The sequence below is a fragment of the Trachinotus anak genome, unplaced genomic scaffold (assembly GCF_046630095.1).
Source record: "Trachinotus anak isolate AG129_WGS33_773 ecotype Australia unplaced genomic scaffold, CSIRO_AGI_Tana_v1 ptg000019l, whole genome shotgun sequence".
NCBI lineage: Eukaryota > Metazoa > Chordata > Actinopteri > Carangiformes > Carangidae > Trachinotus > Trachinotus anak.
The window spans coordinates 5,151,959-5,713,210 of record NW_027273870.1 but is presented as its reverse complement, the minus strand read 5'-3'; the positions used below and the strand labels follow the sequence as shown (position 1 = coordinate 5,713,210).

The 561,252-nt window shown below is 41.2% G+C and overlaps 50 protein-coding genes and 1 long non-coding RNA gene across 87 annotated transcripts; 32 read left to right on the top strand and 19 right to left on the bottom strand.

The window, feature by feature from the left end:
• The first annotated feature begins 2,037 nt into the window (after positions 1–2,037).
• On the top strand, positions 2,038–4,970 carry lbx1b (ladybird homeobox 1b). Its single transcript, XM_071504889.1, has 2 exons — positions 2,038–2,975; positions 3,522–4,970. The coding sequence occupies exons 1-2, from the start codon at positions 2,648–2,650 to the stop codon at positions 4,007–4,009; spliced, it is 816 nt and encodes a 271-aa protein (XP_071360990.1). The 5' UTR covers positions 2,038–2,647; the 3' UTR covers positions 4,010–4,970.
• Positions 4,971–9,653: 4,683 nt separating this feature from the next.
• cenpk (centromere protein K) lies at positions 9,654–14,774 on the top strand. Its single transcript, XM_071504890.1, has 10 exons — positions 9,654–9,735; positions 10,010–10,111; positions 10,221–10,277; positions 10,986–11,049; positions 11,318–11,364; positions 11,477–11,559; positions 11,723–11,821; positions 11,989–12,124; positions 12,236–12,289; positions 13,606–14,774. Exons 1-10 carry the CDS (start codon positions 9,733–9,735, stop codon positions 13,759–13,761), a joined length of 801 nt encoding a protein of 266 aa, XP_071360991.1. The 5' UTR covers positions 9,654–9,732; the 3' UTR covers positions 13,762–14,774.
• Positions 14,775–14,987: 213 nt separating this feature from the next.
• On the top strand, positions 14,988–23,031 carry LOC139636642 (stromal membrane-associated protein 1-like). Its single transcript, XM_071504880.1, has 10 exons — positions 14,988–15,264; positions 15,727–15,860; positions 16,578–16,663; positions 16,758–16,833; positions 16,946–17,008; positions 17,137–17,212; positions 18,838–18,968; positions 19,823–20,030; positions 20,698–21,035; positions 22,350–23,031. The coding sequence occupies exons 1-10, from the start codon at positions 15,147–15,149 to the stop codon at positions 22,482–22,484; spliced, it is 1,365 nt and encodes a 454-aa protein (XP_071360981.1). The 5' UTR covers positions 14,988–15,146; the 3' UTR covers positions 22,485–23,031.
• Positions 23,032–29,234: 6,203 nt separating this feature from the next.
• krt94 (keratin 94) lies at positions 29,235–32,522 on the bottom strand. Its single transcript, XM_071504883.1, has 8 exons — positions 32,001–32,522; positions 31,512–31,594; positions 31,245–31,401; positions 30,964–31,125; positions 30,677–30,802; positions 29,785–30,005; positions 29,663–29,676; positions 29,235–29,557 (listed from the first exon to the last, which is right to left on the bottom strand). The coding sequence occupies exons 1-8, from the start codon at positions 32,430–32,432 to the stop codon at positions 29,508–29,510; spliced, it is 1,245 nt and encodes a 414-aa protein (XP_071360984.1). The 5' UTR covers positions 32,433–32,522; the 3' UTR covers positions 29,235–29,507.
• A 14,088-nt stretch (positions 32,523–46,610) lies between these two features.
• Positions 46,611–50,366, top strand: krt98 (keratin 98). Its single transcript, XM_071504894.1, has 8 exons — positions 46,611–47,021; positions 47,738–47,820; positions 47,965–48,121; positions 48,727–48,888; positions 48,973–49,098; positions 49,662–49,882; positions 50,082–50,092; positions 50,218–50,366. Exons 1-8 carry the CDS (start codon positions 46,683–46,685, stop codon positions 50,313–50,315), a joined length of 1,197 nt encoding a protein of 398 aa, XP_071360995.1. The 5' UTR covers positions 46,611–46,682; the 3' UTR covers positions 50,316–50,366.
• A 1,636-nt stretch (positions 50,367–52,002) lies between these two features.
• On the bottom strand, positions 52,003–54,383 carry krt15 (keratin 15). The gene is made up of 7 exons (XM_071504882.1): positions 53,809–54,383; positions 53,564–53,646; positions 53,289–53,445; positions 52,991–53,152; positions 52,740–52,865; positions 52,403–52,620; positions 52,003–52,232 (listed from the first exon to the last, which is right to left on the bottom strand). The coding sequence occupies exons 1-7, from the start codon at positions 54,283–54,285 to the stop codon at positions 52,130–52,132; spliced, it is 1,326 nt and encodes a 441-aa protein (XP_071360983.1). The 5' UTR covers positions 54,286–54,383; the 3' UTR covers positions 52,003–52,129.
• A 7,853-nt stretch (positions 54,384–62,236) lies between these two features.
• On the bottom strand, positions 62,237–67,328 carry LOC139636643 (keratin, type I cytoskeletal 19-like). Its single transcript, XM_071504881.1, has 9 exons — positions 66,570–67,328; positions 65,459–65,587; positions 64,267–64,349; positions 63,868–64,024; positions 63,532–63,693; positions 63,271–63,396; positions 62,863–63,089; positions 62,743–62,780; positions 62,237–62,623 (listed from the first exon to the last, which is right to left on the bottom strand). Exons 1-9 carry the CDS (start codon positions 66,885–66,887, stop codon positions 62,517–62,519), a joined length of 1,347 nt encoding a protein of 448 aa, XP_071360982.1. The 5' UTR covers positions 66,888–67,328; the 3' UTR covers positions 62,237–62,516.
• Positions 67,329–67,609: 281 nt separating this feature from the next.
• LOC139636652 (gastrin/cholecystokinin-like peptide) lies at positions 67,610–72,906 on the top strand. The gene is made up of 4 exons (XM_071504893.1): positions 67,610–67,743; positions 71,950–72,204; positions 72,289–72,549; positions 72,701–72,906. The coding sequence occupies exons 3-4, from the start codon at positions 72,291–72,293 to the stop codon at positions 72,775–72,777; spliced, it is 336 nt and encodes a 111-aa protein (XP_071360994.1). The 5' UTR covers positions 67,610–67,743; positions 71,950–72,204; positions 72,289–72,290; the 3' UTR covers positions 72,778–72,906.
• Positions 72,907–72,945: 39 nt separating this feature from the next.
• Positions 72,946–105,128, bottom strand: hap1 (huntingtin associated protein 1). Of its 4 annotated transcripts, XM_071504871.1 has the most exons (17): positions 104,971–105,128; positions 102,024–102,166; positions 94,667–95,038; positions 94,201–94,389; positions 84,682–84,758; positions 84,340–84,456; positions 84,150–84,244; positions 83,270–83,378; positions 82,707–82,785; positions 82,486–82,616; positions 82,218–82,292; positions 81,573–81,784; positions 77,585–77,803; positions 77,008–77,345; positions 75,882–76,070; positions 75,597–75,699; positions 72,946–74,738 (listed from the first exon to the last, which is right to left on the bottom strand). In XM_071504871.1, the coding sequence occupies exons 7-17, from the start codon at positions 84,215–84,217 to the stop codon at positions 74,324–74,326; spliced, it is 1,938 nt and encodes a 645-aa protein (XP_071360972.1). In that variant the 5' UTR covers positions 84,218–84,244; positions 84,340–84,456; positions 84,682–84,758; positions 94,201–94,389; positions 94,667–95,038; positions 102,024–102,166; positions 104,971–105,128; the 3' UTR covers positions 72,946–74,323. The 4 variants fall into 4 exon arrangements, with proteins under 4 accessions (XP_071360972.1, XP_071360969.1, XP_071360973.1 ...); XM_071504870.1 differs by lacking the exons at positions 94,201–94,389; positions 94,667–95,038; positions 102,024–102,166; positions 104,971–105,128 and adding exons at positions 75,263–75,321; positions 88,875–91,832 and having other exon boundaries at positions 74,599–74,738; XM_071504868.1 differs by lacking the exons at positions 94,201–94,389; positions 94,667–95,038; positions 102,024–102,166; positions 104,971–105,128 and adding an exon at positions 88,875–91,824.
• LOC139636654 (uncharacterized) lies at positions 79,931–80,616 on the top strand. The gene is made up of 2 exons (XR_011694440.1): positions 79,931–80,303; positions 80,437–80,616. It is a non-coding gene; the product is annotated as an uncharacterized lncRNA (long non-coding RNA).
• Positions 105,129–109,612: 4,484 nt separating the features above from the next.
• Positions 109,613–129,941, top strand: jupa (junction plakoglobin a). The gene is made up of 16 exons (XM_071503851.1): positions 109,613–109,741; positions 120,111–120,163; positions 120,572–120,739; positions 120,838–121,091; positions 121,978–122,216; positions 122,850–123,051; positions 123,443–123,587; positions 123,763–123,866; positions 123,983–124,321; positions 124,816–124,968; positions 125,100–125,219; positions 125,404–125,554; positions 126,710–126,831; positions 127,007–127,046; positions 127,816–127,942; positions 128,884–129,941. Exons 2-15 carry the CDS (start codon positions 120,151–120,153, stop codon positions 127,938–127,940), a joined length of 2,175 nt encoding a protein of 724 aa, XP_071359952.1. The 5' UTR covers positions 109,613–109,741; positions 120,111–120,150; the 3' UTR covers positions 127,941–127,942; positions 128,884–129,941.
• A 2,148-nt stretch (positions 129,942–132,089) lies between these two features.
• Positions 132,090–145,623, bottom strand: LOC139636126 (A-type potassium channel modulatory protein KCNIP2-like). Its single transcript, XM_071503852.1, has 9 exons — positions 145,371–145,623; positions 136,157–136,255; positions 135,829–135,953; positions 135,646–135,715; positions 134,672–134,742; positions 134,384–134,491; positions 134,182–134,286; positions 133,076–133,138; positions 132,090–132,944 (listed from the first exon to the last, which is right to left on the bottom strand). Exons 1-9 carry the CDS (start codon positions 145,441–145,443, stop codon positions 132,897–132,899), a joined length of 762 nt encoding a protein of 253 aa, XP_071359953.1. The 5' UTR covers positions 145,444–145,623; the 3' UTR covers positions 132,090–132,896.
• Positions 145,624–151,242: 5,619 nt separating this feature from the next.
• Positions 151,243–177,174, bottom strand: armh3 (armadillo like helical domain containing 3). Its single transcript, XM_071504451.1, has 26 exons — positions 177,033–177,174; positions 175,452–175,561; positions 175,302–175,358; positions 174,585–174,731; positions 174,301–174,408; positions 174,120–174,212; positions 173,931–174,005; positions 173,747–173,833; positions 172,363–172,419; positions 172,223–172,266; positions 171,600–171,660; positions 171,382–171,428; positions 170,270–170,345; positions 169,221–169,314; positions 166,360–166,461; positions 166,108–166,166; positions 165,953–166,018; positions 164,588–164,657; positions 164,062–164,122; positions 163,879–163,967; positions 162,875–162,957; positions 162,408–162,534; positions 160,865–160,940; positions 158,499–158,577; positions 153,070–153,186; positions 151,243–152,464 (listed from the first exon to the last, which is right to left on the bottom strand). The coding sequence occupies exons 2-26, from the start codon at positions 175,551–175,553 to the stop codon at positions 152,372–152,374; spliced, it is 2,070 nt and encodes a 689-aa protein (XP_071360552.1). The 5' UTR covers positions 175,554–175,561; positions 177,033–177,174; the 3' UTR covers positions 151,243–152,371.
• Positions 177,175–181,598: 4,424 nt separating this feature from the next.
• On the bottom strand, positions 181,599–208,681 carry ldb1b (LIM-domain binding 1b). Of its 4 annotated transcripts, XM_071503836.1 has the most exons (12): positions 208,330–208,681; positions 203,139–203,306; positions 188,926–189,028; positions 187,904–187,948; positions 187,521–187,596; positions 187,320–187,422; positions 187,020–187,192; positions 186,441–186,563; positions 185,995–186,078; positions 184,580–184,703; positions 184,340–184,485; positions 181,599–183,835 (listed from the first exon to the last, which is right to left on the bottom strand). In XM_071503836.1, the coding sequence occupies exons 2-12, from the start codon at positions 203,164–203,166 to the stop codon at positions 183,605–183,607; spliced, it is 1,236 nt and encodes a 411-aa protein (XP_071359937.1). In that variant the 5' UTR covers positions 203,167–203,306; positions 208,330–208,681; the 3' UTR covers positions 181,599–183,604. The 4 variants fall into 4 exon arrangements, with proteins under 4 accessions (XP_071359937.1, XP_071359936.1, XP_071359935.1 ...); XM_071503835.1 differs by lacking the exon at positions 208,330–208,681 and having other exon boundaries at positions 203,139–203,575; XM_071503834.1 differs by lacking the exons at positions 203,139–203,306; positions 208,330–208,681 and adding an exon at positions 194,787–194,928.
• A 4,823-nt stretch (positions 208,682–213,504) lies between these two features.
• Positions 213,505–221,123, top strand: LOC139636059 (peroxisome proliferator-activated receptor gamma coactivator-related protein 1-like). 2 transcript variants are annotated; one of them, XM_071503732.1, is made up of 11 exons: positions 213,505–213,647; positions 215,167–215,271; positions 215,490–215,645; positions 215,961–217,704; positions 217,801–217,854; positions 217,940–218,789; positions 218,880–219,089; positions 219,243–219,306; positions 219,401–219,522; positions 219,642–219,793; positions 220,687–221,123. In XM_071503732.1, the coding sequence occupies exons 1-11, from the start codon at positions 213,567–213,569 to the stop codon at positions 220,785–220,787; spliced, it is 3,639 nt and encodes a 1,212-aa protein (XP_071359833.1). In that variant the 5' UTR covers positions 213,505–213,566; the 3' UTR covers positions 220,788–221,123. The 2 variants fall into 2 exon arrangements, with proteins under 2 accessions (XP_071359833.1, XP_071359834.1); XM_071503733.1 differs by lacking the exon at positions 213,505–213,647 and adding an exon at positions 214,397–214,417.
• A 2,788-nt stretch (positions 221,124–223,911) lies between these two features.
• On the top strand, positions 223,912–231,182 carry ogal (O-GlcNAcase like). Its single transcript, XM_071503738.1, has 17 exons — positions 223,912–224,302; positions 224,502–224,553; positions 224,828–224,925; positions 225,648–225,778; positions 226,181–226,352; positions 226,504–226,602; positions 226,716–226,855; positions 226,964–227,108; positions 227,276–227,374; positions 227,502–227,764; positions 227,853–228,027; positions 228,714–228,799; positions 228,996–229,088; positions 229,174–229,262; positions 229,341–229,461; positions 229,562–229,691; positions 230,360–231,182. Exons 1-17 carry the CDS (start codon positions 224,230–224,232, stop codon positions 230,494–230,496), a joined length of 2,103 nt encoding a protein of 700 aa, XP_071359839.1. The 5' UTR covers positions 223,912–224,229; the 3' UTR covers positions 230,497–231,182.
• Positions 230,883–237,502, bottom strand: cant1b (calcium activated nucleotidase 1b). Of its 3 annotated transcripts, none has more exons than XM_071503745.1 (5): positions 237,362–237,502; positions 233,394–233,990; positions 233,140–233,280; positions 232,737–232,940; positions 230,883–232,191 (listed from the first exon to the last, which is right to left on the bottom strand). In XM_071503745.1, exons 2-5 carry the CDS (start codon positions 233,929–233,931, stop codon positions 231,821–231,823), a joined length of 1,254 nt encoding a protein of 417 aa, XP_071359846.1. In that variant the 5' UTR covers positions 233,932–233,990; positions 237,362–237,502; the 3' UTR covers positions 230,883–231,820. The 3 variants fall into 3 exon arrangements, with proteins under 3 accessions (XP_071359846.1, XP_071359847.1, XP_071359844.1); XM_071503746.1 differs by having other exon boundaries at positions 233,394–234,047; positions 237,362–237,427; XM_071503743.1 differs by lacking the exon at positions 237,362–237,502 and adding an exon at positions 236,194–236,307.
• Positions 237,503–237,972: 470 nt separating this feature from the next.
• Positions 237,973–245,272, bottom strand: afmid (arylformamidase). Of its 2 annotated transcripts, none has more exons than XM_071503747.1 (12): positions 245,127–245,272; positions 243,691–243,828; positions 243,229–243,319; positions 242,118–242,222; positions 241,954–242,002; positions 241,782–241,867; positions 241,597–241,669; positions 241,307–241,404; positions 241,061–241,139; positions 239,746–239,881; positions 239,126–239,230; positions 237,973–238,792 (listed from the first exon to the last, which is right to left on the bottom strand). In XM_071503747.1, the coding sequence occupies exons 2-12, from the start codon at positions 243,715–243,717 to the stop codon at positions 238,763–238,765; spliced, it is 879 nt and encodes a 292-aa protein (XP_071359848.1). In that variant the 5' UTR covers positions 243,718–243,828; positions 245,127–245,272; the 3' UTR covers positions 237,973–238,762. The 2 variants fall into 2 exon arrangements, with proteins under 2 accessions (XP_071359848.1, XP_071359849.1); XM_071503748.1 differs by having other exon boundaries at positions 245,137–245,267.
• Positions 245,273–245,398: 126 nt separating this feature from the next.
• tk1 (thymidine kinase 1, soluble) lies at positions 245,399–248,773 on the top strand. Its single transcript, XM_071503750.1, has 8 exons — positions 245,399–245,587; positions 245,772–245,803; positions 246,233–246,346; positions 246,946–247,039; positions 247,462–247,551; positions 247,829–247,948; positions 248,318–248,581; positions 248,643–248,773. The coding sequence occupies exons 1-7, from the start codon at positions 245,522–245,524 to the stop codon at positions 248,495–248,497; spliced, it is 696 nt and encodes a 231-aa protein (XP_071359851.1). The 5' UTR covers positions 245,399–245,521; the 3' UTR covers positions 248,498–248,581; positions 248,643–248,773.
• A 460-nt stretch (positions 248,774–249,233) lies between these two features.
• On the bottom strand, positions 249,234–257,592 carry syngr2b (synaptogyrin 2b). Its single transcript, XM_071503749.1, has 4 exons — positions 257,340–257,592; positions 254,408–254,645; positions 253,009–253,145; positions 249,234–251,843 (listed from the first exon to the last, which is right to left on the bottom strand). The coding sequence occupies exons 1-4, from the start codon at positions 257,448–257,450 to the stop codon at positions 251,589–251,591; spliced, it is 741 nt and encodes a 246-aa protein (XP_071359850.1). The 5' UTR covers positions 257,451–257,592; the 3' UTR covers positions 249,234–251,588.
• A 163-nt stretch (positions 257,593–257,755) lies between these two features.
• On the bottom strand, positions 257,756–262,484 carry LOC139636065 (Fc receptor-like protein 5). The gene is made up of 13 exons (XM_071503740.1): positions 262,324–262,484; positions 262,214–262,240; positions 261,948–262,074; positions 261,689–261,864; positions 260,787–260,967; positions 260,303–260,406; positions 259,926–260,195; positions 259,509–259,814; positions 259,306–259,407; positions 259,173–259,200; positions 258,265–258,313; positions 258,029–258,100; positions 257,756–257,910 (listed from the first exon to the last, which is right to left on the bottom strand). The coding sequence occupies exons 1-13, from the start codon at positions 262,352–262,354 to the stop codon at positions 257,827–257,829; spliced, it is 1,557 nt and encodes a 518-aa protein (XP_071359841.1). The 5' UTR covers positions 262,355–262,484; the 3' UTR covers positions 257,756–257,826.
• A 196-nt stretch (positions 262,485–262,680) lies between these two features.
• LOC139636066 (Fc receptor-like protein 5) lies at positions 262,681–267,097 on the bottom strand. 5 transcript variants are annotated; one of them, XR_011694341.1, is made up of 11 exons: positions 266,949–267,095; positions 266,825–266,851; positions 266,458–266,739; positions 266,075–266,371; positions 264,787–265,059; positions 264,308–264,690; positions 263,975–264,074; positions 263,774–263,884; positions 263,644–263,668; positions 263,463–263,553; positions 262,681–262,926 (listed from the first exon to the last, which is right to left on the bottom strand). XR_011694341.1 is itself a non-coding variant. In XM_071503741.1 (10 exons), the coding sequence occupies exons 1-10, from the start codon at positions 266,986–266,988 to the stop codon at positions 262,906–262,908; spliced, it is 1,509 nt and encodes a 502-aa protein (XP_071359842.1). In that variant the 5' UTR covers positions 266,989–267,096; the 3' UTR covers positions 262,681–262,905. The 5 variants fall into 5 exon arrangements, 2 of the variants coding, with proteins under 2 accessions (XP_071359842.1, XP_071359843.1); XR_011694340.1 differs by having other exon boundaries at positions 263,774–264,074; XM_071503741.1 differs by lacking the exon at positions 263,975–264,074 and having other exon boundaries at positions 264,349–264,690; positions 266,949–267,096.
• A 90-nt stretch (positions 267,098–267,187) lies between these two features.
• tmc8 (transmembrane channel-like 8) lies at positions 267,188–275,457 on the bottom strand. 2 transcript variants are annotated; one of them, XM_071503735.1, is made up of 16 exons: positions 275,092–275,457; positions 273,929–274,190; positions 272,875–273,023; positions 272,585–272,719; positions 272,447–272,499; positions 272,204–272,343; positions 271,964–272,111; positions 270,905–271,069; positions 270,666–270,817; positions 270,506–270,578; positions 270,279–270,382; positions 269,910–270,108; positions 268,951–269,111; positions 268,647–268,790; positions 267,962–268,040; positions 267,188–267,810 (listed from the first exon to the last, which is right to left on the bottom strand). In XM_071503735.1, exons 1-16 carry the CDS (start codon positions 275,132–275,134, stop codon positions 267,667–267,669), a joined length of 2,151 nt encoding a protein of 716 aa, XP_071359836.1. In that variant the 5' UTR covers positions 275,135–275,457; the 3' UTR covers positions 267,188–267,666. The 2 variants fall into 2 exon arrangements, with proteins under 2 accessions (XP_071359836.1, XP_071359837.1); XM_071503736.1 differs by lacking the exon at positions 273,929–274,190 and having other exon boundaries at positions 275,092–275,226.
• Positions 275,458–276,978: 1,521 nt separating this feature from the next.
• tmc6b (transmembrane channel-like 6b) lies at positions 276,979–292,725 on the top strand. Its single transcript, XM_071503734.1, has 21 exons — positions 276,979–277,101; positions 280,862–281,039; positions 281,909–282,036; positions 282,702–282,866; positions 284,110–284,265; positions 284,375–284,483; positions 284,578–284,662; positions 285,920–286,177; positions 286,948–287,162; positions 287,329–287,473; positions 287,694–287,849; positions 288,301–288,485; positions 288,600–288,690; positions 288,834–288,931; positions 289,135–289,230; positions 289,320–289,395; positions 289,650–289,783; positions 291,255–291,431; positions 291,574–291,652; positions 291,795–291,881; positions 291,981–292,725. Exons 2-21 carry the CDS (start codon positions 280,984–280,986, stop codon positions 291,993–291,995), a joined length of 2,511 nt encoding a protein of 836 aa, XP_071359835.1. The 5' UTR covers positions 276,979–277,101; positions 280,862–280,983; the 3' UTR covers positions 291,996–292,725.
• Positions 292,726–292,727: 2 nt separating this feature from the next.
• On the bottom strand, positions 292,728–299,862 carry notum1b (notum, palmitoleoyl-protein carboxylesterase b). Its single transcript, XM_071503739.1, has 11 exons — positions 299,136–299,862; positions 298,166–298,218; positions 297,978–298,073; positions 297,335–297,395; positions 296,503–296,561; positions 295,803–295,905; positions 295,499–295,690; positions 295,289–295,386; positions 295,043–295,190; positions 294,907–294,954; positions 292,728–293,899 (listed from the first exon to the last, which is right to left on the bottom strand). The coding sequence occupies exons 1-11, from the start codon at positions 299,492–299,494 to the stop codon at positions 293,557–293,559; spliced, it is 1,560 nt and encodes a 519-aa protein (XP_071359840.1). The 5' UTR covers positions 299,495–299,862; the 3' UTR covers positions 292,728–293,556.
• A 365-nt stretch (positions 299,863–300,227) lies between these two features.
• On the top strand, positions 300,228–320,047 carry aspscr1 (ASPSCR1 tether for SLC2A4, UBX domain containing). Of its 3 annotated transcripts, none has more exons than XM_071504833.1 (18): positions 300,228–300,329; positions 303,562–303,617; positions 304,321–304,435; positions 306,254–306,354; positions 307,218–307,275; positions 307,374–307,447; positions 307,623–308,190; positions 308,964–309,023; positions 309,203–309,342; positions 310,171–310,252; positions 310,358–310,424; positions 310,774–310,836; positions 312,049–312,101; positions 314,940–314,990; positions 315,860–315,911; positions 316,034–316,103; positions 316,581–316,768; positions 319,717–319,860. In XM_071504833.1, exons 1-18 carry the CDS (start codon positions 300,321–300,323, stop codon positions 319,725–319,727), a joined length of 1,818 nt encoding a protein of 605 aa, XP_071360934.1. In that variant the 5' UTR covers positions 300,228–300,320; the 3' UTR covers positions 319,728–319,860. The 3 variants fall into 3 exon arrangements, with proteins under 3 accessions (XP_071360934.1, XP_071360932.1, XP_071360933.1); XM_071504831.1 differs by lacking the exon at positions 300,228–300,329 and adding an exon at positions 303,174–303,327; XM_071504832.1 differs by lacking the exons at positions 300,228–300,329; positions 314,940–314,990 and adding an exon at positions 303,175–303,327 and having other exon boundaries at positions 319,717–320,047.
• Positions 320,048–324,418: 4,371 nt separating this feature from the next.
• LOC139636929 (myeloid-associated differentiation marker-like protein 2) lies at positions 324,419–332,292 on the top strand. Of its 2 annotated transcripts, XM_071505362.1 has the most exons (3): positions 324,419–325,895; positions 325,987–326,463; positions 327,596–332,292. In XM_071505362.1, the coding sequence occupies exons 2-3, from the start codon at positions 326,183–326,185 to the stop codon at positions 328,245–328,247; spliced, it is 933 nt and encodes a 310-aa protein (XP_071361463.1). In that variant the 5' UTR covers positions 324,419–325,895; positions 325,987–326,182; the 3' UTR covers positions 328,248–332,292. The 2 variants fall into 2 exon arrangements, with proteins under 2 accessions (XP_071361463.1, XP_071361464.1); XM_071505363.1 differs by having other exon boundaries at positions 324,419–326,463.
• A 3,339-nt stretch (positions 332,293–335,631) lies between these two features.
• Positions 335,632–342,120, top strand: pycr1b (pyrroline-5-carboxylate reductase 1b). Its single transcript, XM_071503999.1, has 9 exons — positions 335,632–335,774; positions 336,354–336,447; positions 336,856–336,926; positions 337,154–337,333; positions 337,555–337,662; positions 337,888–338,001; positions 339,332–339,424; positions 340,011–340,174; positions 340,731–342,120. The coding sequence occupies exons 2-9, from the start codon at positions 336,381–336,383 to the stop codon at positions 340,906–340,908; spliced, it is 975 nt and encodes a 324-aa protein (XP_071360100.1). The 5' UTR covers positions 335,632–335,774; positions 336,354–336,380; the 3' UTR covers positions 340,909–342,120.
• A 5,685-nt stretch (positions 342,121–347,805) lies between these two features.
• mafgb (v-maf avian musculoaponeurotic fibrosarcoma oncogene homolog Gb) lies at positions 347,806–362,547 on the top strand. 3 transcript variants are annotated; one of them, XM_071504001.1, is made up of 3 exons: positions 347,806–347,939; positions 360,856–360,921; positions 361,015–362,547. In XM_071504001.1, exons 2-3 carry the CDS (start codon positions 360,886–360,888, stop codon positions 361,492–361,494), a joined length of 516 nt encoding a protein of 171 aa, XP_071360102.1. In that variant the 5' UTR covers positions 347,806–347,939; positions 360,856–360,885; the 3' UTR covers positions 361,495–362,547. The 3 variants fall into 3 exon arrangements, with proteins under 3 accessions (XP_071360102.1, XP_071360103.1, XP_071360101.1); XM_071504002.1 differs by lacking the exon at positions 347,806–347,939 and adding an exon at positions 348,194–348,668; XM_071504000.1 differs by lacking the exon at positions 347,806–347,939 and adding an exon at positions 360,555–360,725.
• Positions 362,548–367,549: 5,002 nt separating this feature from the next.
• cp110 (centriolar coiled-coil protein 110) lies at positions 367,550–378,050 on the top strand. Its single transcript, XM_071503402.1, has 10 exons — positions 367,550–368,041; positions 368,597–368,722; positions 368,868–371,529; positions 371,748–371,875; positions 373,954–374,055; positions 374,552–374,668; positions 374,870–374,971; positions 375,139–375,255; positions 376,228–376,310; positions 376,652–378,050. Exons 1-10 carry the CDS (start codon positions 367,910–367,912, stop codon positions 376,809–376,811), a joined length of 3,729 nt encoding a protein of 1,242 aa, XP_071359503.1. The 5' UTR covers positions 367,550–367,909; the 3' UTR covers positions 376,812–378,050.
• Positions 378,051–378,168: 118 nt separating this feature from the next.
• On the top strand, positions 378,169–384,617 carry sirt7 (sirtuin 7). Its single transcript, XM_071503403.1, has 10 exons — positions 378,169–378,330; positions 378,459–378,596; positions 379,708–379,812; positions 379,890–379,960; positions 380,064–380,136; positions 380,238–380,336; positions 381,470–381,706; positions 382,340–382,420; positions 382,512–382,618; positions 382,863–384,617. Exons 1-10 carry the CDS (start codon positions 378,214–378,216, stop codon positions 383,068–383,070), a joined length of 1,236 nt encoding a protein of 411 aa, XP_071359504.1. The 5' UTR covers positions 378,169–378,213; the 3' UTR covers positions 383,071–384,617.
• Positions 384,618–385,368: 751 nt separating this feature from the next.
• Positions 385,369–395,841, top strand: pcyt2 (phosphate cytidylyltransferase 2, ethanolamine). The gene is made up of 12 exons (XM_071503404.1): positions 385,369–385,654; positions 388,483–388,571; positions 390,714–390,875; positions 391,029–391,180; positions 391,271–391,312; positions 391,457–391,595; positions 391,699–391,781; positions 392,081–392,158; positions 392,631–392,696; positions 393,915–393,980; positions 394,253–394,341; positions 394,471–395,841. The coding sequence occupies exons 1-12, from the start codon at positions 385,530–385,532 to the stop codon at positions 394,586–394,588; spliced, it is 1,209 nt and encodes a 402-aa protein (XP_071359505.1). The 5' UTR covers positions 385,369–385,529; the 3' UTR covers positions 394,589–395,841.
• Positions 395,842–397,756: 1,915 nt separating this feature from the next.
• On the top strand, positions 397,757–425,039 carry gnav1 (guanine nucleotide binding protein (G protein) alpha v1). The gene is made up of 9 exons (XM_071503325.1): positions 397,757–398,220; positions 398,607–398,698; positions 405,816–405,908; positions 406,462–406,622; positions 408,604–408,732; positions 417,627–417,756; positions 417,915–417,986; positions 421,121–421,208; positions 424,205–425,039. The coding sequence occupies exons 1-9, from the start codon at positions 398,091–398,093 to the stop codon at positions 424,393–424,395; spliced, it is 1,086 nt and encodes a 361-aa protein (XP_071359426.1). The 5' UTR covers positions 397,757–398,090; the 3' UTR covers positions 424,396–425,039.
• A 650-nt stretch (positions 425,040–425,689) lies between these two features.
• On the bottom strand, positions 425,690–427,269 carry npb (neuropeptide B). The gene is made up of 2 exons (XM_071503326.1): positions 426,908–427,269; positions 425,690–426,274 (listed from the first exon to the last, which is right to left on the bottom strand). Exons 1-2 carry the CDS (start codon positions 427,169–427,171, stop codon positions 426,146–426,148), a joined length of 393 nt encoding a protein of 130 aa, XP_071359427.1. The 5' UTR covers positions 427,172–427,269; the 3' UTR covers positions 425,690–426,145.
• Positions 427,270–428,255: 986 nt separating this feature from the next.
• sgsh (N-sulfoglucosamine sulfohydrolase (sulfamidase)) lies at positions 428,256–435,354 on the bottom strand. The gene is made up of 9 exons (XM_071503324.1): positions 435,084–435,354; positions 434,006–434,166; positions 433,810–433,915; positions 433,326–433,702; positions 432,871–432,952; positions 432,569–432,772; positions 430,970–431,136; positions 430,635–430,852; positions 428,256–428,597 (listed from the first exon to the last, which is right to left on the bottom strand). Exons 1-9 carry the CDS (start codon positions 435,163–435,165, stop codon positions 428,414–428,416), a joined length of 1,581 nt encoding a protein of 526 aa, XP_071359425.1. The 5' UTR covers positions 435,166–435,354; the 3' UTR covers positions 428,256–428,413.
• A 56-nt stretch (positions 435,355–435,410) lies between these two features.
• Positions 435,411–443,323, top strand: slc26a11 (solute carrier family 26 member 11). 2 transcript variants are annotated; one of them, XM_071503322.1, is made up of 16 exons: positions 435,411–435,542; positions 435,917–435,967; positions 436,264–436,519; positions 436,638–436,875; positions 437,230–437,422; positions 437,869–437,954; positions 438,311–438,527; positions 438,706–438,884; positions 439,036–439,108; positions 439,655–439,766; positions 439,883–439,938; positions 440,888–441,028; positions 441,115–441,242; positions 442,161–442,260; positions 442,368–442,501; positions 442,605–443,323. In XM_071503322.1, exons 4-16 carry the CDS (start codon positions 436,672–436,674, stop codon positions 442,710–442,712), a joined length of 1,731 nt encoding a protein of 576 aa, XP_071359423.1. In that variant the 5' UTR covers positions 435,411–435,542; positions 435,917–435,967; positions 436,264–436,519; positions 436,638–436,671; the 3' UTR covers positions 442,713–443,323. The 2 variants fall into 2 exon arrangements, with proteins under 2 accessions (XP_071359423.1, XP_071359424.1); XM_071503323.1 differs by lacking the exon at positions 435,917–435,967 and having other exon boundaries at positions 435,421–435,542.
• A 2,010-nt stretch (positions 443,324–445,333) lies between these two features.
• Positions 445,334–454,080, top strand: LOC139635822 (scavenger receptor cysteine-rich domain-containing protein DMBT1-like). Its single transcript, XM_071503320.1, has 16 exons — positions 445,334–445,386; positions 445,472–445,563; positions 446,077–446,862; positions 447,053–447,481; positions 447,750–448,064; positions 448,354–448,782; positions 449,051–449,365; positions 449,655–450,083; positions 450,373–450,801; positions 451,070–451,384; positions 451,536–451,744; positions 451,942–452,090; positions 453,053–453,295; positions 453,411–453,570; positions 453,676–453,751; positions 453,852–454,080. Exons 2-16 carry the CDS (start codon positions 445,488–445,490, stop codon positions 453,869–453,871), a joined length of 4,380 nt encoding a protein of 1,459 aa, XP_071359421.1. The 5' UTR covers positions 445,334–445,386; positions 445,472–445,487; the 3' UTR covers positions 453,872–454,080.
• Positions 454,081–457,290: 3,210 nt separating this feature from the next.
• Positions 457,291–460,714, top strand: LOC139636111 (guanine nucleotide-binding protein G(I)/G(S)/G(O) subunit gamma-10). Its single transcript, XM_071503821.1, has 3 exons — positions 457,291–457,480; positions 458,063–458,189; positions 459,667–460,714. Exons 1-2 carry the CDS (start codon positions 457,391–457,393, stop codon positions 458,186–458,188), a joined length of 216 nt encoding a protein of 71 aa, XP_071359922.1. The 5' UTR covers positions 457,291–457,390; the 3' UTR covers position 458,189; positions 459,667–460,714.
• A 1,041-nt stretch (positions 460,715–461,755) lies between these two features.
• Positions 461,756–465,674, top strand: LOC139636104 (afadin- and alpha-actinin-binding protein). 5 transcript variants are annotated; one of them, XM_071503813.1, is made up of 13 exons: positions 461,756–461,979; positions 462,176–462,227; positions 462,366–462,475; positions 462,540–462,608; positions 462,699–462,822; positions 462,909–462,987; positions 463,079–463,199; positions 463,583–463,751; positions 463,914–464,017; positions 464,107–464,268; positions 464,508–464,622; positions 464,742–464,886; positions 465,517–465,674. In XM_071503813.1, the coding sequence occupies exons 2-13, from the start codon at positions 462,176–462,178 to the stop codon at positions 465,587–465,589; spliced, it is 1,323 nt and encodes a 440-aa protein (XP_071359914.1). In that variant the 5' UTR covers positions 461,756–461,979; the 3' UTR covers positions 465,590–465,674. The 5 variants fall into 5 exon arrangements, with proteins under 5 accessions (XP_071359914.1, XP_071359913.1, XP_071359915.1 ...); XM_071503812.1 differs by having other exon boundaries at positions 461,756–462,026; positions 462,168–462,227; positions 464,733–464,886; XM_071503814.1 differs by having other exon boundaries at positions 461,757–461,979; positions 463,598–463,751; positions 464,733–464,886.
• A 696-nt stretch (positions 465,675–466,370) lies between these two features.
• On the top strand, positions 466,371–467,867 carry nanos3 (nanos homolog 3). Its single transcript, XM_071503816.1, has one exon. The coding sequence runs from the start codon at positions 466,513–466,515 to the stop codon at positions 467,179–467,181; it is 669 nt and encodes a 222-aa protein (XP_071359917.1). The 5' UTR covers positions 466,371–466,512; the 3' UTR covers positions 467,182–467,867.
• Positions 467,716–472,488, bottom strand: LOC139636102 (uncharacterized). Its single transcript, XM_071503805.1, has 6 exons — positions 472,312–472,488; positions 471,414–472,225; positions 470,385–470,937; positions 469,636–469,769; positions 468,912–469,013; positions 467,716–468,256 (listed from the first exon to the last, which is right to left on the bottom strand). The coding sequence occupies exons 2-6, from the start codon at positions 472,220–472,222 to the stop codon at positions 468,178–468,180; spliced, it is 1,677 nt and encodes a 558-aa protein (XP_071359906.1). The 5' UTR covers positions 472,223–472,225; positions 472,312–472,488; the 3' UTR covers positions 467,716–468,177.
• Positions 472,489–472,762: 274 nt separating this feature from the next.
• On the top strand, positions 472,763–489,765 carry cc2d1a (coiled-coil and C2 domain containing 1A). 2 transcript variants are annotated; one of them, XM_071503791.1, is made up of 29 exons: positions 472,763–473,021; positions 473,136–473,201; positions 473,341–473,410; positions 473,592–473,730; positions 473,868–473,971; positions 474,422–474,667; positions 474,793–475,108; positions 475,571–475,680; positions 475,797–475,869; positions 476,601–476,708; positions 476,840–476,967; positions 477,708–477,780; positions 477,855–477,988; positions 478,386–478,473; positions 478,611–478,687; positions 478,851–478,946; positions 479,716–479,838; positions 480,073–480,131; positions 480,898–481,014; positions 482,858–482,931; positions 483,005–483,063; positions 483,145–483,296; positions 483,424–483,514; positions 483,591–483,746; positions 485,719–485,850; positions 485,936–486,062; positions 486,175–486,251; positions 486,385–486,432; positions 486,533–489,765. In XM_071503791.1, the coding sequence occupies exons 3-29, from the start codon at positions 473,354–473,356 to the stop codon at positions 486,563–486,565; spliced, it is 2,997 nt and encodes a 998-aa protein (XP_071359892.1). In that variant the 5' UTR covers positions 472,763–473,021; positions 473,136–473,201; positions 473,341–473,353; the 3' UTR covers positions 486,566–489,765. The 2 variants fall into 2 exon arrangements, with proteins under 2 accessions (XP_071359892.1, XP_071359891.1); XM_071503790.1 differs by lacking the exon at positions 472,763–473,021 and having other exon boundaries at positions 473,032–473,201.
• Positions 489,766–490,622: 857 nt separating this feature from the next.
• Positions 490,623–501,274, top strand: mri1 (methylthioribose-1-phosphate isomerase 1). Its single transcript, XM_071503815.1, has 6 exons — positions 490,623–491,180; positions 492,122–492,345; positions 494,389–494,558; positions 494,654–494,830; positions 494,943–495,167; positions 496,344–501,274. The coding sequence occupies exons 1-6, from the start codon at positions 491,049–491,051 to the stop codon at positions 496,475–496,477; spliced, it is 1,062 nt and encodes a 353-aa protein (XP_071359916.1). The 5' UTR covers positions 490,623–491,048; the 3' UTR covers positions 496,478–501,274.
• A 76-nt stretch (positions 501,275–501,350) lies between these two features.
• Positions 501,351–504,115, top strand: cunh19orf53 (chromosome unknown C19orf53 homolog). The gene is made up of 3 exons (XM_071503819.1): positions 501,351–501,507; positions 502,733–502,788; positions 502,899–504,115. The coding sequence occupies exons 1-3, from the start codon at positions 501,417–501,419 to the stop codon at positions 503,043–503,045; spliced, it is 294 nt and encodes a 97-aa protein (XP_071359920.1). The 5' UTR covers positions 501,351–501,416; the 3' UTR covers positions 503,046–504,115.
• A 734-nt stretch (positions 504,116–504,849) lies between these two features.
• LOC139636108 (regulator of G-protein signaling 5) lies at positions 504,850–507,036 on the bottom strand. The gene is made up of 5 exons (XM_071503817.1): positions 506,830–507,036; positions 506,648–506,704; positions 506,507–506,559; positions 505,487–505,650; positions 504,850–505,343 (listed from the first exon to the last, which is right to left on the bottom strand). The coding sequence occupies exons 1-5, from the start codon at positions 506,871–506,873 to the stop codon at positions 505,176–505,178; spliced, it is 486 nt and encodes a 161-aa protein (XP_071359918.1). The 5' UTR covers positions 506,874–507,036; the 3' UTR covers positions 504,850–505,175.
• A 1,068-nt stretch (positions 507,037–508,104) lies between these two features.
• Positions 508,105–517,631, top strand: LOC139636103 (mitochondrial adenyl nucleotide antiporter SLC25A23-like). 3 transcript variants are annotated; one of them, XM_071503809.1, is made up of 12 exons: positions 508,105–508,573; positions 509,880–510,096; positions 511,984–512,107; positions 512,224–512,311; positions 513,267–513,378; positions 513,502–513,660; positions 513,801–513,953; positions 514,493–514,606; positions 514,764–514,931; positions 515,015–515,162; positions 516,352–516,534; positions 517,012–517,631. In XM_071503809.1, exons 2-12 carry the CDS (start codon positions 509,902–509,904, stop codon positions 517,020–517,022), a joined length of 1,455 nt encoding a protein of 484 aa, XP_071359910.1. In that variant the 5' UTR covers positions 508,105–508,573; positions 509,880–509,901; the 3' UTR covers positions 517,023–517,631. The 3 variants fall into 3 exon arrangements, with proteins under 3 accessions (XP_071359910.1, XP_071359909.1, XP_071359907.1); XM_071503808.1 differs by having other exon boundaries at positions 508,105–508,586; positions 516,352–517,631; XM_071503806.1 differs by having other exon boundaries at positions 508,106–508,573; positions 516,352–517,631.
• Positions 517,632–518,458: 827 nt separating this feature from the next.
• khsrp (KH-type splicing regulatory protein) lies at positions 518,459–526,394 on the top strand. Of its 2 annotated transcripts, XM_071503803.1 has the most exons (19): positions 518,459–518,790; positions 520,089–520,191; positions 520,272–520,325; positions 520,410–520,446; positions 520,545–520,603; positions 520,701–520,772; positions 520,902–520,959; positions 521,938–522,085; positions 522,282–522,380; positions 522,490–522,600; positions 522,730–522,832; positions 523,047–523,171; positions 523,270–523,566; positions 523,673–523,694; positions 523,761–523,782; positions 523,895–523,983; positions 524,145–524,351; positions 524,843–525,024; positions 525,533–526,394. In XM_071503803.1, exons 1-19 carry the CDS (start codon positions 518,701–518,703, stop codon positions 525,539–525,541), a joined length of 1,887 nt encoding a protein of 628 aa, XP_071359904.1. In that variant the 5' UTR covers positions 518,459–518,700; the 3' UTR covers positions 525,542–526,394. The 2 variants fall into 2 exon arrangements, with proteins under 2 accessions (XP_071359904.1, XP_071359903.1); XM_071503802.1 differs by having other exon boundaries at positions 518,466–518,790; positions 523,673–523,782.
• Positions 526,395–526,721: 327 nt separating this feature from the next.
• Positions 526,722–533,048, top strand: dcaf15 (DDB1 and CUL4 associated factor 15). The gene is made up of 13 exons (XM_071503804.1): positions 526,722–526,861; positions 527,515–527,612; positions 527,989–528,127; positions 528,240–528,346; positions 528,471–528,616; positions 528,699–528,860; positions 528,971–529,582; positions 529,691–529,782; positions 530,322–530,444; positions 530,649–530,731; positions 530,873–530,977; positions 531,089–531,204; positions 532,212–533,048. The coding sequence occupies exons 1-13, from the start codon at positions 526,766–526,768 to the stop codon at positions 532,265–532,267; spliced, it is 1,935 nt and encodes a 644-aa protein (XP_071359905.1). The 5' UTR covers positions 526,722–526,765; the 3' UTR covers positions 532,268–533,048.
• Positions 533,049–535,070: 2,022 nt separating this feature from the next.
• rfx1b (regulatory factor X, 1b (influences HLA class II expression)) lies at positions 535,071–545,379 on the bottom strand. 7 transcript variants are annotated; one of them, XM_071503795.1, is made up of 18 exons: positions 545,220–545,379; positions 543,718–544,093; positions 541,276–541,373; positions 541,070–541,162; positions 540,150–540,223; positions 539,694–539,985; positions 539,420–539,601; positions 539,216–539,335; positions 538,786–538,907; positions 538,479–538,597; positions 538,107–538,210; positions 537,841–537,992; positions 537,528–537,625; positions 536,789–536,938; positions 536,463–536,674; positions 536,198–536,351; positions 536,062–536,107; positions 535,071–535,963 (listed from the first exon to the last, which is right to left on the bottom strand). In XM_071503795.1, exons 2-18 carry the CDS (start codon positions 544,064–544,066, stop codon positions 535,812–535,814), a joined length of 2,517 nt encoding a protein of 838 aa, XP_071359896.1. In that variant the 5' UTR covers positions 544,067–544,093; positions 545,220–545,379; the 3' UTR covers positions 535,071–535,811. The 7 variants fall into 7 exon arrangements, with proteins under 7 accessions (XP_071359896.1, XP_071359899.1, XP_071359898.1 ...); XM_071503798.1 differs by having other exon boundaries at positions 535,071–535,960; XM_071503797.1 differs by having other exon boundaries at positions 541,070–541,159.
• A 737-nt stretch (positions 545,380–546,116) lies between these two features.
• Positions 546,117–547,478, top strand: rln3b (relaxin 3b). The gene is made up of 2 exons (XM_071503818.1): positions 546,117–546,359; positions 546,445–547,478. Exons 1-2 carry the CDS (start codon positions 546,185–546,187, stop codon positions 546,723–546,725), a joined length of 456 nt encoding a protein of 151 aa, XP_071359919.1. The 5' UTR covers positions 546,117–546,184; the 3' UTR covers positions 546,726–547,478.
• A 197-nt stretch (positions 547,479–547,675) lies between these two features.
• tnpo2b (transportin 2b) lies at positions 547,676–556,987 on the top strand. 2 transcript variants are annotated; one of them, XM_071503793.1, is made up of 24 exons: positions 547,676–547,787; positions 548,610–548,709; positions 548,999–549,074; positions 549,219–549,368; positions 549,599–549,705; positions 549,846–549,979; positions 550,103–550,184; positions 550,889–551,011; positions 551,122–551,240; positions 551,336–551,396; positions 551,534–551,705; positions 551,800–551,952; positions 552,179–552,404; positions 552,496–552,667; positions 552,756–552,950; positions 553,059–553,217; positions 553,491–553,578; positions 553,701–553,799; positions 553,949–554,044; positions 554,237–554,312; positions 554,940–555,039; positions 555,127–555,201; positions 556,619–556,748; positions 556,854–556,987. In XM_071503793.1, exons 2-23 carry the CDS (start codon positions 548,611–548,613, stop codon positions 556,724–556,726), a joined length of 2,670 nt encoding a protein of 889 aa, XP_071359894.1. In that variant the 5' UTR covers positions 547,676–547,787; position 548,610; the 3' UTR covers positions 556,727–556,748; positions 556,854–556,987. The 2 variants fall into 2 exon arrangements, with proteins under 2 accessions (XP_071359894.1, XP_071359893.1); XM_071503792.1 differs by having other exon boundaries at positions 547,689–547,886.
• The last annotated feature ends 4,265 nt before the right edge of the window (positions 556,988–561,252 follow it).

Genomic DNA, 561,252 nt, shown 5'->3' with positions numbered 1-561,252 from the left:
CGACAAATATCTGTCTTTAATAAACAGGCCGGCACAGCACTGCACACCACCATCCTCCACAACTCTGCTGCGGCTGGAGACTGACTCGTTTGATGTAAAGTGAAGAAACGTTGCCTTGGAGTTTAGAATGCCCCTGTGCACCGTTTCATGTATTTCATAGTTTGGTTATTTAAAAGTGATATTGCAATAATGATCTTTTTTAGTTATTTATTTATCTATTATTTATTTTTTTCACAAATGCACATATTCAATTAGCAGCTGTGTTATAAATGTGTTAAGCAGTAAATGATGAAACATAATAGTTTTGTTAATATTCAGTATTGATAGGCTACAGGTCTACTGAAGTGTCATTACCAGTTTTAAAATATTATGATAGTGAAAGCATTAATGAAACTCTAGTTAAAAAATGAATATCATGAGAAGTTGAAGGCTGGACTGGCCTGCAACATGTTATTTTATTATTTTTTTGTAATCAGCCTCTCTGCTCATTTTTCAAACACTTTTTTTTTCTAAATGGTTCCAGGTTAAAAAGGTTTAACAAAGCAACAGTAGAGACATATTGGATAGGTAAACTATGTGAGAGAAACATGTAGCGGGTTGTATTTCAGCAGTACATCAAATGAACACCTCTGCTGCTGAAATCAGATCTCACCCCCCACCAGCAGCAAACACAGGCTGTGATATCTTAAAACTGCCTGGCTGCTTTTTGCTCTCATAGCATAAAGTTAAACTGGAGACAAAACCTTTCTCTCTCTCTCTCTCTCTCTGTCTCTCTCACTCTCTCTCTTTACGTCATTCTCATTTTTAAGAAAACGAAAAATATAAATTTAGTTCAAATGAAGGTGTGATGCTGACTTTCGTTTTAATATAAATATAATAAGGGGGAGTTGATAGTAGACTGTCAAAATAAAATGTCATTAAGTCACTTTTTCGTTAGTTTCTGTTGTTTTCAGAGCCAAACAGGATCCATCCTGTTTGTAACGTATCGCTAAATTACCTGATATCAATGTACAGGAACTGGCGGGTAGAACGCAGTCATGTGATCATTTTCATAAAACATTTATATCGGAAACACTAAAATAACTAATCGGCTGAATACAAATGTTAAAATCCGACCATGCACCTCCTCCTCCTCATCATCATCACCTATCATCATCATTATCATCATCATCATCATCATGTTGTTATTTGTTTACACTGGCTCGTCCATTAGTGACGTGAAACTATAAACATGGCGACACCGACTTTATTATGAAGCTAAACAAATATACGGTAATATCTTTAAATAATAACAGCCGCAATAACAACGAACGATAAATAATAATAATAATAATAATAATAATAATAATAATAATAATAATGATAATAATAATGATAATAATAATGATGATAATAATAATAATAATAATAATAATAATAATACCTTTGTATTGTAAGTTTATCATCCTCAGATGTTCACTTTTCCACATTAAAATGACCGACAACTTTGCTATAAAGATGAAATTAAAATGAAATTGTTAACTACATTTTCCTCTGCCTTTGCATAAAAAATAAAAAATAAAATCATTTCGTCAGGGAAAAACACACAGGCAGTATTTCGTCCTGCTGCACAAATTCGTTTTCTTATGCAAATACCCTGTCGTCGATTTTTCAGAGCGGCACCAAAATAAACCCATCATGTCAAACCTGCTGGAGGACGCGGGGAAATTTGAGAGGAGATGAACTATTTCTCGGATGATATAAAAGGAGCCCTTTCGCCTGAGTTATGGCCCGGATTTGGCGTTGCTGAGAGGGATGCATGCTGCTCCTTCTCTCCCGCCCCAGAGGAGGTATCATCAGAGCTGATATATGGCCCAGCTCTACATTACCTTTATAAAACAAAGGATCATCCACGCTTTGGGTCGAGGGAAATATCCTTCTGACTACAGCTGCGACATCTAAACTAACCCCTGAGCCGACTTGTCTTTTTGACAACATCCGGATAATCCAAATACTTTTCAATAAAAGACTAGAAACTCCTGCTGCTGAACTCAAACTCAAGTTTTACGCGTAAAAACGCTTAAATAGGCTACGCATTGTGATTTCTCTCCCCCTCTTCTCCCTCTTTCTCTCTCTCTCTCTCTCCCTCTCTTTCTGCTTCCCCTCATTTACCCCACATAGCCTACCTATTCCGGTATCTCACCACACGACTAAATTAGACCAAAGATGATAAGAGCACAAAGCATTATAATTCCGCCGGGCTCCTCCTCCTTCCAGCCATGCGTCCTAATTAATGGGACACCCCCAGTCGCAAAAAGTCCTGCACTGGACTGCAACATAGTCAAAGAGTGAAAGGGAAGAGGGCGAAAGTGCCACTGGAGATAATTGATTACCTACCAATCAATGATAACTTGTTAGTAATCGTCAGCTCTTTGGACCTCGCCATTTTCAGGGAGGCATCTCACTCCTGCGGACTTGCTGCTCCCGAGGATCGACACTTTGAAGACACTCCATTTTGGAATAAGATTTTCTTTTTTTCTTTCTCCCCTCCGTGTCTTTCTTTGTGTTTTTTTTTTCTAACCTCCAAACTGTTATGTGACTTTCCCCCCTCGGTTTTAACCGCTGAACATTTCTCAACGAAGTCCTGTATAAACTCTGCGTACAACCAATGATGACATCCAAAGAGGTGGCCAAATGTGATGCAGTGGAAAACAGGAGGCGAAGTCCGCTGGACCACTTGCCGCCTCCTGCCAACTCCAACAAGCCGCTGACCCCCTTCAGCATCGAGGACATCCTGAACAAACCGTCTGTGAAACGAAGTTACACAATCTGCGGCACGGCTCATCTAATTTCGTCCTCTGAGAAGCACCGTCCGTCCGGCATCCCTCTGTCCAGCCGGGCTCTCCTCAACCAGACCTCCCCGCTCTGCGCGCTGGAGGAGCTGGCCAGCAAGACCTTCAAGGGGCTGGAAGTCAGCGTGTTGCAGGCTGCGGAAGGTAAAGCTCCATCCCAAAAGAAAAAAATAAAAAAAAACTGCATGCGAAGTACACCTTTTTAAAATTTCATAAACCCATTGTATGTGTTTTTTCCTGCCTTATCTAAGGGCCTATACCAGGCAGAAAATGACATTTTGGTCACTCCTTGTATATTGTATTGTCTGTAATGGAATACATTGGTTAAAGGTGCTTATTTAATAGCCAGAGCTATTTTTTCTTTTGTGTTCTGGAGTGCATATTTTTTGCTTTACAAATGTTTTATCGAACAAAGGCGGAATTTGTCTTGGTTGTTCTTCGACGAGATAAATCGCCGCCGCTTTTCTTTAATATTAGGGCCTCATGTGTCTGGTGTTTAATATTTCCCGGTGGTGTCTGTGTAATATTCTTGTAATTACCAGCTCGCACAAGGGCCTAAAGCTTCCAGTGTTTCTCGGGTCGTTTACACTGCTACTTTAGGGTTAGGATCACTTTTACGCGCACTCCGCAGCGGTGCACCTGCAGGAATCAGCGAGATTTTCACTCAGCGCCTCCTTCTCTCCCTCACAGGCCGGGACGGGATGACCCTGTTCGGCCAGAGAACCACCCCGAAGAAGCGCCGGAAGTCTCGGACGGCGTTCACCAATCACCAGATCTACGAGCTGGAGAAGCGCTTCCTGTACCAGAAGTACCTGTCCCCCGCGGACCGGGACCAGATCGCGCAGCAGCTGGGCCTGACGAACGCGCAGGTCATCACGTGGTTTCAGAACCGGAGGGCCAAGCTAAAACGGGACCTGGAGGAGATGAAGGCCGACGTGGAGTCGGCCAAGGCCATAGGCCAGGTCCCCTTGGACAAGCTCGCCAAGCTGGCGGACCTGGAGAAATGCGCCAACGGCACGCTGGGCCACCCGCGAGCCGAGTCCCCCGCGCGGGGCGGCCAGCAGGAGCACGAGCTCGGCCAGAAACTGCGGACGTCGCCGGTGTCCCCGTGCTCAGACCACACAACGAGTAAAGAGTGCTCAGAGGACGAGGACGTGGAGATTGACGTGGATGACTGATGGCGCAGCGTGGGGCTGAGAAGTCGAGAGCACAGAGGGACGATTAGAGAGAGAGAGAGAAAAAATCCCCACCGAGGACTTGTAACTTACTGCTTATATTGTATACCATATCTCAGAACATGTACCAAAATGTAATGACTTTTATATCGGCACAGATAGACCTATTCATAGTGAAGCATGAACACAGAACAAGAAATATGCAGTGGTATTTTACAATGTATTCGTTAGCAAAATGTTACTTCTTGCAATCGAAGCAATATGGTCTAAAATGACATGAGTAACTTATTTTTTTACACTATAGACCAACACACTCACACACACACACACACACATACACACACACACACACACACACACACACACCTGTTCCATTGCTTTTCCTAACAGGCCTATCCTCACACACACCACGATCAAAGTGCTCCAGTTTTCCATATTTTTGCATGTAAATGCATGATTTGATTTGTGATCATTATCTATTTATTTTTACTTTATTATTATAATTTTTTTTTTCTTTAATTTAAATGATTTTGCGTTTCCTGTGAGCCAAATCGCCATTGAGTCACTTTTGTCACTGCCGGCTCTCCTCCTCCTCCTCCTCCTTCTCCTCCTCATCATCATCATCATCTGACTGTAACCCCTGACTTCAGCTCGTCCTCGGCGTCCCGATGCTGCGGTGCATGATGATGATGATCGGAAAAGGCAAACTGGGACATTCACAGCTCTGCGTTTTATGGGAATGCTCAAAGCGATGGCGAGAAACAACAATTAATATTGCGGTGATTTTGACAAGCTATAGGCTACTTTTTAGATTTATTGTTTGGATACAATAGATTTACAGTTATAAATTTGTTATGTTTTGTACACCTGTAAGTGCCTTTCTAAAATCAGGACATTATTTGAAAACCAATGCACAGACTGTAATGTATATAGGCTACTATGGGAATAAAATGGCTTTTCTGAATATTTCTTTTATGTTGTACTTCTTGAATTAATATGGAGGGTTTTTTTTATTATGGATATAATAGCCTGGAGTTTTCTTTATTATTACAGACAAAAAATGATTTTGGAAACACGCTCTCCTTGCCAAATCTGGGCGGGTGAGTCCATCAAAAGCGGCCTATCTAGAGTTATTATACTGAACTATTTTGTCCCTTTGTGTCCTTTTCTACTAGGATGCTCTAAACATTTTGTGGCCGGGAATCTCGCGTCCCCTTTCACACCCTAAATGCGTATCGTGGCTTCTTGACCCTTAGACGTGTTTCTCCATTCGTGGCAAAAATTTATGTGAGAAACACAAATCTGGTGCCGGGGGAAAAAAGACGAGGATGCCACAAAAACACAAAGTTTTGGGCCAGTTTCTCCGGGCCTTTATAGACCTTTTTTGTTCTGCGGGACTGGGCCGTAATTTTGAGCGTAAAGCATGAAAAGTGGGGACAAATGAGCAGCGTTCCCTGATGGGACGAGCCACAAAGGAGCAGGGCCGGTCCCCCGCAGGCAGCAATACTGAGACAAGTGTGTCCCACCGCACAAAAAGGACGCAAACGTTTGGAGGCCATATGGTTTTTGAAATTTCCTCACAATTTCAGACAATTTGATGGATTGAGTTAACCCTCCATTTAAACAGTTTAACTGGGTGCGAACAAAGGCCATAATGCCTACATAGACTCTCCCTTCATGAGGGCATCTGCGGCTATTAATGTCTAGCCCTTTTCTTTGCCTGGCGTTTTGAACAAGTCAATGAATTACAATGAAACTGGCCCTTTTTGTGAGCCGCTTGTCTTTCTCCGCTTTTTAGCTGTGGAATAATATGTTTGACTTCTGTCCAAGAACGTTTCTAAACAAGAAATGGATTTTGTTGAAAGTGTTTTTAATGTTAAGTAGGGAGCCATAAAGAGTTTAGACTGTGACATTTATGCCAAAGTCTGGTTAGGGAGTCTTTTGTTTGTTTTCTTCTCATCTTTTTCTTCTTCTCTTGCCTCTTTATTTCTTTTGTCTTTAAGGAGTTTAATGAAGCTGAAAACATGTTGATGTGAGAGAGAAAGTGAACTCAAAAGGCTACCTCCTGTTTAACCCTCTTTGTAAAGAGAAATGATAAGTAGAGCTGTCTTCTTGTTAAGTGTTTTATAGTGTTTGCTTTTTTTTTGTTTTGTTTTTTGTTTTTTGTTTTTTTAAACAGTTTTTCTAATTCAGGATTACATGAAAAAGTTTATAATAATATAGTAGGAATGTCAATTCTTATCCCTCTCTCCTTCTTATGTAGGCTATACATAGGCATCAAATTATAGGCCTATATATATAAAACAATTTATAACTATAACTATTTAATGTATTTGTCAACAACTATAACTCTATCTGTGGGCATCATAAGTGGGTGCTCTTATGCTCTTTAACACAGTAGCAATAATACAAATATCTTCATAGGTCAAGTTATTAATGCTGATAAATAGCACTGAACAGTAATAGACACTTTGTTCATGTGTCTGCTTACAATTACATTAGGCCATAGTGTGTTATAAACCACTTACTAAATGTTTACATACTGCTTATAAAGGCCAAATAGCACATGTTATACATGCACATGTATCATATATCATTAATGTTTAGTACATCAAAGGTAACCCTTAATTCTTCCTCCAAAGTAATAACATATGATTTTTTTTAAGTGTATTACATGTATAACACTGTGTGTGTGTGTGTGTGTGCGCGCGTGTGTGTGTATGCATGTATGTGTGTGTGTGTGTGTGTGTGTGTGTGTGTGTGTATGTGTGTGTGTGTGCCTCTGCAGCCTTTTCTGAATCAAGCATATTTATGAAGGGAGAGAGTGTTAAGGCAGCCTAAGTTTATGGATTTCACTTGCTTATTTTATGAGGACTTGTCAGGCGGGCTCGCTGATAAGTAATACTACAGTCTGAGGGACCACTTCGTGGTAATTAATCTGGAGGTCTTAAGTGTATTTCAGTATTTCACTTCAAGATGGAAAAAATCACTACTTCAATCGTCCGGAAAATTGAAGTTTGATGCATGAGTCCCTACTGAAACAATAGTACAGCCCTCTCTCTTTTCATCTGTTCCCCTCCCCTTTTTTATACTCTCTCTCTCTCTATCTTCCTAAATCTCTTTCCCTTTCTTTCTCTCCTCCTTTTATTTGCACCTTGTGGAAAACAGTCTCAGGTGCAAAGTGTAAATTAATATTTGAGACACTGGTCAAGTGACAGCATTTAAGCATCACAATGAATTAATTAGTTTAATGTTTGAAGAAAAATATAGAATAATCTATATCCAAAGTCCTCAAACAGTCCCTAAATTTTTTTTAATCATTATTATCATCATTATCATTATTATTATTATTATTGAATAAGTATAAAGAGGACATCTGTAAATGACTTTATATTTGCCTGCATGGAGTTAAATCACTCTATATATCTAAATAGAGCTGAATTGTAGAGTTTTAATCATAGCCTTCCTGTGGAGCCAGTTAATACTTCAAACTTCAATTTTACGGGCGATTGAACTAAGCATGTTCCTGACAGAATTGATGTATGTATTAATTTCCTTTAACTGTTGATTAATTAGGCTGCGCTGAAGGCTCAAATGGAACGGTTTGTTCACAAATTTGCATATTAATCAAATTCTAGTTGATCATTCAAATAATCCAGGCTATGTGATTTTTTTTTGGATGAAGCTTGAAAACATATACCAGGAAAATAGTAAATATACACATGCATATTCTCTACCTTCCTGTCCTTCAGATTATAATCAAACATTAGGAAAGCGTCTGTTGGACTAAATTGCTTCTCTAGTTTTGTTGCATCCAATCCACTGATACAATAACACAATTACAACAAAACAGCAGCAAACCTATGTGCCTGTGCCTGTGTGTTATAAATTGAGAGAGACAGAGACACAGATTGGCTAATGTACTTTGAACATTTTTGTCCTGTTTAGTAATAAAAAATAGGCAAAAAAAATTCATAGACTGCCACCTTGTTGATGTGGAAGTTAATCTGCCGCAGTGTTACAGTCGTGGTCGCAGTAGGCTTCATATCACAGGTGGCTGGAGTTTGTGGGGATGTTAAATATTACAGCAAGGCAGCAGAACAATAAGAAGAATGTTTTTATAAATGTTAAAACAGCCTCCAACTGACACTGTGAGATGTCAGAGAGGTAAACAAAAGGCTGCAGAAAACAGTCTGCAGGTAAACAGGCTATAATTCTGTCTAAAAATGAATTATTTAATAACGATTCCTGTAATATTTGTTGAATATCTGTTTCATGATGAGCATGTCTCCCTTTGCTGCTCTGACACTGGTTCAAGTCTAAAATGAACATGGTCAAAACTGCCCCAGCATTATGAGCTCAGTATTTTTCAGCAGGGATGTGAATCAAGTCTGTAAAGAAACTCTCTGCATCAAAAGCATAATTCAGCAGCTCATTAGCAGCACATAAATATAATTTCATATAGAAAATATCATGGATAAATGAGTGTAGACAAGAAATAAAGAAGGCAAAAATATTATAGCCTAATTATGACCTGAGTTCCCCAATATAATTAATGGAAAACTTGATTTCATACAGAGAACACTTATAATAAACAGATAGGCTAAATGAAAAAATAAAGTGTAATGAACATAAGGTGTCCCTGATGTTAGTGGAAGTCATCTGGAAGGACATCCAAATCTGACTATTCATCCTTTAAATCAGGTGTCAGACCAAAACATGCTGGTTTTGAAAAACTGTCAATGTTCAGACTGTGACATGAAATGAAAAACAGGAGGGAAGAGGTAAAAAAACAAAAAACAAAAAATGAACAAGGAAGTGCAGATGTTGACAATAGCTGCAAACTCTAGTCAGCTGCTTGGCCATTTAGGAGAGAGGCAAACAGAGACACCTGCTGGTGTTTACTTGACAGTGAACTCCACTACACTGAACAGTTAATCAGCCATAGTGTGTGTGTGTGTGTGTGTGTGTGTGTGTGTGTGTGTGTGTGTGTGTTTGTGTGTTTGTGTGTGTGTTTTGCTAAATGAAATAATAATGCAAAACATACTTTGCATTGCATTTTCATAATTGGGCTGATTAGGCAGGTTGTGCAAGATTTACAGTGTTTTGATGTATGGAAATGTAGTGTTTGTAGCCTATAAAGACAAAATGCAGTTTCCACATACTATAGTAATAATAAAATAAATAATAATAAAAATGCTAATAATAATAATAATAATAATAACAATAATAATAATAATAAAAGTATGAAGAATTTTCTTATTGTTGCTAGTTGGAAATTATTTAATTTAACTTTGGTTATTTATATGTTGGGTAGTTAACTCTATACGTATATATGTACTGTTAATTTATGAGATGATCATGCTTTTGTATGTTAAGTCTTAATCTTTAAAGTAACTGGAGACTATAACTGTCAAATAAATGTGGTGGGGATAAATACAGGGTTTCTGCACCTCCATAAAGACGCTCATTGTCTGTGTTTACAGCCAACTGAGGGAAGCAATGTGCGTGGCAGCGGAGTTTCAGACTTACAATGTGCAAAACACATATATAAACCATATAAACACTTCTCACGATACTTGCGCAGCCCTGCGCAGCGTCACCGCAGCATTAGCGCTCCTTAGCACTCCACGCTGTCGCAGGCGTTACGTCATCAAAGTTGGCGGTATTTTGAAAAAGAGGCGTCTGTTGTTGTGGCCCGCTTAGTGAAGAAAAAATTACAAATTATGGTAAGACTGCACGTCTTTTGACTAATTCTTGTGATTCAGTTGTGCACATAATAACGTAGAGTGCGATATTTCCATGTTTATGGAGGAGAATATCGGCCATGCTAACGTAAACTTCTACATTTTCATTTCTCCACCGTGAGCCATGAGTTCGAGCAACTAACAAGACCTAATCTACGCACTGTTCCTACTTTCCCTGTGTTTACTCAGTATTAAAAAAGAACACTCACCTAATTGCGAATCGACAGTTTTTGACTCTTTGTGTTTCCGTGTTGAGGCTGAGGTGAAGCCAGGCGGCCAGCCAGCAGCAGAGCTGTCAGAGGCTGCGCAGTCTGAGCTGCTGGACCTGTGTGAGGATCAGTTTGCTCAGCTGGAAAAGGTAAACTCCCGTTGTAACCTGAAGATCCAGACTGTCCAGGCTGTCCTTTAATCATCATTGGATGTGCACGAAAGGTGTAAACTGCAGACTGTGCGTCTCTGTGTTGCAGCTCCAGAATGAGATCATACTGTGTGAACCAGATTTCTGTGAGAATCCACAAGAGCAGGTAACATGATTGTACATCTCCATTTATGAAATTTTCGGTGTCTCTGCAGTATCCTCCTAATGGCACAGATTACACTTGGAAAACCGTCAAATGAAATGTCTCAAAAAAAATAATAATTTCTGCTTATGCTTACAAATTATTTTCTTGATTAATTGTAAAATGTCAGATAGTAATGAAAGTGTCCATTATTGTTTATCGCAGCTCAAGGAGATGTATTCCATTGTCATGTTATATTTACACGGACAACCAAAACCAACAATATTCAGTATATTGTCATATATGACAAAGCACAGCGTCAAATCATCATCATAATCATTTGAGAAGCTGGAAGCAGGAATGTTGGACATTTCTGCTCAAAAATGACAGAGATAAAGACAGAAATGATTCATAATTTCCTGTCAGTTGACTAATTGACTAATCACCTCATCATTTCTGCCATGTACATGAGATATTACTTTTTTAAAAATGACATTGAGCAAAATGATTTGAATAAATGGCCAAGACAAGAGTTTTGGATTCCAAAGATGTTAATTTAGTGACAGTCAGGAGGTGGAACAGGTCGTCCACTCACAGTTTGTTTTCCAGTCATAAAGTTTGACATTTCTGTATATGAATATCTTAATAGCTAATCAATAATTTAATCACCTGTCATTGTAAATGTGCCGTGTGGTTTTTTTTCTTTGCAATTTGAATATTCATCTCCAATAGTCAGTTAATCGTCTGATGGCAACAGAAGCTGAACAGAAGAAGTGGTTGGCAATGGAGCCGAAATGTAAGTCCTTAAACCCTGTGATGGAAAATATGACCATGATGTTATACAAGTGTTTGCAACTGAAATATGAATATCACAAATCAGCACCACAGTTTTATGTCAGTTAAACTGGTCCATCAAACTTTACTGTTTAATCAAGATTTCATTTCAGATTTTTTGTCCGTATCAGATCAGTTTGAATTTGTAATTGTTACATCTGCTGTATTCAATGTTTGATAGAACAAAATTTGCATTTTTAAATTGTATTAACTTATTTTATCCCATTCAGTGCTGGCAACAAATTCTGAAGTTTTACTTCATGCTGGAAAAGAGGAGGTATGTTTGTGTGTAAACTGAAACACTGAATATAATGTGTCTCACTAAAATGCCAAAGAAAAATGCATTGCTCGAGTTATGCAATCCACTTTTCTCACTTTCTCTTCCACAGATGATCAAGCTGTGCTCTGAACTTGAGATGGTTCTTTCTTGCTATGAAGCAAAGCGAGACAAACTGAAAGAAACTAAAGAACTGTACGTAACCTTTTAGTTATACTGCAGGCTTTTCTATAACTTACTGTCCTGCCTCAGAGCATATAAATGCTTTTCAGAAGTGAATGAAGAGACCTTTCAGAGACATTTCATTTATTTTGCAGGGTGTATTGCTCTGAAAGATTTTAATGTTTGTGTTTTTTAGTGAGCAAGAATGGCTGGAAGAGAAGAAACAGGTGCTCATAGCTGCCACCGATCATGTTGAAAGACTTAAGATGGAAAAGGAGAAATTATCGGAACACAGGTGAGTGTGATGGCAAAGTCGCACTAAACCAGACGAGTCCAAGTTATGAGGTGTTTCTTCTCCGGAGGCAGCAAAGCATGCGAAGAGGAAAAATAATTCAAATTAATAATGCAAAAATAACGAAATTGTGAATGCTTTGTGTGCATGTGTAAACGTGCATTCCACAGTGTACTGCAGGACACCAAGGCAAAAATCCAGAAAATGAAGGTCTACCAGGAGAGGTTGATGGAGTCTCTGGGGGACGTCCTGGAGAAGCATGTTCCTCTCCCTCAGAATGAATCCAGTATGAACAAGAAGAAGAAGGTGCAGTGACCTGTGTTGTATTTGATAATTGTTGCTTTTGCAGCCTATTCACATGTTAAATCTGTGCTGCCACTACTCCAGAGTTCCTTACCATGTTGTTTTCATTTTCAGAACATTGAACTGGGATTAAATGAAGACTTGATTTCACTCAATGAAATTCTGGAGGTGGGTTTTCATGCACTACATTTTTAACAATAAAACCTTTTCACAATTTTATTGCAAATTTATTTTTCACCCTAATAGTTCAAAGATTTTTTATTATTCTATCAGGATAAGAGTGAATGGTTAAGGGCCCAATTCACCCAAATAAAAAAAATGCAACACTTGAACCTGGTGGATCCCCAGATGTACAGATAATTTCAATTTTTTTTTTATTTTATTTTTTTTTATATATAATTATTCTCATAGAACAATTAAGATAAATGGACTGTCAACAGCAAAGTGTTTTTCCATGAGCTCATTGCTACCCAGAATAAAACGTAGACTTTGCTGCAGACAGTTCTGTTCAGCTTTAACTTCATTAGCACGATTGCCAACTACATCTACATTTGTAGAGCTTACATCTACTGATTTGAACTTGAACATGCCATTGTACATTGTTTTCTTGGCCAAATTATCTTGGGATATAACCAATTCAATAATTACTACCTAAATAAGATAAAACTCTTTACTTCTTGTTAAAACATCCCATGAAGGCTAAACTTCGTGTGTTGGGATGCACCTTTGTGGGCCATGTCTTTTGAAGGGTGCAGGCAGATATTTTGACATATTATGACAGGAAAACATAGATGTAACTGATAACAAGAATAACAGCTACATACCTTTTTCATGACAGCCAGTTCCATTGAACTGTGGTGTGTTGTCACTGATAATAAAACCACGATTAATGTTATGAATTACACCTGTGATTTTCCTGTTCTAACGAGTCAAAATGCCCCTTCCAGCCCAGTCCACAAGTATGTTGTAACAGAGAAGCTCCCATCTGTGTTTGTTATTGGTTGGTACAGTAATGACAACAATAAAAAGCAAGACTATCCTATACAGCAACTAAAGATATATTACATTTACATTTACTCATTTGGCAGATGCTTTTATCCAAAGTGACTTACAACTGAAGAACATAGTTGATCTCTCTGCCTCGTTGAATTACAGGGCCACAGACGCAGTCACATTTTTCTTCAGAATAATAAGGGGTTAGAGGTGTGTGCAGCAACCAGACAAACTCTCTGCACTGCATAGTTTAGTCATGCATGTATGTATGTATGCCTTAGTTTATTCTCAGCCACAAATGTTGTAGTGTCCTGTTGGCAACGGCATATATCATGTAAAAATAAATATCGTTTAGTATGAGGCAGCACCTCTCCTCTCTCCTGATCTTTCCTGTCTCAGTCCAGTGTGTATTACCAAATAAATTATCATCTTTCACTGTTACTGCAGATGTGCTTAATCCCAGTCTACCTCTGACTTCTGCACCTCTGCAGGTGCTCATGAACAAGGTCCTGAACACACCACATGACCCCTATGTGACGATTGATGACACTTTCTGGCCACCGTACATTGAGATGCTTCTCCGCTATGGTATTGCAGTGAGGCACCCAGACAATAACTTCAAGATCCGCCTGGAAACCTTTTTTTAAGGTAGTGGTGCATTTGCCATCTCAAGCACCACTTATCTACCAGTGTTTCAAATTCAAGTCTCCCTGTACAGTGCTATCATTATGTGTATTTGTGTGAACCGATATGAAGACTGCTCTGAAATCAACAAGGCTAGCAATTTACTGTATGTACAGTATATGTCTATGGTAGAGTGCATTACAAAATGAGTATTTTATATGTTGTCCACTAAGGCTTCACTAAAGTATTTTTAGGTTAAGAACTCTTTGGTGGGTACAAAGTGATCATAAGTGCTTTTAAAAACTCTCAGAACATCTAAATTTAAGTATTCAAATGTATTAGAAATACATTTTGACATTTTCTACAAAACAATGTAAATTACTTTGTACTTCATGTAAACTCAGTTATTACTCAATACAACTGAAAGTCTTCTCTTGGCTACATGTTGCCTTGATCCTATTTGCATAGCTGTTTTCATTTGTTTGTAGCTGTTGTCAAGTTTAATTAGCAATGAGAAATGCACACTCAGTTTTGTAGGTACTCGCTAAACCTAGTGCAGACTAATGCAAAAAATCTTTTGTCATTAAGGTTATTTTGTTCAGTTGTTATTGAAAAAGAGGTGTTGATTCAACTGTGTGGTCATTGTGGAGGCTGCAGTTGGTGGCGCTGACAAACTGTGTTGCATTATACAGAGGTGTGTCTGTTGTTTAGCCTAGCCACTGATATAAATGGGATCATCCAGTGCATGATCATACACTTGAACGCAACAAAAATTGAACATTGTAACCTTCATGAAACACTGTTGTATTAGACTGCAGTAGTTTAGCTAGGTGTTCCTAACAAACTGACAGACGAGTTCATGTAAGTATCCATTTGTGTTTTTTTAAATTGTTCTTAAACTCTGTTTTATTTAAATTTGTAAAAAGTAGATTTTTCTGAAGCCGTCAGATACCTGTGTACCTGTATATATATGTACATTTTATTCATTTGTTTGTATATATTCTCATGTCCATGTTCAATAAACTTGGGAACTGCAGCTGTGGAGATGACCGTTTTCTCATTATTGGTGTAGGCAGCCAGTAGGCACCTCTTAAGTCAATTTTATCAAGGGGAACTGGTGACAATTTTTTAGGGCAGAAGATGAATTTTTGATGAAAACGAAAAAAGTAATTCCTAAGAAACTTTGTGCGTCACATGACGTCAGGACAGTCGTCCAATCCGGTGCGGCCGCCGCGTCAGCTCTAGAATTCCTGTGGGCGGAGAAGGGATTCCGGTTCCGGGTGTTTTCATATACCACTCGGAGGCGTTCATCCCTCTGATTATGGTCTTTTACCAGAAACATCTTTCGATTGACGATTGATTAAAGTTGAGTTCTTTTAATTAGGAAAGTCCGACTAAAGCCGCGAATATGACGACTCGCTCGGAGAGGGAGAAGGCCCAGAAACTGAACGAGCAGCACCAGGCCATCCTGTCCAAAATGCTGAGAGAGGAAGACAACAAGTACTGCGCCGACTGCGAAGCGAAAGGTGCGACGTTCACACTGTCGAAAATTTCCCCTTTTACCACACAAAGTTTACATTTTCACTTAGAATCCACCGCTAACGCCGAGCAACAAGATAGCATCTGCGTTGGTTAGCTTAGCTAAGCTAACTCTAGTGTGTGTATCAGGCTTAGGCTAGTCAGCTGACATTTCTACCCCTGAAGCTAAACTAAGTGGCTAACTAGCAAGCTAACTTCTCTAAATCTACATAAGCTCCCCTCAGTGCCTCTCCCTCATCGCCGCCTTCAGCTCAGTCAACAAACTGTGGCAGCTCCTGCAGAGAAACCGGGCTCTTGTTTTTATGTTAGGTCACTGATAAACCATGCAGATTCTGTTTTTGGCACTTAAAGTCACTGCAAGATCGTACATGTTTACGTTTTTCTTCAGGCATCTCTCCATTTTGTTTGTTTAGTTTCTTTGGTTTCAATTGGTTTTCTTGCTTCATCAGGTCCAAGATGGGCATCCTGGAATCTGGGAGTATTTATCTGCATCCGATGTGCAGGCATCCACAGGAACCTGGGAGTACACATATCCAGAGTGAAATCAGTCAACCTGGACCAATGGACCTCAGACCAAATCCAGGTACTGTTTATATACATTGGTTCATTTATACAAAGTATAAAGTATATAGTAATATTATACTAGTTTATATTTTGATGCCCTGCCTTCCACAATCAGTGTAAATTTGGTGAGAGACGATTGTTAAACGTATGTTAAAGAGACATAAGAAACAGGTTTCATCATCCTTTTACTTTTGCGTATCTTTCCTTTTCAATGCCTTAAAGCTGTGGCAATATCACAAGCGTTACTCCCAGTAATTCAGCATTACACTGCAATAAAGTTGGTGGACATGCAGATTAATAACAATATTGTCAGATTCTGTGCAGCAGGGGCTGACACAATCTACCTTCTACTCCTTAGTGTGAATCATTTTACACAAATGCTCTTACATTACATTTTCCATGATGCAGCATGATAACAGCATCATGTCATTTGGAAGTTAACATTATTAACACCCACGTCCTACAATGCCATTCTCCCAGTTTGCTACACAGACTTTCTGTTAAAGGGCTCTCAACCCAAGATACTAAAAAACCCTGATAGCATCATCAGAGTGTTTTCTCATATGTCCGAAACCTCCAGTAGAGCCACAGAAGATATAACACCACTGTTTTCACTGGCTTCAAAGCACCACCTACAATAAGCAAACTAATTATCATTAGTATATTAATTCAATGGAGTGCCCCTTTAAATATTTCAGCGTGTTCTAATGAACCTCTCTGTCTCTCATGTTTTCAGAGTATACAGGACATGGGTAACACCAAGGCCAGGCAGCTTTATGAGGCCAATCTTCCAGATAGCTTCAGAAGACCTCAAACAGACCAGTATCCTTCACTCACAGCATATGCACATAAAAGTGGCTGTTGTGATTCACTTTGTTCTGTAAGTTGCCTCTTTTTCCCTTAACTCTGACCTCAGAGCAGTGGAATTCTTCATCAGGGATAAATATGAGAAGAAGAAATACTACAGCAAGAATGTGACCAATGGGAGCAGTGTATGTATTGACTGGAACGTTTCCATTTTAACATGAGGTGGATTCAGCTGTTTGTCACTGCTTTTTGTACATACGCCTGTGATTCACTTGTGACTTTCATTTATGTTTTCAGCCAAAAGATAGTAAGAGAGAGAGGGAGCCAGACAGAGGGAGCAAGGTGTCACCCTACACCAAGGTATCACACATACGTTCCCTCATGAATAGAGCTGTATAAACATACTCCTCAGCATTGTTTTTGACCTATACTGAGTTTGTTGTGCTCACTTTAATTTGCTCTTTCCAACTACTTTCATTCTTTTAAAGAGTGAAGAGTCCAGGCCAGTTCCCAAAATCAGTCCCTCTAAGAATTCAGAACCCTCTGTGAACCTACTAGGCCTTGGTGAGTGTCTTTTACCTGAAAATAAAAATAGTCTGGAATGGGTCGTATGAATGTGCAAACTGAGAAATTGCCCACGGAATCAGGCTGAATATAGTTTCAGTTTGTAATTGTCTTATTTTTATTGCCCATTCTGCAGCTCTGATAAATGACTGGATGATTATTAATTTGATGAGCTGGTAGTTTTATTTTTATGGACTCTAATTCTTGATTGCTGATATTCACAAGGATATTTTAGTGTATATGGCATTTAGGAACCACAGTGTGTTGTAATTTTATCGTACACATATATATATATTCTGGGGGCAGGTTGCCTTTAGCACTGGCTTGGTGTAGCATGTTGATGCTGTGAAGTATTATGCTTCAGATTGGATACCTCTGTGCCTTCGCAGCAGAGGAGAACTGCACCGAGCAGTGATGTTGTGGTTCAGGACGATCAGAGCCAAATCATGACTCTGTCCATCTTCAGCTTGTGTTGTCACTGTAAACGTGTTGGCTTCATGTGTATGAATCAGACAGTGGACGTTAGAGAAAGTGACATCTTTAAATGGCTGGCTGTCTTCCCCTTTCAGTTCAGTTCCTGGCAGCTGTGAAAGTCAGGAGTCGCTGTGACTGTACTTTCCCCTTCGGCTTAAAGGCAGCACCCTCACTGATCTGTGGTCTGCTTTGCTGTCTGTTGAGCTGTAACGAAGTGTGTTGTTCTTTTAAGTTGTTGTTAATGCAAACTATAAAACCCCTCCTGCTGCTTGACATTAAAAAGTTTATACCAGTAAATCACTGAAAGGCTCGTTTTGTGAGTTAGCCAGAGGAAGTGCTGCAGCTGCTGACTCACCCACCATTAGCAACCGAGTAGTAACTTCTTGTTTTATTTTAAAAGTTGATCCGAACACTTTTGGTGCCTCTCAGTGTTAAATATTCCACAAAAACAGGACAAAATGAGTAAAATCATATCCAGTGATAGGTTTCCTCATGGATCCATTGCTGGATCACTCACAGTAAGTCTTGCAGTGCACGATATTTCTGTCTTGATGTAGAGGCAGTTGTGCTCTTGTTAAAATGTGCTGTTTTTCATAATCAGATGTCAGGTTAGAACTACAGATTATTGTTTGTCTAGTCATTTGTGTGCATGTGTGTATGTATTTTCAATGCAGCAGCTCAGGCATTAGTAATTGAATCATGATACTTCATTATAGCAATTTCATTTACAGTTTAAAGAAGATGGTATATTTATGTTAGTGAGTGACTTGGAGGGGTACTGTGTTATTTGGATGGAATGTTTACTGTTATTTTTGTTTTGTGGCCAATGAGCTACTCAGGGTAAGCTGATTAATTTTTTTATTGTACTAACCATTATCCTCACTGTGTGGGCAGTTCTGCAGCTGTGGGACGGCAATGCAGTTAAATAAATACAAAGCCAAAACATATTCCACACTAGCAAACATAGGGTTTGTTGGTTTGAAACCGTTTTTTACAGCAGTTACAGGTTGTAATATGATTTAATTTATGATTTTTCATAGGTTTTTAGTAGATGCAGGTAGAATATTATTAGGCAGTCGTCAGTGAGTTATGCTGATGGTGCACACTTATTTTCCACCTGCAAAACCAGTTTGTTCACCTTCCTGTCACAGACGCACCAGCAGCTGCATCACCAAACAATGGTAGCACGAGCACAAGCCAGAACAACAATGACCTGGATATATTCGGCCCCATGGTATCCAACCCCCTCCCCGCGTCCACGTCCGCAGCCCAGTTTCCTCAGGTAAAACCAAGCAAGAATTCCCCAGTTCAGATTTAGTACTAATGTCTAACCATTGCTCAGCAGGGCTAAACAGTAATGGTTGTCTAGTAGTAAAACTGAAATTAAATGTGCAGTAAAAAATAAAAAGTCAAATGATTACCATCAGCATCGATGGGCCACAAGACAGCAACACTAACACTCAGAGACGGTGAGCTCAAATGAAAGAGAGGCAGAAACACACTCCAGATGATGAATGCAGCAAATCAGGCACTCCTGGCTAAACATTTAAATATGGCTGCAACCAATAATTTCTTTCAAAAATGGTAATAAATACCCACCATGAAGGTCTTCAAAGCACATGGTGATGTCTTAACAGTGTTTGCTTTACCAAATCCAGAGATGTGAGATCTTTACAATGATAGAAGCAGAGAAAAGCAGCAAATTCTCACTTTTGAGAAAATTGAACAAGGGCACATTTTGCATTTATACTTATTAAACGTATTTAAAAAATTGCTCTGATTCTGGTTTTTCCACTTTTTTCAATTATTATGGAATAATTTTCTGATGATTAACTATGCAGTAGCTTTTTAACAATGTTTACTCTCAAAGACCTTGTCCAGCCTTTGCTTGTTTACACAGAAAAAATAACTGCAAGAAGTAATTTTTTTCCTCTGTTGTTATCCCACTGCTACATTACCAGGCTAGTGCACAGTATAATTTATTTGGTATTGAAACACTTCTCTATCACAGGTCTTTTTTTTGCCTCATTATTAAAGCTAAACCTCTTGACTAGAATTAACTAGTATAAAACGTGATGTATTAAATCATCACCAACACCAGCGACAGCATCTCCACAATCTCTTTCCTCCCTCCAGGCGAGCTCCAGTAACGCGGCCGGCACTCCAACACAAGCTCCAGCAGCAGCGGTCGGAGTCAGCTCAGGGTCGGGACAGGGAGACCTGGACCTGTTCAGCGACAGCAGTAGCACCACTAAAACCGACGACATGGCCAAGAAGCCCCTGTCCAAGGACTCCATCCTGTCCCTCTATGGAACCAACAGCATGTCCCACCAGCCACCCGCCGGTGAGGACCGCAGTGTTTCGAAATTCAACACATGTATCAACAAAACCCTTTTTTTCATGTAGCAAAAGAAGCTAAAGTTCTCATATGTAAAATTTCCTTAACAGCAGCAAATTGGCAAGATTTTCATTTAAATAAAAAAAAACTTTCTGGTCACAGTTCAGTTGCTACCAAAAAAAGTAATGAACTTTGATACCCAGCATTAGACTTGTATGTTGAAACCATCTTTCTGTGGTTGCTGAACACATTCAAAGCCCGACAGTAGTAAGTAATGTCATTGTCCACTTTTCTCAGCTGTAGATTGAATCTCTGACCGTCTGTCTGTGTGCCTTTTTTTTTTCCACACTGTGGGTCATAGTTTTTTTTTAGTTCCTCCCATCATTCCTGTCTGCTGTGGTAATGTTTTACTCGCAAATAAAGCAGTGACATCATTAGAACTGAGTCCAAAAAGAGCAAGTTTATACTTGTGCTTATTTCACAACCGAGTCCCACAGAGGTTTCCAAACATCTCTGTCTGAAATACAAACAACTGTCACAAACATGCAACCAAATATTTCTACAAGCTCTTGAAATCAGCGCACACCTCACACACTGAAATACTGGAATGTAAGATATGTCAGTAACCACAACGTTCTTCCCTCTTTTCTGAATGTCTTCTCCCCCTCCTCAGCTGGCATGTTCATGGGCCCCTCCCAGATGCAGTTTCCTGTCCAGGCCCCTGCTGGTTATCAGGCCTTCCCCGGCATGGGCACGGCCATGCCACCTACAACCGTCATGGGTGCCATGATGGCTCAGAGCGGGGCAGCCATGATGGGGCCCAGTCCAGGCATGATGGTTGGGATGACAATGCCCAACGGCTTCATGGGAAATGCGCCGGCCGCTGGTGTGATGGGCATGGCCCCGAGAATGATGGGACCACAGGGTGGTGCGATGCCTGCAGGCATGGTGCCTGCTCAGGGCATGTACACCATCCAGCCTGGACAGCAGGCTCAGTGGAACATGGGTCAGGTATGGAGACAGTTTCAGTTCTGGTGGTTACTTTCAGCTTTAGATTATTCAACAAGCTCTGACGTAGGTCTTGTATTGTTGGACTGTGTCAAGTGTGTGGCAGGTGTGATTTGTTTCACATGGGACCACACCCAGCTGTGATGATGCATTGCACAATTGTGAGAGGCTGGACTGTAAAGGTGTGGGTAGAGCATTTATTAACCATTAGATGGCAGCACGAGCATGAGTTCAGAATTGGAGTTGTGACGCAAAATTTCAGCAGGTTTTGAAAGCACCAGGAATATCATAGAAAACAAAAAATAACTTACATTTTTGTTAAAAAAAACAACAACAAAAAAAACAAGCAGTGGTTTTCTACAGCTGCAGTTTGACTGATGTTCAGTGGCACACGTATCGTTTGCCTTTAGTATAAAATAGCAAGGTATATAGTTTTTTGTATAGTACCGGCAAAAACTGTATATCAAAAATATGCCATAGTATGGTTGCATAATAAATCCTTTTAGCATTGTCACTGCGATGATGGTGAACGTGTGCAGCCGCAGTGCAACAACGTGTAATGTCAAGTAAAACAAATTAACTCAAACGTGATGCTACAATTTTTTTGCTACTTGATACAAAAGGAAAACTTGCACAGTTCCCATTTTCCGTAAGTAATCTACAAGAGAAGTGTGTCTGATGTAGCATAATTTACTGATTTAAGGGTGCGTGCTTGGTTACACAGAGTTTGTTGCTAGTGAGTGACATGCAGGATCTGCATGCACAGTGTATCACCAATCCCAATTTTTTCATTGCAGAAAAAAAAAGTATTGCAGTGTCAGTTTCTTTTTAAACATTGTGCAGCTCCACAGCATAGTACATTTGGATCACAGCAAGGGCTCTAAGATACTCAAACAGCTTCTGTAACCAGTTATTGAACACGGAGGGCAGGAAGGAGACACGGACAGTGCAGGCACACAGCTGGCAACCAACATCATTAGATGTTGATATTTGGTAGAATGTCGTTTGTGACGTTTGGTGACCAAAATTCAATGTCAGGACAAAGTTTCATGCCAACGTCATCTTGACATATAAAACACTGACAACCTGGTTGGTAAACATCTGAACCCAACTTTAACAGCATATTTTTAGAAATTAGCTTTAGCATCCTTTAGAGAAGCAGTGAATGTGGATAATGACTAGTATAATTATGTCTTAATAAATCTTGAGGCAGTGCTTAGAACTACTCAGGACAAAGTGGGGGTCACAAGTCAATCATTGCAGATCCCGATGTTGATGCTCCAGTGTCACTCACACTAATCTCTCTAACATCCTCAGATGAACCAGCAGATGTCAGGGTTGACTCTGAATGGAGCGGGTGGCCAGATGGCCTTCGGTCAGCCTCCATCAGCTATGGGTGGTTGGGCCGCAACTGGATCTGGCCAGACTCTGAGCACACAGCTATGGAAGTGAGCCTTCAAGCAGGTCGATGGTCGGGCAGAGTAAGAGTCGAGGTTGCAGGAAGTGCAAAAATATATCTTGTGCTTCTCTGTTCCTCACTATGAACTGATGCCTGTTTCCATCACAGACCAGCCTTCGGAACATGAAAATTGTATCTCTTTTTTTCTCCTTCTCCCTTTCTCTGTCTCTCTTTCTCTCTATTGTGTGAGTGAATTGGGAGTCATGCAGGATTACAGCCTGGCAGTTTCTGCCTGTCGTATGGTTTTTGATCATAACTTTTATTTTCCTTTTTTGGGAAAAAAAATTACAAGGAAATAACAGTCCCAACAAAAATGATATCGACATATCAGAAAAGCTGCAGGACCAGTTACACAAGCTTTTATTGTATCACTGTATCATTATAAGATTATAGAACATTTAAATGAATCGTATTTAAAAGGGAGAAGATATGACTATCAAGTCTGTCAGTACTGCTCCCAAATGTACAGCGCTGTATAACCTTTTAAAGTACTTGTGGTTCCCCTATAAAATTAAAGTGATAATAAATAATTTGCTTTCATGTGTCTTCTGTCATTCATTTTTTAAAGGTTCAAAACCTGGAAACATATCATGTCCATTAGAGGGTCTTACCTTACATCATGTTTGCAGTTTTTGTGTTCTAATGTAGTTGCATGTTTGTGTCAACACACTGAACACATGAAATGATTAACGCAGCGTTTGTTTTAATGTTGGTGATAAGATAATGCTTAATCCTGGCTGTAGATGACAAAGTGTGCTGTCAGTGTGTTGGTAGAGAACGTAGCTCAAACCAGTGCAGAAGGAAGAGCAGTCTTTGCACCAGCGTATTGGGCTTCAGTCAGTGTGAATCCTGGGTTGCGAGGAAATACACATGGAGGTAAACACTCACCTTTATCTCCCACATGCCTGACATCTGATCCAGGTATCCACTGAGGGACTGAATCTAACGCAGCAGTTTGTACATAAATATATTTAGCAGTCAGATGTTGGTTCATTGCAAAACCACTAGAAATCATTTGAAACTCCAGAACAAAATATTTCCACTTTGGTGTTTTAATGATTGAGACTGAAGAATTCGTGCAGCTCCTGCAGGTTTGCCGATCAACACACCCATGTCCCACTGTAAGCGACTGCAGCTCCTGGCCTCTAGATGGCAGTATTGTCAGGTTGGAAAATGCTTCAGAGGCATAAACACACTTGAACTGAATTTTAAGAAGTTGCTCTTTAAAAGGGTTTAGTGGAGCCCCACTGTAACATGGTCAGCACAGCAGTGAGTACTGAGGCCTGTAAACCTGAAACCTCGTCTGTTTGTGGAGAACAGAGTGAAAGAGATTTGATTTTTAGGGTCAACTGACTGCAGAGTTGTTTAATTGTTCTTCTTTGTGCACTCTTATTGAGATGAGTAGTCTTCCATCAGTGGCACTGCTGCTAGCAGAGCCTAAATCATTCGCCCCCTCACCTCAGTTTGAGATTTTTCTTTTTAATATATCCCCATGTAGCAACATCTATGTCTCATACAGTATCTTATGTTCAGAGTACTGACACAGAGGAATGTATCGTTCATGTTATAAGGGCTCTGACCAAAACATCTTCAAATACAAATACACTGGCCAAATAAATTAGTCTTTAGACTGTCAAACCTGCAAGATGCTTTCTTCAAACTGACACATTTGCCAAGTTTCTGTTAATCACCAAAATGTTCAGAAACTATGACGTATGTGTTTCATTTGGCTGTTACCTGCTTATTGAACAAGTTTCACAAGTGAATCACTGTGTGGGTTTGGCTGTGAAAAGGTGCAACATCTGTCTACAGGTCTGAATCAGATTGTATTAGGAGTCTAATGAAGGAAAATAAGCAACAACCTCATGGTTTCAACATACAGGGAACCAGCAGCTGGTGGCGGTATTGTGTTAATTTTCGTAAGACAAGGGAGGTGCCCTGTTCAGTCTGTGGCCAAAGTAGCCTACATCTCAGTATGCTGGCCACGCTGTATGCTTACTGTTCAGTGCCAGTATGCACCAACTATATTTTTCATTTCAGTCTTTTTTATTACCAGCCGTCACAGTGTGACTGGTATTGTTTTCACCTTGTGAGTGTGTGTCATTATGGTAAAATGTGGTCCTGGAGACCTACCTACTTTAGCGCCAACTACCACAGACCTGGTTTCGAGCATTTTGGCAGGTGATTATATGTCTGCCTGTCTGTCTGTCTATGTGTGGACAGATTTGTGACCTTGATAGCGTCACTGTTACTGTGCAAGATACAGTCATAGACCTTTACAGGTGTGTAGTTGAGATCAAAGTGAAGGCCAAGTTCAAACAAAGGTGCGGTCCGACCAATGAGTATTGTAGTAATAAGACTGAGTGCTCATGGGTCAGAATGTCACCATGTGGACGGCCGTCACAGTGTTGGTGTGATCCTATCACAAGATGGTCTCTAGTTGTAGTTGCCCTCATTTGATTTGTCCACTTGCATGTTTCATTTTCTTGTTGCTGAGCTTTTCCCCCTTTCTAACATTTGTTGCATGGTGCTACATACAGACCATCAGGTTTATTACGCCTGCTTTTTTTTTTTTTTTTTTTTTTTTACAACCAGTGCAATGAATGCACCTTTGTTGAAGTTTATTGTGAGCCTTCAAGGCACATTCACACAAACTTACAGAATTTGGAAAATCAGAGTCATCCTACAGTAGCAGCAGTAGCAGTTTTGTAGGGAAAATGTGCCTCACTCTGCCTCTGAGCGGTCCTGATCAGTGGTCCTTTCACTGGGTAATTACTCTCTGCGTTTTGTGTATCTTAGAAGGGATTTCAACAGAATACATTTCTCTAAACATATACTATGTCTAGGTTTGGCTTTTTCCACCCAGTGCATGCTGGGATATGCTTCAGTACACACACACCCAGTCCATGGGATGCTTTAAAAGCGAATATGGTATGAAAAATCAGTTTTACTGTCACTGCAGAAAAATGCTTAAGCATTAAACCTATTATTTGCATAAGCTCAGTCTTTTATGATTGCATGCATTGTATATAGAATACCACTAAGCTGCTTTAAGCACTGTGAGCCCCACCCAAGGAGATCCATCCTGGTCTTCGTGTTGTTCGAACTGTATGTAGGGTGTGGTTCGTCAAACCAGCCCTACCTGTTAACTCCCACCTTTGAGCCATCCTGCATACCCCAGTCAGAGCCCCAAGCTTTCTTATTCAAACGTTGCTGGTTAAAGACCAGGAGATGATACTGAATGTTGGTAACTGTATTTTAAGGGTGGGAATGGACTGACAGCGACTTCTCTTGCTTTTAACATAAAGGCCAAACTCACAGCCATGCAAATGGATGAAAAATCACATCTGTCTCATGCTTGGCAGGGCCTTAAAGCCCCCGACATGCAGTTGCTCTTGCTCCACTCTCTACCACTCAACTGTTCCTACGCCTCGCTGCAGCTCAGGCACAGTTTGAAAACTTTCACAGTAAGATCTGATGCCATACAGTGTCTGAGACCTTTAGCGAAGAGGTTAGGCATTCCTGTTAGCTTGTGTGTCAAACCTAACACTGCTCCAGAATAGAGTCCGCCAGCCGAGTGAAGAATGTTCCCTCTCTCTCCAGCCCCTTAATGGACTTTCTGACCCTGAGACGGCAACATTCCTGCTGATACGGACGTCAGCCTCCAGTTTTACTGTTGCAGACGTGACTAAGTCTTAACCAAATATTTCACTGATATGAAAGCTTAATGTGAGTTTGTAAAATACCACATTGAAATATAGCAGGCCTGCAGTCAAGCAAGACTTTTTACATTTTTTAAATTCAATAAATCAAGTCTTTACATTGAGTCAAGAGTATTTCCCAAAATGTTTAATTACCATTTTAATTATAGTGTCATTTTCTGTGTTGGACCACAGGTTACACTAAGTTGTTAACAACACATTGTGACTTACACCTTATAGGGTCAAGGGCAATATTGCAGGACAAGAAAGGATTGCACACATCGTGGGAAAGTCACCATTACTTCCACAGTTTTACAACATCAAGGCAGAGAGCATCAAAGTACCCAGACAACACTGTTTCTCATGTTCTCGATTGAACTCATCATTAATTGAACTGAACAGAGCTCTTGTTCATGCAAAGTATTTCATGACATCAAGTGAGTAGCATCTTTTTCTCTCCCATGATCTCACTGCTAGCCTCAGGCTAGCCTTGAATGGCAGACGGCCACGACGGAGAAAATACAGAAATGACTGTTGGCAGCTTGGCGCTGCTTCCTATCATGTTCTTTGCAGCCACGTGCAGACAGTCTGCCTATTCATGTCACTGTTGTCTGGCTTGCTCTTGTCGACTACATCCTTTGTTAAGCTGAATTTCATAACAGTTTATTTTTTATGATGACAGCTCGTTATTATGCCAAGGTGAGGCTCCGCTACAAATTGAACCAAATCCTGCAACCACTCCCATTACCAGTTTGGTAGCCTGGTTAGTGGTTCAGTGAATCATTCATAAAACAAACTGATAAAAGTCAGGTGACAATGTAGTTGTCGCGCTTCTTTGTCCATGTTAAGCTGCTGTTTGCGCTGCACTCAATATACTTGGCTTTGGAGCAAATAGATTGAGATGATTAAAAGGTGATGGCTCTTCCACTGTGGCTCATATGTCGCTGCGCTGAATTCTCAGTTTCTGATTCATCTGCACAGAACTTTGTATTGAGTCACAAGTTCAGGGCCTTTCTCCACTGTGGCAATCATTCCAGTTTGGAAAATACATTTATTAATTTTCTTTCTGAGATGTGATGATTGAGACAACTCTGATATTCGTAGGCTACATGTAAAGCTAGAGCCAGCAGAGCGTAGCTTAATTTAGCAAAATGGATGAAGCCGGATGAAGCTACTGGCCTAACCCTGTCCTTAAAAACATCAGCCTGCTAGTATCCTCTAAACGTTACAAATTACACATAATATGATATAGTTTGTATGTTCAATCTGTACAAAAAACACAGTGAAGTTTGGCTTTACACTGTTTCAGTACAGAAAAAATCAAGACACCATGTGATTATGTGTGAGCTTTAGAGATGCTGGATGGCAGATTTTCGCCATGGCATAGCTGTTTCCCCGTTTCCAATTTTTATGCTAAGCTAAACTAATAAACTGCTGGCTCCAGGTTCATATTAAGCAAACAGATGAGAGGATCTCATCATGTATCTCTTTGCGAGTGAACATATTAGCAAGTTTATCAAAATGTCAACACTTACAGTTTATCTATCCTTCATGCAGTTGATTACAGAACTCTAAATCATCCAAATTCAACAATGGTGTCTATGAAAATGCTACGAAGCCTTATATTGTTCTCAGGTCTACATTCTCAAATGCATGTGATATGATCTGTAATCACATACTGGGATATAACTTAAAGCTCTGGAAGGTCATTATGAAAATATATTCATATTCTGAGACTTTCAGCATTTGTAGCCGGTGTATCTTCTACAGAAAAACACACACAAAAAAGTGATTTTAAAAAAGGGAGAGATATATATAATGGTACATTTTAGACATGATAAAAGACTAATGCATGACAAACAAATCTATCTAAAATGTCAGGAAGTGATACCTTCGGAGAACTCATCATGTTTGGCGTTAGCTTGCTCATAATTGGATGTTCAGTTATGCCTTTGCACAGTTTGCCCTCGACAGGCCCACTGGGTTTAACACTGATGTGGGTAAAATGGTCTGATGTTGGTGCAACATCTTTTTATGACCTTTGGTTTTTCATATCAAATTACAAGCGTTACTGGAAAGGCTTTGTCATCAGTTATCATTATAACAGTGTGGAAGAGTCGCTGATGTGCATCTACATGGAACCAAATATGGGTGAGTGAAGCTCCACAGAGGGGGTTGGATTATCTCTCTTCTCCAAAACCAACATTACACCATCATTTGAGAATTATGAAGCCTTCATAGGATTTCACTGTAATTTTAGAGGCTGTAACTGCTGACCTGTACAGAGGCTCAAAGGCTACTTTCACTCCCTCTCTGCTTCTCTCTCTAAGACACACAAATACACACCACATGGACATAACAATTCCCTGCCCTTCTTTCACACAAAACATGCGTTAAGTCACCGGCAGCTGAGAAACCCCACCCATCACAATACTTTATCATCACAGCTCAGTGGTCAGTCTGGGTTCATAAAAGAGTGCAAAGTGCAGTACCGATAGCACCTGTTTCCACAATGACTCTCTTTGTTCACTTAGTCAGTGTTTGCATTCCCACTCAGTGTTTCTGACCTGAGCTATGTGTGTTCTTGTTACTAGGTGACAGACTTCATGCAACACTGTGTTGAAAAGCCTCCAGGGCAAAGATTAGTCAGCCATTTGGGTGTGTCTTGTTTAAAAAACCTCTTCGGGCAAACCCTGGGGTCACTCTCTTTATATGGTCACATAACTTGCACTTTTCTGAATGTTTCCTTGTGCTGTTTGAGTTTTGAGAGCGTCGAGCTCAACGCAGCTTTCTGAGTGGCCTCTTCTCTCTGACTCCTAAAGCTTTCCACACTGGAGCTGTTAACCATTGTTCACCCTTTCCTGACAGCCCGTGTTACGTAACACAGATTTCCGCAACCCCATAGCCCACCTCCCAGAATGTAATGCAGTTACCATGACAACTGCCTAAACAGAGCGATGTCATGGAAAAATATGTAACCTCTCAGTTTTTTGTTTTTTTTTTTAAATAAAAGACCAGCAAAGTCACAAAACAACACAACTCTTATGTTCACCAGCAGATTTATTTTTTAGACAGGCCACACAAACACACACACACACACACACAACATACACACACAGTATGTCAGACAGTATGTTCCTCTGAGTTACAATTGTTGTTTCATACATGAACTTTAACACGGGCTTCACTTTTAACATATCTCAAGGTTTTTTCAGTACAGTTTCACTCATCTCGTGTAACAGCTTTTATTAGTCACTGTCTGCGTGTGTGTGTGTGTGTGTGTCCGAGAACAGCTTGTCCTGCCAGTTGGACCTCCTAGCTGGAAGTGCGCACAGTGGTGGTTGTGACTGTGGTCTTTGAGCCCCCTGTAAAAAAAGAGGGAAAAAAATCATGATGGCAGTGCTCTGAGATTTTATTACACTGGCTACACTGTGGTTATGTAATGTCTGGTTAAAACAGACGTCACTTACCTGTACCAATGGGTCTAAAATGAAGGAGAGGGGAGAGAACAGTAGAGACAAACAGTTAGAGGCATTGTCTTCGAAATAATTAGCATTAGCATAAGTCAATGCTCCTGTATCACTGTGACTACCTGGACTCCTCTGTTTCCAGCAGGCTTCTGTAGGTTGCAATCTCCTGCTCCAGCCTGGTCTTGATGTCCAGCAGCATCCTGTAGTCCTGGCCCTGCTGCTCGATGCTGGCACGCACGTTTGCTAGTTCTGCTTCAAGCATGTTGATTGTGTTCTGGAAGCCGGCGAGCATGGCGCTGTATCGATTCTCTGTCTCTGCTAACGTGTTCTCCAGAGCCCCTTTCTGTTAGAGAGTGAGAGGAAAAAGTTGCTGAATTCATGCACATGAATTGCAACACATATTTAGTTGTTCATACTTGCAAGCTGGTTTATTGTAATGAATCTTTTGTGACAGTTTAGGCAGTTTAAAGCTATAGAATGTAACCACCAGCCACACCCTGGATTATATATGTCAGACAAATACAACAGGAAGTCTGCGTTCCTTTATGGAGGAATGATCATGAAGCAGAGGCATACGTATAGATCTTCCGTACATGTGTCTTTTAGCTGCTGCTCCACTGTTAGACAGGGGCAGGGTGCTGCCCTTGCAGGGAGTGTTGAATGATTAACTCCAGCTTGCCACAGATAATCCATCGGAGTACAACTTTTGGGCTATCCAGTTCAGCATTCCTGCAGTTTCCTTCAAGCTTTGAGCAGCTGTCTGTGAACTGTTTTCCTCAGTGGGAGCACCTCCCTCCCTTCTCCACAGCTCCCATCATTCTTATCTCTCTCTCCCTCCCTTCTTTCTCTCAACAAAGCCTCCCTCTTCTACCCTCCCTTCTGCTCTTTGCCCTCTATCAGTGTCTATTTCTCCATTTCACCCTGACAAGACAGGGATCCGGGAATTTTGCTCATATAAGGCAAGATCAGTGAGATGCGAACAGATGGTTTGGGTTTAAGGGCTTTTTTCCTCACCATGCTGAGCTGAGACTGCAGCTCAATCTCCAGGCCCTGCAGTGTGCGCCTCAGGTCATTGATCTCTGTCTTGGACGTCTGGATTGACTCTGTGCTGATGGCCACCTCCTTGGTCAGGGTTGCCGACTAGAGCGAGAAATAAAGTTACAGTTAGAAGTCTTTGGGATTGCTTGTTTTCATTTCACAGAAGATTATGTTTAATTACAAGTTAGACTGCTGAGGGACTAAACCCAGTCATTTGCAAAGTGTGCTATGTAGAGCCTTTGTTGATAAGAAAGTCTTTTCACCTTTTCATTAAACCAGGACTCCTGGTCGCGACGATGTTTGTCAGTGATGGCTTCGTACTGGGCACGGATCTCCTCCAGGACTCTGTTGAGGTCCTGCTGGGGTGCGGCATCAACCTCCACGTTGACTGTGCCAGTAAGCTGAGAGCGCAGTGCTGCCAGCTCCTAAACAACCAAGGGGAGAAAGAAGAAGTCAGCATCAAGATCTATTGGCAGGGTTTCAGAATTCAACAGGTGTCAAAGCAAACAGTAATAATTAAAGCCGGAGGTAGGGCGTCAGTCACCTCTGCGTGATTCTTCTTGAGGTAGGCCAGCTCATCCTGCAGGCCTTCGATCTGCATCTCCAGGTCAGCCTTCGTCAGGGTGGTCTGGTCAAGCAGGCGGCGCAGGTTGGCGATGTCAGCCTCGACTGACTGGCGCATCATCAGCTCATGCTCAAATCTAATTAGTTTGGAGAGTAGAGAACAGCAATTAGCAATCGCTATAACTTCTTCTCCTTGTTTGACACAAGATGAAGAAAGGTCTACGGAAGTATGAGGGTTCACGCTTACTTGGTCTTGAAGTCATCAGCAGCCAGTTTGGAGTTGTCGATCTGGAGCAGGATGTTGGCATTGCCGATGGTGGCGGCAGCAATCTTAGGAAAGCAAGGACAATGGATGTTGGTTAAAAGGCAAAAGTTTCATTTGAATAGTTCATTGCACTTTGGTGCAGAAGCAAAAACCGGTTTTAATTTTGATCAGTTAACCTCACATCCCTCTAAGTTCCACAGCTATATCTGGTTTGTCACATTTTCATACACAATATTCCCCAACACTTGATAAAGCTTTTCTTGTTTAGAAATCCTCTTGATAAATAATTCTTCAGACTTTATTGTCCATCAAAAAACCAAGGATTCAGCAGCACAACATGTCATACAGTCTCCAGGGAAATTTTTTGTTAGGTTTGTACCCTTTTAAAATCCTCCCTTGATAATCATTAACAGAACAGCAAATATTTCACTTGTCTGGTGTTTAAGCTGTTGAGGGTGGTGCACACTATACCTTGTCCTTCAGGTCGTTGATAATGGCCCAGTAGTTGCTGTAGTCCCTCTCTGCTGCAGGTCCCTTCTGCTCGTAGTACTCTCTGATCTGCTTCTCCAGCTTGGTGTTGGCCGCCTCCAGAGATCGGACCTTCTCCAGATAGGAGGCCAGACGGTCGTTAAGGTTCTGCATGGTGGCCTTCTCATTCAGATGCACGGCACTCTGGTCCAGGGCACTGGATAGATCAAAGCCACCGCTTCCCATCCCCATCGCCATGCCACCTCCATAGCCAGAGGAGACAGTGCGCACAGAGGTGGCGGAGACGCGAGGGGCTCCCCTGAAGCTGAGCCCGGACACGCTGTGAGCCTTGTGCACAGGGGCACTTGCTGTGTAGCTGCGGCTCTGTCTGGTGATCATGCCGGGATTGCTGGTGATGCTCTGGCTGTAATACATGATGATTGATGGTCCGCTGGTCAAGAGAGGACACGAGGAGAGAGGACTGTTATACAGCTGTACACTGTAGCAGGACTGTGGAGTTTGATAAAGGGAGGCAGGCTCTTGATATAGTGCTGGACCTGGGGCGGGCCTGACTGGGAGGAGGGAGGTAGAGAGGGAGTTTTCCTTTGCACTTCAGCCACAGGCTTGGCAGAACCTCCATTTGTTTTCCTTTAAGGACCAGGATTCGGTTTCTTTCCACTCCTGTGAGGAAACTGTGATGGAATGTGCATGTGTGCGTGTGTGTTTGTGAGTGTGTGTGAGAGGCAGAGAGAGAGAGAGAGAGAGAGAGAGAGGGTTGTATTAGTCTGTAGGGACCTCTCTATAGGAACGTATATGTGCATGTCCTGTATGTGTGTGTGTGATGATTTCTGTATGCTTTCATAAACACATGCAGGTCTAGTCTCGATCACGCCAGTCATTCTGTATCCTAATACAAACAGAGGAGGTGTAGAGCTACCATTTGTCCCGCCATAAGTCAACATTCACATCAAGCACTTTGCAAATAATATCTTTCATCGGTGTCAGAAATTAACCATGATAATAAAACCAAGTTACAGTTCATCTAAATGACATATTTCACTGGTTTCACGAATCACTTGTTTTGCAAAACAATTAACTTGTAGCATCATAAATTCATGCTAGTGTTCTGTTACCATGAGTAATTACTGATTTTAGACAGTTATTCTTTCAGAGGCAAGAGTAAGCAATACTAGACAATTGAAATTACAACCTTTTGTATTTGGTTACATGCACATTTAATCTGACCGGAATCTGAGCTACTTATTAATAAAGTGATGGACAGCAGCATGAAAACTTTATAGCCTTGAAACACAAACACCTTTGTTTTCTATATTTTCAGTCAAACCCATTTAAGCGAATTAGTCAGGACCCCATTGTTCACCGTGTCACACAAAACATCCCCCCTCAGTCCTGTATCCTGTGTGTGTGTGTGTGTGTGTGTGAGTGAGTGCGTGCGTGCGTACGTGCATGCATGTGTGTATGCATGTGTACACTTTATTTTGTTTCTGTTGGCCTGCGTTACGAGCTGTGTGAGGGAGGCTTATGTGTGGGTGGTTGGGTGCACATGTGTCTGTGTGCCTGCACAAGTGTGTGTGTGTGTGTGTGTGTGTGTGTGTGTGTGTGTGTGTGTCCTCCTTATCTCAGAGTTGGGCTATGGCCAATTTCTGATGTCAGCTGGGGGGTGGGGTGAGGGGATGAGGGAGGCACAAGGGGAGTGGGGTCACTTCTCAGTCAGAGGGAGACATGAATCATGCTTCTTGTGTACTGTATGCAAGAGAAGGGTTTGGTCGCTATGTACTTAACTGTATTACATAATCTAAAAAAAAGAAGATTTTGATTACAGACACTCGTGGACAAATTAGAGTATTATTTTTAGAGTACATCAATACAGTGAAAACCAAAAGCACATTTTTCTTCAAAACTTTTTATGCAAACCAGAAACACATTTTCTCGACCTTCATTTGGCTTTGCTGTACCTTTAGTTATTCTATGATAATCAGAAACCACTGACTACAATACTGAGTTCAGTTTATCACTCAGTTGACTGATACCTTTTTAGGAATCAACTTTTTTTAAAGTTATTTTTTCTGGCTTTTTGCCTTTATTATAGTCACACACAGAGAGAAACGGGAAAGTTGTTGGGGGGGGGGGGGGGCTTCATCCTGCTTTAAACTGGTCCCAAGACTTTCAGCTATTGTACTTGTATTCTGCTTTTTGATATCTTTTATAGTTTTTGATTTATTACAGTTTAAGTTTTATGATTTTTTGGAGTTTATTATGTGTATTGTGTGTACTGCATGGAATGTTCAGAGGGAAGTTGTAAAACTGATTTTTTTTTAAAAACTCGTCCTCACGCCTACATATTTTACTTTTCTTTTTTTTTATTCGCTCCTCTCTCCACATTTGACTCTAGGAACTCCAAAACCATATCGATGTGTTCAGGAAGATCTTGTGCCACTAACAGTGTAAAGGTTGTTGTGATTTTAGGTACCGTTTTTGAACAAACAGCAGGAGTTTGAGAGGTTCACAGAGCCAAATTCTCACTCATCTCTGTGTAAGATGTGTCCTCCAGCTACAAACAGGTGACGGATGTTAATCAGGTGATTAGAAGACTTCTCTGATGTCTGTGGTTTTTAGCAAATATTTGTCTGGCATTTATGTTGAAGTCCTCCTATAGTCTGCTCCAACACTAAACACAAGATACGGATTTACACACATTTCATCAGTTTTCACTGGAAATATGTTTTAGTACAGTTTCAGTCTGGAAATATTTGGCAGTTAATTTCACTCTGTCATTCAAACGGACAGAGAGAGAGACACAGACAGTGAGACAGACAGAAATACAGACAGACAGACAAACCAAGACACAGTCAGATGGAGAGCGAGACAGACAGACAGACATAGTTAGTTACAGCTCTATTTTAAATGTTTGTTGCTGGCGTTTATGAAGCTCAGCAACTTTTCTTAGCAGCCAACAATGCAGTTTAGCTGAATGCATTTCTCACTCAGTAGAAACTACGCAATTAAATTCACCAAAGCAACCTCTGAGTGCAGGTCGGGACAAAGAGCTGCTTCAGATCACTTGATTAGACACCTTCTCTGAGGAGAGACAGGCAGGAGTACCACCCAACGGCCCCATTCGCTCTTATGTAAAATGAGAGCGAGGCATTTTTAATATCACTGCACATGCCACGTTTTTGGCATCACTGCATTCAGCAGAGCCTCCTCTCTCAGAAGATACATGCCTTTATGTGATAAGAGTTACGGTATTTAACTGGTAAGCCTGAATTCAAGAGGTAGATTTCGACCAAATCCCTGTCTCACTCAGCACAAACCAAGCAATTTAAATCACCATGGCAACCTCTGAGTGTCTGTGGCGTTTATCAACCACTTCCCTGACATATTGTCGAAGTCCAGCTACACACTGCACACACTACACAAGGCCACATACATATGGATTGAACCACATTTTAACAGCTTTCATTGTAAATATCTTATATAGTGTATAGTTTTAGTCAGGAAACATTTGGCAGTTAAATTCAGTTTGTCATTCTAACTGATTTCACACAGGCAGACAGACAGGCAGACAGACAGACAGGCAGAGAGACAGGCAGAGAGACAGACAGGCAGAGAGACAGACAGGCAGAGAGACAGACAGGCAGAGAGACAGGCAGAGAGACAGACAGGCAGACAGACAGACAGGCAGAGAGACAGGCAGAGAGACAGACAGGCAGACAGACAGACAGGCAGAGAGACAGGCAGAGAGACAGGCAGACAGACAGGCAGACAGACAGACAGGCAGAGAGACAGGCAGAGAGACAGACAGGCAGAGAGACAGAGAGACAGACAGACAGACAAACAGGCAGAGAGACAGGCAGACAGACAGGCAGACAGACAGACAGGCAGAGAGAAAGGCAGAGAGACAGGCAGACAGACAGACAGACAGGCAGAGAGACAGGCAGACAGACAGGCAGACAGACAGACAGACAGGCAGACAGACAGGCAGAGAGACAGTCAGAGAGACAGGCAGACAGAGAGACAGGCAGACAGACAGGCAGACAGGCAGAGAGACAGGCAGACAGACAGGCAGAGAGACAGTCAGAGAGACAGGCAGGCAGACAGACAGACAGGCAGAGAGACAGGCAGACAGACAGACAGGCAGAGAGACAGACAGACAGAGAGACAGGCAGACAGACAGACAGACAGAGAGACAGGCAGACAGACAGGCAGAGAGACAGGCAGACAGACAGACAGAGAGAGAGACAGAGAGGCAGACAGACAGACAGGCAGACAGACAGGCAGAGAGACAGACAGACAGGCAGGCAGACAGACAGGCAGACAGACAGACAGACAGGCAGAGAGGCAGGCAGACAGGCAGACAGACAGGCAGAGAGACAGGCAGACAGACAGGCAGAGAGACAGGCAGAGAGACAGGCAGAGAGGCAGACAGACAGACAGACAGGCAGAGAGGCAGGCAGAGAGGCAGGCAGACAGGCAGACAGACAGGCAGAGAGACAGGCAGACAGAGAGACAGGCAGACAGGAAGACAGGCAGACAGACAGACAGGCAGGCAGACAGACAGGCAGAGATAGTTGCAGCTCTATTTTAAATGTACAATGAAGCTCAGCTTCAGACTTTTGATAGGAGCCAGCATGTCCCACTTAGTAGAAACTAGGCAATTAAAATCACCATGACAACCTCTTGATGTAGCTAGACACAAACAGCTGTTTAAGATCTGCTGATGAGATCACTGCCTGGTGTTTAGCAAACACTTGACTGACATGTCTGTCAAAGTCCGTCTGTAGAGTCCTCCCAAGCTGCACACGAGACAACGAATTACACACAGTTTTCACTGTACCAGGGGTGTTTGAATAGCTCCTCCCATTTCACGAATCTACTGTGTATGCTCGCTCACTGCTGACTCTCTCCTAAACAGACAAGCTGGAAAGGCCACCAAAAACGCTCCGACTGACACACCCCACCTTGCAGGTCATAGCGGTTCTAGGAGGTGCTTAGTTTAGCTTAGCATAAAGGCTGGAAGTAGTTAAATCCACCTACCACAACTCTGCAACAACAGTGTAAAAAATTACAAGTTGTGGTTTTGTGTGTTGTTGTGTGCCAGACTATTCCTTGGCAAGGTACATAAATTGTTGTAAAAGTCAACCAGCAGAAAACCAGGTAGTCACTGAACCTGGCTGTTTCCAGTCTTTCTGCTATGCTAAGCTTAGCTAGCCGGTTTCTGACTGTAGCTTAATACTTAGCATAGCGACATGAGGGTGGCATCAGTCTTCTTATCTAACTCCCAGCAAGCAAGCAAACACGCATATTTCCCAAAATGTTTCCATATTTATATAAATTGACCTACACAACTAAAGTATGCGAACCTTCTCTGTTATTCTAGGCCTTTTATATATCTAAATATAGTTTGCTTCAACAAATGTAATTTTATAAAGAAGGAAGTAACTTTTATAACAGGAAATAAATAAGTCCTCTGCGTTTTAAGAGTTGAAACACATTAAAGATATTTTAAGACCAAAATCTTCAATATGTGTGTCCCAGGTTGCTCTTGTCCCGATTGGAGTTAAAAACAAGTCAAGTCAAGTTTATTTGTGTAGCCCTTAATCACTGTTATGCATAGTCTCAGCGGGCCTGTCAGAACCCACATGATGAAAATACTAAGACCCTCGCTGAGAACAAGAAAAACTCCCACTGGGAGCTCAGAGGGGAAAAATACACAAAACCTTGGGAGGTACTGCTAGGTCTCCCATGGATGCAGTGTGGGAGCAAAGACGCCAGAGACTGACTATGTATCTAACTGTTTCCATCAGGTAAGTTTACTGTTTGTCATCTGCAGCAAAACATGTACTCTGATCCTGGAGCCAAAACACGCCATGTAAATGAATTCATCACAGCATTAGCTGCATTGTAACTAATCAGTATCAGTCTTTGCACAGGTGCTGAGAAACAGGTAGGGGCAGCTGAATACCTTGCTGTTCGGATTGTCTGCTGACACATACTGTAGCTTTGTGTACAGTAGGACAGAGACAAATGACTGCTTCGCGAAGAGGATGACTTCATGGCCATTTGGGCTGGAGACCATAGATGGGTGTTTTCACTAAAACCAACCTTATGACTCATGCACATGGTTGACTGAGAAATCTCCTACAATTTTAAAGGAAACTCTACCACTTTTTCTTTTTCATCTATTTTATATGAAGTGTCAATGCAAGCTATTTTAGGTTATATTGTAATTGGTGAATGGTGAATGAGTAAGACATGTAACAACTTTGTTTACAGCTTCTCATGAGAGCTCCAGACCCAGATTAACCTACCTTTTGGTGTCTGACTAAACAGGATTGAGAACAAAACAAACTCAAAATAAGTGGCACCTGCAAGACTTCCACAAACTTAAATTAAACACACATCTAGTATCAGATCTAGTATCTAAGTCTATGATTCTGCTGTTAAATCCCATAAAGCTTTCCTGCTAACTTTATCTCAAACTTAAGGTGTCTCCACTTGTCCTGTGTGGGAGTTCTTTAATGCATTATGAGTAATAAACTGCATGACTTAGTAGGAATGACACTCCACTTCATCTCCTTTCAAATCTGACTGCTTACTGAGAAACATGGAGTAAAATTTAAGATAAGGTCTGTTGATAAACAGACTTTAGCCTTTAGTAAAGGAGGATTTTCTTCAGGCTAAGAGATTAAACATTCGGTGCAGATAACTTATTCACTGGAAGTGCTCAACACCTTTTGCATTGATGTTTTTACTTTGCAGTGCAACTTGTTAATTCTTACATGATGCTGCACTGTTATGTTGATTACAGTGTGCTGAAATGAAATGAAAAACATTAATCAGATATTGTAAGGTCATAAATGTGTCTCAGATCACCTGTGATTAATGACTGATGCACACTATAAAGTAGCCACACAATGAACTGTGACAGGGAAATTACTTCTGGCAGTAACACTTGAATGCTTCATCCGCTCTGTTCTGTCCTGAGTTTTCTTCTTTCAACTATAAAGAATAGAGGGATGGTTTCTATTCAGTGAAAAAACAAAGACTCAGGGCTTATGGAGACTTGACAGGAAGTCCATTGTCCTGTTTCAGGCATATCACCTGAAAGTTACCATAGACTCAAATAGCATCAAAATAATCCACTGTTTGTGTGCAGCATAGCAACTACGAGGATGTGTCACTACTCATGCTTGAATCTCGTCTATTGTTCTAGGTTCTGGATGGTCTGGATTCCTGCACCTGAGCACAAATAAATACAGTGTCTATGCCATCATTTTTATAGTGTTGTGGGAATAAGAGTTGGCTGGTGTTCTCATGTCTGTCACACACTAGTTACTTCCTTTAAGAATAGTTGGCACATCACTATTTGTCATATTTATATTGGACATCAATACGCTTTTATTCTTTGTTATAGCGCTGTGAGGTTTGTCACTGCTGCAGGGACACGTAGAGCTGACATTCCCTCCAGTGATATGCAGTTGTCATTTGCATATTGCCTCATTACCATTTCTTTCATCAAGAGTGCAGATATAGCGCAATACGAGAAATACCAGAGCAATGTTTTATTCATCTTTGGTGGTTATTACAACACAGTGTGGACAAACAGCACTGTTCATTAGATAAAGTAACAGGCCCTCTTCTTCTGCACTGAATCTGAGTTGGGTGCTCCACCTCAAAAAAAGTTTTTCCCCCTAAAGAATTCAACACTTCAGTGGTGATAAAAAAAAAGAGAAAGTGTCACTTCATGTCTTGAATTTTTTAACTATAGGTAATTAAATGACAAATGTGCAACCATATTTCAGTGTGAAGGCTTTGGATAAACTAACAGCTTGGGTCTGTGGATTTTGGTCCACCACCAGTCCAGACTGAAATATCTCCACCGCTGTCATTAAATTCTGTATAGACATTCATGGTTTCCAGAGGATGAATCCTCACAACTCTGGTGACTTTTCATCTTGTGCTATCATTAGGTGAAAAGTTTTGTCCAACGTTTTGCTTTATGACCGCAGCAAAGCTAACTACATTTCCATTCGTCTCAGCTTTACTTTGGGGCTTTGTATTACTTATCAAATGTTAGCATGCTGACATGCTCAATTAAGATGGTGAATACGTGACCTAAACATTTAGCACTTAGCTTTAAGTGCCACTGTGCCTAGAATATAATAATACAATTTAAAAAATAAGATAAAAAAAGTAAAGAAATGAATTAATAGTTATTATTTTGTACTCATGGTGTGATATCTTTTTTTAATCAGCAGCCCATTGAGCAACATTCTGGAGAAATTGGCACAGCTGTTAACCAGGACTGGCCTCTGTGACCTGTATTTGTGCCAACAATGAAGGGTTTGCCACTATGTGTGTTTGATAGTGCCCAGTGAATCAGTTTCAAAGTTATATGACTTAATGAAATTCCATATCCACCCTCTGTGAAAAGTTTATCAGCTCTTTCTTGCTTAATTGTCAACCACTCCACAAAGTTTTATGAACACCTCTTAAGAATCTTTTGTAATCGCGTCGCTCACACACATGGTGCACAAACAGTTGCAGAGTTGATAACTATGAATCACAGATGTGAGGCTATGTGGAGCAACACCGTCCTTGGAGCCTCCTCGAAAATGCACCACACCCCTCCACAGACATTATCACATCCTGCTCAACTATTCAAGCCTGCACTGTGCAGTAACATCCCAGCATGCAACATCTCTGACAAAGGTCCTAGACTGAACCTGATGACTGAACATTCAGTGAAATGTGCTGAGAAGGGTGGGAATACAGCTGTGGCAGTGTGTGTGTGTGTGTGTGTGCGTGTGTGTGTAACGTGGGAGATTTTGTGCTCACTCTGTGTGGAACCAGATTCTACAGACAGTTAAACATTTACCTGCACATTGTATAGTGAATCAACAGCTGTACATGGACTCTATCATGCCCATTCATACTGTGTAAACAGACCCACCTTCACTCATTCCGACAGAACATAGCTCGGTCTGTCTGAAAGTGCTTTATTCCTTATGGGGTTTTCTATAGGAACTACTTCCTTCATTACTTCAATACTGATATATGTTGATAAAGCGTGTATGTGCTGAAGAAAGGTGTCATAGAATGTCTCCTGTGTTTGCCTTGTGTGTGTAGCTGACTCATTATGCCTGCATAACAAACATTATGTGTCTTCTAACCTTACTGATGCTACAGAGAGCTGCTGTTTAAATGTAGATAGAAAGCTCCTATAAATTATAAAAATACCATGTTGCAAACCCACACAAGGTTCATAAGTCAGACTGGAGAAAAGGACAATGTAATAAGGTCTTTAGGGACCGATGATCTTTTGCAACTGATTATCAAACAGCCACACCCGTCCTGTAGAGCAGATTTCTGCAGGGTAGAGGTGAGATTTACAGCTGAAGTGCACCATCTAGTGATGCACAGTGCAAAAACTGCCTCGCCGTGTAAACTGGGCACGTATCATTTCTGTGTAGGAGTCAGAAGTGAATCACCATGCCACACCCAAGGGAGCAGTGAGAGCTGAAGAGAGTGAGAGTAAGAGGAGCTGGTGTATGAGACTTTCTTTGAGCGTTTTACATCAGCGTTCTCATTTATTGAGTTAACTATCAGACCACCACAGTCAATGACAAAAGGACGTAGGGGTGAGGAGAAATATGACACTCAAACAATGACATTATCTGTCTGATGAATACTGTAAAATGTATTAATGCGATAATAATAATAATTATAATAAATTGTGTGTGTTTAATTTCCAGAGGGAAATTGTTTTAAAATACATCTGAATTCTCCCACAGAAAGACAGGCACACTGGTTTCTGTTCCTCTCCCTGTGACATACATAGAGAGATACAAAATATGTGGCTGTTCAATACACACAACTTCACATGTACGCACACATGCATGCGCACTGTACCTTACATCTACTGACAGCAAACAGCTGCAGAATGTGTCTGTGTGAATGACTGAAGGCATCTGCGTTCATGGAGTGAGTAGAAAAAGGAGGCAATGCAGTTGTTCATGTGAGCAGATAATTTGTGTCCACTTTGATCTCTGTCCACTGCTGTGTTTTCAACAGTGAAATAAAGTGGGCATGCACAGCAGATGGGAGGAGGGAGTCCATGCTTGGTCTGGATTGGTCCCAGTGTTCAACTTTTCTTTTTTTTTTTTTTTTTTTACATATCTCAGGGCATTGTTCCTTTAGCTGGCCTGTATCTGTAAACTCACTGACAACATACCCTCCACTGTTTTATTTCATTATATAACCAAATACCAATCTACAATCTAGGATTGCTTTCATTGTGATCCTGGGTGTATTTCCCTGGATTTATCTGTGATTATTTTAAATTAGAACTTATCGCATTGTGAAGAACACTGGGATTTACTTTTTTATTTATTTATTTATTATCAAATCATTTCCACTATACAAACAACCCAGTCTACACTGGATCAGTGTTGGACCGGGCACTTGGTAAACAGCTGCAATCAGACAAAGGGCCCATGCTTCCCATACAATGCTGAATTATCAATGTCTGTCTATTGTATATTAAGTATAGTGTAAAATCGTCTGTATTGCATAGAGAGAGACTTTGTTAACTTTGCAATCAGTCACTTTTTAAAAATGTAGTTTTCATTAATTGCGGTCTGTTTGTTTTCATATTGACATTGAAGTGTAATTCTTTTCCATCAGTGTGAACCAGGAAAAAATAAAAAAATAAATAAAAATATGTGAATATATTTTGTAGACAATGTCCCTTCATTTTGAGTATAATACCATCATGTCCTTGTGCTGCTCTGTCAGTTTGTGTTTCTGCCCCAGAACATTTACTGTACACATCATCAGAAGAGTGTCTGTGATTTAATCTGATTCAATTCACCACTTTGCCAAAATAAGAAGATCTCAGTTCTGTGAGCAATAAAATCTCTGCATAAACACCTCCACTGTTCAAGTGTGAGTACATAAAGGCGTGTTAACTTCACCTGGAATGCCTGTCACCACATGCAATCAACAAGTCGCTTATCTTTTGGATTTTGAAGCACAAAAAGAGTGTCGGTGTGGCATAGATAAGGCAGGCAGAGCAGCATTTTTGTCTCAGCATCTGAGAGAACAAAAGAGCTGTTCCACACTGAGCTGAGGAAAATGTTTAACAGGATAACAGTAAAATAAGGAAAGTTGTTTTACAAGCTAATCATGCTTTATCAGGTTACTGCATTAGTGGCGGGCTGTTGGGTGCACAAGGCTTTGGGCAAAGTAGGTTTAAGTTGTAAAACCTAATATAAGTCAAAAGAAATAACAGTGTGTAGACAGTACTACAGTTTTTCTCAGATGAGATTTATTCAGTGTTGTGAATATAAAACCAGATTCACCCTTGCAGTGATCTAAACCTTCTAAAAGAAGGAAAGACCTTAAATTGACTCTAGTCACGCACTGCACAGTTTTACAAGATTATTGCTATAGGCCTTTTTCATAGCAGACAGTTCGTCATGTCATAACAGGAAAACCACGTGTGAAACTAATCATATTAATCCTTTCTGTCTCCTGTCGTACTTAGACGGAACGGATCATTAACCCATGTTTACACTTACATATTACCTTCTATGACAGGCAGTGAAAAAGGAAATCTACCTGAAGCATTGTTTTTTGTGATCATGACTCAAGTTTTTTAATCATTAATTTAAATCTAAAACACAGTCTAAACCTTGAGGAAACTCTGACTTCAAGTCAGCGTCCTCAAAAAGATGCCATCCTGCATAAATCATTTTGCTACCCGATATCTGTCACTGGAAAAAAACAACCGACCGACATTCCTCAGATGTAATCAAACCGTCAGCCATCCCTTTTTCAAACCTCACCCTGCTTATCAGTGGGACTGCTGACTGAAATAGTTGTGAAATGATAAGAGAGGAAGAGAGTGTCAGGCTGCTAAGCTCCGGTTGTTCAAAGAGATTACCTGAAAAAATAAAAATAAAAACAACAACTAGGTGATCATTTTACTGGCATGGGGATGTGCTTCAGTTATGAGGAGGCTACATTTTTAATAAGTTATTGTCAGACTCTAAGTTCGTAGAGATAATTACAGACTGTTTCACAATATTTCCTAATGCAACAGTGGAGGCGTGTGACAATGGTCAGTGCTGTTTCACCAGCGAAACACCTTTAGATTATCTGTAGCTTTTCAGAGGTGTCTTAGAAGGGAGTCCCTCAGGGTTTATAAAGGAAATAATCTAAAAATACAAAAACATATATAGATTTTATTTTGTATTTATTAAATGTCCAGAGGTGGACTAAGTACACAATACTCCCGGTCCAATATTACTCCAATACAAGTTGTTCAGTCAAATTTCCACTTGAGTTGAACCTGTAGAATGAAAAGCTTGTAGAATATGATACATACTGTAGAAATAAAGACCACAAACCATAAAACCATAAAACATAATTGAGGAGTCATTGTCGTTTTTTTTATTTTTTCTTTGTAAGCAGTGATGAAGTTTGGTTGTGGTAAAAACAGCAAACATATAAAAAGAAATGAATCTTTGTTTCTAAAATTTCAGACATGGATTTAAGCTGAGGCTTTGGGTGCTCTGGTGAAGAATCTTCTGTCTCGTTTTTATCTAACGTAGCCATTTTCAGGCCACCACCAAGTTAAAACACAATGTATGGTCTGTCACATCTTTCAAAATAAAAGACAATTCATTCCATAGACTAAAACCTTTGCATCAAAGTAACATGTACTTCATAGAGATGTAGTGGAGTCAAACGTACAATATTTGTCCTTGTCTTTGACCCCTGTAAATGTCAGGGTTTCACCATCTATGTTGCAATCCTAGTGTCGGATAACTGTTTTGTTTGTTTTGTGTATTTGTGAAGAAAAAATAAAAAATGAAAGCTGCGTGTCCACAGACTAAAACACCTTACCTTAATCACCCCTGCTCATGAACACCAGCCCACATTCAAAAAGAAACTGTATATAATGTTCTGAGCATCAGTGAAGGTGGTTATGTATTCATGTCATATTAAATGTAAGTAAAGAAACAATGATGTACTTAAGTGCAAATAATTAACCTGTATGTTTCACAGATTTCCAGTTTGTTTGTGTGAGGTGCATGTTTTAAGGATATTATCATACAATGTCGCATTTCTTATATAACCTACAGTGTGTGGTGACATTTGGTGGAAGTCAATGTGAAGTTAAACAAAGGAGTGACTGTGGAACAGGTTAGTTAACAAATAATTAAACAAATCTTTTTTTTAATGTGATGAAAATAACTATTCATGGGAAAGAAAGCCTGAAGAGATATTTTCAAAGTTTGGTTTGCAGTGTGTGCAGGTTGCCTTGTAGTGTTATTAAAGGAGTCTACAGCCATGCTAGTGGTTCTGTAAGGATGAAGCTTTTAGCTAAATGTTACCATCAGCAATTACAAATATTTAGTCATATGTTATACTGGATGAATTTAACCTGGTGGTGGCACTAGGTGAAAGGTCAGGGAATCACAATTCATCCTGAGGGGAGTATGAATGTCTATACAACATTTCATGGCAATCCATCTTACAGTTGACAGGTTTTTCAATAAAAAAAAAACTAGTATGGTTATGAATTATCAAGAGCAGAGGACCTGAACTGAGAACATTTACCATCCAGAGCAATACGTCACCCCTAACCTGAGCAGATTCAGAAGTCTGTTTTAATCCAGTTAGGAGGACAGGAAGTGGACGAGGATGATAGTGAGATGTTCGACCATTTGTTCTGACCCGGTCTTTGAGGTAAGATTTTCCTGTTTGATAAATGTAGATTACAGTACATATTTACAGACAAGGTGTTTGAGCATAGTTTTTGTTCAAGCCATGAAAGCACTGTATGTTTAATGTAAGTTCAGTTCTGATATGTTATGGCTACAGTACTGTGTGTTCTGCTGATTTTCCTTTGTTTTCTTTTGCTTCTGTTGCTATTGTAAGTAGCTTCTTGTAAGTCCAGGTAGGCCGGGCACCTTTGGGTTTTATCAGTTGAATACAAACTGAAATTCATTCATATGCCTCCATTGCATAAATGTTAATTAAAACAACCTTGAACATCACAGCTACAATCTTGCGTGACAAAAATAGCCATGGCTAACACAGAAATGTCTTGCCTTCAACCTTTGGCCACAGGTTTCACTCTGGTGAAATTGTCGCTGGTATGTGCAATTTTTGTCACTGCTGTGAGCAATTTGGTTCAGTAAAATACACACATAGGAGTTTCTTCTGTAGGAATACATTGTTTTCAATTATACAGTCTATGTTTGTGTCTCCAAACCTGTTTTAATGCAACCAAACAAGGAAGGCTCCAATTACAAACTGCTAAAGGTTCAGTACTATGGAAAAATGAACTGTGTGGCATTCAAGGAATGCCCTTTCATTAAGAAACCGTAAAATGTGGAATCACGAGTTTGACCTGTAAGGGGGCGGTTGAACCCCTACCCACCAGTCACCACACCCGTGTTGATGGAGAGATTGTATAGAGGAGTAGTGGGGAAGCCTGTCAGCCACATTCTTCCCTTTCAACTGTCCCTCCTAGCCCTTCCCACTTTGCTGTGTGTGGCAGCTATATAACCAAGGAGACCGAAGTGATGCTTTCAACTGCAGATCAACTCCAGTAATCCTACCTGGTCCAGATCCAGACTCTCCAACATGTCGTTCAGCACTAGATCCTACGGCCAGAAGACCATGAGCGTTTACGGCGGAGCAGGTGGACGTGGCACTCGCATTTCCTCATCCCAGATGAGCTATGCACCATCACCTGCAGGCTTCAACCTGGCTGACGGCCTGGACCTCCACGTTGGTGCCAACGAGAAGGCCACCATGCAGAACCTGAACGACCGTCTGGCCTCCTACCTGGAGAAGGTGCGCACCTTGGAGAAGGAGAACGACCGCCTGGACAAGCAGATCAGAGAGTGGTACCAGAACAAAACCGTAATCTGCCACGACTACACCAGCTACTTTGCCATCATCAATGACCTGAAGGACAAGGTAAGAGGAAGGAGCCATGGGGGTGTTTCGGTTATCTTCCTCTTCTCATCTTTCTAATGTTTTTTTAATGTCACTGTGAGTGGGTGAATAGAGGGTTGGTATGTACTGTATGACACCTGCCATTCCAGTTAGAGATCCATTATTGTCATAGTTCAGAATTGGGCCATCTCATCGGTGAGTACATGACAAAAACAGAAAGCAGATCATGTTCATAACTGTCATACCAGATTCATTCAAACTGCGCATCACATCCTGAAGGCAGCATTCAGTTTCACAGTGATAATTACATAAGAATACAGTGCAGGTGCAAAACAGAGTCTGACTGATTTATCAGAAAGTTGGTAATAGGGGCCAACTTTTTACAATATATCAATTCTGCACAGCATATGTATTTTTTTTCTATTGAAGCTTAAAAACGATATATATATGACTTTATCTGTGTATATGTTAGTATTACTTTTATGTGAACCATCCTTCCTGGGTACAATTATTTGTTACAACACTTAAAGAACCAAAATCTTAAAGGACACCCTTCAAACATTTGAAAGCTGAAATGGTTGATGTCAACACCAACCATTTCAGCTTTCAAACGTCAGTATCAATCTCAAAAATCCTTAATCAGTTGGGATGTTGTGTACAGTAAAACTGTATGAAACATGAGCTCGACTGTATTTCTTCTTACATGTTTCCTTGTTTTGTTTTTTTCTCCTCCTCAGATTCGTATTGCTTCCAGACTCAATGCCAAGACAATCCTGGACATTGACAATGCAAAACTGGCTGCTGATGATTTCAAGATGAAGTGAGTGTTCTCCCTGTGTGTTAATGCCCCAGCCCCCCTCTACCCTGCCACATAAGTGAAACTTCACACTTCTAATCTTAACAACCCGCTCTAACCTCTCTGACCTGTCCATTTGCCCGTCCTCCTGTGTGTCGCCCCCCTCAGGTATGAGAACGAGCTGGCCATGAGGATGGCTGTGGAGGCAGACATCGCTGGACTGAAGAGGGTGCTGGATGATATGAATCTGACCAGGATGGATCTGGAGAGTCAGTATGAGGCCCTGAAGGACGAGCTCATCATGCTCAAGAAGAACCACGAAGAGGTGAGATGAGGGCCAGCTAGTAGAGGTGCACCCATTTTAACCTGTTCATGGTTTTTTCACTTTGGTTTCACAAGCAGCAGTTTTTACATCTGTCATCACACAACACATTCCTACACACAGGCCAACACCCACACTGTGTATGCACATGACCTGAAAGTATGTTACCACACTGGTGAGTCATCTTTTAAGCAGCAGGGAGGTAAATACACCGACTATTCACCGTTAGCTGAAGTTGTCACTATTCGTCATCATAGCCTTCTGTTGTGGCCTAAGCTGCTCACAATTCACACACACGACCTTTGCCTTACCTCTGCTAACGCTGAGGAAGTACTATGTTAGGTCAATGCTTTTGTAAACAGGTCTGCCGACTTCTCCCTTTTCCTAATGCTGCCCATCTTCCCTCTGCACACTTCCTGGTATTCTTCTCTCCCTCCATTAGCTCATTGCCACTGTTTTTCCAACACACACATGCTCAGACACACTGAACACACACACACAGTGAACAGAGATCAAAGAACCCAAAATAATGCATACAGTACAACAAAAATAATAAAATATTTTGAGTCATCACAGCTGATCAAGGTGTTTCCCTTTGACCCCTGCAGGAGATGGTTCTGCTGAGGAGTCAAATGGGCGGCCAGGTCAATGTGGCTGTGGATGCTACTCCCTCTACAGACCTGAACCAGGTTATGACAGAGATCAGAGATCACTACGAGGGAGTGATCGCCAAGAACCGCAAAGAACTCGAGTCGTGGTATCAGAACAAGGTGAGAAGTTACAGTTATTGCCGAGCACATGAGCAGTAATCTGCTGTTGATCTTATGTAACACATGTAATGTGCCTCTGCCCAGATTTCCGCGGTGGAGCAGGATGTGATCACAAACACAGAGATTCTGGTGACGTCCCGCACAGAGATTAAGGACCTGAAGAGCACCCTCCAGAGGCTTCAGATTGAACTGCAGTCCCATTTGAGCATGGTATGTCAACATATACGAATAAAGATTGATTATCTACTGGATTTGATGCTGATACTATATTCTCAAGACAACACATATTAACAGCACTATATGTTTATAGAAATGGTAGGTTTAAAGTAGGTTTGAAGTATGCTTATTGGCCTTCTTGCCAAGAGTTAGACGAGAAAATTGATGCCACTCTCATGTCTGTGCGTCAAATATGATGCTACCACCAGCAGCCAGTTAGCTTAGCTTAGCATCAGGACTACTGATCCCTGATGTGACAATTTCATGGTGAAAGCAAGACTCCAGGAAGTTACTGGGCATGACCAAAAAATACTTTGGCATGTGGCTTTTACGCTCCAGTTTTTGTCTGAATTAAACATACAAACCAGACTTGGTAGACAGATTTTGTTACCATTAGACTGAGCCATGCTAGCTGTTTCCAGTCTTTACGCTAAGATAAGCTAACCTGCTGCTAGCTTGCAGGTGCGCAGAAACACATGATGATGGCTAAACACCGTTTTACCAGCATCATGTATCATCCCTGAATTTGAATCATCTGCCTCCTCTAACCCCAACAGAAAGCGTCTCTGGAGGGCACCCTGGCAGAGACTCAGGCACGCTACGCCGCACAGCTAGCAAGCCTCCAGAACATGGTCACAAGCCTGGAGGCTCAGCTGTCCCAGATCTACGCCAACATTGCCAGCAACAAGCAGGATTACGACATGCTGCTGGACCTCAAGACCCGGCTGGAGCTGGAGATCGCAGAGTACAGGAGGTTGCTGGATGGGGAGGATGACAGGTGAGACCTGAGGAAGAGAGAGAAACACGGGATGGAGAAAATTCAGAAAATATGATGAGAAGCTTGTGGGACAGATGCGGAGGGGATTTAGAGACTGCACAGAAAACATATTAACTCAAGTTGAAAACATTTTATGACAATGTAGAAAGCCTGTGTTCCAGACTAATGTTTCCTTCTTTCTTTTTCCATCAATTACTAGCTCAAAACAAGGTAAGCAATTTTCACATACATATTCTTATTTATCATTAAAATACCAAATATAAAACTACCAAAGATACAAAAGTTCTGAGATATGTCTGAGATTTGCTCATAATTGTTTCTTTTCTTTTCCTCAGTGGTCACAAAGGTCATCACAGTGGTGGAGACAGTCGTGGATGGAAAGGTGGTTGAGAGCAGCAAGACTGTTGATGTGGACGTAGATCAGATTGAGTGAAAAATTGGGAGTCTTAGCAAAAATCAATAAAGATCATGCAGTTGAATGAAAGTTTCTGCTGTGGTGTAACTCTGTAATAAGCACAGTCTCTCATGTTTCCACCTCTATTGTTCCTCACTGACGGATAATGAATGTTTTTTTGTACAAATATCAGGGCACACCCAACAGTGTGTCCTGCAGTGCACCTATACATCCCTGCAACCAGGTGAGCAGTTAAAGCTCAACGAAAACCAGATTTTCAGGTGGTGTTAAGCAGTACTAAAAGATGCATTCATAATTTTTTTATACTGACAATTATTGAATATATGTTATGTCAAAGGGATCACTCATAATTACAAACTCACAAATAACAATCCCCCAACTTTACAGCTCTGTGGAGCTTGTTAGCCTCTCTAAGCTCCTAGTTTTTGTTTTACAGCACATTTATTATTTAGGTTCAGTGCTGCTCTCGCCCACCAGCTGTTTTTTAGCAAACAAGCTCTGATAAACTTACTGTACAATACATAGTGAGCACCAAACAACAGACAGACTAGGTTATAGGTGCAGTAAACACAGGATGGCGAGTATAATATTTGCATCTAGCTAGTTGAGAATATGGACAATTTATCAGATTAAAGAGGCACAAAATAGAGAATTTACATAAATTAGGAGGCTATATGGCTCCGGAGGGATTGTAATGGTGCTGTGTTTCTGCTAGTTATTGTTTGCTTGTGTGTCACCTAGCTGACAACTACAATATTAGGACTATGTGTTTGTCAGCTAGGGTTCGAGTTCCTCTGACCCATGGAAGCACAGTATTAAGAGAGCTGGAAAAGGAACGGCAAGTCAGTCCTGTTGATTTGTCTCAGTGGCCAACTGCAGTACTACAAGTTAAAAAAAGTTTACTCATAGACCACATTTTACAGATATCTGTAAAACTCTTGACAGGACACCTCGAACAGGTCTATTATTAGTTTTTGTAATATGAGTTTTTTATACCATTAAGGTTTATGATTCATAATTTTTTTCAAGAGCCTAGAAAAGCTATTTTCATGTGGCAACAAGTCCAGGAGGAGATCAAATGTTTCGGTGTACGCACTGCGGTGGATTGATGGGTGCTGTCTTGTATCAGTTTCTTAAAATGCTTGTTCTGCCTGTTAGTGGCCAAACATTGATTTATGCAGCTTTAACCAGTGTAATGAGGGATTGGGTCCTATCCCAGGATGCATTAGGTGGAAGAAATTTCCCTTGAGAAGTTGTCAGTCCATCACAATGCAACAGAAAAATCCCTGAGTTCATCTGCTACTTTTTTTAACACAGAACTGTACGACTGTGCTGCTGAACACTGTACAGCCTGTTGGGTTTAGGTGCTGAACTTACTGGAGGAGAACATTATTCCTCTCTACTCTCAGGATGCATTCAGAAACCTTATATTCACAGCCTCATTTTCTTCATCCTTTTATGTCCAATTTAAATTGTGGTTGACAAACTTGGTACTCCAGCTTCAAGCCACCTACCCACACATTTGTCAAAACAATCCTATCTCAGAGCTGCCAAATACTTAAATGAACTCCGATCAGGAATTAAATGAAATGTGTATTTTTATAGGACCTTTTATGTATGCAAAAAAAATGTAATGTAATGTACCATCATGACATTATTTGGAAATAAGCAGACACAAATGAATCAAACAAACAGGACAAAATGATAGTGAGCAAACTAGGAGCCTTTTATTGCATTCACATTCGCATGTGAAGGTTTTGTTTTGGATTCAGTTGTTGAGCCTGTTGCCTTCAGTTGTTGCCCCTTGTGTTGTGTTTGCTGTGTGAGACAGATTATGCGGTGGTGGTAGAGGAGGACACCAGCTTGCCGTCCCTCAGTTCCTCTGTTACCACAATAACCTTTGAACTGCTCTTTGAAGAACCGCCAATACCGACACTGTGAAAGAGGGGAAAAGTACAGTGTATCCATTAAAACCGTTGCAATGGTTAAATTTCCAGAGAGAGACGGTTATTAGTTTATGGTGAGACAACAGAATTTTTCTCTGCAGGTAAGTTACATCTTTCGAAGTACTATTCCTTCCCTCCATCCCTTATTTCCTCTCTTACCTGCCCTCTCCGTCCAGCAGCCTCTTGTATTCTGCGATCTCCATCTCCAGCCGTGTCTTGATGTCGAGCAGCATTTTGTACTCTTGGCCCTGGCGTTCCATGTCAGCACGGAGCTGCATCAGTTGTTCTTCCAGGCCCGTCACCTGCATCTGGAGACCTTGGAGCTGCATGGCATAACGTGCCTCTGTGTCGGCTAAGGTGCCTTCCAGGGCCGCTTTCTGGAGGAGGACGAGATTAGAGGAAGGATGGAGAGGAGGAACAATGAGTAACCTGAAAAATACTGTGGGTACACCAGGTAAAGAAGAGTAGAGATTTGCCTCAGATCTTTTTCATTTACCATGCTTAGTTGTGACTGTAGCTCGATCTCCAGGCCCTGCAGTGTGCGACGGATCTCAGTGATCTCTGACTTGGATGTTTGGAGACCTTCTGTGCTGGCTGCCACCTCCTTGTTCAGCGCCTCTGTCTGCGGTAGACATGGGAGAATATTAATGTTTTATATTACTACATACCTTTGTAATCAGTCTAAGCAGGCAATGAGAAATTGCAAAGTTAATAAATAAAACCACCATGGTATTGGTACGGTATTACCTTTGTCTGGAACCAGGCTTCGAGTTCTCTCTGGTTCTTGGCAGCCACACCCTCATACTGCTCACGGATCTCAGCCATAATGCTGGCCAGATCTACCTGCGGCTTTGCGTCCACCTCTACATTGATCTGTCCAGTCATCTGGTTCCTCATGGCTGCCAGTTCCTGTTAATAAACAGTTTGGTAAGATGTGGATGTTTGCTGAGTTGTTGAGTAGATTTTTTTGTTTTTTCTACATTCAAAAAAAGTGCAAATGAATTGCAATGCAAATTGACTCAGATGTTTAGTGTTTGTGACTCACCTCCTCGTGGTTCTTCTTGAGGAAGATCAGCTCTTCCTTGAGGCCTTCTATCTGCATCTCCAGGTCTGATCTGGCCAGTGTCAGCTCATCCAACAGTCTCTTTAGCCCGGCGATGTCTGCCTCCACTGACTGACGCATGGCTAGCTCATTCTCATACCTGTGAGGCAGAGAGAAATCAGACATTTTTACCTTAACATCAGCGTGTACATTTTTAATATTTGCAGATCTTGTTGCCTCACTGTCACACACTTTCTATCTCTTATTCTCATGCTTACTTGGTTCTGAAGTCGTCTGCTGCCAGTTTTGCATTGTCAATGGCCAGATAGATCCCTCCATTGACACGGGTGGCATCCTGGATCTGCGTAACAAAGAAATATGTCATGTTGCATTATTAGTGCAAACACATGCATTGCCACTTGGATTAAGTTTAACTTCCAGTGCATAAACATACCCATCTGATAGTTGCATTGCATGATAAATTACAGAGGAACATTCAGGACTCAGAAGTCGTGTCACATACCTTTCCCTGTAGGTCAGCAATGGTGGCCTCGTAAGCAGAGTAGTCTCGGGCAGTAGGGGCGGTCTTGCTCTCCAAGAACTGGCGGATCTTGATCTCCAACTCAGCATTGGCCTTCTCAAGGCTGCGCACCTTGTCCAGGTAGGAGGCCAGACGGTCATTCAGGTTTTGCATGGTGGCCTTCTCATTGGCTCCAACATCAAAGTCCTGACCTCCTCCTGCACCCCCTCCAAAGCCTGCACCCCCTCCAAAGCCTGCAGCTCCTCCAAAGCTTCCACCTCCTCCATAGTTAAAACCATAACCGCTACTTCCACCACTTCCGAAACCGCCAGACGAAATGGAGATTCTGGCACCACTGCCACCTGCACCTCCATGCACACTTCTGGCGTATGACCTTTGCACCATGCCGCCACCCAAGGATCCACCTCCAAAGGAGCGCCCAGACATTGCGCTTGATGTGCTGGTTCTATGTGCCAACATGACTGTTTAGGAGATCTGCCTGCCCTGGAGAAGAGGTGGACTGAGGTGCAGAGCTCTGCCTCTGTGCCCTTTTATCCTGCACAGGGCTGCTGCTGCTGTTGCTGTGTCTGGTGTGGGTGGGGTCATGCAGGGCTGAAGGGAGGAGCATTACCTAAAATTGGATGCTCAGCCTGACACATCACACACACCCCTTGGGTTCATTCTGTGCAATGATTAGGTGGAGAAAGTGGGATTAAAACTAATTCTATTCAGTTAAGCAATTTAATGAATTCATTCCGACTTCAGAACTACTTGCAAACCTTATAAAATCATAATGGCTTCATTATTCCATTCAACCTTTATCTTTTATTTCTATAAATCACACTATAAACTATGAAAGAGCCACACCTGTTACTGTTTGCCTCAGGTTAGTTGTTCAGGCAAATCCAAGGCAAGTATTAAGGTTTGACAGTGTTCATGCAGCGATGTGTCTTTTTTGGGTTTGTGCCATAATTCTTGAGCAACACTGCCGTACTGTCAAACCTGCTTTGTTACCACGGCAACAGGCACTGTAAACACTGTAAGGTGAATCAGTATGATAGACTTGACTCTGAGCCAGAGCCACAATTTTTCTCACCCGCCTTTGTCTCTTCTCTCTGCATTATTTTGTCTGAAAATCGCCTTTTAAGCATTGATTCTTTTGCTGTTTGTAGTTTCAGTTATTTTTCACATCTTTCACAGTTTTTATTTTATACACTCTCATTTTTTTTTTTTTTTTTGCTCAACAACAGCCTGCAGAGTTGCCAGCTACAAGCAGTTTTTATGGATACTCATGATGCCAGTTGAGACCTGGCCTCAATCAAGATTGGGCAAAGCACTGCTGTAAATCTCACCACAGATATGCCTGTACGTTCTTGGCATTGCGCTTTGGCAATTGCATCATGCACAAACAAGGACAAGCTCTTTCTTGTTTGCTTCTTCACATTTGTTTAGGAGATTTTGCTCAACGGTGTATTGAGCCTGGGGAAAGGCTGACTTGATAAAAAAAATGCAGGTGATTAAATCTTTTCCTTCTAGTTTTGGATTCTTTCACTTCAACCACTGCCAATTATAAGAATAATACATGTATTATTTCAGACACTTTGTTTGTGGTTAAATCTAACAAAGAGTTGTTTTATCTCTAACAAATAACCACTGCAGACTGCGCACATACACAAATTGGAGTAATACAAAGCAGATGTTTCTTTTCACTGCTGCTTTTCATTTTAAGGTTGCAAACCATTGCAAACTCATCCCATGCATGTGCTAAACAGCCATAAATTATCTCCAAGGTACTGATTAGTTTGAAACCTCACACCAGCACACCAACCTGTTGTGTGTACACACTGTAGTGTAATGTGCAGTCTTTTTTTTGTGTGTGTTGCCTACATGTATTCCAAGGTAAAGAAGAGTAGATAAACAAGACAAGACATCATCACATCATATTTGCATTCAGCTTAGTGTCAGCTATTTATCTGCTTGCTCCTCTCCTACTCTCTGTGCTCACAAAGACAGCATTTTAATATAGCCGAATTCCCAATAAAGTTGTTCTCATTTACATATCTTTTTCTGTTTCTTTTTCTGTTGTCATCAGAACAAGTATGAAATAGTGACCGAAACGCAGCCCATTAAGAGTAAACGTTAACTTCTAAGCCATTTCCAATCTGCTGCTGCTGAAATCCTGACTTTATAAACACAGCGTCATCCAACAAAATCCCCAAACACAAGTTTAAAACAAAGACTGTGCTGTGCTACTTATCAAGTGATCACATATCTTTCTCATTTTGACTCGCACACAGCCTCTTTCTGGGATCCACAACAGTTCTCAACTACTGTATGTCCTCATGACCAGGCCTTTATTTACCTCAACTGCAGAAGGTAACAGGTCTTTATTTGAGGCAGGCTTGTATTAGAGGCAGGACTTTATTTGTAATTCCTTCTGTTTGACGTGTATTTCAAAAAAGCCTCGTTTTGAGTCTTATAATGTTACATTTCCAGTTGCTGGTATTTACATGCTACTCAGATCTGCTAGTTTCTTTAGCTTAGCAGTTACCAATGGCTTTTCTTATTTCTCTGCCTCCTTCAGTAATAAATCCGTAATGGAATCAAGGCTCAGTGAATTGGAAACACTGCTCTGCTTCCAAGCAGCTGGGAAACCAGGGCAGCTGAGTAACTGCCTGTATGTGTAGCCCTAAGATCACAGTTTGCATCCATACACATTCCAGGCATATAGTTGGTTTATATAGTCTTGTATGAAAAAAGTCTCTAAATGTAGCAACAGATGTGTTAGGTTGCCAGCTGTAAATGACCCCCTAATTAAACTGTTTGGACAAAATCATTTTGAAAGAGCAATGGCCAATGGGGAAACTCCAACTCAGTCACATGGTATTCAGCTGACCAATGGTGGAAATATGATCAGTCAGTCAGTCAGGGACATTTGCCTTTACAGGGCTGGCCCTGCTGTTGTAGTCCAGCCCAAAAATTAAAAAGTTATAATAACAAGTTAGCAAAAAGTAAAATATAAATTAAAAAACACTCCTTCAAGACTTCCTCTTTGATTTTTACAGATAAGCATTTTTTCCCATATGTTAAGTCTTAAAAACAGGATGAGTAATACAAAGAGGTGAACACCTTTGCAATTAGCAAATAATAAATAACAATAAACAATTAGCTTATAATTTCACTTCCTAAATGTGTGTCCTTACCGCTGCCAGCACAGCTAAGTGTTGGTATAAATGTGAGAGCACGACACAGCCTGGGCACGTTGTTATATTTGTGCAGTCATCCCTGTGTTAGGGTGTGGCCCTGGTGGTGAGGTTCAAACCAAGCATTTTACTACACTACGTTCTGGTTGAGTTAGTTTATGTAAAGTTAGTGTAAGAATGATAAGAGCAAACGTTAATGGCATGATAACGTGAGCGATTTAAGACACAGCAACAATGTGAGAATCACACGTCACTGTCATTTCATGAAATACTAATAATAACTACTAAAAAACACACTGACACACTTTTCACAACTGACAAATTAATAATTCACTTTAGAGATAAAAATATAATAGAGGCCATGTCAACATAAAGAACATTCATTACATTTTTGAAAAGAGGACATTGAACAGTAATTGCTGCTATCAAAAATGATGTAAAGCATAACTGTGCCAGTTTTCCTCAGGCAACATGCAATGGCATCAGTCCAGATATTAAACACAAGTTGTTGTTTGGTTGCTGCTACTCTTTTACTGTTAGAGAAACATAGCCTATAAGAGTTCATGGTTCAAGTTCAACGTGGACAAGAAGGAACTCAAGAATTTGTAAAAATTACTGACTGGTGCATGCACATTTTTGGGTCACTTTGGAATCAGTAGGCTGGGGGGATTTTTTTTTTTTTTAGCTTATTAGTTTTTTGGACAATTTGAATTTGTTTCGTCTATATTTCCATTGCATTGAATGTTTTCACATGCTGCAAATAAACCTTTCTAAAAGGGTTCTTGTTGCAGTCAGTATGTCTGCTGTAGCTGCAAGATAGTCTCATTTAGAGAATCTTTGTAGGTTTGTACTTTACCTGATTGCATTAATTATTATTGTATTGCAGGCATTTTATCTTTTCCTGCAGCTAAATGACATCTGTTCATTTGAAAAAGCAAACAGAAAAGTGAGGCCACTGTGGTCTGGAGGCAGAGAAATGGGCAGGTGAGACTGTGGTTGCACATGTGAGTTGAAGTAACACCTTGCTGAAAAAAAGCATTGGCAAACCTGCAAATAAAAGTTAATAAAACTGCAAATGTTTTCATTAACTGGCTCTACATTTATGTTCAAACTTTTTTGTTTTAGAATTTTTGAAGTAAGACACAAAAGCATTAGAGACTTTGTGTTGTGTTTTAACAAAGCACCCTACTTTACCCTACAGGTTGTATTTCTGTCAATAAGCTTCCTTGCTGTTATCAACCTACTCTTGACAGATAGATTTAACTAACTGAAAACAAAATCAAGAAATTTAGTGTTAATTCAACTTTGTGCAAAAGACAGACACACCTTTTCTTTGACAAAGGAAATAGGTAGTTGTAGTTTCATGTCAGCTGAGTGATTAATGGGGATGGTTTTTGAGGCAGGACGGGGCAAGGTGTGACTGGTTTCTGTGTAATGTAAAGTATGAATGAGGTATGCACCGTTTTAATTGAGATACTCCTGTGAACTGGTGCATGTTCCATTCGCTAAAGTGAACATTCAGCTTTTCAGAAGATTTCAAATCAAACCTCACTGTAGGCCTTGATTGATTTATGTCCTGTATCTAGTGAATCACATCTGGTATGCAAGGCACATGGAGTTCAACTTGAAGGGCCTTTGCCAAAAACCATGTCATTAAGTCTTTTTGACATGTTTACTGTGTCACATACTGCAACCACTTTTCATCTAAATGAGAATGACTTCTCAGAATGCAAAATGTCCATTTAAGACTGAGTACGAAGTGCCTCACAGACACAAAAAACTGCAGCTTGTAGTGGAAACAAGAACAGTTCGTTCACAATGCACTGCAACCTGAGAAATAGCCCAGAGTGCTTTTACCTGGGTGTGTAACTCTCTGGATAAGCCAACATAAAACAACATCTCACTTTCTATTGAGGGAGTCGGGGCTGTGGTGACTCATCAAAAATCAGGTGCTTTTTTTTTTTTTTTTTTTTTTTGACAATGCTCCTCTGTCTTGTTTTTTCTTTCAGGCCCAAACTGGTTTCTGCTGCATCTAGATATGGCCTGCAGGTGTAGGACACACCCTTTTATGCAAGGAATAATTTATGTAACACCTCCAATGTTCACATGCTCCGACAGGTCTGGAAATTTACAACAGAGAATTCTGGACTGTAACTGAGCAGAGCAGCTTTTCTGACATTAACAAGATATGTAACCAGAATATTCAAATCAGCGGTTTCACGGTCGCTTTGAGACTCCAAGTCAACTTAAATGAAATTAATGAAAAGCCCATGGGCACACAATTAAGCACTAAACTGCTTGTGGTTTGGTAATAATAGAGATAATTACTGTCATCTGGGGATAAAACTTCATTTCCTCATGTGATGCAGTCATGAAGTTTTCTGTTTTTGTGAATCAAATATCAACAGAGTAAATGCAGCAGCAAAATGCACATGTGCAGGAAATTTGCCCAGTGTGTATGACAACTTTTTACTTTTACAATAAAGCATGTTTGCAGGTTTGACACCAGAAGGGCAAATCTGACAGTAGGATTTCAACTTAAAGTAGGACTGTCTGTATGAATGTTAGGCACAAGCTGTAAGAGCCCAACTGTGGTGCACAGTGTTTTTTTTGTCTTACTTTTGTCTTGTCTAATCATGAAGCATAATTTAAAAATTGTAAGGTGTGGACAGTGAGGTGAGTGTATCCCGTCCTCTTTGCCTAAACTTGATATTGCTCTCCTGCACAAAGATGCTGAAGCAGCATGAATCACTAATGATCTGTAATTGCACTGATGATAAACTTTCTTAATAAAGTGGAGCTCAAAAGCAGTGAAAGAGGGAAAGTCTCAAACATTGAATCATCTTTAAAAACACACTGAATCATCATATCAAGTGAATCAGTTGTGTCCGGGAGTCAGACGATCTCAAGTCTCCACTTGATACAGCTCCACCTAGATGAAAAAGCCTTTGATGACTCAAGGGGCTGACCCCACCAAACCAAATCTTCACATCTTCATTTTGAAAAACTTAGAGCACAAGGAACTCTTTACATTTACAGCAGGACACATATACAGTTAAGACCAAAATTATTCATACCCCTGGCAGATTTTGATTTAAAGTGATTTTTTTATTTGACCAACAAGTTTCTTCTGACTGGAAAGGACATAGATGTGTGTCAAAATATGATACTAGAGATTTTAATGAAAAAAATAAACAATTTCTCTGTTCGATTTACATTTTTTTGAAAAATAGCATGTCCAAAATGATTCATACCCATTGCTGATTGTCACAATCTATGGGAAAGTTCATGGTTCTATACCATTCAAAATAGTCCACGCTGTTCTAGAGCATTCTAATAACCCTGATTAATTGGGAACAGCCATTTTAATCAATTCAACAGGTGAAAAACAGCAGCTCTCTGCAGTTGGTCTGTGGCAAGTCATGGCTAAAATGAAAGAGCTCAGTGAGGACCTGCGGCTGCGCATTGTGGCTGCTCACAGCTCAGGAAAGGGCAACAAGGCCATATCTAAATGTCTTCGAGTTCCAGTGGCCACAGTACAAAGAATTAGTAAAAAAATACAAGAAGTTCCACACTGTGGGAAAATCTCAGAGGGCATGGTAGGAAGTCAAAAATGACCCCTGCGCTGGAAAGGCAGTGCGAGAGGTGAAGAAGAATCTGAGGATCACCACCAAGGCCATCCTGAAGAATCTGGGCCATGCCGGTGCCAACGTCTCAAGGCAGACAGTCAAACAGACACTGCATACTGCTGGGTTCCATGGCTGCAGACCAAGGAGGACATCACTTCTCCAAATAAGGCACACAAAAGCACGCTTGGCCTTTGCAAAAACTCATCTGGACAAAGAAGACGACTTCTGGTCTTCTGTTTTGTGATCAGATGAAACAAAAATGTAATTGTTTGGTCTTCATTTGGCGTAAAAAAGGAGCATTGAAGCATTCAACCCCAAGAACACCATCCCCACAGTCAAGCATGGTGGTGGGAACATAATGCTTTGGGGGTGTTTTTCAGCTAGGCAACCTAATCAAAGTAATTGGCACCATGAAAAAAAAAGACTACATCAAGATTCTCAACAAAATCAGGCAGTCTGCAGAGAAACTTGGCCTTGGGCAGCACTGGACATTCCAACATGACAATGATCCAAAACACGCAGCAAAAGTGGTGAAGAAATGGTTAGCCGACAATAATATTAACGTTTTGGAGTGGCCCGGCCAGAGTCCCGACTTGAATCAAATAGAAAATCTGTGGAGGGAGCTAAAGATTAGGGTGATAGCAAGGAAGCCTTCTAACCTCAAAGACTTGGAGCTCATCACAAAAGATGAATGGTCAAAAATACCAGTGGAGACATGCAAAAAGCTTGTCAGCGTTTATAAGAGGCGTTTGATTGCTGTAATAGTCAATAAAGGCTTTTCCATCGATTATTGAGAAGGGTATGAATAATTTTGGACATGCTATTTTTTGTTCAAATGTAAGTAAAACAGAGAAATTTTTTTCCCCCAATTATACCCCTTGTGCATTTTCTTATTATCTTTTGGGACATGCCTGTGTCATTTCCAATCAGAAAAAAACTTCTTGGTTGAATAAAAATCACTTTAAGTCAAAAATTTCCAGGGGTATGAATAATTTTGGCCATAACTGTATATTAATATATTTTTTCAGATATCCCATTCATATTTTTCAGATATTATTTATGTTAATATGGCATTAATAATATATATATAATTATGTGGTGTTTGCACATCATTGTTTATTGTCCTGTGTCCAAGATAAAGTAGGGTTAGGGTTAGGGTAAGGTTGTGTTTCTTAATGTCTCTTGTGCAGCAACAAGCTGTTTCCACTTCTATAAGGTCATTTGATCCAACAAAGTTTTGCTAGGACCATGATCACTTTTAGAGGGAAAGACAAAAGTGACACCTGGTGTTCGTAAGTGAAATGACATCATAAATACTACAATATGCTTCAAACTGACGATAGGTTTAGCTGTATTTCAGTATATTGTTAGGATTTTCACCAGAGTATCTGCACAGGAAAAATACAAGAGACAGGCAACCTGAGCTCATGTAACAAAAACATTTTTTCATCATTGTCTTTCTCTGACCTAAAATCCAAAAAGTGATGTGTTTTAACCTCAGTTCATCTATGGTGACATTATGGCAATTAAAAATCACGCTAATGTTCACCTCTCAGAGTGGTAATACACAATAGTTGATCAAGAACACGCATCTCCATCTTTGTCTTCTGCCTTTTAATCATGTTTTGGTTTCATGAGTTTCAGAGTGAGCAGCTGCCAAGGAAAGATCATCACTTGCTGCAACCTTGCTAGATGATGCAGTCAAAAGAAATGAAAGAAAATGCCAATTCCCCTTAAGAAACAAAAGTGCTTTTTAACATCATGTAGATTTTTGTAGGACATCAAAAGTACTGTACTGTATTAACAGTTGACTTAATTATTCATTATGCAGATATTATGTCATCATCATTCAAACATAAGTTTAGTTGCAGCAGAGGTGTTACTGAATGTCCTCCACTTGGGTGTCAACAACGGAGGACACCACCTTTCCATCGACAATCTCCTCCACGATGGTCTTCACTCTCCTCTCGATGTGAGGTTTATGCTCTGCAGAGGTGGAGAACAAACATAATGCATCACAGTGCGAGGACCACAATGAAAACATCATGTTACAGGGTCATGAAGATGCAGAGAAGTGATTGTAAGAAATGACTGAGGATTCTTACCCTCCACTTTTTCCACCACCTTGCTGATGACGATAGCCCTGTGGAAAGAGAGTGAACATTAAATCAAATATATTCAACTACAACGTCTACAACGTGCTAATCAAACACCTGATCTCTCACTTTTTCTCAACGTGCTCTCCCTCCAGCAGCCTCCTGTACTCTGCGATCTCCAGTTCCAGCCTCATCTTGATGTCCAGCAGCAGCTGGTACTCCGATTGCTGCTGCTCGATGGAGGCTCTCAGCTGCTGCAGCTCTACCTCCAGCATGTTGATGGTGATCTGCAGCTGGCTGAGCTGAGAGCTGTATCGACTCTTCACTTCTTCCAGATTCTGCTGCAGGCACTGGAGCTGCAGGACGGGTGAGAATGATGGAAAGCTGTGAGTGTGACCAGAGGACAGAACTGCCCTGTCTGCCTGAAGGTAAATCTTAGTTTCATGATGTATCTACACAATTCAACTTAATCTAACCCTGATCAGATAACTGAAGTGAAGTTTGCTTTTGCATTTTGTCATTTAGTCTGTGCTCTACCTCTGTGTGGACGCTTTGCCGGCTTATCTCCAAACTCTGGTAGGTCCGCTTCAGCTCTGACAGCTCCGAGTGAGACGTCTTCACCTCTGTCGACCAAGTATGGATTTCCGTCTGGAGAGTAGTGACCTATTTACACACACAGACACACACACACATATAAATACATATAAAATAAATACCTTGGCATTTTCACCTGTAAATTGTTTCACTGTGCTTTTTCTTCTGAGTTATTTTGAAAGTCCTCAGGTTCTCCTATCTCACCTTAGATTGGAACCATTTGTCGAGCTCCAGCTTGTTCTTCGCGACCACAGCTTCATACTGCTCCCTCACTTCCTGCAGGACCTTTGTCAGATCGACAGACTCTGCACTGTCCACATCCACATTCACAGCACCGGTCTGCTGGACCCTCAACTGACGCATCTCCTGCAACGTGGAGAAGAAACACATGTAACATGTTTTTTCCCTCCTGCCCCCCCTACAGGTATGAGTCATGGTTGCAACCACCAAGAGATGGCGCCATTGCACTTGACTCCTACAGCATCTTCAAACACCATCAATGACAGCAGGTAAATCTCCCTGTAAGTGAAATGTTCTCACCTCTTCGTGGTTGCTCTTCATGTACACCAGCTCCTCTTTCAGACCTTCTACCTGCAGCTGCAGGTCAGTGATGGTAAGAGTCAGGCTGTCCCGGACTCCTCGGAGACGAAGCAGATCAGCCTCCACCGTCGTACGCATGTTCATCTCTATCTGGTGTCTACAAAGGGATGTCAGAGTTTGTATTGTTGATCGTTGTTTATTGTACATCCTCATAATGGACTGTTGAAGGTGGTGCAATATTTCACACACACATCAAACCATTACTTTTAAACTATTTTACAAAATTACAGATTAGACTTACAAAGCTCCAATTTGGTTGACATACTTGTGTATTCAGGGGACGTTATTGTAGGGTGTAAATCTGTTTCAGCGTGAACTAACGGAGGAATGTCAACCTACTTCATTTTAAAGTCGTCAGCTGCCATTTGAGCATTGTCGATCTGCAGGATGATACTTTGATTCTCTGAGTACCTCCTGGCGATCTAAAGGGAAAGGGAAATGAAAAATCCTCATCACCATCTATTCTGTACAATCTATACCATTATTTAGTCCAAGGGTCTCCAACAGGTGGCTCACGAGCTACCAGTAACTCACCCCCTGTTTAAAAGTGGCTCACCCAAAGTCTCTGGGAATATAGTCTGTGCAAACCATGGATGTGTAGTATAAACTTCATGGATGTGTAGTATAAACTTCACAACTTCACTCAGGAAATCTACTCCAAATGCAACTGAATCAAATACACAGATAACACCTAATCCTTATGTGTCAGTCAAATGAGTTACACCATCAGCAATAGCAACTCTTCTGGATAACAGAACAGATATAAACTAAACTTTTCCAAGAAACAGGAAATGTGTTGCGATGGATAAAGTGAGTTAAGTTGTGAGCTTCAGCTTGAGTCCTGTTTTTTTTTTTTTTTAGCTCATCTTTGTTTAAATTTTGGAAAATGAAGTGGACTGAATTAACTATTTTAAGTTCCTGTTTGTTACATACCATTGGATGTACTGAGCTTGTAATGAGCTTCTTTTTTATCTAATTTCTTTTTGACCGAATCATAACTCAGAGATATTGATTTGTTAAATGATCTTATTCATCTGATTTGATTTGAAGATCAGTTTGAGTGTTTTGATACAATATGTGAATAAATGTCACCAGTAATATAAGACATGAGAAGCTTTCAGCCCCTTATATTTTGTCAAAGCTCTCAGAGTAACTGAAAGCCTTTATAGATGGGATTTCTACAGTTTCTTCAACACAAAGGCAATTTGTTGCTCCATTTTACAAGTGGTCTCTTGGTTTAGGAGCACTGGAATAAAATTTGCTTGACATGTTGTCAAAGTGTAATAAACATAATTTAACTCAAACTGCACCAAAGCTGCAAACAGAAACATTTGAAGTGAAAGACTGAGAAGTAAAGATGTGTTTTTAACCGCTGTAAACTGGACAGTTGTGGGGGATTTTTCCCCTGCTCATCAGAGGAAGTCAACAGAAGCGTTAACGTGTTAGATAATTGAGGAAATACATCTGTAAACACGAGGCATGCTTTTGTTATCACTTTAAAGTGTCACGATGTGTAAACTGTGAGCGGTACCTTAGCTCGGAGGTCAGAGATGGTGGCGAAGAAGCCGCTGTAGTCTCTGGAAACAGTCGGAGCTCTCTTCTCGTAGAACTCCCTGATCTGCAGCTCCAGCTTCCTGTTGGCTGCCTCCAGGGAGCGCACCTGCACACACAACCAGGGCCCGACGTCAGCCAGCGACAGATGTGGCCATTTGTGAAGCTCTTTAGTTCTGGCTCATAAATCCTGGGTGGCACTTGGGAGCAAATTACTCTCTTCCTAGATTCACTGGTTCAAGATTACATTGTACAGACCATATCCATTTACATTTTTCTCATATTTAGCACTGTGAGTAGGTAAATGTTGCACTAGCTTGCTTTGAAGGAGATGGTGGATCATATTGTCAGTGACTGGGTAATGATGAATGAATTACACTCTATAGCTGCCTATAGGTTATCCTCTACTTTACCTTCCTTTAGTAAAGTCCATTGTCCTGCATCCATCCTCTGACATGATGCTCTTTGTCGGTGATGGAGGATGGTTTCATATCCTAGACTTAATTCCCTCTGATCTTACTTGTGTTTAAGTTATGTAAATATAATCAACAAAGTATACACTATTCAAAAATGAAAGTACTTTATGCAGCAGCAGCTCCCTGTCTGTGGAGCATAACAATAATATTGGGCCTATTGCATTAACATCACTGATGCATTAATACGTGAGAAGCATTTTAATGTTGTAGCTGGTCGAGAGTATGTATTGTTGGGTAGTTTCTTTTACACTGATTTATATTTTATATACTTATTATACATGGGTTTTTAAAATCATAATCTGCAAAGGAACAAATAACCTTTAAATAAAGAGAGTCAGAGAAAAAAAATACAATATTTCCCTCTAAAATGTTGGAGAGTGCACAATGTAAGTGTCAGATACTCAGCAGAGTGAGTAAGGCCCATTGCCATTCATTATCATTTTTACTGAGCAGATAAAGATGCAAGAACAAAACAAACACTCGGGATTACATGTGTATGTCCCTGCACATGCATGCAAGCTGTGAATGTGTTTGTGTGGTACCACAGATCACATATAGCGCATTGTGCATTCAGCAGGTGTCATCATCATCATCATCATCATCATCATAGCTTACCTTCTCCAGGTAGGTGGCCAGGCGGTCGTTGAGGTTCTGCATGGTCACCTTCTCGTTGGTGATCACTGAAGTGTCGTCGTACGACATCAGTGACCCGGAGCCGGAGGAGAGCATGCTGGTGGTGGAGATGCGGGTCCCGTAACCTCCCGCGCCCCCGTACACGCTGGGTGTGCGGTTCAGGAAGGTGCCGTCGGTGGAGATGCGGGTCAGGCCGCCTCCGATGAGCTGCATCCCTCCACTCAGGCTCAGGCCGCTGGAGCCTGAGCTGCTGAAGGCGCTGTAGCTTCTGCTTTGGCGGGTGACGGACGTGGTGGACATGATGAGAGGTGGATGTGCAGCTGACAGGTGGATGTGCAGCTGACAGGTGGATGTGCTGGTGGAAGCAGACCTACAGGTGGCGAGCAGAGCTGGGAGTCTAGAAGGAGTGACTCTGCTCTAAGACAGCCGGGTCTTTTATAGGGCTCTGAGGGCGTCGGGTCCCTTGCCACAACAATGTGTGGTATGCAGATAATAGTTTTTCTATTAGGTGTGCACAGAAGCATTAGGGACGCTCCGTCACAGACAGGTTGAATATCTAGTTGGGCAGCATGAACGCTGGCCAGATGATTATCCAGCTAGGCACGAAAATAATTGTTTGGGGTTTTTTTCCCTTCACTGTCAGTTATACTTAGTGAGTTTATGCAAACGCAGTGGACTCCGGCACGTTGAATGCAATAGAATAGAATAGAACAGAATAAACCTTTAATGTCCACCAGAGTGGAAAATTGTCTTTGCCCCCCCCCCAAACGCAAGACAGACCACTAGAAATACAGACAGCTCCATACAAACGCGCAACATTTCAAAAAACACAATAAGGATATTATAAAAACAAGTGAGTAAGCCTCAAGTATCTGAGTGAAGTGCTTTAAAGTGGGATTGTTTCACTTGTCATAGAAGAAATAAAACAATCTTCTTCCAAATGAAAACCTGAATTCATAAGAAATTAAACACATTTTTACTCAGTTCAGTACATTCATGCAATAGACTGCATCAGCAACATCTGGATCCATTCAGCACACAGAACTCAATCAGCAGTGTCTTCACAAAGTCAGTGCACAGTTGGATAACGAGCAAACTCTCTGCATCTCCCTGTACCACCATCATCATCGTCGTCATGTTGTCAACTGTATTTACAGTAAGTGATTTACTGCATTAAATTCACTGAATATCAGGATAATGTAATGATGTAATACTAGAGTGATACGAGAGTGTGCAGAGAAAAGTGTAACTTATTAAAAAATAAAGACACACCTGAAAGGAACCGCCTGGACACAAGGGAGTGTTTCTAACTACTGTGAACTGGTTCTTCTTTGGATTTTTTTGGAACAGCTAAATATTTTTCTGTTCTTTCCAGCGAAGCAAAGGAAGTAGACAAAAGATTAAACAGTCGCTGGCATAAGAGATCATTTAGAAAATAGCAGCCAAGCACACACGCACACATGTACACCCACCCACACACACACACACACACACACACACACACAGTTTTCGTAGGAAACTTATCTAACATGCAGTCAGAATAAAACATCCTGAGGTGATTGACACACCCATCAGGGAAGATAATACTTTACATGGAACTGTTAACTTACATCAACAATGAAGACTGTATTTTGAAAGAGAACTCCAGACATTCAGTGAGTACTGAATGTCTGGACATACGGTATCTGCAGAGGATTGCTAGTGTTGATCATAATATTCTTTCCAAGGTGATAATAATAATAATAATAATAATAATAATAAGCTAAAGTAGTTATGCAGTCAGATTCAGATTTTCTTTAATGGTCATTTTTATGTAGGTACATCAAAACAAAGTAGCGTTTTGCATAAAAACACCAGGCAGAATAAAGAAAAGACTTTACAGTGCAATACTCAGAAAAGAATAATAATAAACAGTAATAATAAATATAGTCACAGATTTTTGCTAAAATGATAGTGCTGAATAAAGTGAAGTGTAACAGGAAAGGAAATAACAGAAGAAGTGAAAACAACAACTAATTAAGATCAAATAAATAGGAATAATCGGTATAAATAAGTTTTAAGTTTTAAGAAGGGATTTAAAAGAAGCTAAGGACTTAGCACGTCTAAGTTCAACAGGCAAGGAGTTCCGTAGGGTTGGGGCTCACAAGCCGTGACCTGGGAGTAAGCAGCAGGGCTCCATCAGCAGATCTCAGTGCTTGACAGGGCACATACCAGGTCAATAAATAAGAAAGGTATTTAGGAGCAAGGCCAATGAAGGCCTTAAAGGTGAGCAGTAAAATAACAGGGAACCAATGTAAAGAGGCAGGCACAGGGGTGATGTGATCGTGCCTCTTCGTCCCAGTAATAAGCTCAGCAGCAGCATTTTGAACCAACTGGGGACGATGGAGGGAGCCCTGGCTGATACCTGAGTAAAGTACAATACTGTATAGTCAAGCCAAGAAGAGATAAAGATGTACAACTTTTTGCAGATAAGCAGTTGATATGAAGGACCTAATTTTAGAGATTATCTTGATGTGGAAGAAACAGGGCTGAATAACATTTTTGACTTCAGGTTAGTTTCAAAGATTTCCTCGAGATTACTTGCAGCCTGCTTAATATTATTTAAGAGAACACCAAGGTTAGCTCTGGAAAGGCTGACGGAGTTAGGAGGACTAAGCAAAATGATCTCAGACTTACTGTTGTGAAATTTATGTAAATTATGGGACATCAAGGATTTAACATCAGAGAGGCAAGATGAGAGATTAGCTAGGTTGCTATGATCTGTGGGTTTTAACGGCAGGTACATCTGAGTGTCGTCAGCATAAACATTGTGACTCTGAATGACCTAACCAAGGAACACTACATTTCAACTGAGCCATAGAGGAAGTTCTGTTAGAAAGGAATGAACAAAGTAAGATAAGAGCCGTGCCCTTGATCCCTATCCTTGTCTCTAAGTGGTGTAAGAGGATAATATGATCAACAGTATCAAATGCAGCAGTTAAATATAAAAGAACTAAAATTGAGTGATCACCTCCATCTGCAGTTAGCAGTGGGTCATCAGTGACCTCAACCAGTGCTGCACTGAAGAGAAGGCACAAGGTGTGAGGTGGATGAGAACTAAAAACTTGTGGGTGACAGGTTTGACACAAGCACTGTTGTATTTCCATATCTACCGCGCATGTATGTAAAGTGTATGTGTATGCTTCTGTGTTGCTTACTGAATTGTCGAAATATATTGCAACATTTTTTTTTATTATTTCTCCAACAAATAGCACAATAATATGGTAAAGAAATTAAATTTTGTTGTCATGGGACCTTATGAACTTCTAAATAAATGAGTAAAACATACCAAAAGACAATACATCATAATGCACCCTGTTGTTAGTGTTTTTTTTTATGTCAGTGTTCTGGTACAAGAGCTGATCCTGAGATGTGTATGATGGGTTTTGGATGAGAGATGAACTGTTGAGCTGGGTTGCCTGATGGTGAAGAGAACTGTGTGAAGAGTTTTGAAAATGTGAACTTAGTATAGAGAAATGTGAGTTTACAACTGTAAAAAAAAAAAAAAAATGTGTGATGTGCATCTTAAATGTCAATAGAATTCATTGTTATTAATCAGCATATAAATAATAATTAATCTGAGAGCCAATGTTTACATCACAATCTCAGTATATTGCAGTAATTTTCCTCTTATTTCTTCTGCTGTAAACCAAAAAGCATTTAAATTTTTCTGTAAAAGTGTGTTTTAATGTGGATTTTCTAAGATGGAAGAAATACAATTCTAGGACTGGCAAACATTTTTTTTTCTTAATTGCAATAAATCACTGAATTTCAATAGTTAATTGCGATTAATCGCATATTTTATCATATGATCAAAATTCGATTATTGTGCATTTCAGACCTGTTTTCTCTCGCTTGACAACACATAAGCATCAGTCTGTCTGAACTAAAGGCGTTAGCATGTCTGACGTGTAATTATGAAAATGTCTGATAATTTAGTTATCCATAGATCAGCTCTAGGTAAATTATATTTTTATTCTCCAACTCTCGATCTCGATCCTTAATCTCATCGCGATTATAAGCTGACACCCCATAAGATACCACTCAAAACTCAATTTAAACTTTTTTTCATGTTATCGTGAACTTTCTGGGACATGACTGGGACCCAAAAGTGGAACAGAGAGATGAGCTGCTACAGTATGACAGATGATGAGTACTATTGTGGTTGCACCAGCAGTTTATTCGGACTGTGAGTGAAGGAACCGATAAGCTTTCACTGGTTGTACAAGTCCTGCAGCTTCATATTGTGAAGCTTTCTCTTGTTTGACACACGCCAATGAAGAAAATAAACGAAAAGCAGTGATGAGAATCTGCTGCAGCCTTTTCTGACAGACTGGGTGTGTGTGGGTGTATGTGCATGAATCCGACCTGTCTGCACTGTTGTCTCTGTCGTCTGGGACTTTATCAGAGGCGTTTATCAGATTTCACTGATGGGTGTGTCGCGTCTGCCTATTTAGAGCACATGTGTCAAATCTTATGATCTGCTATTGTTTTCCAGCTCGGGATTATAATTGAATGACTGACGCTGAACCCTGCAGGTTCACATCACTGCAGGTGCACTCCTTAGTTTGCTGTTTGGCTGCTCAGATTCTCATTAGTCAAATAAAAATCCTCCTGCACATTGTCTGCTCTCCATTGTGTTGCTGTCACTCCTGCTCCTTGTGCAAATTAAATCACTCAAATCACTCATTGCTGCAGAGTAACTCCAGCTGAGAGATGATGCTTTCACTTACTCGTAGGAAATAATTTTTGGGCTGCGTTCGCCTGGTCTCTGCTTTGTAGAAGTCACACATCGCAGATTGTCAGGGGAAACGGGACACACAGTAACTGGGCCACTTGTAGAAAATCTATAAACAGCTCTAATGTCAACCATGCTCTGTTGTATTTATACTAAAAGGGTGGTGTGTACGTCATTTGGAAAATCCTGGGCACAACCAGACATGATGAAGGCAATAATCACGCTCCCTCCATCAATGAAATGTCCACATTCACATTGCCTGCCCCTAAAATGAGATTTATCATCATCCAGTCCTATTTCTTTTATGACGAATGAAAAACTGGGGTGTGAATGAGAAGGTGTCTGTCTTGTTCCAACAGTGTGGATCATTAGAGCAATACTAACAACTAATGCTTGGAGTGGAGATATCTGCTCACAGAAAGCCCTTTGATAACTTTTTCATCCCACTGCCTCACACACCCATAAGTGAAGAACAACTCAGTGGCTGCATAGTTACATCAGATTCTTTGTATTGGTTGAAAAAGGCTGTAAAGGAGTATTGGATTTCCAGTGTACATACATTGACTTGTTTTATTGTTATTGCAGGGCAAAAAAGGCCTTTCCAGGTGACTGAAAAACATAATGGGCTCGTGGATGTAGTGGTCCATCGTTTCCTGTACGCACATCCTCTCGCTGCATCCGCCTCCCAGTCAATCAATGAACACTGTTATCAGTCTTTGATTTTAGGCAATATCACTCACACACCAAACTTTTGGTATAAAAGGCTCAGACCACCAGATCTGCATCAGAAGCATCACTCCTCTTGGACTCTGTTGCAAACGAATCCTCTTATCTTCACAGGTAAAGTAGCTTTGTCATTTTCAATAGATAAAATAAATTAGAAATCATAAATTTTACCAAGTCTTTCTTTCTTTTTGTACGCAGACATGTCAGGGAAAGTTACTGTGGTGCTTGCACTACTGGTTGCACTGCTTGTGTCTGGTGCAACCTCCTCCCCTGTAGCTGGAGATGGTAAAGAGACTAACACACTACAGCAGCTTCTGGCCAAGAGGGAGACAGCGAGAGACTCAGCTCGCAGACAGGAGCCAGCTCCTGAGACTCACTCTGCACGGATGGAGAGACGGGCACACCTATCAGAGGACGAACGAGAGATTATGACCAAGCAAATAATGCAAGCAATTTCAGGTATGCTGTGGGCTGGGTTGTGAAAGTTATTTTTTTGTGCCTGGCTTGTGTCAGACAGATAACTGAGGGAGTAAGCAGAGATCAGTCAAGATGCTCAGATCTGTGTACTGAAGCCTTGTGTATGGTTCATGTAGGACTGATTTGTTCACAGAGGTGATGAACTCTGAGTGCATGTCAGATCGGGACTACCAGGGCTGGGTGGACTTCGGACGCCGGGACGCAGAATGAGACACAACAATGGCAACAACAACCTGAAAGCTCACGCTGCTTTTTGTTCAGATTTTATATTCAGGAAATGTTTTACTGTCCCTGCAACTTCATAAATAAACTATTTGGCAGAACTATAACATCTGTTGGTTCCCTTGTTGTCCAGAGAAATACAGACATACACAACTGTACTGGATGAAAACGCAAAGTTTTATTCACAGGTGGTACAATTTATACACATACATATACAGCTGTGATGCTAACAGACACTATAGCAAACAGTAGTGCAGAGAAACAGTGGTTTGGTTGATTAAAGTCAAAACACAAATTATCATAACCTGTGTTTATGATTTCTTCCCTTTTTAATCCACAGTATCCTATGCCTTTTTGCTACGAGTGATTGAAGAAACATGCTGTTAAAATAATTATGACCTCTCTTCTACTTGTATTTCATTAACTAACTTAACTTAACACCATGGAGAATTCACTTTGAATGCCCAACATGATTTTGATTTTCATTTATATCCCAGCAGTTTCAAAATACCTGATGACATGAAATACAGCAGATCTGTACAAGCAAGATTTTTCAGTCAACGCTAACAGTAAATACACAAATATTGCTTCTAAGAATTCCATTCACTGTCTTTGATGCAGCATGGCAAACCTGATTTGTTTTTTTTTGTTTTTGGTGAGGTTTGGCTCAGGATAATAATCAGTTCACAAAGTCAGGCATTTCATCAGGTTAGGGGTGATGCTGCAGTGTGTGTGCAGCCATAACAAGATGTGAAAGCAGGTGATGAACTGTGTGGCTAAAAGATCATGTCAACGTGATTTAGTTCAGTCAGTGTATCATCTGTTCCAGTGTGGAGCAGATCTCATCGCAGTGCTTCTTGATCAATTTCTCAAGTGTTTGCTTCCAGTATATTTGACAATCTTAAATATAACATGCTTTTCTCAGTGCAGCAGCGAATAAGCAGGAAGACCAGAGTGTGTTTTAGTGCATTTGAAAGATCTTCAGTGTGACAGGATGGTTGGTTTGAGGTTTTTTAACTTATACTAATTCACTGCACGTGGTCTTTTTTTAAATTCTCCCAAATGACAATGTTGTTATTGATACATAACTTGATTTTTCACTTTGGAAACTAAAAAAAAAGACACGTGATGAGGTTTTTAAAACCAGTGGAAGGGAAAACTGTAAAATTATATTCACAAACAGTATAAAAAGTTTTTTTTTCTTCATGATGTTTCTTTTTTTGAGTAAAAAGCAGAACAGACTGGTGACCAGGTGGTTGTCCTGAGATGAAGATGTTACACACACACACACACGCACGCACACATAAACACACATACACACACAAACACACACAGTTTAACTACTGTACATGAGTTCATAGAAAAGAACAGTACTACACACTACAGACAAATTAAAGTATGGCTCCTGCGCGCTGTGGCTTTTCTTTTCAAGTCACTAGTGCTGTGGACCCTGAACTGCACAGTGAGAATCACATGGCTTGATGCAAAGTCACTACGGTGAATGAGAGAGGAGTAAGTGATGGATCGGCCATCTTCAAACTTTCAGAGGAGGCCTCACTGCTTCTCTCTCCTTGTCACCACGCCCTGTCATCCCCCAGGCTGCCACTCTGTGCAGCCCGAGACTCTGAAGCTTCCCCACTAAGTTCAAGCTGAAAATGTTCCTCCTTCCTCCCTCATTCGATGATGATGAGCCTCCACCTTTGTCTTTTGCTGTGGAGAATGAAGGTTTTGTATTATGGCTGCAGTGGGGATAGGGAGAGGCTGAGATGCCGTGCTCTTGCAGCAGCTGCAGTAATCCCAGTGATGACGGGGTTATGTTTGTTGTGGCGGTAGTGGTGGTGGTGGCGGTGGTGGTCCGGCCTGTCAGGTCAAAGTGCTGCTGGTGGGGTGGAGATGAAGTGCTCATGTGCTCACAGTTCCGACAAGGTGGCAGGCCGAAAGAGTGAAGGCTGCCAACAGAAAAAAATAATCACTAAAAAAAATAACACACAATAGATAAGAAAATTAAGCTGTTTGTTGTTGCATAAACATGCAAGTTCATACATAAATAATAAAAAAACAAGATGTTTTCAGTTGTTAAATCGTTGTTAGTGTTGGTCTGTCACTGCTGTAAAATGAATAAACATGATGTTAGTGTGGTAGGTTGGACAAGATGAGAACCTAGAAAGGTCAAGAGACATTAAAACATGTAGACTAACAAGTACGTGTGGGGCGTTCAAACAAGTTAGAGCAGATGAGACAGCTACATAGTAAAGTGTTAGCAGGAAGTGACTTTGTATATTTAACAGAGGCACGGTACGAGATTTTCCCAGGACCATTCAATTAAGTCACATCCAATTTTTTACACAACTGAATCTGAGACGTTTTCCTTTTTGAAGAGTTAGGCAGAACGCACATAGTACAGTGCCTCTGTCATTAGTATTCAAGACATTTATGGAGCATTCATCGTGCATCTGTAACCCCCAACTCTTACTTTGCCCCGAATGCTCCTTCTAGAGTTGGAGAAAGAGCCTCGACAGACGTTTTCTGCCACTGTGGGTGTAAAGAGCAGAAGTTGGTAAAGGGATAAGTAAAGCAGCAGGATGAAAGAGAGAAAATCTGGAGTATCCCCTCCTGTTCAATGAAAGTGGCGCTGTAAAAAAAGTAGGTGTGGATTAATGAGCGTACATTTTTTTTCAGGAGTTCTTTGATTGGAGCTGACAGTAACTTAGCTCCATCACATCAAAACAAAACAGTCAGGGCTGTGAAAAAATACACAAAGACAACACAACATGCTCAAACAAGAGAGAGGCACTGTTTCTTCTTACCTTGTAGAGAAGGAGGGGAGGAGGAGGGAGGGTTGGAGGACTTGGCAGGTGGTTATGGTATGTGTGGGAGAGGTCTGAGGGAGGTTGGGACCAGATGGAGAGACTGTGAGGCCATGGAGGGAGAGAGGAACATTAAGCTACACATGAAAGACAATGCGCACATGGGATGAGGCACTAGTACTATTTAAAGCAGAAAACATGGTTTTACTGATATGAATAGGAATGACAGAGGTAATGGAGGTGTCTGAATGCAACATGTGTACAGTGTGTTTACATGTGCCCTACCCATGCCATGAGCTTCAGAGAGCTGCGATAGGTCAGGCTCATCCTCCTCCAGGTCGTTCAGGCTGTAGACGTGCTGTATGTCGACCTCGAGCTCCCGGAAGTCTTTAGTCAGGACGCCCGGGCGGGGATGCAGGATGCCTCCCAGGTTTGGTTTGGCCAGTTGCTGCCACTGATGCAGAGTCACCGAGCCTGACGAGCAGAGGGTTAGAAGGGACTACAGTTGAAGAACGTTGTAATACAGAGATGTTACATTAGATAGAACAATGGTTTTCTTATGATCATTTTTCTCTAGACCCCAAACGAGTAAACTCATAACCACAGTTTTTTTTTGTTTTGTTTTTTGTGCTTTGGTTTATTTTAGGTTTTCATTGTTATCTTATTTGTCATTTGGGTGGTGTGGATTTTAGATCTTGCTGGGCAAGAAGACCCACACAGGAAAGAGGTGGATGAAGCAAGATGGAAGTGTCTGCAATTTCCTCAACAATTATATGTAGTGCAGGAGAACACGACAAATTGCCCTTAACAACTGCACAAACACTGTATAAAAACCAGACAGCCCCAAAAGACACGAAAACGACAGAAGATAAGATAAAAGGCCTTGTTTCACATGATCCAAATAGTCTCATTAGGAGTGAAGGAAGATGTGAAGTCCAAAACCCATGATGGTGGTTACTTTTGTAGGCATGTGCTACAAAAATGTAATCTCAGTTTATAATATTATGTTGCCTCTGTGGTTAAAGGTACTTTAAGGGCATTTTTATAAAGAATAAAAGTAATGTTTACATTCAGTGTTTCTCACCAAGATGCATTGTGTGTATCCTTAAGGCCTAATAAATGTGTTGAATGTACTTTGTTTTCATAAAACATTTGCAAAGACACTTTCTGGAGGAATTACAATTGACCTATAAATAATTTTATTAATGTAAAATGTCAAATGTAGCTGCATATTCAAAAGCTTGTACTAAGAGGAGGACCGCTTTGTACCTGTGGTATTTAATAAGTATCACTGATTAACATCAACAATGACACGCCTGTGTTTGTCTTTGTCATAATCCACTGTGACTCTATGGAAACTGGAGAAGATTCCAGGAAATTGATAACACGTTTAAAAGCTTAACCTTTTTACCTTCCAGAGGTTTGACGATCTGCAGGCGGTCGGGCAGGTAGGACCTGGAGCTCCCCGAGGAACCACAGGAGTGCCGTGAGCTGCCATTGGAGTAGTTGGTGCCTGTTGATGCTGCGGGGCTGGAGGCCAGGCTGTCGTTCGGTGTCAGGAAGCCACTGGAGCCCTCACCCTCCTCACAGTTTGCTGCCAAGGCACGGAGTTTACGCTCACGCTCCACGTCAAAGAAAGGCCGCTCAGAGGAGTGGTTCTGTTGGCGGGCTGACAGGCTGCGCAAAGCAGCTTCAAGGTCCTGGCCTCCTGGGGTGCCAGGCTGACCCAGACGCTTTGGCCCACTCACACTACAGGGAGGAGACATAATGTTTTACCTGCTTCAACCCTGCAGATCATTTTCCTTTAGTGGTTTAATCATTATAAGCTCAAAATATACACATTTAAACCCAAAGGAAGTCATTTTAACTATCATCTTTTAAAAACACCAAATATGCAATTCTGCATGCAGAGAAATTTGTATAAAATGTGGAATTTTCCATTTGATATAATGGTGCAGGTACATGCTCATGCACACACTCAAACACACCTGTTGTCTTCTTTCTGAGCATGGTTGGAGCTGGGCTTGTCCTCCAGGGTAAGGCTGGCATTATCAGAGCCATAGTAGCTAGTTCGGGGGGTGCTGGTACAACTGGAGTGAGTGGACACAGGGCTGGAGCCTGGGAGCCCCGGGGAGTGGCACCGAGACCGCAGCTTCCCGACCTTGTTCACCACCTTCACTGTTTCAAACACACGCCACGGGTGGTTCCTGTCGGAAGAAACAGGGTATAAGTTAGATCACACCGTAATATGCATCTCAGTCACAGACCATCAGTATCCCTAGAAAAAAAAAACACCATATAAACTGTAATGCCAGTACTGTCTTACATGAGCCTCAGTAAGAAAACTGTGTGAATTATCATTTCTTTTCAGAGGCACTGAAACTGTATATACACATAATGCAGAGCATATGTATACACAATCATATATGCTGTATATGGTTGCCAGACAAGAACAGGACTACATGGCAGCAGCTCAGAAACAGCCAAATTCTATTGGTATATTTATTAGAAATTATTCCGATTCCTTGTGTGATTTTGAAAAAGGCAAATTGAGAAATGGATCTATGGTTTTCTTTATTGATTGCAGCCGTCATCTGGTTGTGTATGAGAGGAGAAAACCAGGTCACCTTTATTCAGGATATATTGTGTGTTTTATTCCACACACACAGATAACATCCTTGGGTGTTCTTAAACACTCAAAAATAGGTTGTGGGTGTAGTTTGGCAGTGACCTTGACCTTTGACCTTTCAACCACCAAAATCTAATCAGTTCATCTTCAAGTCCAAGTGAAGGTTTGTGCCAAATCTGAAGGAATTCCCTGAAGGCAATCTTGAGAAATCACATTCAAGAGGCCAAAATTGTATTTTGTGAGGTCACAGTGACCTTGAACTATGACCTTTGACCATCAAAATTGATTAGTTCATGCTTGAGTCCAAGTGAATGTCTGTGCCAAATTTGAAGAAACTGCCTCAAGTTACTGAGATATTGCTTATATGTGCAGGATCTCATTGTTTGCAGATTCTCCTCCATGTTCACTGTTGACCCTGGAAACAGTTTTGGAAACCAAAGATAAATTGCAGGAAAGTGGTCTGAAAAAAGGAAATTTGAACATCAACAATGCCAGGAAAACTGGTCATAAGTGATGTGATCAAAAGTTCCAGAAGAACTACTTCATGAACCTTGGTAAAAAACAACTTCTGTTTCCAAGTTTAAATATAAACATTTAAATTCTGGAATTAACTGTTCCTTAGCAAAAAAAAATTTCAAATATCAACAAAACAGAAACACTTTGTCTCACACCTTGATCTGCTTCCTCACACAGTGCACTATAATCTCGTCATTCAGTCGTCATGGGGGACAAATACGAGAGAAAACACACGGTAAGATTTTGTCATCTGTTAATTTTCTCTCAGGATGTTTCAACAGTTCACTCTTGTTCTTTTTCTGTTGCTGACCCATTGAGTGAAAGTGAACATTTGCATTGTAAAATTACTGTAACCAATGAAGCCTGTGTGAAAGGCCTGATTCATTTCATGAAAATATTTTTTTATCCAAAATATAGAAAAAACTGTACTGTACCACTGCTAAAGAAAATAATCTAACCTCCAACAAACTAAAATGTAAATAAATAGACAGTAAGAGTGTCAGGTTGTTTGAGAAAATAAGATAAAAACAATCTGTGGTTTTGGTAAGTTGTTCATGAAATGCAGTGAACCTGATGTATTTTGTTTGCTGAAGTGATTGAAACAGATATGTTGCTGACGCATAATGTTACTGATAATATAGAAAATATTTTATGAACAAATTAACAAGACCAGTGGAGAAATTCCAAGGAAAAGTATTAAAATATTATTTAAAAATAATTAATATTATTTTCAGCTCTCCTCAAAAGACCTTAAGACCTGGCTTAACTCAAACTATTTACAATCTAGTCTATGCCAGTTTTTGTCCAACAGACCTGAGGCTAAATTGTGTTTTCTGTAATGAAAAGCTGCTGTTACAGTTTCTACAGCTTCCTTTGACAACAGAGTTACTGTGTATGTGTGACTGTAATCTTAGCAAAACACTACTTGTACATTTCTGTCCATTAGAGAAGGCAGCATAATAAAGCTGCAAGACAACACCAGCCCTATGGATCCAGAGCGGCTATAAAAGAAGAGGTGCATGAACTCAGACAAGCCCTCAAATCAGTTACGAAAACAAATCAGCAGCTGGTCTCACTCAACACCAATCTGAGGAAGAAGGCTGAGGACTTCCAGCTCATGAAGATCCACTGGACACAGGAAAAGGGCAAACTTATGGACAAAAACAGAAGTTTAGAGAGCGTACTCGGAAGGAAGTACTTCCACGCCAGAAATGAGGTCAACCGGTTGGAGAGGTTGTTGAAGGCCGCTGAAACCAAAGAGAAGAGGGAGAATGAAAAGCTCCATGCTGCTTTCAAGAACAGCCTGAATGAATTCCAGTCACTGAGGACATGGTGGACACTTAAAGAAGAAAAAATAACCACCGAGCTCAAAGAAGCGCAGGAGAAGTGCCGGGGGCAGGGACAGCAAATAACGAAAAAGTCAAAGCGCATCACAAAGTACAAGAGTGAACTGCTGGCTCTCGAGAAGTACCATTTAAAGAGAGAGAGATGGTGGGAAAAAAAGTGTAAGGCCCTGAAAGCCAGACTCAGGGAGGAACGTGCTGAGAGGGAGGAGAGAGAAGGTATTCTATTTAATTTTCATTTACACTGATCAATTTGCTCTGGAGAAAAGGCACATTAGACTCCAACAACCTGTTCAGAAGTATCTTTTGATAAGTTAATTAAAATATACTCTGTTTTGTCTCTTTTTTCCAGCCGCACGCTGCAAAGAGGAAGAGAACGCTACTCTGTTTCCTGGGAAAGAAGAAGACCAACAGTGAGAGCCAGGACAAACATGCTGCTGCTGCTTGACTGGCTCCACCCCCCATCTTCTTCATCTCAGTCATAAAATAACTCATAAAATGTTACATAAAAATAAAGCTTTAGTGAACATGCTATGATTTCAAAACTCAGTCTTTAAAGTAACTAGTAGCTATAGTTGTCAGATGAATGTAATGGAATAGAAAGTATATGAATTTATAATATTTCCCTCTGAAATGTGGTGAAGTAAAAGTATAAAGTGACATAATATGGAAATACACAGGTGAAGTACAAGTGCTTTAAAATTGTACTTAGGAACAGTTCTTGAGTAAATGGACAGCAGTTACCTCAATCACTGGTAATCTTTCTCAGTGTATTTTACTAATTTACAGTATAGCTACTAAATATAGCTTCTGGGCGAGCAAAGGTAAAATGTCTCACAACATTGTTGTGTATTGTTAACACCATAAGTGTTGTGATTGTGCAGAGACGCAGAAGCCAACAAATCATATTCTCCAGACATTGCTTGTGAGCTTTTATGTGCTTGTCTGGAACAAGCTCCAACAAAAATCACATCATCATTTTATTTTTTTTTTCAGTGAAAATGAAAAGCAATAATGATCATTTCAACTGAAATTGTGACTCATATCAAAATCGCAATATCTGCCAAAATAAATGCAATATGCATATAGTGGAGCTGTCTGGCTACCAATGGCTGTCCAATGCAAAATCAAGTCACATGCTTGCCTTCAGAGTGACCTCTGGGTCTGCTCCCATCTACTTCAACTCAATCATACAGCCTGATGTTCCTTGGCCACTGCGTCCCTCCAGGGAATGTCGTTTGGCATTGCCATCCCTGTACACAAGGTGATTGCAGTCCAGACTGTTCTCGTCTAAGGTTCCCAGATGGTGGAACAAGCTACTGACTGCTACCAATCTTCAAGAATCTCTTGAAAACTCATCTCTTCTGAGAGCACCACTCACTTTTCTGAATCCTAAACTTTCTGTAGCTATAGGAATGGTGAAGAGAAATTCAAATTCAAAGACAGCTTTATACAGGTGAGAGCACACACACAAAATGACAGACTAACTTGTATTCTGAGGGAGCTGGGGTGTCAAGGCCTTTACGGAAGGTGCCTTCTATCTCGGCTGCCAGTGAGTCCATGGGGAGGACAGAGGCCAGCGCAGTGTACCGCTGCACCGTGCTGTTGGGCAGGCTCTTGTTTCGCAGGTTTTTAATGTCCTCTCGGGCCTCGCAGAGCATGTCCTCACACTCTGAGTACTTGTCCTGCAGGTCCTTGAGCTGCAGACGGGGGCACAAATCAGTCAAACTGCAAAAAGTCAAAAAGGATTGAATGTGTACACAGGAGGAGCTGAACATAATATGGCTGAGGTTTGCTTCTGCAATACACATACACAGGTGGATGTCAGGATGTAGAGAAGGGGTTTAAGGGAAACCATATGGTGGCTCTCACAGCAGCTGGCATGCATATTAAAAATAGTACATATCAGCTGCACTTTTTCCTTTCAAGATTTCTTTGCTTCCTGCACATTGTGGTTTGTTAAATGCTCACAAATATACAAAGTTCTGTTGGCTGGATTTGCAGCTGTCTATGCTTCAGGCTCGTGTGTCTACATCCCGACAACAAAATTTAACAGAGAGAAAATTCAGAGAGGAAAACAAAACTGAGTGCACTGTTGAAGTCACTGGGAAAATTTGACAGTAAGGGTCTTGCCTCTGACTGAAGTTTCATCTGGCTCTCACGGGAGGCACTCAGGTGTTGGTTCAACTCTTCATTCTCATGGGTGAGCTAGAAGAACAGGGTGAATAAAGTTAAATGAGTTTTTCTGTGATTTACTGTGATCGATACTTGAAGAACATGGAAACATTCGGAAGCAAAGATCGGTATTTAATGACATCTGTTGCAGAACTCTTTATAAAGTCTGCAATTGCTCCTTGAGGACATGTTGCTTGGAGAATGCGTGTGTGTGTGTATCCCTCACCCCTTTGCAGCGGGCTTGCAGGTCCACAATCTGAGCGAGCAGTGAGCTGATCTCCTCCTGCTGTCGGACAGAGTCTTCTACTTTCCGTGCTAGCTCCTCTGAGAGGTCGACCACCTGCTTGTTGACAGAAGCTGAAACACACAGATCAGATAAATGCACTTGTACCTGAGCTACAGTTACATTATTTTCAGTTATTGAAAATGTAAGACTGTAACACTTACAGAGCTCTTCCACACACACCATCATCAGCTCCTGTTCTTGCTCCTCGTAGTTGGTCGTCTCTGTTGTGAGCTCATTAGCCTGCAATGTCAAAATGTCAGGCTTAATGCTTGGGCAAGCATAAGTGTGTAATGTTGTATTACACTATACATTTTATGAACTCATTAAATCTTTTATATTTTTCTACATACATTTAATGTATTTGTTAAATTCACATCAACAGTATATTTGATTCAGCCCTAAGCTGTGATAATACAAAAGGTGTTACTCTGCCAAATATTGACTGACCTCGTCCTCAACATCAAATAATGACTTATTTATATTTAGAGGTGTTTTTAGTTTGCATTATCAAGTGTGAAATGAGAATGCATACAGTTTTTGCTAATAAATGTGACTGTGTGACTGAAATTATTTGTTTATGAATAAAATGAACAATATAAACAATATCAAAATCTACATTTTGTAATAATAATGACATTTCTTGAAAATGTCTTATTTGATCTTGTATGTACGAGCACCTTTTCTGTCATTTCATTCTGTGTGACAACTTTGTAACGTTGCTTACCTCTAATCTCAGTTTGCGGTTCTCCTCCTCTAAACCCTTCAGTTTCTGCTGCAGGAAGTCATAGTGGACGAAGTTGCTGAGAGAACTGCATGTTTCATTCCTTTTTATCCTGCAACAAGAAAAAATGTGTCCACATTAGACAACTCACCTCTTTTTTCCATTAGAAAAATGATCTAAAGGAAACCTGAAACAGTATGTAATCCACTCCAATATTTACTAACAATAAAAATTATTTTATACTCTTTTGCAAATAAAGTCACCTGGCTCTTAATCTGACTGGAAAGAACTTGTTAAAAACTAAATCTGAAATTATTGCGATAAATTCTTTATCTGGAATCAGAAAATGACTGACTGCTGACCAGCTTTGTATCTTTCTAACACTGCTTCAGTTCATCAACTTCAGACAACTGAAGGAAGAATAAAAATTTTATAATTGAGTAGTAATTAATGCCTCTAAAAAGGCTGTAATGAAGTGAAATGTAAAGAGAACACTTAAGAACAGTGGTAATGATTAAGTGCAGATGGGAGGGAGTTTAGTAGAAAGCTTAGGCAGAAACTCTGAGAGGATCAGTGGAGATGTTCCGACGCATGTTTACACACAGACACAGTGTACTGAACAGCAGTATGAAGCTTATTTTATTAAAAAGTTAAGAGGTTGCTCTTTATGTTCTGAAAGGGAAATTAGATGAGTATTGTCAGTTTAGGTGTGGTATTTGCTCAGGTGTTTAGTTTTATGAATAACAGTAATAATCTTATTTAGAAGTAAATATACTAAGTCACAAACCTACACAAACTAAGTACTATATGCTTTCATGAAGCTAAATATTCCCAGTGGTCATTCCTCAACCTCCGTGTATGTGAATGTGTGTGCCGTACTCACGGTGAGAGCGACTCAGCGTTCTCAGTCTCTTCAGTGCTTGCATAGAACTGAAGGAGGTCATCTCGCATTGAGAGTTCATGACGAAGTTGAGCGATCTAGAAAATGAGTCATGATTACTTGAGTTCAGCTGACTGTAACATAACACAGATCATGTGGTTCAGTGTGACTGCATTACAAGGTTTATTTATACCTCCTCCTTTGCAATTTCAAGCTGTTCATCCAGAATTTCATTGCGTGCCGTTATTTCTTGGTTTTGCTTCAGGAGGGACTGACCAATCCGCGCTGCTAACTCCAGATCCCGCTCTTTCTGCAAATTATTCAAAATAATGCATTTATTTTCCTAGTCAACAATGTCAGTTTGACATTTTTATATACACTGGGTTTTTTTTTTGACACAGTAACAGTTTCAGGGAGAAACTTTTTTTTTTTTGACCAAATCTGATCGGACTGATAGAAACAAAGTGATGGTCAGTGAGGCAAACAGATTTAATCCTCTTTAATCCCATTCATCTGCTGAGTGTCTCTCTCTTACCTCTTCCAGAAGGTGGGTGACTGCCTTAATGTCATGATACGTCTTGGTGACCTGGCCCACTCTGTCTGAGCACAGCACTGAGGGAGGAGGGAGGAGGGAGAGAGGGATTTAATGAATGGAGGAAGAGACAGAGCTGCAGATGGCACTGATCCTGCAACAACACAGCCTTGATAACTGATTATCACGAGCAATAATAAACAGACAGTCGGGAAGCTTTTTGACTTTGACTGATCTCTTCCTCTGTTCTTGTTTTCAACAAGCTACTGAACAAACCACCATTATGAGAAAATTTAATGACTAAAACAGACCAGTTTTCACTATTAAAAGAGGTAAATAGAGTTTGATATGTTTTATATCCACTTATGATTTAATTAGGTTTGGTGATATCACTCTTTCTGAACAGTTACTACAGTTTAAAAAATGAACATGCCGATTAAATCATTTGTCCAGTGCTGTTAAGTCTCTTTCCCTTTGATATTTTATTGAAAGTTTTGGGTTTTCTGTTGCATTTCTGGATGCGCTCCTCTGATGAAAATAGATTATGTATTATAAATATTTAAAACAGGAATAATATTCATAGATCACATGATCATGTAAACCAGTGAAGAAAAAGAGGTTGCTCTCTTAAACATGCCCTTGTCACATAATTATTATTTAATATTAACCTGTAACAACATCAACAATACAAACTCTGAGAGTGCCATTTGTATGAATGAGTGCCTGGAGTAGAGCACACCTCTCCTTAAAGTTTCCAGAGCTACAGACCACAACATCTCTATATGGTCAGCCAGATACTGATCCTCTTAGCTTGATCCTTTTTAGCCCAGATAAGACACCAATAGAGACCTCGTTCTCCTGGATACCAATATAGCTCAACGGGAAAGACTGCCAGGGCTAAACTGACAAAGCGTTCACACCGGCAGGACATGTACAGCATGGAGGGGACAACAGTGACTGGCTATTGACCTGAAACTATGTTTACATCCTGGAGCACAGTTTGTTTATGTCCACTTCAAAGTCAATACGGATGAAGACTTGTCAGTGCTTAGACAGATCTGGTAGTGACGTACACAGGTTCTTAATCAAAGCCATTAATGTATTTTACACGAGCCAAATACCGAAAAGCAATGATCATTAATAATTTTATATTGTTAATTACTCAAATTCCATCAGAAGTACAAATGGCATTGCTTTGTCTGCCAAGGTCAAACATTATAAACAATAACCATTAAGTAACTGCCAACAATAACTGATAGGTGCTTAAGATGAATTTCGTCTTTAAACATCCACCTTTTCTCTGTTTACGGAGGCGCATTTCCCTAATGCAACTGTGAATAACGCAACACACCTTTAAAATCAGTAGTGTAATCTTACTGCAGTAGAAAGCTTAGCTGGACAGAGATGGCATGTTGCTACATAGCCAAGTAATTAGATTGAGGTACTTGAATTTGGCAAAGAAACACAGTGATTGGATATCTGTATCAGTGTCTAATCAGCCTAATGGAAAGAAACTAACCCCAGGCTGAACTACTGCACTGTAAACTATAGCTGTCCATAAATTATACAGCATAAATAAGGTCTATAGTTGATTTACAGTATGGTAGAGGTCATGGCTTCATCCTCACTTCATCCTCCTTTAAGAAAAATGTAGAAACAAAAATGCCTCAAAAGTGTGAAAGTTGATGGGCACCATGTGTCAAAGTCCTCCTGACGAATGATGTTGAAAACTCTTTTAAGTTTTAGAACTCACTGTTGGCTATATAGCAAGTCCACTGGTAGGAAGTCATGTTTCTGTCAAGGACATTTAATAAGGGCAAATCCGTGTTAGAGTTGGTTACCTGATAGAAGGATTAATCTGTCATTAATGGCCAACTCTGCCTCCCAAGTGCAGGTCATGGACACTGTTTCAGGAACTGATTCAGTTCTAATCATAAATAAAATATCTAAGATAGTGATAATCACATCAAAAAATATCACTCAGAGGAATTAAAAATTTAACAGCTACAAATCAGTGACTACTGAGAAAACTTCTGCTGCTGAAGTTCATGTGCTATGATTGAAAGCTACTAAATGGACACTGAGGTGAGGTGATTTTTGCTCTTTCCAAAGTCAGGATTAAACTTGACACTAAATAAAAGGTATAACAGATGCATTTAAATCATCCACCTTCAACACTTTAATCCACAAGACTGTCAACACATCTCTTTCTGATAATGAGACAATAGCTGCTTATTAATGTTCACTAAATAACTTTCAACCTAAAACCATCTTATGGTTAATTGTGTAATTGAAGTGAAACACCTTTGCTGTATTATATGAACTAATCAAATATTAACCAAATACTTTCCACATATCGTATTGTACTTTAAGTGGATTGTAGCAGCAGGAGCCTCAAGCGGTTTCAGATACTGTCCTATAACTGAGCACTGAACTACACACTACACATCCAGTCCACTGCAAACATTCCCTCCGACATTCCCTTCAGCAAGCACCTAAACTGTACTTCCCACCAAGTCTCACCAGCTGAAACACCTGATCTATTTCCTCCTGACCTGACTGACAGAAGCTATGCCAGCTGGAGGGTTTAGGGTTGAGCTAAGTCCAGGCAGCTACCCTGAACATTGTTCCTATGGATCTATGTTGCTGAGTTAGGTTTACTTGTGACGTCTGTTGTGTTGAGGGGATCAGACAGGTATGGATGAGCTCCAATAGTAAGGTTTACATTGATCCCCTATTGATCTGTATTGTTCTGAAGGGGCAAACTTGACAAGATTGGTAGGAGCTAAAATTTCTCTCACAGATGCTTCTTACTGCAAATCTGTCTGGACAGGTTTTTTAAAGAAGCTAAACAGAGAACAGTCTTTAGTATATACTGTATATTTTACAGTGGTAAAATAGATTTCAACATGAAGAGTTGATCCATCACTGATTTAAGCCGGATTTCACTTTAGGATCCCAGTGTAATAAACACATCCGCACAATATAAAGCATAAGCTAAAATCAGCTTAAGTCTAGATGCACTGAAAATTAATCAAATTTAGTCGTTCCTGTTGCATAACAGGAAGGCCACAAATTTGTCAAGAACGTCCTCTCGCTCTGGAGGGGTGCCCATGTTGCAGTATTTGAGCCGGCGCCAGCCACATCCCCGTTCAGACAAAGAACGCCCCATCCAGAGGAGAAATAGAGGAGAATCCCTGCTCACATTAACTGCTCCAATTAAACAAAAGATGTGTTCACGAGCACCTTTATCATCTTATATGTACAACCATGTTCTTCATTATAAAAACATGCATCAATTTGAAAAATACTGTAAATCGATTAAGACAAACTGCTCTACACCTTAAACCAAGCAGTAACCTCAAATGAGCTTTTATAAGAATCATACTTTCAGCACCTGAGAGACACATGACAATACTGGATTGAAACTAGGGCAGAAGCACAATTCATGTACACAGACCACAAAGTAGTCTCATTGGACCAATTTTAATTCTTTACGCTGAGAAAATAATGTTCCCACTCTAATTTAAAAAATAACACACACAACAGACTAAGTAAAGCATGCCAAGAGGAAAGAAATAAAGAAAAATAGAAACTGTAGCAGTGAAATACTATTCCCTAAGATTCTGATATCCATTTATTAACCACAGCAGTAAAAGACAAATCCAACATTTGTAATCCTGCCAATAACAACTGCTTGTATGTACACACAGCTTGATTGTGCTGCTGCAGAGTGTGTGGTCACATGCACGTACACACACACACACAGGCCCAGTGACCTTCACCACACTAAGAGGAAACATTTAAGCTGATAATATTTACAAAACTTTACACATCCTGGGGAAATTTTATCCTGAACTAAAGCATCCTTATGACAAGAGCTGCAAATACAGGCATTCTGCTGACTGCGTGATGTCCCTTCAATGACATCACTGCCCCGCAGTACATGCAGTGCACTATAAAGTATTAAAGTACTTAGATAACCTTGACCGTGCAGCGTACAACTATGCATACAAGAGAGCAATATTTGACTTGCAGGGTAGAATTAACATACTAGCCATGAAACTTTAGACTCCTTGCTTTTCATCTTTTCTTCAATCTCTCCTTTAAGTAATTGCTCTGCAGATCACTGACCAGTTCCTGATGCATTCGGGTTTCTTATCCCCTGAAACATCAACAGCACTGCCTTATCTCACCTTGTGTCACCTCCCTGCAAAGGCCGTCGTTGTTGTTATTATTGTTATTGTTATTGCTATTGAGGCATTTCTTCTCATCCTCCACTACTTCATCCACAAGACTGGAGGTGCTCTTCTCCTCTTCGTCCTCCTCAGACGCTGAGGAGCTCCACACCTCCATGGTGACCGAAGAAAAACTGCCCTCCGTCTCTCCGTCCATCGGTTAAATCCCTTGTTCTCCTGATTCTACTGTGTGTTGGCTGTGCTGTGACACACCAGCTGTGCCTCTGGCATCATTCTGCCAGCCTGTGTGTATGTGAAAACAGTGTCCACTAGCCTACGTGAGTGGGTGTATACACCTGTGTTTGTGTGTGCAAGAGAATCTGAGCTGCTTGGTGTTAATATATAATCCCTCAGACTGTAGGAGCCATCTGTCGTCATGCCTGCCTCCGTTCACCTGGCCACGTTGGACTACCGGGTAAGAAAACAAGGGAGGAAGAGGAGGAGGGGTGAAGAGGAAGAAAAATCTATACTGGGAGCCACAAAAGCTGATATTGATCACACTGACCTTGGTCCAAGCACAAAAATAGAATTACTATATGCTTACAATTGAAAAGATAATTCAGGATGGAAAAGCTGATGCAGTATAAAAGGATGCTGCACAAAGACCTCCCACCCCTGTGAAATGAGGAAGATGGTAGGTTCCGCCTGTGCCAATGGCTGCTCTTATTCTACACATACGTAATACCCGATAGAGAGAAGGCTCTGCGTAATACTGGTGCAGACAGAGCCCCACCCACTTTACAGGGGTCTTGCAGGGAGATTTTATGTATTTTGACTGGGATCATTCTGAGGAAACCACACAAAAAAAGAAAATACTATTTTATTTTTTTCCATTCAGAAGGTCACGTCAGGTTTTTGATCCCTCTATTCAACCACATTTCTTCCTGTATTAAAATAATGATTCCTTTTGTGTAATAAAAAAATTAAGTTAATAATTAATCCAGAGTGACTAGTTTATTGAGGCCAATGTCTGCACAGTTTCTAGACATTTTTCTAATCAAATTAATGCATCTTGTATATTCTGAGGATTTGATAGTTGCTTTCTATTAACACATAATGTATGATTATTCTGTTATGTGACTTTCATTTGTTTTGATTCCAAAAAAGATCAAATCACTACAAAAGGACTTCCTATGAATTGTCAACTCTGTTTACTCATATTCACTGTCCTGTCTCTGTCTGTCCCATGTCTTTGCAGTTGGTAACCTCAGACACAGCAGTTTCTTACAATCAAATATTAAACTCCTCATTCATTTTTTACTCACACACTGACTCTTTCCAGGTCAAATGCCGCACACAAGAGACAGTGGAGACACAACTTTCGCCATCTGTGCTATCCCATTTCTTCCTTTTTGTACCCTATGCAAATCTTTGAAAGAAGCAATGGTTCAACAACTAGAAGTTAACCAGGCGGGACAACAACTGCGTAACTAAAGATGCTGCAGGGGAATACAGGCCTTAATGAAGTAATGTCGCAGGTACTTTGCTTGTAACAACAAACAAAGACGTGACAAGTGCTTCATCTTTGAGTCACCACCCACTAGTAAAATCAACACTGCAGTGTTTTGATTCAACCTGCTCTAAACATCATACTACCAGGATTAATGAGATCAACCCTATGAACTATCTATCAACTTACAACATGCGTTACAGGAAGTTTGTTACAAAAATAAAGGCAATAAAGCACAGTTTGATAATAATTAACTCCACCCACTTATGTAACTCATTGTCAGGATCTAATGAACACCATATCAACAGTACAAGTTTCACTGGTAAAATATTTGTCTGAGGGAACACCCTGAAAGGTCATTTGCCTCCTGCACAACAATCACGCAGAGGTCATATTGTTGATAAAATACATGTAAAGTCAGAATTTATTAAGGATCAGACATGTTCTATTTTATAACAAAATGTCAGTACAAGAGCAGAACATGCAGCAGGACGATGTTTAAATTTTAACCAGACAAGTGCACTGCATGCCTGAACTGATCGGTGCTATTTCCCATGAACTCCTTGTTGTGGATCAGTGGTTTTATATGTAATTTCTGTAAATACTGGTCATGTCATCCAATGAAACGTGGTTTGTGGTTTATTCACTTCATAACTACAATCAGTCTCACATCCTTTGTGAAATTAAATATTTCTCCTTTTACCAACCTTATAAAGCTGAGTGTGGTGAACATGTTTGTAAGCAATTTTCTATTGACACACCCAGCAGACACAGAGCGACTTCATTATTCACTGTGTTTGCTTCCACTCAATGAATATTATCATTTACTCTTTTGTTATTTATTTAGTGCTGGATTTGTAGTGTCCAGAGCTGAGAGGATCTGCAGAGCTGACTGAATTTCAACTACAATCAATGCCCTCCACATTACATGTAGATTTTGGTACTGAGATATATAGAGATGGGTAGAGATAGCTATATAACACTGACAAATATTTAGGACCAGCTCAATCATACTTAAGACTTCAGAGGGAAAAAAATAATAAATAAAAGGTAAAGGTAAAGGTAAAGGTAAAGAAGAAACAAAACCATATGTGACCTGTAAAAGGAGGCAAACACTGCAACATGGCACACCACGGCACAATCCAGCCCAGTTTAGTCTGTCCTGCTCCTGATAGCAATATCTGGCTTGGCCTCACCTGGGTACAGCCTATCTAGCATTATGAGGACACAGCCAAACAATCTCATGAAATCCCATCACTACAGTAGAAGGCCCTCAGGGGTAAGGGAACTCTTGGAATAAAATTCAGATTAGCAGATCTTTCCTTAGAAAGAGAGGCTTTCATGCATGAGCACAAGTTAAAAAGCCAACACCAGTGAGTTCCTTAATCTTTTGTAATGTTGTATGGCTGCAAAGTAAACACAGCAGATATTGGCACATTTACACATTTGCTGAATGTTGTATCACTGGACAAACCACAGATTTACTGACTTTACATCATGAATGTAAAGCTATGCTCCATTACATTTGCTCCAAGATTCAATGAGTGTTTTAGAATAGTTACCATAATAAATAACATAATAAACAATGACCAGTTAGATACACAGCGACTATAGCAGTTAAGGTGAGGATACCACAACCTCCCATCACTCCTCAGGTCTAGACAACATATGCATCTAATTAAAAACCCTTTCTGGGTTGGCATGCCCACAATGTCATCATGGTCCCATCTGCCAAGTGGAATCTTTAGGAAGCCAAGTGACGTCAGGTTAATCGGCTTGCTGACATTTGACATCTGTGACTCACAAATGTGGCAGAGAGTTTGGAGGAGAGGAGAGGGTACGGGATGTTAGGCTCCACACACACACACACACACACACACACACACACACACACACACACACACACACACACACACACACACACACACACACACACACACACACACTCACACTCACACTCACACTCACATTTAAAAAAATAGGAGCATGACGGACAGTATTATCCTTTTAATCAAAAAACAATTATAATCAAAAAACGATTCAGCCAGGATGACATTATCAACTTGCTTGTTTTCCTGATACAACACTTCAACAACTAAAATATCTAATTTACTACAGAACAAGATGTAGAAAAACTGCTAATTTGTGAAATGAAGAAGTTGGAACTAACAAATGTTTGGTAATTTTCTGAATAAATGACATATAAAAACAAAAAAACTGCTACACCAGAAGTGCTCTGGGACTCCAACAAGAATGATCACTCAGTTTGGATAAAAAGCAACATTACAGATTTATTCCTAAACAGACTAAGTCCAAATGATAATGGGTGTAGAAAAAGATGTCCCTGTTATCCCATGTGTAAACATGTATTATTATCTGTACAGCTTTACCTTCAGACAAACTGGCAGCAACAAATATCAAATTTCAACTTTTTTTTTATCTTCCCTAAGGAATTATAACATATTTGAAAATACAATGGACAACAAAGCAAGTGATAAATTACCAAAGGCCGTGCCTGAACAGGACTCTTTTCACACATTACACCACATGTCACCACATGTCCAAACTCTAAATGGTTAATATCTCACCTGAGAAATAGTATCAAAGTTTAATAAAGGGTTAGGTACAGACGCAAAAGTATCTGTTTGACATTACTGTTTATCTAAATAGAGCCCATCACACCCTGTAGCATCCCGGAGCACTTCCAGTGTAGCAGTTCATGTTGCATGTTGTATCTTTGTAAGAGTGTTTTTATTGCATTTCTGGATTTGGAGCGCGTTTCCCGTAATGTTTTGTCCTTAGGGGCCGCCATAGTAAACTCATTAACAGTCTAGTAAAATGCCCTCTAACCAGAATCCTAAAACACATCTTTCACATAATTTGGCAACCCCCTAAGAACATTACAAAAGGTAACAGAAGGTAGAAAATGCACAGTTTACAAATACTTAACATGTATTGTATTTTTCTACTTGTGAATGTATTTTGACAACCATATTTTGATCTAAATTAATACTCTGTCATGTTTTTTATATTTACATATAAATCCCAAATGCAGATTTCTGCGAAAGGTGAAAATAAGTAGTTTACAGTAGACATTAAAAAAATTACTCTTACTCACTCACTAAACATACAGTGCAAACAGCATATCATTAGGAAGAAACACTTTCCTCCTTGTATCATTACCAAAAGAAGATTTGTAACTAGTTTGTAAGACCAAAAACATTTTGAGTCACCTAATGACAGGCACACCCTCCTGCTTTTAAATCTGTTCAAGTATTTGCCAGATGAAAAGCTGCTGTCACACAGTTCTTGCCAAAACACCAAAGTGGCATATCAACTTTCAACAAAGCTTCTAACTTCATTTGACTATAAGAGGCTAAAATGAACACAAAGACAGTATGATGAACTGTTGGGACCATCCTTACTTTCTCATATTTACTTTCCTTTGAAGATACATGGCTTGTGTTGTTACACCTAATAGATTCTTCAGACAAACAGAAGCTACAGTCTGTATACTTTTACTAGATGAAATAAAGGGGGATTTTTCCAAGCTTAACAGTAAAGCACCTTGAAACATGGAGCCCAATTATAAGGCAACAATACAGCAAAAACTAATGAATGTACGTATTAAAACACAGGCTGCTAACAAATGTCTGTATATTTGCTCTAATGTGATCTAATCATTTAATGCAAAACAAAGTGGTCACTCATTCAAATGGTCTCTTTGAATAAGATAGTGTGGTTTCTCTTTTAATAAAATCCAAGGAGTTCTACATTGGCAGAATATCTACTACACACTTATCTGTATGTTACATGAATGAAAACAGTACTCACAGAAGTACTTGAGTGTCTCTTCGATCTGCTCATATGTGAGTCCCAGAGCGACTTCTGGTGGCAGCAGGGGTGTGTGAAGCCAGTCATCATTGTCGTACCCAAACACACTGTCTGCTCGAAGAGTGTAGTTGGGCCGGGCCTCTGATAACAGGCTCACTATCTCCAACTCCGGCAGGTCCGAACAGAGGTCTGAGCATGGGGAGGGTTTGTGTTTGAGTGTGTGTATAAAGATTCACTTTCACAACCATTACTAGGCTGATATGTCACCTACAATGAGACACTGCCCTCTACTGATAAATGTAAGAACCTACAACATTGTCTTTCCCAAGTGAATATTGTTCACTGAAATAGTAATTTGCAGATTGATGAGTAAGGTAAGTTTTCATGTGAATATTCAAATGAGCCACATACAAGCTAAAAAAGCTAAAAAAAAAAAAGATTACTCAATCTATCATTTATGACCTACCTGTTAAAGTTGATACATCATGGCAGGGCTGTTGTTCCAGGTCCCTGAGGTTCCCTGGTGAATTAAGCTGAAGAGGCAGGGGGTCCACGTCCAGGGCCTCCAGCGCCTCCCCCCGCCCCTCATGGAGGGAGAAGGCTAACTGGGAGTCCAGGTGGGCCTGTGGGGGCCAGGAGGGAGGAGAAAGAGGAGCGGGAGGAGATGAAGAGGATGGAGGGAAGGCAGGGTGGGACAGCTTGACTGTGGCTGGAGGGTTCAGCGTGAAGGCAAACTCAGAGCTGGGTGTCCCAGTGTGGGACTGAGGCCCCCTGGTGGCTCAGGGAGTAAACACAGGCTTCTAGGGCATCAAGCTCTGAAGGCCTGAGAAGAATATGACTAGACAGAGGAAAACAGAAAGAGAAAGAGATGGAAGAAAAGAAAGAACAAACAATAAAATGTTAAATGTGCAGTAAAGTCTCTAATAAGGGCTGAATGATACTAATATCACAATGATTTTGCAGAATATTGCAATTTTGTCACATTCATTTACTGTAATTTGACGTGAGGACAACTTTCAATCTTTCAGATTCAGAGAACATATAGAATAAAACTGAGCCAATGCTTAACAATTACTCTGTATGAATATAAGGATAGTTTGTATCTGACCATGGGCAATTTAATATACCCATAACTGGTCAGAAACAACTATAGAACAACTGATACTGGTAGTAAATGCTTTTGGAAATTGAAATGCTTCACAATTTTTCTAATATTTTCTCAATTATTTGTGCAGCCCTACTCTTAACTAGCAAATAAAGTGTCATATAATTACCATGTAAAACAGGAGCTCCAATGGCATAATAATACAATGCATACAATCATATATGTGGTCAGTTTAAGGTTATTATTCTCACAAACCTCCCCCACAATTAACAAGAGAGGTTAGACTTATTAAAAAAAACAAAAAAAAAAAAAACAACATAGTTAAAATAAACATACTGAACAACACCAAACTAGTCAGGCTCAATTTCTAATACATCTATTTAAGTAACTGAATGAGATTCATTTATTTTTCAAAAGATTCCAACATCAAACCTTTTGTGTGATCAAAGAGCTTTTCACTAAAAACAAAGCAGGGCCTGGCCTCCTGTCAGGGTTTCAGGGTCACAGAGATGAAGTTACCACAGCCTGAAACTACACACAGATCAGGTTCCCCAGCATAACTGCGACACTCCAATAAACACACACCACACAGCATGAGGCAGCTCATGATATATGAATTACACACAGAACCATTAACACTTCATGCCATACAGTATGTGCACTTTATACCACCTATTTTATACAAATATAGAAAAGTATAGATAAATATTGAAAAAAAAAAAAGAATTTTATATGTTTATGTAAGATATACAATTTACAATTTTGCATTAGAACATATATTGTATGTATTTCTTCTTTAAAGATAATGGAAAGTGGCCAATTTATTTCAAATTTATATAATGATTTTTAACTGCACTTCTTATATTCAGTACCATATCTCACAGATTTTTATATAGATAATGACAGTATTCGCACACAGTTCGAATAGCTGTGTATTATTGTTGGAATAATGTTTTTCTCATAAACTGAAGTCGCATAAAGCCTTCATGCTTTACCTAGGCTGGGTACAAAAGGGCAGTTGATACCCCAGTTATTGCAGTCAATAAAACATGCTCGCCAGAGGGCAGAGGGTTAGGCCCAATTAAAGCAACAGCCGCTAGACAGCCATGATAACGACAGCACTGGCACATACACACGACACACACACAGCTGAAGACTGCAGCTGTGCACACATTGTAACACACCCACCTCATTACCCATGAGTTAACCCCCCAGCACCAGTATCACTATCACCACCACCACCACCACCACAGAGGCCCTTTATTTTTCCTTCCTCCATGTTGGTCTCCTCTGTTGTCCACAGCACAGTCCATCCAATCAGCTGAGTGTTTTGGTTTGTAGCCAAAACTTCCCCATAAATCCTCTCTCTCCAGTAGATGTCACAGGAGTCTCACCACACACAAACATCTCAGCTTTTATATTCACCCCCTTCAATCTACAGTATGTGTGGTGTGAGGACAAAGGTTCTCACTAACTCTTACCCACAGGAGAATAACACTCACTTACGATGCATAGGAAACAAAAACAATGTACTCATGGAGAGAAAAAAAAGAGGCATGCTCAAAATCTTTAAACGCTCTGTCGTCTCCATTTTAGCAGTTGGTGAAACACACAGTTGGTTAGTTAACTATGCAGTCAAGTGAGACCCTGTCAGCCACAAAAATCGTTATTAGCCATCTCCCCCTTCTTTGTATTCTTGTCTTTTTACTGTGCTAGGCAGGATGCCAGAGCCAAAAAAAAGAAGAAAAAAAAACAATGTCAGCTAAGTAATCAGCTACAGCATCATTCATACAAAACATAATGGAGCTGTAGAGAAGATTAGTGCACCATCCTCAGAAACAGCAACAGAAAAAAAACAGAGTTAAAATGCCATCAGAGATTTTTGAAAGTGTACTGCAATCAGAATCAATGTGACTTTAATCTAACAAGAAAGAGAGGCTGATGCTTTCGTGCTACTGGCTTGAAGAAAATCCTCCCCCTGACCTTGGAATCTGGACTGGACCTGAGCTGAACTCATCAGAGGTAGAGGGTGTTTGAAAGGCTCTGTGTTGGTGCCCTGTGCAAACAATGCCCTTCCAGGAGGGTGTGTACGTGAGCAGAGGCACACAGGAGTGAGAGGGACACGGAGGCAGGAGGGGGAGGGGGAGAGGACGCCTGCACTGAAGGGGTTTAAGGAGGGGTGCATTTGGGTCGCGGGTACTTAGGAGAGAGGGGAAAGATACGATCTGTTAACCCTTTATATTAAGTCTGTCAGTAGCATATAAAATGTTATCACTTCATCCGATTAAGACATTTGTGTTAAACTGTGTCATAAACAGCATATGAAGTCATGAGCTATGGCCAAAAACGTGTTTAGTGAGATCATAAAGACCTTTGACCACCAAAGTCTAATCATCTCCTCATTGAGTCCACCTGAATGTTTGTGCCAAATTTGAAGAAATCTCTCAAAGCGTTACTGAGATAGATAACGACAAACACATATATTCTCTTAAACTGGTATGAAATGAAAAGGTATTTAGGCAAGAAGTACTTTGGTCCAAAAAACTGAAAATGAGTTTAAAGACAACAAATTTTAATGACCATCATTTTCCCTTAGCATTTCTTTAATTTTTTATTAAAGGTTATTTTTCAGCACTTTTGCCTTTATAGTACATAATAGAGAGGCAGACAGGAAATGTGAGGAGAAAGAGCATTTGTGAGCATTTTTTATAACGTCAATATATTGTGCATGCAGCTTATCACTGTGTCATATGTCAACAAAACTTTAGTGCCATTTTCCTTCCACAAAAATATAAACAGAAGATACCACGTCAAACATCAAGTGATGTGAAGTTCCCTAATGTGTAACTAACTCACTAGTCACCATTTACTATAGCTTTACTCTTCTTCTCCAACATATCTTGATGTTTGCCTTCATTTCAAACTCCTTTTAACACCTTGTTATCCTCCACAAGACTGCACTCAATCAAGGCGGGCCAAGCAGTGTCACATATCTAAATACGAAGCTGCTCAATTCAGGAAGTTTGATATGTGCTAAGGAGGTGATAAGTCGCGTTTGAGTCAGTGCTTGAGTGAGACCATTTATTTTGCAATCAATCTGACATCTTTCGACATTAACAATCTTTCAACATTAGTCAAATAAATAGCTTGCAGTCAGCATGTCCATGGTTTTAACTTGTTCATCAAATTACATTTAACAAACAGATGTGACTAAAAGGATCTTCTATATAATGCAAAATAATCAAGGTGGTTACAGGGAATGAGGGGGAAAGTAAAAACATCCATTTTCCAAGATGATTAATATAACAGCAAAATGAACAATATTGAGGAGAAACTGAGGCCTACTTTGAATCTAGTTTCCAGCATGTACTACACTACAAAAACTTTCAGGGCACTAGAGAATAATGCACACAAGGTCTGGATGATTGCAGATATCCAATGTTTAAGAGTTTTAGAAGCAACAGAAAATCATCAAAACTTTAAATAGCCAAGTTCTTTAAAAGCTTCCATGAATTTATTAACCTCACCTGACTTGTCTATGGAAAAAGCCAAGATCCAAACATCAGGCTGGAATAAATATTTGAACTTAATCAGCTGAGAGGACAGGATGACCCAACAGTGCATCTACAGTATGTTATGGCACTGAGATAAGCAGACGTGCATCAGTTCACGATCTGAGCACACCATTAAGTCCACAAACTATTCACAACCTGCTTACACGCACACACACACACACACACACACACACACACACACTGCATCACAAGACATTTATGGACCAAAGTAAGTGCAATATGATGTTTGATGAGTAATGCTAACTGTTTCTCTGTATTGCCAACCAATGCAATATTCTGCTGCTTAGTTTACAATATCTGTGACAGGCACACTGGACAGAACATCAACGTTTATTTTTACTCCATTTTAAACCAAACAAGGCAGCCAAATAAATAAATAAGTAAATAAAACAAAATTTTAAAAAAAAATACAGAATTAACAGACACACTAACTGATCACATTATGGTTTGCAAATTTTACAAGCTAAAGAAATATTGTTATGTTTTAGTAGTGATCATTACACACACATTATATGACCAAACAACAATATTAACCCTGCATATTTCTGAGACATGTGATGGTGGTGTATAATGTACACCGTACAATAAATCAACTAATTTTAGATTCCTTTAAAACCACTCAACATTTAATTCTTTCAATAGAATTACTTCAACTTGTAGTAAAATTTAGCTACAGCCTCAATGTCATGTTTCATCACTGACCAGCTCCACACCAGTATTTCAGACTGACAGTTATAATCCTGTAAATAATATAATGTTCTCATTGTTGGAAATTAAACTTGTTCTGAACAACCAGACTGGAGAAATGGTTAGACATCAGGGAGAAAATGAAAATAAATTGTTGGGTTAACAATTAACAACCCATACTTACTTTGCTAAGTTTATTAGTCATTTTGTGATATCAATCATAAAGAGGTAAGAGGTGACATCTGGGAGCTGTCTGAAGCCTGGCGTCATCTCACCAACCTTCTTCATATGGTCTGTCTCTTATACTATAAATAACATTTTTTTAATATCAGGCACAGGTATACACATTGCAAGCACAAAGCCCACATCATGACAAAAAGCAGGATGTAATGTCAGATACAAAACAAATATTGAGGCTCATTAAGGAGCCCTGGAAAGATATGGGAATAGACTGATAAAGATGCAGCGGCTTAAATGAAAACCTAGAAAATGGGAGGAAAGAAGTGTTGCAAGTGATTATTTTAAATATTGATTCATCTCCTGATACTGTTTTTAAATGTGTCAAGTGCTCATCTAGTGTATAAGATCACAGAAAATAGCTTAAAAGAAAAAACAAAAACAACATCACTCAGAGTCAGTGGAGCATCTTTAAAGTTCTTGTTTTGTCTGACCAACAGTGCAAAATCCAAAGATATTGTTTACAATAACATGAAAAGGAACAAAGGCTTGCACTTGAGAGGCTGGAATCAGTGAATGTTTAGCATTATTATGCAATAAATGATGAGCAATTAATTGGTTATTAAATTTGAATTTGATTAACTGACTAATTACAGTGCTAGAACAGAGTATGGTGTTGAGACAAGTGGGAGGAGAACAAATGGGAAAGGGAGCTTATCAGCTAGACACCATTAGGCATAAAATAGATGAAGAGTAGTAAAAGAGCATGGGAAACAACAGGCCAGTGCACAGAGGACCTTAATGTCACCCTGACAACTGGGAGAGCTATATCTGGATAGCAACTCCACATGAAAAGAAAGTGGTCACAAAAAGCCAAATACCACTCACTTGCTCTTTAAAGGACTGCTGCTCTGTTCACTCAACAGGCAGTCACTTAAATCTGCTCCAGGAGCTTATAAAGGAACATACGAAAACGTTGGTTCAAAACTTCTAACAACCTAATCACCTGGTGGACCTTTGAGATTTCTGCAGAAATATCAACTTGTCGGAGTTAAAAATTAGGCAAGTGTACAGAGAGTCAGGCTGCTGAGTTACTGACTGCCATGACCTTCAGAGCAGAAATGCTACTGTGTGATCCAGAGGCAAGGTTCAAATAATTATTCCAAATCGAAAATTCATTGTGCACCATTGTGTTGCCAAGACAGTAAAACAACGGATTTAGAAGGAGGCAGTGAAGTCAAGGCAAGCTAAGTTTCATTTTGAATCCAACTAAATTAATTAAATATCATAAAATACATCTTGTTTTCTCTAAGTAGCAACCAGATAGTCATTTTAATCTGACCTTTGAGTTCGAGCACTTCTTTTGGAAAAGCTGACGTGTAACAGAGATCTGCAAGAAACAAACTAAAGGAGCCCAAACCACACATAACATTGACTACCTGGAGTGTATACCAGATTATACTAATGCTCAGCTGTATTAAATTCATTGTGTAGCAGGTTACTGTACACCACAAAGTCTTTTTGAGACACACACAAACAGGATAAGATAAACACTATCAACTTCAACTTCAGCCCTTTCAAGAGATGATTTACTAAATGGGAAAATTATTATTTACCCTGTTTGTATTTGATAGCACGTCTGTTTCTCTATACTTCACCTAAAAACCTTCACTGAGAAGTGATTAAGCTAAATAAGCAGAGAAAAGGTTAAACAAGTCAGTCAGTTGCATCTACTATGAATGCCAGTGCCTTACATTTTGAGCACTATTACATAACCTCTCAAAATAAATGTGTTCTAGGTATTTTGTTGTGTTCTGTTCAGAGACAACTGAATGTAAAGCAGAGAAAACAGTAGAGGAAGTCACTGTCACAATGTCACATCTGACAGAGACAAACATAAAACTCCAGAGAGTCAGAACAGAAAATGAAATCACATTGGGACATCTAATTAGCAGGGTTGGTTCAAAGGTAGAGAGACAAGCCTTAAGCAAAATTTAATGAAAAAATGACCATGACTGATTCAACAAAGAGCAAACAACCAGGAGACTTATGGTGGCAAATCACACATAACAAAGTGGCACAATCAGGCTGACAAAACATAATTTTATTTAGTTCAGCTTTGAAATAAAAATAAACAGGTAAAAGCTTCTGTGCTGGATCAAGGCCCTTAGACACAGACAGAGTCCAGCAACAGACACAGAGACAGCATGCTAAAATGCTAATAACATTGGACAAGCCCACCAGCTACTGTATCGATTAAAAAACTGAAACAGACTTACTGTGCTGCTGCAGCAGTTATCTCAGCATGTGATGGTCTGTGGAGGAGAGGTACTGTGTTCTTCAGTGTATCCCCATCAAATTAAATCATTTCTGCTGCTCGTGCTGCTTTACCGGCCGGCTCCTGCCCTGTCCTGAGTGTGTCCTGTCAGAAAGAGAGAGGGAGAGAGCAACAGTAAGGGGGGTGGAGGTGGGGCCAAAGGAGGAGGGACATACGGAAAAAAGGCGTGCTGGTTTATCATGGTGTGTCCAAAACACAATGAATACACAGAAGCAACTTAAAAGAAGAAAAAGACAGTGATATGTGAGTCAGCAATCGCCAAGGTTATTGTAATACAGCAGTAGGTAAGGATTTCCCTCTTCCTGATGGACACAGTCATTTGCATCAGTCACTGCAAAGCTCCAGGCTCTGGTTTCTACTGTACAGGCAAATTAGGTTCACAACTATAGTTCAGACTTTATCACAGCAACAATGCTAAGTCTATTTTCCAGCATTGCTGGTCACTGATTTACAGACAGTAATCAGTGATTAATTACTAGCTATGTATAAATGAACAAACCTACACTTTTTCATCACAAAGGCCCTTCTACATTTAACAAATTAATCTTGTGGATGTCGTATCCTCTTTACGCATTTATAGATGTGTCGCTTGTATAACTGTAACATTAAAGATTCATCAGGGTGTCTAACTTGACATTATTTGGACCTGAATTTTTAATGAATGTTTACATTTGGAAGGAATTTATAGTATCTTGATGGCAAGTTCAAACCACACGCTGGGGGAGTAATGAAAACACAGATTTATTTACAGACAAAAGTAGTTGTGTGTACAGAGCAAATTTAACATGCAGCTCACAGAGGCCACTACTGTTCATTAAATCTGGCTTAACTTAATGCTGAGGACAAAAATCACACTGTACTGGTTCAGTCACCACAACAAATGACAGAACTAATGCTATCTAACCGTCTTCCCTTATGTTCTGCGCAGCATGACCAATTGACATTTGTAATTAGTTCTGGTTTGCATGTTTACATTGTAATTTTATGCCAGTCTTATTTAAGGATTGCATGTTCACCAAAAAAGGACATTGTAGTTTCTTTAGGATCTTTCACTTGTTCTAAAATAGGAGCAAGATTGCCACCTCCTCCACTAACCAACACGAAACCTGATACAGCCATGATATCACAAGAAACAGCTAAAATATTCAATTACATCACACAAGATGTTGTCCAAAAAGTAAGGAGCTTGACATTCCTCAGGTTTGCTGAACTCTCTGAACTAGCTGAATCTGTTCTTAAAGGTGACGAACGACAGAAAAGTGAAGAAGATCAAGGGAGAACTGAAAGAAACTGATGCACTATTTCACCATGTTTCTTCTCAGGGAGTTTTTCTAATGGAGAAAACACTGTAGTAAGATTATGTGAAAACAAACTTTGTGAGCTTGAACTGGATGTTATTTTGCTGTGATTTCACTCAAACACCTGCTTGAACTGAAACTGAGAAAAACAGTTAAAATTACTCAGAGATACCAATAATAACGTTGGTAAGAGTTTGTTGCTAACAAAGGCCATAGCTAATCAGAGTTATAAAATAATAAAAAGTCAAATAAACCCAGTTATATGATCAGAGGCATCTGGGCAAAAACAAAGTCAAAAACTAAAATGAATTTAATTTTGTCTTTTTTGAGTTATGCATTGCGTTATGCTCAAGCAGTATTACAGGGCCTCAAACACTGTGTCAAATAAAATGCTCTGCCACAAGACTCCAATTTTAGTTCATATGACCAGGAGAAATGAATCTTTAAAAATGACAGAGAGAGAGAGAGAGAACAAGTGACCAGTGTTTCCTCTAGGGTTTTTTTCAGTGGTCATATGAAACCAGTGGTTTTCAGTTCCAGTGCCAAAATGATCATTTTTTAGTATACTTATGTAGGGGAATACAAACAAGTTTTTCATTTAGCATGAAAAAAAACAAAAACGTCTCCAATCTTAAATATAAATAAAAAGAAAAAATGTGGAGAGGCAAAGAAGAAAAAAAGAAAGAAGACAGAGAAAGAAAAATGATACTTTCCCTTTGTCTGTACAAGACACGTAGTGTGCGTCACACAATATTCCAAACCTGGACGTCATTTTAGTTTGTGTTAACAGTGTTTTCCATTCACGCCTCTGTATTGTTAAATCTTAACCAACTGTGTTGAACACACAGCGAATAATGTGCAGATTACAATGGTTGCATTCATTTCCCATCAGCTTATGTGTGTACAGAAGGTGCACCTTCTGTCAGGCTCCACTGTCTGACTCCACAGTATAAATAAATGTATATACACAAGCTGTCCTTACTGCAAGACCACAGCCTGCACGGCTAACAGGGGGGAGGTGACCTTTTTTAACCCCAAGAATTGGGGTCACAAGTTATTTGACAGATAGAGGGTTGACGATGAAACTTTACTGGTTACTGAAATAAAGTGATTGTGTTGAACATACTGCTGTAAAGTAACAAAAACTATGATTAAAACTCATATTGTCAAGACCTGACAGTTGCTCATTCATCATTACGTTCACAAAAAGGCGGCAGTCATCAGAGTGGTGGAGAACATAATTAGCAAAACCACCAGAGGTCAAGCCCCAACGTCACTTGCTAGCTACTAATATACCCCAAACAACACACTTTTAACAGTTAGCAGCTGCTTCATTCACTTCTGACCAAAGTGTCGTCGGTGTTGGGGTTAAATTCAAGGAGTTAGTCAAAAGGTTAGAGTTTGTAGGATGTTAAAAACTGAACAACTTGAGTCGTATCATCAACACTTCCACCCACGGAGGAGGAATCCCACCCTGCAGCGTTGTGGAAATTTTCCCTCACCAAGTTTGGACAGTTAAAGACACAAACAGCACACCGACAGGTCTACAACAGAACTGTGTATGAAATTACCGGAAGAGGTTAAACTTACATGTTTGCTTCATTCGTGTCTGTTCGGGGTCGTGGTCGGCGCTGAAGTGCCCCTCGGCTAACTTGAAACTCCGCTGTCACAACGGCTGGTCCGTTCTGTGTTCCATTTGGTCAGCTTGAGAGCAAGGCATCATGGGACATGTAGTTCTGCAAATAAATAATTTTTTTCCCATCACACAAACAGTAGAGTTTATAAAAAGTAAACCATTTATGATGGATCTTTTGTTGCCTCTGTTAGAAAAGAGGAAACCTGAGCCTCTGACACTCAGAAGTCCACATGAAAATATTGGTTTTCAGGTTTCCACTTAAACCTGCAGGGATATCCTGACTCTATAACTTGCCTTAAACATTATTCTTCTCCACCTAACATATATGGGAGGGTAGTAGACCCTCATGTGGAAACTGAGCAAGACTCTATACCAGCAACTTGTCACATGCAAAGTATTTTAAGCCAGAGAAATCATATCACACCCCGTGGATATTTATGGTTAAACTATCTGACACAGATCAAACAGACTGAGCCTGCACAGAGTGTAAAACAGGTGACAGTCCTTCATGCCTGAATCTTAATGACTATAATCTGATGTATAATCTGCTAATAAATAAATAACCGATGCAACAGATCTCACAGAAGTTGATGATTTACTCACATATCTTAACTAGACTCTCTTAGGAACAGAGACCTCTACAAGCTAGACATCTGTCTGATTGTTACGTGTGCTATTACAAGAACATCTGTAGTTATTTTTAGCTGCCTCTCTTACTTTATCTGGATCCTCCCAAACTAGTAAGGGCAACCATGCGTGGCTGGAGCAAATGCTGAGCTATTTTAACCCTGAGAGGCATGCACCAAACCCGCCTGAGAATGTGCACAGACATAGCCTACTATGCACCCCCAAATTTACATGCACACACGCACACACACACATGCATGTGATCTGACCAAAACAGATGCCTCTTGTCTTGCTGAGTGTAACTTGATTGTGTGAGTCTCTGTCTCCCTCTAGTGGTAAAAGTCTGAATGAACTGAAAGATTATACAGTGAACATCTGGTTCAAAAAGTCTCTGAATTTTTGCGGATATTTTTATAAAATTCTTCCTACAATCAACCTGGTAGATTTGTCCAACCAAAGCTTTATAAACCTCTGGAATAAATGCTTCTCTGTACAGCAGCTGACATGTTGCTTGTTCTGGTAAAAAACTTTGAATAGAGCTTATTTTGTCAACTGCTCAAGGTCAAAACTAATCTGTCAAGATCAGCTTTTTCAGGTGTGGTAAATCCTGTGATCCTTGGACTGAATCCGGACAACCGAAAAACAAGACCTTTTGTTCTGTTTCTAGTTTCACGTTTAGATTTACTTGAGTCTCTTGTCCACAGTAAATCCCACAGCCACAAAAACATGTTTTAATAATCAAAGCACAGAGTATCTTCCTCCTGGTACAGGTGGTCGGCTGCAGCACTACTGTCAATTGTTTCAAAGTATTCCTCAGTGGGCAGCCAACACTACAGCCTCTGCATGTCTTCCATTTGTAGGTGATGATTAATAATTTACCACAGCCTCCATCAATCCACTGAGCTAGTGGTCTGCTCCAGGCCACTTCCTCTCCCAAGGACAATGGGGCCATTTCCTGAGGGTTGTGAGGCAGAGGACCAGAGAGAGCGAAACAGGCCGGTATTGTCAGGCAGGGACATCATATCACTGTGTCCTGTCCTTGGAATGAAAGACAGACTTGGCCATACGGGGAGATTCATGGTCTGTTTGCTGGGAGGCTACAGGGCAAGACTGGGGCCAAGTCTGCCAGACACCAGTGTAGACATCTTTTTGACTCCTGCCTACAGGATATCCAGAGGATTTCTCTGGACATGTATCTGACTTTGTAAACATATGTGTGCTGTGTTACATTACAGAGACAGAGAAAAAGAACATAAGGAGAACCTCCCGCATGTGAACTCAATGAGTGTAAGCAAGCAGCTTCAGTGAGACAGAGCAGCTTTGACACAAAAATAACTCTTTAACAAAAAACCAGTCCACAAAAAAGTCCACATTATCAAAATGTGAATATTAAATCAGTGATGGTTTAAAGACAGGTGGTTTTGGCTGGATCAACACGAGCCGCAGTCCCACACGAAACCCACTATTTTAATTCCTGGCTAATTTTCAAAATAAAGAGACTGCTGTGTTCAAAACAATGGCACCATTCATGTCACTGCAGCCTCTGTGTCCACTATCCAGGGATATCTGAGAACGCCAACACAAGTGAAAGACATGCAAAATACAACACAGAGTCACAGTTTTGACAGTAAGAAGTAGATTCAGATGCTTAGGTTTGGAATATGAAAGCACTGCCCCATCAGTGAATAGTCAAATAAACATCAAGCCCCACAAGACACACATGAAAACCCAACAAGGTCAATAGGGCCTGAAGCTATATTCACTTACTCTGACAAACATAATGGCCTATATAACCAGCAGCAACCCAGCATGCCTTGTCCCCCTCCACCCCTGTCTCTTTTAGTCTAGGAGGCACAGATGATGACTGTCACAATGGCGACATAAGAGAGAGCCGTGACAGTCTGCCCCAAGGCAGGACATAGTATATAGCCTGACCTATCAGAGTCTGTCATCCAGTCTGAACCTCACAGGCAGTTGGACAAGTTTCTGTGCAAGTGCACCACCAGTGTGTAAAAGTGAAATGTGTAAATTCAGTCCTAAAATGAGTAAGCAACAAACAAGCACACACCTTTGGCAGCCTGTATAACTTTTTAATCACTCCATCATAATTGAGTTTTTCTTTTTTCTGTGCGGGGAGGAGCACAGATATTGTCACAGTGGTGCTCAGGCACATAGCCAGTCACTCCCCTCTTTAGTAATAGGTGTTTTTAAAATTTGGTTTTGCCTCAACTGTGGGACCTCACTGAACTTTCCACGTGCATTCATTAGAAACCTCATTCCCACAGGTTTTAGATGCCTTACAGCTCTTTATATAAACTTTATATAAACTATATATACATGTATTTATCAACACACCCTGACTTCTAAGAGTGTTAGCAAATGCTTTAAATATCTGTGAATTAAGTTAGGTACTTACATGATCAATGAAAGGTTTTGTTAAAGTTTAAAGGATGATTTGATTAATCAGTTAGTCTAATGACAGAAATGGAATCAGCACCAACTTTTATAAAAGACTAGTCTCTTTTGATTAGCAAACAGACCAAAATGTACTGATTCCACTTTCTAAAACGTGAATATTTGCTTTTTTTTTTTGTCTTCTATTCCAGTAAACTGAATATTTTTGGGTTTTGGGCTGCTGGTCTGAGAAAACAAGTATTTTGAATAAACTGGGGCTCCAGTATTTTTAGTACTTTCTGATATTTTATATAGCAAATGATAGATTGAGAAAGCGGTTTGTAGATTGACTGAAGCAATCATCATCAACCATCAATCAAAGTAATCATTAGTTTCAGCTCTAGTCACTAGGGAGCATATTTTGGTGAATTTGGTTGATTTCACAATCCAACTCTACAGAACAACATGAAATAGGAGATTTTTTTTTTACGCAACACAAAGGCTCAAAATTCCAAGAAACATGCAGTACAATCTATCTATCCATCCATCCATCTATCTATCTATCTATCTATCTATCTATCTATCTATCTATCTATCTATCTATCTATCTATCTATCTATCTATCCATCCATCTATCTATCTATCTATCTATCTATCTATCAATCGTTTTCATGTGAATTTCTCTCTCCCTCTCTCTCTCTCTCTCTCTGTCCTGCCCACCGACAACTCTTCAGGCTCCACAGAAACTACTGTCAGACACGGAAGAAAACATGACAGACACATGTAATCGGTTCACCGAATCAAACGCATCGCACAAACACATGAAATCGCTCCGATCTGTCTCTCTTTCAGTCATGTGACCGGCCCCTCTGTTTCCCAGCTGCGGTGACTCACCGGCCGTCTGGTTTCGTGTTGTAACCAAGGTGTGGTCGGTCGTCGTCACACAGGTGCACGAAATGTTTGTGAGGACAAGGCACCGTCGCAGACACCTTTAAACCAAACGAATGAGACAAACATTACATTGTAGTAATATCAGCGTGTGTGAGCCACTGGAAAGTTATAGTAATACTTTAAGATTAATGTTATTTTATGTTATTATTCTTGTCAATATTGTCTCTTTCACATGACTAAGGTTGAGCCTCGGACTTTTCTCTATTGCTGGGCTAGACCGGTGTGTTGGACATAATGTGTATGGTATTACCTGTATGATCTGTCTATAGACATGTTTATAAATCTGATATGTAAAAACATTTTAGACATGCGTGATAATGCTTTCAACAAGCTGTTTTACTTTTGTACCCTATGATATCTCATGAAAAACCCACAGCACCTTCCTTTAAAGTTTTGCTGTGATGGTTCCTTTAAAATTCACTATAACATTGGGGAAAGCGATCTTGTTTAAGGCAGTTCATGAAAGTAAATTCCAATATGCTGTTTATTTCTTTTTTTTTTTTTTTCTTGACAATAAAGCAACCTTGAACGCCTCTCTCAGTGGGTGCAGAGCTGTGGCAGGGTGGGGTCGGGATGAGGAAGGCGGAGTCTGGGGCTGAGGTGACGCTCCTTTTACTCATTTTTGTTCAGAGGACTGTGGGCCAGCAGCGGAGACAGTGGGGCGAAGTGGACGGAGGTACACAGGACTGCTCCGTCTCAGAGAAAACAGCGCTGACCTGGGATAATCTCAAACGCGTCCGTGTGTTTCGACAGGTAAGAGCCGCTGAATGTACATTTACATTCCCCGACAGTTTTTAACCTGCTCTTAGTGTCTTTGTCACTGATTTGTTTTTTCATTATTTTATTTTTTATTTTTTGTGTCGTGTCGTTTAAATATCCTACTCACTATAAAAGTGCATGTGTTAAGGTGGGACATTGTTTGGTCCCATTCTTCATCTTTCGTTTACCTGGTTGCAAATCCAGCCGTGTGTTTGAAGTTCATTTCCGCATGCCTCAGACTGGCCACTGCCGCCTGCTGCTTCCCGAGTGAAATACGCGACCTCTCCAGCCCCCAGAAGTTTGCTTTCTTCCGTTAAACTGCTTTGTTTGGGTCTGCAAATGACCAAAGAGCTCTTTCTGCCGAATCATCGACGTTTAGCCCAGTATCGATAATTCAACTTGACGTCACTTGTCAATAGAGCGTCACAGCGTCGGCAGTGGTGCCCGAGTTTGTGTGCGCGTACACGTTTGTGTGTGCGCGTCCGAGAGAGGCAGGTGAAGGGAAAGAGGCGATTTTTGCCAATATGGTCAATATCTGCGTTTGTATCACAGTGATACTGTCACGGAAAATGTTATGGACACCAAGCATGCTGGCAAAACAACAACAAAGAGTTTGACGCTGTTGTCCCAGTTAACTCTTAAATATACACTGAAGCAGAGCTGAGACAATCCAGACATCAGTGGAGTGACGGGGAATTAATCAGCAGTTATTTGAGAATCGAAAAAACACACAAAAAAAAAGATAATTACTTTCTCAAATGCGAGTGTGCGCTGTTTTTCTTAGTCCTCCAGGATAATGAGCCGAATATAATTGAAAATATTTTCCACACAGTTTTCTGACTTACAGACCAACAATAAATCAAGATTTAGCCCAGGAGCTGATCATGGAAGAAAAACTAGTTGCAGTCCTCAGTTTAAATATTTGAGCCCAGACAACAGTAAATAATACAATGAGCTAATTGTGCATGGGGGAGTAAGGTCTTATTTTCATGCACATCTGTAATGCATGACAGTGAATAATGAATCATTTTGTTGGGGGTTACTGTAGCTCCCACCCACTCCCACTCTGCTATTCCTTCCAGCAGTGATGTCTCCAGGTGTTGCCAAATCTTCCATGATGTCATTACCTTTGCAGATGCTCTGGACTTGACAGAACAGCCAATCCTGCTTAGTGAACAACTTTATTTCATTTGATTTCATGAGTTAAATCCACTGAAATCAGCATCCAGTTGAAATTACTTTTTTTTGTTGTGTTTTTTCATCCGCTTTTTTCTTAAGCGATTAAGTCATTTGCGGTGTCCTCCACCGCCAACTTTAATATCTGTTCTAGTCAAATTTGACATGGGAATTAAAAGTTAAACAGCTTTTCTTCAACGCTGAACTTCTCCTTCATTTAACACTAAATCACATTATCTATTGTTCTCTTGTTTGGATCATCAGCAAGTTTCCCCATCACACAGCACGGAGAAGAGCAACAAACATGTCTGTGGCATCTAACTGGTTTCTAGACCAATGTGTCCAGCCGAGCTTGGTGAATGGTTGTCAGGTTGAATATGACAGGGTGCCAATACTTTCTGCCAGACAGGCCTCACTGAGCTTGCCCCATGTCATCAAGTAGTGCAACAGCAGACAGCACCCTGGTTGGAAAGCTGTTCCCGTTCGGCCTCAGGGTAAAGGGTGAATGGGTGGTGGGTCAGCGAAGGGGGGAGGAGGGTGACTTACTGTAGAACTCGCAGCTACAGCTGTGGTGGCACGGTGATAATCTCCCCCCTCCTGCTTAATTCCCTGATACTGTCCTACATTAGCAGAGGAAGAGGCCAGGAGATCCTTCAGTTTATAAATAGGTCTACACTTTCCAAAGGGGATTACTGTATGGCATATATCCTAACCTCTTTGTGTAGCTGGAAGTATTTCTTTTTCCTCTGGATTCACTGTCTTACCTCGCCTCTGTCTCTCTCCAGTGGTGCCTGACTGAATACTTTCCAGGGGCTCAGTTACAGCCACTCAGTGCACACGTTTTGTGACCTGCTCTGTGTTTGCATATCACCCTTCTTCTGTGTTTTACTGTTCCCATGGAGAATGGGCTGCACAGAGATAAAGTTTCCCGTCAGCGACGGTAGTGGCCTTTGTGGTTGAAGTCAATAGGAAGTTGGTGTGACAGCATCAAAACCTCCATGGAGTTAACTTCCAGAGGCTTAAGTGAACTCTTCATCAGACAATGCTGTGCCATGCAGCCTCTGATCAGCAAGAAATTGTTAATTTGCTTTCAAAATTGATCTCTGAAGCTTTAATCTAAAAAAAGTCAACCAGGCAAGCGCAGCTAAACATTAGATTTCCAGTGAAGGGGTTAATTCAGTCCATCTGGAAAATTTTGAGTCTCTTTGTTTAAGATTGATATGGTAATTAAATAATTGGCAGCAGCGTCGGAAAACATCCATTCATGCAAAAGATTTTTGCTGTCGCCAACAGAACATAAAGTCAGACGCTTCCAGCAGAGCGCAGAGGTATAATGCTGAGCAAGTAAAGCTGGCATTGCCTAGCTGAACCCTACCCATGACAGTCTTTGTGATTAATTATTTACCTTCAACAGATCTCTTGGACAGATCAAACGAGGGCAAGAAAATGTCCCTTACTTAAAATGTCATAGGCCTAATGGTTGCTTCTTCCCATCACTCGCACTTAAAAAACTGTATGAAAGTCAGACAGGTTGGTCATTTCAAGTCAGCTCCTGTCATATCAGGCTGCTGGAAATAGTTGAATCCGACTGTTTTCTTCATAAATACATTACAGATGATAATTTTTTCATTACAAACGATGTATCCAAGCAGGATATGGAGTGAACTAGATTCCAGCACTGACTCAAAAGACAATGTTTTCACAGTTGGATGATTTGGCTGAGCTGTACTTCTCAGCATAGTGACTCTGATGAGTCCTGCGGTGTCTGTTTTGCTTCTCCTCCTCCTTCTCCCTGTCCCTTAATTACACTTCTATGAGAAATTGAGGGAAGTGAGGACAGCAAGGGTGTGGTTGAAACTGAAAGCAAATCACCCGGGAAGCCTGGCTGGTTAGATATGCAACTTGAAGAACATCAACATCTCACAAGAAAGTTAATTTTGTATATCGTCACTGCTGAGTGAAAAATCTCCCTGGTTGTTTTTTGGGTTTTTTTTCTGTTTCACTGCTTTTGAAGGATGTCATGCTCTCATGGGTTGAGAAAGTTGTGCAACCCTGGGGCCGGTGAATACTTTACAAAACAGTGGATAAACTGAAAAATGCACGGGCGTTTTAGACAATCGAGGCTGTTATTCTTCCTTTTACATTTCTTCTTTGTTCTTTAAAAGTTGACATTTTAGAGGTTTCCATCTGACATTACCAATGTACAAAACAAATGACATGACTGTTGTCAGAGTACGTCACTCAATTTTTGATAATGCTGGCTTTTTACTCCTCAGACATTTAGATTTTCTGATTATTGTTTTTTTTTTTTTTTAATTTTGGTTGTGGTTTGCATGCAGAAGAACAAACAGTGAACTTGTCAGCTGAATTCACTCTATTCTTCAGGGTCCCTTTAGACGTTTGCCCTGCTCTCCAAAGCACCCTCCTCCCGCTCCCTCATGCCTCTAATCTCCCTGAAAAATTAATCATCTGTCACATCGCCTCAGAGCTCAGCCGCACACCGATGCGTAGCAGTGGCAGTTCAAAAAAAAAAAAAGATTCTGGTCAGGCCTTTAAACACGGCTTTGGATGCAGCGTTGGCCACCAAACTTGGCCCGTGAACACACAGAGCCGTCTTGATGTGCTTCAGCCTTTTTGGTGGCATCCAGTGGGGACACTTGAGACCCGCTTTCCTCTTCACTGTGACAGTAGTCAATGGGACAATGCGGCTACTCTTTTCCTCTCTACCCCAAACAAAGTAACACAGAAGCTCTCTGTGCTGTGTCAGAGACTTAGTTCATCCTCTTCCTTCCTACCATCGACCAAACAACATGGAGGGGGGCACTTCCTCCTTACCATAGGTCCAAAGACAAAATCACAGCCATAAAGACATTGGCTACACCCAAAAAAACAAGTAACTTGGAATGAAATATTCAAATTCTGGATTAAATTTTTTTTTTTTAAGTCAAATTGAATCTGTTCATTTGATTTCCACATCTTTTATGATACATTGTTCTCCTAATATGGACTTTGGTCATGCTTCAGTTCCTGCCACAATATCTGATACATGATGGGACACTTTTGTGAACTTTGTTTCTGTGTACTTTATTGCCGTGCATTTTATTGCTATGTGGGGTACACCCCTTTTTACTCATTCACTCCTTTTTTATCAGCTTCATGTAACTTGATCCTGCCCTGCACTCAGCCACCTCCTCCGAGACAGCTCACATTTCCTTTGATTCACGGCAAGGTCCCACAGGGAGTAAACAACTACACGCCAGTTTACAGCCACCGTACTGCAGCCACTGGCCTAATTCAACTCATTTAAGTAGCTGCAGTGAATCAGCCGGCCATTATCCATTCTGCTGCTCATTTTACTCATTGGCTGAGGTTGACTGTGTTGTTGGGAATGTTTCCAGATCAGACAACGAAAGGGAGCATGCTGTGCTGCATCTGCCACATTAAGAAAAACTCACATTGGTGTGTTGCACAAGTGCACACCAGCAGTATCTCATTGTCTGTTCTTCTCTGTGGCCTCTTGGCATGGCCACGTTGCTATGGTCTGGATTTTATCAACTGCCTGTTACAGTCAATTGACAAATGCTCTCTCCCTCTCTCACTCTCAGAGAGTGAGTGCTTTTAGAAAACGTGGACTTCACGCTTCTTGCTCAACTTAGCGCCTGACGTGATACAGCATACAATAGTTTGTCATCATAGTTTTGCGTGTACAGTATGTAGGAGCAGCTGTGAAAGTACAGCTTCTCCTAACAAACGCCCTTTTCATGACCAGACAGCCCAGCAGTGTTGGTGAGTCAGATAATGTTGACCACCACTTCCTGTCACCCACCACAATAAATCCATTAGCTGTGCACCACTTCACATCCTCCCATATTGATTTATAACAAACGGCTATCCAGCTGCCTCCATTACATTGCTATAACAGCTATTGTTGGACAGGTGGGGGGATAAGGGATGTGGGGTTTGGGGATCAAGGAAGGTTAGTGGGCGTGTTAAGCTGTATCCCGGTGGGATGGCTGAACCTCAACTGCAGAGAAAAGATGTAGACAGGATAATGTCAACTTGCAGCCAGTCTGCTCCGGAGGCTCAGCTGGCTGCACTGGCCATTTACTGTGTCAGGAGGATTGGGCTGTGGGAGTGCAGGGTGTTGTGTTAAAGTCATCAGGGAAACAGTTCATAGTAAGAGGAGTGTGGGTTGCATGTCAGGGGACATACATGTGACAGGGTGTGTGCATGTGTGGGGGGCTGGCACATATATCAAGTAGTTGATCTGTGTCTGCGCAGATGGTGCAGGAAGCTTTACAGATGTGTGGTAACATAATCTGCTTTATTTGCGTGTCAGTCTAAACATGACATTAGCAAGCCTGTTAGAAATCACAGGCCACCGGATGAGGTTAAGTTCCTACAATAAATCCCTAATGTTCTGATAACGATGAGAATGTGAGTGTGAATTGGGTTTTTTTTTTTTTTTTTTTTTTTTTAGTTTTTTTCGAGCTAAAGGAATAGCTCAACATTTTGGGAAAGATGCTCATTCACTTTCTTGCAGGGAGTTTAATTTAGAGAGACTCTTAACACTCCCGTGTTGGTGATGCTGCAGCCAGTTGGCTTGGTTTAGCATTAAGCCGGGTTAGCTCACTGTAAACAACATGTTATAGTTTGGGGTGAGTAAGTGATGGAGTAGTTCCTGACATTTTTACTCTTAAGCAAACATGTATTGTCTTCATTAATGAGCTTTAACATGTGCTGGCAGGTGTGTCTTGTTTTCTCTGGACAGAGCCAGGCTAGCTGTTTGCTCTTGTTTCGAGTCTTTGTGCTAAGCTAAGCTAACTGGCTGCTGGCTGTAGTAGAGGCATCAATTTTCTCATCTAGCTCTTGGCAAGAAGGCGACAATGTCAAACCATTTCTTTAAAGTTGATTCCACTTTTGCGAGCGTAATCTTCTCAAGCAGGAGTTTAAACCTTCAGCACAGCAAACAGCAAAAAACCCAGCGACATGTTATTTACACCCCTCCTGCCAAACAGGCATGAGGCTCTGTGACAAATCACTACAAACACTGTGATGTGTGTTAGGGGCCACTCTGGAAAACAACCAGAGTTCATCTCCAGCCCCCTGGGCCTCTTCTCTGACCTGATTCATTCCTGCTGTGATCCAAGAGAGAGCTTAGGCCTGCAAAGTCAAACTCTGGCTTGCTGGAATTTTTTTCATAGCGATACTTAGTTTGCAACTGCATAACTTATTCATTATTGGGAGGATATATTGAGGAGAATTAAATGACAGATCTACTGTTTAGCCCCTCCAGACATTAGGTGTATTCAGCCTCACCCAGTTCGCTCATACACCCACAAACTGCCACACCCTTGTTGAGAGCCTGTCACTGCTGTGGAGACACTCCCTGTCTGACATGCCTGTGGGGGGGTCATAGTCAATCTGTTCTCATGACTGAGAGCAGACTTACTCATCCATTGTCACCGTAGCTGTGTAATCTTAGTATCTGTTAGATTCAACAATTTATGAGTGAGTCAGTGAGGTAAATTTAGTTGTGTGAGAAGAGTGAAAATGTGTGCACTTTTTTCATTTACAGATGAATTTACAGATGGACACAGGATAGCTTGAATATGCAATGTTAGTGTGGAATGTCACACTGGCCTTTCAGCATCAGGCGCTGAACAGTATCCATCTCTGCTTTTTCTGTTGCAACTCGCTAGCTGGCAACTTTCACTGATTCGCATTCCTGGTTTTACTGAGCAGGGTTTTTTTTGGAAGAAGCCCACTAAAGTCATCCACAGAGGCTGTTGCTTAACAAGATAGTGGGAGGCGATGGGTGTGAGAGTGAGGAGTGTTTTCCTAAGTAAAAAGTGTGACTGTTATGCAAATGCACAGTAACAGTAATGAGTGGATGGAGGGTGGTGGTAATGACAGTGATAGAGCAAGGTACAGCAAGAGTGAAAGGATGCGTCACTCATTAACTGGAAGGGAGCAAAGTCCAGTCACATGGAAATGCACAACATAAGCAACAGGTTTTTATTCGTATGGCAGACAGAGATTAGCCTCCATACTCAGTTTTACTATCTCATAATTCAAAATAAAAGTTTTATTTTTCTTCATGTATTTATTTATTTTTTGTTATTTTTAATTTTCTGTAAAGTATTTAAAATCAAAACTTTTAAGAATTGACTGTCTTTGCTTGGACCATGATAGTGACAAGCACTGTGGGTAAGGGGAAAAGGAAATTATGAGAGAACCCAAGAGGGATCAACACTTGCCAGCAGATAAGTGAACATGGCTTCAGACATCAGATGGGTCAGCAGATAAAACCCCCACAGTACAGTGCCCGAGCGGAGTTTCGGTTACCTAGGCGATATGTGGGGCGTGTCGCAGCATTGCAACAGTTGGCTGAACCCACTGCCTCGCCCAGGAAAACAAAGACTACACAAACACTGTCCCTGATTTACAGAGCACAGGAACATTCTGTGTGGACGCTGTGATTCTGCTTAAAACAAAAAGGTCCTGTGGGCTCTGTTTTATATCAGTGGATCAAAAAAATGTTTTTCTTAAAAGCCTTTGGAAAACAGACATTTGATTTCAGTCAATTTATTCCCATTGCTGTATAAATCAAAAGATGCATAGTAGTCGTAGTGGTCGCTTAACATCTTGACAGACAAGCCTTCATGCTTGTGTTTAAAAAGAAGCCACACCTTTAGTTAGAAAGGTATGAACACACATTGCTTGAGTGCAGGCATAGTTTCTGTCTGTGGCCTGATGAGTCAGTGCATTATCTGTAAGGTAGCATGTAGCTGCAAGCACAGACAGTCCTCTGTGGCCTGGTCCTGCAGGATCTCTTGCCAGACTGACTACAGCTGGAACTCACTGTGCTGCTGCTCCCTGTGAAGGCAACAGACAGATAAAGGGACATGTTGGGACCTTACAAGAACATCAGGTTCGGGCAAACGTATTTTGAACATTTGCGCATCTACAGTACGTAACAGATGCAGGCCTAGGAAAAAAAAACATGTGGGGACTTGCAAGTGAGATTCTAGTTCATCAAAGCGCCAAAGAGAGAAAACTGAGGATAGACGCTGACTAATGAGGAACATACAGCGCTCACACACACACACACACACACACACACACACACACACACACACACACACACACACACACAATTGTCACAGTTTCTACTGCATACAAATTATAATGGAAAACAGTCCCCTGCAGGAGATACACACACACACACACACACACATACACATCAGAACAAATACACTTGCACACACATTCAGTATGATGCCTGGGGGAGAAGAAGTGGGCTGGGCCAGCTGAGGGACTGAAACACAACACGACACATCCTTATGCAAAGCCAGAGGGCGAAAAGATGAGGGAGTGGCGCTTTTACTAATACATCATGAACAGCGTCAGTGTAAAACAGAGAGACAAAGCAGTTCATCTTTGTACAAATTCTTTTCTTCGGAACCCACCGATCAACTCTGATTACGGCGCTTATCATGTTGTTAAGTTGCGTGACTATCAAGAAATTTAATGTAAGCACAGATAAACATGGTAATTTAAGTATTTATGACTCGTATTGTGCCAGAGCAGTTTGACAACCTGGATCTTAGCCCAAACTTGTTTTATTAGTAGTGAAGACAGAAGATGAACATAGCTTGTTGTGTAGAATCCTATTGTAAGCTATAACCAGCTGTCACACAAAAGACCTTCAAGGATGGAAATATTCTTCCTTTATTTGCCAGTTGAAGCCTTTGTTTGTTGACTCTGCTGTGTGTAGAGCCCCAAGGTACTTCCAGTGCATCTGTGGTGCCTGCAGAAATCAGAAAACACACTCTAATACATATACACACACACACACAAAAGCACAATGCACCCCAGCAAAATGCTCAGCAAAGAATCCTATCAAACATCTGCAAACATTCGAAACAGGCACAGTGAATGCATTGTACTGTACATCACATGCAGTGGCAAAGCAGCTATTATACATGCAGATGTTTTTGTGATGAAGGGGTTTGTCTGTGGTGGATGACACGGAAGATAGAGAGCACGTATGCACGTTCTGACAGTGAGAGATTATTTTGGGTTTGTGGTCTCATCTGTTTGGTCTTTATTTTAAGAAAATTAAGGGTTTCAATAAAAGAAGGATCCTTGTGCACAAAGATGACATGTGACAGAGATATTTCATAATTATTAGATGTGGTATTTGACTCCCACATTGTTCTGATAGGAAGTGACATTGACTTTTGTTTAATCCTTTGTACAGTGATTCAAAAAGTCGGTAAATCATGAGTACAAACCAATGCTGACATTTTTACACAGAGCTGTGTGCATTTACAGGTGAAGTGCATTAAAAATGAAGCACAGGTAATTTGTAAAAATGTTTTATTTATTTAGAGATGTAGAGATACAAGATGTCTTTGAGGATGGACTATCTCAGTAAATGTAGCAAGGAGGATGATTTTTATCAGGAAAATAAGATGATGTGAACAAACTTGCACCAACAAGTATTATGGTGATTATGCAATCTTGAGCACGGTTACAAAAAACTACACAACATGCGTCAGGATGTCAGATTACAAGAAACCTATTTAAGGAGACCCAGGAGGCAGGAAGTGTTGTTGATAGTATGTAGTAGTATGTAAAATAATACAAACAAACGGTATGTTTAAGGCGTTCAGTTTTTTTGTTATTTTTTTGTTTCAGAGTTTAGGCTTGTGTGTAGGGAAGAGGAGTATTCTCACTGTCTCTACACACACACTCACGCACTGGAGTCAAAACCTGACGAACAAGTTCCTGATTGCCATGCGTCAGCAGCAGGCTGCTCCCACGGCTATATGGGTGGAGGCCTGGGGTGAAAGGTCATTTGGGCAGGCTAACATTCCTGACTTACAGCTGTCTCTGCGCTCACTTCGCCCTCGCTCTCCTGTGAGCCGCCGCTGCTGCCGCTCCATGTTGTCATTTTAAGGTCAGGGTGCACGGCTGGTCGGTGGGGGAGGGGTTATCATGTGAGCTGTCATACGTGGGTAGCATTTTAAAAACTGAATGACAGTCCTGTGTAAGAGAGCAGAGACCTTGTGGAAATATTTATTGATTCATGGAAAAATGTAGACACGGAGTGAAGTGTATCATTTGTCATTTTCAGCAGAATAAATGTTGAAAATTTTTCATTTGTTTTGTTTTTTAGGTTTGCTCCATCACTGTTGGTTTGATAACAGGAGACAAGGATGGCAATGCAAAGTAAGTCATTCAGCTGTTTTTCTCTTTTTCTGCAAATCTAATTTGCATATAAGTGACTTTATTTGTGGTGTATTGTTTGTCTCTATCACCTCCTTCTACAGTACTTTTGAAGCAGTGCTGAACATTTTGATCATGACCTTTCCAACTTCCAACTATTGTTTTGAAATATTTATATTGAGGTCACTTCCTTAAACGATAATGAAAGTGCTTTTTACGTGACGTAGAAGTAAAACACTCTTCCTCTGTGAAAAAATGGAGGAAAAACACACAAAAAACTAATGTTGGTGAATATTGAATAGAATAATAAGAATAATGAATAATGAATTATAACCCTCAAAACCCTCAGTCCATATTTGTTACCCCTGACTTCAGTGCAACACTCCTGACACTTCTCTTTGTGCTTTGTAGTGGGTGAGCTTGATAGTGGCATGGTGAAGGTGGCAGAGTGGCAGCAGACAATGTATGGCGTAGACTCGGGCATTCAGTCCGGAGCCACCACAGTCAGAGATGACGACGGCGACTTTACCACCACAAAGCACTACACCGTGACCACCACTGTCACCACAGATCAGCCTGGTAAGACAACAAACGAGGGTCAATATGCATATAGCTTAAAGCTTTTGACATAATTACACGTGGTCTCTTTTACACATCATCATCTCACTTCTTGCTAGAATTGGATGCCCAGTACTCTCTGACCAGAGCCCAGCGGGTGCGGGCTGCAATGTTCCCCGAGACGCTGGAAGGAGGCACAACTATCTTGTCCACTCAGACAGACCCATCCCAGATGACTAACGTCCAGCGGCTGGCTGAGCCCTCCCAGATGCTCAAGACCGCCATCATCCATCTGATCAACTACCAGGATGACGCCGAGCTGGCCACACGCGCCGTGCCCGAGCTCACCAAACTGCTCAACGATGAAGACCAGGTGATGGATGCAGAGTGTTTGAAATTAGCACAGTAACCCTAACCCTACCTTGACTGTATTGGGTGTATCAATGAGGGTCTTATGAAATAACTCTGTAGCGTTAAAAATAAGTAATCTCACACATAAAGTCTCGTGTATATGTAGTAGTATGTTTTGATTAATATAGTGCTGCAGTTACTAATGAATTGATTGATTTATCAATTGACAAAAAAGGAGTAGTTTGTCATTTTGAGAAATATGCTGATATGCAATATCGCTTTCATGTTTGCACACTAAATATGAAGCTGCTGCCACGAGTCAGTTATCTTAGCTGAGCACAGAGACTGAAAACAGGGGGAAACAGCTAGTCTGTGTCGTTCCGAAGATAAGAAAATCTGCCTAACAGCACCTCTAAAGCTCATTCATTAACACTCCATATCTCGTTTGTTTAAAACTTTAAAAAAGTGAAGTGTAAAACGGCATGTTGAGGTTTTGCAGGGGTCGTGTTTGGGACTGTGGGACTTTTTCTTGGCCAGGCACAGTGACAAGAAGATTTTAGGAAGTGACTGCGACTGACTTAATGCTAAACTACGGTAAACAGCTACTGGCAGTGGCTTTATATTTAGCATACAGACATGAGGGCTGTATCGATCTTCTCATTCACAAAAAGTGGAACTATCCCTTTAAACAACAACAGATGCAATAATCCATTCCTTTAATTTGCTGCTTTTATTTATGTCCTTGTAAATTTAATTTGAATCTGTCACCTTGAACTCAGGAAAATAAATTTGATTAATTTAAAATGAAAATGCCTCATCACCCTCTAAAACAAAAAAAAAACAGGTAGTAACTTCCACTTTTGTTTCCACTTGTAAAAATTAATGCTTCTTTCTCTGTCTCTCATCAGGTGGTGGTCAGCAAGGCAGCACAGATTGTCAACCAGCTCACACGCAAAGAGGCATCGCGCCGCGCTCTGATGCAGTCCCCTCAGATGGTGGCAGCAGTGGTGCGGGCCATGCAGAACACAAGTGACATGGAGACCGCACGCGCCACAGCCAGCATCCTCCACAACCTGTCCCACCAGAGAGAGGGCCTTCTCTCCATCTTCAAATCTGGAGGCATCCCTGCTCTAGTCCGCATGCTCAGGTACTGCTGGACAAAAGGAAGAACAGATATTGTCACAGTTTGATTCTTTTCTTTGTTGTTAATATAAATGTTGGAAGTTTGGGTATGAAATGAAATATCCAACCTAAAACACAGAAGTACAGAAGTAGTCAGTTGCGTTTCTAGACCCGTTTTACTGTTACATGGGTGGTTAATCTAATCCTTGCTGAAACACGCCAAACACATGTGTTTGTGCAGCTGAAGAATTAAACAAGAGCTTCTGACTCACCTTGTACTTACATTTAATTGATAAAACGGGAGAAAGCCATTAATAAAGAGGAAGAAGAGATCAGCTCCACCAGCATTTACCGCAAAAGACAATGTTGTATAACAGCCACAAGGCAGTGCAAACCCCCCCTTTTCTATACAGGAACAAATTATTGTTCTTTGCACATTCTTGGGAGAGTGCTGACTGGCATTCTGGGAAATGTAGGAAATTGTGGACTCCAGTAGGAGTAAAAAAAAGCAGGCCGATTAAATTTGGTCCAACTAAAAAGTAAACCTAAAAGGATTTAATGGTATCCAACAGTGAGCATTTTAAATCGTGGAAGTTTCCTTTAATGTACGTCGTTGTTTTTGTGACACACTCTTAACCCACCTGTTCCTCTCCCTCAGTTCTCCCATGGAGTCTGTACTCTTCTATGCCATCACCACTCTCCATAACCTGCTGCTGCACCAGGAGGGAGCTAAGATGGCCGTGCGTCTGGCCGACGGCCTGCAGAGGATGGTCCCCCTGCTGAAGAAGAGCAACCCCAAGTTCCTGGCCATCACCACAGACTGTCTGCAGCTGCTGTCCTATGGCAACCAGGAGAGCAAGGTGTGTGTGTATACCTGTGCTGTTTTGTGCTAGTACACTTAATACAACACTTGGTACATTTTCTAGCAGCCAAGTGTTGTAACATGAGGCTGTTGAAATTGTCTTGCTTGTGTGCACATGTTTTGTTTTGGGTGTGGCAAGTGAACAGAGCTGTTTAAGTGCTGGGACAGAGAAGGTACAGGTGTGGCTATTTATTGAGAGTAGTAAAATGAGTGAGGATTAACGGGTGTTAATCTGCCTGGACAGGTCATGGCTTTGTTAAGAGTGGTGCTTTGTAAAACGTAGCGGTTGCTTCACAACCGGTGGTTGTGGATTAAAAAGTAAAAGTTGTTTTCCCTTAACCTGCACTTTGTAAACCTACACAAACTCACACAGTCCCTCTGTTTTACAGCTGATCATCCTTGCCAACGGGGGTCCTGAGGGTCTGGTTCACATCATGAGAAACTACAGCTATGAGAAGCTGCTGTGGACCACAAGCCGTGTGCTCAAAGTCCTCTCTGTGTGCCCCAGCAACAAACCCGCCATTGTAGAGGCTGGTATGTAATATGTTACCTGTGTCAGCACGCACCTGTGTGTACAAGGCAGTCATACAGGTGTGTCAGCTTTCTGGTACCTGAACTGTGGCTCATGGCTTCTTGCCAACCACAGCGCCACATGACAGCACAGTTTATGAGGTGTTGGTGAGTGATTTAACTTCTCTGTTCCCTGCAGGTGGGATGCAGGCTCTGGGTAAACACCTCACAGGCTCCAGCCAGCGTCTGATGCAGAACTGCTTGTGGACACTCAGGAATCTGTCTGATGCCGCCACCAAGCAGGTCTGTGTCCACTTTTACTGTTTACATTTGTTTTTCCTCCTCTTTCTCTTCTCTCAGATCAGTTTTATTTCCCACACAAAGAACAATCTCTGAAATCGCTCTCTCTTCGTTTCCAGGAGGGTATGGACAGCCTGCTGCAGGTGCTGGTGGGCCTGCTCAGTTCAGATGACATCAACATGCTCACTTGTGCCACTGGCATCCTGTCTAACCTCACATGCAACAACGCCAACAATAAAACTCTGGTCACCCAGAGCAATGGTGTAGAGGCACTGATCCACGCCATATTGCGCGCCGGCGAGAAGGAGGATGTGACCGAACCTGCCGTTTGCGCCCTGCGCCACCTGACTTCACGCCACCAGCAGGCTGAGATGGCGCAGAATGCTGTGAGGACACACTACGGCATCCCTGCCATTGTCAAGCTGCTCAACCAGCCCTACTACTGGCCTGTCATCAAGGTAAAGGGAGGGAAGGGTGGAGGGATAGTCGAGATTGGGGAGAAATGTGCTCCTACTGAGATTTGGTGGTTTCAGGAAGATGGTGGGAAAGGATCCTAGACAGGAAAGCAGGGGTAGGAAAGGTGACCGGAAGTGGGTGATTTCAGGTAACATAACTTAAGGACTGTGAAATAAACACATGGAGGAGGTAATGGGCTTTGCTCCCAATATAAAGACTGGGGAAAATGGGGAGGACTGGACAGATGGACAGAGAGGATGGCAGATAGGGCAGAGAGCCAGAATCTCGGCCAGCCTGATCAGGCATGACATACACATGACAGCATGACAGTATGTTTTACAGGACCAGGCTGTAGAGAGGGGATAAAACTATTGCATTTAATACACAACAACACAACTTCAAGTCTTGAAGCCCTTTGCCAGCCTTGTTTTGTTTGTTGACCACTAACAGTGAACAGTATCATGATCATATCTTTGCTTCTCCTCCCTGCCTGAAGGCTGTGGTTGGCCTGATCCGTAACCTGGCCCTGTGCCCAGAGAACCAAGCCCCTCTCAGGGACGCCGGAGCGATCCCCCGTCTCGTCAACCTGCTGCTCAAAGCCCACCAGGATGCTCAGAAACACGGCTCATCCAGCCAGCAGACATACCAGGTGCATAACCGGCTAGTGTCAAAGGATGCTTGTGGTCACTGTGTGTGTTTAAGGGATTGTGGAAAGTAGTGGATTATTGAAGTATTTCTATGTCTTTGTTTAACATTTATTGTTGAAATCTTTGTTCTCAGGATGGAGTGAGGATGGAGGAGATTGTGGAGGGCTGCACAGGAGCTCTGCACATCCTGGCCAGAGATCCCGTCAACAGAGTAGAGATCGCCAACTTGCAGACCATTCCTCTGTTTGTGCAGGTAACAGAGGAACTTACACAGATCCTTGTCTGGATAATTAACTTCCTTATGTTTGTGTGTGTGTGTGTGTGTGTGTGTGTGTGTGTGTGTGTGTGTGTGTGTGTGTGTGTGTGTGTGTGTGTGTGTGTGTGTGTGTGTGTTTTTTTTTGTTTTTTTTACACATTGTCTTCCTCTTCCTCTCCAGTTGCTCTACTCTCCAGTGGACAACGTGAAGCGTGTGGCGGCAGGCGTCCTGTGCGAGCTGGCCATGGACAAACAATCAGCTGAGGCCATCGACAGTGAGGGAGCATCGGCTCCACTGATGGAGCTGCTGCACTCCAACAATGAGGGCATTGGTAGGACACCCAGATGATGCAGATAATGATTAGCTTACCGTATTGCAGCATTTAGTCATAGGTGAAAAGCAACAAAGTCAATTTACTCAAGTGCTGTACTTACTGTAAGTGCAGTTTCCTGGTACTTGCACTGGGCATGACTTTGTCCATTTTGTGTGATGGTATACTTTTACTAGACACCATTTCAAAATAATGTATTGTGGCCTACATTTAAAGAAAACAATACAAACATTGAGCTACCTGCTGTATATGGGTAGATTGACTTCATAAAATGTTAAAATACTCACACAGTAATAATTTAACATGACACATTCTGCAAATTCCTTTACATTTACAGCCAACATGTTTGTATGTTTGTTTGTGAAAGATGGTATCACATGAAAAAATCCACACATAGTAAATTAAATGCAGTTAGACTTCTTTTATCATTTATCACTTCTTTTATCTTACTATTGCCAAGAGGTAGACTAGAAGATCAATACCACTCTCATGTTTGTCTGGTAGATGTGAGGCAATTGATTAGCTTAGCTCAATTAGCATTTTCAATTAGGGTTTTTAATAGGTTAAACCAACAAGATATAACCTGTTAATGATAATTTAAGGGGTGGTTTCAGGCAAAGTGTGTAACCTTTGTACAGAACCAGGCTATTTGTTTCTCTGTGATTCCAGTCTTGTGCTAAGCTAAGCTAAGCTAACTGGTTCAAGCTTTAGCTTCATATGTAGCATAAAACAGGCATAAAAATGGTATCACTCCTCTTAGCTAACTCTTAACAAATTATCCTTTAAGTAAAGTTTGAGCTTTAGATGGATATGTTTCCTCACCCAATGACTGAGTGTGTTCAGAATCACTTTTTTCGGTAATTTTAGCATTCCTTGCTTAATCAGGCTTAGCTGCATTTGATTTACATAAGGTATCCATGATGCCTCAGAGAGAAAAGATACCTACAAGTCACTCAAATCAACTCAGAAGATTTCATGTTTTCAATATCGCTTCATCTTTAAAACCTTCAACTCTGAAAGTTTTAAGTGCATTTCAGTCTAATATATAGATGAATTCTGTCATTCTTTCAATACCCATACGCTATAACACATTATCAGAAAATCTGGGGGGTTTTTTGTACATCACTGAATGTGTCCTGATTCTTTTCCCCTCAGCTACATACGCTGCAGCCGTGCTCTTCCGCATCTCCGAGGATAAGACCTCAGACTACAAGAAGCGTGTGTCTGTGGAGCTCACACACTCTCTGTTCAAACACGACCCCGCTGCCTGGGAGATGGTGAGTGTGTGGTGCCCTCCGCTGGCAGGACAACTGAACATTACATTTTTAGACATTTCTTTAATCCCTTCAGTGTTTATACAATTGTTTATGATACTCTAAGGACAATTAATAACCTTTCCATGTAAAAGTGTTGGCTTTATATGACCTTTGACTTCTTGTGACTCCTCTGCAGGCCCACAACAGTGTCCCCATGGAAGCACCCTATCCAGATGGTGAGTAACCATGGCTGAAATGTGCACATGCAGCACATTCCTCAGCACTGGGTCACTCCACCACAGGGAGCGACCACAGTGTTAGCAGGTTACCCCCCCTGCTGCTGCTCATTTGCCATCATTTGGTAGCCAAAGAAACTGGTTTAAAAAAATACTCTTGTCACTCAGTACATCAAGCAGCACAGGCCCAGCTTGCATTGATCTTTCTTACTTTCCCATCTTCTTTTTCCCAAGTCGCATTGTACTAGATGATCCAAATGGATACAGTCTCATACTTTACTACATAGCCTGATTCTTGTCTCACTCACTTCAGCCTTTGACTTTATTTATCTGTAATACTTCAGTCTTTTTTCTCTTAGTACATCACTCCCTGTTTACTTATTGCCAAGTCTGTCTAAAAGGTCTTCTTTCTATTAAGCTCCAGCCTGGTGTTTCCTCATCTGGGTTTGCATCTTTGTCTTAATTCCCGTTCTTTCCTTCTCTTGACTTTTCTCCTTTTATGGAATTGGTATTTTCTGTCTCCTCTGAGCAGCAAGACTTAGAGAAAAAAGGGATCAGTGATCACAGTGTTCCAAAAATGTGCCTAAAATGTGGAAATTGTTAATGATTTCCACTAGCTTGTTCAGTTTTCTACACTGCTGTTGCCACTATCATGACTACAGCAGCAAATAAACCCTCAGAGTACAAGGGAAGCTAAATGACATATGATCTGACATATGGTCCTGTAACTAGTCAAAACAAAAAAAACATATTATGTAATTTCTTGCAGAGCTGGATGCTGGTTTCCAAGGCTACGGAGGATATGGATGTGAAATACCCATGGAGGTCATGGATGGAAATATGATGCATGATGAGTACGCAGGGACCTTCGACAGACAACAGTACCAATATTAAAGGTTAGTGCCTCGGCAAATCAGGATATGTTGGTTTAAAGCCCCTGAAATTTTTGTTTCTGATCTTAATTTTTTTCTTGAAAACATAATATATTGATGATAAAATACGAGGTCATTTAAGTAAAAAAAAAATCTTGTTATTATTTAAGAGTTTAACATTCAGAAACTCAGCATCAGGATTGAGTTGGTTTGATCAGATTTGACTGACAGTGGCCTAGGAACATAGAAACAACGCCTTAACTGTCATTTCGTTTTGATTCAACAATTAAGGTTGCGTTGCACATCAGGTACTGAAACCATATTCAACAACACAATTATAAAATAAAACATAATGGATTGAAAAAATTAATGAGGTAAAAGACAAAAAAGTCAATGTATAGAAATAGTTGAAAAACTTGCAGATAAGTAGAAAAAAGGGGGAGATTCATATATTCCAAGTGGTTTCTTAAACGCTATTGATTTTTGTAAGAGAATAAAAAATGAGCTCAGTTCAATTTTAAACAGATCAGAAATGAATTGTTATTTCAAAATAAATGTACAGTTGTTTCATCAGGACCACTGAAACAGCAGGATAACAGCTGATGGAATTCACTGCATACATTTAGTTTTTACTTTGAAAATTTTGACCAATATGTTATTATCATATATGTTAATGACATTAAAAAGCAGTGCAGATGGTTCACTCATGTGACATCACCCTTGTCCAGCCAAGTTCTTTCACCTTCGAACCAGCACACAAAAAACACGGATAAAGAACACAAGTAGGAAAAACTCTCACGTGAAATACAGAAACCAAAACTGTCTGTACATTGGCAGAAAATGTAAATTTTAGGTTTGAGCCCATTGTTAACAGTAAGAGGCTGATTGAGAAAGCACCTGAAAGTTTGTGATCCTGCAGAAATATCTTTTCTTTTTCTCATCATGTCATTTTCCTCCTGTTATAGACCCAGAGGAGGAAGAGAAGTGGAAGAGGAGGCAGAGGATTTTGTGAGGCGTAATGGGACAAAGAAGAGGAGAGTGCAGTCATCAGTAGAGGTTACTGCCTCTGCTCTCAGCCTGATGTAATATATGCAATTATCACCGAGTACAGGACTCATAATCCTAACAGGGCTCAACTTTGTTTTATAGCCTAATTTTACTGATTATAATTATGACAATGCTTGTAGGTTTCTTCTAAGAGTGTGTGCATGTGAGTATGTGTGTGTGTTTGTGCTTTTGGGTGGGTATTCTATGCCAAAGAGATTTTATTTTGTGATGATAATCGTGTAGCTTCCTTTTTTTTTTTTTTTTTTTTGTAAAGAGAAAAAAAAAACAAAAAAAATAGAATAATAGTTGAAAACACTGCCAGAGGTGGCTCAACGTGCATGGTGCACCTGCTCACCGCTTGCTCTTTCTTAACGCCTTTGTGAAAGACACTGCTGTCTATGCTGTACTTTTTACACTATATACCGTCAACTTTCTCCCGCTGTGACCCAAGAGTCATTGAAGAGTCGGCTGACAAAGACTCGTTCTTTCTCTCGGCACTAATTCAGTAGGAGTGAACAAACAGAGAGAGGTGGAGGTCTTTGACAGACCTTCGAGAGAGAGGTGTAGGGCTGCCCCTGACTCTCATGGAATCAGCTGACATGTGGATAATTAGAAGTGCAGGTGAACAAGACGGTTGTTTGTTTTTATGAACTGTTTCTCATGTTTTATAAGTTATTCACAGGGAAAGGTTCACATTATCTGATATTATAAACAAAGATTCCTTCGATTAGAAACTGAGCTTAAAGAGAAAATCATATGTGGCTATAATAATTTGCAGGAGAACAACAGTGTGGTTAAAGCATTTTTACAGATTTGTTCAACAGATTGACTAAATCATTAGTCAACACATGAGATGATGTAGTTGGGGATGGCCCTACAGCTAGAGCAAACTACTGACAGGGAAATTTGTCTTTCTACTTAATAAGAGTTTTTACTGAAATTTTGTTTAATAAAGATAAAGGATATATTGAACGTATTATGGTGTCCATGTTTATTGATCAGATATGTTCTACCTGTTTTTAACCTTTTTTAAATTCTCCACTCAACTGTAACAAAGGTAATTTTATTTTGTGCACAGCAGTGAGGGGTGTGTCTGGTAACAGGTTAAATCTTTTTTTTTTTTTTTTGAAGCAGTTATTATACCCATAAAGAAAGTTTTACATTTTTATATTTTTGGTGATGAAATATATATCTCAGAATAAGAACTACTGTCCATCAAGACTTTTTGGTCTGTTTACCATCCAGCACTGTTTACTGCAGTAAACCTAAAATGTAGCCTAAAATGTAGCCATGAAAAAATATTACTGGTTCATACAGCCTGTAGATGTGATGTGGTTGAGTTCATATTAAGTTTCTCTCTGAAGCAGCTAAGACATCTGGAAGCAGCTGGAACAGGTTCCTGAATTTTAACCACAGCTTTATCTGTGAAAATCATGTAGATACAATGTTCAGTAATATGAAACCTAATGTAGTGAACATATAGCCCTTCTCTCCTGCCTCAGTTAACATGTTTGTGGAGGTAAGTGGACACTCAGTTCAGTTCACCTACAACAGGTGCAGTTTACTGCCCCATTCCTGTTGCTTCCTTCACACCTTTTTCTGTCTCTACTGAAGCTCTGTAACCTCCGTCTCTGTTCCCTATCTGTTCACCAGATTAGCATCTGTTTCTTCTAGAAAGATCATATTTCCTTACCACAGTGTTGCAGCTTGATCTGGGTAGATTTTAGAGACTAATGGATAACTTCAGACATTTAGTTTATGTTATTAATTTTAACTGTCTTTTCCCCCAGTGTGTGGAAAATCCTTTCCATCTCCTTCTAGCATCACTTTGCTCGTCCCCTTGGACTTTTGTCAATCAGTTTCTGTCTGTTCATATTTTTCCAGTTTTCACATCTGTTCCTTGCAGCTTCTTTTCTGTCTATCACTCACTAACCATCTATTGTAGTTGGCAGGTGTGCTACTTTTTTGTTGTTCTTCTGCTCTGTCAAAAAGACAGATTCCTTTTTTTAATGTTTTCTCTAATAGTATCCAAAAGTCAGTTCAAAGGATCACTGTGCTCCCCAGCTCTTCCCGGGAAAGAGCTGGATGTTTGCTTGGCATTCAAATGATTTAGATAAGAAAAAAAAAAAAACTTTGTCTCAGCTGCTCACATTTCTATACTGAACGAAAATATAAATGCAACACTTCTTCTTAAGATTATTTTCAATACACACAAAAGGTATATACTGTGAATACACACACACACATATTGCAGTATGCTGTACAGAGTTCCTGGAAGCGTAAAACATCCCAGTTCTTCCACGGCCTGCGACATCACCAGACACGTCACCCACTGAGCATATTGGGGACACTCTGCGTGAACATTTTCCAATTCCTACCAATATCGAGCAACTTCACACAAACATTGACGAAGAGTGGTCCAAAAATCCACAGCCCACGATCAACAACCTGATCAACTCTGCACAAAGGAGATGTGTCGCGCTGCATGAGGCAAATGGGGGTCACAATACACACACACACACACACACACACACACACACACACACACACACACACAACAAAATGAACCTGTAGCCCAAGTCATGAGAAATCCACAGTTCAGGGCCTAATAAATGTCTTTCAAAATAAACTGCACATCTTAAAGTGGCCTTTTAATGTGACCAACCACAGGCACACCTGTGGGTTATCTTGACTAAGGAGAGGTTCTCATTAACATGGATTTTAACACAATCATGAAGAGAATCCGAGAGGAAGAAGTCTTTTGTGTGCCTAGCAAAACTTATATATCTTTAATTTCAACATAGAAAAAATGGGAGGAAAAAGAAGTGTTGCATTAAATTTTTGTTCAGTGTATATTCGTCCTGCCAGTGTTTCCTCCTTTCTATAACAAATCGGCCCAACATAACGAGGTGACAAGAATCTGATATGTTTGATTCTGCTGCAGCTCTGATACCCACTATAAAATCCCTCTTGCTACAAACTGAGATAAATAGACTTGAGGCACTGCACACGAGCCCTCAGGATTGTTCATCACATTTAGCAAAAAATAAATAAATAAATCTGTAACAAGAAGAAGTCAGTAATATTCCAGCTGGTCAATAATATATTAATTGTGCACTTTTGCATAGCAACTGTGTGGTTTTATTCAATTTCGTCATCACTGTTACCATGTCCATATAGAAAATATAATCACACTTTAATTAAACATTTCAATGGCCAGTCAAAACAGACACATCATGCAAACACAATATACAATGATATAATAAATGTGAGGTGAGCTCCATAAGAACACTGAGGAGAAGATTTGATAACACGTTACTGTAAGATTATTGCTAAAATCTAGACTTCCCATAATTAGAGTTGTCCCTTACTGTAGTATAACTGTGAGTATAGAAAGTGTGCGATATTTTACAACATGTTGAGCATTATTCCATTTGTTCCATTCTGTTCATTCAGTCTCTCTCATGTGTATCATACATGCAATAGAGAAATAATCATCGTTTGTAGGAGTGAAGAGGCCATAGGATGTCGAAACTGAGGTTGCATATCTGCTGTTTTCTTGATGCATCTGTTCACTGATGCTTATTGTTATTGAGCCGTTCTTCTAGCTGTTTATTAAACATCATTCATAAGCTAAAACCACCAAAATCCACCTTTCAACACCTTCACTTACTGTAAAAAAAAAAAAAAATCTGAAATTCCTTTTCACATGAGTCGAGTCATTTTGGAACGGGACTTCACCTCGTTCAATTTGCCCAATTCAGTCATTGACATAATCTTAGAAAAGGTGGTTTGGGGTAGGCTATACATCCTCAGATCACCACTCTTGTTTAAGCCCACAAACACCACCCACTCTGGCTGGGGGCTGAAGAACTGCACAACAGAGAAGCTCCAGGCAGGCGGGAAATCTCCTGGCTGTGTCTGACAAGCTTTATATCACATTATCAAACATGTGCATGGACTGCATGATGTTGTCATCCTGGACAAGAGGAACAAAAAGGAACACATTTAAAATGATTTCCATAGCTGTGGCTGGAAGTGCAGTTTCCATTAGTCACATCATTAATTGTGTATTTTACTTATTGTTGATATAATTTAGTATCAAATGACCTTTTGGCATGTCTCCAGGAACTCCTCAATGGTGACCACCCCGTCATTGTTCCTGTCCATTTTCTGGAAAAATACAACACATAATCTGTGATGTGAACTTAAAGGTGCCCTGTGGAGTTTTCTTGTAAACAAAGACATTTGTGTTTACTTGCTAACCAAAACACACTTTTTATATATAGTTTATTTATTAGGCCTAACAAGAATGCATTTCCTTTCTCAGAAGACATTTATAAAGCCAATTAGCTATTTGTAGATTTCCTAGCAAGCATTAGCATTAACAGCTGTCCACTTACCAGTCTGGGCAAGAACTTCAGCCGTCGTTGTATTTATAAGACAAGAGGTTACAATACACCCTCTGAGCAGCGCTACTTCTTCAGGGCAGGCTGGATGCTACAGTGACTTGGTATCGGAAAGTGATGAGACAGATTGAACTGGGTGAAGCTACCTGGTTAGCATGCTAACTTCAGTTGAATTAAAAAAAAAAAAAGTGATAGAAATAGAAGCAAAACAAAAGGGTTGCTTTCCACTGCTGGAGACAGCTCTTGGCGAGTAAAGAAATTAAGTTTGATGCCAACCTTGCAACGTTTCTTCTAGGCTGTAATTAAATAGCTGTTAATACTAATGTTCGCAAAACTTACAAATAGCTACTTTTTGTAACCTACATGTTTGCTTACTAGCAACTGTGAGATACAAGTAATTTGGGGACTATCGTTATTGTGCCACTCGTGGTCAAAAACTCCACTGGGTACCTTTAAGTAGCCCAGACAACATACAGTGCTCTTAAGTGTTTCTTTTCTATCTACAGCACAGTCAACAGTCAACCTCCACTTTACTTGAGATTGATATGAAACCCCTCAGCTGAGCTCTGACGAGATATTGAACTTACATACTTACATACATACAAACTATGTAAGTGCGCAATTTAAAGTTAAAACACTTTTTAAAGCAAATTAAGGCAAAATTTAAAGCAAAATCCAGTGCTAAATTAAAAGAAACTGATTAAGCCTACATGGATTATTTCTTGTTTTGAACAAATTCTTTGAATCACTTTGAGTTTAGTGCTGGGAGGTGTGGAGTGTATTGGTCTGCTCATGTGTGAGTTTCACCTGGAAGAAGCTGTCAACATGATCCTTGGCAGCGCTGTCCTTCATGTTGGGGTAGGTATATTTCCCCATCATGTCATAGATTGAGTGCATGATGTCTGTCATCTCCTGGACAAAAGGAGGAGAGGAAAAGAAACATGTCAAAAAAAGCATGCCGACAACATGACACAAGTAAGTTCACACAAGCAGGGAATGGTACGAGTACCTCTCTGGTGATGCAGCCATCCTTGTTGAGATCATACAGGTTAAAGGCCCAGTTGAGCTTATCTGTGATGGAGCCTCTCAAGATGATGGACAGACTTACAACAAAGTCCTACAGCAAGGAAAAGATCATTAATGCAACCAAGACAAACAGGGAAGTGGAAGAGAGAAGAAGAATACTGTCTATTTACTAGTGAATACCACATAAACCACATTCGGTTTTAGCGCTGTTCCTGTTTCATATCCGGGCTGGGATGATCATGTGGTGCTGAGATGGGAATGTGGTTCTCACCTCAAAGTTGACCGTTCCGTTGTTTTGGGTGTCAAAGGCTTCAAACAGGAAATGTGCGTACATACTTGAATCTGAAAGGAAGAGAAAATAAAGTGATCACTTCAGTATCTCAGTGTTTTTGTGTGGTCACCACACTAACACAGGTAGAGTTACTTGTGTGTGATTATTGCCTACACTGACAAGAAGAGAGAAACAATAACTAGTTCTGAGCGCAGTAAAATGAGAATATGATGAATAGACTGAACATCACACACTTAAGCACAGAGACATGCAGTCATATGTCCTGCAGGTGTTTGTGGTTTTATATCATTCTTCATAAACCTGACAAATTCAGGAATGATTGATGAAAACAATTATATCGACAAAAAAAAGAAAAAAAAAGACAAAACCGTGAATGAAAATCAGCAAACAAAGTTCCTACAATTAAAGCAACGAGGGAAGCAACATTAACACATACATTTGAGTTGGAGGTAGACATTTTTGCTCTGCTTTTGGCTGTAGAAGTAGTTTTCTCCACATTTTTCAGAGGTCAAAATTTATCTAGAAACACAAATCCGTCATTTTCCACATGTCTTTTTTTTTTTTTTTACAAAGGTTGATATGAAATACACAGGCTTTGAAATGTATTTGTAAACATCATTTCACAAGTTTAAATCTTATCTGTGTCTTATTTGACCCTATAGATTTTCAGTTCAAGCAAAGACTACATGTGATTTTTTTTTTCAATGAGCAGAGCTTAAAGTAGAAAGATGAACTGAAACAGGGTTATTATGTGGTGCACTGGAATAAAACTCTCGACCTGTGGTCACAGCACACGATCACCCACTGTATCTCTGGCTTTAACCACAATGAAGGTGGAAGATACGGGATCCTGCTTTTTATTACAGAGCTTCCTCTGGTTTGGTACTGGACTGCAAATGTTTGGTAAAACAAATGTCGAATTGGGCGGGTGAAAGGAAGTGAGTCTGACTGACCTCCCTGAGGGAAGAACTGGGAGTAGATGTTTTTAAACGTCTCCTCATTCACCACCCCGCTGGGACACTCCTGTGGAAATCAGGAAACTCTCAGGTCAACAACAACAACAACAAATAATATAATATGGTATAATGGTTATCCAAGTATAAAGAATCAATCATTCACAGGAAGTGCTGACTGACATTTTTGAATCCCCGGTAAAGGACCTTCAGCTCTTTCTTGCTGAAGTTGGTCTGCTCTACGAGACGGTCGATCCCCTCCGGTCTGTAACACACTGTTGACAGTTCACCATCATCGGCTATACTTCCTGCGTGGGGGGACAGAGAGAGAAACGAAGCAGTTACTCCCTGAGATACAACAGAGGTGTTACGACCAGAGGAGAAGGTGAAAAGTGCAGAGGGAAAGAAAAAGTGGCAAAAATGAAGTTGATGTGTAAAAGGATCAGTTGTTCTTGTCACTGAGGGACTCAGTTCATATGAGGGGAATGTGAGCGTGCGTCCTGACACTTACTTTGATTAACTGAGGGGCTGGAGCCAGAGCGACAGCAGGGGAGCAGTTTGAGGAAGCGCTGCTTTATGGTCTTTTTAGTGGGTTTGGATGGAGGATTACCTGGAAACAACCAATCACAGCAAAGATTAGAGGCAGACACAGTGGCCCACATAGTGGACACCATGTTAAATGGATAAAACATCAGCCAAACTTGACTCAAATACTTTGGATCACTTGTCCATGCAACTTGGTGCGTGCAAAGTAGTTTGCTGACCTGGCTTTGAACCAGTTTTTATCCATCAGATCAAAGCTGTTCGGAGAGCATCAGCGTGTGAGGGCTGAGTGAAATGACACAGCAGTCTGAGCTGGGATACTGAGCTCAAACTGTCATTTCATGTCTGAGATTATTAAGCTTTAAATGTCTTTGTTTCCAGATTAATTATGGAAAGAAATTATGTTTGTTTTTTGTATTTTATTTTTTAATTTAACCAGCAGACCTCTTGACATGAAACACCTCTTTTAAAGAGAGGAGGCCACTAATAAATACATTTAGTTTAGTTTGTTGTTAAATCACATGATTTAAATTAAATCAGTTTAAGAACCGTGTTTGACCAACAACAGCAGCCCCTTTTATTTTAAATGGGCTGGAAACGCTGAGTGATTTCAGTGGGTGTGTCAACATGAATTTCTCTACTAAATTTCATGGAAATCCATCCAGTGGTTGTTGAAATAATTCAGTGCAGTGGAGTAGCTTTTAGGGTTTGAGTAAAGTGCTTCAAGAGGAGTAAAAGTGACAAGGTCAGGAGAGCTGAGATAGACACATACACACACACACACACACACACACACACACACACACACACACACACATGCAAAAGTTGTAATGCAATAAAGAGACCAGACACACACACATCATGGTCCACTGGCCTTTACAGACGCCACGATACGACTTCATCACTTGACCTTTCAGAAAATCCTTCAGGATTCCCTCGGCATCACCTTCAACCAAACACACTCTCTCTCCCATATTCAACAGAGAGACATTAGGACTCTCAATTCATCATTTATTAATTGATTAACATGCTATCTCTTAATTATTTATCTAACAAAATATTCAAACCTTCAGCCAGTAAATATCCTTTATTATAAATAACCCACTCTTTGAAAAATAATCTCAGGCATTTGATCAGTCAAATATCGTTGCAGGTGACATGGAGCAGGACAAACATCTGAAGCATGTTTCTCTCACTGACTCTTCCCTCTGACCTGACAGTGACGTGCCTGCCCATCTTCAGCGGGCTCAGGTCGCTCCTCTTCCCTCTGGTCCATGCTGAATGTGTTTCAGGATTGTCTCTGTTTCTTCTGCTCTGAGATCTATTTTCTGTGACATTGAGCTCTAATGATCCTTTATTGTTCTTCTTCTCTTTTGTCCTTCCTCACTTTTTGAATCCGCAGTTGTTTCCTCAAGACTTTGCCAGCTGATAAGTTCCTCTGAAGCTGCATGTCTTATGATCTTATGATGGATTACAATCTATCGTTACATCTTCGTCCAGCTGACGATCCAACAAAACAGACACTCGCTTTCCCTTCACCATCCCAGCTCCTCCCTTCCTCCCTTCCGCAGGAGCAGCAGAGGGTTGACACACACCTGCTACAGTAAAACCCAAACCTCCTCTTCATCTTCTCCTTCATCTACTCTGAGGCTTTGCCTGCTCCTCAATTTTCTATATGTCCTATTTTCAGAGACAGATAACTTGAAAGGACTTTTTTTTAAATTAAATATTTACATTGTTCTGGATATTTTTTTAGATAAGTTATATTTTGTTTTTGTAACATTTGATTTCAGTGGCTGCAAATCAGTTCTCACGGGGAGGGACTAAGTCTAAAAATACTAACATTTGGATTGTAGGAGGAAGGAGAACACAGCACAATGCAGGTTCCTCATAGAGATGTATTGTTGTAACTAGAATAACACTAGGCCAAACAATCCTACACGTGAAGGGAAGTGATTTTAAAAAATCCCTGGAAATGCCCTTTTAACCGGATGCACACCAAAGTTCAATAGGCTCTTCAACTGGGCTGTGCCCCATCCCTCCACCAAGTCAGGTAACAATAATGATAAGATTAAAATTATTAATTGTAGCAGTCGGTGGCTGCAGTCACAGACCCAGAGTCTAGATTGCCACAAAATATCAAATATCAGTAAGATTTATAGGGTGTAAGCTGCTGCAACAGTTTCCATTAATGTCGAAAGTGAAATGAAACTTTTCATGACGACTGTCTGAAACTGATTTAAATGTGGAGACTGGGGCTGATCATCAGAATTTCATATAACTTGACTTGTGACTTGTTTGATCTGATCTGACTCGGCTCAACTTGATTCTCACCACAGTAACTTTGGACTTGCTTGAGAGTTGCACATGTGTGATTTACTCCCATTTCTGCAAAGTAGAGTTGATCATTGTCAACTACAACAGCTGTTCCTGTAAAGACTGTGCACGTAATCCCCCTTTTTCCAGCAGGAGGGGTTTTTCCAGATGTTCGTGTGTCCCTCCTGCCACCAGAGGACAGTGTTGAACTACAGTCAGCTTCCACTCAGCTGTGTAAGGTCTCCAGCTTAGAGGAAAGATTCACACATAAACAGGCAGGAAGCGACTGTGGGAGACCAGGACAGACAGTCAGGTGGAGAAAGAAGTGTTCACGCACCTCCACTCTCGCTGCTCTGTGAACCTGTTTTGATTTTCTGACAACGTCACCCATGAATCCACAGAAAGCTAAGTGTAACAGAGACAGAGAAGCATCTGACTGACTTTTCATTCACAGCCATGAGAAGCTGAGTTATCTCCCAGGTACAGTCCTGCACAAAAAGCCAGGATGTTTACACAACTATGAAAACCCACCAATCACATTATCTGCATTATCACAGAATGAGAATTAGACATAATATTTGATGTGATGCATTATTCATCTCATTTACACATTTATACACATCTTTTATTGATCACCATTAATAACTGAAATAAACAATGAGTCAATTGCTGTGCAGCAGCAGCAGCAGCAGCACATACAGTGGAAATACTCACACAAAGTTTTCATGGTGTATTGTTTTACAACATTTAAGCAAAGTAGATTTAGTAGATTTCCTACAGGTGCATTCACACCTGAGAAATGTAAAATAATAAACTTGTAATGAAAGACATGCTTTTGCTCATGGGCATATCAGCAGCCCGACTTCACACTTCTTCCTTTATGTTGTATCACATAAAAATTCAAACCTGTCAAAAGTGTGCATACAGCTGCTTCTGTCAGAACAAACCAGTCGTTCTCCTTTCTTTCACTCCTGTGTTACGTCTTTTAGTGTCTTTACACATTTTTATATCCGTTTTTTTTATCCCTCAGTATGTGAAACTAAATCTTGCTCTAGTGAATCTCATTCTTTGAGACCTGCTCAGAGCGATGACTGTAAGTCCTGGGGTGACACGTGTGTGTGTTTGTCACCTGTGGGTTTACTTATCATGGGCATAATTGTGGGTGGATATTGAGGACATGTCAATCAAACTATCAGCTATCAAACAGCAGCTGCACAGCCATGGAAAAGCAAACAACGCTTTGTATGGCCTCACACATATGCAGGGAACACAAAAACACCTCAGCCTCTTGATGCGGGAGAATAAAATTGTGAATAAGAATAAATAAATAAACAGTAGGACCTTTTTTGCTGAGAGACAGAGAGAAAGGGGGAAAAAAACTTCCCTGTTCTTTTCTTTCTTTCTAGCAGACATTTTTAGACGTGACAGAGGCGCAGGGCATTGATCACAGATACGTCACCGAAATGTTTTCGAAGAGCAGCTGTTTGATGTGACTTGTTCACACAGAAATCTGTCAAATCAGAGTGAGAGGTCGCTCTTCGAGAGACAACGCAGCTTATAAACGTGGAGCTCAGCTGAGGCGTTACATAAGCAGGACAGAGTGTAGAAACACATGCCACTCGCTCTCAGGGAGGCAGTTCACACTGTTCGTGATGTCACAGTGTGAGAAAATGAAACATGCTCGTTCAGTTAAACTCTCTGAAGACACTTCCTGTTTCCAAAATAACTTACTAAGTGTTTGAAACGAAAGCTTTTAACTGTCCCACTGCACAAAATGAGCAGTGCACATCAGCAGGGGTCTGACTGAGGCTGGTGAATAACACTGACTCAACAGTTATTCAGGAGCTGCTGAGACTATCCAGCAGCGGGATCCTCCTCACTCCCAGGGACCCTCTGGCTGACTTTGACTGTGTGAATCAATGAGAACAGATGCAGCCCTGGGAGGCAGATCAATACACTCGTCCCTGCTGTTACTAACACGTTTAAAGACTCTGTTAGCTACAGGTGATGGAAGTACTTAAACTGTGGAGGAGCCACTGGAAGAAATTCATAAGGAGAAACAGGATGACCGCAAGGCATTGAAAAGATTCGGAGGGTCACAAATTTTACTGATAAAGTATTTATAGTTATTGATTAAGGACCAAGCCCCTTCAGCAGATGTGTAAGCCTAAATCTTTGCATTTCAGTTCACTGTGAGGGCAGTCGAGATATTTGCTGCTAATTACAAAGCTGCAACTTCTGAAGCGAGTCTGATCAATGGGCTTTAGATGAGCTGAATCAGGGAGGCAAGGGAAACAAAGTTGGAGCTCTTGAATATATTGACTTGGAGGATAGAACGAATCACAGTTTCTTCCAAAGTGGCAGCTGCATGTGTGTGTTTTATGCAAAATAATGAGTGTTTTTTTTCTTGGTTCTCTAAGAATAACAACCTACTAGAAAGATTCATTTTTCACACATTTAAATTTTCAGTCAAATTTCTCAATAAAACACTCTGATCTACAGAGAAACTAGAGAGGCCTGGTCCCAGTGTCCTCTGTGGCCCCTGCAAAGACAGTACTGTTAATTCTATTTCAAAGAAAAAGGTTATAATGCCAATCCATTGCAAGAGATTATTATTAATCTACAAAGTAATAATAAATGATTTATCAATCATAAAATAATTGATAAGCAAAATTTTAACTGCTTGTAAAGATGCTTAAACTGGTGATGCTGGTTATACTGTGACCCTGTCCGACCTCTGTGTGTGTGTGTGTGTGTGTGTGTGTGTGTGTGTGTGTGTGTGTGTGTGTGTGTGTGTGTGTGTCAGTGCACTGGCAGCATTTTGTGTTTACTCTCGGAAGCCATGGCAGCTTAAGGAGGGTCATGCAAGGCTAAATGAATGTTTGCAAATTAATGTTGCTCGGGAAAACAGCCTCTGTACTTACCATAATCCTTCAGAAGGGCATGGTTCAGATTATAAATGTCCATTTTATACAACCGTGGAGACACACACAAATACATTTAAAGATGCACACCCTTTTTCTTTCTGCTGACATCATGAGTTTATATCAGCGCATTTGATCTCTTGTGTCCTCACACAGAGACAGATGTCGCCTCATGAGTTACGTAGGATCAGCTTTGATTTTTGTTACACAACATTGATCTTAATATAACACAATTCATCACTCCAGACCAAAGCCATTTCCATTTGGCACCTACAACATCGAAACTATTTAGGTCTGACAGGATTTTATTCTGAAATAAGCTATATAAGTATGTTATATAAATGTAATATTCATGTTGTCACGACTGATATTTTGATGGATTCAGGAAAAACCCCTTGAGCACTGTACAGAAAAGTGTCATGACCTTTCCCGTGGCAGATAGTAACTGTAATGTAATGGGTGTAACATTAGTCTGAACACTGAAACTGAAATGATTAGTCGATTAACAAATTATGATCAGTGTTGGAAAGCACATTCACTTAAGTACTCTACTTAAGTATAGTTTTTAGTTAATTTCAGAGGCCAATACTGTATTTTTACTTATTCTTAAATTATTGATACAAAATTTAACCATGTAATTTTATAGATTAAACATCCCAGTGGACTGTAAAGTATATCCATACAAGAAGACAATACAAGAATACAATATACAATTAGCTTAGTTAATGTATGTAAATGTACAATTATCTTATATGTTTATGTATCCATAGTTATAATCCAATAATAAAACATATATGATTCTGGGACAGGAAATTCTGCAAAATGAGAATTAATACTTTATATAATGAATAATTAATACTAATACCTGTGTACTTCTACTTCTAGTGTAGTGTCCTAAGTTCCATATGCTATGTGACTTCCTGCGTATTGTATGTTGTAATGTCTTAATTTCCATATGTTATGTGACTTCCTGGGTCTGGTACATTTAATTAGGGGCCCGAGGTCAAAAGGACATAGGAGATGATTTTTGTGTCTTAGGAAATGAGGTCCATTTAGATATGGATCATATATCTTGTCTCAGCTTCATGACACCAATCTATATAAGCAGGTAGTTAGAGCTGATATTCAGAGGAGATTCATATTGGCTTCGACTCCTCTCTCAGGCAATCTCGAGTGCTTGATTTGATGCTGGACTTCTTTGTAATAAACCTCTTTATATACAAGTAAGATGGTGTCAGCTGAGTTTTCTTCATCATCATCACATCATCGCTGTTTAAGAAACAACACTAGTAAAACTTTGGGTTAATGACTTACTTAGTTTACTTACTCGGACAGAATATATATATATGTGTGTGTGTGTGTGTGTAATAATACAACGTATAACAGTATAACAGTAACAAAATCATATTTACTGTAAAGATACAAGAGTAATATCAATCATCTTCTCAACAAGAAAGCAAATAAGCATATTTGCCCGAAATGTCAAACTATTCCTTTAAAGAGATAAAAAAAGTTTGTCTCCATCAAGTGTTCAGATCTTTTACTTAAGTAAAAGTAAAAGCCAAGCTTGAGAAGTCCTGCTTAATAATAATAAGTGTTTTTCTCTAATGTTTGATTTTTGGTGAGATATATTGGATCATTTCAACATTGACTGACACTGAGATGTTTGAACTGTGACCCCGACTAAACGCTGCTTTCTGTAAGACATCAGAAGCCTAAAAGGTGGGAAACCACTGCTTTAATCAATAATAAACAAAGTGTTGTATCTATCCATTGTGTAAAATCTTCATCTTAAAAGTAACTAGTAACTAAAGCTGTGAAATAAATGTAGTGGAGGAGAAAGTACAATATACCTCAAAGTACCTCAAAATTGTACCTCAGCAGAGTACTTAGAGTAAATATAGGTATAACTGTCCATCACTGCATGACCTCATGGGTCAGCTGCACTGGCGCAGCAGTCCGTCAGGCTCACTGTCACATGTGAAGTGTAGTGTAGAAAATGATGACTTGACAAAGATCCAGTATCTATAATGTATGAACGCAGAGTAAACAACATGAGCTTTTTTTAGCAGCATTAAAGTCGAGCAGCTGAACATAAAGAAAAACATCAAGTTTTTTGTTTAAATGTTTTCGATACAGCTGATAAACTTTAGACTTTTTCCACGAGTGTTGGTTGTTGGCTCCTTCATCAGTATGTGTGACATTAGTGTTCGGTGTTTGTTGGACAGATCCGATCTCACCACGACGCCGCTGTGCTTCACTCTGTAATGAAAGGGTTTGTTTGTGTGTCCTAAGCGTCGCCTAAAGCCTCTGTGTTCATGCACCTGTTCACTGTTTGTTTAACCTGCTGCTGAATGGGCACCACACTGGCTATTGTACCAGCAACAAGTACCAGCCATTAAATAAAGCTGTACATCATACCACCCATCTGTTTATCCTTCCATTTGAATTACAGCACTTTAAAAATGTCCCGGAAAACACATTAACTGGGATGTGTTTGTTGTTTTTAAAGGAAAAGACTCTAAGGAAGGAAGAATGACAGAGCAGCATTACAAGGAGCCAAGTGTGTGTGTGTGTGTGTGTGTGTGTGTGTGTGTGTGTGTGTGTGTTTACCAAAGAAGCTTGTCTGCATCACTCAAGAGGAAAATAAAACACTGAAAAAGTGTGATGAAGAGGAGCCTCACTGATCTAATTCCACTATAAACACACTGACAGGGATAATTTTAGATGACAAGATATGAACGCGACGCTTATGTTTTCCTGTTCTCTCCTCTATTCTCGCTTCTTCAGGCCTAACTAGTGTGTTTATTTGAACTGTCCCCATACTGATAACAGCAGAGTGACTTCTTGTGACAGAAGTTTTCTCTCGTCTCACATCAGCTTTAAAGTTGTTTTCTCTTCATTGAAGTTCATTTGGTCATTTGTATTTCTCAGAGCTGGCTGGATGAAAGCAAAAACATACAATACGACCAGCATTAACAGCATTGTGTTATTTAGTATAGTGTTATTTAGAGCTGCAACTAATGATTATTTTAATTATTCACCAAGTTTTTGAATTCTTTTACAATCAGTCTATAAAAGTCCATCACAAGCTCAAGATCCAGAAAAAAACATTTACAGTGATTTAAAACAGAAAAAAGCAGCATATCCTCTGAAATTGTTTAGATTTTATGCTTGATATTGTTTTAATGATTAATTATTATTGTTGCCAATTAATTTTCTGTGAGCAACTAATTGATTAGTTGCTGGTACTTCATGGGCCATAGAGAGATAGTGACGCCATATGTTTTCATCCTGAGGTTAGAGCTATTAGATTATAGAATATACTGACATTATTGAACCACCCCTTTATTTACACTCAGTTGCATTTCACATTCAGTGTCATTCAAACGTTTAGTCCTTCATGAGGTTGTGACTTCAAACAACATGCTCTCTGGCTTCTTGTATCCTTTTTTTCTTCCAACCAAGAACTGATTATTCTAACCTGCATATTTTAGGTCTCTTTACATAATATTCTTATTCAAATCAGTTTGCAGACAAAGGCAATGATGTAAAGTTCATCTTGAGATAAATTCCCTGTAACATCAGACTCAAAATCATAGAGAAACAGCAGATTCACACACAATAACAGAGTGAATGCTGAATTAGACAGAAGCCTGTTCCCAACTTACACTTAGCTACTTATAGGCCTACCTGCCATTTTAATTATTATGCAGCCCATTAATAAAATATGGCAGAGAGATTTCAGCCGGCTTTGCAGCAGCTGGTGCAACAGAACCGTGGTGCATTAAAAAACTGCTTCAAGTCCCACAGTCAGGCACTATTTACTTATCAACCAGGATGAACCAACGCAAACTCCGAGCAGCGCAGAGCGACCGGGGTTCAGCCAGGCCAGCAAACAGCGGCTCACTTTCAGACACAGGAGGAAGAGCTTCCACCTACCCGTGAGGGGGTCGTACGATCTGTCCAGCTCTCTGGAGTCTGACAAACTCTGCTCCTGACTCCTGGACTTCATGTTTCCTCACTTCTCAGCGGACCGCCGAGCTGAAACCTGCGGGACCTGAGGGTGCGTCTCAGCCGCGGCTCACCGACGACTCCTGCGCTTTCATCCCCGTCTGCAGGTCACTTCTCCTCCCAGCGGCCGCCCGAGAGGAGCGTCTGTCTCTCTCCTCCCTCTGTTTCCCAAACTGAACCTCCCGCTCAGCATCAGCATCAGCGAGCATCCACAGACTCCCTCTCTCTCTCTCTCTCTCTCTCTCTCTCTCTCTCTCTCTCTCTGACGGGTCCCTGTGGGGCTAAGGTTCAAATGTAATGATGGTGTAGTCTACAGTCCTGGCTGCTTCGGAGAGATCTGCTGACTTTACTGTGCCTGTCGTCCAAACATCAGCTGGAGCATCTGCATCTGTCCCAGCTGTGAGACGATGACAGAGAGAGAGAGAGAGAGAGAGAGAGAGAGAGAGAGAGAGGAAATAAGGAACGTTTACTTTATTCAATTCTGTGATCCCAAATTTCCCTGAATGAAATTACAGGAGACAGGGCATGTGCTGCTGCCCAAATATCAACATCCCACAACCTGAGGGACAGTGAATCAGTGAATGACCTAGAAACACACACAAATAATATACTGTAAATATATAATTGTACATGAAAATCAGTGTTGGCGTTGTTTGTTGAATTTTGTATATGTGGAAATAGCAATGTTGTTTTTCTCATACTGTCCTGCCAATGAAGCACCTTTGAATTTAATTAAGAAAGAAATGGAGGGGGGGGGCAGACAGAATGACAGAGGGATGCGTGTGTGAGTGACTGTCTATTTGAGCGTATATGTTATGATGGATGGCCTCACCTTGGCTCAGGACCTGATCGAGCAGCTTTGGCTCAGCAGGAAGAAGTAATACCTGTGGATCAATACCTTGTCAGCCCGTCGTCCTTGAGCTGGTTGAGCAGAGTTAATGGATGACTCACTCATTTTTCAGAAAATGCAAGCAGCAAGGTCATGATTAAAAAAAGAAAAGAAAAGAAAAGAAAAGAAAAGAAATCATTTGAATAATATCTCCATAAATACAAACCATACGCTGGATGGAGACAGCGGAGGCCACAGGCTGGTTTATGGGATAAACTTAAAGATTTCTGTGGCTTTGTTTCCCATCGCAAACTTCTTTTTGTGATGTACAGGCTACAATTCTTTTGTATAGACATGGATCAAAGAAACAATGATCATCACTAAACTGATGGCGTTGGTTCATACAGTCAAGATGCCAAAGACATCCCAAGGTCTTCTCTTTGATGAGCTTTTCCTGTGTAGAAAGACTGCCTTTCTCAGGTTCAAGAGTTTCTTTGCAAAGAAAATTTCAGTAAAATAGAAAAAACTGGAGGCAAATGCATTGTTACAATTCATCTTGAGGGAAACATGAATAGGCTATGTGTCTCAAATGTCATGGCTAATTCATTCAAAGATACAAATATCAATCTCATGGTGGCGCTAGAGCAAAGATCATTTGTCATTTGCCGACACTGTTTGAGATCCACAAATGTATGTGCACAGTTTTGTGCTGGACGTTGAGATATTTCACAAGCTAGGTGAAACTGATCTCCTGGTGGCGCTAGACGAAAACTTGGGGATCACAAATGTCAGTAGGATTCATCCTCTGGTGACCATAAATGTCCATCCAACAGTTGTTGGGACGATTCAGTCTGAACCAAAGTGGTGGAGTCGACCAACAGATCCATGTATATATGGCTGCATAGTCCTACCCATGATTTCTAATTGACTTTGACATGAAAGATGCTGGAGTGCCCCTTTAATCCCAGCTCAAAACCCATATTTAAATCCTTCTCAAATTATTATTATTCAGTGAATGTAACAAATCCCTTCTAAAAAAAAAATGTTAAGCATACAAGCCAGGAGTGATGAAATAAAGAGAGTGTTATAACACAAAGAGTGCTGGCCTTTAAATTAAACCCTCTCACTGTCACATAGGAGAAAGAGAAGTCATTTTGCCAAGAAAAGCTAAATAATGCTTGTTGGGTATCAGCAGTGCAGTGAAGCTTCCTCACAGACGGGCAGACGAGTGAGGGATTATTATGTTCCCCATCAAAAGACTGATGGGGAGGAGAGAAAAAATCTATCAGCTACTGGAGAAAGAGCAGGATGAAGGAAAAAAGAAAGGCAAGGGAGGATACAAAAAGACTCCTGGTAGAGTAAAAAAAAAAAAATCAAAGTGGGATAGTGATGCAGTGCTGAAGAAGAGAGTGGAGCAACAGAAAAAGAAAAAAAAACTCAAAGAGAAATTGAAGATTACAGAGGGAACACAGTGAAGAGGTATTTGAATATATTATGTGCCTCGAGACGGTTAAATCTCGAAGTATTGATGGTGTTTATCTCCCACAGGGGTTTACAGAGAAGTTCAGCGTGGCTGCAGGCTGGAAAGTGGAGCTGACAGATAACCAATAATGAGCTCTGACTGATGCCCAAAGTTATACACAGCGTGGAGCCGCGATGATACAGGTGACAAATAACACACTTACACACACAGATACAGTCGAAGGATACACTGACAGGTGAGCAGGCACAGGCTGTTCAGAGGATGATATTCAGTAAAAGACATAAAAATAGTGTCACGTGTCCTCAGGAGCTGCGTTCCTGCTTTCGTGTATCCGTGCAAAGAGGCAGTTTTAGTTGATTTACTTTTTTCATATTTTCTGCAGACACAGATACAGGCGAGGGCACGCAGATAAAGAAATGAAGGGGTAAAGGCGTGATGAAGAGAGGGGGTGGGGGAGTGGGAGGTGTGGATGGGGTAGTGGGGGGGGGCCTCAGCTGAGACAAAGTAGGCAATCTCCCCTCAAATGAATATTTGATGAGAAAGTTGATATGCTTAAATGAAATGTTACAAATACACAGCAGCATTAATGGGCTGTCACAGTAAAATACCCAGGCTTGGCTCTGTCTGAACGTCTAAGATGTCGTCAGCACACACACATAAACACACACATCGCATAGATTAGGGATCAGGGAGTTAATATGCTGGCCGATATGCCGTATCAAAAAGACACTGCATGCAAGCAAACACAAACACACACACTCTCAGAGTTCACTTTCCATGCCACAGCATTATTCCCAGGCTGTACAAAGGCACATTGTCATCTCTGGAACGGGGTTTTTGCACTAACATGACGTCTTGTATGTCCATTTAAGGCCATCAGTGTGTTTTTCTTCAGCAGACACACACATAGCTTAAATAAGCATGTGAGAGATGAAGAAATACAAAAGTAAAGACAGAGAAGTTTAAGGTCCCACTGCTGCTGCATTACCAGAGCTGACAGGCTCTGCATGTCGTAACCCATCGACTACAAATGAATAAACAAGTACTTTTTTATCAGTGAGTTTTGCAGTCGTGAGGAGAGGCATCTTTGAAAAGGGTTTCTCGTTGGTGCTGTCATGGTGCTTAAGGACTTGAGGGCCGACTGTTGAACAGTAAAGTTTTAGAGTTAGGGTCAGAAGACACAATCGGGGGTGGACTGGTCGCAATAAATTGTTTAAATGTCATAAATTAATAAATTGTGTAATAAATTGTGTGTCAGATTATTTATAAATTTGTATTAATTGTATAAATTCAATATTATCTGAAATGATAATGTATATGTTGATTATTACAATTTTCAGAGTTTGAAGTCAAAGGCCTGTTACAAACACCTGTAATCCACACAGTACCTAAAGGTGTACTCATGCTGTATGCTGATGATGCGCATTTATCTACCACTAAAACCCAGGCACTTTTTTCATTGGGGAAAAACATTTGTTAATGTTTTCATAATGAACTTGGCTTTTTGTTGCCTAATGTGAAAGCAGCTTCCAGAAATATGGGAAAAATGTGCTAAGAAAATGCAGATCAACCTCTGTTACTCGGGTACTGATTTATCCAAAATCAGTATTCTGCCCCTGGCTTTCATTACATATCCTTGTCTCCTCACATTTTCACATATTTCTCACTTCCCATTTCCTCCTCTTTGTTTGTCCATCTTTATTTACCTCTTTATTTAATCCACCCCCCTTTCTGATCTCTGCTTGTATTTTTCCTCCATCCTAGAGAACGGGAGAACGGGTTACTTTGAGCAACTTCTAATGAACAAAAGATTCAGTTGGTGTTGTTTGTGTGCCTGAGGGTGCAGACATCATTAGGAAGTAGCTGGAGGACAAAATTGATCAGAGATACTGGCTAATTACTTTCACAACATGAGGGAGCGAGGGGGGGGGGGTGGAGGAACAGAAAGTCTGAGGAGTGACTAAGAGAGGAAAAGGATGGATTCCACTCAGACTGCAACCTAATCAACAACCTTGACCTGACATTGACAGTTCACATTTATTCACTTCTCAGATAAATTTTGAAATTATTGATTCATATGGTCAAGGTGCACTTGCAGCAAGTAAGGATCAGAATACTGATTTGAACTCGTCCCTCATGTTCGCATCCTCAACAGCTTTACCAACAATCCTCCAGGCTTGATTTCTAGACTTCTTTATTAATGTTTGTTTTTTAAAATGTGTTTACAAAGATGATAATGTGGCCACTATATACTGTCGCTTTTTTCAAATAGTAAACATATAAGCTGCAATTTTGTCATAATATCAATATATTGAATGAATTAAATATTAAGTCAAATATACACAGAGAACCATTAATATTTCCTGTTCCCTTTACTCACCCAAAGAATGAAATAATGAAAATCTCTAAATTTATTGTTTATATGGTATCCTAGACTTATATTTTATTCATTCACAGGCCAGAGGCCCTACCTACATAGTATTTCTTGTAATGGCTATGAATACAGTCGCTGGTTTTTAGATTGTCCTCCTTATAAAGACCCTGTACAGCCACACAATGTTTTCAGTTATTCTATTTGATTAGACCTCTGGTCAGATTGATTCGAAAAAAAAAATCATGAGATCATCACAATCAATTCACAAGTTAAAACAAGCAAACATAGATGTCAAGCAGTCTCCGCACAGCCTGAGAAGCCTAAGAGTAATGTTTCTGTTGTCACATATATATATGGATATGGATATTTAGGTTGATGTATTTTTCTCAACTTTTTTATAATGCTAAATAATTGTAACCTTTTAACATGAAAGCGCGTTAGGGTTAGAGTGGAAACCACCAGAATGAAACCACAGAGCATTATTAGCAACATCTTTTAGCTTATTGTTTAGCTTTTATGTCCTTAAATTTAACAGTTTTAATTCACTCTCACCGCACACACAGGAATTGGAGGTAACGAGAGCAACTGTTACACTTGCATTCAACAGGTGACCAGAGTTTCTACTTCAAATATTGCAATTATTACCACAACAACTTTAGAAGGTGATAATATGTTAGTGTTACAATAAAAGATGGTTCACTGCCCTCGAGTGGCCAAAAAAATATAAATAGTGCAGCTTTAATGTACTTTTTTTCTGAGTGTAAATACAGGCTATATTGTAAAGGTACTCTGAAGAAAAAAAAATTGAACACTTCTTGCTCCCCAAAACACGCTCAATCAATCAAGTGCAAGCTACTTCACTTTTTTAGTCACCAACTCATAACTCATTCATTCATTCGTGCCCAACAGGGGAAGAGAAATAAAGTAAGACCCGATCCACAATGTCAGCAGGGGACATTGTGTCCGTGTGTGTGTATGTGTGTGTAGACTGACGAGGACGGCTGTTGGTAAGCTTGCGTACGAATATCAAATAAAAATTATTTTGATGCTGTAGATAGAAGAGGATGTTTTTCTTCAAGTTTCTTGACTAAAAAGTTAAAGGAGAAAACGCTGCTAGAGTAGGAAACAAAACTTTATTTAAAAAAGAAACATAAATATACCTACAGGAATTAGAGACAAAAGAAAAAAGACCCTACACTTGATGAAATTGCATAATTCAGATCTGCTTCCAGTCAAAAAATCATTTCAAATTATATGAATCAGAGAGCAAGGAGGAGTTCAAACAGATGAATGTATGGATCCTTTTCTTCACCAAACACCAGCACCTTCACACCAGCAATGATCATGTTTATAATTCATAATGTTTAACCATTGTCTGAACAGATTTCCTTCTGAACTGGCCACTCACTTCATACATTCAGATTCATTTGTTAAACTAATTTAGATATGACTTGTGCGATGTACAGTAGTCAAAGTCAGTCATGGCTTTGTTCAAAAACAAAGGTTTGCAACAACAATAAAACGTTTTTTTAATCAGTTCAGAGCATCCACAACTAAGTTACTCAAATGTTCTGCCCCTTAGCAAACATGTAAATACAAAATACTTTGAACGTGTGGAGAATTACGTTAACCTTCACACAACAAGCATTCAGCTGCAAAGAAAAAGTTAATGCTCTAATCCAAGAGGATTAAAAATAAGATTCAAAGTCAAAAAGGCTCAGGATCACCATTACCAATGCTGTTAGAAAGAACATAATGTTTCACTCAAAGCCTAAACCTTATGAAATAATTACTGGAGAGATAAATTGTAAATCATGTGGCAGCGGAGATGATGATTTGGGTTAAAAATACTTTGTTTTACTATCTTAAATCCAAACTTTCGTTTGTCAGTTAACAGTCCAGCCAATACTGCAGATTGCACACGGGGAACCAGTGCAATACGGGCACTTCCTTAAAGACTCGCACATACACACACACACACACGAACGACCACAGAGGAAGCAAGTCTGGAAAGTTTTCAGGATTCTCCTTAAGGTGCATCCAGCCTGTCAGTGTGTCCGTCTCCGTGGGTTCCCATTGTTCAGTTCAGAGACAGAGGATGAGAAATCATGACAACTGATAGAAAGAACAACTGAGGATTGCACTGGTTTGTGTTTGTAAGTATGTGTACATGTCCACACGCAGATAAAATACACTATGTATGTCCATCTGAAGGGAGGTGAAGGCTGGGGTGTGTGTGTGCCTCAGGAGATGGTGGAGAACTCTTTGAGCAGGACGTCCTGACTCAGTGTGTTCAAAGAGACATTCTTCCTCACATTCAGACTGATGGAGCGCACCTGAGGACAGACAGACAGACAGATCGACATTTATTACAGGTCCAGGGCTGAGAGCCTGAGTTTTAATCCCATTCCCATTACTACAACCTCACCAAATCCGCTCAGCCTCATGTTGAGAGGTCACCACATTAAAGGCAGTCTCAAATCAATTCATATGTGGCTGCAGATAAATACAAAACCCTCTGACAGCGAGTCCATTTTTTTTTTAGTCCACTCCACTCCCTCTTAAAGCCGACACACGTGCCAGAAATTGCACAAAACATCATAAGAATTAAAGTTCATTCCAACTATTTTGTCAATTTCTATTTTTATGTTCTACTAAATAGTGCAACATTTTCATTTTTCGGCTTATTTTGTATTGTGGATTAAACAATAATCATCATCATCACAGCCATGAATTAAATTTGACTTGTTTTTTTTATCTACAAAATCAATTAAAGGAGAACTTTAATGCCATGTTTACACATGCGGATCAGTTTACTAGCCACAAGGAGTTCCACTCAGCCTGGGAACAGAGTTGTGTATAATGTATGAAGTGGGTTGGATCAGACTTGGTAGCCCACATAAAACCCTCAACACCCACAATGCACTGCTGTTCATCTTACCAGCTCCTTGAAGAAAGCAGCCTCTTTGGGCTGCTCTGAGTATCTCTCAAACTGGTCCAGACCATCCTGCAGTTTGAGGGTCAGTGTGTCATAGTTGGATCGTACCACCTCCAACACCTAACAGGAAACAGAAAATGTTGCATGATTTCCAACTACACGACACACTGATACATCTGGTTAAAGCATCTTACAGTGAACACTTAAATTACCAAACAGTCAAATATTAATTAGTGGTTAATATGGTGCAGGGTTGCAATACTCTAGCATCATATCTGGTACCTCTACAAGTTATTTCCAGTCACTCACTATTAACTGCAACTTTCTCACACTCAACAGCAACAAAACTGAGGTTCTCCTTGTTGGAACCAAATCCACTCTGGCCAAACTCAGCAGTTTCTCCTTACTCACTGACAATGTCACATGTCCTCCTTCAGCCCAGGTTAAGAGTCTGGGTGTCATCCTTGACAGCAGCATGCACTTCAAAGCAAATATCAACAGAACCCCCTCCACAGAGCACATCAGTCCTGTCCTCCAGCAGCCGCACTGGCTCCCTGTTAAACACTGCACTGACCTCAAGATTCTGCTTCTCGCTTTCAAGTCACTTCACAACCTCGCATCTCCGTACCTCTCTGACCTACTCCTCTACTCTCAGATCTTCCTCTTCCATTAATCTCACTGTCCTCCTGCCCGTCTGACCACGATGGGGTCTACAGCCTTCAGCCACGAACTCACCCCCACAAGACATCCGTAACTTTGATTCCTATTTTCAAATCCCACCTCGAAACAAACCTCTTCAAGCTCACTTAATCCGTTTAGCTCATAACTTTACTCATACTTATTCCATGCCATTATATTTATTTTAATTTATTTTGTACTAATGTATTTTAAGCCTTGTAGTTGCATTTTATCTTTTACTGTGTGTTGTAAGGTGTCCTTGAGTGCCTTGAAAGAAACCTATAAATAAAATGTACTATTATTATTATTATTATTATTATTATTATTACTGTCAGATCAACTGTTAGAGATTTGATTGGTCATTTGGAAAAGAGGCGCGTGATCTGCAATTTGATTTCTCAGCATTTTATTTGCTGTTTGTTTAGTCCTGAATATAAGGGTGTATTTGCATTTGACAAAAGACTCACTTCATTACTGTAAGGTCAGGGTACAAATACAACCAAGCAATGTATGTATAACACAGTATATTAAGTGTGTGTGTGTGTGTGTGCGCACTATGGTCATAAGTGCACAGGACACACTCGCCAGAGATAAAAAGGCTGAGCTGAAATCAGAGGTAATTATGCAGATTCTCCACACTTGGACCTCTGACATTCCACCGTTCAGCTGTGAAATGGCCCCGAACCAGACCTTTTTCATTATTTTATTAATGCCCCTGCAACACTCCACACAGCGTGCAACACTCACAGCAAGATGCATTTTGTCATGCTTTCCAGAGCTGCTTTATAAACACACACTCCTCGCAAACATGTCCAGCTTTTATCCACAGAAACACAGATGTTAACTTACATGCAAAATGTATTTGTATTTATGCACACACAACACATGCATATTCTCCTTCAGCCCCGGCAGTATATCTTTTTCACAGCTGAATCATCATTTTAAAATTTATTAACAGAGGGTTAAGAGCACAAAAACATTCTTCTTGTGTTTATTTTTCTCTAATAAATCTACAGCTCTCTCGGAAAAAAAAAAGTGCTGTTGTTTTTATTCAACCTCTGATGGTACACTGATGAAAAATTCATACCCATATCTCTCTCTCTCTCTCTCTGCCTCCTTCTCCCTCACAGCTCTCCATCACTCTGCCCGCTCTGTGGAAATGTGGAGGCTGGTTTGAATTGTAACCTCAGCTAATGTGTGCTCAAGTTTGTTCCACACTGGTGGCAAATGGAAAGGACGGAAAGAGCTACGACAAAGTGGTTAGAAGTGAAACAATTGAAATAAAGGAAAAGTAAATGGAGAATTAAAGAAAAGCCTGTTTTCCTTTGTTTTCTTTCTGCATCACTAGGCAGATATGATTATGTGCACGCAGTTGTCACTGTCTTTATCTCGAGGCGTGGATACAAAAGCAGCCTTGTGTGCTGAAGTGTTTTGGCTCTCGTATTGTACACTGAGACAGACAGACAGATTACAGCAGCTCGTTTTAAGGCTGTGTGTTTCTGGAGGCCATCCATCTTCCGGTGTCACTGCTGGTAATAAAGACACTACAGACGGATGGAGTGCTGGTGGTTCATGTTTTTTAGTATGTGTGTGTGTTGATTATTATCTGTCAAAGACAGAGGAATGGAACTGCAAACTCTCTCACCCTTCACTAAACCAGAGTTACCACCTCACAGTGGTTTGCCTTCTGTCAACCAGCCTAGCTACAGGAAACATGGTCACAATCTCTCCTTCCTGAGTTACAGCATTAAATAATGGCCAGATGTGTTGTTGCAGATTATTATGATTATGATGATTATTATGACAGTGAAGCTGACTTTTGACCTTTTGGATATAAAATGTCTTCACTTCATCATATTATACTATTAGACATTTGTGTCAAATGGTTTCATAATTAGTGTAGGGGTTTTATGAATATATATATCACAGTGACCTTGAACTTTGAACTTTGGCCCCCAAAATCTAATCAGTTCAGGGAACATTTTTACCAAATTTGAAAAAAATCCGTAACACTAAGTAATACAACCTAATTAACTGGAAATGGCAACTTCTCAAATCCATCCGTAGCTACATGTTCAAGCCCAAATCCAGAAATTAAAGAGTCTACAGCACAAACATCCGCAGCAACACATCAGCAGGACATCTCTGTTCAGAAAATATTACACACATTACCTGCTTATTATGCAACAAAACGGTGGATTTAGTCTTTCAATCACAATCTCCTTATAAAACATACATGGAAAACGTCTGTTGACAGGAAACACTAAAGGTAACGTTGCTGGTGAAATGTTATCCTGCTGTCGCTAACCAACTGTAGAACACAAAAGAGGCATTTCAGGCACTTCAGGAGCAGTGCTTTCTGTGGGAGAGAATAACTCCCTTTGCTGAGGACACTGGGCTTTGTGACTCAGCAGAAACTTTATATGCATAAAAAAGCTATAACACACTACAGGAAAGGGAAAAACCCAGAACACATAATATGGGCACTTTGGGCGACTGTGGCTCGGGAGGTAGAGTGAGTCATCCTCTAATCAGAAGGTCAATGGTTCAATCCACATGTGGAAGTGTTCTTGGGCAAGATACTGAACCCCAAATTGCCTCTGATGGCTGTCTCATCTGTGTATGAGTGTGTGTGTGTGAATGGTAGAAGCGCTCTATGTGTAGATGTAGATGTAAGCACTGTATGACTGTGTGTGAATAGGTGAACATGGCTTACATTGTAAAGCACTCTGAGTAGTCCACAAGACTAGAAAAGTGTTATATAAGCAGTCCGTTCACTTTAAATTGTCCCAAGTTCAATAAATCATCTGTTCTCGTTTTTTCTCTCTCTCATCTTTTTTTTTGTTTGTCCATTTGCTATGAGCACTGCTTTGTTCAGCCGGATGGAAGATGTAACTTTTTTAAAATTTGACCAACATTTTATGAATCCTAAAAGTTTCAAAACTCTATTTTATCATTTATAACAATAGAAATGACTGTTGGCATAAAGATTGTTACTAACCATGTGACATCCACATTTTAGAAATACACATTACAGTCATCTCAATCCTACAGAAAAATCAATGGGCATTATTCCAGCGTGAAATTATTGCAGTTTAAAAATGAGCTCTTCACATTACAGATCATGTTTTTTGCTTTTTATCCAAGTAACTTTATCCTGATTATCTGCCAAGAAGGATTATAATCAGATATCTACATTTCCTACACATTAAAGCTGCAGTGTGTTTAGTCTACAATATAATTATTAAAGCCAATCTATTTACAATGAGATATTTGACAGCTCAGCATTAAGAAAGTCCTGTTTAACAGCTTTTCTCATCAGGCCTCCTGTAATATTTAGCATTGTGTCCAGGAGAGTTCAGTTTTATCTTTGTGGAGAGGAGTGAGATTGAGACAGCCTCTCACTGAAGCTTTCATAGCTGAGCTGTGATGTATTGTGATTAGGGCTGGGTGATATATACAAAGAGGCTAATTCTGATGTCTATGTACTCCATGTTATGATAATGAAGGAGTATGCCAAAATCAGATATCAAATAATTTACCTGCTGGCGATTCAGCTCAAAGTCAGTCAGCGACAGAATTGATAAGAAACAAATGCAGGGTTTTTTCACCGTCTGATTGGCTGGAGCTGTTTAAGAGGAGACAGTAATATGCTACCAGGAAAATGTATTTATAAGGCCTTGTTTTGACATAGTAATAAGGTATTAGAGAAAAATTTGCTGACTGATCACTTAGCTCCATGACGATTGCCACTAATGTTAAAGAAAAACTGCTGGAACCTACCAATTCTCAAAAAACCAAGTCACAGATGGAAAATCAAACCACCGGCTGCTCACGAACTTCTGCCTTCCCTCTTTGTTGTGAATAAATCTAGCAGATAAACGTGGAGGGGTAATTGGGGGTATAATGACCAAATCCATCACTCTCTTATCAGCTTGTTAAAAAAAAAAAGGATTCCGAGCCATGTTCCTGTTCTCACCAGTTTGACATAAAGGATAAAGTCTTAAATGGAGCTCACAATTTTCAGATCAGTTCAGCTTCCTTCCAGGCCAGACTCTGCCACTAATAATGAAGGAATAACTCAACATTTCAAAAACTGTCCAGTTGCTTAATGACTCAATTCGCACTCTGTTTGTTTTGCAGTGGGACTCTTATTGTGTGGATAAACTTTCCTTATTTCTACAAGACCGTTTGCAGACATCAGCGAAGCTGCAATACTTAAGATTTCCTTTTAGGGTAATGTTTCCTTTAAAAGATATTACTGTGTATGTTAAGTAGACACAAATATACAAGTAGTCTCCAGTAGTGACAACAACCAAAATGTGTGTGTCACCATCCGTCATGAACATTGTTAAAGTGTTTGTTGTGAACAGGTTCCTCCCACCTGTCTGAACCGTGTGCAATGAAGCAGCCGTGATGAGCTTTAAGCTCAGTGATGTGTGTGAGATAACAACTGCTCTTCTAGGTGTAACCAATGTCTGAGTCATTCATCTCTGCCAGAGAGCTGTAACTACTTCTTGATGAATAGGCATTCTTTCAAAATAAAATGCAGTCAACCCCTTCTCAAACACTTCTAAGTACTGAATGTTTTCCACTGTGCAGTAAAAAATTCATAAGATTTACTTCTGAAATGACAGGAGCGATGCTTCAGTAGAGTCCAGCCCAAATAGCCTCGAGATGGTGCTTAAGTACATTTTTAATTACAAGTAACTTGTAGTCGGAGTGTAGGCGGAGGTGAAGGGTGTTGTGTTTACCTGTTCCTCTGACAGCTGGGAGATGTGGTTCACGGCAGCGTATGACTCAATCTTAGGGTTAAAATGGTTGATGATGGCCCTTAAAGACAAAAACACAAGCACTTCTGAAATGATTCAGAATGGACATTTTCCTCAAATGCCAAGGACGTACACTCCATTGCCAAAAGTATGTGGACGCCCAGGCCCTGTTCAGACCTGCTATTAACATCCATCTCGGGTGATCTGATCACAAGTGGACAGCTCTAAGAACAGGTATGAACGTGCTGAGGACGTATCTGAGATCTGTTCGCTCAGACCACATTCGGAGGTCGTACTGGGCCACGTGGTCACATTCCTTTTGCGTCCTGTGCCACACTGAAGGATACTGATGTCCCCTGCCACAGTCTAATTAGTCCCAACACAGTTTCATAACAAACCAAAAACATTTTACTTTTTCAGATGGCTAAAACATTATTTCAGTGTAGAGCTGTGTGCAGTGCATTGATTCGCTCAATATCTCTCTCTCTCTCTCTCTCTCTCTCTCTCTCTCTCTCTCTGTCGGACTGGTCAAAAACGACAATACATACCTGTTCATTTGCATATAGAGCCAGGAAGTGAGATCCAGTCACAAGTGGTGATTGGAACCAAACGTGGAGACGCATTTTAATGCCATGTGTGAATTGACTTACGGCTTGTGATCAGATCAGCGGAGACGCATGTTACAGCCACGTCTGAACAGGTCCTCAGATATTGTTCATCTCATTCCAAAATCATTCACATTATCTGCTGCCACAACATTTTCTCCACTGTTCTCAGCAGAATTTCCACAAGATTTTGGAACCTGGTAGCAGGAATTTGGTCCCATTCAGACACAAGAACATCAGTGATATCGGACATGAATGTTGGGGAAATATGGCCTGGCTGGAGCTGAGTTCATGGCTCTCAAAAAAAAAAAAAAGTCTCCAAAGTGGATAAATCTTTAACCAAACACTATGTAAGCCTGGGGGTTGTGTGGCAATAGAGTAAATAGACAATCTATTGTGACCTGTAACAACACAACTGGTGTCATCATCCTGTATTTATGTTTATTTCACAGATAATTTCATGGTCATAAAATAACAATAAGATCAGAACTGCAGCTCAGCAGCTAAGACATGGCTGTCTGATAATCAGATAGTATTACTGAGCCACAATCAATGATAAAAAAAATAAAAGCAGAATCTGTATAGGAGAATCAGATGGCTTGTGTTGATGTAGTCTCAAATATTATTTCCCCTTGTTGGAACCAACAGTCCTGGATCAAAACATTTAAAAAAGCCATTGGTGGGGTTACCCCTTTGTCTAGGTGAAAACTAATAATATAATCAAAAATAATAATATTCAAGGTGTGCAGGTTTGAAGTGACCAATTCACATGATTTTTGACAAGCAAAGTTTGAAACAAAACCAGTTACCGACACCCTGCTTAACATCAAAACTCATTTCCATTCATTCCTATTTAAATAGTCTCTGTGGCTCCTTCATATTGTGTGAGCGCACCAGGGAATTTCAGATGTAAATTCAGAGACAATCTTTTCCACCATCAGCATTCATTTCTGAGAAATAAACTGCTTTGCGGCACAAATATACGTTGATACAATAAGCACAGCTGTAAGATGAAGTGGCTTATTTTGTACTGGGTTAGAGAGCGTAATATATCAAATAAATTATAGTGACAAAAATGCAGAGAATTCTCCACAGTGATAATCCTCCTATCATTTCTCTGTGGGCAGCCAGCATTCAGAGGCTGGAAGTGATGGGAGTAAAATGGGATTGGTCCCTTCATTTGAGTTAATTTCAACACAGTCTCTGTGGGTTCTTTATACCTCTCTGCCTTAATTCAGTTATTCACCCATTCTTTCAAATATTATTCCATCAGTCTCCTTCCTGACTACCTTCCCTTCAACCCTGGTGACTGCCTGTTTAAGCAGTGACGTCTACTCCATCAGGAGACCAGCGGAGTGGCTGAATCCACTGGGAGTTCCCCCCTCATTCGGGTGCCCTCAGGGGCCGCCAAGCCAGGGTGACCTCAGAGGATCATCTCCTCAGAGAAGATGGAGGAGGAAAAGAGAGATTACTTGGGAAAATGTTGGAGGAGAGACGAAGTATAATATGTGTGGGGAGCAGGGTTGAGGTGAAGGAGATAAAGGCTTAAAAATTATCAAATAGAGGGGCCTAGGGGACAGAAAAAAAAGGAACAGGATGGGGGATGGAGAACCTAAATTACAGTTCCAAAGACTTCATTCACTTAATTTTGACCTTCCTCCATCACATTCCCTTCAATCAAACATGACTCTTTTCTTCCTCTTGGCTGCATTTGTGTGTTTAGAGAATGTGTGAGTTTTTTACCGAACGTTGACAAGGGCGTGAGTGACTTTGCTGGCTGCCTCCTTCCACTGGCCCGTGTTGGTTGATACTCTCAAAACTGAAGGAAGAGAATGAAACAAACACAATGAGACACGTGCAGACTCACTTGAACACGTGTATTTTCACCTCTGTTAAAGACTGCAACTCGTGATTTTTTTCACGGTTGAGAAACTAATTTGGTCTGTTAAATGCCAGAAAATAAATTTCTATCAGAGTTTCCAAAGGCCCAAGGTGACACCTTCAGATGCCTTGTCTTGTCCAACAAGGCAAACTCAAAATGTTCCCCATGTTTACCTGATGTCTGCTGCTGTTCTCAGCTCTTCTCTAACCGAAGTGCTGCTGTCACTCTCTAATACCTAATTACTTATTTACTAGTTTGACTAACCAGATGTATGCTTCCCATTGCACACCCACTCCAGGCGGCACTCTCCCTGTCCTCTTCCCCTGCTTGTTACCATTTTCAAAATTCCCTTAACTACGGGAAAACAACAGCCTTTGAGCAAGCAACTTGCACAATGAAAATGGCAAGTCTTCATGAAAATCTGGATTGTGCAATAACACATAGTCGACAAACATCTTTGCTGTTTCTTGAAGCATTTTCTTTGGGGGGGAATTAGCCATTTTAGTGATGGTGCTCATCTCCGCACATGCAAATGTTCCCCACACTATTTTGCAGCGGCACTGTTGCTGCACCCTAAGCTCAGCACTGCCCACGTCCATTGTGATTGGTTTGAAGAAAAGCCTGAGCGTTTAGCAAAATAATAAATGCCTGCACCCAGACCGTTCACCAGCGCTGTGGATGTAGGTCTGGCTATGCGAGAATACTTATTGACTAAGCTGGGCTTTAATGTGAAAAACCTGAAGCAAGTGTTCAGTTTTTCTTACAGTAGCTTAACATCAATGGGGAAAAAAGCAAAGTGAAAAGACTCAAACTAACTGGTGAAAGAGACAGAGCAGTAACATGACTCTGTTGTTGTACTGATGGAATTAGTACGACAGCAAATTAAATTATGCTGAACCACTTAAATAGGTTACAGATAATTCCAACCACCTCAATGTTTTTTAACCAGTCAACATTGGTTTGTGCTTCCGTCGACCTGGCTATTATTTTTATTTAAACCTGAAATACCTGGAATATAAATCCAATATTCTCGCTCCTTTAAGCTCTGAAAAAAGATGTGGTTCTACACCTGCTCAGTGCTCCACTATGTTCACCACCTTGTTGATAACTGTGTCTGTCTGCTGTTTGGTGTTCAGCAGTACACTGTACACTGAGTTCACCAGAGCTTTTTCACTGAAAACAGCTGCAGTAAGAAGTTGAGTGCCCAAAGACATGAAAGAAGCTACAAAGCTCTGTAGTAATGAGGTGTCCATGATGATTCTGTGTTTGTCACTACAAGTGATCCCTTTCATATTTGACAGTCATTTCATCCATTTTTACACAAATGTATTAATTATATCTTCTTTAAATAGCAGGAATGATTTCAGCTCTAGTCAGATAAAACTGCAGCGTCCGCTGACGTACCCATACAGTAGAGGTTGTCGAAGACCTGGTGCATCCGTACAATTTCATAGTACAGCTCGTCGTAGCTGTTGGAGGTGGGCAGGAACGTGTCGCCGTATGTTATGAACATGTTGAACAGGTTCACTACCTGGATTAGGAGACACGCATTAAGTCTGACACTCAAGAGCATGCTACAGAGAAAAACAAACTAAAAATAGGAGTCCTGAAGGGAAATTAATTCTGCATCGGTTTTTGCAAACGCAGGCCAGGTGGCTGCTCCTTTAAAAAATTAAATCAATAAAAGGCTTTAAAAAGTCATGTGTGTGATTTCTGATATATGCAGAGCTGGGCTACAAGCAGAGCCACTGTTACAGGATATGCTTCTTCTCTTACTACAAGAAAATACATATATCTGTGTGAAAATGATTTCCATATTGGACTGTACTCCTGCTTTGTGAGTGTGTATTTGTGGGTGTGGTGTCTCTCACCAGTAAAGCCAGATGAAAGATGTTGTGCTTGGCCAGCAGTGTGGTCTCATTTGACAGCAGGAACTTCAGCAGGTTGATGAGAGCTGCGCAGAGGGAGATACGCTCGCATTAATGAAATAATCTGCAGTGCTGACAGTCGTCTACCAGCAGAAGCGTATGGCAGCAGTCTGCTTTCCTCAGTGTGCATCTTTATTAAGGTAGATAATGGAAACACAGGAGGGGGGGGGGGGGCCTTTCAACACCAAATCAAGTCCTTTCACAAGCTTTTATTGAGAAAAACAAACCCCATAAGAAGAATCACAACGTGTACGCACAAAAAAAAAAAAAAGAAGCTTTTAATAAGCTCCAACACAAGCTGGCACAACAACATGCACATCTATTGCTTTAATTTGGCTCATTTTTTCTCTCCAGTCTTATTTCATGGTATGCTATTATCACCACCAGGAGGAGAGGGTCGGTGTTACTCAGGGAATTAAGCAGATTATTGGTCTGATTAGAGAAATCTGTATTCTAATGAGACACGGTGTGATGGGGCCATTACGAGCTGAAATGTTATCCCATTGTGTGTTGACCAGGCTGAAAACAAGGCCACCAGGATGGATCGTGCTTTCTTTAGAGACTCATTATCCAATCTCAATGATGCAATACATTTCTAAAACAACAGGCCTAACGACTTCAACAAGAAATTGGCTTTGTTTTGAAAAAGCAGCAACTATTTACTCAGCTCGGGAGGTGACGCCCAGCACAATTCAAATTCTGGAGATTCAAATCATGCATAAGTGGTGTCTTCAAACTTGGAAAATTACATATTAAACACGTCCTGTCTCATAACTTCCAAAAACACAACTTATTTAACGCTGTTTGTTTGCAAAGATTTAATAAATAAGAATAAACATCAATCACTACAATAATTCATTACTCCACTGGTGGCACAGTTTAGTTCATTAAAGATGACAATTGATCCTGACTAAACTGCAACATGAGAGGAAGTGAGGAATCTCTACCTGACCAGAGCTCTCTCCACGTGTAGTGTAATCTGATTCTGCATTTCTTCTGGTAGCACAGGAGTTTGTGGATGATCTGCACACAGCGCCTGCACATGAAGTAAACTGTGGTCAACAACGCTGGACAGTGTATGACACTATAACAATAGTGTGTGTGTGCCTGTAATGTCTCTGTGCTCTCACAAGTATAAATCCATGGGGAAATCCTTCATCATATGAGTGACAATGAACTCCACCATCAGGTCTGCACAAAACACAGGAGAGTGGGAAAAGAAAAACTGTTAGAAAGATACAAACCAAAGGATTTAATTGTATAAACCTTGAACTGCAAATATCACACTGGCTGCAATAATGCATGCAATGTCAATGGAAAAAATAATGAAACAAAAAGAATACAACATCTTTCTGGGTAGTAAACATTATAGTGTGTGAAGCTGTAAAGCAAAAGCAAACAAAGCTTTACACAGGACTCTATCCAGGAAAGAAAAACTTAACATGACACATAACATGTGTCAATAATATTCATTGACAATGCACAATGAAGTTTAGAAAAGCTTCATGAGTCTAAGAGTACAATATTCTGACGAGGCCGGCTGTCCAGCCTGGCATTAGGGATTAAAATGGAGAACTAAAACTGAAACTACTTTACATTGTGTCCTCATCTTGAGAATATAAATGTCTAAACCACAGTTCTAAATGTTCCTCCTACCTAGAACAGCACACACAAGTGGCCGAGAGGGGATGTTCTTGTCCACTGCTTTTTTTCTGTGCCTCATGGGCTGAAAAAGACACAGGAGGCAGGTTCACGACTGACTCTGTAAATGGCATTTTAATAACAGAAAGATTTGCAGTAAATGTCCACTTACTGGAAAATTTAAAGAGCTGCCAGCCACATCTTGTAGCCTCCAGTGAATTTTCCTCAGTTGTCATGGAAATGGTTCAGTTGTTATAACATGACCAATATTCCAAACTGAGGTGTAAAACAGGTGGTCATATACGGGAGCCAATGTGTTTTCATCACATGACCGAAATTCCATAATAAATAACTATCCAACAACAATCTCCATGACAACCAAGAAATATCTACTTCTAATGAAAGCCAAGAGGCATGACTGAAAGCTCCACAAGTTTTACCAGAAAGTGGACCTTGTGCCAAATATGTAAATGAGCATACAATCAGGATACCGTGCACAAGTGATGCACCAGTATATTGGCTTATTACCAGCACCGGCTGATATCAGCTTTAATGAGCAATAGTTTATTAGACAATTACATTTGGCATCTGGCTGATTTTGTCTAGATGCATGTGTCACATTGTGGTCTTAAAGTGATAGTCTGGGTTATTTGACATGGGGTTGTGTGAGGCTATTCTCTATAGTCAGAGTGTTACCTCAGATCAGTGCGATGCCAGTCTAGAAAAGTAGCCGGTAACACCACACAGTAGCTGAGTGAAGTGCTGCTGTGGACGGGGCCACCTGCAAAAATGTGTTTTAGCCACTTAGAAAAATGTCCACAGAAAAATGAATGTCAGTTTAAGTGTATGCTTTATTTTGAATATTTTTTACTTTATCTTGCCATCAAACAGCCCTTTTACTTTGAATTACAGTTTGTGAACCATTGAGAAACACTATGCACTGTACTTCTTTGCAGATGAGCTGTTTGAGTCAGACATAGCTGAGGGTAGGTGCGCTTGTAGGAATACGAGGTTCAACAAGTGAAAAGAATGTAGTTCCAAAAAAAAGGGCTGTTTGACGGCAAAATAAACTGGTGAAAATATTCAAAATAAAGCGTACGCTTAAACTGATATTGACTTTTTTCTGTCGACATGTTTCTCAGTGGCTAAAACACAATTTTTTCTGTCCCCCTCCACAGCAGCACATCACTCAGCTTCTGTGCCAGTGTTCCCAGCTGCTTCTGAATCTACTGCAGGTAACACTGACTATAGATAAAGAGCTCCCTCAGGCCCATGTCAAATAAACACCATCACCTTAAATGCTGACAGCTGAAAGCACCTGCATACATTTTATAATTTCTTAGCTAACTTTCACTCACTCACTCACAACAATAAACTCACCATCCTGTGGAGATTGACTCTGAAGTTCATGTTGTCATCATGAAGAAAGGCATCAGCGTACTGGTCCTGTCAAGCACAGAGGTGGATTAGGAGCGAAGACAATGTCACAGATAGTCAGACTGTAGGAACAGGGTGGATGGATGAGCAGCACATACCTCAGCTATGCAGGTGAGAATAATTAGGCACAGTCTGGCGCTGTTGAGTCGATGCTCATCTGAAAAACACACATATAAGAATGAATCAAAGTGTGAAAACTATAGAGGGATAGAAGACAACAACATGTATTTGCCACTTGTCAAGCACAACAATACAGGAGCCCTTTCAGGACAGCGAGGGACAAAATGTAACAGAATGAGGAACTGGAGGTTGTAGGCAGAGGGGAAGAGGACATGAGGGGTTCTGTTTACCTTTAGTGTCCTGCATTACAATGGAGGCGTACTTAAGGAAGGTGATGAGAAGGTTGCTGGTCTGCAGGTTGGGATCCAGAGGCAGCTCTGGGTTGTTCATCACTACACAGTAAACATACAAATAGAACTTCGATCAAACATAACACAAACATAACAATATTTTTTCTAAATCTTATGGAGACAGAGGACACACAATTGAACTAAACAGAGAGAACATAATTATATATGTAGTGAAGACTTGGAAGGAATTTAATTAAAAAGATATTAAGTGTATTTTTTTGGTGAAATGAATATCATCACATTGAGAGGAACAAAAAAAGAAAAAAATATCTATGTGTTCACATTCTTGGCTAATAAAGCTGATTCTGATAGAACACAGAGTTGTAGCCATGACAGTAGATCATGTTTCAAATATGGATGCTGCAGCAAAGAAGCTACAAATTCTGAAACGTGGATGCTTCACACAAATCTTCAACCCGGCAGCAGAGAAGATCTGTTCAATCGCCACAGTATCAAGGTGGGCAGACTGGTCATTCAGGAGAAATGTCACCAATTCAGCATCTGACCAGATGTGAAACATGGTCACAACCTCCCCTTCAGTTCCTGAGTTACAGCACTGAATAATCATCAGAAAAGTGTTTCTGCAGAACATTATGATGTAATGGTGAAGTTGATCTTTGACCATTTGGATATAAAATGTCATCACTTCATTTTATTCTTCATTAGAAATTATAATCAGTTCCTTCTTGAGTTGAGCCAGATGTAATGAAGATGTAATGAAATTCCCTCCAGGGGTTTCTTACATATCATGTTCATAAAAAATGAAATGGACAGACGGACAACCCAAACACGTACTGCCTCTGGCCACAGCTATCACCGGAGTGGAGGCATAAAAACTGTACAGTGAATCAGGAATCAGTCAGTCAATAAATAACAATGTTCCAAGAACCAGAGTCTAAAGTCAAAGTCTGCCTTCTAAAGGAGAGTATGGCGAGCGCCGTCGTCCTTGTTGATGGAGTGCTCAATCTAGCTGCGTTATAAAAAAGTATGTCTTTGTCCAATCCTGTACATACTGGAGCTTGCTGTGTTGTCTAGACATGCATTTTCCTCCATTTTAAAATCTCTGCACTCTGAAACACACAGTGTTTTCTGTCCCCCCTCTGCCCCCCCTCCCTCTTCCTCAGATCACTGCAGGCCCAGTGGAAAAGAAGATTTCACACTGTCAAGAAACATATCGTCACGTGGGGCAAAACTGTGGAAGCAAAAGGTGTATTCCTGACATGTGATTGCAGGCACATGTGTTTGCAACAGTTTCTGGTCTAAGTGGAGGGCCCTGTGAGTGCTGAAGCTCCCATGACGGGGAATAATGCACGCTGCATGTGAAACATTCATCTGTATTAGAAGCTGCAGGTTAATATTTTATATGGAAAATGGCTCTTAGGTTCGAAGCAATGGAAGGAGAGCTCGTCTGGGATTGGAACATGCACCTTTTAACAGTTACAGCCTGTGTGCATGTTAAATGACCTGCTGTTGAATGTGCTCGCGACAACATATGCCTGCCACATAACCTGAAGTGACAGCCGCGCACTCAGGTTCAAAGAGAGATTAGTAAGAACTAGGGATAGTGTAATAATCTACTTGTTAAACTGTAATAAACCCACAATATAAGTCACTTCTTTCAAATACACTTAAAAAAACTAGTGAATATTTGAAAAGTTTGCTGGTGTAGGTGCATGTGTGTGTCTGAGAGTTTCTGCTCAGGGCTGCAGCGAATGAGAGTCCCCATGTTTAGGAGGAGAGTTATCAAAAATGGATGAAAAAGATTAAATAAGGGCAAAAAAAAAAAAAAACAGAGACCCTTGTTGCCAAAGGTTTTAGAAAGCCTCTTGTTTATAGGTGCAGAAGCATTTGTAAACACACAGAACTGACAGGAAGAGTTCAGAGCTCTCCTCCCCCACAAGCTCTGGAGTCACCCAAGAAAAGACCCTGAAGCTAGAAGGAAAATCACTCACTTCTTTCTTGAAAGGCACAGAGGCTCTGGTTTTATGAATAAATGAGGCTACATCCATACTACTACGTTTCTGTTTTAAAATGCATCTCTTTTGCTATGTTTTCACCTCCCGTCCAGAATACGCCCCAAAAACGGACACACACACACACACACATACACACATTATGATGTAGAGACGACTAGTCGCTCCCCGATTGGATCTTATCAGCACTGACTACCAGTGGAGAAAGCAATATAAATAATGAATGACAAGGGTCGCTGACCTTGTTGTCTTTGCAAGCAGCTGTTGTGCAGTTAAAATTCTGCATCTTAATGCTACAACTGTCTTTGCTGTTTCTGATTTGTAGTATTTTGTGCAACTAACCAACTGTAGAGTAGTCAATCTGCTGTTTACACCGGTCTGCACATGCCCAGTGTATGTGAATGTTCATGGAGTTCAGGTGTGTTAGTATGGATGGAGATCGTTTCGGATACAGAGATAAAACCGTCGTCTGGATGGAGATTGTTTTCATTTTAAAACACCTTTTTAAAATAAAAATGTAATAGTGTGGACGTAGCCTGAATTTGTGCTTTCTAGGTGAAGGTTTTGACAATGCTGATTCTAATTATGTTCAATTTCAACCAAACACTGAACCATAAAGACTTGCACCTAAACATATAATTTTTACTACACTGCCAAAACTGTTTTGTGGTTTCACCTGTTTCTCCTCGCTGAGCAAAACTGTTTCCAAACCCTGACATGAAGGCAGTGAGACGTAGACTTACCTTCAGAAACCAACAGGCAATGTCACAGACACTACATGTGTGTTTTCTGAATCTGAATACAGATATGAAAACGTGCATGGCTTACTGTCTAGGGAGGGTGGTGTTGTGCCAAGTGGTGTTGTGGGTGTCGTCGGAGTGGGGGTGGTAGGTGTGGTTGGGATGTCAATCTCAGGGTGGCTCTGTTGAAAGACAAAAAACACATGTAATGTCATTAATAGGGAATAACTGTCCCTTGTGTCCCGTAATATACTGGGAAAAAACTGCAGGCTGGACAGATGATAGAAATGAGGACAGAGAGAAGTGTGTTTACTTTTAGTCGTGCAAAACATTTACACACACAACAGTACATTAATCATTGGTGACCACTTGTTGTAGGATGTGTAACCAGCTACAGCCATGCAGACAGTGGCACTGTTGTTTAGTGGCCTCAGAATGAGTCAGTCCTGAGACACTGCACATCCTGGTGAGTGAGTGAACGAATGCGTGAGTGAGTGAGTGAGTGAGTGAGTGAGTGAGTGAGTGAGTGAGTGAGTGAGTGAGAGAGAGAGAGGGAGAGGGATGGTTCAAACACTGAGTATCAATGAGCCCTACAGGGATCAATAAAGTCAAAGGAGCAGATTGAACTGAATGATGGTGGAGAAGTGATTTTCACATCTAGGACATCACTGAAAAAAAAAATACTAATACCAACATCAGGTCATCTCCCCTGCTGAGATTCAATATTCACTGATAAAATAAAACAGCCATAAATCCAATGTCAGGAAGTGGCTGCTGTCTCCTCATTTCTAACCACTGTCCTCCAGTTTGTCCATCATTATTTGAATGTCAAATGACATCACAGATGCCATGACTGGCAGAAGATTAGATTAGATTATATTAGATTAGAGATTAGAAGATTATATTTTGGAAAACCCATGAATCTCTTCAAAAATACATTTCCACTAGATAAAGCTCAGGTTGCTCCTTACCAAATTTCTTTTAAGTGGTAACGCAGGTACAGATGTTATGATGCAATGGAAGTGATAATAACTATAAGGGGATATCAGCTCCTGCTGAGCCCCTGTCTTCGTTTTTAGTAACATAACAAACAGGTGAGTACACGTGTTCACTCGGATAAAAAGCGATGCATCTCACCTGTGCTAATACAGTGATGAAGTTGCGGTTTAGGTGCACAGCCTCGTAGAGTGCCAGCAGAATCGCCTCATTTGTCCTTGAGATGAAAAAGAAGTTGATGGTTAGAGTGAGTGTTTTCATTTATGAAGTAAAATCTCCAAAATCTTCACATAGCATCAGACTGAGCAAGAGACTGCTTCAGGATTTCATCCTGTCGAGCTCATCCAACAAGTGGAGGAGCAGTCTGGTGTTAAAAGTTTATTAATAATCACTTCAAGCATCAGCAAGTCACTTTTTTAATTTTCTGTACCATTGGCTACAACATAAAGTGTGTACATACTGATGAATCATTAGCAACATTTCTTTACATGAAATTTTAATGCTGATAAATGTACTGAAACTAACAATGAGTCTTGTTTACAGATACAAATAATTGGCTACATTTCTAATTTTGTCACATAAAATTTTTTCCAATCACTTACTGTCATATCTAATGACAGTATATGTAACAGGACCAGAGCAGCAATCAGCGACCAGCTTCTGAGTGAACATGGCTGGAGAGTCCTTCACTCCTACTCCCACATGGACATGATAAACAGTCCTGGCAGAAGCCAATAAAAATCGAGTCTTGAAGATCTTTTTATGTTGCAATAATTTTTGGGAAAATTTTGATGTCTTTATTTGACAGAGAAAGTGGAGACAGACAGGAAGAGTTGGGGAGAGACGTCCAATAAAGTGCAGGGCTGGGCAAGAGTCGAACTGGGGACCTGCTGCTCAGGGCTCAGTATGTCCCTATGGTATGCGCCCTAACTACTCAGCCATCAGGGCGCCCCATAGCACTAATAAATAGGAACTCTATTTTCTTCTTTTCTCCGAGAGCAGGACCGATAACAGAGATTATAGATACTACATAATTTACCCCCAGGGCCCGTTTAATATTGGGTTTCTGTACCGATCCCCATTCCCCACCATGGTATTAATTTCATTTCAACTTTAAAATCATCCTGGAACAATAAACAATGACAAAGCAGACAGTAAGATGAAACACTGCAGCAGTAATTCATTATCTCATTCCAAGTGTAGAGAACAATGCAATGAATGTTGACTGATGGGTAAGAACTTAAATCACTTACTGTACAGAGAGTTTCTCATCAGCATCTGCAATAAACATACTGCCCACCTGTGGACAAAGGAAGGATAAGTTACCACAAAAAAAACAAAAAACAGCAAAGTCACTATGCAAGGCATCATATCCAGCTCCTTAAATACAAAATATGTCCTAATGGAAGAAATATCAACCAAATTAAAGACATATCTACAAATAAAATGTAAGTGAGAATTAAGATCTTACCATACTAGTCAGGGTAGAGAAGAAACCTCCCTGGTTCTCCTCCTCCTTGTCTTTGTACTGCCTAAGAGATGGAGAGAAAGACAAGAGGAAAAGACAAGATGGACATGAAGTAGGAAGTAATGAAAAAGTGAATGAGAATGACAAATAAACTGAAGACAGAAAGGGCCACACAACCGCAGTTGTACATTTTCATTCAAACACAGCATTCGTAACCTAACACACATTTATTTACCTAACATCTTGTCTCCCCCCTGCAATTTATTACCTACGGGGCATTCAGTTTACACACAAAGACAATGAACTGTGTAGAGTCGTCATCCATCACTTTGATGCGTCTGTCTTCGCACACAGACAGACAAGACCTCCTTCACAAACAGCATTTTAATTTCCAAACCTTGCCTCATCCAAAAAACATTACCGACTGCCAAAGAAAACTGTCAGATATAAATAACTAAAAGAATAAAAGAGCCTGTTTTCTTTGGGTTTTTTTTGCAGGAGAATAGAAATAGAACATTTGTACGAGACATCAAACGAAACTGCTGACGCCAGCGGCCTCGGCGCACCATGCAGTGGATCATTAAAAACATTTTTTTTCCTGACACATGGACAGTTTTAGGTCTCACCTGTTATATTCTGTCAGAGCTTGGTGGACAACCATCCCCATTCCCTGGGAAAGAAAATAGCCAGTGTTTCACTCAAACCCAGACTGACTATTTATCATTCAGGAAGTTAAAGAACATTGAGTAAGTGACAACATACTTACATCTAGTGTCGGCTCATCGTCCACAATGGAGAGCTTCACGATGTATGGATTCACAGACTAACAGTGAAAACAGAGACATTGGTATCTGTCAAATATTTCACACAAATATTGATGTTAATGTGAATCATGTTGACTCTTAAAGGACAATTCTCTTCTCATTTTGGCTTCCAGCTCATTATCTAACATTTAACAGACCAAATAATTAATCAGCTGATTCATGGATGGATGGTTAAAGTAAAGACCTATTACATATTTCATGCCAGGTACAATAACGCAACTGAAAAATATATGTAGACTAGCTTTTTTTGGGGGGTGTCTCTGTAAGTATTTTTCATGCTGCATGAAGAAGTTGTCATGTCTAAAGAGTAGAATGTTGCAGCAGACTTAAGCCGTTTCTTACTAATTTTGAAGTGCACACTTTACTAGAGTAAATGCAAACAGGGCTCCTTGTGTTGTTGCCCACTTTCTTACACACAGTATAAGGGTGCTTCCAAAAACTCACTCCTCATCCTTTACTCCCCTCCCACACTGTCACTCTGATCCTTCCAGGAAATAACTGGAGAGGGAAGTGAACTGGAGGCTGTTTCAGACAGCATGTTTATGTCCCTGTCTCTGAAAAGTAGGACAAGTGGCCCTTTGATACCTGACATAACCCAAGTCAAAGCTTTCATGTGCACGCAGTACAAAATTATATGCTGCTGCCAAGATAATAGGTCTCCCCACACCCAACCTCCAAGAGCTAAAGCCAACACACATATTGTGAACACAAAAGCACCGGACATCACTCGACCACTTCAGCGTTCTGCCCTCTGGACATGGGTACAGGTCCCTGAGGTGCAGGAGGGCTCACTTAACATCTAATCCTCATGCTGTTTCCACGTCACTGTCATGGATTCTGTGTCCTATTTTCATGTTGTTTTACTCTTTGCTGTTATGTGCTATCATAGCTATGTGTTAACTGTTGCACAGTGTTGAGAAAAAAAAAAATCCCATAGGGGACAATTAAGTCTAACTAACTAACTATTTTACCTCATACTACACTGATTTGAATAATCTGAGTGTTGTAACGTTTCTTATCTTTATCAACACCGTCAAATTAATGTCTTGCCCTTTTATTATCCCCTTATTTCCCTTAGGGATGGTGCAGCCCTGAACTGAAAAGGCTTCCAAGAAGCAATTATATCAGTTTGAGTCATAGCAGAAAAGAAAGAGAGCAGAGGTAAAGATGGCTGATCTTTGGAGCTTTTGGACGAAAAGTCAGTGTCTATTTAGCAACTCTTAAGCTCTGCTACAAGCCTACTGCCATAGATAGATAGATAGATAGATAGATAAAAAGAAAAAAAACATGCATAGTTACCACTCAGGATATGCACATAATACACACCTCATATTTCCTGTAGTTGACCAGGAGGGCCAGAAGGACCACAGCGTCATAACCATGCTGCCCTCTACTGGAGACATCTGACAGAATCTGAGGAGTGGAGCGAGGGAGAGTGGTGATGGCCACACTGGGAGGAAAAGAAGAATCCCAGAACTACATTAGACAGAGTCTTCCACTAATCACTTACCTGTAGAATGGCTTCAAAGATGCTGTTGATCATCACATATTCCAGTATGGTGTTCTGACTAATGTTGTCTGTTACCTGTGGAAACATTTTCATATATTTAAGAGCGTTAAAGTTAAAAAGGACAGCAAACATTCCCCGAAGCCCATCACCACATGTTTCATGTTGCTGTTTTGTTGCGTCCCGTCTCACCGTCACCAGACAGAGCAGCAGCTTCAGACAAAGGCTCTTCAGGCTCTCTGAGCCGTCTCCACAGAGAAGGCTGTCCAGTCTCTCCATCAGGTCCTGCAGGAGACACAAACATGAGAAAACAATGTGAATGACATTATGATTTTTTTTCTTTCTCCCCCTCTCAAGGTATTCTCCCACGTACCTTCATCCTTTGCTCAGCCTTGTCAAACCCCATGAGCATGTTGATGATGTCGAAGCCAGACGCCGACTTGTTCTTCTGATGAACCCCGCGGAAAAGCGCACACAGAGTCTGGGAGGGGAAGGACGGAAGAGCACAAACGTTAAACACACAACGAGAGAGTAAGTTAGGAAGACAAGACAAGAATATCTGACAGCAGTTACAGTCTTATTAGCATACTTTAGATGCATGTGATGTGATGGTAACACAGTTGAAAAATCTTGGTGACCCTCCCGAGCTGTGGTTACCTGCAGGGCATTGACCACTTTGATCTGGTGCTCCTCTCCCAGAGCCTGAACACAGTGGTGGAAGAGAGAGTTGATGTTGTCTTGGATGCGCTGAACTTCTTCCCCATCTACACTCTCCAACTTCGACTCCAGGTACTCCAGGTTCACCTGCAACGTGATGGAAGGACAGGAATTTAAAAAAGATGATGGTAGATGATGGTAGATGCTGAACATGCCTAAGATAGAGAACCAAAGTTACTAGGACATGTCCAGTTGTCAGAGACACAATACCCTTCTGTTAAAACAGCAGCAGTATTTATTTGAACTGCATGTGATTTGTGCACATCAGTACTTCCTCTTCTCATCTACGGCTACAAATATGTCATGATTATGGAGCTCAAAGTGCATAAGGTTAGTGTCATTTCTCAGTACGTGCCAGGTGATGGTTCTATCTGGAGTTTCTAAAAAACTTCTGTGCATACTATCTACAATTTTAATATCAATGTATAGACAGATTTTTGCACATTCTATGTACATTATGTAATTTCTGGGTTTTTTCTTTTTTCACCTCATCATTTTTTCTGTATGTTGGCAGGCTTTATTCTTACTGATATATTCCATACGTTAGCATTACTGCTATCATTGCTGCAACTTCATACACCCACACAGTGCCATGAGAGATTTCCTGTTACGCCGAACACATTTCTAGTCAAGCTTTTTTTTTTTTCTTTGTTGTACCTTCATGAGAAACAGCTCATCCCAGAAGCGGGGGTTGTTTTTGGCTGGGTCCTCTTTCTGAAACAAAGCAGACAGGATATTGTAAAGATTTGAACATGAATTTATTTCCCTAAGCTTTTACCACTGACATTCTTCCATTGTGATACTCACTGCAAAAATCTCATCGTACATCAGCACCACCTTCTCTTTCAAGGGCTTTTTAGAGGAAGACGTCCTCCTAAGCAGCCCTGCCTTCTTCTCCACCTGAGACATGATTAAGTCTGAAAACAAAGACACGAAGAGTGAGAAAAATATGTAAACAAAATAAAAATGTGGCATAAATCTCCAAGATTTCTTTGCCTAAATTCTACAGATTATTTAAAGGGGTAGGCTGCTGATATTCTACGTTTTTTAGTCAAATGCAATGAAAAACAAACGAAGTGTTGGTCGATCTCAACACTGTGACTTTCCCTGCTACCTGTGCATCTCACCTTCAAGCCCATTGATTGTGAGAATGCTAATCTTTATAAACAGGTCATATACATACTTTTATTTTTTAAAAAGGGAAAAGAATTTCCTTAAACTGCAGAACACTAATAGCAAAGACTATTCAATCAAGAGTATATAGTGTATTTGACCAGGACTATTCAGCCATTGATATGATGGACAGGTGAGTTGTTTACAGAGGGAGGATAGTGTAGAATTTGTGTCCATAATTATGAAGTAATACATCAGTCCAGTGCAGGTCTGTGGCAATGTGTGCTTTAATCAAACACATTCAACTGTATAACATAAGGAATAAACTCCACAGGAAATAACTGGATCAACTCTGATGGTTTTGGTCTTTTCATAGGATTTGTTGGCAATTTCTGTTTTGCTTGCTCCTGGAGAGGAAGGCCATCCCCGCAGGGAAGACATATTAGCATTTTGCCCAGTGACAGTAATCAATATGTTTTACTCATGCCCAGTGCAGTATCTCAAGCCACTGTACCAGTCTACTGAGCCACTGTCTTCATCAGCTGATAGACACTGTGGTCAAGTGAAGTGAAAATCAAGTCCCTTTACTGCAGAACCTCACTGACCAGATCACCTGTTGAAAGGTGTAACTATCTGCGTAAATGACCGTTTTATTGACTCATTTTGCTCAGACTGACAGAAAAGCACTGTACTTGGAAACAGGGCTACACGCTGTTTACAGCCGGCTAGCCAAGTAAAACACTCCGATCCGGGTGACATGATTGACAAATGTAGGTAAACTTTCAGGTCCGGTTCGCAGATTAAATACCGTTTGAATAATGTGCGTAGCCCATCAGTGGATTGGCTAAAACCGCTATTTGGTTTGCTTAACAATTATCAGCTGACATTTGCTAAAACTGATAGCACATGATATAACCTGCAGTGCAAGTTGGGATGGGCTGCTAGCTAGCTAGCCTTAGCTAACCAACCCATCGTTATCTAACTGGGTTTAGCTTGTAAAGGACAAACAGCAACGTGTCCACGTTAACAAACGGGTATCGTTGTCCAGGTGAAACTCGACGAGCACTTTCTGTGCAGTAAGGTCACCAAACGTAAAAATCTACTAAAATGTTCAGTCTTCGCAGCTAAAGCTAACGCTAACTAGCTAACGCCTGTCAGACAAAGATGTTAACACTGATTTAGCGTTAATTGTGTAAAGTCTGGGTGCGATTACTGACGGCGGTGGTGAATTATTTAGATAGCTCCCAGCTTAGTTAAGAGTGTGTTTTTTCTTACCTCAATTAAAGTATTAAAATCTATGTCGTAAATGTAGTTCATGAATCCCTGTGACAACACTAGCTTCTGCTAGCATACTGCTATCTGTAGCCTCCTGCTGGTCTCCGTGGTCTTAGCACCCCACAGATTATTATTATTTCTGTGATGATTTGTACTTTCATTAATTGTGTTAAATCGCCTTGTGTGAGTTTATGTCACAAGTATCATTTTCTAAATGAAATAATATACGTATAAATAAGAGTAATGGACACAAATAATACATTTTATATCTATCATTTAATATACAATTTGGATCCTCACACATTACATAGGAAAGAACAGGGTGGTGGCTGTTGAAAATAGACTGGTACTGTAGTCGTAAATAGGTGCCTATATATTTGTGTTAACAATAAAAAAAAAAGACAAAAAGACAAATTAATAAAACATAGCAAGATAGGAATTTTCAATTGATTGTAAAGGTTTTCAAATGTCTCTTTCCTAATTAAATATTATGTATTCCTGCTGTCTTTGGAGAGACTGAACTGTATGTTTTTTGAAGTATTTTGTACTGGGATGATAATTGTTTCTACCCCGTTGATAGCTCACTGTATCTCCTCCAGCACTCTGCATACATCTGTGATCTGTGGATTTGTATGCCAACGCTGCGTCTGTATATCTGTGGAGATGCAGTGACAAGTCTCGTCATTTAAAGGTTTTTGGCTCCTGTCTAGAATTGCCAGTGGATGTTTGACAGCAGCAGGCCTTGGGGCAAAGCGCTGTGCTCTTTGTATTCCCATTAACGCTGGTGATTGAAAAATGGCAGATTCCAGCAGAGGCGAATTTAGGCTCAATTATTGTAATAAACCATCTGTGTTATACGGAGGAGAGGCTGCATCTGCTCTTTTAACTGGTGCAATGTTTATCCCAATGTAGACAAAATCAGCAGGGAGAACTGGGAACACAAAATGTTGTCAAGACATGAATTGTTCGCAGGTTGCATACATGGAAGCTGATGAAGGACTGAGGGGTCCTGGACCTTTGCCTCTATAATATGTCACCACTTGTTGCTGATTTGATTTGATCACTGTGATTTCTGTTTGGGCTGCAGCCCCTCACAAGTGAACTAACTTCATGAAATATCATCAGTAAACTAAAATGACAGAGCTTAATTTGATGTTAATTTTCACGCTAATTAGTGTTTTACAAAATGCATAACTGCTTTTTTTAACTACAGCAGATTGTTGATTCACATTTTTCAACAGCTCTTAATGAGAGTAAGTGTCTAACTTTCTGTGGTAGACCCATTTCTCTGCACTTGGATAATAAATTCCCCGATGGTTTAAGCTCCAATTTAAAGCAACAGTTGATGCTTCCATGTTTTGACCTCACGACTTTCTTGGTAAATTAACTTTACAATCAAAGGTGCAACATTTCTGCTAAAGACGACATAGAGCACCTCAATTTGTGGAATAAATGAGACGAGCTCTGCTTTTATCGTGTCATTAGACAGAGAGGGAGATGAGGCAAGAGAGGGGAAGGAAATCGGAACATAATGAGAGAAGTAGAAGAGAAGAAGTCGAGGAGTGTAAGAGAACATTAACTGACACACACACAGACAGGCAGGTAGACAAAGTTACACAATAATCTACACACAAATACACATGTACACAGTCTAAACATTCACAACCCAGGTTGTGTCTTAACTTTTCTGTCAGTGGAAAGTTTGCTTATGGTGGTGCATAGGTTGAAACTCTCCAAACTTGTCAATGTTTTATTTTGTGATGAAACAGAAACAGGTTAGACTTAAGGAGCAAAGTGTGATTCTTCTGTGGAGATTTTCAAAACACTTAATACCAGAACAGCTTGACAGTTCTGTCGTTCTACAAAGTCACACATCTACAGTGACCTTTAAAAGACGGCATTCCACTAGATTTCGCACTCGTGTATGAAGTCTAACTCTTAAGATGTGACCAACACCAGACACAGGTGACCTTGCAGACATGTGATGGCAGACAGTACGTGTCTTTATGATTCTGTCTGCAGCAGCATCAACATGTTTGTGTGCACTAACCTGAAGATATTTCTGTTGTTTCCATCTTTCATACAGCAGTGAGCTAAGCAACCTTAAAGGTCCCATATTGTAGAAAGTGAGATTTCCATGCATTTTTATTATTATTATTATTATTTTTATAAAACAGGTCTAGGTGCTATACAGATGCTGTGAAAGTATAAAAGTATACAATCCATGGAGAAGTGCTATGTTCAAACATTATCAGCTTCTTTGCCTTCACTGGCATATCTTATTATAGAAAATATGAACAACAATACTTCAACTGTGCATTAAATCAAAGACACTAAAATATTATGAGACAAATAGTTTCTTTATTCTTTCACTTGACAAATGCAAACTGAGGCCCAGCAGTCTTTGAATTATCAGTGTGAATTTTTTAGTCAGCAGTATAGAGAACTGCCTGCAAAACATTTACAGTTTTATCTGAGCATAGCAGAAAAATGGAAATTCTCAGACGCAAGTGCAAGTTCCTAAAATCAGTACTGGTTTGGGGCTTGGGTAAATGTATGTTGCTGCTTCCCAGTCACCATCCACTACTGGATATAGGGATGTTGTATTTAAAATGTCAACAGCCAACAGGAAGTGGACATTTCATTTTTTAATTCATTTTTATGGAACCAACAGCTGATAACAGTAGGTAGACACATAGTCTGTACACATAGTATTTGGAGGAAGATTATTGCAGTGATATTATCTGCTATCATAAGTGTGTTCAGGGCCTCTGGCCTGACTAATAATCAGAGATGGACAGATTCTAGGAATAGCAAGTTTTATGTAATCAAATATGGCTGACTCAGAAAAGACAGGCCATGGAGTTGAGAGCTTTCACCTGGCTGTTAAAGCTCCTCTTCAACCCTCGGAGTCACTCAGTGGTTCGGGCAGCTGGAAGTCTCGCCTGACCCTTACAGCTGCGCAGGTACAGTGTGTACAGTGTACAGTGTGAGCAGAATAAGTGCCTGAAGAGAAAGTGTGACAGTTGGCAGGTGGGATGTACAATATGTGTGAGTCAGGCTGATGTGGAAGGCAGTGGATGTACCACAGCGTCAAAGTGTCCCTCACCCTCTGCTACTCTTTCTCCCGGCCTGACTGCAGTGAATAGAAGCTGGATAAGCACATATCTCAAACACTGTAAGTTTGAAAAATAAAATGGTCTGTGTGCTTTTCTGGTTGTTACAGAAACAAAGCACAGACAAAAGCATCATTGACGTGCACACTAAAACATCCTCCCTATTCAGCACCTTGCTGTACCACAACAACAGAGCTGTTAGTTCCACTCTTGAACTGCACCGGCTGTGCCATCAAGACGTTTTTCACAACACACACCGTCCTAGAAGGAGAAAGAGAAGACTGGCAGTGTCGTGAGTAAATGTAAGACTTGTTCCACAAGCAATGAACAGTTGTGTAAGCTGGCCCCTGGGGCTCTTGGTTTCCCATTCTGCTTGGCGTTTTCATTTAAGAGTATGTTTGGTAAACTGGAGGCATAAAGGGAGAAAGACGCGGGCATTTATCAGGCGTGGTGGGTATAATGAAGAGATGCTAATCAGCTGCATTATGGGATATGAAGGATTTTAGGTGCTTTTTAAGTTTGACCCATACTAGGAACTAAAAGACAGGCGATCTCAGCCTCTGCTGCACCTCTCTCTTTTCTCTCTCACGTCCATCAATTTTGCTAAACAATATACAATAAAGTCCTTTAAAAACTAATGTATGTTTCCATTTCCATTAAAAAAGTAACAGTACTCACCCATGTACATGTGGTTTAAGATAAAAGTCACACTGTTACTAATGCTTCCTGTAGTTAAAGTACTTTATATTGCCTTCAAAAAGAAACAAGTTCTATTTTTTAATGTGCATCTAGAGGGTGGATACAGTGTTTTTCTTGTTCTTCTGAATAGTGCTTAGTCTTCCTGCTTGGACACTGTCACACGCCTACGAAGAGCAGAGTGATCACTTAATAATGCCTCATTTTTCAGCTTTTTCCGGTGGTGGAACCACCCATTATTTCCACTAGATAAAGGACAGTTCACATTTTTCAACTCAGGTCTTCAAACAATAGTCAGGGGCCCATGTTACAAACAGGTTTTGCTTGCTGTAATAATTAATAAAGACCCCTTCTTAAAGCAATTTCAATGTAAGTGGTGGGGAGTCAATCCACACTCCTAGTTCTGTGCAAAACTATATTCCAGAGTTCAGCTGAAGCTAATAAGAGGCTTTTGCAGTCTAAGTGAAACAAATCAAGTGTGCAACATTTTTAGTACGACATTCCTTCCACAATCTCAGCATAAAACTGTGTGGAAACAAAAATGGGAAATTTGGCACTTAAAATACCCACTGGATTTAAATTTTTTTTTTCAGTGTTCACATAGGCATATGTTCACCTGGCAATGTTAAGTCATTGATGCATCGGATCTGCATAACAAGTGTTCAGAAAATGACCAAAACCAAGAGACACAAACAAACACCAACCTCATTTATCAGCTGTGATGCAATAACAAAATCAAGAACTACACTGAATCTTGTAAAGTGAAAATGTATCTTTTTATTGGTACCATACATTTATTATCAAGGGCAGAAACTAACCAAATCAAAAAATATATATCAAACAATGATTTTTCTACAGGGTTTGGAGAAGGTACAAGTCACCATTCAAACTCAGTTATAACTGTTGCTGGAATCAACTGTAACAAAATGGAAATGTACAAAACAATAACAGAGCTTCAGCTGTTTGTGGTCAGACTTTACAGACTCAGAATTGCTACCAAATATGCCGACTGAACTTAATGTTAAGCTGGTTTCAGAAGATGTGTGTATGACTGATGGTTTCACTCTGTTGGTTATGATAGAGATCACACAAATAAAGACCAATTTAGACAAAAAATAAGTTTAAAAAATCTCAGTTTCAGCCAGTGACAAAACATGAAATTCACTGGTTAACTAAAATTCAGTGAGCACATTCACTTGACATCAAGCTGAAAGTCGTGGTACACGAAATTGGGATGAATGGCAAGTGAAAAATCAGTTCCTGTATAGATGAAAAACATGAGTGAATTTCTGCCAAAATAAATTAGAAAAGAAAAAAAAAAATCAACTGAAACAGTAAAATCATCTCTCCATGGTGCCAATGTACCCCCGGGTATTTTGTAATTTAATTTACACAAGTTTTAAAAAAGAGGGAGGAGGAAAGAGAGCAGGTGGGAAGATAGAGGGGACGGGTTCATGAGTGTTTTTTCTCCTTTTTCCTATTTTTGTTTCTTTACATTAGATCAGGATGGCTTTAGGTAAATCTAAGTAAGAATACATTTTATTACAGTCAGACAGAACTTTGCTACTACCTTAAATATACAAGCACAAATACACAAAAATTCAAATCTCCAAAAAAGGAACAAAAAGACAAAATAAAAACATCCACACTAAATTATTTCTCTTTTATAAACATAAAAGATAAAAACAATATATTTTAGAGGGGGGAGGGATAAAAGTCCTGTGTTGCTCCTTGGTCTGTAGCTTTTCAGTATTGGTAGAAAATAAAAAAGTAACAATTGAAATGAAGGCGTTTAATACAAATTAAAAAACATTCTAGGGAAATATATACTGTATAAAAACTCTTAAAATGTGTAACTGTGTGTATGTGCATGTGTATGTGTTGTAAATGCTCTCTGTTTGAAAGACTGCATTCACTGTAGTCTAATCAGAGATGGCTCGGGCACTGCGGGACTCAAAATCCTTCAATCATTATGTTCATTTGGGTGTGTATCTGTGCATGTGTGTGATGTTTCCCTAGTGCCACATTTCAGCCTTCCTACTAGTGTGTGAATTTCAATGGTTTTATAAACGGATTCTAAACTCTGGTCTGTCTGCTTCAGCAAAGCCACACGTAAGCTCACGCTGCCTCTTTTCTCTCCTCATACATTTCACAGACACCCACGCCCATACCCACATACACACATACGCACACATGCACATATTCTCTATGAACAAACATCCCAAGTGACATTGTGCATCAACAGAGCAGACCAGAATTGAGAACCACATTTAGAGGACAGGTGGACAAGTCGTCCCTAAGCAACTCGCCACCATTTCAAAGCCCCGCTGCCATCACCCCCTCCACCCTGCCCCTGCCTACATGTAAACGTCAGTGTGGATAGTTCAGTGTGCACAGTTCTCCCCTAGATTAAATCAACACTCCTGCTTGGTCACATCTACCCAGTCACTGTCCAAAACTGAAAATTAGCGTGAGCAGATGGGACGTTTTGTGTATGACATGAGGAAAAGGGAGACAGAGGTGGGACACAGTGCCTAAATATTGACAACTTGTAAAACTTCCTCTGGCACGGTGAAAGTGTCTGAGGACAGACTGGGCTCCCTTGGGCTACCTGCGTGTGATGAGTCTGGGCTCTACAGTGATGTCTCGGTTGGTGAGCAGATGATGGACTGTTGCTGTTGCACTCGTGGCTGCTGGGATGGGGTGGGGGCTGAGGAGTGACAGACAGGGGTTTGTGTTGAGGTTGCGGGGCTCTGGGCTCTACTGCGATGCCTGTGAGGTGGGGTTGTCGCTCTTGCTCTCCTGGCTGGAGGGGGCCTTGTTGTTCCAGGGCGAGTTGGAGCCCAGCGCCGGAGAGTTGTTGAAGCTGTCCTCGTCGTCGATGCCATTGGCTGCGTCAAACTGTGTGTTTTCCAGCCGTGTGATCAGACGCTCATCCTCGTCGCCGAACTCCCCTCCCATCAGCGTGGGCTCTCCCACCACCATCACATCCTGCAGAGATGCAAAACAGCAGCAGACCAATTAAGAACTGACCAACCAACTGTTAGGAGTATTTATCCCTAAATCACTTGTCACACCCTGACCACCATCAGGTAATCTCCATTATCTGACTTTTAAAAACTGGCTGCAAAAGTGATGATTAACTCATTATTTGTGATGTAATTAATGTGTCAATTATTAATATTTGGAAAGATCGCCTTTCACTTCAAATAAAGAGTCCAGATGTGACTGCTTGTTATAGGCACTGTATATACACACAGCACTTTACAACATATTGTGTCATCAAATACAGAAACAACTTCTCTGGTGAAGAACCGCACTGGGGTGCATCCCGATTTCAACTCAGCATCAGGTGTCAATTGTATTTATTTGGTGTAGCATTAATTTGTTTCACTGGGTCATGTGAATTCCCCTCAGTGAATCAATGACTCAGTTGATCTATGAGCACAGGTGTAATAGCAGAGTGCTGACAAGAGATGGCAGTGATGTACTCACTGGAACTTGGCTGGACAGAGGAAAGCCGCCGGGGCTCTTCTTTTTGTTGTTGTTGTTGTTATTAGTTCCTCCGCCTCCGCTGATAGTGCTACCACCTGACATCTTGCGCTTCCGCCGTTTGTTAGGGGCCTGTCTCGATGGCTCAGCTACAGGGGAGAGAAAAAAAGAGCGAGTTACAAAAACATATAGTTACAAATAACTGTGTTTATGTCTGTGCATCGGTGTGTGTTGTTCACCTACCTGGTGGCGCCACCATCCTCTGCCATTTCTGGAAGAGGCAGGTCTTGAGGCAGTCTCTGGGGCTGAGGCTGTATGTCTTGTGTCTTGACATCAGCTCCTGCATGGGCTCAAGAATCACACACAGCTGGAGGAGGGAAGAGAGAGAGGCAACAGGATAGAGATTAACATATTTTTTAAGATCATTAGAGATGCTCCAGTTAATCGAGCACCATTATTATCATCACACAGCTGGTGTGATGAGCTGGCGATGAAAAAAGAACATCGCCGCTGGACTTCAAATCCTCAGATTAGAAAAACTGCTCATAAAAATCATGAAACAAATAAACACGACTCAGTGTTTTCACTGCGCAGCCATATTACAGGGGGCTCGGTTTTCACCATAGAGGTTTCTGAAGAAGTTTATGTTCCTATCAATCCCCCCATGGACTTGAGATGGTGCTATTGAATGTGTCTGAACCATGTAGGACTTCAGTTGCAGATGGACAGCAGTCCTGTGAGCTCCTGTCTCAAAAGAACATATAAAACATTGTTTTCTAAGACAAGCAGGATGGTTTTCAAGATGTATCAGACTTTAAAATGTACAGATTGAGGCAGTTTCTCATTTAGTTTTTTGACCTGAAAAACCAGCATCAAACCCCCTGTGGACTCAAGATACAACAGGTGTGTGGCCGTTACACTGCTGGTTGAATTTGTTTTGCCACCAGGAACTGGCAAGTAGTTTTAATAGGGGTCGCAAAGTGATGTAAAAATGGCTGATTGTCAGTGATCATTCGGACAGTCAGGCAGGGGACATAGAGCAATCTACAATTTTCTGTATAAAAAGGCGATGGCTGTTTAATGTAACAGTAATTACATATTTAGATTTGCCAACATGGGGATGTAATTCTTCTGCATAAACAAGAACATCGAACCTGCGGTTCCAGTCTGACCTGTGCAGTGTATGTGTATGAACATGAGATACAAACAATATGGGAACTCTTGAAAACATTGGCTCAACATGAAAATTCACTTTGAGCATCTTTCATGCCAATATTTAAAAACCTGACCAACGTGCATACACATGAAACTTGCTGGAAGCAGGTAATCAATCACAGTGAACAGCAGTGAACTGCTTTATATCTGAAAGACTGCCTCTCCTCTTAACTAAAACACTTTCTTTTTTTCAAAAAAGGCTTTGAATAACACCTATGCTGGTGGATGACAACTAATTAAAGCATGAAACTGCTAAATGACAATCAACAAAATTCTGAGTCAGGTACAATTAAGAGTTTCAAAGCCTGCAAGGTACTGGGAGATTTTTTCTTTAAAGCTCCTACTAAATTAAGACTGGACCATGGCCCAGAATTAACGAAAAGAAAAACATTCAAGACACGCCTCATTCTAAAAGTAAAATGTTGCACATGTGCGTGACTTACTCGGAGGTAGTTAAGAGTGGAGTTCGACAGGCCACATCTTGTTATGTTTTTGGACAACTGGTCCAGCATCTGTGGGTCCTGGGCCTGGAACATCAACAGAGGACACTTTTAAAACACACATACACACACATGTACACCTCAAGGACTCTGAGGCGTGCAGGGAAGATTGTAGCTGACTCCTCCCACCCTGGACACAAACTCTTTGTGACACTCCCCTCTGGCAGGAGGCTGCGGTCCTTCAGGACCAAAACCTCTCGCCACAAAAATAGCGTCTTCCCATCTACTATTAGCCTTATCAACAAGGCTAGAGAGCCCCACTGTTGCTGATCAATTGCACCAATCACCAGAAAAAATTCCTTGTATGTGAAAACATACTTGGCAATAAAACTGATTCTGATTCTGATTCTGATGCACACACAACTTACATCATGTGTGGATTCACTTACATGCATGGCCAGTATACTGCGGGGGATGAGCTCACGGTGTTGTCTGATGCTGAAGTGCCACGTCTTTATCCTCATCATGTCGTCAAACATGAACTCCAGGTACAAGCGCCCCTCCACACACACCTACAGTAGTTCAGAGGACTGAGGTCAGTACACAGCAGATGAACCCTGAAATCTCTGCAGGCAACAGGACAAGCTGCACCTCTGCACACAGATTTAGGGCAAAGCTTACAGCCGAACATATGGGCATGTGACTACACTTTAAATCATGTGAAACCATCCTTTAACAGTAAGGCTTTTACATTACAGAGGCTGATTACAAGGATCATCACAGCACTGGCTTGCAAGCTCCAATCATGGAGGGAAAGTTAACAACCATTTACAATGTGGGTCTGGGTTTTAAGCTTTTTTTTTGCACACGTTTTGTTTCAAACTAAAGGTTTGTTTGTATTGTTCTTGTGAAAAAGGGGGACTACTCTGAAGATTAAATCAAACTAATCTTCATCATAACTGTTCAGCCCATGAGGAGTTGTCGGTGTGCATTGTGTCACTTTAGGGGTGAGATACACAAACACACACCTGTGTGAACATGGGCTTTCCATTCTGGGTGACCATGGTGCACTGATCACAGTCAAGGGAGACAAAGTTATTGTGGAAGGACTCCTTGGGATGTTTCAGCACATAGTAGAGTTCAGTGGCGCCGCCCTCAAATATACTCCGGAAGTACCGTGGAATCAACGTCCGGCCAATTGCTGGTGGAGAGAGAGAGAGAAGAGTCAAGGGGTATGAGAAAAGTAAGGTACAGCACTGGTGTGTTATGAAGTCCATTTATGACTACAGGACTAAAAATAAAACATCTCCTATGACTTTGTTTCTTACTGTAACGTTTGGGTCCATCCTCCAGGCAGAAAGTAATGGTCAACATGGCATCATCTTCAAAGAACTCTGTAGTAAATGCATCCCACCACAGGTTATCGCACTCCTACAGGGTGAGGAAGAGGGGTAATAATCAGTTAACAACACTAGGTCTGGATTATTTTTGTGTGTGCGTACAATATGTGCTTGTGTGTGCCTACAAACCTCTGTCCAGTTCTGTAGCCGTTTGTTAAGTTCGAATATTCTGTAGTCTGTCTGGTTGCCATATGGTGTGTGCCTCCTGGACGACCACAGAAAGACAGAGGGCAGAGGAAACAAAAGCAGGACAGGGATGGAGAACATTTAGCTTGTTTTATTGTGAAAGGCTTGAGTGAACTAAAGAAAACATCCTGATCACTGTAAGATTAAAGCTTTCATGGCTTCTGTACTTTTAGGGCTGTTTCCCCACCTAGTTGAGCCTTGTCACAGACTTAATGGAAAAGCTCTATTGAAGTGAGATAAGAATGTTACTTTAACCTTATCTATATTTGTGTGATTACTGCCATTTTCACATCAGCTGGAAATAATGGGAAGTAATGCAGTCTTACCCTATTCCTGGCTCCAGGTATGTGGGAGGATACATTGGGGTGGGACTGGAGAAACGAGACAGAGAGAAAGAAATTATTGCATTCAGCTATAGTGCTAATATGCCCTCCTCCTGAAGCTAGTCTGTCTTTACGACCCTGGGATGCGAGCCAAACATGGCACAAATTAGATGATACAGGGAGACAGTAAATAACAACACTTCTCAAATACACATACATCAACTGCAGCTGATTCACTTACTGCAAAAAGACAAGCTGTGAAATACTGCTCACAGTTTTATACGGGCACAATCCCTAACCTTACCGAACTACACAAGTCAAGTCAAATCAATTCTACCATTAAACATTAGCCTCACACGGCCTGTAGCTTAACAGGTATTTACCTGGATAATGGGTGGTGTAATGGCAGTAGACCAAACTTACACACACTATGAGCTCAGCATTTTACCAACTAACAGACGACTGACAGGTGCCCTGCTTTGCTAAAATATCACCAATACACCTTCCTGCCCCCACGTGCACCTGACTAGAAAAACCCAATACTACGCTTGCTGTACCTGGATTTTACCTCAGATTTCTAACAGATAAAACATTTCAGCTGTTGTGAAAACAATCACACAATCATAGTTTCTTGGTAAGTTTGACAAGAGGTGCTGTGCAGTTTCCAAATCATAATGTACACCGAAACATCTTGAGTATTTGTTCAGGAAGTTTGTGAACCTCCTGAGGAAATATATCCACTCACACTCAGTGCTATTCAAATTCACAATACAGTGCTGCTTATTGATTCTGTCCTCTAAATTCTTTACTACAGTTTGTTGATTGGTCAGCCTTCCAGCTGCCAAGCTGAATCGATTATCAGTGCGGAAACTGAACTCATGATATCCAGGCTGGCTTGATAAAGTTGTATAAAAATGGTTCGCAATAATACAAATGCATGTAGAGGATGTTTAAATGCTAGAAGTGTGAACTCCTCACCCAGAGCAGATTTCTAAACACACAGAAGACGCAGACATAAAACTCACCCCACGTCTCTGTCCAGCATGGTGCCGGGGTGGAAAGGGGGGAAAGTGCTACCGTTGGGGGGCTCCTTGGGGGAGTACAGCTTGAATGACTTGGAGGAACAGCCTGGAAAAGAGATGACGGAAAATATTAGCCAGAACATAAATGCTATGTTTAATTTTCACATTATCACTTCAGAGGTTATTAAAAAAATATTAGGGGTTTCAGATAATAGCAAAAGAAAACTGTGATTGGTGTAACAGTTAAAGCAGACATGACATGCTTACTGTGTTAAATTTGGGAACAATGTCTGTATGTATTAATCCACCAATTTAATAAGTGACAGAGTAAACCTTTCAACAAATACAGAACATTAGCTCAGTCGGGGCTGTGAATAAAGATCTAAATTATAACCCAAAAACATGAAAATGCATAAATGAAATAATACAGAAGATGGTTCTGAGGTTTCTATATCATTTCGAATTGCAGTGGTATTTTTATGCTAATTGTTCACTTTTAGAATGACACTTACAAAAATCAAGTGTATCATGTGAGTTGGAAGCAGATGCAGCCTAAAATGGACAGTATGGCCCAGATTCAGCTGGCTGCACTCATTCACATGTCATCCCCAATGCACCCATATTGTTGCATGAAGAGGCAAAACAAAAACATGATGAGGAAGAAGTTTCCTGTAAACAATGCACTCCTGTTACAGTCCTACTGCCCTCATGCACTCCTCATAAATAACACTACCAGACACCACAGGACCAATACTGACTCTATTCACACACACACACACACATTAAAAAACTGATGAATCTCTCTCTCACACTCACACACACACACACACACACACACACACACACACACACACACACAAGAGCTCCAGCCCTTGGTGTACTCTAATTGCCCAGCTCTCCCATAAAGGCCATCCAGGCGTAGCGGCCTCTGGGTCATGACCCCTGCCGTCACCATGGTGAAGCTCCGCCTCATTTATGTCTCTCTGTCTTGTCTCTGCATATTGAACATATCTCTCTGTCTGTTAGTATTAAAGAGATGTATATCTCAAGACATACAGAAGGGGAAATAAGCTTTAACTTTATTAATGTTGCTCAGCAGAGGAAATTTTGAATTCAAATCACAAAAGTGATGTGACATATATTTAAGATATACAATCAAATAATTAAAGCGTAAAACAGTCTCTCCAGTGTGAGAAACAAACATGCAGGTATCAACAGATACACTACTGAGAGATGGACAGTAAACCCAGCCCAGCACTGACCTTTGAGGAGATAACTATATGTATAAAGTTGGTGTTCCTGAGCATCACTCATCTAAGCTTGGGTCCATTTAAAATGAATCCTCTCTTCAATAACAGCAGTTACAACCCTACTTGTTTCTATTCTAATTGGTTTCTATTGTGTGTATAACAGCAGCCACATAGCCTATTATAACTCTAACATACCTAAAGGTAAAATAAATAACTTAGGAAGAAAAGTTTTGAGCATAGATCATCGAAACAAAATTTGCATCATTTAAATGGAAAACCACCCCCCCCACAAAACCTGTATCCCTTTGAAACCCTGCCTTTACTTTGTGCCAAAACATGTTGTTTACTGTGTGAGCCAGCATCAACACTATGCTATGGGCTGGATGCAGCACCAGAGGAAAACAAATGGGGTTGATAAATAAATAAATAATCGATGGTTATGTGTCCATTAGTTGTTGAGAGCTCCATTAGCTCCTCTCCTCTCCTGTTAGCGGTTAATGACAGGCAGTCACAATCACATCAGCTGGACTCCACTTCCTCCAGTGGGAATCACGTTCCACCAATCCTTATAAGCAAACACGGTACATTATATATATATATATATATACACACACACACACACACATTATACATGCACATATCCTTTTGGCTTGAGAAACGGTCGACCAATCTTCAGAGCAAATCTTATCTCAAATGTTGAGTGACGGGAGCAGAAAAACACTCATAACATTTGATTTCACATGAACCCCAGAACCAAAATCCCTCCAGCCTCACCAGGTCTCCTCTAAATAAGAATAACCTGTCGTGGTTTTGGACTTCTGCCACCTCAGACTTCCACCATGATTGCTGAGGGGACAAGCAACTATCCAAACGGGATATAGGCTAGGTTATATTGAAGCATAAACCAACGTTAGTAAACTTTTTACAAAAAAAAGACTTGAATCTTAAGTTTTTTAATAAAGCTGCACTTTAAATGTGGATTAAAACAAGTGTGCGGCTCATAACTTTAGCAGTCAAAGCAGATTTAACGTGGAGTTGTCTGCTTACAAAGGCAATTAGAAAGGCAGCAAGCGCATAATGCTAACACGTAGCTGTTAGCTAAGTTGAAACGTAAAACACGTAAAGAACTTTCCCACATAATGACAAGGAGCAGTATTTTAACAAACAAGACAGCTATGTAGATATAGACCAAACATGATAAATGGCCTCGACATGTAAAAACACCAAAACGTTGACTATGTAACGCTCAGCACTGCCCCGAAGGCCTGCGGGACAAGCTAACGTTAGCAAGCCAGAACAGTTAGTAACCAGTTAGCTGGTGTTAGCCGTCGTGCTAACGCCTTAGCGTTAAATCCCTTTTCAACGAGAAAGCACCGAAATAAGACGAGAAACTACAACCGCGACAGCTCGTCAAAGACATTTCATCTCTCCAGCAGCTAGACATTGAAGGCGAAGTGTGTGTATGGTAAAAGCGACCCTTTACCTGAAAAGAAGTCCAATCAGAAAATTGATGTTTACAGATCCGTGATGATAGACCGTGTGTACGCTCCGTGCGTAAAAACGGATAGGCCCGCTGGACGGCGCTTGGCTGGACGCAACGTACCAACACAATACGTCCCTCTAAATAGGATCAATAAAAAATCTCCTCAAACCCCGAGTCTGAAACGGAATAAGGCCTTAATTACGGGAGTCTGTCGATTATGTTTTGTCCCGCATGAGGCCTTGTCAGTGGGCTGAAGCCTGCTGTGGGTTTACATACGGACCCCGATGAGCCCTTTGTTCACGGGAGGACATGAACAATAGCTGTAGGCCCTCCTCCTCCTCCTCTCCCTCCGCAATGCATTTGCTCCTCTCTCCTCTGCCCAGCACCGCCAGCCGCCCTCTCCCCCCTACTCCTCCTCCTCCCCCACTAATGCACAACTGCACATAAAGGTTGTCTGGTAAGCATTTTTTTTTCTTCCTTCCTCCTCCCTGCATCCCATCCTTTCCTTGTAACTGACACAGATGAGAATTGGCCTAATGCAGCCGAGTGGAAATGTATGCGGAAACAACGATCATGTTGACTGCAAAGTGGTTTTCATGTTTGCCTAATTAGAGCACATCAGCTTGCTGCAACAACTGAACTGAGACAGTGACAGCCAAGACCCTGGTCATATACAAAATATGCAGTGGGTTAATGCAGTTTGATGCATACACAGCTGATGCAGCAGCCTGACCAGACAAAAGTAGATTGAGATCTTATAAATTAACTTTCATGTAAAGGCAACCGTCTGCACTTGTTTCCATTTAATTGTGTCTTTGAGTTTGTACACTGAACTGTCTCCAAGGTAGGCCAGTAAATCCATTACCACTGGGAATCTCTGCTTCTTTCTCCCTCCACACACACACACACACACTCATACATGCACACAAACACACAGGAAGCACTAAGCCAAAAGGAGAATCCCATAGGCCTCTAAATCTGCTTAAATCGCCTCAAATTATAATCAGATATTCAGATCACAGCCAGTGAGGACTCACCCATATGGCCAAAGATGGGATATAAAAAGAACAAGCACAGTAGTATTAGGTCAGGAGTTTTTCATGTGTGCAAGTGTATGTCATAATATTTGCTAATTTGACATAGTCATTCCCAAAGGACAGAAAGTTGTTGTGTTGTATTGTTGTATTGCTAAACACTGGTGCAGACAGGAAATATTATTACACCATAATTCAACATTATTTTGGTTTAAGTAGACTTATTTTGATGGAGTACACTTTTAAATATTGTGACCCATAGATAACGTGTGTAAACCAATGTATACGCAAGACTTAGTCCAAGTCGAAAGAAAGTAGTCGACAGTGATTGTGAGGACAATCATGATCTGAAACAGTGGTCTGACAATTCTAGTTTGTAGAACAAGTCTTGGCCCGGGGTGCATTTCAAGCACCACTTCCTTATTTCAGCTGAGGAATTTGGATATTGTGAGTATAATATATTGCAATTTTTATATACTTTATTGCAAAACTGCACAAGTTTTAAGTTTCTTACTGCTTATATAGAATAATTTTGTCAAGAATCTTGACAAGATTTATATATATTAAAGAAAGCAAAGGAAACCATATGAAAAACTGCTGCATACATAATGATACTTTTTAAAGAAAAGTATAATTATATATATATATATGTATGTAATTAAATAGTGCACAATGATAATAGAGTCCACAGTGTGATTATTTTTTAAATATACCTTTAAAAGAAAAAAGAATGCAATATTATCCTGTATCCACCAAAGTCTAATGACATACCACTTTATACTACTGTTAATTCATGGGCCTCATAATCAAACAGTTTTTTTCATTATCTTTGATACTCTGACATTTTTGAGACAGTGAAACCAGGTGTAATGCTTGTTCATTGTACATTTATTTTCCCAGCTCTGTCTGCTGTACTTTCCTGCTATCTTGTAACAGAAGGAGTCACTTTGCGCTGACATATTTGTGGATATTTTCTGTCTGGATATGCTCTCTCTGAACAGAACTCATAACCCACTCAAATGCGGACCTCTTTTGGAGGATGGATAAAATCTGGAGTATGGTGAAGTGCAGTGTCTCCCAGAGCCAGACGTGTAGAGAGGATAAGCTGCTCCAAGGCCTGTCTCTCACCCGAGCAGAACCAAAGATGCTCAGGCTGAGTTTATGTATATTGGTTTGACCATGTTAAGCCTGTGGCATGAGCACTTCACAGCCCACGAGGCTCCTGTCAGTCTTTTGGCAGCATTTTTGTGTGTCTAGTACCAGGGGGAGGTGTAGTCAGTAGTAGCTTAGAGTGTCTGTTGTGGGTGACTTATGTGGATTTGCCTATCTTACATTCACTGGCCCCTGTAGCCATGGCAACACGAGCAGTCAATGCTGCCACAAACAGAGAGAGTCTAAGAATCATCCATGGAAATGGACACACAAGGGTTAATCCTAAGTGTGTGTGTGTGTGTGTGTGTGTGTGTGTCTCCAAAGCTCGCCCATTGAAATGGTACATGACGGGGTTAATCCCTTGTGCACGTGTGTGTGCGAATGTGTGTGGTGGGGTGATGGAGAGGGGGTGGGGGTGGGAGGTGTGTCAGGATAAGGCTTGAAGGGCTTACACACACCGTCTCTTTTGCTCTCAGGCATAGGGCAGGCCTTATCTTCAACCAGCACCCCAACCACTGAGTCTCACACACACACACACACACACACACACACACACACACACACACACACACTACTACCTAACCTTCACTTCACCAGCTTGCCTCATTTCCCCACTTGCAGTCACACATTCACACCTAAAGCCATAAATCCATGTATAATACATGATTAAAGCTGGAGCGTGCAGCGTCTGAATAAACTCCCCAAAGTGCACAGTGTGATGTTTTCACTAAGCTTACACTTAAACCTACAAGTGCAACTTGTTTAATTCACCTTTGTCAAAGTCAGTAAAAGAAAAAAAAGGAGCCAAACTTGTACAGCATTTCTCTGGACATCAACAAACCGAGAGATAGGCTACATCACAACTATGTTTTTGACCTCTGGGGTTTTGTTGATCAATCAGCAATGAGAAAAACAAAAAGGAAAAGATCATCAAGTCAGACTTACCCTCTTCAATTTCCAGCTGTTCTGACATTGCCATTTTGTCACCTACAAATGAACTTTCACAGCTATACACTGATCTAACTCACAGGCTGGGTCTCTGTTTCATGCCTCTCCCTCTCTCTGATATCTCCCATGTCCAGACGCCAGGCTCAGGGGCACAAGGGGTGGGGGGTGTGGGGCTACAGCGTGTGTGTGTGTGTGTGTGCTCTGAGTGTGTGTGTATGTTCTGTGCTGGTGTTTGTGTGTTTGTGCGTTCTCATGCACATGTGCAAATGTGTGCAGCATGCCACTTCCACTCACTAGTCAACAGGAAACTGAGCGGCACACACATCTGCCAGAGTTGTGATAACAGGCGTCCCAGTCGCCCTCCCCTCGACGCAGTCTTCAACACCGATCTGAGGACAGTCACATGTTGGTATGACTGCGGAAAAAGCCCTGACTAAACTGATCCTAGCTTAAACACGTGAGCTAACTGTTTAATGAGAGTCATATCAGTTAAGTGTTGTTTCTTCCGTTTTTTTCCCAAACAGGAATAAAAACAAAACCACTCCTATTTTCATAGAGTCGATTCACATTTCTTTCCCCATGTGTAAGGCCAAAGCTACTGTTTCGTAGCTTTTACCACTTCATAGTATGACATGTCTCTGGGGCTCTCTTCAGTGATCACTGTCTGCCAGATTTTATACATTTGGCAGCTCAGGCGTCTTTACTCAGTTATTGGATCAGATGGAGGGACAGAGATCTATCTGTCTGACTCAGCTCTGATAAGAGATCCAAAGGACAAGCTGCCACTTTGTGGAGGAATGAGCTTTAGCTCAAAGAGACTCTCAGACAGAATCACAGACACTTATTTACAACGGTACTTTACTTCAATACGTCTATTCTATGCTACTCTAGACTTCTATTTCAGTACATTTCAGAGCCAATATTTTACTTCTTTATTCCACCACATTTATCTGGCGGCTGCAGTTCACTGATACATATTTACAAAAGATAATGACTTAAGTGTTACTGAAATATGATGCAATAATATACGCAACAATATTCCCATTTAAAATGATCGTCACCTCAGCCAACAACAACGTGTAAATGCTACTTACACATTGATTAATGACATGGTTGGGCAAGATGATGATAATACCAATTAAACTGCAGTAACTACATGTTTAGTCAAAATAATCAGACCAGACAAAGCTACAGAGACAAATTCAGTTAAAGCTAGCTGATGAGAGATAGCCACATTTAGCTGATGAAGCAAAATTTACAGCCCCCACCCCCCACCCCCACCAACGCTGTTTCCTGTATTCAGTATTTATTCATTCTGGTGAGCGAACATCTTGGCATTTCTGTTTCTTATCCTTCGTTAATGAGGCAGTAGCTGAACCCAGCCATGGAGAATAAAGACTGTTAAACTACACCCACTAAAAGATAATTAGCCTAGCTTAGCAGAGTAGCAGTAACTTGTTGACAGCTTTAGGTATTGGTGTGGTGGTCTCCGTCAATTGAATTTTGGTTGTAATCAGTCTAAAAAATAAATCAAATGAAGGAATTACGTCCGATCCATGTGTTTACACAGTTTGCACAGTGAGTCTGAAAACTTGAAACCCCTTTTTTAAACTCAGTATTTTCTGTAAGTACTGCTCTCTAAGAGGGACAAAGAGGGAAATCAATGAGCAGGACTTTAGATGTTCTTTATTCCACGATGACCCCTCAGTGAGCTGTATGGACATAGTTTCATATAAAATATAAAAGAAACAAATAAAGTAAGTGGCCTGAGACACTTGTTACCAGGTAATGGGCAAATACAACAAAGGAGAAAATGTCAAGTAAATGATTCAATAAAAAAAAAAAAGTACAAATGAATACACACATACACTCTTATAAACATACAGTAGTTATTGAAAAAGTAGCCATTTTCATTTTAACACATTCAATTTGGTTAAGTATTTTATGTTCATAGCGTTGAATCATTTTTCAGATGTAAAAGTACTTCTGTTCATTGTATGGTATCGTTTAACTAATCTGTGTCTGTCATCTTCAAAACCAGAACTAATGTGGTGCATCTGTGAGGCCAAAAGTGCATATTTTTCAAAGCCACAATCAGTCTGTAGTTACAACACTGTGGGTTATCAGGGACCACAGCCATATCCCTGACTCTGAGGTTACCACATTTGTGCACCATTCATAAATAATTTAGTTTTTAACATTAGAAATCCATTTGGGCTGATATTTACTACAATAATACAATAATACTACATTTTCATAACAAGTTAAATGCAGGAGGCTACATGAGATCTTTTTTGGGGGCACCATTCTTGGAATTAACCCAGTAATTAATAATTTACTAATACAGGTTTTTACAGTTCTATCTGATTGTATCGCTTTATGAGATTATGGGAATACAGTGTCTCACAGGTGAAACTGTACTATCACCTGGCCAAATAACTCACGCTGTGTGTCCACACAGTTTGCTAGCTTTGGTTGTCATGGCAAACATTGCTTTATTTACTTGTTTTGTAATTGCTTTTCGAAACAGCCAGGATAATTTAAAGCTACTAATACTCATAGACTAAGACAACTACTTAATGGCAGTTTTTGCAGCGATGTGAAAGAGTACCTTGATTTGTATTTACTTAAATTCTGGATTATCCAAACACAGGCATTACTTGAGGACGTCTGTTTTATGCTACTCTATACTTCTACTTCACTACATTTCAGAGGCAATGTTTTACTTCTGTATTCCACCACATTTATCTGGCAGCTACAGTTCACTGATACATATTTACAAAAGATAATGACTTAAGTGTTACTGAAATATGATGCAACAATACCTGCAACAATAATCCTACTTAAAATGATTTTCATCTCAGCCAAGAGCAACATGACAATGCTACTTACACATTGTAAGTGTTTGTAGTTGCTTTATCAAAACAGCCATTATCAGCTGTAAAAGCCATAACAGCCACCAAAACAACCTGTGCTACTTACACAGGTGTTCCAATGTGGTTCATATATCCATAAATGTTTCTCAATTGATTTTGCAACTTAGTGTATATTATTATATTATTACTGTATCACTAGGCTATATATACCATGAAAAAGGATTTTATCCACATCGCCCACTTTAAGTTGATAATTGAAAATATAATGTATAACAACACTCACTGGAGCTATTTTTTATGCATCATTAGTACTTTTATAGGCTACTTTACGTTCGCTGTGTACTACTTTAATTGAAGGACTTTTACTTGTAATGAAGGATTCTGACATCACTGTATTGCTACTTTTACTGAAGCATCTGAATATTTCTTCAACGCTACTTACCTGTCAGACGATTGTTACTGATACACCACTTTTTCAAGAGCAAATCAAAGCACAACTTTATATAAAAGAACGCTATCAAAGCTATTATGCAGATGTGCATTAAAAGTAAAATTCTTGGTAAATGATGCGGTTGTTATTCTGTAGTATGCCATCATTCTCCATTTGATTTACAGTCAGGACTTCACCATGCATCATTACAGGAGGAGAGAAATTGGAAGTGACCTACAATCAGAGGGTGTTCTGTGATAGCAGCGCCCTCTTGTGGCTGCAGTGAGCCAGTGTGTTTGTTTTCATCCTGCTCTACAGTGTTTTCTCACTCACTGGGTGAATTCCCGACTCAGGATTTTTTCTGGCAGGCGAACACAGACACTGCAACAAGGGAACTTCAGCAGCTAGTGCGTCACATGTTATAACAGGCCAATGGGTGAAGGGATTAAATCAGAAAAGGGCTGTGTTGTGTGGCAGTTTGTCGTGAATACATATTAAGTGTGTTTCTCAAAAATACACATGCACATGTTATAGCAACTCTTAACAGTCAGCATTATCATCCATCATCCTCAGTTCTTTTTACTCACACTGGCATTTTGCAGGTGGCTTAGCCTGTAAGGGTGTGTGTGTGTGTGTGTGTGTGTGTGTGTGTGTGTGTGTGTGTGTGTGTCAGATGTGAGTGTGTGTGGCGGCGGCTGGTGTCAGCTGACAGCTGTGTGAGGGGAGATGACAGTGCCCTGATGCTGCGTTCTCTGTTCTCTGGGAGCCATTTTGTCTGTCTCTGATCTCAGAGTCAGGTCTGCCCCCCCCCCACCACTACCACCACCACCACACACACACACACACATACACCCCCCACCCCCCCAGCCAATCACGTCACCGCTCAGCCTTGCAGAAAACATAGAAACACAGTCTGATCACTCTCTCACTCTCTGTCTCACCCTCCCTCCCTCCCTCCCTCCCGCTCCTGCGCTCCTACAGTGCTCATCTCCCACTTGCCTCTCTTTTCTTGGCTCTTATGCTCTCTGCCTGTTCCCCCCATCCGTCACCTCCGCTGCTCTCCGGTTTTCTCTTCCTCGCCACCCTCCCTCCCTTCCTTCCCTCCCTCCTCCTCTTCTTCTTCCTCTCTTAATCCACATCTTTCCTCAGTATCTGCTCACTCCCTCTCTCTTCCCCTCCGTCACACCCTCCTTCTCCTCCTCCTCTTCAGGCTCTCTTGTTGTGCAACCCGTCTCTAAACAGCTCAGCCTTTGTGCGTTTTTGTCTGTTGCCATTTCAGCCAGGGCTGCAGTCTTTACTCATTTTCTTCCAATCAGGGACACCATGTGACTCTCTGCATGAGAGGGCACAGTCCCTTCCCCCTTCTCTCCTCCCTCTCTATCTCCCTCTCTCACTCTCTCTCTTTCCCTTTCTCCCTCTCATCCCTCCTTACCCTCCTCCCCTCCCCTCATCTGGCCAGCCAGACAGCCAGCCAGGCAACATACGCTAGCAATCAGGGGAGTCAAAGAGAAAGAGGGAGTCAGGGGAGAGGGAAAGGGGAAGGAAGGATAGAAGTAAGAGGGGGTGTAATGTAAAGTCTGGGGGGGGGGGGCACAAACTATCTGTATCTTCAAAGTGCGTACTGTATAATAACTTCTCTTTGTTAATGTATCGCAGCTCAGAGCACACCCTCACACACACACACACACACACACATACACACTTCCCCACTGTTTATGTCATCCACATGTTGGGGCACATGCTGCGTGAGTGTGTGTGCGTGTATACACGTACACACACACACACACACACACACACACACACACTTGCTCACACACACAAACCCTGAGCCCACACAAGAAGGGGGAGGATCCTTCTGTGTTGAACACAGCTCTGGAATGTAAACAAGAGAGAACGAGAGAAAGAGAAGTGAACGACAAAAGAGAGACTCTGACTTTTCATATTTTATATACATTATTTTTTCTATCATCAGAGGAGCGTCCCCCGACTGTCTGCCTCATTTTAAATGTATAAAACATTGGAGGGAGGAGGGGGGCAGCATCACTGTAGGGTCAAGCTTTGGTTCATTTGAAGTTGACACAGGTGAATGGAGGTGATTGTTCCACATTAGGACGTGTGTTTACATTGGTTTTTAGTTACCTCATGCTGTATATGTAAGTGTGTAAACACTGTTTAGGCCTCCAGGCTCGCATTAAGAAACACGTCGTTCCTCCTTATCCAGTTGTTCTTTGAGAAAGTTTAAGCCTTGTGTTTTCTTTTGTGTTCTAGTTTTTGCTAAATCTGTCTTGACGTCCACAGTGAAGCCTGAAAAACCAGTGGTTGAAAAGCAAAAGAAACCAATTTTCATGGCCCCAAATAAGACGGGAAAAGCAACTCGATTCTCCTTTTTACTTCAAACTGGAGAGAAGTCTGGAGGAAAAAGGGAGAATCCATGGAGCAGAGAAACTGAGGCAAAAAGAAAGGGGAACACCAGTGAGAGCAGAAGTGGAGCGCACAAGTGTGCGGTCATACGTCTTTTTGGAAATTTCCATGACCACGTTGATTAAGTATGCAATCTGACCGCAAGATAGCTCAGGCCCGGTTCTAAACAAACGCTCCCGCCTCTGCTGCGCAGGCTTGTTTAACGGCTGAGGTGGCAGCGTTTGCCTTCGTAGCACGGGGCACTGCGCAGAGATTGAAAATACACACACACACACACACACACTTGTGTGAATGCAGTCACATTTAACACAGATCCACCACATTTCCCTGTGCTGTTGTGTGTTCCAGTCAAACTGTATGCATTCAGGGAAATAAAGCACACACACGTCATCTGGTGTGTCTAGAGTTTGTCCTTGCTGACATTAAGTCCATCTGTTTTGAGCACAGTGACAGTATCTTTCTCTTTTTCTTTTCCACATTTCTCCATCCTTCTACTTCATCCCATCATCCATTCATCCGTCTACAGGCTGCAGCTGTGTACAGGCCAGGATGAGTTGGCATTGTCTCTTAATTCGCTCCTCCTAAACTTTCTGCCCTTAAAACAATCTGTCAGCTAAAGAGTTTCCAAACCGCAAAACATGGGACCTGTTAGTGTTTCCATCTTTCTAATGATTAAAGTCGAGACTGGCACCGGGGAAATCCGATCCTGGATGCGTGGTTGGCTAAATTTCTCCATCCACATCCCGGCTGTTCGAGGGTTGACCACAGCGGCCACTGTGGCCTGGTAGGCAGTGGAGAGAGGAGGAGGCCACGTCAGGGTGATACAGCACCCTACACACACACACACACACACACACACACACACACACACACACACACACACACACACACACACACACACAGCAACTCTATCACACTTACTTCCTCCTCTCCTCCTGCTGAATATTGTATGGCCGTAGATTCTGAGTACATCTATCATGATTATGAATACATTTTCAGCTATAGGATTATATTTCATGTTCTACACGTCCTATCAGGAGTGCAACATAAATCGTTGTAACACTTAATAATATATTGCCTGAGGCTCAGCGGTGCAGGGTTTATTTCTAGACCTTGATTCCTCCTTTTCTTTCCTCCTCTATCTGATTAAAGTCAATAAAATAAGAATTATCTGTTTGCTGTCAGGCACTCAACACCCAAACACAACTGTCTGGAGGCTGCAGGGAGTTCCTCAGTTTTCACAAAAGTCACACACCTCTCAATATGATGGTCTAATATGATGGATATTCTCTGTTGCTCAGCTCCCAGAAGCCCCTGTGGCAGTTACTCAACTTTAACCAGTTTAATTAAAAACAGTAAAACTCTGACAACAAAGTTGTTTTGTTATCTTGTTGTTGATTTGCTTTCAAGTTGAGACATGCAACTAGGCTGTGTGCCTGCTATCTCTTCCTGCTCCTAAAAACAGCAGTGGTTCAAGACAGGGCAGAGACAAAGGGGGAAGTAGATGTGATAAAAAAAAAAATGAAAAAGAAAAGAAAAGCAGCAAAAAGACAAATGGTGATGCAGATAACTGTAACATGAAGGTGAGGTCATTACATCCTGATTACCCCCCACCCACCCACCCCCCTCCCCACCCCCCTCCCCGAACTTGAGAAGAAAAGACTTGTGGGTAAAAGAAGACAGAGACTCCCTAAAAATGCCAATATAAATCTGTCATGCTGGAAAATCAACAATAAGAGTTACATCAGTAGAGACCCCAATACACGTGTAGCACTTACAGTCAAAGAAACGTAGTGATGCTGCATTTCCACTGTGATACCAGTAACAAAAAGTGCTGCCTACACCTGAAGAAGAAGTGTCCCCACAATCATCTGCCTTGTTATGCATCCTAAATGATATACTCCTGCGTGTGCTGTGAAACATCAAACATTCATTAATAACTCTAGTGTGGGAAGAGGTGCGGAATCAATTATGCAAGCCTTTGATCCGAGTCAGTGATCTTTGCCCTTTAAATGTCACACTTTGATCCTTTTTCTTTTTCTGCTATCTCTGCAAGAGAGGGCATTCTGCACCCTGGATCGGCGGGGGTAACATCTGTGCTGAACTTAGAGGAACTCTCGTTGTTCACCCGGGCTATCAGTCAGAAATCAACAGAAGCAACAAGAAGAGAAACAAACTGGTGGAAGATGAGAAGAAGTAGCATTAGTGGTGCCATAGCAACAACTTCATGCACAGATGTCTGCACCGCCAGCAAAGATCTTTCTCTCCTCAAACTCAACAACAAACAGTAAAAAGCACTTTGAGCGAGAGGATGGGACACGACTACGTGTTGATCCATCTATTCTGGTATTTTCTTTGCTCTCCATCCTCTCAGCCATCACAGAGGGCGACCTCCCATGAGCCTTTGCAAACAGAGCCCCAGGGCCCCGGGGCACCTCTCTCCCTGTCTCTCTCTGCCCCAGTCACGCCACGGCAGCGGCTGCACTCATCAACCAAAATACAACAACAACAACAACAACAACAACGACCAGAAAAAGTCAGTGACTGCTAACAGCAGCAGCAACAGCAGCAGCAGCAGCAGGGCTGTCGTTAACAGCAACCATCACCACGGCAGCTACTTACCGGGACACGCGCAGCCGCCCACGGACATCTTCTCACATGTCTGGTGTGAATCCGATCAGAATGATGGTGGTGGTGGTGGTGGTGGCTGTGTTATCCCTGCGCTCTTCCTCTCCTCTCCTCTCTCTCACCAGTCACTGCTGCCGCCACTGAGGCTGCTCACATGAGCGTCTGTTATCCCCACGGTTCACACACACAGGCACACACACACCACCAGGGAGCAAAGAGAGAGGGAGGGAGGGAGGGAGGGAGGAGAGAGTGACGATGAGGGAGAAAAAGAGAAAAAGAAGAGGTTAAAAAAAGAGCACACACACACACACACAAAGGATCGGATTCTCTCAGTTGTAGCTGTACACTGTGAATCACACCGTCTGTGTATGTGTGTGAGTGTAAGTGTGTGTGTGTGTGTGTGTGTGTGTGTTACAGAGTGAGGAGAATTCTGTTCCTGCCTCTGCTCTGCCCTCACCCTCATCAGTCCTGCAAATTACAGCTCAGGTGGGAGGAGAGAGGGAGAAAGAGAGGAAGAGAAAGGGAGGGAATGAGAGGCTGAGTGCTCGAGAGAGAGAGAGAGAGCAAGAGTGTGTGTGTGTGTACGCTAGAGTGAGTGAGCAAGAGAGAGAGAGAGAGAGAGAGAGAGAGAGAGTGGACTGTCAAAGTGACCTGAGAGGCAGATTTGAGAGAATAACAACCATGTGATGTGGGTCCTTTTTTTCTCCTTTAAATATGTAGAGGCTGTTTTTCTACCACTGCTGCTACAATGACACACACACACACACACACACACAGACACACGCACACAGATGCACACACTCTCTTACATATGGACACACACATACACAGAAGTGCACATATGAAGGTTTAAATGATTTTCAGGAAATCTGACTGTCTGTGTGTGTGTGTGTGTGTGTGTGTGTGTGTGTGTGTGTGTTTGCTGCAGCCGTCTGAGTGGCTTGTTACCATCCAGCGAAGGTCTGCTACATGGCAGGGGAGGGCAGGGGGGAGGGAAAAGGGGGAGGAAAAGGGAGGAGGAGAGAGGAGGGGGGGGCGATTGACGTGCCTCAACTCTCTCTCTCGTTCTCTCTCTCTCTCTCTCACTCCCTCTCCGCCGTCTCCTTTTCTCACCCATTCACTCTCTCGCTCCGTTAGTCTTTCTGTCTGCAGTATGTCACACTGTGTTGCTCTCTCGCTTCACTCATCTTCCTGTCTACTCGGCCATTTATCTCTCCTGCTCTCCCCCCCGTCCTGCTCTCCTCTCCCTCCCTCCTCCCTCCTCCCTCCTCCCTCTCCCTGTCTCTCTCTCTTTCCTTATTACTCTTTCTTCCGTTCCACCTTTCCCTCCCACCATCTCCATCTCACTCTAATCTGTCTTCCATCACTATGTCATTTGTCTTTCCCCGTTAGATGCAGAAGTTTGTGTGTGTGGGGGTGAGAGAGGCAGCTGTTAGGCTCAGGTTATACACAAGATGACAACTGGCGGATAACTCTGCCCATTGTCAACAATTACCATGAAAAGACCAAAAAAAACAATGAATTGATCTGACTAAAAACTACTTGTGTATCCAGTGATTCCTCTGTGCCACAGAGCTCCACTGTCGTCCAAAAACTATTCCAGAGCACATCGCTGAGCCACACTGCTGCACATGTTCCTTCATTACTTTGAATAAGGACACTGTAATTTGAGTCTTTGAGTCAGTGCCACCTACACAAATGTGTGTTAATCCACAGCTTCCACAGAAAATAGTCCCCAACAAAAGCACTGTTAACTCCTGTTTGAGTGATATTTGAGTGCCCACCTCAATTATTTATTCTTTTTTGAAGTTGAAGTATGTATTAGTGAACCATTTTAAAGGATTTAAATGGGCACCGATGGGCTTTGTGGCCTATTGAGAGACAGACACATCATCGGTTTTCATGTTTTCATGTTGACAGTGAGAAAAATACAGAAGGGATAACAGCTTTATCCTTTAAAGCAGTGGTTTTCCTGCCCCCAGGGGGTCAGGACTCCCAAAATGGATTGAAAAATAAATCTGAAGAGTCATGAGATAATTAGGGGAATAGTTTGACATTTTCAGGAATAGGCTTATTTGCGTTCTTGTTGTGGGTTTGATGAGAGGACTGATACCACCCTCATATGTGTTTGTTAAATAGGAAACTACCACCAGCACCCAGGTAGCTTATCTTAGGATGCTTTGGGAAGTTGCAGCACCTAGCCAAGACACGGCATACAACCAACCCCCCCTCTCCCAAAAAAAGAAATATTGGAAACCACTGCATTAAACAACACATATACAAACTCTGCTCATGGAGCGATTTAAAAGCCTTTATAAAGGTCATGACCCCAACTGAGCTCACAACTTCCAGTAAAACACACTTATGCCATAAGAGACTAAATGCATATATATTGCAGCACACACACATGCACATGGCTGAGGCGGAAAGCTGTAGGTACAAATCTATATAACTGACAAATGTCGTTTCCCTCCTAAATGACATTGCAGAGTTTTGTTAAATCAGGTTCTCTCTTAACATGCAAAGAGGAACACAAGTCTGCATAGATTGCCTCCCCCACATATTTCTACTTCCCTTTTTTAAGACACTTGCTCTTTGTCTCCCTCCCTCTCTTCCTCACCCTCTGTCTCATTAGGCAGTATCTCATTTTGAGAAGGAGAGTGTTAAGCCAATCAGAGAGGGGAAGAAAGAGCAGAGGAAGGAGGGAGATGGAGAGAGGAGAGAGACGGAGAGGTTGCAGGAGGAGGAGGGCAGAGATGGAGGGAGCGAGAGAGATGGCGAGAGAGCGACAGAGGAGAAGAGAGGGCGATAGATGGATGGAGGGAGGGAGGGAGAAAGAGAGAATAAATAGCTCTGGCGCACTCGTCCCCCATTACCCCGGGAGGGCACTGTCGCCATGGCAATGTGGCAGAAAAAGGATAGCACAAGCATGATGAGCTTCTACACACACAGACACACATTTACAAATGAAAACTGTGATTCACACATATATCTGCCCACATTAACAGTTTCATAGAGACAGTTTTGACAAGTTCATACTTTCAAACGGATGTGTGCACAAAGCACACTGTCTTTCACCTCACCATAATTATTTATATACAAGCACACACACACATTAGCAGTTTGCCAGTTAGCAGATAGTCAGAGCCCACATAACACAGATAAATAACAGAGACAAAGAAAGCCGTGGAGGGAGATTAAAGTAAAAGACAGACAGTAAACACAGAACGAGAAGGTGAAGAAAAGGCGCTGGAGAAGAAAATAGCAAAGGAGAACAAGAAAGCAATTTCTGGAGCTTATCAAGTTTCCTGCTGTGCTGCTCTACCATAAACTTTGTCGGATTAGTACGAATGTTTTCTCTTAAATGTTTTTTGTCCTGGGTCCTTGAAGACATTTATCTATAAAACATCTTAATAAAACCTGGATTCATTAATTGTTTTAGCTTGACTTGAGGCAAGGCAACAAGCTACAAATATAGCTACAAACACTGATGTAATTATCAACAAGTAAATGGCAAATGTGTTGACAAACAGCTGCCAATTCTGCATCCAGCAGATACAGAGCAACATCGGCGCTCGTTTGAAATCATTTTTGTGACGAACACTAGTCACATATTCTCGCTCCGGTTTAGTCTCTACCAACTCCTGAGGGAAATATTTGGATCTTCAGCTGCTAAATGCTCCTCCATGTTCACCAGCTCGTCACTAACTTTGTTTGTCTGCTGTCTGACGGGTTGTGTACAGTGGGTTAGAGCTTTTCCAAACAGCTCTGTGCGATTGCTAAAAGCAAGGCTGATGACAGCGGTAAGACTGAATCCAAACAGTGAAGTTGTTGGTCGTGAGAAGATAAAACAAGACAAAAGATGTGAGAAACCACACTAACTAATGTATCCTAACATCAGCATATCGCTAACATGCTGATGTTCGGCGGATTTATGCACAACGTTTGTCATCTTCTCTTAGCATGTTAGCATGCTAATATTTGCTAATTAAGAGAGTCCTTTATTAGTCCCACGGTGGGGAAATTTGCAATTATCTAAACCAAAGTACAAATAGAAATTTTGAGCTGAAACTTGGACCACGATGATTTTGAGCGCCGAAGTTAATACAGCTGATCCTGAGGGAAACAGTAAGTTTGTACCAGATTTCTTCGCAGTCCATCCAATAGTTGTCAAGACTTAACATTTCACTTAAAAACACAAATCTGAACCTCATGGTGTCAGTAAAGGAAAAATCAGGGGATCACCAAAGTTAGTGGATTTCATCCTCCTGAGAACATAAATGTCTGTACTATATTTCATCCAGAGTACCGTCCAGACCTGCTAAAATTTTTAAAATGCCTTGACATAACTTCTGTTGTGATTTGCTGCTATATAAATAAAAACTGATTTGACTTAACATTGCAAGTCATCCTATAGTTTTTGAGATATTTCGGTCTGGATGAAAGTGGTGGGCCGACCGTGCTGCTAGTGTGGCTAAAAGTATTGCTTACTGCAGCTCTAAGTCTTAAGTGTGTTTCACATTTCATTTGGGCTGTTTTATCCTACAGTATCTAGTCTATCTGATGTAAATAATTGCTCCTGCTGAACTCCCATCATTTCTCTTTAACCCTATGATCTGGAACAACAATGAGCTTTGGCACTTGGCAAGTTCAGCCAGTTTGTCCTCAGCAGCACAGACAAAGTTCAGTTCCCCAGTCACTGATGTTGAATCACTTGTACTTTGTCTAAAGACTAACCATGCCTGCTACAAACAAGCCTATTGTCAATAATGTAAGATCCAGCAAATTAACGACCAGTGTAGAAACACAACAAAAAAAAAGTTTGCTCCACAGAGTACAACAAATCACCTCAAGTCAGCTGGTTGAAGTTAAAAATGGCTTTAGCGCCATTCTTGTGCCTTTGTTGCTGCACTCTTGTCTTGAAAAGTTGTTTAGATGGCAAATGTGGTGGTTAATCAGCTTAAGAAATCTTGTGTGCATCCAGCCAGAGGGCAAAGCAGAGAATGAAAGGGGCTGTTCTGAGCCACCCAGCTCTCTGTAAACTCTTATGTAAGGCAGAATCTGCATCCTGTTTCTCTCAGCTACATTATTGATGCAGGCTTCTGTTACCACGCCGGGTGTGTTTGTGTGCGTACATGCCCGTGTACACCTGTGAGTCGCTACCTTTCAGTGGATGGTCTCTCACCTTTGCTGTTCTGCAGGAAGGGTGGCCTCCTCCTCCTCCTCCTCCTCCTCTCCAGCTGATGTCTTGTCACTTTCTATCCTCCCCTTTCCACCTCTCTGCATGCTCTCTTGTTCTTTCCTTCACCTCCTCTTTTTTTTTTTTTTTTTATAAATGTAACTCCCCCCACCCCCACCCTCCTCTGTCTCTCTCAGGTTTTCATTTCTCACTAACAGATGTTCTCTGCACCATGTGGGAGGGCATTCCTCTTCTCGGCTATGAAAGCAAAAGAAAAAGAAGACTTGCTCGAAGTAAAGAAAAATCAAACCAGGACGACAGCAACACAACTCCCTAACTCAGCGGTCTCAACTCCCATGTGCCCCTGCTTTCCCTTCCAGAGAAGGTGTCAAGTTAAAGATCAGAGTGCTTTTGCCTTTTTATAACACACAGCTCCCAGTGTTACACAATATCTGGAAGGTCACAGAAGTGTATACACGTGCAAAACATTGCATGACTGAGCAACCAAAATGACTGGAAGTCATATAGAAAAATGTTCAGACACACACACAGACACACACAGAAACACACATAACAGCAGCAAGTGTGGGGGAGGCAGAGAGAGGGGAAGTATATACCTGACTCCTTAGACCTCATGGGCTCTTTAAAAATTCAAACATGCCAAAAGAGCACTGTGGGAGTCATCCTGCAGGTCAAGAGTGAGGCAGGGACAAGAAACAGAGGGGAGGGAGGGAGAGACATGAAAGGAAAGCGGGACGGAGGGATTTTTTTTTTCCTCCTTCCTTTTCCCCCGAAGAATGAGAGTAAAGTCTGGCCCTCTGGAGAGCTTAAAGGAAGGAGAGAGAGAGAGAGACTGAGTAAATTTTACATTTCCTGCCAAAAACAGTAGCCCGAGCAGAAAAAACAAGGATCATGGATGGAGAGTGGGTTAAATGTGTGTGTACGTCTGTGTTTGTGTGGGGCCATGTACTGACATGGTGGCTGGGCGCTGGATGCTCCAGTAAGGTGACCCACTTACACAGAACCCCCCCCCCCCCAACACATACACACACTTACACTTACACATGCGTCTGCACACTCCTGAACACACTCGCACCTCACCCGCCGGAGACTGGAGGACGCTTTGGCCCCATTTCATATAGTAATATGTTTCAAGAGTTGTGGGAGATGAAGCGGACGGTGGTATGTGTGTGTGTGTGTGTGGCGGGGGTTGAGAGAGATGTAGCAACAGTAGAGAAGAAGATGTGGGATTAAAGGATAAACGTAGAGGAAACAAAAAAGAGGAAAGTAATTTAGGACAGAGAGCAGATGTAGAGTAGGTGAGATGTATGCGGGGAGCACACACCGGGTGGCCCTTTGGATCAAAATAAATGAAAAGGGAAGGTGGTACCTTGTTAAGATGTGTGTCTGTGAGCATATTTCGATCCCCACTAATCTAGTAAAGCCATTGACTGTGTGTCCCACCATGACATTCAGCAGAAAGGTCAACCCTTTGCTGTTGTGCACAAGATAACAGGCCAGACACATCTATGGTCCTCCACAGAAAAACAGTGAGATAATACAAGATATCACCACACAAAAGAAGAGGTGATGAACCTGAGTTCATTATGCATTCTTATCATCCATGTATGAATATCTGATTGGCATCCACTGGGAATAGGTGGCTTGCATGGAGCAATCAGCTCACTGGGAATTAACTCATTCTCAACTTTAGAGAGAGACTAATAGAAAACAAGAGAGTGGGTGCAACTTAATAGCAGATACATAATATCACCATCTAGTGGAGAAAATAAATAACAGCAGGTTTACCTTCACTTACAGTTCGCTGGACAGAATATTTCCACCTGCAAACAGTAAACTACACTACAGGAGGGGTTTCAGCCACAAATATATATATATATATATATATATATATATATATATATATATATATATATTAAAGTGTGTCATCAGTCAGGATTTCAAAATTTTCTACATTGCAGTGAAAGTGTGATATATTCAGATACCTTCATGCAACAAGGGGGCAAAGCTGTGAGTACATTGTGACAACAGCATGGCAGCTAATACACATTTTTAATAAAAGAAATGAAAACAAGCACATAGCATGACAGGTCTATTATATATTGTGATCTCCTGCTCTGATGATCTGATTTGTGCACAAGAACCATCACCTAAAACTGTTGTTTTCTTTTTCAATGGGTTTTTTTCCTGACAGGGCCGTACAGTAAGTTCTCTTATGTGACAGCTCTCCTTCAAAATGCTGTTTCCAAGATGATCGGAACAAAACATCCACGTGGAAGACTGCCCACACGCTCCACACAGCTACACCCTCATACAGCCTGATGCTCTGCGGTGGGTCATGTTTGCAAATTAAGTGCCGAAAGCAAGAGGAGCAGTGGAGAATTATTTATGAGCAAGCAGGTATCAGTTCATTGACTTGTTCAAGAAAAATCTGTGAACTTCCTGGTATGAAAAGCTTTCAAGGGATGAGCAAAGTAAATTTATAGAGCCTCTGGACAAGTGTGAAGGGGAAAAAACTGCAAGCAAGAATGCCTACATGATTTCAACTTAAATAAAGTAAGAAGAGCTGATATTTTGCCTCTTCTCCTCTGTGTGAAAGGGACACAAAACCTGTAAAGTCCACTATGTGGTGGTATAGCAATCTGAGATAACCCTGATGACGGACTGAACTTTGAGACCTAATATTAACAACACAAAACTTGCAACACAAACTCGAGCATTAAGTTTTAAAGCAGTGGGTTCTTACCAGGAAGCGAGAGACTAATAGGAGATGCTATTGAATTGCCTTATGGCAAACATAACGTCTAGACTTTTTCATCTTGACTCCCTCTTTCCTTCCTCTAGGCATTACTCACTGAGTGTTGCACATCCTCTTGTGACAACATATGATATGCAATGACTGGCAGAGCCAGACAGAAGAGAAATTTCCTCATGATTTACATTTGAAGATAACCAGAGCCTGAAGTTTTCAGCACCAAACTGGTTGCGACAGGTGGCAGAACTAATTCAGACTTAATGGAAGTGTACTAAATCGCTGGAGTACTGCTTGGAAGAGTTAGACATTTTGGAAAATATGCACATTCACCGTCTTGTTGAAAGTTAAATGGGAAATTGAGACCACCTCCTTGCTTATCTCAGCTTAGCATATCTTAGTTTAGCTTAGCTTAGACTGGAAACAGAGGAACAGCTTGCTTGGCTCTGTCCAAATGAACAAAATAGCTCTAATGCACACTACTTAACATCTTTTATTTTCTTTGTTTAATTCATACAAAAGTCGAGGTGCAAAAACCACAAGTTGTGGTTCAAACGAATGAGGTCAAATGTGTTAATGTGTCAATGACTGAGTTTTAAAGGTGCTGGGAGCAGATTTTGTTATATTTATGCAGAGCTCGGCTAGCTGTTTCAAAAAATGACCACATAGAAGATTTCACTGTTTGTTTAATGGAATTTTTGTTTTTAATACAACAAGAGGTTTAAAATGCTACTGCTCAGCCTCTGACCAGATTTATCTGTAAAGGACAAACTCTCCAACTTCAGCAGAATTGATTTACCTCTGCATCACTGGTATCAGTGTAGTGTAATGGGTACTACAGTAGGGGAAGAGAGGAAAACACTTGGCTGCTGTGCTGAATATGTAAATGTAATCAACCATCCAAAGATCATCATATGATTTGTCAGTGGAGCAGGAGGCTCGGCGCTGCTGTAAGTCTTCATCAGCTAGAGAGAGAAATGCAAACACTGGTTTAGACAGCTGTATTTATTATTCAGACATTTAGAATAATTATTCATCATATATCAAGTTACATAGTGTGGAGCTGCACAGGATGAAGTGGAAAATCACGCCTGGTTCTGATTCATGTGGCTGCAAAGTCATGCAGCGTTTCAGCAATACAGTAAGTCATGTGAACACAACCGATAAATGCATTCGAATGTGTTCAATCATAATGATCTAGTGCACACTGTAAATGCTCTCTGAGGCCTGAGCACATTTAAATTCATGTGAAGACTTGAAACCGGACCTCAGTGGGTTCCATCTCCAGTGAAGCAGCGTAATAACACTGTTCTTAGACCCCAACAGCAAACCATGTCAAGGTGGAGAGTGTGTACACACGTTAATCAGCAAAGTCAACACATCAATATTGCAGCATCTGAACATGCAGATAATCTCTGTTTGTTCTGGTGATGAGGCAGACCACAGGAGGCAGATACACACCATGCTTTGCTGTATGCCACCACTTGAAGGGTTGACTGTATTATTGCCATTGACTCGTATGCTTTTGATGCTGTGATACTGATGGAGGATGCGTTGATGTTTTCATGACATTCTCAGCAGTTATAACACGGGAGATAACGAAGCGCTGCCAGTGTATTTAACAGCTCTACAGAGTCCTCTTTCCAATTTCAAGAGAACTCCCAGTTACACTATCAGAGCTCTCTCTATTAAAGCCTCCTACCATAAAGGGAAAAAACACATTCAAACAAATCATTAAATTCATAATGGGTAAGGCAGCCTGAGCAGAGCATCTGTCTACTTTGCATCATTTTGCTGCATTTTAACAGACATGAAAAACATAGCAAGCCATTTTTTTTTACCCTACTGATGCCTGCCTTGTAAAATCTGCTTCTACTTTATTAACAGGTACAGGTGACTTTTTCAAAACATTTCACAGGATTGGTGAATTACACGTATGTAAAACCTGTAGTGACGCTGTATATTCATTATGGATGGATCTCGGTACCATCGTTTGGCCATTAGGTGTCGCTGTTGAGCATTAAAGGAAATGAAAATGCAGAAACTCTGCATGAAAAGTTCAAGAAAGTAACATTTATGTGACCTAATTGACGACAGTAACATGATATGAAAACAGTCAAAAACACACAAAACAATAACTGTATAACCATGTGTGTTCTTTGTCTCAAAGATAAGAAAAGCTGTCCCCTTAATCAAATACCTCTCACCTGCGACAAATGATCGACACAAACGCAGCGATGCTTCATTATCTAAGCGTGTTTGCAGCTGAATAAAAACCTGCCGCTGGTTTTCAAGCGAGAAATTCCTTGATAATCAATAATACACACAGCTGACCTGGGATCAGATTTGTACTCCTCTCCTCGCCCTCCCTGATGGAGCTGGCGGTTACAGTCTGATCCCAGGTCGGTGTTCCCCGCCTGCTTCCGGCCGCTGACCACGCCGGCCTGCCAGCGGACCATGTGGAGGCAAGATGGCGGCGCGGTGGATGGGGGAAGACGGGGATTTAAATGCCGAAAACAGCGACTTTCTGGCCGGGAACACCCCCGATGAGGTACTGGTTTCCTGACTTTATCTGGTTCGGCTTGGGGATAACCGGACGCGGGAAGGTCCCGGTGTTTGAGGAAGTGTTTCACCGGCCACATGTGCCCGGAGCGACACGTGGCTGCAGCGGGGCTAGTGGCGGTAGTACCGGGGAGGTGAGCGGGGAGGCGGCTCGGCGGAGCGACTAACCCGCCGTTTGGACCGCATCGGCACGGAAACGGCTCGATGATGAGTTAGTTCACGTCATTAGCCCCCGTTCATGTCGACCACCCTCGCCGTTATGGGGGTTTAGCGTGTGAAAGCCGGAGGGGGAAACCGGTTAGTTTCCTCAAGAGTACGAGATGTTCCGGTGCGACTGCACCGTCAGCACTCCCGCTGTCTGCTCAGTGTGTTTTCATGCCTCGGTGCTCTCACTTAACACTCCTCCTTTTGCTGTCTCAAGCTTCATTTGAAGTTGTCTCCAGGTGGGCAACAGGATGAATCGTTATTCAGCCACATACAACCCTGCTAATGTGTAGTCACAGCGGCACCGGAGGCCGTCAGAGCTTCAGCCCGCCTCTCAGAGGTGCTGTCCCCCTGGTGTCCCCCTGCTGTCCCCCTGGTGTGCCCCTGCTGTCCCCCTGGTGTCCCCCTGGTGTCCCTCGGCCTGCTCGCACCTGTCCTGCACCCCTCACCACACTGCAGGAACTGGACTGTCTGCAGGCTGAGGCCTCACTGTGCAAACATTTTGTCCACACTTGACTCATTTCCTGCTGTTCCTCACACAGACAGGCTTAATGTGTGGGTATTAAGCCTCTGAGAGTTGTGTGTGATTTTTGGCGCGTTTTTATTTGTTTTATACAAATCCAACTACTGCAGTTAGTTGATTAATCGATGAGTCAATGACTCATTTTGACTATTTGAATCAGATGTTTGTCATTTTCCATTTAAAATGCCAAATGTTTGCTGTTTCTCAGTTGTGAGGATTTGTTTCTTTGTCATACATTATCGTAATATAATTGTTGGTGAGACAAAACATGACATCTGAAGACACCCCCTTTACAATTTCCTCATGTTTTATAGACAAAATAAATCGTGGAACAAACAAGATGAATCAATAATGGAAATTATTGTTACCTGGCGACAGGTATTCTGCAAGAATCAGTACCACACAGTATTTAAAGCTGGTCCACAGTGCTCATCCCCACATGGGCCTTTGAAATTCACAAACCTCAACAATAAAATATCCATCAAACCTTATCAGTGAACTGCTGTTACTGTATTGCAGTTGCAGATTTAACTTAAAATTCACTGGATTTTTTTTTTGTGGCTGTATTTGCAGCTTTGTCAGAACAGGCAGCTCTTCCTGTTTATGCTGAGAAAGTTAATTTTGAGCTTAATGCCTCCTGCGCCTCAGTTCCTGGACACACCCAGAGGACGGAGTGCATTGTAAAATTGCAGGAGGTAGAAATAGACCCGATCGGTGTGTGTGCACATTTACACAACATTGGTTTATTATAGTTTTTTTCTGTATGTCTGTGTCTCTGCAGTTGGTCCTGAGCAGAGGTGATGTTGAAGGTCTGGACATGGACGCACAGTCCTGTACAGATCACGCCATCTTGGCCATTTTTGAGGACTCCGCAGTCGCATCAGAGGTCAGTGTTAAATCTTATGAATCTGAATAAACACGTCATTCTGAGGAGCATCTCTGCAAGTTTCTACATCTCAGACGTTTAAAACATCCCTTAACATGTATCAGTGTTTGTGATCGTACAGTTTGCGTTACCTGTGTTGTTGGCTCTACTTCAGGGTCCAAAATGTGAGTTGTAGCACAGATAAATGAATAAATGTGGACACTGCTGTGTCTTCTCAGGGTAAGAGCGGAGTGGAGGAAGAGAGTGAGACCCTGCTGTCGGCCCTGTCCGAGATGCTGGACAGTGTGGAGGATGACGACGGGACTCTTTCTCCCTTTGATGTTCTACCAGACACCAAGCTCCTCAAGCCCCCACGGTGCAGGGAGAACTCAGAGGTGGGTTCATAAACTGGAACAACAAACAGAACGACGTATCTGCTGATTTAGTGCTTCACATGTTCCTTCAGGTTCAGTTGAATATGAGCTGCTGTTGAACGGAGAAGATACAACAACGCCTTGAATGTGTCCTTTCGTGAGGACTTCCGTGCTGCATGATAATTTGTATAGATATCAGCCACACTTTAACAGGCTGCGTGTGCAGAAGAGAGTTTGGCAGTGGAGTGCTTTCAAAATCTGCAGATCCTTTATTAATTGTTCTGCCTCCCAAAGATTAAAAACTCAAGATTTAAACCGCTCTCTCCTTCTCTTTAGGCAATTTCACTTGCTGACAGACCGAGACCAAGACCCAAATCACCCAATGTAACATTCACCATAAAGAGGGATGGAGAAAATGAAGATGAGGACAGAGTCGAGAGAAACAGCCTCCCACAGATGCAGTCAAGTCAAACATTGTTTTACTCCAAAACTAAGAACGCAGAGAATGAAGTCGAGGTCTTCACCTCAACTTCTCTCGTCAACCTGGTGAAGCTCATGCACCCCTACTGTCTGAAGCTGCACGTGGAGGAGGGCCACAAAGTGAGGAAAAACCACACTCTGTTCTCCCAGGAGGAGGTGTGGAGGTATGAGCGGCCCACTGAAGAGAACGATGAAGAGATAAACGTCGTATCTGATGATGAGGAACCCGTGAAAGAGACAAAGGGGAAAGAAGTGGGAGATGAAAAAAGAGGTGATGGTAAACTCCTGAAGAGTGTGTTGGTGAATGGAAGCTCACTCAGAGCGCCACCGTGCAGAGAGAGGAAAAGAGTGAGCTTTGGCCCCGTTCAAGTGGCTTCATACAATGAATCAGTGGAAAAGGCACTGAACGAGAAAAATCTAACGAGTGAGGCTGTGCCAGTTCCACCAAACAACACAAAAGCTCTTGGAAATCCAGCTGGGGCAGCACTTGAGCCCCAGACAACACCGTCCTCAGAAATGAACAGTAACAAGGGTGACGCTCTGCCACCTAGAGGTGAGACAAAGGCCAAATCACTCAGCCTCCAACAGTACAGACAGCTGCGCCAGAAGAGACAGCCCCTGGTGGAGAAACAGGGGAACTACACAACCAAGTGGCCCTCTGTGTCTGAGCCCCCGAAGGAGTTGCCCCCCATCCTCTGTTTGCAGGAACAAAGACAAAACAGCTGTGGACCAAAGACGACACACCACTGTCCAAACCATGATCATCTCCACAAACCTGGTCACAAGGCTTCACCCCATCGTGCCTCTCTACCACCACGGCCTCGCCCCTCAGAGGCAAAAGCATCCACTCATCTACGCTGCGGCGGACTGAAGCGCCTAAGAACTGCATCCAAAACCATCTCACCTGCTAGTCCACTGCCCGACGTCACATCTAACCCAAATCTGAATGTGCCTGAGAGCAAAAAAAGTCCAGTAAAGAAACCGACAATGCTCAGCAGCGATCCCCCAAATCCCGTCCTCGTCCCCCTGCCGGTCAGCCAAACGGCATCACCGTCCACTGCCCACAACTCATCAGAGTCTAAAGTGGAGTTTCTCAATACAGACTCCAACCTCCTGAGCACCACCCACTTAGCTCAAATCCAAAATGAATCATCAGCAGCGTTTCCTCAAAGGCCGACATCCTCCTCTGAGCCAAAGTCCCAGGTGTTGTTAGTAAACCAGGACGGCACCACCCTGCTTCAGGAAATGAAAAACAAGTTTACCGAGATAGCCTCAGATGTCTCCTGTAGATCTCCAGCACTTTGTCCTGCCTCAGCACGCACCGAATCTGCCTCAGCGCACAACAAACCTCAGCCACAAAAATCCACTCAGAGCCCAACAAAAGGAACCGAGCTGGATCCAAAGACTCCTCAGCCAGCAAGTCCCGATCCAGTGAGGCAGATACAGTGTCCTTCCTCCACGCCATGCTGTACTCAGCCACCTTCTCCTGCAGATACCCCAACACCACTACCAGAGGTTCCCCCAAGGATTTCCTCTCCTCAGGAACCACCACCCACTCTTGCGGTTGGCAGTAGAACGCAGAGTTCAACATCTGACTCAGGTAAACCACAGAGATGTAAAATGTGACATAATAAAGGCACTAAAACTGTGATTTGAACTGATGTATTGAGCACATGTTACTGTTCTTCGCCTTCAGGGATAGAAGCCCCGGATCTGACCAGCCTCCTGGAACAGTTTGAGGAAACACAAGGTGAGTGATGAGAGCCCTGGTCGCTGTTTATTTGGATGCTGACATCTGGTCATTGTTTAACCTCTTGTTGTTGTTCCTGCTGCAGCTAAAGAGGAGAGAGTTAGCGAGAACGACGCTGCTCCACACCTACAAACAGATGGACACATGGAGCCTGTAGGATCAGAAGAGACCTCCAGATTGCCACCGACCCCCTCTGCGGAACCCGTTGAACCTATAAGCGTTTCACCCGAGGCTGCAAAAACCCTCAGGAACCTGCCACAACTCCAAACATTGGAGCCTGTGGACATCCCCGAGCCCCTCGGCACCGAAATCATCCTCAGCACTGAGCAAGAACATCCTGCAAGACGCAAAAACCCTCCATCCAAAGCCATTCAGATCATCGACCCCCGTCCTTTACCGTCCAAGAGGACTCACGTTAGCACCCCAGAGCCCCCCGCTGCTCACACCTCTCCTCACATGTATTCATCTGTATCCTGCGATCACGATTACTGCGTGCCTGTGGATCATTCACTTACAAGTGCTACTGAGCGTAGCAGAGCTAAGCCCTCTTTACTCAAGGATGTTTCTAAAATTGCAAATGAATTTCAGGCGACAGCTCTCGACTCGAGTGCTGCTGCTGGATGGAAAACACCGACCTCGCCCGGTCAAACGAAGTCTGCGCCGCAGCATCACTCTGAACAACCCAGGACCAGGTCAGAGGCGAACCCATCCACAGACAAAGCTCTGCAGTTTTCAGGCTGCAGTGCTGCAAGTGAAGCCAGGGCGGCCCCATGCACTCTCCCTACACCTCCACCCAGCCCTCCCATCAGAGGGAGGGAGAAGAGGAGATATCGGAGAAGATCCCCTCATTCTGACTCCAGCTCCAGCTCTCGTTGCTCCTCCTCCTCCTCGTCTTCCTCCTCCAGCTCTGCGTCTCGCTCTCCAAAAAGACAGAAGTAATCATCTCATGTTAACCGTGATCATTATTTGTTTCTATTTGTCCTCCTTGTGCATCGTTCCCAATTCTCCATTTGTCCGCCTTGCAGGCTCCATCGCAGGCGTTCAGAGAGCAGTTCGTGTTCGTCGTCCCCCTGTCGCTCCATTTCCCGCTCCCCACCTCGGCGCTACAGGCTGTCTTACTCCAGATCAAGATGCAGCAGGTCAAGATCCAGATCTTGGTCTCAGTCCAGGTCCCCGTCCAGATCCCGATCACCATCCCCAGGGATTTGCCGGAGGCGGTTAAAAGACGTTTACAGGTTAGTTAATGTTGGAATTCTTGGAGAAATTTGATGAAAGGACAATCAAATGTAGGTGTTCCTCTAAATGCCACATTCCCTTGCGTCTCTCTGGCTTTCCTGGGTTTAAGAGTTTAATCTCAGTCTCCATTTTTCCCATCTTCATCACTGCAGCAGCCGAGAGTCCAGGAAGCTCAGGAGGGAGCACGAGATGAGGATTCAGAAACTTAAAGCCATAGTGAGTAAAAGATTATGACATGTCAGCTGATGTCTTTCTGGTTCCTCAAGATGAGTGATGAGCGGTGAGTAATTCTAAAAATCCTCCCAAACAGGACGAGCGCAGGGTGGTGTACGTCGGCCGCATCCGCAGTTCAATGACCCACGATGAACTGAGAGAACGCTTCTCTCAGTTCGGAGAGGTGGAGTGTGTGTCGCTCCACTTCAGAGACAGAGGGTGTGTATGTCCGCTTGAAAATAAACATTTTTTTCTCGTAACGTTTCACTTGTGTTTTTTTTTTCCATATGATTTATCATTATATCAGTATTCAAATTCTGCACTTTTGGTTCCCATAGCGACCACTACGGCTTTGTCACCTTCTACAACACGGAGGATGCTTTCGCAGCCATTGATAACGGCGGCAAACTGCGGAAGCCTGATGAGCTGCCGTTTGACATCTGCTTCGGTGGTAGACGACAGTTCTGCAACTCAAACTACTCGGATCTAGGTGAGACTCAAACAGACAGAAATGAAGCCAAGTACTAAACTGAAGGAAAACATGAATGAAGTGAAGCAGTGTTGCACTGGCTTTGTGCTCATGTTACATTTTATCACCTCGATACTGTACATGCAGGGTCAGGGGCCAAAATAACACCTTGTCAATGTAATTCAGTCCACATCAGCAAATCCACAAAGTAGCACCTCAGAACGTACTATGGGGTTGAATAGGGCTGCCACTAAAGGTTATTTTTCAATCAATTAATCTATCGTCTAGTTTCCCAATTAGTCTGTCAATTGAAACGATTAATTTTCCTCCAGAAAAATCAAACCGACACACTGGCACCAGCCTTTCAGTCTGCAGACAAGCCGCTGAAAACAAACTTTTCTAGATGCTTGGTGAACAGATGGTTTGATAAAGTAGCTACTTTACTTTTTATTGCACGTACAGTAAAGTCCAGTAAGAGTTGTCGCCAACTTGAGTAATCTTCAAGTTACCTTTACGTGTTTGTGTGTGTGTGTGTGTGTGTGTGTGTGTGTGTGTGTGTGAGTATGCTGTCCCCGCCTGGACAGGGGACAGAGAAGCAGCACGACCATAGATGATGAAACTGAAAATCATCCTGTGGCGGTCGATGTTGACGTTGTGGCTGACATCAATTCAGTCAATTTATGGGAAGATTTCAGATATTGAAAATGCTAATACTAATCGCAGCAGCCCCGGAGCTGAACACTTCTGTGAACTGTCAGCATGACCTGAACATTTTGACACAAAGGTGTAGTTATTTATTGCAGGGATGTGGCACTGGATCGTAGCACATAACACAGGTGTTCCAGTTGTTTTATAGACCACCTGTATTCGAATGTGGAAGTCACTGAACCTGTAAATGTCCCTCCCCTCCTCAGACGCGAACAGAGATGCAGAACCGTCTCCACCCAGGAGCAGGTTTGAGGACCTGGACTTTGATTCGTTGCTGAAACAGGCCCAGAGAGGATTAAAGAGGTAGCAGAGCACCGAGCTGGATGTGGCAATGACGAAAAGTTTTGGTTTTTTTTTCCTGAACCTCAGAGCTTTTTGCTCGCACTTATGTAGCAAACCTTTGTATGTTACTCAGTTTTGTTTTGTTTTTTTTACATGTTTTGACTCTAATATGCATGCAGTTTTTATGTGTGCAGGAAATATGAACAAATATGTAGCACTCTTAATTTGAAAACATGTTATAATGTAAACGTTTAAAGATTTTTGTTGCATTCCATAAACACTTACATTTTGTATATGTAAAAAAAAAAATAAAGTCTCTTATTGCGGTTCCTGATGAACTGTCAGCCACAAGTAAACAGAAGTTTGTTTGTTTTATTTCAGTTAAATCTTCACTGCAGATATTCTGACATCATTGAAGGAAAAGCTCAGCTGTAACTAATTACTCATTAAATGTAGTGGTCCCAGTTACCCAGCATGCATTGTACTGGGAGCCATGGAACTGGGACACCTGCTTGGTCTCATCTGTGTTTGACAAACTGTCCACTGCTGCTGACCTACAAGCCAGTTCTGCTTCCAGCTCTGTATCTTGTTCGTCTCATCTGGTTTGTCTTTTGGAAGTCCCTGGGCTTTTGCTGACTTAGAATCTCACAGCATCAAGCCAGTCTGTTCTGCAGGCCCCTAATCTTAAAGTCAGTCTCATACATTATTTTTCTTTTATCTAAATTGTCTCTCTGTCTCTCTGCACAGCAGCTCGGGCTCTTTGTAGGCTCTTTTTATCTGCTGTCTTCAGATCTTCGACAGCCTCATTCCCATCCCTTACAGAGTCAGCAACTTCATTAATGCTCACCACATCATGTGCTCTGGAAGTTTAAAGACCGTCCTGTCAGACATCAAAGCTGTTACATAAAATGTGGATTTTAATTGAGCATATCCAACATTTCAACATATTTTTCTGTCTCGGATAACTTTGTTAGGTTGTGTTTTGACTTCCCTACTCTCTCAATAGACCTTTCTTGTGGCATACTTAATCAGTTGTTGGTGTAACTAATAAAATTAATTGCACTCTGATTAAAATGTTTCACTTCCAGGGCCCTATTATGTCTCTAACAAGACATACAAGTTATTAGTTCAAGTTATTAGGCTTCTGATTGGGAGTCACTTTATCATTTAATTGCCATTTAACCAATTACAAATTTTAATTACTCTATAATAAAAAAAAAATACTAGGAACCCTCACTGGCACAGGTGCCATTTGTAATGCAACACTGGATAAAGAAGTAAATGAACTCAGAGGTATCAAGGGTAGGGAGCTCAAGATAAACCAATATGCTGCCTTCGCTTGACTGTTTTAGCTTCACTGTGCAAAAATGTTGACGATGAGTTTGATACTTAGACTGTTCTCAAAGTCGTCCTCTGAAGGGTTCTCTGTGGCCACCTTAAATCTGAGTTTAACATGTGTCAGTCAGTGTGCAACTTTGAACTTGACACCTCCAGTGCTCGTGCACTGAGAATGGACTTATGGTTTCATGTGTCTTGTATTATAATGTTTTAAATGAACATTTACTTATTCATTGATTTGGGATTTTGCAAAGAGGGAGAGAGAGTAAATGTAATTTAAATAATCTGTAGTAAGACCATATAACTTTTTTGTGGAGAAAGCAATTCAGACAGAAATTATTATTCCGAGCAGTGTTTTTATACATTTTAAAACTTGACTAGAGGGGATCTTTCAGCTGATGATGTTCAGGATTTTAAGGAGACCTTGTTTATTTTAAGCCTTTATTTTGAAATACAGGGCACCAGCAAATTTTACATAGAACAGGTGAAACTAATAACATTAATTCTTATACATCTCATACATTCTCACTTGTTCAACAAAGATTGTCAAGCCTCTATAAGCTGACACATAGGCCTAGTTCATCTAAATAGTTTGTGTGGCTGTTGGTGCCTAGTTTACAAGTCACAAATACTGACACATGTAATGTAGTGAAGGTCATGTGGCCATATCCCATATACAGTACATTCAGAAAGTATTCAGAGCCCCTCAGTCTTTTCACATTTTGATATGTTGCAGCCTTATGCTACAATTAAAAAGAATTTCCCTCATCAAACTACACTCAATAGCCCATATTGACAAAGTTAAAACAGAATTTAAGATTATTTTTTTAAGAGAATGTATTCAAAAAGGAAAAATAGGACAGGAAATATCACATTGACATAAATATTCAGATGCTTTCCTATGACACTTGAAATTTAGCTCAGGAGGATCCTGTTTCTATTGATCATCTTTGAGATGTTTCTACACCTTGACTGTGACCTGTCTGCTGTCACAAGGACCACTACAGGAAGCCATTACTGCTAGCTGCCACCACTGTGCACATTCTCTGCTGTGTCAGCAGAGGGGACTCCTCTGACAGATTTTATTTTTCTTATAAAGGACATACTGCCCAACTGATATTATTAACACAACCTGACTTGAACTAATGCACAGTGTATGTACAATTGTTGTATAATTACAACTCTTGTACAGTGTGTAGTGTATATTCAGCACACTGTATAGCCTAAGGTCTATTTTCAGGCTCTATTTCTTTTGTCATTTCTTTTTTTTTAAATCTTACTTTTATACTTTATTCAGTCTAGTTATTGTGCAGGATTTAGCCTTTAATTGCATTGCTTGTAATTTATCTACCTTATTATTGTTTGTCTGATGTGAAGTGTTATAAGGTGTCTATTGATCATTCAATCTATCATTCTGAGTTCATTTTACTTGTTTTACGTTTTTTGTTTCTGTTAATAATGGCAATCCATATGAGGTCCTGGTCCAGGGGCCCTTGACCCCTTGGGGCCCATGGACATGTGCCTGGTAGCTGTTGATGGATTCAGTAATCCGTCCATGTCTGTAACCCACAGTGTTGTTTAGACTGGTTTGTGTTTTCAGGCGAACTGTCTCTTTAAGCCTCAGGGACTGTCTCTTTAAGCCACAGGGACACTGTCTCTTTAAGCCTCAGGGACACTGTCTCTTTAAGCCTCAGGGACACTGTCTCTTTAAGCCACAGGGACACTGTCTCTTTAAGCCACAGGGACACTGTCTCTTTAAGCCTCAGGGACACTGTCTCTTTAAGACGTTCACCCCGGCGCCAGACGCGTTCAATAAACGTGCGTCTGAATCTGAGGTGAACTTCAGTCATCACAAAACAAAAACTGCCTCTCTGAGGACTCATAACCTGTAGACTTTAGATCATGTCAGCATCGTGTTGCGCAATAATGCTGTTTGTGTTTAAACTTGACTGGTCTGCGCAGGCGTGAGAGGACGGCGCAATAAAAGGGAATCAAATGAAACGCTGGCGTCCAGAGCTCTGACTGACTGACGGCGCTGAGTCAGAGCCGGAGCTGCTGTCTGAGCATTAGGAGTCTGAGCGAAGAGACAGAGACATTAGACCACTCAACATCAACCTTCACACTAAACCATGTCGAAGCCGAGCGGTGCCAAGAGCCGAACCCAGACCGGGACGAGGCGGTTCATCAGTGGAGTAGTAGAAGGTGAGCGGGCTGGGAGCAGGGGCCCGGACTGGACCACCCGGTCCCAGCCCCCAGGGGTGTCTCTGCTACAGTACAGCTCCTTCAATCAGAATGTAATCATCCAAATTCGTGCTGCAAACTCCAGTTTTATTTTCTGGAAACACACATTTGATGATCGCGTCACCACATAATGATCACTTCTGACCTTTGCTTGGTGCAGGTTTTTATGGGCGACCCTGGACTATGGAGCAAAGAACCGAGCTGTTTAAAAGGTGTGTGAACTTCCTCCCTGAATAAGTGCAAGGAGCATGGCAGGAAATGGTGACCACTTACTGTAGAGCCTAAAAATGGCATCATAGTGGTATTGATGTGTGGAACAGGGTTGACCACACACAAACAAACAATATATAACAAACATGGATTTATTCTATTTACTGATGTCTCCTGATCCTGAGCGCTCACATGCTTAGCTTCATTTTCACTTTTAAAAACACTGTGGCTGACATATTGGTTGCTGCTGATCACTGCTGGTGTTGGGATCTGCAGGGAGCAGAAGTGGGGTTTGAACACATACCTGTACGCTCCAAAGGATGACTACAAGCACAGGATGTACTGGAGAGACCTGTACTCTGCTGAGGAAGCCGGTGAGTCTCACCTCTGCACATATCTTTCACATTTTTCTTTTTTTCCTAATCATTGCCTCCATTTTCAACCAGTCCCTCTTAAAAAGTCAAATTTCAAAATAAATTATTATATTATAGTTTATCATCTTATCAGGACCCACTGTACCAACAATACACAGTGGTTATTAGCATGCCTGGGATCCACCATGCAGTTAACCAGATAAACAGGCTCTTCAACAAAAAACACACTCAGCTAAGGCTGTTTTATATCTTAGTAAAACATCAGGATCCTTGTTTGGGCTGAAATGCAACTGCAAATGATCCAAAGCAACAAATTAAAACACTAATAAAGACTCATGGGGGTGTTTTCTTTTTGTATCAGTCTCAACAAGGTCCCATCCCGAGTCATCATTATCTCCTTAGAGACACGGTTTAATTGCTCAGTTTGGTGCCTCTCTGTTGGCTGCCTGGATGTTATCAGTAATGTTACAGACTGAAGGGCAGTGGTGATAATCATCACTGAGAGTCATGTCTCTGGCGATTCTTAAGTGCAGGTCAAAACGAACACTATCAGCAGCCATCACATATTGTCTGTATTTGTAAATTCCTTTGCTGTTGTGGCTATTTTTGTGATCAGCAACACCATCATTGGCATCAAGCTACAGTGCCTTGCAGAGGGGCATTTTAGCTCGGAGATCCTCATTAAACAGCCTTTCTTCTCTCATCTCTTGCTCTCCTCCCAGAACAACTCGTGGCCCTGATATCAGCAGCTAAACAGCACAACGTCGAGTTCATCTATGCAATCTCGCCCGGTCTGGATATCACTTTTTCCAACCCGAAAGAGGTCGCTGCCCTGAAGAGGAAACTGGATCAGGTAGGACTTTGTATGCAGAATGAAGATGAAGGGCGGAGCACAAGAGATAATTTAATAACTTTATGGCTCTCTGAGGGTTTGTTTGGACACCACATTACTTTTTATGAAACATGCAGCAGTAAAATAGAAGCATTTGATGCACAGGAAGTAGGTCGACATGCAGCCGATGGCCCTGACACCGCTGCAGGTAATGGGGTTAATTCCCGGTGGAGAAGCTCTTGAGAATGCTTGCTGCAAGGTGCTTTGGAGAAAAGTCTCTAGCAGGTGAAGCTAATTTTTAGACTGTATCTGACCTTGTTGCAATGTGTATTTTCAACAGCATCTGAAGTTTTAGTTTGTCGTTTAAATTTGAATTCAGTCTGAGAAATGGCGATCACCTCGTTGTCCCTGTCTGTTCGGCAGGTGAGGGAGTTCGGCTGCACGTCCTTCTCTTTACTGTTCGATGACATCGAGACCGAGATGTGTCCAGCGGATAAACAGGCGTTCAGCTCCTTCGCCCACGCTCAGGTGGCCATCACTAATGAGGTGTTCCAGCACCTGAGAGAACCTGAGACCTTCCTCTTCTGTCCTACAGGTCCGACAGAAGGGCGGCTTGAAAGCGACATAAGATTTCCTGTCAATATAAGCTCAGCCAAAAGGCATCCACAACTATGTTGAATCTGTTTTGTTTTTCATGGTATTGGTTTAGTTTTTCTTATCATGCCACTGTTGTTCTGTTTCTCCAGATTACTGTGCTGCCTTCTGCACCCCCAACGTGGCCCAGTCCTCCTACCTGCACACTGTGGGGGAGAAGCTGCTGCCTGGCATCGACGTACTATGGACTGGTGAGCTTACACTGAACCACAACCTATGACTCCACAGGAATAATCACTGGCAAACTTTTACAATCCATTTTAGAAGAAGTCATTAAAAAAAAAATTATATATATATATTTTAGGTCCAAAAGTGGTGTCCCACAAAATCTCAGTTGAGTCCATAGAGGAGGTGTCCTCTGTCCTAAAGAGGGCACCAGTCATCTGGGACAATATCCATGCAAATGATTATGATCCCCAAAGACTTTTCCTGGGACCCTACAAGGTAAATATCTGCCTGTCACCATTTACATTAATAAAAGATGGTATTCTAACATTTCCTACAGGTCAGGGTCTATATCCTGATATAATCAACCTTATCTTTTCTGAACAGGATCGATCCACTGAGCTGATTCCCAAACTGAGAGGAGTGCTCACCAATCCCAACTGTGAGTTTTACCCAAACTTTGTGGCCATCCACACTTTGGCTACATGGTGCAAAGCAACTGCTGATGGAGGACCAAGGGATGTGGAGATGGGTGAGTGTCCAGTGTTGTTCTTTTTTAAAAAAGACTGAAATGCATTTTCCAAACACCCCAACACATTTATGTCGATAAATGACAATCACGTCCTTGCTAAAGCTTAGTGGCACAACATGGGAGTGGAGTCTGCACATTGTCTCACTGTCCCTGACCTTCATCACCAGGTGATGAGGAGCAGGACCCCTGCTACAGTCCCCAGAAGGCTCTGACCCAGGCCCTCAATGACTGGCTGCGGGAGTTTCTGAGCACGGATCAGCCTGGAGGTAAAGTCTCATGAGAGAACACTTCTCAGTCAACATTTGATGTACTGTTCCCATAATGTTGCAAAGCAGTTGGAGCAGTGTGAGAATCACATCGAGACAAAGTGTCACGCCCTCCTCATCCTTCCAGGCCCGTGTCGTCCTCCAGCTCGTCTCAAGAAAGAGTCGTCAGACGAGGAGCCCATGCAGACAGACATGGGAGAAGGCTCCTATGTTCCTGGCCCTGGGGAGAACCCGCTCTACACAGCTGAACCTCTGACCCTGGACGACCTGAAGCTGCTGTCAGACCTCTTCTACCTGCCATATGAGCACGGGCCCACAGCCAGGACCATGCTGCAGGAGCTGGACTGGCTCAAGAGCAACAGTTGCGCTGCCACTGCAGAGACAGACAAGGTGATGTTGTGCATTTGTAGTTTTTCCAACCACAGATAACTTTGCAGGCATGTTATGCTCTTTAACACAGCCAATGGTGTTTCTTCAGACAGCGGAGTGGTGCTCAAGAGCACAGCGGTTTGATGACACGTGTGACGCGGTGGTGCAGATGTTTAACCGCCTGTCAAACGCCCCGAACCGCAGCATTCTGTACGACCTCTACAACTACATCTGTGACATTAAGAGTGGAGTCGGTCTGGCTCGTGCCTATGTGAAAACACTGGGTGAGAAAATTAAAATCTTCTAATGATGGTCAAACTACACAGGCTGCTATGTAAAGGATACAGTATGTTGGAGAAAAGCTGCCGTGGGTTCAGTTTATTCAAAGGACAAAAGGAGCACAGGACTTCTCCTGTTTGTGTTCCTGTGTCTAGTTCCACTACATGTCATGATGCAGATGAAAGCTACTGATGAATGGAATAACCCAACAGAACGTGTTGATTATAACAGTAAACTAAAGAGAAAGATGTAAATAATATGCAAAATAATTATATATTAAAACCTGTAAGATTTAGCCTTAAACCCTGTTGTTTAAATCTGCACTGTGCATTTCAGTGTGCTACGTTTTTAATGACATTTTAAAATAAGATTTATGAAATTAGTTATCACTATAACCTTTAAAGACCAATGTCTATAATAAGACATATTCCTGAGCTTTTATCAGGATTCCCATGTAAAGTCTAAACAGAGTGGCAGAAGCAGGGATACATGAGACCGTAATGACAGGATCTCCAAAAACAAAACAGCTACAGCAACTGTGAAAAATGGGAAAGAAACTCTGCATTTGGACTGAGAAGATGATGGATACTCACACTTAATTACTGGTCACTGGCAACTGAATGTGGTTACACTAAAATGAAAAGCCTACTATAAACGGTTTAAATGTTGCAATTTTTTTTGTCTTCCACAGGAGGGCAGGGTCAACCGTCCACCCAGCTTATGAACGATGACCCTGAGCCCTGGGGCTTCAGAGGAGGGCTCTCTGGAGAGTTCCAGGTGATCTAACATTGCAGTGTCTAAAGCCGCAGACATATTTGAAATATTTTTTTCTCATTAGTTGTACTAAATCTTCCATTTTCCCCACAGGATGTACTGTGATAATTGTCATTAATAGGACAATGCAACTACTATATATCCTCTTTTTTATTAATAAATTATTAATGTAGCTCCATATGAATATACTGTATTACAGAGAATGCTGCCCGGACACGGAAACAGGGACCTGTTCAGACATCCTCCCATGACAGCAGTATATTGCATACGGCCATACTGCCCTGAGGACAAGGTAAAGAAGGCAGGTCCTCAGACATCATGATGCAGTTTGGGTAAAATCCAGTAGCGATGTTGCACAGTGTTGTTCCCTGTCTTAGACGGAGGTGCAGAGGATTTTCAAGGAGATGCAGAGAGCAGGAGACAGCAAAGTCCCCCTGATGACGCAGCCTCCACTTATCTGTGACAGGTGAGAAAGAATCAATTACTCTGATCCTGAGAATTCATGCTTTTGTACGATCTTGACGTTGCCTCTGTCCCACTGCAGCCTGGCAGGAGGTGAGATCTCCCCTTCCCCTCAGTGCGCTTTCGTCCTGGAGGATGAGATTGGGACGTGTGGTTACGCACTGGCACTCGTTGATGCCAAACCAGCTGCCGCCAAGATTCAGGTGATCAAATGCAAGAATCGTTCTCCAGATGATGATGATGAGGAGAATGATGGTGATAAAATGCAATGTTATTTCATCGTATGTTATCTTCTACCTCCAGAGGGCAATAAGTGACTCAGTGTTTGAGGAATTCCCCTCCTTGATCACTATACAAGTGCTGCCCCGGGTCACTGATCCGTCTCCAGCCAAACGTATGATCGGTCAACTGTTGTCCTCCATCAGGAGCAGTGGTAGGTGCACCTAACCATAACCTTACCTTTGATCAATCAGAGATGTGCCTCATGAAAGGGGCCTGCTATCACATTCATTCACACTCTCAGGTTTCATGGGCTGCATATTCTCCACAAGGAGGAGCTGTCCAGCCAGTGTCACAACAGCCCTTCACCTGCAAACCAGTGTCTTTTATCAGACAGGGAAGCCACTGCAGTATCAGTGTATACCTCCATATGTAGATATTATGGTATTGAACCAGGCAAAGAAATGAATAACTGCTGCAACTATAATACTAAAACAGATCAGTTTTTTAAAATTTCTTAATACAAACCATGTGGAACTCCCTCCTCACCTCTGCAAAGTAACGAGGACAGTCCTGGTCGGATGAGTGGCGTTACTTCTGTATTCTTTCAATTTATTGGTTCAAAATGACAACCCTCAAAAACACACACCCAAGATAAACAGCTGCACTCATGGGTTGCCGGTGGATTGTGATAAAATGGCATATGGCCTGTAGATAGCATATTAACATCTACATTAGTTTTAATTCTGCTGAGCACCACTGATGCTGCATCACTTTGTTCCAGTAACGACCAGAAGTTTTTTTCTTTATCAGTTAAAGGTTTGAAGGGTCTCTCACACAGAAGAGATTAAATAACAAACACCATATGGGTTTTCCCTGCAGGTTCAAGAGGAGCATTCTGTGAGTTAAGGCAGAGCGATCGAAGGATGCTTGACTTTTACAATAAACTGGACTCCTTCAAACCCGTTAAGGTGGCCAGTCTACCTCATGACATCCTCACCATGGCAACAGGCCTGTGAACAAGATCAAAGATTTTCCCCAGGTTGGAACTGTTGAGATAGAACTGATGATGAACTGATCCAGCCTCTCGCTCTCTCTCATCATGTTTGTCAGTTCATGGAGATAATCTGTGTAATTTAACAGCCATCACCATTAACCGATCTTCCCCGTGTGAAGCTGTAACATTAGTCATGGAAACACTCAATGGAATTTGTGTAACAGACCATTGTATAATTAAAACTAATGCAAAACTGTTGAATTTGTAGACATGAAAACTGTAAAAAGTATACTGATTATTTTTTAGATAAAATTGTGTTAACTCAGAACAATAAAAATGTTAACGACATACAGTACAGATACAATATTAACAATCTGAGTTGTTATACAGTCAAACATAACAAGACAGTGAAACAAAAGAAGAAATTTTAATTTGTATGTTGAGAGGATGCAAAAGGAATATATTAATAGTCAATCTTTAAATGAAATCGCTGGTGTTCACTTGTCCAATTTAACGTGTTCGCCGACATTTGAGCTGGACCTGTCCAGAATAACTTGTGTTTATGGAGCAGATGTTGCTATGCATCAAGTGCAGTGCATCAATGACTGGACCCGTTATATTAATAATATAAACTGAATAAGAGAAACATCAGTGTGTCAGAACTGGTAAAATAAAACACAAACGCAACAAGTTAGCTTAATATTTCAAGTCATTGAAGGACATTCATTCATTTCTTTTTTTTCTTAATGTTCTATGCTGTTTCACCTTGTTCCCTTGTGTGTCTGACCTGCAGAGCTTGTCTGTAGGAGAAGAAGTCCACATTAACGTGGTGTTCGACAGACCAACAGCTACTAATAAACAAACCCTTCTACCCAGACTCCTCTGGGATATCAGTAGTGTCCAATCAAACCAGGAGGTTTAACAAGTATGAGACAGCGTTGTTCTACCAGCACTGATGTAAGGTAGTTAAGGCTTTAAAACATTGCATCTTATTTGCAGGTGAATGACAACTGACAATTTAATGTGTGACAGTGTCGCCTGTCACCGCTTGGCTGCATCAGGTACACACAGGTCTGTAGTTGGTGAGACTTGATGTCCTTCCTTGGTGGTGAGGCTTTGTCCTGCCCTTTTAGCCTCTCTTGTGAGAAGATTATAAAATATATAATTCGTAAAATAATTATGAAATATATAATTTGTGTCATACTGATTATTGCACAGTAGAATTGAGGGGGGAATGTAAAACCTAAGACTTTAAACAACAGTGTTGCATAAAACAGTCCACATCTTAATCCTCTGAAACATGGAGGACCCCTGCAGAGTTAGGAAGATGTTTACCTTCAGCCCTGTCAAATAAACTCAAGCCCTTCATACTTCACATCCCCAATCTTTGTCTCAGGCATCAGCACCCGACCGTCAAGTGTAAATGCAATGATGTAGGTGGCAATCCTGCCTGCATCCTCCTCTGATTTTAGAGCCACAATAATCTGATCGTCCGTGTCCGGAACAAATTTAAATGAGGAGAACCCGTGGGTGGGGTTGAGTGGTCCGACGTGCCGCACGGTTATGTAGCTGAAGTCTGCGGGGCAGGACAGGAGGAGGTTGGTGGCACGCCGCTCGTCTGCAGTCTCTTCGTAGTGCTCGTGACTGGCACGGCGAGGGAGGAAGAACCAGCGCTGGAGACGCTCACTCCAAGCCGCTGATTCATGGATAAGGTAGCCTGTGGAAGGGAGGGGTAACAGAATGAGTAAGAGCTGACACGAGTGGTATTTCCACTTTTCAAGGGCTATTTTCCCTCCGCTTTTATAGTTTATTTGGGTGACTCACTCAAATCTCTGTAAACAGTGTCAAGATCAGGATGAGAAGTTCATAGAGATGTTTTCTTTGCTCATCTGAGTTGGTAAACCCGCACCTTCAAAACTATTTAATTGCCTGAGTTGTCTTTCAGTCTACATGCAAGCTTCCCTAGCCTCCTCTGGGTGGAGGTTGGTAGGGGTTTAAGCAGCCTTAGAATACACTAGAACTGAACATCAAAGATAAAGGAAGAAATCAGTGCTTTTTTAAAATAAAGATGTAAATACAATATTATCCTCCAATTAAACTAAATACTGTTTTAAATACAGTTAGTGCAATTGGAATACTACTTAAAAAAAAAACCTTAATTATGAATACAGAACTACACCCCTTGAAGCCAATAATAAGATATATCAACTCTGACATTGTGCGTGGACAGGGCTGTAAAGAGTAAATGAAATCTGTCAGCACCTGGTGGTTGGATCCCTGCTGCTCTCCGCAGGGCATTGTAGTATGGCACCCAATTCTCATGCTCCACGTCGCCATGGTAGCCAACAACTTTAACCCACTCTGGGTTGTTGTTGACAACTTCCCCAGAGGTTGTGGTCCACTCCTTCCCCAGGCCACCAACATACAGGTGTTCATCCTTCACTGCCAGCCACTCAGCCTTGAACCCTGCGCACACAGAAACAGGACAGATCTGTGAGGAGGCCTGAGGATCTCCACAGAAGTTGGCCTCAAGACAAGGAAAGGTTACACTGGTTGTCTTCAGTGAAAACCAAACCAAAAGCAGTTTTTTTTTTTTTGTTTTTTTTTTTTTAAACTGTTCTGGTCACCATACCCAAGCCAGTGTGAGACTCTACTAGAAACTGACCTTTGGAGACTGAGCCATCACCGTCAGGTAATATAACCCAGGGGACCGCCTGGTTTCCTTCGATCCTGTACACCACGCCTGTGCGGTCGTCTACACTGTACAGGTGACCGTTGAACACCACAAGCTCTGACAGCTCCATACCTGCGACACGGTTAATAAATAGTTAAATAAAATTAGGTAACTAAAATACTGATTTGAACACACAAACATAATGACTATACATATCAATAGATAAGTTCTTAATCAAGTTATACCTCGTCCCTTCTCAGCCAGATGACTCTCTAGGGTGACAGCCTCAGCATCCCACTCCACCTCCAGTCTGTCAGCGCTCTCTGAAACAGTCAGATAACCTCTTTTCATGTAGCTGAACCATGTCTGGTCCTTCGAGCTACGTGAGGCTGTGTCCAGGTCTGCGATCACACCGATGCGGTAGCGGATGCCATTCTTCGTCTTCTCCGGTGGACTTAAAGGGTAGGTGTCATTGTAAGGTTTTTCCCTTTTGTGCCGGCGGGCGAGGTTTCCTGCAGTTCGTCTGTAAGTGTCCCTGTAGATGTCATCCTCACCCTCATTGTACAGTTGTAAACTGTGAGCCCTGTTGCGGTAGTAACCTCTGGGAGGAGTATCTCTGTTCCCCGCTGTCCGGTGCAGATACAGTATGAGCACTAAAGCCAACAGGGTCGCCACAGTGATCGCCCGCCATTTTGGGTGAAAGCGTGAGTCCGAGGTGGCAGTTTGTGTCATGGATGCCAAGGCCACGGGGAGGCCTCGGAGGGCAACACCAAAGGAGGTCATGGAAGTATTGTCGTCATTCTCACCATCAGGCGTGGACTGGGGGTGATCACTACCATAGCCTGGGACAGAGTAGACCAGGGGGAAGCAGGTCAGGAGAAAAACTGGTGGATATAAAACTAAGAATAGAAAAAAAACTCTTAATATGTCTATCTTTTTATTTGTTTTCAAACCAGATTGTTTTCTTTTTGAGGAAGACTAAAATATCTAGACGTTTCAGTAAGTGTTTAAGTACTCAAATCATGTTAAATCTTCTAGTCAGTGTTCATTACATGGTACTGTGTAGTATGAGCTGAAATTGTTTTCAGCTTACAATCACTATCACTATTTATAACCACTTTGTATTATCAATTCCAAACATTTTTATAAAGTTTGAATAGAAATCAATAGGTGGAGAAGATGAAAGAATGAACACAGGGGAGGAGGACATGTTGGGAAAATAGGCTCTTGTCCCCATTGTTCTCTTTTCACAACAGAGCTTTGTTGTGTTGTTCAAGCAGAACCACTATCTGCATACTGAGTAGGTAGCTGGCATGTCATACTTCCTCGGGAAAGAAATTCATCTCACTCTGTTATGTTAAATTATGTTGTTCTTCTTGGCTCCAAATATGTTTGATGTTTATGTTTTCACTTGGACAGAAGTTCAGCTCAGAGTTTCTCTAGTGTTTGATGGCAGAGGTGAACAACCTCACATGAAATAAAGACTGCCTCCACTCGCATCAGAAAAAAAAAGTATCCTCTAACACTAACCTTGTTGAGTGAATATTGTTTAGGCCACCATCTACTAACTGCACTGATCATGTGATGAGATGCATTAGTATCCTGGTAAATAACGTCCTATGGGAAACCATGTTTTTTTGTGGATGCAGTGAAATACTCAGAGCTCACTGGGTAAAAGGAGAAATGCTCTGTCATCAAGTAAAAACCAGGGTGTTTGTCTATTTTTAATATAATTTGCAAATACAAAATCTCTCTAATGAACATGTTGACAATAATACTGCATATAATACCGTTATAATACTAATATAATACCGGTACAACTCACGTCTTCTGTTGGTCGTGCACTCAATGACTAAATGTAATGAATGACTCAAATAAAGCCTGAAGTCCAAATCTAAAACCGTGCTGGCAATATGTAGAAGTTCACAAATTGAACTCACACCAATATAATAATACGTGAACTTTGAGTGCCATGTAGAGTTGGCCGTAGCTATTGTCGACTTTCACTTGAGTTACAAACAGGTTCCTTAATTCGTTTTAAGTGCAGGTAATGGAGCCGAAATAACACAGCATAACACGCCCTGCTCGTTGAAATATGAGAGGTGTTCTTGTTTTGGGAGCACATGCACATCAAGGTGACCCTTGACCCCTCTGTCGTCAAGGGCAACTAACTGGTTCAGTAAGTACATTCCAGTGCTGGCACTCAGCCCACCTGCACTGGGCCACATAATGTGGTGGCTTCCTGTCTGAATTATTTTACAGCAGTAACTGGGCAGTATTATAAACATAAACACATCTTGAGACATGACCACCCTTTGATAGTTGTACAACAAAAACCAACATGCAGCACAACAGGCCTTTGTTTATTCCTGCTCTTTAGAAAGCCATTTCCTGAAAAAGTAAGCCCACTTCCCCGGCAATTACAAACCATCGCTGAGATTCAAATGCATGACTGCATAACGTTGCATGAAATCCACATCATAACAAATGCAGCATCAAACTAATGCAACTGTTAATTACACATTAATGGTAGAGTGGAAGTAATATCTAGCTGTGTCTGATTTGGCTGCACAGAAAAATCGTCACCTCTTAGCAACCCAAAACAAATGTCCCAGTAGCATCAACAAAAAGTCTGTCTCTGTGTAAGAGCAGCAGCAGCCAACAGCACTGCTCAGTCAGTACTGAAATAACTATGTTCTAAAATATGGGTGTTAACACAAATTAGTTTTTAGAAATATTTGCCAAGAGTCCATTTGGTATTATTGAAATGGACTACATAATCTTACATCATATACAACCAGTAAGCATTACTTTTTCCCTCTGTCTCCTCAGCAGCCATCTGAAAAGTTAAACCTTCTCAGCAAAGAGTAACATGCTCCTTAACACACGCACACACACACGCACACATCTGACTTGCAAACTCTTGGCCAACAAATAATGCCCCAATTGTCACTACTGTATGCATGGCCCATATTCCCCATCTCTCTGCAGCACAGACCCAAACACAGCCTTGCTGTACGCTGTATGAAGAATTCAATTATTCACCCTTCCTTCGCCTCTTCTCCCCTGAACTCTCTGTGACCATCATGCTGTCCTCCTTTGCACGCATCCTATAATAAACTCCACGTCCTTCCAGCCCTCTATCTCTCACGAATGTCTGATCTCTATCTCACCAAGTCTCCTCCTTTTCTCTCTATCACACTATCTCAAGTTTCTACCCACTCTTGTAGATCCAAGAAAGAAAGCCAGGCTTCATTAAAAAATGATCATAATTAAGTAAATAAGGAAGAACAACCTTGGCATGGAATCCAGCCCTTCAGGTGTAGTGTATTGGACTTGAAATAATGACTTGGACGAATTAAGAATAAAGACTAAGGCTCTGTCAGTGATTACTGATGAATGAGCACACTGAGAACAAGTCTTGCTGCATTTTCAATGTGGGCAAAACTATGTGTTTGGGTGGGTTCAATACATATACGCCTACATTACGTTTCATGTTTATGTGTCCTGCTGGTTTGTCTGACCTTCAGTCTCAAGTAAACACTGAAAGTCATAACAAAACCCATTCAAGTTTTTCCATCAGCAGAACCTAACTCCTACTCGACAGAGAAAGAAGATGAAACTGTGGCGGACAACAGGTAGTTGAGTAATCACTTACTCAGGTTGACCACCAACGCCAAGTCTTTCAGAGCTTTTACAACTGGACTGGGAGTTGACTAAACAAACAAAACAAGCTGAGGTCCTTGTCCTCATTAGATCTTTGTTAATACTAACTGGGAATGGCTGCAGAAACATTTCTCGCTACAGCTCGCAAACCCTCCGAGTCTGAGTCCCGACAGCCACGAAGGCAGAGACATGACGAGCCACTGAAGCACCGGCAACACTTGTAAACTTTTCCCGGCTGCCCGTCACAACAACGAACCTAAAAAAACTGTCATATCACACAAAAGTTAAAGAATTTAACGCCCTTGTGAATAAGTGAGCTGTCAGGTAGCTAAACACTGGCTTATACAAGAAATAAAAACACGCCGGTTCCATTTAAAAATGTTAGCTTTGTAGCTAACGTCAGCTAGCAACTGGAGCCTGCTAGCATTAGCCTTAGCCAGGCTGCCGTTAGTATTACCAACAACCTCAGTAACTGGGCTAACGGCGCTGAACTGAATTGAGACTTTATCTGGTGGTCACTTTGTTGTCTTTAAACATTTGTGCTCACCTGGTGCAGAGGGTCTCCGAGCCCGCTCGGTTGAACATGTCTGATGGGCTGTTTGGCCAGTGCTGGCGGCTTATCCACGGTTGGCTCCTCCTGCCTGGAAACTCTGCACCAGCTGAACTGATGTCGTTCACGGTGACAAACACTGAATTACTGAAGTCTAAACTTATCACAACAGGGTTGATTTTTTTTTTTTGCCAACTGACTAGAGCTTAAAAACAGAGGGAAATGTTTCGGGAATAAACCAAACCAACAGAAAATAAGCCCTCTGACCACGGACGGATTCACGTTTCAGAGGACTGCGGGGTAAGAAATGAGATGCTGGGCCCCTGTCACCCACCGCATCCGTGGCCTTTATGGTCTCAGTCTGCTGTTTCATTTGTATAGTTAGAAATTATGGTTACAGTAATGAAAAATAATTAAATATCTCGAGTTTTTAGGATAACATGGATTAAATACCTAAATTGTGTGAAATATATATACTTTCGTGAAGCTAGAGCGAACACAGTTTTGAATCATATTTGGGGACAATATAACATGACTAGTTTCTACATATGAATTAAAATCCATCAAATCTCTTCTACAGCACACATACACAGACTACTGTCAACACATCCATTCACAAATATAAATATTTATTGTGATGATTCTCTTTATAATCTACAGTGACGATTGACAGAGCATTGTGCAAACAATAATGTAAACAATTACTAAAGATGCTAGAATGAGGGCAGTAGGTAACAATGCGAATACGTTACAATTTAGTCATGTTTTATTTTAAAATACACATCTTTGAATATCAGTACTCGTCTACTGTATTAGGGTAAAATAAAAAGTGCAAATATATAGTTTTCATTATCAACATTTACCAAGTGTGGATTAAATTTCCCTGTGTGAGATATCAGCATCGTGGAGGTGACAATAAAAAGCTACATTCGCTTTGTATGATGATATGTCAGTATTCATCATGAGCTCCTGTTATTGTCCTTTCTAAGGACTTAAAGTTGTGGTGCAGATTGTCACAGGGGCAAATTATAAGAGAAAAAAAAATTAATTGTTTACAAGTGAAGATGAGCAGGTTTATCAATACTATGATTTGCTACAATCACCATCCTTGAAGTGGTTTAGTTTTAGGCACACAATGTTGTTATAACACGTTAATGTGATTGGAACATATTAAGCTGTAACAGTAACAGCAGTAACTACAGTGAACAATGAATAATGAATAATGAAACAGTAAACTAAACGCTCAAAACAATCCATGCCATATTATTCTTGATCAATCGAAACAGATAGAAATTGTACATTTACCACAGTACGAACCTGAAATAATGCATATTTTATCAGTATCGGTCCATGTTGATACGAAGGTATGTTGATATTAGATGATGGATCGAAGACACCTCAGCTCTTCCCCATCATCTTCAAGAGAAGCTACAAAGAATGAAGAAGTTAAAACACCACTGGATGTGCCTACCGCTAAAACAGTGAAGACAAAAAAAAACACATACTATAAAATACATACTGCGATCCATAATTGTGTGCTGAATTTTGTAAAACTAAAAATATGTTGGGTATTTGATGAAAGGATGTTTCTACGATAATGTTCTCCTGGCTGCACATTTCCAATAGCACCAGGTTGTACATTAATACTACACATTAAGATTGCAAAGCTACTGGTCAGAGAGAGAAATGTATTCTGGAAAACAACATTGACATTCATAGTGACTTAAAGTTTAAAATTATGTGTTTTAAGTGCACGTGTACCTTTGTTAGGTGATACTCCCCATCCACCAATTGCTCAGTGATACTGAAGTGGTCTGTGTTTGGCACATCCTCAAAGGTCACATTCAGTCCTGACACCTCCAAAGTCTTAAAGGCAACAAGACAGATGGGTAATGACAGAAAGAGGTTAAGACATAGCACATGTACACATGTACATACCATTTAAAATATGCTAACTCAATGTTTTTCAATGATACATTATTATAAATCAAACACAATTTGTCACTTAGTTCATCAGCGTGATCAACATCTTGAGTTAATACTTGATGAATTCTCTGGTTTTATCAGTGAATGGCATAACATTACTTTCAGTGTTACCTTTGTCACCAAAAAAAACAAACTAAAAAAACATCCTCAACAAAAGGATTTAAGATCTGATAACTGAAAAAGGTCACATATTTCTCTGTTGATGACAAAATTTCGACAGAGTGTTTAAAAATTCACCCTCTATTCATATGTGATGTGGGCTTGACCATCCTAAACATAATCTAACCTTATAAGATAATATTCCATTTCTCAATCATGAAAAAAATATTTGCAGTCCTTAATAATAACGGAGCTTTTACTCAAAATAGCCTTCATTCTCTGTCAGCAGTACTGACTTTGTGGTACTCCTCTGACTGCTTGCGGAACTCTGGCGAGTCGTTCTCAGCGACGGCCACAACAATGTGGCAGCTGGAGGAGGAGAGTTTGAGCTGAGGGACCAGCTTGCTGGGGCTGTTCCTGATCGCCACCTCCCTGCAAACAGGAGACACCCGGGGGACAGAGGAGTCAGACACTGAGCGGCACAGCAGACCAGCAGACGACAGTTACAGAGACACACTCACACACACACACACACACACACACACACACACACACACACACACACACACACACACACACACACACACACACACACACACACACACACACACACACACGTACTTCTATCTTTGTGAGGACACTCATTGACATAATGCATTCCCTAGCCCCTTACCCTAACCTTAACCATCATAACTGAGTGCCTAACCCTAATCCTGACCCTAACCATAACCTAAGCCTAAGTCTAACCATAAAAACCAAGTCTTAACCCTCAGAATGTGATTTTAAGGTGTCTCAAAAAGTGAGGACCGGCCAAAATGTCCTCACTTTCCCAAAATGTCCTCACTCTGTTAGTAAAAGTTGTTCCCAAGTTGTCACGTGAATTAAAAAGGAGCTCAAAATGTAATTTCCTGAAAAGACTATATGTCTTAATTTATTTTTATAAGAAATACAAAATATATCAGACTAATATTGTTGAAATAATAATATTCTCTAATAAATTCGAACATCAAGTGACTCCATGTGGTGTCCACACCCCAAGGCTGGCAAATTCTGGATTACCAAGAGTAATCAGGTTAGGGATGGAAACTGCATAATGCGTTTACATGTTGTTAAAGTCTGATTACTGTAAAACCCTAGTTTATCTGGTCAGTAATCAGATTATACCCTTCCAAGGGTACCAATGTAGCATGGCACTCCTATGACACTGTTGGACTCACAATAGTGGACAGTTTAAAACAAGTGTCAAAACCAATGCAGCAGAGCAGTAGATATCATCTTTCAACATATTCCTCCTTGTCAAAACCTGGTGCCTACATTACCCATAATGCAACTTGACAGCAGGCAGACCATTCAGAGATTCAGGAGTATTATGCTAGTCGCAGCTAGCTTCTGCATGCCTCCAACGTTACTGTACCCATCCAACAGAAACCCCATTATGTCTCATTCAGCTGATTTCTAGCTGTTACCCATGCTATTCTATTCTAACCAGAACACAGCTTATTCAGGGTTCAGTGTCTCTACATAGACATTTGATGATGTCTGATTGCTGTCAAATGCACATAACAATCAGATCAATACATGTAGTTGTACTGAAGGTTGCCATCTACATACTCAGTCATCTTCAAAGGCTCATTGACGTAGGTGGACAGGATGGGCAGGAGGTCATATATGCCACTGACCAAGAAAGCCCCTAAAAGATAATTGTGAAATCAGTTTAAAAAGTACAAAAGTAGTACATGAGCTATGCAGCATGTGTCTCAATCTTGTATTTCTGAACATCTTTTCTTCCACTAATTATAATAAGGGCAAGCACTGCCTACCATATCTATTGTTCCATATCTATTCCAGGCACCTCACCTTTGATCTGAGGAGTGATGCTATACTGCGACCAGTCAGTGGAGAGGACCATTGCAGCCAGGTGAGCCCCAGCAGAGTGGCCACACAGGTACAGACCACTGAGGGAGAGATCAGAGAGATTTCATAGAACACAAACAGAAGCACAGTGGGTTTGTGATGGAGATGGTGACATTTTTGCTCGAAGAAATAACAGTGGGAGCATAAGAGATATTGAATTATAATATGATGCATTAAGATTAACTTTTCTCACACTGGGTGATGATAACGGGGGGGGAACCAAGCAAGGTTACCTGATGTGAGAATACTGCTGAATGACAGACACCACACTCCTGCGTACTTGAGACACCATCAGGTCCATGTTGCCTGAAAAGGAAGTAAAAGGCCACAAGCAGAGGGTTGATATTACCAGTTCATTTCCTTAAATGATCTTTTGCCAAGAACAGAAACAACTTTGTCAGGAACGGAAAGACTCTACCTTTGGGGGCGATGTCGTAGCCAACAGCAACCACCACTACACCTTTATCAACAAGTGGAACAGCCATGAATCCAGACTCCTCCTTGCTGTATGTGCACAAAGCAACAGCATGAAAAAGCTCTGTGTACATCTGTGTTACAATTCAGAGACCTCTGAAAGTGGAAAACTGTACCTGAGAAACTGCCAGTAGCCTCCATGTAGGTAAATCACAAGGGGGACATCTGAAACAGAGGGAATGGGGCCTGTTAGTCGTCATGTTTCACATCAGCTTCTGTTTACCTGAAGCTTGACAGTGGGGTGGGGTTTGCATGTCATGTCAGGAACACATGTCCATACCCAAAGAGTTGGTGCTGGGTATGTAGACATCTAGTTTCTCTCCATCTCCCTCTCCATAGGGCACGTTGAGCAAAGTCTGAGCCAGACCACGGGCTCGCTCCGTACCTGAACAACACATGGTATCAAAGCATGACATTATAAAGATATATGCAGTAACACTATATATTTGTCTGCTATGTTTATACCCTGGTTGCTATCCCTTCTAATATTTTCTGGGGTATTAGGTTATTGTGGGCAATGTTGCAAATCATAGTGAACAATACTGGATTTCTGAATGGATTTTGCATCAATGTGATGAAGTTTCTTGGTTTTTATGAATCTAATTCACTGGAATAGGCAAAAGTAGACAGTTTTATCCATTAACTCTTTCTCGAGGGGAAACGCCACAGGAAGTTAACTGACTATGAACAGCAACATCTCTGATTCAAGTCTGGCTGGAGATCTTTGTTGCATGTCATCCCCCATCTCTCCCCCACCCTCACTTGCTGCCAGCTCCCTGCTGTCAGAGGCATCAAATACCTGCAAATAAATTCTTTAAAATCTATTGATATCTCAATATTAAATTACAATTACCATGATAGGGGATTTTATTCATATTGCTCATTCATAGTTGACACAAAAAACAATGATTCACTGTTGACAGGTGCGTGGGAAATTTCTGTATCTGTGTTGTAGAACAAGAAGAGGGTTTGTAGTTCTGGCTGCAAAACCTAGCTTAGTCTTCTCACCAAATTCAATGCATGTCCCAAACATTCCCAAATATGTAGGTCTGTGTGCAATATGAACAGGTGGAGGAGCTTGTTTTCTCCTAGCCTGTGTTTTTGCCTCTGCAAAAAAATATTGTGCGCTCCCAAGGATTAAGTTCTCCTATAAATCTTCACTAAACCAGTTTGTATGGCCTACACCTCAGAGACACAGCTGGTATATAATATAGAGGGTATAAGCAGCCCGGGCTGTGCCTCAAAGCCTCTAGTAACCTAAACGTATCTTTGACAGGGAAAAACATTTAAACAGGGATACAACATTTGACACGACACCCGTGTTCCTACAGCCCCAACCGGATTTCTGTGCATTGTTGCGAATCAGCATCTAACTTCAAAAACACACCGACCTTCCTTCAAAGCCTTCACATGAGCCTTGATCACGTCGTCCGCAGACATCCTGTGCGACCACCGGCTGGGTGAATACTGCCTCTCAAGCTCCTGTCAGACGGAGAGAAGAGTCCGATGAGCCGGGTGGCCATGAACGCAAAGCCGAGACGCCAGCCACCATCAGCCGGTGATCACCACCGAGAGCACGGGAAACAGCGCCCTCCGCTGCTGCCGCTGCCTCGGTGAGGAGCGGTGAAAGTTAGTTGTTCAACCAGGAAACTTACAAATACAAATACAGTGAAGTAGAGATGAAGCCTGTTACATACACCGACAATAACACTAGCACATGCAGGAGAGAAAATACATACATAAATAAATAAATAAATACATACATAGGTGCCATATTCAGATCCAGCATACTATTCTAATAATAACACATCCATGGAAAAACAAAAAAACAAAACACAAAGTCAAACTCTTACATCTTTCTTCATTTCAGTCCAGTGCATCGTTTTATCGTTTGAAGTGACTTAATTCGCCGAAGGTCTTCAGACAGACACATGCAGCCAACATGTGCAGAGGTGGTGTTATGCTGAACTTCAGACTGGTGACCCTCACCTCTGGAAAGTAAACCGACAGAAAACCACACAGCAGGTTCAATAAAAAGGCTTAGAAAACTGATTTTTTCTTTCTTCTTCTTCTTTTTTTTTTTTTTTTTTAAATCTAAGTAACAGCACTTCTCTCAAACTTTCCTGCAGCTGATGGTACCCTGGACACATGTTTACAGCCGTGGTCCATGGCAGGAAGAGAAAATGATTGACTCTCTACATGCATATGTGTTATATGGTTGATAGGTTGAAGTGAGAGTCCTAACGCTTGATGGGGAACAACAAGAGGCCTGACACATGCTCAAGGAAAACGGCTTTCTGTGCAGCTGGGTTTCTGCGTGTGTCTGGTGTGTAACATAACAATATGCATAATGAAGGCTTAGCTGGGTTCCCTGTTTTAAACAAGAGCAATACAGAACCAGAATCAAATATTAAGTCTGTGAAGAGGGCTAGGTGCAGGGTTTGGTATGGGCCGAACAGCCCTGAAAGTTAATCCAGCCATGACTCCAAATTATTAGTTACTTGTATGTTTAACACACATGGACACTGTTGTTCTGCACACATCAGTTACTCAGCCAACATGGATAAAAACAAAACAAACAAAACAGGCACAGTAACATGTTTTTGGTGACTGGCTGTACATGTCATAGAATGTGGAAAGAGACTTTCCTCGGTTTACTTACTTTCCTCTTGGCAACTAAACAGAAACATAACATTAAAGAAAAGAAACATCACCCAGCACTACCTTTGTGCACTTTGAAGTCACATTGTTGTGTCATAGTAAACACAAACCACCCAATTAGTGTGTGCACCCACCTGCACAGTAATATTGTCTCTTCACTGCATATTTCCATAGGCATAGGTTATTATACCAATATGTTTTCAGTTCATAGGCATAATCACCATTACCTCCTTGCTGCTGATTTCAGAGTAATTGCCCTATAACTGTCTAAATAATAGGAAAACCTGAGAGAAATTCATGAACATGAGAAGTAGGGCTAACAGTAAGTAGCCTGTAAAACTTTTCCTATCCATGCATGTTACACACACAGTACTGTGCAATGGTTTTAGGCAGTTTAGAAATTCAGATTCTTATCTGTCACAATGCCACCAGGAAGGCACCTGATTCATTCTGCAGCATGACAAGAGACAAACATACAACCAGAGTCAGGACCTATCTTCAGAGGCAGGAGGAACAAGAGTCCCGCCCCCACAGAGCCCTGAACACACCATGAAGAGTCAGAAGACGCTGCGGCAGCTTAAACTCACAGAACTACGGCAAGTTTTCCAACATGTCTGGAACAACTTACCTGCTCGTACCTTGAAAAACTGTGCACCGGTGTAATTTGTGTCATTTGTGGTCACACCAAATATTGATTTGATTTAGTTTGCAGTAGCTGTTCCCGTCCAATCCCACTGAGCGCCAAACACACACGAATGTCCAGTACTCTGTGCTCTGATTGGTCAACAGTGGCGTGGTCACGCTGTTATCACGAATGTGTTTGGTCGAAAGGATTTACGTCAGAACCATTTACTCTACTCCTATTGGTCGATTTTCCGGTATAAATACAGCCGCCCATAGTGGTTAAGGCGCCACATTCAACTTAATGTTTAACAGCTGGTGATTTTGGGAGAATATAACATTGACGGGTTTTTTTTGTTGTCGTTAATAGCATCTTTATTAATATAGCTTCTTTGACTAAAAATGGACTGTGTGGATTTCCCGAGAGTTCTGCCAAATTCCCCGAGGAAAGCCAGGGGACAAATTCAGGTTCGTATCTGATTAACGTGGCGTTATTGTTTAAATTTATTACTAACCCTAACTCTAACTTTAACCCCGACTAGCATAGTTCAGGTTAGGTACCAATGACATAAAGTTCACGTCGATGTTAGCCGTGTTTTTGACTGTACGTGTAGTCACTGACTGACCTCAGTCCCTTTGCTGTTGTCGCCAGGTCATCTTTGGACCGATGTTTTCAGGCAAAAGGTGAGTTATTCATTCACAAAATCAAAATACACGTCTCTTTACAGGTTTAGCTAACTAGCGTCATTCATGTTCACAGCTAAATGTAAGGTTAAAACAAACCGACCGCCCAGACTTTAACATCCCGCCAAATCTCTTCCATTGTTTACCCAGCTCCCCTGTACACACATACTAAACAAATTGTGTGTTATAACGCACACAGGCTACACGCTGTGTATGTCAATACATATGATTTTAATACCACTTTTCCCCTTTTTACTTATACTAAACATGTTACATAGTGGTCATTACCACTTGTTTATGGTACAGTAGAATCAAATTAGTTTGGGGGCCACTGTCACTGTAATTGAACATTTACATTGTATTGTCATGTACAAAATGCACAGATTGATTTCATTGCTGTTCCCTAAATTGTTGTCATTCACTTTGCAGCACTGAACTGATGAGAAGAGTGCGCCGTTTCCAGATAGCCCAGTATAACTGCTTGGTGATTAAATATGCCAGAGACACACGTTATTCTGACTCAGGCATGGCTACACATGACAAGTGAGTTTCTATGTGCTTTTTCATTTTAAAAGTTGTTCACATTTACAGGAACACCATTGTGTGTGTTTGAGGAAGTGGTGATAAAATCAATAGAACCTTTAAGTCTTAAAGTCTCTGAAACATTGCTGATCCATTTAGTTTTAATTTGTGCACAGCTATGTAGGCGATTTCCCAGGATTAACAAATACAACAGGAAGTGGAAGGGCTGTTACAGAAAAGATGAAGTTATATTTTTTTGTAAATGTCTAACTACAAATAGTAGAACAAAGATGACAAAAGAAAAATGCGCAGCTGAGATTGGATGAAAGGATATCTACCAAATTACAGGTTTGGTTCCTATAAAGACCATAAACAAGTACAGCATTATCTCCTTATCTAAAGAGTAGATTTGAATGAGAAGAAATGAATTAGCTGCTTTTGAAAATGGGCAGATTTGGAGAAATATTGCATGTCTTTCACCAATCGGATCCCAAAAAGCTGACGAGTAGGGGTGAGATTATTAATGCAGGAAATATTTTGTAATGTATTTATGACGTACTGTTCCTTTTTTGAAAAATGTGTTTGTTTTTTTTAATCCTTTTATTCTGTCCATCGTTTAGAAACACAATGGCTGCAGTACCAGCTGCCTGTCTGGAAGAAGTGAGGTCTCTGGCACTGAAAGCCTGCGTCATTGGAATTGATGAGGGACAGTTTGTAAGTGAATAAATAAATAAATAAATAAATAAAAATAAAAAAATAAAATAAATATATATATATATATATATATATATATATATATATATATATATATATATATATATATATATATATATATATATATATATATATATATATATATATATATATACACACACACACACACACACACACACCGAATAGTTTCTTTCTTTTTTTGCTTAAACTAGTGACCTCCTCACCTCCAAGGAGATGAGGATGTCTTATTGTCTAGACAAGTGACGAGTGTTCCTTGAGAGAAATTGTGTGTGCCATAAGTTCAGGTCTTTGTCTTAGCACATTGTGATCCAGGATTTATCAGACTAGGATGCTTCCTCAGAAATAAGGGTCAGGAGGAAGCAATCACCCACTAAATCTGTTTTTCTTCTGTGTTATTGTAGTTTCCAGACACAGTGGAGTTTTGTGAGGAGATGGCCAATTTAGGAAAGACGGTCATTGTAGCTGCCTTGGATGGAACCTTCCAGAGAAAGGTAAGTGTCCGTGTGTTTGTCTCTACATGTCAGTGATGCTGTTTGTCCGTACTGACAAACAGTTTGTGGATGCTGAAGTAGCGTCACTGCGGGTATAGACACAACAAAATGTCCAAAACAAGGAACAAATTTTTGAGGTTGCACTGAACAATCTGCATGAGCAGCACTTTCACAGACACTTCATTGTGCTCATTATCTCACACCATACTGTGTCTGTTTTGTCCTGGTAATGTAATTATATCTGACTGCTTTTCTGCTGTCCTGTGCATTCCTGTAGCCATTTGGAAACATCCTGAACCTCGTCCCTCTAGCGGAGAGTGTGGTGAAGCTCAACGCCGTCTGCATGCAGTGTTACAAAGAAGCTGCCTACACTAAGAGGATAGGAGCAGAGAAGGAGGTGAGGAGGCAAACTTACTATATGTATGTATATCTATATATATCTATGTATAAGCTGGCCAAGTAGAGTGTGGTGGCAATTTTACCAAAAATTATCTCTGTCCTAAATACTTTAACATATATTTTTACACTTAAAGGCCAAGGTGATGAAGATGTATTTGATTTCTTATGTTTTTTTTGTTTGTTTTTTTTTAATATATAAAGTCACATTAATACTCAGATAATTTTGAACATTATTGGGATATTGTCATCTAGCCACCCTTTAGTTTAGAGCAGGTACATTTAGTGCTGTTTGCATAGAATATAAAACAGTCCCATTTTCTTTCGTCTGATTTTTTTAAATCAGTCATCTATTGTCTCTGTACCATAGCTGGAAGTGATCGGTGGGGCTGACAAGTATCAGGCGGTGTGTAGGAGGTGCTATGGGGATCTGATGTTGGACAAAGAGAACAGTGCTCCCCTCAGGAATGAAACTCCACAACATCCCCTCCCAGGAAAACACGTGGACTGTGGAGTTCACAGGAAGCTTTTCTCCTCGCTCCACCTCTGACAACAAACATAAGGCGTGTTGAAGTTCAGTGGAGAACTGAGAAATTCAAGAATCGTGTGTGTGTGTGTGTGTGTGTGTGTGTGTGTGTCTCAAATTGTAATTTTTAAATTTGAGGTGTTGCTATCTTGAAGCATGTCTGGTACAGAATTGGGTTTCATCAGCTCAATGGATTTCCATTGTGTTTGTCAGTTTTCTGTTAGTTATTTTTGTTTTTAGTGTTTTTACTTGTATCAACTCTGAACATAAGTAAACCACCTACAAACTTACTGCCACTGACGTTAATAGCTGTACCTTTTTGTTTGGATATCTTGATATTAACTAGTATTATCCTGTCAGATAAAATTTTTATTTATTTAAAAAAAAAAAAAAAAGTATTTTCTACCATCATTCATAATGAAGATATCCTTTATGTAAAGGTTGACTCATGTTTTACTATGTATGGCAGTTCAGGAGTGATACTATTATTACTAAAACCAAAAATGTTCTAATAGAGCTTGTTGGGAAACACTCCTTTCTTCACACTTAGAAATGTTTTCAACTTGTATCTGTGTGATATGTAATCCAATGCCCTCACATGCAGCCGGGGACCAAAATAACCTGTTTAAATCCTGGCATCCATGGTTGTGCAGTGAGCTGCCAGGCTGGAATGGAACAGTATACCCTCACTATACTACTCTATAAAACCTGTATTACTGCAGTACATGAATGTAACAATGTCCCCCAGTAAGATGCAACATCCTGTGAATGATTTTTTTTATTCTATAAACAAAAGATCTCGAGTAAATCTCTGTCATGCCTCTGACACCAAGACAAGAAATTATGACAAAAGATGGAAAACAAAACACCATATGGCAACTTCACAACTTCAGTGATGGGGGGAAAAAAAAAACAAAACAAAACTTGGAAACAATAGAAAAACAAATCAAGCTATGCAAGATCTGACCAGGTTATTGTGCCAGTATTTATAAAACATTTGAAGAAGGCATCATAAATCATTCTAGTCTCCTGACATCTAAAACATGAACCCAGAAACATAATTGAAATGAAATATCAAGAAAATTAACTTTGAAATACTAAACACTTTAATTTCAACGTGGGCTACTGTTTTACTTTAAATACACATTTAATCAGAATCGCATCAAATTTTAGCCTCTTGTCACTATTACAATACTGTGCAGGGAGAAGCTGGAGACAGTTTTAGAAATTCACGATCAGAGTTATTCAAGCTGTGTGATTATGAGAAACTAGTCTTTGTTGTCACATGAATAAACTGGTTCCAAGTGTTCACTGACAAACTTGTTTAACAGATTTTCCAAAGCATGGAAATTAGCAAATACCACTCAAGCATAGAAGTGAGGACAGCTGTGATGCACAGCTGCTTAACCTAAATATACCACAATTTAATCATGGCACATTTTAAGTTCCTCTAAAAACCTTCAAGTTCAGTTTCTCCCCTTGAAATGACAAATCACCAGCATTGTGTTTCAGTTGTTTTCCCCTAAAGGTCAAACAGTAAATCAACAATGTTCCTTCACTATTACAAATGTGTCTGATGTAGTACCATTGACAGTGTCATGTTGAATAAATATAACCACATCTAATTTCTGGTGTCATTCACAGCTCTTAAGTCAGCCTACACCCCTGCAACAACCTTGGAAGAGTAATAAACTGCTCTCAGGCCAACCTTTGACTCACTTAGCTGAGCTGCAACAGCCAGAAGGCAGTGGAGGTGTTAAACTGACAAACATTACTGTGAGGCACAAAGCAACTTAGTAAACCAGTAGCTTTTCTATGGACAGGTGTTTGATTCTCACCATTGCAGGCTGAGGTGTTAATCTGTCATTTGTAAAGACAAACACGCTGCAGTCTGCCTGCTACAATTCAGATTAAGCAGCCTGTGCACAGGAGATAAACAGTGCTATGAAAACTAAATGTCACCAAGACTTTGGAGGAAGTGTGACAGACTGAAGAGGAAGCGTCACTGGTAGTTGATAATTACTCTTAAGTCTGTGGGCATGCTCAGTGGATAAACCTGTTCAATAAGTGCATAGTTATCTACATTCCCCTCCCTCCTGTCTTTCTGATTGTTAGCTACAAGTTTAAAGGGCAACATTGATTACGAACATCCGATAAATATCTCTACAGTCTGACACATTTAACCAATTTTTACTAACACAAGTCTGTTACATTTGTCATGGTCAGAGTTCAGGAAGTGGATGGTCTTTGTGATTTTTCATGTCAACATCAACTATAGCTTTTGATTAAAGTGATCTTAAAAACATTGCAAGATGGGATGGTGAACACTGGAGCCATTTTACTGAAGCGCAAAGATTGCTTAAAACTTTCTTTCAAAGGTGATTTTATGGTTATATGGCGAACAACGAACTGCTTTATCTCTACAGAGCCCACGTTTCACAAAATATAACTCAATCACAGAGGGATATTTGGCTTCATAGTGGTCTTTTCCCACTTGACTCTACTCCCAAATAATATTTAATTTAATTAATACACACTTAACAGTTTAGAGGTCCTCAAGATAACTGCACTGAAGGAGAAAAATAAGAAATCAGGCACATACAACCATAAAATGGCAGCTTTGCACAGTGAAATCTATGTACAAACGCACATTGTCAGGTTCCCACAGAGAGTAAAGAGAAACATATTCAGTGCTGTCTCCCTCCACTCTGACTGGAGCTTCACAATGTCACATTATGACATGACCTTTGACCTCCTGGGTACACTCTATCTATCTACCTCTCCCCTTCAGGATCAGCCCATTTGAGGTAAAAGTTGCATCTTTGCACAGAGGTCTAAGGTCAGATTACCCATCATCAGCACTAATTTCAACACTCAGCCTGATGTCTTAGGATCTGACCTTAGACCCTTCGAAGTAAACCTCAGTGTCCCTCCTCTCTAAATTGCAGTTGCACTGCTCAGGTTCTCATATCTGACAACACTTGAAAAAGTGGGTTGAATCAAATGTAAAAACCACATCAATATGATATAGCTCTGTGTCTGTGCAGTGCAACTACAATTGCTATCAGCAGATGACCAGGGACACACAACCTCCACCATGTGAGCTCCCTTTGTCTCAGTAGTTGGGCGGCTGGTAGACGTCTCCTTGTGGCTTGGGGTTCGAGGTGAAGGGAGGCTGTGGCATGTCGGGCACACTGCTGGGATAGGCTGTGTAAGTGGTAGGGGTGTAGGTAGTGGGGTTGTAGGAGGTGGGGGCGTAGGTTGGAGGGTAAGGGCTGTGGTGATCCGGTGGCGGCTCTGTGTAGGTTGGGATGCTGATGTCATTTACACCACGGCGGTAACGACCCAGGGCATAGTAGGCTAGGATTCCCTGCACGATGGGATGAAAATGTCAAGGTCAGCACTTTGAAGATTTTTCCAATATTTCAATAAAAGTCATTGACTTTACACAACTGCTGAAGATGTCCAAACGCAGATGAAAGCATTGCTTAGGTGAGATAATCCATCACACCGACATTTAGTCTGTCAGTGCACAACATTATAGCTAAATTACTGTCGCTTCGTAATGCGGGTGATGCGGGGTTGTTTTGAGAAGTCCTCTGAGTGGTGTGTTCAAGTGATGGTAGGAAGCTCAGACGTGTAATATTTCAGATTTATATTTCTATTTAGGAATGTGGCAAGAAATTCTTTCTCTTGCTATTTAGTGTAAACTTAATTTGAAATTTTGTACATTAACATGTCACCTGGTATCATATAGACAATATTTTCTTTTGGCTTTGTGTATGTTACTGGAAATTTTTTTGACATACTGTGGTGTCACTTATGTTATAATCAAATGTGGGCTAGGTCAAGAATTTGCCTAACACAGCCCACTGAGGAACATCCATGCAATTGCAAAATGTGCTTTTAGAAAATTCAAACCCAGAAGACAAACAATAAGGTAATGCTGTTTTTGTTCAGCTGTTATTGGAAGAGTACAAGAGCTACACAAGATAAAAGTCTATGGTAGATCAACTGTATTATATTGTTATTATATTATAGTTTATTATTTTATTTTATTTATTCATTATGATAGTTTCATGCAATGAAAGTTAGCAGTTGAGCTGCTAACACCTAAGAGTCAAATGTCAGAGGTTCCCAGCGACACTTGAACGCACCAACCTGGAGAACCTTGTACCATCAGCTGTGTTACCAGGCCAAAGTTTGACAATAAATAAATAGTGGTCAGTGATATAAACATCTCAAGCAGGTTTCAAGCAAGTCTCTTACAAGTTTCTCTATCATACTGGCATAAACTGAAGCCGCTGGTTGCTTTAAAGGGATAGTTTGACATTTTGGGAAATATATGCATCTGGTTCCTGCTTAGCAAAATACATTAGTTTAGTTAATTCATTCAAAATAAAATATGTACAAACACGATGTGGTTCTTGAACTTCATTAGCAAAAAGCAGCAATAATCAATAATCTGTGATGTGTTAGATATTTGGTCAACAATCTGTTTTAATGAAAGGAAAGTCAGGAGGCGTCCCGCTCACCCAGGTGGCGATAGAGAAGAATGAGAAGGCCACGGTGGCACGTGCAGCGTCCTCAGGGATACCACTGACATCATGGGTGCGACTCCACTGACTGGCCAATAGGCAGAAACACACAAACCACAGGAAGGTCCACGCCCCTACAAAACACACAGATGCACAAAACACAGGCACAGATATAAATGATTGTTTTTTCCACACTGCGTGAAATAACAACAAAAGGCCTCATCTGAGAACCCCTGATATGAACAAGTATTTCCTCTGGAAAACCATACAGAAGAACAAAAATGTCAACAGAATAAAAAGAGCTTTCCTGTCACTATCTGCTCAAATGACCACAAGCTGTTTTTCAAACTACCACTTCTTTGTTTCCTTGAAGAATAGCTGACTGTGAATGGTGCTGAATGTTTAATTTCAGCGAAATCTGTGAGGTCATCCTCCGCCTCCGCCCTGCTGCTCACTCATCTAACTGTGTGCAACAATGAATAATACATGTTATGTTACGTCAGGAAAACAGGCAGGCGGTCTGTCCCACATTAAGCCAATAATCAGGGGCTTTCTGTATGAAGTGGATCACATTTAAATGAGAAAACTGAAACTGAAAGGGGGGGGCTTATAATGAGAAATAACCAATGACACTACAGTTAATAATGCTGTGGTAAAATTGGGCTTAGAAGACCCCGTCCTCACATGACATTCATGTACATTTTCGTCTCTCATAAATAAAAAAAATGTAGTGTCCTGAGAATCTTCCACTGTATTTGCCTTTTCACAAAGGAAAAAAAAACATTCACCTTTTAGTACTGTCACAATGTTCACTTGTATTATATCTGTGCAAAGCTTTCTTTCAGGCCTAGAGGATCTAGAGAGATCTGAACCTTTAAAGTCACTTTCAGGCAGCATTAAGTAATGTTTTAAGTCTCTAGGGAACTGTTAAACAAGGGATAAACACAACATTGACCTACACTGCCCTTATAGAGCTGTTATGGGTAATACATTAGCAAACAGTTGCCTACGCACATTCAGAAGACATAGAGTAACGTTAGCATTCATAATTTGGAGTTTGTGTCCACTGACAAATGTCTCCATTGACTCCGGAGGGAAGTATCTGGCTCATTAGCTGCTAAATCCTCCACTATGTTCACCAGATAGATGCTAACTTTGTCAGTTGGTTTTAGTATCTGTTGAGACTGAACCAAAACATTAAAGCTGCAGGCTGTGAAACTAAAACAATCAGCTAAAAGAGGCTAGAACACTCCATAGAGATGAAAGGAACTGCAGAGCTGGTGGTAATTTCCTGCAGGTTTTCACACCACACATGATAAATTGATCCACTTTTAATATAAAAAAATTGATTAGTGCATCTTTAAAGCAATTACAAAACGTTAAAGCTCTTGCTCACCTGAGAATATCAGGTCAGCCAGGACAGCATATTTCCTTTCTTGTGCATTGCTCATGAAAGGCACGTAAACATCCAACACCAGAAAGGCCACACAGGCCAGGAAGGCGATCACCCCGATGCCAACAGCATACTGACACGCCGAGTCATTCTGGTTGAAGATGCACTTTGCCTCAGAACTGTGGGGAGAGTTGATGTATCCCTCTGTTGTGATGCAGGCAAACACCACCAAGGCAAATATCTACATTCAAACAGATAAAAGAGGAAGACGGCAATTAAGGACAAGCGAGTGAACATAGGATTTATCTCATTTTTTAAAAGACACAAGAAGAAACTGTCTCAGTTAAAGCAACATCCCGCTGTTTACTTTAAGTGTACTCATTTACCTCACATTGCATACTTTACATTACTGCACTTACAGTATAAATTTAATTTCATCCACATTTCACATGCTTCAAGTGCATTATGAAAATCTACAATCATAGACTTAAAACTTGCTCAAAATAGGTTATCCACTTTAGTTTGTGTGTCAAAGTCACATCAGGAAAATTCAGTTAGAAGCAAGACCTATTTGGAAGATTCTTCCTTGTTGGTGCATTCAAAGACACCTGGACATCTGGAATTTGAGTCCATTTCCAAAAAACACTGCAGTCAGTCGCTGTGCTGTCACAAAGTCAACCCCAGCAGAAAATAAATGATTGTTGCCGTCACGAAAACAATATGTGAATCCAACCTTTTTGCATTATAGAGGTTACAGTTAAACAGCCACCTCTCAAATACCAGGAGTTTCTCTCTGCAACAACTACCTGAAAACAAATTATATCACATGAAACACAGTGAGATTATGTGTCATCACAAACAGTCTCTTTTCTTTTTGCTGACTTTTGAAACAACCCCCAGTTCTTGTGTCAATTTTTGTGTTCCTGTGGTGTGTTACTGTCTGCTCTGGTTACCCATCTAACCATGTGACCTACTTCTGAGTGCAGCTGCCTGCCATGTGACTCCAGAGATGCCACCAGTTCCCTAATAACACTCATAATGAGATCTGGGAGGAGGATAGAGAGGGACTGTTTAAAGGGTGGGAAGGAGAAGAGGTCATAGTCCTGCTGGCAGAATGAGACAAAAGGTAAAAAAAAAAAAAAAAGGAGCAGGAGACTTTAGGGAAGTGAACACGGGGACTTCCAAACACAAGACCAAAGTGAGACAGGGACTGTTAAAAGAGCAGATGGATGCTTCTTTACATAAATGGACAGATGGAAAGTGTTGAGTGACAGGTGTCAAACAATGGCCAAAATATATGTACATCGTATATTCTTTTGGTGGATGTTGCTAAACCCTGTCAGTAAACAGCAGAAATACTGTTGACACCCTGTTTTTTGATGACTTGTATTTAGACATAAACTACAACTCTAACAGAAGAGCATTTACTAGCATTAATATACTGGAAATATACTGTGTCTGTGCAGTCAGGACAGCTGTGTCGCTGAAGAATATGAACGTGGTTTTTATCTTTCTGGTATTTCAGAGGAGGTATAAGCGATGTGATTCATCACTTTTAATGACAAAGAGCCATTGTGCACTCAGACTTTTCCTTGTTCCAGCAGCAGGTGTGGTGCATTATGGGACCTGTAGGCAGGGTTACAGAGCGAATTATCCCTTCTCGTGGAATAGCTGCTGGCTGACTGAAGTAGGATCACCAGAGATACATCGTGATCTAGCTAGAGCGAATTTGAGATGAGTTGAACAGTGTGTGTGTGTGTGTGTGTGTGTGTGTGTGTGTGTGTGTGTGAGAGAGAGAGAGAGAGAGAGGGAGATCAGTGGCACACACATTCACCAAGAGTAAAAGAGAGGGTCAGTGGGGGAGAGATATCACCTTACCTGCCCATCAGGCCCTGTTTACCAGTGACACACACATAATCCCCCTCTCATACACATACACACACACACACAGCTTCCCAAACACAAGCTTATAAACAACTGTTGTGGCAATCAAGGGCACATTCTGTCCTCAGTCCTCATCTTCCACACTGGTTATGCCACACCATTCAGAAGCTGCGTGTTTTCTCGCAGCCGACACTCACCCTGCATGCATTAAGAAACAGTGTAGGCCTCATGAAGCAAATACGTAAAAATCAACCATCGTGTCACCAAGGAGACGGCCAAGGAGAGAGATAATAAATCATATCTACTCCTTTGGTCTGTGAGCTCAGAATCACCCAGGGTTGGACAGCATTACATTTTATGGTGTGACCTGTTTGGTTGAAAATCATTTTGTACTTTCCAGATGAGTGTCCTAACCACAAAAACAAATCTGTCCCATTAGATTTGCCTAGCAACAGGTGATCAACACTGTACAACAACTTTCCCTGGTACATGAATTCCCCTGTCTATAGAAATACCCTTCTCTGTATAACTTCTCCATAAGAAAGACCATTCATGCAGCTGTCTTCCAGCCATTTCAGAAACATTCAGTTCTGTAAAAAGAAGAAAAATACATATAATCTGACTTTTATGTGTCATAATATAATCCTGTAATAGTCAACTGCTCCTTGGAAGCACCTACAGCGTGAGAGACCGCAGAGATGATCTAATAACAAATTATCACCGCCTGTATTGAGTCGGTGTTTAGCTTCCAGAAGCGGAGATCTCAGTGTGTCTGGCAGTTTTGTGTCTTTTGTCCTCTGACAGCAGCAGTGTGAAGCTGTGCTGTCACACGCCAGCTGCAACCTGACGCCTCATGGAGACGCTGCTCGGCGGAGCGCACAGTGACCTGTTGTTGTGACCAGCGCAAACACTGACACATCCTCAACCCGCTCCAGGAGGCAGATAAATGCTGCGCACCTGTTATTAGGCCGTGGAGAATATTCTTTCTGTTTAACACTTAAAAAAAAAAACAACCAAACAGAAACCACTCCACCATCCACGGTGCGCTCACCCAGCTAAGTAGCCGCACGATAGTTTGCGGTTGTCGGACAAACTTGACGAAGTCGAAGCCTCCTCCTGCGAGCGAAGCCCCGTACGCAGTAGCACCGCCGGTCTCTTCCATGTCTCTCCCGCTCGGCCGTTCCTCCGGAGCTCACCAGTGCGCCAGCCTACGAGCTGACTTGACAGGACTTGACAGCCTACCAGCGAAGCCAAACTAAAACTAAAAGCAACGACCGCCTCCTGCGCCGCTGCTTCACTCGACGAGGACGAGGCTGGCCAGTGGGAGCGGAGCTGCGCACCAGCGGCTGCGCGTCGGAGGGGCGGATTTCAGAGGCCAGGAGGTGGTCATGTGTGACTGTCACCATCATTTAACCTCGCCACCACACTTGTGTTTAGATGGTGGTGTCAGAAAGACACGACAGCTAATAACACCATGAAAAGATGTTTATTTAATCACAAAAATATGGAGCAAAATATGGAGCGAACAATTTCAATATTTATGGTAACTCAATAGGTTCATCCTCCAACGTCTTCTTCTGCTCTGCAATTTGGGGCCATTCGTCCACAGAGGCTTCAGATGCCTGAGGAGAGCACAGGTAGAAGTGGGCTGAGTGCTTGCTTGTTTTTTTTTTTTTGTTGTTTTTTTTTAAGGTAACTGACAAAGTGGTTGATGGATTTCATAAATTCATCAGATTTCACCTGATCAAAGTCATCCCCTCCGCCTGTCTCTGGCTTCATCACATCAGCATCCTCACTGTACCCAGACAGGTCCTACAGGAAAAGATGATTGAAGAGTTCAGTGTCATGGTAAAGTATATACTGGGATGGAACCATGTGCAAACATGTAAAATTGCTGTTGTGAGAGTGAGTGAATGAATGAGTGAAGTGACGAAGAGGAACCTCTGAATAATGCAGATAAAGAAATACTGACTAACCAGCTCGCCCTCATATGCAGCTACCTTTCTCTCCATCTCCAGACTCGCCCTGGGAGGAGAAAACAGGCAGGTGTCACATATACAGCTGTCTTGAGACAGGCAAAGTATTTTAAAGATGCGGTTAAAACATTTTTACAGTCCCACAGCATGAAAATGAGGTAATATAGGCCTACACACCACTACTGAGAACACAGAAGCAGTTTTGTTTGTGGAAATGTTGAGCTCTTAACAACCCGTGGAGGAGTAGCCTATATTTTCCACCATTACACCCACATTAAACATGATGAATTTTTAAAGGCTGATTCAGACTTTTTTAAAATTATTATTTATTTAAATTTGACTTCTTCTGGTGCAAGAATATAAAAATATGCCCAGTAAAATTAAAATCCTCAGCATTTAGCATCTACACTGAACAGTGAATGTTTATTTATTTTATTTTTTATTTTTTTTTTACCTTCCACATTAACATTTAATGCTCACTGTGAGGTCAGTGCCACGAAAGGAAAACTAAAACTGCGAGACATTTCATATTCAAGCTAAAAGAAAATAATATGTCGACCACAGAACCACATCCCCAGTTCAGCTTCAGTTTAAACCTTAGTCCTGTGATTCCCCTCCCTCCTCATGTTAGTCTGTATTGTCAAGCTGTCGAATAAAGGCAAAAATGCCAAAAGAGATGCACTCTCAAATTTTGTTACTGTACTGCAAAATGTCTTTCTAGCCCTCTCTTTAGTCTTAACTGTGAACAAGGGGCCCCACAGGGAAACAGGAAGAGGACCATTGTACTTTTTCGCTTATTCAACCAATGGCAGATGGTGGATTAACGGTCCACATGTAACAGCTTCAAAGGAAATGTGGGTCATCATTTTTTTTTCAATGTATCACAATTAAACAGAAAAATAACTCACAGAGACTTCTCTCCATACTGCCTTCGCCCTGAAAGAGGAGTAAACGTTATTTCTCAGTAGCAAATGAGGAAGTACAACATCCAAGAAAGAAGAACGAACAGGACTCTCATAAAAAAAAAGAATGTGATCTCACTGTACACCACTCCAATCCCACAACAAATGGAGACCACGAAAATCAGGAAAATGAAACATCCAAAGACGACCGCCACAACAAAGACGGGGAGACGGTTCAGCACTGGAGGAGCAAGGAGAAGAAGAATAACACCAGTTATCACCTGTGACAATGATGTTTTACTAAAACAGTACCAACGACTAACAGTAATGAACCAACTGTACCTTCTTTATTCACATATTGGCTCTTACTGCTTATTGCAGTGGCGTTGTCAAAGCTATCAGACACTTCACAGTGGTACGTCCCAGTGCTTCTCCTGTCGACAGTCAGCATAAGCATCGAATGTTCTGGATGGTGGTTGACCACATAGTAGAAGCTCCCTTGGTTGTGTAGAAGCGTGTTGTTGAGGAACCACTTGTACTGTGGATGAGATCCCTTCGCAACCTTGCAGTAAAACCTCAGGTGACTCACAGCAAAGTTTTCTCCCATGTCATAGTCGTAGTGTATGGTTACGGGTCCACCGACTGTGACTGATGGAGACAGTTACAGATTGGACAAAGAGATATTGCAAAATGGACAGACATTACAAACAGTAGTCTGTATCACAGTATTATGTCAACAGTTTCAAATAAAGTACATACCAACTTCTAAGGGCATCCATTGACTGTTTGCTGTCTGGTCTCCATTGTTTGCCTGGCACTGGAAGTATCCCATGTGCTGATCCAAGACCAATGGAACCTGAAATATGGCGCTTCTGTCTTCGCTTGTTATTTGGGCAACCAGTCCTTCACGGTTGTGGAGTGAGAAGGTGACAGGTGGAGTCCCTTTTGTCGACTGACAGGTGACCATGGCAGAGTAGTTGTGGTCCTCCTTTGACACGGTGAAAGAGATATTAGGGGCTGACACCACATCTGAGGGAACAGGACGTAGGAGGGTGTTATTTTTTTCAAAGAAACATCAGATGTCAGATCTATAAAATGTGACCCTGAGAGATTATTCACCAGAGAAGACAGCTAACCTTTGACTGTGATTACAACTTCAGGGCTCTTGGCAGTGAAGACTGTTTTGTTGAACTCATTGGAAGCCTCACATCTGTAGGAACCGCTGTCGTCTATAGTGGTTCTGAGAGTGACAGATTTTTATTTCAGTAACTTTCTGATTCCTTGTTGGATGAAAAGGATGTCTTTGTCAACAGAGATTAGTCATAGTTAATAATTCTTAAGCTCCTGAAGTTATTCATACTCTGCTGCCACTAATAAGGACTACTCTCTGACTACTACAAACAGAAAGTATGGCCCGTGAACCCTGCGGTACTCCCCATCAACCTGCAGTCATCACCACAGCACCTACCTAGTAACACCACACCAAGCACTTAGCAACCACCCGGTATTTTTATGTACACACCAGCCACAACTGCTCACAACACCACAGCAAGCGCTATAGCAACCACCAGGTAATGCAGCAGCAGCTGGATTGGGCTGTCTGACTGGGATTCTGCTGACCTGTTGATCAAGAGACGGTCACCTGACAGAAGAACGCCAGGAGACTGAGAGATGAGCCGACCATTCAGCAGCCACTTATAGGACACATGATTTCCAGCAGTGAGCTGACAGAGTAGCTCCAGTCTCTGCCCCTTGAAGAACTCCTCTGGATCGACGACAATCTTTGCACCTTTCACTCGGTCTGCAGGACAGACACGGCAACAGACTGAGATTCTGGTCTTATTTCAAACCGTACAGTAATCCTTATTGGAAATATCATGTTGTTAGGGAAGCAAAGATCCACTGATTCCTAAAGTCGAGTTTCATGTTTTCATAGTAAACAACTAAAAAATTCTATTTTTAGCAAAAACACCCAATTTTATTTTACCCCCCCAAAAAATGTAATGGTGTCCAAACATGACTTTAGTCAGGCTTTTGGTTTTGTTTTTCAGTCAGCAGTGTGGCTCTATGGATGGCAGTATTGTTCTGTCAGTCAGACTGAAGTTTCGTACAGACACTCATGATCCCTCAAGGATGAATCTTTATTACTCTGATAATCCTATGACTTTTCTTGAAGTGCAACCACGAGGTTGATGTTTTTGGTTTGGAGTAAAATGGAGGTTTAAGAGGTTTAAGGTCCCTAGAGGTTAAAATCTTATAACTGTGGTGATCTTTTAGTGTTTCATCTGGCACCACCAATTTACACATTTTGTTTTGTGACTGAATATTTGTCCTATTAACCTCAGCTGTGCTTTATTTGTAATGCTAATTAGTATGTGTTAGCTTGCTTACAGTATGCACTTAAGGTGCACACCTTACACCTCATTTTGACCTGCCCTTTGAGAAATGTGTTCACAAATATACTGTAACATGGAAGCTCTGTGCATATGATATATAATATATCCCTGGTAATAAAGACTCACCAACAACCCTCAAGTAGTGTGTGTTGCTGACGGTGGGCTCTATGGTTGAGCTGTTCTGTGGTTTGGCCAAACACTCCAGGTAGCCCTCGTGGTGATGCTGGGTGAATAAACTGAATTTTCCAGTGTTCTCATCCAGTAAGGTGTAATCTCCCAACAACTTGGCATTTTCACCCTTCCTGGTAAAGATTGATAATTAGAGGGATTTTCCATCATTGCTCATTGTATTACAATGCAGTGGTTTAATTAAGTGCACTAATACTTGAATAGCTGCAGCAGGATAGCATCATTTATTGGCCGGGTCTGCAGTTCACATGTAAATTCTACAATTTCTTTCACCAAAGCCTCAGAGGGGCCAGACAGATGAGGAATCCCCAGCAGTGTCTGATCTATCCAAAAATAAAATAAAACAAAACTGCACAAACACGCAAAGGCAGGAATCATAAGTTACAAAATATTCTATATAAATATTATACAGTATATTAATTAACTATGCGCACACACAATCAAACAATACAAGTAACTTACTGCTCTCCTTGCAACAGCAGCACAGCCCTGTAGAGAGGAGGAAGAAATCAAATAGTTTACAAGTCTCAAATTACTTAACTGTACTGTTGTTAGGTTTGTGTTGAACTTACCCAGGATGACCAGAAAGAGGGAGGAAAACATTCTTCAAGAGAAACTATTGACTTTAATTTAACTATAGACTTAACATGTGATTGCGTTACACTGTGTAATGCGCAAGTTTTGACAGTTTTGAGAGGAGGGTTGAGGCACTGTGGGTAAAAAAACACACACACAAACACACACACCCAGAAACATGTGCAAATAACTGATAGCATTGCACTACACCTCCTTGGTGTACCCTCCCTCATTCCCTTGATCACAAGATTAATTAATTCACTCATGTCATAGCTTTCATGCTATAATGTTTTTAAAAATGTGAAGATCAAGTAATTTTTTTCATTAGTTTAATTTAAAAAAAAACAACAACCTTAATTTTTTAAATTTTTATTTGGAAGAACATGACAGTATACAGTAGTTTAGCTGAAATATATAATCTCTCACTCTTTGAATGCACCACCAGTTTATTATAAGTAACTTGGCAGGTCAGGAAAAGTATTATATGCGGTACCTGCAGAACAACAACAAGTTTAAACAACATTTAAATGAAATAAATGAACATGTGATGAAGAGGAGATGAGGATCTTCCTCCTGTGTCATACTGTGGTCTCTATGGTCTGAAAGAGAGAGAGACAGAATTAGACTGGTTGGTGGTTTTGTTTTACCAATAATTTCCTCAAAACATATACTTTCTTGTGGAAAACTATGTAAGTTTGTACTATACGTAGGTAAATAGGCATATTGCTCAATAATCAATGCAAAAATGTCAAAAATGTGAAATTTGTCTACAGGCAAGCATTTAATTCAGTTTACAAATAACCAACAAATAATGAATCAATATTCACTCTAGTTTAAACAGGGCAGTTGTCTTGTGGAAACTCTTCTCTATAATTAGTGCTATACGACACAGTTATTTCCAGAAAATCATTGAAAAAAATAGGAATATACAGACCTGTAAAAAAAACAACAAAAAACACTACTATAAATTTACATTTAAATATAATTTCCTTTCTAAGAAATTGAATGAATCTAATGAATCTACAGGATCTGTAAAGTACAGTGTTATTAGACGGTATTTCATAAACACTGATTTAAAATCATGGTATTTATGTGCAATGATGTGTACTGTTTTGTGTCGTGATTGCCTTTATACCTGACTCTGGTCATCACAGTCTGTAGAGGAAGCATCACCCTGCTTGCCTCCTGACTGGGAAGTGGGTGCAGGCGGAGGCAGTGCATCAGAACTGGAATGGGAAGGTAAAAACATTGTTGAACTAGTTGGTCTGAGTTGCAGAAACAATAAACTTTCTTAGGTCCACTGAGATAAAGCTTACTTTGTCATAGCAATTTGGCCCTGAGCTGAAAAAGAAGTGAGAGGTGGAGTTATAGGAACATTTAATATAAATTCAGTCACACATCTCGAGTCAGAGAATTTCTCCTGCACATATAAACGGATTCACACACGTTGGATGTGGTCAAACATCCTGTAAACACAGGCCATGCACACTGCCATCATCAGTATAAGGAAGCAGCAGAAGGCAATGGTGATAATCTCGATTGTGGTCATGAAAGCCCCTGTGGAAGAGAAGGGAAGAAGCCAGTGAAATCTAACATACTTAAGAGTTAGCAGGTAAGTCATTTAAATATACAACATGTACTTTTTACTTGGTGGTGTTTCAGTGGAAGGTGTTGTTTGAGGCATGGAATTAAGGATCCTGTCTGATTGAAAGTAAAAAGTATGACATAGTAAAGAGTGCAGAGGCCCCTGTGCAAGGAAGCTGTGCAAGCCACATGTCAAATGTTAAGTCTTGGTTAAAAAGAGGGAATAGAGAGAAGAAAGTGAGAAAACTGATGCCACTTTTATGACTGTATGGTGCACACTACACTACAGTCAGCAGCCAGTTAGCTTATCTTAGCATAAACACTGAAAACTTAGGGAAACAGCTGGCTTGCCTCTGTCCAAAGGTTACAAAATCTGCCTACCAGCCCCTTGAAAGCTCAATAATGAACACATTATATCTCATTTGTTTTGAGATTACTTTCATTTGACGCATTGTCTTGATAGACCAGCACAGCTGCACTCTCCACCCAGGGCCCGGAGTCGTCATAGCTGTCCCTGACCCTGCACCGGAAATACCCAGACTCCTCCGGGCTGAGGTTAGTGAGCACAAGGGTTTGTCTTTGGTTGCTGTACGCAAAGTGAGGCAGGACGGATTGAATGTGGGAGTCCACATGTGTGGGAAGAACAGTGTTGTTGAAGGACCAGGAGATGTAAGGGAAAGTTCCTCTGCTGACATGACAGCTCAGCCTGGCGGCGGCCAGGTTGGAGTCAGCTCTGTAGAGATATTCTACCTCCACTTTCACACCACCTCCAACTGGGACTGGACCAAGGAGAGAGAAAGATTAATGAAGACGGGGAAATTAAAGGTAGAGAATCACAGACAGACATATCTGCATCTCGTGTGTGTAGCTCATACCCACTTCCAGAGTCACAGGTTCACTTATCAACTCCTGCGCCTCAGTTTTCACCTGACATCGCGCCACACCCATATCCAGCCCAGGTACCATGGCAACAAGGAACGAGGCAGTGAGGGATTCAGTTGCTGTGAAGGATCCTTCTTCTCTGCCATCTACTGAGAGAGAGAAGTTGACCGGAAGACTCCCTCTTGTGGACCAGCAGGTAACATTGCCACGGTAACCGGCTCCCTCTTTGAAGATGAAGAAAGAGATCTTCGGCTTTGATACATAAACTGGTGGAGAAATGAAGAGGGGACAGGATGGGGACAGAAATGATACAGTACATGTTAGGCAGCAGTGGAAGTGAAACAAACTCAACCCACATTTCAGGCAGGTGGTTAAACCAGGATCACTTGGTTAAAAGTATGTGGATGGTCATTGCATACTTTTTATCTGAGGGTGGCATACAATAATATTTTAGACTATACTGCCAGCTTCGTGTCTCAGTAACAAAGCTCAGTCCATGAGGAAATGTATTTTTCAAGTCTAGTCTGGTGACTGGCTGACTGACCTTTGAGATGAACTGGGAAAAACAGATTGCAAGGCGGACCATCACCCAGTACTGAATGCAAAGCAAATTCCTGCAGCCAGGTTCCAAAATGTCGCAGAAATCCTTCCCAGAAAAGTGGAGGGTGTTTTAGCAGCATTTGAATGCCCATACTTTTAGAATGAGATGAGCGATATCCAATTATTGCCATGATTTTGGTCATATAGTGTATTTTCAAAAAGAGGTGCCGCAATATTTTGGGACTAAAGGCTCCATTTGGTCAAAGAACTCCGTCCTTTGTTGTTACTGGTTGAAATTTAAATGTTTCAGTACAAGTCAGTCTGAATGTTTTTGCATTCAAACCACAGTGACAATGCTAATTTGCTGATGTTTAGCAGGTCTTTATCATGGTCACATCTTGGTTTAGCGTGTTAGCATGCTAACATTTGTTATTAGTGCTAGACACCAAGAACACAGCTGAGGCTGGGGGGAATGCTGTTAGGTTGCAGCTCTACTCTATGGCTATAAACCAAAGTTTTGGTCAAATTAAAATTTTTACTTAATGACGGCACAAAATTAAAGGTTAAGGAATTGACAAAATTACATTACAGTTCATCCAGAGGGGCACACAACCCCTTGTACCAGATTTCACAGCAATCAAAAGAAAATGGTTGTTGAAGGATTTCACTCAAAACCAAAAATATCAAGCTAATGGTTGTTCAATGTACTCTGTTACCTTTATATTTTTTGTTGATAAATACCTTTGACTGTCACCTGGACCTCTGTGCTGATTGAAAACCTCCTGATGTCCTTCACCATGGACCACGCCTGGCAATAATAGTGCCCAGCATGCTCTGGAGTCACATTCTCCATCACTAGCTTGTTCCCAGTGAGGTGGAAAAGGGGAGAGGTTGAAGATGTTACTCCCTTCTTGTTGAAAAACCAGGAGTAGGACAGGTGGGATCCCTTTCTGACGTTGCAGCTCAGGACAATGCGTGACCCCTCGTATGCAACTGGGGGGAAGGGTTCAGAGATCACTCTGGTATTTGATGGTGGAGCTAGAAATGAGGGAATGGTAGATGGTTAGGGAGGAAGAAGTTCAGTTTTTGGAGAGTTTGTAAAATTACTGGCGTCCTGTACTCACTGACTACACTCAGCTTGATGATGTTGCTGATTCCCGTGTTTTCTCTGGTCGTCGCATTGCAGTGGTACGACCCCTCAGATGTTGCAGCAACCTTCAGGAAGAGTGGTACATGTTGGTCCCCTTCGAAATCGATAGCAGTGGTGATCGGGACACCACCATCCTTTATCAGCTTGTAGGTGACTGGTGGAGAGGAGTCAGGTGCAATACACCGGAAAGCCACCCTCGAGCCGAGGTAGGCCATGTCAGGTCCAGACAGGACGGGAAGAAGAGAGACTGATCCACCTAAAGAGAGACAGGAAATTTTAAAGCAGACAGTACAGGAAAAGATCTGAGCTCCATATCTTAAGCACCACTTTAACAAACTCACTTGTCTTGAAGCACAAACTTGCCAGAGCTGAAAGCAAAATCAACAAAACATGTAAGAATAATTGAATAATAATCCATTAAATTATTTATTTGTTTCCAATTTAATAAAAATTCAACTAACTCACCCAGAATTGGCAACAGATTAAGAGTCTGTAGATTCTTCATAACAGTGTATTGATATTTGACATTGTTTCTCTAGCTTGGTTGTATGTGTGTGTCCATATGTGTGTGTGAATCCATGTTTCTGTGTGTGTGTGTGTCAGGGCTAGGGGGTGTTGCACATGTGTTGCCAGTAGATAATATTTCAGGCTGCGTGCTCGGCTTCATTTTAACCATCTGTTGGACACAAATAAAGTTGAAAAAATAGCACAAACCACAAAGGTTTTAATGAGCATTATTTTTGAAAAAACTTACACATTTAACTGATTACATGCAAAGTGGCATTTTGGAACATAACTATAAATTTACATTTATGAATCTATGTGTACATTTATCTGCATACATCTATAAATTATTTAAACCAAGCTTAACACATTCACAACCAACATAAAATAACCATCAATATTCACAGCCACATAAAAAGGATTTGAGTAATATTAAGATAACTCATCATATGAGGATTAAATTAAGACAACGGTGACTTTTGCAGAAAAACATAACAACTACCCTTCTTATCTTTGTATGTCATGTAACTATAAAAGTGATGGTTCATCAGTCTGGTTCAAAGTTTTTATTTACAGGTAGTTCCAGGGCTCCAGGCTGGTTTTCTGGTCAGCCAGAGCAATGCTTTATTTTACAGTGTGAGTCTGTGGACACACAGGCCTGACAGCTCGGGCACTCTAATCAGTTTGCATGGAGGTTGGGGTCTTTCAAGGGACTGAGGGGGGCATCCTCTCCGATGGTTGCAGAATGGACTGTGCGGGTTTTCTTCTTACGTCGCAGCATTGTGGCATGCTGTTTCACCAGGAAACGCTTATCTGAGCTACTCTGTGAGGGAAACATATACAGATTTCTACACAAAACATGCACACACAGTAAAAGTTTCACTTCCAACCAACTAGGTGTAACCCAAACATTCATTTATCGGCATTTATCTGCTTTCGGTGACAAATTTGTAGTTGTTTAGTATGTGACTTACCATAACCAGCATGTCTTTCAGTCTCTCAATGGCCTTCTGATTGGCTCGCCCTCGTGACACATATGAGGTTAAGATTATACTGAGGAAACAGAGTGAGTTTCGTGTCACATTCAAAGACCAAGAGATGTAGATCAATTCAGAATTCTGCACATGTATTTTAAAATTAGAAATACTGCCTCATGGTTGAATGGCTCTGCCACTCAGACTACTTTCCGATTACATCCCTGTTTATCTAGAGTCATATAAAATAATAACCATTTGTGTGAATGTGAAATGTTGTCATAGTTACTGTGTGAGGTCTTGAGTAATGGCTAAAGATCAGAGCACACTGACCTTGACCTTTGACCACCAATATCTAATCAGTTCGTCCTTGAATCCAAGTGAATGTTTGTGTCAAATTTTCATTTTTCAAGTTCCATCAAGGCGTTACTAAGATGCGTCCACGAGAATGGGACAGACGGATGTACAGCCTGAAAACTATATGCCTCTGGCTCTGGCTGTTGCCGGCACAGCAGCATAAAAACAACTTGTATTCATTGATGGTCATAACATTTATTTAACTATATGTTACTCATGGTGCTTCTAGTTCCGTCACCCTAAGGATGAAACAGTCTTCAGTCTAGAAAAAAAATGATCACACTGCAAATACAGAGCTGGTGTTTGCTTTCTCCCTCTTCATGCTTACATTTCAGCTAGTATGAGCGGCAGGGCGAAGGCCTCAGAGGCCAGGTAGCGGAGAGTGCTCTGTGCCAAGTTGGGTAGACTGTCCACACACACTCCTGTCACATTAAATACTGTTTCTCCATTTCCAAATGGACCACAGGAGGACCTGGGAAGGAAACAGGAGGAACAAATTGGAGAAATGTGCAACAAAGAAAAGTAAAAATATGTATTGAAAATGAACATGCAGATAGTTTTGGATGGAGTGATGTTCTCTGTAACAATAACTGTCAAATTGCAAAATTACAGGGTTACTGTAAAAAGAGTACATGTGTATATTGTCCAATGCCCTGTCTTGCTGGTAGAGGTCAAGGCCCAGTGTGGTTGCAGCCATGAGGAGACCGAGCAGCAACATGAAGTGGAACAAAACGGAAGAACTGGAGGCTCGAAACATTCGTTGCGCCACAACACAGCACCGCAGGACCTTGAACTGAAGACAGTGTTAGAAAGACACAGACATGGATGTTAATGGAAAATGTAGGAATATAATTGACCATCAATTATATTCCTTAGCAACAAACCATAGATGATAGAGTAAAAAGGAATTTTTTATAGACACAGAACTATTAAGCCTTTTAAGGACAACCACAGAGAACAAAGATCTAAAGTTTATTTCTAGAACATGACAAATATATATGTGTAAATTATTACTGAAATTATTTATTTTTTCGGAAACTTAATTGTGCTCTTTATGAGAAATAGATGGCTGGGGCCAGAAGGCGAGGTGCTGGTAAGAGGATTTTGTTACCTTTGGCCAGAGCCAGGCTAGCTATTTCCCGCTGTTAAGCTAAGCTAAGCTAACCATCTGCCAGCTGTAGCCTCATATGCAGTGTACAGACATGTGAGTAGTCTCAACCTTCTCTGTTGCTCTTGGTAAGAAAACAAATCAGCATATTTTCCCAAACGACTTTGAAAAGATCTCATTTGTTAATTCTCACATCATTTGACGAAACAAATAATAAAATCCAACTGAACGTCATAATCTTGATTTAATTACCTATATTTTTTTTGTTATTTTATTATTTTAAAATTGTTGTGAGTGTTTATTTCTTTATATGAATGCCTTTGTCAGACTGGTTTGGTTTTTATTGATTTTGCCAATATTTTAATTCTATTATTAGATGGACTGAATCCCTTTAGGTCATTGTTCTTATGTTAGCACAGACTGCTGAACTGGAAACAGTAAGAGACACAAAGACTGAGAGAAATATAGTGAAACAGCAGAAACCTTTTGGATGTAGAACGTGGCCAAAAGTATGACAGTTCCTATGAGAGGCAGCAGAGGGCAGTAGTAAATCCCCACCCAGGTCACTGTCTGACTGTACACCAGATCCAACACATTGAAAGTGATCGGGAAGCGTTGTTTCCCCAATAACCGGGTCACTAAGGTTGTTGCTAAGGATGTTGGGTACTTCTCCCGCAGCAACCTGTCAAACAGAGGAAAGATGTAAAGTTTGTCAATCCTAAGAATGTAGAATTATTCACAGAAAAGCTTTCCCAACTTCTGTGGAAAAAGACATCACACGCATCGATCTTTCCATTCAAACCACAACGATGACTAAGACAGAAAGAGACTCTTCGTCTAGAGCAAACCCACTTCCTGGGGTAGTCTAAAAGAAAGGTGGTGCAGAAAGTGTTGAGGAAGTTGAAAATACACAGCTTGTACATCTCTCTGCCAAACTGGTTCTCCCTGCACTGATGCTGCAAAGAAGCACACAGATGGACAAACAAGATTAAAAAAAACAACAACACACTAATCAGTTCTGAATCAGACACAGATACTGTAACGATGACTCATTATGGCTCATCTCATTCTCAACTCACCTGTTCGGGTCTTAGTCTTGAGAAAAGGAAAAATAAGTAGATCCCCAGTGATGCCAGCTTCAAGAAGATACTCCTGATAAAGAAATGACGCAGTGAATCTACACAGGTGTGTGTCTCTGCAGTAGGTTTTCATGTGTTAGTCTCTTCGTGTCTTACTTACCTCACAAGCGTGGCATTCACCTGCATGGTGAAAGAGTAGTCTTCAAAAGAGGAGATCTTTGGGAAGATGAGAGGGAAGACCAGGTTGACAAAGGTGATGGTGATGGGAGGAAGATACTGGAGGAACAGACTGACCAGCCAGTGGTGCCCGCTCTAAGAAACACAGTCAGGGGTGTCCGATATGAAAAGCTATTCACCAAAATCAGGACCAAAACCAGATACTGAGCATCACAGCCTTACCTCTCTCAGTGATATTTCTGTGGCAAAGTAGATGAGGCAGAAGGATCCGCCCAGCATAACCAGAACGAGCATATTGAGGATGAACCTGAGCAGGTAGAGATGCACCCGCTGGCTAAGTGTCCTCTGAGCCTCACGCAGGGAGAAAGTCTGCTCCTCCAGGAACAGCTGAAGACACACAAACAAATACAGAAAGACCTTCATACTCCGACTGTGTACATATCAAAACATCCTCAGGCCTGTTTCAACATGAAGATCAGAACTGCAGTAAACATTAGTTGTATTAAATATACTGCACACAACTTTTCTTTAGCCAGACAGTGTCATGTAGGATAATAGAAAAAACCCCAGACAAAGCTGGAATGTCATAAAATGCATTCGAGAAACGTAAGACTCAGTCGTCTTTCTGTACATTTATATTTTAATTTTGAGCTCGTCACTCTACAAAATGATTAGAGACTCACGCTCACTTGTAACCACCCATTTATACAATTGAAACCAGACATACTAGAACACATTAGAGGCCCTCATCTGCCTTAAGCAATGCTGCGTGGCCATTTTCCTCCATGGAGGTGGACGTTATTCTAAAGTGACATCTACCACCTTCATAGGCATGCACATGTGTATGTGTACATCTGTTTCATGAACACTTGGCCAGCCATCCACAGAGGCTGGTGGATAGCTTGAATCTACTGCCCACTCATTTTTTAGCAGCAATTGTTAATGTAAATAACATGCGTGTAACTATATTAACAATTATCGTATCTATGTGAACAGTTGTAAAGTTGCAAAACATCATCCTAAGTTGTGTATGATCGGTCTGTCTAGTACAACAGTCCTGCAATGAATCCTACCTTCATGAGGTTATAGTGTTCAGATTTATTGAAACTGTTTTATAGAGGTGTTGATTCTACTTTATGGTAATTCTGTAGGCTGCACTTTGTGGCGTTATTGGATAGTATTGTGTTATACTGAGAAGTGTTTTCGAATATGATGCCCTTGGTATGTGGTCAGTGGTCGTGGTAAATTTACCACCCTGTATGGATGGATGGCACCATGTACCTTGAGGTCGTTCTTGATGAAGCTGTGTTTGAGAGTCGCTGCATCAGGGTCCTGGATGGTGAAGTCCCAGCCACAGAAGATCTTATAGCTCACATTCGTGCTGTAACGCTTCCCGAGCATCCAGGTGTGCTTGTAGCCAACCGTCGTTCTATCAGAGAAGTTTACTCATGAACACATCAAATGTTCAGGGAAAATGACTGCTGGCACTTTGTTTTTGCTGTGTTCTCAGGGAACACTGACCTGCGGACCACCATGATGAGACTGAGGAAGAAGATGGTGGGGATTCCGGCGAGGTACAGCAGAGGTGTGTTCAAGCACGGCAAATTCAGGGAACCACGAGTATAAAAACCAAAGAAGACTGGGGAACGATCCAGATAGCCCTGTAGAGAGGAGAGGAGAAAGATGAATTAAAAGAAACACATCAAGTACACATACACACACACACACACACACACACACAAACACATACACACACACACTTACTGATCCCAGGAAGAAATCTAAAACTGAGTCATTGCCTTCAAACTTCAAAGGTTCTGTGAAACACAAACAAAGACAGTATTTTTTTGGACTCTGTATCCAGTTGTGGTACACTGTAATCTGTCATTAAAGCTGGCTCACCACTGCTGTTGCTTCTGCCATAAAACGTTGTAGGCCCCAGAATGAAACCCCAGATGAGAGCACAGTGTATTAGGTTCAAGTAAATCAGATATCTGAGGAAAACAAAATAGGCCTTCACGCCTACACCCAACCTGCCTGGGAACAGATCAACAGGGAGCTTTAAGGATCTAATTGTGCAATGACATCATAGTGCATGGTGACATTTCCAGATCAGTGAATTACAGCACATGAGCTGCTAAAAGGTGCTGATAGAAGTCCAGATACTGTAATTTACTGCAGGCCTTTCTTACCTTCAATGGTGTGGAGAGTGTGCTGCCATGGCAACAGGCCTTTTAGAGTTCCTCCTATCTGCTCCCACACCCTCTTCCTGTTGATGCTCTGGCTCCGTCTCCAGGACTCCCAAAAGCCAATATTTCTAATTTCCATCTTCCTCCTGTCCCTAATTAACAGCGCAAACATAATATTTCATTTATTCTTTTGTATCTTAACATCTTAAACCCTTATCCTAAACATGAAAATACCCTTGACACAATATTTATTCAAAAACAAAACATCAACCGCATACATATTTTATGCCAGACAAAGATTTGAACATATAGAGTTCAAAGGTACACTCAATTTTTGACAGAAAGTCTATGTTGCAAATTAAAGGTGAGAAGGTAAGAAAGACATGGGTGTTTACCTGCCAGGGAGACTGTAATGACAGATTCTGTTAAGATGCATAATTAGAATTGTAGGAATTGTAGTGTTTCTGGAGCTTGAGCCAAACTAGGAGTGAACAGTCAGGGTACTTTGGCCTCTGTTCTTACTTTTCTTACTATTCTTTTTATTTTTTAATTTGCGTCCCCCAGCTGTATAAAAACAGGAAGTATAATGTTTTCAAGTTCTCTGTCAGTCTGTCTGTACATCTGTCTGTCCCATCCTCATGAATGCAATATTTCAGTAATGGCTGGAGGGAATTTCTTCAACTTTGGTACAGATGTTCACTTGGACTCAAGTATGAACTTATTAGATTTTACTGGTCAAAGGTCAAGGTCACTGTCCACACAAAACAGATTTTTGTGTTTATAACTCAGTATTCACACACTAATAAACTGCAGCTGGACTTTTTTTTTTAGAAACGGAAGAGACACTAAGGTATTTTCTATCTGAAGGTTCTCTATGTGAAAAAAAAAAAAAATTCTATTTGCTTTTGCATGTGAATTACTGGATATATTTTGGCCCTTAAAAGTATTGAAATACAACGATCTGAGAAGGAAACATAACTGAAATGGCCACCAGTAACCTGGCCACCCCACATGGACATATGCAACTTTTAACATGGGGTCACAATAGGTGTCCCACCTGGCATCTCGCTTTGCTTGCATGCACATGGCCAGGTTTCTGAGCGGCTGTGTAGACGCCTTGTCTCTGGGTCCTTTGGACAGGTGGCCATTGGTTAGCTTCTCCCCCAGCTCTGGGCTGCCCTGAAAGGCCTCACAGTCTTCCAGAACTCCCTGTCTGTTCTGTTCGGGCCGGCAAGCCTGGGTGCTGGGCAGCTGGTCAAATATCTCTGTCTGATAGTACTCACAGGAGTCTAGTGACAGGGTGGATTGAGTGCTCTCATCTGTGGTGAGAATGACATGTGATTTCCTGACATATAAATATAGATAACAGTGAATATGTTAACATACTAGGTGTTTTACTGAGCTCAGTTTTTATTACTAAGGGTTGCAAGTAATGATTATTTTATTATTAATTTGCAGATTATTCTAATGATTAATTAATTGTTTTGTTTATAATGTTAGATAATATCTGGTTTCGTCCAACCAACAGTCCAAAACCCAGAAATAGTCAGTTTGTAGTGACATGGAACAGAAAACAGCAGTAAATCTTCACATTTGAGAGGCTGGAACCAACAGATTTTGGACATCTCTGCTTTAAAAATGATTCATGCAATTATTCAGTGACCAAAGTAATTCTAGGTTAACTTTGTCATTTCATAAGTAGAACACTGAAGTGTAACCCTCTGTGAAACATTTGCACGAATTAGACCAGAGCTCGCCTGACATTTAGGACAGTTGCTTTACAGCATTAAAATCATGTGTTATTCATGCCTCTGGGCTTTTCTGTGTGGAAGCTGCACATGATCCAGAATATTGTCTGGTCTCCTATCAAAGCAAATAAATATCTACAGCATCAGAATCAGAACCAGAATCAGAATCGGTTTTATTGCCAAGTATGTTTCCACATACAAGGAATTTGTTTTGGTGATTGGTGCAATTGGAGGTTCTTGGATGGTTTTCATGTAGTTTTTGATATGACTGTGTTAAACATAGATTAGCAACTTATACTACAAAGTAGGTTTTATTCAGTAGCAAGCTCTATGCAAAGGTACAGCACATATTATGTCCTTTAAACTGTATGGTATACTATATGTACAGAGACAGTGTTGAGCAAGCAAGATGACCTCTCTCAGAAACGCACACAGAGATGATAAATACAAAGGTACATTTATTTTCTCTTACCTGATAGGAGTCTCATCAGGTTGACAGTATTGTGCTCCTCCATTTTTTCTCCCTGAACTTCCTCTTTAAGCAGCGAATTTTCTCACTTCATCTACAACACAAGTTAACATACATCTCCACCCAAGGCGTAACTCAAAATTCTAAAATTACTTCCGCAATCTGCACCAAAATATCCTGTTTTTTTTTTTTTTGCTCCTTACATCAACGTCACACTGAAGTGAAGACCCCTGAACAGCTGGTCTGTAGCTAACATTGTTGCTCAAGCCCTGTTGGTACAGCTCAGTTTCTGGCAGGCGGAGCAGATGTTAGATCTTTTCACCAACAGACTGAGTGTGACTGTGGCTGAATCTGACTACACAGGAAATCACATGGCAGGATGTAGACGGGCGATAATTTCACAACATAAAAAGAAATATTACACACACATACACACTGGACTGAATACAAATGAGACGAGGCTAAAGCTGTAATTAGGTGAGTATGGTTGAAGTTTGGATTAAGACTTAACATCAGACAAACTTTCTTTTTTTTTTTTTTTTTACATGTTTTACAGTGTAATTATCATAATTTACTACTTTTCAAATACTAGCTAATGATTTATGATGCAGTCCAGTCTCTTTTGGTTGTTTTCAGGCGACTTTGTCTATGAAATCAGAAACAATGCTAAATACACATTTAGTTTATAAATGTACTGCAATTTGTAATACAAAATGTACATTGCAATGATTACCACGAATCAGTTTAAGTAGTGTAAGGAAATGTCAGGTCCAAAAGTAAATCTTTCCTCAAAAATATGTCAAAACATGAAGACATTATCTAGGTTTTTCCACATGTTAACTATCATCACTATCAACACTAGGTAATGTTTCATCATTTTTGAACAGACATTTGATTATAATGTGGGATGATGAAGCAGAGAGGCTCTTTCCACCCACTTGCTACACCACAAGGACATTTGAGGTTTCCAGTCAGTACCATTTACAAAGAAACATGAGCATGGGCATGATTTCTTTCATGCTTAGTTTCAATTCTGCTGATGCTGTTGAGAAGATTTCTCTTTACCTGCTTGTCTTGTTCAGTTCAGCACAAAAACACACCGGACAAATAGTAGTGGATAAAGAATCAGATCCAATCATTTACTTAAGTAAAAATAGAAAACTCGAAACCTAATTTACAGTATGTACAGCTGCAGAGTTATCAGCAGAAAAATGTACTTTAATTTATGTGTATGTATGTACTAGTGTCAGGGAGCCAGCATGAACAATAGCCATCATTATGTTACTAACACCTGGCATGTCAAAATGTCTCAAATAAAAAGGGCCTTTGAAGAGTTGTCCACATATCCACAAAGGCTGTTTAGGTCGCATACGGCCTCCTCACTTTGTAAGCTGAGGCAGGTCAGTTTAAGAAGAGCCTCTCAGAGGTTTCTCAGTCGTTCTTAAACCCAGGTGTGGCCAGGTATGTGAAGGTGAGTAACGAGGAAGGGCCAGGGCACGTTGTAATCATGAATCAATGTCAATGTCTGTAGTTAAGTTCTTCTCAACTTTCAGTGAGGATTTGTGTAACATACTCTCATCGTTAACATTAGGTCTCGACAATTTATTTTTAACCCTAAATAACCCTCAATAGTCTAGTTTCGCTTGCCTATGTGCTTATCTGCATTGTTTGACTTGACAAACACGCCTGGAAGGATGTCAAACCTGACTAGGACCGCGCCATGAGAGCCGACTCTGCGGGGGTTCATTTCACGTTACTTTGCTATTACTATAGAAGAATGCTGGTGAATTGTTTTTTTTTTTAAGACTACGGCAAGTATTAACATAATAACCGTGACTTTCGTATGTAAGCGAAACCTTAGCTCCTGGCGTGGCTGTTAAAAAAAAAGTAGAAACGCGCAGCACCCCTCCCAGACAATGGTTCCTCCCCCGCCGTCCGGCTGAGCGTGCACAGTATTTTGACAGACACCGTTGAGAGCTCTAACTCAGACGGTCTGAGAAAGTCAGCGAACGGGTGAGTTAACTACTTTTATCTCCTTTTTCTACAAGTATTCATCTGTTGTTACGCTTCATTTAGCTTCTTCTTGATTTATGAAACCAGATATTTGATGTCACCTCTGAGATAAACCTATGCAAACCTAATGAAACTCTTGAATCAGGTTGACAAACCAACAGTTTACCGTTGGTCATTGAGTTGGTAACTTTTAAGCTAGTCGGCAACGGGCACATAACAAGAGAGAAGTGTTTTTTTTTACTTAATAAACTGTCAGTTTCTCTTGTGTCGCTTTGAAAGGTGAGCTTGTTAAGCAGAAAGCCTGCAAAAGTAATTTCAGGTTCACAATCTCGACTGAGCTTTTGTGTTCTGTTGTGCGACAGCAGGGTTGTTTGTTGTAGCAGCTGTTAGAGTCAGTCTTATGTGGCCAGAAACTGCAGCAGATAGAGAGATTGATATTTTTGCCACATCTGTGTTACAGCACAGGCATTTCCATTTTCTGTAGCCAACAGTGAACCTATAATTTTGTGTCCTTTTTTCTGAATGGAGGCGGAGAGACATGCAGTGCTATGGCCCTCAGAGTGCAATAACAGTGTGATTGTGTATGTGCATGCATGCCTGACTGTGTTAGAGACAGCACAGTTGCCCTAATTGCAAGCAGATATGTTTGCTTGTTTTCCTTCATCTTCCCTGTTAGCCGCCTGTTACTATTCTCTGTGATCCTCTGCTTTTCATTTTTATTCTGCCTAATTCTTTGTACCTTGCTTCCTTTGTACGAAAACACAGAATTGCATGTCACCTTTATTTGTCTCCATTCTCTCTCAGTCTATGCCCTTGTCCCAGGGCAAAATGTAATGCCAAACTCAAAATATCAGGGTATTGAAGCACGTAAGTAAGTCTCTTTGCTGCCATGTGTACTGTGGCTTTGTGCCTCCCTGATCCCTCTGTTGGCTTTTCTCAGCACCCTGGGAACTGATTAGCTAGCAGTTGTTGAGAGCTGTCAGGGTGGACGGATTCCTTTATACTGTCCCTTCCCTTCCCTCATATGCTTCCATCTCACATCTGCTGATAACTGCCTTCTTTTTTCTGTATCAACACTGCCACTAGAGTGTCTTCATTTGTGACTCGATTATACTGCTGGTCCGTATATCTTTCAGCTCTAGGGCAATTTTGTCCTGATTTTTTTCAACAATTTACTTCTTTTTTTTTTGAAGCATCAGTGTTCTCCAGGGAACCTGTAACCCAACTTAAACTCATACGGAAACAGTCTCTCATCCCCTGCTTTGTTTTCCCAGCATATTTTATTTGGCAGTCATGCAGCTCAACTCTGACCCCCTGACAAGCTTTGTTTAGTGTTTGTCCCACTCCCACAATATCATGCCCTGCCTGTACAGTCTCGGAAGACCGCTTCAATATCAGTGATCCCATACACACATTAAAATAATACACACAGCAAGGCCAAAAACACTCACTGTCGTATAGGGAATTACTTGGAACTCCAGCGCACCATTGTTGCATAAACCCTTTGTTTCAGTGCCATCCAGCAGTGAGAAACTGACATAGTCAAAGTTGCATAAAAATAGATCAACTTAAAGGAATATATGGAATAGGAAGCAGAGACTTAAGGGAATTGTAATGTGATCTGTATGTTTGAGAGAGAAGGAAAAAGAACAGATGTCTGCACTAGATTTTTAATAAAAGGCCCTGAAAAGAATGAGCTCAAAAAAAAGGATTAATGTTCATGGTGGTATAATGACATTTTTGAGCCATTCAGTCATTTCGTCAGTGTGTTGGCTGATATTCAGAGCTGCACCCTGCTTCATGTATGCTGCTGATATCATATTCACTCAGGACCAGAACCAGCAAGACTTCCAGCCCAAGCAAAAGTCCAGGTCTCTGGTGTCTGAAACACATACACATTAGAGCATGTGATTACAATATGCTCTCATTGCAGTACATTGCAATACACTGCCAGTACACTTTCTATAGGGCGTTCACATTATACAGACACAACCAGCTTGTGCTTGTGATGTGATCTAAAATGAGTTTGGTAGTGGTTAAGTAACAGTTCAGTTTAAGGGGCGCATTTTTGAATTACCCAGAGTGAGGCGACCCTTTTACGTGCAGTTTTAAGGTTTGGTGAATGGTAAGCTTAGCATAGTTAAGCTTAATTACTGGATGTCTGTGTGGTCAAGTAGCAAGTTGGCTCAGAGGTACATATAGGGGAAATACCCTTTGGTATGAGAACATGTTAAAGCTGAAGGACTGGAGGTACAATCTTTGTACTTTGGCTGAAAAAAAAAAGTTTTGGAATTGTTTTGATTGATTTTAAATTATTTATTGTGTTGTAACATACTGATACTGAGATTGTGCTGTGATCATTTATGCACAAATTATAGTCCTGCATTGCCCACCTTTCTGCCAAGCTACATTCAGTGACATAGAAAAACACTGAGCTTGTCGCTATCATTTTGTATGTAATTTTATTTTAATTCAATTTTCTGGAAAATTAATTGATACATTGATAAGAATGCAATAATCAGAGTTGAATGGCTATTTTTGACTTAAATACCTGAAAAATCACTGTATTTTGTCTCATTAAAACAAAAAATCTGTTAGAAAATACATTATTTTCATAGAACAGTTCTGCTCATTGATTGATGCATTATTATCCACAATGGCTTTATAAATCCAAACTTATTAAAGAGGCCCATGGTATAAAGAGTAAGTCAAAATCACTGACGGTTGAGAAATCTATAGTTTCAAGATATGTTTTATTGATTGCTCACCCTGAAAGTGAATTGAAACTAAGTAATCTATCTGATTAATGTCATATAATATTCTCTCAGATGTGCTGCACTCTGAACTCTCAGGTACATCTTATGGATGTAATTTCAGATCAGCTGTATTTTTTATAGCTAACTCTGACATCCAGAGAGCTGAATTTATAGTTGTTGATTGTGTTTTATTTATCCACAGTCTCTGCTCTGCTGTATCGAGGCAGGGTTGGATAAACCTGTTAAAGAGCTTTTATTAGTCACTAATGAATCTCTGGATTCAATTTACCTTAAATTCCAATAATTTGTTTTATGACTTCTGTGATTTTGTTTTTAAACAACAGGACATGTCCTCTCTGGGTCTTTGATGAAAGTTTTATATGCAGTTGTTTCAAATAACTGAGGGTAGATTTTTGGACCGAAGTGCAGGCCTTTAAAAATGCACACAAAAACACAGGAACCAACATGCTTCCTCCAAATCCTTCATATGACACACTGACTGTGATCACTGACAATGCATCAGTCTGTCTCTGTCTATGAATATTCATTTCACTGGTGACACTGCGCCTGACTCTGACTGACCACAGTCCTGATCACAAGTGGTGCCACAATGGGGCTCTCATGAGTCAGGACAAAATGACATCATCCCTCATGACAGGTCAACTTCATTGTCACCCCAGCCTTACCGAAAAGGCCGCTGAGCGTTGACAGCATGCAAAAAATGATGCGTAAAGTTTTATACAGAGCTTTACACTTTTATCCTTATCCACATACAGAGAACATATAATGAGAAGTGTTAATGCTGGAAGTGCCACAGTCAGTTGTCATGTATATAGTCTTTGAGGTTCATCATCCTCAAAATGCAGTTTAAAAAAACGTCTGCAGAACAAGCAGGAACATGACAAGAGGGTTCAAATTCTAAGAAGGTCTGCTGGCATTTTTTTCCCTCTACTGCTGACTTACTCATTGGTCTGTCTTGCCCTCATTTTCCCCGCCTCTCTCAGGTAGAGGAATAAACACCATGGTGGAAGTGGAGTGCAGGTCTGAGCAGGTGAGGGTGTGATCTCTCTGCAATTGGCCAACAAAGAGAACGACAGCTGGACAGACTAAGACTATCAGAGAAAGAATGGCTCGAAATGTTAACTTTGATCTGAACCACCCTCTCATGGAAGCTGGACTGGAGTAAGTACCAAAGTTCATCTTTCTCCTGTTTTTCCTCTTATCTGTTTAGTTTTTCTGTTATGAGCTGTCCGCTTACCTCACGCTACTGAACACTAAGGCTGTGGGAAGAGCAGAGAATCTGAGGAAAATAAGGAAACGCGATAACAAAATTGACTGTGCTCTTTGATGTCTTCTTAGACACTTAACAGGAAGACAGATCATAATGCACACCTTCCCAGTGCTTTCATGAATGTTTTTCTCTTTTTCACCCTGCGATGGTCTTCTAACCTCTACTCAGTTGTCTTCATAGAAAAGACTCATATTGTTATATCTCATATCAAATAGTTTGGTTGAAGACATGTCTGAATATGTTTGTGTGTGTGTGTTTGCATAAAGTTTGTCCCTGTGGGACTGAATGTTTCCATTTGAAAACCAGACAGATGTGATTGGCTTCTGTAATGGCACTTTAGAGTGCTATCTTTGTAAAAGGGCTAAATCAACGGGAACAGGACCTACTTTTTTCCTTCTTCTTTTTTTTTTTTTTTTTTTTTTGCTGTAACACAATAACAGTTAGTCCAGTTAGCTTTGACTCACAGTACATGTAGATAACGTAGGAAAAGGATCACACAGAAGGCAATCTTGGCTTGGCTGATCACAGATGAATGAAAATGACTTCATACACTCTTTTTGGGTTGTTTGGTTGCAGTTTCGTCCCATGAGTCTACTGGTGACTGAGTCAGAAGGTCATTGTGTTTGATCTGTAGTGTTGTCTGCGGGCATCAGTCCTCAGAGCAATCTGGATCTGTACTGAAGTGTGTCTTTGAATCTAGCCTAGCCTCTATCGCCCTCTTTCCTGTCCTTGACCTCATATCCATGTGTCCTTCTGTCAGGAGCCCAGTGGATGAGGAGGTTGTTCACAACTCGTTCAACCAGCTGATAGCAGAGCAGAGTCAGAATGGACTGTCTGACACTTACGAGCTACAGGAGCTGCAGAGAGAACTGGATGAGGAGGGTCGAGGTACTGTGTGTTTAACAGTATGTCTGCATGTGGAGGGCTGATTTTTCAGATTCGTTAAGCTGCAATGCTCATAAATCTTTTCATCTCTCCTCCGCCTTGTTGCTCTTACTGCTCATCTCATTTCCAGGTTGTAGTTATGGGTTATTTATATGAATTAGGCTGCTAGTAAACACTGTCATGTCTCTGCCTTGTCAGCCAACAAAAGGTGATTAGTACCTTTGGGTTGTAGTTATCTTAACCTGTAGTTATTTGCAAGTGTTGAAAGGTAAGACTAATAATTTGATAAAGGATTAGAAAGTATTCATATTCAATAAGTGGATTCAGAACTGAATTTGAATTTGCTAAAATTCCATCAAACGCCATCACAACATAAGAGAATATATGTATGTGGGAATATATTTGTAGTAATATTGTGACATGGCTTCAGTGTCCTCTTCTGATCTCAAAGGTGACAAGTATCTTTCAACTGTTTCAGCTGAGTAAAATAAAGAGTGAATGTTGCTCTGTGAACTTTTTGGTCATCGTTTCTTCTGATCAAAAACCTCTTGTGTCTAAATATCATCTGAAAGCACCACTGGTTATCTTCAACAAATACCTTGTTCAAATATTGTGTTTTTTATAGTGTTTTTTTTTTTTTTTTTTTTTTTTTTTTTTTTATTCCTCAGATGATGTGGCCTACCTGTCCAGCCCTGGATATGATTATAGGGAAAGGCGTCATGGACAAAGAGAGAATGAATGGGAGGATGACAGACAGACAGACCTTCTCAGTGTTGAACGCTGGTCCTCAGCCACCTTGAAGGTCCTGTCATCCATGCCTAGTCGCACCATCGGTGGGTCCTGCAGAAGTGAAAATGCTGATGCAGAGAGAGTGATACATACAAACAGATACATATAGAGTATTATTGTTCTTTATTTGAAGCTCTGTTGAGAATATGAATGACTACCTGTCAGAAGGATTTGTTTGTATGTTTTAAGTGAGTTTTCACAGATGTTTTGATATCATATCATTGATATCCCTGAGAAAATGGGAGTTCACATTGTTTTGGCATTACAGACTACAAGGGTGACATTTGGTAATGAACAAAAACAAAATGGTCAATAATTTTTGGGCAAAACATTCCTTACAGCTAAGCTTTAGACTCGGCAGCAATGACTCAGCCTAATGTTACAGGGAAGTACAGTGTAGGATTGAGTAGTTTTGTTATTGAAATATTTAAACATCACTTAGAGATCTCAAGCTCATCTGCAGGTTGAGACAATTTTTAGCACCACTGGTCTGTTGAAACCCATTTCAAATTCATGGTTGCTGCAAAAGAGGCTGTTCATCTTAGATCCTGAAAAATGTAACCACATGACGTTTCAATGTTTTGTTATATTGGAAATACTGTATGTGCATAGATAGTTGATCTTGTTCAAGTGCTTTGTAGTACCATACTTAACCAACACAGTAATTACTGTGTCAGTATGGGGTTGAACTGGAGCTGTGCTGCACATGTTGAGCTATAAAGGATAAAACCAGACATGTTTCAGTTGAGAAGAGTTTCATAGGGAAGAGGCTTGTATCTCATCTTCCTGTCAGCATGTGTGGCAGGTCAGGTGCTTCAGTTTGTTTGTGAAGATGGCTCAATAGTGCTATCAGATTCCTTTAGCTGTTTCACATCATATATTTGCTGGCTTGAATTTCAACATCAGAGGCACAAGGGGGAGATAACTGTTCATCTTTCAATACTTTGCCTCTGTTGACAGCCACATAAAGTAATTTAAAGCTACAAGTTACATGTTGTGTTTAAATCAATTTGGCTGTTTAAACTTACAGTTTTGCTTTGTTAAGTTGCATCTCTGTCTCTCCTTCATTCTGATTTTATTTAGATTCTGATGCAAATCTGCCTTTTTTTTATCATGAGATGGTTATTTCTTTCAAATGCTAGGAATGAATAGATATGGAGAGGTCAAATCCTGAAGCCATGTTTGCAGAACCCAACTGAGCAGCTAGAGGTGGAAGAATTTGTGCCTTTGAGCCTTTGAGTGGTTCTGATCCCATCTCTGACCAGTCTTATCCTCCATGTCTGTCAGGCCGCAGCAGAGGAGCCATCATCTCTCAGTACTACAACAGGACCATGCAGCTTCGGAGACGCAGGCAGAGCAGGCCCTCCATCCGAGACTTCTCTCGCTCTGCCAGGCCGAGCATTCGAGGCTACGGCATGGAGGGAGACTCTACAGATGCAGAGGGTGAGGGGAATCACCTCCACTAACTAGACTGTTCAGACACTACAATATAAACTAATCTGTGTTTGACGCATTTGTAACGTTACTTCACTCCTCACTCTGTGTGTTACAGTGACTAAAAAGGACCGTTTGGTGAACAACCTGCAGAACCTTTCAGTGAGCGACAGAGTCAGGATGCTCCGAGCGATGCCCCTCAGTGTGGCTGAGAAGAGTGAGCTCAGGTTGATGTGGTCTTTGTTCTCATTGTTCAGATTTGATTTATTGTGTTTTTTTATGTATCAGTCTGAATTCCCCTTGTTGTTTCTCTATCTACAGGACGTTAGCATTACAAAAGGAGAGACGCACACATTCAGGCAGTCAGATCCCCTGTTGCAGTCGACTCAAATATTACATCATAATAGTAAGTCACACCACCAGCAACATCTGCCTATGTTCTACTTCCTGTATTTTAACATACACAAGACACTGAGTCCATCTTCTGAGAGCAAATCTAGATACTGATACTCTCAGTTTTTATTTCTTGTGACTGCTTCATGAATCACACAGATGGCAAATTAATTAAACGGTTCTTCCTTCAGTGTACAGTCCACACCTGAAAGCTTAAAAAATCACCCTCCAGCTCATCTGTTTCTGTTTTACAATAAGTGATCTAATAAGGGAAATCATTAGTGACGGGCAGTGGCTTATGCCTGAATTCACCTCACCAGTGCGTGTTGCAACCACCACTCTTGAAGGAACCTTATTAACTGAAATGTGATATGTAAAACATAGCTGTAGCTCATAAGATTAATGGTAGGTTAATCTGTTTCAAGGACGGTAATGAGGAAAGAGGACGTTAATGTGCTTGATTGTAAGTGTTGGAACAAAGATGGCCATTGCTATTTAAAGTGCAAAGTCCTGGATTAGTTTATTGGAGCCAGTTGAAATAATAAAAAAAGACATAAAGCAGTATAGTAAGTGTAACTTAGAACAGAGTACACAATCCAGGAGCCAGGGTCGTGCTGCAACATGTGATTTGAGATACAGTGGTGTCAGACTTTTTGACCCCACTGTACATTTGATTTTAGTGATTAATTGACAGCTAGCTGATTGAATACTAGGCTTTGACCTTTGTAAACAGTGGGAACATTTTTGTAGTTTCAGTTTGTGTTACTAGTTTTCTATGTAATCATCTCATCTGCCTACTCATAATGACCTCACAACGGTTCCTGTTTTTAAAACATTCTTGTGTAGATGTATACTTAAGATGTGCTATAAATAATAAATGGGACACAGGAACGTAGACAAACAAAATGACAGCACAATACATTCTTCTCTAAGGCTGTAAATGGGTGTCATGGGGAATTTCCTGTATGTGTTGCTGTCAAAGCAGTGTAATCCCACTGTTGCCCAAGTGTATATGGCTCTGAGAGCGTGAGTCACAAATTTCTCACATAAACTAAATGACCAATACACATACACTTTTCCTGGAATTAGAGTGATTTTTAGTAAATCATGGAAGGGTGAGTTTCTTTTTCTTTTTTTTTTTTTTTCTTTTTTTAAACACTGAGTATGAAATGATGTTGATTGTGAGATAGCATTGATTTTTTTTTTTTTTTTTTTTTTTTTTCTTTTCCTCCCCCCCATGTTTTTGTTTCCCCATCCCACTGTTTCCTAGGCGGTGAGACAGGGCTGGTACAGCTGGCTGTCCTTCCTGCACTCCCTCCAGCTGTGGCAAGTAGCGCTCAAGAGAGTAAGCGGGCGTTTCGGCACTGGAGTCCTCTCATACTTCCTATTCCTTAAGACCCTACTCTTCTTCAATTTCTTCCTGTTTCTCGTGACGGGTGCGTTCTTGGTGCTGCCCCAGGCAGTGCACCCTCCAGGGCTGCCTGCTGAGAGACGCTCCTTCTCTGGACTGGAGCTCCTCACCGGAGCAGTAAGTTGCATCCTGTTGTGACATGTTATTGCAACATCTCTCAAATGCTAAAGAGCCTCAGTTTTTAGAAAACACTCACCACATCCTTGATGTTTATTCAGAAGGTTTACTTTCATGTGATGACATCCTAGTAACAAAGCCATCTTAAAACTTCTGGAATTTAAAACACTCAAAAATGTGTTTTTCTTATTGTTACTTCACATAGATGTTTCACCATCACTGTGCACAATGATGCGTCATTCACATTGATCTGCTAAAAAAGTTTCTCTATCCTCACCTTAAATCTTACTTTAAGATATGTACAAACAAGCAGGATTTTGTGACACACAACTTCATGGTTCACGGTTCCAACTATGGACCAGTATACAACTTCACCAAGTGTGATACGGAAACTTAAAGCCTCCAGTGCACATAAACTGAGAATGGACTTTTCATTGAAGTAGGAGGCATCATGTGGTTAAACATTTGAAACTAAAAACATTTGCATATTCTTAGATACTGGAGTTAAAGGAGAAAGAGTAGGTGTAGAGGGCATTTTATGATAATATTTTACAAGGTAATGTAGCTTTTCTGTGGAAAAACCATACCAGACAAATTATTGCTCAAAGCAGAGTATTTTTTATATGTCCTTAAACATGTCTGGGGCTCTTTAAGTCTAAAAATGTGCTAGCAAGGTAAATAATCATATTCAGAGGGCAAGTTTTAACCCAGCCCAAATGTAACAAAGTCACTTGTATGAAAGACTGTTTCTCCATCTCCTTTTGTCTCAGGGCTATTTCTCAGACTCGGTAATGTACTATGGATACTACTGTAACTACACACTGCACAGGAGCTGCAAGGATGATGGTGGAGGGCAGAATATCTCTGTGTCCAATGGAACCAGGCTGGACTGCATGCCAAAGCATCTGACTTACAACATGCCACTTGCCTACTTCTTCACCATAGGAGTTGCCTTCTTCATCACATGTATCATCCTGGTGTACAGGTGCAGTTTTTTTTTTCTAGAGAACTTTAAAATGTAGTTGTGTACACTAACTATACCAACATATCAGGTTGTAAATTAAAGAATATCTAGGCTTGCTTCAACCCACAAACTTCACACCCACCCTGTTATATATTCTGATGCATGTTAACGTGTGATTTCCCAACAGTATGTCCAAGTCGTTTGGTCAGAGCTTCCGAATCGACAAATCTCACAGTATCCTGGCCATTAAAGTCTTCTGCTCCTGGGACTTCAAAGTCATCAAGAAAACTTCAGTCAAACTCATGTCTGAGAATATCTGCACCCAGCTAAAGGTATGCACAAACACACACACTCAGACACACACACACGCACAAACACATCCTCTGTCTCTTTGTTTTCTTCTCTGTCACATACATGGCAGGAATGTGATGATCTAATGCATTCTCCTCCTTCTTTATCCCTCCTTCACAATATCCCTCTTCTTTCCACATACCCCACCCTTTCTCTCCCTCTCATCATCACCCCTCTCGCCTCTTCCTCCTCCCTCTCCAGGAGCTGTTGGCAGAGGTGAACCATAAACATGTCAAGAACACTGTGTGCCAGAGGCTGTGGAGACTGACGGTCCACGGCATAGCATGGGCCATCTGCATAGCAGGCACTACTGCCTGTGTGCTCTGCATTTACTTCTTCTCTCATTACATGCACCAGGTGAGGCGGAGTGCTTCCAGTGTACAACGTCAGCATTTATTTAGGTTCAAAAGTTTTATTGGTGGATACTCAGACTTCAGGCTGTTTTTGTTACCCTTTGTTATACAGTCTTTGTTTTTGTTCCCCTGCTGGGCACCATGCTTTCTGTCAGACGCTACCCATCTGACAGAACAAACTGCTGATTGGCTTCATGATTGCACATGTTAAAAAGTCTAAACATCTCTTGCTGTTTTTTGATTTTAAATTCCCCATACATTATGTAGGAACTGAAAATGTCCACCTTGCTGGCGACTCCTGGTGGTGGTATCAAAGAGCACATGCTGGCTCATTGCAATGGTGAAAAGGAGCAGAAAAACAGAACTCAGTTTAAGAAGTGATGTCTGACAGAACAACCTGCAGTAACATTAAAGAGCACTTTATCACTCAGCTTTCTCTTGTTCTCTTCCAACAGAACCTCCAGCAAACTTCTCGTAGTCCTCTCGCCTCCCAGAACTCCTTGTTGAGCGAGGCCAGGCTGTTGGCTCTGCCTGTGGTGGTGTCACTCATCAACCTGCTGCTGCCCGGCCTGTTCAACCTTGCAGCCTGGATGGAGGACTACGAGTCACCTTCTGTTTGCACATATGTTGCAATTGGCAGGTATGAGCAGAGGAACTGCACGTTGTGAGAAGAGAGTTAATGTTTGAGGGGAAGAAGATGCAGATCTATAAGATTGTTGCTGTTAACGCGTTGTTTGCTGCCTGTCTTTTCTAGGAACTTGATGTTAAAAGTGAGCGTTCTTGGCGTCCTCTGTTACCACTGGCTGGGTCGGGTGGCCACTGACCTTAAAAATAATCACCGTATGGTAATATGAATGATGAGATTTTCACTTTCACATTACCAGTCACCTCTTTCAAGCTGTGCTTGCTGTGCTTGTTTGAGTTTATGTTGCACAGTGTGTTACTTAATGACTCACTTTGTGCTATGTTTTGACTATGTTGCCTTTAGTGCTGGGAGAGTTTTGTTGGCCAGGAGCTTTATCGCTTCCTACTAATGGATTTCATCTTCACTCTACTGGATACCTTGTTAGGAGAGTTTCTTTGGAGGTGGGTCCTTCCACTGAATTAAAGACATGTTTATACTGTTTTTACAAGTTCGCAAGTTTGCATCGTTAATTTGCACTAATAACACATAAAACTATGGAACTCACACTTGAAATTTCTCTGTAGCTATTTTCCTTTGTTGACTTCTTTCTGTTCTTTGACTGTGTTGCATTAACCCATCTTCTCTCTCCTCCTGCTCTCTGCAGGTTGTTTTCTGAGAAGGTGATAAAGAGGAGGAGGAAACCGGAGTTTGATATCGCCAGGAATGTCCTTGAACTCATATATGGACAGACCTTAGCCTGGTACTAAACTTGGTGTTAGAATGTCCACACAGTGATGCTAAGTGAAGTCAAATAGTTTCTCCATAATGACACTAAACTCTGTTTCTCAGGTTGGGTGTCCTCTTCACTCCTCTCCTGCCTGCAGTGCAGATTATCAAGCTCTTGGTGCTCTTCTACATTAAGAAGGTACTTAAATGGAGAGATTTAAATTGAAATGCTCTAAATTAAAGCTTATAGTAAAATTTCCAAAAGTAAAAAAACAAAACAAAAAAAAAAGAAAATTGGGCAGTTATTTTTTTTTTTAAACAACCAATCCTTTAATTTCCTGTTTTTTTGTTTTTTTTGTTTTTTTTTTAATGTTGTGGTCAAAATTATCCTTTGTAGTGTTGTGTCTTTAGACAGCCTCATCTCAGGCTGTGTTTTTTCTTTTTTTCCCACAGAGCAGTGTGATGATGAACTGTCAGGCTCCCAGGAAGCCATACAGAGTCAGCCAGATGACCACCATCTTCATCACGCTCCTCTGCTTCCCCTCCTTCCTCGGTGCCTCTGTGTGTGTCACATACACCATGTGGAGGTACTCACACATTTGACCTCACATTGCATTGACTTATATTAATTCCCCGTGGATTTACCCTATTCTTAATCTTAACCACTAAATTCCTAACTCCAACCCAAACTAAGCTAACCAACAGACCTGCGGGGTGTGGGCTCTGCTAAAAAACACCATTGCTCAGCTCCACTTTTGCCACAATACAATGCAGTGTAATCTGAAAAGGTGCTGCACTGAGCAACCAAACAGCAAATCTGACAGATTATTTTGTAACATTAACACTGTATTTCTACCATGTACCTCATGATCATTGTTACGGATGAAACCATACCTGATACCTGCAATATAAACTGCAGTGTAGTGTTTTGGAATCTGATAAGACAAATTCAAGGATCTGTTACTCAAACCGGTCTTCCTAGATTGAACTGAGAAAACACACCCCCACCAACCTCATCTGCCTTTTTTAAGTCAGTGCCTTTTTCTGTTTGAACTGAACTTTGTGTCTTACCTGTGAAATTCATGTGGGAACCAGCTAGATCACCTTTCGTCCCGGTGAATGTGGCTCCAATCTTTATCCAAACAACATGACTAATAATTGCAGATACACAGACACACACACACACACACACACACACACACACACACACACACACACACACACACACACACACACACACACACACACACACACACACAAAAGAGCAAATAGTTTCCTTTCACAAATGCTGTGTCTAAAATCACTGCCCTGTTCACTCATTCACTCCTTACTATATAATGGACGCTCAGTGGTGAGCAGCAAATTGAGGTTTCAGAAACTTACTTCTGCTGTAGAAACACAACATATATTTTTGTGTCTCTAAAATGTGAACCACTCTTAACACAAAATAGTGTACATACCATCAAGACTACTATTTTCATTCTATAGTGGATTTTTTTGAGGGCACTATGTAATACATACATTTCCACACTCAGTGGTGGACGGTAAATGTGCTACACCATATAGTAAACAGGGAGTCAATTCAGACACAACAGAAGACTTTTTGCTTTGTGTTGCCATGTGATGATTGTACAGTGAGGTGTTTTATCACATCATATCGAGGACACTTGCTGTGGATAAAAAGCTGGACTCTAGGCTCATTACCCATTTTTAATGGTTTGTTTGTAGTCAGTTTAATCTGTAATTTAGTTTCATCAGTGGGAATTATCTGGTGACAGATTCTACATGTACCTGCAGTTTAATATACTCTAATTATAGACAATAGATACAGATTATATACTGCTTTAGAATACAGTTAAACTGCTTATCATAACTATGTTTGAGGTGTACAACTTTATCTCACACAGTCAGAATTTAGTAAATTTCCTGGTCGTGACATAATTCACCTCAGCTGCAGGGCATCAACTGAATGACCAGTGCTGTGTCTCTGTTCAGTAAACTGGCCTCACAAGAGACAGGTTCACTCATTCAGTGTCAACACGTGTCTGCTGTCCTCAGTATCACACCCTCGTCATCGTGCGGTCCGTTCCGCGGGCTCAAAACCATGTTCCAAGCAGGGAAACTCTGGGTAGAAGAACTGGAAAAAGATAATCCCAACCTGTCCATACTGGCCAGGGCTCACTCCTACCTGGTAGAAAACCCTCTCTTCCTGTTTTTGGGAGCAGGCATCTTTCTGTGAGTGCACAAACACACACACACTATCACAGCTGTGGCACGGTGTCCCACAGTCAGTGTGTGTTTTATATATTATCAACCTGCATTATTATTGAGAACAGAGCTGTTGAGTGAAGTGCTGCTTGTCGCTTCTTTCCATCAGGATAGTCATCTACTTCCACAGTCAGGTGGTGGACGGTCAGAGGAAGATCATCAGTTTACTGCAGGAGCAGATAGAAAACGTAAGAAGGCACCCACATAATTTAGAACAGTTTAAATCTGACGATGTCTATAAAACAGACTTAAGTATTCTTCAGTGGAAAGGATGTTTTCCTCTGTTGTTATTTGCTGTTTTTTGATGTATATGTATTTCATCTTCTTCAGGAGGGAGAGGATAAAAAGTTTCTCATCACTCGCCTCCAGTCCATCCATGAGCAAAAACGAACCCCTGCTCGAAGACTCAGAAGTCAGGTCAGTCTTTTTTACTCAACTTTACTATGGCAGTCTTGTCTGAAGCTACAATACAAATCATAACACCCTGGCTTTTGCTTACTTGCATTTTTTTTCCAGGACTCTTCATGTTGAGACAGTTGAGTCTCCAGTAGACAAACCCCTTCCATTCTCTGAAAACTGACTGAAGTCTGGGGAAATCTTAAACCAGGGGCAATATAACTGGAGTATTAGCACCGAAGGACAACAGTGAATACGACCAAAATCAAGTGTATTAAGCATCTGGTAGGTTTTAAATTTGATGAGGATTTTTACGGCTGGAGTATTTGTAGAGAGAAGGAACAAACTATTCTGCTTTATTCAGTTCATTATATTGATGAAATGTCTGAACTCAAACTGTAGGAAGTTAAAGTAAAGCCTCACAATGCTATTTGTAAGGTCAGTAGCTATGTTTGATCATTAATAGATAGGATGACTGCCCAAGAGAACTGACAAGAAGAACAAGACAGAATTACACAGATAGAGGAAGAGAAGTGAACATGTGTGTTTGTAAATGTTTCTGAGTTTCCATCTGCAAGAAAACAGACTGTATAACAGGGACCTTTGAACTGGTTTCATCAGTTTAAAAAGAATTCAGTCATCTCTCGTAGAAGCACTTTCATATCAACTGTGAACCATTTTTTATGCTTTTAATTTTTTTTTTTTTTTTATCAGTATGTATGTTGTAGGTAAACTTGGATGTTGTGGATGCAAGTATGATACCACTGTAAATGATGCCTTGTGTTTTTTGTTTTAAATTGTTCCTTTACGTTGATAACTGCAACTGTAGTGTCATACTTTTGTAATTAAATTATGTTTTATCATATCTGTGTGTATTTGTATTTATTAGTGCTTATGCAAAATGTGGACATTACTACAGCACAAGACAACATTTTTTACAAACTCAACAGCCTGCAAAACAATAGCGACATGATTTGTACTGTTAGCATACAAGAATTTGTTACAAACATGCAAGTAAAAAAAAGTAAAGGGAGACTTGACTAACTTTATGTGACTAGAAGACATTTAAAAGAAATTTTCAGTAGAAAAATAAATATACAAGTACTTTTAAGTAGCCTGAAGAACAGTAATAGAGTAATAATATTAATCTTTGTACCTTTTTATTAGTAAATATTACCCATTAAATCATTTTTCCAAAATGAGAAAAAGCAGCATATTTGGTGGAGGGTAGAAACAGCAGCACCGTAGATGGATTTCTGAATGTGATTTTTAGAATTGACAGGAGAGAGCACCAAATCCCCACAAAACAAACTGGGAGGTGTTTTCAGTCCAGTGCTTCCCCATCACAACTCTAAAGACTATTTTAGACAACCACCATGACAGTCTCAACTGCATATACACATTATACAGTATATATTTACTCTACATATATATACATTGTACCCAGTTCATTGCACTTGTGTACACGTCAAAATAGTAGCATATCTGTGCATCTTGTCTATATTGTTAAAACAAGGAACATGTGATCGCATATGTGGTGTTTAAACAGCTTTAAAACTCTTCAGGCACTTGTGATTATTTGAGTTGTTCAGTTTTTCAAATGCTGAGTTAGTTTTGTTTGTCTGGAAGAACTGACAGTTTTGTTCCCACGTTGCTGTTGTCTTCGATTTATGTTCACGCTACACTAAAATGTGACTCAGCTCCCGTTATTGAGCATGCCCAGTAGCTTCCTGGGGTCCATCCCCTGCTGCTGAGCCATCTTCTGCACATCGAAGCCCATGTGCTTCAGGAACTGGATCACGCTCATCTCCTGTCCCGTCAGCTGGTCACGAATAGTCGGGCAAGAGGGGTTGCAGTGAGGCCACGGGCAGCTGTCAATCAAATGTAGAGGGCAACCCCTCATGGGTGGGGTCTTGTGCTTTTGGTGGCTGTGGTTGCCGTGGCTGCTGTTGATGTGGAGGTTGTCTTGGAGGCTGCGGTCCCAGCAGTGGAGGGCTCTGGGCAGGGAGGTGCCTTTCACCTGAATGTCCATCCAGTAACTGCAGGGACAGTCAAGGTAGATGAGACAAACACAGCAGCTTCCCCTCTTATAAATCTTATAAGAATCAAACATATTATCACCATGTAAACTGTACTATTTGTTTACAATGTTTGTGTGGTGCTGTACACAATTACAGACACTGTCATGAGGTTTAAAGAGTAAAAACTAATATTATAGGTTTGATTGGTACAAGTCACCACTGTGAGAGACTTCATTTAGCCATATGGTCCATACTGTGCTATCTGGTTGTATTTAGACCCCAGTTAATAGAAGGTTTTTGAAGCCATTATGAGCAGCTTGGGGATTTTTCTCTACTGTCTAGGAATAAAAAGGGATTAAAAAAAATGCCCCAAATTGCATTAAAAAAGATCTTGAACATGTCTTTGGCAGCTCTGTACCACAATTTTATGTTATTTATACGACGTAGACGGATACCGATACATCTGTGAGGAGCTGATATCTAGGTCAAGGTAAAGGCAGTTTTGTAAATAAATGGGCAACATTACTTTATGGTACTTCTATGGGTTTTTCTTTAACATGATGAAATACCTCAAATTGTCTGCTATGTAATTCTGTCAAAAGTCTAAACTTTCCCATCTGGTATTTTATCTATACACAGTTCTCTGTATTGTAGTACTTATTGTACAAGTGTACAATAAGTAAAGCAAAGACTGTGTATTTACATAGAACGTGTACAAACTGCACATTTTACAACATCTTACAGTTTATTTTTACTGTATGAACAATTAAAATTAAATTAAGGCAAATAACAAACATTGTTAAATTTAAGTAAAGGTTAAAGTAGCTAAATAATAGTTATTGAAAGTCTGTGTATTTCAATGGCAGAAAAATCCTCGTCTGTACAAGTTCCCTATTCTACAAACTGCTGACGGTCATCTGACATGTTGTGTGTATGGAGTCAGCAGCAGACTGTTTAAATAAATTGTTAACAGGGAGCGTCTTACTGAACAAAGCTGTACGATTTAAAAAGTTTTATTCACTCACGTTCTGGTAATGAGCTCATGAGACAAGCAGGCCGGAGCAAACAGCGCCCTGCCGGTCAGAACAGAATCACACAGTCAATTTTGCAATTTTATCTTTTGTGCGTCCATGTGTGTGTGAGTGTGATTGCCAGTCTTACGGTACGTCACGGAGTGTGGTCCTCAGCTCCTGCCCCAGGTTCTGTATGTACCTCCACTGGCCCTCGTGGACGGGCTGTCCCGTCAGGTGGATGTTGTCCACCGTCAGCTGGGCCTCATCAAACAGCCACTGCACCACGAACACGGGGCCTGGACAGGAGAGAGGACGTCCCGCAGGTCAGACTTTAAATCACACGCCACCCTCTTAACTGTCTGGGTCGGACTTATGGGGAGGTTCTATCACTCACTTTTTAACGTGGGGTAAACTTTATATCCAAAGAAGCAGTTCCACTCCTCTCCAACGTGGGCCTGTCTGCAGCTTTCTGGCACCTGTCCGCCCCAGTACCTGCACAACAGCAAAGTGTCACCACTTTACAAAGTCTGCACTGTAAGTCTGCATGAAGCTTCCTCTCCACCTCAGTCAGTGCATCTGCCCTCCCCTCCCATGTTTGCCTCACCTGATGCCTCTCTTTATGGCCTCAGTGGGGGCACAGCTGATGGTGTCCAGGCAGTCTGTGAATTTGTACTGTTTGTTGTCTAGGAACCATCCGGAGTCAGCCAGGCCCCTGACCTGCACCCCTGTGTGGCCCTGTGACGCCAGCTGCTCAGCAACGTGGTCCACGTTCAGCAGGGCACCTGTACCGCCCGCGCTAGTGACAGGATGGGTGGGGTCAGAGGGTGCAACTGAGTGATCATCTTCAGTGTCCACACAGCAGGTGAAACACACACACACACTCACACACACACACAACCAATACTGACCTGCTTCCTGCAAGAAGAAGGACCTTGGCGTTGTCCAGACCTTTTGTCAGCAGCTCGTTCACCACCTCCTTTATGATCAGGTACCCCATGAACGCATAGTCACCTGACAACAAAGATATTACGTATATATATTAGCAGAGATTCGTTTTACAAGCCCATGATAGTAAAATGATAATGTAACAAATGATTCTCACCCTGAGTAATAGCTCTGCCTAAGCTGAAAAATCAACTGTGTGACGACACAACACAAAGGCATAAAATCACACAACCTTTTTTATGATGAGTTTGTGTTTACAACATTAATTTACTTAATGCCACCTGACTAATTATACTGACTTATACTTTGCTTCTTTTTTGTTTTAAACTATGGAATTTTGAAAGAAATGCTCAATCTTGATTTAATGGAGAATTCACAGATATTTAAGGGATAAACTAATGTGGGCTGATGTGTAGAGCTCAGTTTCAATTCCTCGATTGGGTCATCTGCACATTGTGTATGTTATGTTATTCATTCATTTTCCCAAGTATCTAAAACAAACACAACATAGTAAAAGGTTTCAGTAAGTCAGACATGGTAAATGGCTGATATTGTGATCACCTCATTTCTCTACCTTTAAATATCTACTACATGACTCAGTCTGTCTTTCCATACAGCCGGAGCCACAAGCTCACACAGTGAGTCTTATGTATTGTGTCTTACTGTGATCTGTCTTCGGGGTGGCTCCGCTCCACACATCGCTGGAGCAGTACGGGATGAACCTACAGGAGAGAGAAACAGCAACACTGAGAACGAGGAATCGAATTTTAAATCAGAGCAGCTTTGATTTGACTGATGATGATGACAGAGCAGACAGTCGTACAAATGACTGTGTAACGGTAGATTGGACCCAAACGAGCAGTACAAGTGTGCTGTATGTCAGTCAGTGTGTATGTTTCATTGTCTAACAATGGTAAGTAGTTACTGGACCAAAAGTTTCTTTTTTTTATGTATGAAAGGATGATAAATGGCAAAAATGGCAGATCAGTTCTCATTATGTCTCAGCGTTCTGTCTTATATGTACGTATTGTAACCAGAATGGAAATATAATTAAATTAAAAGTTAAAGTCCTGAATGATAAAATGACTTCAGTAAATACTTTTGATACTTTGGCATCAGAAGTAAAAAAAGTCATTCAATAATAAATAGTTTGCCTCAGTCTGCTCAGTCTGCTCTAGCTCAGTCTGACTACCCCACAAGTAATGCTAGTTTAACACCCCCCAATACATATATCATATTTTATAAACAATATCATATCTTCTGCATGTTAAAACTTGTGGTGTAACACAGTAAAGATCATAATGTTTTCATCCGAGTTAGAAATAGTCATATAAGCACCAATGTGAAAAAAAAAAAAAATAGTATGATATATAATATGATATATGTGATACGTATATTGATGGAAGTGACAATCTCATAGTCAACAAAAGAGGAAATAGGCAAAACACACACAAGTGTATTAACTATGACGTGAAGGAGACACATAAGCTCTTACACCATGTTGGCGTTCCACCAGTGCGGGTTTTCCTCCGGCTGAGGAGACAGAATTCCTGTTCCTGTGAAATACAGAAGCCGAGTTCAAACATTTCTTTCACTTTCTGGACAGATATCACAGAGTCAAAACCCTGCGGGTAAGAGGGCATAAAATGCTTTAGGCTACTTGTTGAAATTCACAAACCTTAATGTGTGTGTCTGTGTGTGTTTCCCTGCGGTAAATAAGTCATTAAGTTTCCCTGCTTTGGTGAGCAATTACATGCAGGCATTGAAGAGCTCTGTGGCTGCTGCACTGGCCACCAGTGTAAAGCATACACAGAGAAGGTGGTAGAGGCCGAGCGTCATAAACAAACAAGGGGTTCCCTGATGGCTAAAGGGAAAGAACCAGAGAGTTTGACTTTTAAAAATTAATGCAAACTCAGCTAAAGAGGAAACACAAACAGGTCCATGAATCTCGTTCATTCAGGGGAAGTTTTTTTTCCCTTCTGAGGAAAGCAAAAGCTCTGTGGGGGCTGTGAAGAGATTTTTCAAAAGCTGCACAAATGCGTAACACTTTTCAGGCAAGTATGTGTTTGTGCTTAAGATACAGAGTGCATGTGTTGTGTGTGCGCACGGTGAAGGAAATGATGCTTTTGCTTCGTTACCTGTTCTGGTTTGTGGCCACTTGGTGGAGCTCATCAGTCTCCTCATTGTCTCATACCTGCTGTCACAGGTCTGCCTGTTGAAACAGTACCATCCACCTGAACAACACACGCACAAGCTTGTTAACAGGTTACCCACTTTCACTGTGTGGTTCTCTGCAGCGGGTTTATCTCACAGGCTCTGTTCTCACCTTCCAAGAACAGCAGCCACCTCTTGCTGCCTTTGGACTCCCTGATGTAGTACCTGCATGAGAACACCGAGACAAATCACTGAATGGGTTTTTTTGTTGGTTTTTTTTTTTTACACAAGCTCAGGGATGCTACCTTTGATGCTGACATAAAAGATTTGGCTCTGATCCCACCGCTAAAGATCTCTGCAGGAGCCTGTTGAGAGGCTTTCAGAGCTCTAATTGCTTATTTAAAAAAAAAAAAAAAAAAAAAACATGAGCAGAGGAAACTCGTCAGGCTGTTGGCAGAACACACACACACACACTCTCTCTCTCTCTCTCACACACACACACACACACACACACACACACACAGGTTTGAGTTTGACAGCTTGGGTGGGATCTGTAAAGGTCCCTCTCATTCACACAGACATAATGTCTTATTCAGTGGGTGATTTAAATGCATGAGAGTTCTAACATGATGAGCTGCTCAGCATTTATTTTAAAAAGTCATGTTTGTCTCTTTATTCATGTCTCACCTGTTAATGATAGAGGAGCACTGAGATAAGACTGACGCACAGAACTGAAACAACATGGGCTGGGCCCTGACTACTGGGATGACGCACAACACTTCACTCATCTCTTTTGCAACATTTCCAACTAAAACTGGGATCTTGCGGTGATGAACCCCTTTATTTTGAAGGAGTAACTTTTACTTGTACTGCAGCTCCCGAGCGAAGGATGAACTTCCCTGGTTCTTCTGATTCACTGTCAGGTCAAACACTTTTAAAACTGTCACTGTCTGTAATCAAGCTTTATCGGTCTACTTTATGTTGTAAATAACGGACCCAACAACAGCCCATCACTGCAGAGATGAAAAGCGTTCGCCTCTCTGTCGAGAGCGCGCATGGCCTCTCCTTCCACGTACAAATTTACGCTGGTGTTTTAGGCTACTGATAAACAGTTTAAGAGGCAAAGCAGTCCACGCACTTACCCTGCAGGTGACCCGTCATTGCAAGTCACAGACACATTCTTCAAAAAGTGCAACTTCATGTCTTGGTCCAGTTTCTGCGCAGAGCACGGGTACAGCGACTGCGCCAAGTTCTTTATCTGCACCATGAAGTTGTTCATGTTGCCCTCCACGGCTGTGAAGTCTAAAGGGAAGCTCTCCGGCCCCTCCACCCGCTCCCTGTACGCCGGGGTCTGCTGCTGCTGCACCCGCCGAGTCTGCGCCCGACCTCCGCGCACTCTCCTCGCCTCCACCGGCGCGCTCATGTGGATGAAGAGCAGCAGCAGGCAGGAGCGCACCGCGGACAGACCCGCCGAGCTCCTCGCCACATAACGGCTCTGCATTTCTATGTGTTACTGGAAAACGCCTCTCAAGTGTGTGTGCGTGGGGTCTGAATAAAACGCAGCATGTCCTAAGAGTCGACGGAGAGGGGGGGGGTTCTCTGGGAACGCACGGACACCTCTTGGGAACGACCTCTCGTACAAGGCGCGTTGAACGGGCGCAGGTTGCAGATCCTCATGGTGCCTTGAGAGACGGACAGCTGGTTAAAAAAAAATTCACCCCAAACGCATGTGCAGTCCCCGAGTCATTTGAGTCGTGACACCGCCTGCGGTTCGTCCACGGAGCGAGTCATTACACGCGTAAAAATCCGTCGTCCAGCCCAGTTTCATCGGGGTGGTAGCCGACCTGTTGGCTCTGGGTTCTGGTCTTCATGGGCTGCGGACGAAGGGAGTTTTTATTGACACCCCCCCCCCCCCCCCCCCCCCCCCAAACCCTCCCACCCCCGTGTTTCTCGTCGTTATTATCGTTGGCTGATGCTCCTCGCGGGGCGTCGGTCTCACACCGAGAGTGCGCGCGTACGCGTGGCACGCCCCCTCCGTGGGTTCATCCACTCGCTCCCTTTGATGTGGGGTCATCCTGTGACCACGCTGCCTTTGAAGTGTCTCTGATTGAACACGGTGTGTGAGGCAGCGTGGCGGTGCTTCTCCCGGGTCCCCCTGATCGGTCCAGGCGCGCGTTTTGTGGCTTTTATTTATTTACTTATTTATTTTTTGGAATGTGCTTGGTGTTGTTTTTTTTTTGAAGATAATCTCGTAGAGACAAGCTGCTTCCTCTGGAGTAATGTAGCGAAGCTGTGGAGGAGATAGAGTCAGTGGAAGGTCTGAAATCATGACTGTGGTATGTGCAGGCAGAGATGCGGCCTCCCTCTCTGTTGTCGCCAACCGTTTCACACATATGCATTTAACACTTATTACTACAAACTAATAGCATCGTTCTGAAGGAGCCAAGTAAATGCTGCTTCATCAAATGTTTGACATACAGACAGATATCAACTCACTGTAGCTGTAGGCCACACATCCTTCACCTCCTCCCTGGTCTATGCTCCATGACGTTGCCACCATTACTAAAACTAAATTATACTAAATTACCACTGCTTTAAAAGCCCAGCTGACTGCTTGTCTTGTCTTTTCCTTTTTTCCTTCTGCCTTTAAGTGGCAGGAGATTCTATAACCTTCATCGCTGTAGTTGCCTGAAACATTTTGGATTTCATCACTGCCTCTGGTCACGTCTGTCTTTCTTGCCATTTTAACCTTATACATGAGCTTGTAAAAGATCCAGAGCAGATCATCCAACTGCTGTTTCGCTGGGCCTGGGAATATTTCGCTCTAAGAAGAAAGGAATTCAGTCAGCCCTCCATTTAATGTCTTCAGACTCTTTTTCATTGCTTCATCATCGTAATTGTTAATGTGAGCCAGGGCCTTTCTGATGTCTGTATGTGGTCCACGTAGATGGTACCAGACAGTTGTTATGGCTCTTTGTTTAAAGGGGCAGTCCACTGCTTTTACGCGTCATGGTGAGCATTAACCAAGCAGGGATATGCTTTTGGGAACTGGAGGATCCATTGTTTCTGCAGTTTAACCCACACTAGAGACTGAAAGTCAAAATGGCTCCGCTGCCTCAATTTTGGCCATTTCTTTTAAAAACCAGTCTCACACACTCTTATGGAAGAGCAATACTAAATCAGTGAAGTTCCACTTTAAATCCATTATTTTCTTGCATTGGCAGAATTTAATTGTTGAACATCCTGTAGAAGTATAAGTATTTTTTGTTGTTTGGATTTTGTTTTGATCTGAACAATAGATAATACAAACTGGTCTGCTCATGCACTAGAATCTAGATAGTGGAAGGACACTTACTGCTGCCGTCTGGTCAAATGTTTCCAAATACCATCTACAGAAAGTCTTTTTAAGACTAATTTGCCTCATCCTTATGAAGCTTTTTTAAAGTGTCTTTAAAACAGCAAAACACATTATGAATAAGCTTTAGAATAAAAGATCCAAACAACATCCAGTCTTCACTTAAAGACTGACATTTAGCAACATACTGCCATTAATTTCTTTGTTTTCTGACTTTGATAGGTTTTACAAGTAAGGACCCCTTGTATTTATTATGTATATCTTTTTATCATTCATTAATCTGCAGTTAAAGTATTTTTTTGTGTGTGCAGAACTTACAAACTCCCAGCACAGATGCCTTTATGAGCTTGCACTCCATTCGGGCATAGTTTTGAGGTCTATATCCTGCTGAGTGAGGAAGGAAACTGATTGTTTGTTTATTTATTCAGACGGCGGCAATTTCCCCCCACAACTGAAGAGCTGTATTCACCTCTCTCTCTCTCTCTCTCTCTCTCTCTCTCTCTCTCTCTCTCTCTCTCTCTCTCTCTCTCTCTCTCTCCCAGGTCGACTCTAACTCGTATCTGAAGTGGTCGGTCAGTCAGTTTCATGCACTCTGAAGCTCTGGCCTCACACCTCTCCATCTGTTGGCACCATGTGTCATGTTGTCTGTTTCCAGCTTTGATCCAATTTGATTCCTGCTCAGAGAAAACGGCCTTGATTCTCTAAGTTTCTCTAAAGGTCGTCTGTCAAACTGCATATGGTACATATATGAAGTTGTCCATATGGGGAACAGATTGGAGATGTTGTTGCCAGTTTACAGACGGGATTTATCTTCTCCTCTTATGAGGGTTACTGTGCTTCAAGCAGGAAGGCTCGTTTAGCCAGATTGATAGGCTACATAGTCTAGATGTTAGATGATCGTGTTGTGTTTTGTTTTGTTTTTTTAATAGGTTATATTAAAGGTCAGGACAAAAATAATGATCTTCATATTTTTTTGGATAAATAGTTTCAAATATAAGGCTCGACGATAATTTTTATCAAAATGAAATGAAATTGTTGAGATCAAGTTTCAATATAAGTTTAGCAACATTTCAAAAAAAATATTGTGACACTGTATATTTACAAGTTAAGGTTTACCCAAACAAGATGAGCAATAAAGATGCACATAAAAAGAGACACCACGACCTGAACAAAAGTACATCGCTCTGCCTTCATTAATGCCCTCCATAGGTTTTAACAATGTGTGCCCCTTTACCAGGGAGATATGTTCTGCAGGTGTGCAAAATATATTTGATGATGGCACTTTTTCACAGCAAACATTTTGAACTGTTACAGCAGAAAAAATACAGTTGTAATTAATGTGATTCACAAAGGCTCAGCTCCGTTTAAGTGTCCCAGTAAGCCACCATGCACACACACACACAGCCCTGGAAACTGCGCACCTGCATGGAACTCAGCCACTGTTCATTTTATTGTTTACACCAGCACATTTTCTACTGTTATTAGGTTCTTCTTTCATTTGTTAATTGCCTGAAGTGATAAGGTCATATTGTTGACGCATCATCAGCATCAGCTTCATCTAAATTTGCAGCTTCAGAGTAATTCATTTAACATTTGGAATGTATTACAGAATATGTAATTTTCCATAGAGATTTTTTTTCAGTTGTTCCTATAAAAACAATGAAATCTGTGGATTGTTAAAGTCGTTTTGGACACAAAAGGATGTAAAAAATAAATATAATGCACCACAAACAAAATTTAATTCACCCCCTGGAAAAAATGTCTTTTATTTCTTGTAATTTGGGTGAACTGACCCTTTATAATTTGGGCGAACTGACCCTTTAAATGATTTTGCTGGTGAAGCGTCAATAAAGTTTATTCAAACAAACACTGTGACGTCACGACACACAATGGCAGCCAGCGGTACAGCTGTAACGGTTCTCACTCCAAACGGGAGAAGACAAACAGTTAAAGTGTCTCCAAACCAGCCGTTATTACAGGTAACTTGTGTTTAAAGAACATTTCATGTTTTCTCATATATAAGAGTTGTTTAATTCTGTTCTCTTGTTTTCAAACCAGCGCAAACTATTTTCCACTGTGTTAGCTTGTTTGGCTAACATTGGTTAGCCAGTGACAGATCAGTTTCTGTTGTCCTGCGGATAGAATGAAACTATCTTGCTCATTATGTGGCACAAGTTCATTTGTGACATTTCGCCTCTGTCTGCGACCCTCAGGTGCTGGAGGACGTCTGCAAAAAGCACGGATTTAACCCGGACGATCACGGTTTGAAGTGAGTGAGCTGTCAGTTGGTTAATGTATCTGTCACAGTACTGACACGTAAAATAAAGTAATGTCGGCTATTAATCTCCAGCCTGAAACGTTTTCAGCCCTGAGCCCAGTCTGTATCCAAATACCCATAGGTAAATAAGCCACATGTGCGGACTGAATCAGTATGCTGTGTGTGAGATATAAAGTTTGAGAAGTTAACAGAAGCGAACAATAATGTGTGAACTGACATGTCTGCTGATATTAAACCAGTCAAAGAAATTGTGTTATTGTTATTGTAACCGGGGGGAATGAAAGAACTGAAATTTGCTTCTTTTTTACTTTTTTACAGTGTGTGTTTAAGTGTAAACGTGTAATTGAACAACCACAGGTTAGCAACATAAAGGGGAAAAAATGAAAATGCCTTAATATTTATTACTTGAAAAAGTGAGATAAAGCTCAGGAAAAAATTAATAGACCTCCCTTCAGTTTAGCACAAGACAAAAATTGAGGTGATAGTTGTTACTTTTAATTCACTGACCTGTAACATACTCATAACAACTCTCAGCAATCACGTTATTTTCTTATTTTCTTATTTTTAATGACAGTAGAACTCAGCAGCTCTACACAAGAGATATTTTCTCAGGTTAAATGCCTCTTTTTGTTTTTTATTACTATATAGGTATATAGTGCTCACTTGTCTTTCCTCTGTCATCATCCTGTGACAGGTTCCAGAGGACTGTTATTGACCTTACGGTGCCATGGAGGTTTGCCAACCTGCCCAACAATGCTAAACTGGAAATGGTGACAAGTTCAAGGAAACAGGCTGTAGCTGACAGCCAGGTTAGTTAAAATAAAGTGTGTGTGTGTGTGAGTGTGTGTGTGTGTGTGTGTGTGTGAGAGAGAGAGAGAGAGAGAGAGAGAGAGAGATGTATCTCTTATCAAAGTATAAAATGTAATGGTATGTATGGTGATTGTCTCTGCTAGTCATTATCACTGGTAACCCTAGTATAGAAGCCTGATTTTCCACCCTGACTTAAGAGGCAGAGGTGGATGGCTCTGACAAATGATGAAGCGGGTAGTGTGGCAAAAATGCATGGATGGCATTTATTGCAGTTGAACCAAATATGTTCAAAGTATTGTATTCATTAACCACCACGTTCACCACAAGCCTCGAGAGTAGTCATGGATTCCCCAAGTGTCTGTCTCTCTACTGGAAGGAAGAACAGCATTCTTCCAAAGATATTTCCTCATTTGATGTTTTGATGATGGTGGTTGAGAGCAATGTCCTTCATGTCGGCCAAAATTTCCTATTGGTTGTTCAGTTAGGTTGAGATCTGATGACTGTGAAGGCCATGGCATGTGATTCCCTTAATTTTTGTAAACCAAACCATTCAGTGACCACTCATACATGGAAGTATCTGCTTTCCTTTGATTTCTCCACTCATTTATCACCTGCATTGTACCAGAAATCATCTAAGATGCGCTTCACTAGATTATGAAAAGTTTCACTTCCACAAAGATACATATGGACAGGTGTGAATCTGTGCCAGTCATGGGAAACAAAAGCAAAAGAAAGAGTTCAAAGAGGAAATAGCTGCAGTAAAGAAAGAGAATAACTGTGCTTCAACAACACAAGACAAAGTATAGTGATTCTTGTGCCAGAGTGTCACTATTGTATCACATGAAACTGATATTGATTATTTGTCCCACCCATATTTATTTGTGGGGGGAAAATCCCAGATGGTATGTAGCCTAATATTAAAAAATCTTATTATCATTATTATTTCAATATTTTAGATTGCTATTTGTGGGTTTTTATTGTCATTACCTGAAAATGCATAAATTTTCCGTTGCTCTCTGATTTGTAGCCAAAAAACCACTTTGTTGTAGCTGAGCTGTAGTTTCCTATGACCTCATGGCATCATAATCTAAGCAGTAAAATCACGGCTGGGTTTGATCTGTTGTTCTTGTTCATTTGATGGATGGTTGACTGCTGATACCTCACGGATTTTATATACTCACTCACACACACATTCACGTCAGCCAAACTGGTGTGTGAGGGTGTTTCATGTTTGGCCATTGACAGCCAAGGCGCTCTTTTCATCTCTCCTGGTGTGCTGACGCGCAGCATGCTTTCCATGCCCTACAACATGGTTGTTGAGTAAACATAAACAACTCGTAGAATGACTCAGAGAGAGAAAGAGCAACAAGAGGCTCGCGCTGATGCCTGCTGTACTCATTTTCAGACTGAGGTAGGCCCAGATGTGCAGCTTAATCAAGATCAGTTATCAAAGATTTTTCTTCCTGCAAAATGGCTCAAGGCTGTTGAGCCAAGAACTTACAAACGGCCACCTAGGGAGATGATACTTGATGTAGTGCATTTCCTTTTCTGTACTGAAGGAAACTTTTTGTCACATTCCTGCAATGTGAAAGGTTTGAGGTCAAGTTAGTTTGCATCAACCTGTTTTGAACTTTTGTATTTTACAGTGTTTACAGGCAACTAAACTTGTTAAATAATGTGAAAAAAAGTCAGTGGGGCAGGCATCCAGTTCAAGAGGTGTAGATGTGTGCTTATGTATTCAGGTGTAAGGTGTGTTTTTGGTCTTTGACATATACCTGAACTACAGCTGTGTGTTACTATGGTTTCAAATCCATCAGGTGCGGATCGCGCTCCAGATGGAGGACGGCTCTCGGCTCCAGGGTTCCTTCTCTTGTGGACAGAGTCTGTGGGACCTGCTCACACATTTCCCTCAGATCAGGTATGTGTATGTGCATGTACAGAGTTTGTGTGTGTGTGTGTGTGTGTGTGTGTGTGTGTGTGTGTGTGTGTGTGTGTGTGTGTGCGCGCGCGCGCGCGGCTCTATTGTAATCTATGTTGATACCCCCTCCCTGCCCCAGCATGGTCCTCACAAGTATAGACGACAGATGTGCGTGTGTATTTGTGTGTTTGCCTTTACTTTCCACTGGACCGGAAAGGTGAAGGTGGTCATTGTGCAGGAATGAACGCAGGCCAACACTGTGTTAGATAACATCCTTTCTTCTCACCACTCCTCTACTGAAGTTTAAGCTTTCCCACACATCACCACTACTCATTCAAACACACACATGCAGCTGTTACTCAGTAGTTCCAGCTGTGAGGTCCCAGGTGCTCATGTGTCCGTCCAGCCCTCATCTCATCTCTATTAAATGACATCACTCCATATCCTAATCCTTTTTCAAGGAAGTTACACTTCCATGAAATGAATATTAGCTTCACGCCAGCGTAGAAGCTCTGGGAACGTTGTGAAGCGGGGGGGTGGGGGGTGGTGGGGGTGTGGAGCGGGTGTGGAGCGGGTGTGGAGGGGGTGTGGAGGGGGGTGGGGATTTTCACTATTGAGGAGAACAATAGTAAAACATTTATGGTTCAGTTGCTTTCTACACAGGATAGTCCACACATGGTTTACACATGCAGACAGCGTGCCACTGCATCGCATGAGGTTTTGTTGTAAAATCACAGAGCTGATTTCCCTCAACAAGAGAGAGTCACTTCTGGGTTTTGTTTTGTCACAGCTTAAACAAATAAAATTCATTCAGCCTGAGTTTTAATATCTGTTTTTTTCTTACTGTCACCACCTTACTCCAGCGTGTCAGAGCTGTCTGAGTCAGGATCCACTCCTGTGTGTGTTTACATGAGAGACGAGGTATGCAACGGTCTTCCCACTCTCCCTTTTTCAAGAGATGAAAGTGAGTTTTATGGTAAAGCAGATGCTTGACTGTGTGTGTATATGTATGTGTGTAGGTGAGTGGAGAAGAAGCACTAAAGAAGGCCACTCTAAGGTCTCTGGGCCTCACAGGAGGAAGTGCCATTGTCAGGTAGACTGCTTTTAAAACTTTTACACGTTTTTGTGGGATTTTTAATAATACTTCATATAAAAACCAATTTAAACTACAGTTAACATTGAATCTATTCAGACCGTGTAAACTGTACAACACTGGAAATCACAATTTTATGCTTTTGGTAAAGCTTTTGTTACAATTTCTCTTTAAGGTTTTTACTTAAAAAGAACAAAACACCTGGAGAGGAAGATGGCAGAGAAGCCACTGAAACAGCTGTTATGCCAACCACTCCTGTTGCCAAGGAAACCACACCTAGCCTACCATCTCAGCCCGATCCTGCTCCATCACATCCACAGACATCAACAACAGACGTGCCAGTTATAAATTCAAGCCCTGATAGGCCAGTGGAAACCCTGCCTGCGCCAAGTCCTGCGTCTGCCACCAGCACACTTCCACACACTTCCGTTCAACAGGATACGGTTTCGCACCCCCATGATGCAGTTCGGCCAAAGGTGCCCCCTGTTGAGAGAGGAGCACCAGAGGAAGATGGCGAGGAAGCAGGGCCATCAGGACTAAGCTCTCATCAATCTTCTTCCTCCTCCTCGGCTCCGTCGGCCCCATTCATTCCCTTCTCTGGAGGTGGTCAGCGCCTCGGGGGCCCAGGGGGAGGAGCAGTTGGACGCTCAGCATCTTCATCCTCATCTCTGTCAGCCCTGACTGCTTCAGTAGAATCACCCAAGGCAAAGAAAGCCAAATCCAGCCATGGTTCTAGCACCAAGGTGAGCAATGTCACCACAAGAAGTGCAAAAGAATAAGGCCCTAAGATCTTATTTTAGGATCATTAAATATTTTTTTCTTATCCAAGAAAAACAAATTTGCTAAGCATAGTTTGCATTTTGAAATTATTTCATTTTAAAGAAAACACCACCACACAAAGTCCATTCAGCAGGATGCCCTGTACATATTAAAATTTCCATTTTCTGAGCACTTTTTGTCCATGTCGGTCCATGTAACCGATCTTTATTTTCCAAAGTTTCATTTTCAGTTAATTTTTCAGCTAAAGCAGCTAAAATACAGTTACATTATACATACATTAATGTTTCAAACATCTTATCAATGCAATTATCTGATAATATTATTGCTTATATTAGAGATATCATAAGATTATTTTCGTGTATTCATTTTTTATTGCAGACAGTGTAGAGAAAGACAGGAAATGTGGGGATAGAGTGACGGGTGTGATATGCAAACAAAGGTCACCCGCTGGAATCAAACCAGGAGAGCTGCAGTTATGTGGTATATGTTTTAACCAATAGATAACCAGCAACGCTTTCTTTTTGCTTCTAAAGTAGTGGGACAACTATTATACCAGCTTTAACACTCTTAATTTTTCTTTTCCCCATTGGCAGATTTCTCTTGATTACTCAGCATTTTGCTTGAAAGTTTGCTTGAGATTTAAAGTTCATTCTTGACCTTGGAAACAGCAGTTAACACAAAAGTCTCTTTAAAAGTAATAGAGTTCACTTTGGAGCTTTTTCTGTTCCTTTCACAGCGTCAAGCTGCTGCCAGTCAGCCAGATGAGGACATGGATCATGGGGAGGAGTTCTTGGAGGTAAACCCATTTGTTTCCAGTCCTAGGTTTCTGCCCATTGACCTATTTCAGTTTTTCTGCTTCCCATCTTCTAGATTTATACAGACGTAACCATGATGTTTCACGGAGCTTTTGATGAAAACATCAGTGTTGACACTTTTATGTCTCTATGCTTTTATTCTCTCACTTTCTCTCTGCAGCCAGTGGAGAGGGAGCCTCTCATCTATCACCTGGACTCGATGGCCCATCAATCTGAGGAGCACAGAGATCTGCCCGATGAGTTCTTTGAAATAACCATGGATGATGTGCGGAAGCGCTTCGCCCAGCTGAAGAGCGAGAGGTGGGAAGGTGGAAATGAAGAGGTGGTTGACTGTGGGTCAGAGGGCTGTGTGTGATATTTAGTAAAAATACTTAGTTGCTGCAGAAACACGTCTGGATGAGATGTGTTCCTGCGCTGTTTGTAACAGATAATTAGTCAGTTTGGCATTTGGTCCTGTGGTGTTTTGTCGATGTATAACCCTTAATTGCAGAATACCATAGCAGTGATGAGAGGCCATAGGCAGGGAGAATGCTGGGCATCACTGCGTGTGTTTTGAAGTTTTTATTTATTGTGAGTTTGAAGTTCTTATTTATTTATGAGTGCTTCTTCAAAACAGATGCGGACGAGTTTACTCTGCACTCTCTGGATGTGGCCGCAAAAAACCACAGCTGCTGAGACATTGTGTGTGTTTGCAAGCATGTTCTCATTTATACGACACCACGCACACTACAAAAGCTTCTAAATATGGCACACAGAGAGCAATTAGTGAGCCTGTTCTGTGTAGACGTTTATCTTCCAGCCATCGACCAAACACCGTCAGGTTGAGACCTCACCGTGTACATCCTTTAATCTCCATCTATATTGATTTAGCTGGCTGCCTCATGGCTACACTACTACCGTGTCAATGACTGCAATTACCAAGGTTGGAATTAAGCCGACCACAGCAATTCGTCTGTACCTCCGACACGCACACACGCATACACGGCCACACACGAGTAAAGGCAGAGGAGGAAACGTACTCTTTTTGTCTCTGCTCATCTTTCCTATTGTTGCCTCCAAAGTCTGCTTTTTATTTCACAGCTCATTTCATAGTTACTTAGTCGGTCCCTTTCTCCATCATTGCTTTAGGAAGTTACTGGAGGAGGCTCCGCTGATGACTAAATCTCTGAGAGAAACCCAGATGAAGGAGAAGATGGACAGATATCCCAAAGTGAGTACAAGTCACAAACACATAATCACAGTCCTGTTTTTTCTAATGTATGTTTGTTTGAAATTTACAGATTTTATATAACCTACTACCTCCATGTGTCTCCAGGTGGTCCTGAGGGTCCAGTTTCCAGACAGACATATTCTACAGGGCTTCTTCAGGCCCCTGGAGACAGGTGTGTATGTGTGTGTGTGTGTGTGTGTGTGTGTGTGCATGCAGTGTGGAGAGTGTTCATTTCAACTGGCTAGCCACAGGTATGGCTGCAATGTTAAAGCTACTTGCGGCTCCCTCACCACATTTATGACTGTAGCCACACCAGAGTGACAGAGAGACAGAAAGAATGAGACAGGTCTGTAATTCCAGGGATTAGATCCACCTCAGCCCCAACAGCAACACGACAAGCATCAGAACAACAAGTTGGAGGGAAATTCCATCTGAAAAATGATTTTAACTCCACACAGTGACTGAAGGAGCTGCACATAGATCAGCTTGTTTGATGTTCTCTGTCTGTGTTTTGCGTCCAGTTGGTTCTGTGAGGCAGTTTGTGAGGAGTCACTTGGAGGATCCGCAGCTCAGTTTCTACCTGTGTAAGTGTCATTTACATTCCCACTAATTAATCACAACATCATCAGCATCCACCCTGTACCCCCTTTTTTAAACATTCAAAGTCTGATTAAAGGATAATTCTGGTTTATTGCAACTCAGGTCTTATATTCATAGCTTTTGCCCTTATTTGTATCTGTTAAAATAATGTTGCATTCACCAGAATAATTGCGTAGATTTAGAGGCCTACAACATCACTACAACAATGCCCCCTGGGGCAAAACATTAGTAGTTACATAATCAGACAGGTTGTAAACAAGCCAGTGGATTGTACACATTATTTAAACCACTGTTTGGTTTTTGAAGGAAAATATGTGGAAAAACCTCAAATGTTGTTAATAACCCTGCATTGCACAGGAAAGTATGGGCGGTCAAACTTTGGTGGATGTTCAAAATGCACAGATTGTTTTTCTGTGCATCTTCATTTCCTTTTACAAATTATTTTGGCTGATCTGAAAGTTTGTTTAAAACCTGATCTGATTGTCTGACTGCTCGTGTTTCTGCCCCGTCTGACTCCCCATGTTGCTGCATTCACAGATCTCAGATATTAACTCTGTCAGTATGGCGTACCTGTAATCAAGTTGTCGCAGCAACATACCATTTACAATACCAATATTCCTGGTTCGATTCTGACAGGGGACTTGTGTTACATGTCTTCTCCTAAATCTATCCCCATGTTTGTTGTTTATCTCTTCTGTCAACTATTGAATAAAGGGAAAGTGTCGAGCAAAACTATAAAAATATGGCCAAGTTGTAATAAACTGCTATTTCCTGGATATAAGTCTGTCTTTTGTCAGCATTTCTCACTTAAATTTTAAAGCTTGTGAATATTGTTACAGTTTATTTCCTAGTCTCTCAATACATTAGAGCCATGTTTGATGATAAAAGCCAAACCTTATTGTCATAGTGGTCAAATTCTCCACACATACCTCATAGGTCTATTTTGACTTGATTTACTTTTGTGTACAAAAATGTTTTGAGTGTTTCCACAGCTGACTTGCTGTTATTCATAATTTCCTGAAAAGCAGTGAAATCAATTCAGTCTTCCTCATGTACAGTGTCTCTTGATGTGGGCAAAACATTGTTACACAGCAGCATTAGTTTTAGATGAAAACGGATCATATTGTTTTAGATATGTATATATTAGTAAGGATTAATCCTTATTAACCCTTTGTTCACTCAAAACTTTGTTTCAGTCATCACACCCCCAAAAACCATCCTGGACGACCCCTCAGCGACACTTTTCCAGGTAAGAATCCTCACCTAGTCATTTAAGCGTGTAGCATCATCAAACTGCAGAAAACAACAATTGCAAAGCTCTGAGTTACCATCTTTGAAAATCTCTCAACACACACACACACACACAGAGACAGTCTGACTGTAAAATGTATTGGCTGGTCCCTCTCTCCTCTTCAAAGCCCCACCACATTCCCGTTCTCCCCCTCTTCTCTCGCCCCTACACTCTCACACTTGTTCCCCCCTCTCCACTGTCCTTGACCCCAGCTGGGCTTGATTTTTCCCAGACTGGCACATGGGGTTAATACAGGCCCCGCTTTGATCTTGACACACACATACATACACACACACATACACAGAGCAATGGGCAGCCTTGATGTTTTGTTGCCTTGGAGTTCAGAGCTATCCCTATAGTGAAACAGTCGAGAGCAAAGAGATACAAATAAAAAAGAAAAAAAAGTTGTTCTTTGGTTCTCACACTCACACACTCTCTCTCTCTCTCTCTCTCTCGACTCTCCTTGTTCTTTTATTTTTGGATACATTATTTTAGAATAACTAGAACATTTTCGTCATCAGTGGGTGCCATGCTCCTGTTTTTTGACACTTTGACTCAGTGGAGGAACGAAGGGGAGGAAGAGAAAGTTGTTTGAAGTGATATCGTGTTGTGATGATGAACAAGATTCAGCTCCTCAGAGGAACTGCTACAAAAGATAACGATCCTCAAAAGCACACTTTGAAATGTGTGTGCGTGTGTGTGCATGGGTGTGTGTGTCCATCTGATGCCACAATCTCTCTGAATCAAATCTGATGTTCTGAAGTCGTCTGTGTTTCTTTGTTTTTCATCTTTTTGTCCCTTTCTGAACTCTCCCCGTCTGTTTTTCACAACATGGCCCTCTCCTGTACCCCAACATCGGGTTTCTCTCTGTCCTCTCTCCTGCCCACTCCCTCACCACCACCACTACTATCCCTCTCTCCGACCCTCTCTTGTGCCTCAGCCCCCCTCCCTCACCCCCATGTCTCTATCCATTAGGGACTTAAAAGCATTAAAGTGCACAAAAACAGAATCTTTAATCCCATTGGTGTCACGTCGCACACATACACTTCGTCTGGCTCCATCTCCCTGTCTATACATCAATCTTTGACCCACACAAAGAAACTTTAATCTTTTTTTGTCATGTCACATAGACATGAGTGCACACGCATTACTATGTCTCTCTCTCACACACACTCACTCATGCACACACACGCACACACTCACAGACACACACTTTAATCACTTTGTGTCATGTCAGGAAAGGAATGTTTCCCAACCCAGAAGCCCTTTGATACCAGGCGTCCCCTCCCTCATCCGTCTCTCCCTCTGTCTTCCATCAGGATCTATTCTGCCTCTTTCTTTTCTTTCTCTCTCTCCATTCCTCTCTTATATGTTTTTCATACTGCCTCTCTCTGTCTCTCTCTCTCACTCACACACACTCACACACGCAGAGCTTGCCCCGCTGCCCTGTCGTATCCCGAGTGGAAGTGCGGCTGCCAGAGGGAGCAGGATAGCAGGAATGCCCGATGTTCCACTGTAACATATTGTTTCCTGCTCACAGGGCTGTATGATAGCAATTAGGCCAGCGTGTCCCAATTTAGCAACCAGTTAGATGAGAGTGTGGGGGGGGGGCAGAGAGAGAAAGGACAGTGTGTGTAAGATGGGCTGTAGTGGAGGGTAAACCTGCCTAACCCCAGCGGCAGCCATACCTTCTCTTTTTACACTGCTGGTTTGAAACAGTGTTGGGCTGAGCTACATGGAAGATGTGTCGCTGATGGCACTTTGATGGCTTAGTCTGTCAACTGACTGTTTGCTGAGCTACACCTGTTGGAATGACATCGACTATTGATTTTGCTGGCCGACATAAAAATGATGCTGTACCTCAACATCACTAGTGATCATCTGAGACTGCTGGGTAATAATGTTAATGTTATAGCCAGGAGTTGGCTGAAAACACAGCCTCCTGCTACCTTTAATGTTTGAAATCTTGTAAAAGGTGTCTTAATGAGCACTTCATGGCTTCATACAATGGGGAGACCACTTTCCCGTGGTGTCAGACGCCTCTATATATTTGATATTGCGCAAAAAGACTGAGGAATGATGTTTTCAGAGCCAAAGGAGATGTTTTCAGACTCTTTGTTTTGTCCAAACCACAGTCTAACACCCAATTATTCAATTTACAATAATGTGAAGCTGAAAAAAGCAGCAACTCTATCACATTTGAGAAGCTGGAACAAGCAAATATCTGGTATTTTTGCTTGGCATATGATTTAAACTGTTATTTATCAAAACGCATGTTCACTCATTTTTTTTATTGATCAACTAATCATTGTAGCACTGTATTAGATTATTGTCACCATAATGACTCCACACCCAAGGAGGTTATTGAATCCTTAGTCAGTCAGTGGGATATTAACTGTTCAACCAAGAAACTTTGCCACCCTGACTCTGACACCACTTCATAATCACAGTTGAATGTAGTAGATGCTTTTTTCACAGCAGCCTTTTTGACATGTCATGGCAGGAAAGGAACAGGTGAAATAAATAACATTAACGATACAGCCAGTTTCAGGTCCTGGTGTTGTGATTGCTGGCTCATTATTAGTAATTTATTTCACCGGTGTTTTTCATGCTATGACATGTCCAAATATCTACAATTGAAAAGATCTAAAGTTCGTAGTAAGATAAATGAACATTGCCTGCCAGGTGTGACAAGTCATTTTAGGTTAAAAATGTATATCAGACACTGGGGCTCGTGTACAGGGGCCTGTCATTACAGATACTGTTGGGTAAAAGGAGTGAATCCATGTCTTCCAGACTCTAAGAAAACATGGATGTAGGGAATTCAGCAAGAAAGAACTTAAACAGGTAGATCTCACTTTTACATAAACCTTCACTCATTATTGTTTCTGTAATAAAATAATACTGAACCTCTTTTAAGATTGATAAAGCACTTCTGCAACTTCAGTGTTTGGTATGAAAATTGAAGTCACCGTTTTGTTTTTAAATGATTTATTATGTAATTTATAATAAACATTATCATAAGGCCTGTTCATCTGAAGGTAGTTATACATGGAGCAATAGTTAACTGAAAGAAAAGGGGGGAAAAAAAGCAGAAATTACTCATGTTATTTTTTCTTGAGAAGAAAGCTGTGGTTTGTCTCAGTTTTCTGGTCACATGGTGACCACCAGCTGAGACAAATACTCATTTTTGCATTTACCACTGTGTTTTTAATATAACTCAACTTTGTACTTGTGCTTACATGAGTGTGAATGAACACACGAGCAGGAGACAGTTTTTTCTTAAACCAGATTTGTTTGTCTCCTTTCTATTAGAGTCAGACATGTGCCCTGCTTGCCTGCCTGTCTGTCTGTGTTTCCACCTCATAATTGTACGGTTGATAATATCTGCCTGCGACTGGTCCATTATAACCATTAAGACTATCACTGGAGAGGAGTGTTGTGCTTGAGGGGTGAAAGTGTTTTCACTAACCATTTGATTGGTGCTCATTTTGTGGTCTGCTTCAAAGAACCACGGTTACTGGTTTAGATCCCCAAGCAATGAATCATCCTCAAAAATGAACTTGACTTTGGCTTGGATGTGGCAACAGCACTTGGTTTGCGTGTAGCAGGAGGCAGATTTGTTTGGATTTTTCCACGTTTTGCAGAAATTGACTTGTGTGCCAAACATTTTTGAAGGCTTCTGTTTATTTCTCCTCCTCTCTCTGTGTCTGCAGGCTGACTTGTTTCCTGGTGCGCTGGTGTACTTCGGCTCCAACGTTAAGACAGGTTTTTGTCTTTTCACTTCTTCTCTTTCATATGCTGATTTGAATTAGATACTGCTGTATTACTGAGGAATGTAATATAACAGAACAATAGTTAACATTGTGTTTGTGTTGTTTCCTCCTCAGCTTTTTACATAAAGAAGGAACTCCTTCAATCCTCCGTCTCGGCCTTGCAAGCAAATGAGTCCATTGCGAGGTGCGTGTGTTTAAATGAGCGCCTGGTCATGTGTGTATTTGGGTGTGTACATATGCACTTGTAACCCGCGGCAACCAGCCTATTTTCCTGTCACAAAGCTGTCATCATTGGAATCCCTTTGAGGTTCTGCCTAAACAGCAGGTGCCCCCATGCACCCTCATTTCCTCCACACACACAAACACACACACACACTCACAGACTCACACATCATTTTCCACTCCCTCTAAAGATAGAGCCCATTTCCCAAAAGTGACCCCCACCTGTTGTCCTTTTGCTTCTTTAACAAGGTCATTACTCCTCCTCTGTTTTAGATCTTTATCTCACTCAGCTCCTCTGCCACAAAACAGCACCGCTCTAAGTAGACACATGAATTCCTCAAGAAAACAAAAAACAACATCCTGCACTTCTCCAAAGTACCTTTCCTGGTGACCCATTGAAAATTTCCACACTTTTCCTCATCCCTCCTTTCTACCTCAGCTCCATGCTGTGGTCCCCCACACCCTCCTCCAGCTATGTGGGCTCAGAGGAGCTGCTGCCTCCCCCAGAGCAGACGGCAGACACCAGCGGGTCCACACAGGAAGAGCAAGACCCATCTACACGCACCCAGGCTGCTAAACCTAACAGATCTGAACCGGGCAAGGTGCCCAAGTGGCTCAAGCTTCCAGGTGAGGACGGGATGCATCTTATCATTTTGTCATCCCAGTTTAGATGAAACACCATTCACTTCTTTATGAGAAAAGCTTTAACAAAAGATACCCTCAGCTACGTGTTCTCCTCTATGTTCTGTTGACTTGAGCACACACAACAACCAAATCTGAAATAAAAGCAAAAAACAGCTAGCCATTTACAAAACCATCACAGTACAGCAGGCCTAGCACAGGCCTCGGACTTAACTGCTCATACTCAGGACATCTGGCAGGCTGTAAAAATGTGTATGAGAAGCAAGAACTAATCTTAGATGGACTTATTAGATGTTGTTTGTTGGTATGTTCCTCAAAATCCAAACCAAGATGATTAATTACAATCAATTACCTCAGCTCTGTGTAACTGTGATCATCAGTCATCTTTAAAAAGTGCTTTTTTCCAAGCCACTGTTGTTGTCCTAAAGTCATAACGGTCTCTGGTCATACTTACCCGCGTTAGTGTGGTTTCCATAGAAACGCAGCTGTTGTCATACATAAGTGGGTGGTTTTCATTTAAACTGGATGGAAAAACTACAGACACAAACACATCAGGTCAGATGATGATAATTTGTTGTTGCCTCTTGGTTTTGGTCCAGCTCATGTTCACACTGTTTTTGTTGTTGTTAACAAACAAACTGAGATTTAAACATGAAGTCAAAGTAACTCATTCATCGGACAGTTCTGGGGACTGTCCTGCATTATCAGCCTTACATGCACCCACATTGAAATCAAGCTGTGGTGACCTGGTGAGCAGGTCATGCAGCACGTTACTGAACATTGTGTGTTTTTGTCTTTTCTGGTATCAAAGAGCTCAGCAAGCAGTAAGCGATTGTGACAAGCCATAAGTGATGACAGGGTAAAAGGGAGAAAAGGGTCTTACTGTGTGGTTGTCCTGCTTTTATTCTGTATTATTCCCAAAATACAAAACACTTTCAGACCAGTCCTGTCGGGAAAGTTTCCCCACAATCCTATTAGTCAGTCCAGCTTCATCCTGGAAGCTTTTTCATTTCTTTTTTTCTTTTAAAGTGAAACATGAAATACATCCATTAAAACAAAACATAACAGTTTTATGGCTCTTCTATTAGTCACAAACTCACACTCTCCTTTCAGGCCCTTGGAGGAGCCAGAATAATTTGTCTGTTAGCTTTTTTCAGTTTTTTGTCTGGGCTTCAGAAACACTCACAAACAACCCATAATGCAACACACACTGTAGGAGCCAGTGTCACACCAATTCTTCAAACAGAAAAATGTCACGACAGAAGCTGATAGAGATTGCTTCCTTGGCTGTTCACGATTAGCAGATGAACTTAATTTTCAGCTGGTTGCTCTTCTTTACTTTCAACCTCAAGCACCAGAGTCCAGATGGAAAACCCACCTTTTCAGGCGGCCTCGGTCTAGTTGTTTATTCTCAACCAGGGTTTGATTGACAGCTTTCACCGCAACCCAAACAAACCAAACCAAACAAGCAAACACACCAGAGTTCATGTGAACCGCACAAAACAGGTTAGGTGTGAAAACACTTGTGCACAGTCCACACAGAACGAAGTGTTTTCACTCCTCCAGCCTTGCTCCTCAGAGATCACTTCCTTTTTTGCTGTTGAGAAAAAACAGCAGGCTTCGAACCACACGATTCTTGTCGTGGTAAAGAGAGACACACAAACCCCAAAACCACAGTCAATAGGAAATAGCCTTTTGAAAGCAGGATTCCTCATGACTCAGAAGATAAGGATGCATGTTAGGATGAACCAATTAGTTCAGGATGGTCACCCCCTCCGGCCCAGGAGACCACTACAGACACTCAGGGCCCAGGGAGAGAGCCTTCTACTTGGCCACATCACACAGCACGAGCCCATGTGGTCGGTGCAGGCACGGCACTTTTCTGTTGTTCTATTGTGGTGTTTCTCGTGGTCACCGTATTGATGTTTTTGTTTCCTTCTCTCTCTCTCTGTGTCTTGTTTGTGTTTTTGTGTGCGTTTTATTTCTGGCTGATCTTTGTGTGTGTCCATGTGTGTCTCTTAAGAAAGTTGTGGCTGCTTTTTTCTTTCATGAGGAAAGTTGAAAGACAAAGGCTGAGGGGAGGGGGCTGGAATTACAGACTTAATGTGTGGAAGCCTGCAGAAGACACACACACACACACACACGCACACGCACACACATACACACACACACACAGTGCATTGCCACACACTCCATCTGAGACTGTTTGTCCATCACTGAACTTGTCCTGTAGTTTAACCTGTCTTGAATTATATGCCAGACAGTGTTGGTGCGTTCTGGAGGAATCAAGATTAGAGCTTCAGTCTCTAGCTGTCTGGTGACCTTCTTTTGATGGTGATCACTATTGTTTTGATGCCGTGCTGACAGGATTTATTACATGTTGCATGGTGCGCAGGGTTTTTTGAAAAACAGCTGTCTCTGGATGATAAAGTGCTTGTTTTCAACTGATTTTCATTGCACATGCAGTGTCATTGTTTCAGATTCTGTAAGGAATATAAAGCAGAATGTTTTTTGAAGACTTGTTTAAAGTGTGTGTGTGTGTGTGTGTGTGTGTGATTTATTTTTTAAAATAAGAACTGTTTAAAGTTTTGTTAAGATGTACCCGTCAAAAATAGCAATTTGTTTTGAATTATGCCCCACAATTAGAAATCAGTTAGTGGTTACTGGTTAGAATTAAAAACACAGAAAAAGAAACTGGATGGATGGAATAGTAAACAGTTCTTAAATAAGATGTGATGCAAGAAAAACTGTTCAGAAATTGCAGAGTTATTACAACAGAACATCTGGCCATTGTCCCTGCAGAGATCTCTGGTTGCTTTGTTCTCTGGTAACTAGAAAGACAGTTAACAGATTACAGTCATGCTATGGTGCCGTTAATTTGTAAGGTTTGTTGATTGGCAGCTATTAATTGTTGTTTTTTGTTTCCCGCACAGGTAAGAAATAAAGAGGACTGACCACAACAGACGTCTGACAAGCTCTGCCTTGCAGACTGAGTAGAGCACTTAAATCTCTGCTGTGCTGTGAAGAATGCTCAGCATTGTGACCACAGTGGACTTAATCCATCATGTAGGATGCCTGCACTCATCTAGGTTTTCAAAGAGTCAACATAATGAGTTAAACCCCACTGTAAATTGTGAATATTTCATTGCCATGAAGATTGATGTGTTTCATTGTGGCTGATCCCTGGGAGGAGAGAGAGGCTGCTTTTACTCAGCAGGTGAAAATGTATTAAAAAGTGAATAAAGATTGTTGTAGTAAAATGTGCCTTACTTTGTCTTGTATTGATGTTTAAAATGATTCTTCCATTTGACAAAATAATCTCACCTCAAGGTAAATTCAATAGATGTGAAGTTTTCAATCAAATTACAATCTTCAGCAGCAGAAGATGATGTTCAAATTCTTCACTTTTCTGAGCACTTTAAACTCTTATTCTTATTGGCTTATAAATTGAGCTTCAAAGTTTATTCCAAGGTCAAGAATGAACTGTGAGGACACTACAACAGTGTCCTTTTTATATTTTATAACAGTGCATTATATCTGTCCCGTCCTTTGATGCATCCTCAACAGCTTAAGGCATTTTTCAGAGTTTAACAGGTTCTATTGAGCGTTTCACCTGCACAAAGATCAGGATACAGTGTATTTTTAACTGGTTCTGCTATTGAGAAACAGTCACAACTCCAAACCTTCATCTGTTCACTGATATATATAAAGATATATTTTTAACATATTTAGGATCTGTGATAATATTAGGGTGTAAAATACGCAGCCTAAAATGACATACAGTAACATCATGATAATAGACCTTTACTAACATCCTACTGTAGTTACTGCTCCAGGCCTTTGTAGGCTAGTACGTCTCTACGGTATCTGGTAAAGATTATACACATAAACTGTATCTGCATTTCCACAACAAGAGAACGTACCAGAAAAAAAAACATGGAATGTATTTGAGGTTACACCTGAAACAAATGGGCTAATGTGTCACGGCCATAACAGAGGCTGTGTGTGTTTGTGTGTGTATGTAAGGGAATGTTAAAGAGCTGCTCAACATTTTTCAGGTGCCTTCCTGGATCCATGGAGACCACAGCTTTGCTGCAACAGGACAGACCTCATGATAACACATATTCATGCAGCCTCTGACTCTCACGTGCCCTGACTGATCTGACCATCTACAGGTAACAGTAAACAAGCAGCGTGCGGCCACATTTTCACATGTTGTCACCATCAGGCGCTCACTCGCAACACGCTCCTCAGCCCTCCACAGCTGCCCCCTCGTTCACTCTTTTAGCTGCAGGAGGAACTTCAAAAAGAGGCCGAACACAGAGGGGAGCTGTGTGTGTGTGTGTATGAGGGAGGAGTACATTCCATCAACTTGTCACACACACACACACACACTCTCTGTCTCCCTCTTGCAAATTAATTACTTCCAACTGCCCCTGGAGCCTTTGATGCCAAATAAAGCAGTGGGCACTCACACAGGCCATTTATAGAGTTTGTGTTGGATGTGTGTTAGTGAGGAAAGTTCAATCCACAGTTGACAGTTATTCTTTCTCCGAACTGTTTTTCCATGATTTATTTGAAGGCAAAATATTCACAAGTCACTCGCTGCTCATAGTTGCTGGCTTGCTTATTATGTAAAGTTGGACGTTGAAAGGCTTCAATAAAAAGCTGTGCTATCAGCACATGGGGCCTCAGTGTGTTTTTAGCTGCGGCGCTGGAGCTTTGCAACAATGCCGCTCCCTGGTGGCAGCAGCAGCGATGACAAACGGTTCCTGGAGCCATCGACTGCCCTGGTGAGGAGTTTGGGTTGTGAGTAGATAAAGCTGACTGATTAACATTTGATTGATCTGAACACAAAACAAGTGTAAAACCTACATGTTTTGCGTGAGATTATGTCAGTGGCAGAAGAAGTATTCAGATTTATTAATAAGCCCAATGTACTTTACATATTACAGTCAGTGTGACATTCAGCAGCTGGTTTTCATTAATATTGTGTCCGCTATTATATTCTACACTATTTTTTAAAGGATCTCCTTATTCCATTAAAACTCACTCAGATGCTGCTGGATAATGTGTGTTCACATTTGTTTCTGGCTCTCATAATCCATATTCAACCATTTCAGTTATTGTTGTGCAGTATTTACTGTATACTGTACGATATTTGATTTCTTACTTTAACCTAGGTGACAGCATTTTACTCAGAAAGCCAGGTATTAAAATTGACTGTTGATGAACACAAATGCGGAAGTTCACATCAAAGCTGCCTGTTTTATATGACACTGAAATTTTCCTTTAATTCTAACGCTATAATGATGTCTTCCTGCTCCTCCTTATAGGCTCAGATTAATTTATCCAGGGATATTCTGTATGTTTGTGTGTTTCCTGGTGTGTGGATTTAACCGGACCTTGCAGATTTCTCACGTTTCACCTGCACAAACTGGGCCTTGATGACAGAGGAAAGAAAACAAGCTCCGTCAGGTAGGCGAGACAGGTGGTTGTCTGGGTAGCAAATGTTTGGAAACTCAGAATGAGATTAGGAAAGAAAGAGACACTTTAATTTTTATATCTGGGTGAACAACTGAACACTTGCCAACATATGAAATCTAAAATGTTTATCAAATTTGAGTTAGGTTCTGATTTAAAGCTTCAGAAAGAAAGAAAACATTTTCTAAGGGACTGAAGAAAAAGACTTAAGTTTAAAGGTTATGTCCTTTTCAATTCATTCATTCAATTCAACTATTTCTGTGAATATCAGAGCAGGCAATGAGCTGATAGAAGGTTAGAAGATAAGATATTGGTATCCATCTGCATACTGTAAAAGGAATTAGACAATAACTAATGTTAAAATGTATAATACAAAGGTGTTTTTTTTAATGGTCCGTTACTGAAAGAGGAGTTACAGCGAGCAGGAGGTGACCCGACCACCACTGCTGCTGCACATGGAGGAGTTAAGGAGTGACTCCAGCTTCTCCACTTGGATTCCAGATAAGATCTAACACAATGGACAAATATGGCAGCCTTACTGAACTAAAAAGAAAAAAAAATTCATAGTCCACTAACTGAAAAAAACAACTTTTGACTTGACTGAACTAAACTGGAAATTTCCTCAAGAAAGGATGCAACTATATAACTGAAGAAGATAAAAATAAGGATTGAAAAGTTATTCACTGAACTTTGAATTTAATTACCCTGGTATAGAAATGTATTTATTTTGTTTGTTTGTTTTTTCATGAGTGAATCAAATATTTGATATTTGATAACTTGCTCAGTTATTCAGCCTATACTCACATGAGCGTTGTCTTTTTTCTATTCTGAGTAAAACAAATGTTATTGCACAGAGCAGTGGTCGTGTTCAGTTATGATTCTCCTCACAAGAGCCCAGATTTTAAATATTGGTGTCTTAGTATTTTATTGGCATCTCACCCATCTCCTCATAACCAGTGGTTACACATACATGTATTTTTCCACTCTTTATTTACTAATCTATTTATATATTTGCACATTTATTTATTTATTTCTAAATGTATTACTTTTTAAATAATAGAACATACATACAGTGCAAACCTTCTACTTTCATTAGTCAGGGGCCACATCGTGTGACCACATGACACCCTTGTGACATTGTTCAGATGCAACACATTTTTAGGTTTATCAGGTTTTAAACTGTACCTGCAGGTGGAGACAGAGACCAGAGGACAGATGCGATATTAGACCAGAGAGTAGAGGCATGCTCACTGTTCATGTGAACCGAGGGGGGACAATTAACGTACATGGACATAGACAAGAGCTGACTGTTGTAAAAATCCCTGCTGCTGAAACATTACACCCACATGAAGTGAAGGAGCAAGAACTGACATCATGTGTGGGTGTGCAGGGTTTGCAGGTACCAGGTAAACATCATAACGCCAACCTTTATAATCAGAGGGATGTCAGTTAATAATCAGAGGGATATCAGTTAATATTGAAAAGTAGTTTCAGTGATAGCACCGGAAAAAAAGTACAATTTAAGACGTCAGTGGAGTTAAGGATTGGCTTTACTTGCAGATCAAGAAGATGGGAAATCCAAATGTTTGTATTTATTTTTGTCACACTTATGCATGCAGACTATTCAAATCAATCTGTACTTCCAACAGCATTACCATGTCGCAATGTAACTTCAAGACAAATATGATGCTCAATTTGATGGACTTTTAAGCATGTTTCACATTTTGCATAATTAATCTGCGACAGTTACCAGTTAAAGCTGCAGTGAAAATTATTTTATATTGAGGATACTGGACTGCATGACTGTGAAAAACTCCACCTTCATCATCCAGCTGAACATAGCAACACACGTAGCAGTTCATTTCTGTGTCACCTTTGTCTCATCAGCCAGTTAATCCTCTGTAGATTGCACCGCGCCAAAACCCCAGGAATCCACAGGTATCCCTTTTAGGTTCTTGCAAGAATCTGGGTCGTATCTGGATATTTTTTAATGTGACATCTTTCAGTGTCGTGATCGGAGCACGACCAGTCCAGATTTCGTCATATGTGGGTCATAATTTGAAATATCTAGGAAACTACATCTCTGGATTCTTGGGTATTTTGGGCAGTGTTGCATTTGCACCTCCAGTGAGTCAAGCTTTCCAGCCGTCCCTGTTTCTGAACGACTTCTCGTGAACTCTGACCTTTGTCTCCTGTGTGGTCCCTACATTGGCATCTGTTCCTTGGTTGAAGATTGTTACAAATGTATTCATATGATTATTTATTTCATAATGTCATTTATTTGATATTTGAGACTTTGGGGCTCCATAGATGAGAGGCCTGCTTGCACATGAATGACTGGCCCTTGTGTTGGTTACAGAGGGGCGGATCATGTAAAATGATACCCTCTGCATTTAGCATGTGGAGATAACAGGATTGATGCTACATTAAAAAAAAACCCATAAAGTCTCTCAGTGGTTCAATGCTGAAAAGAGGAATGAGTCTGTTGACAGAAAATGTCGTCTGGAGACCTGATCAACTTTTTACATTTTTTTATTGTGCGCATCCAACATATCTCTGGACATGTAGTATCTATATTATTTAATAAGTGTAACTTCACCATCTTATATTGATCTCAATCTGTGCACCCAGTCTGTCTTGAAAGCATGGGGTCAGTCATCTCACCTCATTCCACAGGGTCTGTACTGCGTCTGCATGCCTCAACTCCACACCCAAGCACATGTACACATCCCTCCAACACTCGTGGTGACGGCCCTACCCTAAATAACTTAGCACCCCTTCCTCACAGCACAGGGAGGGACACTGAAGGAGAAAGTGTGTGAGGAAGAGTGTGTGACAGAGAGAGAGTAAGAGGATGAGAGTTGATATCTGAGAGGTGATGGTGTCTTTGGCCCATGTGGTCACATGGATTCACACTATGTGTGTGAAGAGCAACAGATACAAACATATCTGTTTAAATGATCCACGAAGATTCACGAGGAGATCCTGATTCTGGACCATTTCAGTCGAAGGGTTGAACCGGAGCAGGTTCAGATGTTAGATTGTTGGAGATATTTCCTAGAAGACTCAACAGGACTGACAACGTGTGGACTAATCATCCTGAATGGATCTACAAGTTCTCGTCTATGAGACAATAGTCGGGATATTTGTGAACGATGAGTCAGTGTGATTTCTCATCTGACAGGTGAGTGTATGTGCCTGTCTGGGCAGCTTGAGCTCCTGCAGGAGATCTCATAGAGGGATCTTTCCTCTATGCTCTGATTCAACAACACAGAAATAGAGTTTCAGAAAGTCCCCACCAAGTCTATAAACACAGCAGAGAGAGAGGAGGGAGAATCTGCTGGAGCAACAGGATAACAGTGGCCTGAAAACCTAGTCCCCACCTACCCACACAAGATATCAAGAACATCTTAAAGCACCTGAGCATCCTGCTATTCTTCCACATGTTCGTCAAGGACTTTCAGCATTGTTTGAGCAAAGGGGCAAAGACATTTATTTATGTTTGAAGGTCGGACTTTGGAGGCGGCAGTGTTTTCCAGGACTGTAACAGTATTGTGAAAACTAGACGTGAATGACAAGATCACAGAGAGGCAGAAACTGAGAGAGGCTGCTTCATGGGAGACGCGAGGTGAAAGCACACAAGACTAATTTTAGAATGTAAGTGTATTGATTCTTTAGATCAATGAGAGTAATTTATACTTTTTGCTTTTGTTTGATAGATGTCATCAAGACACTGGATAACGTCACAGAACTTAAGCTAAAAACTTGAAATCTTGTTAGACTTGGTTAGACTCTACATCATCCTCTGTTGTGCAACCACTCACTTGCTCATCACTACTGGACAAATCTCTTTGAGACCCTGACGGACTGTTACCTCTTGGATACTGACTCCTCAACGTCTCTACACACCCAGTCATGGATTCACAGGGTGGTCCATACCTCAACAAGAAGGCACTCTGCTCACCTCTGGGTGCTGCCCGCCTCTGTCAGCTAGCCATGGGCTGTGCTGTGATTGCCATGGTAACCCACAGTGCTGGATACAGTGGTTCACACGGCGTGTTCTGCATGGCGGCATGGTGCTTCTCCTTTGCTATGTCGGTTGTGGTGTTCTTTCTGGACGCTACCCGTCTCTACAGCTGCCTCCCCGTATCCTGGGACAACCTGACGGTCACCTGTGCTGCCTTTGCGACACTCATGTAAGTCACATATTCAGGTGTAAATCATGATGCTCGTTTCGGTCTTTAGGGTGGTGGTGTTCACAGATAACTTGTCTGAAGGAAGTTACACTGGGAGACCTTTTTACTTTCACCACGTCCTGCAAGACCTCCATTTATCCATGTGAAGCAATTCTTCTGTCAACCCATCCACAACTCAAATACACCTCAGAGATTAGTTTTCATGTTGAATATAAGACACAACCCTTAATGAACTTTTAATCATCTTTAATCATCATCTATTAATTAGTACTCTTCCACTTATGGTAAATAAGTGAAAAACTGCTGAGGGATAGCACCACAATAAGGTTACAACAAAATAACATATCTATGTACAAATCTTTAGATAGAGTCATTAAAGGTTCCCAAGACTCTTACATTGTTTTGAGCAATACCCTCACAGTGTTAAAAATCTGACACTACCATATTTTCATTCGCTGTCCACTCTCAAAGAGGCAATTTTGTTATACTTTGCCCAGAAAATAATTAAAGTTGAAGTGTAGCCAAGAATATACTTTTTGAAGATGGGGGATTTCATGCTAAAAAGGGCCATAGCATACAAAATGTGTTGCTTGGCGGTGACGTTAACGTTGCTACTTTATAACATGAGTGTTAAATGTACAATTAGAACAAACAGGACATGACTATTTACTAAGATGACTTACTATAATTATGCTGTCAATGGGCTGGTGCTGAACAACCAGATCTCATGGTCTTCATCTGTGAATGGCATTTTGAACCATGAGCGGATGATGATTTCTTCCCTTTGCACAACCACCTGTTATCCTGATTGAGGTTGAAAGCCCTGACAAAGTTAGTAAGTGGACCTTAAGATGGACGTAAAAAGTTAAAACTAAAAACTAAAGGACCACAGGAGGTATTTCATTCAGTGCTTTTATTTAAGAAAAAGAAAAGATAAAGATTAAAAAAATACTTTATTAATCCCTAGGGAAATTCAAATTGTGCAGTATTTTAAAAAGCTACGATCTACGAGGACTTGCTGCCACTCTGCCACCTCTTTTGAAAATTTGTCCCACTATGACAGTCCTGGACATCTTTTTATCTCTGGTTTGATTACACCATATCTACACTCCTGTTTTTCTGTCTTCTGCAGATATGTGACAGCGTCGGTGGTCTACCCACTCTTCTTTGTTCGAATTGAGTGCCCCTACACCGGTTGTGATGTCCGAAATTTCCGCATTGCCGTCACCATCTGCTCCATCCTGGGTACTCTAGCCTACGGAGCTGAAGTGGCCTGGTGCCGAGCCAGGCCAGGCCAGGCAGTTGTGGGCTACATGGCCACCATCTCTGGCCTCCTCAAAGTGGTTCAGGGCTTTGTTGCCTGCATCATCTTTGGAGCTTTGGCCAACGGGAGCCAGTACACCCTTTACGCTGCGACAATCTACTGCGTAGTCGTCTATGCTTTCTGCTTCACTCTGACTGCAGTGGTGGTCATAATGACTGTGTGCGGGCGGACCAAAGCCGTGCGATGCATGCCCTTTGACCGCTTTGTGGTGGTGTGCACTCTCCTGGAAGTTCTGCTCTACCTGAGTGCATCAGTGGTGTGGCCGGTGTTCTGCTTTGACTCTAAATACGGCTCCCCTTGGAGGCCATCGTCATGCCCATGGGGAAGGTGTCCATGGGACAGCAAGGTTGTGGTGGCCGTGTTTTCTTTCGTCAACTTTGGGCTGTATGTGATGGACCTGATCTACTCCCAGAGGATACGATTTGTCTCCTCACGTTTGCCCACTAACTCTCGGGCGTAGCACCATATGGAACCCTTACTTGGCAAATTATTCATTTGCTTCATACTTTATGAGTTTGTTAGTGAATTTATTTGATATTGAAGGACACAGAATTGATTGAGGGGGAGAAATGGATACGAGGCCTAGAACGTCGCTAGTGGTGCACATGGTACACCACTAAGGCAGCCAGACACCACAAATTCAATCTGTGGAATGTGAATAATGAATTTTACTATTACGACCCCTTTGCCACACCCCACTGATGTGAAACCCCCTTCCCTCTAACTGACCCCTTCTGCCATCTGAGAGTTTTAGGCAGGGGCCCACTGGTTTGCCAAATCCTCATAAAACAGTACACCCTGACTGTTGTTGAGCTGTGGCACAACACACACTTACTTGCTACTTGTATTTCTGTTCAAATAATACATAAAAGTCCTGAATATAAATAGAAAATCCGACACTGGAATCTGTGGTATCCTTGTCATCTGCAAACCCCACACCAGGGATCGACGGACATTACCCGGGCTGCCAAAAATAAACAGGAGCGGTCTGCTCTCGTATTGAAGCTGTGACACTGCATTTAGAAGTCTTGTGTGTCTCTGTGAAATGGTTCCCTCGGTCTACAATAAAAAGTAAAACCTATTTCAAAAACCAGGCATCTCTCTACCTGCAGTTTTAGTTTTGGTTTGAAAACACACAATATTCACAGTTGCACAATTCGGACATGGTCAGTGTGACCCGGACTGTTTGCCCATTCTCGCAGAAGTTGGTAAATGTGACCTGAATATGTCTTCAACTAACAGATCAGATGTCAAAAGACTATTTACTTTACTGTTAAAAATGATCTGTGTGGTCAGATGGTTTTTGTGTACTCTAGTCTAGTGTATTGAAACAAACTAACTGATTTTACACACTGACAGAAAGCCACTATAAACAATATATTCATATAATCACTGGGTCAAATGACTATGTGTCTCATTGTGTAGCTGTCCTTCCCACAACTTTAGTGTTTTGGTTCACTCTCAGCTCACACAGTACCATCGCTCCCAGCCTATGCCACAAATTGTAGCAGGCTCTCATAAATGGGCTGCACCCCCCCTGGCCAGCACCAAACAGACAAGCCTGGAGACTAGAACATAGTGAGGCTTTTGGCAGCTTTGACTAATGAGCAAATTTTTATTTAAGTCTGCAGAGACACTAGCAGATGTCATTCGTTGCGAATGCTTGTGCAGGTGTGCAAGTGTTGTCCAGGTGGTATGTGCATAATACACAACCTGTGTGGTGATAGGTGAAGGTTTGTAAATGTAATTCTTGAACGATCTTCAATATAGATTTCACAGTGTGTCTTGTATATGCCTCTCCTGTGCCATTTCGATCATTACTTTGATCACCTCTAACAAGTGAGAGTTCAGGATATTATTCTAGTTGATCTGAATGCATGACCCGACACAGTCTAAAACTTTGGGCTCAGACTGGTCCTTAGTCATTAATTTTATTTGCTAGACAGTGTGTCTTTCTACCCTGTCATCCCTGCATCCTCTGGGGTAAAAGAGGAGTGACAGAGGCCTCTCTGGCTGCCACCTTCTCTGTCAGCAGTGTTATAGTGTTGTCTTTGACAGGAATAAAACAGAAGAAGAGCTCTCATCCTCTCAGTCTCTCTTTGTTCCCTTCTTCTTTTGATTATTCTCTCTCTTTAATTCCCCCACCCCATTGTTGTCTCACACAATATACCAGTCACCTCCTCCTCCTCCTCTTCCCATCCATCCTTCACTCCTCTCTGCTTTGGTCACCTCAGTGAATCTCATCTCTCTAATCCAGGATCAATGAATTCCCCTGTCACATCTGTGAGTGCTATGGATGTATTATATTAAGTCCTCGGGAAGCCACTGTGCCGCAGCATACGTCTAGCGAAACTGTCTCAGTGCTCAGCAGCAAATCCAACACCAGTTGGTTGCTTTTGTATCCAAATCTGTCTTAAGACCGGAGAAAACGTCACTGTGTGTCTTAGAGATTTTAACCATTGTGACAATTTTTGTAAATTAGAAAGTAAATACATGTGAATTGCAGAAAAAGCAGATGAGCAGTGGTTTATAAGTGGATTATGCAAACTGATGATGATTTTTTGCAGCCATAAATAACTTTGTGTTGTTGAAGTAACATTTTTACATATTACATATTGCATCGATCCTCTGATAAACCCGCAGGATTATTCCTGTTGACAGGCCCTTTGGAGGCAGCACTCGGTCCACTTGTACCCTTCTTCTGACCAATATTTCCACAGTGAGATGTAACATCCGTGGAGTATGATCGAGCCCAGAGAAAGCTACCACTGAACATGACGGACAGTTCTGCCACAGAGCGATCTGTAGCTCCATTAAGGCCTGTGTACTCCCTGCTCCTCTGCAGATCCCCATTTAGCAGCTGTTCCATGTTTGGCACAAATTTTACATCTCACTCCCTGCGGGCCCCTGTCTCAAACATTGCTGAGTTTCCACACACACACACACACACACAGACACACAGCCCACAGTGTATGAACTCTTCTGACAGAAATGAGCTGCGACAGGTGTCCATCATAACCGTCCCTTCCTGACTCTCCAGCCGGGGGGACATGGAGGGACAGGGGACTGCTGGCTCTCTGTCGTGACTAATCTCTGATGGCGCATGTTGCTGATGTCAGCTTTCCCCCCGTCGCTCTTGGCTCTTGTTTTGCCAAATCTTGTGTGGAACATTGTCAAAGGCTGAGTCTTTGGTCCCGGAGGATCTGAATCTGTGCCAGCTCTCCTACTCTGGCATCTTGTGGGAAGCTACTGTATACATACAGTGTTGGGCTCATTTTGGAAGCAATCCTGGCAAAGCACTCATGGCGTTCAAAGTGGAACAACTAACCGGGAGTTTAACTTTGAACAGTTTCAGGGGCAAACACAATATTGAAACATCTAGCAATACAATACATATGTAAAACCGCCTCAAACCTCCTCTGTAAATGAACCTGTAAGTAAACAGAAAATGTTATTAAACTAGCTATATCTTATGATATGTTTGGAGTCCAATGTATAAAGGTTATATAAAGTTTACATACAAATGTATTTATTAGCACGGTTTCTACGATTTTATGTGGTGTATCAGTTTAATCTTTTCTAATTGAAAACTTGTCAAAATGTATATTAATCCTGACTTCCATCTACGACCTGTTTAAGCTGCTCTTTATTCGACATCAGTGAAAAGGAGCCATGGAGCTATTTGAGATTTGTTTTCTAAATATTATCAGACATTTTGGACCAGAGAATGTAGCCCAATAAAACTAATTAAATATGCAATGAGATTTTTGATTATCCCAAAACTGGTCTTTTGAATCTTTTCCTATGATCCAGTGAGTTTTCATTTATGGGCATTTTACACTCGTACACTAGTTTTTGTTGTTAAACTGAAAAAGCCATTTTTCTCCCCTTTAGAGTATTTCTCTTAAGTCCAGTAAACACTGGTATTCTGTTGAAAGTTAAAAGCTGAGGAAGGGATTTTGTTTTCAGATGAAACTCACAGCCTCACTTCACATGAATTTCCATTTGAAGGTCAGAGTACAGAGAAGACCAGCCGGGCAACCTGTAAGTACTTAGTTACCATGTTGGTGGACACCAGGGATCCATCAGAGAGGCGCACAGTCAATCCTCCTGTGACCTCCTAGACAGAGCTCTGGCCTCTCCTACCTCCTAGCTACCTCAACACCATCATGGAGTTATGCTAAATACTTGCTGAACAGAGGATAGGAACACAGAACATGTATTAGTTATTGCACGGCTTCTCTCCTGCTGCAGGTTCTTTTGGGATTTTCAATCTGATTTGTCTGTGAGATTTTGTGATATGCTATGGGAAATCCTTTATTAGTTTGGGGTTTGACATAAAATTGAAAGCTGACACTACACTGGATGCATTAACTTCTTTGCTGTCATTTCTTTTGTATTCTGTCTTTGCCACTCATTCTCGTCTCAGACTGCAGGAGGGGAGACATATGAACACTGGGGAAAGATTTTCTGTCTGTGATATTAAATATGCACATCTTCTCTCACTCTTTCTCTGTCTCTTGGATTTTCTCAATCGCTCTCTTGTTCTTACACACCAAGACACAAAAACACACCTTTGGGTCCTAATCACTGCAGAGCAACAAATTGTTGTGAATGCTTTGCCTAGATCTGCTTGTTGCTGTGAGCTGTGTGTCACAAAAACTGAAAAAAAAAAAAAACAGATTTGTGAGTTCTGGTATTTTTAATAAACCTCTTAGGGTTTTGTCAAAAAAAGAAAGAGGGAATGAGTGTTGTCACGCCTCAGCACACATGCCGAGTCTGAGTGATAGATAGAACAGAGGCAGGCAGTGGTAAATTGACTGTGTGTGTGCATGTGTGTGTGTGTGTGTGTTTCTGACTGAGAGGCAGAGTTGCAGGGATACATCAGTGAAATTTTCAGCTTGTTTGAGATTAGGTTCGGAGAACAGTTTTGTGGGTAATTATTCCACAAACCGATGCAACGAGGGGAAGGAGACTCTGCACCGTACCTCCTCATACACTACTCCATCTGCTGCATTCTGTCACATCAGTGGGGAATAAATCATCATATTGTTCCCTAATTCCCTAAGATTTTCTGTTTTATTATGTGAGAGAACACACAAGGGGACAAGAAAACCTGCCATCCTTTACTTCAGACCTCTTCTTCTGACAAAGAAAAACGAGGCAAAATCAGGGAGGAGCTATTAAATATTAAATTATTCATGATCGATTTTTGATATTTTTTTTAGATGTTTAAATTTGAAAGATTGAAATATTAGATTAAAGGGATATTCCAGAGATTTCATATTGCACTTTTATAAGGTTGAGGGAAAACACTGGATCCTGAAGTTCCCACTATCCAACTGGATAGCATCTCTCACTAAACCACTCCACTGCCTCCCAAACAGCCCCTTCCTCCAGACTCCACACTTCCAGTTAGGACTGTCTGACTTGCTATAGAAAAATGTTCCAAGCCGAAGTGAGAATAACCCTGATGACAGCACTATGACATCATCAGGGTAATTTTGTCAGACTTGACGACGCTCCTCCAGAGCCACAGCAAACATTATACAACTGATTTCACGGGTTAAAAAAAAAGGTCCTTGCAAAATAATTGTCTACACCTGTAGAGAATTAACTTATGATATATATATATATATATCACTTTACCCAGCTGACTAGGAAGAGGAAGAGAATCCTAACAGCTGGTGCTGATGGAGCTTAACCTCAGGCCATGCATTCTGCTTTATATATAGACAGGAGCATAGGCAATCCCTCAGTCTGCATTCCTGCCCAGGGGCACTGTGAGAAAATAAATGGAATGTGGTCCCTCAGAGGAGACGTACAGTGCCACTTGTGGAGTGTAAATTTAGTCTGGTGTGGCATGAGAAACATGAAAGAAAGAGGCAGGCGGATAGACAAGAGGAGGGTCGGCCCTATTAACATGTGCAGAGGGGAGATTTTAGCATCAAACTGACAGTTACAGGCCAAGTTCAGGGCTAATGTTGAGAATATGCATTGGTGAACTACCATGGGATACGAAGCCAAACTGTATTCAAATGCCACGGCTCATTAGTGTACTTGCTGTCCAGCTCTGCTTTATTTCAGATTCTGTCAAATCTAAGGGGGAGAGCAAAACACACTCGTCTACAGTCTCCTGCTAGAATAACAATCTTTCATTCAGATTCAGCTCTCTCAAATATCACATGCCACTTCTGGTCCCATGACATGTTTTGATTCAGTTTCAAATCTCAGTGCATTTGCATTCAAAATGATCAACACTGAACATGGTTGTTCTGGTGGAAGCTTTCTCTTGCTGGGATGTGATGTAATGTTTTCTGTCCAAAATCACAAAAAAGGCAATGAACGAGGTAATGAAATCTGCTGTATCACAAAACCTGTACCTATATAAATAACAGCTGCATGTTTTTACAGGATTTTACAAGACAAAAACAACCAACCAACAGCGAGTGAAAAGGCAAGTGCTGTACAGTAACATTATTCAGAGTATTCAACAAAACATAACACAGGCTATTGTATTTATATTGTATATATTTCCACATGATGTTTCTTTTACAGTTTCACCATCACATCTTCATCAGGTAGTTCTAAGTATGTGATTAGTGGAGGAATTTCACATTTACTTAAATACTAGTAAAAAAAAAAATCCTTTACCATTCAAAAGCCCTGCATTTATTTATTTATTTATTTATTTCACTAAAGTAAAGGTAAATAATTAAAAAAAAAAAATATGCTTAAAGTCTTTATTATGCAGAATTTAACCTTTCACAGTGTTATAATACTACATACTGTAGATATCGATTTATTAAAATATAAACAGCGTAATGTTATAGTTGGTGTAATTAATGTAAAATACTTAACTTAAATACACTGTTTGTTGTTTTTATTTGTTACAATGAGTCATATTTCATAAACTGATCATTTGGAGTGGAATAAAAATGATTATATTTTCCCCTAAGTGTAGTGAACTAGAAGTATAAAATTGATTTTGTACTTAAACATTGTGCTTGAGCAAACATACTGAGTTAGTTTCCACCACTGGTGACAAATAGTGTATATAGACTTCACCTGATTCATCCCAGGTGTGAATCCCAGTTTGTGTCTGATGATTTATTCACTGATGACTGATTACCACTGAGTACTTATATGTACTAACTCTTGTTCACTTATTGCATTGTTGATCATTTGTTTAATAATGGTGAGTTTTCTCTTTGCATAAAAATGCTGACAACTTATCTGTCAACAGTTCAAATCCTCAGACCAAGATAAATTTATTATCTCATTGTAGTCAGAAAATCTCGCCTTCTAGGTTCTGAAGTCTTGGTTCTTACTGATTAATATGTAGAGGATCTGATATCTTAGACTTTTGCTTTGTTAACAATGTCAATAATTGTATATGTGGGCCTAGATGTTAACATAATTAATGATGAGGAGTGATTGTGGGTTCTTAACAGCTGGGCTATATAAAATTTATATGGACATTTTAGCTATGATTATACAAAGGTGATTTTAGAGCCAGAACAACAGTACACGGAATTTTGTTTGTGATCTACATCCTCTGTTGTTTTTTTTATAGTGTCTCTCTGGATTGAATGCCTCAGATGTGGACTGTATAGATGCTGTCAGTGGTGGCTGTGCCCAGTAAAAACATAACCTAGTTTTTAACCCACGGTTCATATATTTGACCTACTTTTCTCCTGGCGGCGTAAATCCACAGAACTGATGCAACCGGGAGTGACGGGATGCAAGCCCCGCCCAATTTCTATGATCTAGTTTTATCATTGGTCAGACGCTCAAGTTGTGTTTGTCGTGATTGGCCAGTGGCGCTGTTCGTTATGATTATGGACCGCACTGGGGCTGAGTAAAAGGGAAGCCACGTTGACACAAAAGTGGTGTTTTATGTTATTTTCTGACGCCGACAAGTAACGGACACGTCGTCAAATATATCTGTCGACTCAGGAACCTCAACTGGGACATTTAGGGGAAGGTAACTATTTCCGTTTTATCTGAATTTGTCGCATTTGTTATTCAATTGTGGCTGTGAAACGTAGCTAGCAGAGTTAGCCGAGGACAGGTGGTCATCAGCTAGCTAGGAAATGCTATCATCCTGATGAGCATCAAATGGAGCGATAATTTTAACACTTAAAATACTTATAAACACAATTTAAATCGTAATATCCCAGTGGTCAGTTTTTAAAGATATAAACTCAGTTGTCTCACTAAGCTGAAAGTCAATGCCACATTTTACATAAAGTGTGACATGTAAATTGGTTTTATCAGAATATAAAGCTGACAGCTGTAAATCTGTGAATGCACCCATATCCCAGTAAAGTCACCCATGGGTGCTGTCGGAGTGTCAAAGGAGGTGTTTCATCAGCGTTCACTGTTTATGGACCTGATCCAGGATTTTTCTCCACATTGCATCATTATCAAAGTCTCGTCTCTTTGCTTTTGATAAGTTAAAACTGGATCTGCAAATTGTCAGAAGTCAAATGTAAGATGTATATAAGGGTGTCTGACTCATAAGTCCATCTGTAACAGCTTTCTGACTTGTGTTTCATTACAGGACAGAAACGCCACATCATCTGACAGGATGAGTGTTGGATTCATTGGAGCAGGCCAGCTGGCTCATGCGCTGGTGAAAGGGTTCACAGCTGCAGGTGAGCCCACTCTCTTTATTGTGCAAGCTTTGCCATGCGCTAAATCTAACTTCACTGATGTCACCAGAAACCCAAACTAGCTGTCTACACACACACCACACATAATATAAGGCCTGTAGAGCTGCACTACTAGACCCATTCAGCACATTTATACTTGCACAATGCATAAATCATGTGTATGGCCTGAGAATTGTGATGTATAATACCTTAGTAACGACTGTCCTTTAATTTATTTTGATTTATTTATGTACTTTAGATAGATTTTAGACTTCTTCTTTTACTGCTGAAACTTGTGACTTTCCCCCCTTGGGATCAGGAAGATCTTAACTTACAGTTGTCATTTTCCATCTCAGTCTACATCCTCATATCTCTCTCTCTCTCTCCACTTCCTCCTGTGTCCCTCCCCAGGTGTGATTGCTACACACAGGATTACAGCCAGCTCCCCAGACACAGACCTGCCGACTGTGTCAGGGCTGAGGGTGAGAAGACAAGTTTTTGCATGGCTGTATGGTGGTGTTTGAAATATTGGAAGTGGTAGAGACATTGTTGTGAGCATGCATGCGTGCGAGAGTTGGCTTGCATTGGCTGAGAGCTTATAATGTGTGCATGTTACTGTAATAACACCTATTTGCCCCCCCTCCCTGTTTTTTCCTCAGTAGCTTTTGACATCCTCTCTAATCACCAATTCTTTTTTCTTCTTCTTCAGAAAATGGGGGTCAACCTGACAACTAGCAATAAAGAGACTGTCAATAAGAGTGATGTGCTCTTCCTGGCTGTGAAACCCCACATCATCCCCTTCGTTCTGGATGAGATTGGGCCAGACATTGAGGACCGTCATCTCATAGTGTCCTGCGCCGCAGGTGTTACCATCAGTTCCATAGAGAAGGTCTGCCTCCTTCACCATTTCTACTCTCTGCTGCTCTGATCCAGAGTTAGATTCTCGGGCTCTCTACCTTCTTACATGTTTTCCGTCTCATCTCCTTCCTATCTCTAATTAATTTTAATCAAGCTTTTTTGGCATTGATTCTAAATTATAAAAAGAAATTGTTTTACATCTTGGCTCCTCTTCATACCTATCCTGTGTTCTCATTCTTGTCAATTTAACAGAAACTGCTTCAGTACCGGTCAGCCCCTAAAGTCATGAGGTGTATGACAAATACTCCAGTGGTGGTGAAAGAGGGGGCTACAGTGTACGCCACTGGGACACATGCAGAGGTAAAGAGAGATGGATAGAGGGATGTAGACAATCAAATGGTTTATGAATACATTCATAGAAAAGATTTATGTTTTTAGGATCTAGGATTTTAGGTCTACCACCACTACTATACTGTGTTTCCTATGTGTATGTAACTAGAGACTTGCACAGGAGGGTGGAACTTCTGCTCTCACCAGTTTTCCTTTTAAATCTTGTTAATAAGCATGTTGTCCCCCTCCTTACAGGTGGAGGATGGCAAGCTACTGGAGCAGCTGATGGCCAGTGTAGGTTATTGCACTGAGGTGGAGGAGGACCTCATTGATGCCGTCACAGGGCTGAGTGGCAGTGGACCAGCCTATGTAAGTGACTGATCACTGTGTGTTTGTCAGAAAGAGCGAAAGAGAGTGAAGGATGTCAGAGGGAGAGGTTACTACTGTCATTACTGTGTGGTCTGGTATGAAGGAAATAATCAGTGTAATCCTTTGACAAAGTTGCACAAGTGGTGATTATGACATTATGTTAACAGACACAGGATTCATTAAAATGTTGTACCACTCACCCTTGTGCATCAGCAAAGCTTTTATCCAATCATTTCAAACTTCTTCTTGCACAAAAACAGCCACTTGTTTGAATCGATGTGGGAATCTGATGTGCTGTGTTTTTGAAAGACTGGTAGCCATTACTTATATCTTCAGCTGTCAGGCTTCACAGCTACAACCTCAACTAAATATTATTTATCTATAACTCTTTTTTTTTTTTGATTCATTATTTAGTATAAGATGTCAAAACAATGACAGTAGCAATCAGAAGTAAACAAACGCTGACAGTGATGGAGTGTTGACAAAAAATCAATGTATTCAGTTCAGAATAAGATGTAGAGAAAGGAAAGCTAATCTTCATATCTGCAGCAGCAAATGTTTAGTATTTTTATTTCATAAATAACATAAATGTTTTTTTTTTCATTATTTCTTTTATTTTATTTCTTTTTTTTTTTGACTGAGTTGATTAAACAACAGCTCATTTTGGCTATATGCACTGCAGTCAACACCATGCTGCCTGTCACTTAAAATCCTCACTCTGTCATTCAGTGGCTGTTTTTTTTTTTTTTTAATTTATTTATAGATGTTTTCAGGCTTGAGACCAAGACACTGGACAAACAGTGGCAGGGAGAAGAGGTTGAAGGAGAGCCAGGGTTTGTCTGAATCTGGACATGTTCTTCTCTAATGAATGTTTCCATTAGAAAACACAGAAGGAACTCCAGCTGTGGCAATGACTTGTATTGCCACGCATGTATTTCCAAATCTCAATCCTTCCTGCTTTCTAAAACAGTCACGTCAAATGTACTGTGTAGCAGACAGCGGTGTGCGCTGGTTGAGCAAATTAAAAATAATTGTGTCCGTCGGGTTTTATCTGCTTTCTGCACAGAGCTTGAGCTTCAGACAGGTATTTTTAAATACAGTTGAAAGGCTCTGAGTATTTTTTTTTTCTTAACTGAGTGGGGAGGCAGCAAGGTTGAATCAAGTGGATGTTGGTGTTAAAGAGTCAACTTATTGCTTTACCCCACATTATGCAGAATGAACGGTAAGTAATCAGTAAATGAGAAGCAAAGTCTGCCTTTTAGATGAATTTATATAGAGGTTATACATTTCGTAAATATGTGACGACCCTGTGAATGTTATGTTTTAACAGGCGTTCACGGCAGTGGATGCCCTCGCAGATGGAGGAGTGAAGATGGGTCTGCCCAGGAGACTGGCTGTCCGACTTGGAGCTCAGGCACTAATGGTTAGTTGTGCATGTGTGTATGTGTGTCATCACCTCCTGTAGCATTTTGCTTTTCTTTATTCTCAACATTTAAGTCTCCTTGACCCACTGGTTGTCTGTGTATCTGAACACATTATTGGATTGAGCTGCTGTTTTCAGTGCACCAATTGTGGCAGCTGCTTCAGGATCAGTGTGTTGAGTCTCTTTCTGCATCTTTAGCAGCAGTTTTCTTTCTTTTTTTTTTTTTTCCCCTGCAAAAGCCTTTTCAGATGTTGTTACACAGTGGAGACAATAAATATCCTTGGTCTGAGTGTCTCCTTGTTGTTTGTGCATTTGACTGTGGGAAACACTGAAGGCACTGTAGTAACATAGTCATGTTAGCCTGTTGCAAGCCAACATGCTGCCTGGAAAATCTTTACATTACCTTAGATTTAATTTCCGGGGGGAACTTTATTCTACATTACAATGCACCACTCACTTCACAGCGGCACGAGGATTTCTACTGCTGTATTAGCATTACATGACTATGTAGGAGAAAACAATAAGTTGTAATTCATACTAATCATCATCTCCTGCCATTTCTCCTTGTGCACCATTTTCTTTTCAGGGAGCAGCTAAGATGCTGCTGGACTCAGAGCAGCACCCCGGCCAGCTGAAGGACAACGTCTGCTCACCAGGGGGTGCCACCATCCACGCACTGCATGTCCTGGAGAGCGGTGGCTTCCGCAGCCTCTTGATCAACGCAGTGGAGGCTTCATGCATCAGGACAAGGTGAGACACTTGCAGCTGGAAAAGCAAATCACCCATGTACATCATCACCAAGAGAGGGTTTTCTCTCATTACTGGCTCCCTGGGTCACTTATTTTCATTTCTTAGTCATCTTTTTCAAATAATTAAATATTTTGTGTCTATAAAATGTCAAAATAATGAGGAATGTCCACAAACTTGGAGAGCCAAAAGCTAATCCTCAGCAAGTCTTCACAGTTAAAAAGATGAAACCACCTTTTGCAATTTTGCTGGATCAGAAACGGTGAACATTCTGACAAGTGACAAGTGTGAAAAATGTATTTTTCAAGACAATGAAAGGCAGCTAAGATATCAATTATATAGAAATAATACTATATTTCTAATCATTTGTTTTATTTTAGAATCCACACCAAATAAAATCAGGCATACAATTCTCTATAGAGTGAATCCACTCTGGTATTAGAGCTCAGGACTTAAAGGGCTGTTACTATCTTCAGGCTTTTCATTGGTAGAATTGAGGGAAATATGACACCTACGTTTGTACTGTACATCTGACTCTAGGCTTCCTTTCCTTTCACAGGGAGCTGCAGTTCCTGGCGGACCAAGAGCGTATTTCTCCAGCAGCCATAAAGAAAACCACATTGGACAAGGTGCTCCAGCAACCTGGAGTCACAGTGAGCGGAGTGGCTAATGGGAACGGTAGAGCGGGGATCAACGTGTTCAACAATCGCGGCCCTGGGGTCAAGAAGAAGAACTGAGGACACAGAGGGGCAGACACACACACAAACTGGTCACAGGTTTGAGTGTACTATGTGTACACATGTGGACATACATACATCTTAAACTATTCAGCCATAGAAATTCAAAAACGGACTCAGGACTGGTCTGAGATCACATCCAAATTACTTTGCCAAATCATTTATTAATACTTGAATGACACACAGACAGTGGGCGAGATGGTGTCACCACCACTTTACACACAAGCACAGGTGTATTCTGGGTGCATTGCTCACAGTTATAGCCTTATGTTGTGATGCAGGATTACTGTCTACAAATACACAAATGCAGATACACACTGAAGAACAAGAGTGCATTTACAATCTGTTGTCTGTCTGTGTTTGGGCTGTAGACTATGTCGAGCTGTTGAACAGTAATGACCCAGTGGGCCATCATGGGATCCTGGTACAGGCAGCAGATGGCTGCTGGGATACCATCAAGCTGTTAGTATATGTCTTAAATGTCTTTATTTAAAAACAACCAAACCCATATTGTAAATCATCATTTAACGTTCTTTTCTTTGTACACAAAAAATTATCTTTGTATGGCCAACAGTATTATACTGTTAATGACTGATTATGGATTGAACAAAATTTCAATGACTTTATATTTGGCTGTTTTCATTGTCATAAATGAACACTATGGTCTTCATGGATAAAATACCTCCCTGCATTTTACAATGGGGTTTATAGCACATTAAGAACATAGTGCCTTTTACCCTTTGACAAATCTCTATTTTCTCTTATACATAAAGGTCATTCCATGCTTTAAGACACCTCTGGTGTCAACAGTTTTCCTCAGATCCCTGTTCGCTTTCTGTTGGCTAGTTTCTGTTGCGCGTACTTCATGACATTGTGGGTCTTAAACCCCAAACCTGACCTGTTATCTTGAACCTACAGATGTTTTAAACCATGGAGGCAGTTTTTGTGTGTTCTCTCATAAGGGAATGTAATGCTAGTACCCAAAAGTGCAAGTGCAAGAAAGTTTAATTCATCTAAAAAGCTTGAAGAATATGTTCATATGGTTATGAAGGCGTAACATCAGCCACCAATCCGTCCTAATTTTGTATTTTGTATTATTCTGTATATTTTTATCCCCATAATGTTACATGTTGTGTCTTATTTTGTTTGGCATATCATTATCAATAGTTGGTGTGCTAATCTAACACACAGTATTAAACAAGCAGAATCAAATACCATTGTTTCAAAGCTAGTTTGTCTGGGATGTGAATATGAGATCACTTTTGCTCTACACTGACTCTGCTCGGTTGCTTTTAAAAAATGAAATGTCCTCTTCCATTTTTCTTTTCGGTTTTTCCACCTTTTGTGTGGTAAAGTTGTTCCTTTTTCGGTTTAGTTGTACTTTGATGTTTCCCTTAGACTGCGACTTAACCAGCCTGTCAATAAGTGACCGAGATGCACCCTGGCCTGCAGATGGCGCTGTATGATCAGTGTGACCCATTTGCACATGTCAATGAGGATCAAGTTGCACTTTTCCACACAGCGACCACTTGAGAGGGACTTAGAATTGACCCTGGCCTAACATCAAATATAACTACACCCCCCCCACACATTAATTGGTAAACAGCATTAACTGTAGCGGTACAGTTACATATTTCACCTGCGTGTGACCTAAGACCCTTGTGGAGTCTTATTTTGGTAGGTCACTGCCTCTTGAATACTTCCCCAAACAGACCCCTCCTCTGCCAAACTCAGACTATGCATGTGCCATAAATAACAAGGGTAAAGGTGTTTTTCCTCCCTGGCCTGGTGATACATTGTGATTGGCTGTTGTAAGAGGAAACACAGTCCAATTTTAGAAACTTTATGTCAACAGGGCATATGACCAGTGTGTGGGATCCTGGATTTCCCTCCAGGTCTTCACATCATCATTACTTAACAAGTTGAGAAACACAGGGGTAATGTCAATGGAACAGATACTGTAAGTATTATCAGATACATGTACTTTAAGTATCAAAAGTAAAAGTACTGTTCTGCAGAAAAAAATCTCCTGTGATTGATATATAATTATATATGACATTATCAGATTATTAGTATTTATACATCAATCTATTAGCTGCATTTTGCTGTTGTAGCTGCTCATGGTGGAGCTAGTTGTAAGTGCTTTATATATAGTTTAGAGGGTTCAAACTAAGGGAGTCCAAAGACAAATCTGTAAGGTGTAAGATGATTAATTTGACAGAAGAGAAAGGGGAAAAAAAGATCTGATACACAAGTTTCTGTACTTCTCTTTTCTCCACCTTTGTGGGCTTCAAACAGTTATTTAAATTAAACATGAGCATTTTAGAAAGGAAATCACTCTATGGTGGAAGTGCTAACAACTCGAAGTCATGTGAAATCTGACAAGGGCTCTTGCTTTCTCTAAAGAACCACAAGCCAAAAAAGTTTAAGATAATGGTTTAATCCTTGAATGCATGAGTTGTATTTCACAAGATAATCATTTGGTTTATTTTTATATACAATCATAATCTGAAAATCTGAACCAGTGACTACAGCTATCAGATGAATGTAGCACAGTAGAAGTAGAAAGTGGCATTAAATGGAAACCGCACTAAGATACAGGTACTTGAAATTAAGCACAGTACTTGAGTAAATGTTACTTTCTACCACCGGGTTCTGTGAGTTTACAAACTACATATCAGTGGGTTCTGAGTTAGTGTGATAGCAGAGGGCCGAGGTGCAGCTACATGTAGGTATATTAAGAGACAGTGGCTACAGCAGACTCAAAGCCTGTTAAATGCTTTTTACATACTTGGGCCCGTTCCTGTGCTCCAGGCTGCTACATTTTGGATTAACAGATGCCACTTTGTGCTGGAATGAGATAGGCCTGTGGGTCTATTCAGGCAATACACAGGTGCATAATGGTGAAGTAAAGATGATGGAAGAAAAGTGATGGTTTGTGAAGAGCCATGTCCTCATTATAATTGAGCAATTTATAGCTGTTGTAGGATTAGTTTATTTTTCTTAAACTAATACACACACCAGTGTCCCTTGATTAAATTGCGACCCACATGCTCTTAGTGCTCTCAGGCTGTTTATTTGTGCGTGCAATGGTTTTTCCTCCGCCACTGAAGTGTCTCGGTAATCCCTCTTTTATGCCAAAAGGTTATTCTCCGCTTGCTCCTGCCGCTTTCCGTTAAGATTAGCCATTCCTGGAGAGACTTCCATTTGCCTCTCATTATTAGACTTCTGTTACCTTTGGTTGGATGGACCGCTTTGAGTGCCTCTCTTCCACCCAAGGTGAAGAGGATGTGCTTTGTGTCAATCATCTTGACACCAGCAGAGGGTCTAAGATGGCAGTTCAGTGGCAGATAATCCTTGAGCGGAAAGTTTGGACTGTGTGTGTGTGTGTGTGTGTGTGTGTGTGTGTGTGTGTGTGTGTGTGTGTGTGTGTGTGTGTGTGTGTGTGTGTGTGTGTGTGTGTGTGTGTGTGTGTGTGTGTGTGTGTGTGTGTGTGTGTGTGTGTGTGTATGTGTGCTCCTGCCCAGCATGGGATTTCTGTCCACAGGTAGGCCAGATGCTACCTGTCATCTCCATTCAATCAATGTAATCACTGACCTTTGCAGTAACATGGTTGTTTGCATATCGCATCAAGGCCAGGAGGAGAGCCAGAAACCAAGATGAGTGGATAGGTGGAGGGGCTTTTTCTTTCTTTTTGTTTCTCTCCTCCATCACCTCCACCAGACATCCACCCGATTCTCTCTACAATGAAAAACTTGCAGATATGAGCAAGGAATGAGGTGTTTGTTTGTCACCAGTCAGTCTTCCATGTTCCTGTTTCACTGTTTGTGCACTGCAGCGTTGTCAGTAATGTGTGTGTGTGTGTGTGTGTGTTTGTGTTTGTGTGTGTGTGTGTGTGTTTGTGTTTGTGTTTGTGTGTGTGTCAGACTTGTGCACAACTGTGATCTCCTGGCTGATAGGGTATCAGCTTGATGCAGCTGTTTGGTGAAACGGTTGCAGAAAAGAGGAAGCTCTGACACTTACCACACAGTGAATCTGCAGTATGGGCTTCTCTCAAGTGCTAACCTGCACTGTGCAGGTCTTGAGGATTCATGGAGACACACACCTGTGTTCCACTGATGCCTATCTGGGAATGAGACGTGCACAGGGGTGTACAGTGGCTTTAGAGAGTATTCAGACTGCTTCCCCTTGAGCACACTTTTTTACATTGTGGATTTGATTTGAAATGGATGAAATGAACAGTTTTGCCCATCAATTCACACTCAATAACCCAGAAGTTTATTAAAAATCAAAAACAGAAATCTATTTATTTACAAAAATGTTCTGATCCTTAATTCATTACTCTGTAGAAGCCCCTTTGGCAACAATAACAGCTTGGAGTCTTTTTGGATGAATCTCTATGAATTCTGCTCGCCTGGATTTGGACAGTGTATTGTAGACAGTGTCTTCCTGGCAGATCCTCTCAAGCTCCGTCAGATTGGATGGAAAGTGTCTGTGAATTGCCATCTTCAGGTTTCCCCACAAATGTTCTCTGGAGTTTAAGCTTCAGCTGCGCCACTGGAGGACAGTCAGAGACTCGTCCTGAAGACACTCCAGCCTTTTCTTGCCTGTTTGCTTCAGGAACAGAGTTCGTGCTAAAAGGCGAACCTTTACCTCAGGTTGCACACACTCTGGAGCAGGGTTTTCTTCAAGGACCTCTGGATTTGACTGCATTCATCCTTCCTGACCAGGGATGGTATTAGCCAGATGATGAGCAGTGCCTGTTGTTCACCAGACAGTATTTCACCAAGAGTTCTGCTCCAACAGTTCAATTTTTGTCTCATCAGACCGGACAATCTTTTTCCTCATTCCTCTCAGAGTCCTTTAAATGCTGTTTGGCAAACCCCAAGTGCACTGTCATATGCCCTTTCCTCAAAGTGGCTTCTGTCTAGGTACTCTACCATAAAGAGCTGAGAGCTGGCAAAAATGGCAGTTCTATCCATTCACAATTAAATGTGCAAAACCTGCATTTTAATGAGGGGAGCTCACATTCCTTCCTCAAATCTGCAAATTGGCTCAGATAAATGTAATGGAGTAAAAAGGAGATTATAATGTAATGTAGAAAGAAATTTATGGGAAATCATGATAGTTGTGTTTTTATAATTATGTTAAAAAGACCAATAAAAAATTCTCTAGACATAAAAAGAGACTGAAATTTAAATACTCAGCTCAAAATACGTACTCTGCTACTACCTCTTTTAGTATGAGACAGTACAGTACAGTATTTCACTCTGAATTACAATAGCTTATACACACACAGTCTAAGATGGACATAAAGTAGTACAATAAGTACAAGAACCACAAAATTATACTTCAGTATAGTACTTGAGTACATGTATTTATATTCCATCAATCCCAACAAGCTACTACTATAAGGAGCATTCATACTGGTGTATTTCCTCACTAAATGCAGGATGTTACTTCTCCTATACCGCTTGCACTCATCCGTCCAGTCTATGCTGATAAAATGTCAGGAGCTTCTTTGGATCAAAAATTGCCAGAATTGCTTTTTTAAAGATGTTTTTGTGCGGAAAAAAATGCAATTAATTTATCCTGGAACCACATTTCTAAATCTAATCCTAAAATGACCTAACCCACTGTATGATGCTTCATTTCTGTATTAGTCATTTTCTTAAAAATACCAAGCCAAATCCAAGTGATATTTCAAAATGAATCTTTACTTTCAGCAGCCTGGCAAAGATTTACTGTGACTCTTCAAAGGCCAGGACGTCCAAGTGGAGATATCAGTCACTGAATATGTAATACCACCTATTTTTATAAACTAAGTGGCATTATCTGGAAATAGGCTGATAATATTGCTTGAGTGCTTTCTTATCTTATATGGAAAGTCATTAGTTTCTCAGCAATGGAAATGGAATTGATAATCTACTACACAGTGGTCCTAATTGTATATATTTGTTTTTAAATCATATCCTAAATCATTAATGGTATTGTATGATTTGTGATCTGCTTCACGTTTTCCTTTTGCTCTTCCACTAAATAATGACTGGAAACAAAACAAAACAAAACAAAAGAAACACAAATACAGTGCAAATCTGTCATTTTAGCAATATCAACAAAAATAAATACATCTAGATTTTAAATAATTTCTCATGTTTCATATTAAACCTCTTAAAATATTTCTATATGAAAATTCTTTACCACTTTAAGGCCTCAAGGAAAATGATGGATTTTGTGGTACAGTTTTAGTGAATGTGACAAATAACAGTTTGTTCGTGGAACCTGACTCAGGAACTCACCATTTCTGATACTGCCATTTCATGTCCTTCTTTTAGGGGAAGTGATACAGTGATAGAAATCTACATGTCAGTTGGATGTTTTCTGTGACTTAGGTAAACAGCTTAAAAAAAAGACCTGTGTAGAAAAGTGTATGCCTTGTTTTTTTCTTTTCTGGTGTCTGTTTTTAGGATAATGCAATTCCATCACAAAACTCTTCAGATGAGGATAGGCATATCACATGATCTCAAACTTTGGCGTCATATTTAACCAAAAACACAATTTTGACATTTCCCAGTGATGATAGTGTTTTGTAAAACTGGTCCAGCTTCAGATGCTTTACTTTTTATCTAGCTCTGCTTTTATTTGCTTCCTTTAGTTTCATTCCTTATTGTTGGAGCAAATCAGTGCTTCAAATGTTTGCTCTAAGTTTAGACATTTGCACAGAGGTGGGGCTGCCTCTGTCACACTTTCCACACTGTTGTGAGAGGTCCACCACACAGTAGTAGTGTCTCATGTCTCTTTAAATGCGGGTTGCGTAGATCCTTCATGAATGAAACCATGTGATCCAAACATCATTTGACGTCTGGCGCCTCCGACCATAAAGGAGTGGATATATCTAGAGACCTGCGAGAAGGCGTGAGCGGAAAAAACACTTCTCCAACTGTCTCTCCTCCACACCGGGTCGACCAACCATCGGCGAACCCCAACCTTAGAAGGTGCGGTGGGCGAAAGGCGCGCCGCTTTGACTTCTGGTGAGTCAGCTTTGTCAAAATTAAAACTGAAATGCCTTTTTAAAAACTGCTGAATATAGACGTGCTGTTTTGCTGAGTGTGCACGGCCACCGCCGCTGCCACGCCGTTATCGCCGACGAGCGCGGTCGCACTTATGTTTCCGCTTGCCCCGGTGCCGCTGCCGCTGCCGCCGCCGCCGCCGCGCTGTCCTGTTCAGCCGAACTCGCAGCAGCGCCGCTGCCGTTTAAAGGGCAGAGCTCCGGTAGTGCTGAATCATCACGAACCGGTCGTCATCCAGCTCTGTACATGCTCCACCGCGACCGGGTCGGTCGCTCGACCGCCACACCGACCGATCAGCCAGCGATTTCATAACAACACAGACAAAGGGGGTGTACGTTAGTGCGGTTGTCAAGCTTAGAAAGAAGCCATGTGTCGGAATTAGAGGACCGAGCGGGGAGTTGAGAGCAAGTCCGCTTTCTGTGCCGCTGGTACGCCCGGGGATTCCCTTGTTTTCTGCTCACTAAATGACTAAATATTTAGAAAGGTGAAAGAAAGAGGAGCTAGGGGACACGTTTTAACGCAGGGTAACAACTTAGGACAGCGGAAACCTTCGAAAACAACACACAACCTCAACGCTAGCTCCTCCGGCTGTCCTCTCTCCGGGGTGCTGAAGCGGCAGCGGGGGACACAAACTGCAGCGACCCGCCGTCGCTCCTCACACCGGCTCTGTCGTCCGCGGCTGCCGCGCAGGTAAGATGGCCAGTCAGCTTTACGGAAGGTGTGCTGGGATTTTCTGTTTTTCCTGACTCTGGAGTTAACCTTGCGGCTGCTCTGTGCTTTGCTTAGTTGGCGGTGTGACATGAGTAAGATGTGATGCAGGCAGCGACAGTAACGAGCAGAGCCGGCGGTCATTGCGCTGTAACTGTCAAACGTCCGGCCGTTAGCCGCTGGAAACGGCTGAGAGCGAGAGGGCAGCGGTGACTGCCGGAGCGACTGTGTTGACATCTGCTTTGTGTCGGACGCTGTTCCTCCGACAGGCCCTCACTTCATGTGTTTCTACTGACATTAGGTGACACGTTTTTAGGTTTAAAGCGAGTTGAAAGCAAACGGAGAGATTTGGTCCATTTCCCGGCTCGCCCGGCTGTACACCGGCTGCGCTCGCCGCAGAGATGCTGATTCATCACAACGTTGTTATTTCTCAACGTTTGCGAGAGCGGAGCGGAGGCACGAGGGAGCCATGGCAACATGGCACCGGCGGCAGGCGGGCGGACAAAGGTCTGGCGTGAGGGAAGGAAGAGCTGGGTTTATATCGGGGGCTTGGCTCTGAAATAAGTAGGCCCTGGTCATGTAGTGGATGTTGACGTGTCTCTTGGATAATTAGAGCTCATGTGGGCTGAGGAATGAGTGTTTAAAATGTTACTAATTCATTTTTTTTTTCCAGTGAGGTTTGGTTATTCAGCCCCTTCAAATACATCTTCAGTCAGTGGATTTAAAGCACAAAGGGGGAACAGTGTGCACACAGGCATGCTAAATAACATGCACTAAATTATTTAGTTGCTTAACCTGTTTTTACTTTTGAGGTGGGATAACTGGGATAAAACTATCTCACAGTCACAAGAAAACAATGACATCTGCTACACTTGGTGCTGTGCAGTGGCCTCTGTCACTTTTATTTATTTAGTCTACAAATCAAAAGTTAGCCTTGGGTGTGAATATAATTGAGTAAATGTGGTCCAAAACAAATGAAGGCTGGAGGGAAGGACACATTCTCATGGCAGTTAATGTTGGACGTGGACTGCTCATGAACCCACACAGGCTTGTGCTAAAAAAAGAAAGCACCTCAATGAACTAATGCCTTGCAACAGAATATCCTCTGATTGATCTCTTGTAGATGGGCCATTATCAGCTGCCTCGTAGCAACCTATGAGCATTGCAAGTCTTAAACACAACACAGAAGAGTAATAGGGGAAGCTCTGTGGGCACAAGAAAAACAGAAACTTCACCCCCTAATGACTCCATATCAGCAGCTTTAGTTAGAGTCAGCACTCTGTGGAGTGTATCAAAAGTATGTAGTAAGCAAGTTGGCAAGTACTGTAATAGAGGGTCATAATGATGAAACAGTTGTATCAGTATTGGAGAGAAGAGCACCCCCAACCCCCCCTTACTGTCTTTCTCTCTCTCTCTCTCTCTCTTACACACACACACACGCACACACACACATTTTTCCCATTTCCTTTTCTCATTGCGTGTATGCACACACACAACCTGGGGGCTAAGCTTTTTATACTTGGTATCAGTATTTAATCAGTGCTTGAAGTGCATTTCTCTGTCAAGTACTTTCCCCACTTCCCTGGTGTTCATGGTAATTGAACGCTGACCAATGCTTATGTGTGCAACTTTGCTGATGGTGGCGGAGCGGCAAGGCGCGCAGAGCAAGGGGGATGAAGGAAGAGGGAGGAAGAATGAGAGATGGGATTTGCGGAGAGATTGAGAACAAGGACCTTTTTGTCTTCAAGGCATTCCCCTGAAAATGCTGAGGCGAAGCAAATGCGCTCTCGCTTGACAGATGGCGTTTTCACTTGTTACTTACCACAGCTAGTTTCTTTGCCTTGTCGTGTGCATGTGTGTGAATGTGTGTGTGTGTGTGTGTGTGTGTGTGTGTGCATGTGAGAGAGTGTGCAAAGAGAGTAGGAGATATAAAACACCTATAAGATGCTAAGATCTAGTTGCTGTAGGGGTTGTGTGTGTGAAAAAAAAGTGTGTGAGTTTCTAGCTGCATTTGGGAGATGTAGAAAGTAGCAATGGGAGGTGATTTTACTATCATTTGGCCATTACAGCATTTTGCACTTGGCAGTTGATTTGTTTCCATCTCTTCATAATGACGACCTGAAGACTCTCTCTTCAGGAGGAAGTCCTTAGTAATGAGTGAAACATCACTGTGTCTTTCCACTTTAGAGGAGTGTGTGTGTGTGTTTGTGTGTGTGCTCATATAAACTTGTTTGATTCCCTGCATGTGCAGGGGTCAAGTTGATGAAACACTGTGTAAAACCTCCTCTGGCTGTGTGAGGAAGGAGCGATGGGACAGGAGCGAGAGCTAAGACAGGTGTTTATTCCGGAGGAAAGAGACACATTTATGTTGATAGTTCAAATGATTAGTTGATTCATTGATTAAAGAAATCAATCGGCCATAGTTCTCATAAATGAACAGTCATTTACGTTTTAAAACACAAAAATGCCCAAAATTACTGTTTCCATCTTCTTAAATGTGCATTTTTGCTTGTCGTCTGTGATATTAAACTAAATATGTTTCTTTTTGGACTGTTTGTCAGCTGTTAGAATATGTCAGCTTGGGCTATAGGAAATAGTAAAGTTTTTTTTTTACATTTTATAGAAAGTAAATGTCAGATTAATCACTAATGAAAATAATCGTTAGTTGTAGTCCTGTTCATGTGATAGTATTGTTTTAAAAACTTTGCTCTTTGAAAAACTAGAAGTTTGCAAAGGGTGGACAAATGCATAAAAATACCTTGATATTGTGATAGTAATAATGTTCAATTACTGTCTTACTGACTGCCACTAAGGCAGAGTATGGTTATGTTTTGACACAGGTGCCAATAAGATACCAGAGTTTTGGTACTGATACATACCAAGACAGTATTTTATTTGATAGGATAACTTAAATAGTATTAAAAGGTAATTCTGCAGAATACATCAGTGTTGATTTTACCTTAAAGCAGAGCAGTCATGTACAAATGAAACATGGTCTAATACTAGAAACATTATAATCTAACACAGAAAATATCTAATTAATAAATAAACTAAGAAAGTGAGCAAGCATGTACTGCAATCTGACATTGCAGTCTGTAACAAAAATGTAAAGTTCAATACCCGGCCTTCAGTGTCAATGAGGTGTTTATTCATGCCTGTAATCCTGAGGTATTGGTTAATAGTTAATCATGTTTTGGTGTTGTACACTATTATATTCTTATATGTTGTTGCGTTGTTGCAAATCCTTTCCAGCTCCTGGATTACATTAAATAAGAAGCTTCACAAAGGCAACGTTTATTGCAGGGCTATAGTACTGGATTGCATAGGATTGCACAGGTGTTCACAATATTGTGTCCACCTCCTTTGTGTGTCTGTGTGTATGTGTATGTGTATGTGTATGTGTATGTGTATGTGTATGTGTATGTGTATGTGTATGTGTGAGAGAGTTAGTGTTTGGCGGATCAGTTCTAAGTGACGTCTGTGTGTTTATGATCTTGTTTACTACAGGGATCCATTTCAGAAAAGTCTTGTTATGCTTGCAAATTTCTGAGAGTGAGAGAAGTAAAAAGAGGGAAGTAAAAGCAGGAATAAAAGATGGAATTAGAGAGTGGGAGAGAGAGAGAGAGGCAGAGAGAAAAGGAAGCAGTGGGGCAGATCAATAGTTGAGTGTTTTTTCTCAACAGTAATGATGAAATATGGTGTAAGCAGATCTGGTGCATAATCATTGCTGTGCTCCACTGTTTTTTTTCTGCCTCTGTGTGAGTGTGCTGCTTGTCCTTGTGTTATTTTGAGTTTGTGTGTGTGTGTGTGTGTGTGTGTGTGTGTGTGTGTGTGTGTGTGTGTGTGTGTGTGTGTGTGTGTGTGCGTGTGTGCGTGTGTGCATGCGCGCGCATGCATGTGTGTGTGTGTGTGTGTGTGTGTTCAATGTACCATCCCTCCACAAGTGTCTTGACTCCTTATTTACATAACCTCCCTGAGAACCGAAAAATGTATGAAATCAAGATAAATCCCACTGCAACATGCACAAGAAGTCAAAAGGATTAGGAAATGGAAAACAAGTTTAAGTTCAGTCTAAGTGCCTCACATTACTGATCTAACCTTCTGTCCTGTAATGGTTGTGGTGCATTCAAATACCAAGCCGAGCTTCTGTATCAATAAATACTCTTTGAGTCAAATTCATGTTTTCCCTCTGAGGACCAGTAGGTTTATTTTGGAGCTTTTTGAGAAGGCTCCAGTTAAAGGAGACTACTCATTGCTACACACACACACACACACACACACACACACCCCAACAGACACACACATACTTCACATACACACATATACCATAGCATGGATTTTGTTTTGCATGCCGGGTTGAGATATTGAGAGTGGCGTGTAGCTGTGGAGATGCAAGGCCCTGGTAACAGGAACATCCGCACCAGCGGTTGTCTACCAGTTGCATCATTTTATGCGCCAACTTGCCGCATTTTTTAACTGCAGTGTGACGATCCCAGGATTGTGGTATGAGTTTCTGAACCTTTAAAAAACACACAGACACACACACAAAGTGTGGATCAATGCCAAGGAGTTAAGAGGGAGAACAAAGATATGAGTGGGCCTCAAATGTAGCGCCAGCTCTTTGCCTTCACCTGTGGCACAGAATTATTTCCATGCAGTGACAGTTTTCCACTGAGTTTTAATATCACATTAAAGTCTAGTTTGGAAACTACACATCAGACCTGCTCTAAACTGATGTGAGGGATATCAGCATCTGTAGTCAGGTTGAACTTTTTAACCACTTTTAACTTTGATACCTGATTAGATTTGTGTGTTAACGTCTAAAAGCATTTTTACTCACCTTTTAATTTCCTTGTTGATTAATCTGCAGACTCATTTTTTGATTGAATGGATACATTGTTTTGGTAAAATGTCATCAAGCACTACAAAATATGCATCACAGTTTCTCAGCGTCTAGGGTAACATCCAAATGTTTTGAACTAATAGTTCATCATAGATGACAAAGGAAACCTGAAAATATTCACACTTTAAAAGTTGAAGTCAGTAAATGTTTGGCCTTTTTGCTTGAGAAATTACCTAAAAGATTAATTGATTATCAAAAGCTTGAAGACAAAAACTGGATTTGTTTAATGTGCCATCTGAGTTTCATGTTGATTTCTATTGTGCTTCTTTTGCACTGGAAACCGCACAAGATATTATTTAGTAGGTTAAAACAGAAATACTTTTGGATGATGCACAAACACTTAGTGGACTATTCACATACAAAACATCAAAGTTATTTGGAGTCTAGCTTTGTAACATGCCTTATATGAAAATGTCTACATAAACCTATAAGTATGTAGACAGCATGACGTGGGAAGACAAAACTAACCTGTATGAAGCAAAACAGACATGATTACAGCAAAAAATGCACATGCCCACATACTTTGTGTGTGTTTGTGTGTGAGGTACAATACCTATCATACCATCTTAAATGAGTGACACCACATGGGAAACCTTAAAGGGCCACCAGTAATGTCCCGGTGCAATATGCCACTGGCCCCTCTGTGAGCGGCAAACCTGATACATCACCCCGTGTGCGTTCCCTCCTGTTGTTATATATATTTGCTGAGAAGCTTCTGATGATACGTCTTCATTAATGTGACTGGTAATGATAAATGCAACCTCACAGTCACATGATGCTTACCTTGCTGTTGCACTGAAACTTTCTTTTGTCTCAGGTTAGTACTGCTGACCAGGGATGTGCTGCGTCTGGGGGAAATAAACTTAACGTGTCGTTTAACTTATTTCTGTCTCCCCTCACAGCCCTCTGTTTGTTATTCACTCACACACACACACACACACACACACACACACACATACACACACACACACACAAAGAGAGAGCCAACTTAACCTACGGTACATGCTTTCCCTCCTCTTCAAAAGGAAAAAAAAGCACTATGAAAAAAAAAGGAGCCAGAGCTCAATTGCCTGACAGTGCAGTTTTTTTGCTTGTGTTGGGAAATTTGTCATCACACTCCGACTTACTACCTGGAATGGGAAAAACGTGTCGACGCCAGGACTTTTTCTCGCCTTTAATAACACACTTGCACAAACACTGTCTCGCGCACACTTAACCAGTGCGCACAAACACACACACACACACAATAGCCTTTTTGAACTCTCAGAAAAGTGTGAAAGTGATCGCTCTTCCCTCTCCATATATTATAATATGTATATGAGGCACCAAACTCGTCCTCTCCTTCACTTTTCCTTGTGTTGTCTTTGTCTCCTCTGCTCTCCCCACTGTCTGTGTTATCATGCTTATTTCACGCTCTGCATACCTCCCAGTTAATAGCTTCCTGCTCTTTCTACACACACACACACACACACACACACACACACACACGTGTGCACACAGCTCAAACTGGTGTGTTTTCTCCCCCTCGCTCTTCAGTTTCTCACCCTCTCTCCATGGTCCTGTATCTCCGCTGTGAGCGTGCCCCCCCCCCCCTCCATGCACAGGTTGCCATTATCGCTGATCTGATTCCTAATTCTCAATTAGCCTCCACACAGTGCTCATTGTTAATTATTTACCAACTCCCTCAGCACCCTGGGCCCACAGCAGATCAATGAGTTCAGGCACTGCTCCCTTTTTTTTTTTTTTTTTAAACAAAGGCAAGGTGGACAGCAGCCAGGAGCTGAGTTTTGTGGCGGTCTCTAAGGTTTTAATTCCCACTCCTTATATTTTTCATATTTTTGTCCCATTCCATCATGTCTATCCTCTCTATCCTCCTCTGTCTCTGTCCTAACGTGTGTCTTTGCCGCCTCTCTCTGCTGCCATCCTTTGTGTTCTTCATTATTGCTCAGAGAGTTGCCTGAGGGAGGAGGTGCAGTTAAGGCAGTTGTTATGGTAGGATTATTCAATAAAGACAGACTTGCCACTGCATCACAAATGACTTGTGACTCTTACAATCTATTCTTGATCATTCTCTGTATGCTGGCTTGTTTATGCTTGCGTACACCCACACACACCAGCCCCCAGGTCATTTTTGAAGCGCCTAATCTGGCTATTTATTTTCCTGTGTGTGTGTGTGTGTGTGTGCAGCATGCCACCAGCTTTTAAGTAGGAAGTCTCTTTCTAAGAAATTCCTCTCTGTGTGGCAGTAGTGGCCAGAGCAAAAGGTTCTCTCAAACAGGATTAATTAGAGCTCTGTCTGAGGCCACACACACACACACACACACAGAAACACACACAGAGTTCGTCATCCTGTTTGTCTGCACTACATGAGGAGAAAGGAGTCCTGCTATATGTCTCGTGTTGTTTCTTGTGCCTCTTTAATCTGTCTTTATAAGTCCCATGATCGCTGAGTTCACCTTCTGCCTCACTATTACTCTTGTTTTCATCCCTTCTCTGGGACTTGATTTGTCAACAAGACAGGATGAGAAGCTTTTCTTGTGTGTGTGTGTGTGTGTGTGTGTGTGTGTGTGTGTGTGTGTGTGTGTGTGTGTGTGTGTGTGTGTGTGTGTGTGTGTGTGTGATAGAGAGCAGAAGGTTGTAGGGCAGAGAGAGAGAGAGAGATGGTCAGCAGTAGTTTCATTGCACTGGATCAGCTTCAGAACTTTTCTAATTGGAGGTTTTAGTCGTGGTCGTTGCTGAGTTCAGGGTTTTTTTTTTTTCAACCCCAATCCCCCTCCATCCATTCCTCCCTCCTTGGTCCCCCCTCCACCCAACAGCTAAGCTCTTACAAATGTGTTGAGGATGCATTTTCACTCAAACACTTTCCCACCCCCTCCTCCCCCTTCGTCGCTGCCCTCCCCCCTCGTCCTGTTCCTCCTCATCGGTGTTCCTCCCTCCATCCCCACCTCTCCTCCTTCTCCTCCTCCTCCACCTCCTCCTTCCCCCTACTCACTTGCCTCTCTTTTTCTTCTCTTCTTCCTCCCTTGTCATTTGCACTCCCCACCCCGTCCTCCCTCCATACTCAGCATTTTTCTCGGCTGTGGGTGTGATGTCTCCGCTGTAACGCTAATCAGCTCTGGAGACGTCAGCATTCTTTCAGTCCTCTACCACCACCGGCAACCCCCCCTCCACCCTTCTTACCTAGTCGTTCTTCACCTTGCTATCTTACCAACTCCTCACCCTCTTTTCTCCTCTTTTCTTACCTTTTCTTCTCATCCAGCCATGTTTTACTCATCTCCACTGCTCACTGCCTCTTCTCCCATCCCTGTCCCCATGTCCCATCCTCTCCGTGTTCGTGTATGTGAGCATGTGCGTGTGTATGTGTGTACGTGCGTGAGTGTGTGTGTGTGTTGTGTCTCCACTGTAACCGTAAGCAGCTCTGCTCTTGAGTCGTCAGCGTTCTTTCGGTTGCTCCATAAAAATACAGCCTGCCACAGCAAAAAAGCTGTCTGTTGTAGCAACAGTGGCTGTGGCATTGACCACACCGCAGCGACCACCCTGCAAGCATTATGGGAAGGACACCTCTGGCACTTCGTGTGTGTGTGTGTGTGTGTGTGTGTGTGTGTGTGTGTGTGTGTGTGTGTGTGTGTGTGTGTGTGTGTGTGTGTGTGTGTGTGTCTTGGTGTGTTCACCCAAGATGAATGGCGATGCCTCTGCTCAGCAGATGATCCTTAACCTGGGTGACTTACACATGGTCTGAACTCTCAAAGAACACACTCTCAGAGAACACACACACAGACACACACACAAACTAGTTTATTGCAGTTTTACACTGCGGTGTAAGTCAAGTTTTTTTGTTATCTAACCTTGATGAAGTAAGACCCAAACTTAAGATGCCCTGTAGGGTGTTGTTGTGAACAAACAAAAATTCTGTTCACATTCAGTGTTTCTCATCAAAATGCATTGTGTGTATGCTTGAGGTGTAACAAAGTGTTAAATATAATTCCTCATAATATATGCATATATGCAGTGCTAATTTTTTTGAACATCTTGAATCCGGTGTTACTTACATTGATGTTTACGAGCACGCCGTCTTCTTCTTCCCTGCCTTTGCTGGTGCATTGCTGAATTTCATGCTGCGCTACCTTCACCAGCTGTCTATCAGCACAGTAATGTTAGACGACCAGGCAGGAGTGTATATCGCATCGCCCACATGCATGTACGTCCTCATGCTCATGCATGAGACAAACAAAATGGGGACCCAAGCATTGAAAAAGAAGTGCTGGATAACACTATTACAGGTCGGAAACTCCACAGGATACCCTTTAACCCACAACAATTTTGATAATCTGATAATCGGTTGAGTCATTTTTTTAGGTTCACTGGTTCCAGACCCTAAAATCTGAATTCTAGTCATCTTTTGTAGTTAACATGCCACACTTAATGTCTTTGGATTTTGGACTGATGGTTGGACAAAACAAGAAATTTGAAGATGTTACCTTGGGCTTCAGCAAACTGTGATTGGCATTTTTCACAATTTTCAGACAATATCTTTGGGTCGTTTTGTGTTTATTTGGGGAGAGAGATAAGAGTATAACACACAACAAATGTTCAGAACTGGACTGCGGATGTTGCAGTAATGTGTTGCAGTAATGTGGCAACACAGACATCCAAATGGCAGATCAATTGATAATGATAATAAACATTTGTAGACATAGCACTGATACCATCTTTTTCTTTCATGATCAGTATGACTTAGTTGGATTAAACTCATTAGCAGATCCAGTTACTGTTTGCTTTGTTCATAGCCAAATCTGGAACATCTTATAAACTGAATGTTTCTCATCATTATTGAACAAATTTATAAACCACAGACGGTGGTGCATTTGCAGATACCAAAAAATGACTACAAAGGAGCTGTACCACCTCAGGTATAGATGCCACAAATACCTTTTGTGCATCTGCAACAACACTGTTTGCTTTTATCTAAGACAACAAAAAATTCCCAAACATTTTAATTATTTTATCAAATATGGAATCAAACCTCTGAACCATACATGCATTCGACTTCTGCGTGTATCTTGCATTGTTTAGCACTTTAAACATAACTACATTTGCACATTTGTGTATTTTCACTGTTTTGCGTGTGTGTTTTATCGTGCCCCGCTGGCACGGCGGCAGGGGAATGTGTATGTGTGTGCTTGCCGGCATGCTTTTTGTTTGTATGCAGATGGGCTTAGGGGGGTTGGGCTTGGGCACTTGGGAAATAAACCAGTGCCTGGCAGGAAAACAACCTCCTTTTGCCCCCTCTGTTTTCACTGCCTCCCCTCTCCTCTGTACCCCTACCCCCAACACCCACCCTCACTCTTCATGTCTTTGATCCATCTATTGTGCGATGATGCACCTCCAGCTGTGGGAGGCTGCATCCCAACAAAACGAGAGTGCAGTGGTACACGAGGATGGAAGACACTTAGAGGAAGCTCTTTATAGACACAGTTAAATGAAAATATTTATAATTGACCGACATAAACCTATTAAGGAGTGCATCAAGTACTAAAGTGCAATGCTGTGCCATTGCACTTTCATAGCAAACCTCATACGCGAGTCAAATTGTAGCACTGCTCTTTTCCCATATTCTTCATCATTTCACTGAATTTGTAACAGAATTTTTAAGTTGGTGTGCAGTTCATGTGTTTTGTGTGCATGCATGATCACTTGTATGTGCTTGTCACTACGTTTTTCTTTGATCCACAGCTATTTATAACTGTAGGATTTGTGGCAGCGCACGTACAAACACTCATGCACCCTCGCAGACAGACAGAGGTGCATTGTGGGATAGGCTCACTGGCACACTCAGTGCCTTCTGACAGAAAGGAATAAGAATGAACAAGAGGAGACACGTTACCTTGTGTCACTTCATTGTCATCACTTCCCTAAACAAGGGGCTGTTTTTAAACATATCTTCTGAATGACTGAAGAGATATAACTTAAATCCAAATCTGCCTCTTACTTTTTTAAACTTGCCCTGGTGTGAAATATATAAGAGAGTATGGATATACGCAGTGAGAGAACAGGCTTTAATCAGCTGGTTGGTTTAACTAAACTTCTGATTCAGCAGTATCAGGTGTGGCTGGAGAGCAGGGTTTTTTTTATGTTTTAAGGACAAATGCATGTCACCCATCACATGCAAGCACATTCAGATGTTAACACCCCCTCCCCCAACCCCCACCCCCACCACTTGGGCACACCCTCACAATTTCAGAAAGAACTTATAGGGTTGCAAGGGGTGTAAAAAGAAAATAGAGAGAGAGCGAGAGAGAGAGGGAGGGGGGATAAAAAGTGACAGAGGAGAGCAGAAATTTGTGTGGCAGGAGAGGACAGGGCTGGTGGGGGGGTGAGAGTGAGATCAGGAATCTGCTGAGTCATCATGACTGGTCTCATGATGATCGCTCAGCAGCAGCAACAATAGCCGCCCTTTATCGAACACACACACACACACACACACACACACACGCTCAGGTCTGAGAGATGAGAGCCAGACCAATGCACCATACAAAGCATCTCATTGAGAGCTTGTGGAGATGCTCATCTGTGGAGCTGTGTGCTCTAAGGACTGATCTCATCTTTTGCACTTCCACGCTCCCTCTTTGTTGACTTCTGATTCACACTGTTTTGTCTCCATCCTTTTGTTCCTTGTTAATATGTTGGTGCAAATGCGTACACATCATATTATCTGGTGTGCTTCACTGTTAACTATCAATCTTTTCATCTTCAGTGGGCGTAGGCATCTGTATCTTGTCTTTCTACTTCACTCCAGTCTCTGTACTTCTAAGGTGTGTATCTGTGTGTCAGGCCTCTAACAGTTGGTTTTCCCCTGGAGTTCTTCCCACAGATTTTACCACTTCCTCTTCTTTCATGCTCATTTCATTACTATTGGCCTGAAGCCAACCAATAAGAGTTCAACACACAAAGGTAGTGGGCACTGTCAGTGTAACCAGCAGGAAACAGGAAGTCAGGGAAATTCTAAGAAAAGTTTGTGAGTCACTTTCACTCATACACTTTGATACATACAAACTACTGATGCATAATACTGTAACATGCTCACACAACAGTGCTCCAACAGCAGATTTAGATTTGTTATATATCCACTGGTCCAGGTAGGTATTGATCTTTTATTGATTACACAGGACTGTGATTGTTCTTAAACAGATTGAGGGTCTTTGTTTTTGATGCAATTACTCTGTTACGTTCTTTGCTTATGTTCTGTACTCTCCTGTGTCTCCGTAGGTCTGTTCAGAAGAGCAGGGCTCTTGTGGCATGACGACGCCTAACAAAGGAAATAAGGCCTTGAAGGTGAGAGAGTGCACGTTTAAACCTGAACTATCTGTGTCTGAGACGTAGCCTTGTCTCTGTCTCACTCCCCGTCCTTCCTCCTGTTTCCTCCAGGTGAAGCGTGAGCCGGGGGAGAATGGCACTAGCCTCACAGACGATGAGCTGGTGACCATGTCGGTGCGGGAGCTGAACCAGCACCTCCGAGGGCTCTCCAAAGAAGAGATTCTGCAACTGAAACAGCGGCGGCGCACCCTGAAGAACCGGGGCTATGCTGCCAGCTGCAGGGTGAAGAGAGTCACCCAGAAGGAGGAGCTGGAGAAGCAGAAGGCCCAGCTGCAGCAGGAGGTGGACAAACTGGCCAATGAGAATGCTTCGATGCGCGTTGAGCTGGACGCTCTGAGGTCTAAGTACGAGGCGTTACAGACCTTCGCCAGGACTGTGGCACGGAGCCCCACTGTTGGGGTCGGGGTCAGGGCTGGAGGGGGTGGAGGAGGGGTGGCATCATCAGTCATCGGTCCGCTCATACCAGGGAAAGTGGCAACAGCAACGAGCGTGATTACAATAGTGAAGTCAAAAACAGATGCGCGGTCTTGAGGGAGGGAAAGACAGATGAGGGTGTATGAAGATGGAGTTCAGCTGAATCAGAGTAATCCTTCTTCTCTACTGCTCCCCTGTCCTCCACCTGCACTGACTTCAAACAGCTGGGCAGTCTCGATCTCTTTGTCTCAGCATGTTCCCGTCACCTGTCTCAGATCAGTGCAGATGGAGGAAAGGATCGAAGCAGAGGACATTTATTGAGACAATAAAGATGCAAGCCCTTGGTCAGCGTATGATCATTTAGCACAGCACAGATAGACAGGGTTCCTATGGTCACTGAAAGCCTGGGGAAGTCATAGAATTTGAGATTTGGTTTATTCCAGGCCAAGGAAAACAATTCCAAAAAAAATAAAATAAAAAAAGCATAAATGCCACATACTCTTCAGAATTATCATCCAATTTTGTTCAGTTGCCATTTAAATCAGTCAAATGTTCAGTGTCAGGTTTTACTGCTGGTTGATTTAGATATCTGCAAATCCAAAATAATCCCTGTCACACATTTGTACTAGATTTGAAGTGCTCATTTGCCTGAACACAGATGTCTAACATTAAATTAGCTACATAGATTATATATGGTCCCTGAGTTCCAAAAGAATACACAAGATTTCATGTGATCTGCTGATTCCAGTGGCTGCAGAGAAGTCCCATCTTGCTCCACCTAGCCAAGAACTTTTTCAGAAAAGTACTATAGAAAAATATATATTACACAATGGTGGTAACTGTATTTCTACTGTTTTGTACCGTGTTGTCATTCACATGAGGTCCAAAGTGTATTCTCTGTGTGTGAATTGTTATATATCAGGAATTCTGTGAAATTCTGTGGCGCGTGTTCGTTTTGGTATTGCTATATTTAGTTAGCTGTATTTTTTTCTACTGTCTCTTCACTTTCTATGTCCAACTCTCTCTAGCTCTCTCTTACCTATTATTTCTCTGTCCTTCCATTTTTTCAATTCCAACTGGCTTCCATTATGATATACAGTACTTCCTGGATCTAACAGAAAGAGGAGCAAAAACGATAATTGATATTTACCAAAAAAAAAACAAACAAAATGCAACAAACTATAGAAAAAAGGAGATAAAGTTATTGAAAGTCAGTGACCTTATCTCAGTTTGTAAGAATTTTCAGGGAAACGGTCGCTTGAACACTTGAGCTCAATTAACATAAAGTCGTCTTCTGTCTGTCTGAGTTCCTCTCAAAAGTATATATTTGAGAAATTTGGAAGGGCAAGTGCCTTGGTCTCCTAATGATATGCATCAAGAAGTCAAGAGGACATGAGGAATTGTGGAAGGACGGTGGAGATTCAGTGGAGGTGTTTGCTTATACCTGTGCTTATTGGGATACACTGACCAATCAGGAATCAGATTGTGACAGCATTTAACTCTCGCTGTGCATTGTTGTATGAGCTGTGTAGTAGCCAGCAGGATTAATAACAATACTAATAACATCCATTTATGTGACTTGGCAGTTCATTCACTTAAAGGTTAAAAGGGCCTGCCCATATTTACCCTCATTTCTTCCACAGAATATGCTTTTTGGAAAAGTAATATTCTGTTATTAGGAAAAGTCCATGCACCTGTTTTATGTTAACTACTTGGTTCATATGTTTATGAATTGGACTGACTTGGAAATCAAGGTTATTACACCTACAGCAACATATTTGTTTCAAAACAAAGTGGTTTACGTTGCATTCCTCTTGCTTTTAACCACAAAGCTCACTCTGCAAGAGCAAATGTGATCACAGGCAGTGCAGTCAGCCAGCAAGGATAACAAAGATATTTCTCTGAATTTCCAGTCACACAAATGGGCTGTCATCTCACATGAGCTTTACCATAAAAGTAGTCTTATGTGGTGTTCTATACTCAAAGAATCTTTGTCTATGTATGGTAGAGTCTGGAGTTTTATAAAGACAATTATCTTTGCATTGTTTGTAACGACCTGTAAAAAAAAAAGGTATAGCGAAATCTGTTTGATATACAGTATCTCTCTATTTTGCAATTGTACCAAAAGTGGCTTAACTACTGAATAGCTTTGTTTTTTCTCTAGTGACTAGGCACGTGTGTGTAACCGTGAACTAGCGTGTGGTGTGCTGTGTAGGTATGTGACGAGGTAACTATAATGTTCACTATTTCATGGATATGACTTTGATCCCTTTTTGATTTCAGGCCGAAGCGGGTGATAGCACCGTTGATGACTGCACTCTTTCTCTAATCCTAAAATCTTTGTCCTCCTGGCCCCATTATTCAGCTCCAACACTGCAGACGTGTTAGATCATCTGTTAATCTGCTCGTAATCTGCACTAATTATTTGTAAATTTTAGAAAGTTCTTTTATGGCAGAGCCAGTGACTCTATTTCTGAACAGGCCCTTGTGGCTGTATTTTGGTTCTTGCAGTCTTCAGAGCTCATTATTGCAGATAACATGACCAATGAGATGAGGAAGTGTTATGGTTAACCTCACAGGCTTCATAATATGTGTATTCAGGACATCTGGTAGAAGAGATGTGAAACTCAGCAGTGGGCCTGTATATCACCCCTACTCCTTCAGTAAGTTATTTTTTGTAGAGTGTGATAAATTTGTTTTTGCTGTGTACATTTTATATAGTATGCATATTTAATGTTGTTCCTGTTTTATTTGCTTTTGAACTGTTCTGTAAGTGTCAGGGAAGTGAAATAACATTTGTTATTGTATTTGGTGTTTTATGAAGTGAAGAAAATCTATTCTGCTATTTAATAGTTTGTCTGTCAAAGAGTGAGGTTTACCATTATCAAGTACAATTGCCTCAAACAGTTTTTAACCAAGGAAAACCAGATTTAAATTGAGTCATTTACTGAACAAGAAGCAATTTACAATGATAAAAACACAACATACAAGCAGCCTTTTACCCGGACCGCTACTTTTCCACTGTGAAGAAAAAGGGGTTATCTAGACTACTGCTGTGCAGTTATTACAATTAGTAAGGTGTGTCCTCATCTGTACAGTACATTAATATAAAACAGCATTCAAACAGGTGATCAATGAGCATAAAGCATAGGAAGGGAATGGGTTTGAGATTTTTAAATATTATTTCTCCATAATCTTTACAATGATAACCATTTGCATGTTCAGTCAACCGTGAAACCAGAGAACTACAAATGTCAATAGAAAATGTCCAGTACATTTTTTTAAATGTCTTATCACAGGAATATACTCCATGGTATTCAGCTACAAACATATATAGGTATCATGCCCATTGTATTTATGTATTTCTCTGTTTTTATGGGCAGAATGCTATTATTTGATTTTATACTGGATTTTTTTTTTTTTTTTTTCATATATTCTGTCTGTCACTCTGTTGCTTCCTGCCTATCTTTACATTTACTTGTTAAATGTGGTTTTTCAGTTTTTTTTACCAGCAAGTCCTATGTGATGTGTGTGGTCATGTGACATAAAATAGGAAGAAGCACAGTGTGCTAAGATTAGGCTTGTGTCAATGTGAAAATATGAAACCTGGAACTTGTCAAGCTGTACGCACTGTATGTGCCACGGTCAGACAATATGTTTTCACCTACTTTGTACTTTTTATGCTTCTCTAGTTTAAAAAGGATGCATACTATGTAAACATAAGCGTGTCATCATGGTGGCTGCTGTTAAATAGACATCTCTGATTATGCAAACTGTGTAGGGCAAAATTAGAACTCCTGCCACACAGGGGGAGTGATGCTATTGTAGTCGTTGTGTCAAGTTGTCTGTTTTATAATCACAGGTACAGTGTGATGTGACAAGGTTAAAGAGCTTATATACAGAGTGTTTAGCATTTTATACTTGGTTATAAATGCCAGCGTCAGTTTGTCTCTGTTAAATCTGGCCTATGTGTTGTGGCTTACCCTGCTTTTTCCCAATGTCACTTAACAATTAACTGTGAAAACATGAAATATTTTTATCCTCTGCCAATTCAGAAGAAAACAGGATGCAAAATATACTGTAGCTGTCATGCAAAGCCTCCAGTCAAACTTAACAATCTCATTCTTTTTGTCTTCCAGACTCAAATATCTTTGGGTTTTAGTATTTCTTCAATGTGAAGCAAGCAATTTGTTGGGTATTTAAACAAATGAGGTGAAACATTACAGAAGTTCAATCCTAATTTTCACTCAGCAGACATGATCAGATGACAGCAATGACCTTTAGTGATCTTCAGACAGGGCAGCTTGGTGGCTTTTCATAACAGAGTTTATGAGCTTGTAAGGCACGGTGACCTTATTTTTCTGCTGCCTGTACAGAGGTCATAGCCTCCTTATGAAAAGACATTTCCCCACAAACCCAAGCAACCACTCCTAAACCACCTCTATTAATATTTTACAGAGGCAGAGAGGAGTGGTGGAGACATATCTGATAAAACTCTTACCCATTTCTCACCCCACTGATCCTACCCCTTTTTACAAAGTGTCTGAACTCAGCCAGCCCTTCTTCAAAACATCTGATTCTTCTGGAAGATGCAAATCATTAACTCCTTATCTTGCTGCAGGGCCAATCGGTATGCAGTCATTTAGTTGTTTTCCCGTCTAGTGAATCACGCCACTGGACTCTAAAAGTCCTTTAACCCACGTCCGACGCTGATCGATGAGAGTGAATGAAGCAAGGATTCCTTTGATCATTTAGGTTTTTTTTTTTTTTTTTTTCATCAATAATAATGTTTGTTTGGTCACCACCTTGTGCTGTTCCCGCTCACTCTCTGCTGCCCCTGCCCTCTTCAGTTGTCTTTAATCTCGAACATAAAATCATACCCAGAGTTCAGGTATCACCTTATATTAACTTATTTTTTTGTAACAGTCTCCCTAATTTTATTTCCATCTATTTCATTCATTTATCTAGGGACAATGCACATTAATCCACATTACTGTAAATGTTCCAGTGTTAGCCAGCTGGCTAATTCAACACTTTTTCCCATCAAACCACATGTGTCTGCTGGTAAGCATTTGGCCAGGTTGCTCTGGGGAGCTGGAATATTTTTGTGTTTCTAAAAGTATATAACGGTCGGTTTAAAGCTATAGAAGAAAAGCCCTTGTAATAGGAAATTCTGTGTTTTGTAATATTTCTGTATGGGGTGTAATAAATTATTCTACGACAGTACTTTCTATGGGAAAATACTTAAAATGTGACAGTCTTTGTAAGTATTTATCTTCAACTAAATTATTGTACTTTTTTTTTGCAATTTGTAGATATGTAAGTGATGATGACAAGGTACTGGTAATCATGAAATTAACTGTTTCATCATCGGTCTGATGCATCGTTTAATTTATTGATGTATATACTGTATGTTTGTTGATAAACAGCTTACTTTATTTTGTATATGACCAATAAACATGTTTTAAAATGGAACAGCTTTTGTGTGTCTTGTGTAATTAAGAAATATAGGAATAATAGTTTATGACTACTTTATTTTGTTTGGTATTATTATTAACATGGTGCTGAGCTAAAAATATGAATTCTAGAGTCTTTTAAGCACATTTACAATTCATTTAGCAGCTTAGTATAATTCCTATTAGACAGTCATTCATTCTTTCTTTTTTGTCATGAAATAAATCTCTGCATGCATGAGAATTAAAAGAATGAATCAGTTGCCACTAACAGCCTTTTTACAGAACCAGTACGAATCATTTTTCGCTCTTAAGTCTCTGCTGCTGCTGTATTAAAAAAGAGAAAGCAATCAAAGGCACAATTTGTATCCCCAACTTTATATTCCAATATTATTTTCTAGTGTCTTTGTTCAGCCCGTCCGGTCTGTAGGTGGCAGTATCAAGTTATCATCCGCTCCCTTTATCTCAGACCGGCCTGGATCCTGCAAAAACATGGAGCGCTATTACAATTTATCCGTTATTGATACAACCTTCGCGGAAATATCGTCGACAAAGGATAACAGGTTATATGTGTTTGGTTAATATTATATAATTATCTGTTAGTTAAAGTTATGCTTTGTACTTTAAATGTGCATATTCGTTGTTTAATTATTCAGTAAATCCACGTCCACGCCGGAAATCCACTCCGGGTTTTCTGAGCCCCTCGGCGTTCTCCAACTGTCACTGTCTGTTACTCCGGGAGGAGAGGCGGGTAAAAATGTAAACACTGATCCATCCTGATGGAGACTTTTGTTTCGTAGCTCATGGGACTTTTTTCTGCTGCTTGTCCTTCAGAAGTAACATTGCAGAGCTGCTCTCATATTGGTTAGTTTTGTTCTCTGACTGCTTTACTGTATTTTGACGTTACCAACTTTGGTAGTAAATGCTAACAGCCGCGCTTTAGCTATCTAGATTAGCTAGCTAGCGTTACAGCTCGGCAGCTAACGTTAACAAAGACAACACGATAACGTTAATATTTTCATGTTAGTTATACCTTAAACTATCTAACGTTACTACCTAACGTATCCTGATGTAACTTGATGGAGGACTACGACAAGTTTGTGCAGCGTTGTCTAACCCAGCTGAGGAAAAGTGAGGAGGAGGAACACAGCAGACCTTCACCTGCATCCTCACTCATCCGCGTCTATGGACGACCCATCCTTCCTCCCCTGGTATGAGCTCGGTTTTATGTCATTCCTATTAAAATCATTAACCCTGTGAGTTTTAATTTTAGCTAACAAGACACAATAAAACTACAGAAGGCTCCACCACTGTGCTGGCTCTCTGTGTTGTGTAGATATTGCACTGTCATGCTATAACCGGTTGTTTTTCGTAAAAGAGGCCTGAAACAATCAGTCAATCGACAGAAAATGATCATCGGTTTGATAATAAGGTATTTATTGAAGTCAGTTACATTCACAATGATATGGAGAATGCCACACATTCTTCTAACTTGTCAGATGCTAGGTTAGCAATGCCCACGATCGTTTGTAAATTTAATGTTTCTGGGTTTTAGACTGTTGGTCAGACGAAACAAGTTATTTAAAGAAGTGACCTGGGTTTCTGGGAATTTTTGATATGCATTTTTCACTGTTTCTGTACACTGCATGGACCAAACAGTCAATGAATCAAAATATATTGAAGAGAATAACTTGAAAATAATCTTTAGTTGCAGCCTTTGTGTGAAGTGTGAATGACACCCCATGTTTGCTTTCTGATGATAACAGCTCTCAGGAGAGCAGAGAGAGGAGATGCAGCGACACAGAGATGCAGCACAGAAAGCTGCTCGCCACAGAAAGTTGAAAGATGATCCAAGAATGGCCTTTGTGCAAACCATCCTGCACAGTGTTCAGGTAACTAAAGTCCTGCCCTTTTCAGCTATCTTCTTTGCCAGCCAAATATATGCCTCTATTTGTGTTCCTACATTACAGTTTTTCTTTTGAATGAATAGAGTCATCATCAGACAGTATTTTCTGTCATTTCTCTTATAAATTGCAGCTGAGGAAGACACCAACACTGGATGAGTTGCTTCAGGAGTCAGAGAACACAAAATCTTTATGTTCTCACAACACCAGAGGAGGATCAGTGTCAAAGAGTAATTTGTTTATTGGAACAAATGATAGTCTGTCACTCTCGCCACCCCCTTTAAAGCAAGGAAAGGATGGGCTTTCTTTTCTTCCAGTGACATCAACGATGTATAGTGCCTTTTTCACTTCTGATGCGATAGCTCAGCAAAGTTACCATGAGGGATGCCTTGTTGACCAACATGACAGCCAACGGGGATCACAGCCAAGTTCCCTTAATGGTGCGAGCCATCAGTCGCTATCCTCAGGTTACGTGACCTACGACAATGTTGGAAACACCATCGGTGTCTCTGGAATGATTGATGCAGGGAGTGAGAGCCACGGCTTTGGCTCCTCAGAGGGTGCCTATAGTATTGGTGGCTTTTTCCTTCACAGCACCTCACACACAATTGCCAAGATGCCAGAAATTATTAGCCACCCTCCTATAGATGGAGAGGAATTAGAGAGGAGTGGACTGGAGCCATTATTCTGTAATAACGTCACAGCATCGACAGACATATGTTGCACCTCATTCCAGGAGGATTCAGTCAAATGTAACCACTTACCAGCAGAAATATCTGAAAGTCATCTCGAGAGCACAGAGAGTGGAGATAACCCTCCCTCTACTACAGTACTTGACCTTAACAAAGATCACATTTTGGAGACAAGTGAGGTTCCAGTCTCTTCATCAGACAACACTGGCTTTTCAGATAATCCAGTATTATCAGAGACATTAATCACTCATCACTCTCCAACAGAACTGCATAGTCAGCACGAACCCACAGAAACAGAACCAGCAGACAACCATGTAGATGAAGCAAAGCCATCTGAGGAGCCTTATCGTCTGAGCCTCCAGGCCTTGCTGAAGAAATCTCAGGAGTATCGGCGGCACCAGCGGATGCTTAGGAACCAAGCCAAAAACACTAAAATCCAGCAGAGGACTCAAGAACAGTCAAGAGCAAGGGCAGAGGAGCAGAGCCTCTCTGATAAGGAGAATGACGAGTCCCCTTACAAGGCGACAATGAATGTAGAGGGGACGAAAACTAAAGAGAGGAGAGACACTTTAACTCTGACAACGGAAACTTCATTAAAGAAATCCTGGGAAAATGAGAGGATCATTGAAAGTGAGTTCATGGGGAAAAAGAGTAATGTAAAATACGAAAGCACTCATTTACCAGGGGATGGAAATTCTAAGGAAATGACTAGAGTTGAGGAAGAAACTTTCAAAAATAATAAGCTGAACAGTTCGCAAGAGGTCATAACGGAGCTTAAACAAATCAGCACCTTCATCCAACAACAGCCCGTGTCAACAGAAGCCTCCCCAGCCCATGAAGCCATTCACTTGACAAGTGAGCAGATTGTCACCTGTCCCAAAGGTGATCTTAAAGGAGTAGGAAAATATCACACTATCCCAGCACCTAATTTCTGTACGAGTCCTGTTCATTGCAAAAGCAAAGTCAGTATCAGAAATGGAGAACCTGTTGATGGGGCCAAGACCTCAAAGGGGAAAATTGTGGTCAATAGTGATTTGAATGAAGACCTCAATGCTGAAGATGAAAGTAACCTGGGACATCAAAACAGTCACACAGCAGTTCCTTCCACTGTGAATCTCATGGTTGAAGGCAATGTTACAAACGTTTTAGCCAAGAGTTCGGCGCACATAGATCAGCTCGAGTCAAACCTGTCCAGTCTAAAAGTTCTGATCTCAGATCTGGAGTCCACAGTAAAAGAAAACTTAGAGAATCACAGCCAATCTGACAGCAACACGCAAAGTGAGTTCAGTTTTAAAGGTGCTACACACTCTGAGCAAAGTAAAAATGATCAACACATGCAGCTAGGTCAAAATGATTGTGACTATTGGGAGGACAAGCTAAGAGATAGTGATGTTGATAGAGGTGTTGCAGAACACAGGGAGTGGCCAAGAACACAATCGTTCGACAATAGCAAAAAAATGCATGAAGATACAGGACCTGAATCAGTATTCAGTGACACAGATGATGTTGATCTTATCATGCAGGAAAAAGGAAAAGAGGAAATTAATTTAAGAGAGATCAGGCTGGTCAAAACCTTAGCTGCAGAGAGAGTAAAGGAAAAAGGAACAAGTAAAGAAGGACTTACAAGGAGTTATGGACTGCATGGCAGCTATAGAACGCAGCAGCCACCAGCTAAATGTATCCTGTCTACAGCACAGCAGATGCGTATTCCTGGGGCATTCAGAAATGTTCCATCTAAAACCGCGGTTCCGTGTAACGTGTCAGTGCTTTCGGATAGCAGTAACCATCCAGTGGAAAGGAGGAATGAGATGGCCGTGGAACGTCATGACTCTACTCGCTCTCCATCTCTCAACCTGTCGTATGATGTGGACAAACCATCTGGCCTGTGGCTCCTCGAGGGGTCAGGGTCGGACCTGGGCTCAAAAGGTCACCTTGTTCAGGAGAAGCACCTGACCCCGGAGAGTGGGGGTGAAGGGCAGGGTGAGGTATCCAAGGTCAAACGGAGGCTGCTCATGCACACAACAGAAGAGACCCAGGAAACGAGTGCAGATACCAACGGAGGAGCAGGTTGTGTGGTCAGACCCAGCTCCAGTACTCCTAGAGGTAAGACCAGGACGGGGAAGGACAGGGGTATCAAAATGTGCGCCATGAAGGGCTGAAAGAATTGATGTTTTCACTGCAGTGCTGCATACTGTTTTCTGCCCTCCATGACACATGGTCTTAAACCCTTCTGCTATATTCGTCAGAATTTTGTCTTGCTAACCGTTTTTTTTTTTATATCTTTATATCTGACAACCTATTGTTGTACTCACTGGTCTTAGCTGCAGTGCAGTGGTATGAAGGCCATGGCAGTCAAAAGGACAAGCAAGAGCAACTGAAACAGGCCCATGCTGCTCAGGTCAGAGCCCTGCAAGATGAGCACAGGAGACAACAGGAAGAACTACTCCAGGTGAGACAGTAGGATGGGTTGGTAAAACGGGGTGAAGTAGAGGTTATTAAACAAACAACTAAACAAACAAATATTAAAATAATGATGTATGAAGCCAAATAATAGGTGGCAGGAGTCTACTGCTGCCTTTTTGGAGCTTTATCTGACAATACAGCTGTAATCTTAACCTCTAGCTGGCTATCTCCAAACAAACCTTGTACATTTTAGGTATGTACTGTAGCGAATAGATGTTGTCAGAACAGCTTACAAGACAGTCTTGCAGATGCACATTGGAATATGACAGATAGCTTTTGTTACAAGGCCAGCATGCAGCAAGAATAAACATGCTTGGTCAGTGGCATTTTGTACTCTGTATCTTGCAGAGATCACAGTTTTACATTTTAAATGGATTTCTCTTTGTCATTATGGGTTATTGAGCATAGATTTGTGGACAAAAACTAATAATTTTATCCATTTGAAACGAAATCTCCAACACAGTAAAGTGTGAGCCTTTTTTAACGATGTGTGTCAGCACACAAACAGGCTTGAGAATGAGCACAACAGACAGGAAAATAAATTTAAACTGTTTTGAGGTTATGGATTTGTTTTTACAACAAGACCAACATTGAATATTGCCAGTCTTATCCTTTAACTTTTCATCTTGACTGAAATGAAATGAAAAATGAAAGACAACCTGAAATTACATGTTTGTGCAACACAGAAACTACCGAACTTTTATTATAACTCTAAAAATGGTTCAACACAGTCATTGACATTTCCTCTATCCCATTGGTCCGCTTCTTGCATGAGATTGCATCATGTATTGCTGTACGTGATGCACTATGTAATTCCTGTTCAGATGCCATAATTCACTCTACCAGGGATTTTGACTCCACACAAAGTCACCTACAAGAAATTAAGAATTAATGTCCAACCTAGTGTTTCCATCGTTTTAAAATGAGAATGGACTGTGAGAGTTTTCAACTAATTCACTAAGCTGTGATACAACTGTGACCCTAAATATTCTTTTAAAACTAGAAGCAAACATTTGAAAGGCTCTGGCACTGTTACACATGTGAGTGGGCACACACACACACACATGTTGTCGGCCTACCTGTTAGAGTGTGCATTTGGAGACCTGGGTCGTGGGCAGACTACAGACATCTGCTCATTACAAGAGACCCTCAGACTCCTCAGTGAAAAAAAAACACACAGGGATTCTACCATAAATGTTTCATTTCATCCCTAAGAGGCGTGCTGGCATGGTTGCCTGTGTGTGTGTGTGTGTGTGTGAGAGAGAGAGAGAGAGAGAGAGAGAGAGAGAGAGAGAGAGAGAGAGAGAGAGAGAGAGACTTCAAGGACGCCTGCTGTTCACTGGCAACCAGTTCTTGTTTCTTCAGCTCGTGTCTGTATTTGTTCTTGGCCAGTGTCCTTGCCCTATTAATCACAGTCTCTGTTTAATTTATGTATCCTTAACAACAATATAATTAACATAAGCTGTTTAATAAAAAGACTTCTTTTCGACTCCCCTCTGTCCCTCCATCATTTGTGATGTGATGGGAGTATGAGCTGGCTGGACTCTCTGGTAAAGGGAGGAGGGGGCCAAGGGAATTGACACAGAAAGGGAAAGGATAATTTGTTTAATTCATGAGCGTCTGTGGTTAAGTGCCAGATCGTCCCGCCGAGTGCCACCGCTAATGGTCCCTTATCCTTCTCCTCTTTTTTTCCTCTCCTCTCATCCCTCTCTTTGTTTTGTCTCATACCTCCTCCAACATCATTTTTACTCTCTGGGTGTATTAATTTTCTCCATCTCTCCTGTCTCATCATCCCCGTCATCCCTCTCCTCCTCTGCTCCCTCTCTCATTTCGTCCCTCTTGCCTCTGTGCCCCATCTCTCCCCTTCTGTCTCTTTCTCTCTACCCTCAATTAATTTCTTCCTCCTGCTTAATTTGCTGTCTTTCCAATTCAATATTTTCCAACCTTGCCTGCTCCCAAATGCACACGTGCGTGCCTGCACACGGACACACACATTTCTTCTCTTATTCCGTCCCTCCACCCTTATGTCCTCCTCCTGTCTGTCTCTCTTTGTCTCTCTCTCAGGCGTTAGCGGAGCGTTACCATCTCCTCCAGAGCATGTCCTTCCCCTGCTCCATGTCAACCTCACGTCTCAGGGACACGCTGACCTTTTCTACCCTCTCTCAGGTATTACCATCACATTTGTTCACTAATGTCAGTGATGCAAAAAGCTTGTCCTGCTTATCCTTGTATCCACAGGATTTTTATTCATCACCAGTTGGCTGAAACAGATAGTTCCCCCTCGATGTCTGATCCCTCATCAGTAACCTCTGTCACCTCTTAGTTCTCTCCAGTATCTACCCCAGAACAACAGCTCAGCATCAGTTAGACTACATTTGTTTAACAAACATGTCCCTTTAATGCAACAGTTCTAGAATCAACAAGTGAGTGACAGCACATCAGCTGCTTATTATTCTTTTTATTATTTCCTATTATAATGATGAGCTGTGAGTCCACTTGCGTTGATGCGCTAAACAGATGCCAACCAAAAGACCTTGAGAATCTGCATGGGAAATTAATTGGTTGTCATTGGTGGAATTAGCATTCTCCTCTGTCTTCCCCTCTGGTCCTCATTATTCACCCCTCTCATTACTCGTTCTCCCCTCTTCATCCTCTTCCTCAGCCCTCCAGCCCGCTGTCAGAGCGCTACCGCCCCCTGCTGTCAGCAGCCATTAGAGGTTTTTTAACTCGCAGGTTACTGAGGACGGAGAGAGTGGCGCAGCTGGTGCGCACCATCAGAGTAAGTAGAGACAGCAGTGTCACATCTGCCTCTTGCAGCACTCTGTCTTATTGTCATACAATGAACAAACACATGCTGATTACAGGTGAAACTGGGAGACATACAACGTGTGTGTGTGTGTGTGTGTGTGTGTGTGTGTGTGTGTGTGTGTGTGTGTGTGTGTGTGTGTGTGTGTGTGTGTGTGTGTGTTTGGATTTGTAGGACACGCAGCAGTTTCTGCAGGCCATCCAGCAGCAGAGCCCCGGCAGAGGAGAGTTCTGTAGCAGACAGGACCTCTTACTGCAGGAGAGAGTCACTCTGCAGGTAAACAAGCAAACACATGTTGTAAACATCTGTTAACCTCTCTCCACTTCTCTTCTATGCTGACAACTGGGCAATTATTCCCTCCATTAGCAGTTACCACAACAGAGATTGTGATTACACGCGTTCATTCAACCCATCGTCAGCTCTGTAATTGTTTGCCCCTCCAGCTGCGCGCTGCACGTTATGAGGTCTACGACATATTCTTCAGCCTGTCAGCCGGAGAGAGGATGCAGCTCATCAGCTGGGACAGGGAGCTGGCCAGGGAGCGAGAGCTCAGACGACAGGTAACCTTTTCAGGAACTCGGCCAAGCTGAAAAAAAAATCATACAGATTGGAGGAGTTGTTGTGGTTTCTTGCTATAGACAGTGAAAACGTTACAAATGATGCCAAAAAAAAAGACACTGGCAGAAGTATAAGCTGGGAAAGTCTTGTAGTTGTAAGGTTAGGGCTGAATGTTACATAGAAACACTTTCACCAGGTGCACCACTGGGATGATCCAGTTGGAATCATTCAAATTCAAAATACCATTATGTTTTTAGTACTGTCTAAACCTTTTGGGGCTCCAACATTTCACACCAGCCCTTTTTACTCCTCATTATGCTGCCTTTCCTTGTTTACAATGAACCAAACAAGCTGACATATTGCATGCAGCTATGCCAATATCAGAGGTGTGATGTGTAACACAACTGTCTTGCCATGACTGCCTAACATTGCTTCATTGTGATTCTGGTGGGTGGTGATAGCACTGTTGCCTCATTTTCTGTCCAGTGAGTTCCCTGTAATGCCCTCAGGCCGGTGTTACAGTGTACCCCTTAGGGGAGTGAACCACTACTCCAAGAACTTCATTCCTTCTGCTATCAGGCAACTAAACATTTTTTGAAAATGTTTTATTTGTTCATTTTACATACTGCTCATCGTTCACTTGTATTGATCCATCTGTTGCCTCTGACATATAATTAATTCACCTGTGAGTTTTGAAATTGTTTGTATGGCCTGGGTGAGCTGCAAAGGAATTGCCCTTGGGATTAATAAAGTTTTTGAGTCTGTCTCAAATGCAGTACTTATGTTGTTAATTTAGTTTCTTAAAGTAGGCAGAAAGGACTAAGATATTGATTATGTACTGTTTCAGTGTACATTTCCTTTCTATTTATACATGTGACAAATGTGATGAGTTTTATGATATACCTAGTGGGTAGTGCACAGACTAATCTGTTCTGTACATAGATGTTTATGCTTGTGTGTATGTGCTTGTTTAGAGTGGACACACAGGCCATCCCAGAGGAAAGAGTTCTCTGTCAGCTGCAACACAAAAGTCGCTGGAGAGGAAGAGAGGAATGATGTGAGTTTCCTAGTTCTGTGTCTGTGAATAGTTTGTGTTTTTTGTGGTGTTTGCATTTATAAGAACGCATGTGGACACAGTCAGTATGTAGTAGTTAATAAAATATGGACCCAACCATTCAAAACCTGCACAAGATTGACTGGATTTTTCACATACATTTTTAAATGAGGTTGAAATTCCTGATCACAGCTAGTTAAACAGCAGCATTCCGCTTATTTTTTTTAATTAACAATAAATCTTGTATCTTGTACCAAGTCTTGTGCAATTGGGTAAGATGTTTTTTTTTTTTCCTTGGGCAGTAGCTTTGTCAGCAGCTTAAAGCTGTCTTCTCTCACCTCCAGGATCCAGAAAAAGGCAACAGAAAAGCATAGGGGGGTTGTGACGAGGACTGGACATAAGACTGGATTCTCCGCTGAGCAGCCGCTGGAAACCAAACGAGGACAGTTCAGAGCAAATCCTCAGAGGATTCCCAAGAGCACTTACTCCACTAGACCCCGATGACAGTTTCCTAATTGGCCCCAGTGAGGACTCCTAATAAGGCCTCTAGCGATTACATGACTATTGTATAACTAATCATCTGAGAATTTTGAAATCGAAATTTGACACAAAGTGATGCCTGTTGCTGACTAACATATTTTTGTTTTTCATATCCAGAGTTCTGGGGAATGTGTTTTTTACCCTCTTCATCCTGGGTATATATTATTATAGTGACTACAGTTCAAAAAACCTCACTGCAACCGCTCTGTCTGCAAGAGAAATTCTTTACCAGTCCTTTTCAATTTACTCATGCTGAAGATGTTACTGGGAAAAATGTTTTGTGGGCAAAAACACTCTGGAATTCTTTTGCAGCACCTTTAAAACTCTGTGCACTGCACCTGAAAGAAGATCTGTAAACTTTTTTCACAGCATAGGAAATGCAGTGGCACAATAATGAATAACATTAATGATGGCTCCAATCCAGTTGGCCAGTGATTCCCAACCTGGGGATCAGGGGGTAGATCTTGCAAGATGATTAGCACCGGAAAGCACAACAATATATTTCTGCAACACTAGATTTTTTTTTATATATAGTTCTCTCATACTTTGCTGTAATATTTGTATTTTTTTATTGAATTACTGGACCAGGCTTCTAGAAGTTTCTCAGACAAGTCATTGTGTCATGGAATAAGCGCTCTTTGGTTAATTGTTTCCAACTTGTATACATGCAAGTAAAACCATGGAGTGCAACCATGAGGCTAAGGTCATTAATTACACCTGTGCTTATCCCGCTACCATCTGTCAAGATTTCCACCAGGAAAAGCTTTATTGACCAGTTAATTACTTGAATGTGCATTTCAGTGTTTTTCCTGTTGCCCAATGTTAAATCTCTGCTCTATAGGCTGGACACACACATGTAATTACCCACTTTGTTTGTATTTATGTGCCTGGTTACTTGCCACCAAAAACAGACTATCTCCAGATGTATTAGCACATATTGAACTCACTTAGTATGATCTATATATAGTATTTTTGTACTCACATATTTAAATGTTAATATCCAGCTTGATGTTGGTGCTGATGCTAAGGCTTTAATAGTGTTTTACTACCAAGTGCTGCCTTAAATAGAGAAGAGTATTGGAATTACTTATTAGCCAAAACACACCTAAGCCTTTGCAGTTTTCTACTCTTGGGGATTTTGAACCTGTTTTAATTGTTATTTATTTGTATGTGTTTGGCAATAAATGTTTTCTAATGCTCTAATTTTGCTGTGAGGTTTGTGAAAGCTCGGACAGATTAAGACTATGTGCGGACTCCCAGCAGCAGAGGGCGCTGCGGCCGGTTTCCGCTCCACACGGACAACATCCGGTCCGGCTGTCGGTGGTGCGATGAGCCTTGTTTTGAATAGAAAGCTACTTCTCAGCTGATGTGGTACGGGATGGCAGAGGAGGCAGGGGTCGGTGTTTCTTCACGGGCTGAGAGGAAAGCGTTAGAAAAGGCCAAAATACTGCAACGGGAAAACGAGAGGGAGGTTTTCAGACTGGTAAGACGAGGAAACAGCACATTTAAAGAGACGAGTGTCGAGCTAGCTGGCTAATACAGCGGTCCATTACTGTGTGTGTAGTGTTTCTGAGCCTGACCGGGTTTCTTTTTCGCTTTTGTTCACTTAAGGTTGGACGAGTCCTGAAGAAACCCGAGGCTGAGCGGTCAGAGGAGGAGGCTGCTGTGTTACTGCTGCACAGAGACACTGTGGAGGAGCTCTGCAAGAGACAGGTCCGCAGAAATGTGCTGAAGAGGAAGCAGGAGGAGGTGAGACTGTCCGGCCCTCTGAGCTAACTTATCTTGTTTTACATGAGCTTTTCTAGGTGAGCTTTCACCTGCAGTGTTGACTATCAGATCATCAAAGAGCCAAGTCTGTTGCACTCTGAATGACAAAAGCCACTGAAGTTATTTCAGTGGTTTCTCCATGACTGTTAAATATTAAACACCTGGATTCTACTAATTAGAGTATAAAGTCAAAGTCTTTAAAGTGAAAGTTCATAAGTATTATCAGCAAAATGTACTTAAAATACTAAAATAAAAGTACTTGTTCTGCAGAATGGCCTTTTTCATGATGGTTTATTGTTATTTATACATTATTGTTTTCAGTATTACTGGTGTCTTAACATGTAAGCATCCTTGGGGGCTGTAACATGTCAAATGAAGGTAATTTTAACCACATTAAATATTGCTGTCTACTGTAATCAACAGCAATTAATAATTGTTTTTAAGATGGTCATATACCTTTAATGTACAAACTTAATCTACATCTGTGAGACAAATATAGTGGAGTGAACAATATTTGCACATATATGTGTTCAACATTAAACGATTTAACTGAAAATCTAACTAGATGATGATACATGGCTCCTCTACAAAACGTGGCCTCAAGGTTAGATGATAATACAGGAAAAAATTAAAATAAAGAATAAAATGGCTTGGTTTACCCCATTTTGCCTTGTTGGCAGTCCAGCCTTGGCCCAAGTAGATAATGGCAGTTTTGGTGGTGCTAGAGGAAAAGCCAGTAAAAATGTTGATACCGCAATAAGCACTGATCTGCTCAGTAAGTTCTATACTAATTTGCTCATTAGGAGATACTGTATGTTTCAGTCTTTCCTCTTGCACCACCATCAGGCCAAAAGGTCCACAGAACCACAAGGAATATCAGAACATAATTAGTAAATTGCATTGAAAAGCAATGGAGGAGGTGCTACTAGAATAGTTTGTTACCATATGTATTTGTGTTTGCTGCGAACAAGGAAAATTAAGGAGAGAATGGCACAAATCATGATTTATAAAAACCTGCTGTGGTTGCGACTTCAAACAACAGCTGTGTGTGGTCATAAACTTAAAACATCTTCATTTTCTGTAATTTCTCCAGCTGTTTGACGATGCTGAGGAGCTGAAAAGTAAAGTCAGACAGCTGGCTGCGGCAGTCAAACAAGCAAATCACCTTGTGGTTTACACAGGAGCTGGGATCAGTACGGTACGCCACACTCTGCATCTTCAGTTTCCTCCTCCTTTTTCTACTGTCAGGGGGCTGATGATTTCTTTTCTTTTCAGGCAGCGTCTATCCCAGACTACAGGGGTCCTAATGGGGTGTGGACACAGCTACAGAAGGGACGGACAGTCAGGTGAGATATGCAGCCATTGATTATGTGATATTAGCTGTTCACTTTTTCTAAAGTGAACTAAACTCCCATTCTGTTGTCTTGTCCTGTTTTTCTTTATAAACAGTTCATCTGACCTGAGTAAAGCAGAGCCGACCCTCACGCATATGAGCATTAGGATGCTACATAAGGAAATGCTGGTATGTGAGACCTAGATAGATAACTTATTCTGTTAGGTGCTCTATTTGTATGTATGGAAAATTGCATTTATAGTGTATATACAATGTGTGTGTCTCTGAAGGTAAAGCATGTTGTGTCTCAAAACTGTGATGGACTTCACCTGCGTAGCGGTCTACCCAGAAATGCCCTGTCAGAGCTCCATGGAAACATGTTTATTGAGGTGAGACACGCATCTTCATACTCTCAGCTGTTGTCCTCTGCTTCGTCCTCTTCATCACTCTGAAATGAAAATGTCCACCTCCTGGAAAGTCGAGATATTTTTGGACACAATTTGTAGTCCTGCCTCCAAAAGCAACACGTGAGCAGGATTCAGAGCTGTTCAGGGAACAGTTTGAGAAAAAGATTCTTACAAATCCAGGCATGTTTGTGATGCATCAGTATTAGCTACTGTATATACAATCCGATCTATTCCTAATCCTTTGTTTGTTGTGAGTACACCAGCTCTCAAAAACCTCCCATCACGCTCGGTAAAAAAACTGCACAGTGTTCAGAACAAGTGAACTGTGAGTGAACCTCAGAGTGCGTGCAGCAGCCATCAGTTTCAGTGAAACCCCCCCGCTCACATCGTGCTTTTCTCAGCAGTGGAAAGCGTACAAAATCAGGTCAAATGACTGCAGCAGACACAGGTATTTATTTGCTCCTGCTCCGATTGGCATTGATGTAAACACAACACCCAGTTGAATAGGCTAATTTAGCTTCTTTTCCTACTGTAAAGTCTTTCAGAACACACACACTGTAAATACAGCTACACTCTGCTAGAGGATGAAAGAGTGAGCTGCAGCTGTGGAAGTTTAAAAAACACACGATCGCTAATTGTGTCTCACACAGAGGCTCTGGCACTTTCACAGGCTTTTACCAGTTTGCATGGTGGCTGTATGGTGGCTTACTCTTCCTCAACTGTGTCTGTGTGTTCTCTGTAAGTGTATGTGATGACATCACTCCTTGCAGTTGTGTGTCCTTGGTCCGAACAGAGAGGCAAACTCGACTGGCAGTGGAAAAGGGCTCAATTGGCTGTTAATATTGGGTTTAAAAAACCCACTTATACTCGCGAATTTTGGTGGAAAAGGTAAGCTTCTGCCTCAGAGTGTTACTGGGCATGAAGTGCACAGAGAAGCAGTGTTTTTTTTGTTTTGTTTTGTTTTTTTCATCAGAAGGAATGACAATAGTGTTTGGTTTATTGTAGGACTGAATGATATGCCATAAAAAAATTGAGGCTGTTTTTGGATGTTACAACAGCTGCTTTCAAAAGAAAGTAAGTTATCCTGACATTCTGGTTTCATGTCCTGTCCTTAGGTGTGTGTATCCTGTTCCCCAGTCAGGGAGTATGTCCGTTTATTTGACGTGACAGAGCGGACGTCGCTGCATCGGCACGGAACGAGCCGCAGGTGCAGCCACTGTTGTGGCGAACTCAGGGACACCATAGTGCACTTTGGGGAACGTGGGACCCTGGAGCAACCTCTAAACTGGAAGGGAGCTGCAGAGGCTGCCAAGAAGGCAGATGTTATCCTCTGTTTGGGCTCCAGTCTTAAGGTAGGTTTTAGAAACCAGTGAGTCTGTAAATGTAATGTGGCCCAGTCATAACAGGTTGGTTCTGGACGGATGGTCACCATTTTTATTTGTATGTTTGTAGACTTTAATATTGACTTTTGATCGAGCTGCTTACTTGGGCAGCTGACAGAACTGATTCACTTATTTGTTTATGTACCATAGACCCTGGCTAGATTACTAAGTTAACACTCACCCCTTCAGTACTCGATCTTTTGGTCAAGTCGCTGCCATTGTAAATTCTTTTTGGCTGCATACATGCACATTTTAGAAAAACCACTGCTTTGAGCTTTTATTTTGATTCAGCCAGAGCATCTGTTGTAACCTATGCTATGAATCCTTTATGAGTTATGTGCCGTCTAGTGTCAAACAAAAATGTTACGTAACTATATTTGTGATGATTCACACTTTGTATTTGGATCTGCTCACAGTTTGCAATGTTTACTTCTTTGCAATTGCTTATTTCTTAAGTTAATATCAGAATAATATCATAAATATCATGTAAACACAGTAATTGACATGTAGTCTAATACATTTTATTCTATGATGTTTATTTTAGGGCTTATTTTCTTGTAGTGTGTTCTGCGCTGTAGTGTGCTCTGTTTCTCGTTCCTCTAGGTGCTGAAGAAATATGCTTGTCTGTGGTGCATGAACAGACCAGCGAGCAAAAGGCCCAAACTCTATATTGTCAACCTCCAGGTACATGTGGTTTTGATATTTTAGGTGAATTAAGTGAAAATGAAGTTCTGGCTGCTTGGTGGCTGATGATGTGGTTGTGCGCTCTTTCTAGTGGACACCAAAAGATGATCTGGCTACGTTGAAAATTAATGGCAAGTGCGATGATGTCATGAGACTCCTCATGGAAGAGCTGAACTTTCAGATTCCCGTGTATGACAGGTAAAGACCATATGAAGTAATTATATCCAATATGACATTCAGAGAGACTGGTAAAACACCTGTTTAATATTAAAAAGCTTAAAAAAAGACTGAGATACTAATATCAAATTAATTATTTGTGCTTTGTCAAATACAGTAGTGATTGTGGAATATCCCCACTGAACTCCATCACACACAGACAACAGAAAACTTAGACAAACCTTTTTCCTCCCAGCTCACAGTTTCCCTCATTCTGTCTCATCAGGGCAGAGGATCCCATCTTCAGTCTAGCCACACCTCTGCAGCCAGATGAGGTGGACAGCCATAGCCGTGAGGTCATAGCTCCCCCTGACGGGCAGCAGGACTGCTCAGCCAGTCCTGGGGAACAAGCAGAAGAAACCACAGCTGTGCAGGGCGGCTGGTTCGGACGAGGCTACAGTAAAGGAAGGAAGAAGAAGAAAAAAGCTGCATAAGCGAGGGAACTTTATAGACTGCACACATTGAGTTCAAACACGTTGCAGCCCCCAGCGATCAATCCCAGTGAGGGATTCAAATTTCAGTCCCATGATGAGGACAACTTGGACTTGATCTTTCAGGGTGCTGTTATTGTCTGTGCTGTGCTGTCATTTTGGCTGCATTGATATAATTTAGTCACATGCACTGAGTGTGTGTGAAGGGAAATATAAGACTGGATATTTGCCATTTGAAAATGGCACCTTGCACCATGAACTTATTATTTTACACAACATACAGTTTTAAGTATCAGCAGGATTTAAAAGTGTTCTGGTTATGCTACTCATTTCTGACGCTCATCTCTGCAGCTGACAAGACAGCTGCGTTAGTCAGAGACCAGTCAGCATAGCATGTATGACAGTGAGCTTGAACAATGAAATCCTAAAATTATTATAATGATTTTTTTCTAAAAAGTGAAAAGAAAGAGGTTTTGTGTCTCTCATGTGACAAGAAGAAAGTTTCCTCTTTTAATCCAGATGGTCACAATGGATAGCAGTAGTGACAAGTTTTGAACCTGCTCCTGCAGTATTATCAGTTTCTCTGCTGCCTCTCTGTGTGCTCAGAATATCACAAATACAGAATAATGATTTACAGCCACATTTGAAGCCTGCAGGTGCTAAATGAAAGTCAGTGATGGGTGCATTACAGTAACTAATTTAATGTGCAACATGCCACTGGATTGAGCATTAGCTAGATGCAAATGGCCATAAAAACAGGTGTTTAAAGTGTAAGTAACTGTATGCATGTATGTGTTATCTATCAGTGGAACGTGAGTGACTTGGTGTTTATAAGTAGCAAATGCCAGCAAACGGCAGAATACCAAAGGCCAATTTTTGGATTCTGTGCTGCCACAGCTTTTACTGAGAGGAGATTTAAAAAGATTTAGGAGGTCAGACATTTACTACATTTATTGCTTGTACTAAAAGATATTTTTGTAGTCTTTTTCAAACATTTTAAGCTTGCATTGTTGAATCTACCTTATTCAACAGAGCCTATTTGTGTTTATTATTATTTTAAAGGTATTTTGGTTTACTTAAATTATTTCCTGATCTCACACTCAACCTTCACTCTGCTGTCACCCATCCTCAGGTTTTCAGGCTGCGTAGTACAACTACTACTGTACCTTGGTTTACTGAAGTTGTTTATTCATGTTTACATTTTTTCTCCTTTGTTTACAGTTCTGTAAGCAGAGTTTTGAATTCTGACCTAAATTTTGATTAGTTGTTAGTTTATGTCAAGTTAAGTTACTGTTTACCTTGGTGACAGGAAACCACCTAACAGGTGTCTATTAATTTGTCTCAGGAAGATCCGGTAGTATTAATAATCACATCCTCTACCATACAGTATCAGAATTTGTGAAAGGCCAGACTAGCCATGGTGAGCTAGTGTTCAGCATTCCTAAAACTAAAACCAGTGCTAAAACTGGATGTGAAGACTCATTAGTTGTCTCTATATTTTGCAAAAATGTTGTTATATTTGTGAGACAATAAAATGTTCCTCATTTTAAGTTGCCTGTTCATAATATTCTGTATTTTCAATCTGCCCCTTCACTGCCAGTGGATTCATAATGATGTTAATGGGACACTTGATTTATAGTCTTGACAGTACTATAGCTCAACCTGTTAACTTAATTAACCAAGTGATATTTTTTGAGTTGTTCAAGGGGTAATGGTTTGTGCCTTTTTTACTTGTGTCAAACGTTTAATTTATTCAGTTTAACATTTTTTTTTTTTTTTACATTTTTACTACTGCAGCATTTTAATGTTGTAGTTATAACTGCTTTATATATTGCTGGGCAGTGAATCTATAACAATGCAACATATCTCTTAAACCAATTATATATTTTGTTTGTAAAAACTCCATCAGCAAAATAACTTAACCAGAGTTGTCAAACAATTCTAGCAGAGTAAAAAGCACATTTTGAAATGCAGGGGGAAAAAGTCCCAAATATCTTTTAAATACAGTACCTGAATGAAAGTGATTGGTTGCACTCATACAGAAGCATAATGCAAAAAAAATGTTTGCCCTGTTTTTCCTGAATTAACGAGATAATTCTAAAATAATAATCTAATTAATTCAGAATTAACACAGGGTAAACATTTTTTTTTCTCCAGTGGATGTAGTGAATGCATGGATAATACATCCATGAGTGAATGCTTCACACTTCCTGACATCCTGCTTCGTTGCTGGTCATGTGACACGGCTGATTACGCAATCAGCTCGTCACCGTGAGGGGATTCGTTCGATATGACGTAGTGTTGGAGGCGTTGGCCGGGATAGTGTCAGTCAGAGTCCGACCGTGTTTCCGATCATCTCCGCGAACAGCTCGGGGATTTTACCAAGTAAAAACTTTTTAGATTTACGCACCTCTCGTTTTTAATTTGAATACCACTCAGCTATTTTCCTGAACATCGTCAAAATGATCAAAAACGGCCACCACGCCACGGACGACCATCAGGACGAAGCCGGTTACAGTAAGCCGGGAAGCTCGGTGCGCAGCCCGGAGAAAAGAAAGCGCGTCGTCCGGTTGTGGTGTGACGGCTGGTGAGTTCCCGGTTCCCGCTCCCGACTGACTTTGTCCGCGCTGGTTTATGACACTGTTACCCTTAGTTTGTGCCCTATGTATGCGGTCACGTGTACTCGCAATATCAGGAACCATTGGTGGGTTAGCATGCTAATGCTAGGTAGCTACTTACATTAGCAGTTTTGTAACTTAGCAACAGAAGTTTAACCATTTCATCATCCATATTTACCTTAGTTGCCATGTCGAAGCTCATGTTACTTTGTCTTAACTGTCTTATTTTCTCATACAGAAAGTCTTCAGTTTTCTGTCTGTGCTAGCAGCCAAACCCAAATAACTAAAGACTCGTTAAGGCAAGACGATTATTAACGCTACTGTGTGCTTATGAGTTTCTTTGAGTGACAAGCCCCAGTTCTCAAACGTATTCCTTTAGGAAAGTGTTCTTCTAGTACACCTGCTGCAGTCTCATAACTACCTCACGTCAGTTTTTGTGGGACAGTGCCATGGGATGATTTAGGTCCTTTCTGTTCAGAACCCCGCAGGATATATATATATATATATATATATATATATATATACAGAAAGGACCTAAATCATCCCCCGCAGGATATATATATATATATATATATATATATATATATATATATATAGTGTATATGTAGTTTATGTGTATATGAAACTGTAACCAGAGAGAGCAGAAACTGTAATTTCGGGTTATTGCTGAGTACTTACAAATTACCTGGAGATTATTCAAGGACATTTATTTACTCTCTCTGTCTATTTGTCATGCTGACACTAACATCTGAGAGTTGAACAATTTATGCCAACCCATTGGTCCAAAAGGCATAGCTCTTGCCTCCGTTGTTATTTCAAACTCTCCTGTCACACCAATGTACTATGAGGGAACTGCCATGATTCACACATGATTTGGCTGCAGCTGAAGACACAATTAACTCCTAATATGCAATGTGTAAATTATTTCCTGGACTCACTCTCTGCACAAGGAAGTGGCAGGGTTACTGATACCTAGTTTGACATAGCCTGTCTCATGTGGTGGTTATAAATAACTAACATAGTGAACATGTTGTCCGCTGTGATGTAAAACCAGCATGTTGGTGCAGTGGATAGTGATTCTCCTTTTTGGGGGGAGAATGGGGAGACATTGAAACACAGCATATATTTAATGACTGATGAAATAAACAACACAAGGAAGAGAAAGGGAAGAGATAAATAGCAAGACTATTCTTTTTGCAGCAGTAAAGTCTGAGTGTCAGAAACCCAAATGAATGCTCTTCAGTCTTTACCAGATATTGGCTTCAGGAGAGCTGTTATGGTCCAGGACACAATGCCACAGCATCTACAAAAAAATTAAATGGAAAAATTGGAAAAAATATTAACTGAGCCAGAAAAAACTGAACTGTGTGACACACAATATCAGCTACTGCTTTCATTAACAAGGCTGCTGATTGTGCCTCCAAAACCAGTGTCTATTGATCATTTGAACGTGCTATGAACAAATTTTACAAATATACAGTATGGGCACATTTGTGGACTTTCAAAACTCGAAAAGATATTTTGTGACTGCATCTAGCTAAATATGAAAATGTCATTTCGTTGACTGACAGTTGTAAAATGTCCAGAGGAAAATAGTCATAAATTACTAAAACTGTCAATGTTGTAGTTCAGTAGTGCAAAATTATCATAGGGCAAACAAGGATCTGCATATACATCAGCCTCAAGAAAACAGATTTACTACTGGGAGCATATTTTCTAGCTGATCCTGAGCAGGCCAGGTGAGGGAGGTTGGAGGATTACTGGTAAGGAAATTGAGACTAGCAGCTTGTGCTAATGTCATTATAGTGGAGAGGTCTTGCCACTGGAAGTACAGTGACGAATGAGGTGTTTTATCAAAGCAGTCAGATCTGTTTGAAAGAACATGCCGGTGCAGAAGCATTAACAGGATGGTGTAGTACAGGCCTTAAGTCAGAGTGGACATGCGAATAAAAAGTGACTGGATTTAGTTCCTGGACCAGCTGAGAAAAACAGAATTAAAGCATCTAGTTACTATTTAATCTCCTTCAAAATAAACCTCCTAGATATCTGAAAATGAGTATTAGTGCTACTTTTAGCAGGTTTCATATATAATACATGTAACTTATCTAATTTTTAGTCATTTGAGATCTCTTAAATTAGCACAAAAACAAATGTGTAATATGAGCCCCTTCTTGCTGATGAATTATTTAGGACAGATTTTTTGTATAGCCGGGTTTCTTAACCACCAGCAGCTCTTGTGACTCTGCTCAGAGACTGTGGTCGGTTAAGAGTTTGAATAAATGAATAAAAAATAAATTTTTATAATTTGAAAAGACAAGTCAACACAAATCATTGACTGTAGAAGTTACTGAATGGCAGAAAGCAAATAAACACGACTGTACACAAACTGTCTTTGAGTATTACCTTTCTCCCACTAACCTTTATCCTTTTTCCTCACCACACCAAAAGGGCTATCAGTGTGTTTGTGGGATATAAACTCTTGATTAAGATTCAATGTTTCACCACCAAGGTTACATCCTGTGCAAGGTCACAATTAAAAAAAGGGAGAAGTAATGCTAAAATAATGTTAATCAATAAAGCAGAATTGACCCGCTATCCTGCAAAGGTATCATTTAAAAGACAATGCTGCTGTGACTCAAAAGGGCTGTGGGAGCGATAATTGTGAAGGCCACTTCCCTTATTTCTGTGCGTGTTTGTTTTTCTCTGTTTTCACCTGTGTACTGTTTTGAATGAGCACCAATAGTATGTATTGTTTTCCAAGCTGATGGTGTTGTTGTCTCTTTTTCTGTCTCCTCAGTTATGACATGGTACACTATGGTCACTCCAACCAGCTACGGCAGGCCAAAGCCATGGGAGATTACCTCATAGCTGGAGTGCATACAGATGGTAAAACTGCCACTGACGCACATACACATCCTGATCCTATCCTATCACATCCTGATATTCCTGTGAAACTCTTTTTTTTATTAACTGTTATTACACGGACTGAATACTCAGCTCTTATTGGTACTCCACAATCAAGTCTGGTTGTTGTGTATTCCTAATCCAAGTCAATACAACTTGTGACACAAGGTCACAGTCACAGTATTCCTTTGCTACTGAAGACAAAATTTTGATTTTCCCATTGTTACTTGTAAGATACTCAAGCAGTAGCTACAGTAGAGTGATTACTGGTAAAAAGCTGAACAGCAATCTAATGTAAATGTTCACATATTTGAGATTACCTTTTATTATACAGTGTAGAATACGAATGTAAGCTCAAAATGTTTATATCTCTACAATCTTATAAATCTAAGAGTAATTTTCAGTGATTACTTTAGGTCAGACGACCTGCGTATTTGTAGGATAACAATGTAACACATTGAGGTCAAAACCAAGTATATGGCTGGAGCGCGCATGGTCACTGTTGTGGAACCACTGTAAACAACTGACACCGTCACGTCATATTTGCATTCTGCATAGTATCAGCAGTTTTCAGCTCTTTATCTGTCCGTTACACTTCCTGCAGTCACATATCTAATTATCAGTTTTTATGGGACAGTGCCTGGGGATAAATTAGGGACAAGGTCCTTTCTGTTCATAAACTCACAGTACTCACCATACACTCACCAGCCACTTTATTAGGTACACCTGTTCAACTGCTCATTAATGCAAATATATAAGCAGTCATCAGAAGATAGATACACTGTGGTCATAAAGGGATGGACATGGTCAGCAACAATACTCGGGTAGGCTGTGGTGTTTAAACGATGCTCAGTTGGTACCAAGGGGCCCAAAGTGTGACAAGAAAATATCCCCCGCACCATTACACCACCACCACCAGCCTTAACCGTTGATACAAGGCAGGATGGATCCATGCTTTAATGTTGTTGACACCAAATTCTGACCCTACCATCTGAATGTTGCAGCAGAAATCAAGTCTCATCAGACCAGGCAATGTTTTTCCAATCTTCTATTGTCCAATTTTGGTGAGTCCGTGTGAATTGTAGCCTCAGTTTCCTGTTCTTAGCTGACAGGAGTGGCACCCGGTGTGGTCTTCTGCTGCTGTAGCTCATCTGCTTCAAGGTTCGACGTGATGCTCTTCTGCATACCTTGGTTGTAACAATTGGTTATTTGAGTTAGTGTTGCCTTTCTATCAGCTCGAAGCAGTTTGGCTATTCTCCTCTGACTTCTGGCATCAACAAGGCTTTTTCGCCCTGAGAACTGCCGCACACTGGATATTTTCTCTTTTTCAATCCATTCTCTGTAAAAGCTAGAGATGGCTGTGCGGGAAAATCTCAGTAGATCAGCAGTTTCTGAAATACTCAGACCAGCCTGTCTGGCACCAACGACCATGCCACGTTCAAAGTCACTTAACCCCATTCTGATGCTCGGTTTGAACTTCAGCAGGTTGTCTTGACCATGTCTACATGCCCAAATGCATTGAGTTGCTGCCATGTGATTGGCTGATTAGATATTTGCATTAACAAGCAGTAGAACAGGTGTTCAAAGTGGCTTGTGGGTGTGTGTGTGTGTGTGTGTGTGTGGTTACTATTAGTAATAAATAGTGACCGAAACATGAAGACCATTAAAACTACATGGTAACTTCCAAGCCATTTCCAAGCTGCTGCTAAAATCCTGATTTTTATAACCAATACAAAATCACCAAACACATAAGTTAAAAACCGAGTGTGCTGTGATTTCGGCTATATGTGCTTGTAAAACGATCACTGTGAGAGAAAGTTAGAGCAACAATATATCATTCTTATATTGTCTCTCACACAGTGCACAGCCTCTGTTTGAGTAAGAGACTGCTGCGCTGCTTCTCTGCCACTCAATGATCAGAGCAGACAGACAGAGCTATGCCTCTCAGGGGCATTACTGGTCGAACTATGATCACGCAATCTGCAGTCCAGCCACAAAGTGATTTTTGAAGTAAAGGCAGACCAGCTGAAAGTGATGACCACCACTTACATTATGCATTGCTGACTATACTGTGTTAGTGATGTACCAGTAAAAAGCAATTCTTTCCCCATCCCCTTCTCAAAGCGGAGATTTCCAAACACAAGGGTCCTCCAGTCTTCACTCAGGAAGAACGCTACAAAATGGTGCGGGCAATCAAGTGGGTGGATGAGATAGTAGAAGGAGCACCTTACGTCACCACCCTGGAGACCCTGGACAAATACAACTGTGACTTCTGTGTGCATGGAGGTGAGTCGGTTGGAGTATGCCCTTCTAATGTCTCTTCTCACACTGAGTGCCATGTATCATTACTGTCCAGGAGTCCTCCTCAGTGATGTGATCAGGCTCCCAAATGTGATGAGAGTCTGTTGTTGATGATGGACTAATGTCATTGTTTACCAGATGACATCACACTGACTGTAGACGGCAAGGACACATATGAAGAGGTGAAACGTGCAGGCCGTTACCGGGAATGTAGACGCACACAGGGTGTCTCCACCACTGATCTGGTGGGACGTATGCTTCTCATGACCAAAGCCCATCACAGCAACATGGTGAGTTTGGATGTCTGTGTTTTGCGTATGGACAGTAGTTCATGTTTTGCAGTTGATCGAATCTATTCCAATCTGATTTTTTTTCTGCAGGATAACCCAGATTACCAGCAGCATACAGACAACTTTGGAAAGGTACGTGCCATAATTTTTTATGTTACTACAAACCTGTTGTGTCAATAAATTGTGATTTGTATTACACAAAGCCTTTTCCACATTATCCCAGTGATGGGAAGGAGTCAGTGTTAATTCAGTACTGTACATGTGGTTGTGTTCAAGGGTCCTAAAGGCCACAGTCCATGGACAGGAGTGTCTCAGTTCCTCCAGACGTCCCAGAAGATCATTCAGTTTGCCTCAGGAAAGGAGCCGCAGCCTGGAGACACCATCATCTATGTGGCTGGAGCATTTGACCTCTTCCGTATCCTTAGCATGTAGAGATAAGCAGTAGTGAGCTATGAACTTTGGGTAACATTTCTACCATCTATATTGTAGTTGTTGCCTTGACCACATATTCCTCACAGACATCGGCCATGTTGACTTCCTGGAGATGGTGTATAAACAGGCAGAGAGGCCCTACGTCATCGTAGGTCTGCACTTTGATCAGGTACGCCTAATTACACACATGCTCTCACCCCCACATCCCAACAAATACACTTTTAAAAGGGTGAGAAATTCACCCCTCCCTGCTGTGACAGCGGTTTTCAAGGGGAAACAACAGAAGAAGGCCCTCTTTAACTGTTTGCAGTTTTGGAGTTGTAGGAATGTAAGCCCACGGCACGATCAAACTTTATTTAACTGTATTTAACTTAAACTGTGTTCTGTCCTTTTAGTTTCATGTGTGTTGGCTACATATTAAAAAGGTACAAATATAAAAGTGGTCACTGAGCTCTTTACTCTCTTCAGGAAGTGAATCGGTACAAGGGGAAGAACTATCCAATCATGAACATCCACGAGAGAACACTGAGTGTCTTGGCCTGTCGGGTGAGTTCACACACAGACTGAAAAAATGTTGAGCACAGCAGGATGTATTTCTTCTTCGCACACTCACAGTGCTGCAGGCTGAACTTGGCTCTGTGCCCCTCATTCCTGCTGGTCAGCTATCGGTCTGGAACAATGGGTCTGTGTGCCCCCATCTGCACTGTGTGTTTTTATGTTGAAAGTAAAATAATTTATTAGAATGTTACACAAACCAAACATGTTACACAATCCTACAACTGCTAAATTGCTTCACTCTGCCCTCAGTTTTACTTAGTGCTTGATGACGAGGTACAGAATTTCCCAGAAGTTACTGGGAACACTTTTACCTTTGAGCTTCAAAGATACACTTTAGTTACCTCATTTAAACAGAAATGCACTAACCGATGAGGTACTTGCATGAAAGGTTTAATAATTAAATAGTGAAATTAACTTATGAACCTGTTCTTTCTCTCACTATTGTCCTGTCTGTCTCTAGTATGTGTCAGAGGTGGTGATCGGTGCACCCTACGCAGTGGGCAAAGACCTGCTGGATCACTTTAAGGTGAGCTGCTTCTGTACGAATTTAAGTCTGTTCATGTGGTTTTTATTCTGTGTATTTATAGCTTTATTTAACCAGGATAGTATGTCAAACTGTTTTGCAATAGTGCCAAAATGGCAGGATAATAATGTTACATTAGGAGGAAGAGAATAAAGAGAGCATTAAAGCAAACCATTTCTCAACACAGAACAAGAACTATACAATAAAACAATTGCATTTGTCCATTTCAGTCCTTTATAAGCAGCTGAATACGACCTCCCACTGTTGGTAGAACGGTATTTAAAGGATTTCTGCTCGTTACTATATTGGGTAAACATTTGTAAATTTTTGAGAAGTACATCATTTCAGAATTAGAAATAACTGGGATTTACTCATAATGTGAATTGATTCAGATGTTATGTCTTTGACAGTGTAGGGTACAACAACAGCTCACTGTGTGGTTGCTGCATTTGAAAGATTCACCCCAAGACAATTTATGTATCCCAAACAAAAAGGGTCCAATACTGAACACTGTGGTGCCCCCTTGTGGATAGTTGAAATATCAGATGAAAGATCATCAACTTAAACACATCTGTATATACAAACATATATCATATAAACAATCTGTCCTATAGAACAGTGGTTCACTTTTTCACATCAGTGTTTGAAACCTATTATTAAAATAGTAATACATTATGTCATTGTGTTACCTATGGATGGAATTGTGGCAAAAATAAATTATTCCCCTTTTGCTGGGGACCCCCAGGAACTCCCTCAAGGACCACTGGGGGTCCCCAGACCCTACTTTGAGAACCACTGATATAGATTGTAGGTAGTTAAAAAAACAATTTTCTTTTTCTTCAAATATTGTGATGCACAGATTGAAAACTCTCACATAAATCAATAGATAAGTGCTGCATTATATTAACTCAAATTTGTTTGTTTTGCCATTTACACACTGCTCACATACTGAAGTGTCCATTCACTCGTCCGGGTAAATAATGTGTGACTATAAATAAAAAGATGTTCATAACAAGTTTACCTTGGCAAGACTGAGAGCAGTAATACCAGTTATGCAAAGTAAGAGGGATCTGCCCATACACCTGCCAGCATAGGGCTTCTCGGTGACAGGCACTTATTCCACAGTGAATGTTCATGTAGATACACAGTTATTCACAGTTGTATGTCTCTCTGTATGTGCCGATGGTCGGTTTAACCAGGTCTGTTTGTACAACTGCGCAGGTGGATCTGGTGTGCCATGGTAAGACGGAGGTGTTTCCTGACAAGGACGGGTCAGACCCCTACGCTGTGAGTACAGGGTCCTATTGTCTCTGATCCAAGTGCAGCAGCACCCATGATTGTACTGCATTTATATGTCACGTGTGTTTAAAATATGCTGTTGCCCCAGCGAGCACACAAAAATCACAAAACTCTAAGGAATGATGCATGTTATTGCTCCATTCTGTTTTTTTAACATTGCCCTCATTAGTTCAAGAGTTGATGTCCTCATTCAGAGGGGGTGATGCAGCACATGTGGCCTTTCTCGGTTTGAAATAACCGGTTGTGTGTTCTGGCTTCAGGAGCCTAAGAAGAGAGGGATATTCAGGACCATCGACAGTGGGAACAATCTCACCACTGATGACATCGTCCAGAGGATCATTGAAAACAGGTCAGCCCCCCCCCCACCCCAAGTGCACTTGCACTTCATCATCATCCTCATCTATATTTTAATTCTCTCAGCATGGATCAGTCTTTGTCTTTACTCCATGTTTATTGATTGATTATTTCTTGTTTTCAGGCTGCAGTTTGAAGCCAGGAACCAGAAGAAGGAGGCAAAGGAGATGGCGGTCATCGAGGCAATGAAGAAGAGAGACCAGCAGGAGCAGAGTGAAGCTGCAGCCCAGACTGCTCAGTAGTGAGACCTCAGGCCTGGGCCCAACTGGTTCTGTGTCGGATTTACTCCTGGTACACTCAGCTTTAAAGAGGGTGGACTCAACTGACCCAGACAGATGGTCCATGTTCCTGAACTAGGCCTGGCCATGGTTGAAACAACCCCGGGGGCCAGTCGCTCTCATAGTCCACTGGGTGTGGAATCTTGCTTTTAACATTTGGTGAGGCAGTGTGTCTTACACACTGCTGGGCTAGCTTCTCTCAGTTCTCTTGTATATGGACTACATTAGCCTAAATGGGATTAAATTAGATCTGCCTTGACAAGAACACAAAAAATCCAAACAGCTAATACATGATTTTTAACCCACAAAATCCATCTTCACCTCTTCACCTCTTCACCTCTTCTTCACCTCTCATCCTCCACAGAGAATTTTATTTTTATCTTCTGTCATGTTGTACGTATGTTTGTATCCATGAATTCATACACTACGTGTCCCTGTATAGGTGTTAAAGTGGTATATTAAGTTTGTAATTATCCATAACTTATTGACAAAATGTTATGTTTTTAGATTTTAAAACCAAATTAGTTTTTAATGATCAGTCTTAGAGGTGGTAGCAGTAAGGTTTAATATTTTTAATACAATTAGAAAATGTAGATTTATTTTAATTTCTATGTTTTTTGTCCAAAAAACATAATTTCTACCTTAAATCATCTGTGAAGTAGTCTTCTAACTTTAATTGTGGATTTTAACTATCTGAATTTGCACCAAGTTTGTGTGTGTGAGTGTGTTTGTGTGTGTGTCAGAGAGAGAGAAAGAGAGTTAAGTGAGGTCAGTGAGTGGGACTTTGCGCTGTAAATGACAGTAGTGCCTCATTCCTAAAGCTAAAACTAATGTGAGGGCTGTGAATTGTATCAAAAGGTCGGAACTACTGCAGTGTCCCTACAACTGTGGGTAAAGTTGTTGGGTCCTATTTTCTTCAGTCTACGTTTTAGAAATGTGTTTGAGAAAATTTGAATGTCCTCTTCTCCTTTTTCAAGAGACCATCCAAAAAACTGAAAGATTTGGGACCCAGTTTCACCGTCAAACTGTTGAAGGTTGCCGTCTGTTGCTTTTTCTGTAATTTTATGGGGCATATTACTTGGATGTGATTTGCTGTGTGTGGGATGGTGGCAGCCTGAGAGATAACTGAATATTATACAGTGGAAATTTTCACAACCTTTCAATCACTGTATTGCAATGTGTAAATTTCCCTTTATTAAATAAATCAGTAAAATATGGCTAAGTGTCATCTGATGTGCGTTTTACAGCAGTAACAGAATGTGTGCAGCCTGATGACAGAGATCTTTGTTGGATCAGCACAAAGTCACGCTTCGCTGAGTCAGTGAAATGAGGCCACAGCCACTTAGAAACCGCTGAATCCGACTGCTCCTGTCCTATTCACACTGATCTTGCAAATGAACAAAAACTGCAAACCGTCACCTCATTACGAACACAAAGAGTCTTTAATCCACCAACCCGAGCACCAAAGAGGAGCTTCTGCAGGAAGGATCCTGTCACTCATCTGAGGGACACAACAGACCACAGCCTTTGTGGTGTTAGGCACCCCACTGAAACATCAAGACTCACTCTCCATGTACATTTGGTCCAAGCTAGTTATGTATTTCTTTCACTGCTTTGATTTTTCAGTGGATAAAACAGCATAGGTAAACATGATTTTACTCAGGAGCCCAGAGGAGACCTATTTGCTAAAAAATATATACGTGCAAATACTGTAAATGGCTTTGTTTTTTTTCTTGGGCCGACAATTGCAGTTCAAACATTCAGGTGTTAGACTAATGACAGAAATGACTGTAATAATGAACTTTAAATAGAAGTTTGGTGAGTGTTACCGTAGTGCAGTGATTGGATAAAGGTTTACCAAAGGATAAGACAGAAAAAAACTGTATTATTCTATATAATTGTTAACATTTATTCAATTAAACTTTTTAAAACTTTTCTCTAATTGTAAAATACTGCTATTCAGGCCTCTAAAAATCCTTCAAATAAGACAAAAGAAAACCATACCAACTATGAGCCAATATCAGTTCAGAAACCTGTTTTTCAGCAGGTTACAATTTTGATTCAGAAGAACAGAATATCTGTATAAATATCTGTATAAAAAAGATGTGACATGGAATTTTATTTCAAATTTCAGTATATGTACAAAAAGAGGATCATAAGCCATAATTATGATTATTCTTATTGTTAGAAGCAGGTATGGGGTTCAGGTCATTTGTGATGGCTCTGGTGATTCACCCTATAGCACAAAGTAAAGAGGGGAGAAGGCTGTTATGTAACTGATGGTACAGATTAGTAGCTATAGGTGAAATAACTCCACAGTGGCTGAATAACCCACAAATTCATGTCCACCACAGATATTTTACTTACTTTTCTCCTGACTGCGTAAAAGGTAAAAATACTCAATTAAAGGGGAATTACTGCATTTAAAATCCCGCCTAAGTAAAGGTGCAGAGGTATTATCAGCAAAATGTACTCACAGTATCAGAAGTAGTGAGTACTCATTCTGCAGTACACTATCCCAGAGATAGGTCTCAGGGGGTGTAAGATGATTAAGGGGAGGGGATTTATATTTGTGTTTTCTCTCTAATGATATTTGCTATGTGATGAGGGGCCTCAGTCACACACTGATCAGATAAGACTTATAAGACTTAACAGATAAGACAAACTAGAATAATAGCCTAATAATAATATAACGATAATTGATTAAATATTAAATAGAAACAATCAAGATAAAATGTAAAAGTATTTACAACGGGAATATAAACAGAGAAGGTGTATGGTTTGTGTATTAATGTTTAAAAAGTACAATAGAAACGCAGGTTGGACTGGTGCTGAAGTAGGGTACAGTAGTGAGTATATGTACTCGGTTACTTCCCACCACTCCAACACTGAAGTGCAGGTGAGGCGGGTCGTTTTCCCGGCGCGCAGAGGTGAACGCATGGAATTGCGCGATCAGCAGTTTTGTCCCCCGGCACGTCACTTCCCAGGGAAGTCCGAAACTTTTCCATCTGGGAACCAGGCTGCGGCGGGAGGAGGCACTTTTGGGATGAACTGGGGTCTTTGCCAAGGCGGCAGAGTAGAGTTTGAATCGCGAAACAGTTGTGTGTGTGTGTGTGTGTGTGTGTGTGTGTGTGTTTTCACTGCCGTGCGCAGCCGCTTAAAAGTTACCACGCGTTTTAAACCCGCCACTGACAGTGGGAAGAAACACTCGGGTCGATGCGTAAAGTCAGTGTTACCCACCAGGACTCCGACTTTGCGAGTTTGAAGGATGTTTCGGGGATGGCCTGAACTTTTTCTGTTGACAGTGAACTGTTCTGCACAGTGAGAGTCGCAGGAACAGACTCGGGAGCAGCAGCGGAGCTCGGGGCATGCGGCGCGTAGAAACCAAGTCGGGGTGATCCCAGTCTGCGCTCCCTGTCTCTGTTTTCCTCTCGGACCGGGGTCCGGGGGGAGATGAGTGCTCGGGATGGGACTGTGCCTCGGTACCGAAGGAACAGAGGAGGAGAAGAAGGCGAGGATACACAGCGCCAGGATAGACAGAGACCTGTATGAGTACGCCAAACGGGAGATGAATGTGGTTAAAATACTCTTACTAGGTGAGACTCACTACTGATCCCCATGTAAACTCACCTGATTGGAGTTTATCCTCATTTTATCTTGTACCTGAGTCTGTGAATGTGTACCATGCAACATATGAAGTGGTGAAACCCTCCAAACACCTGTGTCTGTACCTGGATATTTTCCAGTGGATGACTTGATAAAATTCCTCTTATCGCCTGGGAGGTCTGGTAAACAAAGCTGAAAACTGAAGGTTTGGAAGACAGAGTCACAAATCCTCTTTAGGAAGCACTTTAATTTTACTCATTGGGGGTTGAGTGATAAAATCCCACCACAGATAAATAGATGCCAGAATAATATGTTTTATCTTTGATATATGTTAGAAAAAAGGGCAGATTTAACTCATATTGAAACCCTCCTGCAGGTGCAGCAGAGAGTGGCAAAAGCACTCTGGTCAAACAGATGAAGATCATCCACAGCAATGGATTCACCAAACAAGAGTTAACCAGCTTCAAGGTTGGAAACACACACACACACACACACACACACACACACACACACACACACACACACACACACACACACACACTTGATCAGTCTACAGCCTGCTTCACCCTGCCTGTGTTTGTTCTTTATCAGATAATAGTCTATTTGCATACAGTGGCTTGTGTTGTGTTCACTAGAGTTGCTCACATTTCTCTCTTATCTATTAAGGGAGATGTGAAAATAAATAAATAAATAAATAAATGCTTTAAATAGTTCAGTATGACAGCTGCTTAGGTTTTGGGTTATTGTCATGGTTTAGTTTCAGGTAAGAACCTGATTCCAACAGATGAAGTAAAGAGGTCGGCTTACGCTGCAGGCATGGTGATGCATTATGAGACGAAAAATTAGATGAGTTAAAAGATGGAGAGGCAGTGATGGAGATGAACAGGAGATGAGATGGAAAACGAGGCGATGCTTAGTTCCTGTGGGGGACTGAGATTTCTCGTGATACCCAGGGTCAGATACAAGTTGGTATGCAGTGGTTTGGCTCACGTCTGCTCTTCCCTCTGTGTGTGTGTTTGTGTGTGTGTGTGTGTGTGTGTGTGTGTGTGTGTGTGTTGTGAGTGACTGAAAGCCAAATTCCTCTGTTCTACTAGGGGTTGGGATGGGGTGGGGAGAATGGAGAGCAGCACACACACACACACACACACTGAAAAGTTTCGCCCCCATCAGCTTGTTTTTACTGAAGGCTTAGCTTCCTCCACACCCCCTTCCTTTAACCTCCTACCATATTTTTACTCTCCTCTTTCCCCTTTACTATTCTGCATCTTTTCCTCTTTTTCTTTCTTCTTCTTTCCTTGTTTCTGTTATGAATAGACATAATGAGTACGTGATGACAGACAGGCTCTGTCTCTGTCTCCATCGTGCTTCAGATATCTGCTTTCTCCTCGGTCAGACTGGGTAAACTTCATAAATGAAGTTGGTGAAGTTTGAACCCACCCAGACACAATTTGCTCTGTGTTTAGTTTGTTAAAGAGACAACAGGCTCCCATACTGAACCAGAAAATAATTTAACATTATTTATAAAAGAACTATATTTGCATAGGTTGGTGGTGTGATCATCCCAAGTGCACAGATAATATCTGTGTTCTGGAAATATGCAAAACACGGTCAAACTTTGCCCTTTGGCAGATGCTCAGGATTATGCACTCACACACTGATGCAACATATGAAGGTCCCAGTTGTTTGTACAGGCAGCTGGGATGTTTGAATGCATTCCTAGATATTTAAGACGCGTCAGCTCCTTCTTTGGACTCCTCTCTCCTTCTGCTGCCTCTCATAACAGTCACCTTGTCTGCACTTCACTGTCCAACACATGCAGGCATCATTCTTTCGTTTATTGGACTGTGCATGGTGAAAGAAATATAATCCCTTGGCAGCTCAATTTGTGAGTTATCAGAACCTCAGGCCTCAACATTGCCAGTTCTCAGAATCACAAGATGGAGACTGACATGAATGGTGTAAACGAAATGCTGCAACATCAGTCCAGCTTGGTAGCATGCTGTCATTTGCTAATTTGCACTAAAAACAAAAGCAATGTACAGCTGAGGCTGATGGGAATGTCATTAGTTTAGTAGGTGTTGAGTGTTGAACCAAAGTATTGGACAAATTAAAATTTTGACCTGATGATAGTGAAAGGTTAAGTCAGGACATCACCAGAGTCATTATAATTCATCCTCTGGGAAGCATGAATATCTGAAACAAATTTCAGGGCCATTCATCCAATAGTTGTCAAGATATTTCAGTCTTGACCGAAGTGGTGGACCGACTGATCAACACGTCAGCATTTCCAGCCCTACAGTCATACTCCTAACATGGTGAAACGGCAAAATGATTCTCAGCCCTAAGTTTACGTAGCAACTCTTTTAATATAGATACATACAGAAAAAAATAATATTAAAAAACAAAATATTGGGGCAACCCAATAGGCAAATGGTTAGGGCGTGTACCACATGAGCGTAAATGCTTTTAGCAGGCGAGTCACTGGTGCGACTGCAGACTGGCCCGACTCTTTCCTGCATGTCATTCCTGCTTTCTCTGCCCCTTTCCTGTCAGTCTCCAACGTCCTGTCAAATAATAAAAAATATATATATCTTTAAAAAACTAAATATTGTAGTGCATCTGTCGAGAACAGAACCTGGTCTTTCTGGCTTTAAACACAATAGATTTCAGAGACCTCCCTGCACAGTATTTATACAGCTCTATAGTCAGTATACAAAGAGCATGCACACATGCAGTAACACATGTTTAATTCCAGTAGTCAGATCTCTTTTGTTGTCCCTGCTGTCAGTTAGGTTCGCCCTTGTTCTCAGGTGCCGCCCTTATTTTTAAGTGGGAAAATGACACTAACTCACTAACCCGCCCCTCCCTTCCCTGACTATCCCAACCTCCCACAGCAAACACAGACACACCCTCCTGCACACACACACACTTACAGGCCTGAGTGCATGTCTTCACACACATGCGTTTCTGTTTATCTCTGACGTCCTACCTGCGATTTTGAACAAGTGTCTTGGTCCACCAGTGCCGCAGTAAGGATCTTAACCCTGCATTGAACTGGACAGGTTATCCCTGCTTCACGCTATCTGTCCTCTCAAATGTCCCCTGAAGGCACAGTGAGAAAAACCCCATCTCTTCATTTCTCTGTCTGGCTCTTTGTGGCCCTGCCAGCCAGGTTTCTATTGCATTAGGACCATGACAGGGCCTGCTTGGGAGGAAAAGTAGGAAGGGGGCTCCTCTTTGTCTCATCCCTCCTTTATTTGCAGCCCCAGGCCGTGGTGTTGTTTTTACTGTGGATAGGCTGATGGGCTGAGATTTTTCCCTTCATGTTCTTCCAATACACACAACTCTTCTGTCAACAAAAGTGATGCTTTGTGTGTGTGTGTGTGTGTGTGTGTGTGTGTGTGTGTGCACAATGGCATGGCAATGGTTAACATTTCTGAACTGAATTAATATTTGTCAGCCTGGAATCTCTGTTGATTCAGGTGTTTGCATGAATATTTGTCTCAAGGATAAGTTTCTTAAAAAATTCAATAAATCTGGGAGCTTTCTCCCAACAGCTGTGAGGCTGAGAGCTCAAAACCTACAACCACACTCATGCATACTTAGTAATACATCGTTAGCAGAGCAGTTTTTGGTTAATGATTAAATATCAGGCCACCACCGGTTCAGCCACATTCCTTGTTGTTGTGTTTTTGTAGCAAATGCTGAGATACAGCACAACTGCTAATGGCTGTTAGTTCACTGTGCCCAGGGAGCCGATCCAAGCAGCAAGCAATAGAACAATAGTTCAGTGTATCTAGAAGGATTTAGAGATTACACTGTTGTAATGAGAGTTGTAATATCTCTGCTGACGCAAAGTGTACCACAAAAGTTCCCACAGTACTTTAGACTGTGGTGGTGGGAGTATTAGCAGCCAGTAACAAACAAAGGTGTGGGAGATTTTTGACTGCTGGACTTCCTTGTAAACTGATAGACAACCAATACGTGCCGACACACAAACACACACAAGCCTGGGGATGCAGGTGCGTCATTGTATGGTAATCTGAATCCACTATCAGCTATACGTCACCTCTCTAGATAAGTATGGAGTAAAAAGAAACCCTGTTTTGACCTTGTGTGTGTGTGTGTGTGTGTGTGTGTGTGTGTGTGTGTGTGTGTGTGTGTGTGTTACAGTGTTTCTCTATTAGCGGTAATGTAGCCTTTTGGCACAAAGTGGGTTTAGATGTACAAGCTGATCTACAAGCTGGTTGGTCCACTGCTCCAAAAATGTTACAGTCACTTAGAGAAACAGCTGCAAAGACTTGGTCTACACGTATAAAATGTCTGATTCAACCATGACCTCCACCTCCCCTCTCGGTCTCTCACCTTGAGTCAGAGAGGGAGGGACTTGGAAACAACTGATAAGGAGGACAAAGGTGGAGGGAGGGAGGGAGGGAGGGAAGGAAGGAAGGAAGAAGAATGAACTAGCTGAAGACAGAGATGAGGGTACAAACCCTGGATCAGTGACATCATCTGTGACTTGTAGGAAGCAGAGGAAGAGAGATGAAGGAGGCAGATATTGGTGGACAACACCTTTGGAAAAAAGCACAATGTCACAATAGACCTGCAATGAATGCTGCGGTTATGATGCTTATAAAGCTCTAACTCTGTTGAGATTGGCACAAAGTTGTTGATTTAACTCCAGGGTAATTTTGGGGATTGTAATTTGTGATGTTGTGTAATCATATTTCATGAGAAAACCTTTTTGGGCTGAGATATGCTGAAAGTTCAGTTTGTACATGAGCCTTTCTTTAAAGATTTCTTTGGCATTTCCTTCGAGCACACAGTGCAGAGAGGCAGGAAATCTGGAGAGAGAGCTGCAGTTACATGCAGCCTGCATAAGCTTTTCTAATGTAGGTTCAAAGGCCCCTCTATACTGCAGACAGCCTCAGAGCTGTGGGCTCTAAAAGATTCAGGATTTCGGCAGGCTTACTTCTAGCGAACTAGTTTGGATACAACTCACCAAAACACATTGTCCCCCTTGAGGCTTGACAAATGTGTTTCCTTCCTCATAAAACATTTTCAAAGCCAAGTGTTTGAATATTTTAAACCTACAGGGGGTTAAAACCATTACATTTACCCCAGCTAGCACTCTTCCTCTTGCCTGCCTGCTCTGATGCACTGCAGTGTTTCTCGGTACATTACCGCCATGGGAACATGGGAAAACATCACCAGGATTGTGAACCGCATTGCCTGTGTGCTTGTGGAGACCCACTCATAAAAACTATTCTCCATGATAACACCACTAGTGGTCAAAAACTCCACAGGACACCTTTTAAATTGAGTCTTTCCCCTCCAGTGGTCAAACATCACTTAGTCATTTAAAAAATTAATCATTGCCCTCATACTGGCAAAACAACAAGGTGAAAAAGGTTCATAACAAATACTTAGTTAGAAGTTACACATTATTAAAGGAACGATTTGTAAGTTTTGATATTGCTACATAGCCAACGTCGGTTTCAGCTGTTTACTTACCAGTCTTGCCAAGAGCTTCAGCTTTCAGTGCGTTTGAGGAGGTCGTAGTACGACCCCTGAGCAGAGCTACACTGACTCGCTGTTGGAAAGTGACAAGACGGCACTGCCGAACCGGAGCTAACTGGTTAACATACTAACTTCAGTTAGTCTTATAGAAGCAAAACAAAAAGGGTTGCTTTCCACCACTGGGAAAAGCTTTAGCCAGTAAAGGAACAAAGTTTAATGCTGAACTTGCAATGTTTCTTCTTGACTGGTGAGTAAACAGCTGTTAATGCTAACGTTGGTCATGTAGAAACAGCATAGTAAAACTTACAGATGCTCCTTTAACAGAGCACGTTTAAGATGATTACAGTTTTCAGTGGAAGAAACTGATTTGACCTTTCATGAAAGTATGAAGGAGTGAACATTTTTCTTCTTCAGCAGTGTCTCACTGCTGCTCATGGACTTGTACCTTTCACAGATGCATAAATTCTGCAGAGGTTTTCCACTGAGTCCAGGATTTGTTGTCTTGGGTCATATTTGCGCTACTCAAACCTCAAGACACTATTTCAGCGATTTTTACGAAGGTCCAATATTTGTTTCTTCTAAAGAAAATAAGAATGTGTTATTATTATATAACGAATTTGGTGTGACATGAAATTGCATATCTGAGGTGATGACAGTGATGGTCAGGCAGGGTGAGACAAATACACAGAGCAGCTTATTTCTGACACAAATCAATGCACCGCTGTCAGCAAAGGTTCTCCTAAGAGAGACTAATTTGTCCCTAATGTCATGGTGTCAGCAGCCCAGGGCCCAGCTCTGCTCGTCAGATGAAGCCTTGTCACTTTACACACTTTATCTCACCTCACACGTTTCAGTGGGAGAGCAACACATCTCACTCTGGACACTGAAACACAGAGAGAGGAGCAACCAGACTGTGATAGAATCGTGATGGAATGTGAAGCTTATCTTTAGCTGGCAGCAGAGTGACGGAGAATACACACACACACACACACACACACGCACTTCCCAGCTCTCTGTAGGAGTCACACTGTTCAGTCACTTAAGTCTCCAGGTTTCTGAACACTAAGCAAGAGTTATGAGTTTATTTAATGGGATAACCTCTGTGCTTTCACTCTCTTTCACTCTCAGTGGTCCTGATAGTTGATCCCCGGGGTGTGATGGATGCAAACACGCACATACACTTTATTGCATGTATTCTAGTTTTGATTCAACAATAAGTCATATATCAAAAACGTGTCATGTTGATGCACCTCATGGGTCTTAAAGCTGCACTGAACAATATTTTATGTTAACAATAGATCAAATAACTGTGAAACGTGTTGCTCGTAGTGACCAACTAATGGAGAATTATCACGGCTGTTCCCCTCGCCTTTACGAAATGTTTGTGTTTTTAAGCAAATGGCTTTGGTTTTACAGTCTGTAACCTATAAACTTTTCCTAACATGTTTTCGCCATGTCAATTTTATGAGGTGATAATATGCCATTGTTGTGTTTCGAGCTGTTATGTTATATGGAACCTGTGTATTGAATCTTCCAAACAGCCGCTAATTTCCATTTATCTTAGCAGCGTTTTAAAATCAACTGAAACCACTGATTTACTTGAGTCTTCATTTACTGCATCCACTCAAGAGATAGTCTGACAAATACCTCCCGTAAAGCCTCAGTGTGTCTTAATCTTTTGTACAGATTATATATAAGTATAATGTGTTAATTGGTGAGCTTTAATGGGGCTGGTGGACAGATTTTGTTCCCTCTGGACAATCTTTTTTTTTTTTTCACAATTCTATTAATCTTCTCCTCCTCTTCATCACAACAAAAAAAACAACAAAGTGTTAAATTTTTCCTTCTTCCTTGTTTGTCCTGTCACATGTTTGTCTGAGGTATGAAAACAATAAAGTGAAACACCTACACTATGCTTTGGTGAACGTGCAGTCAGAACTCAAACTGAAGTAAACCTTTAGCATAACAATGTCCAACACAATTAGAAAGTGTAAGGGTTCTATTAGTGCAAGGAGTGTAAGGATGCTATTAATGAACATGACCTCTGAACTTTGTCCTTTGGCAGCCTGCAGTGCTGGATAACCTCCTGACCTCCATGAAGTTTGTCCTCCATGGCATGGGCGTCCTCCGGATCAACCTGGCTAACAGCAGGAACAAGGTCGTCCATCTGCATCTACTCTTTGTCTCCCTTTCTCAAAAATCTGTCTCTCTGTTGAAATTCACCATGAGTTTGTTAATGCTAGTTTTCCTGCACTGCACCCAGATCACCACTAGAGAGAAGCATCCGAGCGCCGCAGCCACAGCTGCTGCATATGGCACCACACACACACACACACACACACACACTCAGCAACAGTTTGTTTGTATGACAGAGAGAAGAAAGTTAGACGATAGGTGGGTGGTTTGATTGTGATGTTCAATTTGATTTGAACTCTATTGTCAAAAGTATCAGAGCTCATACGCTGTCCACCCACTCTGCACATCTGCTGGCAGATGATGACCAAAGTATTTCCTCCATTAAATGTAAGCAGAGTGTGTATGCGCATGTGTTTGCGTGCATGTCCATTCATTTGTGCATCTATACTCATTACCATGTCTAGAGAACAGAGACAGAGACAGACTCATGAACTTTTCTCACATCCTTTTTTCCATCTGGCCTCCGCTCCTCCCTGATTATCCATCCGCATTTCTGTTGTCGCCTCTTCTCACAGGTCCACGCCCATTCTGTCCTGTCGTGTGGGCGGTGTTTTGACGAAGAACAGGTGCTGTTTCCTTTCCTGAGCCATGCCCTGTCCTGTCTGTGGACTGACCAGGGGGTGAGGGCCGCGGTGGCCCGGGGATACGAGTATGAGCTCAATGACTCGGCGCTGTAGTGAGTATTCTTGCAGTACACACTCATGCTGGGCTGAGGAGATGCAGGGGTCTAATTAGCTGGACTTAGCAGCTGATGCTTGGCCGTGTGCTCGCTGTCACTGGGAATCAGAATCTGTAGAGTGGAAAGACAGAGGGAGGGAGATAGACTACAGTAAATTGTAATTACATGTACCTCCATGACTATTATATACAGCAATATAGCATCTTTGAAAGATATACGTGTTTGTTTTGTTTTGATTTTGGCTTTGTGCATATAAAAGCAAATCAATGGCACATTAAACATACTCTAACTTACGGGTATGTTTAAATGTGATCACAGAAAATGTTTAAAAATGTGCATATATAAGGAAAAGTCAAATGTGTGCAGGCACAGTAATGAAGGTGAAGAAGTGAGGTTGGAAACGGGGACTGAAAATAAGACACGAATGTAGAAGGGATAGTGTGTGTGACGCGGATGGAAGACAGAGCTGGGACCCACCAGGAGGCTGTCTGTTCTCATCCTCTACCCCAGCTAGAGGCCTCGGCTCTGGGGTTATCTACACCGACAGGCCCCCTGGTTCCCACTGAGAACTACCATACATCACCATCACCCTCTGCTCCCCTCAGACACACACACACACATACACACACACACACTTGTTCTTCTATATTTGTGAGGACCCTTAATGACATAATGTACTCTCAAGACTCTTACCTTAACCTTAAAGGGAATTCCGGTCTAGTAGAATTTATTTATTGTAGTTTGGCCATCATTGTTATAAGTAATAACATGGTTGTATTAGTTGCTGTAATCTGGGAATTTGGTAACATAACTAAAAAGACAGGGCAAGAACACAGGTGATCAGATCTTTAGACAAGTTTTGAACACAACCATAGTTAGTCAAATTTATTTTGATGTTCAAATTATATTATTTTACTTTTACATAGTGTAATCATAAAATCATACAGATTAAGGTATACTGACTTTTGCTTTTTCCGCAAAATTAAATCATTTAGATAATCTGGCTAATCTGGCTACAAAAAAACAAAACACCCAAATTGAAATAACCTGGAAATTTTCTTTAAACTAAACCTAATTCTAACCTTAAACTAAACCCAAATCTTAACCCTTAAATCTGCTCTGATCAATATGTATATATTAAAATGGACCAAATGACTAGGTGTAATGGAAAGAGCTAATAATTGACTTGTATTTGTCAGGTGGCCACAAAGATGAATCCAAATGAGCGATTATAACCATTGTCTGCTGTAACCAAAAGTCAATGAACACAGGCCTTTGAAGAATTGCAAACTGGTCAAAATGCCCTACTTAAGAAAAAACGATCCCTCTCTCTGAAACTCAGAATGGTCCTCACAAAGACAGAAGTACAAAAGAAAAAAAAACACACACACACACACACACACTCGCATGTTGTCTGCACTTCCCAGCGTCCGGCAGGAAGTGTGGTTTTTTTAAGCAGCAAGATGTGTGTTGCTGTCTAAGAAACTGATTCAGGATGACTAGTTGAGAATGTCACAGGCAGTTCAGGTAGGTGTAGATGTCACTGTGTGTGTGTTTATGTGTGTGTGTGTGTTTAGAAAAAGAGCACATCTCACTGTGTGCACACACATGATACAGTTAATTACATTAGCTGTATTAATAGCTAATCTGTGTTTGAAAGCTTAGCCTCAGTGTGTTATTATGGTAAACCACAGTGTGAATATTCATTGCGATGAGCGGCTGCGCCCCCTGGGGCTCCGGTCTTATCACCACACACCCTACCCACCAACTGGCACGAGCCAGGAGCTTGTACGAGCCCACACATCCACAACCGATACCTGATTTTATTCTCTTTTGATGTCAAGTTTGTCTGCGGGTTATTAAATTTTCCTTCCCTTCTCATTCTTTTTCACCTTGCTTCTCCTCTGTCTCTCGACCTTTTGCACCCTTCCTTCTCTCTTCCTCTCTCTGCCTCCTCCTCATCTTCCTCGTTTCTTAGTTTCTTCGACAACATGGCCCGCATCATGTCTCCAGACTACGTGCCCACTGAGACTGATGTTCTGCGAGTACGACTGAGGACGACAGGTGTGATAGAGACCCAGTTCAAAGTCAACCACCTCATTTTCAGGTAGACACCTTTCACTTTGCTTTTTATTGAGACATAATGCTGCACAATAAGGGTGCTCACAACCACTGAGTGACTTGGAGCAGCTGCTGTCACGTCTGCACTTGAATGCTCCGGGAGCGCCTGTCGTACCAACTTATTTCACTTCTTTAGCTTTGACCCTCTTATCTCGGTCTACAGCCATGTGATAGGCCCGAGATGTGAGACGGAGATGGGCGGGTTCATTCAATACGTCAATATGGCAGCTATTGGTTGGCTTTACACTCATCTACTGACAGCACACACACATTCAAAAGCATCAGTGGCTCAGTCTTATCAGTGGAGAAGCAGAGGACAGGTATCTGAGCTCAGGGGGTTGATGTCAGATGAACATATTCATCTCTGATCAATGAGCTGGTGTCACATAATACTACCTACTTTATCATCTTCCAGTGACTGAACTCATTTCCTGAAGCCACTGCTGGTCATGACAGGGCGATAGATATTAATGAACTCAATTTCACTGCAGCCTGACATGGATGCAGAGAAAACCAACATCAAACAAACCTAGCTTTTTCAAACACAGTTGAATTTTGACAACCTAATAGCTGTGCGAGTAGTTCAAGTGTTTTTGATATTGGTACCAACAGCATTTAAGTTTTTGGTACTAATAACTAAATAATACTTAATTTTGAGGAGTAAAAACAAAACTTTTTAAATGCATCACTGGTTAATTCATTTTTATTATTATTATTATTATTATTATTAAGAACAGGAATGTCAAATGTGTTTGTTTGTGTAAACACTGAATGAAGTGTAAGTGACGTCCAAGTGGAAGTGCTGAAAGGAGTTGAAATGCCGAAGTGCCAAACTGAACTGAAAGTGCCAGTTGAAGTGGTGAAACTGAAAGACAATCGAAATGTCTGCTGTTGTGTACTGTACTGTATTGTGTGCAAATAATAATAATAATAATTACTTAATGTATGGAAAAATGGGAACTACAAGTAGATTTTGCAAAACTGGCTACATAAAAATTTGCTAAGAAATGGTTGTAAGTTGATACAGTACATTTTCACATTGAATTAAATAACTATTTGTCACAATAAATTCCTCGAGTCTGGGTCTGACTGAGGCTATGTTAATTTAACAAATTAACATTTTGGCCTGATGATGGCACCAGCTGAAAAATCAGGGGATCGTGTTATTTATGTTAAAGAGATGGTCCAGTGCCCATTTTAACATCTACAATTTGAGCCAATCCACTCTGTAGATGTAGATATTTCAGTGGATATGTGAAAAAGGATTGTTTTTATAGAAATGGATAAAAGTAATTCTTGCACGCAAACAGCAGCATGACCTATGAACTTTACAACAAATGATTAAGGTTTTAATTGAAACCAGTCATTTATTATTGATTTTAAATTTGTCATCTGTAGAAGAAGAAATCAAGAGGTCAGTTTTTGGTTCATAACAGCAGCATGGAGGATTGCGGATGATTTTCCACAGTTTGGTTTTATTGGAAGGGTAATGGGCCATGGAGGGTTAACAGGGATACAGTACATTTAATCCCCTTTTTTTCTGTATATGGGTGTGTGTTAGTGTCTGTTGGCAGTGTATCTGTCATCATATTCAAGACAACCTGATTACTTTGTACCCTTTGTGCCGTAATATCTATTTGAGGAGCACCTCCTCCATCATCCAACCACAATATCAACCTGTCCCTCATCCCTGCTCGACATTACACCTCATTTGAAATTAGAATAATAAAACATATTACCTCAGCTTTTCATAAGATCTCTGTTTAGCATATAAACATCGTAGAGAGAGCCAGTTTGTCAGCAGATGACTTCAGTATGGGGCATTTGTGTCACATCTAAAAGCTTCCTGTACATCTCTGGCTGACACTGACTTGTGCATGTTATTGAGTTAAATGTCACATACTCATTTGACTTGATTCGGCAGAAGTATTTCACACCAGAAAGAGTTTCACCAGGAAAAAACGCTTTGATCGTAACCGTATCTGTTGTCCTGTGCAGATAAATGCTGCGTTTTCCTTGCAGTCTTACTGTTTGCGTCACCGTTGAGTCACTCAGAAGCTGATTGTTTTTTCAGTTTGTGTGTATATTTTTTTCCTGTCAAACATTGTGATGGTAAGCTGGTGGTGATGGTGTCAGAGCAGAGTCTCAGGTGGTGCTGCAGGATGGAGCTCAGCCTCCCCGCGCTCACACACCCTCTCTCTTATCTGCCTGAATTCTTGAGGAGATAAATAATGGGATTTACACCACTGTGTGTGTGTGTATGTGTGTTTGTGTCTGTGACTTGAAAAGATCAAGCCCTTGGAGTTGATGAAGAGCTTAGCATCTTAGAGTGATGTAATTAATTCAAACTTAGCAACAAAAAGGATATTAAAGGGATTTCGAGAGGCAGACAGCAGGTATACAGCTCATTTCTCTATCCAGACAGATAGTATGTGGTTTTACTAAGCTAATAATTGTCTTTAATTGTAAGTACAGACTGATTTTTTTTCTTGGAGATTTTTTGTTTGGTTGTAAAAATATTACTTTCCCATCATGTGTGTTAGTTTCAGCAGAGTGTTAACTCCAGAGTTAACATGGACATGAAGGTTTCTGCTCCAGCTTGGTCTCATTTTGTAAATATTGAGGCTCCACTCGTAGTTAATACGCTGTGAAACTGTCTTCCTCGGTGATCTCTTGTTGGGTGATACTCAAGGTTTCTCATCTGTGCCAGCATCTGCGCCCTGCACTCCTATTTTTATTATTTAAGATTTGCTCTATGTTGACTTTGATTGTTTTAAATGGTTCTCGCGTTTCCAGTATTGCTGCAGGATGTGTTTGCTCCACTGGATCTGAAAACTTCAAGTTGGGAATTAAAGTGTGTTAAACATGCACAGCTCAACTCCTCCGCTGTGCTCCTCCTGTTCTCTGTCTCTTCTGTCAAAATGCCTTAATTATAATCTTAAAAAAGAATCTAGGCAACATACTACGTCTACTTCACCTACTTTGAAACATGCAACAAATTAAAGCTGTTCCTACAGTCTTGTGTCAAGCTTTGTAAAATTAACCTCAGCAGTTAATTTACATGTGTGTAATTTCCCTATAGTTTCCAAAACATTTTCTTCAAAGGCTGATTGTATATTATGTTATTTGGTATTATGGGCAATTCATTAATTCAAATTAAGTGCTAATGTAACCTAGATAGTAATTTAGTGGGTGCACAGTAAGTCATGTGAACATGCAAAAATGTGAAATTTGTCTGCATGCAAGCATACAATTCAAGATAAATGGGGAAGAAAGGTTCCAATTAAAAGTGGATAATGAGTAGGGCTTAAATAGAGATTTTTAAATTACATTTACATTTACTCATTTGGCTGAGGCTTTTATCCAAAGTGACTTACAAGTAAAGGACATCAGTAAATCTTCATTGCAGTACAGTATACCAGTATACAGTATACATTGCAGTATATATACCTATATTTCCTACAGTTTGTACCAATATACATTTCTCAGGGAACTAAATTAAGCTATTGCTAAAATAAGCTAAATTTCTAAGACGATAAAGGACTATGTAACAGATGCAGACTGATGTGTCAGCTGATATTAGCTTACTTGAGATATATTGATCAGTGGATATGTCAGCCAGTAAACAAGAAAATGCAGTGAGTATGCAACCTTGTAACCTTGTTGTTTTTACATAGGTTGTCCAGAGAGCGCTGACAAGTTTATTTTTCAACTGTAAAATGTCCCATTTAGTTTGGATCCCTTTTCAATTTGTTAATCCAACATTTTAAAAACAGAATATTTGAGATATCATATCATAATACAATTTTTAAACCCTAAGGAAAATACTTCATTATTCAGCAAAAAAACCCCTCTCAGTCAGGCTTAAAGATTAAAAATCACCAAACTTGTACTTAAATCGTGATTTATTAGATGCGACCAAATGTTCATGATTTAAATAATTCACATTGAATACCACCTGTGGACAAGCATGATGATCCCACTCAATACAATGGTGTGATGGCGTTTGCCCCCACCCACACTCCTACCCCTGCATTTAGATCAGGACGTGGGGGATGAGTGAGAAATAGATAACTTAGACCTCACGCTTGTTCTTTTTGGAAATGTAAAAAAAAAAAAAAAAAAGTTTTTACCAAATGAGATTCGAACACAAATGTCCAATATTGCTCTGCTTGTTACACTAACCTGTAAAACCACAAATAGTTGTTTTTACATTTCTGTTTGTGTCCAAATTAGATAAATGAGCTACAGCATGTTAATTAGCAAGCTTTACTGGACAGAGCCAGGCCAGATGTTTTCCCCAGTTTCCAGTCTCTGTGGTAAGACAAGCTCCATACTTGGATGTGAGATTACAGTCGATCTTCTCTTGTAACTTAAGAAAACAAAGAATATATGTGTATCTCCCAAAATGTCTAACTCTTCTCACAGGATGGTGTAGATGTAGCACAGGTGCTTGTGTGCTAGTGTTTTGATGACAATAATCATACTTCTCTGCCATCACATGTGCTTTGTGCATGTGAATGTTCAATGCGTGGGACAGTAAAGGAGACAAGCTGTAAAATCTCACTGAATAAGCGGCTCTGACTGATCACCACTTGTCATTTTCTGTTGGAAAGACTGTTGCTCAGTTTTTATGCCTCTGCGCCGGCGACAATCAGGACCAGAGACATTATGTTTTGTTCCGTCCCATTCTCATTAACATGATATCTCAGTGACGCCTTAAGGAAATTTCTTCAAATTTGGCACAAACATTCACCTGGACTCAAGGATGAACAGATTAGAATTTGGTGGTCAAAGGTCAAAGGTCACTGTGATCACACAAAACACGTTTTTGGGCATAACTCACAAATTCATGTGCTTATTATGACATAATTTAACACAAATGTCTAACGGGATGAAATTCTGAACTGATGACATTTTACATCCAAATGGTCAAAGGTCAACTTCACTGTGACATCATAACATTCTGCAAAAACACTTCTGGCCATTAGTCAACACTTAAACTCAGGAAGGGGAGATTGTGACCATATTTCCTGCTGCTTTGCTGCTTGGTGGAGGCAGACAGCTGTTTTTATTGTATTGATTTTTAAAAAAGGATCAAATGCAGTTCTGTACTAGACACAGGCAAACATCTCACACCCTGAATCACCAATAAAAGGTCTGGGTCAAATTATCTCTATTCAACAGTTAATCATCAGTGCAATGGGTGGCAGTCTGTTTTAAAGCAGCCATCAGTGTGTGTGTGTGTGTGTGTGTGTGTGTGTGTGTGTGTGTAAGAGCATACATTCTCACAACTTTAAACCCACACACAGCCTAGTTTGCATACAGACGTCCTGTTTGACCTGTGACCTCTCCGTGTAATAAGTATCCGGGTCTTTTCCTGCATCATTAACATCAACTGCTCTGATAATTATGATAATTACAATTACAACACTGCAGATGAGGGTGAACATCACGTGGCAAGAGCAGCAGGTGTGGAGGGGGCAGAGGAGGAGAGGATGAGGTAAACTGAAGGTGAGGTGTGGTTTGTAAAAGAAAGTGTCCGTTACACAGACGAGGTTGAAGTGTGGAGCTTTGTTTGCTCTCTGTGTAGAGAACAACACCCTGTAAAAACTGTAACTTTTAACTTCAAACAGAATTAAGTCACTGTTTTGCAAGGATTAAATTTTTGGTCATGAGGTGATGTCAAACCAATGTAGCGCTAACTGAAATGTGAACACCTGTATAGTAAATGTAATTTTAATCATAGATGCTGAATATAAAATCATTCTCCAAAACTCCAAATATACAACAAAAACTAAACCTGAAGTGTAGCTGACCAACACTAAATCCTAAACTAAACTTTTAAAGTTCCACTTGTGCAAACTTGTGGATGTGACTTGGAAATCTCAATCCTGATAAAAATGTGTCTCTGCACATATTAAATCTAAGTCAAAGCACCACTGTGTTTAGGTACAGACTCACACTGATGTTTGACTTAAGTCTCATGTGACGTGACTACACACCTCTGCTTTCCTCTAGCTGAAAGAAATAACATGTTTGTTCACTGTATCTTTTGCCAGTTGCTCAGTTTTGAACATTTCTGGCTCATTTGAATGCAGGTCACTGGAGACAGAAGTTGACTGAATACGTCAGGAGAGCAAACAATGAAGGGAGGTGCTGTGGTCACTGTATCTGTGTTTGTGTATCCATGTGTGCAGAGCGGGCAGCATACCTATTACTAGTCAGTGTGTGTGTTGTTAGAGTCATGTTGTGCATAGGTTTGTGTAATGAAGCAGCAGCTTCACTCATATGTTCTGTGCCAGGCTTCAATTTCCAATGGAAAATTTTCTTTGGAAATCTTATCTTATCTTTAGGTTGCTGTGCCTTCGCTGTTTGTTTCCATCTTTGCGCGTCTGTGTTTCCACATGTTCGTTTCTCCTCTCAGCACAGAGCTGCGTTAACTTGATGGATGCTCAAATGGAAGGAGGGAGATGGCATATCTGGTGTCGAAAATGGGTGAAATGGGACTGAGTGATCTCAGTGTCTCGGTGTCTCTGTGTGTCTCTGCTCTTGTTCCTGTTTCATCCTTTTGGAGAACATTGACCTTTGTGCTGCTGTGTTGTGATTGTCTGCGGGAAAATGTTGTGATTGTCTTGGTGAAAATTGAAAAAAGTCTGTGGAGACATGTGACACGCTCCAATGTGTGTGTGTGTGTGTGTGTGTGTGTGTGTGTGTGTGTGTGTGTGTGTGTGTGTGTGTGTGTGTGTGTGTGCAAATCGCATATTGGAGGAATATCTGACCTTATCCAAGACCAATACAATCTGCCATTGATTATAGTTACCCCCTCAGTCCTGCAGTGGGCTATACCATCAGTATGGATGGTCATGACCACAGAAAAAGCACAGCCTTGCGTTTTTCTACTGGAAATTGAACCCTGATAAAGAACATGTCAGTCACATTGAGATGTCATGTGACACACACACACACACACACACACACACACACACACACACACACACACACTGACAGCTTAAGTGCCTTATGTGCAACAGTGCTGCCTTCACTGTATGATGAATGATAAACAGACAACCTTTCTCTCCTCATTAGTATAATACAGGAGATGTGCAGTTTCTTTTACAATAAAATTGAAATATTGTTATGCATAATAATAATAATAATCATAATAATAATAATGCTTCTGCCTCCAAAATGGGGCAGCAGGAAATGACTGTAGTGTCTTGTTTGCTCAGTAGCAAAGGATGGCCAGGTAAGAGTAAGAGCATGTGGACAAAATTACTTCAAGATGTGACTTCTCTTTTGATACTCAACATCTGAACAGCAGCTTCTCTGTGGTTTCAGACCTGCTGCTCTGTGTGTGTGTGTGTGTGTGTGTGTGTGTGTGTGTGTGTGTGTGTGTGTGTGTGTGTGTGTGGCAGCACTGATGCTCTGTTTACTCTCTTTACTCTCTTAAACGTCCCTGATTGGAGTGTGTTGGCCAGATAAATCAGGGCCACCTGGGCCCAGTATCACAGTGTGGATCTCTATTATTTCTCAACACATTTTTTTACTGGCTGGTTTTAGTTTGAATTTCCACATCTTGCAACACATCGTCTACACAGGCTCTGATAGTTTTTGTCTCTGTAATATTTACTCTAATAATACTTCCAAGTGTTTCCGTCTTCGGGGCCCAGTCTGTTGGGTTTATGACAAATAGACATTTTCACTTGTCAGAGCAGAAAAAGCACAAGTGTAATCAGTACATACTTACATTCACTTGCACCAATAACACATGCGCCAGACAGCCAACTGCGCCCTGAATCAGGCACACCAAATGGGATGTAGCCATCATTTTTTGTCCATAATTACACCTGAGATTTTCCTGCTCTGACGTGTCAAACTCCACATACCACACTGATAAGAAAGGTGTAAGTTGTGGTACATAACAAATAGGAGAGTAATAGAAATGTCAATCACAGTCTGTGCATGCCCACATGGCTGCGAGAGGAGGTCTAACCAGTGAAAACACCTGAGTTGGTGGGTTACAGGTGGGAAAGGGATCAGAGTGATAAATAAGTGTAAAGTGAATGAATATGTAGGATAACTGCTACACGTAAAAGACAACTGAGGGGCTGCTACTCTGAAAAAATGTTGTACTTCCAATAAAATAACAATTTTTAGGCACACCTGAACCCGGAAAAAAAATACACCATGTGTATCTTGACAGTGTTGGTTAGTTCTGCTTAAAAGTTTGTCTTAAAGCTGCGATAATCATCATGTGTAGTGTGAAAGATGATATTGATGTTCTTTATGATGAATCCACAGAGAATTTTCACCAACTCTACACTTCCCTTCAGCTCTGTGTTTTTAAGCTCATTGTTTTATATTCTTTGATTTTATATCTTAAAACTGTTCCCTCTCACCACCGTCGTCAACAGCAGCTATGGCCAACACCAAACAGCAGACACACACAGTCAGCAGGTTGCTGGTGAACATACAGGAGCATTTAGTGGGTAAAGAGCCGTGGATTTAAGAGCCTGAATATTACATTAGTGAGGTGGCCAAAGACACGGTTCCGGATAAATCAACTTTAAGAGGTGGTAACAAGTCATTGTTGCGATTATCGCTCGTTCCGCTGCTCCACAACCAAAAAAATCAACAAGTTCTGCTCTATGCACAAATAGAGAACTGATGTGAAACACTCTGAGCAAAAGCGTAGAGCTCTGCTTGTCTTTATGCTCAGATGTTCTCTGTTTCTTATATCTTTGTTCATTTGCGTCTCCCTTTCTCTGCACTTCTCTGACTTGCCCCCTTTTAGTTCAGTTCATCGCTTGTCCACGGATCCTCCCATCTGTGGGCACTTAGTCATCATTCTTGTTGTCTCCATCTCTCCGTGTGTAGGATGTACGACGTTGGAGGCCAGAGAACTGAGCGGAGGAAGTGGATTAGTTGTTTCGAGGATGTCAGGGCGGTGCTGTTCGTGGTGTCGCTCAGTGGTTACGACATGACCCTGGTGGAAGACCCCTCCATGGTACGAGCTGCCTAACCATTGTTCATGCTCCTCAAAGTAACCACAGACCACTTTTTAGGTCTCACCCAAGAGTTTGTCCCCACAGAATAAGTTTTTAAAATGTGTGTCCCCTGCACCTCTGTGGCTGTCTGATGGTGTTAATGTCTTCTTTCTTGCAGAATCGTCTGCAAGAGAGCATGAAGCTCTTCTCCTCCATCTGCAACAATGTCTTCTTCCGCAGCACGTCCATGGTGAGAAATTCATCCATTTGTCAGCCACTTCCTCAACCTCAGGACGAAAGACACGAGTAGCAAAACAAATTGGATTTTAAAGTAACTTGAAAACTCAGAGAGTTGCCTCTTGGTAATATCCAGAAAAATGTTGTAAAATTAACTGATAAAGAAAAGTCCACAGAGCACCTTCCACAGACCAAAGAGCTGATTTATTCATAAATAAACTGTGTCATGGGGGTCTTTGTCAATCGAGGAATCAGAAATATATTGTGAAAGTGCTACAATTACATATGTGTCTTTGTGTTTCCATGTATGCTGTTTTTAATCTTCTTTTCATCGTTGCTGATATTTTGTGAAACTGCACCAAAGTCATAAGAGTTTGTTTAAAGTACCATCGAAGGCAGCGGTTCCCAACCTTTTTTGCCTGTGACCAGTTTAGCATTGTGCCCCTATAACACTGTCAGACAGAGGTCTGGTGAGCTCATTTCTTTCTAACTCCACACCCCCAGATTTTGTCTCCGCACCAGCGACAGTCAGGGCGGGAGGCAATATGTTTCCAGGTTGTCTGTCCATCCCGTTCTCGTGAATGGGAAATATCTCCATAACGCCTTGAGGGAATTTCTTCAAATTTGACACAACCTTTCATTTGGACTCAAAGATGAACTGATTAGAATTTGGTGGTCACAGGTCAAAGGTCAAGGTCACTGTGCTGTAACAGAATACATTTTTGGAGATAAATCACAAATTCATATGCTAATCAAGATTAAAATGAATCTTTTATTAGTCCCACATTGGGGAAATTTACAGTGTCACAGCAGCAATGTGGACAATACAAGAAAGAAAAACGGCAAGATGTCAGTAACAATACCTAAAAAGATAAATAATAAATGATAATATAATTCAATTATATTATTATCTATTATATATTAATATAATTCAATATCATACAAAGATTAGGACACATTTATGACACAATTTAGCACAAATGTCTAATAGGACAAAATGCTGAAGTGAGGACATTTTATATCCAAATGGTCAAAGGTCAACTTCACTGTGACATCATAACGCTCTGCAAAACAGCCATTATTCATCGCTGTGACTGAGGAAGGGGAGATTGTGACCATATGCAACTTGGTGGTGGCAGACAACTACAAAGCTGCAATTCTAGTTTTCTTGTAGCCTTCAGGCCCAACTGCAGATATACACATATGCAGTATTACTCCCAAAGACCTGTAAATAGACTGTCGTATAGTTCCCCTTTAAAACCACACTTTACAGGTTGCATATGGTATGGGTACATGTTGAAATGCCCTTGAGCAGGACACCGATCCCTGAATTGCATATTACTGTAGGTCTGTATGTCACAGTGGTTGCCCATGTTGAGGACCACTTCTTTACAGAGTCACAAATCTTACAGGATTGCGACATAATTCATGGGGTAAGAAAAAAAATCCTAAAAGTTGTTGGACTTGTACTTTTTTATAATACAGAATAGTTAGTCCTTAGTGGAAAATTCTTTAGTTGAATTATTCACCACTCATCCTGAGATGTAGATTGGCAAGTATCTATAGCTTTGTTTTAAAAGTCACAAGACAAAAAGGGTGAAACAACAGGGTCCAGCCGAAGAGGGCGGGAACCACGGTTCAGTCTGACAGTTCGGCTGGTGGACGGAGCTGATGGAGGAGACATGAGCAAATTCTCTGTGTAGCCCTCCATTTGTTCTCGATGACACCATGAAACAAAAATAACACTAATGCTGTTTCCACACACACATAGACACACACGCAGCCTCGGCCCTTTGTCTCTGAGTCCTCTGTCACTCGTAATTAAACAGCGAGTTGTAATTAGAGTGAGCTCTGGCGAGGTGACATTTTCCCCTCTCTGTGTTTTTCCAGTCCCTGCTTCCGGTAAATGATCACATTAAAGCAACCATGTAACGAGCTTGTTCAATTTATTCCACTTAACTTGCATTTAAAGCCCACTTAAAAACACAAGTCACTGCATGTTGACGCGAGTGTCAGCTGCTGTCAGCTCGGCAGCGTTTTCTGCCCTTTCACTGTGAATGCTGTTTTCAACATTTGTCATATAGGAGGAAAACTCAGTCTTTCTGTTTCGATTTAAAACAGGGTCAGTAATTTGCAGTTGGTATGTGGTCAAATTTTCAGAGATGAACCGAAACATCTCTTTCAGTACCTTGTTCTATTTTTAACCATAAGAATTTTTATTTAAGGCTTCGTTAGAGCCAAGTGGGCAATTAAATGTCTGCGTGTGACGTGTTTATGTGCAGGGATGTGTGTGGGCCTGCACGTTAACATAGCTAACAGGCTCATTAAACAAAAGTGTTTAATGATACCTTTTTTAACGTGGGAGGGAAATTTGTAACCTCCACCTCAATTAACTCTTTACTGTGGCTGGTCAGTGATAATTACACACCAAGGCACTGCTCTGTGTCCTGTTCATTGAAAATCTGCTCTACCTCATCCCTCCCTTGTTATAATCAGGGGCTTGTGTGTGTGTATTTGTATGTGTGTGCGTGCACATGTTCATATGTGTGATCAAACCAGCCGGAAAAGAGAGAACTTGATCTTAGTTTTAATTGGTTGACTACAAAGACAAAAGTCCCTGTGTGTGTGGCGGCAGTCGAGCAGAAGTTGAGTTAGAGGCAGTAAAACAAAACAGCAGAAAGACAGGCACTTATGAAAGTGGTAGCTGAGTTTGTTTAGCTCTTTTGCTGGGAAACTACATGAGTGATTGATTGCACACTGATGTGTGGAGCGAGGTCATTGATCTGCCATCATCACAGCATGCTGGTATCAACACAGCTATTGATTTTTGCATTTTACGTAAAATATCTGTAAAGTGACAATAAATGTGACTGTAATGTTTGAAACTGATTTATTTGTTTCATTTTGTTAGTTATTGCAGCGCTACAGGTGAGAGACACCAAATCAAATCAATGTTTTCTTTTTCTCATGATCTTTCAAATTGATTTTCTATTTCCACTGGAGAGGAAGCCTTTGATTTGTGTTGAGCTTCTTGTGCTCTCAGCTGATTGTTTGTTTGTTTTTTTGGTGTGTGTGTGTGTGTGTGTGTGTGTGTGTGTGTGTGTGTGTGTGTGTGTATGTATATGTGTGTGTGTGGTCTTATTGCAGATTTTGTTCATGAACAAGATAGACCTTTTTCAAGACAAGATTTTACACTCTGGACGACATCTGCGGTTGTACCTGCCACAGTTTAAAGGTAGGACTGATATTATTTATTCTCTCGTACACACATACGGACTTATAAGACACTACAAAATACCACTGCACATGACGTTTTTACATATAAAATTACACTCAGTTGCCACATTATTAGGTACACCTGTAAAATCTAATGCAACAGCTCAGCCATAAATTCTACTTCTGCAAAAATAATCATGTTGAGTTTTGATTAACGCTGCCAGAGAGGTATTAATTTAACTATATGTTTATTGTTGAGGTTGTAGGCGTTGAACTGGACTGTATTACATTGAGATGTGTTTCTGACATTTTGCCCACCCCATGTAAAAACATGAGGAGGGAAGAATAATAAAAACACATTTCAGTACGATGCAGTCCAGTACAACACCATCGACAAAAACTGAACATTATAATCTTCCTAAATGTGCAGATCTGTGGCAGGTCTGTTGTATTAAATTGTAAAGGTGTAGCTAATAAAGTGACCGGAAAGTGTATGTTGTAAGCAAAGAACTTTTCTGCCAGCTCCAGTTCTTTGTAATCATCCTGGACATTTTAATTATCATATAATGAACAGTAAAACATGAAATAGACTTCATCTTCAATCTCACATTTTCTCCTCTGGAAACCCATCAAACCTACCTGTTTATCCAGCTAATGGATGTAACTGTGCACACACACACAGATCTTTGACTTTTAGTCAAACTCTACTTCACATAAGTTGTTTTTCTGAAACGATATGTTCATAATTTACCAAACAACAATAGACCATATTTGCTTAAACATAAGGAACAATAAGGAACAATAAGGAAGCATTGAGCATCATGAATATTCTCCTCATTTATCCAGGGATATCTATGCAAAATGTCCCAGTTAAAGATGTGAATGTTTATAACATTCATACATTTATAATGTTTTTAAACTACATCACTGTTAGTGAAATTGAAAAATAAATTGTTTCAGACAAAAACACACAAATGTATCAAGAGGAAGGAGCAGTGTGCTCACTTTAGACAGACTGATAATTAGTCTCCCACACAGGCAGACACACACACTTATTTTTTATTTATTTTTGGGGGGTTTTTTTTGTTTTTTTTTGTATCCGCTCCGCTCAGCATTTTGCTCCTCATGTCTCAGTGGGCTCAACAGGAGCTGTGTCCTCTCTGCTCTCATGCAAATGTCAATATAAATGCTAAAACTCTTGGGATTGGGGTCAGCCAGCAGGGCAAGCTGTATTTCACACTGACCTCAGATATGATGACTGGTCTAATACAGTGGCTCGTGACCTTTTGTGTTTGATGTACCCCCACAGCCCAGTCAGAAGAGCTCATGTGCCCCTTCACCACCACCAGCCCGTGACACTCCAAGTCTGCTTATTTAAATTCATCTTAAACAAGATATTTTACTATTAATTACATAGAGATGATCTGTCAGTGGATTGGCTTGTTTTTCTTTTCTGCCGTATTTCACTTTGCATTTGTGTTATTACCACTTTGAGTGGATGTTTTAACCATTTATCATTCGCTTTTAGGTTTTCCTACTTAACTTGAAGTTTATCTCCAGATGTTTTAAAGTATGTAAAAATACTCTGCTATGATTAACATTTTGTTTAACATGGTTTTCCCTAAGCAGAAACCTCAGAGGCTGAAAAATGAAGCCAATATGAAGTGCCCAAAACTGCAGTTCTTTGAATGGCCACTTGAGGCTGGCTCCAAAAACAAGCATTTATGTAGTCCTCATAGATTCCCATGTTAAAATGCCCAATTTTAGCAGAAATAAACATGTTTACAGCCCGGTACACAGTAACAGTTCTATAGCTGATTTCCTTCTTCATGACAACTGTACAGGGGAAGACTTTTTATATAATTCACCCATTTAAATTTTATGAAGGATTAAAATTCTGCATAATTGAGGATGTGCCGCTTTGACTGACAGGTGGGTATGGCTCCACACACACACCCCATTTTTGGATATGCCAGGAGTTCGGTGGAGTGAGTCACTGGCAAGATGGAGATGGCAGAACCTATGGGTGACATCACGGAGGCTACATCTTAATCTTTATTTACAGTCTATGGGTTTCGCACATAAAAAGTTAAAAAAAAAACTGTTTGGGGCTGGAAGCACATTTATGCTTACTTCCTCAATGAGAAATCTGGATCAAGCCTTGTGCCCATCAGTGCATATCAAGATGGTTAAAGGTAGAAACATCAGAGAGACTCAGCCACATGTTTGAGCCTCAGCCAGATCCAGATTCATGAGTTTTTTTGGAGTTTATTGTGCAACTAGAAGACACATCAGAACAGTAAGTGTAGTTCATTGGTTGTTGCTTGTTAGTTTGTAACTGGCGGTGGCTGACACAGTGTCACCCACATGGTTGTGCTAATGCAAACTCTCACTCTCTGTACTGACAAAGTTTTGGGTTTATTTTACCAAAAACCAAACTACCAAACAGTGCATACAGTAATTAAAACAAGCTCCACCTCATGCAACAACAGTAAAATGCTGCTTACACAATCAGTCACATATATTAATGTATCTGCCACAGAGTCCATTCTACTGCAGAACAAGTACAACTACATTTTACTGAAATTACCTTTGAATGTTGGACTTTTACTTGTAATGGAGCATGTTTACATCAGTGTATTGGTGCTTTTACTTTAGTCTGAATAATAAAGATCTGAATCCTTCTTCAACCACTTATTGAATTATGGTTTTCATGAACTCTTAGTCACATCTCTATGTATGTACTCAGGTGTTATAAGGGACTCAGGTTGGTGTAGTGTATGTCCAGCACCTGTTGTAGCTGATAGTTTATTGGTTATGGTGACAGTAAATGTTCAAAAGATGAGCCTCACACCAATTTTATTATCCTGTTTGTGTGTAGATTTTCCTCCTGAACGGGTGAAATCATAATTTCTATTTTTCTTTTTTTAAATGAGTGTGAATGACTGGTCACATGTGCTCAGGAGGCAGATGTTTGACTCTAAAGTCTGATTCCTCCCCCCTCCTCTCTTCCAGGTGCAGACTGCGACGTGGATTCAGCGGCCCGCTTCATCGCCGCCACTTTTGTTTCCCTCAACGCCATGCCCAGCAAACTCATCTACCACCACTTCACCACGGCAACAGACACCTCCAACATCCAGGTCGTCTTCCAGGTGGTCATGGACACAATAATCAAAGAGAACCTGGAGGCAGTGTCACTTCTGTAACTGCCAGTGTAGGTCCGAGCCACCACAAACTGAGACGTCACTGGTCAGTCAGTCCTGTAAAACTCTGGATGTTTCATTTCAAAAGACTAACACAGCAACAACAAAAAGACATTGAACAGAACATGGAGATCATCTCAGCCAAGAGTACTGTCTGTTTTCTCTCTTAAGGAGCATCCTGGGAGCACCGGTGCTCTTTGTTGCGTTTCATCCTCTGTGATGCTTGATTTCACGTAGCTTTGAAAAATGTATCTCATTAATGGAGGAGGACCACTTGGCCGATCCTTTGTTTTGGGTTTAAGCCCGGAAATGTTGACTTTTGTTGAGAGTAATGGGCATTTATATTTTTGTACTGTACAATGAAATCAGATGTTTTCTAAAGACTTGATATATAGTGCCATTTATTTCCCTGTCTCCTTCTGTGTGTGTGTGTGTGTGTGTGTGTGGGCAGGACACAGAGGGTGTGAGGATTTACTGTTTGTCCGTTACTCCCTCGGTGCAGGGTTCACTCATGCATACCGTCGTGTGTTTTCCGCTCATTCATCACTGTGTCTCTGCTCTGCACATCCTGTGCGTCACACCCTCCTAATGAGGCAGTGATCACTGTAAAAGCACCCTAGTTTGTGTTGACTCTTACTCAGCTGAAATCATCCACACACGTTCATTTTAATCTGCGCCTTCACTGTGCTCCCCTGACTCTTACCAGTCAGCGATGAGGCAGGGAAACTTTATTAGAAATGGGAGAAGTGCATGTAAAGAAACATCCCTGAAGCCTCACGACTTGTGTTTCATTTCCTTACCTTCACCTCTCATGATTATATTTGCAATATCTGACACATACACACACACACACACACAATTTCACAAACCCTGTTTTGTCAAGCAGGATGATGCCTCCTCTTTGTGATTTGTGTGGCATTAACGCCACTGGGCTCTGACTGATTTGAAGGCTCCCCTGAGCGAATGACTGTGGCTATCACACCAGCTCCTCTCTGACTTCAGTAATAAACAAGACATGCTAGTGTCTGATATGGACACTGAAGGTGAAAGTAAGGTGAAAAACACACCCAAGTGCCTTAAGATGAAGTGATTTTTCTGTTGTGTAATTAAAATACTTCATACATATATGAAACTTCTACATGTGTATTTTTCCTTCTCCTGTCTTTCATGCTGTATCTCTACTCTTTAAGTCTAACATCATTCTCAGAAGACAGCAGCGCAGAACTGGATCACTGCTTTTCCTTTTCCATCCTCCACTTGTTGAATATTTAAAGACAAATGTAGGCCCCACAACAAGTTACCAGTGTTTGTTCATTTTAATAGATAAAATAAATAAAAGTACTTTACAGGAAATCTGCTCTGCAGTCAACTTTCTGGACATTTAATACATTTTGGCAGCGGAGGGTACATAACAAGGGGTAAACAGTACAGATGTGATGCCATCTGGAAAGAAAATGGTTTCATTGAACACCTCTCGCATTTTTTTTTCTTTTATACTCTTGTCTACGCAACCAAAGCAAAACTGAACAATGTTTGTGTTTTTTTGTTTTTTTTTTAAATAAGAGAGAACATTCAGAGTCTGCAGCGGTCCATCATCGGTAATGATCGAGATCTCCTCTGCACCATCACCCCCGAAGCCCGACACACTCCTCCATCCCATCCGTCGTTCCTTCCCTTCGGGTTTCGGTGTGCAGAGAGGCGCTCCCGGGGCTCGGTGGAGGACGAGGACTGTCTCCGCCGGTCCGACCGGGACTCACGCAGACAGGCAGTCCAGGGAGTCCAGAGTAAGGAAGACGTCCGCCTTGCACTGGAAGGTGCCAGTCCCGTCCCGCAGCAGCTCGCAGCTCTTCAGGTTTGGAGAGATGTCCTTCACGCAGATGGCCTGCGGGAGGTGAAGACAGGGACGAGAGCATTTAAAGTTTACACCTGAAAACTCGGCAAAATGAGTTTGTAGCGGTTTTATTTCACTTTTCTGCCACTTTCATATAACACAGGGTCTTATTCTCCTCACAATGACCTCGCTCCTTCGCATTTCATTTATCCGTAAAACGAAAACAAATAAATAAATAGAGACTATTTCATTTTACATGTATGGATAAACCCCACATTGTTGCCTTTATTCCCCTATATCCTCAGCTAATGATGCATTTGATGAAGAACATTACTGGACTATCTTCTCATGCTGCTGGCTGCGCTTTGACCTGCAGCGCTCACTGGTTTTCGCCTTTACGCAGAAGCTGCGCAACGATCCGACACTTTGGATTTAAACGGTTTATGTCGTTTTCTTTATGAAAACAAAAGCATATAAAACAGTACAGTCTAATCTAACCCCTGTCTATGGTTTGTTTACTCTCAGTGTTCCAGCATGGCCATAAACGTCGCTCTTGTGGTGCTGAATGGAAAGCAGACGTTTACGCGCCTCTTCTTCATTTTATCCTGAGTGTAAAAAAGAAAGAAAGAAAAGCAGAATCCCCTCAAACAGGATTAAAGTTTACAGTATCTTTGCTGTGCTTACCATGCTTTTGAGGATGGAGACCTGCCTGTTAGTCTCTGGGATCACGTTGTTACCTGCTGTCTCCCCGCTGTCCATCAGCGTCTCTTCAGACTCGGACCTCCGGACGTACGGCGACCTCCTGATGCCGGACAGCAAACCGGAGGCGCGACCCACCGAGTAGTAACTGGGCCCGGTCGACTGCTTGTACCAGGCTTCGACTGGATGGCAGGAGATGAGCAGAGACACTCCGACGCACACCACGGCAAATCTGACTGACCTCTCCATGTCTGGACCCGTCCTGGCACTTTTTACGCAAAGGAAATCGGCGCTTTTCTCTTTGTCTGCTCTCGGTCGGCTGCCGACTCAGTGTTTTGCTGGGTGTTTGGAAAACTTTCTGGTGCTTATATAGGCTGAGGGAGCGACGTTATCGTGACCCAGGACATTCGTCAAATCAAAATTGAGGTGGGCGGATGATGATCCGTCTTTATGCGGGAGAAGAAAAAGACCAATCCGAATTGATCCGTTTTTCATGGTTTGGCGGCGACATGGGAGGGGTGTGTGTGTGTGTGGTACAGAGTATGAGGGGGTTGGAGACGTATAGGGATGTCAGTCCATCCCTGACGTTTGTAGAGGTAAACGTAAACGGATTAACATCAGTGGACCGAGACAGACACTGACGTAAGTGATCAAAACTCAAAGATGTTCAGATAGTTTGTCAAATCAGTGACAAATAAAATGTCCTTCCTCGTCACAGTATGAGCTGATTCTCAGATTCTAAATCTCCTGACAGTCTAAAGAAGCTGTAAGCAACAATGCATGTGGCAAAAAGCGCAACACAGAGCAGAATCAGTGTGGACGGCTTCAAACGACACGAGTGGAAATGGACAGATTAAGATTTTTAAAAAAAGAACAGATCAATAAACATGAGTGAATAAATCGACTGATCTAAATTGTGTTAAGTTTCAACAGCTTTCCACATGGACGGACGGAGAATCAGTCTCACTTCAAAGAGGAGCTCTGAGGTAAAACAGGCCTGTATCGATAAAAACCCTTTTCCTGATCGATTTCCCGACCTCGCCGGTCATGCGTCATGAACTCCACCAAGTCAGCAATCAGCAGATCAGTAAGAGGACAACAGTGATGGCGATCAAGACAGAGAGCCATGCATCTGCATTTGTTCAATTAAATAATAACAGAAACAGTTAAATACTGTGTAACCATGTTGCCTCTTTGGAACAGGGTTATGACAGGGTCTGGATTATGGGGAAATGTACCTTATATGTATAGACACAGATAAGAAAGACCACTGACTGGAATGATGGAATTATCCAGCAACGTAAAGACAAATGATACTACACTGAAAACAATGTTAGAGAAGTTAACTTTTGTTTTATTTTCGAGCAAAAAACCAGCAGTGACATATACAAATATAAATACAATTAAACATAATTTATTCCATAAGATGAATGTGCTCATGTATGCGCACATTATGTCAATCAGGATGAGTAACAGTACCATTAGAGTCCATCAGAGTCCATTGTAGAGAGGTCTGCAGTGTGGCTCTAGTTTATCCTCCAGGACATAGTCTGGCCCACAGACCCAGGGGTCCCCTGTCTCCCACTGCCACTTCTGCAGACTCTGCCTCAGGCTCTCCAGCACGGCGCTGTAGGAGGGGTCTGATACCAGGTTCCTCATCTCCAGCGGGTCTGCCCTGTGTTGGTGAAGCGTTTAATATTAAAACAGCATAAACAGACTCAGGGCAGGAGCCAAAACTTTAAAAATACTGGGGTCTTAAGTCATAGCACTTTATTTTGACCCATTTGTAAGGACCATATCAATACTAAAACGGTTTGTAGCACTCTACTGTACATACATTATAATGTAGTTGTAACCAGGTATAAGTGCTTATTGATGTATCTGTCAAAAAACTCCTCACTCCTCCTGTGGACATTAGTAAGTGGAGCCTGATTTATAAACAAATCATGAAACCCAGTTGTAATAATAAAATGAATGAATTCACAATATATTATTATAATAATATATTTTCATAGCGTCAAATTATAATTGTTGACAAATAATGCACTTGAAAGCATCGTTATGGGTGTGTGCAGCTCCATTATAGTATGTTATAAACTAAGGCTGAACAATTTATTGAAATATGATCAAAATCACAATATGGCTGAGTCCAATATTCAGTTTGCAGAAGCTGCTTTTTTTTTGTTGATAAAAGTAAAATGTGTCATAACTCATCGTAAGTGAAGCATTGTGGTGCTACAGAGATGCTCTGGCCTATAAATCATATTCTCCAGACATAAGGGAAGATGCTTGTTTGCTACAAGCCCTAGAAAAATCATCATCATTTTGAAATGATGCAAAAATATTCTTCCAACTGAAATCGCAAATCATATCACAATCACAATATCTGCCAAAATGATCATAATTAGATTTTTTTGGCATCTTGTTCAGCCCTATTATAAATCTTTTATTAAATGTGTATGTACTGTTTATAAATGCAAAACAGGTAGATTCAAAACAAAGTGTCACTGTGATGAATGTTATTTGAATCAGGTTAAATTTGCATGGGAAATTATTTTTCAAAGCTAATTCATGATTTAAACACAATATCTGCAATCAGCTCTTATCCTCTAGTATCTTTAGTAAGTGTAACAGTACGTAAACATAAAAAAGGCCAATCTGATTAAGCACAGGCTTGCTGTGCTCTTCACAGAGATCTGAATCATTTACCACAGAGAAAATGTTTCATTCTCTTTGATTGTATTAGATCACAGTCAAGCATAACAAGCAAGGGAAGCAAGCGTGATTTTAACTAATGAGTTTTATCATCAAGTAATATACCAGCTTTTTTTTTTTTTTGATTGATCAGTTAGTCATCTAGTCATTTAGTATAAAATGTGCCTAAATAGTTAAACTTTCCCTTTGCAATTTCCCTAATGACGTCTTCAGAAATCAACAGTGTTATAAAACAGAAGCTGTTACCAAACAATGTTTGACAATTTTCCTTACACATTTAATCAGTCATCAAAATAGCTGACAATCTGTCTTCTAGGCAACTAGTCAATGAGTTTGCTCTTCATTTCAGCATTGAAAGCGAGCTCTGTCTTTAGCTTAAGTGTTTGACTTAAGCATTAAAATCTAAATTAAAAACAACAGTAAACAATCACATGACAGAGACATAAGTAGTTAGTGTTTGAGGGCTTTTGATAGGGGCATTTATAGTCATATATTTATATATTTCAAGATATTAAATTGACAATTATTTATTAACAATATTAAATATCAAATATATATTGACTCTATTATATTTTGTCAGTCCAGTGATTTGTAAAAAAAAAATAAAGATGAAAAGATGATGCTCCTGCTCACTCTGCAGTGCCGCCATTTTTCCTATTACTGAGGAAACAGACACTGCAGTTTGTTTTAGGAGAGCGTCACACTTTATCTTATATTTTATCTTTAGTTTATTTTGGTGAATATTGATATTAATATTTGTTTAAATATATTTTCTCTCCTTTATGACAGCTGCATCACTTAGCTATTATCTGTTACAGGTTTATCTTGTTTGAATCACTGGGACTTGGTGTTGCCGGCCAACAAACTTGACTACTTTGCTTTGGAGAGCTTGACCTCAACTAAGAAGTTTTATGTTTTACTCATCAGTGAATGTTTTCCTTCTCCTGAGCTCACAGAAACGTGGTGGACATGTGCGTTACCAGCAGCCGTTACAGACCTGGAGTCATACAGCTCCCAGCGCTCTCTGTAGTAATACTGCTGCAGGCTTTTGAACCAGTACGTCGGCTGACTCAGCCTGGTGCGGTTCAGCAGGTCCTGGAACGTGGGTGACACGTACAGGTCCTGGTCGATGGGGAAGGGCATGCGATAGTGTAGGTTGTGGAGAAGGTGGTACGCCCCCTGGTGGACAGAGCGGGTTGGGTAGTACATGGTAACCTGAAATCAAAAGGACAGCACAGCAGTCAAGGCCCTGTGTTTGACCCCTTCATTAAAGTGTGTTTCTGTCAGCCAGTGGTGTTAACGTCCTGTTTGAAAGCAGCGGCGGTCACAGACCTCGTGGAGGGACTGGCTGGCGTAAACGGTGAGCCATTGGCTGGGCTCAGTGACCAGAGCAGGCAGTAAGGAGCGACCGGTGAGATGGACCGGTGTGGCAGGGCTGCCGGGGAGGCTGTAGGCCGGGTAGGGAATGGAGAACCAGTCCAGAATAGTGGGAGTGATGTCTGCCGAACAAGAGAGGGAAGACAGAACAGAGAGTGATAAAATAAGACGCAAGTGCCACAGCTGAAATCCTAAATAGTGAACTCATAATTAGTTTCATAGTGTATACAGAGGTGCATCTTCCCAATGAAAACCATGTATCTCTCTGTATTTAAAGTGTGTTTTCTTATTGGTTGAGGAAATTCTCCTACTTACAAATAAAAACAGGGCTGTGAAAAGCTGAGAGATTCAAAGGCCAGTGACAAATATGAATGTCAAATATGTTCAGGGTCACAAGTTATATTAAATAGTTGCCATGGTTACAACTTTTGTTTTAATTGATATTTTCAGATTTACATTTCATTACTACCTGATGTTTTCAGTTTAATCTTGCTGAAGCATCATTGTTAAGTCTCCCTCTTGTGGCCACTTTATAAACATAAACACACTGAATACACTGAATATAAACCAGTGGTTCCTAACGGAGGGGCAGGAAGCCACCAAGGGGTCTCTAGATAAGAGAAAAAAAATATTTCTGTGACACAACATTACGTCTATTGTTTCTGCCTTTGTTTCTGAGAATACATCTTCTTCATAAGCCTATAGAAATCCTTGAAACAAACTGAAACAATTTGAGAATTAAAAAAAAAAAAAAAATTACTCTCTGGTTGAACTGCTCACATTTCCTCACTGGGGAAATAACCTGTGATAAGGGGTGAGATAGAAATCTATATCACTTAATATTAAAGTTATAATATTTCACTTTTCCACATTAAAATGTCTAAAAATGTTATATGTTTTTTTGAATTGTGCATACATTACTTACATTGTCCTCAATGTTTCCAGCACATTTCAATCCTGGAGAAATCCATGATTTTCATCACGGTAAAGGTCCGTTCCATTTGGTCACCTGTCGATGACGTAATGTCCCCTGTGCACGTGCATCAACACTGTGCCTGCCAGAAGCTCAAAGTTGACTTCTATGCAGTTTTAAGAAGCATCTTTTTACACTTTGGTCGTTTTCAATTATGTATTTTAACCAGATGAAGGATGTTAGTCATCGATCGTCTGGATGCGTCTGGATGCCAAATAACTGTTAGACAGCTCAGCTCCCAGCGCTCTGAAACATCCTGCGTATGCCAAACAGCGTCAGAGAATCACTGATGTTTTTTTTTTTTTAATATGAAACTGCTTGATTTGGTTTTAATTCCCCTGGTCCGTTGGTTATAGAGAGGAGGAGACCTCTGCACATAATTCAGCTCAAGATAAAAAACCCCTGAACGAATGACACTGATGGAATCCATTGAAGGAGTCACAAGCTTAAAAAAAAAAAGACACCGGTGTACACAATACAACTGAATCCTGCTATGTACACTGTGCTCAGAGCTGCTAGCCTTTATGGCCTTTAAAAAAAAAATCTGTATTCTCAGCCTCTTTCTTTCGTCCATTTCTTACCTAGAAGACTGACATAGGCCTGGCTGGTGTCTCCCCATCGCTCCCTGTGCTCTGGAGACGACACCAGCATGGGTTCTGCCGTCCCGGAGCGATACAGGTTGGTTCTGCCATTAGGGAAGGGGATGCCGTTATCTGAGCTGTAGATGACCAGGGTGTCGTTCTCATAACCAGCATCCCTGAGCTCCTGGAGAACTAACCCAATACCTGCAAAGGAAATTTACACCATTGCAGCTGAGTGTTTTACAAGAACGGCTTCTCTCCAGACACTTTATTTTTGGGTATGTGTAGGTGTTTCTACACACCCTGATCCAGCCTGCTAACTGTGGTGTACTGTGCTGCTAAGTCGGCTCGTGCTGCAGGTGTGTCCGGCACAAAAGGAGGAACCTGAAGTTCACGAGATGACGACAGACCAGATTAACAAGTGTTATGATTCATGGATAGTATAAGGGAATCGCACTCATTAGATGATACTGACGGGAGGTCGAATTGTAACTTATATAAAACAGCGACAAAGTATTTGTAGCTGAGAGGAGAAGCAGAGGAAGAAGAATCTGTCTCGTTTCACTTTAAACGTCCTGTTAGATGTTTCTTTCATTTTGGTTGATATTTATACGTTTATACCTCATGAGCAACTGCAAAAAATATGCTACCAATATTGTAGCTGTAGAAAAAGTATATCTATGATGTTTCACAGCTACTAATCCTTGATTTCCTTTGTACATATAACTACACTATATAAAATCTTTATATCACTGACCTTTACTTGTGCTGGTGTGTAATATTCTGGTGTCCAGTCAGGAATTCGTCCCATCCCCATTTCACCATTCCCAAACTTCTCACAGAAAGCTCCATACTGGGGCTGTGAATGTCCACATCGGTGGGTGTCATGGAAGGCAACGTAGAGAAAAAACGGTCTCTCTTCATCTCTTTTATCCCGGCTGTCTCCTTTATTCGCTCCTTTCTTCCGCCTTCGTTCAAAGGCTTCCTCTTTATGGGTCTGGAAAAACTTGCGCACCAGGAGTTTGATGCGGGTGATGTTTCTCCCCACCTGGAGGACAGAGCTGTTCTCCTCTGTGTAGGCAAAATCGAAAGGGTATACAGATCCAGGACCGACGTGCTTCTTCCCAATTATACCTGCAGGAATGAGAGAGTAAGGAGGAGAAAAGGTCATTTTAAAAAAAGCTGGAGTGTGTGTGTGTGTGGGTCTAGACTTGTTATAAACTGGTCTCTTTGTTATTTACCTGTGTGTACGTCGGCCTGGCTGAGGAGCAGCGGCAGACTTTGTACGCCGTCAAACGAGTTAAAGTGATGGACCCCCTGATGAAGCCCGTACATGCCGTTCTGATGCTGAGAACACAGGACAAACACACCTCAGTGCTGTGCCCTCATGAACAAATGAGAGGTACCCGTGTGTGTGTGTGTGTGTGTGTGTGTTACCTGTGGCAGGCCGGTGAGGATGGTGGAACGGCTGGGGGAACAGCTGCTGACAGATGTGAAGGCGTTGCTGAACACCAGGCTGCGCTGGGCCAGAGAGCGCAGGTGGGGGGTGTGGACCACAGAGTTGTTGTACACCTCCGTCTCAAAACCTGCATCATCAGCTGGAGGAGGGGAAACACAGCGACTCCTCATAATGTGTGTGAGGTTTCTCTGGTTTCTGCACCCAGATCATTTCCATCCTACAGTTCTCAGATGTTACAATATGCTGCCAAAGGTATGCGGAGCAAGGTTATAATAGTTTTGGATTTTTCATTAGTTTTTATTTTTATTTAATTTTGGTCTATTCAATTTCAGTTTAGTTTTCAAAGCAGGTTTGGTAGTAAAGTTTAGTTGTTGTTTTTTTTTGTTTGAAAATGCTTAGTTTTATTTAAGTTTTTATTAGTTTCAGTGTTAGTTTCATTTATTTATTTATTTTTTGGTATATGGGGGATTTGTCAGGGGCAAGATTCAAAAGGATCAGAAAAAGTATAAAAACTCAACAAAACATCAAACCATTCAAACAACAACCATCCACAAAAGACAACTACTAAACAACAACTATAAAAGATGTGCGTCATTAACCAGAAAAATTCAGCTGGATACACCAACAACAAAAGTACACAAAATCTGCACAAAGAAACTCTCCACACAGGCTGCAGCCAAATGTGTGAAACTCTGCTTCTGAGGTGAGGTTCAGGTCGAATAAATCCTCCTTCATGGAGATTATAATGTTCAGTTTTGGTTGAAACCGTGTTGAAGGTGTGTTGATTTAACAAAAAACTGCATTAGACAGAGAGGTGTGTGTTTCTGTTGTTTAGCCTTCCCTCACTGATAAGAATGGGTTGGACAAAGTAATAGAAAAACAGACAGTTCTGTATAAGGCAGCTGGACACAGACGGATCATTATGGCCTACAGGATTTATAGCTGTTGCATTAGTGTCAGCTGGCTGAGCCTGATAAACCGGCAGCACTGTGTTTACTTCATCTTTATAACTCCTGCTGCTTCAAGTCTCCACAGGTGACAGAAAAGTTCACTCACCAATTATTAGAAGGACATTTCGTGTCTTTGCCTCCCCGATGCAACAAGATGCCAAAACGAGACAAAACAACTCCAGCAGCATGATGATGAAGACGATGAAGATGACGAAGATGATTATGATCTCCTCTCTTCACTGTTACCCATTGACTGTATATAAAAAGCTGCAGGTATCGTTTATAGACTCGGGACGAAATGTTTCTGCAAACATTTAACGTGAGTCAAAACGAATCCATGAAGTGGCTGGTGGAGTTGTACATGACCCACACTAAACTCATCTCAGGACTTCCGGAAACAACCTGTGATCACATGACCGAGGTCACATGAGGAGGGAAAACAGGAACCTCTCTCTGGTCTCAGGCCGCATCAGTGGAAGTGGTCTGGGTAAAAGGAAGAGGAGCAGTTTCACAGCGAGGACATGAAGAATCACTGCACAGCCGAGAAATAATCGAGTCAGACACGGTAAGACTGCCAGCTCTCCTCTGCTGCGTCGCTTTTCTCCTGGCTTTTCTATTCTGATCTGATCTTTTCTATTCTATTCTGTCCTATTATTTATTTCTGTTCTACTTTGTTCTGTTGAGCTGTTTCTATTCAGTTCTATTCTAATGTGCTGTATTTTCCTGTTCTTCATTCCATTTTGTGGTGTTGTTTTTGTGTTCTATTCTATTCTATTCAATTATTTTTTTGTGTATTGCATTATGTTCTGTTGATTTTTGTTATATTTTAATTGCTTCTCTTCTATACTGTCCTATTTTATTTCATTCCTTTATTCTGTCCCAGTCGCACATTTTACTAATTTTTGTAATTATTCTTGTTCTTCCACTTTGTCTGTGCAGCATTTTATTGCTCAGTTAGAAGAATACGACCACACAGAGATGAATATATGTGTGAGTATTTCTTTGTCAGGGAGGTTTATGGCTTGTAGGTGACTGGGGAGAAAAAGCTCTGGCTGTTGTAAAACGATCTGGTCGAAAACAGGTATGCAAAGCACTGACCTATCATATGATCGTCATATGATTATCATTCCCTGAAAGCTGTTTAAGGTCAAAGGTCACAGAAAAAGATATGAAATATGTCTTCAGGTTAAGGTTACCTTATTAAAATACTAGACAAACCTGTGAAGAGATTGTCTATGTGACCTTGCAGCATGCAGGTAGTTGACTTTTGTTGTTGTTTATTCCAGCACATACAGATCACAACATGCATCTGAAGATATGGCGCCCGCTCCCTTTGATGGGCTGTGTATTTGTCCAGAAAAACACACAGACGAACTGACATGTGCACACAGCACTTCTTTGTTGTGTTTTCCTGAATGCTGTCCCTGTGGAGAGAGAGAGACGACTCTCAGGGGGCAAAACCAAAACCAGAGAAACCAAGCAACATTTCCCAAAAACCAATGAGTGACATTTAAAGCAGAGGAGAAAACGTCATTGCTTTGTGTGAGTGGCTTTTATTCTGTGATCGGCTCGCTCATGTCCACATTTAAATATGCAAATTCATTTCTTTGTACACTCACAGTTGTCTCTCCATCCCTTCTACCCTCCCTCCCCCCTCCAGGTTCTCCTTCTGCACTTCTAACTTTTCCCACACGATGGACCAGCCTCTGCTGAGACGAATGTCAGTCCGGGGCTGCTGCTCCTACAGCACCCTGAAAGCCTGGCTGCCCATCCTCTCCTGGCTGCCTAGGTACAAGCTGAGGTGGCTTCAGATGGACCTGCTCGCAGGCCTCACCGTCGGGCTAACGACTGTACCACAGGTGTTGGCTTACGCTGAAGTAGCCGGCCTTCCCGTGCAGGTGAGTTCCAGCTCGTCTTGTCTGTGAAGGTTCATCTTTTGGATTGAATTTTCATTTAGATTCTACTCAGCTTCTTTGAGTTTAGGCACCAACTGTCTTGTTCCAGTAAAACTGCCCGGTGGGCAACAACTGGCTTACAAACTAGTTGTGATGTCATAAGTCCTGCTTGTGTGCACCTGTCTTAAACTGAGGTTTAAACCGAGCACAGAGAAACTTTCCCTCTTCAGCAGATGGATGTGAAAACAGAACATCATTCTTCACGGTGAAGTGAACTAACACTGAGTGGAGGGGAACTTATTTATTTTTAGTGGTACCTTTATTCACATTTTAATCTGAAAACACTTCTCTCCACAGTACGGACTCTACTCTGCCTTCATGGGGGGATTCATCTACACCCTACTGGGGACCTCAAAGGATGTGACACTGGGTCCTACAGCCATCATGTCTCTCCTGTGTTTCTCTGTGGTGGGGGGTCAGCCACACCGTGCTGTGCTTCTCAGCCTCCTCTGTGGACTCATCCAGGCTGTAATGGCATTACTGAGATTAGGTGAGGGGGAGAGCTGCTAAGGTCATGTGGAAACCTTGTGATACCATTTTTGGTGGTTTTCTTAATTTAGTCCAAACTTGTGGCGTGAGTGGATGAAATTTTAGCTAAATAAAATTAAGAATTTCTTCACAATGTAGCACAATGTTTTGTCTAAATTTAGGGTGAGCTTTATATCAAAAACCCAATGTAACAGTATAACTATATCAAAAACATGTGGTGACAAAAATATCATGTACAAACTGACAAAAGGTTTAGGGAAAGAGGTGCAGAAATACAAGCAGGATATTAATTTGCAAGTGCAGGACAGCCACTTCCTGCCACCACCTCTACAACTTCCTGTGCTTAACCACACACAGTTTCTGTGAAATCTCAGGTTTACATGCTTTTATTTTTGTTCCAAGGTCATGGCTCTGTAAGTCATTCATTGCCTTGCTTGTCTTCTGCAGGCTTCCTCTTGGACTTCATCTCTTTCCCTGTAATAAAAGGCTTCACTTGTGCTGCTGCAATAACCATCGGCTTTGGCCAGGTCAAGGTGAGCGTTAAATGCATGTGCTCGCACACGCACACACGCACACGCACACACACACACGCACACACGAAAAATCTACATCTGCAAAACTACCAGTTACCATTTCCTACACTCACTCCATTATTATTATTATTATTATTATTATTATTATCTGCTACAATCTTACTGTGCCAAACATAGAAATGGATAGAATATAATTAAAAGAGCATTTTCACTGATCGGGGTTTGCTAACTTATTTTGCAGTTACTGTGTCTGTCTAAAAAAGCAAAGAGAGAGCTCTTTTTGTTGCCCCACTGTGTTCACTGCTCTTAGAGTTGATGGTTTTAGCTCATGACGGTCCTGTTGTTTCTGTTTGTAGAATATTCTGGGAGTTCAAGGCATTCCCCACCAGTTCTTCCTGGAGGTTTACTACACCTTCTACAGGATCCCAGAGGCCAAGATAGGTGATGTGGTCCTGGGTCTACTTTGTCTCAGCCTGCTGGTCATGTTGATGTTTATGAAGACGAGTCTGGGCTCTGACGACGGGCCCCCGTACTCCAGAATCGCAAGGAAACTAGTGTGGGCTGTGGCTACCAGTCAGTACCTGTGTGTTCATGAGTGTGTGTCTGTGTGGGTGTGTATGCATCTGTCCTCTCCACAAGCATGTACAGTAATGACAGTGTTTCACTGTAATATAACACCTGGTCCAATTTTTTGTGAAACTTTTTGTGAAATTTTGTTTCTATTTGTCGTCTTCTTATCTGTCTCGGTCAGTGCGTAACTCTCTGGTGGTCGTGGCCGCCTCCTTCGTAGCGTTTTCCTGGGATGCCTACGGTTATCACGTGTTCACAATCACCGGGGAAATTTCCCAGGGGCTCCCGCCGTTCAGGCCCCCACCCACCTCAGACACTACTGCCAACGGCACCGTCGTCTCCTTTGGAGAGATTGTAGAGGTAAAGAGCAAAGGGAGGGGCCAGTAACAGGATAAAGGCAGTACATTTTTTAGCCAAATGATTGAGTTGCAACTTTCACTTCCTAAAATTTTCCCAGTTCTCCAGAAACACAGCTGACCCAGTCTTGCGCTCTCTATTTATTTTTGTGCAGGGCTTTGGAGGAGGGCTTGCTGTGATTCCCTTCATGGGTCTGTTGGAGAGCATTGCTATTGCAAAAGCCTTTGGTAAGTGTTTTTAGGCATGTTATCAGCGTGGCTCTAATGATGCCAGTGTCAGTCTGTCGGTCGGTCCACCAGTTCAAACCAGACTGAAATATCTTAATAGCTATGGGATTGATTGCCATTAAATTTTGTTCAGGCATTCATGGTCCCCAGAGGATGAATCCTAAAGACGTTGGTGATCCCCTGATGTCCTTTAGTTCCACCATGAAGTTGACAGTTATGATTTTGAGTGCGATATCTTGACAACTCTAACTTTTAGCCTCAGCTGCTGCACTTTGTCTTTATTGATTATTAGCAAATGTTAGTATGCTAACATGGAAAAGATAACACCTGTTAAACATCAGCATGTTAGCATACCGCAGGTTTTTCATCTCCGTCAACAAGTTAAAATGAGTCTAAATTATTTTATGCAAACTTAGAATTTACCATTTTACTGTCGTGTTACCAAAGCACTTTTTTACACATTATATCAGAGCTAGAATCAAGGCAGCTAAAGAATGAGTGTGTCATCAGACTCTTGGCTGATTTTAACTTCCTGTTTGTCCTCAGCAAGTCAGAACGACTACAGGATCGACGCCAACCAGGAGCTGCTGGCAATTGGTGTGACCAACATCATGGGATCCTTTGTGTCAGGCTACCCTGTCACTGGCAGCTTTGGGAGGTTTGTGTGTGTGTGTGTGTTTGTGTGTGTGTGTGTGTGAGAGAGAGAGAGAGAGAGAGAGAGAGAGAGCTCAGATGTCAAATATTTACAGTGTCATGTTTACTTTTCACATCCAGGACAGCGGTGAACTCGCAGACTGGCGTTTGCACACCAGCTGGAGGGATCATCACCAGTGAGTCCTGACTTTTGCAGCTCTCACTCCCTGTCTACAGTCTCCTGCACCCTCTAGTGGTTGTCTGTGGTATCATACTCTATCTCCACTCCTCCCCATTATTTCTGTGCCTCCCTTGTCCTTGTCTCTCTCCAAAGTTGAGACCCAGATAGCAAAAGGAAACTTCTGGCCCAGTATACTCTCTGGTTCCACAGCCCGAGTCTGGCCCATATACATCTGCATAGATTCTCTAGTATTGGCTGACAGCGGTGTGCACCAGATTAGTCCAGATGTGTAAGAAGCATCTGACCGTCATGCTGTATGTGGGCCAGACTTGGGCTGTAGAACTGGGGCATATACTGGGCCAGAAGAAACACAAGCAAGAGGCCCAAGTATAGGGCAGGTTTATCTTGGACCTCTGACCAAGTGAAGAAAACATCATACACAGACTTTAACAGACTTAACCAATTACAAAACAACAAAGACAATATTAGTCTTAAACAGAGGCTTCCCAGGATGTGAGCAATTTATGCATTACTTTTTTATTAAAAATAGAGCTCACAGACATAAAAGATTTGGCCTTTACTGTCAACCCCCTCTCCACCAACACACTCTCCATCTAAGAAACTAAAGAAATAATAAAACTGCAGGTTCATCACCCATCAATGATTGAGGAGTCACAGAGGGATGATTTTGTGCGATCACTCTTTGATCTGTTCCTTTAGATGGATTAATACAGTGCAGTTTCTTATTTGTATATTTTTGCTTTTCTGGTTCAGTTAATCATCACATAATCCATGGTGTCTTTTCTGGCTTTTCTGTTGTCAACACCAACATCTTCTAACCCATTAAAACACAAAGACAATGGTCATTTATTTATTCTAGTCTTCCTGCTGAGTTTGTGCGTGTTTCTTAGTTTGGAAAAGAAAAATTCCTCTAAATGTCACCTTCTCTGTGTGGGCTTCTGCAGGTGTGATAGTGTTGCTATCCCTGGCGTTCCTCATGCCGGCCTTCTACTACATCCCCAAAGCTTCTCTGGCTGCTGTTATCATCTGCGCGGTAGCTCCTATGGTGGATTACCATGTTGTGGCTAATATGTGGAGGATACGCAGTAAGTGTTTGCTCAGTTTTGTACTTCAGTGTTCCTTGTGTTGGTCTGTTTGTTTAATTGAAGTCTGGTGCTCGTGTCATCCACAGAGCTGGACCTGCTGCCTTTTGTTGTGACGTTCCTGATGAGTTTCTGGCAGGTGCAGTACGGTATCGTAGGAGGTGTAGCTGTATCTGGACTCCTGCTGCTGTACAACACGGCCAGGCCAAAGATAAAGGTGCTGTATTATTCTATACAGGAATGTGTATAAGCTAGTGTGTTACACTTGAACATATTAAGCCTTTCAAAGACAGCACACAAATTCTGCTTTGCTTATTGGTTACTGTAAAGGGACAGTAATCATTTGTTATTGAGGCATTTGCACAGGATGTAAGTACAGTTAACATAAGTGGGTGAATGGATCAGCCTTTAACCAACTATAGCGCCAAACAAAATTCAACTTGTCAATATTGTTTGTTAACAGTGTAATTAAAGCAGTCAATGTTCAAACTTGCTTTTTTGAAGTGGGAACACTGTTGGGGAAAAAAAGGCAATGCACCCATTATATTGGTTGATGGATGGGTTGGAAAATATCATGATATTTGCCATGAGACAACAGCAATTCAATTGCAGGAGATTTTTCAATAACTTTTTACATCAAATTGTGAGTTATTTTCCAAATTACCGAGCAGGACTATTTAAATGCAGTATTACCTTTGCAGAACTTTTGCTTCAGTTCATGAAGTTCATGGGTTTTTCAGGGATTGAAGTCACTGGATTAACCAAGCGACAGTATCTCAGTTTCCACAATATTGATTGATATTGAAATATTAAATTACATATGCCATGACATAGAATTTTGTCCATATACCTCACCTTTATTTCATGGTGACATGGAGATATTTCCAATGCCGCACGGCTGAGTTTAGAGAAATATGATTATCTATAAGATAAAAGTAAATGATCAGATTTTGATCAGTCACAGAAGTGGCAGAGTTACTCTCCCCTACCAACTGCTCCTTTAAAAAACAGCCTCTACAGACCACATAGGTGCACCTTTCTGTATAAACTCAACAGGACAATGTCTTACTCCACCCTGCTCTTCAACAGTGAAATCCATGTGTTTGTGCTAACGATGTGTGCCCATTGTGTGCAGGTGTCTGATCACGGAGCACTGGTGATGGAGTTGAGCAGTGGACTCAGTTTTCCTGCCACAGAGTATCTCAGTCACATCATACACACCCAGGCTCTGCAGGGTAAGGATTTGTTTGCTAATCATCTGTCTTCTTTCACCACCTCCTCTCTTTCAGTTTTTCCTGTTATTTACTTGCACGTCCTCCCCCTCCCCTCCTCCTCCCCTCAGCGTCTCCTCCGCGGTCAGTGGTCTTGGACTGCAGCCATGTCAGTACTATAGACTACACAGTGATCAGCGAAATCAGGGACTTGCTGAGGCAGTTCAAACTACGAGATGTGCGACTGGTCTTTTGCGGGTTGCAGGTATGATTATCTGTTATCTTGGACCAGAATTCAGTTCTAATAACAACACAACAAACTAAATATAATGTTCTTCCCTCTGTCTTTTTTCCACACATTCCTTTAGCGCTCTGTTCAGCAGGTTCTGCTAGCAGCTGATCTGCAGGGCCTCAGGTACACAGACAGTGTGGAGGCGGCGCTGCAGATGGAGTCAGGGAACAGCATCGATGACTGACACAGAAATCGTTCAATCGCAGTCTGGCGAGAGGATGTTTGATCCTGGACAGAAGCATTGTAGCAACAAAGTTTCTGATCTGGGATTATTGGTCTGAAATGACATTAAAAGGTGATAAACTACCTCCATATACTGGCACATGTAAGGTGACTGCCAGTGGCCAAGTGAAATCTCCTGTCATGAAAGGTTACACTGAACTTTGTACCTGCCAAACGTCACTTGAAACTCTGGAGACTGGAAATTATTATGTAATCTCCCAGATTACAACACTACATTATCTTTGGACGAAAACACGCAACCAGACGTCTAATACTGTGTTTTATATGCTTTTGTTGGACACTTTGCATTTTGTGTGAATGAAGGAGTAATAAGAGAAATAATATTACTGAAATATATATTTTTACTAACAGAGAATTCACTCTGTAATGTTTTAGGGATGAAGGTGGTAGGTGAGCTGCCAGAGACCAAATCTGAATTTACAGAATAACAATTTACTCATCAGCTCATTGATTAACTCAATGCAAGGACACTGATTGAACTACAGTATATTACAAACCCAAATCACCACATTTATACAAGGATTTTTAGTGAATAAAAAGTTTACATTTTCATGTGTGTGCATGTGTGTGTCTTTGCATGCAGAAATGTTTGCAGTACAGTGAAGTTGCACAATTGTACATTTGAACAGAAGATACAATGGTAAGACAAAGTATGTCAGCCTCTTGGAATGACCTTGTTCCCTATATTGATTGTTGAAAAAAATGTCATCTGATCTTGATCAAGTCAAGTCACAAGTGTAGACAATAATTGATAATGTTGTCTTTATTGAACACAGCCATTAGACATTGACAGTGCTGGTGGATAAAGTATGTGAACCCTTTGCTTTAATAACTGGTTGAACCTCCTCTTGTAATAACCCCAAATGAACTTCCTGTAGCTGCTCTTGAGACTTTTGGACCAGTCTTCTTATAGAACTACTTCAACTGAGACATATTCTTAAGATTCCTGATGTTGGTCTGAGCTCGGACTGGACCCCTCCAACAGGTGGATTTTCTTTATTTGAAGTCATTCTATAGTGGATTTACGTCACTGTTTAAGGTCATTGTCCTGCTGCATCACCCATCTTCTACTGAGCTTCAGCAGGTGGACAGACACCCTGACATTATCCTGTAAGATACCTTCATAAACTTGGGAATTAATTTTCCCCTCAATGATGTTGAGCCATCCAGGCCCAGAGGCAGTAAAGCCCCAAATCATGACGCTTCCTCTTCTGCACTACACCTTTGGGATAATGTTTTTATGTTGGCGTGTAGTGAAAAAAATTCAACCTCAGTTTCATCAGCCCATAAAACACTTTCCAATTAGCCTTGTGGAGTATCAAGCTGCTCTTCTGTGTTGTGCCTTTTGAGTCAAATTAGCTTGCTGCCAAAGAGAAAGTAGCAACAGAACTAAATTGTCTCCATTTAGACACTTTGTCTCACAGTGGACTGATGACTCTCTAAACTTTGAGATGACTTTGTAACTCTTTCTGATTTATTCATCCTAGGTCTTCTGAGATCTTTTTTGTGAGGTGCAGTTCACATCAACAGATGAATCTTGTGAATAGAAAACTCAAAATGTTTGAGTGATTTTTATAAGTCAGAGTAGGTCCAACCCAGTGCAATATAACTCTTATTGACACATTGGCACATTCCTCTTTCTGTGTAGCATTGAGCTCTGAGTCAACCATTTACCTTGGGTTAATAAATATACGAGGAAATTAGTTCAGAAAGATGACAGATGTGATTTACATGAATGAGTGCAGCAATTCCAGTAAATAATGATAAGAAGTGACATGTTACTATGATAAAAAAAAACAATAAATTACATCAGAAAAATGGATAATGTTTTCCACTGTACAGAACAGTTTGTTCCCTGCAGTACACGTTCAAAGCTCCTGGCCTCAAAGAAACCTGTTTGATTCAAAGAGTTAAATACAGAAACAAAGAGTAAGATAGGGTCCAACATGAATCCAGTGTCAGTTTAATCATGGATGGTGACAAACGTTGAGACTGGCATCAAAGGAATCATCAAAATGGTTGATATTTATCAAAATCTACTCATAACTGCATGTCTGTAATACTTCCATTGATTTATAAACAACATTTATTTGACAGTTAATTCATGGTGCACTTTCACTTTCCAGAGACAGATGCAAATGGTCAGTCAAACTGAGTAAGACTGTAAATGAAAACTGCAAGATGCATATAAATGCTCTGAAGAAAGCAAGTAAGTGGAGCTTGAGTTAAGATTATTTTTTCCAAGGTCAGTGAAAAATGTATATGTTCAAAACCCAATCCATCACAACTGTTGACTAAAGGTGGTTATAAATAGACATTTGTGTTGTAATGTGCAAACCAAGAGGCTTCCATTATGTTTCAACACTGACCTTGAGATGATTGTAGAACCATAAATTACGTTGACTCAGGGCTTTGTCTGTGTGCCAGTTCTATTTGAATCTGATCCCTTTGTCTTACTTTCGTTATGATTAATAAGTAATAAGAATCAATGTTGTTAATGACCCATTTATGTTTCACCAATGAGCTCTTGTGTCCTGTGCACACAGTAACAGGCCTATAAATTCACACATTCAGCTTTTTCCCTAACTGCTGGATTCCCACGTACTCTCTCCAAGGTAAGTGCAGAGACCGGCAAGGTAAGAAATTACCTTATAATCATTTGAAAATATGATTTTAAGACATCTCCTTTGTCTTTTTCAGCAAGTTTGTGTCGTGGATGTGGTCCATAATGGGGGTGCCTGGTGGTTTCTTATTGCTCCTAATTTTGCAGATTCTTACAGGAAACACTTCAGGTAAATCAAAAAACAAATCATAGCTGCCATCACCAAAGTTATCAGGATGAGTATATATTACACCCTCATAAATGAATAAATAAAATGTTTACATGACATCTGTTTGATTTCATCAAATTTTCTCCTCAAGTAGCTTTAGAATAAGAGCAATTCTTGTGACACATATTCTTACTGCTTACTCCAGGGATTTCACACTTAAATATCAAAAGTTAAGAAGCATTTTTTGTGACTGCATTTGCACATTAAATTTAAAAAAATAAAAAATTTAGATCTCTTGCATATAATTTCACTCATACTATTGTGGGTCTGAACAAAGTTCATGAGAGAGATTTGGAAAGATTTGTTTTCTGTGTAATTGTACCCACAGAGAATACTTACACATGGATCATCCAGAATTTGAAAGGTTTAGTTCATTTATGTTTCATGTTTCATAGCCTGATTTTCATTGTTTCATGTGGAGGCTACTAAAACATTGCAAGAGTGTGCATTAAACTACCCTCGCACTTTTCACAGGTACAGTTGTCGTCAGCTGTGATTCATGTCATGGTGAAGCCAACTGCCTGGAGTCACGAGAAAGAGGAGACACCTTTGCCAGCCAGGCCTTCTTTTGTGTCTGTAAAGATGGTTTCGTAGGTGATGGTCTCACATGCTACGATACAAAACTCTGCAGTGACTCTTCTTGCTGTAGCCAAGGTTATCACTGGTCACCAGACAGGGGCTGTGTAGACACTGATGAGTGCTCCCTCCCAGACTCGCCCTGTGCACCACCTCAGGTTTGCGAGAACACACCAGGCTCTTTCAGGTGCCTGGAGCATTCCTCCAGCACCAGATCTGTCCCCTCTTCCCAGTCTGTCCAGTTCAGGTGTGGGAACATTGTTTGCCCTTCAGGCTGGGACTGCATCAGTAATAATGGCACTGCCCGTTGTGCTGACCCCTGTGATCACTATACTGTACTGGATGATGACTGGCGTTCAATAAATAACACAAATAATAACATTGTACATTGTGACGTCAATGTTGACTGGCAAGGCTGGTATCGTCTGTTTCTGGGGCAAAATAGTGCTCAGATACCTGATTGGTGTGTGGGTGAGCGGAGGTGTGGAACCCATGGTTCTCTATGGATAACACAACCTAATCCCACACAGTCAGGTGAAATTGTAAATCGAACTGTGTGTGGTGCTTGGAACAACAACTGCTGCGCTTTTATAAGATTTACGATCCAAGTCAAGCTCTGCTACAGAAACTACTATGTCTACAAACTGGTGAAGCCATCCGGATGCTACCTTGCATACTGTGCAGGTATTGTTCCATTTGAAACGTCTTTATACTGTAACAACAAATTCAATTTTCTCATCTACTCCATCCATTTAACTGTTTCAGACTAATGAAATTACTATTGTCCTCTTGTTCATAAATTCAAGTAGCAAACTATGGACAAAAATTGTAATTGGCTCAGCGTCAGTACAGTAATGTTTTTCATTATAAACAGAGGCGAACGGAACAGATACGACAATTTCACCAACCACACCTGAACCAATACCACAGACCTCTGCCAGTCAGGTCAACATCACTACTACAACAGCAGTGGGCAACAGTTCAGCAGCTGAGGGAGAGATCCGTCTGGTCAATGGAAACAGCTCCTGCTCCGGCAGAGTAGAGATCTTCCACCATGGACAGTGGGGGACGGTGTGTGATGATGGCTGGGGCGTGCTTGATGCTCAGGTGGTGTGCAGACAGCTGGGCTGTGGCAGAGTCCTGTCGTCACCACAAAATGCACGTTTTGGACCAGGCAGAGGGCCCATCTGGTTGGATGATGTCACGTGCTCAGGCAGCGAATCAAAGCTCACACAGTGCCGCCACCGTGGATTTGGAATACACGACTGTTCTCACAGTGAAGATGCTGGTGTCGTCTGTGAAGGTAAATACTGATTTGTACAGCTACAGCCAATGAAGTCTCACTGTCTTACAGAGTCTCTGTGGTGTAACATTTAGCTGAGAGGATTTTAGTAAACACCTATAACAGAAAGAGGACATACTGTATGTGCTTCACAGTATTCTTTAGTGTCTCCAGGATCTTTGGTCTCAAATAATATTTGTCATTTTAAACAGAAAACTGTCGTGAATAGATTTAGACTGAAATCATTGCCTCTGATGAAACAATAATATGTTTCATGTGTTTCTGTTAGCTGCTTCACCAGTGAGGCTGGTCAACTCTAGCAACCGCTGCTCTGGCAGAGTGGAGGTCTACCACCGTGGACAGTGGGGGACGGTGTGTGACGATAACTGGGACCTGAGAGATGCCAACGTGGTGTGCAGACAGCTGGACTGTGGCAGGGCTCGTTCAGCACATCACAGTGCAGCTTTTGGACAGGGCACTGGACCCATCTGGTTGGACGATGTCTATTGTTCAGGAAGTGAACCGTCGATAACTGACTGCAGACATCCAGGGTTTGGGGTCCACAACTGTGGTCATAATGAAGATGCCGGTATCATCTGTGAAGGTAAATGTTTATACATATTTAAAGTACGCTCCAGTTCTTACTGCTCTCATTTAACCAGGAAACTGACTCATCATTAAGTTTCAATATTTACCTCACACAACAGATACTGTTTTTCTATCTCAAAAAGTCAAATGTACAGTAATAGTTTGTGTCAAGATCACAAATGTTTTGTGCCTATTGTTGACATGATTAGTTATATCTAGGAAAAAGAAAGGATCTTTTCCTCATTAATGTTGGTGGAGGTTCAGGCTGTTGTTGTCTTGCTGGTTCACATAGACTTTTCTGTCAGTTCAACCAGGAACAAACAGCACGGTTTCACCAACCACACCTGATCCAATACCACAGACCTCTGCCAGTCAGGTCAACATCACTGCTACAACAGCGGTGGGCAACAGTTCAGCAGCTGAGGGAGAGATCCGTCTGGTCAATGGAAACAGCTCCTGCTCCGGCAGAGTAGAGATCTTCCACCATGGACAGTGGGGGACGGTGTGTGATGATGCCTGGGACGTGATTAATGCTCAGGTGGTGTGTAGACAGCTGGGCTGTGGCAGAGTCCTGTCGTCACCACAAAATGCACGTTTTGGACCAGGCAGAGGGCCCATCTGGTTGGATGATGTCATGTGCTCAGGCAGCGAATCAAAGCTCACACAGTGCCGCCACCGTGGATTTGGAATACACAACTGTAATCACCAGGAGGATGCTGGTGTCGTCTGTGAAGGTAAATACTGATTTGTACAGCTACAGCCAATGAAGTCTCACTGTCTTACAGAGTCTCTGTGGTGTAACATTTAGCTGAGAGGATTTTAGTAAACACCTATAACAGAAAGAGGACATACTGTATGTGCTTCACAGTATTCTTTAGTGTCTCCAGGATCTTTGGTCTCAAATAATATTTGTCATTTTAAACAGAAAACTGTCGTGAATAGATTTAGACTGAAATCATTGCCTCTGATGAAACAATAATATGTTTCATGTGTTTCTGTTAGCTGCTTCACCAGTGAGGCTGGTCAACTCTAGCAACCGCTGCTCTGGCAGAGTGGAGGTCTACCACCGTGGACAGTGGGGGACGGTGTGTGACGATAACTGGGACCTGAGAGATGCCAACGTGGTGTGCAGACAGCTGGACTGTGGCAGGGCTCGTTCAGCACATCACAGTGCAGCTTTTGGACAGGGCACTGGACCCATCTGGTTGGACGATGTCTATTGTTCAGGAAGTGAACCGTCGATAACTGACTGCAGACATCCAGGGTTTGGGGTCCACAACTGTGGTCATAATGAAGATGCCGGTATCATCTGTGAAGGTAAATGTTTATACATATTTAAAGTACGCTCCAGTTCTTACTGCTCTCATTTAACCAGGAAACTGACTCATCATTAAGTTTCAATATTTACCTCACACAACAGATACTGTTTTTCTATCTCAAAAAGTCAAATGTACAGTAATAGTTTGTGTCAAGATCACAAATGTTTTGTGCCTATTGTTGACATGATTAGTTATATCTAGGAAAAAGAAAGGATCTTTTCCTCATTAATGTTGGTGGAGGTTCAGGCTGTTGTTGTCTTGCTGGTTCACATAGACTTTTCTGTCAGTTCAACCAGGAACAAACAGCACGGTTTCACCAACCACACCTGATCCAATACCACAGACCTCTGCCAGTCAGGTCAACATCACTGCTACAACAGCGGTGGGCAACAGTTCAGCAGCTGAGGGAGAGATCCGTCTGGTCAATGGAAACAGCTCCTGCTCCGGCAGAGTAGAGATCTTCCACCGTGGACAGTGGGGGACAGTGTGTGATGATGGCTGGGACCTGAGAGATGCCAACGTGGTGTGCAGACAGCTGGACTGTGGCAGGGCTCGTTCAGCACTTCAGAGTGCAGCTTTTGGACAGGGCACTGGACCCATCTGGTTGGACAATGTCAATTGTTCAGGAAGTGAACCGTCGATAACTGACTGCAGACATCCAGGGTTTGGGGTCCACAACTGTGGTCATAATGAAGATGCCGGTATCATCTGTGAAGGTAAATGTTTATACATATTTAAAGTACGCTCCAGTTCTTACTGCTCACATTTAACCAGGAAACTGACTCATCATTAAGTTTCAATATTTACCTCACACAACAGATACTGTTTTTCTATCTCAAAAAGTCAAATGTACAGTAATAGTTTGTGTCAAGATCACAAATGTTTTGTGCCTATTGTTGACATGATTAGTTATATCTAGGAAAAAGAAAGGATCTTTTCCTCATTAATGTTGGTGGAGGTTCAGGCTGTTGTTGTCTTGCTGGTTCACATAGACTTTTCTGTCAGTTCAACCAGGAACAAACAGCACGGTTTCACCAACCACACCTGATCCAATACCACAGACCTCTGCCAGTCAGGTCAACATCACTGCTACAACAGCGGTGGGCAACAGTTCAGCAGCTGAGGGAGAGATCCGTCTGGTCAATGGAAACAGCTCCTGCTCCGGCAGAGTAGAGATCTTCCACCGTGGACAGTGGGGGACGGTGTGTGATGATGGCTGGGGCGTGCTTGATGCTCAGGTGGTGTGCAGACAGCTGGGCTGTGGCAGAGTCCTGTCGTCACCACAAAATGCACGTTTTGGACCAGGCAGAGGGCCCATCTGGTTGGATGATGTCACGTGCTCAGGCAGCGAATCAAAGCTCACACAGTGCCGCCACCGTGGATTTGGAATACACAACTGTAATCACCAGGAGGATGCTGGTGTCGTCTGTGAAGGTAAATACTGATTTGTACAGCTACAGCCAATGAAGTCTCACTGTCTTACAGAGTCTCTGTGGTGTAAAATTTAGCTGAGAGGATTTTAGTAAACACCTATAACAGAAAGAGGACATACTGTATGTGCTTCACAGTATTCTTTAGTGTCTCCAGGATCTTTGGTCTCAAATAATATTTGTCATTTTAAACAGAAAACTGTCGTGAATAGATTTAGACTGAAATCATTGCCTCTGATGAAACAATAATATGTTTCATGTGTTTCTGTTAGCTGCTTCACCAGTGAGGCTGGTCAACTCTGGCAACCGCTGCTCTGGCAGAGTGGAGGTCTACCACCGTGGACAGTGGGGGACGGTGTGTGACGATAACTGGGACCTGAACGATGCCAACGTGGTGTGCAGACAGCTGGACTGTGGCAGGGCTCGTTCAGCACTTCAGAGTGCAGCTTTTGGACAGGGCACTGGACCCATCTGGTTGGACAATGTCTATTGTTCAGGAAGTGAACCGTCGATAACTGACTGCAGACATCCAGGGTTTGGGGTCCACAACTGTGGTCATCATGAAGATGCCAGTGTTGTTTGTGAATGTAGGTTTCCTTTTATATTTTCATAATACTCATCATATAAATCAATATGATTGTACTCACTACTTTTTACATACTGCAGCGGTCTAGTATTTACTATCTCATCTCCTTTCGTTATATCTTTTGATATCTTTTTTACATCTTTTTTCTTTAGTCCAGCACCCTCCAGTCCTGCCTGCTCAGCTTATTTGTGGCCATGATAAACTCCAAGTAGGGCTGAATTTTGATACCATAACATCCATGGGTTTGGATCCACTCTCTGGAAACCTGGCAACCCGCAACTGCTCCTGGAGTGTCCTGCGTGATGGTGTAGTTTGGTATGAAGTGGATGCTCAGGCAGGTGTCTGTGGAAACATACTGAGGGTAAATACATAACTACTCTTTTTCTTTTCTTTTTTCTTTTTCAGGAAAGTAGGAAAATCTCTTTTTACATCCTCTTAGGGAGGTCAGATCAGCAGGAACAGCATCTTAAACAAAAGTCCTCCACCTGAATAATTAATCCTCTTAAGCTAACATAATCTTTCAACTGACTAATATTTTGTTCACCCTCTGTCTTCCAGACAAACCATACACATGCCATCTACTCCAACTCTTTATTTATCTACCCAAGAAATGATTCCTTAACCAGTCCTGCGAGTCTTCCTTTCTCCTGCGTGTATCCTCTTGATACGGACACCCGCCTGAACGTGGCTATCAGACCATTCCTGCCGTGAGTAGCTTTTTATTGAATTTGACTATGACATCACTCACTATTTACCCCTGTGTATAACTGTTATGTGATCATACCATTTTCAAATTATTCTTTCATTTATATTACGAAAATTAAGACCAATCTGGTGAAAATTGGTGTAGTCTGTGTGTTGCTTTTAACTATTCTTCTCAGTGTGAGCATGCATTGCTGTCTGCCACAGGGACTCACCAAAGTCCCTTGTGTAGGATTTTCAAATCCTCACAGAAGCCTAAATAGAGTTAGATTTTTTAGATGACTTGAGAGGCTCTCACACTAGTGTCACATGCTTGGACACACAGTATAGTAAAACTGTACTGTTAATTAGTAAGTCAATTAATTGTTTTGTTTATTCTGTAACAGTCCAGTATAGATAGTATGGTGTTTGGTGTTTTATGGTGTATGGTGTTATGATGTTTTTCCTGTTTTGAAAGGAGAAACAAGCTCTGTTTCAGTACAAGAATTGGATTTCAGTATTTTGTTTTTGAGCAAGGTATTCAACTTGAGTTTTATTGGACAATCTGGTATCCAATCAAATTGACAAAGATTTGCAACAATCAAATACTTGGGAAATCGATCCCTCCAGTTTGTCCCAAAACATCACAGGAACTCTAGAAACCTCAGGCACCTCTGTAAGGATGTAGCTGAAGATGAAGCCTGTGTGATTGTTAGACTGTACAGTTATCTAGCTCATTCATAGTGAAAAGAACATTTTTCTGTCGCTGCCTATTGTTAGCACAAGAATTGACTCCTACTGATTTCGCCCTCTCTTGTCTAGCTGCAGATGTTGCAGGATCATGAATCTTGAAAACCCAAACTCCAATAAATAAATAAAGGGATATAACAATCATAATAATTACAAAAAACAATAACCATAAGAAAAGGGAAAATATAAGGGGAAAATAACTTGGCTATAATAATAAAAAATCATATTTTCTTGACAGGCTGGCACCTGGCCTTTCAGGCTCCGGTACCAAAGCCAGAGCCTCCATGTCTCTATTCCGCAACTCCAACTTCACTGAGCCTTATCCAGAGGGCGTGATCAGCCTTCCAGTGGGCTCACCTCTACATGTGGGCGTCTCTGTGGAGGAGAGAGATCCAAGCTTTGCAGTTGTTCTGGAGGACTGCTATGCCACTCACTCACCAAACCTTAGTGACCCCAGACGATACTTTCTCATCCAAAACAAGTAAGCAGCCCTCTTCATCCTCAGCAGAAGCTTTGTGGAGTAATGGAAATGGCAAAAAGTTTGATGTACAGTGATGTGTAAAGGCTCTGATGACCTGCTGCTTCCTCTCTGCCAGGTGTCCCACTGACCACCAGCAGGTGTCCGTGGTTGAGAGTGGCTCATCGCTCCGGGCTCGGTTCTCTGCCATGTTCTTCCTGCTCCAGGGTGAATACAGAAACATTTATCTCCACTGCAGCCTCAGCTTGTGTGACCGGAGGAGCTCCAACTGTGTTCCAGTAAGTCACACATTTTATTTTTTCAATAGCGTTGTCAATCAATAATCAGCGCTGCTTTAATACTGGTTCTGATGTTATTTTTTTACACCCTTTTCCACCTCACAGCGTTGCACGAGTAGGACATATCGCTCTGTTTCCAGCTCTGCTCCTCTGACGCCCGTCACCATTGGACCAATCACTTGTGAGTATGAATTACAATCTGGTCTCAGGACGAATGTCTCAACACAATGATCAATACAGAATTATTAACCATGTTTTTACTCTTTCTTCTTTATCTTCAGGGGGCAGGGGACCTGAGTGAGCTGGTAACATACAGTAATAATACACAGTCCACGTTGTGATATTATTTTTTCTAGTCACAAGATATAAAACAATAAAAACTGTTGCTACATTGTAATTAAATCTTACTATACATTGTTCATTCCTCATTTCTATTACCAGTGTAATGATTTTTATTAAACAATGAAAAAGAAATTGTAGGAGTTCTAATAAAATATTAATATACCAATAGTTTTCTCCTCCTCTGCGCTTCTTTTCAGTGCAGCAACAATGTGAATACGTTTTATTTTTTTATTGGTGAAATAGTTATAAAGAAGACGTTTTTTTCATTCAGTTTTGTGCTACTGTTTAAGTCTTCTACACTAAACAGAAAGTGTTACTAAGACTTTGTAAGAGAGTAAGCAGCCCCTACATTTACTGGAGGTACTTACAGGAAAATGGGGGTAAGGTGAGGACCTTTTCAGCCTTTGTTAGATGTAGGTGAGTCCCATTTTGGAAAACATATAGGCTACTGAATTTCACACATATTGTAAGTAATTCTTGGTCAAAATCATCAAACATGCCTACAGCACATGTATTTGTGTACATGCAGACATACTTGTCCCCCTGAACCAAGTCTGAAACAAACATTTAATGCCATTCCCCTGCAAGAACTGTTTCACCAGTATATGGTGAAAATGGCAAAATGGACTGTCCTATGAAACTGTCTAATGCTCCTGAGTGTTTCACTTGCACTAGCATCACCGTCCTCAGAACGAGTGCTTTCTAAGACAAAGATTCATGCATATGGGTTTCCATTTGTGCCAAAAATATGTCCACACAGTCAAATGTCACATTTGAACAAAGATGTACAACAACATAATCAAACAACACGTCTGGACAACATGTATGACAACACAGTCAAACAACAGGGAGTACAACAAGATGACACATGTGCAGTGAGGGTAGAAGAAGAAAATGGAAGTGGAAGAAAATAATATAGGCTATAATACAAAGGAGAGGTTTGATATTTTTGTATATTTCCTCTGGAAAGTGGAAAGTGAAACCTGAATGGACATGTGAATGTAAATAAATCATAAACCAGATCTCGCCATCCTTCTTTGGAGTAAATCATTTTACTGGATTTTGGAATACAAGTCAAAACATTATGCCTTACTGGTTTTGCAAGGTTTTTGAGATTTAAGTTAGTTTTCCCCTGAAACTATTCATAAATGAATTATAAATAAACAATTTTAAATTACTCTAATTTAAATTACATGAAGATGCTTTTCTCTCACTAGTTCCTCTTCACTACTGATAATCCCCAGGCCAGCTCCTCCTTCCAGACTCTGCTCTCCTCCCAGGTCTTTTGGTCTTTCGCTCAGTAGATCGCCTATGTACTAATACCTGATGCCAAACCTGTCCAGCCCACACAATGAGTTTTTTCAGGATCAATACCCCAGTCAACAGCAGAGAAATTTGATCTTTCCAGTGATTGCTGAACCTTCAAAAGGTTTTCTGGATTTGTTCTTGTTATTCAGACAGATTGCTGTAACTGGTCTGCAAATGGTCCAATTCTTTCATCAGGTTGTGTTGTGTAACTGGACCATATCCTTTTCCCACTTGCCATTGGTGACTGTGCGTTACTCTCCAGAGGCCATAAGGGGCCAGTATGCTTTATCAGACCTGCTTGTTGGGTGGTCACATAGCTTCAGAGCCCCCTCCCACCACACCTGTTTGCCTCACCTTTGTGAACAGCTATAGAAACACTTTGAGGGAGGCAAAACCCAGCCCTTTAACACATTTTGGGAACTACCAAAAGGCCACTGTCAGAGGAGGGTAGAGATCTGGACGAAAGATACCTTATATACTATTACATACTGGACATACTGTACCTTAGAAGTGCGCTATGTTGTACATGATTTCATGTAGTCATTTATTCACTTAATTTAACATTCTAAAATATGCTGTTCTTCTAGTCTTGGTGTATTGCTTATTAGGTACTTACTAAATGACAGGTGGGCCAATTTGGATGTCCCAGAGTTTTCAGTATTGTGCTGTGTAAGGCCTCCATTCGCACCAAATGCCTCACAGTGACATCATCAGTGTACAAGAAATACAAAGCATGCAGTAAAGAAAAATGTCACAATACAACAATCTCTTAAAAATGAGGAGGTGTTTCAGAAGTGAAAAAGAAAACAGAAATCCTCTCCAACATTTGGAAATATGTATATTACGTATGGTACATATGAAAATGTATATTTGTTAATTATAAGTGTAGTAATGATAATCAGTCACTAATCTCAGGAACAGAATAAGCACTAGTATATGATTCATATAGCACAGAGTGAAGCCAATAAAATGTTTCCATCAGAGGGACAACTATTCAACGCACTGACAGTAAGTTTGGTCCATGTCATTCAGGAGATGAATCCTAATGACTTTAATGATGTTTTCCTCTGCTGCCACCATGAGGTTAATAGAGTGAAATGTCCAAGAGCTTCTGGCATGAACTCACACAAACTCAGGAAAATACTGGGTATTGAAGTTGGGCTGAAACCATTATCCTTACAACGTGATGTGGTGCAGCTTTCAAGTGTAATAAACACTGAAGAAAACCTTTTCAAATCCTGTCCTGCAGTGCAAGAAAATATCTTTTATTCATCATTATATCACAGGCATTAAACCATGCCTCACTAACTATGTGACATACTCATCATACTGAAAGGCAATGTTAAAATAATATAATAATATTTGCAACTCTGCTGCCGTTGTGTGCATGTGTGCAGTGATAACATCTTTTGTTCAGAGATTTTTCATGGGACATTTGTTATTTACCACTGAAAATTGTCTTGTATTTAAGTAATTAACAGAGAATAGTAAAAATAAAAGCCTCAAGTTTGATAAAGTTTGATAGTTATTAAAATATTTTGAAGTAGCCTGCCAATGACGTATTCACCTCATAAATCATGACATATTTCTTTCCCTTACACAACATTCACACAGCCAATAATACATCCACTGTTATTAAACAATCACACATATCAATTTAAATGGTAATATTAATTATCCTGACCCTGGTATGACCTAATATCAGCTCCCCTCCAGATTTTTTGGTTTCACTGAACCCTGCACACCTGCTTGTTTGTCTGTGTGGTGGTATGAGTTTCTCTAACACCTCGCTGAATTAGGGTGTAATGTGTCCCAGCCCTCAGATTGAACATGTTTTATTTAAAATGTGAAAACTATTTAAACTGAGGACAGCTAAATGAGGCGGTGGTTTGTTACTGTGCTGTGGCTGAAGGTCACAGTAAACCCTTTTTGCTCTGCTCTCTAGGAAACTCAAAATAATGGCTAGTGTATGCATGGGCGTGGCTTTAGCGTCACTTTTTGATTGACAGGCTTAGAGCCCAATAGAACTGACCCGCTGTCACAGAGAGGGCGGGGCACCGAGTGACCAAAGTTTCCCACTCGGGTTTAGGGCAGTTGGGGTTAATTTCCGCTAGGTAGTGGCCGCTTACCTACAACAGCCGTCAACTTTTCTCTGCCGACTGCCGTCGACATGTCCAACAACAATGCCAGCAACAACTTAATTATCGCTCAGAGGGCCGTGAAGCAACTCCGGTTAGAGGCCAGTATCCGGAGGATCAAGGTACGAACCCCCCAACATTGACACACAAACACGGAAGACTGAGCTAGCCCACTGTTGAATGGCGGAGACAAGCTGTTAACAGACATGACACAGGGAGCACTCCTACATCTTAGGTTCAACGAAGTGGTCCACAAAGTGACAAATACAGTGGTTTCTGGTTGACGAGACCACAGCTACGAGCGAACGAGCCTCTTCCGTGTTTTAACGGCTGTCATTGTCTGTTTTGGGAAGTCGTTGCTACTTTAAAGTGTCCGCGGAGCCACCGAAGTGACACGTTTAGAAAAGTTAAACTTCGTAGTGTTGGTTATCTGAAAGAAAGAGGTGAACATTTCATTCAAATTACATAGTGGACGCACCCATTCGTGCGTTGCGCCGTTGCTTGCAAATTTTATGCAAAAAAAAAAGTGCCAGTAAGTCTGTGCACAAGAGAGAGGGAATGGGTAGTATTCAAGTTTGACAGCAGGCCGGCTGGGGCGGTGCAAATACCGTACATGTGATACGCCTTTGTGTTTATACACGCACACCATCACCATCACCATCACCATCATCATCATCATCATCATCGTATGTCTGGCTCTGCAGGTGTCCCAGGCTGCTGCTGAGCTGAGAAACTTCTGTCTGCAAAATGCCTCCAAGGACCCTCTCCTGGTCGGGGTCCCCTCCAGTGATAATCCCTTCAGACCTCCCAAGTCCTGCTCCCTGTTCTAAGGTAGGCCTGCTTTTTCCCCTCACTGATGCACCAGCTGGGGACATAAGCCTTGCCACTAATTACACCAGGGAGGAAATTAATTACACCTTCAAATTCAGTTCAGACTGAAATCAGTCAGCTGATTTCAGGCAGGTGCTAAACGAAGTACGTGTGTAAAAGCGTTAATATTTGATATGACTAAAGCTGCAGTGATTAATCGCCAACTATTTTGATAATCGACATATAGTCGAATCTTTTAAATCATTTTCAAGTAAAAATGCCATTAATGTGATGATTCCAAATTCTCTAATGCTTTTGTTGGTTTTACCTTTTAGTAAACTGGATCTTACTATTTAATGAGCATTGGGCATTTTTCACTGTTTTCTAATACTACATATACAAAACAACTAGTCCCTTAATCTAGGAAATAATGGGCCGATTAATCACCTATTTTCATCATAGATTAACCTAAAAATTCTTCTCTTAAATAATCAATGAATCGTTTCATCTAGAAAATGTCATAAAATAACAGAAAATGGTCTTGCTTTGTCCAACCAATAACTACTCAATTCATGAAGAAAAGCTGCAAATCCTAACATTGGAGAAGCTGGAATAAACAAATGTTGTTGCATTTTCGCTTAAAAAATGATTTAATGACTGATTATCAGAATGATTATGGCTACTAATTAAAGTTGTTGGTTCTGTTTAGTGTGCTCTTATTAAATCTAATTATATCTTAGTTAAAATGGAGCTAAAACAATAAGTCCATCAATATAAAGTGTTATTTTTCAATATAGTCCAAAGTCATTCTTCATACAAAAGTGCACTTGTTGGTTCCAGTTTCTTTGAGTTCGATGCTTTCCTAGTCTTATCATACCTTTTAGTCTTATCACATCTAAAATACTGGTCAGTGATTAGGTCAAGTGCCTCCATTCCTTAAATTGATAAATTGCAAAGAAAGCTCAGAACAAAGCACCACTCTGGGTGCTTTGTTGTGTAAAACACATGCTGGTGAAAAATACTCTTGAACCTTTGCTTGTAATTCAAGAAAAAAGGGGAAAGATACATTTAAGCAATACATTTTATATTACAATTTTGTATAGATGTCAAGCCAAAATGTAATAGACACTGATGCATTATATCAATCCCACTTAAGTGTTTAACTTTTGTAATATTTGTTGGGTTTATTCAGTTTTATTCAGACTTAATCATGTCAGAGTTGTACTCTATATACAGGGAATGATGTCGCCAAACTTCATGTACCAATAAGAAGAGGCATTTTTCCCAGCGGACATTTTGACTGGTCACAGTAGGAAAACCAAAGTTGTTATTAATAACAGTAACGATGGCTTGATTTAATTCAACTGTCCCAGTAAGCCATAACAGTGTGACAGTGAGCAAGCATGCACAATACAAGGACCCGGAAACTAAGGCATTTTTAAAATACATTTTTAACTTGACTGTTCTTCAGTTGTGTCTGTTTTTCTGTCTACAACAGAAAAGAACGAGGAGGAATGCGTGAATTCACCCGTCGAAGGCTTTCTTCACTTCTCCTAGATGTACCTGTAGATCTGTCGGCTCCTCTTGGGATGTTGCAACATGGGAATTGGGTGGGGTGGGGTGGGTTGGGTGGTGGTGGGGGTTGGGGTTGGTCCACTTGTTTGCCAAAACTAATGGTATCATAACTCCCATCTGTTACATTAAAGCAGGGCCAAGCTGCATGTTCTAAAGTTTGTTATTGACACTAGCCTGACTAATGATTAAGCTGCTCCTAGTTTACCTAGTGCTTCACATGCCCAGTGTCAGTCCACTGACTTAACATTGTCTGTCGCCAGTCAGTGAAATGCAGTCCATGTGATTGGCTACTGAAAGCACAACTTCCTTTTGTATTTTGTGTGGAAGGTTGAGAAACTATCAAATGTCAACTTAAACAAGGTGCTGTTCAAGAATAAGAACGTGTTGTGATCTATATACATACATACACTGTATGTCTTTATAAAACACTACCTGTGTGTATGTGGCCAACAGATATACTACTAGCTTCCGAGCTAAAATGATTGGTGTCTTAAACTACCCATTTATTTGTGGCAATAGTAAAGGTGTTACTACCACTCTGAGGTACAATAACATGGTACAGACTTTTAACCCTTTCAGTACAGGGCATGTGATTGTTGATTAACTGTTCATCCAGTCCCTTTTCTGTATATATTTAACAGCCTGTTAAGGTTGCTTTTATTAGCCTATATCTGTTCCTGTCTTTAATTTAAAGAAAACATGTCAAGGCCTTACACTATTTGGATAGTGAAACCTGTTAGCAAATTTTATGTATGTCACTTTAGATACACAAATGTTCATAGCTGTTCAAAACTTCCAAATATTGTCTGTATTTAATGAAACATGCTGCAGTGACTTGTTGCAATAATCAATTTCCACACTGGAATCATGTTCGGATCAACCAAAACTTTTACTACTGTTAGCCGTTACCTTTCTTAACTTTGCTACTGTGGCCATCCTTTTAGAAATTAAATGACTTTTTTGGACACTTAGGAATTGCTGTATGTGATTTTTTTTTTCCAAATATCAGTCCTTGTGCAAAGAGCATAAGAAAAACAATTCTTCTTTCTATTGTGTCTTAGACTTTGACTCATAAGCCTTCAGTTTACAGATATCAAACCACCTCATATGAAGGATATGCAACTGGGCTGCCACTAACTACTATTTTTCTGTCAATTATTCTAGCAACTAACTTAGAGATTAGGGTTAATTTTCCTGCAGTAAATCTAAATGACACACTGGTACAGTCAGTTAACGTAGAATAAGCCCAGATTCTGGCCTAAACATTTTCTTAAACACTTATTTAATTGAAATTCTAAGCTAGTAGGCTGACAACTTGATGATGTTATGAGTCTTTAGCAGCTACAAGGAAAAAAGATATTACTAATGAATAGATAACACTTACAAATGAATAAGTAATCCTCCACATTATTGTGACTTATCACATTGCACCATATAAAATAAAAATCACAAAATAACACTGGTTAAACAGGGCTTATAGTGAAGGGGTTTAAACTGAGATTAGCTCATCCTCCTTAAGTCACCCACTAACCAGCTTTAGGGATGGGTATCCTTAAATAAATCAATGTATGGGAAACGGTTTGTGGACTTAAACTATTGATTATGGCTGTAAAACCAAAAACATCTCTTAGAATGTTATTCATGTTACTCACTAAGTTCATGTGAATCACAATGTGTCAACGTGGGTTGTTATTCATGTGCAGAGAGGGTCCTGGAGGATTTCAAGAACTGATTTATTGATATTGATTTGTGAGGGAAGACTTAAGATATTGGAATTAGCACGTGTGTTGTGTTTGCTCCATTTATGCTTTTGAAAATAGCAAGATCAAATTCACTTGACCGGTGACACCACATGCTGCCATGGTGCTAAATTTAGGACTTAAAATTGTTTTGAGCTCCAAGGAAGATTTGAAAAATGCTGATCTAAACCTAAATCAGCTGAGGCGTAGGCCTCTGGGTGTGTCTTAAGGATTATCCGGTTTACTCCTCCCACTTTTTTTTTTTTTTTTCTTTTTTCTTATTTTGGCCCACAACACCCTCAGAAAACCAACTTATGCAAGAGGTGAATAATACCAAACCTGAGCACAAGTTTAAGTTTGGCAGGAAGTGGTTTGACTGAATCATTTTCAATCCTGAAGCTTCCCTGTTTTAGCCCAGTGGCTTTGGTAATTAGCAGAAGTGCCATCACCTGGAAGTAAAAGAGGCAGCATCTGTCTGAGAGAGTTTTGCTGCTCAGGTAAGCCACTGGAAACATACATGTGAACTGATCCACTGATACTACAGTAAGTTTTGTCATTTAAAGTATTCAAACAACATATTTGCACGGAAATGTTTGGGCACCTGTTGTGTAGATCCTGTTGCTGTGTACAGCAGTTATATTTGCATGGGAATAAACTCTCCCTGTCTTGCTTATGTGTGAATATGGCATCCAGATGGCTTCCAGATTTGGCCAGAGAAGAGCTGGAAGACACCAGGACTACTCAGGTAATGACATAAATGTAAATACATGATCCAAAACCTCCAGCCCATGGATTCTGGGAAAACAATCCAGTCACATCTTCTTTTCCCCTAATTTACCAGTATCCCTCTGTCCTTTGTTCACGCTTTTCTGATCTACTACAGATGGCTATCTGCGTAGGGATCCCAGCCCCAACTCTCTGAATGAGCTTCCTTACAGCGCCTCCTGGTGGGCTGACAAGGAGGAGCACAGGGAGCAAGGAGACTCACTAAGAGTGAGTAAAAGTGAATGAAATTGTGTTGCTATTATCTAGGGAAAAACTAACTTTTATCTTGTAGGAGCAACTAAAGGAGATGGATGAGCACGTAGCCAGGCTCCAGGACATGCTGAGGTGTGAACGGGCCAAAGTAAGGTTTATGCATCTGATGACATACCATGTGGAATATTCTATTATCCTAGCACCCCACCCCCCTAACTCATCCTTTTCTGCTTGCCAGTGCACCCGTCTGCAGCTGCGGTGTAACCAGCAAGAGGGAGAGATGAGGCGTCGAGAGCAGCACAGCAACAGACTGAAGGAGCGACTGTCACAGCTCACTGACAGACACAGGGAGAAAGGACCCTGTGAGATACACTCCACAGACTAACCCACACAGAGCTATTTGCTAATATAGGACACAAAATTTACAATCTTGCATTTTTCTATACAGCTATAGACGTGTTGAACTTTCCACCTGGAGCCCGAAGCAAAAGAGAACAACCAATCAAATCACTCAGGGCTACTGCAAAGTAAGTTGGCTGCTATTTTCATGTGCCCTCTGATCTTTGCTTGTCATCCCCCACCTTATTCTAATCTTCACTTGCCCCCTCCGCCTTGTAGACGAGAAGAAGCAACACTACGTCTGATGCTGGAGCGCAGAGAATCAGAGCTCAGAGAGGCGATGAAGCTGCGCCACAGCCTCACCACGTTACTTCATGCACTGAGAGTCGACATGGAGCAGGTGAGGAAAAGAGAGAGAGACTTTAGCAAAGGCTAGTGGTTCCTCTTTTGCCATTTTTGGCTGAAAAGTTGAGATCAAAAGTTCATTCTTGACCTTGAGTACAGCCATTGCCACAACGGTCCCAAAACAGGATTCATTTATTAGCTGCTCATTCGTCGAACCTTTAAGCCACGATGAATGAGAAGTCATTAAAATGCCCAGAAAAATGGAAATGTGTACAATTCCATGACCACTGAGGAATATTGTGCAAAGGAATCAAAAGCTCTAACACAGCCACTTAAAGGACCTTGTTGTGAGACTGATTTGTCAAGTAATATTTCCAAGAATGCCCTCTGTTGTAAAGGTTGTAATGCTGAACCCAAGTATTGAACATAATAAGTCAGTCTCACCTTTTGAAGACACTGTCAGACTCGGTGGATATTCAGGATGATGCCAAAAATGAAGACAAGATGTTGGATCAAGCTGAGGTAGTGCTTGGTGACCATGTGACAGGAGGTGTGGTTCAGAGTTGGAGGAAGGTGCAAAAGAGACTTGGTGATGTCATATCTGAAGGTAAACACCCGATTAACAAAAAAAAAAAAAAATCTTTAAAGTGTCCTTGTAATGTGTTGAACCTTTTAAGAGGACTACAGCAAGTTTTTATTTTGCCAAACCAATGACTGAGAAACTCAAGTCCAAGGAATATAATCAACATGTGGTCTCTCTTGAATGTAGGTCACACTGGTTTTGGCACTGACCACGACAAGCTCTTGGCTCATCTAGAAACTGAACTGAAAGAGAGTCAACAGCTTGTCAGATTACAACAGCAACTGCTGCAGGTACATTTCTGTATCATACATATACACACTGTCTCATATCAACTTTTGCTAGTGTCAGACTTAGAAACACATTGGTTTTATGTCTGTAGGGTAGCCTTGTCTCAACTGTCCCCTCTGAACTGGCCGATTCATACTTTTTGGAAGAGTGGGAGCGTCTTCAGGTGCGGTGGGCAGAGCTCGATCATCAGAGAAGGACTTTTGAAAGAGAGAGGCAGTCCTTCACCGACGCTGCCATCCGATTAAGCCTTGAGGTGAGAAGAAAATGAAGCAGAGGCTGCTGTTTAAGGATATATGATGACTGCTTGGATCATTTTCATTTCATTTGAAAATGTAGTAGATACACAGGGATGGAGTAAATGAATGAGGTAAGGCTGGGGGATGTTGGAGCTGTTGTGAGGGGAACAATTGTGTGAGGCATTCAATGACTGAGCATTTACTTGAACTTAGAAAGATGCATATTGCTGTATAAATGTCATTTTATTGCTTACAGCGCCGTGATTTTGAGCAACAGAGGGCCGCTCTCGTGAAGCAGCAGTATTTGTGTGACTCACCGCTGTTTGGAAAAGGAGCGCCAAGCGGCAACAGAAGAGAGAGCACTGCTCTCAGTGAGTACACACACAAATTGAATGGTGGAATGGTAAGAGGCTGATGTTGGATTGTGGTGACATGATTTTACTCCAAAAGCCCTGAATGCATCATGTGTGTTTGACTCTAGATTTCTCAGGTTTGGGACCCACCGGCATATCTGGCTGTCTTCCCATCACTCCATCGTCCACCGCTCTTTCTGCGTTACATCAGGGAAGAGTCAGAGTTCAAACTCCAAGCACTCCTGAGCTCTACGCTGCCCTCAATCTGTCATACAACTGCAGGTTAGTCAAGACCTTATAGCAGGTGTTTGTAGATCCAGTCTGGATCAGTATGCATCAAAAATATAAAATATTAACAGCGTTATTATTTTATTGATCATGACTATATTGAACTGCCAATAGTACCATATAGGCCAAATATTATTTATTTTTTTATTTTTTGGTCAAGCTTAACCTAAAATCTGTTTCTTACAATCTTTCTCTGCACTGATACTCCAGATATGTTACATCAATGGTCTCCTGTGCTCCCTCGACTTTGTCACTTACATTATTTAATGACTACATTCTGTTTTTATGTTGCACTGAGGCAACATAAAAACTGCTCCTGTATATTCAAAGCTTTTCTCCCTTTTATGAGACTGCTAATCAAGAGGGTGTGTGTGTGTGTGTGTGTGTGTGTGTGTGTGTGTGTGTGTGTGTGTGTGTGTGAACTCATGAGGCAAACATCAATATGAAGGTACAAGATTTTTACACTGTAGAAAACCTTACAGTGTATGTGCAAGTCTGGCTTTGTGTATATAAAGCTCCACTTTAACTTCTGAAGTGACATTTTCTATTTGACCGTTTGTTTTTATGTTCCTACTTTACTGCTGTTATTACTTCACACTCTCTGGCTCCTCTCTTCTCCTTCAGGGCCACAGAGGTAGATCACCAGTCAGACACATGGGACACACCACAGGCTCCACACCTGGACTGGTCATTTTAATACAGTTTTCGTCACAACTGTAAAAAAACGTATTGTACCTTATTTTCTCTTTTTAAAATCATCAATAAAGTATATTTCTACCTGACTGTGTTTTATTTTATTTTGATATGGCACTGTTTGAGTATGATGGAAATGGATTTTGGCTGTTGTGATCAAGTATTGCCAGTACAATAAGCTTTCTTACAGTGGCCAGTTGACTGGTGGGAATTATATCCTCCACCTAAAAATAGCTCCTAAATAGCAGAGTACAAAATTCAAATACAAAGTCACTTTAAATACCACATTTCCTGGAGATGTTGTCCATGTGAGGTTAACAGTGTAGAGGAGAAGTTGTTTTGTTTTCAATATGTTATTATATAGTCATTATTATGGTTAAGTACAACATTATTGTATTAATTTAAGTAGTGTGAATTGCAAAAAGTAGGTGACCATATGGTGGTGTCAGCTCTATCACTTTACATTACTGTATGTACAATTTTTTTTGATGCCTCCTTAGTGTATTTTCGTAAAACCCTGCTCTGGTGCATAATCTAAACTACAACATCCACACCTGTTCTTGCTACACCTTGCTTTATGGCCTTAAACTCGTCATTTAGTGAGATTTAAATATTATCCTATAATAATAAAAAAAGGCAACAAAAATTGTTGTGCAAGCAAGGTATGTGAATGTGCATGAGGAGGAAATTGAGAAGTGAACCGACCTGCACGCCTGGTGCATGAGCTCATGTGATTGGCTGCGGGCCCCTTGGGGAGTGTGTCCTTGATCACCACTTGTACCTAATTACCAATCAAAACTTTCTTACGGGAGCCTGGCGCCGTAGTTCTGCTGTCCTTTACATCGTTATTACAAAGACAGCAACTCGATCATCTCACTGAGAGGGAGCCTGGCAGAGAAAGGCGAGAAAACACGAGAAGGTGCTAGAATGAACCTTATGGTTTGGGGACTGTTTCATCACCCGCCGCGCTTCATGGAGTCCGACAGCAACAGTTTCCAGCCCTGGAGAGACTACATGGGACTGTCGGACACAATCAGAGAGATCCTGGCACGAAACACCACCACTGAGTCCTCACTGCCGACCCTCGGAGCTGCGCACTCGGAATCTGATGATCTGTGCAAGACTTTAGTGTCTATGCGCATTAACGGGGTTAACCAAAGTGGCCGCGGAGCAGACTGTGCGCCAGGTGAATCCACGCCACCAGGCGCCTTTGGTCTGTGGCACGCACCAAACTCTGTCCGTGCTGAGACACCAGATTTGGCGGATTTTAAACTGGTGCCAAAACCGACGGGATCCCGGGGGCCAAAAGACCGCAAGAAGACGCCCAAGACGACTCGTTTCAAAACACCTGAGCCGCCGGCGTTACCTCCATCCCCTGAGCGCATGTTCTGCAGTTTCTGCAGACACAACGGAGAGTCTGAGCTGGTTTACGGATCCCACTGGCTGAAGAACCAGGCAGGAGATGTGTTGTGTCCATATTTGCGGCAATATGTGTGTCCTCTCTGCGGAGCCACGGGGGCCAAAGCTCACACCAAGCGCTTCTGTCCGAGGGTGGACAGCGCGTACAGCTCCGTGTACGCCAAGTCCAGACGCTGAGCCAACAGGTGGCAGGTGGCAGTAAGACACTGCACAGGCGGCGGAATCATATTTATGTGAGATCTTTGTTTATTAGGATTAGTGTGTTTTTTTGCTTTTGTGTGTTTCGGTTTGGTTTTCATTTGCATGCTCTGGTACGTTTTCCGTGAAGCCCTCTGTGAAGCTGATTGGAGTTGTTTTGCAGCTGGTCTCTTTGCCTGCCTGGCCTATTAACAGCGTCTGTTTCTCTGGAGTTTGTGATTTTGTACTTTCAAGAACGACTGCCAGATATTATGTTTGGGAGAAGAAGAGGAAAAAAAAAACATGTTTCAGAGGAAAATGTATGTTTGTTTTACATATTTTTAAAACGTGGCCAACTGATGTCCAAATCCATACTTCCTGCCCATGCATTTAAGGATTGCAACACTATATATCAAAACTCTATAAGACCTACAGTCATCAGAAATAACTTAACTGGAACATGTAAACATCATGTGACCATGTAAGAATTTTAAATTTTTTAAATATGAGTGACTACATCTTCTTGTTCTGAGATGTTCCTGAAGCATGTTATTTTATTTTGAATATTGTACTTACGGCTCTTCTAAAAATGCCTCAGCTCTTCTGACTTTGTGAAAAAAAAAAAAAAGTGTATTCTTGTATTCCAATAGTTATACATGTCTAAAGTGACTAAATCTGTGTTTGCATTCTTTGTCATCACTCTCCATTCTTTCCACATCTTTAACAGAAAACTCACGCCTGCTGTGAAGGGCAGGTTAACCTCTCAACAAATCACTAATTCCAGATATTTGCATAATACTACTCAGATTGCTGACTTAATGAACAACGGCAAACTTTATTTGGGGAGAACCAGAACACAGAAGCTATTAAACAAAACATTACAGCTGCCAATGAAAAGTGAACATAGATTCATTATTAAATATTAAAGTGCCTTCATTGCCCATGAACTACTGGGGAAACTGTAGGCTTAGGATGGCAAGTACCTCATCGAAATTCTCAACGGTTGGAGCTCCTTGGAGTTTTACTGCCACGTCGCAGGTTCTCCAGCCCCCTGTGTGTGGCCATGACCTTTTGACTAGGAGAAAGCAATAAGAGGACGAATGCTGATTGTCAGGTTTGTGACCAAATATATATATATATATATATATATACACACATGCATATTATTTTTTTACCACTCATGGTTTTGACAACAAGTAGGAGTCACACAGGGATGTTGAAGATGTTAGGTAAAGGGTAAATCAGTGACAGAGGGGGAAACTGTGAGAGAAAACCCCCAAGATTAATATATTTCACCATGTGTTCTAAACCTTTACAGGTACTGCAGTTTTATTGAAGCAAATGAATAAATTCCTCCTTTTTGATCCCAACCTTAGAAAAGATTGTGACAACAATTTAGACAGCCGTTTTAAATTATGTTGCTCCCCGAATCTTATACCTCACTGGGCCCAAGAACAACATCACTAGAGGAGGTGCAGTGTCCCCTCTGCTGGCCTCTGTAAAAGGTGCCAAGTAGTCTACAGCTGATGGAGCTGACTACACACTCCAGCCAATCAGAGCACAGAGGAACATGTGAAGAGGCTGAAACTGACCAATGGTATTCAAAGTCAAAAGTTCAACTCTGGAAGGAGAGGCAAGCAGATGCTGGATGCAGAGAGAGGTTTGGGGAAAAAGGACAAAAGAATAAGAAAAAAAGATGAAATAGAAAAAGGAGAATTTCATGTACTAACTTTAGAGAGGAGAGTTCTCTGATGAGCCCACAGATCAGGTCTGTGGCATCTTCATGACAGTCTGAGGAACCAGGATCTCCCTCCTTTTCCATCACCTCCCCGCTGGATGGGGAGAAAATAAAAAAGATGGATAGGAATGAAAAAGAGGTTTATAAGCTTGTAATGAATCCTAGACTTTAGTTAATCTTAGTAATTTCATTTTAACTTTTATGCCACAGATACATTTCTTTGTTAAACATATTGATATCCTCTTAAAGCTAAAGAAGTAGAAATTAGGCAAAATTAAACATGAAAATTTGTTTGTGGTTTTTAGTACCAAAAACCATCTCAGTGTAGTTTTACATCTCCTCTTTTGAGCTTCCTCCATGAGCTCTAGCCAATCAGAAGAGAGGCTTTTTCTGAGTGATTGAAAAAAAATATGGCACATTTCAGGTAAACCAAATCCTGCAAGGCTGGATGCTGGGTCCAGATTGGATGTGCTGGGGGTACAGGTGAGGGTGGTGGCTGTTTTGTTATGACATCACAAATTTCTGGAAGTCCTGACGGCTCATTTTAAGGCACAGTTTCTGAATACGGCCTGTGTGGATTTTGTCCGTGGATTGCACACTTTGATACTTTCACAGTATTAATATAGCACCTAGACCTACTTTATAATAAAAAAGGACATGAGCATCTCACTTTCTACAATATGGGACCTTTAAACCCTTCTCCCCTGCCTCCTTACATCAGAACAATCGTGTTCAGCTGTGAGTCCGAAACATAATCTAAGCATCCGGATCCAAACGGGTCAGCGGTGTCCCTAGTCTCAGTGTGCTCAGTGTTCCCAGTAGAAGGACTAGGTTCATCATCAAGATCATACTGTGGGCAACAAAAATAAATCATCAATTTCTTTCAGTTTTAATGTAAACAGTAAAATAACCTTTTAAAGCAGTAAGAGTGTCAGCAACAGCTATACTGAAAGCAACACTGAACTACTACTGTACCTTTATTAGTTGCATTATTTTGCCTGAAATACTTATTAGACTCACTGAACTGATTGTCAAATATCTATGAAAACTTGCAGATCCCGTATTACTAATTAAGTATTCATCTTTATATGAATTATGTGCGTGGCTGCATTTGTACAGCACCTAACAATAATTTTTACTATCAATTATTTTGCCAATTTTTTTAAATAATTGTGTAGTCTATGTAAGAAAATAGTGAAAATACACATCACAAATTCAGAGAGCCCAATGTAACACTGTTAGATATCTTGTTCTGTTCAAGTTCAAAATCCAAAGATATTCAACACAGAAGAACAGCAAATATTCAAGGGGCTTGACCCAGCAAATATTTATTATTATGTTTCTTTTGATAAATGGCTACTAGTAGTCATGTTGACTATTAATTGTTAAAAAATAATAAAAACTTGACATTATGAGCTTCACTAGTGTTTTCCTCTACCAATCCTGGGACTGGGCCACCACTCACACTTTCTTTCCTTTCTGAGCCAGTGGGTGTCACTGCAGCCTCACAGAGCTCCACGAAGCCACAGTTAAATCCTCCTGTCTGGGCAAACGTGGATGAAGCTCCTTCTACTTCAGCTCCAACATGAGCATCGGCTATCTTCTCTTCTTTCCTCTCACTTATTGTTTTGGTTGTTCTGTGCACCTGCAGAGAGGAACTCTCCCTCCCATCCCTCTTCTTCTCAGTTTCCTCACATTGAGGTGGGTTAGTGTCAAAATTGACAGCAGGGCTACAGTCTGCTTCTGACGACCTAACTTCCCCGTCTTTCCTTTGTATCTCTGGTGTTTTGGTCATTATCTCAGTTGTAATTCCCTTGACTTCCTGTTGCTCACTATTCCACACATGCTCCTCCACTTCATCCTGCGCGGGTGGATCTGACTTTGGCGCACCACTTTGTTCTGGAACAGCCTCTGTGCCTCCTTCCGCCTCACAGCTCTTTCCCTCTGAGCAGCCTGGCTCACACACAGTACCGGTCCCATCTGAGGTTGTGACAGCGATGTGGACTTCAGTTTCTGCCCTGTGTGTTAACAATGTTATCATCAAAGTAGGAAGTAACAATTACTTTTTGACCCCTTACTATAATGCAGTACAGTCTTTTTAAAGTCAGTAATGTCACTTAAACTGGTCTTAAGCTTTTACTGAAGCAGTGTACAGTCTATAGTTGAAATGCATACATCTTAGAGTAAAGATAATATTGACTTCAGCCCATGAAAGAGAAGTTTGCAAGGAAGAAAATATCAAATTGTGCTTTGTTTTGTAATTTTACATTTTTCAAATTAAAATGATCTAAACGGAACTCCACCTCTGTGTCCATTCATGTGTTTACAATTACTATTCATTAACCTTTATCCTGTGTAAATTTTAAATGTGTAAAATATAATTAGTCTAACAGTACTTGAGTTGCACATGAAGCAACTCCTTACACCATTCCTTGTGTAAAAATGAAAATGTAAGATTGTGTGTAGATTGGATTCCTCACAACATGATCCTGACCTGTCATCCCCTCCACAGAGACTGGCCTGAAGTTTCATCTCCGCTTCGTTCTGCTCTGTGATATGGTCAACTGAGATGGATAGGGGTGAGGATGGACAGAGGAGTGAAGACATCACCTCTTCCTGAGCCACAAGATCAGCTGTGTTACTTATATAAATCTGCCTCTCAACTCTCTCTGCTCTGTTCTGCCCATTTTCATGCTTTTGTGTCTTTAAAAATTGACTCCGCTCCCTCTCTGTCAGACCACACATGCCCATCCTTCGCTTTTTTTTGGCTGGTAAGCCCGCTTCTGCTTCCTTTGTGATTTCCTTGGCATCAGCCATGCACAAGTTGGATGGTTCTTCTTGGCCAGCTTCATAGTTTCTCTCCAAAAGACACTGAGAGTTATCCTTTGCAGCCAGTTTCTTCTCCGAAGCAGACACACAGGCATCACCCTCTTCAGAGGTTGGCAAGAAGACCTGGAGTTGATCGTTGTATGTTTGAGATGGTGATCCGACCCCTTCTTGTGAAGTTATTTCCTCAATCCCATTCTTATTGGTATCATTATCAGTATGTACTCTAAAGCCCACCACCTCAGAATCATTACTGGGACTAGTGACAGTGGTCTCTTCTTGCCCTTCAAAAGCTTTAACTGTCATATTTGTTAGGTACACATTTGTTTCTTCTTCATGTTTTTCTTCTTTGGAGTCATCTTGGTTGATGAGACAGGACAGTCCAACTGCCTGATCCTGTTCATCTGCAATCTTTGCACATTCCTGCAGAGAGGACTGTAGTGATGTGCCAGCCACTGTTGTATTATTTTCTTCCATGTCCTGACATTTAAAAAAAGAGAAAGACTTGTCAAGAATTTTCCTTGATGCAATGAAAGTCTGGGTTCGGTCTCAATCACCTAAATCACCTGTAGATGGAGAATTTGGGGAACTTCGTCACTTGAACTTTCCCTCTTCCTTGACCTGAGTGACCGAGGCTGGCCACCTTAAAACAGAAGGACCAACAACTCCATTTATTAAAGACTGTGATGGGGAATCACTATAGCTGATTAACACTCAAACTGAGTTTGTGAAGTGAAAAAGTGATAAAGTGAAGCAAAACACTGTACATCAAACTGAATTAGTAATTTACTTAATCCATATTATGTGACATAAACATCTCCTTTACCACTGCTGTTGATCTTCCCTTTACCTTTGGCCATCTCCTCTTCCTAAGAAAGAAAAAGTTAATTTAATAAAAGTTAACATAGCTCAAACATACAGTTTCCCACCAACTATCAATTCTTAATGACATTGTTTTCTCAAAACACTGAATATATTTCTTAGCTAGCTAACAGCAAAAAGTTACACTTACTCAAAGAGGAAAGCTAATGATATGGCCTGTGTACTGAGTGTTCTTGCTGAGCTTCAAATAACTAATTTATGCTGATTGGACGAATCTCCAGTAACTTGTAGACAGTAATAAAGTTTTGTTTTGCTGTTTTCCCACGGTCATACCACAACTGCCCAACTGAGCCGTACACTCCAGAGACGTAACGTTACGTCTACGTTTACGTCAGTAGCGGGCGTGTGTCGTCTAGCCGTAAAGCGCGATGTGCGTTGCCATTGGCGACTCAATGTAGGAAGTAAATTCCACAGCTTACCATTCTTGTTTTGACAGCTCTCGAACTAAGCAGAATATATTCCTGTCTCCATAAATACACCTGCTCTTTCTCCTCTTGTGTCTGAGCAGTATTCGACCAGAACAACCGACTCGACAAGCTGCAACACCGACAGCACGGTGCGTGAAGCTGACGAGGTAAATTAAAGAGCCTGTCTGCACATTCATTAGCTGCGAGAACTGTGTTGCATGTTGTTTAAGCTGTTAGCTAACACGAACAGAGAGGCTAACTCGCTACAATACAGTTGAAAAAAGGGGGGCTCTTTTTAACTTTCAGGTAGTAAGAGTCCATGAGTCGCAGTCGGAACCCCCCTCCCCGGGGTCAAGGGGCAGCCCGAGCCAAACAGGTAACACCGATCGTGTCTGATAATGAGATATGTGGATTATGTCTACTGTTTATATGTCAACCGCAGGTATGATTCAGCACCTCTCTCTCTCTCTCTCTCTCTCTCTCTCTCTCTCTCTGTCTCTCTGTCTCTGTCTCTCTCTGTCTCTGTCTCTCTCTCTGTCTGTGTGTCTGTGTCTCAGATGGGACTGCTCCTTGATCTGTCCCCGGATGGAGGGATGGACGATGAGGGGAATGATGAAGAGCTGGAGGCAGAGCTGATGAATCTGGTGGGGGGAGGAGGAGGAGGGAGATCACAGGGGAAGAGAGGTGAAGGGAGAGGTGAGAAAGACAGGAGTCACTCATTTCTTTCCCAGTGTGGACCAGTTTTTTTTCCCAGTCTCATCCATGCTAGTGCTCAAAATGTTATATCGCGTGTATGATTTCAAACCTCCTCTCATTTCTTTGTCTTTGTTCAGCTCCTGTGCACATGGCTGAAATAGAGCGAATGGCAGCTCTTTGCATGAAAGACCTGGATGATGAAGAAATAGGGGATGAAGATTTGGATGATGAAGATCTGCTGGTAATATACAGTACTCACACCTCTCTTATCCTTTTTTAGAGCTGAGACAGTTAGTCGATGAATTGATGAGCTGTAAGAAAATTAATTAGAAACTCTTATGTTTTATTTTTCAAGCAAAACTACCAGATGTCATTTGCTTGTCCCGGCTTCTCCTGTGTAAGGAGTTGCTGCTTTTCTCCATGTACTGCATGAGAGTAAACTCAATCTCTTCATGTTTTGGAGATATTTTGGTCGTACAAAAAACATTGTAGATGTAATTTTGGGCTCTGAGACATTGTCACAACCCTGTTTTTTGATATTTCACAGACAAAACTATTAAATGAGAACAATCATTGTCAGTTGCAACCCTATTCCCTTTTATTCCACCTTAATATAATATTGCAAAGCTGTTGAATTGCTTTAAATGTCAGGATGTTCCTTGACTGCATACATCCGTGTCTCCATACATAGGCAGAACTGAATGAGGTGTTGGAGGATGAGGAGGAAGAAACCCCTGCTCCCACGCCTCCTGCTGTCACGCCGACTGCTCCCAAAGTGAGCGTCACATCCCACTCTGTTCCTCCTGGTGCTCCCAGTGGTGCAACTGGGCTGGAGTCCCGCCTACTGGAGCGTATTGAAATGTATAAGACTGCCATGTCTAATGCCAAAGCTGCAGGAGAGACCAGTAAAGTTCGACGATATGACCGCGGATTAAAGGTAAAATGGAGAGAGAAATCTCAGTCCAAGTTGATTCCCATCATTTCTCGCATTCAAATGTTTTGAAATTTCTGAAATGTAATTTTTTGTATGTGTCTAAGTCTTCCTGTCTTCTTCAAACCTAGACACTACAGTCCATGTTAACATCTGTCAAGAAAGGAAAACCAGTCAATGAAGAGGAGATGCCACCTCCCGTTGCTCTGGGTGGAAATTCCAACGTCACCACAGCGTCTGAACCAGTCAAGGAGCGAGAACTGCCAGAACCAGCACTGATGCCACCTCCTCCCACCAATCAGAAACCTCTGAGGGAGGCTCCACCACCAGCTCCTAATGCGAAACCACTCCATCTGATCCCACCCCAAAAGCCTGCTGCTGCCATCACCCCAGAGACACCTGTGATCTCTCCACTCACTCCCAGCCAGCCTGATGCACAGCACTCAGGTAAACACACACATGATGACATACAGAGTACTCTGTGGACATCCATTCAGCTTCTCTGTACTGTGGCCTGGATGTACAGTGGCAAAATATGTGAACCCTTTGGAATTACCTTTGTTTCTGCATTAATTGTTCATAAATTTTCCCAGTAGCCTTGTGAAGTGTCAAGGTCAAGTGTCACAAAAGTGTGAAACACATAAGTATATATTAAATTTTCCACTTAATATAAGTCTACTGTTGTTGTCATTCAGAAGTTGCTTGCTTTCCTGCGTTAAATTGAATACCTTTACCTGCTGATCAGATAGTGATTTAATACATTTCTTTTGGCTTTGGTAAATAGGCATATGTATTTTATATTACATTGGCTAACTTACTGATTAATTTATTGACATTTATTTTACAACCATCATTGTCAAAAACAACAAACAGCCACCACATAATTCTTTATGCCTTTGCTCCATTCAGAACTGAAACAGGCAGTGTTGTCCAGACAGAGGGAGTATAAGTTGGCCGCCATAAACGCCAAACAGAGCGGAGACATTGACCAGGCCAAACAACACTACCTCACTGCCAAGGTAACACAAGCAATTTCAGTTTTATCACTTGGAAAAGTTTTTCTCTGTAAGTGTGTTTATATATAACACCTCTGCGAGGAAGTAGATCATGATAACGTTGACTTGCATTTATGTAGAAGCTGGACATGCTGGTGGAGGCACTGGACGGAGGGAAACCGGTCGATCTGAGCTCACTACCTCCCCCTCCTGGTCAGTGTAATCTCTTACAAGGGACCTTTCATTTTTGACTTTTGTTTTGATTACACACCCTCTGTAGCCTTATTTTCTTTACAGAAAAGTTTTTCCCTCATGGCTAATTGAGCTATTAAAATTGGTATCCATTCTGTAAACACTATTATTACTTCAGCACGCACTCATGATATCCATTCTTATACAGATGATACTCTTTTGTGTAGACATCGCTCAAACTCCAAGCCACTTCTAGCTTACAGTCTTCCTTGCACGGTCTTCAGACATCTCTGCAGAGCCTCAAGCTTGTGCTGAATGCTAATAAGAGAAAATGTTGAAATAAGAAAATAAGTTTTATTCTCAAGAAACCATAATTTTATCTTACATCTTCGTGCCATAGGTACAATTAATGTTTCTGAAATTGAAGTTGTTTAATCTCATGAATATCAGTGAATTTGGTTAGATCGCAGTTTTCGTTTATTTTTAATTTAAAACTACTGCTGGTTAGCTGGACTGGTTGATTCTTATACCCCATGAGTAAATATTGAACTTGGGTAGAGTAAATTTCAAAGGACTTCAAAGTGCGAAAGTCTCATCTCACTGAATGAATTTAAACTTTTCATTTTTTCAGAGATGTCTGTGATGTTTCAGTTGCTATTGGTTGCATGTTAGTGTCTCTTATTTCTTCTGCTTGCCTGATTAGATGATAATATCTCATGTCCAACTCTCCTCTGATGTCTGATCATCTGCAGGAGATGTAGTAGCAGAAAACTGTGCACCTCCTCCTCTTCAGTCTTCCTCTAAGCCTGCTGCCCCCGCTGCTCCGGCTGCTCCTGCACCCACCCAGATGGCCACCGCAGGTAAGACCCCAGGAGCCAGGATCCTTTCTTCTGACTAATTGGCATATGCAAATGATTTAAAAAAAGAGGAATTTATGGAACTTAAAAATAAAGTGTGTGTGTGTGTGTGTGTGTGTGTGTGTTCTGCGAAGACCTGCCTGCTCCCAGCAGTCTGGCAGAAGCCCTGCAGCAGAGGATGGACATTTACAAGTCAGCAGCAGAGGGAGCCAAGACCAAAGGAGATGATCGTAAGGCTCGCATGCACCAGCGCATCGTCAAGGTACATACACCATCCACTCACAATATACCTGAAGGATGTTAGTGAAAAAGGTTTTCCAAAAAATATGATAGTATCATGCAAACTTACTGCTGACACTAAATCAAACAAGCCATTAGATATTCTCAATAATACAGATATCTATGATGCACTGTGTATACCTGTCTCTGTGCTGTTGTTCAGTTGTGTGTTTGACTTAGTCCCCTAAATAACTGGTGTGACTCACTTTATTTTGACTGGAAATACCCTCCTTTGCTTTGACTCTAACTACTACTGTTGCTCATTTCACCTACCAGAATAACTGCAATAACATCTGTGTTGTTCTCTGAGGAGTGTTGAAAAAAGCACCGTGCAAAAAAACAGGAAACCTCTGAATGAAGCTGATTCAGCTGAGGCAGGGTAAACAGATAAAACCTTGAAAGAAAGGACAAGAAGTAGTTGTAGGGCAAGTATATTGCTTTGGTAGGAGTGGAATCAAATTGATGACATTGATTTCCATGTGGGAGTTAGGCTTTTGTACTTTCTCTCAGTATTGTATTGTTAATTTGTCCCGTTTAGTTTCATATGTATGAATGCCACAGTGTTTTTTGGTTGACCCCACTTGTGTTTGCGTTTGAGTGGGGTGGGAATGGAAAACTGGGGAGATCCCATGTCTTAAAAAAAACAAGAACACGGATTATATCAGTTAAGGCCTGCATTGTCTATCACACAGATTGATCAATCATCTCCTCCTTTCTTAACAGCAATACCAGGATGCCATCAGAGCTCACAAAGCTGGACGACCTGTCAGCTTATCTGATCTACCTGTGCCACCAGGTAACTTTCCGAATCCAGGTGTGTTTCAGGATTTGCTTCTAGAAAGTGAATTCATGTGTGTGTTGCTCCTCCAGGCTGTCCGCCACTCCAGGGCTCAGAGGGGGGTCAGCAGAACTTGATGGGTGTCCTGGAAACAGCTATGAAGATAGCTAATCAGGATGCAGACGCAGAAGATGACGAAGAGGATGGTCCAACTGAGGCTGCCAAGGTTAAAAAAATAATTAAATAAACAAACAAAGGCTCAAACAAATGGTCAAATTGTTATTGTGCAGCCAAGGCTAAACTTAGAAATGTTTTATCGTGTGTCATGCCAGATTCTGTGGCAGGTTATTCAATCAGGACTGTTTTTTCGACTGGACCTCCTGCCTATTGTATTACCTTTGTGCTTGTAATCAAATATATTAATGCGGTAATTTAGAGAAACTGTAATCCTGTGTTGAATATATTTAAGTCTTAGCTGTTCAATAAAAAATGTTGAAAATGTTAAATCAAACTCACAAATGTCTCAAGCTGAGGCAGTTTTAATAGGACAATACTGCACTTAAATTTTTTATGTTCATTACATTTGTCTGATGATCCTAATCCCTCATTTTCCTTCTCTGTAGCCTGCAGTGCGGCCACCTGCCCAAAAAGCCAAGTCTCCAGCTCCGCAGGCTCCCGGAGGCTCCTCAGCTCTGAAACTGGGACCTAAAGGTGTGTTCAGTGTGGGTTTGTGCACGGACACGCACATGTGCTCCTGCCTGCCTACACATACAGAATGTGTCATAAGTGTTTGAGAGTTACAAGAGGCAGAGTTTCACTTTTTTTTTTCCTCTTAATTATCCTTGTAGCCCAGCAGCAAGTGGATTTCCTGTTGCTAAGGCGACAGGCATTTTTGCGTGCAGCACTGCGCTCCAAACAGATGAAGGTGAACTGTGGACTTTTTTTTTTTTTAATTCACCTTTCTTTTTTTCTTTTTTTTGCTTTAGATAGATTCTGTCCTATCTTTTTTTTTGTTGAGTGTTGGAACAAATGTTGTGTTGCTATGGTTTGATTGATTGATTCGCCTGCTGCTGTTTGGTTGTTTGTAGGATATGACAGGAGCAGCGCAGCACCTCAGACATGCCAAGGGACTGGACCCCATGATCACCGCTGCCAAGTCTGGCCTGCCTGTTGATATCACCAAGGTTATAAATATATTCTCACGTGCCAAATAGTAACATACGAGAAGATACAGAGCAAGTTTGTATGTGTGTTTTGACAATGTTTTCACAGGAGCAACTGAATGTGTGAGGTGCGTTAACACAAAATGTGACGAAAATACAAGACAATAGGAAGGAAACACAGGGTGAAATCAAAACACCTTTGTGTTCATCAGGGTCTCACATCTGTGTATTTGTGTCTACACCTGTGTGTGTGTGTGTGTGTGTGTGTGTGTGTGTCTCTGCATATTTTCAGCATCATTCCACTACACATATTTCATCTAGTTGCCACTTATCCCATATGACGCTCTTTCATTTTCCCTCACTTTTATTCATCCCTGCTTCATAAAACCCATGTATTTCTCTCTGCCTCAGCCCCACAGTCTAATTATGAAGAATATTATGCCAGTGCCTCTGTTAGTTTGTCTTCTTGTCAGTCAGTAGGATGTCGCACAAGCTAAGAAACAGATATTTATAATTTCTACTGGAGAGATGGGCAGATAGGAAACAGAGGACCAGTTGATTAGATTTTGGTGGAAGCTGGAGCTGGGGTTCTAAAAATGTGTAGGGTCAAAAAATCTATTTAGTTTTTAATTGAAGTTGTTGAGTAGTTACTGCACGTGTCTTGGCAGAACAGCAAGTTGGAGATCTGTTTCACCTTAGAAGTTGGAGTTCTCTGAGTGCCGCCTTGTTCTTGTTTTATGTCTCAGATTTTTTTTTTTTTTAAATGTGTCATTTGTCTCCTTCCTGACAGATTCCCAGCGCGCCAGTGGGTGAGGAGGATTATTCGCTCTCTCGTTCCCGTACCTCCCCTCTCTCCCCTCGCTCCAGTGAAAAGTACCATGGTCTCATGGATCTTTTACAAAAGCAGCACGAGGTCAGGAAATGCACATTTCATACAGAAGTGCACCTCTTAAATTTTGATGTGCATTGGTGATCAGCTTACACTGATGTGGATATAATACAATAGTTGTGATCATGGCCTTAAAGCTTGCTTGTCACTTTTCCAGTTGTGCAGCTTTTTAAATAGACACGTTGATCTGTGTCTTGTCTTTTGCTATTGTCTGTTTTCTTACCCACACCCTCTTTTGTTCTGTATCTTGACCTACAGAAATGTCTGGACCATTCTCAGAAGTTCATACAGTTTGGCAATGTGGCTGAGGCTCTGAAGTAAGAGACATTTTTCATGTGTATATTTATAATTTCATTAGGTTTGTTATCTGCAGCCATGATGGAATTTAACACCTGCTCCTTTTCTGTTGCTAGAATGTGAGATAAATGCAAGTGTAACAGTGTTACTTTTTTCTCACCATCAAATGATCACAGCCAGCCAGCAAAAAAACAAATTTCATATTTCAGAAACAAATGCTTGATATTTTTACCCACTAAATGAATCAGCAGGTTAATATACATTTAAAAAATATCTTCAATTTATATACTAATTAATTTATGCAATTAAACAGTGTGGAGGATGCTGTCTGTGTGACAACATGGACTGTGATTTTAATGTCTTTATCCATACAGTGTTTTTCTCATGTCACGCTGCATATTTTGCACTTTTCTTCACTTAATTTTTCACATAGTTGATATACATTTAACATCATATATTACACATCATATATTACACTTTTTGGTATCCCTGGAGGATCCGCATTGCTGCCTTCTTTCTCATTGATGCTCTGAAAATATTGTCATTGGCTCATGACAACAAATTTTATTTTCACAGATGATGCTCTCAACTTTTTTGTGTGATCCAAATTTTTAAAATGCAAGAATACGTGTGTTGGTTTTAGATGATAGAGGTTTTGGTGTGCTATGACTGCCATTTGTACAAAAATCAAACACTTGATACATCAGAAATAACACAACCTATAAGACCTCAGGATGAGATATGTTTGAGCATTTGTGTGTTAGGACCATTTCTGTCTCTCACCAGGTTTGAGAAGCTGGTTGAGGAGTGTGTGAAGAACATAGAGATACTGAAGAAAGCCCACGCTAAAGGCCACCCAGTCCCTAAGTGCCGCACAGAGGAGAGGACCTTCAACACTATCAAGTCAGCAACAAACTCAGATGTGTTTTAATTCACGACCGATGATTTTCTGAAATCTGTTCTTTTTAGCAAAGCTAGCATTCAGTGATCTAAGGATGGGGTGTCAGTGAGTCTTTCGGTCCACTACTTCAATCCAAACTGAAATATCTCATTCACAAGCCCCAGAGGATGAATTCTATCGACTCTGGTGATCCTCCTAGTGCCACCTGCAGGTTTACATTTTTAGCCTTTATTGAAATATCTTGACAGCTATTGGTCATGCTGCAGTGACATTTGGTAAAGTCAATATCAGGTCAAAATTTTACTTTGTCCAATAGTATTAATCTCAAAGCACAGCTGTGTGTAAGCACAGCCTCACAGAGCTGCTTCACTGCCCAATAAATAGCCAAATTCTTATTTTACTTACTATAAAAGTTAATATTTTAGTGTCCAATGTGAAAGCTTTTCACAAGAATTCTTATCATCAAAAATCAGATTGTCGTATCTGTGATGAAACAAATGTCAGAAGGTCAGTGTGCTCTAAATGAAGTGCTTGTCAGATCAACATCAAAACAATTTATACACTTTGCTGAGGAGGAAAAGTTGGTGTATTATGAGGAGACTGTAACATTCCTCAAATGAATACATGAAACAAACAGAAATATCATATTTCCGTCATGTTTTCTGTGTTGTTTGCCACCTTTTGAGGTTTGACTGGCACTTTTTTAATTATTTCATCTAGTTGTACTCCTTCTTCTGCAATTATTTATTAATTATTGAACACATTAATTTGCATTTCCTTCTGCTAATTTGAGGCAAAATTTGTACTACATTTGGATGGAAACCTGACTTGAGCCAACTGGCAGAGATTTCTTTTAACCTTAACCACACAGGCATCTGTTAAAATCTAAAAACTAGCTGAAGTGGTGATGGGGTTCACAGCTGCTTTTATGAGAGTTCACTCCCAGAAATCCTGTTTCCTTTTACTTGCGTGTAATGTAGAGCATGACTAACTAATCAGTGGGGTCAGTGTGTCAGCCAAGATTAACTGACTTTATACAGTATTTATTGTTTGCAATGTCAGTCAGCAAATAACAAGAGATTACAGTGCATAAATGCAAAAGATGTGTTATTGGAATTTGGAAACAGTGTTGCCATTACATAACTTGTTCAACAGACAACACTAACTAGTTTATATGTTTAAGTTTATTTAATTGTAAAATGTTGCAGGATCTCTAATATAATTGTTTGCCACTGTTAAAAAGAAGAATACCAACTGATATATCTTCATGATTCACAAATATTGATATGTTTGCTTCAGAAATCTAGTATAAATCAGGTTCTCATGTAATGACCAGGGCTTGCTGCTCAACTGTCTCATCCCAGGTGACTGAGTTTACTCATGACTCCTTTTTTTGTGACAACTAACGGTTTCCAGCAGTTCATGAAACTTTTTTCTGATGTGCATTCTGTTGTTACGTCAATGTCCCACCCCCACATGGAAAATAATAACCATTCAATTGATCATCAAAATGCTTTTTTTATTGTCATTTCAGAAAATTGTGATCTTTGCATTTTATTAGACGACACGAATCTCTTCCTTTATATTTAATTCTCAACACTGCTTCAACTGTTGGAGTTTTTCAGACAACAAAAGGATTGCTTTCCCTGACTAGGGCAGTAGATGAGTCAGAGTGACTCACTGTGACTCACTCTGGCTCGGCTCCAGTATCATACCAAGCTTACAGCTAGGTGACTCTGGCAGTGACTAATTCAACAGTCACAGTTGCTCTCAGTGATGCTGACTGGTTTGTGTCACTCTTGATCTCCACTCTGAATGACCGTGACCCCTGTGTTTGTTCTCTAGGATAAACTCCCAGCTGACTTCTAATGACCTGATGCTGTACATAATCAAAGGCATCAACCTACCAGCTCCCTCAGGTAGGAAAGTCTTAAATAACCAGGCATCCAGTGTCAAACGCATGTGCACTCACACCTACCTCTCTGCCTTCAGGTGTCTCACCTACCGACCTGGATGCAAGTGTGAAATTTGAGTTTCCTTTTCCCAGTGCGGTAAGAATCTTTCACACTCAGCAGAGAGATTATGGATGTTTATATGAATGTAATTCATTTATGTTTTCTGTGTGTGTGTAGGAGGAGGCTCAGAGGGACAAAACCAGCACAGTAAAGAACACCAACAGTCCAGAGTTTAAAGAGCAATTCAAACTCAACATCAACCGTAACCATCGAGGCTTTAAACGCGTCGTCCAATCCAAAGGCATCAAGTTTGAAATCATCCACAAAGGGTAAAAACCACAACTGCTTTGAGGCCATATAGGCAGAAGCTTCCCTGCTCATCTGCATCATTTATGCCTTGAATGTCATGTCTGTTGTAGCTTCATCAGTTGTATTCTCCTCTGTGTGTTTTTACAGTGGCTTGTTTAAGACAGACAAAGCAGTGGGCACAGCTCAGCTGAAGCTAGAGGCTCTAGAAAACCACTGTGACATCAGAGAGATCATAGAGGTAAGTTTTAATGACATGAAAACACAAATGCATACACACATGTAGGGGCGGATCTGTCTAACAGAGTATTTCATAGGTGATGGATGGACGTAAGGCCACAGGTGGCAAGTTGGAGGTGAGGGTGAAGATCAGGGAGCCTTTATCAGGGGCTGATCTCCAGCCAGTGACAGAGAAGTGGCTGGTGCTCGAACCAGTCTCCTCCCTTTCTCCTCCAGAGAAGCAGAGGGAACGCGTGAGTAGAGTTCGCTGTTTACCTGACTTGCATGTGTGTTGACTGTGGAAGGAAACCAAAGCAGCGCAAATCCCTGTCTTTGAGTCTGAGTGGGATTCCTGCAGAAGTCACAGAGAGATTATGTAAACGTCTCCAAAGGTTCTAGCTGGACAGATCATGTTTGTCCTCAGGATCTTGTTGTGTGATGTCTCCGTGCAGCATGCCATCCTGAAAATTGGATAGTCATAATTGTCTGAAACCCCACCACACACCTCTCTGAATTTGTGACTGGGGGCAGCATCCCAAAATTTTACAACCACTTCCACTTTTCTCTGTCTAAGTAAGTGCTGCACCATGAATGCCTTCGAGGGGAGATGGTTCTAAACTGTGCAGCTTTATCCACAAGTCAACAATTATCACATCTTGCCCATCTCTACAAGTGTGTATCCATCCACATATTTCTATGTGCTTTTTCAATTTGCATTTGACAAAGTAAGTAAAAAGTTTTTACACTTGGCTAAAGTGGAGTATCATTAAAAACAAAATGCCACAAAGTACAATGGAAACACACTTAACAAATAAATCATGACATACATGAAGCATGTGCATTATTAGTCGCTGAAACTTCCACTGTAGAGATGATAAAAGGCAAAAACATCAGGGGCTCTGTTTTAACAGTGCATAGTGCACGGTTTAAAGCACATGATGCAAGTGCATTTAGTTCATATCCATATCACATTTTCTATTTTAATGGTAGAAAAAATGGTCACTGCACCAGGTGCAAAAGGGTTTTACTTAGTTATTCATTGGAGCATTTTGTGTGTAACATACAATAAACCAATCAGAGTGCCATCTCCCTTTAGAAGCCAGGCCACCTTGGTGGATTGCTATTATAATGGTGCAGTGTTTCACACAGAATGAGTTTCTGTCTTTGCCGTGTTGATTACATATTGTGACTGACCAGTGGTTGTCTAGACACACACACGCAGCATCTCTGCGCGCACGAAGGGGCAAGGAACGTCTGAGTGAATCAGTAACGGCGCACATCACAATGTTAGACATCTTCTCTATTATATTATGAGAAGAGTGAATAAATCTTCAGGTCGTTATGAAACTGTGGTGGAACAAATTTAGGTGATAAATGGGAATCACTGTGGCGGATTTACCAGGTAGTAAGACATCGCTTCTCTGCAGAGCCTCATCATCCATGACGCATGACAGTGTTGCGCAACACACAGTATGTCACAAACATTGCTCTGACCTTCTGAGGCTGTATTGTAATGTTCCACCTGACTTATCCAAACATCTGAAGCACATTGTCTGCAAACTCTGCTTGTGCCTTACAGGCAAAGTGTATCCACTCTGCGCTTAAAATAACAGTGAAATACTTCACTGTTGACTTAAGACCAGGTTTTTGTTGGTTTGTTGTGTTTGTTGTGCTTTTCACTACTTTGCGCTGGGTGTAAGTTTGGGCCCCAGATCTGTGCAGAGCAATGTGGAGACAATAACCTTCTTCACATTAATACATGAAACAAACAGAAATATCACATTTCTGTCTTGTTTTCTACATTGTTTTCCACCTTTTGAGGATTGATTTCTGTAATTACATTATCTTGTTGTGCTCCTTCTGCAATTGTTTAATGGATGGAAACACACATTAAATTGCATTTTTCTCTGCTGGAAATTTGGTTAAAATTTGAACTAAATTTTGATGGGAACCTGAATTATGGCAGCAGGTGCACCCCAGCTTTAAACACTTCTATTCTGTACGACACATCATTCAAGACACATCACAGAAAATATCTTTTTTCGAGGATAACCTGGCTTTCAGTTAGAACCTGGAATGCTGCTCTCAGATTAATATACAGTCATCCTGCAGCCCCCCCTTGCAAGGCCTATAAATGCAGAAGTGACAAAAGCTAAGGCCACTGGCACAAAAAGATTGAATGTGTCAGTTCAGTGAAGTCTCAGTGTGTGTGTTTGTTTGAATCAGGCTCCATCTCCTCGGTCTAAACCCAGACATGAAGCGAGCAGCAGGAGCAGTCATCCCAGCAACTCTCCTCCACAGTACAAACTCCACAGCTTCAGCCTCCTCAACTATGACAGGGAGCGGCTGGAGAGAAAGGTATGTTTGTGCGTTTATTTGATACTGATACTCATAATGGCCTGAAGGCGCGAAGACCTCGTCAGTCACCACGCCTGTCTCTCAGATTGCAGAGTACAGGAAGAATCGGCGGGATCCCCCGTCTGACCTCATCCATCAACACAAAGAGGTCACACACAGACTGCAGTGGCAGAAAGCACAGCTAGAGCGAGCCTCCCCTGCTCTGCTGACAGGTACCACACACACACACACACACACACAAACAGAATATACACCAGTATGTACTTTACTAACAGATCTCAATTTCTGAAGCACATAACCCACATGTCCCTTCATCACATGTAGAATATGAAAGTGTGCTGCGACGCTTCGTCCAAGGACTTGCTGAGTCTGTGAAGAAATACTCTGCCCAAGGCAACAGAGTGAGTGCAGGGTCAAGGTCCACTGTTACTTCAATGTCACTGTTGCTGTTCACTTGTGTGTGTGTGAGTTTGTATGTGTGTGTTTACTTATGTAAAATTATCATTCTTTTTTTTTTTTTTTTTTTTTTTATAGGACGCTGCCAAGGATTCACTGGGCAGGTTGAAGATGGTAGAGAATGAGGTAAGGGCTTCTATGTACTCCCAAGGAAAAGAATGTTTAATCATCTTCATGTTTGCATTTATGCAGTGCACTGAACGTCCTCTTTTTCTCTCTGCTTCAGCTGGAATCGCTGAAGAGGAAACGGACCGGATAAGAGGAGAAAGGGAGCAGACTCGGCTGAAGGACTGTTATATCGTACCTTTCTGTCTCATACATACTCATTATACAGACACTACAATTGCTACTTTAAGCACGATTAGCATGATGCTGTGCCGCTCATGCCCATGACAACTGCATGAACCGACCTGCTAATTCTGTCTTTCGATCATATAACTTGTGTCACTTGTGGTTTGTTGCCTGCCACAATAGTTGAGAGTAAATGTGTAACTACAAAGGGACACAAATTAAAATGCATTAAAATGTGTTAAAAGCGAAGGGAGAGGCAGCATTATTTGCACTTAAACAAGAAAGGCACTACAGAAAAGTGCTTCTGAAGTACAGCTTTACAGATCTCACCTGTACTCTAATTTTTTTTTTTTATATACTCTACATCTTTCCTTTGAGAGTTGTTAATGAAGAGATCTGTAAGAAGACTTAACATTTTACATTTGACACCAGCTCAGAGAGTCTTTGGTGTCCAGTGATGACCAAAAAATGTGTGTGCGTGCGCGCGTGTGTGTGTTTGCTCGCCCTGAAGTGTGTTTAACCAATGGACTGAGGTGTTTTTAACCCCTTTTCCCATATTTTATGTGTGTAATGAGCTTAATCTAATCTGTCTGCTCCAGTGTTCCCAGATTACAGTAATCTGCTCCGTTTGGAGTGGTGTGATATGGGAATAAAAAAACAGGGCTACAGCCTACATCCCATAATGAGGGATTAGTGTTTGTGTCACCAAGGAGACGACTAGATCAGACGTAGAGTCGCCTTTGGGGCTGGGGAGAGGGGGTGTTAACAGCGTGCCATGAATGTGGTAGAAGCTTAGCCCTGCTAAGGGATTGCTGCTGCTGCTGCTTCATCATCAGCTGTTCCTTCTTTGTTGTCATCTTCATCTTGACTTTCTTCACACTAATTCCATTTCATATGTTCAGAGATTATTCAGTCTTGAGTAATATGTTGCTCCACTTGGATTTTCTTTAAACTCTAATACAATATTAAGTTCTTTGAGCTGTCGATTAGAAAACAATTAGCAGCTGCTGCGTCAGTGTTCTGCTATTTTCCACAGATTTTGGTGTATGCAGTTCACAGAAACAGACTCTGTCCCACTCCAGTGGCAGCACAGCAGATGCTGAATAGTCTGCCCACAGGAAGACAACCCAATTTCTGTCAGTAAGGCTGGGTAATTGCTCATTTCTATTTCTGCTCCCCCATAGATGTCCCTGTCATAGGCATCCCTGTCACTCCCCTCTACACTGCGCCTTTATTTTTACTGTAATTTTATAGTAAATTTACACATTTGTCACATCGCTGCCATGTATTCTCTGCTCTGTTTAGTGCTCTGGGCAGATGTTTCCGCTATGTGTCTGACAACCTGATAACCTGAGAGCAGACTCTGTTGATCCACGTTGATTGCAGGATGTAGCAGACTACTTTAAATGAGCCTTACTGTATGTTTATGTTTAACTCTCTGTGTGGATGATGTCTGTAAACTCCACTAATAGTTTTTTGGTCACGTGATAGAGCAGAGAATCATGTGTTTGCCCTAATCCACCCACCATCTCACTCCATTAGCAAATAATCCTGGTTAAAGTTGACCTGGTGTGGCTCTCCATAGCCTGTGTCATTTTTATGTCAGGAGATGATACCTTCTGACTCTCTGTAAATGGTGCTTTTGATCAGCTGATTTTTTTTTTTTTTTTTTTTTAGATGGATGAATCTCTGATTATAGTGACATTATAACCTTCAGCTTCATATGAGTTGGCACTTCAGAGTCCATACCTGTGTGTTTGCAGTTTTTAGCATCTTAAGTTCACCTCATGTACATATAACAGTTTTGCTCAAATTTGCAAATGCATGCGACACAGTTTTGGATTTTTGTGTGTAGTTTTCCAACTCTTCCTGGCAGCCGTTGGTTCCCACTCATTTCCGTGTGGGATGAAAATTATTTAGCAGACTCTTGAAACTTGGTTGAGTTTGAGCCAAACATTGAATTGTGTACACACAATGGATTGCACAATTCAATCAAATTTCAATGATCTGCTAATTGCTTTTCATTCTGTATGGAACTGAATGAGAACCAAAGAACAAAAGAGTTGGGCTGCAACTAATGACTGTTTTCATTACTGATTAATCCTTTTCCTAAAACCCAAGGCAACAGCTTCAAATTGCTTGTTTTGTCTGACTACCAGTCCGAACCCCAGAGATATTCAGTTTACTATCATGTAAAACAGTGACAAGCAGTATATACTCACAATTTAGAGGCTGGAACTTTGGAGTGTTTGGTATTTTTTGCTTAAAATATTAAAACAATCAAACAAATAATTTCTAAAACAGCAACATGGTTTGGAAATAGATGAACTGTGAACTGTGTAAAAGTGAAGTATGTGATTTGTACTAAAACGTGTAAAACCATTGGTACGGTCATTTTAACAAAAACTTACTAAATCAAGTGAAGACCGAACACGACCACAGAGCTCTGATATAACTTGGAGTTGCAGCGCTCACATGTTTCAACAGCATTTCAGGGAAACACAATCTGCAACATTTCTTTCAATCTAGTAGCGTGAACAGTTTACTGTTAAAATCTGTAAAAGTTCACCCCAAACGCACACACACACACACACTCCTGCCACATCACCCCACTCCTCGAGTAACCTCGTAGCCTCTGAGGCTGTCGTGTTGTCATGGCAATGAGCTCATCAGCATGCAGTGTGGTAGCTGGATGGTCAGGAGCCGGGCAGAGGGACATATTGTTAAAGTTTGTCCTGCTGCTGACTCACAATCTTTCCCCACATATACAACACACCCCACGCACTCCTCATTCTTTTTCCTTTTTTAAGTTTGTTTACCCTACTCTGTAAGCCGACTACACTCCAGTTTAAAAAAAAATTGTTCATCATTACTGTCATATATCAGCTGCAGTACATGTTTTCATCTGGGCTTGGGAGGATGCTATTGTTGAATCTATGACACCTATTTTTTTTTTTTATCTGTTAAGTCATGTAAGGGCAATCAGTATAAATATAATATGTATATACAGTAAATATGCAGCATAGTATACTCTGTCTCTATTTTCAAGTGTAAGTCATGATGAGTTGTGCAGCTCAAAATGGGAATGTATCAAAGCCTGATTGTTGAGGCTTTACTATCATGTGTATGAGGCTGGTGTAAACATGAATAAAATGGTAACAGCTCTGAGCTTGTGTCATCTTCAGTGGATTGATAAACGCTGACCAGACTGCTCTCATTCAGACTAATTGTTCAACATCATGGCCCAACACAGAAAACACACTTCACATGTTTTTATCAGCTCTGTACTTTAACGCTTTTAATTTTATGAGCTTAAACCTGATTTTGTATTGATGGCATGTTTTCAGAAGTCTGCTTTGGAAAATTAAGATTACTTAAAACATAGCTTTATACAATGGATTCTGCTCTACTCTGTATCTGTGGGTGGTGCTCACAGCACTTTTTTACATGGGGACTCCTCCCAGATCTACCAAAAAAAAAAAAAAAAAAAAAAAGTGTGTTTTGTAGATTCCCAACAAAAGAAACATTTGGTCATGCTTAGCCAACACAAAACATTCAACAAAGCTTTATAATCATTTATGTGTTCCCACTTTAGTACTGCTCTGGACTTTTAAAAGCTGATAAAAGAATAAAAATATTTAAATGGAAAATAATATAATTATTTAAAAAAAAAAAAAAAAAAAAAAAGGTTAGTTTTGCATCAATAGGTGTTATTTACCTACACACACAGCAGTGGATGTACGGGAGGTAATAAAGTGTCAATTAAACTCAATAAAAGGGGAGATAAAAATAGACCTCTCTCTGTAGCCGGGCTCGCTGTTGTTGGGGAGAAGCTCTGGGGCTCTGGTCTTATGCTAATAACGTATTTGAATGTGAGATTTTTCCCCCCCTCCCCTGACAAAGAGGGGAAACATGAGAGGGGGGGGATGGTGGTGCACAGACACACGAAAAAAAAAAGGGGGACTCTTGCTAAAATTGGACAACCCGCGAGATTTGGGTGGGCGTGGACACCGAGGCGAGGGCTTCCTGCTCGGCTGAACACGTGGTTCCGTGTCCGCCTCCCTGCTGCTCTGTCAGTGTGTGAAGGTTTCCTGCCCTCCTCTCACTCCTCTCCCTCCTCATCCTCCTGTGCAGCTCCGGCAGACCGTCTCCTCCTGTCCTGTCCTGTCCTGTCCGTCCTCCTCTTCCCTCCGCTGCACTTTCCTTCCTCTCTCGGCGACGGGCTCCCGGGACTCCTGCCGACAGCCAGGCCGCGGTCACTTCACCGTGCACCAGCCCAGAGAGAGAGAGGGGGAGAGAGTGTGTGAAAGTGTGTGTGAAAGAGAGAGTCTGTGTGTGTGTGTGTGTGTGTGTGTGTGTGTGTGTGAGTGAGTGAGTGCGTGTGCGCGCACCCGCCCGCAGCCGGTCCACCCGTGTTATCTCCCCCCGCTATCCCGCCTCGTCTCTCGGTCATGACGCTGGAAGCGATCCGCTACCGGGCCGGGTCTCTGCAGATCCTCAACCAGCTGCTGCTGCCACACCAGACCGCTTACGATGAGCTCCGCTCGGTGCAGGACGCGTACGAGGCCATCAAGTCCATGAAGGTACGGAGCTGCTTTCCCTCTCTGTCCTCCCTCTCCCACTCGGGGCTTTCACCCACTCCCCAGCCTGCTGCATGTGCATGTGTCCCCGTCGTGCATGAGTCTTTTATTTGTCGGGTCTTTTGTGCTCCCACCGCTGCAGAGCATGTGTTGCCATATGCTCTCCGCCGTGCTCCCGCTGTCGGCCTGTGTTTTAGTTTTGGATGCACCTGCAGCACCCGGCGGCTCCTCACAACCCCCCGATTATCTACCCCCTAAAACCATCCTTTATTTACAGTTTTCACATTATCATGTCCAAGCGCGACAAACCAGGCATCTGCACACAGCCACCCACCCATGGAATATGCCCCCCCTCCTCCTCTTTCTTTGGGAGAGATTATTGATGAATTATTAATGACCTTTGCTGGGGTTTTTTTTTTTTTTTTTGTTCGCGTTTTGGTGTGGTGCTGCACTCAGTGACACCTCCACCCCATTTATCTCTCCACAGCAGAAGCCCTGTTGTGCTGAGGTGTCCAGAGAGTTGCATGTTGTTCAAGTTCTGTGACAGCTGGGAACATTTTCAGATGTTCATTTATTGGAGCTGAGCAGACGTTCACTCTTTTGTCAGTCCAGTTGCACACACGCACAATACAGCAGCTACATGTTTGATCCTGTGTGTGTGTGTGTGTGTGTGTGTGTGTCAGAGTGAAGGAATGTGCCATAAGCAGGGGGTGATGTCATGATAATAATGGAGTCTAATGGTAGAGGGAGAAATGACTCCAGCACAGAGATTATGTCATCTCCGTCAAAGCTGTCAGGGACAACTTTTGGCTCTGTGATCATTCACTTAAAACTCTGTCGTGGAAATAGATTAATTATCCTCATGAAAACTGGGAGAGTGCTGTGGGAGGTTGGCACAGAAACCAAAGATGTGATCATAAACTGTCCCGTCCCTCCTCCTCCAGGTGCGTGGTGCCCCGGCCATCGCCATCGTCGGGTGCCTCAGCCTGGCTGTGGAGCTGCGGGCAGGTGCCGGCGGCGATGACCCTGTGACCTTCATCAGAGAGTCTCTGTGCCACCTGACCTCAGCCAGGCCCACCGCCGTCAACATGGGCCGTGCCGCCCGCGAGCTGATGGAGTTCGCTGAGAACGAGAGCATGGAGAAGAACTCGGAGCAGCTCAGAGAAAGGTGAGCTGGTTGGAGGACAGTGAGAGCCTATATCCTGGATTACAGGGGCTCCCAAGGGCCCTGCGTTCACAGTATCAGTTGATTTGTGGTTATTAATGAATTGAAATGAGTTCAGTTGAATTTACATGGTGCATATCCTTAAATGTGTTTAACTAAATTACCACAAACAGGTGGTCCTTTTTTTTTTTGTCTTTCTGAACGCAACTTGGACAGAAACTCTACTTTTCCATTTGTCTCCATTATACTGATCAAGTCTGATTTTAAAAAAAAAAAAAAAAAAAGCCTTGAGATTTTTCTGATTTACTAATTTAGTCTCGGCCGGTAATTTATTTAAAGGTCCCATGTGTTCGATCACTATTGACACTGTAGAGCAATGTTTTTATGAATGGGTCCCCATGTTTTGTGTGTAAACAAAGGACACACATTCCCATGGGTGATGTAATACAAACTCTTGCCAATAGTTTCACTCTATTCCACTCATCTACCAGTGGTGGCTACGCACCAAAGGCTGAGTTAGCAAGTACACAGTAAGATGTAAACAACGCAAGTTTCAAACTTTTAAGAAAGAAAACGGCTTAGCAAATATTTTCTCAGGGAGGAGCTGCATTTGCATTGGGAAAAAAAACATTTGTTAGACCTCAAGGACACTCCGCCTGTAAACAGAATCTTTGTTTGTTTTCAAGAAAACTCCACAGGGCACCTTTAATGCCAACAGACACTCCATCTGCAAACAATCAGTGTATCCGTTGCTCACTGGGTAATGAGTCTTACCAGTAAAAACTGGTGCTGTGAATTGAAGTAATCTGAACTTGTGTTTTTCCCGTGCACATTTGATGCCAGTCGCACCTGTTCTAGCACTTCCTCATTCAACACCAGTTGCAGGTGTCTTTCTGAAAAAGTTGTGAAAGGTATCAGATCACCTATAAAGTGAAAATTGGGGAGCTCGTACACTGTACACATCATTGCAGATTGACTGTCAGTGTGACAAAGAAACACCCTGTGTGGTGTTATTTTTTACAGGATTCTTTAGTTCGTCAGGGCTGGAGTTTAGAGCAACACACGCAGACACACAGGAAAGAAGCAGAGCATCTGTGAAAGGTCAGGAGAGATGTTTGTGGTTGTATTTATTGGAGAATAGGAACCAAGTGGATCGTGATGGTATGTTAGGACTGTACACTCCAGTTTTGTGTGTATCTGCTCTGATACTGACCTTTATTAAGCAGATTGGGTGTGACTCACCCACATTAGATACAGTTTCTTTATCAATATCATAATAAAAGTCAGTCTGTTTGATATCAGTTGCAGTCATTTAGTCACGGAGGGCTGGTTGTAGTTACCCCAACAATGATTTTAAATGTGAGGAAAAAGAAAGCACTGGTGTCAGAGTGGGAGTTCATATCAGCAGATGGCTCCAGTAGAGGGATCAGAGTCAGTATCAGGAAATAAAAAATCGGATCGATCCTAGTCCTTTGTAATTGACACTACTTGGAATTCCCTTTCCTTCCATCACAGGCAGTAAATGTGCTGGGTGATGAATCTGTGTAGCTAAAAATCGCAGTGCAGCAGGGTGGATGGGTCGTGTCAACTGTTCTGAGTTAATCATGTTTGACTCTGAAGCTGTAAATATGCTATAGGCATTTAGGTCTGTAGCATAGTTTGGGCTAAAGAATGGAACTGAGACAGTGGGGGGTGAATGACCTCGCTGGGACACCATCTGGATTTCTGATTCTTGAAACTTGGTGTGAGTTGAACTGTGGAGGCGAATCTCAGATGATGTTGTGTGCACACTATGAGACCGGTGGTTGAGAAAACACTGACTCACTACGAGGAAGGAAAATGCAGGATATCGTGAGGAAAGATGTGACTCGGATATATATCAGGAGAGAGAGGGAGAGAAAGAGATGGTCTGGTAGATGAAGAGAAGCCGGGACAAATGGAAAGATGCGAACATACTGTATCTGTAGACGTGATGGACACATGAAGTTGACAGTGGCAGACGGGGCCTCCTCTCATTTCCCATCTCTCGTGGCCCCCCTCCTACAGTGTAATTGCCTGGATCGAAGACATGCTGGAGCGTGACGTCAATGACAACAGGAAGATCGGCAACTATGGCGCTCAGCACATCCTGTCTGGCGTCCCGAGGGACTCGGTTACCATCCTCACACACTGCAACACTGGCTCGCTGGCCACAGCTGGATATGGGACTGCACTGGGTGAGTCTGGAGCCGTGGGTGTTAATGAGAAAAGAGGGCGATTGTTAAAATATTTATGGCAGTGTAACTGTAATGATGGCTGTGTTGGTGTGTAGGCGTGGTGCGAAGCCTCCATGCGCTGGGCAGGCTGAAGCGTGTGTACTGCACGGAGACGAGACCGTACAACCAGGGATCCAGACTGACGGCGTATGAGGCGGTCGCAGAGGGAATCCCTGCTACACTTATTACAGACAGCATGGCGGCCCTCACCATGAGAGAAATGGACATCACAGGTGTGTGTCTGTCAGCTTCCGTCCTCTGGTTGTCTCACCTCGTCACTTCATTCAAACTCCCCTCTCTTTCCCTTTTCTTAACACTTTCTTTACGCCATGTTCTCCCCCTCAGCTGTGGTGGTGGGTGCAGACAGGGTGGTTGCCAACGGTGACACAGCCAACAAGGTGGGCACGTACCAGCTGGCTATCGCCGCAAAGCACCATGGGATTCCCTTCTATGTGGCCGCACCCAGCACGTCGTGCGACTTGAGCTTGGAGAGCGGCAGGGACATCATCATCGAAGTGCGCCCCCCCGAGGAGCTCACCAGTATAAACGGAGTCCCCATTGCTGCCCCGGGTAAGAAGTGTGGGATGTTAGTGGTTTTTGTCTTAGGGAGGAAAAGACACAGAAGTGTTTTTAAAAAATATAAAATGACTGGAACATAGACACAAAAACGTAAAAACAAAACAAAAAAAACCCAGTGAGGGCAACAGAGGATTGACAGCGAGGAGAAAACATCAGGCTCGGAGAGCTGGATGAGCGTGGCCCACTTCCAGCGTCCACCCTAAGCCTTAAGCACTGAACCCTCGTGCACTTTAATTGACATCACATGCAGTGTAAGTGCTGGCGTGAAAGAGGCTGTAAGGGCTTCAAACGCCACATGACGAATGAACGGCACTCTGTGAAAATCACGTTACCTGTACAAAGACATTTTTGTGGTCAGTAAAGTGTGAGGCTCCGATTTCAGAGAGTGCTTGCTGCTACGTGCTTGTACAACTGAGGGAGGGTGGTGGGGGTATTTTACGACTTTATTAAACAGTGGACAGTAGAGAAATGAAAGAACCTGAGAGAGATGCAGAATGACGGGACACAAAGGTCCCAGACCAGTTTCAAATCGGGGATGTTGCAGTTCAAAGCCTGAGCGTGTAAGAGTAGACATCGGGTGTGTGTTTTAGGTGAGTTTGTGAGAGCTGAATAGACTCATTTGATCTATAATTACGTTGCCAGAGCAGAGAGGTGTTCTGTGACATCATAGTAATTAAGGCACACACATTTAATGAGCACACTGGCCCCAGGAGAGGAGGAGAGGAGGATGTGAGGATGTGTGCTTGTACCTTACAGTTCCCTCTCTATTAAACTTTGCTTCTTTCCTTTCCTCCGCTCTGGTTCTTCCTGTCAGTGGTGTTTTAAAATACTGTTTTGTTTTTTTCAAGGCTATTTTTTTTTTTATTTAGTCTTTATTTGAGAGCTTACAGCATAGAGAGAGAGAGAGATGCAACAAAGGCTGCCATGAATCTATATTTTTCATACAGCCAACAAATCCCATAATAGACCAGAGGCATCAGTGAACTGGTTGTAATAACAAATGTTGCCTGTGTAGACCTGTGTAGACAAAGCCAGACATATGTTGTTCATCTGCCTCATGTACAAAAACTATTAAAAATACATCTTACAAAAAAGTCAGGGACAGGACTTAAGCATCGGCAGCTTCTTTTCCTCTTGAACTCGCTCACTCCGGACTGTGTCCTGCAGGTATCGAGGTGTGGAACCCAGCGTTCGACGTGACTCCTCACCAGCTCATCACAGGAGGCATCATCACGGAGCTGGGAGTCTTCCTCCCTTCCGAGCTCCAGGCGGCGCTCACCGGCCGCCTCACCGCCCTCTAGAGCCACTCAGCCCCTCCTGCTGGTCCGTGTGCACCACTGCACCTTAACGTCAGACACTCAAAGACACTCTCATCTCACCACAGGACACACACACACACACACACACACACACACACACACACATATACATACACACATACACACACAGAGTCATGGTTGTCATTCAGTTTCATTTTGATAAATGCACAGTCACTGTTACATGTCAGTGGTGCACACAGAAGAAAAAAAGTTCAGTCTTCAGTCTCTTACTCACAAACACACAAATACATACACATTCACTGCAGGGAGTCAAGCAGACACACATGTGCAGTCTCCCCTTTCTTTTATGTCTGTCTTATTTTTTTGGTCTCCCTATTTCACCTTCTCCTAAGTTTCCCATCCTGTCTTTCATTCCCTCTTGCCGCATCTTGTCTGGCTTCTGCGACAACGAATAGCTGGACTCTATTCCTTAAATTCTATTTGGCAATCTGTTTTTATGAGTCGCTACTGAGGTCATTTTTGAGGACTTCTTAAATTACGAACAAAAAAAAAAAATCCACAAAGGCTAAGCCATGACAGATTTTTCAAAGTAGTGATTTTGATTAGCCATGGTTTCTAAAAATGCTGCTACCCACTTGTAAATATACATATCCTTGCTGGTAGTGTGTACATATGTAGAAACTAACCCTTGCTAGGAAAAGGTACTGCTATTTTAACCAAACATGTGGTTCTTTGAAATTAAATTTGACATCAGAAATGTCATATTCACATTTATTTTCTTTGGTTTGATATTGAAACTTTTGTAGAGGAATAAGCCACATTTATAGCTCATAGATTTTACAACCAGAAATTGTTAGTTATATCAAAAATTCTATTTCACTCACACTTTTTACCCTTTGTGGCAAAATTTTGAACAAGTAGAATTTTTCGATTAGTCCTCGTTAGTCAGCTGAAGCCCATGACAATACATGGCTGTATTTATACCTCACTCCTTGTTTCTATCTTAATATTTCCAGTTCCATCATATCATACCACATTTGTATTATCATAATGTACTTGTGTATATATAGACACATATATATGTATATATATATATGTAACCATACTTATTTTAGCACCATACTGATATTCACTATACTACACAGGACACTCTGTAAGACTGAAAAATCGCTAATAGGAATCTGTGTCATATTTGCCATGACAGCTTTTGCTGTGAGCTGAGAAGTTTCTAATGCTGTTGTATTTCTGTAACACAGGCATCATAATTAAAGGAATAGTTCGCCCCCGAAGTGAAAGTTTGGTTATCTGCTCACTTGCACGTCAATCAAGACTTTACTGTTTGTGAAAATCACAAAAATACCGAAATGGCTTCTTATCGTTTTTATAAGTCACGCTGACCAAAAATGATGTTTAAATGTTTTACACCTCAGAAGAATACAAAATATATTAATATGTCTGTTATATTTAATGTAAAACTACACTTGCCATTGAAGCTTGTGTTCAACTAGAGCCACTTCAAAACAAGACAAGAAAAGTTAGATATTGCACTTTAAAGCTGCAATCAATTATTTTATGGTGTTACTCATGGTGACGAACCCACAGAGAATTTTCACCTGACTCTGCATCAACCAAAAAAACGGACAAAGAAAGTTAGTGATTAGCTGGTGTACATAGTGCTGCATTTAGCAGTTAAAGAGCCAGATATTTCCCTCAGGAGCTGGAGACCAAAAGAGCTGGAGGGGGAGTAAATATTGGACCCACAATTGTCAGTTGGACACAAACATTACTCTAAATGAATGTTTCCGTTGACTGTGTCCTCAGGATGTGTACGTAAGCAACCGTTTGCTAACAATCAGTTACAACTGTCTGACCTCCAGCCCACCAGACTCCTCCACCTTATCAACTCTGTAAGATGATAAATATTCATGTTGTGTTTGCAGGTTTAAAGAGCCACAGTGTTGACTTGATGCAGGTGCAGAGTTTTTCAAAGTGTCTATGGAAACAAAAGTGCTTATTTTGTATGAATAGATTTTTTAAAAACGATCACTCACTCAGACGTCTGAGAGGAAAATATGAGGCCAAACTGTGGGTCAGACTTCATCAGAAACTTGAGGGGTGAGCAGTAGTCAACTTCACGTCTTTATTCTGGGGTGAACCGTTCCTTTAAGATCGGCGGGGCGTTTTCCACACTGTAGTGTCCCAATGCAGAAAGCTCAGTGACCACATCTGAAAACAATACATGGCGTGATGCCGCCAACAATCGGAATGTAATAATCAACTGAGATCGCTTTAGTCAGGGGCTGTGATCAGGCCAGACTCCAGACACTCAGTCACTTCTTGCCTTTGTGCTCACTTCAGAATGTGCTTTGACTATTTGGATTAATTCTTTCTCATAACTAAAATGCTGTTTTACTCCAGACTGACTTCCAGCCCACCAGACTACTCTGAGGTCAGTGCCACGGGCAGCTAAGGACATTAAGGACGACACAAAGGGTTTTCTCTGTAGTTATTGACTGACATTTTTAGCCATGTCAGCAATGAGTTTACTTAGGATTCTTGTTTTTTTTTTTTTGTTGTTGTTTTTATGTAAGCAGAATGCCAAACATTGACTTCTTCCAGATTTGGAAATGTGAATATTTGTGACTTCTCAGTCTTATATCACTATAACATTGTTGAGACAAAACAAGCAAATTGGAACTTGTCACCCTGACCTCTGGGAAATTGCGTACACTAAATTATAACTTGATGAATCAAAAAATAGGTGACAGATTAATAAATAAATGAATCATTAGTTTCAGTCGTAACCTCATCATGCGCCTGCATTGACGCTGTAGTTGAAGAATAACATTGCAGCACCTAGTTCTTAAACCTGATACTGACATTGTATTTACCCAAAAGCAATAGACTGTTCGGACTTTTAAAACGCAGACTGAACCTCTGTTGGGTTCCCATGTCATACGCAAGCCTTTTTTTTTTGTGTGACAGGTGTGTGCTGAGTTCTGGAGTTATGTCACCTGGCCAATGGTCCTACAATGCATTTGTTTTTGTTTTTTTTTATTAATTACGCATCATAGAAAAGTCCAAGATATCTCGACCTGTATGGGACACAACTACTCACTGCACTGAATGTCACAGGGCCCTCACTGCCTTACAGATGCCGCACCAATACGACGTCATGACAGGAGAGACAGCAGACCCTCAGTCCTTCTTCCACCCTGATTAATATCACGTAGCCACACCGCCGTCTCATCAAGCTCTAAAAGATCTGGAGAAAATCTCACTCAGTGCATTCACATACACTCTAGCACAGTGACATTCAAACACACTGTATCCAGGTTTCTGATCATTCTCTCCCACGTGCATGAGTGCGTCATCAAATGAAGTTACAGAGTAGTCCATTCACATTCCTCTTCTTCGTCAAAACCTGGGGGCTAGATTACTCCGATTATTTCTCTGAGCTTGATGAGACAGAGGTTCGGCCGCACAACACGCCAGTCGACCTTCCTACCACCCCTTCACCGATCTCACACCTTTGTTCACTTTATCATTCAAAGATGTGGCAAATAACACAAATCCAGCTTTCTACTTACAGGACCGCTGAGAGGTCCAGAGGAAACACCCCCAAAAAAGCTTAATGTCAATGATAATAATTGCAGTATTCATAGTGTCATTGTCCATATCTTTAAAAAGCTGTAATGTAAGCTCGCCCCTTCCTTCACTTTCATCTTCCTCCTCGTCCCTGTTTGTTCCTCCTCTGTCCACCCATCAAACCTCAATTCACAAAGATGCTGGTAGGTCACACACGAGCATAAAATACAATTGTGTATTTGAATTTTCTTTCTTTCTTTTGTACAGTTTAAGACATCACACGTTTTGGGGGCAATGTTAGACAGTGTTCCAGACATTATGTAGCAACTTTGTGGCCGTCAGACCAGCCGCATATTATTTCTTTCTAAATCTTTAAGAAGTATGAGATTTCTGTTTGTCAGTACATCATGATTATAACTGTTTGGCTGTGGTTTGTTGTTTTATTTCATGACATTGTGATTTCTAGTAACTAGGCCATTAGTACACCACACTGGGGAGGCCTCCTCAACCATACACACTACCTCTCCGTCTACCCACACGGACTCAAACACTGAAATGCATGAACACAAGCACTCTACGTGCCAGGCTGCAGCAGAGCAGATTGATAGATTGCAGAAAATAAAAAAAAAAAATTTTTAAATCTGGACTGAAATTCTCCACATTTCACTGATATTTGTATCTTGAGCCCAAAGTGACAGGTAATTTGTGGTGGTGCTTTTAGTTTGCCAAAGTAGCCTATGTTCAGGCTATTGTGTTATGTCGGGTTGCAGCTGAATTATGTCTGCTTTATGCTATGTTTTTACACCATGCGGCAGCAATATAGTACTGTATTAAAAAAAATTAAAATTCCACCAATGTCCCCTTGAGAAGCCCAACACATGCCAAGTAATCAGGTGCCAAAATTCAGCACTGCTTGCCTCTATTTTCCACATTGATTTGATTAATCAAAGCAGGTGCTTGTGTATTATCAAATGATTAGTATGGCCTGCAATTACAGTGGAAGGAGTGTTGTTCAGATGGCCTCTTTAAGTGCAAGTATGTTATTGTTGTTATTTATAATCACTTGATTTGGGTTTAATTTTTTTACATGTGGAAATGGTTCAAAACTGGGTTGTTGTTTTTTTTTTATATATATGTATATGAATATAATGCTGTAAAGTGCAGTCATGAATTAAGAGATTTCTCTTTCACATCAATACAGTAAAAAGAATAAAACCACAGTGAAAAGTGTTTTTGTCTGCCTCAAACAGTGAATTTTATTACCGTGAAAAAAAACAGTAGGTGGCGGTAATGAAACAAACGAGGATGAAGACGACCTGTTTAAGGACAGCAGAAGAAGAAGCAGCACTTCGTGTACTTCCGGTTAGCAAGAATGGCTCAAGGTACAAAAAAGTTTAAAGCTCAGCGGCCAGGAGCCTCCAAGAAACAGCAACAAAACAAACAGAAAGGGCCGAAGAAAGGAGGTACGACTCCAACATCTCACCCGTTATTCTCTAAGTTACTGAAAAATGTTTTTAATCGAACAAGGTCGACATGTGACCTGCAAGGAAACAGCTGAACACGTTGTTGAAGTGACTCCACTCTCGATATTTCTTATATCCAGCACAAATTATTAGTTATTCACCTCCCTCCAAAATGTGTGTCCAGCAGTTCACACAGCTGACTAAACCAAATCCTTTTAAAGTTGTAAACAACATCTGGTTCATAAAGTTGCACACAAGAGACAAATCGGTTAGCTCTGCCTTTATTTGAACATGACTGGCTTTGGAAACATTTCTTGCTGTCTTTGCTTGATGCTGTGATTTTAAATGGAAAAAATCCATTAAATGTTAATATGACTTCCCCCATGTCTAATGTATCTGTGCAAGACATGTTAAGAGAATTACCTGCCATGGAGAGATGTGATTTTTTGGTAACATGATATAAAGCAACCCATTGTTATTATACATTCACTTGCCATTTTATTAGGTCCACATAGCTAAAGTTCACAAAGTCATAAACATGTCATCTCAGGCTTCCACCACAAAATCAAATAGGTAGATAGCAGGATAGGTAGTAACCGTTACAGGAATATTTTACTTCAAATTTATCTTAACAATACTATTAATGACAAGCACAACTTACAAAGTAAGAAATGTAGACAGATGAACCGTGGAGCTGTTAGTGTGAGGCACAGGGTCCCAACTGGTGACACAGTTTTTTACCATTCAACGTATTTTTCCACAGTGTAAGAAATGACATTTCAAGCCTGTTCGATTGAAGACTTCCAAAGTGTATTCATAATTTCATTTGAAGATATGTGACTTTTACACATTATACACATTCCAAATGTCTAAAAATGACTTTATATTATATATTTTGTTGAGTTGTGTACTTGCGTTATCCCAAATATTTCCATGGATCTTCAGACATAGAAAAATCTGTCATTTTAATCAAGACAACAGTCTATTACATTTGTTCACCTGTCAATGGTTCCATATCCTCTTTCCTCATTGTCAGCATTGTGGTTGTCTGCCAGAAGTTCAAAATTGGCTTTTTATCCAGTTTTAACCACATTTTTATGATACACTTTGTCAATCTTGGTCATTTTAACTACACATTTCAACCAGGTCAAGGGTGTCATCAAACTTCTGGATCTTAAATTATCAGAGAAACAAGCTGAGCATTTTTTTTTGTCCTTTTGTAAAGGGAGGATCATCGCACCCAAGAAGGCTCAGGTGGTACAGCAACAGAAACTGAAGAAGGTGAGGGCAAATTTAAGAAAAGTGACAGTTAAAGTAACAATGAATACATCTGTGAGCGTGACAGATTACTTAACTTTAACATTGATTTTAATGCTGCTTTTTCGCTGAAGGGTCTAGAAGTTGCCATCAGGAACAAGATTGAGCAGGAGGTGACCCAGAAGGCCAGCTCCTCCCTCCACAAGCCGCTGAGTGTGGTTAAAGGGCCTGAAGGTAAAGGCAACCCAGGGGCAGCCCGTCCTGGAAGCAGCTCCAAATAGGACCAGATAAAACACCTCGCACCTACAGACCTGAATCTGACGGTGTTACAATGCAAAGGACTGAGTTGACTCATGAGTGAGCTACATTTAATTTCAAATGTGACCTGTCCTGTTCCCAAATGTTTCAGCTCACTCCAGGTGTATAGAAACAATAAGATATTCTTGTAGAGATGCTTGTTTAATTTAATTTAAAACAAGACAACACATTTTTTGAATGAAATGAATGAAATGCCGTGTAGCGCCATGGACATCACATAAACATCCACATGATGGCACCAGATGACTTTACACAAGGTGTAAAACAGAATGGACATGAAAAATTGTACTAATTATTCTGTCACATTTTATATAGTCATCATTATACAGAACACCAGTGAGGCTCATGAGAGTGAGAGCTCTCTGAGAACGACATGGGCTTCACATAATGTTTGATGTTTTTGAGAAGTAGCAGGAAGCCACAGTCTTGTATTAACCTGCTTTACAAAACCAAAGGATGGAAATCCTGACTATTAAACATGTTGTGTCAGTTCATTGTGTTTATTCCCATCCAGCTGTGAGAATGCTCACATATAAGGATTAGGGTTTGTGAAAATGATTTTTACCATAGTACCACAAGAATTTCCGCATTCAACTAAAATATTTAGTCTTTCACTTGTCACTGTCAAGAATCCTACGAAATATGTTCAAAGCACTTTGCAAGTTCCAGCCATCACTAGTTATTTCTATAAATATTTAATGGTATTGAAACAGTCTGTTGTGAGCAGGGTGGGAATATGACAGCGCAGATGAATAAATCCATCCAGATCATGCGTCACCTGGCAGCAAGTCTGGTTTGGGTTTTTCCAGACTGGAATGAAACTGCTTTTTTCAGGTCATTTTTTTTAGTTGAAATTGGTCAAATTTAAGAAACAGAGAACGTAAAGATCGAACGCAAGAAATTAGAAGTGGTTTTCTTATCAGGGTTCTTTTAATCACCATACACTCTCCATCGGCTATTTGAATGCAAAGTGTTTGTAAGTGTTTTATTTTTTTGAATGAAGTATTTTAATTAAAGGTTATTTTGAGAAGTCTTCCATAGTTGTCCTCCAGGACTTCTTTTTGTAGTCTCAGATGTTTGGTAAGGAGGTGGGCATTTTCTGCCAGCCAACAAAGTCCAGCAATGGATGACAGTTGACAGACATCAGCTCGATCAAGGCTCAGTGAAATTCTTTCTCATATTGGCAGTGTTTACAAGTGCCTTTCTCACGGGTTATGATGAGCTCACACCGCTGGTTCACCTGAACTGGCTACATAGAGAGTCCAGTGACAGACAGCTTCATTGTCGAATATCAGTGACAAACTAAAAGTACTTTTTTGATGTTTTACTGTAGTAGATTACAGATCTAACTACCTCAGACTAAGTGTGGTGGTGTTAAGACCAGTCATGAGTAGCCTGGTAAATGGACTTTCTATCTTATCGACCAAAACACTTTAAATTAAACCAACAGTCACTTACTCACACATACATACAGGACCTTCTTATTTCACAGAGAGCACCTCTGCCATCGACACACAGCCATCAGAGGCAATTTGGGGTTCAGTATCTTTCCCAAGGACACTTTCCCCAGAGGAGCCAGGTTTGAACCACCGACCTTCTGATTAATGCACAACCCGTCTACTTCCTGAGCCACAGCCAGCGTGCAGTACTGATTTAATATTAACACTCTGAGAAGTCTGTGCCATGCCAGGGGAAGATTGGCAAGCTGCTATAGGAAAGACTTTATAAAAAGTGTAAAAAAACAAAAATGAAATACCACATCATAGGTTCTCTTTCTCTGAGGTATTTATTTAAATCCTTTGTGAATGTCACTTGGAGCTTATGTAGTTCAGAGGTGCAATGTAACTGCATTTGCATTTCAGCTTCATATTTACGTTTTGGTGTGTGAGACTTTTTAACTATACCTACAACTCACAACAGTAACAAGCATGCATCCTGTATACAGTGCACAAGGAAAGCACTACCACGTCAAAAACAATCACAAAACAAGCTTGTTATTTAAATAAATGCTGAAATACAATCAACATGTCCAGCAGTACAGATCCATCAGCACTTATTTCTAAAGCAGGTTAGTGGTAATAACCAGTGTAGGTTCAGAAAGCCTTAATGGCCTCCAGGCAGTGATGGGAGCGCAGGAAGCGAGGGAAGGAGTCTTTGGCCATCAGACTGTAGATCCTCTGCTGTGCCTTCTTGAAGGTGTTGGCACACGGGGAGTCCATCGCACTCAACAGAGCCTCGCGGGTCTCAGCGTCCAGGTTTACCTAGAGGGCAGAAAGCAGGGCATCAAAAGAAGCTCTTGAATATTAATCTCCCCTCCATCTTTTCATGTGTTAAACTGTTGACAGACATCCGTCAGTCTTGTTTCTCTGTGGTTGTCTTTTATCACATTCTCCTCTCCACCAACCTCCTGCTGAGCATCAGGGTTGATAAACTGGCTGTAGATGCTGGTGGCCTTGGTCTTCTGCAGGTTTGAAGGCGAGACCCTGTAGTCCTCACAGGCCAGCCAGAACTCGAGATTCTCCTCACTGAACTCTGAACGCAGGAACCCACGAAATGCCTGCATACCGTCTGGAAGAGGGGTGAACGAAAGAGAGAAGAATGAGCCAGAGGGAGCAAACAAGATGAGACAAATCAAAAAGAGTCAATGTAAAACGAAAGAGAAGCCACGGAAAATAATGCAGCCAATCATTATCTTAACCCCTGTCAGTGCTTTCACATTTCAGGAGTTTACTGTAAATGTGGTAGTAAAATGTAAATATTGTCAAGGTATTGGAAAACTGAGTGTGAGGGAGTGAGTGGGTGTTAAATGTTGTATAATAGTAGCACAAGTAGAGAAAACTCAGACAAACAAATGACTCAGTTATAGCACAGCAATAAGCTCCAGGTCATACCAGCAAAACCTGCAGGAGTGTATTGAATTGAGCAAGTGTTCAGCTTTTTATTCGTCAGAAGATGAATGTGTTATTTCTTCTTTGGAAGGTTACAAGGTGTCTCTAATATTAACAATAATATTTATTTTCTATAGTTTTGATCACCAAAAGTAAATATTGTCATTTCTACAGGGCGTTTCTGTTGAAATGCAAACAGTCAAACTATTATAGTCGTAATAGTTTGACTGTCACTATTATTTCATTGAATATTTCCACCTTTTGAAAGATGAAATAATAGCCGAGGTATTAGTGTTGTAATGAACAAAGATGTGTGCAAACAGAAATGGTGCAAGAGGGTTTCTCTTTTGTATACTTTTCTCATACTTGCATACAGAGGAAATGTTAAATAATAAGAGAAAAAAATCTATTTTTCACAGCAGTCATTTGAGCTGCCATAGTGGGAAAAGCACAGGAGTTACACAGGCTTAGCGTGTGTGTGTTGTTCAAGTAATAAACTGACTTCAGAAGTGATCAAAAGGAAAACTGTGTCTTACTCTTGCTGTTAAGTAGAGTTTCCAGGTCGTGCAGAATTTTTGCATCCTGAACCCTGAGAGGAGAGACAGAAACAGTTCAAACTCAGCTTCACTGTCACTGAATTTATTACTTATTTGAAATACAGATTTCAGTAGGTTCACCTGTGTTTGTGGTGCGTTTCAGCCAGATGGCTTAACTTCACCCGCATCTCTTTGGCCCTGGGACACACGGACAACACGCAAGAAATCACACCAGGCTCTACACGCAACACTTCAGAATACAAACTCCACAATTAGGAAACAGCTTATTCACACAAAACATGATCACCCGGCTGAATACTTACTTCTCCAGACATGAGGAGGGCAGGGAGGAGAGTCCCTTACACATTGAGGTCTGTAGTCTTAGAACGCTGGCAAAGGGAAAATGAAGAGACTAAGCTTGGTTTGATCGCTGTATTTTATTCAGAGCTTTCTTCCATCAGTCAGCCTCCAAACTACACCAAGCCGCTCTTATATAGTCTACCTGGGTGCTATCTGATATGTCAATCTGCTCCTTTCAGGCCAGCAGGTGCAGAGGTGGTGAACAGAGATGAAAGCAGCTGAATGACAGAGGTGGTGTACGTGCACACTGTGCATGCAGGTCTGTCAACAGGGACATACAAAGCAAGTCAGCATTTAGAAAAGGAAAATTAAAGCAAGGGGACCTGCACTTTGTGTGTGGTCAGGGATCATTAAGAGACCTAAAAGTGTGTCATAAACAAAACCTACACTGTTGCTTAGAGTGTTTATCACAGGAGAATAAAGTGATGAGGGAACAGCAGGTGGGCTGGCAACATCACTCATCTCAGGAGAGCCAGACGACTGCAGGGTGGAGAGGGGTGTGTTTGATGATGATGGATAAGATAGGACAAAATAAGGCAAACATTCATTCATTATTTACAACACATCTGCAGTAACTGTAATACCAGTATATTCTTCTTCTCCTTTTCCCTACTCTTGTTCTCTAGGTTTCTTCTTGGCAGCAGTCAGTGCTTCACTGTATATGTATCTGTAAATGTTATGTCATATAAAAATGCTGCTTTAAGGCAGAATTAATCCATGTGTGGGGGTGCAGGCCCAATCCCCAGGTCTGCTCCCAGTTCAGCAAAGTATTTCTATACATCTCAAAACGAGTCTGGCCTTTAGCATCAAATACTGTGTTACATGAAAAAGTACAGAAGTATAATCAGCAGAAACAGATAGAGTATTGAAAGCACAGATTGTTTGAGTGTTTTATTATTGATTATTATTATATATTACATTATACATTACTGGACTTTTATTGATGCAACATTTTAATGTCATAACTGTTTAATTTTCACTCCCTTATATGTGTTTATTATTTCCCGTGATAATGCATTACGTTTTATCAGTTAATAATAATTATTGTATAAAAATATATGAGACCTTTTTTAGGTGTCTGGTCAGATCATGTATGACCTCAATATTTGAAAAGTGATTTTCTTTTTTTTAAATTATTATTACTTTATTACTTTATTCCAGACACATAGGTCCATATCAGTTACAAAATAAAAATAAAAGTAGATAATAATGGATCTTTAGCATATTATTATTCAAAACATTTTTACATTTCATCTTATTCAAAATTGAAAATTGAAAATGGAGGAATCTATCAACCTATCAATAACTTCTGAAATAAGATACAATGATGTGGACAATACATAAAAAATCAAATCAGATCCTCTCCATGGCTCTGCTTGAGGATCATTCATCATTAATATCGATCAGTGACTATTGCCAGTGCGCCTTGCGCATCCTCCACACACTTGGCCGCCAGCAGGCTTCAGCAGCGGGGAGGACGGCGGTGCGTTTCCCCCGCTTCCTGCTTCCTCGGCGAGAGTCGCTGTGAAATCTGCGAGACGGGGCCCGATCAGAGGCGGTGAAGCTCGAGACCTCCTGGACCCGCCGGATCCGGAGGGAGCTGTCTGTCTGCTGTCAGGCTCGGTTCACCGTGTCTCCAGACCCGCTGGCTGCTTTCTGGAGAGCCGATCCTCTGCGTCCGACCGTGGGCGGCGGGTCGGTCTGGAGGTAAACACGCACAGTGAGTCACAAAATGGTCTCGTAGTTTTTATTCTTAGACCACAACAGCGTCCTAACGATGTGAGGATCAAGTTAAAGTCCGTCGTGAATTTAGTCTGCATGGAGGCCAAATCGCTCCTGTCCGTGTGTGGATCAACCTGCACATTTCTTTGCAATGTAAAAACCTGCAATGTCGCCAAACACGTTTCTGCTCCACTCAACAGACCGTGTGGTGAATCTACGGGATCCCACAGGCCTTACACATTCAGTTATGCCCACTTTGAGGAAACGTCTTACCAATAAAAAACAGTGGTTGTCCTGTGTTTACATGCCTTGGATTTTTTTTTTTCAGTGATCAAATTGAGGAGGCACACACAGAAACAGCTCTATCTTCCAGGCCTCACTCAAACCACAACTTGTCCTCCAGTGCAATCTGACTTTGAGGCAAACTTGTTGATGCAACTCACCTAACTGTAATAAGCTGTGGCGCCCTGCTGGATCTAATGGTGCTAATTTATACCTCCCCTATGTTTGTGGGACGAAAATAACAGGAGCACCATGTAATACCTTAAATCCAATGTCACCCAGGGTCTTGGCTGCATGACATCATAAAATAATGTCTACTTGTGACTGGTTGCACAAGTTTAATGGTTGTTTGTCAGTTCAACCAAACATTGATAAAATTAGAGGAATTTTTTCTTTCATTTCCCCGTATAAGGTCCACTTTATAGATCCAAGTCTGTTTTGGGTGTTGTGGACCAGTGCTGCATATGTGTAAAAGTTGTATAAAGCCTTCGGTGGCCCCCAGGGAGCCGCACAAACTCTGATAAGTTGCCTCATGTGATGTAACTTGAGTCATTGAAAACTGCAAGTTTGAAAAAGCCTGCACCTCTTCTCTGCTTTAGGCCAGCAGTGGCAGATGTAGTCTACCATCATAACACACCTAAATCTCTGATCAAACTGCTGGTCTTCACGTTGCATTGTGGGTAATGTAGGTTATCTGTGGTTCTACTGCATCAATTTTGATCCTTTTTTTAAAAAGAAGTGGAAGTACAATGCTCATGATGACCCCTCAGAATCATCTTGTGGCCCCTTATTGGGTCCACGACCGACTGGTTGAGAACCACTAGTCTAAGTAAATGTACATCACAGTTTGGATTAAACTGCATCTACTGATGCCTTTAATGCCAACCTTTTGAAAAGTCCTGGAATATGATTTCATAGTGAATGTTTGAAGCCTCGACAAAATGTAATGACTCTTGTGTGTCTGTTGTGTTGCTGTTGTGACTGAGTTGATGCTCCTGTTTTCCATCAGCTGACTTTGAGTGGTACCAGTTATGGGAGCCCAACGGACTTGGTTCCCTTGGGCGCGCTGCCAGGACAGTGAGTCCCCCGGTCGAGACCGTGAGAGGGAGAAGAGGTGGGCCGAGCTCTTCGACCAGCTGGACCTCAACAAAGATGGACGCATCGACATCTTTGAACTGCGGACAGGGCTGTCAGGCCGAGGGCTTTCCAGGAGCTCCTTGGAGAGGGTAGGACAGCAAGACACCTGTATTATACACACCTGTTTGTATTCAGGGATAAAATGCAGTTTTCTACTAAAACTACGTTACGCAAAACACAGTTAGTGAGGATGACAGTTTTGACCAACCAATGAGGTGGAAGTGGTAGGTTTGCAATCATTTGTTGCCCGACCGGTGACAGGGCCAATGTTCAGACTTATCCACTGGTTTGGCCTGTTGTACATACTGTATGTCATTGTGTGTGTGTGTGTGTGTGTGTGTGTGTGTGTGTGACAGAGGGAGGGCGGGTGTTCACCGGGATTTCCCTCTCTGTAAATAAAGTAGAAGGATTGATCACTGAATGTCTCATCTCCTCTTCAAATCAAACACGAGGGCCTGTGAACCTCCGATCTGCCGTCCTGTTGTTTGTGCAACAGCAGCAGCCAAGAACATCGGCAGCGTGACTGTATTGTGAACACACACACAGTCTGTCTCTCTCCTCTCTGTCTGTCTGTGTCTGTTTGTTTTGGCAAGAAGTGTGTGGGACGCCCAAACGCTGTCACTCCTGTGCTCCTTCATTCTCCCTCTCCTCTGTGTGTAAGTGTGTGTTTGTTTGTGTGTGTGATAATGTGTTACTCATGCTGTGGGAAACGTGTATACACAGTTGTGCAGCATTACCCCAGTCCCCACTAGGGGCATCTTTAAATTTTAGACTTTAAGGTTTAGGTTATGGGAAGAGGTGGTGTGTGTGTGTGTGTGTGTGTGTGTGTGTGTGTGTGTGTGTGTGTGTGTGTGGATATGTAAAACATGACATGCTGTCTATTTCGGTACAAGGAGCAGGACTTTGAAAGATGAGAATGGTAACCTTTCTCTGGGTCCCAGACTTGATCTCTTTTCATGTATAGATCATTGTTCAAACTGTGAAACTTCTCCTCTGTAACATTTCTTATTTGTCTATATTTCCATTCTCATTGAAACAATCTGCATTTATTATTTGTTTACATCATATTTTTTACATATAGTTTCATTCTCTGTGCTGACTTTTACAAAACCGTCTGACAAGAGTTCAGTAATGGATTTGTTTATAGATGAAGGTTTGCTTTTTAAAGGATCATAAATCACATTCTGACCTTTCAGATTGGTATTTGATTTGGTTATCCAAAACTGTAGCTTCCATATGCGTTTAAAATACTATGAAATGTTTGTGCTGTAATAAATTAACAAAACCACATAAAAAATATTTGCATAAACAACTGCCATAAATACAGATGGCTGGTCAATAACAGATGTCATTATTTTATATCTTTCAAATATAAAATAATGCAAAGTCTCTTTCGTCATCTGTTTTCATGCTATGAAAACAGATGATGAAGGAGACTTTGCATTTTTGTAACAGCCGTATATGTTGTGTAGTTTTCAAGACAAATTAGATTAATTAGATCAACACAAACTGTACAATATTTTACACATTTTTATGTAGGTCTATGCTCAGATACACAACATGCTGTAGCATTATTTGTCCAACAGATGGCAAGGTAGATGTTTATTTAAAGACTGCAAGCCAGGACTGTAATCATGATCTTAAGGTATTTGGCAGCTGCCTGGGTTTCCTCCGTTTGCACTGATAGATCCTGCAAACGTATGTTGTTGTACATTATTAATCATAGACTGCATTTACATATAATAATCCAACATCATGATATGATGTCTGATGTCCCCGGTGTGGATAGGCTACAGTATATTTGTGACCTGCTGTCAGTGAGAAAGAAAGGTCAAGCAGCTCTCTGAACAGTACGACACAGGCATGTTTACAACCAATCTCATAATTCACTGTATGGTTTTTTTTTTCCCCTGACTAAATATTCTCCGAATGCACAGACATTTATTTTTCATTGATTTCGATGTCTCTGCTTACAGATCGTGGAGGCCGGGGACACCAACCAGGATGGAGTCCTTGACTTTGAAGAGTTCACACAGTACCTCCGCAACCATGAAAAACAGCTCAAACTCATGTTTAGCAGGCTCGACAGGAACAATGATGGTCTGTAAAAGTCTATCAATACACTTGAAATAATATTTAATTGTACTATGAGATAATTTTTAAAAAGATCTCCAAACTGTCATTTCTCACCGTGTGTGATTGGTGGACATTTGCAGGAATGATAGATGCAGCGGAGATCCAGCACTGTCTGCGCTCCATTGGTGTGGACATCAGCCGCGAAGATGCCACCAGGATTTTGCTAAGGTCTGCTAACAGTGAGTTAATATCTGATATCAGGGTCTAAAGTAAGATTCTCCACAGAATATAAAAACCTAACTCGGATGTTAACAGCTCTTATTCATCTGCATTACCGTTGCATATTTACACTTGGGCTGTCAACTGGTTCACAATGTTGAGGCTGAACTCATTCTAACAGTAGATCAGAAACCAGTTTACACAAACAGTAAACGGCTAAAGGATTAGCTCAAGTTGTGAATCCAAATTCCAGCAGCAAATGTCAGCTTTACCATGTTGCACAGCCACAGCAGCCAAGAAACCAATGAAAAAAATTAAGCAAAACAAATTGCACTTCCTCCTGAAACTGGTCTCTGAGTGTGTTGAGTAAATAATTACAAGTTGGAGTTTCGCAGCTTTGTAAGTCAAGTATTTTGAAATTCAGTGAGTTTAGATTTTTAGCTATTTAGATATCACACATCTGAGCTTTGCATCCTGATATGATGCATTGAACTTTCACTCTTTCTGAATGCAAAAGACATGTGAGGCCTTCATCTGGCTGGCTCAGGCCTAGAGGTGTCGAGATGATAGCAGAACATGGTGGTTGCTCTCATGGTGAAAGCCTGGATGATTCATTCTACCTGATATTCTTCCAGTTTATCTCCTCTCAGATAAGAATCCTTTTACAAAATTACTCAGGCAATGTGTCCTTTGATCCATCTGCTCCCTGCCACAGTAGCCTCCTCTTTTCAAGTAGAAGATAACTTAAGTTTTGCACATTCAGTTCCTCTGTTAGGTTCGATTGTTGTAAACCAAGAAGCATCTTTTCATACATTGTTGTACTGCCAAGGCACTGAATGACTTCTCCTAAAGTATTTTTCCTTCCTTCTGAAACTTTGTGCCAACTTTAATGATTCTACTTTCTGCTATGAGTTCTCAGCTTTACATAATTTCCAACATTTGTTTACATTTATTTTTCACCCAGTATTGACAAGGATGGTACCATGACAATTGACTGGAATGAGTGGCGAGACCACTTCCTGTTTAACCCTCTCACTAATATGGAGGATGTGGCACGCTACTGGAAACGTTCAATGGTGAGGTTATGCACAAGAAAAGCATTGTGTATACTTTTGTGTGCTCAACTTTGTCAGTCTTCTTCTCTCCCCTTTATTATCCTCATTTTTTTGCCCTTATTCCAACCACCACTGCTTCAGTAGATGCTGGATATAGGTGAGCAGCTGACAGTCCCAGATGAATTTTCAGAAGAGGAGAAGAAGTCTGGGTATGTGTGGCGGCAGCTGATGGCTGGAGCCATGGCTGGATCTGTATCTCGGACAGGAACCGCCCCCTTGGACCGTCTCAAAGTCTTCAGACAGGTCAGTCAGGGACAGTTATGATCTCGCCTCTGTGATCAGCCTGAACCAAATGATCATTCATGTATTACCGCTCATGTGAGAAGTTCTTCTGTTTCAGTCGGCCGTTACTGCCTCACACAAAGTCGTAACCTTCTTGGCAGGTTCATGGTTCCTCTGATTTCAAAGGGAACGTGCTGAGCAGTTTTCAGTCCATGGTGAAAGAAGGAGGTCTGCGGTCATTGTGGAGAGGAAATGGAATCAATGTCCTTAAAATTGCCCCAGAAACTGCAATCAAGTTCACAGCTTATGAACAGGTGGAATAGACAGCAGCTGGTTAGCTTAGTTTAGCATAAGTAATGAAAGATATAATTTCCTGGAGATTCTGCTGCTTGTGTTGCAACCTTACAGTGGCCAAAGGACTTTAGGAAGTCACTGCTCCCAGCCAAGAAATAATCCGGCACAGAAATCCCCATAAAACCACGACATATTGTTTTTTCACTTTGGTTTTTATATGGATTCAAAAAAGTTATAACATGTTAATTAGTGAGCTTTAGAGGTGCTGGTAGATGGATGTTTTACATTCAGACAGAGCCAAGCCAGCTGTTTCCAGTCTTAATGCTAAATGAAGCTAACCAGCTACTAGCTGTAGTCCTATATTCAACAGACAGACATGAGAGTGGTGTCAACTTCTTATCTAACTCTCAACTAGAAAACCAATGTATGTATTTCCTGAAATGTTTAACTGTCTTTTTAAGCAACACTCCATGTAATAACCTATTGTTTGTCTATGATCGTAGCACTTTCTCAAATTATGTTCCCTTTGTTCTTTCTGTTTCTCTGTAACTCTGCGTAGATCAAGAGTGTGATGCGTGGCAGAAATGAAAAAAGAAATCTGAGGATTTATGAGAGGTTTGTCGCCGGCTGTCTGGCCGGAGCTATAGCTCAGACAGCCATCTACCCAATGGAGGTAATATCAGGCTAATAGACATTTAAAAATATTCATATAGGATGAAGAAAACACACTTCCTGTCTTGCATGGCCAGTGAAATGATTGATTTGTTTGCTCCTTCTGTTCCCTCTTCTTCTTTTTTCCTTTCCATCTCTCCTTTCTGTTTTCCTTCCAGGTGCTGAAGACCCGTCTCACACTGAGAAAAACAGGCCAGTACTCAGGAATAGCACACTGTGCCAAACAGATCCTGCAGAGGGAAGGTGTCACAGCCTTCTACAAGGGTTATGTACCCAACATGCTGGCTATTGTCCCTTACGCTGGCATCGACCTGGCTGTCTACGAGGTCAGCGAGACATGACAGCACACAGCTCTCAGAGCACGTATCTCCTCAGTGTTTACCTTCTTCTCGCTCTCTTTATTCCCCAGACTCTGAAGTTTGCCTGGCTGAACAGGAACAGAGGTCTAGCTGACCCAGGGGTCATGGTGCTGGTCGGCTGTGGTGCCGTCTCCAGCACCTGTGGACAGCTGGCAAGTTACCCACTGGCACTGATCCGCACCAGAATGCAGGCACAGGGTAAGGGGTCATGCTAATATAAATACAGGTGGGTGACAAATGAAGAGAAATCCACAATAAAGTGTCTTAGAGCCAGTGTAGAGCCACCACAAGTCTCCAGAACAGCTTCAGTGCTGCTTTGCATAGATTTCCCAACTCTCTGAGCTCTACTGAAGAAGATTTTCCTCACAAATCACATGCACATCCTTTTTATACTCATTCAACCAATCAACAGAATGCATTCGTTATGTTCCTCCACTCGTTTATTTAGGTTTCTTCTTTAATTTGTCCCCTGTCTGCATGTACAAAGAAGCATGTTCAACTTGAAAACTGTGAAAGTCTGGATAAAGGACCATACCAATAATTTTATCTACAGTTAGAAATTTTCCAAAGCATACTATAATCTATAAGATTGATTTCATCCCTCTGAGTGAGCCATTAGTTTCATTTCAGTTTGGCCTGAGAATCAAAGTTGCTCCTGAAAATAATTTAATCTACGGATGTTTGTCAGAAATTCAAACAAACAATGTTAACATGGACGTTATGAAAAGGATGAAGTTTGAGATTAAAAGTTCATGATGTGACACTCATGTAAATATGACAAAGCAATAATAAAGGCCACTAAATGTTTATTGTGAATGATGGCTTCTCTTAAGCAATGGTAAAGCCTCTATTATTCAATTAATGTAAAACACTGGTGTGAAATAAATCTAAAACTTTCATTCTTATAATATATATATTTGAGAAAATTTTAACTCTGGATCCACTGATAGTTTTTTTGGGAGCTTTTTATTTCCTCCTCCCTAACTTCATCTCCTCAGGAGGACCACAAGATGTGGTGGAGTTTGGGAGATGTGGTTGAATCCTAAGAGGAACTAAGTAAGTGGTTAAACCACTGTTTCTGATGTTACTCTGGATGCATGGTATGCTTTGGAAAATGGTAAGCAGTAAAATAATTTCAAATCTGTTCTCTCATCCATGATACAGCAAACACCTGTTTGTTTACTGCATTTGTAAGTAATGAGCTAAACAAGACAAAACCACCAAGGAGAGTCCATGAACTTAGTCACACAAATGAACAAGAACAGAAACTGTCCGGACTGAACATTACTTTTTTAGTTAACGCTGGATACCCAGAGTGTGGCAGAGGTAGGCCTATGTCTAGTGAGAGAGCAGAGAGCAATAGTGAGGCCTTTTTCTCTCTCCTCAGCTTTCGAGAAGGGAGCCCCTAAACCCTCCATGTTGACTTTGCTTCACAACATCGTGACCCAGGAGGGCGTGGCCGGACTTTATAGAGGGATTTCCCCCAACCTGCTGAAAGTCATTCCTGCTGTCAGCGTGTCCTACGTCGTCTACGAATACACGAGGATAGTCCTGGGAGTGGACATTGAGGGTAGGCGCGCTGGGAAAGGGAAAGGGTAGAAGAACGATAGACGATTTGGTGGTGGCTTTCATCTACAAGCACGTTCAGATGTGTTGGCAGTGCATGAGGAAATGGGCCTTGACGGTGGATGAATACACGGTCCTGTGATCGCAAGTACTGACTTTTCGGAGTTGAGTATGATATGCTGGAAAATAAACCTTAAAAGGAAAACAGAGCAGCGGATCAGCTTTATATAATCTGCTGTGAAAGCCTCACATTTGGATGACCACACCTGAACTGGCAGCTGCTGTGAGGAGCTTCAAGTGTGATATATTGCACTGCAGTGCATGCCAACAATTGTGTTGAAGCTAACCAATTAACCTCCTGTTGCTGCACTGACTTGGACGGATGGAAACTTGCATGAACTTGCCTGAGAACAAACAGGTAAAAGCTGCAATCAAACCTGGGAATTATGTCACATTCCTACAGCAATATTCTTTCTCCTAGGTGATACATAGAGAAGATAAAGGACTGGTACAATATTCTAAGTGGAACCTGAAGTCACTGCCCACCAGAAGTTACAGAGTCAGGACTTTGATTGACATATCTTAAATGTTACAAATACTAAAGTACAGCAACACTTACCAAACAACAGCAGGTAATTACTGGCCTTAACTGTTGAATGATCCCATGGACACGACTGAAATTGAAAATGGTGAAAACAGGAAGAAATGCCTGTAAGTGTTACTACTGAGTGAAGCACAGCAATATACTTTATGTTTTACGGGAGGGAAACTGCCAAAGCCATATCAAGAAGCACAGAAGATTCATTACAACCTTTCATGTAAATGCTTGTGTTATTTAAGTCTTCCTCTGCAGAGAGATGTGTTTTGTTTTCTTACGTTTAAGAAACACTACAGGGTCCAGTGCCACACAGTATTTTCATAAACTGTATGTGCACAATGTGCAGTTCTGACATTATAGTAAAGAGGTAACAGTCTGTTTCATGACATGAAATGACTTTTAATGCCAGTTTTTTTATGTGTCTGTATTTATTATGGAATGTGCAAATAGATGCATGCATGGTGCTGTTTCTGTTAAGTAAATGCCATTTAGTTTCCATTTTATGTCACAGATGTCAAACTGCACTGAGGCTATTTCTTGGCACCTTGGTTGTTGCCAGTGCAACCCTGACAGTCTTTTAGTCAGTGCACGCCAGGTAATCTGAACATGCATAAAATATGAGATTTGCCTAAAGGCAAGTTTATAATACAACATACACAAAGACAACAAAGAATAAAGTTGAATAATTAATAAATATTTACTTGGCTTTAAATTGAGCTTCTGTTTACATTATGATTATCACAAAATGCGTTGGTTTTATTTGGAAACTTCCTTGGAAGGTAATGACAATACTGATCATTGGCTATCCAAAATGAATTATATGATAACTAAAGTAAAAATCATTTAACAGATATGCATGTAGGTCAGAGGTAACCAGAAAAAGAAAAATCTATTTTTGTACAACATTCAGGGCACTATGAATAATCTACATCCAAAAATGTGTTTTATATAGATTTCTTCATTAATGCAGAAATAGAGTGATGTGTCAAATAAATAAATAAATAAATGTTGACTGGCTTTTAGCCACCTTGCAGCGGATCAGCAAAATTGAATGGGTTCTTCCCTGGCCCATCCCCCATCCCTCCCATTTTACTGGTGAAACCATAACCTCCCTTGCAGAGGTTAATATGATATAGGTCCTATTGCTAAAAATAAAATCCAGCGACTCTTATCTGATTAAACCCATAACTGCCATCTGTATTTTCCCTCCTTAATTGTTAACGTGATTCTATTATAGTTTCTAAACCATAAATGGCTTAATGCAAGTTTGAGATTAAGAAGTATAAAAAAATAAACGGGCTTAATAGACGCTCTACACTCCAGCCCAGGGGGTGGGGGTGTTTTCGCAGTTCAACGTTGGTAATCAACCCGAAACAATGTGAGGAAGAAGAAGAGGAAGAAAACCCGGGTGGAAGCAGCACTGATTGGTTGTTTTAAGCAGGGAAGTTTGCCGGCGTGGTTCACATTGGTGTCCCCCGCTACGTTCCTTTTTAGCCTTCCCGCTTCTGCGCAGCTCGACCCGGCCAAAGCTATCCAGCCTGCCCCCTGTGTGTCTTGCCCCTTGTGAGCAGCATGTCTGAATACGGCGGTCTGCCGACTAACGGAGTCGGCGCTGGGATGAAAAATGACGCTTTTGCTGATGCTGTTCAACGAGCCAGACAGGTAACCAAAGAGCGGAGCTACGAGGGAAGACGATCGGGGAGCTAGTTAGCTACTGGGACACAGCAGCTAGCTTAATTACCCGTGACGTTAGCTCTAGTTAACTAGCTAGCGAGCTAGTTAGCTAATAGCATTGCTATTTATTTGTTCGAAACGCTCGTTGGGGTGGAGGGATCAATTGAGCAGGTTTGTGGGCTTCACTGAGCGGCGGCAGAAATGTAGGTCACTCTTTCACGTAAACATTATAGCGATCGCCACCACGGCCCTTGAATCAAATTAAATGGACTAGCTACTTAAGCTAAGTTAGCAATGGTAGTTTGGCATGGTTAACGGTAACCTGAACGTGAACTTTCGTCCTTCCCCGTTTATGAAACCTAATTTTAGATGAGCAATTTACGACAATGTCATGGCATTATGGCTGTCTTGAAGCAAGATTAACTGACTGCCTTGAGACATTGTGATGGTAACTAGCTACAAAAGAACAAAATGTTTTTTAAAGCTATTTAGTGACTAAAAGTTTAGCACCCGGGGGCTATTTCTTTTATAATCGATGGCCAGTGTGATGCTACATTACAGGTCTTTGTTGTAATCGAGGTTAGGGTCTGAGAAGCTGAAAAGTCTTTGTTTGATAAATAAGGTAAACAGTATATATATATATATATATATATATATATTGTCGATTGATCAAACGAGTTGAAGGCACTGTTAGTATTCTGGTTATATTGGATTGTTTTACTAAATAGAAATGAAAGTAGTACACCTACTCGTAATTTAATATTGCTTACACTTATATAAAGTCTGAGCACTTGTGAGACACATTAAAAAAAAAAAAAAAATAAGGGTCAAAATTGATGTAGAAGAGACAGAGATTTAACAACTTTTAATCTCCAGTATGGGTCAAGCTCCGAAAGTACTGGATCCTACACTTTCCAAAAGGCTTAATGCTACCTACTTAGTACTTAGTCCTACCATCTTTAGTTAAATCCTCCTTGCCTGATAAATAACCATATATTTCAAATGACACACCTCCAATTATAAATATGAACCCAGATAACCCCAATGATACCATCAGTTAGTAATGGGTCAGTATTCTTCATGATTAAACTGATCTTTTAGTGCCATTGAAGTTGCGATGATACGTCTCTATATGCAGTTACAGTTATATAAGTCAGTATGGTTTAAAAGTTCACTTACCGCCCATGGTGGTTTTTTAAATATTTTTAAAACTTGCATCCCTGCAAGTTCTTCATTATTGTTAGGTTGTACTGCAGAAACTTCATATAGTGTTCACCTCTTTGTAGATTGCAGCTAAAATCGGCGGAGACGGTGTTCCCTCAGCGAGTAACAACGGAGGAGCTGAGAGTTATCCATTCACACCACAGAAACGATCCTTGGAAGAAGCAGGTAACAAATTAGTACAAACAGCCACATTGTCTGCATTTGTTTGTCCAAAGTGTAAAACTCACTTTTTCGTTTGTTTTCAGATGAACCTGATGCCAAGAAGGTAGCATCACAGAGTGAAAGAGATTCTGCATTGTGTACGTTGAATACCCATGTCGGTCCTATTAAAAACACTCCCTCAGCTCAGTTTTCAACCACTCACAGTTTTTCTTCTCTTACAGCTATTGGAGCTCAGCTGGCTGCCCTGTCCCAACAAAGGTATAGAGTTATTTTTATTTGATACATGAACACTTTTGGATCTTATGATTATGACGGAAACGTGATCCTTTGTATAATATTATTTTACCTGTCTGCAGTGTCAGACCCTCCACCATGACAGAAGAGTACAGAGTGCCTGATGGCATGGTCGGTCTCAGTGAGTACATACACGTACATTTATTAAAACACACAAATAATGCCTGCGTCACCGTGTACAAACTAAAATGTATATGTCTTTGCTGTTGTCCCTAAAGTCATCGGCCGAGGAGGTGAACAGATTAACAAAATACAACAGGATTCTGGCTGCAAGGTCCAGATTGCTCATGGTGAGCTGTGTGCTACCCCCATATGTACTAACAATATAATATAATATATATTGTTATTGATATAAGATATAATGTACGATGGGTTTTCCAGTTGCTCTTGGATTGACACGTTTTCATATTAATTCACAGACAGTGCCGGTCTTCCAGAAAGAAGTGTTTCTCTGACAGGGTCACCAGATGCCATAGAGTAAGTTTGTTTTCATATTCATATTTAAGATAATAGGTTTTTCAGTTCCTGATGCAACTACTCCATTACACTGTCAGAGTTTTGTGTTCTGGGGAGTTTTCATTCATGGGTGTCTATGGGATGAAGTAACAGCTCCAGTCACAGGTTGAGAAATGGTACTACTAAACTTCCCCAGAGACTGATGGCTGGTTTAATCAAACTACATATCTTCAATGACATAATGTATCACTAAAGATTAGCTTTGTCTTAGGAAATTGGATAATATAACATTTTATAACCATTTGCTGTTTACTTGTGCAATGGTAAAGAACTTCTCTTTGAGTTTAGCCATAAAGGCAGCACTTCCTGTCAGAGATCCCAAATATGGCCCTTTCTCTGAACTTAGCCATTTCTTCCCCATAAATAGCCATGTGATTGGTAGAAGTCAGTGGTGGTTAACAGCCATAGAAGCTCATCTGAGGGCACAAAATATTCACTAGAACATGCACTGCCAAACATAAGAATAAAATGTTGTAATGTCGTGAAATGGATTTTGTTCAAGTTTTAAGAATAATTATTAACATTTGTTGAAGTTGGTTAATGAGTACAGGCTACACCCTCAGCTTTAGCCAAGGTGTATTTACCTGTGTTTGACTTTGACTTTAAAGTGCATAAGGAAACACGAAACAGGCCACCATGGGTTTGAGCGTGACCAAATAGGGAAAATATTCAAATTAACCTGTAACCAGACTATTACCTAAATTCCTTTAGTTTTCCTTGATCTGCCTCTTAGAAGTTTTCACATTTGTCTGAAGTGCTGCCTGTTTAAAAGTGCAGCTGCCCAGGTCTGTAACATACTCTAGGTCCAGTTGGAGCTGCTTGCGCTGTCTGTAATAAGTCAGATTAGTGTGACCCACTAACTAAATTGCTCGTATGCTGCATTCGACTTCTGTACTTTAATCGTATCATCACCCTTTTTTCAACTTACTTTGCCTGTAGGAGAGCCAAAGCACTTATAGATGATATAGTGTCCAGGGGCCACGAGTCGTCCAATGGGCAGTCAGGTTCCATGCAGGAGATGATCATCCCTGCAGGCAAGGCCGGCCTCATCATTGGCAAAGGAGGAGAGACCATCAAACAGCTACAGGTGAGAATTACAGGATATCTCATCTCTACTGTACGAATATTAGAAAGGATGATGATGTGGAAAAGGTTTGTGCTGATTTCTATAATCACTGAATTTCAAAGCCCTGTGCAGCCAGTGAACAGTGTTACATGCTTAAGATTATGTTAATTTGCCATGTCTCTTTAATCAATGTAACATCTCTCTTGCAAATTCCCAGGAGCGAGCTGGAGTTAAAATGATTCTTATTCAAGATGGATCCCAGCCACCTAACATAGATAAACCCCTACGCATCATTGGAGACCCCTACAAAGTGCAGGTACTCTTCATGCATTGTGGAGAACGTTCTGGTAAAGAGGAAGTGCTTTATACGCCTGTTTATCCTGTCACACCATTTCATCATGTATTCCTTGGTGTTGCTTTTGTAGCAAGCAAAAGAGATGGTCAATGAGATTCTACGAGAAAGGGATCATGCTGGCTTTGGAGACAGGAATGAATACGGATCAAGGATGGGAGGAGGTGGCGGCGGCGGCATTGATGTAAGTCATGTCTGTTTAAATATGACGTTAGACTTGAATATATACGGTATGATGTATGCTTGCCATAATTTTAATTTAATGTATTAGACTCAGCAGTTTTAAGTCACATTTTGTCTTTTAATTCTACAGATAGCTGTGCCCCGCCACTCTGTGGGAGTTGTGATTGGCCGTAGTGGGGAGATGATTAAGAAGATCCAGAGCGATGCTGGAGTGAAAATACAGTTTAAACCAGGTGACCTCCAAACATTTTTGGAATATTGGACTACATAATGTCATTAATATGATAAGAATCCATATCTTTGAGACTATAGTGAATTTTTCAAAAATGAATAATTTGTACTGTTTAGATGGAAATTCTTCTACCCTTGAAGTTCATCCTTTTTCTTTTTTCAGTCCCTGTAAAAGCCTTCATCTGTAAACCTGTCTGTCCCTGTCATTTCTTCCAGATGATGGTACAGGTCCTGATAAAATAGCCCATATTATGGGTCCACCAGACCAGTGTCAGCATGCTGCTTCACTCATCACTGACCTGCTACAGAGCATCCGTGCCAGAGAGGAGGGTGGGCAGGGGGTAAGTGCAAAGATCCAGAGGCAGAGTTGATTTTCATGTCTGTCATTGGCGGAGCACAGAAATCGTTAAACCTTACATGTGGTTTGTTTTCGCCACAGGGCCCCCCAGGTCCTGGTGCAGGGATGCCGCCTGGTGGGCGAGGGCGGGGTAGAGGCCAGGGAAACTGGGGTCCTCCAGGAGGAGAGATGACCTTCTCCATTCCTGCTCACAAATGTGGGCTTGTCATAGGCAGAGGAGGAGAGAATGTGAAGTCCATCAACCAACAGACTGGTGCATTTGTGGAAATATCTCGTCAGCCGCCACCAAACGGTGACCCAAACTTCAAACTGTTCATCATCCGAGGGTCCCCGCAACAGATTGACCATGCAAAACAGCTCATAGAAGAGAAGATTGAGGTAAGTTCAAGTAACTCGCAGAATAGAAAAGGATAGATGGTTTAACTAGCTGCACAGCAATCAAATTAACAGATTCTTAAATTGGCTTCTTCCTGTTTTTTTCCAGGCTCCATTGTGTCCAGTGGGTGGTGGTCCTGGTCCAGGAGGCCCAGGTGGTCCGATGGGTCCCTATAATCCCAACCCATATAATGCAGGGCCTCCTGGTGGTGCTCCCCAGTAAGTACAACTCACAAACAGCACTTGAATGCATACTTAATTAATTTTCCTGCAGGTGTGACTGATACAAAGAATTAGTTTAAGTACTTAACTGTCCTGTCCCTCTCTGCAGTGGAGCTGCACCTGGTGGTCCCCAGTACTGTCCTCAGGGTTGGGGAAGTACCTACCAGCAGTGGCAAGCCCCAGGTCCTCATGACCCCAGTGAGTACCTTATTTTGTGCACTTAACCTGCCCCCCCCCCCCCCCCCCCCCCCCCCCATTTGTATCTATACTTAACAGCAAATGCTGTTACTTTTTTTTTTTTTTTTTTTTTTTTGTATTTTTTGATTGATTAATTTCATTTTTCCCCCTCCCACTATTAGGTAAAGCGGCAGCGGACCCAAACGCAGCATGGGCAGCATATTATGCACAATACTATGGCCAACAGCCAGGGGGTGCCATGCCAGCCCAGACTCCAGGAGCCACTGCTGCAGCAGCACCTGGGGACCAGAGCCAAGCAGCACAGACCTCTGGAGGCCAGCCAGACTACACGAAGGCTTGGGAGGAGTATTATAAGAAGATGGGCATGAGTAAGTGGGATCTACTGAAGCCCAGTTTTGTCAGAATGTATTGGGGTAAATTGTGAACTTTGAATTACAAGGTTTTGTCTGTTAAAGTGAACTTAAAATCCCCCGTTTCAAAGACTTTGTTAAGCAGTGAAATAAATGCATAGACTGCCCAGAAGAGACAAGCCCAATTTTTAAATCTACAGTTAACTATTATGGAATTATTTGACAAATAAGAATTTATTAGTATTAAGTATGTTCAAAGCAAGAATAAATTGAGAAGAGGCTTTTAAATTAAATGAAATATACAACTTCAAACACATTTAGAGAGCCACAAAAATAATTTTTCCTCAGAATTAAAGTATCAGGCAGCCTGTTAAGTATTGGTTGTGCTATTATTATGTTATGTTATTATCATAGTATGTTACTAATATTAATCATTCATCCATGCAAAATAAAACAATTGCATGACTGTGAGCAAATAACAAGTGTGTTTATGTATTGTGTTTTTCCAGCCCAGCCAGCTGGAGGGGCAGCCGCTGCTCCAGGTGCAGCAGCCCCAGCAGGAGGAGCTGCAGCTGGAGGCCAGCAGGACTACAGTGCAGCCTGGGCTGAGTATTACAGACAGCAGGCTGCCTATTATGGACAGGCAGGGCAGGCACCTGGACAGGGAGCTGCTCAACAGCAGGGACAACAGGTACCCCATACATAACCAGTGCTGAAAATAAACCTTGTTGCTGCCAAAGTCTTGTAAGCAAAAAACAATGCCCTGCCAGAATGTATTTACTGATTAAAACATTTATTACCCAACAGTTGGTTGCCCAACTGTTTCCTGTGCCTTTTTGTGTATAGAATGAGAAACTATGACAGTCAGTACAATAAGAAGATGTTAGTTTAAATAAAGCTTGCTCAGTCAGTGTGTACGTCTTCATTTAATTTTCCTCTTTTGAGTGTTGCCACATGGATGTAATGTGAGGATTCTAGATAAATGGCTGTAGGTTGGATAACCATCCTGGCAGTGAACAGATAAATACTAGTTTGTGTGCAGGCAGAATAATTAGCTGTCATTCAGTTTTCTAAAAACCAAATGCATTTGGAACTTGGCAGTGTTAGTGTTATGCAAGTTTTAGTTTCATAGTGAGAGAATATTCATTTCTTTATAAAGGCTGTTCAAATTACATTTTGCCTGTGATGTCTCTTTTCAGGCCCAGTAAACAAGTGGCTTGGTCTGTTGGACGGTTTCGATGCTTCTCTGGACTTGTTTGTTTTTTTTCTGTCAAGAGATTTCCTTTTTGGCTTCAATAAGACACAAGACCATGGTTTACTCATCCACCCAGATATTTTCTATTCCAAACCTCCTTGTTTGTTTTGTAAAGTCAAAATTGAAGAAAGGAAAAAGGGAATTTGCCCATGCATTGAACAAAGCACTAAACAACTACTTTGTTACTGTTCAGTTTGCCCCTTCACCTCACCCACACCTTGTAATACATCTGATAGTTTTTTTTGTTTGTTTTTTTTTGTTTTTAAATGTGAAATAATAAGCATTTTGCTTGTAAGCTAGCACAACAGCATCTCAACACTGACTCACATTTAAGTGGTTTTCCCCTTCAATTTCCTGAGGGTAAAAACTGTCAAGCAGTATTTTGAATATATTCAAAAATTATGTTTGTAAGAAAGACAGTTGCAAAGTTTTTGGTCTTTTTTTTTTTTTTGTTTTCTTGGTACTTTTTTTAAACTTCATTTTTAAAAAAAAAACATTCCCAATGTTTAAGTTGCAGGTATATTTTTCCCTGCTACCATTTCTTATTTTGGTTTTATTCATTGTAATTATTTTCGTCCAGGGGGTTGTGTGCGTCTGTATACAGTGTATGCTACTGAATAGAAAAATGTATGGTTGTAAAAACGCACTAACTGTCCTACAGTGTGTAGGTTGGTTGTGTGTGCATGTATGTGTTTGTATGCTTGACTGCCCTCTGTTTAATTTCTACAACTTCATTGTTGGAAGATTTTTTTTTTCTCTCTCTCCAATAGATTCTGTTATTGTATGCTGATTTTTTTTTTTTTTTTTTTTTTTTTTTTTTTTTTTTTTTTTACAACTTGTTTTTAAATAATTAAAATAAAAACTTTCAAAATACCAGTGTCTTCATCACCAGTATTGTGTTTGGGAGTTTGTTTGTCAGACGAAATGCTCGACATATGACGAAAAGTCACATCTTGTTTGTCTGATTTCACGTTTTTACTAATGAGACTGGACGTGGCAGTAGTATCAGACTTGGGTCCTTTCTAGTGGCCCTCTCGCAGGATGTCACCTCTGCCGTGGCCTACCTTTGTTTTGGTTTTGATGGATGTGTCCAGCCGCGAGTGAGGGCAGTCTCGTGCAGGCTGTGGGCCAATCAGCGCGGCTCTGAGTGCGACGGGGGACAACCGTTCACGGAGAGATGGCGCCCAGCTCGAAATCAGAAAAGGACGACGGCAAACAGAAAGCTCAAAGAAAACATAAAGACCATGTCGTGAAGCTGCTTATGCGTGGGAAGGTAGGCATGAATCCGCAAAATGTGACACGAAAAGTGTGGTTCATAAATATGTGAGACCGCTTCTGTGAAAGCCGCTTTGTTTTTAGGAGCCTCTGAGGCTATAGCTAGCTGCTAACTAGCTCTGCGGCTAACCAACTAACAGCTAATGGCTGGAAGGTGGCTAATTAGCTAATGCTACAAATTACAAATCCCTCAGCGGTGTTTCTCGGCATTTGTCCCAGTTTGGTTTGTCAATGGGCTCATTAGCATCTTGACCTCGTGTAACGCTGGCAGGGTGGTAACATGCTAGTAATCACAGTTCATGGCAAATACCTGTTATATTGTAACGTTAAAGCCCAGTCGGCGTTAGCTTTGCTAAACCGCAGCCCATAAAGGCAACCTGTGCCTTTAGACTGAAAGAAAACCGCTTTACTTCAAAGACAACTCGTCTGCTGTATGTGTGCTGAAAGTCATCAGCTTTTCAGGCACATTGCTCAGATTACTCTGCCTGGGACTGAATAAAACCGAATTTTTTATCCAGCATCATTACCTCTGCAATAGCTAATCTGCAAATATTACAAAAATGCTCAATCTTTTACACACGTTTCTGTGCTTCTTGTTGCACTGTGTTTTTGAAGTTGTCATTTGTCTCCGCTCTCTGGCCTGTTCTGCAGCTGTCGGGACAGTTTTCTCAGCGTCTGTTCAGGAAGCTCCCACCTCGAGTGTGTGTCCCACTGAAAAACATTGTCAGCGAGGAGTTCCTGAGAGCAGGGTCAGTGTGTACCTGTTTGCTTACTAAACGGATTTGTTCTGATTAAGCACCTTAAAAACTCTGAAACACCATGAGATCATCAGTGTGTAAGTCAGGCCTGTTGATGCTTTATGTGGATATGAGACTGCTAGTAGGGATACACTCATTCAGATTTTCTTTCCCAATCCTGATTACCTCAGTTACCTATCAGCAGACCTGCTGATAGACTAGGGATCCAATACCAGTGCAGTGCCACGACTGATCCAGTGAACCAGATTGTTGCATCCATACGTGCCAGTGACCACTGCATTCACAGTGGGAATTTATCATGTGTAATATTGTTCAAGTCAAGACACCTATTACATTTGTCCACACTTTGTCACCTTTATGGTTCCAGACATATCTTCCTTGGCTTCACCAAATGCGGCCGCTATGTTCTGTCCTACACTAGCGACTGTGGGGAAGATGATGATTTCTCTTTCTATACCTACCATCTTTATTGGTGGGAGTTCAACCTGCACAGCAGACTCAAACAAGTAAGGGGATCCTCAGTGCATTATAGCCAGCAGATTCACATGCAAACTTATTTAAGTCATTTGAATGTATTCTCATCCTGTCCGTTGTCTCATGTCTGCTTTATGTCTTCAGGTCCATCATGTGCGTCTGTTTGCAGGCGAGGAAATCTACAGTGACCTGTACCTGACTGTGTGTGAGTGGCCAAACGACCACTCCAAAATTGTCATCTTTGGCTTCAAGTAAGCAATAATTAACACATGGATCATCAGCCATATGGAGCCGTTTCATTTTCAAACAGAGTTATGTTATTGCAGTGTGTTTGTAATGAGTCATTCTGAGTCCATGTGTGTTTCTTCTTGCTAGTACACGCAGTTCAAGCTCTGTACTGATGAACCTGATGATGAGTGATGAGAACAATAGAGATATCTACATCACCATTGCCTCCATGCCTCCTCCTAAGCCTTGCTCTCACTGCTGCCCAGTTCCCTCAGCTACAACCATACGCACAGGTAAGTACACACACAAATGTACTACTCTACTGACCTTACTGCTTCTGTCTCTCACTCATCCGTATTCTTGGTTTCTCCCCAGGGAGTGGGGATTGTCTTGAGCATGGCTATGTACTGAACAGCAGGTACCAGGTGGTGTATCCGTTCCCAACTTTCCAGCCAGCTTTCCAGCTGAAGAAGGATCAGGTGATCTTGTTAAACACTAGCTACTCTCTAGTGGCTTGTGGCATCTCACTCTGCTCAGGTAATATGTGTATTCTTATTAATTCATATCTAAGATTGGCTAATTGTCAGGCAGATGTTCAGCAGTTGCATGTCAGCATTCAGTTCTATTTCTTTATCTGTCCCTTGCAGGTAAGCAGGGTCAGTCATCACAAATCCTCTACACAAAAAGAGCAGCTTTGTCAAGTCAAGCCTCCACCTCTGTTTCCTCCTCCTCCTCCTTGGCCTCGTCTTCTTCAGCACCTCAGGGATTCCCTGAAAGCCGACTGCCGTCTAGTAGGCCCGCTCCAATCCCTTCTTCTCCTAGCCAGTCACAGGCAGCCGTGAGAGCCCGGGAGTTTGCTGCTGACCTCTTCAGGCGGGCGCAAGCAGGAGGAGGAGGTGGGAAAGAAACTGAGGGCCAGCAAGAGAGGAGGACAGCTGATAGCGGTGAAAAAGAGGCAGCACAGATACTTGGAGACAAAGGTATAACAGAAAGGAGGAGAGAGGAGGAGGATTGTAGAGAGAGGAGGGAGGAGGAGAGACGGACTAGTTTGCCACAAGCATCAACATCAGGTGTGCGCCACAGTTTGCATCAGTGCCCAGAGCAAGTGATGTCTCCTGCGTCCTCTTCCTCCTCACCTTCGTCCCCTCCAACCCCGTGCTCATCACAGGAGGTCGGCCCCAGCGAGCCTGGATATGTAAACTACTCACACCTGCACTACCGCCTCCAACAGCCAGGAACAGCGGATCAGAACACAGGAGGTGAGAGAAAGAGGAGGACACAGAGAATGAGTGATTCAATGTGTGAATCTAATCAGGTCAACTCTGAAGCTGTTGACCAGCATTTTCTCCCTGTTTCTCTCTCTCTAGGTTATGAAGATGATAAGGTCCAACTACCTTTCACAGTCACTGATCTGAAAGGACGGAACCTGCAGCTGGTCACTGGGCCACACAATGGACAGGTGAGTGTCATTGTTTCTCTAATCATGACACCTAAATGTAGTCAATTTTATCCAGTATTTTACATATCACAGTCTTAAGGTAAAGATCAATTTCTCCATACAGTTTAGTCCAGCTGTCCTTTGTTGCAGGGTTTGGCTGTTGCCATTTCTATGTGATGGTTTTCTTGCTAGCAGCATATTTGAGTTTGTCTGGGATTTTGCCCGGGTTTAAATAACAAAGGAGCTTTTAATGTTAATGTCCAGTCTGATTAAAATGTTGCACAATTGCATCTAAAAGTCAAATCACTTTGGGACCATTTTCAGTAGTTGCATGTATCAGTCTATAACCTCTGTGAGTGAACCTCCCTTCAGTTCGTTTGTTTTTTATTCTGCTGTGGTTACATAATTACTGTGTATGTTCAGTTTTAAGTGTAATTACATAAAGCATTCATGTTCAGTCACCTAAAAGGAAACATAATTTACCTGTGTTAGTAGTGGAGATATGTAATGTTTGCTCTTGGATTTTGTGCAAGTTTTAACTTGTGTTTTCTCGCTTGCAGAGTGTGTGTGTTGAGCAGTTGACTTTGGACTTTGAGTATCTTATAAATGAGGTGATAAGGAGCGATGCTGCGTGGGCCACTCAGTTCTGCTCCTTCAGTGACTATGATGTTGTGATATTAGAGGTCAGTACGTACCTAGGGTACCTTCAATCTCAGTCACATAATGAGTAACTTAACAGAAATATAATAAAAATATACATGCTTCCTAACTTGTTTGACATTTTGTATTTTTTGTAGTAGATTATATTTTAGCTTTTATGTTTCTGATCTGAAAAACAACCAAGGAAGGAAGTGCAATCGAGACAATATGTGTTTGTTGTATATCAGGTGTGTCCAGAGACCAACACCGTGATGATCAACATTGGTCTGCTGTTACTGGCGTTCTCCAACTCAGACGAGGAGCACTGCAGGTATTAGTCTTCCTCTCTACCATTGAACTCTGTGCCATTTAACGCAAAACTTTCTGCAGCCCTCCCATTTATTCCTGATTGTCTCTTTGTCTTCAACAACAATCATCACTAAGTCTCCTTTCCATTGTCTTTCGTCCGCAGGCCAAACACCTACCATTCCAATCTGCAGGTTAGCTGGGACTTAAACACAGGTGTGTGTTGCACTGTGGGTGTTGGTGACCTTACAGAGGTTAAAGGTCAGACCAGGTGAGGAACTACTGCCACCCTTCTTGCGCACTTTTCTGTCTGTCTCCCTGTTTCTTGTTGCCCGGTGTTTAGTTCTGTTGTGCTAAAGATGTTGATCTTTGTGTCTGTCAGTGGGAGTGTGTGGAGTTCTTACAGGAAGTCCTGTGTGAATACAGTGATGAAGTGGCTGGTTCCAGAGAGCAGCTCCCGCTATATCAATCGCATGACCAATGAAGCTCTACACAAAGGTGAGTTGTATACACATTTGCACACACATAGTGTAGTGTATTTTGTGTACATGGGAATTTATTGCACCCCTATTTAAAGCTGATACGAACAAAGTGTTACCAAAAAGGTCAGAAATAATAAACCACAAAATAAAAGTGACCTCAGTCAGACACACTTTTGCACTACATGCTGTGCACAAAACTTTTCTTTGTCTGCGATGATTGATGCAAATTTTTATAAAAAGAGCCAAATACAACATAACTACTTGGATTTCCATATAAGCTTGATCTTGGTTTCTTGTCAGTATGAGGCAAACGTACAACACACATACTGCTTAAGTGCCCCAGTGTCCCAGTTAGCTGACAGTGAGCCAACATACTAGGACCCTGAAACTGAAGCTGCTAAATGGAATTTAACCGTCATTCATTATACCTCCACGCCAACGACAGCCAGAGCTTGAGGCATATTGTTTTCAGGTTGTCCATACCATTCTCGCGGACACTATATCTCAGTAACTCCTTGGCACAAACATTCACTTGGTGGCTAAAGGTCAAAGGTCAAGATCACTGTGACCTCACAAAATGTGGTTTTGGCCTTGTGAGCACAATATCTCTGTAATGCTTCAAGGGAGCTTCTTCAGATTTGGTACAAACATTCACCTGCACTCAAGAACGGACTGATGAGATTTAGGTGGTCAAAGGTCAAGGTCAGGGTGACTTCACAAAATATTTTTTAGCCAATACTCAAGACTTTACACAGCAATTGTGACAAAATTTCACACAAATGGTTAATACTGTATTTAATATGACTGGATAAACAGGGATGTAATGTGAAACTACAACCATTAGTAATTCTTGTTGTATTATTTACATGTGTTTTTCCCCTACTGTGACATGTTAAATGAGTCCAGTCAGCCAGTATGAATACTACCGGGTGTCCTGGAATGGAATGCTTGCAAACTTGTTTTTTCATTTGTGTGTTTATGTGTGAGTCCTAATCCTAATCCCATTCGTCCTCTCACCTGTAGGCTCGTCTCTGCAAGTGTTGGCAGATAGTGACCGATGCACCTGGATTGTATTATGAAGAAGGAAGAGGGCCACAAGTGTCAAAGCAAAAGTGCACACATTGACTTAATCGAATCTGCAGTATGGAGCCCGACCTTAATCTGAGTAAAACTGCACATGTCAGTGCTTTGGTGATATTTAGTTTAAACACGTGTCAAACTGAACGAGGAACGCTCTTGATGAAATACTGTAAAGATGAAGTTTTTTTTAATAAGTGATCTGTGTTTAATTTTGCAGGTTTCATCTTTTTTTTTTGTAATTGTGTACTGTATTATTACAACCACCAAAATCAAGAGCTGGACTGAACAAAGTTTTAGTTTTTACTTTTTGTTTTTATACATAAAGGTGAACTGTTATTGTGGTGAGAATGTGGTTTTCTTTTTTATCTCTGTAACTAAACGTATGCAATATCTGCACCTGTGTAATCCAACAACAGGATTTAATCCAGAGAATAAGTGTTTGTGTGTGTGTATGAGTGTGTGCATGTTTTGTGTGTATGTAACGTCAAACAGATTCTGCTGCTTCTGAACAAGTTGTTTCCTCATCTAATTTGGACCAGTTCAGTCTAGCTGTGTTCATTCATAAGGCTGCAGTATTTAAGATGAGATAAAGTGAAACCAGTACTGCATCACTTTAGTCTTAATGTCTTGTTTTTTTGTTTTGTTTTTTTTATGCCATGGAACTAGAGGATGTTGGAGTCACCTGCTCAGCTGGTTGACATTGTGCTGTACGTTTACTGACATCGAAGTAAGACTATTTTAGGTTGGGATATTTTGTTAAAATAAAATGTTTAAAAGATTTGTTATGGGTGGTTGGTTTTAAAATAATTTAGAGATAGTATAAACCCAGGTGGTCTTAATCACATGCATGTGTGCCAATACATTTATGTTTTCAACCTGTACTTAAGCAGCTTTTAGTTCAGGTGGATTCATGCATTTAAATGTGTGATTTGAGTTTTGTTGAGCTTTGGTGGTAAAGTCATGGGATGCTTGCCTCATAGGTTTTAAGACAACTTTACCTAAACAAAGAGGCATCACTAGTAAATGGCTTTAAGTATTTGTTCAGAATAGTTTGGGTGAGTGAAACTCCAGGCCTGAAGTGGATTGTGATGCTTGGATCCTGTAGTTTTTGCTTCACTTTTACTGAATTACTTGACAATTTTATGTCCTCCAAGCTTCAAAAGGTCATTCAGACAGGGAAAGGATAAACTGGTTACAAGTTGGTGGTCTACTCTCAAATCCATACACTAATTATGACACAATTTATTATAAATGTCTAATAGTGATGTGATTATGAAGTGAAGACATTTTTTTATCCAAACAGTCAAAGTTCAACTTCACTGTGACATCATAATGTTCTACAAAAACACTTCTGGCCATTATTCAATGCTGTAACTCAGGAAGGGGAGATTGTGACCATATTTCCTGCAACTTGGCTGCTTGGTGGAGGCAGACAGCCACAAAGATGTAATTCTAACAGAGAGTCTGCATCACAAACTGGAGATATGAGGTTTGACAGAAGTTGTCATTTAGGAGGCATTGAGGGTCTAACAAAATATGCTGCTGAGTTTATTTGAGTTATGGGAAATGTAGCAGCGATGCAGTGAATTTGGAGGTTGACCCATATTAGAGACGGAATATCAGGATATCTCCGTCTCTACAGCTTCTATTTTGGCCATTTTTTTTTTTTTAAACAATCTCTTTTAAGAGCCCCAACTGTATAATACCTCAGCTCTGGTGTGGTTTATCAAAGACAGGGAACAATGTCTTGAGTGATCCCATGAAGAAAGAAATTCTGGCACATTTTGAGAGCAATCACATCCTTTTAGTTAACAGTGAGAATAAAGCTACAAATGTTGATCACAGATTTAAGTACAAAGGTCTTCAGAATAACATCAAGAGGACCTCATTTATAAAATATTCAGCAGCACAAGCTAGGTACAGAATCCAAGTCACATTTTTTATGATAGTGACATTGCAACTAGCAGTTGATTTTATTTTTAAAAGCAGATTTATAATCTGCCCTCAATTTATGAACCAATGCAAATATACCCTTTTTCTATTGAGTGCTCTTTGGTGGGATCTTGATTGACAGATGCTCATGAAGGACATCCCACTACAACCATAATCTCTTTTGGTTCCTTTCAGTACCAAAGTCCAATACTTTGTAAAACCAACATCTGCTCATACCATGTAAGCATCTGCTGGTTGAGCATGTGCTCTTCAGAAAGGGTCCATTTAGACAACCACCAGGTTCACATGCTTGGTCCATCATCATCACAATTAAAATATAGCTCAATACTCTGGATGGTGGACATACCACAACATATTTCTTAAGGCAATAATGGTTAAACAACATACAAATAGTTTGGATATATGACAGTGTTCACAAAAGTACGCAATATAGGTTCTCTACAATATATTCAACATAGAAACCCAGAAAATAAACATCTACTTTTACACTACAAAAACTTTGACATAGCTGTAGCTGGTACATCTAGCTGGTACAAAGGTTGCCATGGAGACAGTGTACTAAGTGCTGCTGATTGGGTGGGATAAACTTTGGCCTTGTCTTGTGGCTGACTTAAGTTACACTCTGTCGATCAAAGTGTACGTGGTAGGGTAGCACATGTGTAATCGGTCTGTCTAGTAGGATTTCATGTGTGTGTATAAAACAGACTATGAGCTTGAAAAAAATAATGGATGATGAATGGATGAAAGGATGGATGGATGAAGAACTGGGTGGACTCATCACAACAAGGCTTACTGTCACCATCTCAGTTTTTTTTAACAGCTAGCAAAAGTTCATGACAACACCAAAACTACTTCACAGGACCTTGATTTATTGATCCACCAATACAGAATATATAGAATACAAGCGTTTTCTTTTCCAGGCTAGAAATCTCTCAAAGGCACAGGGTATCAGTTAATTTGGCCAAATTAATAAGAAATTACATTTAAAAAAAAGTAAAATTCACAAATAGCTGTAGCTCAACATCTGTGCGCCAACAATATTTATGATTCAGTATCATTCCAGATGCTACTCTTAGATTTAAAAAATGTATATTTCAGACAGTGCTATTCATTAAAGTCCAGCTCCCCTGCATAGCCATTGCTTTAAAGGCAATGTAGGTGATACTTTTGAGGGTAGAGTACAATGAAGAACATTGGAGACTTTTCATCTCTCCACAGAAATCAGGTCAGCGGTTAAGGCAGGGCAGGAGGGAGTCGAGAATATACTGTATATATTGTTGAGTTTAGGCTGGACAGGAGTGGCTATTGACTTCTAGCCACTGAACAGACAGTGGAAGGCACAGGGAAGGATTGTACATGATCAGGAGAAGGCAAAAAGAAAAAGAATGGCAGCACAAAAGTAGAACATACAAAATTGGCAAGGGCCTCTCTCCCACTTTCTCACATGCTTGCACACGCACCAGACAACCACACACCTGACATCAAACATCGTCTGCTTGCAAATCAGAAGAAGGTGACAGAATGGGATGACATGATTTTAAACTTAAAGCAAAGGTGGGTGTGGTGGGTGTTAATTATACGGATGATTAGCTAAGGTGTGTGCAGATTTAAAGTTGTCCTGGGCTGCTTGGCTGGCGGTTCCATAGACGACTCATCATCGACCGCACTCAGAGAGCTGGACTGCATCACGAGATCTCCACTCTCTTCTTCGCTCTCCTCTTCGTCATCCTCATCTTCTTCTTCTGACGGAGAAAGGCAGTGACATGACGCATATGCATGCTCATAGCAGACGCTCAAGCAAAACTTGAAGCTAAATATATTAGTGAGGAGAGCCACTTACCTTTCTCCAGGTCTGGAGAAGTTCGCCTCTTGACAGTGCTGGCAAACTGCAACACAGAGTAAGGTTTGGACATTTATACACATAGAGTGTAAAATCAGGCTGCAATATGTGAGCAACTGTATATGAAAGCACATACTTCTCCCATGACTGCAATGGGTGTCTCTCCTTTAGCCTGAGCCACCCTGTGCTCTATCAAGTAGTACATATACTCATCATACAGCAAGCGGATCAGGTGAAAGGAACCAAAACTGGCAGCACTGCGCAGGGTCAGGTCCCGGATTACCATAGAACTGGTGAGAAATCAGAAGAGTTACACAAAATGTATCTTATCATCAATTTAACAAAAAGCCAAATATTTTTGTGCTCCATCTTTTATTGATCGTATTTTTTTTCCTGCTCACCTATAGAAGGACCAGTTGAGCAGGAAGACCTTGGCAGCCTTTGGTAGGGCGACAGGGTTGTGCTCATAAGGCTTTAGGACCTGGGAAACAACACCATCCAGCCAGGTAGCCCACTGCTCCAGAGAGTTTTGCTGCTGCAGAGTCATTTTAAAGTCTTGCTCCAGCCTCTGGACCACACGGTCTTCACACTGACACACCCAGGATGCCTGCTCCTGCGAGGGACACAGGTCGACAGTGTCACGGTTCTGTGCTATTCCACTTTAAAATCAACACAAGAAAATAATAGATGTAATAGGGAAAGGAGGGAGACAGTAGTAGTGACAGACCTGTACATTAGTGAAATCAACTCGGTTGAGGTCAGAGAGCATCTGGTTGATCTGGGCTGAGTTCTGGAGGACGGCGCGGGCAGCTTGGGCCAGGTGGTTTAGGCTGGTGTAGCGACGCAGTGTCTGGGAGAAGGAGCCTACGCACACCACCTAAGGAAAGGGGAGAGGGACGGTATGAATAATAAGATGTCGGGAAGTAGGCACAATAAGGCCCAGTTCAGATTTGGAACTAAAGTGCATCTTGGGTTTTCCAATCTCAATAGGACAGCACCGAAAACGTGTAAATACACTCCCATTCTCAGGTGACATTTGGAGGCGGTTCAGGACATGTGCTTAAAGGTGTGATGATTTCAAATGTTGTATTTCTCATCTACACCACTAATTGGAAGGTAAGCAATTTGATTCACAGCTATTTCTGTTCTGTTCAAACACTTTGAGTGGACTAGAAAAGCACTATACACAAGTACAGTCAATTTCCAATCTAGCTGTACAGGGAAACATGAATGTGTATTTTTTTTCTGTTTGTTTCTGGCAGTTATGGGAAAGGGAGGTGTGGTCACTCGACACAAATTTGACATAAATTCTGGTGTGAACTGCTTAAACTAGATCTAGACATTAACTGGATGGACCTGAGAAAGTGTTGACAACTGGCCATATACAGGCATGAAATACAAAAATGTAGAAGAAAGGATGCAGAGCTCTGTCTTTATAGCTAATCTGTGCATTAACATACAAATACCTTTATGCGAACCATCTCCTCTGGGATGTTCATCATGGCACCTGTCAACCAATTCTCCAGACTCTTTGCAAAGTTGCGGATGGCCTGAGTTAAGGCACCTGATGCGGGGGTGGTGGTGATGTAGGGAGGAGAAAGAGAGAGAGAATAGGTTTATATTTACATGTAAACCTAAAGGGGTGTAGCAGAGCAGAAACGCCCAGACCTTGCCCCCAGGTTAAAGAGCAAACTTGAATGCTGTAAATCGATCAATTAGTCTTGATTGTCTCACTGAACAGTTTTGTATATAGGGCTCTTTGAGATGTTAATAACTCACTAGGGATGGGTCTCAGTACATCAGGGATGAGGATCTCCACCAGAGTCTGGTACAGCAGGTTGTCACACTCTCTCGTCCAGCGCAGCACTGGCTCAAACTTACACAGCACCACCAGGCACGATTTGGGCAGACGCTTCTCAGACTCATTGTGCCTGGGGGAGTGCGTGAAACAGTTGTTACACAGGTGGAGACAGACTATTCATAGTCAGTTACAGCACTGTATTATTTCTTTCATCGGGTCGTTTCAGTGTGTTTGTGATACTTACAGGTTGAGTGACTCTGTGTCATTGCTCTGGCTGAACCTCCAGAAGGATTTCCACAGTGTCTCCACAAGAGTAAACTGTAGGTTGACCATCACATCCAGAATGGCCTGTGGGGATCACACACGCAAAAACAACAAGGTGTTAAAACCTACTTTGCAATTACCTTTTCTAAATTTTCACCAGAGAGAATTTTCACTGGGAACTATTTTTAGCACTTGAAACACTTATGTGCTGAGCTGTGCAACAAATTCACTTCAACTTTTGACGTCAGACTACTGGCTATTATTAAAGCTGAGTTTTAATAAGGATACAAACATGAAAATAAAGAATATTATGATCAGTGTGTGTATCCTTTCCCTGTCTACAGCAGCCTACCTCACAGTGTTCTCTGTAGAGAGTCTGAAAGGCCTTGAGGTGTTCTAAAAGGATCCCATCAGGCAGGGTTCGATCTTGCAGCTCAATGTCCACAAAGTCTGGCAGCGGCCTTGACGCCTCTACACAAGATTCAGCAGAGACATCACCAATCATTCCAGTGTTACCACAGCTAATTATAACCAATAGTGCAATAGGAAATGAAAGCCTGGGTTATATGAAGGTATTCATTTCTTTTAAATAAAATAATAAAATATGAGACTGTGTATTGCTAGAAAACAATGGTTCACATTATGCAGCTGCTTCTCACCCAGAAACTGCTGATACTGTTGCACCTGGGCTGAGATATCACAGAGTGCCCCCGCCTGCTGCTGACCTGTCACCCCTGACGTCCCATTGGTGATCCCCTGTGTCTTCTGAACTGGCTTTATCCTATTGAACAGTTTACCCAGCATTCAGAGAGACAGAGGCAAAGAGTGACAGGAAAGATAAAGGTTATGTTGCAATTGAAGCCCTTGAAAAAAAACAGGAAATGATAAAATCACAAGCTAAGCAACATCTTGCTGTTCATAAATGGATGTTTTGCCTTGGAGATGTACTTATAATTATAAAATAAATAAACATTTGAGGCATTTTAGGTGATGAAATACACTGATATAATTTCAAACTACATTTACAAGATCTCAAAAGTAATGTTAAACTTACAAATTTCACAAAAGTACAAGTGCATGTGTGGATACCTGTTTTTCTGTGAGAAAGGCTGCTGCCTCATCGCCATGTGCTGTTGTTCATCCATCAGTCTGAGCAGCGGGGACCCAGATTTGATCCTCAGGCCATAGTAGTGGTACTTAGAGTTCCCTCTGAAACATACGAGAAAACGTTATTACAGTGACCTGAGATACTCCTCTATTAACATCAGTGTATATGTGCGTGTGTGTGTGTACCTGGTCCCTAATCTTCGCGTACGTAGACCCATGAAGACAGACCTGATGAGTTTGCCGAAAGACGCAGCATTAACAGGTTCTAGTTTCTGCTCCTGGCAGTGCAGCAAGTAGTGGTAGTAGAGGGTGCAGCGAGGTAAACTCACCCCCTCCGCCCCCTCATAATTATCACACAGCCACTGCACCTAGGGAAGATGGTTGGTCAAAAAATTTTATTTTCTGAACCTTTATGTCAGATTATGAACAAATACATTTTTCACTCAACTTGAGTACTTACAGTAGCTGGTGGGGCACGAGAGTTAGGGCTAGAGTAACTCTGTCCTCCTCCTCCACCTGCCGCTCCTCCTCCCCCTCCTAACACATAACCTCCCTGAATGACGTAGCCTGCTCCACCCGCAGCAGCTGCCCCGCTATTGGCTCCTCCTGTTGCCACAGAAACAGGCTGCGAGGTCACAGATCCGGTGATGTCTGACTCAGAGCTGGGTGTAGCCTCATAGTAGGTGGAAGAGGAGGTGGGAGGGGTCTGGGAGTAGAGGGGCGAATCGGAGAAAGGGTAGGTGCTTGATCGACTGGACAAGAAAAGAAACGTAAATGTACACAGAAGCGTATAAATGCACAATACATCCAGTTGTATGACCAGGAAAGTTGCAAGATGTGTGATTGACAGTGTTTATGAGAGATCCTTTCTAAGAGATATGAAATATGCAGCCAAAACAGGTTGCTCTCTACTCACATGGTGGATGTGGTGAAAGTTGCATCTCCTGCGCCATCCACATACTGCACCTGGCCAGAGTACACATGCTCCACCTGGACACAAGCAAAAAGGAGACTTAAAGTAGCTTTCACTGAATTTTTTTTTTTTTGGGAGGGGGGTGGCAGCGCAACAGGATGCAAACACAGCATCAGTATTTTTTCACATTATATGTGAAAAACATTATGGTTAATTTGTTGCAAACACTTGTCTATTTACACATTCAGCAGACACAGAGCCAGATTAGCGTTACTTTAGACGTTGTATTTATGTTCATGACAAAAACTAAGCCCAATAGTCACTTGCTTTCAGCTCAGGTTTTGGTCTCCACCAACCCCTAAGGGAAATACTTTCTTTAGCTGCTAAATGTTCCACAATGCTGGTCACCACAATTGTCTGCGTATCTTTTTGTGCTCAGTGGCCAGCGTGCTGTGGTTTTCTTAAACATTTTTGCTGTATACACGTGCGTGCTACGGCTGGAAAAAACAAAGAACTGGTTCATGGGGGCCGAGCAGCCACTATTTCTGAGACATGATTTACAGCTCACCATCATTATCGTTATAGATGAATTGATGGTAGTTTAAAGATTGATATTAAGGAACACAACCAGGGAAATAAAGAAGTAGCAGGACTGCTGTTTGCCCTTAAGAATCAATACAAGTGATGTTGCATGACCAATAGCATAGCTGACATAGTACAGTGTTCAGGTACGCAATAGTAAGAGTGTGGGATGTGGGAGTGTGTTAAAGAGGTGGAGAAACATGCAAAGCTTGGCAAAGGACTTTCTCTCTTACAACCCTCTCTTGTACTTGCTGTTAAGAGTGCCACTTGACAATACCATTAGTAATGACTGTCTATTCTCTAACATGGTTAGATGAAATGTCTTGTGTCTGACTGTTTACCTCCTGGTTAATGTGCACAGACTGTATATTGTTGATGTGGCCTGTCTGAATCCTCTTGGCTGCCTGTGACACCGCCTGCAACACTGACCTCTGCTGGTGAGTAAAATCACAGTGTCAGATAAACTTAATCAGCAGGCAGCCCTCTGTTTGTAGCCTGCTCCTACATGGTCACATTCATGGGGTTTGTAAATGTGTGTGTGTCTTACCTGTGGGGTGGTCTGCACCGGTTGAACCACCTGAGTAGGAACACCAGGGGCAGGCGGGCTGGAGTCTGACAGACTGTCATTGGAGTGGACAGAACCCTCTAGGGATGGGTGAGGGAGAGAAGTTTCATCAGATGATCAAATAAAACTCAATTTAAAAAAAGCCAGCTACCATCACCACAAGTTCAGTACTCACGACATACTGCTTCCAAATCATAATAACAGCCACCGCAGAACATCCTGCAACTAAGTTTCTTTTTTATTTTATTTTTTGCTTCACTGAGGAGAGACTGATACTGTGGAGGGAGAAGAGTGTGTCTGTCCAACTCCTCTTTCATCCTTATATGTTGCATGCAGAAGGACAGCCTTGGACAGCTAATCTCCCCAGATGGAGAGAGAAATCCCTCCATCTTGTAAACATGCAGATCAGATGAGAAAGGGAAATGAGAGATACACGAGGGGTGAAGGATAGAGGGAGAAAACAGTGGACAGAGGATGGGCAGAGGAGAGGATAATATTCACTTTTTTTTATACCTCTCAGGTGAGAAACATTTTGCTATTGGTGTTTTGCACTGTCCACTGTCCACACTCCACTCTACTAAGTAAACTGCTGTAAACATACCTGTGGTTACAGTGTCAAGTCATAGCAGAGCCAGCACAACTCCGCACAACCTACTATTCAATTTAACTTTGCATTATGAAAGGTAATGAAAAATGAGATTCAGTCTCTCCTCAGATATATCTACATTTTGGCAGGTTAATAACTTTTTATTCAAGCAACTTTAAATTCCTTCCATGAGGCAACGACAACTTCATAAATTAGTTTTAACCAGAGATTACATGGTGTTTTCCATGGCCTGGCAGCTGGCTAAATATCTAACTACTTACCTCTGTCTGGTGGCTACTTTTTTACCTCAATGCCACTGAATATCTGGATTAAGTGGCAAAGCCTAATATGGCCACTGACTGAAGTGCTCTGTGCAGTAGGTTAACCGGGTTTATCCAATTTTGAGAAACGCATGGGGCATGTGCCCATTTCTCTTTTTACATTTTGAACACTAAAAATAAAACAAGTAAGACATGTGAACTGATTATGAAATAATGCTAATTACAGCACTAACTAGATAGTAAATTGAAATTAGGAACAAAATCATTTCTGCCTGTTTCCTGCTGCAAAATTAGTTTAAATGGTATTAAGTCCTGGCTGAGCAGAAAAAACATTTTTGACCTATCTATATGTTAGATAATACTTTCTGTTCCATTCTGTGTTTTTGCAGAGGAGCAGGCCGTTTAGGTAACTATACCTTGTGAATGGTACAACATGATCAGGTTCCCGCTGTATCACTGGTTAAACAGAAATGTCAGCGTACATCATTCCAGCCTGCTACCAAAAATGTGGATACATAAAACAGAAGAGCACACATGATAAAGTGTATCCTCTCTCATTAAGCAGTTTTAATAAGTTAGCTACATAACTGCACTAAGTAAAACCCAGCTCTTTCTACTGCATTCCATGTTTCAGATATGGGGGGAATTTTTAATAAATGCAGTTATTTTGCTAACTTAGTAGTTCTGCCCCACGAGAATGAGACAGGCCCCGGGCCTGTGACTCTCACTCTGGGTGAGAGTGCACAGTGTTACTTGATACTGTCAGGCAAAAAGATCTACGAATAGACAGCCCTGAAATAAACATACAGATATACTCCAGTGTTAGGGTCAATTCGCTTTCATTTCCACTTGTTAACACCATATTTTAAAATACCAACTAGCTACCTTATGACTGATTATTATTTTTACTTCAGGATACATTTCAAAAAAGCAATGGCCTAAATTCATTTTAACTAATATCTGGAAAAGATCCAAAGCCTTGTAAGCACACATTACATTAGCTACCATAGATACAGCCTCATCTAATTTTCTGTAATGCAAATTGCAAACTTAAAGCTAAGCTGATGTGATATAATAATAATAATAATAACATCATTTTATATCTCTAGAGCAGCAAAAAAAGCAGAGTAAAAGACAAGTCGGGTTCCATCCATCAGCTGCCCATGCTCCCACGTTTGGGGCCATGCAGCCTAGCAACCAAGTCCATCAGCTTATTTTGTCCACATAATGTGAAGAATGACTTAGACAATAATTCAAATATCCACATGAATTAAGATTTATTTTCTCTTGAATAACTAATGGATTAATTGCTTCAGAACTATTTGATACTACTTGCAACTTGCAACACTCTGTGCCGGACAAATTGCCAGTCTCCAACCAAGATCCAGCCTGTTGTTTACACCCTAGAAACAGACTTGTGGGACAAATTGAAGCTTTCTCAGACTGCATGGCATAGCATGCCCTCCTCCTGCTTATGTGAGCTAGAAGGTATGTATTATGTGTGTCTGCAAAGTATGCATCATGTAGGTATGTGTCAGTCATTCCTGTGTCTCTCACCTGTAACAGTTACTATGATGTACTGAGGTGAGCCACTCTGACCATTACTCTTCTGGACTGTAGAGTGCTGGATTTCAGGGGTTACATAGTGCTGCGTGGGAGTGGTCAGAACCACTGCCTTCTGGCTCTGGGCCTGGGTGGGCGGCGCTTGAGAACAAAGTGCATCCTGTCCTGTTTTTGAGGCAGTGGTTGATTGGTTAACTGTCGCAGTGGTTCCAGAGGTTGGTGGGATCTCAGACAGGAAGTGTGCTGTCTTTGCGGATGAGGGTGTGGTGGCTGCAGGTGTTGCTATGGTTACTGTGTTGGCCTGCTGAGGCTGAAGGTCCTCTGAGTATCCAGAAGTTGCCATAGCAACCAATGCTTTGAGGCACTAGTTCTGTGGATGAAAAGAGACAGCAATCATTAGTGAAAAGCTACAAATGTACATAGAAACACACTGAGTTGGCATATCATTTCACCTCTCTAGGTTTTGGCCAGATAGAACTAGTGTGTGCACATCAACATGTGTTTTGTGTTTTGTGTGTGTGTGCGTGTGTGTGTGTAACATAAACGAGAGAAGGAAGTAAGGCTTTTGTCAGAGACTAAGCAGTAGTCTAGAGCCTTTCCTGTTTGGTCCAGTATAACACACAATACGAATTTAAGAACCATTAATAAAGCAATCACTTAAATCTGAAAAACAACGTTAATTCGCCGTTATCGTGGTATTTAAAATTAAAAAAAAATAACAAACTAAATATGAGAAAATATGCACCAATGGACAGTCCCAGATATTACTATCATATTAATCATTGGGTCCACTGTCACTCAAGACTCAAGGCCATCCCACTGGGACACAAGCCACTCCTGCGTAAACCAACACGGCAAACAAGACAATCAGATGATCATCCGGCACACCGTGTTCACGGGAGTGACTTGCCGAATGCAATGTCAGACCAAAAACTTTTTCAAAGTCACTAAAACATCATGAAACATTCTACATTTATGTCTCAGTGTTTATAATTCATAAATTATTTAGTTCAGTGAGCAATTCCATGTGTTTTTCTGCACCTAATGTTTCTGGATTGACTGCTTGAAAAGTGAGTTGAGAAAACGAGAGTGATAGCTTCCCCAGCTAACAGCTCATGTTGACTTGTGACGTTAAAGCGAGTTAGCTAGTTGCTAGCTTCCCCTGTCGGATAGTCAATACATTTAAGACCACGCCACCAATCACGCCTCACTCTAATCTCAACTGTAATCGAAACTGCAGGAAATACTCAAAGCATTACGCAAAATTAGCTAAAAAAAAGTACGGCTGGCACTACAACCCACCCGCCATCTTGTGCTCTTATCAAAGGTCTGACATCGCCATAACAACGGTCTGCGTTTGGAAAAGAGCTAGCAACCACTTTCATCACCGACACGCTCGACCAATTTCACGTTAACGCTGACGACTGTACAAACAACCACACGTATAAATTACACAGAAAATGAAATGATAATTCTGAAATATTATACTTCTTCACCTCTAGTTTATCCCAGTATTGTCCTTTTTAGTCGTTAAAGTTTTTTTCCTTAGATTTAGGTTGTTGTTGTTGACTCCCGTTGCTTGGTTCTTGTCGCCAGGACTACCGTGACTATGGCGCCTTGCCTTCACCGGGGCAACTGTTGCTACCCTCTCGTCATCGCCCCGCCCTACACTAAATGCGGATTGGCTGACTTGAGAGGTGGTCGAGGCGTCATTAAAATAACTGTTTTTTGATTGGTAGACAGTCCCTGTCTGTCACTCTCGCCACAGCCTAACGTCAAATTACCACTTCTTATGTGACTTTTTTGATTGCACAGAATGTGACTGAATGTCAATTCATTCTTTTCAAATCAAGTGTTGATACCGTCGCATATATGTAACCCCCTCTATGTGCTCTATGGGCATATTTGAATAATAAAAATGGTACAACATTCACAAATTCATAACTGATTTGTGTCACTGCAGTATCACCAACTGTTCTCAGAAATCTATCTGCAGTGTGTGTGTGTGTGTGTGTGTGTGTGTGTGTCACTTGTAATGAACACCAACGTATAGCACCTTGCAATCCTTGGGGTGAATGGATAGTGATCTCCATCCAATGGCCGGCAGAGCAGATAGCAAGACGGAGATTGTGCAGGTGACACACGGCACAACCCAACTGATGTAAGGGAAGAGAAAGGCCACCAAAAGGTCACAGGTGATTAGATAGCCAAGAGCTCTGCTTACATCACCTCTGGCATCATTCGCTACTTAATCACAACTTTTCTTTTTCTCTATGTTCATTGTTGCCCCTAAAGGTCTCCGGTCTTATCTCTGGGCATGACGAAAAGTGGAGGTGAATTGAGGTCCTTCTCTGAGATGCTGAGGCCTATATAAGCCGTTCAGGTATAACACAAACCACACAAAGACACTTCAAGCTATTTCCAACCTTTGAGACACCTTCAGCATCTTTTAACTTATACCATGTGGAAGGCAGCACTCTTGACCCTGGGCTTGTTGGTGGTACTTGTAGACAGGGGACGCTCCAGTGACAGCCATCCCTCTTTCTACGGGGTGAAACTGTGTGGAAGAGAATTCATACGAGCTGTCATCTTTACTTGTGGTGGCTCTCGCTGGAGGAGAAGCATTGGAGACTCAGGTAAGACTTTGTATGTGAGACTTTGTTCCATCTTTTCCTAGAGCCAAAATGTAATATTAAGAGATTTACCACTCCTTTTTAACAGCTCTTATTGGAGAAGAGGCCTTTGACCCATGGGTCAAAAATCCAATCCCTCAACTTACCAGTGAGCAAGATCCTGCTGAGTCCAAAGCATGGAAAGATGAAACGTTGGATGTGGCAACTCTGGCTGCTGGATTCAGCCGCTTAGCTCGCTCACCAATCTCAGAGGAGGTGCTGGAGGCTCTACGGAGTGCAGATAGGAAAGGACGGGATGTAGTGGTCGGACTGTCCAACGCCTGCTGCAAATGGGGCTGTAGCAAGAGTGAAATCAGTTCTCTGTGCTGAACCTAGGTTTTTAAATATGCATCTTTTGCTGCCAGTACTGCAGAGCTTTACTCTTTTTCTATCCTTTTCCTATTCTTATCTTTTCCTATACCATCCAACTCATTGTCTATGTTGACTATTGATACAGGAATATGAATGTGTACACAGATTTTGTTGTTACTGTGATTATCACAAATTGATATGTTTAATAAAGCTTTGTGTAAGTGTTATAAAAGTCTTTGTTTATCTTGCAAAAGATATACAAAATTGTATTTCATGTTCACACTTCCACATTTCCAAACCCTTGTTTTAGAAACATAGTTTTGCCAAGTATTTCGAAATGGAGGAAGTAGTGGTGACTGAGTACACAGAGTGTGCTGATAGTCTCTGAATTTCATATGGTTTCTGTGAACATACAGGGGCCATTTCTAGACATCTTAGATGAACAGAGTTATGAAAAACTGACATCCAGTGCAACAGACCTACAATATCCTACCTGAGAAGCTTATGATGTTGGAGTTTTGCTGTTTATTTCAAGGTGTTAGTGGTATTTTGCCATACTTCCACCCAATGTTGAATGATGTTAAGACAATGTCAATAAATCTTGATTGAACAAACATCACAATAGTAGTATTTATTGGTATGCTGTTAGTTTCCACTGGTGTTCATCTTATTGTATCCACGCCCTACCTCAGTTCACACAAATCGATTGTACAGTAGTTTGAGGCTGCAGGAATTTGAAGCTGACGCCATCTGGTGGCCAGAAATGAAACGACACAAAACAATGCACATTATCATGCCTGCTCACATAATTAGATGTATGTGATGCATGTACATTAATTAACACAGTTTTCGACAACAGCATACACCGACACATATTGTAGCCTATAACTCTATAATGATGGTCATATTAAAAGTTGTTTATCCCTCTACACGGTTGCCTTGCCCGACAGTCTGTCCAGTACGGAAGCCGAACATGATCAAACTGATCACCCGGCTTGATTGCAAGGCATGCAATCTCTGTCACATACCAACTAGCATAGCAACCACACAGATCTGCTGATATCAGAAGTTTGTATTTGGGTAAACAGATCGAAGTCATATTTTCTTTAATGTTAGTTGTTACAGCGTAACTGCACTATCGTCTATAGAAATATAGATCTACCACATCGGAGCGACCAGGTAAAAGCTTTCGCGGCACTTTCAAGATGATGCTAGCTAGCCGTGCTATTGGTAGCTACCTAGGGTTGATTTGCGACTGCTCTGCTATGAATATTAATGCACTTCATTTGCGTCGTCTTTGTGGCTTTAATTACAAACACAACTTGGACAGCTTAACGCGGCATCCCGATCGTGAACGTAAGACAGCATTTTGTAGCTGTTTTCTGTGTGAATCTGGTGCGTGTTAAGTATCACTGCGATGCTAAGCTAGCTTGCTAGCTGAATGAGCCAGACATTTGCGCCTGTGCCGCCTGGGCCTCATGTGAAAAAGGCTGTTCAGGTCGCGGTGGATAGTTGCTGTGGCTGCTTTAATCATGCAGCTGTAACTTTCTAAAAGACGACTGCGTTAGCGGTATCTCTAGGTTTCATGTAGCAGGAAACGGGAAATGTTTAGTAATGCTTGCGGTGATGTTTTGCTACATTACACAAGTATTTGCAATGAATGTATTTTCACTGAAATTAAGATTCACGTAGCCAGTTGTGAGGTTAACAAATAACAGCTAGCCAGCATTTGACAGCATGTTCTGCCCATCTGAAATCGTTACTGCGTAGCTTACGTTACTTCTACGTGATTTGAGTAGTAACGTACAGACTGCCGGGGTTACAGGCGGGGCTCTCTGGTTGCATGCACCGATGTGTTGTACATCCTTCATAAGCAGGTCATTGTGTGTTCGTGTCTTGTAGGATGGAGTGGCAGCCGGATGAACAGGGTCTGCAGCAAGTGCTTCAGCTACTCAAGGATTCCCAGTCCCCAGACACAGCAACACAGAGAGCTGTGCAAGAAGTATCCTTACATCTGTCAGTGTGTGTGTGAGTGAGAGAGAGAGCGAGAGAGAAATAGTGAGGGTCAGAGAAAAGGACATTTTTCTTCCTGCATGAGACCTTGTGTGTCATAGTGAATGACAATGAAAGCTGACTGGGTTTGTTGTCATGTGCAGCTTGCAGCAAGTCAACCAATGTGATTGATTGTGATTGTGATTGTGTAGTTATCCACACTGCCCAAATGTTGATCAGGATATTTGAGCTTTTGCTGTGTGTGTGTGGTTGGTTGAACTCCTTAACAGAACCTGCAGAAACTGGAGCAACTTAATCAGTTTCCAGATTTCAACAACTATCTCATCTTTGTCCTCACAAGCCTCAAATCTGAGGGTATGTATATGCTGGTCAAAATGAGCTACAGGACAGGATTGTTATTTACTGAATAACCTACCTTACTTTGCTTGTCCTCAGTAAATATTGCAGTGTCTAACCCCCTAATTTCATTCCAAACTCTCTGCTGCCTCTCTTTTAAAGATGAGCCCACTCGCTCTCTGAGTGGTCTGATACTGAAGAACAATGTAAAAGCTCACTACCAGAACTTCCCTCCCAATGTGGCTGACTTCATCAAACGAGAATGCCTCAACAACATTGGAGACCCTTCGCCGCTCATCAGAGCTACAATCGGTGGGTGTTAGAGTGAGAAAGGGAAACTGGACAAAAGAACAGCTAGTGTTAGCTGCATTTTCCAGCCAGTGTGAGTCAGACTATTATGTAGGTGGTTGAATTTTGCAGGTAATGTGGCTGGATGTGGGAGTAAGCACTGTTCAAGACATTTCAAATCAAGTTCATCAGGTAGCAATGAGTTCTAAATCCTCATTTATTTCTGAGTAACCTTTTTATTCTTTATTATGAAGGTATCCTGATCACGACCATAGCGTCTAAAGGAGAGCTACAGACCTGGCCGGAACTGCTGCCTCAGCTCTGTAACCTGCTCAACTCGGAGGACTACAACACCTGCGAAGTCAGGCCCACATACCTGCACACATACACACATATACACACAGACATACACAGTTTTTGTAATGTTATTGGGATGATCAGATTTGTCTGTTTCTTTAGATCTTTTAACGCTCCCTCTTTATGATTTTCTCTGTCTTTCAGGGTTCTTTTGGAGCGCTGCAGAAAATCTGCGAGGACTCATCTGAGCTGTTGGATAGCGATGCTCTGAACAGACCTCTCAACATTATGATCCCCAAATTCCTCCAGTTTTTCAAACACTGCAGCCCCAAGATCAGGTCAGTAAAACACTAGTCTTTTGCTTGCTGATTTGCTCTCTACTAGCAAATTCGTTTCTCCTCGTCAGCATACACCATCAGAATCACCCTGTTAAAATCCTGAGTTGTTTGTCTTTTCTTTAGGTCCCATGCTATAGCGTGTGTGAACCAGTTCATCATTGGCCGAGCTCAGGCTCTGATGGACAACATAGACACCTTCATTGAGGTGAGCGCTTCAAGACTTTGTCTTTATAGAGCTTGTGTTGTTTCAAACATCTCAGAAATGTTTTGCTCGTTTTCCCTCCTTTCATCACGTGAAAACAAGAGCTAGTTTTTCCATCACCTCTCCCTGGACTCACCTCTAGCTGCTTTCAGGCTGATTATTTAATGGAAAAACAAGGCATTTGAGGGATTTATGTTTAGTTAAAAAAAAAAAAAAGAGAGAGAAATTGTTCACAGCAACAAGCTGCTAAGCCATTGTTTCATTTCACTGATGGTGCAGAAGGAGAGCAATCATATAATTTTGGCATCAGATTAGTTTTCAGCCATTTTTTTCCAGAGCTTTCACCTGCATCTTGCAGTCTTCTTCAGTGGATGGAGTTTGTCCAGTTTTCACTTGAAAACTTTGGCCCTTGAGGTTTTTTTTTTTTGTTTTTTTTAGTCAAAATGTGGAAAGGTAATGTAGCTAATGAGATTCACAAACAGATGGTGGGGATGCTAACCCATTTCTCCTATTCATGTCCTTTTTTAACACAATGTCAAGATGTACTGTAAATATGGCAAAGCACAACAGATTAAAGTGCATGTTTTGAAGTTTGAAATTTTTTCCCATTGTCTCCCTGCGTGGTTGGTTTACCCCGCCCATCCTTCCCTTTCCTCTGCCACTCACCCCCCTCACTCCCCTTCTCTCCTTGTCTCTTTCCTATCCAGAGTCTGTTTGCGCTGGCCGGGGATGAGGACAGTGAAGTGCGGAAGAATGTGTGCAGGGCTCTCGTCATGCTGCTGGAAGTCCGAATTGACCGGCTCATCCCGCACATGCACAGCATCATCCAGGTGAGGGTGTGACTCGATCGAACACACCACCTCAAATAAGACAACGTTTGGCTTTCCCTTCCACCTCCTCCCCCACCTCATCATCATCACCTCTTGTTGTTTTTCACCAGTACATGCTGCAGCGCACCCAGGACCCGGATGAGAACGTGGCTCTGGAGGCCTGTGAGTTCTGGCTGACTCTGGCTGAACAGCCCATCTGCAAAGAGGCCCTCTCCGGACACTTGGTCCAGTAAGTGCTCACGTGCTAATGAGGCGTTGGACTGTGTTAAGGTGACAACACGATGATGATCTCATTCATAATCAAATTGTCTGTCTCTGTTTCAGACTGATTCCTATCTTGGTGAATGGGATGAAATACTCTGAGATTGATATTATTCTTCTAAAGGTGAGCCACCCCTGAACAAATCAAATGTGCCCGGCTATATATAAACACAAACACGTAAACACTTTGCTTTCTCTTCTTGCCTCTTGCTGTTCACCTCTGTCCGGTCTACATTCACCTTCCTCTCTGTTATTTTCCAGGGTGACGTTGAAGAGGACGAGGCGATTCCAGACAGCGAGCAAGATATCAAACCTCGCTTTCACAAGTCCCGCACCGTCACCCTGCAGCACGAAGGAGGGGAGGGCGAGGAGGGGGAGGACATTGATGAAGATGAGGACGATGATGATGACACGCTGTCTGACTGGAACCTACGTAAGTTGCAGACATGCAGCTTTAGTATTGCTCTCTGTTGGAGCTTTATTATCATTTCAGTTATCTAATGCCTACGGTGGCTTCTCCTTTCAAGGGAAGTGTTCGGCAGCAGCTCTCGATGTTCTTGCCAACGTTTTTCGGGAGGAGTTGCTTCCCCATCTATTACCCCTGCTCAAAGGGCTGCTTTTCCACCCTGACTGGGTCATCAAGGAGTCTGGCATCCTGGTCCTGGGGGCTATCGCTGAGGGTAAGACTTGCTATTTACATACAGTATACTTTTTTTTTTTAGGTCATTGTTGAGATTGTTGGCTGTCCTGTGGAGTTACATGTCAAGATAAGTGGCAAAGGAAACATTTGTTGTACATTTAAAGTGATCTGTAATCCCTAAGTTGCTCAAACTTTGAAGGCATCTTGATATTTCTATTGCTGGAGAGCTTGGCTTTAAGATGTATAAAACCTTCTTGTCCTCCCAGGTTGCATGCAAGGCATGGTACCTTACTTGCCTGAGCTCATCCCCCACCTTATTCAGTGTTTGTGTGACAAGAAGGCCCTGGTCCGCTCCATTGCCTGCTGGACCCTCAGCCGCTACGCCCACTGGGTGGTCAGCCAGCCCCCTGACGCCCATCTCAAACCCCTCATGACTGAGCTGCTCAAACGCATCCTTGATGGCAATAAGAGGGTGCAGGAGGCAGCATGCAGGTACAGCTCTCACTTTTTTCCACATGTACCTAACTCTTGTGTTCTTTCACTTACTCATATATTCTCCTTACCTATCTCATCTTATCTGAAGTGCATTTGCCACCCTGGAGGAGGAGGCGTGTACAGAGCTGGTGCCTTATCTGAGCTTCATCCTGGATACGTTGGTTTTTGCTTTCGGGAAGTATCAGCACAAGAACCTGCTCATTCTTTATGATGCCATAGGAACACTGGCAGACTCTGTGGGACACCATCTCAACCAGCCTGTGAGCCCCCCAAAAAAACACATCTGTACGCAGCCCTGTTCTGTGTGTAATATATCAACAGGCCACACTCACACACTTGTGTTTTTAGGAGTACATACAGAAGCTGATGCCTCCGCTGATCGCCAAGTGGAACGAGCTGAAGGACGAAGACAAAGATCTCTTCCCTCTGCTCGAGTGTCTTTCATCCGTTGCCACGGCGCTGCAGAGCGGCTTCCTCCCCTACTGCGAGCCCGTCTACCAGCGCTGCGTCACACTGGTCCAGAAGACACTGGCTCAGGCCATGGTGCGCGACACACGCTCACTCATTGATGTTTTTGCTGTTCTACACTTCATCCCATCGTCCCACTTCTGACCTTTGACCTTCACCTCCTCCACTGTTTGTGTGCCTCAGATGTACAGTCAGCAGCCAGACCAGTACGAGGCACCCGACAAGGACTTCATGATCGTGGCCCTGGATCTTCTAAGCGGCTTGGCTGAGGGACTTGGAGGCCACGTGGACACACTTGTGGCTCGAAGTAACATTATGACCCTGCTTTTCCAGTGCATGCAGGTGAGGAGAGCCTGTGTGTGTGTGTCCAATTTGATTTTAAAGTTATAATCCCTTGTGTTTCTAATGTGCAGATGTGAATTTTTAATGACCTCTTTTTATGAAAGGGTCTGCCACACACATGGGGGGATTCAGATTAAACAATGTTTGTGCTTCAGTGTTCCTGTTGTTGTAATGTCACCTGGTTGTGACTCCTTTTGCAGTCACTTTTATTTTCAGGTCTGTTGATGGTGTGTGTTTACATTTCTCCTTGTCTCTCTGTCTCTTTTGTCCCAGGATACGATGCCTGAAGTAAGACAGAGTTCATTTGCTCTACTGGGTGACTTGACCAAGGCTTGCTTCCCTCATGTCAAACCGTGTATTGGTAATTATCTTGTTGTCTCCCTCACTTATACGCACACTTACACAGTATATACACAGTATCCCACCATCCTTCTTTTTTGTGTCTCTAATGTGATGATAACATTTTTTTTGTGTGTCCTGCAGCTGAATTTATGCCAATCCTTGGGACAAATCTGAACCCAGAGTTCATCTCTGTCTGCAACAATGCTACCTGGGCCATTGGAGAGATCTGTATGCAGATGGGTGAGTTGCAGCAAATCTGTTTTTATGTGATGCTGTTAAGTGCTTGTACAGTTGAAAATGAGATCCTGTGTCTCACTTTTTTATTATATATATATATATATATATATATGTGTATATTTATTTATTTATTTATTTTTCTGCTCCGTCAGGCGTGGAGATGCAACCGTACATCGCTATGGTTCTGAATCAGCTGGTTGAGATTATTAATCGACCCAACACCCCCAAGACTCTGCTGGAGAACACTGGTATATTTTTGTACTTGTTTTTGAAGGGAAGTAGACAGATTTTATAGTTGTTCATTACGACTGACTGAAAACCAGACTGCATTACAGTCAAAAGGGGATTTAAGGGGATTTAGAAGTGAGTGCAGTCAGTGTCACAGTACTGCGCACACACTCCTCTAACAGCAGCCCTGACTCATCTCTCTTCTCCTCCAGCAATCACCATTGGTCGGCTGGGCTACGTGTGCCCTCAGGAGGTTGCTCCTGTGCTGCCGCAGTTTATCCGACCTTGGTGAGAAACTCTCATTCAGTGTCTCTCATTCCCCTTGTGTTGTGATTTAATTTGCAACATCTGCACATACACTTTTCAGCATTGGCAGTTTCCATAGATATCACACACTCAGCAGACACATTCGCTCGCTCCCTCTCATCCTCTGTGCTCTTACCACATCACACAATATCCATTTTCTCCCTCTTTCCATTCTGCCTACTTAGGTTCGCTTATCCGTACTTGCAAGACACACGAGTGACATTTTTTCCTCTTTGTGTTTTTTTTTTTTTTTTATGTGATCACATTGCTGCAGAACACAATTAGAGCGTTATAGGGACTGCAGTATTGAAATTCTTTAAGTGAATTCCTGAAATGATTTGGAATCAGCAGTTAGTGAGAATGAAACACCAAATTGTATGAGTTACCTGTAGTCTAGAAAAATGAGAAATCTCCTCCGTCGCAGTAGGATAAGGCAGTTGGGCTTTTACCATTCATTTCACTTTTAGAAATTGGTTTTAGCTCAGTCGTTTTCATGTTGTATATTTTATAAATGTTCTCTCGTAGACAGGATAGGGGCGTTAGAATCTTAGTAGTGACAGCCTTCAGTTCAACAGCTTCTGACTGGTTTATTATCATTGTGTCCGGCAGGTGTACGTCTCTGCGGAACATCCGAGATAACGAGGAGAAAGACTCTGCCTTCCGCGGGATCTGCATGATGATTGGTGTGAACCCAGGAGGTGTGGTGCAGGTGAGACACCCACAGATATTTTAGGGCTTGACCGTGAGATTTTTTAACTTTTCAGACCGTCTCACCTCTTCCTCTGTATTTGTTCAGGACTTCATCTTCTTCTGTGATGCTGTGGCCTCCTGGGTGAATCCGAAAGATGATCTGAGAGACATGTTCTATAAGGTGAGGGTTCAGGTCCAGGCCATACTGAGCAGCAAGTTCTTATTTTTGCACAACCAGTCCCGTCCAAAGACTGATTTTGAACTCACCATGAAATCGTCATGCTCCCCTGCTGTGTGAGTCACTGTGAGGTGTAGAGACCTCAAGCGGAGCAGAGCGTGTTCATCTTCGTTTTAAGCTGTGAAACTCAGCAATGCAGACACTACTCTTGTTCTGCAGAGAAGTAAAGTGAACACACTCCCCCTCAGGAGCTCACCACATAAAGGCCAAAATGCCCTGCATACAGATTTTGAGTCAAGTTCAACTCAGCAAAATTCATCACTGTATTGGGTTCTAGGTCACACTTCGCATGTATCGGTGCATGTATTTACAGTAGCAGGCCAAATGAACCTGGTGATAATATCTTTTCTGTGTCACTGTCATTGTACTATTTCTAAACAAAGAATATACCGGCTTTGCTACAAAATGCTGCCTGTGTTAGTTTCTTCATAAGCCCGGACAGCCCTGTGTGTCATTCAGTTTGTTGCAGTGTCATTTAACTCTAATTTATTAAAGCTGCAGCGTTTTATGATGGGTCAAATCATAAAACAAAAACACAGATTTATCATCCTGACATCCTGCAGTTCATTTGAGGTCTATGCAGCATTTTGGCATCTGTCATCTTTTTTTTTTTTTAATGTCTGCACCTATACTGTTTGGTTCAGGCTCACTGCTCCCATTAACCTCATTCCCAGCAGCAGCAGCAGGCGCTGTTATTAGCAAAAACCTGCCCAGCACCGAACAACAGATAAATGTAGTGACTGGCTTTTGGACATAGTGATGCTCTTAGTATCTAAAGGCACATGTTTCCTCCAGAGCGTAAAAAAAAAAAGAGGGGGAATGTTGGACTTGAAATATGATGGCAAATCAATGCTAATGTTGCTCCATGTCTGCTGTATGCTTGCTGTGTAAATAGATAACTGTTTGCTAACATAGTCAGCATAACAAAAAGAGTTAATATGTCAATGTTTATGGTGTTTTTTCAGTGTCTAAAAAGATCTATTAATGCTGCTGCAAAGAATATGGGACATGTAGGCACAATATAAACTGAAATGATGAAGGTCTTAACACTAGATTTTGACACAGGGACACTAAAGTAGCTATTAATGTAGCACCTGCTTATTGATATTGTCCTACAGTGGTCAAAATGTAATATCAAACACAAAAAAGCTTTGCCTGGATGGTAATTCATCCTTGTGTCCGTCAGTCAAACACTCGCATCCAGGACTCTGTTGCTTTTATGACTTGATAAAGGAACCGTTCAGGAAGCTGTCAAAGGATCACGCAGTTGAAGAGCCCGTACCTGTGGCCCCAACTGCTTGAGAAGTTAAAGATTATTTGAATGTGTGCGTGAAATTCACTTGTCTGCCCCTCTCCTCAGATCCTGCACGGCTTTAAGGAGCAGGTTGGGGAGGAGAACTGGCAGCAGTTCTCAGAGCAGTTCCCCCCACTGCTAAAGGAGAGACTGGCAGCCTGCTACGGTGTTTAGATTCTCTACACCCACCCAAGAGGTAACCCCACGCACCCTACTACTTAAAGTCAAATCAAAGTCTTATGAAGGTTTATACCAAACCTAACTTCTTGGTGTCTGCTCTCCCTTCTATCTGTCCTTCTAGGTGAGCCAGCAGGAGGAGGGTGAATGGGAAACTCATCCATCTGTGTATTGCACTGCCCTGATCTGGGGGGAGGGAGAGGGACGCTATTGGCCGCTCCCCCTGACGGACGGCCCCCACGCCCTATGTGTTTGTCCATAGAGGGAGGGTGGGCGGGTGGGAGGGAGGGACAGGGGGACACCTCTAGATTAACTAGGCAGGGACCCGACACAGAAAAACTAACTGGTAGGGACAGATAGAGAGGGACAGAGAGAAGGACTCGGAGGAGAGATGGAAGGATAGACAAGTTGGGAAAGAGGGAGGCAGGGAAAGAGACCAGCACAGAGAAAGTTCAGGGAAAGAGAGGGAGGGAACTCAATAACAAGGCAGGGAAAAAAAAGAGCTATAGAACAGTCTGTTACTTGGCTAAGAAGACAGGGACAGTGGAGATTTTAATGGGATTCTTAAATTTAAGAGTAACCAATAGCTTGACCGACAGAGACAGACCAACGTACACAGACTCAAACACACACACTTGCACATGCTGTACATGCAGTACATGGAACTGACTGTGGGTGGCACTATTATTTAGACTTTTTGAGACCTACTACATGTAGTTAGGGACAGACAGGTGTCGAAACTCTGTTCATTTTCTGGGTGATATCTTTCTTTTCCGGGGAATAGGATTCAATATGAATTACTTCATCTGTAGTCACTGAATTCTACTTATCTGTAAGGTAATCTCGCTATCCGCATCTATGTTTCCTATCTTCATTTTGACCAGAGTGCTGCTTCACAGAGCTATCCATCTATCAGACATATTCCTGTCACATTTTCTACCTGATCAAAAGAGAGGAAGAAAAAAAAAAAAAATTAAGAGCAAGTGTCTTTCCTTGTGGCTTCACAGAAACCATTCCTCTAGGAAGGGAGGATTAGGGCTAACATTTGTTTTCTCACCAGTGGGGAGGAAAATGTAGAGAGAAAAATCACATCCTTAGTTGTCTCTTTGTGTGAGTGTGTGTGCGTGCGTGCGTGCGTGCATGTATGTATGTGCAGTTTGTAAATCCTTCCTTTGGCATTCTGTGTTAACAGTGTGTGAAATATGTATTGTTTTTGATATGGTACCGAGCTAAAAACTTGACTCCCACCGCAATGTCCTTGGCACCTGTTAACTGTGACCAAGTGTTTGTGTATGTGCGTGTGTGTGTGTATGGGTGTAAGAGTGAGTGTGTATGTGTTTATGTCTACATTCGTACTGATATCCATTTGATGCCATATTGATATCTTAAGTAAAACAGTGATTGGCAATGTCATTGTGATCTTTATAATGTTTTAAAACTGGTCCATTTTTTTTTTTGTTTTGTTTTTTTTTTTTGCTGCTACTGATGAGTTTTGTTTCTATAGTGGACTTAAATTCGCACAATTAACGCAAAAAATTTTTTGAATTAATGCTATTTTCAGTGACTAAGTTGTTTTTTGCACTTTTTATTTTATTTTACCATTTCTTTTTTGTATGGACTTCTTTTTTTTAACCTCGCCCATATGATATGTCTTGACCCTAATGTCAGTGTTTGTCATACTGTGTTGCACTGTGAAATTAAGTGTCTTTGACTGGCAAAAATATCCCAATACTAAATGGCAAATAAAAACAACTTTGTGAAACTGCGACTAATCCGCACTTTTACAATGACTAACCTTGCCATATTACTGAGGTGTGTGTGGATGTGTGTGCGTGTGTGTGAGATCCTGCATGAGTATGCGCGCATGAGTACCTATGAGCATGTCGTGGATAGTTAGATGACGTTTATATGACGTGTGCACATTGCACAGGTGCAAATTCAGTTTTTTTTGTTTGGAAGGGTATGTAGCCTGCCTCAGCCTACCTTTGTGTGCATGCTCTGTGTCTGTGTTTTCACTCTGTGTGCGCGAATGCGTGTGTGCAGTGGTGGACGTGTGACGTATATTTCAGAGTAATATGATCGCCCTTTACACACCAACGCACCACCTCAATTCAGAACGAGAGGAGAGCACAGTATACTAAGAAAAAATAAGAGCTAGGACACTGCCAAAGAGCAATAGCCACTGAAATTTAACAACAGACAATAAATGGAGACAAGCTGCTATTTCAATATTCAATATGTGCATCATGGTGATGTGATGAATTACAGGCACTGTAGGGCTTTTAAGATTAATCATGGAATATGAGTCAGCAGAATTGACTACAGGGATCTATATTTTTTCACTGATATTCTGCCAGTGTTTTCCAGCATGTAGACATCTGGAAACAAAGCAGACACTGGCGCATGATTTGACCTAGACTGTGACCACCGAGATAATCAGACCAATCATTTATCACTTCAAATACAAAGACAATCTGAACCCCAGTCCAGTTCTATCTTAGTATCTCAGTATCTTAGTTCAAAGCTTGTAGGAGATAATGTTTTAGGTTGCTTGTTAATTTTAGTGCTTTCTTTTATTCGTGTAACTGATGTTCTTGGTTTCATGAAAAAGTTTTTCTTTTGTATCTGAAAGGTCAGTGTACATTTTCTTTGGATGATGCTGTAGTAGTCTGCTTCAGCGACAGATTCATGAATACAGTGAGTTTGAAGGAAAGGAGGGTCGAGGAGGGGTTTTTGAAAAGGTGCCAAAAAAAGATGGGAACAAAGGAGGGATGAAAAGAGATGGAGGAGGAGTCATTTTTTTCTAAATTCTGTTTATATAATAAAGAGCATGATATTGTTGCAATTTGGCAGAGAGACTTTGGTAACTTTTGTTTTTTTCTGTGGATTACTTCCATCAGTCGTGATCCCCCCCTTTTTTTTTTTAAGGTGGGAATGGAAATAAAATGCTTTTATTATATGATTTATAGTTTATGTGTGTAAACTCTCTCAGAAGTCCAGCTGGATTGTGGATTCTTGAAATAAATCATGTCATGCATGCTGAAGGGCGGCTGTTAGAGTTGCCAATCTGATGTCTTTTGTCAGAAGATGATGGGTCGGGGGGGTAATGTACCTTTATAAAGAACAGTCATCCTCATGGTTAATGCAAGTCCAAATGAAATTAGAGTTACATTCAGCCTGTAACATGTTTCCTGTGTTTGTGTATGTCAACATGTGAAAACCCCACCCAATACACACCTAATAGAATCGTCACGTCACCCTGAGATTAGACACTCAGTGTAAATCTCTGCATGTGCTCAGTAGCAACTGATTCACCACCTTCATCGTTTCTCTTATTTCCATCCACGAGATACTGTTTCACTGGAAATATGACTGAATCCAGAACGTACACAGATCACCTGCACAGGTACTCTGGACTGTGTGTGTGTGTGTGTGTGTGAGAGAGAGAGTGAGAAGTAGAAGATGGTCATCAACTTCATGCTGAAAGAGGCCTTAACAGATGCCACAGTGCTGCTGTGTGTCCGTCCGTCTGACTGTCTCTGCAGATGGAAATTTGTTTTCTTTTTGTAAAGACATTTTAAGACTTTTGCACACTGAAATTCTGCTCTACAAATTGAGCAAAAGTAATTATACTGTAATACAATGGAGACTGCCATGACTAACATCATTAGTCCACTGCAGACTTTTTAAATGTATGAGATGCCTCTGAATCATCATGTTATGAACAGATTTATTCAGTAAGGAACATATTTATCAGAAGAATCCATTTTGATTTGACTCACGCAAAAATCTTAATAGATATGGCCCTGAAGTTGTCAGCCACGTCCAAAAAATACTCATGTAGACTTATTAAATAGCTTTGGAAATAGCTATGTACCTGAAAAAGTAGCTGTAATCTATATTTAAGTACCAAATTGAGTTTAACTGACAGCAATGTTAGATGAATTAATGAATGTGACATTTACTTTGTATTTAAGATTTTATGTGTGCATTCAGGCCATCTTTCCTCTCCAGTTATGTCAAAGGCAGTGATAGAGACAACAATTAGTCTCCACAGATACTCTGAGGCCACATAAACAATGTGAATGAGCTGCAGGTCTGTCACAAGTCTCATTCATTTCCAGCACCATAATTACAGGCTTCTGTTACAATGGAGATCATCTTTTTGTCCCTGCCTTGATATGACTTGTTTACCCTGAAGCTTTGGGTGGAGCTGGGGCAGAGTGAGTTCAGGGAAAATCCCTGAGCTGAGTCCTCTTCACTTCTGTGGCACTGCATTTGGAAAACTAAAGCAAATACCGGACAGGACAGTTTCTGACCAAAAATGTTCATCTGATACAAACACTGTGAGAAAGCAGGCATTGTTTTGAGAGATGAAAATGTAGGACACAGGAGTCAGGGCTAATATCTATGATGCATATGTAGTGCACGTCTCTGTTTAATAGCTCCTGTATAAACTAATATGAACAGGCTTTTCCTGCTCTGTAGGTATCTCTATATTTGGCCTTTTGTTCAAGTCCCAG

Coding starts and splice junctions, on each gene's coding strand:
- lbx1b (XM_071504889.1), top strand. CDS start 2,648: ATGATGACATCCAAAGAGGTGGCCAAATGTGATGCAGTGGAAAACAGG. Junction 2,976..3,521: donor CGTGTTGCAGGCTGCGGAAG/GTAAAGCTCCAT, acceptor TCTCCCTCACAG/GCCGGGACGGGATGACCCTG.
- cenpk (XM_071504890.1), top strand. Junction 11,050..11,317: donor GTTGGCAATGGAGCCGAAAT/GTAAGTCCTTAA, acceptor TATCCCATTCAG/TGCTGGCAACAAATTCTGAA. Junction 11,560..11,722: donor CTGAAAGAAACTAAAGAACT/GTACGTAACCTT, acceptor TGTGTTTTTTAG/TGAGCAAGAATGGCTGGAAG.
- LOC139636642 (XM_071504880.1), top strand. CDS start 15,147: ATGACGACTCGCTCGGAGAGGGAGAAGGCCCAGAAACTGAACGAGCAG. Junction 15,861..16,577: donor GGACCTCAGACCAAATCCAG/GTACTGTTTATA, acceptor TCATGTTTTCAG/AGTATACAGGACATGGGTAA. Junction 17,009..17,136: donor AGGTGTCACCCTACACCAAG/GTATCACACATA, acceptor ATTCTTTTAAAG/AGTGAAGAGTCCAGGCCAGT.
- krt94 (XM_071504883.1), bottom strand. CDS start 32,432: ATGTATTACAGCCAGAGCATCACCAGCAATCCCGGCATGATCACCAGA. Junction 31,595..32,000: donor TCAACGACCTGAAGGACAAG/GTATAGTGTGCA, acceptor TGCTTTCCTAAG/ATTGCTGCCGCCACCATCGG. Junction 31,126..31,244: donor TCAAGAAGAATCACGCAGAG/GTGACTGACGCC, acceptor TTGGTTGTTTAG/GAGCTGGCAGCACTGCGCTC.
- krt98 (XM_071504894.1), top strand. CDS start 46,683: ATGTCGTTCAGCACTAGATCCTACGGCCAGAAGACCATGAGCGTTTAC. Junction 47,022..47,737: donor TCAATGACCTGAAGGACAAG/GTAAGAGGAAGG, acceptor TCTCCTCCTCAG/ATTCGTATTGCTTCCAGACT. Junction 47,821..47,964: donor GCTGATGATTTCAAGATGAA/GTGAGTGTTCTC, acceptor CGCCCCCCTCAG/GTATGAGAACGAGCTGGCCA.
- krt15 (XM_071504882.1), bottom strand. CDS start 54,285: ATGTTGGCACATAGAACCAGCACATCAAGCGCAATGTCTGGGCGCTCC. Junction 53,647..53,808: donor TTGCTGACCTACAGGGAAAG/GTATGTGACACG, acceptor TTTGTTACGCAG/ATCCAGGATGCCACCCGTGT. Junction 52,233..52,402: donor CTGCTGGACGGAGAGGGCAG/GTAAGAGAGGAA, acceptor CCTCTTTCACAG/TGTCGGTATTGGCGGTTCTT.
- LOC139636643 (XM_071504881.1), bottom strand. CDS start 66,887: ATGTCCACCACGTCCGTCACCCGCCAAAGCAGAAGCTACAGCGCCTTC. Junction 65,588..66,569: donor TGGCCACCTACCTGGAGAAG/GTAAGCTATGAT, acceptor TTGTGTGTGCAG/GTGCGCTCCCTGGAGGCAGC. Junction 63,694..63,867: donor TGAAGAGCAACCACGAAGAG/GTGAGAACATTT, acceptor TCCACGTTGCAG/GAGATGCGTCAGTTGAGGGT.
- LOC139636652 (XM_071504893.1), top strand. CDS start 72,291: ATGTCAGGGAAAGTTACTGTGGTGCTTGCACTACTGGTTGCACTGCTT. Junction 72,550..72,700: donor AATAATGCAAGCAATTTCAG/GTATGCTGTGGG, acceptor ATTTGTTCACAG/AGGTGATGAACTCTGAGTGC.
- hap1 (XM_071504868.1), bottom strand. CDS start 89,073: ATGGACGGAGAGACGGAGGGCAGTTTTTCTTCGGTCACCATGGAGGTG. Junction 84,457..84,681: donor TCACCCACCTTCTGGAAGAG/GTAAGAGAGAGA, acceptor AATAATTTGCAG/AAAGAGCGGGATCTGGAGTT. Junction 82,293..82,485: donor TGCAAGCCCGCTGCAAAGGG/GTGAGGGATACA, acceptor CTGTTCTTCTAG/CTCACCCATGAGAATGAAGA.
- jupa (XM_071503851.1), top strand. Junction 124,969..125,099: donor CCAGCCAGCAGACATACCAG/GTGCATAACCGG, acceptor CTTTGTTCTCAG/GATGGAGTGAGGATGGAGGA. Junction 125,555..126,709: donor CTCCAACAATGAGGGCATTG/GTAGGACACCCA, acceptor TTTTCCCCTCAG/CTACATACGCTGCAGCCGTG.
- LOC139636126 (XM_071503852.1), bottom strand. CDS start 145,443: ATGAAGTCCAGGAGTCAGGAGCAGAGTTTGTCAGACTCCAGAGAGCTG. Junction 135,716..135,828: donor TTTACCGGGGATTCAAAAAT/GTCAGTCAGCAC, acceptor TGATTTCCACAG/GAGTGTCCCAGCGGGGTGGT. Junction 132,945..133,075: donor TCCTGGAGACATGCCAAAAG/GTCATTTGATAC, acceptor CCTCTTGTCCAG/GATGACAACATCATGCAGTC.
- armh3 (XM_071504451.1), bottom strand. CDS start 175,553: ATGTCTCAGGTGGAGAAGAAGGCAGGGCTGCTTAGGAGGACGTCTTCC. Junction 174,213..174,300: donor AGGCTGAGCAAAGGATGAAG/GTACGTGGGAGA, acceptor TGTCTCCTGCAG/GACCTGATGGAGAGACTGGA. Junction 172,420..173,746: donor TCAACTACAGGAAATATGAG/GTGTGTATTATG, acceptor TTTCACTGTTAG/TCTGTGAATCCATACATCGT.
- ldb1b (XM_071503834.1), bottom strand. CDS start 194,820: ATGGCAATGTCAGAACAGCTGGAAATTGAAGAGG. Junction 186,079..186,440: donor GCAGTATACTGGCCATGCAT/GTAAGTGAATCC, acceptor TTGATGTTCCAG/GCCCAGGACCCACAGATGCT. Junction 183,836..184,339: donor CTCTGTCCAGCCAAGTTCCA/GTGAGTACATCA, acceptor GCATCTCTGCAG/GATGTGATGGTGGTGGGAGA.
- LOC139636059 (XM_071503732.1), top strand. CDS start 213,567: ATGGCGGCGCGGTGGATGGGGGAAGACGGGGATTTAAATGCCGAAAAC. Junction 218,790..218,879: donor CGCTCTCCAAAAAGACAGAA/GTAATCATCTCA, acceptor TCCGCCTTGCAG/GCTCCATCGCAGGCGTTCAG. Junction 219,307..219,400: donor TTCAGAAACTTAAAGCCATA/GTGAGTAAAAGA, acceptor CCTCCCAAACAG/GACGAGCGCAGGGTGGTGTA.
- ogal (XM_071503738.1), top strand. CDS start 224,230: ATGTCGAAGCCGAGCGGTGCCAAGAGCCGAACCCAGACCGGGACGAGG. Junction 224,554..224,827: donor AGAACCGAGCTGTTTAAAAG/GTGTGTGAACTT, acceptor TGGGATCTGCAG/GGAGCAGAAGTGGGGTTTGA. Junction 227,765..227,852: donor CCACTGCAGAGACAGACAAG/GTGATGTTGTGC, acceptor GTGTTTCTTCAG/ACAGCGGAGTGGTGCTCAAG.
- cant1b (XM_071503743.1), bottom strand. CDS start 236,257: ATGCGTGCAAAGGAGGACAGCATGATGGTCACAGAGAGTTCAGGGGAG. Junction 233,281..233,393: donor TCTGGCTGAGAAGGGACGAG/GTATAACTTGAT, acceptor ACCGTGTCGCAG/GTATGGAGCTGTCAGAGCTT. Junction 232,192..232,736: donor AGCAGGGATCCAACCACCAG/GTGCTGACAGAT, acceptor TCCCTTCCACAG/GCTACCTTATCCATGAATCA.
- afmid (XM_071503747.1), bottom strand. CDS start 243,717: ATGCACTGGACTGAAATGAAGAAAGAT. Junction 241,868..241,953: donor GGCTACTGGCAGTTTCTCAG/GTACAGTTTTCC, acceptor GTGCACATACAG/CAAGGAGGAGTCTGGATTCA. Junction 239,231..239,745: donor AGTCAGAGGAGTACCACAAA/GTCAGTACTGCT, acceptor GTTGCCTTTAAG/ACTTTGGAGGTGTCAGGACT.
- tk1 (XM_071503750.1), top strand. CDS start 245,522: ATGGACTGTGTGGATTTCCCGAGAGTTCTGCCAAATTCCCCGAGGAAA. Junction 245,588..245,771: donor AAGCCAGGGGACAAATTCAG/GTTCGTATCTGA, acceptor TGTTGTCGCCAG/GTCATCTTTGGACCGATGTT. Junction 247,552..247,828: donor ATGGAACCTTCCAGAGAAAG/GTAAGTGTCCGT, acceptor GCATTCCTGTAG/CCATTTGGAAACATCCTGAA.
- syngr2b (XM_071503749.1), bottom strand. CDS start 257,450: ATGGAAGAGACCGGCGGTGCTACTGCGTACGGGGCTTCGCTCGCAGGA. Junction 254,646..257,339: donor TCGTGCGGCTACTTAGCTGG/GTGAGCGCACCG, acceptor GTTTGAATGTAG/ATATTTGCCTTGGTGGTGTT. Junction 251,844..253,008: donor TCTTCTCTATCGCCACCTGG/GTGAGCGGGACG, acceptor CCCATCGTGCAG/GGAATCCTAGCCTACTATGC.
- LOC139636065 (XM_071503740.1), bottom strand. CDS start 262,354: ATGTTTTCCTCCCTCTTTCTGGTCATCCTGG. Junction 259,815..259,925: donor ATGGATGCCCTTAGAAGTTG/GTATGTACTTTA, acceptor TGTCTCCATCAG/TCACAGTCGGTGGACCCGTA. Junction 259,408..259,508: donor CCAATATGTGAATAAAGAAG/GTACAGTTGGTT, acceptor TTGCTCCTCCAG/TGCTGAACCGTCTCCCCGTC.
- LOC139636066 (XM_071503741.1), bottom strand. CDS start 266,988: ATGAAGAATCTACAGACTCTTAATCTGTTGCCAATTCTGG. Junction 264,691..264,786: donor ACCTGTGACTCTGGAAGTGG/GTATGAGCTACA, acceptor TCCTTGGTCCAG/TCCCAGTTGGAGGTGGTGTG. Junction 263,554..263,643: donor GGCCAAATTGCTATGACAAA/GTAAGCTTTATC, acceptor TTCCCATTCCAG/TTCTGATGCACTGCCTCCGC.
- tmc8 (XM_071503735.1), bottom strand. CDS start 275,134: ATGGAGGAGCACAATACTGTCAACCTGATGAGACTCCTATCAG. Junction 274,191..275,091: donor CCTGATGAGACTCCTATCAG/GTAAGAGAAAAT, acceptor TTCTCACCACAG/ATGAGAGCACTCAATCCACC. Junction 268,791..268,950: donor GCATTGGACAATATACACAT/GTACTCTTTTTA, acceptor TTTCCTTCCCAG/GTCCTCCTGTGGTCCATTTG.
- tmc6b (XM_071503734.1), top strand. CDS start 280,984: ATGGCTCGAAATGTTAACTTTGATCTGAACCACCCTCTCATGGAAGCT. Junction 284,266..284,374: donor AGACTCTACAGATGCAGAGG/GTGAGGGGAATC, acceptor TGTGTGTTACAG/TGACTAAAAAGGACCGTTTG. Junction 291,432..291,573: donor TTGGGAGCAGGCATCTTTCT/GTGAGTGCACAA, acceptor TCTTTCCATCAG/GATAGTCATCTACTTCCACA.
- notum1b (XM_071503739.1), bottom strand. CDS start 299,494: ATGCAGAGCCGTTATGTGGCGAGGAGCTCGGCGGGTCTGTCCGCGGTG. Junction 296,562..297,334: donor TGGTGGAACGCCAACATGGT/GTAAGAGCTTAT, acceptor TCTCTCCTGTAG/GTTCATCCCGTACTGCTCCA. Junction 295,387..295,498: donor GCCATAAAGAGAGGCATCAG/GTGAGGCAAACA, acceptor GCTGTTGTGCAG/GTACTGGGGCGGACAGGTGC.
- aspscr1 (XM_071504831.1), top strand. CDS start 303,238: ATGGCAGCCAGCGGTACAGCTGTAACGGTTCTCACTCCAAACGGGAGA. Junction 307,448..307,622: donor GGAGGAAGTGCCATTGTCAG/GTAGACTGCTTT, acceptor TTTCTCTTTAAG/GTTTTTACTTAAAAAGAACA. Junction 310,253..310,357: donor AGATGGACAGATATCCCAAA/GTGAGTACAAGT, acceptor ATGTGTCTCCAG/GTGGTCCTGAGGGTCCAGTT.
- LOC139636929 (XM_071505362.1), top strand. CDS start 326,183: ATGGATTCACAGGGTGGTCCATACCTCAACAAGAAGGCACTCTGCTCA. Junction 326,464..327,595: donor GCTGCCTTTGCGACACTCAT/GTAAGTCACATA, acceptor TGTCTTCTGCAG/ATATGTGACAGCGTCGGTGG.
- pycr1b (XM_071503999.1), top strand. CDS start 336,381: ATGAGTGTTGGATTCATTGGAGCAGGCCAGCTGGCTCATGCGCTGGTG. Junction 336,448..336,855: donor GAAAGGGTTCACAGCTGCAG/GTGAGCCCACTC, acceptor GTCCCTCCCCAG/GTGTGATTGCTACACACAGG. Junction 339,425..340,010: donor TTGGAGCTCAGGCACTAATG/GTTAGTTGTGCA, acceptor TTTTCTTTTCAG/GGAGCAGCTAAGATGCTGCT.
- mafgb (XM_071504000.1), top strand. CDS start 360,666: ATGCTCACACAACAGTGCTCCAACAGCAGATTTAGATTTGTTATATAT. Junction 360,726..360,855: donor TTATATATCCACTGGTCCAG/GTAGGTATTGAT, acceptor GTGTCTCCGTAG/GTCTGTTCAGAAGAGCAGGG. Junction 360,922..361,014: donor AAGGAAATAAGGCCTTGAAG/GTGAGAGAGTGC, acceptor TGTTTCCTCCAG/GTGAAGCGTGAGCCGGGGGA.
- cp110 (XM_071503402.1), top strand. CDS start 367,910: ATGGAGGACTACGACAAGTTTGTGCAGCGTTGTCTAACCCAGCTGAGG. Junction 368,723..368,867: donor CCATCCTGCACAGTGTTCAG/GTAACTAAAGTC, acceptor TATAAATTGCAG/CTGAGGAAGACACCAACACT. Junction 371,876..373,953: donor AACAGGAAGAACTACTCCAG/GTGAGACAGTAG, acceptor TCTCTCTCTCAG/GCGTTAGCGGAGCGTTACCA.
- sirt7 (XM_071503403.1), top strand. CDS start 378,214: ATGTGGTACGGGATGGCAGAGGAGGCAGGGGTCGGTGTTTCTTCACGG. Junction 380,137..380,237: donor TGCTACATAAGGAAATGCTG/GTATGTGAGACC, acceptor GTGTCTCTGAAG/GTAAAGCATGTTGTGTCTCA. Junction 380,337..381,469: donor ATGGAAACATGTTTATTGAG/GTGAGACACGCA, acceptor TCCTGTCCTTAG/GTGTGTGTATCCTGTTCCCC.
- pcyt2 (XM_071503404.1), top strand. CDS start 385,530: ATGATCAAAAACGGCCACCACGCCACGGACGACCATCAGGACGAAGCC. Junction 388,572..390,713: donor AGCTGGAGTGCATACAGATG/GTAAAACTGCCA, acceptor CCCTTCTCAAAG/CGGAGATTTCCAAACACAAG. Junction 392,159..392,630: donor TGAGTGTCTTGGCCTGTCGG/GTGAGTTCACAC, acceptor GTCTGTCTCTAG/TATGTGTCAGAGGTGGTGAT.
- gnav1 (XM_071503325.1), top strand. CDS start 398,091: ATGGGACTGTGCCTCGGTACCGAAGGAACAGAGGAGGAGAAGAAGGCG. Junction 405,909..406,461: donor TGGCTAACAGCAGGAACAAG/GTCGTCCATCTG, acceptor CTCTTCTCACAG/GTCCACGCCCATTCTGTCCT. Junction 421,209..424,204: donor GTACCTGCCACAGTTTAAAG/GTAGGACTGATA, acceptor CCTCTCTTCCAG/GTGCAGACTGCGACGTGGAT.
- npb (XM_071503326.1), bottom strand. CDS start 427,171: ATGGAGAGGTCAGTCAGATTTGCCGTGGTGTGCGTCGGAGTGTCTCTG. Junction 426,275..426,907: donor TCTCCATCCTCAAAAGCATG/GTAAGCACAGCA, acceptor CACCTCCCGCAG/GCCATCTGCGTGAAGGACAT.
- sgsh (XM_071503324.1), bottom strand. CDS start 435,165: ATGCTGCTGGAGTTGTTTTGTCTCGTTTTGGCATCTTGTTGCATCGGG. Junction 433,916..434,005: donor TCCTCACCGGCCTGCCACAG/GTAACACACACA, acceptor CTGTGTTCTCAG/CATCAGAACGGCATGTACGG. Junction 432,773..432,870: donor AGTTAGCAGGCTGGATCAGG/GTGTGTAGAAAC, acceptor TTTCCTTTGCAG/GTATTGGGTTAGTTCTCCAG.
- slc26a11 (XM_071503322.1), top strand. CDS start 436,672: ATGGACCAGCCTCTGCTGAGACGAATGTCAGTCCGGGGCTGCTGCTCC. Junction 436,876..437,229: donor TAGCCGGCCTTCCCGTGCAG/GTGAGTTCCAGC, acceptor TTCTCTCCACAG/TACGGACTCTACTCTGCCTT. Junction 442,261..442,367: donor ACACACCCAGGCTCTGCAGG/GTAAGGATTTGT, acceptor TCCTCCCCTCAG/CGTCTCCTCCGCGGTCAGTG.
- LOC139635822 (XM_071503320.1), top strand. CDS start 445,488: ATGTGGTCCATAATGGGGGTGCCTGGTGGTTTCTTATTGCTCCTAATT. Junction 446,863..447,052: donor CTACCTTGCATACTGTGCAG/GTATTGTTCCAT, acceptor CATTATAAACAG/AGGCGAACGGAACAGATACG. Junction 451,385..451,535: donor TGCCAGTGTTGTTTGTGAAT/GTAGGTTTCCTT, acceptor TTTTTTCTTTAG/TCCAGCACCCTCCAGTCCTG.
- LOC139636111 (XM_071503821.1), top strand. CDS start 457,391: ATGTCCAACAACAATGCCAGCAACAACTTAATTATCGCTCAGAGGGCC. Junction 457,481..458,062: donor CCAGTATCCGGAGGATCAAG/GTACGAACCCCC, acceptor CTGGCTCTGCAG/GTGTCCCAGGCTGCTGCTGA.
- LOC139636104 (XM_071503812.1), top strand. CDS start 462,176: ATGGCTTCCAGATTTGGCCAGAGAAGAGCTGGAAGACACCAGGACTAC. Junction 462,476..462,539: donor AGCAAGGAGACTCACTAAGA/GTGAGTAAAAGT, acceptor TTTATCTTGTAG/GAGCAACTAAAGGAGATGGA. Junction 462,988..463,078: donor TCACTCAGGGCTACTGCAAA/GTAAGTTGGCTG, acceptor TCCGCCTTGTAG/ACGAGAAGAAGCAACACTAC.
- nanos3 (XM_071503816.1), top strand. CDS start 466,513: ATGAACCTTATGGTTTGGGGACTGTTTCATCACCCGCCGCGCTTCATG.
- LOC139636102 (XM_071503805.1), bottom strand. CDS start 472,222: ATGGAAGAAAATAATACAACAGTGGCTGGCACATCACTACAGTCCTCT. Junction 470,938..471,413: donor CTCTGTGGAGGGGATGACAG/GTCAGGATCATG, acceptor GTTAACACACAG/GGCAGAAACTGAAGTCCACA. Junction 469,014..469,635: donor CTGAACACGATTGTTCTGAT/GTAAGGAGGCAG, acceptor CTCCCCATCCAG/CGGGGAGGTGATGGAAAAGG.
- cc2d1a (XM_071503791.1), top strand. CDS start 473,354: ATGAGTCGCAGTCGGAACCCCCCTCCCCGGGGTCAAGGGGCAGCCCGA. Junction 477,781..477,854: donor TGATCTACCTGTGCCACCAG/GTAACTTTCCGA, acceptor TTGCTCCTCCAG/GCTGTCCGCCACTCCAGGGC. Junction 478,474..478,610: donor TCTGAAACTGGGACCTAAAG/GTGTGTTCAGTG, acceptor TTATCCTTGTAG/CCCAGCAGCAAGTGGATTTC.
- mri1 (XM_071503815.1), top strand. CDS start 491,049: ATGACGCTGGAAGCGATCCGCTACCGGGCCGGGTCTCTGCAGATCCTC. Junction 494,559..494,653: donor TGGATATGGGACTGCACTGG/GTGAGTCTGGAG, acceptor GTTGGTGTGTAG/GCGTGGTGCGAAGCCTCCAT. Junction 495,168..496,343: donor AGTCCCCATTGCTGCCCCGG/GTAAGAAGTGTG, acceptor TGTGTCCTGCAG/GTATCGAGGTGTGGAACCCA.
- cunh19orf53 (XM_071503819.1), top strand. CDS start 501,417: ATGGCTCAAGGTACAAAAAAGTTTAAAGCTCAGCGGCCAGGAGCCTCC. Junction 501,508..502,732: donor GAAAGGGCCGAAGAAAGGAG/GTACGACTCCAA, acceptor CCTTTTGTAAAG/GGAGGATCATCGCACCCAAG. Junction 502,789..502,898: donor AGCAACAGAAACTGAAGAAG/GTGAGGGCAAAT, acceptor TTTTCGCTGAAG/GGTCTAGAAGTTGCCATCAG.
- LOC139636108 (XM_071503817.1), bottom strand. CDS start 506,873: ATGTGTAAGGGACTCTCCTCCCTGCCCTCCTCATGTCTGGAGAA. Junction 506,560..506,647: donor GAAACGCACCACAAACACAG/GTGAACCTACTG, acceptor CTCTCCTCTCAG/GGTTCAGGATGCAAAAATTC. Junction 505,651..506,506: donor AACTCTACTTAACAGCAAGA/GTAAGACACAGT, acceptor CCCCTCTTCCAG/ACGGTATGCAGGCATTTCGT.
- LOC139636103 (XM_071503808.1), top strand. CDS start 509,902: ATGGGAGCCCAACGGACTTGGTTCCCTTGGGCGCGCTGCCAGGACAGT. Junction 513,954..514,492: donor AGTTCACAGCTTATGAACAG/GTGGAATAGACA, acceptor AACTCTGCGTAG/ATCAAGAGTGTGATGCGTGG. Junction 514,607..514,763: donor CAGCCATCTACCCAATGGAG/GTAATATCAGGC, acceptor TTTTCCTTCCAG/GTGCTGAAGACCCGTCTCAC.
- khsrp (XM_071503802.1), top strand. CDS start 518,701: ATGTCTGAATACGGCGGTCTGCCGACTAACGGAGTCGGCGCTGGGATG. Junction 518,791..520,088: donor CTGTTCAACGAGCCAGACAG/GTAACCAAAGAG, acceptor ACCTCTTTGTAG/ATTGCAGCTAAAATCGGCGG. Junction 524,352..524,842: donor TTATAAGAAGATGGGCATGA/GTAAGTGGGATC, acceptor GTGTTTTTCCAG/CCCAGCCAGCTGGAGGGGCA.
- dcaf15 (XM_071503804.1), top strand. CDS start 526,766: ATGGCGCCCAGCTCGAAATCAGAAAAGGACGACGGCAAACAGAAAGCT. Junction 530,445..530,648: donor ATGATGTTGTGATATTAGAG/GTCAGTACGTAC, acceptor GTTGTATATCAG/GTGTGTCCAGAGACCAACAC. Junction 530,978..531,088: donor GAGGTTAAAGGTCAGACCAG/GTGAGGAACTAC, acceptor TGTGTCTGTCAG/TGGGAGTGTGTGGAGTTCTT.
- rfx1b (XM_071503795.1), bottom strand. CDS start 544,066: ATGGCAACTTCTGGATACTCAGAGGACCTTCAGCCTCAGCAGGCCAAC. Junction 541,374..543,717: donor CATCATAGTAACTGTTACAG/GTGAGAGACACA, acceptor ACCCATCCCTAG/AGGGTTCTGTCCACTCCAAT. Junction 537,993..538,106: donor GACACAGAGTCACTCAACCT/GTAAGTATCACA, acceptor GCACTCCCCCAG/GCACAATGAGTCTGAGAAGC.
- rln3b (XM_071503818.1), top strand. CDS start 546,185: ATGTGGAAGGCAGCACTCTTGACCCTGGGCTTGTTGGTGGTACTTGTA. Junction 546,360..546,444: donor GAGAAGCATTGGAGACTCAG/GTAAGACTTTGT, acceptor CCTTTTTAACAG/CTCTTATTGGAGAAGAGGCC.
- tnpo2b (XM_071503793.1), top strand. CDS start 548,611: ATGGAGTGGCAGCCGGATGAACAGGGTCTGCAGCAAGTGCTTCAGCTA. Junction 549,075..549,218: donor CACAAGCCTCAAATCTGAGG/GTATGTATATGC, acceptor TCTCTTTTAAAG/ATGAGCCCACTCGCTCTCTG. Junction 553,579..553,700: donor TCATGTCAAACCGTGTATTG/GTAATTATCTTG, acceptor TGTGTCCTGCAG/CTGAATTTATGCCAATCCTT.